We start from the raw sequence: 576716 nt of genomic DNA on the forward strand, positions 1-576716 counted from the left end.
TACTCCTCCCTGACCTCAACTGTAGAGTGGATAAACTGCTACATGTTCTTCAATAATATGCACCGAAGTAGATCTAATTTCTGTCTATTTGGTCTTAACATGCTAACACCAGAGACCTGTCTCCTATCATTTGCTTCTTTGCTTCTCTGCTTCTCTTCTCACCCTGACAATTGCATGTGTCATTGAAAATGTTTGCATACAATATCCCTCCTAGTGACTTAACAGTTCCTCAGTCCTGCAGGAGCTAATGCTACTAACCTGTCAGACTCAGGTTCCTTATCTATTTACACGTTTCTAGACCACACCCCTTCTCCTGAGGTACAGGGTGAGGACATCAAGCAGGCTTAAATCTATCTTTCTCTCCAACTTTTTTTTTTTTTTTTTGAGATGGAGTCTCACCCTGTTGCCCAGGCCGGAGTGCAGTGGCGCGATCTCGGTTCACTGCAAGCTCCGCCTCCCAGGTTCATGCCATGCTCCCGCCTCAGCCTCCCGAGTAGCTGAGACTACAGGTGCCTGCCACCACACCTGGCTAATTTTTTTGTATTTTTAGTAGAGATGGGGTTTCACTGTGTTAGCCAAGATGGTCTCGATCTCCTGACCTGTGATCCGCCCGCCTTGGCCTCCCAAAGTGCTGGGATTACAGGCCTGAGCCACTGTCCCCGACCCCAACTTTTTTTTACCTTCCACAATGTCTCTGCTTGAAATAGAGTGAGTCTTTTCTTCCTTAAGACATGCCTTCACATGAGGCCATAAGTCTCATGACCTAGTTATCATGATGGAGAATGTATGCTGTGGAAGAAATTCTACTTTATGTGTCCTCTAGTCATTGCTTTTTATTGGGAAGCTTTTGATTGGGAAGCCAAGCGAAAAACTGGAGCTAGAGATCAACCGATTGGTTTGTTCAGATTTTCTATTTCTTCATGTTTTGAAGCAATATTCAAAGCATTACTGGATTGCCAGTAGTCTGGCTATGTATTAAAAAGCTGCACTGGTGATTCTGAGATGTTTGACCTTTACCTTATTCATTAATTTATGAAAGATGATTCACCCCCTTTCCAAAATAGAGTCAGCTTCGGAAATGTTATTGGAAAGTTGGATATCACAGGGATCTTCCAACTAAAAAATGTTTTGAAAAGACATTTTATTTTTATTTTGGCTTTTCAGTGAAACAGGAAAAAAATAACAAGCCAAATTATCCCTGAAATCTATGTCACCATGAAAAATGCATGTAGGAGAAAAGTAACTAAGTCATCAACAGAATTTGTAAAGCTATATAAATATATAAATGCATATTGTAGAAGATAATTTAAAATGCATTTTGCTCTAAGTTTCCAAATGCATACTGCATGTCAAATTTAATAACTAGAATCAGTACAAGGAGCTTTACAAATACCTAGTCTCCAGTGGCCAACCTGAGGTTGAGAAGTACTGTGTGGACTGAATTTGTTACTACACATGTCTTTTCTACAGAGGCATTGGCACAACAGATTTTCATGACTCTACCTTCCTTTGTATTAAATATTTAGCCCACAGAGAAGGTGACAAGTGTAATCGATTAATCACAGATAAAACAAATAGGGGTGTTCTTATTTATTCTACTTCAGCAAATTGAGATGTGAAGAAGAATGAAGGAGCTGGAGGAGACTATGGTGACTTTAACTGAGAGTTACTGGCAGACACAAAGTGAAAGCTTAGTATGTGAGCAGTTGGATAATGTTTGAAAGCAATCCCAAAGCAATTTCCAACCAGCTAACTTTGAAATTTGGAAGCAAAGTTCAGTGAAACTATAGAACTGCTCTTCTCAACTAGAAGCAATATGAAAAAGGACACTCAGAAAATAGCTAACTAGTAGAAAGTTACAGAGAAGGTTTTTACTGGTAGAAACAAAAGAATCAATTACTTAAATTATAATTGTTAAACATCACTATAGAGTTTCTAAAACTGTTGGTGTGAGTTATTTTTATCTGTTACCTCTGTATGCTCCCTTTCTCCAAACACCCACTCATCAATGCATGAGTCAAGATATTTTAGATATTTTATTTCTTAAATGTCTATTTGGTATATCCCAGAAACCACTGTAAATCATTTGCTTTCCTTTTTTCAAAAAAAAATTCTATCAGGAGAAAAGCTTATATTCATGCTTCTGTTACTCAGAATTTACTACAGTATTCTCACACTCTAGTGAAACTTAAAAACTTAAAAGTTTTATGAGTATTCCCAATGAGGCAGCATATGTGAAAGAGAAATTGCTTTTGTGGTTACTAAGAGAAACCTATGGAAACTTATGAAAACCATAATAAACCTTTGAAACCCATAATAAAACCTATGAAACCCATAATAAATGTAGGAAGTCTTGAGTTTATTCTTTCAAAATAAACATAAGCATAAATGATAAAACAGCATGAAAAGAAGTTTTAGATAGAAATTTAGACCTGAGATACGTTAACACTTTTTAACAGTAGAGACATTTAAAGGTGACTAAGAGCCGTGCAAGGTAAACAGACATGTAGAATCTTTCTCTTTCTCTATTTTTCTCCTATCAACTCAAAATGGGAAGAATTGGAAAACAACTAAGGCTGAGAAATCATAAGCTGAACAATAAGAGAGTAGTTGAAATAAGTTACCTGGTACCCAACCCAGTCTATGACTGAGAATCCTTTGTGAGTTTTGAAGCAAAGTGAATACTAAACATAAATTACAAAGAAACCCAATTGAATTTGTGTTAAATGAACTTTTTGGAAGAATTAATAATTAGTCATTAAAATATAGTAAAGTTTATTTTTAGGCCATTTATATAAAGTTAAAAGGTGATGCTTTCTTTCAAAATTTTTCTTTTTTTTTTTTTTGTCCTGGGTAAACTTGCAGAATAAGCAGAAAACAAGGCTGACGATGCAAAAGAAAAGAAAGGAGAGTTAACTTTTATTGAATGGTCTGATAACGTTCTAAGCCATACAATGTTCATTTATTTAACTAGTGTCTTTCATCTCCAAATCCACCCTTGTTTTCTCTGCTTTGTGATGCTGGACAACAGGAAGCACATCAGAAAGAGTTTCAGGATGAGAGGGAAGAAAACACCTGATTCTTTCAGTTTTCTCACTCTTTCTGATAGTGTAGTTTCAGCAAGATACAAGTTGTTTCAGTTTTCACTTTTTCTGCACTCCCAGAACCAGTTGTATTGTGCCCCCTCAAAAGTACCAGCAGTAACTGGGCAGTGGCTCCCCATCAAGGATCCGAGTCTGGCTGTGTGAAGTGCCTTCTACATCCCTTTGATTTTAACAATGCAAACCTCTTCTCTCTGATTCTGTGGCTCCAAATGTGGTAGCAGTCTCCTGCAGCTACTGTTTCTGTGTTATTGCTATGTTCCCTTTCCATTTATTCAGTTTCTAACACCTTTGAAAATAATTTCTTACATTAAATTGTCTCTGTTAAAATGACTGACAGGTTTGTTTTCTTTCCTAATTAGCTTCTAAATGATATCATTCTTTACATAAGTTGTGTCAACTTTATAAATGAGTAAATGGAAATGAAAATGGGTTCAGTAACTTGCCTAATGTTCCGTAGTTGGCAGAAGGCATAACTAGAGTGTGATTCCAGATCTACACCCCACAGTCTTTGCTAATATTGCAAAAAGAATCAGCGAAATAGGAGAAAGACCATGAGAAATGCATGTTGCCAAATATTAAGAATTTTAAAAATAATTTAAGAATAAAGATACCAGTATTCTGATTAATCATCTCTCTCCTTTTCTTTCTTTCTCCACATATCTATATATAAATTTTTTTATCTCCTTTCCAAATCACCACTATGACATACAAAGGGTTACTTTAAAAAGGGCATGAATCCACAAGAAGAAAGGATAATAGCATGTTGGAAGTATGAAGAAAATTGTGGAAGTAAGAAAGAAGGTGAACAGGTAGAAATACGCTAAGCAGAGCAGAGAAAACATAACCTAAGACTGCAGTAAGGAGGCCTTAAGGACCATGCCTCAGAATGCTAGAAAGTTTTAGAAACTGGGGATACCAGGTTTCTTTTACAAAGATGGTGCTGAAACAGCAGGATTTGTTGAAATTCGTGTAAGTAGCAGTTAGATCTCCAGAGTCCCCTTACTAAAACTTACAGCTTAGTTGTTATATCTTGCTACAAACCAATAAAAAGATTAAAAATTAAAAGGACATTCAGCATTTGGTAAGGCTCATGTCACTGATGGCTTTAATGAGAGAGAGGTTTGGATGGAAGGATGGGAGAAAATTGAAACCTCGATGGGTTTAGGAGTGAGTGATGAAGAGGGACTCAGGAGGAGATAGTGAATAGTTGATGGAACAAGATTTTGGAAGAGATAAGATTTGGAGAAAAGGGACTAGCTGGTCTTGTATACATTTTTTTTTTTTCGTAAGTGAAGAAAGCAAAGATGGAAGAAGGTATTTGGAAAGGTGTATTGGTAGATATTTCTAGGAACTTGCATAGTCTCCATTTGAGAACACAAGGATAAGATAAAAGGTTTAGAAAGAGAAATATAATGGTTTTAGGTCTAACATTTAAGTCTTTAATCCATCTTGAATTAATTTTTGTATAAGGTGTAAGGAAGGGATCCAGTTTCAGCTTTCTACATATGGCTAGCCAGTTTTCCCAGCACCATTTATCAAATAGGGAATCCTTTCCCCATTGCTTGTTTTTGTCAGGTTTGTCAAAGATCAGAGAGTTGTAGATATGCGACATTATTTCTGAGGGCTCTGTTCTGTTCCATTGATCTTCGTCTCTGTTGTGGTACCAGTACCATGCTGTTTTGGTTACTGTAGCCTTGTAGTATAGTTTGGTCAGGTAGCGTGATGCCTCCAGCTTTGTTCTTTTGGCTTAGGATTGACTTGGCGATGCGGGCTCCTTTTTGGTTCCATATGAACTTCAAAGTAGTTTTTTCCAATTCTGTGAAGAAAGTCATTGGTAGCTTGATGGGGATGGCATTGAATCTATAAATTACCTTGGGCAGTATGGCCATTTTCACGATATTGATTCTTCCAACCCATGAGCATGGAACGTTCTTCCATTTGTTTGTATCATCTTTTATTTCATTGAGCAGTGGTTTGTAGTTCTCCTTGAAGAGGTCCTTCACATCCCTTGTAAGGTGGATTCCTAGGTATTTTATTCTCTTTGAAGCAATTGTGAATGGGAGTTCAGTCATGATTTGGCTCTCTGTTTGTCTGATTGGTATACAAGAATGCTTGTGATTTTTGTACATTGATTTTGAATCCTGAGAATTTGCTGAAGTTGCTAATCAGCTTAAGGAGATTTTGGGCTGAGACAATGGGGTTTTCTAGATATACAATCATGTCATCTGCATACAGGGACAATTTGATTTCCTCTTTTCCTAATGGAATACCCTTTATTTCCTTCTCCTGCCTGATTGTCCTGGCCAGAACTTCCAGCATTATGTTGAATAGGAGTGGTGAGAGACGGCATCCCTGTCTTGTGCCAGTTTTCAAAGGGAATGCTTCCAGTTTTTGCCCATTCAGTATGATATTGGCTGTGGGTTTCTCATAGATAGCTCTTAAGATTTTGAGATACGTCCCATCAATACCTAATTTATTGAGAGTTTTTAGCATGAAGGGTTGTTGAATTTTGTCAAAGGCCTTTTGTGCATCTATTGAGATAATCATGTGGTTTTTGTCCTTGGTTCTGTTTATATGCTGGGTTACATTTATTGATTTGCATATGTTGAACCAGCCTTGCATCCCAGGGATGAAGCCCACTTGATCATGGTGAATAAGCTTTTTGATGTGCTGCTGGATTTGGTTTGCCAGTATTTTATTGAGGATTTTTGCATCAATGTTCATCAAGGATATTGGTCTGAAATTCTCTTTTTTGGTTATGTCTCTGCCAGGCTTTGGTATCAGCATGATGCTGGCCTCACAAAATGTGTTAGGGAGGATTCCCTCTTTTTCTATTGATTGGAATAGTTTCAGAAGGAATGGTATCAGTTCCTCCTTGTACCTCTGGTAGAATTCGGCTGTGAATCCATCAGGTCCTGGACTCTTTTTGGTTGGTAAGCTATTGATTATTGCTACAATTTCAGAGCCTGTTATAGGTCTATTCAGAGATTCAACTTCTTCCTGGTTTAGTCTTGGGAGGGTGTATTTGTCGAGGAATTTATCCATTTCTTCTAGAATTTCTAGTTTATTTGCATAGAGGTGTTTGTAGTATTCTCTGATGGTAGATTGTATTTCTGTGGGATTGGTGGTGATAACCCCTTTTTCATTTTTTATTGTATCTATTTGATTTTTCTCTCTTTTCTTCTTTATTAGTCTTGCTAGCTGTCTATCAATTTTGTTGATCTTTTCAAAAAACCAGCTACTGGATTCATTAATTTTTTGAAGGGATTTTTGTGTCTCTATTTCCTTCAGTTCTGCTCTGATTTTAGTTATTTCTAGCCTTCTGCTAGCTTTTGAATGTGTTTGCCCTTGCTTTTCTAGTTCTTTTAATTGTGATGTTAGGGTGTCAATTTTGGATCGTTCCTGCTTTCTCTTGTGGGCATTTAGTGCTATAAATTTCCCTCTACACACTGCTTTGAATGTGTCCCAGAGATTCTGGTATGTTGTGTCTTTGTTCTCGTTGGTTTCAAAGAACATCTTTATTTCTGCCTTCATTTCATTATGTACCCAGTAGTCTTTCAGGAGCAGGTTGTTCAGTTTCCACGTAGTTGAGTGGTTTTGAGTGAGTTTCTTAATCCTGAGTTCTAGTTTGATTGCACTGTGGTCTGAGAGACAGTTTGTTTTAATTTCTGTTCTTTTACATTTGCTGAGGAGAGCTTTGCTTCCAACTATGTGGTCAATTTTGGAATAGGTGTGGTGTGGTGCTGAAAAAAGTGCATATTCTGTTGATTTGGGGTGGAGAGTTCTGTAGATGTCTATTAGGTCCACTTTGTGCAGAGCTGAGTTCAATTCCTGGATATCCTTGTTAACTTTCTGTCTCATTGATCTGTCTAATGTTGACAGTGGGGTGCTAAAATCTCCCATTATTATTGTGTGGGAGTTTAAGTCCCTTTGTAGTTCAGTCAGGACTTGCTTTATGAATCTGGGTGCTCCTGTGTTGGGTGCATATATATTTAGGATAGTTAGCTCTTCTTGTTGAATTGATCCCTTTAGCATTATGTAATGGCCTTCTTTGTCTCTTTTGATCTTTGTTGGTTTAAAGTCTATTTTATCAGAGACTAGGATTGCAACCCCTGCCTTTTTTTGTTTTCCATTTGCTTGATAGATCTTCCTCCATCCCTTTATTTTGAGTCTATGTGTGTCTCTGCACGTGAGATGGGTTTCCTGAATACAGCACACTGATGGGTCTTGACTCCTTATCCAGTTTCCCAGTCTGTCTCTTTTAATTGGAGCATTTAGCCCATTTACATTTAAAGTTAATATTGTTATGTGTGAATTTGATCCTGTCATTATTAAAATCCTATAAGAAAACCTAGACAATACCATTCAGGACATAGGCGTGGGCAAGGACTTCATGTCTAAAATGCCAAAAGCAATGGCAACAAAAGCCAAAATTGACAAATGGGATCTAATTAAACTAAAGAGCTTCTGCACAGCAAAAGAGACTACCATCAGAGTGAGCAGGCAACCTACAGAATGGGAGAAAATTTTTGCAACCTACTCATCTGACAAAGGGCTAATATCCAGAATCTACAATGAACTCAAACAAATTTACAAGAAAAAAACAAACAACCCCATCAAAAAGTGGGCAAAGAATATGAACAGACACTTCTCAAAAGAAGACATTTATGCAGCCAAAAAACACATGAAAAAATGCTCATCATCACTGGCCATCAGAGAAATGCAAATCAAAACCACAGTGAGATACCATCTCACACCAGTTAGAATGGCCATCATTAAAAAGTCAGGAAACAACAGGTGCTGGAGAGGATGTGGAGAAATAGGAACACTTTTACACTGTTGGTGGGACTGTCAACTAGTTCAACCATTGTGGAAGTCAGTTTGGCGATTCCTCAGGGATCTAGAACTAGAAATACCATTTGACCCAGCCATCCCATTACTGGGTATATACCCAAAGGACTATAAATCATGCTGCTATAAAGACACATGCACACATATGTTTATTGTGGCACTATTCACAATAGCAAAGACTTGGAACCAACCCAAATGTCCAACAATGATAGACTGGATTAAGAAAATGTGGCACATATACACCATGGAATACTATGCAACCATAGAAAATGATGAGTTCATGTCCTTTGTAGGGATATGGATGAAACTGGAAACCATCATTCTCAGTAAACTATCGCAAGGACAAAAAACCAAACACCGCATGTTCTCACTCATAGGTGGGAATTGAACAATGAGAACTCATGGACACAGGAAGGGGAACATCACACTCCGGGGACTGTTGTGGGGTGGGGGGAGGGGGGAGGGACAGCATTAGGAGATATACCTAATGCTAAATGACGAGTTAATGGGTGCAGCAAAACAACATGGCACATGGATACATATGTAACAAACCTGCACATTGTGCACATGTACCCTGAAACCTAAAGTATAATAATAAAAAAAAAGAGAAATATAAGTTTGAATTAGCTCTACAGGAAATCAAAACAGCAACCTACATGCAACATTTTTCTGCCATATGTTATTGTTATCTTAAACAAAGAATGATACCTGAATTCACATAATATAGGTCACAAACTTTGGCCCATGGATCAAACTTAACTTGAAAATATGCTATTAAAAAACCAGTTGCCCACATTTGATTACTTAGCTACTTTTATTTTGAAAAACAATCTCATTTAAAAGCTTCTTGAAAGGCTGGATGATTTTACAATACTGACATACATTTTGGAATGTAACTGAGTGCTGGGAAATTTCTCTAGATGGGATAGGTATTCCTTAGCCAGCTTCACTAATTCATGTTACGTTTCTGACCTGGTAGTCATTTGAGTTTGACACCCCTGATAAAAGTCTCTGTCTCTTGAGTAGCACCAAGTCACCTGTGTGAAATTGAGGTATGAGTATCATCTATATTTTTCAGTTTTCAGGAAAGGAATATAAGACATCACAAAAACTCCAACTTATTACTCTTACTCATAGGTTCAGAACTTCAGATGAAGTGAAGTTCCACTTCTAAAATAACTCCTATTTGTGTGAATGTCTTCAGTAGTTGCTCCTGGACCTTCCATGATCATACGAATTCATTCTCATAAACTCGCAGAACAGAGTAAAACCACCATCTCTCAGGAGTCCCCTCTGGCATCTTTTAAAGATCAAGCCAGTCAATCTAAGATGACCAGCCCTTCCAGCTTCAAATCTCTGAAATAGGGTTTGTTTGGTTTGGTATAAATTGACTATAAAATGCCAATCAAATAAGATGCCATACTGTTTTTATTTGAATAATAGTAATTACAGGATTGTTAGCTTATGTTCATTCTGTTTTCAAGAAATAATTCTTATATGGTGACTCATTAATTAATTTGTAATGAATTTCCATCAGAATGTTTGATGAATATCAATGTTCTGAGAATCAGTTATCAAGTATGCTGTACAATCATGAGATAAATGTCAATTGAGAAAAATACTAGATGTAGTCTTGGAAATTTTTGACTAGTGAAATCACTTCATTCAAGTGTGATTAAAAGTTGGTCATTAATTTAGAACTAACTATTAAACAGCTTGTATCAGGATAACAAATTCTTTCTAAACAATACCTCAATTTAATGACAAGAAAGTTCTCTTACTATATAGCTATCTTGGTATTTTTCATCCTATGTATTTCTGCCATGTAGACCTCAATTTTGGGAGGTGGCATTTTCTTTTCTAATTAAATTACTTCCTTCCTATAAGGAAGCTCATAGGGCTTGGTTTGCTTATGTAGTTTCTCTTCTCTTTTCTTCATAACTTCTTGAAAGTGATTTTTCTCTGCTAACTTTTTATCTTTAAGTTCTTGGGCCTTGCATATTGCATCTTCTTTTTCTCGGATCTTTAGCTCTTCCTGCCACTGTTACAGAGAGAAAATGTTATTCACATATGATAGTCCATGAAAAAATGCATATCAATTTAGCTGCTCGAAATGCAGATGCTTATATCCAATTATCCTTTTAGGTTTTTTCCATGACATTCCTCAAAAATTTTATATCTACCACACTGGCAAAACACGTGTTACCTATTAGAATGCATGTAAGTCCCACAAAACAGAATTTCCTCAATATATTTAAAGACAAAAAAATCATTAAAAAGAAGACATTATAGGTTTTATATTTCTGTACTCCAAATGGTTTTATGTTCTTCATCAATACTGGTATTTACACAACAGCATGGGTTATAAAATGAAGAACCAGGTGAAAGCAAAACAGAAAGAAAAAATACAGAAAATACAAATTAAACAGAAAGGCAAAAACTCTAATACTATTCTCTATGAAGTTAAAAATGAAATTAATGGTCAGGTAAATGCATACTATGCAGAAGACCAGTAAGAAAAACTCTAAAGAATTTATCTTAATTGGTCATGATAATTTTTTCTTTTTCTTTCGCTTTCACTTAGTTTTTCACTTTATAACCCACGATGTCATGTAAATAGTAGTATATCTGAATGCAAAAGCCCTAAGAATGAGTAATACATATTGTAAGTAATGATAATCAATCAAACATCATAATGAAAAAAAATATATATATATAATTAGGAGGAACTTTTTTTCTCTTCTAATACATTTGATGAAGGAAATGATAAAAACAGACGGTAAGCACTTTATGCTGGGTAAAACGTTTGGGGCAGAATGACTCCTAGTATGAAATAATGGACATTCCTAAAGATACTGCCAATGCCGTCTTTTTGTCACCCTCAGCTCATGCATATACACAAATGATCAGTCTGAGATTAGCAACCTATCAATTAATTTATAGATTACTATATATGCCAGTACTGTGAATCACAAATAACATTTGTAATGTGGGATATTCAGATAATAAAGAGCAGAGCTAAACATCAGAGTCCATAGCATGTCACTCAGCTTTGACGAATGCATTAAAATTTTGTATAATGTTAATATACTCATATTAAACATTAAAAATAAAAGCATAATATCAAATCCATTATTTATTCCCAGTTGAGTTTTAATTACATAAGAAATACAAAACTTAACTGCACTTATCTTAAGGCTATATTTATAAACAGTTATTTCTCATACATTTGGTTTCTCAGGAACCAGTTTTGCATAAAATGTATGGGAAATTAAGGCAAAACCTCCAGAACAGTCAGGCACAGGCTGAAATTCATGCTATGGTTTAGTCTACAAGTTCTACGATACTCAACTATGACACATTATTTTTCTCATATAATAAACTAATAATCTAGTTGTTTAAGAAAATTACCAATTTTATTAGCATAGAAGTTATAGTTGGTATAATAATGACAGTATCTAGAAACAAACAGCACTAATCTATCCTATATGAAAGATTTCGATAGATCTCATTATTTTGTTTTTAGGCTGACGCCTGTAATCCCAGCACTTTGGGAGGCTGAGGCGGGCAGATCACGAGGTCAGGAGATAGAGACCATCCTGGCTAACACGTTGAAACCCCGTCTCTACTAAACAAAATACAAAAAAAATTAGCCGGGCGTGGTGGCAGGTGCCTGTAGTCCCAGCTACTCGGGAGGCTGAGGCTGGAGAATGGCATGAACCCGGGAGGCAGAGCTTGCAGTGAGCCGAGGTCGCACCACTGCACTCCAGCCTGGGCCACAGAGCGAGACTCTGTCTCAAAAAAAAAAAAAAAAAAAAAAAAAAATGTGAAAAATCAAAAGAGAATTAATTCTTAAGAACTACCAGCAAATTAAAATTCTTGGTTTCCCAAACAGCATGTATAAAAGCATCAATACATATAAAAGCAGCCAAGAAGGGGTATCATATCATCACCGTCCAAAAGACAGCTCTTCCCTCTTTCCCCCTTCTTAGAATTTGGAATGGCTGAAATTCACCACAACATCAAAATCCTTCTTTTCATTAGGCTTAGGAAAAAGCATACTTTCTTTTTGTCTCTGGTGACCATGACAACAGATCAATTTGGGTAAATAATTGTATTTTTTGACTTTATATGCCATTATTATTGTCTATTGTGGTAGCTAGGAGGATGCAAAAAAAAATAGATGTCTTTGAAATCTATGGGAAATGGAAGCACCATTTACTGCTTTATTCAACTGATTCACTCAGTGATTCAATGATCACGCTATGGAATGCTAGCAATGTGTAAGGTACCTTAATATCTCCTAAGCAATTAGGTATATTTTCTATTCCCTGCATATGATAACCCCTCAACAAAAGTCTGCTGGCTTAGAAGGACAATTATATCTGTAGCTGAGGGGATGTGTTTTTGTTATTTGTCGATATTGCAGATCCCATCCTCCCACTTCTAATTCTGGTTAGGAATCATAAGCCAAGAACTTGAGCAGCTCTGAAAAAGTGGACAGGAAAGTAGATTTGGAGTAGGGAAATCTGTTTTTGGGCATAGACTCATTTATTTAAAACATTGAGCAAGTAACTGAATTGTAAGCAAGTTTGTTCTTCTTATTGGTAAATGTTTTACAGGGTTGTGAGGATTAAATTAACCACTGTAAGAGCATTTTGTAAAGCATAAAGTATAAGTACAAAGCACTATTGCTGCACCCATCTGAAAAGAAGTGGTATATACATGAATACTGAAAAAAATATTATATTCAGAGACAATTCAATAAACCTTCCAAAATCAGTACTATGAACTACTAGTTTATTAGGCTAGCCACACATCAAACAATTTGGATCTATAAGTTTTCAAGCATATTTTTGAAAAAGATTTATTTATCCTTCTTTAGCTACAATATAAGCAGGCTCATGGCAGTGATTACTTGGATAATGCTTACACCCTTGGAAAAAGGAAAAGATGATTGATGGTTGTTTGGAGCTATCTCTGTATCTCTGTCATTCATAATACTCTCCTCTGTTTCTTTAACCCTAGACAGACCAAAGTAGTTATTTATGCATCTGTGTGTGTGTGTGTGTGTGTGTGTGTGTGTATGTGATGTTAGCAAATTGCTATCTCTTATAATCTCTTCTAGAAAATTTAGTTGAAGTAATGAGTAAGAAAATATGGATGTTTAAATTTATAAACCATTTGAAATTTTTGAAGATGACCTGTACATATATTGGTTTAACGAAAACTTTATTAGTGAATACTAGAATACTGCAGCTCTCGTTTTGTCATTTCACGGTATCAGTCAGTCTCCAAAGCCCAATACTTATAGCTGTTGCTAGAGTGGCTTAATTACTAGCAATGTGGTGAAAACTATTCAATGTGATCAGTAAATAAAATAATCTCTTCACAAGATTACTACTTAAAAGTAGTGTGGGCCAGGCGCGGTGGCTCACGCTTGTAATCCCAGCACTTTGGGAGTCCTGAGGCGGGCGGATCACGAGGGCAGGAGATCGAGACCACGGTGAAACCCCGTCTCTACTAAAAATACAAAAAATTATCCGGGCGTGGTGGCGGGCACCTGTAGTCCCAGCTACTCGGAGAGGCTGAGGCAGGAGAATGGCGTGAACCCAGGAGGCAGAGCTTGCAGTGAGCCGAAATTGCGCCACTGCACTCCAGCCTGGGTGAAAAAGCGAGACTCCGTCTCAAAAAAAAAAAAAAAAAAAAAAGTAGTGTGAAAAAATTAATTGTTAATATAACTGCAATCTGAGAGACAGTATTGAACTTCTGGTGATAAAATTAAGTGCATTATATATGCTATATATTTTATTCAAAGAAAAAAACAGAAAAGCATTTTCTCTCATACTTTAATTCTGCTCTTAAAAAGAACGAGGCACAAAATGATGTGTATTTGGTAAGAAATTATCAACTAAATATAGCACAATGAATTAAAGTATCTTCTGTGAATAGCCTTGTATTGCCACTGCTTTTTAAACTCATACTAAGAACAAAGTGATTAACAGTCTTTCTGATCTATCAAGGGTAAAGAACGGTCACTGAAAATTGAGCCAAAAGATTTTTGTTCTGTTATTCGAACTACACTGCAGAAGAAATCAGTGTTCAGTGTTCAATATAAGATTCTTGTCACAAGAAATCAGTAGTAATTCAGAAAACAGGATTAGCCTAGTATTTTACAAATGATAGAAGGTCACATTTTCTGTAACCCAATGGAGACACTGAGGTGTACAGGTAACGTAGTGAGATATAATTCAGTTTGGCAAACCAATCATGGCTCTACTTTTAAATTTCACATATTAAGGTTTCAGTCTCAGAACTACATTTTATAATTTAAAGTGTTTTTAAAGAACAAAGCTTTTGCTGCTAGTTAAAAAAAATCAATCTTACGTGATGGTCAATGATTTTTGCCAACTCTTTATCTGCCTTGGTGAAGAAATCTGGATATGGAAACATGGGAATTTCTGATACAGAAGGATGTTCCCTTCAAAAGAGCACAAGAACAAATCCAACATTAGGTATAGGTATTCCTATTCCCCAGAAATAGAATTGTAAGTCATAATTTATTATTATTAAGCATTTTGATTCTTCATTGTTAAAATAAAGTATTTACTTTGTGTAGACAATGGTATGTTAGCTTTTAGGTTTTGTAAGCCATCTTGGGTCACTAAAACTGATAATTTTGAGGGTAGGACATGACATACAGGATGATTAAAGTGCCCATCCCCATACACAGCTCCACAACCCTGGAAGTTCTGGTGGAAGCCTAAGCCTAAGAATTTGTTCTAAGATATGCTGAAAAAATCATATGATTTCAATACATTTCCAAAGTCTTTGTATTACTAAGGGTGGAATTGTGGTAGACAGATTACCATAGTTCAGTGAAATTCTTGGCAGTACAAAGCTGGGCCTCAAACTAAGGGAGACTTAGTGTTAAATTTTCCACAGAATTACTGTATTATTAAAGTCATTATGAAGAAATTATGTGAATCCAGGAACACTTAAAGTAATAAGATGGTGAAAGGTGGTTTTGAGGGTGGGAAAGTGGGGGTAAAGGAGAAAGTCTTAGGGAAGAGCCTAAAAAGAGGCAGCCAGTGAGAAATTTCCATATTGAAAAAAGTCTAGTCAATTTTTAAGACTGGAACTAATGTTTTTCTGGTTTCTGCCTTTCCCATTCCAATGTACTCTACATTCTTGACACTCGACAGTCCCCTCATTTCATCAGGTTCTGTTTGTCTATTCTGCACTAAAGGCTTCTCAAATCTTCCCAATAACCTTCATCTCCTCCATCACTTCCCTAGGCCAAGCCACCATAATCTCTCACCTGGATGAAGGCTTCATGTTCAGAATTCCCACATCCATCATTCCTTACCCACTTTACTCTTGTCTCTAGACAGTAGCCAGAATTGTTTTCAAAATACAAAGTAGATCATGTCAGTCTCCTACATCAAACTGTTCATTATTTCTCCATTAGCTTTAAGATTAAGATTACATTTGTTGAGGAAGCCTGAAGTAAACTGCATTTGTTAAAGTAAGTTTTGCCTGATTTCTCCAGACTTATTTCTTTCCTTTACCTGCTTAGGTCTAAGCATCCCTAATGCACAAGCTTTCTTGCAGTTGCTGGAATGTATGTTGTTCCATCCCACTGCTGCTTGTTTTCACATGCTGTCATTTCTTTCTCTTATGCCTTTCTCTTTCTCCTCCTTCTACCCCTGCTGCAGGGCTGGTTAATGCCTACTCACCCTTCAGCTCTCAGTTCAAGCCCATTACCATAGCTCTCAATCTACCATGGATATTTCCTTCCTTATACTTACTTCAAGTTGCAATTTTACATTTATCATGTCCCTGTGTGAGTTTTATGTTTTCCTGACTAGAGTAGGAGCTACATGATCATGGAGACTTTTGCCTGTTTGCTTACCATTGTTTCCTCAGTGTCCAATGCAGTGCCACTAGATATTCAATGAATGTTTGTATGTTTGCTGAATGATTAAATGAATAAATGAGAACTATGATATGCTTTAATACTCTTTATTTTCCAAGCCATCAATAAGAGTCTACCACACAACACTCCTGTGTTAGTGGAGTAGTATCCAGTATTGCAAATGGAGGGCAATCTCAGGAGACACGCTGAGAGTAGAGTTGACAGCAGGAGTTCAAAAGAAAACAATGGAAGTTACAGGCAACCAGGAAAAATGGAACCCTCTCCCAACTTCATTAATATTCAGAAACACTGTGTGGCAGAAAAGTACTGAGCTTCTTAATGCATGCAGAATAGGGCCTTTAGCCATTCTATTAAAGTACTGTGTTACAGAAAAATATGATCCTAGAAAGCTGGGGACATGACATGCAGGGGCTGACAATTGGTTCAACTAAATTCATTCCGTGAAATTTGGGCAGTTCTGATATTCAAAGAATTGTGCCAAATGCTATAAAAAGATAAAACAGAATCTTAAAATGATTTTAAGGTTAAACGTGTTCAAGCAAATTGCCTAAAATTTTTTCTTGAACAAGAAGTGTTTAAGTTTTAAAAAATGTAGGCAACATAATATCAAAAGACTTTTAACATGGGAAAAACAAATGAATATGCTTATACATCTGTGATTTCTTTGTTACCTCAGTTGAATTTTGTGCTAGAAAATAAAAATGTATACAGAACATAATGAAAGATAACACGAGAGAAGTAAACATTCAGGGATAGAAAAAGAAAAAAATATAGTAAAATGTCTAAGCATATGGGCTCTGTACTTAGGCAAATCTCAAAGCAAATTTTGGTTCTACCACTTAGTGTTATTTAATCCCTCTGTTCTTCAGTTTCTTCATCCTTAATATTGAAAAATAATAGCACTTGCCTTATTATGTTTTCACAAGGAATAAGAAGGAATTAGACATAAATCAAACACTAAACAAGTTTCAGCTGCAGTATCTTTCTTTATCATCTTCATTGTCAAAAGAATTGAGAGCAAAAAGCCATGGTGTTTAGCTGATATTATAAGTACAAGAAAAAGGAATGGAGGACTAGACAATTTTGTCGGCATTAAATGAGATGTAGAATTTTGACATTTGAAGTTAAATGAACAGTAGAGACTTTTCAAGAAAGATGATATACTAGTTTCCGAGGGCTACTTTAACAAATTACCACAAATGAGGAGGCTTAGACAAACAGAAATTCATTCTCTCATAGTTCTGGAGGAAAAAAAATTCTAAATCAAAGTGTTAGCAGCCTTGGATACTCCAGAAGCTTTGGGTAAAAATGTATTCCTTGCCGCTCTTAGCTTCTAGTGGCTGTTGGTTCTTTGGTATTCCTGGGCTTGTAGATACTTCACTCCTGTCTCTGTCTCTATCTCCACATGGTTTTTTCCTTCTGTGACTCTGGGTGTCTTCTATTGTTCTGTTTCAAACAATGACATTTAATTTTTAATTTTTTTGGGTACACAGTAGGTGTATATATGGGGTATATGAGCTGTTTTGATACGGGCATTCAATGCATAATGATCACATCATAGAGAGTGGGTTATACACACCCTGAAGCATTTATCCCTCATGTTGTAAACAATCCAATTATATTTTTTTAGTTATTTTAAAATGTACAATTAAGTTATTGTTAACTATAGTCACTCCATTGTGCTGTCAAATAGTAGGTCATATTCATTCTTTTGATTTTTTGTACCCATTAACCATTCCTACCTTTCCCCCAAGCCCCTACTTTCCTTCCTGGCCCTGGTAACAATCCTACTCTCTATGTCCATGAGTTCAATTGTTTTGATAGCATAAGGACATGTTTTATAAGGATACTGTCATTGAATTTAAGGTCCACAAGAGGAAGATAGCCTTAACATTCCCCTCAGTTTCCCTAAACTTTAGACAGGCCTCTGACCTCCCTTTTCTTAGCATAATATTCACTTTAGAAAACTTTCAATTGTAAATTTTCTGTCTGCCCTTTTGAAATATAAATATTCTCCCATCCTTTTGGTAATTTTATAACACAGGAATTTCTTTCTCAATGACCTGGAGTCATCTCTTTGAAAGATACCCTCAAGAAAGATAGCCACCATCTGCCCAGCCTCTGTGGGAGGTCTAGGAGCCTAACTTAGGTAAGTGACAAACAGCAAACACATCACATTGACCTAATCACACGAATCAACATACTTTCTAATGTGCTCCAGTATGTTTCCACTAGCTAACCCCAGCACTTACACATCCTCCTGTCTTTTTATTTTTCCCAGAAGAGTTGAGTTTAATTTCTCTCCTCCACTGCAATAGTCTTGATTAAACTCCTCTTTGCCTGTTTAATTTGTCCAGTACAACTTTTCTTTGACACATTATAATTCAGCATAATCTCATCCCGAGATCCTTACTTTAATCACATCTACAAAAACTCTCTCTCCAAAGAAGGTCATATTTATAGGTACAAGGGGTTAAGACTTAGTCATATCTTTTGGGGAAAACAAACCTGCTACAGATGACAAAACAGGAACAAAGACTCAGACTCAGGAAAAGAAAATAAATAACTCATTTCAGAAAATGTATGTAGATTGAGATGGCTGGGACTGACAGTACATTGAAGTGAAGAGGAGCTGACTAATTTATTCATTTATTCAACCATTTATTGCAAGGGGATGTTGTTATTAGGAGTGGGAAGAAATCATAAGAAGAAAAAGCTTAGATTCTTCTCTCCAGAAACTTGAAGTTCACATGGGGGAAGACTTATAAACAGCCATTCACGGTATACTGGGAAAATGGCTGCAAAATATTTCTTTTGAGTAGAAAGGTGGGGAGCTGGCATCATTTAACTTAGTCTGAGAGTGGGTAAGAGAGATCTACCTGGATGGATTATGCATGATTGTCCCAATAGGATGATGATTAGATTCATGAAAAGATTCATATAGGACATGTTCAGTTTCTTTAACAGTTCAAGGATGAGAAAGTGCAAAGATATTTACAAGAAAAGGGGGGATAATATATTTCTTTATGCAGAATTATGGTTTTTCAAGTCTCCAAAGCTCTCCTGAAGACATACTGGCAAAAAGTGAGTGTCCCGTTAGACAGGAGATATTCTCCAGGAGCAGAAGGCATGCACAGGTTTCAGGCCTCTTTATTCCTACATCTCACACCCTGACCTAAGATCTGGCATGGAAGCATCAGTTGAGCAGATAAAATATTGTTTTTATCTCAGGAAAACTATAATAACCATTGGAATTATCCAATGAGGGGAAGATAGTTTATCAATTAAACAAACCCTAGAACTCCATTCTTACTTAACAATTGAATGACTTCCCCCCTTTTCCCACTTTTTGAGGAAAATTGGGTACCACAGACTCATTGGTTGGTGTGGCTTTTCTCAGTATATTTAGTCTCCTTTTTGAGATTCATCATAGATTAATGACCTCTCACTGATTTCAAACACAATTTGCTCTAATTAATTGTGTACATTGTTTGGAACCTTACCTTTTAATTATTTGGCTACCAGAACCTTTTCTTTAGCTAACTTTCTTGTCTTAGTTCTATTGCAATTTCTTCCGATGAAGGCCTTACTTTCTGAAGGCAACAAGAAGTCCATGATATAGACACTGTCCATGGGGCCTTGATTTCTTTTAGAAGAGAATGATAGTAGAAACCTGAATCTGGAATATATGGTGGTATATTGGATGATTCCCCGAAACTTTTGGAGTTAAGAGGGATGATATCAGAAAAAAAAGTACTACTTAAATCATTCTAATGGCATAAGAAAAATCATCTTGTACCAAAATATCATGAGTTCATGTTACTTTTGATTAAATTAACTTTCTTTTTAACTTTCTCTAAGAGCTTATTGCTCAGTTTTCTCTCATTTAATTAGCTTTGTGGTATTATACTAAAAAGGGTCAATCACATTATGTATTGAAGTTGCACCTGCCATCTCCAATACTTAGAGGTTTACTTTTTTTTTGTTCTCAGAGCCCAAATAGGTTAATATTCAGATTGTCACCTTAATACTATTCCTGAAGCAATAATTACTTGAAAGGAAAATAAATTCCTTCCTCTCTTTAAGGTAAATTTAAAATATATGCAGTTTCAAAAGAGCTACTATTTCAGATAGAATAACATAAAATCAGCAAACAATAGCAATAGAACTTACAATACAGACAAATAAATGCCTTTAAGGGTTTCTAAAAATATGTTTTTTTCCTCTAAAATTTCACTTAGTTTTTTTTCCATGGTCACTAGTGTTATAATCATCGATCACGGGAATTTTTATGTTAAATTCTAATTTATTATAAACATTTGAATAAATATAATCTCAGTACTATATTAAATAAAATTTTCAGTAACCTTTAGGATTTCTGTTTGTCACTAAAGTGAGTAGCTTGCAGATCAATGACCTGACAGATAACAATTGCTATGAGAGCCAAAGATTATTTTAAAAAATCTGTTTAAAAGCATTCACGAGGCCGGGAGTGGTGGCTCCCGCTTGTAATCCCAGCACTTTGGGAGGCCGAGGCGGGCAGATCATGAGGTCAGGAGATTGAGACCACAGTGAAACCCTGTCTCTACTAAAAATACAAAAAAATTAGCCTGGTGGCAGGCGCCTGTAGTCCCAGCTACTCAGAGAGGCTGAGGCAGGAGAATGGCGTGTACCCGGGAGGCAGAGCTTGCAGTGAGCCGAGATTGCGCCACTGCACTCCAGCCTGGGCAACAGAGCAAGACTCCGTCTCAAAAAAAAAAAAAAAAAAAAGCATTCACGATACATTAAGCAACAGGATTTGAAAGGCCAAAATATCAGAGAGGAAAAGACCTGGAGAAGTAAGTAATGAGCTGCAAAATATACTTCTCCTTAGAGCATTTATCCTTTTATTTTATGGATTGAAAAGTGAAAAATCCAGGCAAAGAAATTTTGATCAGAACTTGAGAAGCCAGGAGAGTACTTGGCAACCTTACAGGGTTGAAAAAGCAAAAAAGAGTTTAGAGCTGCCGAGGTAGCCAGGACTTGAAGGATCAAGCTCAAGAGAAGTGAGCACCACACACCCCACTAAGTTTCCCCCCAGGAATTTTCTAAATTATTAAACTGAGAAGGCTAGGCAGCCAAACAAAGAAGTCACCAACAAGCAGAGTGGAATTTTTCAGAAACTTTACAGTTTCTGAAAATTTGGGGCTGAAATCTACAAAACTAGAGAGGCCTTGATGAACACCTCAGGCTCTCCATTGGGACTCCTGAAAATTCACACTCTGGGGTTATATTTAAATCACATGTAGATTTAACTTAAAAGTTAGATAATCCTGGAGTCAGTTCAGCTACTGGTTAGACGAAAATGCTCTGCCATCACTCAAGATGCATAGCAGAAGAAGGTGAACTCTCTGTCTGCTGTGCATAGTATGAACCAGGAGTCTTTGTCATTTTTAATACAAAAGATCCAGAATTCAATAAAAAATGATAAGGCATACTGGGCAAATCTCACACACAGAAGGTTTATATTGGAGTTACAAATATGGACTTTAACTATGATAAATATATTTAAATAAATAAATAGCCAGGTGAAGAATTTTGTCAGAAAACTGGAATCTATCTTAAAATTCACATATTACTTATAGAATTGACAAAAAAAGCAGTAAGTGAAATTAAAAAGTTGGTAGGTGTATATAACAGCAGATTAGACATAGCAGAAAAGAAGATTGGTGAATTGGAAGATAGGGAAACAGAAATATCTAGGCTGAAGCAAGGGAAAAAATAGGCAGAATATATAGAAAAGAACAGAAGAGACATATATGAGAATATTCCTAGCAGCATTGTTTGTATAATATAAAAAGAGAAATAAATATTTATCAATAGTTCAAGGGATAAATTTTGGTAGCTTTATAAAATGGAAACACTTTAAGTATTTAAAAACTTTAAATACTTTAGCTACAATAAGTGAAGTTTAGATGCAACCACATAGAATAGTTTGAGCATGAAATTTTTTTTATGGAAGTAGAGAGGTTGACATGCAGATACAAGCAATCCAGAGAACTCTTGTGAGATACTATATAAGGTCACCATCCCCATGGTAAACAGTCATCCGATTCAAGGTCAATAAGAAAGAATAATTTTTAAAGGTAGCTAGCAAAAAGGGTCATATAGCCTGTAAAGAGAAACCCATCAGACTAACAGAACACTTATTAGCAGAAGCCTTACAAACCAGAAGATATTGGGGGCCCACATTTAGCATTCTGAAAGAAAATAAATGCCAGCAAAGAATTTCAAATCCTGCCAAACTGAGCTTCATAAACGAAGGAGAATGCAATTTTTCCCAAACATGCAATTTTTAAGGGAATTCATCACATCCTAACTGGCCCTCCAAAAAATGCTTAAGAGAGCTCTAAACATGGGAATGAAAGAATAATACTTGCTCCCACAAAAGCACATGCAAGCACACAACCCACGGTCCCTACAAAGCAAGTACATAATCGAGACTACCACATAACTAGCTAGCAACACTATGAAAGGAACGAAACCTAATATTTCAATATTAATCTCGAAGACAAATAGCCTAAATACTCCACTTACAAGACATAAAGTTGCAAACTGGATTGAAAACAAAACAGGCACATTCTTCTGCTGTCTTTAAGAGACAGACCCACCTCACATATAATGATATGCATGGGTTCAAAGTAAAGGAATGAATAAAGACCCAGACACTACCAGAAAACAAAAAGGAGCAAGAGCTACTATTCTTAAATCAGATAAAATTAACTTTAAACCAACAACAGTCAAAAATGACAGAAAAGCATGACATAATGATAAAGGGTTCAATTCAACAAGAAGACTTAACTATCCTAAATATATATGCACTCAATATTGGAGCACCCAGCTTTATAAAACACTTACTTCTAGCCTTAAGAAAATACTTTGATAGCCACAAAATAATAGTGTCGTACTTAAACACCTCACTGATAGAATTAGATAGTTCATCAAGGCAGAAAACTAAGAAATTATAAATTTAAATTTGACACTTGACCAACTGGACCTAATAGACAACTACAGATTACTTCACCCAACAACCACAGAATACACAGACATGCTTCTGATCGGCATATGGAACATACTCTAAGATTGACCACATGCTCAATCATAAAGCAAGTCTCAATAGATTTTAAGCAAAATTATATCAAGCATCCTTCTTGGACCACAGTGGAATAAAAATATAAGTCAATACCAAGAAGAACTCTCAAAGCCATAGAAATAAATTGAAACTAAACAACTTGCTCCTGAAGAACATTTGGGTAAACAATGAAATCAAAGTAGAAATAAAAAGTTCTTTGAAACAAATGAGAATAGAGATACAACATACCAAAGACTCAGGGATACATCAAAAGCAGGAAAGTTTATATTGCTAAATGCCTACATCAGGAAGATAGAAAAATCTCTAACTACCTAATCTCATACCTATAAGAACTAGAAACATAGGAACAAACTAAGCCCAATTCTGTTTAGGATTTATGTTTTTCTGTTTAGGATTTATGTTTTAGGTTTTGAAGGATGTTCCTTTGATGCTTAGTTTGTTGAGAGATTTTTCATGAAGAGATGTTGGATTTTATCAAATGCATTTGCTGAATTTATTGTTCAATGGTTATGATCAAATCGTTTTTAAATTTAATTCTCTTTATGGATGAATCATATTTATTGACTTGCATATGTTGAACCATCTTGAATCTCAGGAATAAAGCCCACTTGATCATGGCGAATTAACATTTTGATGTGCTGCCACGTTTGGTTTGCTAGTATTTTGCTGAGGATTTTTCTATCTATGTTCATCAGGGATATTAGCCTGTAGTTTTCTTTTTCTGTGATGTCTTTGCCAGATTTTGGTATCAGGATGATACTAGTATTATAGAATGAGTTACGGAGGTATCCTTCCTCCTTGATTTTTTGGAATAGTTTAAAAAGAAACTAAAGTCAGAGCAGAAGAAAATAAAATAAATGAAAGCACAAGAAAATAAATAACTAAAATCAGAGCAGAACTAAATGAAATTGAGACCCCCCAAAAACATACAAAGAATAAATGAAAAAAATAACTTGGTTCTTTGAAAGGATAAACAAGATTATTTATAGACCGCTAACTAGATTAAAAAAGAAAAGAGAGAAGATCCAAATAAGCAAAATCAGAAATGACAAAAGGTGACATTGCAACTGATCCCACAGAAACACAAAAATGCTTAGAAACTACTGTGAACATCTCTATGCACACAAACTAGATCTAGAGGAAATGAATAAATTCCTAGAAGAAACACAATCTCCAAGATTAAACCAGGAATAAACATAAATCCTAAACAGACCATTAAAAAGTTGAATAAGTAATAATAATAATAAACCTACCAACCAGATAGCCCTGGACCAGATGGATTTACAGCCAAGTTCTACCAGATATACAAAGAAACTGGTACAAATGCCATTGAAACTATTCCAAAAAATCGAGGAAGAAGGACACCTCCCTAACTCATTCTATAATACTACTATCATCCTGATACCAAAATCTGGCAAACAGAGAAAAAGAAAACTACAGATTAATATCTCTGATGAACATAGAAAAATCCTCAGCAAAATACTAGCAAACCAAATGCGGCAGCACATCAAAATGTTAATTCGCCATGATCAAGTGGGCTTTATTCCTGGGATTCATGATGGTTCAACACATGCAAGTCAATAAATGATTCATCACATAAAGAGAAATTTAAAAACGATTTGATCATAGCCATTGATCAATAAATTCAGCAAATGCATTTGATAACATCCAACATCTCTTCATGAAGAATCTCTCAACAAACTAGGCATCGAAGGAACATTCCTCCAAACCCCCAGCCAACAACATACTGAATGAGCAAAACTGAAAGCATTATCACTAAGAAGTGGAACAAGACAAGAATGTCTACTCTCACCACTCTGATTCAACTGGAAGTCTTAGCCAGAGCAATCAGGCAAGAGAAAGAAATAAACATCATTTAAATAAGAAAAGAGAAAGTCAAATTATTTCTCTTCACTTATTGATATGACTCTTCATGTAGAAAACTTTTCTGATTCCACCAGAAAGCTCCTAGACCTAATAAACAACTTTAGGAAAGTCTCAGGATATAAAATCAATGCACAAAAATCAGTAGTGTTTATTTTTTTAATGTTTAAATGAAAAATTTAAACATTTAATGTTTAAATGAAAAATTCAAACATTTAATGTTTAAATGAAAAATTCAAACATTTAATGTTTAAATGAAAAATTTAAACATTTAATGTTTAAATGAAAAATTTAAACATTTAATGTTTAAATGAAAAATTTAAACATTTAATGTTTAAATGAAAAATTTAAACATTTAATGTTTAAATGTTACTTTTCTAATGTTTAAATTTTTATTTTTTGTGGGTATATACTAGGTATATATACCTATATGGTACATGAGATATTTTGGTACAGGCATGCAATATGTAATAATCACGTCATGGAAAATGGGCTATACGTCCCCTCAAGCATTCCTTGGATTGTGTTATAAACAATTCACGTATGTAGAATTAAATAATTATTGAGTATATATCTCCTATTGTGCTATCAAGTACTAGGTATTATTCATTCTTTCTAATTTTTGTACCCATTAATCATCCCCACTCCCCTCCCCCTGACTTCCCTTCTACCCTTCACTACCTCCGGTAAACATCCTTCTATTCTTTATCTCCACGAGTTCAATTGTTTTGATTTTTAGAACCCACAAATGAGTGAGAACATGTGATGTTTGTCTTTCTGTGCCTGGCTTATTTCACCTAACATAATGAACTCCAGTTTCATCCATGCTGTTGCAAATGACAGGATCTCATTCTTTCTTCTGTCTGAATAGTACTCTATTGTGTATAAGAATGATATTTTCTTTATCCACTCATCTGTTGATGGACACTTGGGTTGCTTCTAAGCCTTGGCTATTGTGAACAATGCTGCAACAAATATTGGAGTGTAGATAACTCTTCTATATATGGATTTCCTATTTCTTGAGTATATATCCAAAGTGAGATTGCTGGATCGTATGATAGCTTTACTTTTAATTTTCAGAGGAAGCTCCATAGTGCTCTCCATAGTGGTTGTATTAATTTACATTCCTACCAATACTTACGAGGGATCCCTTGTCTCCACACCCTCTCCAGCATTTGTTATTGCCTAATTTTTGGATAAAAGCCATTTTAACTGGAGTGAAGGGATATCTCACTGTAGTTTTGATTTGCATTTCTCTGATGATTAATGGTGTTGATCACCTTTTCATATGCCTATTTGCTATTTGTATGTCTTTTTTTGAGAAATATCTATTGAAATATTTTTTCCCATTTTAAATCAGATTATTGGAATTTTCCTATAGAATTGTTTGAGGTCCTTGTTTATTGTGGTTATTAATGCCATGCCACATGGTAGTTTGCAAATATTTTTTCTTATTCTGTGAGTTGTCTCTTCACTTTGTTGACTGCTTCATTTGCTGTGCAGAAATTTTTAAACTTTATATGATCCCATTTGTCCACATTTGCTTTGGTTGCCTGTGCTTGTGAAGTATCACTCAATAAACTTTTCCCTAGACCAATGTACTGGAGAGTTTCCTCAATGTTTTCTGTTAGTAATTTCATAGTTTGAGGTACTAGACTTAAGTCTTTAATCCATTTTGATTTTATTTTTGCATAAGGCAAGAGATAGGGATCAAGTTTCATTCTTCTGTATATGGATATCCAGTTTTCCCAGCACCATTTATTGAAAAGAGTGTCTTTTCCCCCAGTGTATTCCTGGCATCTTTATTGAAAATGAGTTCACTGTAGCTATGGGGATTTGTTTCTGGGCTCTCTAATGTGTTCCATTGGTCTGTTTGTTTTTATGATGGTACCATGCTTTTTTGGTTACTATAGCTCTGTAGTGTAATTTGAAGTCAGGTAATGTTATTCCTCGAGTTTTGTTCCTTTTGCTCAGGATAGCTTTGGCTATTCTGAGACTTTGTGATTCTATATAAACTTTAGAATTTTTTTTCGTATTTCTGTGAAGAATGTCATTGGTATACTCATAGGGATTGCATTGATCTGTAGACTGCTTTGGGCAGTATGGATGTTTTAACAATATTCATTCTTCCAATCCATGAACATGAAATATCTTTTCATTTTTTGTGTCCTTTTCAATTTCTTTCATCAGCGTTTTATAGTGTTCATTGCAGAGATCTTTTACTTCTTTGGTTAATTCCTATGTATTTAATTTTATTTGTAGCTGTTATTAATGGAATTGCTTTATTGATATCTTTTTCAGATTGTTCATTGCTGGCATATAGAAATGAAGTATACCCATGTAACAAGCCTCGACATGTAATCTACATCTGGATCTAAAACAAAATTATAGAAAAAAACATACAGTGTAATTTTATTTATAAATATTCAAAACAATATAAAAAATACAATTTTAAAGATGCATATATTTATGAAAGGCTATAAAGAAAAGCAACAAAATGAATTAAACATTTCAGGATAGTTGTTCCTTCCGTAAGGAAGGGAGAGCCAAGTGATTAGGGAAGGATATGAAAAGAGTTTCCAGTTTTAGTAATACTTATTTCTTAATCTGAGTGGTGAGAACTTTGGTGCTAGTTTTATTGTATTATTATCATTACTACTAGTACAAGCATATTATATACTTCATATTATATATTACACATTTAACAATTAAAAAGAAAAAATATAGGTAAGAAGTATATTTTAGTATGAGTTAAATATGTTATGAAGCACCAGTTTGCCTTCTATAGTAACTGCATAATTACCAAGAACAAGAGCTATAAAGGCATTTTTGTATAGGTAATTTGATGAATATGGAGAATAAGATCTTCAAGTGTAAAATACAGTTATGACAAAATCCAATCAGCCTGGCCATATATTGGGCTTGCTTCTTGTACCTACATAGGGCCAATATTAATTGCCTAAGGAATATCTCAGGTGCTATTATTCAAACTATCCCAAAGAATTTAATAAACTATTTACTAAGAGGCTGGTAGTCCTGAAGGTTTTCAGTGGATAAGGTAGCATCTCTGTTTAGCCAGGCAGCACTACTATCTGAAGCTACTGTGTGGCCCCACTCCCAGGCTTTCTAACATTTCTTGTATTAAGGTTTCCAGCCTCACAGGCTGGGGACACCAAGGAACTTAATCTCACTTCAGTGTGCCTCAAGGCAGGGGTCTGTTGTTTTTCCATTTTGGGCATTCAGTATTTTGAGAAAATTTTATTCAACTCCAAAGCTGCTTTCTCATCTTCCCCTTTGTTAGGCTTTTTTTCTCCTATGCCAACTGGGTTTGACATACATCATATTCCTCTGCCTTCATTCAGCTTGGCCAGGTTTGGGCTGTGTCTGCTCAGAAATACAGAGGCGCAAAACCTACCTGTGGCTTTAAGGCCTAACTTGGCTCTCCCTCTCCAGGTCCCAGGGAAGGGCCGCTTAAGTTAGCTCTCCATTCTCATGATCTGAGTGCAGAGATCACTAACAAATTGTGATGCTTTTTTTCATTAAGAAAATAGATTTGCCCTCCACTTAACATTGTTCATCTAATGGCACACTACTTTTTATAAGGTTCTTTTATTTTCTATATTATTTATCCATATATTACTAGGGTGGTAAGGGAAAAGAAAAACAACCTCTTTCCTATCATGCATTTATTTTCCCCAAGCAGAATTTGCAGAAACCAAGACCAGAAGTCAGAATTCAAACTGACCAGAACTATTCCAAGGCTTTCAAAGTCCCTGAATATGTCGTCAGTTCCTCTCCTACAACTCAGTTCAAAAAGGACAGCTTATCATTAACAAAATTAGATCTGAAGTACAGCCATCTAATTCTTTGGTAGCATTTCTCCCAATTCCATTTCATTTCAGTATTCTTAGAAACCATGGATCATCCTGGAAACTAAAAGTTTTCAAATCCTTAGAGACTCCTTTAACTATAACTTTCACACTCAGAACTCCACCTGGTCAGATCTAATCTTTTATGCATCTTAAAGCAGGAGGTTAAAAAACAGATGATTTTCTGGGCACATAAAAAAGATATTTTTATCTAAATTGAATAATTTTGATTTTCTGTTTTGGAGGACTGATTGGTGCAAGTAATAAGTCGTACCTGACTATAGGTCAAACATTAGATTTATTGTCTTTAACCTTCATTAGCTTGCCCAAATCACTAAGCCTCAGGATTACAGCTGCCTATAAAGCACAAGATTTAAAGCACAAATATTTACAAGAAAGTTATACAAAATTAAAAAAAATCTAACACTAAATCAGTTTCCTTGGCTACTTTTTAAAGGGAAGTTAGTAAAGAAAGAACTTGCTCTCAACTTGACTATTATTTTTGCCATTACCTACTCCCACATTAAAAATATATTGTAACTATTTAATTGATCTCGTTTTATAGTTCCTTGTATTTTAAAACATTCTAGAGATGCAGTCTGCTCATTGAGAGTTAAAATATTGTTCTGCTGTCACCCCTCCAACATCTACAGCCTGGGCAATTATCCCATTTCTGCTTGGCATGAAGAACTGCCAGTCAGGGGCAGGCTCCAGGGTCCTTGGGCTTCTGCCATTCCTAGTGATCCCATCCCAAGGGGCTCTGTCTCAGACACCAGCTTCTACAGTTTCAGTCTCGCTTTTCCTTGCCAGCCTGTCTTTTGATCTGGTGGTTTCCATATACAGTTCCCGTTGGAAAGTTTCAGGTGTCGCTTTCAGATTGTGTAGAGACTGGCAAAGCAACTAAGAAACTCAAAAAGTTGACTTTTGCATTTTAATTCTTTTTCAATTCACAGAGTCAAAATACCCAGTGACTATGTTCCACCGAAGCAATTCTTCCTGTATTCACAGACACAAAATTTCATAGTCCTGGGCCAAGAATGATCTGCTGCTACCCTAGCATTACAGAATCATCGTCTACTGCAGTTTATCTAAAATTCTCTATATTAACCTATAAATCAGGATCAAGGTCTTTTCATCAATGCCATAGCAGATATTAATCTGTGTGGTTATCACAACAGGACTGTGATGTGACTGATGTAAAAGACATGCCAAACGACACAGTAAAATTTTGTTATGCAAATGGTTTCACAAAGCAGGAGAAAACATAATGTGCCCCCAGGCAGAGGATTGGCTCCAGAATACCTCAGAAATAAATCTGGAAAGATGAGTAGGAGTTAGTATAAAGCTAGTGGGAATAATGATGCATATGACTTAAGTGAGTAGATGTATCAAAGTCTCCTTTAAGAGATAAGGTTGGTGGAGAACAAGTGGTAACTTCTATTTTTAAAATGTTGTTTAAGTGTCTTCTTACACCAATTGAAACTGGTTGCTCCCTAGGCCTGCTGTGTTGCCATTCTGCTGGAAATACTCCATCCTCACCTCTGTTCTCTGTTAGGATCACTGTTTTCTGTACCCCACTATGTTCTTTTTCCTTGATTTATCCCCTTCATCTGGGGGCATATATTCTTAAGAAGCTTCTTAAGAATGGTGAATAGACAGTACACAATCTGAAACCTTTTGATATTTGAAATGATATTTCAAATATCAAAATATTTGATATATATAAAAAATATATGATATTTCAAATATAGAAAGATATTTGAATATGTCTTTATTCTACCCTCATATTTGATAGATTGGGAGCAGACATATATTCAAGTATCATTTGTTATCTGAACTCTTGCTACTCAATTTGAAGAACAGAATAGATTCTGAAAAAAAATTTATATGAAATATTTTCTATTTTCCAAATGCTATGAACCAAATATATTTGAAGAACTAGGGAAATTTATAATTCTATAGTGGATGTTACTTTTCCTCAGTGTATTGAGGCAACCTACGCACTGTCTTCTTGCCTCTGGTGCTGCTTTTGAGTCCAATGCCATCCTGATTTTCAGGCGTTTATAGTTTTGTCCACTTATTTACTGCTAATTTTCTCAACAGACAAATGCTGAAATGTCAACAAAGCATATGTTTGCTTCTTGCTCACGTGTCTGATGCAGTTCAATAGAAGCTCACCTCCATCTGATGACCTAGGAATCTAGGCTCTTTCCATTTTGTAATTCTGCCATCTCAACATGTGGCTTTCAAGGTCATTTTGACTGAGGAAGGAAGGTGTGGAGAAGATTCACTGGCTCCTAACTGCTTTGACGCAGGTATGTCACTTCTGTTCATGGTTCTTGCCAAAAAATGCAAGTGTCTGGATCCAGGGTTTCTGGATCTTGACCATATTGATATTTGGGCTTAGATACTGTTTTGCTGTGGGGGCTGTCCTGTACCTTGTGAGACATTTAGCAACAGCTCTGGCCTCTGCCCACTAGATGTCAGTAACATCCCCTACTATGATAATCGAAGATTTCTACTGACAAGGTCCCTTGAGAGACAAAATTACCCATGGTTGAGAACCACTACTCTAACATAATTGCAAGGAAATCTTCCAGGAAAAGTGAAGAAATACATGAAATATTATATGATTGCTAATGTTCTCTGTCTCAGGAAGTTTCAAGTTTCCTTTTTCCTAGTTTTTTCATGTTCACAATGAAGTGTGGGGAGACAGATTTCCATGATGGCACCAACAATCCCTGCCTCCTAGAACTCATGCCCTTGTGTAAGTCCTTTTCCCTGAGTATGGGCTGGCCTAAGGACTTGCTTCTAACCTATTTGTTAGAAGAATACAGACTATGACAAAGATGATGATATAGCGTTTCTATAATTGTGACTTCTGTCTTATTAACTCTTTTTCCTTCTTGGCTTTTATGCTGTGATAAATTGAGTTGCCATATTGGAGAAGCCGATAAGCAATGGAATGAGGATGGACTTTTGCTAATAGCCAGAGAGGTGCTGAGGTTCTCAGTCTAACAGTTTACAAATAACTAAATTTATAACTAAATAACCACCCCAGTTTTACTGGGATGGTCCTCATTTTTCCTCCATGTTTGAAGGATATTTTCACTAGATATACTATTCTAGAGTAAAAGGTTATTATTAGTTTTTTTTTTTTTTTTTCCTTTAGCACTTTAAACATGTCATGACACTCTCTCCTGGCCTGTAAGGTTTCCACTGAAAAGTCTGTTGCCAGATGTATTGGAGCTCCATTGTATGTTATTTCTTCTCTCTTGCTGCTTTTAGGACACTTTCATTATCCTTGACCTTCAGGAGTTTATTAAATGCCTTGAGGAAGTCTTCTTTGGGTTACATCTCTTGCTGTTCTATTACCTTCTTTTAATTGAATGTTGATATCTTCTCTAGGTTTGGGAAGTTCTATGATATATCCTTTGAATATACTTTCTACCCCTATCTCTTTCTCTACTTTCTCTTTAAGGCCAATAACTTTTAGATTTCCCCTTTTGAGGTTATTTTCTACATCTTGTAGGTATGCTTCATTCTCTTTTATCCTTTCTTTTGTATCTTCTCATCACTGATTTTCAAATAGTCTGTTTTCAAGCTCACTAATTCTTTCTTCTGCTTGATCAATTCTGCTATTAAGAGACTCTGATACGTTCTTCAGTATGTGAATTGAATTGATCAACTCCAGAATCTCTGCTTGATTTAAAAAAAAATAATTTCAATCTTTTTGTTAAACTTATCTGATAGAATTCTGAATTCCTTCCCTGTGTTATCTTGAATTTCTTTGAGTTCCTTAGCACAGCTATTTTTAGTTCTCTGTCTGAAAGGTCACATACCTCTGTTTCTTCAGAATTTGTCCTTGGTAACTTATTTAGTTCGTATGGCGAAGTCACAGTTTCCTGGATGATCTTGATGCTTGTAGATGTTCACTGGTGTCTGGGCATTGAAAAGTTAGGTATTTATTGTATTCTTCACAGTTTGGGCTTTCTTGTGGTCATCCTTCTGGAGAAGGCTTTCCAGGTATTCAAAGGGATTTGAATCCCAAGCCCAATAGCACTGTGATTTTTCTAGACCTGTAAAAGCACCTCCTTGATTGTCTTAGATAAGATCCAGATGACCTCTGGATTACCAGGCATGATTCTTGTCTTTTCTCCTTACTTTCTTCCCAACAAATGGAGGCTCTCTCTCTGTGCTAAGGCACCTGGAACCAGGGGTGTGGTAATATAAGCACCCTTGTGTTCACCACCACTGGGACTATGTGGGTCAACCTGATGTCAGCACAGCACTGGGTCCCACCCAAGGCGCACTGTAACCACTGCCTGGCTACCACCTATGTTCATTCAAGGCCCTAGGGCTCTATGATCAGCAAGTCGTAATGCCAGCCAGGTTTGTGTCCTTCCTTTCAGGACATTGTGCTCCCCCAGCTCCAGGGAAGGTCCAGAGATGCTCTCTGGAAGCCAGGGATTAGAGCAAAAAACCTTTGAAGTTTACCGATGTTCTATTCTATTGTGGCCAAGCTGGCACTCAGTCTACAATGCAAAATCCTTCCTGTTCTTTCCCTCTCTTTCTACAGGCTGAGGAGACTCTCCTTGTGGCCACTAGTACCACTGGCCCATGGGGAATTCTGCCAGGCCACCACTGATGTTGATGTAAAGACCAAGGGCTCTTCAGTCAGCTTATGGTGAATTATCCCAGGCCTAGGACTCACCTCTCAGTGCAGTGGCTCCCCTTTGGCCCAGGACAAGCCCATAAATGCAGTCCAATAGCCTAGGTCTGGACTTGGGGACACCAAGAGCCTGTTTGTTTCCCTGTACCACTGTTGCCAAGCTGGTACCTAAAGTACAAGACAAAGTCCTCCTCACCTTTCCCTCTGCTTTTCTCAAACAGAAGGAGTCTTTCAGCATAGCCACCATAGCTGGTAATGTTCTGGGTCACATGTGAAGTCAACTTATCTCAGAGCCAACAGCCTATGGTGTACTACCTGGATATCACTACTCAGTTATTCAGGCCCCAATGGCTCTTTAGTAAGCAGGTGATTAATCCTGCCAGGGCTGGGTCCTTCCTTTCAAGGCAGTGGAGTGACTTTTGGCCAAGGATGTGTGTAGAAATGTCATCATGGGCTAGGGCCTCGAATGGGAGTCTCATGACTCTGCCCAGTACCCTGTGCTACTGTGGCTGAGCTGGTATGCAAGATGCTAGACAAATTCCTCTTCACTTATTGCTCTCTTCTCCTTAAATAGAAGGAATTGCTTTTGTTTGAGAGATGTGCTGCCTGGGGTTGGGAAAGGGGTGATGCAAGCACTCCCTTAGCTGCCCTGGCTGGTATCTCCCTAGGTCATGTGCCACCCTGGTTCACTGGCTCTGAGCCTAGCCCAGAACTAGGAGATACCTAGGAATTGTCCTTGTGCCCTAGACTGCCTTTCAAGTTTACCTAGGGCCCTAGAGCACTTCAACCCCTGATGGCAAGGTTTGTTCTTACCTCTGAGATGGGTGATTTCCCTCTGGCTAGGGCTGATTCAAATTCTCCTTCCATGTGTGGGTGCTGGCTGAGCATGACTTTGCTCTCCAGTGTGACAGGGCTGCACTGAATTCAACCTAAAGTCCCCCAGTCACTGAGCTCTCCCTCCCCCAAGTGCACAGACTCTGTACCATGTAGCCACAGCTAGGGGGTTGGGGAGGGATGCTGTCAGCAATTCAAGACTGTCTCTCCTGCCTTCTTCAATGCCTCTTTCAGTGATATGAATTTACAACCAAGTACTATGATTGTTCCCCTGGTTTGGGTTCTTGTGATGATGCTTTTCTGTGACAGTTGTTTAAATTTGGTGTTCCTGTGGGGGACGGTGAACAGTGTAGGTTTCTCTTCTGCCATCTTGCTCTACCCCTTAAATGTTGTTTTTAGTTGCCACGTTTTGTGGTCATTTGTTACATAGCACTGGATAACTAATACAAAGTGCCTTATAGTTGGTGTTTTAAAATTTATTTTTGAGCACAATTTGGACCATTTAAATGTGTAAATTTATATTTAGTTCTTCAAATTAGAAAATGAATTAACTGATAAGTAAGCTTCTTTGCTTTTTTTTCTGAAATTCGCTTAATTCTAATGTAGATGTCTGGACTATACCTCTCATTTTGTTATCTTCTTGTTCCCATTTTCCTCCTCTTTGTCTTTATTTTACTTGCTGGGAAATTTCTTCAATTTTATCTTCTAAACCTTCTGCTGAATTTTCAACTTCCACTATTGTGTTTTTAATGTCTAGGAACTCTTTCTTTCTTATTCATATACTATTCTTTTCTATAGCCCTCATTTTCCATGGATGAAAAATTTTTCATTTATTTCTTAGAGAATAATAATTTTAGAGTTTTTTTGGACATTTTTTCTTCTTTTTCTGCACTATTTCAAATTTTTCTGATTGCCTTCTACATTTTATTTATTTGGATCCCTGTCTTATTATGTTGGAGTCTTTTGTTTTTCAAATATTTGATGAGTCTTATCTCTCCATTAATATTTTAACAGCTTTGTTAAGCTCTAATTAACACATAATAAATTACATATGTTTAAAATATATAACTTAATATTTATGACATATGTATGCCTATGAAACCGTTATTACATTCAAGGAAATGAACATAACCACATTCCTCACAACCCCACCAAATTTTCCTCATGCTCTTTTTCTCAGTTATTTATATTTAAGAACAAAATAATACAAAGTCAATTGGAGTCTATGGGTTTCTGGAGCATGTTGAATAATGGCCTTCGTCAGGAGTGGCTGGATAGTGATTATATTAGTTATATATTGCTGCATAACAAATTACCCCATAATTAACAACTTAAAACAAAAAACATTTACCATTTCAGTTTTTTGAGCCATGGTCTCTGGCACAGGGTCTCTCTAAAGGTTGAAATCAGGGTGTTAGCAGAGGCTTCGGACACATCAAAGTTCAACTATGGGAAGAGTCACTTACAAGCTAATTCACATGATTATTGACATGCCTCATGTTTTTGCTGGCTGGCAATGAAAGACATGACTTTTTTGCCATTTGAGCTTCTCATCAGAGCAGCTCAACATGACAACAACTGTTTTATTTCAGAGTGAGTTAATGAGAAAGTTAAAGAAGGTCCCTAAGAGAGAAGTTACAATCTTTTTGCAACCTAGCTTTGGAAATGGTATCTCATCACTTCTGCCATATTCTATTCATTAGAAATGAATCACTGAGTCCAGGCCACATTCAAAGAAAGAGATTACACAGGGGCAGAGATATCAGAGGATAGGATCATCGGAGGCCATCTTAGAGACTGCCTACCATAGGGGTGAAGCCATTTCCTTGGAAGAACTCTCTAATGTCAACATCTATAGGCCTTTTTTCTTGTCCAGGACAAAGACATCAGATGATCTCCTGCCCGGGATATGTCACTGGCCTTTGACCTTTAAGGAGAGGAGGGCAGGAGTGAATGTAGAAGTGACAAGAGACAGAGAGTAGGGGCTCTGAATCTGACTGTTCCATATGAAGTCTTTACCTTCATTCAGTACAACATACTTGCTGTCTTTGAAGGCTTTTAAGTAGTAAAATCAAATAATCAGAATTCTGTTTCAAAATTATTGTTCTGACAGCTGTGCAGATTGAACAAGAAATACTTAGAGATATTGGACCATATCTGGACCTACTGGAATAGAATGGAAGAGTTGCCTTACCAGAGAAGCAATTGCTTGCCATAGCAACTATACAGATTTGGGGTTGGGGAAACAGGGGTATATAAGAGACCGTGTTCTTTTTCCTCTGTTTTCAGCCTCTGAGTGACTCCACTGTTGCTGTTGGAAGATATAATGGTGTAAGACTTCAGGCTTCAGTCTAAACCACTGAGAATTCCTAAATGTTAATATCCCACCACTGTTTTATTCCAGAAGTTCTTAACTGTGAAGTCTTGAAAGGCTGGCATATTTCCATAATTCTGAGGTACATGAGAAATTATTTATTGCTAATAATAGATAGGAACAAAGTCTGGAAAATATTCATTCTTTTGAAATCTGCTATGTTGGGTTTGCTGTATCCCTATAATAGCACTCTCATTCATTTTAATATGGTTGAGGATCCTGAAAAAATTCTGGGTATAACCCAGAATCTATATTTTCTATGTGGTGATCTTTAGTAACCTATGAGTCAGTGGAGCTAGAGTTTAAAATGGAATTGAGGACCCTCGTAGTCTTTAAATAAAAATAGGTGAAAATGCTCATATGAAAGCAGGCAGACCTCCCTCTGTAATTGTGCTCCCAAAGTGACACAGGCACCAAGAATACAGGTACTAATTTTGCCATATATCTATATATATATCTATATATATATATATAGATATATATATATATGTATGCACATATATATATATAAATATATATATATATATAAAATTAGCTTTTGCAGGTCATGCAAAATAATTTTAAATGGAAGAAATTTGATTGGTAGACATTATATTGCCTCTTAGAACAAATGAATTTCTACTGAGGGGAAGAGGGCATAGAAACCCATCTCCTTACATTCCAGCACAGCCACATTGCATAAAAGCCTACCAGAGACTAGGAATCAGGTTAGGCACTGTGGTTATCACTGTGCCACCTAGCTGCAGATCTAAGTAGGGGCTTCGACTAGTGCACATACGGATAGAGAGGGACACGAGCACAATTTGTAAATCTTATCTGTTGACTTTTCAATACATGGCAAGTAGAAGAAAGCCTACAAATAACCTCTAAATTATTGCAAGGCAAGAACAATGATACATCATTCCATACATCCAGAAGAAAATAAACTTTTAAAAATTATTTGCTGCAGGAACTGGAAAGAAGGTACAGAAAATTACTTGGTATACACAAAAGCATGTATGTTATAATATTTATAAAATAGGGGCTGAAAGTTGCAAGAATAGAAAAGTCAGAGGAAAAAAAGATTTGAAATGAAGAAGCATGGCAGAAGCAAAAGTATCATAGTAAACGCAGTTAAAGACAAACAGAAAACACATTATAAAACATAAATCATTGACACTGATTACCAATTCAAGATAATTTCCAAAGTTCAGAGGAAATTGTAAAGTGAAAATGGAGAGATTAAAATTGAATAAAAAGATGTTATTCAACCCAATAATTATGAATTAAAAACCCTCAAAAATTGTAATTGAAGAAGTATTCAAAGATGACCACAGAAAACTTATAGAGCTGAAAAATGACTTGAATATGTATATTGAAACGACTTACTATACCAGTTCAAAAACTGAATACTAAAGAAAAAATAAACTATAAGAACAAAAGCAATATTCTACAAATATTGGGACAGAGAAATGAGCAACTATTAGTTTATGTATATAAAGAGAAGTAAAATCTGCCTTAGATCTCTCCCTTGCAGTATAAAATCATGAAAGAATTAATTTTTGCTCCCAAGAAATTTTAGATTTTCAAGAACTTAGAATAAATTACCCTCCTTCTACTTTGCATAAGTATTTAAACTAAGAGATTAAGAATGGAGGTAACTCAAAGTTTAATAGTACTTTTAACCAAAAAAGAGAATAAGAAAGAGTAATAGTAGTGGCAGAAAGCCTTTAGACCCTAAGCCCTTTGAGAGCAACAATCTGTTACGTAGTTCCAGAAACTAACATCTAGCCAATAGTTCTACAAAGACTAGCAGTGAACACTCAATTACATTAAACATAAATTTCAGTCTAAATGATTGTTTAAATTTGGTTACAAAATTGAATAAAAACAGAATGTTGCTTAAAAAGAAAATAATAAATGCTTAACACAATTTAATAATATTAACATGGGTCTTAACATATACATTATAGTTTTAAAATATGAGAAGATGAAGTGAAAAAGAAGTAAAAATGTGGTACATTCCCCCTCTCACATGGAATGAGAAAAGTATCAAAAGGAGGAAGGGATGCAAAATACATATTTTATTAATTATTGACTTTTGAAAACTTTTGACATAGAAGGGTTTTCTTTGAGAAATGTAAATAATATAATCATTATAAGAATTAAAAACAGGATATATGACTTCCAAATCATTGGGGTACATCAAAATAAGAAAAACTATTTTAAGTAGAAAAAATACACAGTAAAAACAGGACAAGACATATTAAAGTGTGACTAAAAGTGTCATGAAGTCCATAGAAGGCAAAGGAAAAACTGAAGTAAAATTAAAGCAAATCAAAGTAATATTATGTAGCTTACATGAGACTGTTGAAACAAAATGATATTAAAAAAGAAAGGAAATGAAAATGATTGTTAGGAAACTCCAAAAATTAAACTATCAAGAGTTGCAATTCTATTTTCAGACAAAGTAGAATTTAAGGCAAAATCATCAAACGTTAAAAGAGGGTAATTTTATATTGAAAAATGGTATCTTTTAACAAATGATACATTCTTCATTGACTTTTTAAAATACACACCTAGAATGACATGAAGGAAATATGCCAAGTTTAACAATGACCTTAAGATGGATTATAGACAATGTGTACTTTCATGGTACATGCTGTTACATATTCATACCCATAATGATTCAGAAAGAAAAAAGGTGAATGAAAGAAAACCATCTATGAATAAAAGAAACACATACCATAATTCTGAAATAAAATGGTTGCTTTTTAGCTCTTAAAGTTTCTGTATCACCTGTCCAATCATCCCTTTAAAGAATTCCTTCTCTATTTGCTGAGACTTTTTTTTTCCAGTATATTCTTTCTTGTAATTTTATGGATTTATTTACTACCTTTCTCTAGGAGGTTTTTATTTCTACTTTACCCTGATTCTACCTTCACAATTACTTTCTGGACATCTCTACATAAATGTCTTAGTGACACTAAAAACTCAGTGTACCTAAAACTGAAGTAATTTGGTTTCAGTAGTCATTAATTAAATGAATAACTATGAAGCAACTACTGTATACTCGGTTCTGTATCAGATCGTGGAGCTACAAAGCAGATTCCTGCCTTCCAAAAGCGTAGAATCTAGTGGCTTCTTCTAAAATTTGTTCTTTTTCCTTTTTCCCTATTTTGGTAAAAGCACTATGAACCTCTAAATTACGTAGGCCCAACATCTGTGGCATTTATTTATTTAACATGATTATTGATACAGCTTGGCTCTGTGTCCCCACTCAAATCTCATGTTAAATTGTAACTCCCAATGTTGGGTGAGGGACCTGGAGGGAGGTGGTTGGAATCATGAGGCATATTTCCCCCTTGTTATTGTGATAGTGAGTTCTCATGAAATCTGATGGTTAAAAGTGTGTGGCACTTCTCTCTTTCCTCTCTCCTGCTGCCATGTGAAAACGTGCTTGCTTCCCCTTAACACTTCCACCATAATTGTAAGTTTCCTGAGGCCTCACAGCCATACTTCCTGCATAGTCTGCAGAACTGTGAGTCAATTAATCCTCTTTTCTTAATAAAATATCCAGTCTCAGGTAGTTCTTTATAGCAGTGTGAGAATGGACTAATACAATTATTTTTTTAGCTCTTCCCCGTCTCTTGCTTTTCACATCCAAATAGCTGCCTGGAGCTGTGTTTTCAGATTTTGCCTGTTTGTTTTCTTTCATCTCTACTACCTACTGTCCGGGTTTCATCTCTCTCACCAGCACTTTTGAAATATAACCTCCTAAATTATCTCATTATCTTCAAATCTCCATTTTTTTCAATCTTATTAACTATTGCCAGTTAATTCATGTCAAAATAGAGCCCCTGGATTCACTCTCCCTGTTGCAGGTTTAGCACGGATGCAGGTAAACTGTGGAAATTAATCAAAATATTTAACAACTGAAGGACATGAATCAAAACAGGTGTCAGGTAGATTCTAATGAATCAGAACAGATGCTGGATGTAAACAGCCACATACAATTGTACTAGTGCTTTCTAGCACTCCTGGATGTACCCACCCCCACTCCACAGTTAGATGTGTTCTTGGGGCAGAGATTGCAATGAGTTCATCAGAATCTTTATTGTGTCTTTCCTGGACACAAAGCTGGGAAATTTTTCTAGTTCTACTAGTTCTCATCAAAAGAGTAAGTGTGAAACTTCTGAGTTAAGTTAGTTAGGCATGTCTACCTCACCTAGGGAAAAGACTTCGAAGGCCAAGAGGACAGTGGAACTACTCTAGGCCTTCCAAGAGGACAGTGGAACTACTCTAGGCCTTCCAAGAGGACAGTGGAGCTACTGTCCTCTAGGCCCTCCAAGGAAAGATCTTGGGTCACTAAGAAAAGAACCTGGGTGACTAAATGATCACATGGTAGGTCGTCTCAGAAAGAATACCACATTTGGCTGTGATGGAACACAAAATAAATGCTTATTGTATCAAGACACTGCTAGTTCAGGACTTACCTGTTTCTGGAGCTACTATTACCTTGATATATCATCTTCTCTGTTTCCTCAGCACCCTGTATCCGTCTGTGTCACAGAAGCAGCTGGCATATAATTCATATGCTTTTTGTTTGTGCATCTATCTCTCTCTTTAAACCCCAAATTCCTTGAGAGCAAGAATATTTTCTTTTATCTCCAGAACCTAGAATATATGCCTGAAATTAAATACTCCCTGAAAATATGCCTTTTAGATGTTGCTGTTTTTGAGTCCTGTTATTCTAGGAAATATTTCAACAGCTCTAAAACTTTGATGGCATCTCTTTGCTTAAAAAAGAAAAGCTCAAAGTCTTAGGTTGTTTGCAAGAGTCATCACTGTTCTGTGAGTCTTCCTATTTCACTTCAACTTTTACATTTAATGCCTTAATCTTCTAGTCATTGTTTTTAAAGCATTTCCACAATCTTTTGCTTTAATGATTTTGTTTATACTATTCCTATTAATAGAATGATTTTTTAATGTTTTGATGTTCAGAACCTATTTTCCCCTTGAAGTTTAACTTAGGTGTCTTACTATCAATTAAACATTTACTAATTTCTTCCAGCAAGAAGCTTTCTTTCTCTTCTAAAAACTCTTATAGCCCTTTACTTTTCTTGTAGCATTTATTATTTATTAGTATCAGAGGTATTTATGAACATCACTTATTATACATTTGGTATTTCACAAGCTCAATAAATTTAACATATTTTAAGTATGATATCTTTTTTAAATACAACAAGAAATATAACTATTTTCTTATAGCTCACCAATTTATTTAATGGAAAATCTGTTTAAAAACAAGTGCTAAGATATTGAGAGAAGTTTCAACTACGATTTTTGTTGACTAGCTCAACATGCTCTAGCAAAGAAAACCACCACAGACCCTTATTCGGTTTAGAATGTTTTTTCCCATCTAACTTCTAAAGTAAAGCTGAATCTTGACTTTAAAAGATGCAATCTTTACAATTGTAGTAGAGTAACAATTGTTCATCTCGCCTCAAAAATATTCCATGTCCATAAAATGCAAAATGTTATATAAATTGATTTTATAGTAACCAGTTCAGATAATAAAATAATAATTATATATTGGGTGGGTAAAATGTATTTTGTATACAGACAACTGATACAATTTTTGTCTACCTGGTTGGTTAATCCGTTTCAGTTTTACCTCAATACTCCTCTCAATTTTGATCAGAAAAACACAGTATAATTTTCTTTGAAGAATCCATCCAGATCATTTAAATTTCCTTGGGATTGATTTTGCAGCATGTGAAGAACAGGTAGTTTGTTCTGTGTGCACACAGAAAAAACCTAAATTGATTTAAAATGAACCAGGTCAGTGTAGATCAATTTAGGCAATGATGACCCATGAGGAGATGCAAATTAGGATTCCCCTGCTGAGACCAAAAATAGATTTCATCAAATTATCTCTGAGCAGATTCTTAAAATATGTCTAAAAAAAGACAGCCATAAAAATTTCAGTATTCCTACAGCAATGTGAATAAGAAGAAATAGAAGAGTCAGGGATAAAAGGTATTTCAACAAAATAATTTCTTAATGTATAGCCTAGTGTTTTTATTATCCACATTAGTCAGTTTAGAAGTAAAGACATTACTAGAAGAACAAATAAAAGGGCAGACTACTAATGACTTTATGCCAAACATGTTTGTCATTCATGATTCCTCTTCCATAAGTAATGAAAGGTAGGGTTTAGTTCCTATTACAATGTAAAAGTACTGTGCATTAATGTGTGCACGTACTCCTTGCAATGTGTGAGGTGCTTAACAGAATGCTTCTGACTGAAGTACCTGGAAAACTAAGAAATCATAGCTAATTCATGAAGCAATTGCACCAAAAACTGGAGCTATTAATAGCTTTATCTGAGAGTTACATTGTTATAACAGAGCAATAGAGATACCAGGAAGATAATTGCTATTCCTTGTCAATAGTTTCATCTTAGAAAGAGAATGTGCAAAATGACTTATTTTTGGCCCAATTTGCTGCAGCACAATTACTCGTTTCCTGTAATCTGTTACCAAAGAGAAGTGAATTCTCCATTCTGAGAACCTCAGATATAAGATATCTGACTTTAAATCTCTACCGTATACCTTTTTTAAATTTTATTTTATTTTTTTGAGACAGAGTCTCGCTCTGTTGCCAGGCTGGAGTGCAGTGGTGCGATCTTGGCTCACCGAAACCTCCGACTCCCTGGTTCAAGTGATTTTTCTCACATCAGCCTCGTAAGTACCTGGGATTACAGGCATGCTCCACCGTGTCCAGCTAATTTTTGTATTTTTAGTAGAGATGGAGTTTCACCACATTGGCCAGGATGGTCTTGATCTCCTGACCTCATGATCCGCCTGCCTTGGCTATGCAAAGTGCTGGGATTACAGGCGTGAGCCATCTATACCTTTAGAACTTGATAGTACGGTGCTTATTCAGAGCAAATTTATCAGCAGACATATTTTAGTTGGCGTGGAACCAGAGATTACCCAGTGTACAAATTTTAGCCCTGACTATGCTGCAGACTTGTTTGGGATAAACCTTGGTTACCTCATCTGAGTTGTTCATCTTAGTCAGTCTGCTGAGTTCTTTTACTATTTCGCTTATTAAAAACCAAGGTTCAGTTTTAATTCCAGGAGCAATAAAATAAAGACCAATGTTATAAGACATCAGCACCATAGGCAGTGTGACATAGACAAGGAATATTACCAGGGGTAAAAAAGAAAATTACAATGGGATTTTTAAAAAAATCAATTCACTAAGAAAGAAAAACATTCTAAGTGTGTGTGAACCTAAAAACTGTTTTTGATAATACATAAAGTAAAAAATAAAGAAATAGACAAATCCATAATTATACTTGGGTAGTTCGACAATCCTTTCTTGGCAATTAATATAACAGACAGAAAATCAATAAGGATATAGAAGCCTGAAACAATACTATCCACCAACTTTATGTAATTAACATGTATAGAATATTCTAACAACAGCAGAATACAAACTATTTTCAAGTACACATAAAATATCCACCAAGTTAGACAATTTTCTGGCCATAAATCAAATCATAACAAATTTAAACAAATAAAAAAAAATCACACCAAGGGAATTATAGGACCATTAAAAAAAATATTAAACTAAAGAAAAGTAAGTCAGGCACAGTGGCATGCCCCTAGCTACTGAAGAGGCTGAGGCAGGAGGAATTTTGGAGCATAGGAGTTCTGGGCAATAGTGCACTACAATTGCACCTGTGAATAGCCACTGCACTCCAGCCTGGGTAACACAGCAAGATTCTGTCTCTAAGGAAAAAAAAGGTAGCAGAAAGATATATGGAAAATGACTAAATATTTGGAAGTAAACAAAACACTTCTAAATAACCTATGAGTCAAAGAGGAAATCACATGAAAAATTAGAAAATATTTTAAATTAAAAGAAAATGAAAACGCTGGCAAAATTTGAGAGATGCAGTTAAAGCAATACTTAGAAGAAAATGTATAAAGGGAGGTGTATAACATTAAATGTTTATATTAGAAAAAAAACCTCTTGAATCAGTGAACTAAGCCTCCACTTTAAGAAACTGGTAAAGAAAAGCAAATTAAACCCTTAAAAGGAAAGGGAGGTATAATAGATATAGGTGCATTAATCAACGAAAGTGAAAAAAACAATAGAGTAATTGAAAACCAAATCCTTGTTCTTTGTAAAGATTAAAAAAAAAAAAAGAAAAACCTCTAGCCAGACTTACCAACCAAAAAAAGGGAGAAGATACAAATTATCAATATCAAAATGATAGACAAAACATCGTTACAGAACTTAGACATGAAAATCATAATAATAAAATATTACAAACAATTAGATGCAATGGGCAAATTCCTTGAAAGGTATAAACTACCAAAGTTTCCTCAAGAAGAAACAGATAGCATGACTACTTTGATACATGTTAAAGGAACTGAATTCATGAACAATCCTTCCAAGAAAAAAAAATGCCAAGCACAAGGAATATACCAATTAATTCTTCCACACTTTTAAGAAAGATATAATGCCAGTTTTACAAAATCTCCATGAAAGTAAAATTTCACAATTCATCTCATGAGGCCAGTGCTGCCCTGATATTAAAACAAACAAAAAAGGATGTTACAGAAAAAAAGTAGTGAACAGTATTTCTCCTGAATGTAGATATAAACTTTTTTTTTTTTTTTTGAGACAGAGTCTCGCTCTGTCGCCCAGGCTGGAGTGCAGTGGCACGATCTCGGCTCACTGCAAGCTCCGCCTCCCGGGTTCAAGCCATTCTGCCTCAGCCTCCCGAGTAGCTGGAACTACAGGTGCCCAACACCATGCCTGGCTAATTTTTTTGTATTTTTAGTAGAGATGGGGTTTCACCGTGTTAGCCAGGATGGTCTCAATCTCCTGACCTCATTATCCACCCACCTCGGCCTCCCAAAGTGCTGGGATTACAGGCATGAGCCACTGCGCCAGGCCCATGTAGATGATATAAACTTTTAAACAAAATGAGAGCAAATCAAATCTACCAATATATTAATACAAAAAGGATAATAAATTATGAGCAAGTGGGGTTTATCCCAAGACTGCAAGGCTCTTTCAACATTGAAAAAATCAATCATAATTAACCACATCACTAAAAAAGGAAAACCGTTATAGGTCTCTTTCAACAGATGAAAAACAAGCTTTTAAAAAATTCAATATTGATTCATAATAAAAACTCTTTGAAAATGAAGAATAGAAGAAAACTTCCTCAACCTGATAAAGGGGATCTATGAAAATCTACAGCTTCCATTCTACATAATGATGAAACCAGAATGCTTTGCCTCTAAGATCAGGAACAATGCAAGGATGTTTGCTCTCACCACTTCCATTTAACACTGAACTGGGGGTTCTAGCCAATGCAATAAATTTTTTAAAATAGGAAATCAAAAGACACATAAAGTAAAAAGTAGAAAAAATAAAAATCGTCTTTATTTGAAGTTCATAGGATTATCTTTTAAAAATCATTTGAAATCTATAAAAGAAGAATCTACAGAAGAATAATCTACAAAACAAGATTAGTTAAGTACATTAGAACTAGTGAGTTTTGCAACGTTTAGTGATAAAAGGCCAGTATACAAAAATCAATTGTATTTCTATACACTAGAATTTAATAATTAGAAATTACATTAAAAAGATATACAACAAAAACATAAAATATGTTACATATAAATCTGAAAAATATGTGCAGAATCTATGTGCAAAAAAGTAAAAAACATTGATAAAAGAAATCAAAACAGATCTAAATAAAATACAGGGTGTACAATGTTCATGAATTGAAGGAGTAAATATTGTGAAGATGTCAAAACTTTTTAAACTAACATAGAGATGCAATAATCACAATCAAAATCTTTAAGGATTTTATATAGTAATAAACTGATTATAGAAATTGCTTGGAGAGGCAAAATAACTAGAATAACAAAAGCAATCTTAAAAAATAAAAATACTACCTGGTTTCAAGCCTATAGAGCCACAAAAAGTGAGAGAGTGTGGTACTGCCCTCAAGACAGACAATTAGATCAATGGAACAGAAAAAGATTTGAGAAACATACCTGCACATATACAGTCAATTGCATTTTGACAAAGGTTCAAATGCAATTACAATGGATAAAGAATAATCTCTTAAAACAAATGGTGCTGGAACAACTGGACTCCCATATGTAAAGAAAAAAAGAGGAACTTTGACACATACCTTCCATGAGATTAAAAAAGTAACTAAAACTAGATCATAGACTTAAATAAAATCCCAAAATTATAAAACTTCTACAAGGAAATCACATAAAATTCTTTTTGGGTTAGGCAAGATTTCTTGGTTACAATACGAAAAGCATGACTTATTAAATTTTTAAAAATAAACTGGACTTCATCAAGATTAAAAACTTTTCCTCTGTGAAATATAATGCTAAGAGACTATAAAGACATACCACAGATAAGAATATTTATGAAACAAATCTCTGACAAAGGATTTATATTCACTATGCAAGAAAACACCTATCAAATCTCATTAACTTAATAAAAAGCTAGATAAAAGTGGACAAATGATTCCACAAAAGAAGACACCTGAAAAAAGATGTATGGATGCTGAGTACAAGAGAATTTGTTCTACGTAATTAGTCATTCAGTAAAGATTTAAAACCACAGTGAGATACCACAGAATACCTATAAGAATGGCTACAGTTAAGATGGCTGAATAGGAACAGCTCCAGTCTACAGCTCCCAGCGTGAGCAATACAGAAGATAGGTGATTTCTGCATTTCCGTTTGAGGTACCGGATTCATCTCACTAGGGAGTGCCAAACAGTGGGTGCAGGACAGCTGGTGCAGAGCACTGTGTGTGAACCAAAGCAGGGTGAGGCACTGCCTCACTGAGGAAGCGCAAGGGGTCAGGGAGTTCCCTTTCCTAGTCAAAGAAAGGGGTAACAGATGGCACCTGGAAAATCGGGTGAGTCCCACCCTAATACTGCGCTTTTCCAACGGGCTTGGAAAACGGCACACCAGGAGACTGTGTCCCGCACCTGGCTCGGATGGTCCTATGCCCACGGAGTCTCGCTGATTGCTAGCACAGCAGTCTGAGATCAAACTGCAAGCTGGCAGTGAGGCTGGGGGAGGGGCACCCTCCATTGCCCAGGCTTGCTTAGGTAAACAAAGCAGCCAGGAAGCTCAAACTGGGTGGAGCCCACCACAGCTCAAGGAGGCCTGCCTGCCTCTGTAGGCTCCACCTCTGGGGGAAGGGCACAGACAAACAAAAGTCAGCAGGAACCTCCACACACTTAAATGTTACTGTCTGACTGACAGCTTTGAAGAGAGTAGTGGTTCTCCCAGCACGCAGCTGGAGATCTGAGAACGGACAGACTGCCTCCTAAAGTGGGTCCCTGACCCCCGAGCAGCCTAACTGGGAGGCACCCCCGAGTAGGGACAGACTGACACCTCACTAGGCCAGGTACTCCTCTGAGACAAAACTTCCAGAGGAACTATCAGACAGCTGAATTTGTGGTCTCACGAAAATCTGCTGTTCTGCAGCCACTGCTGCTGACACCCAGCCAAACAGGGTCTGGAGTGGACCTCTAGTAAACTCCAACAGACCTGCAGCTGAGGGTCCTGTCTGGTAGAAGGAAAACTAACAAAAAGAAAGGACATCCACACCAAAAACCCATCTGTACATCACCATCATCAAAGACCAAAAGTAGATAAAACCATAAAGATGGGGAAAAAAACAGAGCAGAAAAACTGGAAACTCTAAAAAGCAGAGCACCTCTCCCCCTCCAAAGGAATGCAGTTCCTCACCAGCAACAGAACAAAGCTGGATGGAGAATGACTTTGATGAGTTGAGAGAAGAAGGCTTCAGACAATCAAACTACTCTGAGCTACGAGAGGAAATTCAAAACAACAGCGAAGAAGTTAAAAACTTTGAAAAAAAATTAGATGAATGGATAACTAGAATAACCAATGAAGAGAAGGGCTTAAAGGAGCTAATGGAGCTGAAAGCCAAGTATCGAGAACTATGCGAAGATTGCAGAAGCCTCTGTAGCCAATGCGATCAACTGGAAGAAAGGGTATCAGTGATGGAAGATGAAATGAATGAAATGAAGAGAGAAGGGAAGTTAGATAAAAAAGAATAAAAAGAAATGAACAAAGCCTCCAAGAAATTTGGGACTATGTGAAAAGACCAGAACTACGCCTGATTGGTGTACCTGAAAATGACAGGGAGAATGGAACCCAGTTGGAAATCACTCTGCAAGATATTATCCAAGAGAAGTTCCCCAATCTAGCAAGGCAGGCCAACATTCAGATTCAGGAAATACAGACAATGCCACAAAGATACTCCTCGAGAAGAGCAACTCCAGGACACATAATTGTCAGATTCACCAAAGTTGAAATGAAGGAAAAAATGTTAAGGGCAGCCAGAGAGAAAGGTCGGGTTACCCACAAAGGGAAGCCCATCAGACTAACAGCTGATCTCTCGGCAGAAACTCTACAAGCCAGAAGAGAGTGGGGGACAATATTCAACATTCTTAAAGAAAAGAATTTTCAACCCAGAATTTCATATCCAGCCAAACTAAGCTTCATAAGTGAAGCAGAAAGAAAATACTTTACAGACAAGCAAATGCTGAGTGATTTTGTCACCACCAGGCCTGCCCTAAAAGAGCCCCTGAAGGAAGCAATAAATATGGAAAGGAACAACCGGTACCAGCCACTGCAAAAACATGCCAAATTGTAAAGACCATCAAGGCTAGGAAGAAACTGCGTCAACTATCGAGCAAAATAACCAACTAACATCATAATGACACGATCAAATTCACACATAACAATATTAACTTTAAATGTAAATGGGCTAAATGCTCCAATTAAAAGACACAGACTGGCAAACTGGATAAGGAGTCAAGACCCATCAGTGTGCTGTATTCAGGAAACCCATCTCACGTGCAGAGACACACATAGACTCAAAATAAAGGGATGGAGGAGGAACTATCAAACAAATGGAAAACAAAAAAAGGCAGGAGTTGCAATCCTAGTCTTTGATAAAACAGACTTTAAACGAACAAAGATCAAAAGAGACAAAGAAGGCCATTACATAATGGTAAAGGGATCAATTCAACAAGAAGAGCTAACTATCCTAAATATATATGCACCCAACACAGGAGCACCCAGATTCATAAAGCAAGTCCTGACTGACCTACAAAGGGACTTAAACTCCCACACAATAATAATGGGAGATTTTAGCACCCCACTGTCAACATTAGACAGATCAATGAGACAGAAAGTTAACAAGGATATCCAGGAATTGAACTCAGCTCTGCACAAAGTGGACCTAATAGACATCTACAGAACTCTCCACCCCAAATCAACAGAATATACACTTTTTTCAGCACCACACCACACCTATTCCAAAATTGACCACATAGTTGGAAGCAAAGCTCTCCTCAGCAAATGTAAAAGAACAGAAATTAAAACAAACTGTCTCTCAGACCACAGTGCAATCAAACTAGAACTCAGGATTAAGAAACTCACTCAAAACCGCTCAACTACATGGAAACTGAACCACCTGCTCCTGAATGACTACTGGGTACATAATGAAATGAAGGCAGAAATAAAGATGTTCTTTGAAACCACAAGAACAAAGACACAACACACCAGAAACACTGGGACACATTCAAAGCAGTGTGTAGAGGGAAATTTATAGCACTAAATGCCCACAAGAGAAAGCAGGAAAGATCCAAAATTGACACCCTAACATCACAATTAAAAGAACTAACAAAGCAAGAGCAAACACATTCAAAAGCTAGCAGAAGGCTAGAGATAACTAAAATCAGAGCAGAACTGAAGGAAATAGAGACACAAAAAACCCTTCAAAAAATTAATGAATCCAGGAGCTGGTTTTTTGAAAAGACCAACAAAATTGATAGATTACTAGCAAGACTAATAAGGAAGAAAAGAGAGAAGAATCAAATAGATGCAATAAAAAATGAAAAAGGGGATATCACCACTGATCCCACAGAAATACAATCTACCATCAGAGAATACTACAAACACCTCGACAAATACACCCTCCCAAGACTAAACCAGGAAGAAGGTGAATCTCTGAATAGACCAATAACAGGTTCTGAAATTGTGGCAATAATCAATAGCTTACCAACTAAAAAGAGTCCAGGACCTGATGGATTCACAGCCGAATTCTACCAGAGGTACAAGGAGGAACTGGTACCATTCCTTCTGAAACTATTCCAATCAATAGAAAAACAGGGAATCCTCCCTAACACATTTTATGAGGCCAGCGTCATCCTGATATCAAAGCCTGGCAGAGACATAACCAAAAAAGAGAATTTCAGACCAATATCCTTGACGAACATTGATGCAAAAATCCTCAATAAAATACTGGCAAACCGAATCCAGCAGCACATCAAAAAGCTTATCCACCATGATCAAGTGGGCTTCATCCCTGGGATGCAAGGCTGGTTCAACATATGCAAATCAATAAATGTAATCCAGCATATAAACAGAACCAAAGACAAAAACCACATGATTATCTCAATAGATGCAGAAAAGGCCTTTGACAAAATTCAACAACCCTTCATGCTGAAAACTCTCAATAAATTAGGTATTGATGGGACATATCTCAAAATCATAAGAGCTATCTATCACAAACCCACAGCCAATATCATACTGAATGGGCAAAAACTGGAAGCATTCCCTTTGAAAACTGGCACAAGACAGGGATGCCCTCTCTCACCACTCCTATTCAACATAGTGCTGGAAGTTCTGGCCAGGGCAATCAGGCAGGAGAAGGAAATAAAGGGTATTCAATTAGGAAAAGAGGAAGTCAAATTGTCCCTGTATGCAGATGACATGATTGTATATCTAGAAAACCCCATTGTCTCAGCCCAAAATCTCCTTAAGCTGATTAGCAACTTCAGTAAAGTCTCAGGATACAAAATCAATGTACAAAAATCACAAGCATTCTTGTTCACCAATCACAGACAAACAGAGAGTCAAATCATGAGTGAACTCCCATTCACAATTGCTTCAAAGAGAATAAAATACCTAGGAATCCAACTTACAAGGGATGTGAAGGACCTCTTCAAGGAGAACTACAAACCACTGCTCAATGAAATAAAAGATGATACAAACAAGTGGAAGGACATTCTATGCTCATGGGTTGGAAGAATCAATATCGTGAAAATGGCCATACTGCCTAAGGTAATTTATAGATTCAATGCCATCCCCATCAAGCTACCAATGACTTTCTTCACAGAATTGGAAAAAACTACTTTAAAGTTCATATGGAACTAAAAAAGAACCTGCATCACCAAGTCAATCCTAAGCCAAAAGAACAAAGCTGGAGGCATCACGCTACCTGACTTCAAACTATACTACAAGGCTACAGTAACCAAAACAGCATGGTACTGGTACCACAACAGAGACATAGATCAATGGAACAGAACAGAGCCCTCAGAAATAATGCCGCATATCTACAACTATCTGATCTTTGACAAACCTGACAAAAACAAGCAATGGGGAAAGGATTCCCTATTTAATAAATGGTGCTGGGAAAACTGGCTAGCCATATGTAGAAAGCAGAAACTGGATCCCTTCCTTACACCTTATATAAAAATTAATTCAAGATGGATTAAAGTCTTACATATTAGACCTAAAACCATAAAAACCCTAGAAGAAAACCTAGGCAACACCATTCAGGACATAGGCATGGGCAAGGATTTCATGTCTAAAACACCAAAAGCAATGGTAACAAAAGCCAAAATTGACAAATGGGATCTAATTAATCTAAAGAGCTCCTGCACAGCAAAAGAGACTACCATCAGAGTGAACAGGCAACCTACAGAATGGGAGAAAATTTTTGCAACCAACTCATCTGACAAAGGGCTAATATCCAGAATCTACAATGAACTCCAACAAATTTACAAGAAAAAAGCAACCCCATCAAAAAGTGAGTGAAGGACATGAACAGACACTTCTCAAAAGAAGACATTTATGCAGCCAAAAAACACATGAAAAAATGCTCATCATCACTGGCCATCAGAGAAATGCAAATCAAAACCACAATGAAATACCATCTCACACCAGTTAGAATGGCCATCATTAAAAAGTCAGGAAACAACAGGTGCTGGAGAGGATGTGGAGAAATAGGAACACTTTTACACTGTTGGTGGGACTGTCAACTAGTTCAACCATTGTGGAAGTCAGTGTGGCGATTCCTCAGGGCTCTAGAACTGGAAATACCATTTGACCCAGCCATCCCATTACTGAGTATATACCCAAAGGACCATAAATCATGCTGCTATAAAGACACATGCACACGTATGTTTATTGAGGCACTATTCACAATAGCAAAGACTTGGAACCAACCCAAATGTCCAACAACGATAGACTGGATTAAGAAAATATGGCACATATACACCATGGAATACTATGCAGCCATAAAAAATGATGAGTTCATGTCCTTTGTAGGGACATGGATGAAACTGGAAAACATCATTCTCAGTAAACTATCGCAAGGACAAAAAACCAAACACCCCATGTTCTCACTCATAGGTGGGAATTGAACAATAAGAACTCATGGACACAGGAAGGGGAACATCACACACCGGGGACTGTTGTGGGGTGGGGGGAGGGGGGAGGGACAGCATTAGGAGATATACCTAATGCTAAATGACGAGTTAATGGGTGCAGCAAACCAACATGGCACATGGATACATATGTAACAAACCTGCACATTGTGCACATGTACCCTAAAACCTAAAGTATAATAATAAAATTTAAAAAAAAAGAATGGCTACAGTTAACAAACAAAAAACCAAAATACTGACAATACCAATTGCTAGCAACTAGAACTCTCTTATGTTTATGATGGGAAAGCAAATGTTATAGCAACTTTAGAAAAAGTTTGGTTGTTTTTTATACATATGCTTACCATATAATCTAGAATTTCACCCCTAGGTATTTAGCCAGGTGAAATAAAAATCTGTTTATTCAAAAACTTTTACAGAAATGTTTATAGTGATATATATGGTAATCAAAAAAAAACTGGAAATCACATGTCCTTGGATTGATGTATGAATAAAAACCTAGCCTATCTATATAATGAAATCTTCAATATAAAGAATTTATACTAATTGCCTTATTATGAATATGTACAAAAACATATTAGATGAATCTCAAATGCATTATGCTAAGAGAAGGAAGTCACCTGAGAAAGAATGTAGGTGCTGTAAGATAAAATGGAATGCAAATAAGATTTTCTGATGGAAAGATTGGTATCCATTAGAAGGAATTATTCCAACTTTTAATAAACATGCCTACAAGTATCATAGATAATAATATATGATGTATATTCATATATATGTAATATAGTATCTTTATCATAAACCTCATAAACCCCTTAAGGATAGAAATTGTGTTTTTCCACCAATACTTATAACGTATTTAATTAAAAAGAAGTTTTTTCATCAATTATATATTTAAGATCCTATGCACATTTATTGTAAGTGCTTGACTTTTTGTTACTTTTATTTCATCTCAAATTAATCTTTCAACTGTTAATTCTGTTCATTAACTAAATGAACAAAAATTGAATACCACAACTGTGGTATTCAATTTTGGAAATTTTGGTTGCAGGCTAATTTTAAGTTGATATTTTTGTTTCTTCCCTCTCTTCTCTACCCCTCACCTGTTGTCCTCCTTCTTCCTTTTCGCAATTTTCTCTGTCTTTGTTTTGTAATCTTTTTTTTTTTTTTTCCAGGTTGTCTCCAGTGCTCTAGTACAAAACAATATCATATGTTGGCTTTGAGGAGCTCCTGATCTTTATTTCTATGAGGATACTGCAAATTAACAATCTAGCAGGGGGCTTAACTCATTTCCTAGTTTGGGGGTTTATATCTGTGTTCTCTGAATTTTCCAGGAATGGAGCCTGATATAAGGCATAGGCCCTGGCAGCATTAATAGTGGCCGTCTAGTAGCTAAAGCCCCTCTGCAGGAGAGACGGGTGCTAGCTGAAACTATGGCAGTGAGCCTAGCTATAGTCCCCACTTTATATGGGGTGCATTTATTCCCTGATACCTCTCATAGAAACTAATCTCATGGAAGTCTCTACCTGCTTTTAACCATTCAGTTGAAATCCATTCATTAATTTCCACTTATTTTATGGCATTTATATATGGATGTAATTTTATTAGTTCTTAAGACTATACATTTTTAAGCTTAAAAAATATTTTTATGACATTCTCTCTTGCCTGCTGCGATGTAAGACTTGCCTTTTGCCTTCCACGATGATTGTGAGGCCTCCCCAGCCACGTGGAACTGTGAGTCGAATTAAGCCTCTTTCTTTTGAAAATTACCCCATTTCAGAGAGTTCTAGGAGCTCCGGGAGTGGCTGCCAGGTTTTCAGACGATGACCCAACACTCCTGATCCTTAGTTGTTTCATTTGTAAAATGGAGATAATGATACTCAACTTGCAAAATTATTATGAGGTTTGAAAATGACATTTACGAGGGTGGAGCCAAGATGGCTGAATAGGAACAGCTCCGGTCTCCAGCTCCCAGCCCCAGCGACACAGAAGACGGGTGATTTCTGCATTTCTGCTTGAGGTACCGGTTTCATCTCACTAGGGAGTGCCTAACAGTGAGTGCAGGACAGTCGGTGAAGCGCACTGTGCGCGAGCCGAAGCAGGGCGAGGCATTGCCTCACTCGGGAAGCGCAAGGGGTCAGGGAGTTCCCTTTCCTAGTCAAAGAAAGGGAAAACAGACGGCACCTGGAATATCGGGTCAGTCCCATCCTAATACTGCGCTTTTCCAACGGGCCTGGAAAACGGCACACTAGGAGATTGTGTCCCGCACCTGGCTCGGAGGGTCCTATGCCCACAGAGTCTTGCTGATTGCTAGCACAGCAGTCTGAGATCACGCTGCAAGGTGGCAACGAGGCTGGGGGAGGGGCGCCCGCCATTGCCCAGGCTTGCTTAGGTAAACAAAGCAGCCAGGAAGCTCGAACTGGGTGGAGCCCACCACAGCTCAAGGAGGCCCACCTGCCTCTGTAGGCTCCACCTCTGGGGGCAGGGCACAGACAACCAAAAACTCAGCGAGAACCTCCACAGCCTTAAATGTCCCTGTCTGACTGACAGCTTTGAAGAGAGTAGTGGTTCTCCCAGCATGCAGCTGGAGATCTGAGAACGGACAGACTGCCTCCTAAAGTGGGTCCCTCACCCCTGAGCAGCCTAACTGGGAGGCACCCCCCCAGTAGGGACAGACTGACACCTCATTCAACCGGGTACTCCTCTGAGACAAAACTTTCAGAGGAACTATCAGACAGCTGAATTTGTGGTCTCACGAAAATCCGCTGTTCTGCAGCCACCGGTGCTGACACCCAGCCAAACAGGGTCTGGAGTGGACCTCTAGTAAACTCCAACAGACCTGCAGCTGAGGGTCTTGTCTGGTAGAAGGAAAATTAACAAACAGAAAGGACATCCACACCAAAAACCCATCTGTACATCACCATCATCGAAGACAAAAAGTAGACAAAACCACAAAGATGGGGAAAAAACAGACCAAAAAAACTGGAAACTCTAAAAAACAGAGCACCTCTCCTCCTCCAAAGGAACGCAGTTCCTCACCAGCAACGGAACAAAGCTGGATGGAGGATGACTTTGATGAGTTGAGAGAAGAAGGCTTCAGACGATCAAACTACTCTGAGCTACGAGAGGAAATTCAAAACAATAGCAAAGAAGTTAAAAACTTTGAAAAAAAATTAGAAGAATGGATAACTAGAATAACCAATGGAGAGAAGGGCTTAAAGGAGATGATGGAGCTGAAAGCCAAGTTTCGAGAACTACGCGAAGAATGCAGAAGCCTCAGTAGCAGATGCGATCAACTGGAAGAAAGGGTATCGCTGATAGAAGATGAAATGAATGAAATGAAGAGAGAAGGGAAGTTTAGAGAAAAAAGAATAAAAAGAAATGAACAAAGCCTCCAAGAAATTTGGGACTATGTGAAAAGACCAAACCTACGTCTGATTGGTGTACCTGAAAATGATGGGGAGAATGGAACCAAGTTGGAAAACACTCTGCAAGATATTATCCAGGAGAACTTCCCCAATCTAGCAAGGCAGGCCAGCATTCAGATTCAGGAAATACAGAGAATGCCACAAAGATACTCCTCGAGAAGGGCAACTCCAAGACACATAATTGTCAGATTCACCAAAGTGGAAATGAAGGAAAAAATGTTAAGGGCAGCCAGAGAGAAAGGTCGGGTTACCCACAAAGGGAAGCCCATCAGACTAAAAGCTGATCTCTCAGCAGAAACTCTACAAGCCAGAAGAGAGTGGGGGCCGATATTCAACATTCTTAAAGAAAAGAATTTTCAACCCAGAATTTCCTATCCCGCCAAACTAAGCTTCATAAGTGAAGGAGAAATAAAATACTTTACAGACAAGCAAACGCTGAGTGATTTTGTCACCACCAGGCCTGCCCTAAAAGAGCTCCTGAAGGAAGCACTAAACATGGAAAGGAACAACCGGTACCAGCCACTGCAAAAACATGCCAAATTGTAAAGACCATCGAGGCTAGGAAGAAACTATAGCAACTAACGAGCAAAATAACCAACTAACATCATAATGACAGGATCAGATTCACACATAACAATATTCACGTTAAATGTAAATGGGCTAAATGCTCCAATCAAAAGACACAGACTGGCAAACTGGATAAGGAGTCAGGACCCATCAGTGTGCTGTATTCAGGAAACCCATCTCACGTGCAGAGACACACATAGACTCAAAATAAAGGGATGGAGGAAGATCTATCAAGCAACTGGAAAACAAAAAAAGGCAAGGGTTGCAATCCTAGTCTCTGATAAAATAGACTTTAAACCAACAAAGATCAAAAGAGACAAAGAAGGCCATTACATAATGGTAAAGGGATCAATTCAACAAGAAGAGCTAACTATCCTAAATATATATGCACCCAACACAGGAGCACCCAGATTCATAAAGCAAGTCCTCAGTGACCTACAAAGGGACTTAAACTCCCACACAATAATAATGGGAGATTTTAACACCCCACTGTCAGCATTAGACAGATCAACGAGACAGAAAGTTAACAAGGATATCCAGGAATTGAACTCAGCTCTACATAAAGTGGACCTAATAGACATCTACAGAACTCTCCACCCCAAATCAACAGAATATACATTTTTTTCAGCACCACACCACACCTATTCCAAAATTGACCACATAGTTGGAAGTAAAGCTCTTCTCAGCAAATGTAAAAGAACAGAGATTATAACAAACTGTCTCTCAGACCACAGTGCAATCAAACTAGAACTCAGGATTAAGAAACTCAGTCAAAACCGCTCAACTACATGGAAACTGAACAACCTGCTCCTGAATGACTATTGGGTACATAATGAAATGAAGGCAGAAATAAAGATGTTCTTTGAAACCAACGAGAACAAAGACACAACATACCAGAATCTCTGGGACACGTTCAAAGCAGTGTGTAGAGGGAAATTTATAGCACTAAATGCCCACAAGAGAAAGCAGGAAAGATCCAAAATTGACACCCTAACATCACAATTAAAAGAACTAGAAAAGCAAGAGCAAACACATTCAAAAGCTAGCAGAAGGCTAGAAATAACTAAAATCAGAGCAGAACTGAAGGAAATAGAGACACACAAAACCCTTCAAAAAATTAATGAATCTAGGAGCTGGTTTTTTGAAAAGATCAACAAAATTGATGGACCGCTAGCAAGACTAATAAAGAAGAAAAGAGAGAAGAATCAAATAGATGCAATAAAAAACGAAAAAGGGGATATCACCACCGATCCCACAGAAATACAATCTACCATCAGAGAATAGTACAAACACCTCTATGCAAATAAACTAGAAAATCTGGAAGAAATGGATAAATTCCTCGACAAATACACCCTCCCAAGACTAAACCAGGAAGAAGTTGAATCTCTGAATAGACCAATAACAGGTTCTGAAATTGTGGCATTAATCAATAGCTTACCAACCAAAAAGAGTCCAGGACCTGATGGATTCACAGCTGAATTCTACCAGAGGTACAAGGAGGAACTGGTACCATTCCTTCTGAAACTATTCCAATCGATAGAAAAAGAGGGAATCCTCCCTAACACATTTTACGAAGCCAGCATCGTCCTGATACCAAAACCTGGCAGAGACATAACCAAAAAAGAGAATTTCAGAACAATATCCTTGATGAACATTGATGCAAAAATCCTCAATAAAATACTGGCAAACCGAATCCAGCAGCACATCAAAAAGCTTATCCACCATGATCAAGTGGGCTTCATCCCCAGGATGCAAGGCTGGTTCAACATACGCAAATCAATAAATGTAATCCAGCATATAAACAGAACCAAAGACAAAAACCACATGATTATCTCAATAGATGCAGAAAAGGCCTTTGACAAAATTCAACAACCCTTCATGCTAAAAACTCTCAATAAATTAGGTATTGATGGGACGTATCTCAAAATAATAAGAGCTATCTACAACAGACCCACAGCCAATATCATACTGAATGGGCAAAAACTGGAAGCATTCCCTCTGAAAACTGGCACAAGACAGGGATGCCCTCTCTCACCGCTACTATTCAACATAGTGCTGGAAGTTCTGGCCAGAGCAATCAGGCAGGAGAAGGAAATAAAGGGTATTCAATTAGGAAAAGAGGAAGTCAAATTGTCCCTGTTTGCAGATGACATGATTGTATATCTAGAAAACCCCATTGTCTCAGCCCAAAATCTCCTTAAGCTGATTAGCAACTTCAGCAAAGTCTCAGGATACAAAATTAATGTACAAAAATCACAAGCATTCTTGTACACCAATAACAGACAGAGAGCCAAATCATGAGTGAACTCCCATTCACAATTGCTTCAAAGAGAATAAAATACCTAGGAATCCAACTTACCAGGGATGTGAAGGACCTCTTCAAGGAGAACTACAAATCACTGCTCAATGAAATAAAAGAGGATACAAACAAATGGAAGAACATTCCATGCTCATGGGTTGGAAGAATCAATATCGTGAAAATGGCCATACTGCCCAAGGTAATTTATAGATTCAATGCCATCCCCATCAAGCTACCAATGACTTTCTTCACAGAATTGGAAAAAACTACATTAAAGTTCATATGGAACCAAAAAAGAGCCCGCATCGCCAAGTCAATCCTAAGCCAAAAGAACAAAGCTGGAGGCATCACGCTACCTGACTTTAAACTATACTACAAGGCTACAGTAACCAAAACAGCATGGTACTGGTACCACAACAGAGACATAGACCAATGGAACAGAACAGAGCCCTCAGAAATGATGCCACATAGCTACAACTATCTGATCTTTGACAAACCTGACAAAAACAAGAAATGGGGAAAGGATTCCCTATTTAATAAATGGTGCTGGGAAAACTGGCTAGCCATATGTAGAAAGCTGAAACTGGATCCCTTCCTTACACCTTATACAAAAATTAATTCAAGATGGATTAAAGACTTATATGTTAGACCTAAAACCATTAAAATCCTACAAGAAAACCTAGGCAATACCATTCAGGACATAGGCGTGGGCAAGGACTTCATGTCTAAAACACCAAAAGCAATGGCAACAAAAGCCAAAATCGACAAATGGGATCTCATTAAACTAAAGAGCTTCTGCACAGCAAAAGAAACTATCATCAGAGTGAACAGGCAACCTACACAATGGGAGAAAATTTTTGCAACCTACTCATCTGACAAAAGGCTAATATCCAGAATCTACAATGAACTCAAACAAATTTACAAGAAAAAAACAAACAACCCCATCAAAAAGTGGGCAGAGGACATGAACAGACACTTCTCAAAAGAAGACATTTATGCAGCCAAAAAACACATGAAGAAATGTTCCTCATCACTGGCCATCAGAGAAATGCAAATCAAAACCACAGTGAGATACCATCTCACACCAGTTAGAATGGCCATCATTAAAAAATCAGGAAACAACAGGTGCTGGAGAGGATGTGGAGAAATAGGAACACTTTTACACTGTTGGTGGGACTGTCAACTAGTTCAACCATTGTGGAAGTCAGTGTGGCGATTCCTCAGGGATCTAGAACTAGAAATACCATTTGACCCAGCCATCCCATTACTGGGTATATATCCAAAGGACTATAAATCATGCTGCTATAAAGACACATGCACACGTATGTTTATTGCGGCACTATTCACAATAGCAAAGACTTGGAACCAACCCAAATGTCCAACAACGATAGACTGGATTAAGAAAATGTGGCACATATACACCATGGAATACTATGCAGCCATAAAAAATGATGAGTTCGTGTCCTTTGTAGGGACATGGATGAAACTGGAAAGCATCATTCTCAGTAAACTATCTCAAGGACAAAAAACCAAACACCGCATGTTCTCACTCATAGGTGGGAATTGAACAATGAGAACTCATGGACACAGGAAGGGGAACATCACGCTCCGGGGACTGTTGTGGGGTGGGGGGAGGGGGGAGGGACAGCATTAGGAGATACACCTAATGCTAAATGACGAATTAATGGGTGCAGGAAATCAACATGGCACATGGATACATATGTAACAAACCTGCACATTGTGCACATGTACCCTAAAACCCTAAAGTATAATAAAAAAAAAAAAAAAAAAAAAAAAAATATTTTCATATTCCTTCTATGTGTTTGGAGCAGTTAAGGGAGTTGAAATGCTCAGGGGATGAAATCATGAGTTTATTGTTTTTGCTTGGTTGGATGCCCTTGCATATAAAATACTCCACATAAATATTTGCTAAACTAATTGGTGCTAAATTGCACCTAATATCCAACATTATAGTTGTATTCTACTGAGTTATTTTTTTCTTCTTACTTTCAGCTTTATGTAGTATATCAAATAAAAATTAATGTCTCCATTAGGGTAACAAAAATTAATTTGGGGGTATGACCTTTAGGCATCTTTCAGGAGACAAGACCATTTGATGTTATCTTCAGAACTGAGCTATGCACATTTCTTTACCAGCCTTGTTATTTTGTTTACATATTTCCCTGTAGCAAATATAAATATTAGCGATTACATTTTATGTTATTATTACCTTGGAAATATCAACTTTCTACTATTTTCAACTGTATCAGTAGCAACTCTTGTCTCCTGATGGTACGCAAGGTAAAACTATCTTTAGACTGTGTGGATAAACTCTTATTTGAACTGAGTTTTATTCTTTGATCAATCAACAGATTGATGCCTCTCAATGTCAAAAGTCTCACAAAGTTTCAGAGACATATAGTACCGAGCTTGATCTTAAAAATACAAAATCAAAGGTTTTTTAATCTTAGGAATAAGTCCTTTTTTTTTTTTTTTACCTTATATACTAGTGAATTAAAAATATTATGAGAGCATGCCAATGGGCCATACAAATTTAAAAAATGAAATTGAAATTAATTAAAAATTAAAAAGCTCTTTTAGGAGAATGCTAACTCATAAATGTTACGAGGTAGAAAAATAATTTTGTAACTATAATAGCATTGTAAGAAATACCAGACAAGAAACATCAATGGATATTACACTTAGTGGGTAAATGTTTAATGGGAAACAGGCTATTTAGATTGTGTCAAAATATTTTCTTAGAAATTAGTTAATTACTAAGGGAATATAGAGTAACTTTATGGTGGGAAAATCTATTAGACACCCTCTTAACCAGGTGATGAAAATTTAAATCACCAGTAAAAGAACAAATCAATGTCATCCCTGATATGATACACTGAGAAGGACATATTGCTTCTGTGCTATTCTTGCTGAGGTTATATAACCTGAAACTAATCATGAGGAAAAATTAAACTTAAGCTGAGTTTCATTCTACAAACTATTCCCTGTATTCTGTAAAAAATGTCAAGATTAAGAAACACGAAGAAAGGTTGAGAAACAATGCCAAACAAACGAGACAAAGGTGACATGACAATCAATTGCAATGTGTGATCCTGGACTGAATCCTGAACCTGGAGGAAAAATAACTATTAAAGAATTTGAAGAAAATTGCAGAAAACTTAGTATGACTGTGAATTTTAAGATAGCATTATATCAGTTTTAATTTCCTGATTTTAATTAGTGTTCTGTGTTTATGTAAGATGATCTTATTGGTCTGAGGAATACACTGGGGTGTTAAGGGGAAAAAGGTATGATGTCTGAAATTTACTCTAAACAGTTTAGTAAAAATGTATAGGTAAGTATGTGTGTGCGTGTATGTGTGTAGATGGAAAGGAAATGAATGATAAAGTAAATGAGGCAATATGTAAACATTTGTGAATCTGGGAAAAGTGTATATGGATGCTCCCTATAGTAATCTCACAACTTTTCCTATGCTTGAAATTGTATTAAAGCAATATGTTACCTCAAAAATATTTGCATTAAGATGCTAAATATTTATTCAGAAAATATTGCAAATTAATACTTTTGCTCAAGTCAATTTTGAGACACTAAAAATATTGCCTTTAAGTATAATTTGCCACTTCATACAAACACACACACACACACGCACACACGCTACTATAGGCATACTTCATTTTCTCATGCTTTGTTTTATTGAATTGCACAGATATTGCATTTTTTTTTTTTTTTTTTTACAAATTAAAGTTTTGTGGCAACTTTATATTGGGCAAATCTATTGGTATCATTTTCCAACAGCATGTGCTCACTCGGTGTCTCTGTGTCACATTTTAGTAATTCCCACAATATTTAAAACATTTTCATTGTTATCATATCTGATATGGTGAGCTGTGATTAGTGATCTTTGATGTTACTATTGTAATTGTTTTGGGGTATCACAAACTCTGTCTATAGAAGATGGCAAACTTAGATACACATTGTATGTGTTCTGACTGCCCAACTGACCAGTTCTTCCCCCATCTCTCTCCCTGTGCTTGGGCTTCCCTACTCCCTGAGGCATAACGATATTTAAATTAGGCCTATTAATAATCCCACAATGGCCTTTAATTGTTTAAGTGAAAGGAAGAGTCACATCTCTCTCCCTTTCAATCGAAATCTAAAAATGATTAGGCTTAGTGAGAAAGACACATGAAAACTGAAATAGGCCAAAAGCTAGGTCTCTAGTACCAAATAGTCAAGCTGTGAATGCAAAAAAAAAAAAAAAAAAAAAAAAAAAAAAAAGTTATTTAAGGAAATTAAAAGTTCTACTCTAGTGAGCACATGAATGATTAAAAAAAAGCAAAACAATTTAATTGCTGATATGGAGAAAGTTTTCATGGTGTGGATAGAGGAGGAAGCCAAAGCCTAATCCAGAGCAAGGCCCTGACTCTCTTCAGTTCTTTGAAGACTGAGAGAGGTAAAGAAACTGCAGAAGAAGAGGTGCAATCCAGCAGCGGTTGGTCCATGAAGCTTAAGGAAATAAGTTGTTCCTATAACATAACAGTGCAACGTGAAGCCGCAAGTGCTCACGTAGAAACTGCAGCAAGTTATCCAAAGGATATAGCTAAGATAATTGATGAAGGTGGCTACACTAAACAACATATGTTCATTGTAGATGAAAAAGTGTTTTATTGGAAGAAGATACCATCTTGGACTTTCATAGCTAGAGAGAAGTCAATGCCTGGCTTCAAGTTTTCAAAGGACAGGCTGACAGTCTTGTTAGGGGATAATGCAGCTGATGAATATAACTAGAAGCCAATGCCCATTGACCATTCCAAAAGTTCTTGGGCCCTTGAGAATTCTGCTAAATCTACTCTGCCTATGTTCTAAATATAGTTTAACAAAGCCTAAATGACAGCACATGTTTTTACAGCATGGTTTGCTGAATATTTTAAGCCCACTGTTGGGAACTACTGTTCCTAAAAAAAGATTTATTTCAAAATGTTATTGCCCATTCACAATGCACCTAGTTATCCAAAAGCTCTGGTGGAGATGTACAAGGATATTAATGTTGGTTTCATGTCTGTTAACACAATATCCATTCCAGAACCCATGGATCAAGGAGTAATTTTGACTTTCAAATCTTATAATTTAAGAAATACATTTTGTAAGACTGTAGCTGCCAAAGATAGTGATTCTTAAGTAGGATATAAGCGAGGTAAACTGAAACCCTTCTAAAAGGATTCACCATTCTACATGTCATTAACAGAATTCATGATTCATGGGAGGAGGTCAAAACATCAACATCAATAGGAGTTTGGAAGAAGTTGATTCCAGCCTTTATGGATAACTTTGAGGGGTTCAAAACTACTGTGATGGTTAATATTGAGTGTCAACTTTGACTGGATTGAAGGATGCAAAGTACTGTTCCTGGGTGCGTCTATGAAGGTGTTGCCAACAGGGATTAATATTTGAGTTAGTGGACTGGAAAAGACAGACCCCCTCAGTCTGGGTGGGCACCATCTAATCAGCTGCCAGCACAGCTAGGATAAAAGCAGGCAGAGGAATGTGGAAAGACAAGACTGGCTTAGTCTTCCAGCCTCCATCTTTCTCCCATGCTGGATGCTTCCTGCCCTTGAACATCAGACGCCAAGTTCTTCAACTTTGGGACTCTTGGACCTTTGGCCACAGACTAAAGGCTAGGCTTCCCTACTTTTGAGGTTTGGGTACTTTGACTGGCTTCCTTGCTCCTCAGCTTGCAGACAGCCTATTGTGGGACTTCATCTTGTGATAATATGAGTCAATATTCCTGAATAAACTCCCCTTTATATATACATCTATCCTATTAGTTCTGCCCCTCTAGGGTACCCTGACTAATACAATTACAGTGAAGAAAACAACCACAGAGGTGGCCGAAATAGTAGAATTAAAATTAGAAGTGGAGTCTAAAGATGTGACAATTGTGGCAAACTCATGATCAAATTTGAACATATGAGGAGTTGCTTCTTATGGATGAGCAAAAAAATGGTTTCTTGAGATGGATTCTACTCCTGGTAAAGATGCTGTGAACATTGTTGAAATGCAAAAAAAGGGTTTAAATATCAAATAAACTTAGCTGATAAAGCTGTATCAGGGTTTGAGAGGATTGATTCCATTTTTGAAAAAAAGTTCTACCATGGGTCAAATGCTATCCAACAGTAGTTCAGGTTACAGAGAAATCTTTCATTGTGGCGACTTTATTGTTGTCTTATTTTAAGAAATTGCCACAGCCACCCAAATCTTCAACAACCACAACCCTGGTCAGTCAGCAGCCATCAACATCAAGGCAAGGCACTCCACCAGCAAAAAGACGGTGACTCACTGAAAGCTCAGATGATTGTTAGCATTTTTTAACAACTAAATATCTTCAAATTAAGGTATGTGCATTTTTTAGACATAATGTTATTGCATGTTTCATAGACTACAGTATAAACATAACTTTTATATGCAATGGAGAATAACAAAATTGTGTAACTCACTTTATTGTGATATTCTCTTCATTGCAGTAGTCTAGAACCCAACTTGCAATATCTGAGTTATGCTTATATACATATCATATTTAGATGTTTATTAGATATTCTAAACTTTATATGCTTCAAACACTAAATATATTAATCATTTAGTTCTGGCTTTTCTTCTTTTCTCATTCAAAACCATTCCACCTGATTTTAGTTAAATGGTACAATTCTCCCTATTGCTGAGTCTAAAAACATGAGTCTTATTCCTAAGGCCTCTTTTGCCCACCTTTTTGACCTATCCAATTTATTGGCAAATATGGTTAGTTCTACCTTCAAAACAGTCTTCTCTAACCCCACTTCTCCTGCCCTACTCCACACCCTCCATTGCATCTCACCTGCCCTACATAAGACCTCCCACCTGATTTCCCTGTATTTCATCTTCCTTCTGTGTTCTCCAGTCACACTGGCCTTCCTTCTATCCCTTACACAGGCCAGGCTGAATACTTTTCACCTGGAGGCCTTTGTGCCTCCTATTTGAAATACTCATCTTTCAGGTATTCACATGGCTGTCTCATTTTATCATACGGGTCTTAGCTCAAATGCTACCTCTGAGAGGCCTTTCCTGACCATCCTATATAAAGAAGTCATAATCTAATTTTTCATACCATTACTTGAACTTCTTTCATAGCAGTTCTCACACATCGAAGTTATACATTTGTTGTCTCCATTCAAGAACCATAAGAGGAGGGAATGTGTCTGTTCTTTATCAGCAGAACACAGTGGCTGAAAAATTGTAGATACTTAATACATATTTATCAAATGAGTGAAAAACGAAAAAAAGCTACAAAATAGTCTTATATTGTTCCTACTAGACAATAGCATCTTACTATTCGTTTCTTGAGTCAATGAATGAAGACATTGGGGAAGGCAGAACAGGGGAAAAAGCTTCAATTCTGGAGTTGCCATCATAGGCCAGACTAAGTCTAGAATATAGACTTATGAGTGCTTCCAGTTTGTTCAAAATGCCACTAATTGGTAGCTGGTTGCAATTGGAAGAATGCCATAAATGTAAATGGACACCTAGGAGTCCAGCCCTGCTAGCATATGGTATGACTTTTAAGCTCAAATTTATTCAGGTGTACCACAAGCATCAGTCAGAGAATTTTAAAATGTTATCTTTATATAACGAGGGAAATTTGACACACACTAAGTTTATGGGAAAAGCTGTTCCATGTAACAAGTGGAGAGCATTATATTTGAACGAAAGAGATAACTAGGATAATACAAATCACCATAGCATTTGGAAAGACCTGGGAGTTAAACTCATATATACCATAAATCTATGATCTAGCTATCAATCTACGTATCTATCATCTATCTATGTCTACCTATCTGTCTATATCTATCATGAACCTACTCTAAAATTTCATGCTATAGTTCACTGAACTGCATACATTTCTAAGAACCTTGAGACAGTAAATAAGAAGTGCAGCATACTAATGCCCATCATGGTAATGCTTACACAGGAAGCCAGCCAAAGCTGAGGACTGGCTTCCTTAAGGCAGTACATCCTTATAAACAGACACTTTTCCCAAAGAAAGCTGAGATGGTCTAACAAATCGACAAAGGATAGCACTACCAAATGATCTTCAGTGTAGGTGCAGAGTGAAAAGCTGTCTTTACTTTCTGCATTAGCACACTGTCAATGAATATTCTGATAGATAAAGACAGAGAAAACCAGGTTGAGAAGATTAGCCTGTTTAGAAATCTGTCTTGGCAAAATATTGTATCTGTGAGGTATCTTCCAGAGATGAGGCTATGTGCAGCTTTCTATTTGTCACTGAGAACTTTACCTGACAGAACTGTCATGTTCAACTTCTTAAGCCATTCCATCAATGTCATCTCTGATTGGTGGTTAACATCTTTCGAAAAGGCAGCCTCTATAAAAGGGTAGCCTAGAGCCCAGTCACCTTACCAGCCCTGAACTCAGGCTGCATAATATTTTAGTTGGGTCAGGTTTCATTATATGGGTCTGAAAGTACCACAGCATTATTTTCTTTTCCTCTTTGTGTATATGTTTATTTGATAAAAATTTTGATTTTCATTGCCTATTTAGACTCGATATTTTGGTATATAAATAGGCATTTAAAGTTTGCTTTAGAAATTTGACAATTCCAAAAATCTAACACATATCGACAACTAATCTAGAAATTTGAACTAAATAAATGTGTCCAGTGATATATCCTCAAATTCATTTATCACTGCATTGTTGATAAAAGTAAAAAATTGGGTGTTAAACTAATGGCCAATAATAGAGAATTGGCTAAATGAGTTATTGCTCCTACATGGAATATGCTACTCACCACTCCCAATTGGTTAGAAAAATAAGAGTTCATTTATTAAGTTAGTCCTCCAATATTTATTGGGTATCTACCATGCATGAGCTTCTTTCTGCTCTAGTAATGGAATACGGCAATAAACAAGACAGAGAATCTCCACTCTCATAATACATTCATTCTAGATACATTTAATGAGTTGGAAAAAGTGATCTTTCATGAGCAACTGAAAATAGCAGATTAAAAATATATATACAAAATATCGATTATGTAAATTAGAAAGAAATGTATTTACTGAATATAGCTGTTTGGGTAGAAAGGCATTTATGGAGAGATTGGATTGTTTGAGAAAAGCTAATCACAGCTTTAAAAAATTCCCAAAATATTACCTTAGTACTGCTAAGGCAAAAGAAAGTTATATCACCACAGAAAAGTAGATCACTTTCTAATGTAGATTCACATAAACCAAATTTTTGAAAATACATACACAAAAACAGAATACCAAGATAATGATTTACAAAGAGAACTAATTTAAAAGCATCATCTCTCTCTGTAGGCAATTCCATGGAGAAAATTTTTTTTTTAAAGTTTGCATATTTGGCAAAAGATCAGAGAATTAGGTATATAGAAGCTGGTTTCTCCAGTATCCACTTTTCTATGCTTCCTCTACCTAGTTGTCTCCTAATTGTGAACATTTTGGTTTTCCATGAGTTTATTTACTCAACAGTGTTAAGTAACTGATTGAACAGAGACTTTTTGGTATTTATAATCTGTTCCCATATCCATTAAAGTATATTTAGTTCTGGATTTTAAGGTTCATAGGACAAGCATAGTTTTTTTTTTTTTTTTTTTTTTTTTTTTTTATTGAGATGGAGTCTCACTCTGTTGCCCAGGCTGGAGTGCAGTGGCGCAATCTCGGCTCACGGCAAGCTCTGCCTCTCGGGTTCACGCCATTCCCGTGCGTCAGCCTCCTGAGTAGCTGGGACTACAGGTGCCCGCCACCGTGTCCGGCTAAATTTTTTTTGTATTTTTAGTAGAGACGGGGTTTCACCATGTTAGCCAGGATGGTCTTGATCTCCTGACCTCGTGATCTGCCTGCCTTGGCCTCCCAAAGTGCTGGGATTACAGGCATGAGCCACCGCACCTGGCCAAGCATAATATCTTAATGTTTCTTGAACTATAGTATTTGTGTGTGTGTGTGGTGTGTATGCTGGATAAGCCACCTCCAAAAAATAGATCTGGAAGGAGCACACTAAAATATTACAATGATTATCATTATCTAAGGTTGATAGAAAAAGGGATCATTGATGGCATTTCTTTTACTCAATATTTTATGAAATATATATATATTATGGTTATAATCAGAAAAAAAAAATTTAGAGAAGATGGATGGCAGACCAATACTTCTACCAGTAAAATTTGAAAAATAAGCTTACATAATTCATCTGGCTAAAGACATCACTGTGATGCTAAAATCATGAAGACTGGATAAAAAACGTTTTCAAGGGAACAGAACCATAGAGAGGTGGGCTAACCCTCCCGTAGGATACTTTTCTCCATTTAAATTGTCAATTATGCCTGCAGAATATGTGACTAAAAATCTAGGCTTTTCCCAGGTAGGAGCCTACTGGTGGAGAACAGAGAAATTAGGAGACAATATGGTGGTGTTCTAAGGCTGATGAGATAAAACTGAGTAATGGATGAGTTTCAAAATTCAGCCAGTTTTTCTTTGAAGGTATTGTCAAATTCTAAAGCTTATGCAGTTGGGCAGCTAATACACTAACAGAAAGCCACTAAGAATAAAAACTGCATTTGCAGAATAGCTTCAAAACTATGAAAGCCATCATATCCAGAACTCATGAAATATTTCAGAAAGTTTTGCAAACAAAAGATACAACAAATACATAAAAATTTACGCCTATATACATCATATTAAGACTACTGAAAGTGAAAGATAAAAATATTCAAATAATATTTATATTAGTTTGCTAGGACTGCCATATCCAGAACTCATGAAATATTTCAGAAAGTTTTGCAAACAAAAGATACAACAAATACATAAAAATTTACGCCTATATACATCATATTAAGACTACTGAAAGTGAAAGATAAAAATATTCAAATAATATTTATATTAGTTTGCTAGGACTGCCATTAAAAAGTACCACAAATTAGGTAGATTCAATATTAGAAATATATTTTCACACAGTTCTGGAAACTAGAATTCCATGATCAATGTGTCCACATGGCTCCTTCTGTGAGCCCTAAGAGAGAAACACATCCCAAGATTCTTCTTCCCAAGATTCTAGTCTAGCAGGGTTCTTCTGTTGTTTGTTTTGGGAATCTTCTATACTCTTTGGCTTTGGGTGCATCACCCTGATATGTGGATTTACCTTTACATGACATTCTCCCGGTGTGCATATTTGTGGCCAATCCCCCCTTTTTGTAAGGACACCAGTCATATGGGAATAAGGGCACACTCCAATTCAGCATAATTTCAGGGGAACACAATTCAACCCACAACAACGGATCTTCATTGGAAGAAAAAAAATTACTTTAAAAGAAAAAAAAAGATGTATTACAGCTAACTTCTCAACAGGAATAACGGAACCCAGAAGACAATGAAATAACATCTTTAAGTTTTGAAAGAAAATAATCACCAATCCAAAATTATTTTCTCAGTGAAAATATATTTCATATAAGAGCATAAAATAATGTTATTTTAACATAGAAAGTTTAAAGAATTTATTAATAGCAGACCTTGATCAAACACTTAAAAACATTACGTGAAAATTTTGAAACTATTTTCAACTGAGTATAGACATACTACTATAAAATGATGAACGAAGGTTGTTTAGAGGGAAATTTATAGCCCTAAATAAAAACTTGCCTTAAATAAATTTATAACTAAGTATCAATGTAAACGGAAAGGCTAATAATTAATTATATTTCTTATAAACAGGGATGTGATAATGTTAAATGAAACACTGGAAAATCTATTTGAATGATATATAAAAACCACAATATGTCATGATTATATAAGTATAATCCCAGGAAAGCAAGGTTAATTTGTGATGAAAATCTAACCAGTTTAATAGAAGAAAATCATATAATCATCTTAATAGATGTATGAACACATTTCCCCAAATCCAAGATCCTTTCATAATAATAAAAAAGTCTTGGGAATAATGTCAGTAAGATGGCTGTCTAGAAGCCCTTAGTGCTTGTAACTACCATAAAGTCAGCAGAAACAATAAACAACTATATTTTGATAAAAATAACTAAAGGAGAGTACTGGAATATGTCAAAGGAGTACCAGAAACCATGTAGAGCACAAAAACTCTAGAAACATAGAGAACAAAAGAAAATACCTGGCCTTCACCAATTCATCCCTAAACCAGAATAAGCTTGAAACCAGGAGGAACTTCTCTCTGTGGGGAAAAAGTAAGCAACAGGATCCCAGCAGCCCCAGTCAACATTTCGGACACCTAAAGTTCTCACCACTGGGGTCTTCAGCAATCCTCATGAAAATGAAGTCCAGCTAAGGGAGCTGTCTGGAGTCCACACATTTGTGCTTCCCCCATAGAAACAGCCAATACTGTGCCCCTCGCCTAGTGGCCTGCGGAGCTTTTACACCATACCATCTTGGAACTGGAACTATGCCTGGCATGTGTCTTGCTCCAGATTGAGTAGCCATGGAAGTCCTCCATCCCTGAGACTTAGCAGCCACGAAGTCATCCCTGTCTGCTAGTCCAATATCCCTGAGCTGGGCTGTGAACTGCTGTTATACCCTACCAAATGGGGCCAAGCACCCCTGAAGCCATTCCACCTACCCATCCCAGTCATCGCTGTGCCCTGCCTCCTCAGAGACCAAGCTGAAGTTACACATTCCTCCTGACAAAATGGTGCCTTGGTGAAGCCACCCCATCTACCCCTCCAAGCCACTGCTGCACCCTGCACCATGGGACCTGAGCTAAAGCTGTGCACTCGCTCCTAGGGAAATGGTGCCTTGGTGGAGCTGATTGATATATCCCTCCTAGTTGCTGCTGCACCCTGTTCCCCTGTGTCAGCATTGAGGTGATGCTCTGTATCCAGGGGAAACAGTGCCTTAGCCACCCAGAGCTGTCAATCCCCTCAGCCTGAGCTGAAGTGACACATTGCCTTCCAGGGAATCAGTGCCTTGGCTAAGCTGAGCAGCTAGGTACACCATGATTGCACTGATAGAGCATTCCATGTCCCAGGGAAAAAAATGTAGTGGCTGAGCTGAGACACCCTGCCTTACAGTCCATAAAACTCTAACACTCTGCTTCCCTGAAGTTGGAATAGCCCCTTAAAATTTGAGCTGCTGGACATTTTCTTTGCCAAAGAGTGGAGTCATTCCTGTGATGCTCCCTGCTTCCCCGGAACCCCAGCAACAGCCATGCTCTACCACGTTGGAGTTCATACTGCTGCTGCATCTGGCTTCACAGAGTTTAGGATACTGCCAAGTCCAACTATCCCAGGGTCCAGAGTCACCGCTACACAGTGCCTCATCCCCTGAGACCTGAGTTTCTAATGAACCTTGTTGGTTCTGGTTCGTGCAGTGCAGCTGTACCCTGCTCCCTGGACTCAAACATCTAGAAAACCTTCTCTTCCCCAGGGACTGGCCTGTGCTGTGCCCTGCCCCCAGGGTCAGAGTTATAGCTACAACCTTGTTCCCTGGGCACAAGCTGCTAGAAGATGCCTCACACTTACAGACCATAGTTCTGTGAGGAATCCACATTCTACCCAACCACAGAGAATGAACTTGAATGTAAAAGCCCAGGTGCCACAAAAAGTTCACAAGACACTGACCTGGAACCCCTTCTTCATAGCCACTGTAAGCATCTATGCCCTGGAATCCAGCATGCTGCAGCTGCTTAGGAACCAAGTCAGACACAGCACCAAGGGAAATTTCCATGACTTAGTCTCCCCATTGTGGGTAATAAAAAAATAAGAGGACCATATAAACTCTTGCCGCTGAGGACCCTAACAACTTGTGCTGCCACCATCACTCCTACAAATTCCTACAGCATAGGCCACTGAGGTACCCAGTTATTGCTGATGGTGATTGCAACTTAGAGCCAGAGTCAGCACACCCTTCCTAACCAGGACATTAAGACCCATTTTCAGGTGAAAGTATTTCTCTATGAAAGCCACTTTGTAAAGTTTAGAAGAGGTGATTGTTACACCAGATGCACAGATATCAACACAGAGACATAAAAAAGCAATGAAAACTCAAGAAAATCTGACACCACCAAAGGGGCACAATAATAGTCCAGTAACAGGTCCCAAAGAAATGAAAATCTACAAATTGCCAGAAAAGAAATTCAAAATAATGACCTTAAGGACACTCAGTGAGATACAAGATAATACAGATAGACAATGATTAAACCAGGAAAACTATTCATGATCTAAATGATAACCTTACCAAAGGGATAGACGTCATTAAAAACAACCACACAGAAATCTTGGAGTTGAAGAATTCAATGAATAAAATTAAAAAATACAATAGAGAGTTTCAAAAAATACAGTTGAGAGTAAATCAAGCAAAACAAAGAATCTCTGAACTTGAAGACAGGTCATTTGAAATTACCAAGTCAGAAGAAAGAAAAAAATAAGAATGAAAAAGAGTGAAGACAGCATAAAAGACTTATGGGACAGCATTAAATGAACAAACATTTGTGTTATGGGAATGCCAGAAGGAAAAGAGAAAAAGATGCAGACAGAATACTTAATAAAATAATTGGCGAAAACTTCCCAAGTGTTTGAAGAGATATGGAAATCCAGATAGATGACGCTCAAAGGTCCCCCAAGCAGATTAAAACCAAAGAGGACTTCACAGAGAGACAATAATTAAACCCTCAAAAGTCAAAGACTATGAGAGGATGTTAAAGACAGCAAGAAAAAAGCACCGAGTCACATATAAAGGAATTCCATTATGATATTAGTGAACTTCACAGCAGACACTGTGTAGTCCAGGAGAGAATGGGATGACATATTCCAAGTGCTGAAAGAAAAAAAAAAAAAGACAAAAAACCTGGCAGCCAAGAATTCTATACCTAGCAGACATGTCCTTCATTAATGAGAAAGGAGAAATAAAATCTTTTCCAGACAAGCAAAAGTTGAGGAAATTTATCACTACTAGAGCTAACCTACAAAACATGACTAAGACAGTCCTTTGAGTAGAAACAAAGTTGTTTTTCAGAAAAGATAAACCAACAAACTTTAAGCCAGACTAAGAAGATAAAAAAGAGAGAAGACTCAAAGAAATCAAATCAAAGGTGAAAAAGAAGACATTACAACATATAACAGAGAAATGGAAAGGATCATAAAAGACTACTACTATGAACAACTATACACCTATGAATTGGGAAACCTAGAAGAAAGAGATAAGTTCCTAGACACTTCTATTCAACATATTATAGGAAGTTTTAGCCAGAACAATTAGACTAAAGAAAGAAAGAAAATGCATCCACATAGGAAAGGAAGAAGTCAAACTGTCCTGATTTGCAGGAGATGTGATCTTATATAGAAAAGCCAAAGACTCCACAAAAAACTATTATAACTAATAAACAAATTCAGTAAAGTTTCAGGATACAAAATCAACATAAAAAGTTAGTAGCATTTTTACATGCTAATGATGAACTATCTGAAAAAGAAATAAAAGCAAACAACTAACTCCATTCACAATAACTACAAAAAATAAGATACCTTGGAATAAATTTAACTAAGGAGGTAGAAAATCTCCAAAACAAAAACTATAAAACACTGATGATAGAAATTGAAGTGGACATAAATAAATGGAAAAAAATATCCTGTGTATATGCAGTGGAAGAATTTGTATTGTTAAAATGTCCATACTCCCAAAATTGTTCTGCAGAGTCAATGCAATACCTATCAAAATACCAATGAATTCTCTACAGAAATAGAAAAAATAGGGACCCTAAAATTTTTACTGAACCACAAAAGACTCTGTAAATCAATGCACTCTTGAGCAAACAAAACCAAAACCAAATAAACACAACAACACAGCTGAAGGCATCTCACTACCTAACTTCAAAATATACTACAAAGCTATAATAACAAAAAAAAGCATGGTGTTGACATAAAAATGAATACATAGACCAATGGGACAGTATAGAGAGCCCTTAAATAAACCCATAGCTCTAAAGCCAACTTATTTTCGCCAAATGGGCCAAAAACTCATATTGGGGTAAGGACAGCCTTTTCAATAAATGATGGTTGGAAAATTGAATGTCTACATTCAGAAGAATAAAATTTGTCCCCTATCTCTCATATGTAAAGAATTAACTCAAAATGCATTACAGAGTTAAATGTAAGACCTCCAAACTATGAAAAAAAAAAAACCAGAATAAAACATAGAGTAAATGCTATATAATATTGGTCTGGGCAAATATTTTTTTGGATAAAACCTATAAAGCACAGGCAACAAATGCAAAAAAAGAAAAAGGACAAATAAGATCATATCAAACTAAGAAACTTCTACACAGCAAAGAAAACCACCAATAGTGTGAAGAGACAACCTGTTGAATGGGAGAAAATTTTTGCAAACTATACTTCTGACAAGAGGTCAAGAACCAAAATATACAAGAAACTGAAACAACTCAGTAACAAACAAAATAGATTAAAAATGGGCAAAATATGTGAATGGATATTTTTCAAAAGAAGACATACAAATGCCCAAAAGTTACATAAAAATACTCAACATCACTGATCATCAGGAAAATGCAACTCAAAACCACAGTGAGATATCACCACCCTCCAGTTGGAATGCAAAGTTATCTAAAAAACAAAAGATAAGTGTTGCCAAGGATGTGAAGAAAAGGGAACTCTTATGCACTGTTGGTGGGAATATAAATTGGTACAGTCATTATGTTAAATATTATGGAGGTTTCTAAAATATTGAAAATAATAAATGTATACACCTACTACGTACTCCCAAAAATTAAAAATTAAAAAATTAAAAAAAAAAATAGAAGTACCACATGATCCAGCAATCCCACTACTGGGTATATGTTCAAAGGAAATGAAATCATTATGTTAAATAGATATCTGCACTCCCATGTTTACTGCAGCACTATTCACCATAGCAGAGATATAGAATCAATATAAGTGTCCATCAATGGAAAAATGAATAAAGAAAATATAGTATATATACCCAATGGAATACTAGTCAAACTTAAAAAAAGAGGAAATTCTATGATATGCAATAACATAGATAAACCTGGAGGACATTCTGTTAAGTGAAATAAGCCAGACACCTAAAAAAAAAAAAAAAAAAAAAAAAAAAACCCCGCAAAATAACTTACTCTTGTGTGAAATCAAAAGTGGTTACTATTATAGGCTGGGGGTGGGGGAGAGTAGGGGGTAGAGAGAAATGGGGAGAGGTTGGTCAATAGGTACTCAAAGTTACAGCTAGATAAAATAAGTAAATTGTGGTGTTCTATTGCACAATATAGTGACTACAGTTAACAAAAATACATGGTACATTTAAAAATAGCTATAAGAATGGATTCTGAATGTTCTTATTGCAAATAAATGTTTGAGATAAATTATTTGCTAATTACCCTGATTTGATCATTACACAATGTGTACTTATATTGAAATCTCACATGGTACCCCATAAATATGTATAATTATTATGTGTCAATTAAAAATACAATAAAACTTTTTAAAACATTAGCAAACTATGGCTAGAAGTTACTTCTTAACCTGGTAAAGATTTTCTAAAACCTACAGCTAATTGTTTAATGTATCCCTGTTCTGTTTTTAATTAAACTCCAATTCTCATTTTACATATTCTTGGGGAAAAAACCTACAACTAATATCACCTTTAATGGTGATTTACTCAGACCTTTACCCATGATACTGGGAATGATTCAAGAAATGTACACTATGATCACTTCTATCTAACTAGAAATTAGAAGTTCTAGCTAGTACAATGAAGAAAGGCAAGGACATAAAAGGCATACATATTGGAATTTTAAAGAACAGAAAAAATTGTTAAACTCAGTGACTTTTATACTCAGAAAATAAAGATACCCACTTATAAATAATTAGACTTAATATGCATATTTAATAAGTTGCTGTAGAGGCAGTTAATATACAAAATCGTTACCATTTCTTTGTATTAGCAAGAAATAAGTAGCAAATAAAAATTTAAAAGATGTCATTTGAAAAACATCAAGAAAAAATAATGCTAATGAAAAATTATTATAATTTCTACACTGAATATTGTCAGAAATAAAAGAACACTTCTGTGAACTGAGGACTATACTATGATCACAGACCAAAAGATACATATTTTTCAATACAGTATTGAAACAACTTTTCAATGCAGTATTTTTCCCAAATTAGTTCCTAGATTCAATATTTACATATTGGATGCTAATATTTGTGTAAAAATTCAAAAGTCCTGAAGAGCCCTAAAACAATCTTGAAGTAGAAGCCCAAACATTTTATTAAGATTCATCACACAGTCACATAAATTGAAATGATGGTATTAGTGTAAGGAGGTAGACCAACGGAACAATAGAGAGTCCAGCAACAGACCCAAACATATACAGTTATGACAATTCTTGATTTATGACAAAAGTGATCCTGCAGTGCTATGAGGAAAGCCGGTATTTTTTTTCTGAAAAGGAAAGGCTATATTTTTAATGAAAGTAACTGAGGCTAGATGCAATGGATATCTATTAGGAAGAAAACTTTTGATGCCTATGGAACACCATTTATAAAATTTCATCTTTGATAGATTGTACATTTAAATATGAATGATAGCTTTTAGTCAAGAGGCAGTAACAGATTTCTATTTATACTTCAATTTTTTTTTTTTTTAAACAAAAACCAGTTCTCAATACATTGGACATCAAATAGTGAAGGATAAAAATCTCCAAAGATGGCAAACAAATAAGGTCCAATTGTCTCAGCTTACTAACCAGGGAAAACCACCAATCTCCAAAGCTAGGAGAGAGAATCTAGACGGAGCTCAGCAAACTCCCTGAAGTGAAGAGATAGAGCTAGAAGTACAAGGAGGCCAAAGTGGCTAGAGTTTGTTTGCAAGGTAGTAGAGAGGTGAAAGCTTCCCAGAGAAAGAACTCTGGAGATATCCAGAGTTCCCCACTCAGTTGAGTACTCATCAATTGCAGCACAAGCACTTGAGGACACTACCAGGATCTGGGGAAAGAACCACTAAAAAAAGTAGAGAAAACAATCCTTGAGGTTCACACAGGGCCGGAAAAATCAATTTCTAACCAAAGTGGAAAATTTCATAGTTTACAGACATCAGGTAGAGTACTTAGATTTTTCCTCAGTAATGGGACAAAAGAATAAAACTGACAGAACAATTTCAACAGAGAATCGTTTTTGTTGTCTTTGATAAAGACCATATATTAATATGGCTTTATTACTAACACTGTAGGTATTGTTGGGCAACCCATTTCACCACTGAATTATTTAGTTTTTTTAATGTATAATGTCATAATTGAAAGGAAATATTACTAGTATATGTTATGGGCTGATTTTTGTTCCCCCATAATTAATACTCTGCAGCCCTAATTCACAGTATCTTATGCTGTGACTCTACCTGGAGATGGGGCTTTTAAAAGGTAATTCATGTTAAATGAAGTCATATGGATGGGGTCTCATCCACCTTGACTGTTGTCCTTAAAAGAAAAGGAAATTTTGACACAAAAATACAACAGGTGTGTGAGCACAGAGAAAAGGACCTGTGAAGGATACAGCCAGAAGGCAGCTATTTTACAAGTCAAAGAAAAGGACTCCAGAGGAAAACAAACCTGCCAGCCCCTTTATCTTGAACTTCCAGCCTCTGGAACCATGAGTAAATAAATTTCTCTTGTTTCAGTATCCCAAACTGGTATTTTGTTATGGCATCCCTAGCAAATTAATGTATGTGATCCTGAAATATAGAGTTCATAATAAAATTCCATAAAAATGGATTTGTGATTAATATAGAAAAATGTTATTGTAATGATTCTAGATCTTCTATTCATACAAAGAATTAAGTTGACAGTGGACTGCCTATGAATAATCATGGTAATGAAAAACCTAATGACAAACAGTACCTCAAGTCTGCTAGCATTTCCCAGATGTAATTATTACAGCACTTTTGGACATTCTAATGTTTTTATGAATGGTGGGAGGAATGTGTGTGCTTGATTTGCATTTTTGTGAAAAACAATAGCTTTATTACCTTATTTCTTGTATTCTGAAGAAGGTTAAGATTTTAATTTTCAGATTTCTTGGCCCTTATAACACCAACAGACAGAGGATGATAACGTAGATGGTGTTTAGAAACATGAAATTCCCTTATATTAAGACAGCCAGCAAATGGGACAAAAAGGGTATGTGAAATCAGATCTCCTTTTGGAAATAAATTAACTGTATGACTGGGCTCTGTTTTAATATTTAGACAAGGTTTTTCAAAACAAACCTGAGGCCTGTCTCAGATGTTAAAAGAACTGGCATTGCTAAATGAAACACATTATTCTAAACATATTCAACTGAATACATCCCACTATTTTGGCATTAATATAATTTCTACAGAAAATAGAAAGCAATGGTTTCCTTTTCCCATTGGGAAAAATGCTGGGTTAACCTTAGATGGTTGCACTTCCATAAAAAAACACCAAACTATCTTTAATCATGGATCTTTTTCATATTATGGTAGTATCTAGGAATAAGAAATGATACCCTAGATTAGTGATATCAACTACTATTAAGCAATTATTATTCAAAGTAACAAATCTAGTTTTTTAAATGCCAGCAGCTCAGCTTTGTACTATTGTGGTTTTTTAGTGAAATAATTATATTTAATTACTATGTTTTATCTGTCAGCAAGTTGAAATATGAAAGTATATTAACAATAATATTACACAAACCTCTATAAATACATCAATCACACCATCCTTTCATGGTTGTGTTAACTGTTACTCTCTTAAGCCTCCATCTATTCAAAAACCTCTATTCCCCATACCTCCAAGTTCAGTTTCCTAAAATATCTGTATTTTCTTTTATAAACTGCTTACAAAAAAAATTCATAATGATGATAAACCATTGACAGCTTACTACATCAACATCCATCAAATGAATTGATTACATCTACATGCTCATTTTGTATAATAGAAATACAATCACTGCAGTAAAATACTGTCATGGGATTAATGTCTTCTACTCTGAAAATGTAAGTCTTGCCTTTGGCTTGGTATTTTATGAAGCAGCAAGAGACCATTATCCTGTGACAACATTTTATTTCATTGACATCTCAAATATATTCTTAATATCCTTTATATTTATGTTCAGTTTAGAATGAGAGGATTAGAACAGGTGTTATTATAGTGGAAAGGCATTCATTACTACATTCTGAATAGCATTACCATGTGACATGTCTCAGCCATAAGAATCTCTTGGCAAGAATTGCATCTTTTATTCTTATGTATTCATAGCAAAGCTGTCTGTATGCCACGCTATGAATTTTTCCTGCATTAATCATCAACATCGACCCAGTTTTGCTGCTATATGGTTCTCACTTTAAGTTATATACTATGTAAATCAATCTGATCACTAAAATGTTAATGAAATATTAAAAAGATAAAGTTTTTAAACTTTAAGCCAGATAATAACCATAAATTTAAATTCTTACTCTACTTTAAAATAGATTTCTTCCTTTCCTTTTGAAATCACTGTCCTCAGCAGTTTTCCACACTCTAAATACTAAGGATTTGCCTATGCATGTAAAATGGAGAATTGCGATAATTGTCCCTATAACTCAAACTAAGGGAAACACAACTTCATCTGAAATGTCTAAGCAACTGAGGCCATTTTTTGGCTTGGATTATCCAGAAAATGACTTCAGTTTTCCAACATATTTTGCATGAGTATATATAAAAACAGATACAGGGTAAATTATACAAAATAAGATTCAGAGTGTTAAACGTGAAGTGGAAGACAGAATAAGAAACTACGAAAATTCATTTATGGGCATTGATGTTGAAATTCTGTATGTACAGCAAAGGGAATTAACACAATTTTCAAGATGTTAATATCATAAGGCAATGTTTTGAGTTTACTGAGCTTTTAAGGTGCCAATGTTGCCTTGTTTGTGTTAGACCACTGCTGTAATTACATTTCAGCTAGATAATGAAATGCTAAGCAGTGTTTTGTCTATGCATTGTTGTGAGAGAAGTAGAAGTGTTTTGATTAAGAGCAGATGGAGAAATTGATTTTTTTTTTTTTTTTTGCTCTTTCTTTGTGGATTAAGAATAAGGTAGTGAAAAGCCATGGATTGGTATCCTTGGTTGGGACTTAAAGTGTTACTGAGTGTGCAGTTAGGTCTACATTACTGTGGTAGAACTAGAAATTCCTGAAAAAGTTGTTGGCTGCTTCTAATATACCACATCTAGTCTATATATAGCTTCGTGACTTCCCTTTCCCCCTAAAATATTCAAGCACAACTCATGACTCATAGCAAGTGATGTTTTTAAGGGCTGAGGTATTAATTGATTTGTTTTCTTTTTGCCTACTTGCCCCTGCCAAAATACATGTAGGTAGAACATATAAAAACATAGAAAAAATTTGTTTTAATCATTTGACTTAGATATTTTTCTCCATGTAGACCCAACTGGATTATAATATATAGGTCATAAAACATACATATACAACTTGATGAATTATCACAAAGTGAATGCATTCTATTAAACAACAACCAGATAAGGAAATAAAAAAACATTACCAAAATAACAGAAAGCCCTTCATGTCTCACTTTCTAGTCACTAATACCTTCTCAAATATAACATCTATGCTGCCTCATAACACCAGAGATTACTTGTGATGGTTTTTTAACTTTATACAAATTGTATTATAAAGTATATATCATTTTTATTTGATTCTTTATCTCAACAGTATTTTTCATGTAATTATAGTCTGATCATTCTCATTTTATTAATGAATTTACCACAACTAACTTATTTTACTGTCAATTGATATTTTGGGTTTTTTCAGTTGACCACTAATTTTCACTTAATAGTCTCTGTTTTGTGGTGGTTATTCATTAAATGCATCATTTTCAAAATACAGCTGTTGTCAGTGTCTGATGAGACACTACTGAATACAAGTTCCATTCTACATGTAGTCAACTGATGTATCCCCAAATCCAATACTTTTCTGTAAAGGAGTCACTTAAATTCACACCCACATGTTTTTGGTGTGTATTATGCTGTTATTGAAATACAATATAATTTTAACATATGACTTTTTATTCAGCAGAGAAAAAATACATAATTTCATTTTTTCCTCCTGTAAATATGTTCAGTTAATGGTATTAACACTAGTTCTTTATCATATATAACGTTCAGCATTCATCTTTGAAATAACTACTCATTATTTCTGCATCCTTTTTCTTTTAATTCTCAGTGATATTTAAAGCTTATTATATGCTGTAGGACTGAAAAGGGGAAGCTATTGTTAAGTAAGCATAGCAGTCTACTTCAGTGTTACTTAAATAAATAGCAGTGGGAGAAAAAGAAACTTCTATATTCTCCATGCAAAAGAAAATGATCTTCAGAGATTAAGAAAAAATAACCATTTTATTTTTTATATTCATCTTTTACTAAAATAGTTAAATGGTATATTTTCATTTATCCTTTATTTAGATGCAAATGTCAGCCTTTTGTGCAACTCACCTCACTAGTGTGAAGAAGTTACAGATGTCTCTTCTCTAAAGAAATTAATGAGAGATAATGTAAACAATAAACAGAGAGTTTATGTGAAGTTATTGACCATACCTAAGTGAAAGATTTAGATTTTGTTTGGTTTGGTTGGTTGTTTTTTAAGAGATTGCTTGAGAAAGGATTCTGCTAGATTTCTATTTTTTCCTAAAGTCTATAGTACACTTCTTGCAATGGAAATGGTTTCCCACCCATTCCTTTGGTACTGATGGGGACTGTGTGTTTGAACTGATTCTCTATAGTATTGTCCAAGATGCAAAAATGGCAGACAGATTTCAAAGATGATTCTATTTTATACTATAGGAATGAGATGTGGATAGTGAGGGCATAAAAGACCAACTATTCCTGATGTCATTCAAAAAATGTATCAGTCAAAATAAATATTCCATTTATACTTGTATTTATACAAGAAACATAAATATCAACCTAATCCATGATAGCATATACACTAAGGAGTGGTCAGTAGTAACAAATAATAAACAGCCTACATTGAATTCAAATAACTGCTTCATTGACTTGTATTCATTTTATACTATAAATTATATGATTAATGTATACAATTTTGTTTTCTGTATCTAGTTAATAGGTTTGGTTAGTTGCTATTTGCTATTTTAATTACTCATACATAATTTATAATGATTTGATAAAGAGATATTTTTAAATTTGCCATGTGAATCAACTGAAATGATGCTAATAGTCAATCTTAGACCTGGTATTTCTAGGCAGAATATAATATATTCCTTAATGTTTATAGATTTAAAGTATATGTTACTTTCTCTAAACATTCATTATGATGTTAAAATTTTACTTGTAAGTTGTTCAATGTTAAATTATACTGTTATATAGATACAGGTGCTAAAATGACTTTTCAGATTATTATTTCTTTAAAAAGACAAATATGACAAAAGGAAAAGCAACATAAGTCAGAAAATCAAATTTCCATTCCTAGATCTTTTGTTGAAGAGCTAAATATCTTTGGAAAAAACTTTGTCTTTGGGCAATAGATTTTATATTTAAAATGAATAAATTGGCCACTGGGTTATGATGATAGAAAAAAATGCTCTCCCTCTTCCCCCTTTTATTAGCAAATCCCTGAAAATATGTACCTCTCCCCTCCACACACATACATAAACCACAAATATCTAATATTACAGCTGGAAAAAAGAGGTAGTGCCACTAAATGCTCATCATGTGCAACATTTTGACTCTGAAAAATAGAAAGATATCGGCAGGTTAAAGCAGCAAACCAGTTTCAAAATACAAACGCATACTACTACAGAACATGAGAGCGCACTTAGAGCTAGTGTTTGAGACAAGAGTAGACTTTGAAGCAAACATTTGGGTGACTCCTTGGTCTTTTACATCCAGGTTCTTCTATCATTCTATCCAGAAAATACTGCTAAGCTGTGGAACCAGTAAGTATAAGAACATAGGCTAGAAAACTAAGGCTGTTCCCTGGGATTCTGGTGAAAGCTAATAAGAATAGGCTCTCAAAAAGAGACAACTGGCTGTTGGTGCACACTAACTAGCTAGCAATATTTCTCATTCTTATCCCCAAATAATAAGAATCAAGATTTTTTACAGAAACCAAATATTCTAAACAAACTAAAAAATTTTTTAATTCAAAGGTAAACATTAAACCAAGAATCATAATATATTTGAGTCAAAGAACTGAAGCTCCAAACAAAATCTAACACGCTAGGAAGTATAATTAATAGAATAGACAAATAAGACAGGATATCACATCCACACAACAAGAACAGACATTTATAATAAAGCTCCAACTAGAGACATCAGTTCCCAGAAATATAAAGTAACCTTAATACCACCCAGAAAGAAAATTTATTGAAACATTAAAAAAAATTTAATCTGGCCTGGCATGGTGGCTCACTGCTGTAATCCCAGCACTTTGGGAGGCCGAGACAGGTGGATAACTGGAGGTCAGGAGTTTGAGATGAGCCTGGCCAACATGGCAAAACCCCATCTCTACTAAAACTACAAAAATTAGCCAGGCGTGGTGGTGGGTGCCTATAATCCCAGCTACTCGGGAGGCTGAGGCAGGAGAATCACTTGAACCCAGGAGGCGGATGTTGCAGTGAGCCGAGATTGCGGCATTGCACTCCAGCCTGTGCGACAAGAGTGAAACTCCATCTCAAAAAAAAAAAATATATATATATATATATATTATTTTTAATTAATGATGAGCTTACATAACCAAAAGCAGAGAGAAGCAAATGAATTCAGCATAGAGTTTAGAAGTAGATTTCCGCAACTAAACCCGTAAACATAAATGAGTAAAAATAAATAAAAGAAGCATTTAGCTAAATCATTAGAAAAGGAACAACAAAGCAAGTAGGTAGTGGGATTATATATTTAAAGTACTAAAACAAAAAAGTTTATCAACCAAGAATTCTATATCCAGAAAAAACTTTCTTCAAATGCTAAAGAGAAGTAGACAAAAATGTAGAGAATTTTCCCATGGCACACTTTCCTACAAGAAATACTAACAAGAGTCCAGGATGAAAATGAGCAGACACTAATTTGAATCAACATGAAGAAATAAAGTACACTGCTAAAGGCTGTATAGTACTACATAAATATAAAAGTATAAATGTATTTTTGTTGATAATATCTTTTTTTTCTATCTTAGTTTAAAAGCCCTGCATAAAACGGTAATTATAAATCTATGTTGTTGGGCATACAATGTATAAAGATGAAATTTACATGATAATAACAGCACAGAAGAGTAGGGAGCAAATAGAGCTAGCAAAAGAGCAAAGATTTGTGCACTGTTGAAATCAAATTGGTATCAATAAGAACTAATTTTTATAACTTATCATATAAATTGTAACCCCCAGGGCAGCTGCTTAAAAAAACCTTGAAAATGGTAAAATGAGATAACATCTCACACAACTCTGAATGGCTAATATTAAAAAGCCAAAAAATAATAGGTGTTGACAAAGTTACAGAGTAAGGGAATGCTTATATACACTGTTAGTGGGAATGTAAATATGTTCAACCATTTTGGAAATAAGTTTGAAGATTTCATCATTCTCAGCAAACTATCACAAGGACAAAAAACCAAACACCGCATGTTCTCACTCACAGGTGGGAATTGAACAATGAGAACACATGGACACAGGAAGGGGAACATCACACACCGGGGACTGTTGTGGGGTGAGGGGACGGGGGAGGGATAGCATTAGGAGATATACCTAATGTTAAATGACGAGTTAATGGGTGCAGCACACCAACGTGGCACATGTATACATATGTAACTAACCTGCATGTTGTGCACATGTACTCTAAAACTTAAAGAATAAAAAAAAATAATAAATAAATAAATAAATAAATAAGAATGTAAAACAGAACTCCCATTTGACCCAGCAATTTCATTACTGGGTATATCCCCAAAGGAAAATTGATATTGTTCTACCAAAAAGACACATGCACTTGTATGTTCATTATAGCACTATTCACAATAGCAAAGGCATGGAATTGACCTAAATGTTCATTAACAATGGATTCAGTAAAGAAAGTGTGGTATATATACAGCATGGAATACTATGCAACTACAATAAGGAACAAAATCATGTCCTCTGCAGCAACATGGATGCAGCTGGAGGCCATCATTCTAAGTGAATTAACACAGGAACAGAAAACCAAGGACCACATGTTCTCACACATACAAGTGGGAGCTAAACATTAAGTACACATGGATATAAAAACAACAGATACTGGGGATTACTGGGGGGAAGGGGACTGAGTGTTGAAAAACTAATGATTAGGACTATGCTCACTACCCAAATGACAGAATCATTTGTATGCCAAACCCCATCAACACACAATTTACCCATTAAACAAACCTGCACATGTAGCCCCTGAACCTAAGAGTAAGAAAATAAAGTTTAAAAAGTGAAAAATTGAAAAAATAAAATGTTTAAAGAGTTTAATGTACTAGAAAAAATACCTATTTAACAAGAAAGGAGGCAACAATACAAAGAGGAACAAAAAGACATACAACATATAGAAAAAAATTGAAAACTGGCAGATGTAAATTCTGCCTTATCAGTCATATTAAATATAAATGGATTCAACATTCCAATTAAAGGCAGAGACTGGAAGAAATAATTTTTAAAAATATTCCCAATACATGCTATGAACAAGAGGCACACTGTAGATTCGAAGACACATATAGGCTGAAAGTAAAAAGATAAAATACACAAACAGCAATCAAAATAGAGCAGGAGTGTCTAAACTAATATAAAACAGACTATAAGACAAAAATTGCTACTAGAGGAAAAAAGATATTTAATAATAATAAAGTGATGAACTCATCAATATAACTGCAAGTGTTATATGTTCTCATAAAAAATATTTAACAGTTATAAATATGTGTACATCTAATAATAGCCTCAAAATATATGAAGCAAAAGTTGACAGAATTAAAAAACTGACAATTCAACAATAGTCAAGACTTCAACACCCTACTTTCAGCATTATATAAAACAACCACAATGTGATACCATCTTACTCCTGCAAGAATGGCCATAATAAAAAAAAAATTGAAAAAGAGTAGATATTAGCATGGATGCAGTGATCAGGAAACACTTCTACACTGTTGGTGGGAATGTAAACAAGTACAGCCACTATGGAAACAGTGTGGAGATTCCTTAAAGAACTAAAACTAGAACTACCATTTGATCCAGGAATCCCACTACTGGGTATCCACTCAGAAGAAAAGAAGTCATTTTCCAAAAAAGACACTTGCACAAATATGCAGATAACTAACAAGACAAAACAACCATGCAGCTAACTAACAAGGAATAGAAGACTTGAAAAATACCTACTAGGCGTAACAATGTATACAGAACATTCCACCATCAACAGCAGAATACACATTCTTCTCAAGTGCTTTATTTTTTTCCATAAGTTATTGGTGTACAGGTGGTATTTGGTTACATGAGTAAGTTGGTGATTTGTGAGATTTTGGTGCACCCATCACCCAAGAAGTATACACTGCACCACATTTGTAGTCTTTTAATCCCTCACCCACCAACCCCCCAACTCTTGCAGGCCAAGTCCCCAAAGTCCATTGTATCATTCTTATGCCTTTGCATCCTCATAGCTTAGCTCCCACATATCAGTGAGAACATACAATGTTTGGTTTTTACATTCCTGAGTTGCTTCACTTAGAATACTAGTCTCCAATCTCATCCAGGTCACTGCAAATGCTGTTAATTCATTCCTTTTTATGGCTGAGTAGTATTCCATCATATATTATATACACTACAGTTTCTTTTTTTTTTTTTTATACTTTAGGGTTTTAGGGTACATGTGCACAATGTGCAGGTTTGTTACATATGTATCCATGTGCCATGTTGATTTCCTGCACCCATTAACTCGTCATTTAGCATTAGGTGTATCTCCTAATGCTGTCCCTCCCCCCTCCCCCCAACCCACAACAGTCCCTGGAGTGTGATGTTCCCCTTCCTGTGTCCATGAGTTCTCATTGTTCAATTCCCACCTATGAGTGAGAACATGCGGTGTTTGGTTTTTTGTCCTTGCAATAGTTTACTGAGAATGATGTTTTCCAGTTTCATCCATGTCCCTACAAAGGACACGAACTCATCATTTTTTATGGCTGCATAGTATTCCATGTACACTACAGTTTCTTTATCCACATGTTGATTGATGGGCACTTGGGTTCGTTCCAAATTCCGATTTTGCAATTTGAATTGTGCAATTTGAATTGTGCTGCTATAAACATGCTTGTGCAAGTATCTTTTTTAGAAAATGACTTATTTTCCTCTGGGTAGATACCCAGTAGTGAGATTGTTGGATCAAATGGTAGTTCTAATTTTAGTTCTTTAAGGAATCGCCACACTGTTTCCATAGTAGCTGTACTAGTTTACATTCCCACCTAGCAGTGTAGAAGTGTTTCCTGATCACCGCATCCATGCCAATATCTACTGTTTTTCAATTTTTTTTTATTATGGCCATTCTTGCAGGAGTAAGGTGGTGTCACATTGTGGTTTTGATTTGCATTTCCCTGATAGAGATGTTGGGCATTTTTTTCATACATTTGTTGGCCATTTGTATATCTTCTTTTGAGGATTGTCTATTCATGTCCTTAGCCCACTTTTTGATGGGATTTTTTTTTTTTTCATACTGATTTGAGTTTGTTGTAGATTCTAGACATTAGTCCTTTGTCAGATGTATAGATTGTGAAGATTTTCTCCCCTCTGTGGGTTGTCTATTTACTCTGCTGACTGTTCCTTTTGCCATGCAAAAGGTCTTTAGTTTAATTAGGTCCCAGCTATTTATCTTTGTTTTTACTGCATTTGCTTTTGGGTTCTTGGTCATGAAATCCTTGCTTAAGCCAATGTCTAGAAGGGTTTTTCCAGTGTTATCTCCTAGAATTTTTATTTTCAAGTTTTAGGGTTAAGTCCTCAATTCATCTTGAGTTGATTTTTGTATAAGGTGAGAGATGAGGATCCAGTTTCATTCTCCTACATGTGGCTAACCAATTATCCCAGCACCATTTGTTGAAAAGGGTATCCTTTCCCCACTTTATGTTTTTGTTTGCTTTGTCAAAGATCAGTTGGCTGTAAGTAGTTGGGTTTATTTCTGCATTCTCTATTCTGTTCTATTGGTCTATGTGCCTATTTTTACACCAGTGCCATGCTGTTAATGTGTCTATGGCCTTATAGTATAGTTTGAAATCAGGTAGTGTGATGCCCCCAGATTTGTTCTTTTTGTTTAGTCTTGCTTTGGCTATGCAGGCTCTTTTTTGGTTCCATATGAATTTTAGAATTTTTTTTCTAATTCTGTGAAGAATGATGGTGGTATTTTGATGGGGGTTGCATTGAATTTGTAGATTGTTTTTGGCAATCTGGTCATTTTCATAATGATTCTACCCATTAATGAGCATGGGATGTGTTTCCATTTGTTTGTGTCATCTATGACTTCTTTCAGCAGTGTTTTATAGTTTTCCTTCTAGAGGTCTTTCACCTCCTTGGTTAGGTATATTCCTAAGAATTTTTTTTTTTTTTTGCAGCTATTATAAAAAAGGTTGAGTTCTCGATTTGATTCTCCACTTGGTCTCTGTAGGTGTATAGAAGAGCTACTGATTTGTGTACATTAATCTTGTATCCAGTAACTTTGCTGAATTCTTTTCTCAGTTCTAGGAGCTTTCTGGAGGAGTCTTTAGGGTTTTCAAGGTAAATGATCATATCGTTGGCAAACAGTGACAGTTTGACTTCCTGTTTAGGATTTGGGTGCCCTTTATTTCTTTCTCTTGTCTGATTGCTCTGGCTAGGACTTCCAGTAATATGTTGAAGAAGATTGGTGAGAGTGGGCATCCTTGTCTGGTTCCAGTTCTCAGAGGGAATGCTTTCAACTTTTCCCCATTCGGTATTATGTTGGATGTGGGTTTGTCATACATGGCTTTTATTACATTGAGGTAGGTCCCTTGCATGCCAATTTTGCTGAGAGTTTTCATTGCAAAGCGATGCTGGATTTTGTCAAATGCTTTTTCTGCATCTATTGAGATGATTAGGTGATTTCTGTGTTTAATTCTGTTTATGTGGTGTATCACATTGACTTGCATATTAAACCATCCCTGCACCCCTGGTATAAAACCCACTTGATGATGGTGGATTATCTTTTTGATATGTTCTTGGATTCAGTTAGCTAGTATTTTAAGAATTTTAGCATCTATATTCAAAGATACTGATCTGTAGTTTTCTTTTTTGGTTATTTCCTTTCCTGGTTTTGGTATTAGGGTGATTCTGACTTCATAGAATGAATTAGGGAGGGTTCCTTCTTTCTCTATCTTGTGGAATAGCATCAAAAGGATTGGTTCCTTCTTTCTCTATCTTGTGGAATAGTGTCAAAAGGATTGCAACCCCCATCAAAATACCACCATTCTTCTTTGAATGTCTGGTAGAATTCTGCTGTGAATCCATCTGGTCCTGGAATTTTTTTTTTGTTGGTAATTTTTTAATTACCATTTCAGTCTTGCTGCTTGTTATTGGTCTGTTCAGGGTATCTAATTCTTCCTGATTTAAGCTAGGAGGGTTGTATTTTTCCAAGAATTTATCCATATCTTCTAGTTTTTCTAGTTTATGTGCATAACGATGTTCACTGCAGCCTTGAATGATCTTTTGTATTTCAGTGCTGTCAGTTTTAATATCTCCTGTTTTGTTTCTTAGTGAGGTTATTTGGATTTTCTCTCTTCTTTTCTTAGTTAATCTTGCTAGTGGCCTATCAATTTTATTTATCTTTTCAAAGAACCAGCATTCTCCAGGATAAACCATATGGCAGGCAACAAAACAGGCTATAATACATTTAAAAGGATTAAAGCACAGAGCATCTTTTTAACATACAACAGAATAAAATTAGAAATAAATAAAAAAAGGAAATTTAGAATTCATATGTATGGAGAATTAAGCAATACTTTACTAAATAAGCAATTGGTTCAAGAAGAAATAACAATGAAAATTGGAAAATACTTTGAAATAAATTGAAATTAAAACACAACGGACCAGAATTTTAGTGTTTTTATTTGCTAACACTTGAAAGAAAACATAACAAAATTATTAAAAAGTAAAGTTCAAGTCAATAACTTAACCTTCCACCATTTATGAAACTAAGAAAAGTAGAGCAAGATAAACCTGAAGCCAGAAGTAATGAAATAAACTTAGAGTGGAGATAAATAAAATAGAAAATAGTAAACAATAGAGAAAATCAATAGAACCAAAAGTTGGTTTTTTGAAAGATCAACAAAAATGACAATCCTTTAGCTACATTAACCTAGAATAAAAAATAGAAGTTTCAAATTTTTTAAATGAGAATGAAAGAGGAAACATTACCACTAACTTCCATAAATCAAAAAGTTTATAAGGGAACCGTATGAACAATCATATGGCAACAAAACAGATAACCTGATTGAAATAGATGAATAACTAGAAACCAAAAACCAGAGAAAATGACATGAAAAGAAATAGAAAACCTGAATAGACTTGTAACAAGTAAAGACACCAAATTAGTAACAAAAAAAAAAAGTCTCAAAAACAAAAGGGAAGCATAGGATGGCTTTATGAGTAAATTCTACCAGATATTTAAAGAATTAACATCATTCTTTCATAAAGATGTCACTTAATTCTATGAGGCTAGTATTTTCCTGATACCAAAACCAGGTAAATACATAATTTTTCTTTTCTTAATTGTATTTTATTTATTTATTTTTTATTTTTTGTATTCTTTTTATTATTATTATTATCATTATTATTATACTTTAAGTTTTAGGGTACATGTGCACAACATGCAGGTTTATTACATATGTATACATGTGCCATGTTGGTGTGCTGCACCCATTAACTCATCATTTAGCATTAGGTATATCTCCTAATGCTATCCCTTCCCCCTCCCATAAATAATTTTTCAAAAGATCTATATATATTATAAATATAGAAATAAAAATCTTAAGTAAAATACAAGCAAACCAAATCTGGCAACATAACAAAAGAATTATACACCATGACCAAACTGAGTTTATCCCAGGAATGAAAGGTTGTCTAACATCTGGAAATTAATGTAATAAAACATACCAACAGAACAATGAACTAAATGACATGATCTCAATAGACACAGAAAAAGCATTTGACAAAATCAACGCACTTTATAATAAGAGAACACTTATCAAAATAGGAATGTAAGGCATGTCTTCAACCTGATAAACAGTATATGTGAAAAAGCCAAAAGATAACATCACATGTAATGGTGAAAGACTGAAAGCTTTCCCATTAAAATCAGGAATAAGGAAAAGATATCTATTCTTGCCACTTCTACTCAGTATTGTACTGGAGGTTCTAGCCTGGCAATCAGGCAATAAATAAATGGTATTTAGATTAGAAATGAGGAAGTAAAACTATTTTTGTTTGTAGATGGTATGATCTCATATATAAAAAATCCTAATATGCACAGAGAGAAAACTGTTAGCACTAATAAATGAATTCATCAAGGTCACAGGAAACAAGGTCAATATATAAAAATTAATTGTATTGGCTGGGCTCTGTGCCTCACACCTGTAATCCAAGCACTTTGGGAGGCCAAGGTGGGCGGATCGCAAGGTCAAGAGATTGAGACCATCCTGGCCAACATGGTGAGATCCTGTCTCTAATAAAAATAGAAAAACTAGCTGGGTATGGTGGCACGTGCCTATAGTCTCAGCTACTCTGGAGGCTGAGGCAGGAGAATCGCTTGAACCCAGGAGGCAGAGGTTACAGTGAGCTGAGGTCACACCATTGCACTCCAGCGTGACGACTGAGTGAAACTCCGTCTCAAAAAAAAAAAAAAAAAAGAAGAAGAAAGAAAAAATTAATTGTATTGCTATACACTATCAATCACTATCAAAGAACAGTATGAGAAAGAAAATTAAGCATGTTCAATTTGCCATAGTATCAAAAATAATACCTGGAAGTAAGGTTAACAAGAGAAGTACAAGACTTATACACTAAAAATTACAGAATATCATTGAAAGAGATTAAAGACCAAAATGTATGAAAAGACATTCTGTATTTATGAATTAGAACACTTGATGTTAAGATAATAATACTCTGTGAATTAATCAACCTATTCCACACAAACTTTTTCAAAACACAAGCCTTCTATTTTGGAGAAACTGGCAAGTTGATTCTAATATCGTATGGAAATGCAGTGGAACAAGAATAGCCAAAACAATCTTTAAAAAGAATAATAAAACTTTGAAGACTCTACACTTCTTTAATCTCAAACTGTGAGACTGACATAAGCATAGAAGCCGATAAATTGAATGGAATTGAGGGTCCAGAAATAAACCATCCATTTATGAACAATTGATTTTCAACAAAGGTGCCAAGACAATTGAAGGGAGGATAAAATTCTTTTCAATAAATAGTGCAGGGACAACTTGATATCCACTTACAAAAAAATGAATGTGGACTCTTATCTCACATCATATCAGAAGTTAACTAAACTGCATCAGAGACCTCAGTGTAAAACTAAAACTACAGCTAAAACTATAGATCTCTCAGAAGAAAAACAGGTGTAAACCTCTGTTACCATGGATTAGGCAATAGTTACCTAGATACATCACCAAAAGCAAAAACAGACAAAATAAATTTCACTTCATCAAAACTAAAAACTTTTGTACTTAAGATAAACCCTATCAAGAAAGTGAAAATCCACACAATGGAAAATAATATTTGCAAATCATATATCTGACAAGGGACTTGTGACCAGAATATACAAAGAGGTTTTATGACTCAGTGATAACAGACAACTAACCCAATTAAAAAGTGGACAAAGGATTTAAATAGATTTTTTTAAAGAAGGTAAACACATGGTCAATATGAACATAAAAAGACATTCAGCATCATTCATCATTAGGGAAATGAACATTAAAAACACAGCAATATACCTTTCACATTCTTTTTGGTAGCTTTAATTAAAAAGACCGATAATAACAAGTTTTAACATGTATGTGGAGAATTGGAATTATAGATTGCTGATGGGTATATAAAATGGGCAGCTGGTTTGGGAAAATTTAACAGTTTCTCAAAAAGTTAAACTCTATGTAAAATGTCCAGAATAGGCAAATCCACAGAAAAGAAAGTAGATGAGTGGCTACCAGGGACTGGGGGAAGAGAGGAATTGGAGAATATTTCCTAATGGTAAAAGATTTCATTTTAGATTAATCAAAATAATCTGAAATTAGGTTGTGGTAGTAGTAATACAATTTTGTTAATATACTAAAAAAGTACTGAATTGAGGTATATTTTGTGGTACATGAATTATATTTTATCTTTTTAGAAACCTTCCATTAATTGAAATTAGATGGAAGGAGGTTTTAAAAGTGAGAGCAGAAATTAAATAAAGTAAAAAACAAGCTTAAAGACAATGAATAAAATCAAAATTTGGCCCTCTGCAAAGATTTAAAATATTATTTTGGTGAGATTTTTAAAGTAAACAAATTTGAAATATGGGAAATGTAAGTAATACTATGAAGGAAAAAAGTAATAGAGATTAAAATTATAAATAGAGATTACTATAACCATTATATACCAATAAATTTCACTCTAAACAAAATAGACAAATTACTTAAAAAATTTATAATATTCCTATTAAGTAAAAATACTTCAGTGCAATCATACAGACAATTGCCAGCAAACATGCAAAAAAATAGATCATTCCAATTGTACAAAAACCTTGAAAGAGTAAAGAATGAATATCTTGGATAATAAAAGCAGATAATATTATTAACAGAAAGGAAAATTACAGGGTAATCTTATACATGCACATAAATGCAAAATGTAACAAAACATAAGTAAACTGAATATGGTAAAAATTAGGAAAATAAAACATCTTTACCAATTTGGAGTTATACCAGGAATGTTAGTATCATCATATATTACATAACAAATCAAAAATTTTAAAAATATATCTTATTAATGGATAATATGATTTGATAAAATTAAATCACTATTCATGATAAGACATCATAGTTAACTAAAAACTAAAGATTACTTTATATTCTGACAAATCACATCTACCAAAATACTACAAATATTCTTATGGCAAAAGGTTCAAACCATTCTTTTTTCATTAGGAAAAAAGACACTATTACGGCTTCCATTCAAAATTTAATATAGTACCCAAATATGTGGTGAATCAAGAAAAACATGTTCTAACTATTTGAAAGGAAGAATAACACATTCTCATTAGTCACAAATTTCATAAGAACCAATACTCTACAGAAAGATATTAGAGATTCCAGAAAATTGGTTATATATAAGAAAATTATACAAAAATATATTATCTTTTATGCATTTGCAACTCTTAGAAGACATTTAAAAATTTTTGAGGCCACATTTACTAATTTTAAGTTAAATGATATAATGTCACTGATTTGCCTCAAAATAATATAGGATTGGAGAGAGAGAATGAGAGACAGTATACATAAAACAAGATGTGCCATGATTGATAACTATTGAAGCCAGAAGTCATAGAAAAGGGGATAAATTATAATACATTCTCTACTTTTCTACCTGTTCTAAATTTTTTATAATGACAATTTGTAAACAACAACAACAAAACACCTATACAAGAAAAAAATTAGAATTAAATCCCCACAGCATAAGCTAATCTTTATGAAGGAAATCTTAAAACTTTAAAAAAAAATTATTTTGAAATTTAAATTGAATGAAAAATTATACCATGTTCCTAGAGATTAAAACTTAGTATCATAAAGGAGCTAATTTTCCAAAATTAATTAATAAATTTAACACAATTTAAATCAGAATCCTTAAAAGCTATTTTAAGAAACGCCAGTCTAATTCCAAAATGTGTATAGAAGATTACATGGCTCAATAGCCAAGCCACTGAAAAAAAAAAAAGTAAAATTGTCTTACAAATTATAAAGACTTACTATAAAATTGAAGTAAATAACTAAAATGACATGATATTAACATAGAAATTAATACATTCACAAATGGGACAAAGCAGAGAACCCATATGAAGGTCATTATCTACATGGAAATTTGATATGCAATATATATGGCATTGGCTGATCAATGTGAATGAACAATTGTCAATAAATGGTGTGTAAATATTGGCTATTCTTATGGAAAAAATAACCTTAGATTTCTATGGAATGCCATGACCTCAAATCTTTTAATGGCTTAAATATGAGCAGCAAACTTTTTAAGCTCTTGAGAAAAAGTACAGACACGTATCTTTTATGATATAGGCATGGGGAAGGGTTGCTTAATTGTGCCAAATATCTTTTTTTTTTTTTTTAATACTTTTAAGTTCTGGGGTGCATGTGCAGAACATGCAGGTTTGTTACATAGGTATACACGTGCCATGGTGGTTTGCTGCACCCATCAACCCGTCATCTACATTAGGTATTTCTCCTAATGCTATCCCTTCCCTAGTCCCCCACCCCCAACAGGCCCCAGTGTGTGATGTTCCCTTCCCTGTGTACATATGTTCTCACTGTCCAACTCAGAACATGCGGTGTTGGTTTTGTGTTCTTGTGTTAGTTTGCTGAGAATGATGGTTTCCAGTTTCATCCATGTCCCTGCTAAGGACATGAACTCATCCTTTTTATGGCTGCATAGTATTCCATGGTATATATGTGCTACATTTTCTTTATCCAGTCTATCATTGATGGGCATTGTGCCAAATATCTAAAGTATTAAGTTCAACCTCATTAAAATCATAAAACTTCATAAATGATCATAAAACAGCATAACAAATATAAAAAGCCAAATTATAATTCGATCAATAAAATAAATAAGCCAAAAATATGTGCAAATGAAAAGAACAGTTATTCTAGGAGTTACACAATAGGGAAATAAGTATATGAAAATAATAGAACCCATTAAAAATCATTACACTGAACTATTTTTGTTTACCCACTAGATTGCCAAAAATAACCAGCTCTATAGTACTATATGTTGATGAGTATGTGGAACAATGGGAAGTCTTATAAATGCTGATGAGAGTATAAATCAATACAACCATTCAGAATGCAGGGAGAGAAACAGCATTACCTTTAAATTTATACATGCATGTATGCTGTGACCCAGACATTCTACTTCTAGATATAGTCTAGAAAAACAGTGCCATACGTCACCAGGAGTCTGTATAAAAGCATTCATCGCAACTTTGATTCAATAACAAAAACTAAAAAGAAACCCTGAATGTCCATTGACAGAGACATTGAAAAATACCTCAGCATATTCACACAATAAAATATACCTCTATGAAAATAATTTAATTACTATAACTATGTATAACAGGAGAATATCTGAACCATAATATTGATTAATCAAAAATAATTAAAAATTCTGAATACTACATATAGCATTATTTATATAAAGCATATTACCAAGCTAAACTAGATAATAAGCTACTCATGGAAACATACACTTATTATAAGTATTCTTACAAAATAAGTGAAAGGTAAACAAATTTGGGATAATGGAATTAGAACTATGAAAGCAGTAAGAGAATGGAATTGTGGATAATTTTTAGTTTTGAAGTTATATGGTAGGCTTATAAGTATTTGTTATTTTAATTAAACTTCATAACTTCATTTTATGTTGCATATGTTTTTATATATTAAGTATTACATAAAATCAATTGAAGCCTCAAAAATTAAGTAATTTTAGAAGATTGCAGCAAATAAAAGGAGAGATCTGTGGTTTAAAGTAGGTCCACTTTATCTATATATGTTAACATTCTCCTTTCCTCTATTTCAGTGGTTCTCAATCTTGGCTGTATACTGGAATCACCTAAGGGAGTTTTAAAATAATGATGCCAAGATTACACTTCTAGGGTGTCTGATTTAATTGGACTGGGGAAGGATCTCAACATCGGGATTTTTTAAAGTTATCCCAGGTAATTCTAATGTGCTATAAAGTATAATAACTGTTGATCTATTTTAAAATAATGTTTCAGAGGCGATCTGTCTTGGTTGAAAGAACAAAATGAAAACATACATCTTGATTAAATGAAACATTATATTTACCCCAAATGTCCTATTTTGTACTATGGGAATGTTGAAATGAAAACATAAGGCTTTATAGATATAAAAATTATGATTCTCTAGTCCAAAAAATCTAGATGAGGTCAGAACATATATTAGTATAACAATAACTACAAACCAAAATTGAATAAAATATTTTCTTTGACTCCAGGAAATAAACACCGACATTGCTGAGATACTATGAAAATAAACAAAACGAATGTCATTAACTTAATGTCACATTTGCAAACTTTATAATTACTAGAACTAAAATGAAAGTGATCTTCTGGTCTTTTTTTAATAATGATAATTCTATTATTAAATATCAATGGAATAATACAAATATTCATTAAATAAAAAACAAATGTTCACTTGCTTTGCTAGTAAAGAACCATTCATACTGACAAAGAAATAATAAAACAAAATAAGCATTTCATGCACAGAGGCAAGGTATATTTTTTGCATTATTTTTCAAGTTAGATATAGTTATTTATAATTCAATCCTGTAACTTCTTGGGAAAATTGCATTCAAATCACAAAATTTTAACAAAAATTTTCACTCACAAATTATTGAAAATGTAGAGGTTTTGTTAATGAAATTTACAATTATTGTGATAGTTTTATTTTGTAGGTTATTTCAAGAAGATTTTCATTGTACATGTGCTGAAAGTTAGGTATACTGAATTTACTTGTACAATATCTAAGCTCTTTAATAACTTAAAATGCTCATTAACGCAGTTTTATTTCATAAAAACAATTGCTACTTTTTCATCTCAAGCTCCATGCAAGAGAAGCTGCAAAATTTTAATGAAATGAAGCTCATGAACACTATTACTCTTCTAGATTTTGAGATCAGAAGAACATAACTTTCATATCTGTGATGCCTTATGTTTTCATTTCAATGTTGCATTTATAGAAATTGTTTTAGGATGCCATCGTGTGGTATAATGACTACATTCAAAAGGTAAATGCAGACAAATGCGGAATATACGCCAATTATAGCAATGCTATAATTTTCTTAATAAAATTTCATTCTGTTTAAGAATTTATGAGAGAATGAGAGAACAGATGTCTCAGATGAGAGGACACATGGCGGTTCTTTCATAACCAGGATACCTCTTTGTCTGCAAGGCTCATAAGGAGAAACAGGTATTATAAAATCAAAATCTTGGAAACAACAGAGTTAGGCTGATTTATAATCTTTCCCTTTACCAAATTTAAGTAATTGGATGAGACCATCTGATACTCCCAGTTTTTGAGAAAAAAAAATATTTTTACCTTATCTGTTTGATTCTAAAGAATATAATTCTATGTCACTCAGCTACAATAAGAAGAGAGAACACAGAGGAAGAAACAAAATAAATATATATTTTGATATTGAATGAAAACGTACCTTTTCCTAAATCTACAGAGTGCTGTATTTGGTGGAAACAAACAGAAAAAGGAATTAAATTCCTAGGATCTGGTGATTTACTTTCTGACTGATCAATAGTAAATCAATTGACTTAGCAGGTCTTAGTTTCCTTATCTGTCAAATAAGGAATTTGGATCAGATGTATCTATGGTCTCCTCCAAATCAATAAACGTTCCATACTTTCATATTCCCTGACACTTTAAAAAAACCTTATGAGCAATACCAACCATATATTAATAAATGAGTATTGAAAACCTATGGCAGAAATAAAGAAAAGATGTTGGGAACTGAAGCACAACTCAGTATAAAAAGGCAATAAAATTACATGATAAAAAGTTTTCTAATCTATAATTATTATAGATTTCACAGAAGGCAAAGATGAACAATGAAGACTAGAAGACTCAGCAGCTTTGTGGAGTCATGAAACTTGAATTGAATACAGATAATAGGATTTGGGTAGACTTGCATAAAAGAGCATTCAAAATGAATAAGAGAGAATATACAAATGGAAGACTAACCAGTGATGGAAACAAACAAACAAATAGAGACAGGGGCTTTGTATACTAATCAAACGTTCTATTTGACCTGAAGGATATTTTAATAAGGAAATTTCACACAAAAATCCATATTTTCAGCTTCTCTTGGAAGAGCAGATGTGACAACAATGGCTCATAGCACCTAAATGGCAAAAGCTAGTGAGGTTGACCCTTGATATACCCCATGCTTTCTTCAGTCTACCTCAATATGTAGAACTTTCTGATGTTTCCCCCACCTGGCCTACTTTACAGATTTATGGTATTTTTCTATGCCTCCATTATTAATTTGAATATGCAACCCTTGGATATGGCTCATATAAGACAAAGTGAAGGGAATTAGAACAAATTTAAGTGATTGGGTGAGGCCATCTGATACTCCCAATTTTAGAGAAAAAAATATTTTACTTTATCTTTTTGACTCTAAAGAATCTAATTCTATGTCACTCAAGTATTAATTTGAATATGCAGCCCTTGGATATGGATCATATAAGACAAAGTGGAGGGAATCAGAAAAGAAGATAGAAAATAAATGAAGACAGTTAGTAATTTTAATGCCTCATAACAGTTTAAATGCATTTATTTTATCAAACCTAAGTTAAAGACTCTTGAAATAAGCATGGGAAATGATGTAATGCATATGTAAAATAAAGTATCCCAAATCTGGAAGCATTTATACTCCCTAATATTATAAAATGAACTTTGTATTAAAGCAAGAAGAAAATTACAATGTCTACTTTAGTCAATAAACTATTTCCTGTAGCTGCCTCATTTAATTCAAAATAAGAGTAAAGAAACTGAGGATGGAATTGATCAAAATAAAAACAAAAACAAACCAATCATCTCACTGAACAGAGGCTGTGCGTATTTAGACTACATGACTTGCTAAGCCCTATCTGGATCAGAATCTTCCTGAGCTATTTTCACATGGGAGCCTTAATATTAAAAATGATTATTTTCCCAATTCTAGTACCAAGAATGAAAGTAGCTTAATTTGAATTACCCTCCCAGAGGTGACAAACTCTAGATAAAATATAGAAGCTAACTATTTAAGGCACTGGAGAGCAACCAAAAGTAGGCAGAAATTGAAGGGGATTGAATTCTTGAAAGAAAGGGAATGCAACTGGATGATAATACAAACATTTATGTGACTTCATTTAAGGGAACACTAAAGTCTTCACATATGCAAAATGGCTAATACTCAGGGGAAACTTACAGGTGTATTGCTTTAGGTGTCAGAGAAGTTTGTGTCTTCTAGAGCAGATGGAAATTAACAGAGAAAGTCCCAGAAAGCAGGACTTTCTATAAGTAAGGGATTTTTCCTAAGACTAAAAGCTAAACTAAAAAGACCCTCCTAACGAAATGAAAATCAAACCTCTGTAAGTTCAAGGAGATCAGCCAAAAATTAAATTGCTAGCTATAACTAAAGTCATAACTCTTCACAGGAAGTTACTGGAATCGAAAGTCTCTACAATGTTCTTACATATGATATGATACAATAATAAGGAGGCTTTGATATGTTGAGGATGCTTACAGTAATACCTAAATATAAAATAAAATAGAAGTATGACCAAAAAGGGGGGCAATAAATAAAATAAAATGAAAGAACAAAACATTTCATTAATGCAAAATAAGATAGAAAAGGAGAAAGAGCAGGGGAAGAAGAGATGCAACACATAGGAAAAAAATAGAAAAATTTATATAAGCTCAATCATAGTAAATTTTACATTAAAGATTCCAATTAAAACAGAATGTCAAACTAGACTTTTAATAAAGCCTGTTGTCTACAAGAGATACTTTTTGTTTTCTTTGAGACAGAGTCTCATTCTGTCACCCCGGCTGAGTGCAGTGGCCTTATCCTTGCACCTGAACCTCCCGATTAGCAGGGACTACAGGCACATGCCACCATGCCTGGCTAATTTTTAAAAAATTTTATTTGTAGAGACAGGTTCTCGCTATGTTGCCAGGCTGGTCTAGAACTACTGGGCTCAAGCGATCCTCTTGCCTCAGTCTTCCAAAGTGCCAGGATTACAGGCATAAGCCATCATGCCTGGCCAAGAGATACATTTTAAATTAAAAGACATAGGAAAGGTGAAAGGAAAATAGAGGGGGAAAATATATGTATACACACACACACACACACACACACACACACACACACACACACAGAAAGATAAGCATTAAAAATTAGTAGTATGGAAATATTAATATCAGACCAAGTAGAGTTTCAGACAAGTGATATTATCAGAATTAAAAACATGTATTTCAAGTATTTGACAGAACAAAAAGGCGATAGTCAAATCTACAACTATAGTTCAACATTTGTATAATCCTCTTTAATAGATAAAATTTTAAAAAATAGTCAATATAGAGAATATTTAACTATACTATCAACTACTTTGTCCTAATTTGACATACAGAACAACACACAAAACTGCAGAATGCATACCCTTTGCAAAGTGCATCTAGAGCATTTACTAATATAGGCCAAATGCTAGAACATTTTAAAAGTTTAATTATTGTCTGGGCGCAGTGGCTCACGCCTGTAATCCCAGCACTTTGAGGAGGCCGAGGTGGGTGGGACACCTGAGGTCAGGAGTTCAAGACCAGCTTGGCCAACTTAGTGAAACTCTGTATCTAGTAAAAATAGAAAAATTAGCCAGGTGTGGTGGCGGGTGCCTGTAATCCCAGCTACTTGGGAGGCTGAGGCAGAAGAATCACTTGAACACAGGCAGAGGTTGCAGTGAGCTGAGATTGCGCCACTGCACTCTAGCCTGGGTGACAGAGCGAGACTGTCTCAAAAAAAAAAAAAAAAAGAGAAAAAGTTTAATTTTTTTAACTGAAATTTTACAAAGTATAACCTCTAATTAGAATGGAATTAAATTTGATGTGAATAAAATGACAGCTTAAAACGGCCAAATATTTGGAAAGTTAGAACACATATTTTCAATGACCATGAGTCAAATAAGAAACAACAAAGAGAGGTTGTAGAGCCAAGATGGCCGAATAGGAACAGCTCCGGTCTCCAGCTCCCAGCCCCAGCGACACAGAAGACGGATGATTTCTGCATTTCTGCTTGAGGTACCAGTTTCATCTCACTAGGGAGTGCCTAACAGTGGGTACAGGACAGTCGGTGAAGCCCACTGTGCGCGAGCCGAAGCAGGCCGAGGCATTGCCTCACTCGGGAGGCGCAAGGGGTCAGGGAGTTCCCTTTCCTAGTCAAAGAAAGGGGAAACAGACGGCACCTGGAATATCAGGTCAGTCCCATCCTAATACTGCGCTTTTCCAACGGGCCTGGAAAACAGCACACTAGGAGATTGTGTCCCGCACCTGGCTCAGAGGGTCCTATGCCCACGGAGTCTCGCTGATTGCTAGCACAGCGGTCTGAGATCAAGCTGCAAGGCGGCAGCGACGCTGGGGGAGGGGCGCCCGCCATTGCCCAGGCTTGCTTAGGTAAACAAAGCAGCCAGGAAGCTCCAGCTGGGTGGAGCCCACCACAACTCAAGGAGGCCTGCCTGCCTCTGTAGGCTCCACCTCTGGGGGCAGGGCACAGACAAACAAAAACTCAGCAAGAACCTCCACACACTTAAATGTCCCTGTCTGACTGACAGCTTTGAAGAGAGTAGTGGTTCTCCCAGCACGCAGCTGGAGAACTGAGAACGGACAGACTGCCTCCTAAAGTGGGTCCCTCACCCCTAAGCAGCCTAACTGGGAGGCACCCCCCCAGTAGGGACAGACTGACACCTCATTCAGCCGGGTACTCCTCTGAGACAAAACTTTCAGAGGAACTATCAGACAGCTGAATTTGTGGTCTCACGAAAATCCGCTGTTCTGCAGCCACCGCTGCTGACACCCAGCCAAACAGGGTCTGGAGTGGACCTCTAGTAAACTCCAACAGACCTGCAGCTGAGGGTCCTGTCTGGTAGAAGGAAAACTAACAAACAGAAAGGACATCCACACCAAAAACCCATCTGTACATCACCATCATCAAAGACAAAAAGTAGATAAAACCACAAAGATGGGGAAAAAACAGAGCACAAAAACTGGAAACTCTAAAAAACAGAGCACCTCTCCTCCTCCAAAGGAACGCAGTTCCTCACCAGCAACGGAACAAAGCTAGATGGAGGATGACTTTGACGAGTTGAGAGAAGAAGGCTTCAGACGATCAAACCACTCTGAGCTACGGGAGGAAATTCAAAACAATAGCAAAGAAGTTAAAAACTTTGAAAAAAAATTAGAAGAATGGATAACTAGAATAACCAATGGAGAGAAGGGCTTCAAGGAGCTGATGGAGCTGAAAGCCAAGTTTCGAGAACTACGCGAAGATTGCAGAAGCCTCAGTAGCAGATGCGATCAACTGGAAGAAAGGGTATCGCTGATGGAAGATGAAATGAATGAAATGAAGAGAGAAGGGAAGTTTAGAGAAAAAAGAATAAAAAGAAATTAACAAAGCCTCCAAGAAATTTGGGACTATGTGAAAAGACCAAACCTACGTCTGATTGGTGTACCTGAAAATGATGGGGAGAATGGAACCAAGTTGGAAAACACTCTGCAAGATATTACCCAGGAGAACTTCCCCAATCTAGCAAACCAGGCCAGCATTCAGATTCAGGAAATACAGAGAATGCCCAAAGATACTCCTCGAGAAGAGCAACTCCAAGACACATAATTGTCAGATTCACCAAAGTTGAAATGAAGGAAAAAATGTTAAGGGCAGCCAGAGAGAAAGGTCGGGTTACCCACAAAGAGAAGCCCATCAGACTAACAGCTGGTCTCTCAGCAGAAACTCTACAAGCCAGAAGAGAGGGGGGGCCGATATTCAACATTCTTAAAAAAAAAGAATTTTCAACCCAGAATTTCCTATCCCGCCAAACTAAGCTTCATAAGTGAAGGAGAAATAAAATACTTTACAGACAAGCAAACGCTGAGTGATTTTGTCACCACCAGGCCTGCCCTAAAAGAGCTCCTGAAGAAAGCACTAAACATGGAAAGGAACAACCGGTACCAGCCACTGCAAAAACATGCCAAATTGTAAAGACCATCGAGGCTAGGAAGAAACTATAGTAACTAACGAGCAAAATAACCAACTAACATCATAATGACAGGATCAGATTCACACATAACAATATTAACGTTTAATGTAAATGGGCTAAATGCTCCAATCAAAAGACACAGACTGGCAAACTGGATAAGGAGTCAGGACCCATCAGTGTGCTGTATTCAGGAAACCCATCTCACGTGCAGAGACACACATAGACTCAAAATAAAGGGATGGAGGAAGATCTATCGAGCAACTGGAAAACAAAAAAAGGCAGGGGTTGCAATCCTAGTCTCTGATAAAATAGACTTTAAACCAACAGAGATCAAAAGAGACAAAGAAGGCCATTACGTAATGGTAAAGGGATCAATTCAACAAGAAGAGCTAACTATCCTAAATATATATATGCACCCAACACAGGAGCACCCAGATTCATAAAGCAAGTCCTCAGTGACCTACAAAGGGACTTAAACTCCCACACAATAAAAATGGGAGATTTTAACACCCCACTGTCAACATTAGACAGATCAACGAGACAGAAAGTTAATAAAGATATCCAGGAATTGAACTCAGCTCAACATAAAGTGGACCTAACAGACATCTACAGAACTCTCCACCCCAAGTCAACAGAATATACTTTTTTTTCAGCACCACACCACACCTATTCCAAAATTGACCACATAGTTGGAAGTAAAGCTGTCCTCAGCAAATGTAAAAGAACAGAAATTATAACAAAATGTCTCTCAGACCACAGTGCAATCAAACTAGAACTCAGGATTAAGAAACTCACTCAAAACCGCTCAACTACATGGAAACTGAACAACCTGCTCCTGAATGACTATTGGGTACATAATGAAATGAAGGCAGAAATAAAGATGTTCTTTGAAACCAACGAGAACAAAGACACAACATACCAGAATCTCTGGGACACGTTCAAAGCAGTGTGTAGAGGGAAATTTATAGCACTAAATGCCCACAAGAGAAAGCAGGAAAGATCCAAAATTGACACCCTAACATCACAATTAAAAGAACTAGAAAAGCAAGAGCAAACACATTCAAAAGCTAGCAGAAGGCTAGAAATAACTAAAATCAGAGCAGAACTGAAGGAAATAGAGACACAAAAAACCCTTCAAAAAATTAATGAATCCAGGAGCTGGTTTTTTGAAAAGATCAACAAAATTGATGCACCGCTAGCACAACTAATAAAGAAGAAAAGAGAGAAGAATCAAATAGATGCAATAAAAAACGAAAAAGGGGATATCAGCACCGATCCCACAGAAATACAATCTACCATCAGAGAATACTAAAAACACCTCTATGCAAATAAACTAGAAAATCTAGAAGAAATGGATAAATTCCTCGACAAATGCACCCTCCCAAGACTAAACCAGGAAGAAGTTGAATCTCTGAATAGACCAATAACAGGTTCTGAAATTGTGGCAACAATCAATAGCTTACCAAACAAAAAGAGTCCAGGACCTGATGGATTCACAGCTGAATTCTACCACAGGTACAAGGAGGAACTGGTACCATTCCTTCTGAAATTATTCCAATCAATAGAAAAAGAGGGAATCCTCCCTAACACATTTTACGAAGCCAGCATCGTCCTGATACCAAAGCCTGGCAGAGACATAACCAAAAAAGAGAATTTCAGAACAATATCCTTGATGAACATTGATGCAAAAATCCTCAATAAAATACTGGCAAACCAAATCCAGCAGAACATCAAAAAGCTTATCCACCATAATCAAGTGGGCTTCATCCCTGGGATGCAAGGCTGGTTCAACATACACAAATCAATAAATGTAATCCAGCATATAAACAGAACGAAAGACAAAAACCACATGATTATCTCAACAGATGCAGAAAAGGCCTTTGACAAAATTCAACAACCCTTCATGCTAAAAACTCTCAATAAATTAGGTATTGATGGGACGTATCTCAAAATAATAAGAGCTATCTACGACAAACCCACAGCCAATATCATACTGAATGGGCAAAAACTGGAAGCATTCCCTCTGAAAACTGGAACAAGACAGGGATGCCCTCTCTCAACACTCCTATTCAACATAGTGCTGGAAGTTCTGGCCAGAGCAATCAGGCAGGAGAAGGAAATAAAGGGTATTCAATTAGGAAAAGAGGAAGTCAAATTGTCCCTGTTTGCAGATGACATGATTGTATATCTAGAACACCCCAGTGTCTCAGCCCAAAACCTCCTTAAGCTGATTAGCAACTTCAGCAAAGTCTCAGGATACAAAATTAATGTACAAAAATCACAAGCATTCTTGTACACCAATCACAGACAAACAGAGAGCCAAATCATGAGTGAACTCCCATTCACAATTGCTTCAAAGAGAATAAAATACCTAGGAATCCAACTTACAAGGGATGTGAAGGACCTCTTCAAGGAGAACTACAAACCACTGCTCAATGAAATAAAAGAGGATACAAACAAATGGAAGAACATTCCATGCTCATGGGTTAGAAGAATCAATATCGTGAAAATGGCCATACTGCCCAAGGTAATTTATAGATTCAATGCCATCCCCATCAAGCTACCAATGACTTTCTTCACAGAATTGGAAAAAACTACTTTAAAGTTCATATGGAACCAAAAAAGAGCCCGCATCGCCAAGTCAATCCTAAGCCAAAAGAACAAAGCTGGAGGCATCACGCTACCTGACTTTAAACTATACTACAAGGCTACAGTAACCAAAAGAGCATGGTACTGGTACCACAACAGAGATATAGATCAATGGAACAGAACAGAGCCCTCAGAAATGATGCCGCATATCTACAACTATCTGATCTTTGACAAACCTGACAAAAACAAGAAATGGGGAAAGGATTCCCTATTTAATAAATGGTGCTGGGAAAACTGGCTAGCCATATGTAGAAAGCAGAAACTGGATCCCTTCCTTACACCTTATACAAAAATTAATTCAAGATGGATTAAAGACTTATATGTTAGACCTAAAACCATTAAAATCCTACAAGAAAACCTTGGCAATACCATTCAGGACATAGGCGTGGGCAAGGACTTCATGTCTAAAATACCAAAAGCAATGGCAACAAAAGCCAAAATTGACAAATGGGATCTCATTAAACTAAGAGCTTCTGCACAGCAAAAGAAACTACCATCAGAGTGAACAGGCAACCTACAGAATGGGAGAAAATTTTTGCAACCTACTCATCTGACAAAGGGCTAATATCCAGAATCTACAATGAACTCAAACAAATTTACAAGAAAAAAACAAAAAACCCCATCAAAAAGTGGGCAAAGGACATGAACAGACACTTCTCAAAAGAAGACATTTATGCAGCCAAAAAACACATGAAGAAATGCTCATCATCACTGGCCATCAGAGAAATGCAAATCAAAACCACAATGAGATACCATCTCACACCAGTTAGAATGGCCATCATTAAAAAATCAGGAAACAACAGGTGCTGGAGAGGATGTGGAGAAATAGGAACACTTTTACACTGTTGGTGAGACTGTAAACTAGTTCAACCATTGTGGAAGTCAGTGTGGCGATTCCTCAGGGATCTAGAACTAGAAATACCATTTGACCCAGCCATCCCATTACTGGATATATACCCAAAGGACTATAAATCATGCTGCTATAAAGACACATGCACACGTATGTTTATTGCGGCACTATTCACAATAGCAAAGAGTTGGAACCAACCCAAATGTCCAACAATGATAGACTGGATTAAGAAAATGTGGCACATATACACCATGGAATACTATGCAGCCATAAAAAATGATGAGTTGTGTCCTTTGTAGGGACATGGATGAAAGTGGAAAACATCATTCTCAGTAAACTATCGCAAGGACAAAAAACCAAACACCGCATGTTCTCACTCATAGGTGGGAATTGAACAATGAGAACTCATGGACACAAGAAGGGGAACATCACGCTCCGGGGACTGTTGTGGGGTGGGGGGAGGGGGGAGGGACAGCATTAGGAGATATACCTAATGCTAAATGACAAGTTAATGGGTGCAGGAAATCAACATGGCACATGGATACATATGTAACAAACCTGCACATTGTGCACATGTACCCTAAAACCCTAAAGTATAATAAAAAAAATAAATACATAAATAAATAAAAAAAAAAGAAAAAAAGTATTCAACAGGTATTCAACAGGTAATAAAAGGTTATTTAAAAAAAAAAGAAACAACAAAGAAAATAAACTATTTTACTGAGTTATGATAAAAATACAACATCCCAAAACAGAGTTTGCAGGGAAATTTATAGCAGTGAAGACGTATCTGAGGAAAAGAATAACAGTTTTTAATTCAATGATCTGTTTCCACCTTAAAAAGCTAGAAAAGGAAACAAAGTATATCCAAACTAAATGGAAGGAAAAATAAATAAAAGACAATAATATAAGGGAAAAAAGCAATAACTATGGAATAATGACAGCAAATTTTCACAATAAATATTTTCAAGGTCTAAGGGCTAGGCTAGGTTAAAATCTACGTTTGCAATTCAGTATGGCAGACTTGTTACATCATCATGGGTGTGGAACAGCCACTTACAGAGCTGAAATGACAAGAAAATTCGTGTTGTGAAAATGTAAAGCTTTAGGTTTTCATCTAGCTATATAAATAGTTCTTCCACTATGCAAAAAGCTTTGACCACCTTTCTATACCTTTATGAACTGGTCAAAATGCAAGATACAAAATGATGTGGTTTGTTTGCAAAATGTTCTTCACTTTTTTAAAGGAATGTGCATTTTATTTCTAGAATAAATTTATTCATGACACTCCACTAAAATGTTTTCCCCAAAGAAAGTGATATTCTTCCCATTGTTTCCATGGCTGTAGCAAGCAACAATGGGTGTAACAAGTGGCCCAAACACTTTTTACTTTCTTATAGAACAACAGAAAAAAAAAATAACTGCCTTCCCTCGTACTAAGCTGCACCAAATACAAATGCTAAAGAAGCTCTTGGGCTAAAAACAAATTCTAATCTGATGCATTAACCTCTTCGAAGAGAGAATATTGGCATCTATGCTATTAATTAACTTCTGTTTATAAAGGAATTGTAAGAGAAAAGTAGAATGTAAATACTAGTCTTATTATAATTAATAATTATATTTTATCCTTATGATAATGTTATATCAACCTTAAGAAGAAATTAAGTTGTCATTTTAAGTATAATAAAGAATAAAAACTTAGGCTGGGCGCGGTGGCTCACGCTTGTAATCCCAGCACTTTGGGAGGCCGAAGCGGGCGGATCACGAGATCAGGAGACCAAGACCACGGTGAAATCCCGTCTCTACTAAAAATACAAAAAAATTAGCCGGGCGTGGTGGTGGGCGCCTGTAGTCCCGGCTACTCGGAGAAGCTGAGGCAGGAGAATGGCGTGAACCTGGAAGGCGGAGTTTGCAGTGAGCCGAGATCGCGCCACTGCACTCCAGCCTGGGAGACAGAGCAAGACTCCGTCTCAAAAAAAAAAAAAAAAAAAAAAGACTTTTGAGTGCCTACATTACAAAGTTACAGAATAACTTTTCAGGAGACAAATGTATTGCACTCAAATGTAGCCTTAAGATGAATGCAGCATAGGTGACCATTTTAAAGGTTCTCATAGGTTGGTAGAATTTAAGATAAGGAGAAATAACTCGCAGGTCCCAAATAACCCCACATTAACTGGCTATATTCCTGGAATTTTCCCATTCCAATTTATTCTGTTGGGTTAATAGCTTTTGGGCCTTCAAGAGATCTCCACAAAATGTTCACTATGGAAAGAAGAACCCCTAAGACATTTTAAACAAATACCTCAAAAATCACTGGTTGAAGCTATCAAAGTGTAAAAGAGGTGGTTTGTGGAAAACAAGCACCATCAGAAGTGGGAAAGAGCTCTCTCATGATTACCTAATTCACTTAGGTCTAATCTTATAGGGAAGTAAAATGTTGCTTAGTTTTGCTGACTTTTTAATATAATTATATTGTTACTAGAAATTTTGTGATAATAAGGAAAAGAGATGATTATCACAGAAATATTGTTATTTTGGGGAAAGCAAATATCTTTTTTCTAAGTGTTTCTGTTTTTGGTTTTGTTTTGTTTCTGTTATAAACTCCTCCATAGAGTATATATGTGATTATTAAAGGTCAACTTCAAGAGTCTGATCTTTTAGGAATGTTGTAACTTAAAAATACAGATGTCATTTCATAAATGTTCCTCAAGTCTTATGATTCCAATCCCATTGAATGCATTGGTCAAGTGTTGTCCTCATCAGGCTAGTAATGGTTTGCCAGAGAATTTCTGCAGTTCCAGTGGCTGAAACTAGAGCTGACAAATCACAGGGCGATAGATGCAAACTGAAATTTCAGTCACTGAGTGGGAAGGACAAGTTTTTCAGTCACTGAGTAGAAGGACGAGTTTTAGCAAAGGAATTTTCAATAATTGGTATAAACCTAGGTCATTTTCAAGACCAGTTTTAAATCTTGAAGGGGAAACTAAAGGAATAAAAGAAACATCAGTTTAGTTCGGTCTTCACCTTTAGACCATGATCCTTTCTCTTTAATAGGCAAATTGGCTCTTGTCACTCCTCCTGGTTAAAACCCTCCAATGACTTCCCTTTGCACTTAGAATAAAACTGGAACTCCTCATTTAGATGTATGAGCCCTACATGGTCTGGCTTCAATATGCGAACCTCACCTCCTTCCATTTTCCCCTCACTCACTACCCTGTAGCCACGCTGCCCACCTTTTTAGAACTGCACATGGCAAGTGAGCCCTTCCGTTCATTTGGACATTGTAATCACTGTTCCCTCTGCCTGTACCGTATATCTACACTCTTTCTCACAAAGTAAGTTCTTTCTCTTCCAGCAGGCGTCCACTTAAAAATCCTTTCCTCAAAGAGATCTTTCCTGGCTATCTAAAGTAGAATTCTTCAATTACTTTTCAATATTATCATCTGGTTAATTTCAATCATGGGACTTAAAACAATCTGTAACTACTCCCATTGCTTATTGATTTATCTGTTACCTTTTTTAGGTTATAAGCTATATAAAGTTGGGAGGCATATTTTCCTTATTCATCACCATATCTCTAGTTAGCATGGTGCCTAGCCTACAGAAGAGATTTCAGTTATGTTTAGCTTATTATTTTTACTATGATTCCAAAGCTTAACAAAAGCCACTCTGACAGCTAGACTGTCTTGTCTCCAATGTCAATTTGTTTTCTTCTTTTTCAAGTCATGTGAAAACAGTGGAAGTACTGAAAAGTGATCCAATTTTTGAAATATTTGGAAAGTAACAACTACATGATTGTCTGATAGACTGAATGTGTAATGTGGGTGATATAGAGTCAAAGATGATTTTAATATCTGAGTTAATGCAAGAATGAATTTTCCATTTACTAAGAAAATGAGGAAGTGAGAGGAAGGGAGATGAGTTCAATTTCAGATATGTTAAATTTGAAGTATTAATAAATCCACTTAAAACAAATGTAGATAGTTGCATACCTGAGTATAGTACTGAAGAGAATATCAGGCTGCTGAGGGACCACCAGAGACCAACACAAAATGTTTATCATTATGAGCCTCACTAACTAGATTAAGGAATGATTGATTCCACTTTTCATCCAGATGCTGCAGCGATGTGCATCCAGAGCCTCGTCTACTCAGGTTTGCCTAGGTTGAAATTCCATGGGATTAATTTAAACAAGATCTTTGTTTTCCATAAGCCCATTCCTATCCCTGTTATACAGAGCAAGTCTTAAATATTTGCTGAATTTGTAGTAAATGTTTCTCCTTCACCTTACCTTCTGCTTTAAAAACACTAATTTGAGTGGTTATGAAATGACTCTGCATAAAATGGAGCTGTGTAACTTTTTTAGAGGACAATGATGCCTTGACTTTTCTGTCCCCAAGGACCTGACCCTTAAAATTCTATAAGGACATGGAAAAATTGATTATTTGCATATGTCTCTTTTTTCTTTCTTCCCTTTGTTTGTTGTTCAGAATCGGACAATGTATTCCTTGGACTATCTTGGCAGTTTATGAGCCTCAATCAATCAGTTAATTTGTAAGCACGGCACAGGATTTATGTGTACAGCTATAAATGAACATAGTTATTTCTCTATTTTAAATATAATAATCACTTTAGACAGTATACTTCTAATTAATTACTGCAGATTTTTGTACTAGTTTTCATCTTAAATATGAGCATTTCACAATCCTCTATTAAAACTCTGCTTTGAGATGTAAAGCTGTGGAACACCAATCAGGAAAAACATAAATATAGAGGACATATTTTAATATAGCTACTTGAGCAGAGGAAAGTGGTTTTCTTGTAAATTTTAAATATCATGCTTTCAAAGACAGATGTTGATGTGGGAATAGAAGACAGCAAAGCTGAAGAATTGAAAATAATACAAAAATTGCCTTTATTATTCAGAATTCCCCAAAGAAACAAAACCAACAGGATGTGAGTAGGTGTACACAAACATGTATAAACATAGAGAGAGGAATTGACTCATGTGATTGTATAGGCTGCTGATAATTCCCAAGATCTGCAGTTGGCAAGCTAGAGACCCAGGATTGCCAATATATAGTTCCAGTCTGAAAGCTCACAGGCTGAAGACCCAAGAGTCTGTTTCAATTCGAGTCTGAAGACAAGAAAAGACTGATGTCCCAGCTTACCCAGTCAGGCGAGGAGTTCTGCTTTACTCACAGAAGGGTTAGCCTTTTTGTTCTATTCAAACCTTCAACTGATTGGACAAGGGCCACCCAAATTAGGGAGGGCAACTTGCTTTACTCAGTCTACTAATTCAAATGTTGATCTAATCTAACAGCACTCTCACAGACACACCCATAATAATGTTTGACCAAATACTTGGATGCCCTAATGCCCAGGCAAGTTGACACATAAAATTAGCCATCACATTGTCACATAAATAGGACAGGGCACTTATTTTCATACAAGAAATTATTTTTCCTCAAAAAAATTAACAACGAAGTTAATTCTTATTCATGTATACCTTCTTTCCTCCCAAGAGGGTTGCTTTTAACCATTAGAGTATTGCTACATCTCTTTGAAAATTATGAGAGTTTTCCATAATCAAACTGGAAGAGAAGACATCTTGAGTTCTTATACTAAGTCTGAGTCCCAGCTCCCTAACTCCTGAGTGATCTTAGGACAAGTCAGTTAACCTTGTGAAATCTTAATTCCTCAAATACAAGAAGGACATTGGACCAAAGGGCTCCTATGGCTCTTCCATGGGAATGACTCTTTAACTGGTGATAGCTCCCTTCTCTACTACTCTGTTTGGATGCCTCATAGGTGGAAGTGAACTCCCCACCTTTTAGCCTAAGAACAAGTCCTTGTGGTGATCATGATGGTTAGTGGAGCAGAGGAGAAAAAGCAACACCATCTGCTACCTGAATTGTTTACATTGACCATAGTAGGAAGAAAAATCGTTCTAAAGTACTCAACATGTCCTAAGTATATATTCTTTTTCTCTTTTTTTTTTTTTTTGAAACAGAGTCTTGATCTGTCACCCAGGCTGAAATGCAGTGGCATGATCTCAGCTCACTGCAACCTCCACCTCCCGGGTTCAAGCAATTCTCATTCCTCAGCCTCCTGAGCAGCTGGAACTACAGAAGTGCACGACCACGCCCTAATTTTTTTTTTTATTTTTTGGAAGAGATGGGGTTTCACCATGTTAGCCAGGCTGGTCTGGAACTCCTGTCCTCAAGTGATCTGTCCTCCTCGGCCTCCCAAAGTGTTGGGATTACAGGCATGAGACACTGTGCCCTGTCCTAAATAGGCATTCCTATACTCACGTAATTATACAAAACTGAACCATGCTTTTTTATTTCCTTTTTTTTTTGTTATTTTATTCAAATGTCTACTCAGAATTTGGTTAAGGGGAGGAGAAGGAAGTATGAAAAGTGGAGGAACCTGGTCAGTTCAACAGTGCTGTCCACAGGTATGGCCCAAATCAGACTCCCATATCTAATTCTTTGAATTTTCTTTTCACTAAAATATAGAAGGTGTTTATTGCTCTGATCTAGTTTCACCATCCATAACTCTCTAAGTTTTCTTCCAAGACTGTGATAACCACAGTAATGTTCTGTGGTACCAGTCATACAAAAGACTAGAAGTTTACTTTCTAGCATACCTTACAGATAAAAGTGGATGTTAAATTGACCTATTTTTTTCCATCAACCTTAAATTTTTGTTATTTTTGTTGGCTTTGTGTGTTTTGTTTTATGGAGTTGTTTTTTGTTTGTTTTGTTTGTTTTGGAGGCAAGCCTGTTTTCCTCAGATGGTTAAATCTAGTATTTTTTAAAATCTACTTGAGTTTAAATAGACTAATATATTTTATGGTTAATTTTGCCCTTCATCATTTTACTCCCCAATAGAATCTAAATGCAAATGGACTGAGAAAACAGTATTAGAAGTAGTTGTCCACACACTGGAGTAAAAATATGGTAATTATCCCACTGTTGTGACTCCCTAAGACAGCCAAATAGAGCATTCAAATCCTAAAGGGAGTTTCGGGGGCCTCGACTACCCACTTCGGCTGTCTACATCAATCAAAATAACTACCCTCTTTTCCAATTCTCATTCATGCTCTAACATATAGCTACAATTACAGGTGAAAGATAAGGAATCACTTTCTGACAGTGACGCTTGTTCAGCAACAGAGTATATAAACACTGAATCATGTCCATTTCTGATAATTGGAAACCCCATCAAATCAGGGTTGGATTAGATGCATCTCTGACTGTGGGAAGGAGAGAAAGTTCCTTACTGAAAACTCTTTTAGTACTTTCATTTATTTAAGTATATTATTTCCTAAATATGTAGTGTTCTGTCTATATATTCTCCAAAAAAAGCAATTATATTTTTCTTTTTTTATCTCTTCCAGCCAAATTACCACTCTCTTGGGCCTATAACTTTATCATACTCCTGAACATATTTGACCAAGTGGTAATAAAACATTGAAATACAAGGCTCAAGTTACTGCTTACTGAGCCAGGGGTGGAAGAAATTACAGTAATACTACTCACTGGGTCTATCTTGGCTCATGTGTAATAGTGATGGATTTCTAGCATGCAGAATTTAGAGATTTTTCACTATTTTCACAACATTGGGATTATTAACAGAGAAGTACATGAAACTGAACAATATAGGGGAAGAGGAGAAGAGAGGTTGTGAATTATTTTGTGTAACTTTTTAATTCTTTTGATATGCATGCACTTGTCACAACCTCTCCTTGCTTCATATCAATATGCATAATGTGTGGTTGATTCTTTGCCAATTCTATGCAGAATTCTGTGTGATAGCAAGTGCTACATGATGACTGGGAACATGATGATGATTGCTGCTGCCACTTCCACAATTACTCTACCTCCACCATCTTCACCACCACTACTGCAATACACTGTTAGGCTGATAATAAATCTGGCAAGTTTACCCTGGGTTAATCCAACTCATACTTGACCAAAATGCCTCAGGAGCCAATAAGCAGAATATGAACACAGAATTGCTGACTCAGGTTCTCAGAGTGGAGTTAATTGCCCCTCCTAAGCCCATGGGCTGTGTCACCTTGCTGACTCTTAACATGCTTGACTCTCCCAGCCAGAAATAGTTCCATCATGGAAGTTGTCTGAGTGCCAAGTAGATTTGCCATATATTGTTCTTCTTTCTGTATTTAATTTATAGACAGAGAGTGAGCATTATTGAAATAAGACCCTCAGACATTTGAGAATTTGTGAGGATGAGTATGTCAGATTTCTATTTTTTTAAAAATGCATAGCCTTTAGAGACAGACCTGGAAAATCATTGCTGCCTGCACAGTATGCCATTTCTAATCCAGCAAGAAAAGAGGCAAGGAAAAACTAGTATATGTGACTTGTTTTCTATGATTTACTTATCACAAGCTCTCTTTGCTTGATATCTGTATGCTAATAGGTGGTTGACTTGTCAGCCAACTGTGTTCAGAATTCTATGTGACAATGCTGGCTTGCTTACATAAATGGTTTAGTAAAATTTCCATGCTTAAGACAGGCGTTTTTCTTTAAGCAAATAGTTTCATGAAGGAAAAAAACCCCAAGGGGATCACTTGACATTAGTTCTGGCTCAGCAAGACTCAGGTTAGTGAACTATTGTGAACAGCCAAGAATTTAGTGACATATCACTTCAGATATGATGGATGCTTAGCAATTACTGATCATATATTGCACTGACAGAGTTGGCACTGAAAGTGGAAGCTGTTCAGAATGATAAATGGATATGACAATTTATTAAAGATAGAAGGCATGATTAGTGTTGGATGTAGATGCACCCTTTGAAAAAGGAGGTAGGAAATGAAATAAACAAAAACAAAATGTTATATATATATATATACATATATATGTGTATATACATATACACACATAGACATATATATCTTGGGGGGTAATAAAGACATTCTTGAACATAAATGTCACACAATTTTTAGACAGTCATGGTGTCTCCACTTCTGACTAGTACATTCCTCGTGCTCTCCCTTCTGGTCATTAGTATTCCTGATGGAGTCCATATTGCAGAGCACCTCAAGCCTGTTTAGAGGATCTTTTGAGTCTGTTCTGACACTTCTGATTTCATTGTAGCCCTTGACATGAACATTTGCATGTAAAGTCTGGTCAAGTTGTTTGTGCTGTTTCCCTTTCACAAATGAAAATGAAGTACTAGGACTAAACGTGCTATGGAAAGAGAGTAATCTCCTAAATATGTGTATACGCTTTGTTTATTGGATAAACTGACTGAGGAGATACACAATGCCACTGCTAATGATACATATATATATATATATATATATATATATACACAAAAATAATTCATAAATCCTATTTTAAAATTTTTTTTTGGCTGGTCATGGTGGTTCATATGCCTGTCATCCCAAGACTTTGGGAGGCTGAGGTGGGAGGACCAGTTGAGGCCAGGAGTTTGAGACCAGCCACGGCAACACAGCAACACTTTGTCTGTACAAAAATAAAAATAAAAAAATTTGCCAGCTGTGGTGATGTGCACCTGTACTTCTAGCTACTCGGGAGGCTGAGAAGCAGGAGGATCTAATAGGCCCAAGAGTTTGAGTCCGCTGAGTTATGTTTGTGCCACTGCACTCCTGCCTGGGAAACAGAAAAAGACCGTATCTCCAGAACAAACTCTGATATACTAGTAAAATTTTACAAACACCTGTAAACCTGTTATTAACCAGAAAACCCATTAAATTTTGCTTCTAAGTAATAATCTACCTTCATGATTTCTTGGTATTTTGATATGTGTAAATGTTTTATTAGAGAATATAAATTCAATTTCTGTTGTGTGTGTGTGTGTGTATATATATATATATAGATAGATATATAACATGGTATACAAAATTACTGCCCTTCCCATGTAATGCATTTAATAAAACACCTTAAAAATGTTTTATTAGGTTTCTACTATAAGTTCTTTAGAAATATCATTCACACATATGGGAATGACTCCTGTTGTCACCTACATTCAGTGAACAAAATGTACGCTCAGGGATAATGAAAAATGAAGATTCTATCACTATCCGAATGGGTAGATTTTAGGAAAGCCTTTATCTGTCCTTGAAATCAACATCTCCATACACTTAAAATATTTAAAGCGTTATATTATATTTTAAGGTTATCACAATCTTTTATAAATTTTTCTTAAGTTTTTATAAATCCTCTTGTATTTTCTTGTAACTCCGGCTGTTCCTAAGGCTTGGTTTGTTTTTTGCTTTTATATCCTTCTCCTTTTTCCATACATTGAATGGTGACATTCCTCAAAATTCTACCAGAGGCCTGTTTCTCATGTTACTGTGTTCCTTCCCAAGGAAATGTTGCTTGTGCCCATGACTTTAATCGTCACATTTATTCAAATGACTCACTGCCCAGGCTTCTTTCCTGAACTACAAAACTTTGAAACTCACTGCCTACTTAACATCTCCATTGAAAGAACTCAAAAGCAGTACCACAAATTCAACATGTCCAAAGCCAAACCCACAATCTTTTCCTACCCCCAACTCTGCCTTGTCTTCCATCATTCTTTGTCTTAGTGAATGACACAACTATTCAACCAGATGCTCAGCCTGGAAAAAAAAGGAGATATTTTCATCTCCTTCCTGTCACCCTTTCATATTTAATGATCACCAAATGCTATTGTTCTTTATTCTAAATATTATGCAGTTTATTCACCTCCTTTCCATTTCTATTGCCGCTAATCTAGTGCATGCTACATGGAATGGCATATTTCATGTTCTCCCTACCTAACAAAGCCAACAATGGCAATAACAAAACAAATTTACAAGAAAACACCAAACAACCCTATCAAAAGGTGTGCAAAGGATATGAACAGACACTTCTCAAAAGAAGACATTTATGCAGCCAACAAACATATGTAAAAAAGCTCATCATCACTGGTCATAGAGAAATGCAAATCAAAACCACAATAATATACCATCTCACGCCAGTTAGAATGGCGATCATTAAAAAGTCAGGAAACAACAGGTGCTGGAGAGGAGGTGGAAAAATAGGAACACTTTTACACTGTTGGTGGGAGTGTAAATTAGTTCAACCATTGTGGAAGACAGTGTGGAAATTCCTCAAGGATCTAGAACAAGAAATACCATTTGACCCAGCAATCTCATTACTGGGTATATACCCAAAGGATTATAAATCATCCTACTATAAAGACACACGCACGTGTATGTTTATTGCAGCACTATTCACAACAGCAAAGACTTGGAGACAACCCAAATACCCATCAATGACAGACTAGATAAAGAAAATTTGGCATATATATACCATGGAATACTATGCAGACATAAAAGGGAATGAGTTCATGTCCTTTGCAGGGACATGGATGAAGCTGGAAACCATCATTCTCAGCAAACTAACACAGGAACAGAAAACCAAATACCACATGTTCTCACTCGTAAGTGGGAATTGAACAATGAGAACACATGGGCACAGGGAGGGGAACATCACACACCAGGGCCTGTTGGGGGTGGGGAGTCAGGAAAGGGATAGCATTAGGAGAAATACCTAATGTAGATGATAGGTTGATGGGTGCAGCAGACCACCATGGCACATGTATACCTATGTAACAAACCTGCATGCTCTGCACATGTATCCCAGAACTTAAAGTATAATTTAAAAAAAATAAAAATAAAAATGATATTAAGTAATAATTATACCAACTTATAATACTGTATTAATATATTGCATATTATATTTACAGATTATTTTATACTATATTCATTTATGTAATAAACTTTTTGTGCTTACTCTGTGCCAGGTACTGTAATAAACACATTTACTTGACTACCTAATTTCTCATAAGCAACCAACAATGAAGGTGTTATCATTACATCACTTTATATACTAAGATGTTTAGGTTTAGAGAAGTTAACTTACCAAAGTCACTTAGCTATAGTACTTCACATCTCTGATTATGTCACAACCTCAAACACAAACATATAGTCATTACCTTCCACTCCTCAATCTACCACATAAAACACATTTAATGCTTATTGCAGTTCCTAGGATAAAATGGAAAATCCTGGTCACCTCTCCCCCTGTGGTCTTCATGAGCCAGCCATGCCTTAAATGCTCCATGGTCCCTTGCACCATGGGAACTTGCACATCCTGTCCCTTCTGTTTGGCATATAGCCTCCCTTCCCTGAACCCTCCCTACCAGTACATGCCTTCATACATCATGTACCTCTCCCTTAGGACACATCACTATTTATAACACAATGTAGTTCTCCTCCATCACACTCATCATTACAGAGATTTAATACATTTTTTGTGTAATTTTACATGAATATGTGTGGTTTTAATTAACATCTATCTCCTACATTTTATTGAAAGTTCCATTATGGAAGAAGTATAATTTTTATTAAGTACTATATCTGAGACATTTTCTTTCATCATATCTGGCCTATATTAGGCATTCAATAAATAATTATTGAATAAATAAATTTATGGAAAAGTAAACTATTTGGATGCAAAGCTCCAAGTAACTTTTGGTGGACAAACAACATGCTAGAGTCACGAGCAGTAGTTCTAGACAAGAATCCAATCAATCATGCAGTTGGGCATGGTTTATTTTTCTTTATATTCCCAGAGCCTACCACAATGCCGTCACACAGAAGTATTCAATTAATGCTTACTGAACGAACACATCACCTCTATTAGGAGGTCTGTTTCTTGCATACATTTAAATCCATAGCAAGAGACCACTATAAGAAGGCTGAATTCGTTGGAAACATCAATTTCCCTGACAGGCGGACAGAAATCTGAAAACATCTGCCCTGGATATTAAGGCTTCAGAGAGTTTACATTCTAATTAAGCAGTTACTGCATGTTTATCAACTACTGTAAAAATATTTCATCACAAGCTCAACAATCCCCCTTTCTTTGAAAGAGCAAAGAGCACATAAAAAACAAAACACAAAACAAAAACATGTAGATCTTGTTTTTGTTTTCTGTTGTATTAGTTTTATCTTCCCAAAGTGCTGTCATTTTAATTCTAAGCGATCTGTATTTGAAACATAGAATGCTTTTAAATCTCACCAAGATCATTTTAATACCTGTGTTATTTTTAAGATTCTGCATCACATCATGTTACTATGAATGGAGAAGTCCTAGGGTTGATGATTGTATTAAAGCTAGACACTCGTCGTATAAGCTTAAAGCTATGGCAGTGAAAGTGGCAGCTAAAGCTATTGCCCCATTGATGACACCTATAATTCCTGCTCAGACCAAGGTTCTGTTTCACCAGTGGAAAGACAGGAAAGGAGGGAAGATGTAACAGATAGATGGAAACTGATTTATCTCCAAGGCAAGTTTGCAGATAAACTGAGTAATATATTGCAAACAGATGTATGAAGCATAGTTCTGGCATTAAGAGTTGGATTCAACCTCTAAGCTTCCAATGGCACTTTAATGTCAACAAAAGCAAAAATGAATAAGTGGAATTACATTAAACTAAAAACAAAACTTCTGCAAAGTCAAGGAAACAACAGAGTGAAGAGACAAGCTATAGAATGGGAGAAAATAACTGGAAACCATATATCCAGTAAGTGGTTAATATTCAATATATATAAGAAACTCATACAACTTAATAGCAAATGAAACCAAACAAGAACAAAACACAAAAACACCACCAAAAGAGGGGGAAAAACCCAGTGACCCAAGTAAAAAGTGAACAAAGGAACTGAATAGACATTTTTCCAAGGAAATCACACAAATGGCCAACAGGCAGGTATATGAAAAGATTCACAACATCACTAATCATCAGGAAAATGCAAATCAAAACTACAGGTATTAACTCATACTTGTGAAGATGGATATTAAAAAAGACAAAATACAAAAGATAAGTGTTGATGGGGATATGGAGAAAAGGGAATGCTTATACATTATTGGTGAAAATGTAACTTGGATGTCTATTATGAAAAACAGTATGGAAGTTCCTCAATAAATTAGAAATAGAACTACCATATGATATGGCAATTGTATTAGGCTGGTGCAAAAGTAATTACAGTTTTTGCAATTACTTAAAAATATGCAAAAATTGCAATTAGGTTTGCACCAACCTAATATTTTGAGTATATATTTTGAAGAAATAAAATCAGTATGCCAAAGAGATATCTGCGCTCCCAATCTCTGGGCATTTTAAAACTTTAAGTAACTGATCTAAGCCAATGATCCAACCCATTTATTTAAACTTAATTATTTCACAAAGGCTCAATAAATAGAAGCCCATCTCTGAAGAACCATTCAATGTTCTTTATCTCTCTGCAGCTAACAACTGTGACCAGCAATGCTGACAATGAACATTTTCTGTCATACTATGTCCTATCACCATACTCCTGAAAGACATGTCTGGCATAGTCAAAGCCAGAAATGAATTGCTTTTAAATTAAATAACTAGAAGCAGGAAGGGAAACATAACATAACCAAAAAGGAAATCATCATGAACCTGTATGTTCTTTGAAAAGTTGCTAGCAGCAATTCACAGCTTAAAAAGAAGCACAAAAATGTAAACCCCCCCACTTACTATTTATCACAATCTTACTAAGAATTAAATATTACATTCTAAAGAAAATTAATATTTTAGAACATCTAGTAAATTACAGAACAAAAGGATAAGGAACTGACATGTCCAGGCTCTTTATCTACCTTCTTTTTCTGTATCCTCAGGACAAATCTTAGAGCAACGTACAGCTTTTTAATTCTTAAAGATTAGAAGCCTAAGGCTCAGAGAAGTTAAGTAACTTACTTTAAATCAATCAGGAAAAGACCTACAAAATAAGTATATTTCATATAGTGTGAAGGAGGCACAGACTTTTTACATTTTTTTCCTTCATGAAACAGAACAAGACAGATTGGTTTAAGGCATTTTACTTAGGCATCCTAGGGGCACAGTCAATCCCAGACAATATTAAATAAGAGACCAAGTCTATTTTAGGGGCTCTCTTCTATTTAAGCTCTCTCTATATGTACTTACTAGACTTACTAGAAAGTGACTCTTCTTTGATATAAATTTCCTAAAATTAAGCAGAGAGGTTCAAGGCCCAGAAAAAATAAGTTCCCTAATGAAAATCAAGTTCTAAAAACCAGAAAGCAGAAATTAAAACAAAATTCTGTTTGTTTGAACATATTCTTAAACAATTGCTCAAGGCTTAGGTATCAGATAAAGTTCATATGAGGGAGAAGAAAACAGCACAGTGAATACAAGAGTCAGAATGCCTTTGTTTAAATTCAAATTTCTGAAGTTACGGTTGCAAATCCTTGGACTAATTAAACTCATAAAAACTCAATATCCATGTCTATAAATGAAGGAAATAATCATAACTCCATCCAAGGGTAGTGCTTCACATAGTGCCTTGCTTATAAAATGCACTAATGTGGGGTGGCAAACAAAACTGATCATCTTGGATTGTCTGGCAATGTGCTACCTAGAACTGAGGGTCTTAAGAATCTCCCATTTTGTGGAGTTTCTTCTCCTAAACCCAACTTCCCAATGATTCAATGCTTTCTTTACAACCATTAAGAGCACCTCTTAAGGCCTCCAGGTTCTGGACAGCTGGCATTTCCATCATCCCCTCCCTTAGATGATACCTAACTGATTGATGATGGTTTGATAACTGAGCCCAAAACATTTATTTCTCCACTGAAAAGGAGTTTACACTCTTATAAGAAGGTAGAGTAGCAGTCAGGCACTCTCCCTTTGAAATACAAACCCAATGAATGTCCAAATGCTTCCCCAAACTGCAGCACCCCTAATCAATGGAATAATTCAAAATGTAAACCATGTACTTCTTTCTGCTAACAGTTGACTTATAAGCCTCTCCAATAAAGCCTATTCTTAACCTATTTCATGGAGCATTATAGCACTTACCTTTCCCATCTTTCCACCATTCACTAAATGTTAGCTACTCCTACTTCTACTACGGCACCAGCTCCTTTTATAAAGGAAGCTGCAGAGGAGGAGCACTAGCCTTGGGTATGCCCTTCCTGTAAAGTCAGCTGTGTAAAATCTTCTGCCTAAATAACAACAAATGTTCTCAGTTCATTCTTACTAGCACTACCTGGGCTCTCTTCCAGGTGCTAGTTTGATGAATATTCTTTAACATAAAAATTTGAACAAACTAAGCATGAATAAAGTTTTGTTAATGTTCCCCTAGTCTTCACATATATGCAAATAATTAGTTGTTTATGAGATTTTAGAGATTCGAGGCATAAGTTTAGAAAATACACTTATGAGAAACCTCAGAAGTAAGAAAGTATAGATGTGGGAATTGGGTTTTTAAAATTTGATCTTCATAGTTCTAAATTCTCAGCCTTAAGGTAAACTTGAGATAGTTTTACTGACAAATAGAGAAGAGAGAAATACTATGCTTTGAAGTAGAACTATTATATACCTATTTTTTTGGCCTACAACTTTCATGATAAAGAACCATAATGATTTTTTTATATTTAAAAAAAAATGCTGAGGGGCAAAAAGAGCATGCATCCAACAACATGTTTCACTACCTTAAAGTAAAAAAAATTCAACATACAAAAGCAAAATGATCAATTTTCTTTTGAAAAATTACATAAAGAAAAAAAGTCAAACCTGCAAGCCACTCAGAGCAAAACATGTGTTTATAAACCTGTTAAAGATAAAATTATTTTTAAAAAGAATCTATAGGCTAAAAACACAAGGAAATTTTTTTTGGAAAAGATTATGAGTCATAAGATGTAGCAGATACTTCATTAACAAGGAAGGTCTCATCTTCTGCTTTCTAGAAAATTTTCAGATTTTCACACTGAAACAAGCATGCTCTAGTCCTCCCAGACAACAAAGAAACATTGTCTTAATTTTCCTGTTCTCTGCCCTTTTACATGTGCCCCACCTTCTATAGGAGTCCTTGTATGTTGGCTTCTTGCTGTCTTTCACATTTCCACTTGTTGAAAACACAAAATGGAGATATCTAGGCACATCAAATGAGGAATCAGTGATGTGGCACCATGAATAAAGACCTTTCAGGGATGAAAAACAACTGTATGATTTAAATTATGTCTTTGTATTTAGACCTGTGGGGTTTCAGCATGCTCAGGTGTTGATTCACTCTATTAATTCGATTTGGGAGCCTAGAAGCTGGAGGAGAAGAACTAACAAAAGGAGCTAGCTATGGAACTTTTGTTTAGACGGAGAATCAAGCAAAAGGATGAAACACAATTTCCTGAAGTTAATGTTTAGTCAACCAGAGAAATTTCTTCAATGCATAGCTTAGATTTAAATTTGCTTTTACACAACTTATAAAAAAGCAGATATAATCCATACTCCTAATAAGAAAGGAAGGACTGTTTAGCCAGGCCTGATCTAGGCTTGTCTTGTTGTCACCAAGCTGTAGCTCCATTCCACTCACTTCTGTTTTACCCAGAGATCAGCCCCTAACTGGAGCTGACAGTATGCACAACTGCAGGGAGTCACATTCACATAGACTATGTGAATGGTGCAGTGGGAATGCTGCTCCATGAAACAACACTGAGGTAACTCTTGCTAGAGGAAGTCTCAGCTTGCTGTGCTGCTGAAGCATTCTCATTCGGGGAGGAGACATTCTAAATTAAATTGCTAGAGTCTGCAATCAACTGTGAAAAACTGGATAAGCAGATAGCATTTTTTCTAAGACGAGTGATGTATGATTGCCATTTATTTAATGAACTGCAGGCTCTGAAAGATAAGTTTTATTTACTAATCCCTCAAAGCGGATACGGGACTTTTTGGGTCTTAACCCCACCTGCTCCTTTTTTGTCTCACTCTTCTCTGACTTTGCATATTGTCTTTCCCTTCTCCCTAACCCTGTGCACATCCTTTTATTTGCACCTTTCACCCTCAGCATGTCTCTTCCCTCATATCTTTTCTCTTTCCTTTTGTTATCTTTTATCTTTATTTCTGCTTATTGCTCTTATTTCTCCATTTGCTATTTTTTCACATATTTCCTCTATGTCTACTCTCTCTCTCTCTCTCCTCTCTCCCTTTCTCCCTTTCTCTCTCTCTCTCTCTTTCACCTCTTGTGTCCCAGCAGGCACTATTGATCTCCATCTGGCTTTTTATCATCATCTGTATACACTTTCCCTTGCTTTTTCTTAATCTGCTTTTGTTAACATTGATTTTTTTTCTATTTTTCCAGTTTATTTTTTGCTATCCCTTTCTTCAACTATCCATGACACAAAACCAAAGTACACTTTAATGTCCTCTCTGTGGCTCCAGATGAATTATTCTTCCATGTCTGTCCTTCGGAATATACAGAATATATCTGGAGACTCTACATTCCAATACCCAGGCCACTTAGAACTGCCATTTTCATTGTATCTTGATTGTGTTACAATTTTACAAAAATGTATGAAATACACTGAAGTATTTTTGCAATGTTTATTTCTGCACACAAGACTACTAAAGCCAGGCTGTGTGATTCTTAACCCCGAATCTATGTCTTCCTCACTGATTTTAGAATTCTTGAAAAAAAATGCTTAAAACGATTTCAAAACTCAAGCATTTTTCTGTTGACTATTTGTGTACACAAAGGAAAGCCTGCCCACCCGCCTTGCTGCACTCAATTATTACTGAGTGTGCCTTTTGGCAGCAACACTCATATGATTTTGGAACTTAAATAATGATTTAGACAAATGCCAAGGAAGAAACTTTCCAACATGATTTAGCACTTTCTTCAAGAAATTAGAAAATGAACCACAAAATAGACCAAAGAAGTAACAAACTCATATAAATAAGCACAAAAATACATAAGTTAGAATCTAGAAGCTGGTTCATTGAAAAAAAAAACAAAACATAAAATAGATTTAGCATCTAGCTAAACCAGCCAAGGTGAATAAAAATAACAAAATTCAAATACACAAAATAAGAATTGGTTAAGGGCAAAATAATACAGAAACAGAAAGAATTATAGGAACACAATGGACTACGTTGTTCAATTATGGTCAAATTCTGAAAAATGGGATGAAATAAATAATATTCAAAGAAAATATGTTTTTTTAAAATTGACTTAAGACAGAGAACGATCTAAATAGACTGATATTCAGGACTGATATTCTAGATGATTTTAAGGCAGGACTTCCAACAACCAAAACAGAATGTTTTGCCATACATGTGCATTTGGGCTGAATATCAATCTTGTCAACAGCCATGGAAAAAATAAAAATTTGACAAAGAACTACCTTAGAAGAAGCATAAGGTACTGATGATTAATGTTCAACATCACTAGCCATCAGAGAAATTCAAATTAAAATGACAATGAGATATCATCTCATCCCACGTAAAATGGCTTCTATTCAAAAGACAGGCAATGATGAATGTTGGCGAGGATGTGGAGAAAGGGGAACACTCGTGGATTGTTGGAAGAAATATAAATTAGTACAGCCACTATGGAGAATAGTATGGAGGTTCCTCAAAAAAACAAAAATAAAACCACTGTATGTTTCATCAATCCCACTGTTGGGTATATACCCAAAAGAAAGAAAATCAGTATATCAAAGGAATATTGCACTCCCATGTTTATCACAGCACTGTTACAATAGCCAAAATTTGGAATCAACCCACAAGTCCATCAATAGATGAACAAATAAAGGAAATGTGGTACATATACACAATGTAATACTATTCAGCTATAAAAATGAATGAAATCCTGTCATTTGCAACAACATGGAGGGAACTGGAGGATATTATGTTAAATAAGCCAGGCCAGAAAGACAAATACTACATGTTCTCATTCATATTCAGAAGCTAAATAAATATTGAGCTCATGGAGATGGAGAATAGAATGATGGCTACCAGAAGTCAGGAGGAGCAGTGAAAAGTGAAGAGGGAGGGAGGGATAAAGAGAAGAGGGTTAATGGTTCTATATATAGAGAGACAGAGAGAGAGAGAGTGAGAGAGAGAGAGAGAGTGTTAGGTAGGAGGAGTAAGAGCTGATGTTCAGTAGCACAACAGGGTAACTATAGTTAATAATTTATTGTATATTTCAAAATAAAAGGGTGGAGTTGGAATGTTTCTAACACAAAGAAATGACAAATTATTAGAGTGACAGATGCCCTAATTACTCTGATTTGATCATTACATATTGTACACTTGTTTTAAAATATCACAGATACTCCATAATTATGTACAGCTAGTATGTATTCATAATTAAAAATTTAAAAAAAGGGAATTCCACCACAGCTTGAAAGAGTAGATTATTCTGATCTTCTGAAATTATTTTAGAACACAGAAAAAAAGAAAACTTCCAAAGAATAATAATGATGGCAAAACTTGACAAAGATTAAAAAAGACATACACAATTATAAACAAATATTACTTAAGACTACTGATGAAAAATTTCTAGATCAATCATCAACAAGAGGATCTAACAGGACACTATTAGATTATTATATAATAATTAAGAAGAGTTTTGTTTCATCCTATATTGCTGCTTGAGAAACATCCCAAAGTCTAGTGACTTAAAATAATAATGGGCTGGGTGCAGTGGCTCATGCCTGTAATCCCACCACTTTGGGAGGCCGAGGCAGGTGGATCACCTGAGATCGGTGGTCAAGACCAACTTGACCAACATGGAGAAACCCCATCTCTACTAAAAATACAAAATTAGCCAGGTGTGGTGTCGCATGCCTATAATCCCAGCTACTCAGGGGGCTGAGGAAGGAGAATCGCTTGAACCCAAGAGGCAGAGGTTGTGGTAAGCGAAGATCACACCATTGCACTCCAGCCTGGGTAACAAGCACAAAACTCCATTTCAAATAATAATAATAATAGAATAATGATCTGCTGTTCCAATTCTGTGGGTGAGGAATTTGGGTAGGGCTCACTAGGGATTGATAATCTACACACTAAACTGTATTGGCTGAGCTCATTCATGCAGATGCATTAAGCTGAGAGCTGGGCTGGGCTGTATGGTTCAAGATGGCTTCCTAGTATGTCTAAGGCCTTGTTGTGGGCTGCCAGCTGGAGCACTGATTCTTTTCCATGTGGCCTTTCTCTTCAGGTGACTTCTCATCCCCCAAGACCTTTCTCTCTCATGGAATACCCTGATGATTACTGACATTGAACATTGTTGTATATACTTATTGCCAATTGTACGTCTTCTTTAGAAAAATATTTATTCCAGTTTTTAACCTATTTTTAGTAGACCTGGGAGTTTTTTGGCTATGGAATTGAAGGAATTCCTTATACATTTGGAAATTAAACCCTTGTCATATATATGGTTTGCAAATATTTTCTCCTAATCTGTAGGATGACTTTTAACTTTGTTGACTGTTTATTTTGCTTTGCATTAGACTTTCAGTTTGACGTAGTCTAATTGTTTTTGTCACCCGTGGTTTTGGTGTCATATTCAAGAAAACATTATAAAGATCAATGTCCAGAAGTTTTCCTCCTTTGCCACTTTCTAGGATTTTTAGAGTTTCACGTCTTACCTTTAAGTCTTTAATCCATTTGGATCTGCTTTTTGTGCTTGGTGTAAGAGTTCAATTTCATTCTTACACATGTGGATATCCAGCTTTCCTAGGACCATTTATTGAAGAGAATCTTCTTTCTCTGTTATATATTCTTGGAAACCTTGTCAATGGTCAATTGACCATTTATTTCTGGTCATGGATTTATTTCTGGTCTCTCTATTCTGTTTCATTAGTCTGTATGTCTGTCTTTATGCTAATACCATATAGTTTTAATTACAGTAGCTTTGTAATATATTTTGGAATCAGAAAGTGTGATGCCTACAGGTATATTCTTCCTTTTCAAGATTGGTTTGGCTATTCACAATCTTTTGTGTTCCCATATGAACTTCAGAATTGTTATTTCTATTTATTTAGAAAATGCCATTGTGATTTTGATTGCATTGAATCTGTGAACACTTTAGCAAGGTTCTTTCAACACATGAATATAAAATGCCATTCATTTATGTATTCTTTATTTCACCAAGGTTTTGTAGTTTTCAATCTAGAAGTCTTTTACATCCTTATTTAAGTTTATTCCTAAGTATTTTATTCTTTTTCATACTATTGTAAATGTAAATGTTTTCCTAATTTATCTATCATATAGCTCACTGTTAGCGTACAGAAATGTAACAGATTGTATCTGTTAACTCTGTATCCTGCAACTTTACTGAATTCATTTATTACTTCTAACAGTTTTTTGGTGGAGTCTCTAAGGTTACATATAGGTTACCTTATATATATAAGGTCATATCACCTGAAAACAGGGACAGTTTTATTTCTTACATTCTGGTATGGATGCCTTTTATTTTTTCTTGTCTAGTTATTCAAGCTAGGACTTCTTGTTTTGAACAGAAATAGCAAGAATGGAATCCTTGTATTATTTCTGATCTTAGGGGGAAAGCATTCAGTTTTTCACTATCGAGTATGATGTTAGCTGTGGACTTTACATATATGGCCTTTATTATGTTGAGGTATATTCCTTTTATTTCTAAATTTGTTGACAGTTTTTTATCATAAAATGGTGTTGAATATTGTCAAATGCCTTTTCAGCACCTGTCGAGATTATTATGTAATTTTTATTTTTCATTTTATAAATGTGGTATATAACATTAATTGATTTTTGTATGTTGAACTGTCCTCCTTGCATCGCAGGGATAAAACCCCTTTAGTCATGAGGTATGATTATTTTAAGATGCTTCTGGATTCTGTTTGTTAGTATTTTGTTGAGGATTTTTGCATCTATATTCATCAAAGTTATTGGTGTATAATTTTCCTGTGGTGTCTTTGTCCGGCTTTGGTATCAGGATAAAGCTGGTCTCTTAAACTAGTTGGAAACTTTCCCTCCTCTTCAATTTTTGGAGGAGCTTGAGAAATGTTAGGTTTAATTGTTCAGATGTTTAGTAGGATTCACCAATGAAGCCACTGGGCAAGGGCTTTTCATCATTGGGAAGTTTTTTATTTACTGATTCAATCTCCATAGTAGTTACAAGTATGTTCAGACTTTGTATTACTATATGATTTAGTCTTGGTAGGTTTTCTGTTTCTAGGAATGTATCCATTTCTTCTGAGTTTTCCAGTTTATTGGCATGTAATTGTTCATAGCTGTCTCTTATGATCCTTATATTTCTGTGGCATCAACTGTTGTGTCTCTTATTTCTGATTCATCTTCTCTCCTTTTTCTTAGGATACCAAGAGGCTTGACAATTTCACCTTTTCAAAAAACTAACTCTGTTGACTTTTTCTTTGTTTTGAAATTTGTCTATTTCCTTTATTTCTGCTCTAATCTTATTTCTTTCCTTCTGCTAACTTTGAGCTTAATTTTTTCTTGTTTTTCTAGGTCCTTAAGGTGTAAATTTAGGTTGTTTATTTGAGATTTTTCTTTTTTAAGGCATTTAACAAAAATAAATATCCCTCTTAGTACTGCTTTTGCTCCATCCATAAGTTTTAGTATGTTGTGTTTTCATTTTCATTTTACTCAAGGTATTGTCTAATTAAAAAAAATTTATTCTTTGAAACAAGGGTTTCTCAAAAGTGTGTTGTTTACTTTCTACATAAAGACCTGGAATGGCGAATCATGCTTATAATTCCAGCAGTTTGGGAGGTCAGAGGAGGAGATTTGCTTGAGCCCAGGAGTGTGAGACTAGCCTGGGGAATATAAGTAGGCCCTGTCTCTACAAAAATAAATTTTTTAAAAAACCTAGCTGAATGTGGTGTCATGCACCTGTGGTCCCAGCTACTCAGGAGGTTGAGGTGGGAATATTGCTTGAGCCCAAGAGGTGAAGGCTGCAGTGAGCCATGACTACACCACGACACTCTAGCCTGGGTGACAAAGACCTGATTAAAAAAAAGGGGGGGGTGGCGGGCCTGGTGGCTCACGCCTGTAATCCCAACAGTTTGGGAGGCCGAGGCGGGTGGATCACGAGTTCAGGAGTTCGACACCAGCCTGACCAATATAGTGAAACCCCATCTCTACTGAAAATACAAAAATTAGCCAGGCATGGTCCCAGCTATTTGGGAGGCTGAGGCATAAGAATCACTTGAACCAGGAGGTGGAGGTTGCGGTAAGCTGAGATCCACCACTGCACTCCAGCTTGGACGACAGAGTGAGACTGTCTCTAAATAGGAAAAGAAGGAGAGGGAGAGGAAAGCAAGAAAGCAAGGAAGGAAGGAAGGAAGGAAGGGAAGGAAGGAAGGAAAGGAAAGGAAAGAAGGAAGGAGGGAAGGAAGGAAGGAAGGAAGAAAGAAAGAAAAGAGAAAGAAGGAAAGAGAGAAAGAAAGAGAAAGAGAGAGAGAGGGAGGGAAAGAAAAGAGAAAGAAAGAAAGAAAGAAAGAAAGAAAGAAAGAGAAAGAAAGAAAGAAAGAGAAAGAAAGAAAGAAAGAAAGAAAGAAAGAAAGAAAGAAAGAAAGAAAGAGAAAGAAAGAAAGAAAGAAAGAGAAAGAATTTCTACATATTTGTGAATGTTTTACCTTTAGTTCTGCTATTGATTTCTAGTTTCGTTCTATTGGGATTGGAAGATAAACTTGATATAATTCTGTCTTTTTGAATTTGTTAAGACTTGCTTGTGACCTAAGATGTGATCTGTGCTGGAGAAAGTTCTGTGGCACATGAGATGAGTGTGTATGCTGCTGTTGTTGGGTCGAAGGAATGTCCTTTATGTCCATTAGGTCCATTTGGTCTATACTGTTGTTCAAGTTCAGTGTTTGCTTATTGTTCTTCTATCTGCTTGTTTTATCCATTATTGAATGTGGGGTATTGATATCTTCTACTATTTTGTATTGCTGTCTATTTCTCCAATTCTGTCAATATTTGATTTATATATTTAGATACTCTTATGTTGGGTACATATATAATTATTATATCTTTATAGTTCATTGATCCTTTTATCATTATATAATGATCTCTGTTTTTTACAACACCTTCTCACCTAATGCCTACTTTATCGAATGTAAGTATAGCCACCTTTGTCTCTTTTGAGAGAAATTTTTGAGAAAATGACATTTGCAAGAAATGTCATTTTCCATATCTTCAATTTTAGCCTACATGTCCTTAAATCTAAAATGAGTTTCTTATAAACAGCCCAATTTTTTTTATATAAAACTGCTTAATGAACATAAGAAAATGCATCTTTCTCATTCCTAAAGCCAGCATCATGATTAACTGGAAAACACTAGAAGATTTCTTCATAACAATAAGGAAAAGAAAAAAGAAGCCTATCCTCACTATTTTTAATCAATATTTTATTAGGCATACTCAGCTGATAAAATACATAAAAGGAAAAGGGTTAAAGTATAAAAATCAGGAAAGAGAAAATAAATTATTTATATGTGACAGAATTCTGAATCTAGAAAATTTAAATTCAGTAAGTGAATTTACCAAGTTAGTAGAGTGCAAAATCAATCCACAGAAAGCAACAGCTTTGAAAATATATAAGGGCAACCTATGAGAAGCTACATTTGGAGAAAAAATTAATTTATATTAGCAACAAAAGGATAAAGTACCTATAAATAAAAATATGAAAAATGCAAGGCATGTATGAAAACATTTTAACACTACTGAAGAACTCAAAAGAAATATTGAATAAATGGAAATACATGCCATATTGTTAGAGATGCTATATCTCAACATCATGGAGTGTTAATTTTTCTAAAGTTAATTTAAGTTTTTTAAGTGATGCAAGTAAATTTACAACTAGATTGTTAGAATTAGACAAGCTAATTCTAAATTTTATATAAAAATGAATAAACAAAATAGCTAGGAAAACATTGAAAAGCACTAGCAATATAGAACTAGCCTAATTATATTACATATATAAGAGAATCATTAAAACTACATATTAAAATGTATTACACAGTCCAAATATAGGCTCATGGTTAGAATAGCTTAGAATAAAGGACTAGAATAAAAAATTCAGAATTAGACACAAAAAGAAATGGGAAGTTAGTATTTGAAAAAGTTGGCAATTAAAATCAGGAAAACTATTAAAGGAAGATGGATGACGCAATAAATATTTTTGAGACAAGTGAATAGGCAGATGGATCTACACCTCACACCATACACCAAAAAAAAAAAAAAAAAAAAATTCAAACAGACTAATACTTACAATGTACATAACAAATCCTTAAAAATAGTAAAAGATAACGTTGGTCACATTTTGTCAAATTTTGTCATCTTTAATCTTAGGGTGTAAAAGACTTTTCATAAATAGAACAAAAAAATCCATAAACCACAGAGGAAAATTAATAAATACATTCTATTACATAGAAAAATGACTATATGGCAAAAAAAAAAATGCTATAAGCAAAATTTTAAAAAAAGATGAGAAACAGTAAGTATTTGTAGCTCTTACCATAGACAGAGTCACATAGATTAATAGATATATAGTCCTGGGTTTTTGTATAGACAAAAATCCAATAAAAAATGGGCAAAAGAAATAATTTCCAAATAAACAAAAAACAAAAGGCTCTGTAAACATACAAAAGGTGTTCAAACTACTTACCTTAAGAAAATTAAAATGCTAAAAATTACACTGTATTTAGAAACCATATTTTACCTCTCAGATTGTTAAAACCCAAATGTTGTCAACACCTTCTGTTGGGAAGACTAAAGAAAAACAGGCACTCTTATATATTGCTGGTGGGGATATAAACTCGCACAACTCCTCTGAAAGGCATTTGGAAATATGTAACAACATTACAAAGGCATATATACGTTGACCCAGAAACTACACTTCTGAGAATTTATCCTGCAAGGATTCTTTCACATGTGTTAAAAGACATATGTAAATGGTTATTCTTTGTGGCATTGTGTCTAGTACACAGGAAATCTAAAACAACCCAAAGGCCAACCAATAGAAAACTGGTTAAATAAATTGTGACATATCCATAATAAGGAAAACTTGTCTGTTTAAAAAATGATAATAACTAGAAAATTCTCCACGTACTAGAACGGAAAAATTTATCTGAAATAAGGCTAAATGACAAATGCAAGATGCCAAATATTATGTTTGCTAAGCTTTCATTTTAAAATGAAGGGGACAAAATTAAAAATACTAACAATGTATTATATTTGCATTTTATAGACCCTGAAAGGATACACAAGAAATTACTGATGTTATTACCTGGGATAGGGAGGGATGAGGGGTAAATCAGGGAAAGAAGGGTCTACAATCTAAAGAGGCTTTAACTTTCTACCTTTAATATATAGAAATTTGGAGCATTTTTCGTGAGAGAATATGTACGAGATTACTTAACAAAGTGGAGAGATCATACAAAGGAAAGAGAATCACATATTATACTAGACTTTGCAAACACAGTAATACACTGTGGCAATAGTTATAAAGGATAAGTGAGTTTACATATTAATCTAAATTACTGCTCATTTGTGGAGGCAAATACAACATTTTCAAATATGGAGCAGGTATTTAAAACACTTGATAATACCTTAGTCAAGTGAAAAATACATAAGAATAAATACATAAGAAAGTATATATTCAGGAATTGAATAAAATTTACAGTTAAGTTTAAATTTACAGATGCATTTTCAGCAACTATTTAGTCCAGATAAGTTTATCCACTGGGTCAAATTCCTCTAAGCCAGGAACAAAAGGCTCTTACGTTAGATTGTAAAAAGGCACAAAGGCAAAGCCAATCAGATGTAATGTATAAAACAATATATAGCAGGTACAATGAACAACAACAAAAAAAATCCAGAATGGCAAAATCAAAATCAGTGTGCAATCTATTAATCTATCAATCACAGCCTATCAGGAATGAATTGCTCAATAGGGCACTGAACATATCAAAAAATGAATTATTAAAAATACAAGGAAAACTGACTTTATAGTAAATGTATTAAAATTAATAGGAAAAAATATAGCAATACACTCTTCAAATGACTTGGGTTAAAAAGTAAATAAAAGTTTCTGTCTTGATTAAAGCTTTACTAAGAGATCTACAATGTAAAATAGGGCCTGTGTTATATATCAGGAGTGATTTTTCGTCTATTTTTAAAATCTGTCAAAGTGACTTTTAACATCTTAACATTCTGTGTATGTTAAAATGGTAACAGGGACCCTAAGAATCTGAAATAAATCTACCATTGAAGAAATGGTAAATAAATTTGAAAATTATTCACCTTAATAAATCGTTCCTAAGTCCAACATTTCATGGAGTCCTTTGAAACAAACTTATGAGGAGTTGAAACACAGAATCTAAATAGCTTCATAGCTACCAGTTTTTGAAGTCTTACTATGTTCAAGACTCTAACTTAGATATGTAAAATACATATCAAGTATGTATATATATGTATGTATACACACATAAAATAGGGTCTTAAAATTTTGAATATTGAATGATTTGGTTTCTGTTTTAAGTTAGTATTTACCTCACAAGAATTACATTAATATTGATTTATATTACGTAATAATACCTATCGTAAATACGAAAAAAGAGTTTCTGAGAAGGGAGGAACTTGCTCAATGACAGATCATCTAAGAGGTGATCAAGCCAAAATTTGAATTGAAGAAGAGAAACTGAGTTAAATGATGTGGCACATAATCATCTATTATTTCTGTGATTTTGAATTGTAATGTATTAGAACAATAAACCAATAGTACTTCTCTTTACCTTACAGTGAAATGTAGAACTTGCTTTTTCACAGCCTCCAGCTTTTTATTTGGGTATTTTGTTTGATCCTGTTTTATTGATGGTTTCTTCAAAGGAAGAACACGGGCCTCAATTGGGGGGAAGAATAGTTTGGAAAGAGTGTTGGCAATTCTCCAGCCAATATATTTGGAGAAAACTTCTTCTCCTACATTGGATGAAATATTTGTACTATACCTAGTGAAAGGATCCGTTGGGTCATTTAACTCAGCCTGTTGAAAGAAAAGAGAAAGGAGTCAGTTGAAACAGGATTAAATGGGAGAAAAAATCATGTATTATTAAATATTTTAAAGTATCTTTATTTTCTTTGACTAATATTGCATTTTTCCTGTTAAGTAAAAATAATCTTTATAAAAAAATTGCAGTTTTCCAAAAGATTTCAAAAAGCAAAACAGCAAATTTCAGTGAAATAAATAAACATTAATAAATCCAGTCTAAAAATTTTGAAAATTTAATTAGGTAATTTTTATTTTAAATTTGATATACTTGCCATATAAGAATTTCATAAGCATTCTGAAATTTTATTTAACAAGAAATTAATCAATCAGTTGAAGTAATGTACATTTTATTAAATCAGACTTTTTTTATACACAATCTAAACTGTTCTTGATATCAACAGAGCATTTTTTTCCCCTTTTTGAGAAGGAGTCTTGCTCTGTCTCCCAGACTGGAGTGCAGTGGTGCAATCTTGGCTCACTGCAACCTCCATCTCCCGGGTTCAAGTGATTCTCCTGCCTCAGCCTCCCAAGTAGCTAGGACTACAGGCATGCACCATCACTCCTGGCTAATTTTTGTTTTTTTTGTAGAGATGGGGTTTCATCATGTTGGCCAGGCTGGTCTCGAACTCCTGACCTCAGGTGATCTACCTGCCTCAGCCTCCCAAAGTGCTGGGATTACAGGCATGAGCCACCATGCTTGGCCAAACAGAACATTTTTATTGAGCAAAAATTTTAAGTGAAAAGCAAATAAGAGCTTTGGATTTAGCTTAAACTGAAGATGTTTAAGATTTTGATTTTGACTAAATTGAATATGTTCTAAAATCAAAAAATATAAAAATACAAAAATTCCCGATTATTTAAGCAATACTTATTCAGGAAAAAAGCTATTTTCTGAAATTTCCTATTCCTGTTTGATAATGTCTGGGATTGCTTCTTAATTACTTCTTTTAAAATGGCCAGAGGCATATTTTCTCTGGCTGGAATCAGTAATAATAAATAAAAATGTAAGTAAAATGGCATATGTTACAATTTTTTTATCTTCGCGGTATGTAGATGCTATTAATTCCTTTTCTTGTAAATAAGTCGGATACTGCCTTTTATCATTTGTTTTTATGTTTTCATTGAGTATTATCTGTCTTCAGGCAGCTCATTACTAGTCACTCAGGATTCATTTTAGATGCATATCAATCTTGCGATAGGAAAAACAGAAATAGAAAATGTTTTTCTGTATATGAACATCTAACTTAACCTCTTTCTGGTTCCAAAATTAGGCCTGGCTAAATTAAATTACTGATGAAAGACTGATTATTGAATTTAGACAAAAGTATAGTAGAAAAAATGAGTACAGTCTCAGGAGACAGACTGAACGAAAAACAGTTAAAGCAATGAGAAAAATAGCAAAAGGCAGGTATGCAAATATGTGTCACTGTGAAAGTCACAGAGGATGGGAAAGAATAACATGAAAAAAATTTACAAAGGATAAGGTGAAAATCATGCAAGTAAGCAAGCATATGATTCAGTAATCCTACTACTGGGTATATTCAAAAGAAAATCAGTATGTCAAAGAGAGAGCTGCCCTGCCATGTTTATTGCAACATTACTCTCAATAGCCAAGCTATGAAATCAAGCTAAGTGTCCATCAACAGATGAATGGATAAATAAAATGTGGTATATATACACAATGAGATAGTATTGAGCCATAAAAATAGAATAAAATTCTACCATTTGTAACAACATGGATGAACCTGGGGGACATCATCTTAAGTGAAATAAACCAGGCACAGAAAGACAAATACCACATGATCTCACTTACATGTAAAATCTAAAATGTTGATCTCATATAAGTAGAGTAGGATGGTGTTTATCAGGTGCTGACGGGTGGAGGGCTGGGGAGATGTTGGTCAAAAGATTTCAGTTTGAAGCAATAAATTCAAGAGCTCTAATGTACAGCATGTTGACTATAGTGAATACAAATACATCATATCTTGAAAAATGCTAAGAGAGTAGATGTTAAGTGTTCTCACAAAAGAAATAATAACTGTATGAGGTTATTTGTTAATTAGCTCAACTTGACCATTTCACAACGTTATATATTGTCAGGCCTCTCAGCCTAAGCTAAGCCATCATATCCCCTGTGACCTGCACATACACATCCAGATGGCCGGTTCCTGCCTTAACTGATGGCATTCCACCAAAAAAGAAGTGAAAATGGCCTGTTCCTGCCTTAACTGATGACATTACCTTGTGAAATTTCTTCTCCTGGCTCATAAGCTCCCCTACTGAGCACCTTGTGACCTCCACTCCTGCCTGCCAGAGAACCCCCATTTTTCCTTTACCTACCCAAATCCTATAAAACGGCCCTACCCCTATCTCCCTTTGCTCTCTTTTTAGACTCAGCCCACCTGCACCCAGGTGATTAAAAGCTTTATTGCTCACACAAAGCCTGTTTAGTAGTCTCTTCACAAGGATGCAAATGAAATTTGGTGCCGTGACTCGGATTGGGGAACCTCCCTTGGGAGATCAATCCCGTCCTCCTGTTCTTTGCTCCGTGAGAAAGATCCACCTACGACCTCAGGTCCTCAGACTGACCAGCCCAAGAAACATCTCACCAATTTCAAATCCGATAAGCAGCCTCTTTTTACTCTCTTCTCCAACCTCCCTCACTATCCCTCAATCTCTTTCTCCTTTCAATCTTGGCACCATACTTCAATCTCTCCTTTCTCTTAATTTCAATTCCTTTCATTTCCTGGTAGAGACAAAGGAGACACGTTTTATCCTTGAACCCTAAACTCCAGCGCTGGTCATGGACTTGGAAGACAGCCTTCCCTTGGTGTTTAATCATTGCAGGGATGCCTCTCTGATTATTCACCCACGTTTCAGAGGTGTCAGACCACGCAACGATGCCTACTTCAGTCCTTCACCCTTAGCGGCAAGTCCTGCTTTTCTGGGGGAGCAGCAAGTACCCTAACCCCTTGTCTCTGTGTCTCTACCCCTTTTCTGCTTTTCTGGAGGAGGGGCAAGAACCCCTCAACCCCTTCTCCTTCACCCTTAGCAGCAAGTCACGCTTTTCTAAGATGCAAGAACCCCCAATCCCTTATTTCCGTGCCTCGACCTCTTGTCTCTATGCCCCAACCTCGTATCTCTGTGCCCCAACCCAACCCCTTATTTCCATGCCCTGACCCCTTTCCCATTTTTCTGGAGGGTAAGAACCCCCGAGCCCCTTCCCTCCGTGTCTCTACCCTTCTCTTTAAACTTGCTTCCTTCACTATAGGCAACCCTCCACTTTCCATTCCTCCTTCTTCTCCCTTAGCCTGTGTTCTTAAGAACTTAAAACCTCTTCAACTCTCACCTGACCTAAAATCTAAGCATCTTATTTTCTTCTGAAATGCCGCTTGACCCCAATACAAACTCGACAGTAGTTCCAAATAGCCAGAAAGCAGCACTTTCACTTTTTCCATCCTGCAAGATCTAAATAATTCTTGTTGTAAAATAGGCAAATGGTCTCAGGTGCCTGATGTCCAGGCATTCTTTTACAAATCAGGCCCTCCCTGGTCTGTGTTCCCACTGCAACTCCTCCCAAATCTTCCTTCTTTCCCACCCACCTGTCCCCTCAGTCCCAACCCCAAGCATCACTGAGTCTTTCTAATCTTCCTTTTCTACAGACCTATCTGACCTCCCCCCTCCTTGCCAGGCTGAGCGAAGTCCCAATTCTTCCTCAGCCTCCGCTCCTCCACCCTATAATCCTTTTATCACCTCCCCTCCTCACACCTGGTCTGGCTTACAGTTTAGTTCCGTGACTAGCCCTCCCCCACCTGCCCAGCAATTTCCTCTTAAAAAGGTGGCTGGAGCTAAAGGCATAGTCAAGGTTAATACTCCTCTTTCTTTATCCCAAATCAGATAGTGTTTAGGCTCTTTTTCATCAAATATAAAAACCTAGCCCAGTTCATGGCTCATTTGGCAGCAACCCTGAGATGCCTTACAGCCCTAGACCCTAAGAAGTCAAAAGGCCGTCTAATTCTCAATATACATTTTATTACCCAATCTGCTCCCGACATTAAATAAAACTCCAAAAATTAAATTCCGGCCCTCAAACTCCACAACAGGAGTTAATTAACCTCGCCTTAAAGGTGTACAATAATAGAAAAAACTTGCAATTCCTTGCCTCCACTGTGAGACAAACCCCAGCCATATCTCCAGCACACAAGAACTTCCAAACGCCTCAACTGCAGCGGCCAGGCATTCCTCCAGAACCTCCTCCCCCAGGAGCTTGCTACAAGTGCCAAAAATCTGGCCACCAAGCCAAAAAATGGCTGCAGCCCAGGATTCTTCCTAAGCCGTGTCCCATCTGTGCAGGACCCCACTAGAAATCGGACTGTTCAACTCACCTGGCAGCCACTCCCAGAGCCCCTAGAACTCGCCCAAGGCTCTCTGACTGACTCCTTCCCAGATCTTCTCAGCTTAGCAGCTGAAGACTGACGCTGCCCAATTGCCTCAGAAGCCCCCTAGACCATCATGGATGCCGAGTTTCAGGTAACTCTCACAGTGGAAGATAAGTCCGTCCCCTTCTTAATCAATACAGAGGCTGCCCACTCCACATTACGTTCTTTTAAAAGGCCTGTTTCCCTTGTCTCCATAACTGTTGTAGGTATTGACAGCCAGGCTTCCAAACCTCTTAAAACTCCCCAACTCTGGTGCCAACTTCGACAATACTCTTTAAAGCACTCCTTTTTAGTTATCCCCACCTGCCCAGTTCCCTTATTAGGCTGAGACACTTTAACTAAATTACCTGCTTCCCTGACTATTCCTAGACTACAGCTACATCTCATTGCCGCCCTTCTTCCCAATCCAAAGCCTCCTTTGCATCCTCCTCTTGTATTCCCCCGCCTTAACCCACAAGTATAAGATACCTCTACTCCCTCCTTGGCAACTGATCATGCACCCCTTACCATCTCATTAAAACCTAATCACCCTTACCCTGCTCAATGCCAATATCCCATCCCACAGCATGCTTTGAAAGGATTAAAGCCTGTTATCAGTCGCCTGCTACAGCATGGCCATTTAAAGCCTATAAACTCTCCTTACAATTCCCCCATTTTACCTGTCCTAAAACCAGACAAGGCTTACAAGTTAGTTCAGGATCTGCGCCTTATCAACCAAATTGTTTTGCCTATCCACCCTGTGGTGCCCAACCCTTACACTCTTTTGTCCTCAATACCTTCTTCCACAACTCACTATTCCATTCTTGATCTTAAAGATATTTTTTTCACTATTCCCCTGCACCCCTTGTCCCAGCCTCTCTTTGCTTTCACCTGGACTGACCCTGACACCGGTCAGTCCCAGCAGCTTACCTAGGCTGTACTGCCGCAAGGCTTCAGAGACAGCCCCCATTACTTCAGTCAAGCCCAGGTTTCATCCTCATCTGTTACCTATCTCAGCATAATTCTCATAAAAACACAAGTGCTCTCCCTGCTGATTGTGTCCGATTAATCTCCCAAACCTCAACCCCTTACAAAACAACAACTCCTTTCCTTCCTAAGCATAGTTAGTGCAGTCAGAATGCTTACACAAGAGCCAGGACCACACCCTGTAGCCTTTCTGTCCAAACAACTTGAACTTACTGTTTTAGCCTAACCCTCATGTCTGCGTGCAGCGGCTGCCACTGCTTTAATACTTTTAGAGGCCCTAAAAATCACAAACTATGCTCAACTGACTCTCTACATTTCTCATAACTTCCAAAATCTATTTTCTTCCTCACACCTGATGCATATACTTTCTGTTCCCTGGCTCCTTCAGCTGTACTCATTCTTTAAGTCTCCCACAATTACCATTGTTCCTGGCCCGGACTTCAATCGGGCCTCCCACATTATTCCTGATACCACACCTGAACCTCATGACTGCATCTCTCTGATCCACCTGACGTTCACCCCATTTCCCTACATTTCCTTCTTCCCTGTTCCTCACCCTGATCACACTTAGTTTATTAATGGCAGTTCCACCAGGCCTAATCACCACACACCAGCAAAGGCAGGCTATGCTATAGTACAAGCCACTAGCCCGCCTCTTAGAACCTCTCATTTCCTTTCCATCCTAGAAATCTATCCTCAAAGAAATAACTTCTCAGTGTTCCATCTGCTATTCTACTACTTCTCAAGGATTATTCAGGCCCCCTCCCTTCCCTACACATCAAGCTCAAGGATTTGCCCCCGCCCAGGACTGGCAAATTAGCTTTACTCAATATGCCCCATGTCAGGAAACTAAAGTACCTCTTAGTCTAAGTAGACACTTTCACTAGATAAGTAGAGGCCTTTCCCAAAAAGTCTAAGAAGGCCACCACAGTCATTTCTTCCCTTCTGTCAGACATACTTCCTCAGTTTGGCCTTCCCACCTCTATACAGTCCGATAGCAGACCAGCCTTTATTAGTCAAATCAGCCAAGCATTTTTTCAGGCTCTTAGTATTCAGTGAAACCTTTATATCCCTTACAGTCCTCAGTCTTCAAGAAAAGTAGAACCGCCTAATAGTCTTTTAAAAACACACCTCACCAAGCTCAGCCACTAACTTAAAAAAGACTAGACAATACTTTTACCACTTTCCTTTCTCAGAATTCAGGCCTGTCCTCAGAATGCTACAAAGTAGAGCCCATTTAAGCTCCTGTATAGACACTCCGTTTTATTAGGCCCCAGTCTCATTCCAGACACCAGACCAACTTAGACTGTACCCCCAAAAAACTTGTCATCCCTACTATCTTCTGTCTAGTCATACTCCTATTCACCGTTCTCAACTACTCATACATGCCCTGCTCGTTTACACTGCCAGTTTACACTGTTTCTCCAAGCCATCACAGCTGATATCTCCTGGTGCTATCCCCAAACTGCCACTCTCAACTCTTAAAGTAAATAAATAATCTTTGCTGGCAGAACTATGCTGAATCTCTTTAGGCACTCTCTAATCAGATGTCCTAGGTCGTCCCAATTCTTAGACCTTTTATACCTGTTTTTCTCCTCTTATTCCGTTTTTCAATTCATACAAAACCATATCGAGGCCATCACCAATAATTCTAAACGACAAATGTTTCTTCTAACAACCCCACAATATCACCCCTTACCACAAAATCCTCCTTCAGCTTAATCTCTCCCACTATAAATTCCCACGCTGCCCCTAATCCCACTCAAAGCAGCCCTGAGAAACACCGCCCATTATCTCTCCATACCACCCCCAAAAATTTTTCACCGTCCCCACACTTTACCACTATTTCGTTTTATTTTTCTTATTAATATAACAAGACAGGAATGTCAGGCCTCTGAGCCCAAGCTAAGCCATCATATCCCCTGTGACCTGCACATACACATCCAGATGGCCGTTCCTGCCTTAACTGATGACATTCCACCACAAAAGAAGTGAAAATGGCCTGTTCCTGCCTTAACTGATGACATTATCTTGTGAAATTCCTTCTCCTGGCTCATCTTGGCTCAAAAGGTCCCCTACTGAGCACCTTGTGACCCCCCCACTCCTGACTGCCAGAGAACAACCCCCTTTTTCCTTTACCTACCCAAATCCTATAAAACGGCCCCACCCCTATCTCCCTTCACTGACTCTCTTTTTAGACTCAGCCCGCCTGCACCCAACTGATTAAAATCTTTATTGCTCACACAAAGCCTGTTTAGTAGTCTCTTCACATGGACATGCATGAAATGTATATTTTAAAACATCATGTTTTACACAATAAATGTATACAATTTTATTCTTCAGTGTAGAAAAATAAAATAAAATGTTAAAAATCAATGACACCACCAAAAAAGAGCTCCTCCTTTTTTTAGTCAAAATATAGTACAGTATTGCATAAATGAAGATATTATGGTGAACTCTGGAATTACTGAGAGGGTTATGAATGAATAAATGAATGAGTAAACAAATGGACCAAAAAAATGATGTCTTCTCATGATATAATTTTTGGTAAAATACACTGTAATCAAAGATAACATTAACCTGTGAGGCAGGAGAATAGGGTCTGGAGAAAGGGAACCTAAAGCCAATTCTCACTGGCTTCCTAGAACTAAATCAAAATCAAAACCCCAACTTTCCATGCCCAAATTAAAAAAGGACCAGAGGCTATTCTCCTTGCAATCCCCACTTTTCTGTGTGGCAGATGAAAAACTGAAAATACCTCTGGTTGATCCTTTCCTGCAACCAATCAGACTGATCGTGGGTTAAGTCTTCATTTGCATAGGATTTGGGATTTATTTTTCTCCTTTCCCCTTTTCCTATCTGCTCCATACAGGGGAGTCTTTTGTTCTCTCTCTCTTTTTCTGTCTTTTCCTTTCCAACTTGGGACCCTTGTGGGCAGTGCCTAAACAAAGAGGCAACTGCAGGTTTTTTGGCTGGGGCCAATCTCTGGAGAAATGGAAAGGTTTGCATGTGGAAGCCCTTGACTGCCACCACCCAGTTCTATTAAGGGAGCTGAGCCCTTTGCCTTTTTTTCTTTTTCAGTATTTCAGCAGCTGTTTCCTAGTAGCTCCTTGGTATTTAAGGGCAACTGGCCAGGGCCACTCTCTGGTGTTGCCTGAAGGTCAAGGAGTGAATGGTGATAGCTGCCTTGCCTGGAAGGGGGATGGACTATTTTCTATCTTTTCTGATTATAGTCCCTGATCTCCACGTGTGACACAATTGGCAGTGGCACAGGGTGAACTCATGTTTCAGGCCACTTAAACCTTCTTTTCTTATAGTCCCTGATTACTACATGTGACACAATTGGCAGCAACAGCTCCTCCAGAGTGAACGCACACACATTTCAGGTGACTTGAGCCTTCTTTTTTCATGTTAAATTCTTCTCTTCCCCTACTTGATGGGTCAAGGACAAAAGGTACCCACCTAGCTATGCAAACGATGTTATAAAGAACAGCAATGACTGGCTGTTTAAAAAGAGGGACGGGATGTTTAGGACAAGTCAGAGGGTCTGGGAATGTTGTAGATGGTCTGTGTGGGGCATGGGGGGCATTCATGAAAAGGAATTTATGCAGGAACTGATGTACAATCTAATGTGGATTTCTTGCCTAAATTTAGAGAGTAAAAAGGTTGCTTTAAGTGGGATAGGAAAACCTTAAGAAACACTCATAACGGGTCATCAGTGGTGGAGGGAACCATTCCAAAGCAGTGCCAGCACCCATCTAACGTCAGAGGTGTCTGACAGACTAAGGGCTCAAAAGGTGAATGCCCCTGGGGACTCCAGTCAGGACCTAGAATTTTTCCAGGATGCCTCAAGCATCACTCGGGTCACTTGATAAACCCTCCACTATTCAAAGTCCTCCCCTCTTTTCCAGACCACGATGGGCAACTCTTCATCTATTCCACCTGATTCCACTATGGACAACCCTCCATCTATACCACCTGAATTCCCTGCTTGGCTGCATCCTCCACCATTGGAATCAATTTGACCCTGATAATCTAAAGAGAAAAAAAAAAATATATATATATATATTTTTTTTTCTTTTTTTTTTTTCTTCAATGCTGTTTGGCCCAATTATGAGCTGCCCAGCCTGGAACAATAAGCAGTCAATGGTAGCCTTAATTATGACACCATCCTGCAATCAGACCTATTTTGCAAGATGCAGGGCAAATGGTCCAAAATCCCATAAGTACAGACCTTCATGACCCTATACCAAAACCTAACAATCTGCAAAACTCCCAGAACCAGCCACCCAAGGGAAAGTCCTAAGGTAGAACTAGATATTACAGATGACCCCCTTTTACAAGGGCTACCTGTCTCTCAGGGTGAACAGCATCTGCCTCCATACAGCCCCTTGCCAAGTCCTCTTGAGGCTAAACCCCAAACACTGGGAACCCTACTAAGTCCCCCTCACACTCGAAGGAGACCATCGTATTAACTCTCCCTGCAGCCCTGCTACTCCTTACAGAAGTAGCAGGAGCTGAGGGGCCAGTCCTAGTGCAGGTCCCTTCTCTATAACTGATATACAACAATGTAAGGAAAAGCTAGAAAGCTATTTCAAGAATCCCAGGAAATTTGCAGAAGCTTTCCAAATTTTGGCCTTAGCCTTTTCTCTCTCATGGAGTGATGTTCAATTCATTCTGGCAACCTGCTGCACCCCCTTGGAAAAAAAGATCAAATCTTTGAGGCCGCCCATGGGGAAGCAGATGATTTATTCACCTGAATCCTTCAAGGCAATCACTTGGGCCCAAACACAGTCTCCACCATTGATCCTAATTGGGACTATAATACCCCCATGGGAATGAACAACCAGGCTAAATTTCTTGAAGCTTTCCTTGGAGGAATGAGAAACAGAATAACTAAGGCAGTAACTAATGTAAATTAAGGGGGGTTACACAAGCCAAGGAGGAAAATCCAGCCATGGATTTATGGCAGGCTGGATGAAGTCTTTAGAAAATATGCTACTCTGGACCCTTCTTTTTCCAAAGGCAAAATATTAATGGCACAGCATTTCATTAGCCAATCCACCACAGACATTAGACTGATGCTCCAAAAGCTACTGATGGGGCCACAAACTAATCAAAATCAGGTTTTTGATACTGCTGTTATGGTGTATAACAATCGTGACCTGGAGGAAGGAAAACAGGAACAGAGTGAAGAAAAATGGCCGGCAAAAATTATGGCAGCCATCATTGGCAATACCTTGAATGCCCAAAGAGCAGCTAAGGGAAACCTGAAGGGCCATAATGATAATGCCATCAAAGGCTCTTGCTTCAAATGCAAGAAAAATGAGCATTGGGGAAAGGACTGTACTAAGCCCTCGACAGGCCCCTGTCAAAAATGTGAGGGCACCAGTTACAAACCCTGTCACTGGAGGATTGACTGCCCCTGCTCCCACTGAGGGGTTCAGTCAGGCAAAACTCTAGCAGTGCAAAAGCAGGAATTAGATGAAGACTGAAGACCGAAGGGGCCTGGGGTCTTCCTCACTGCCCCTGTCCAGGAACGTTGTAATTACTACTGAGGAGCCCCAGGTAACTCTGGATGTCATGGGTACCCAAATTCAGTATTTTTTTTTTTGATACAGAAACAAATTACTCTGTTCTCACTGCTTTTGCAGAAAGCTTTCCTCCCAGTTTATGACCATTATAGGAATGAAAGGAAAGCCACAAACAAGATTCTTTACTCCTCCTTTGATTTGTCAATTTGAGAAACAAATCTTCCAACAGGAATTTCTAGTAGTACCAAACTGCCCAATCCCCCTGTTTGGAAGAGATATTATGGTTAAAATAGGGGCACTGCTACAATGTCAGCATCACCTGGCAGAATTGCTAACAGGCAAAATACAGCCAAAGTCCCAGATTACATTAGTAAACAGGCTAACCCACTGGCACAGTATACTGGAAATCTAGGGAAACCTAAAATAGCAGTGCCAGTCAAAATACACTTAAAGACCCCAGCTATTTTCCCAATCAAAAACAGTACCTAATTAAGCTGGAAGCAAGAAAAGGCCTAGCACCCAGAGGTGAGGTATTACTTACCCATTGGCTCTTAAAACCCTGCAATTGTCCCTGCAATACCCCCATCTTACCCATTCTAAAGCCTTTGGAAGAATATTGAAGGCTTATTACATGTTAGTACAGGACCTCAGAATAATTAATGAGGCTGTTATCCCTGTACACACATTGGTAGCAAATCCATATACCCTCCTGGCTCAGGTGCCAAAAGGTTCTCACTCCTAGACCTAGAAGATGCTTTCTTCTCCATTCCTCTGGCACCAGAGTCCTAATACCTTTTCGCCTTTGAATGGAAAAATCCTAATACCGGAGGAAAACAACAATACACTTAGTACTCCCTCACGGTTTTTGGGACAGGCCCCCTTTCTTTGCCTGGGCCTTAGAGAGGGATCTAAGGGATCTGCAATTGGAGAATGGGAGTATATTCCAGTACATGGATGACCTTCTTGTGCATAGTCCAACCAAGGAAGCTTCTGAACAAAATACTACAAAAACTTTGAATTTCTTGGCAGACAGGGGATACAAAGTGTCCAAAAGGAAGGCTTAGAATAACCTTCAACAGGTCCAGTATTTAAGGTATGTCTTAACACCCAGAGCCTGGCAAATATCCCCAGAACGAGTGCAAGCCATATGTAGTTTGGGACCTCCCCATATCAAGCAACAGCTTTGTTCTTTTGGGGGAATGGCCAGGTTTTGCAGAATATGGGCACCAAATTTTGGGATCATAGCAAAGCCCCTGTATGAAGCAACAAGGGGGCCTGAAAATGAACTAATGGAATGGACCTTGGAAATGAGAGAAACCTTTGCCAAGTTAAAATAGTCTCTCACCCAGCTTCTGCTCTTGGCATCCAAGGCCTAACTAAGCCCTTCTCCTTGTATGTAGCAGAGAGGAAGGGCATAGCTGTAGTAGTACTAGCCCAGAAATTAGGATTGGAACCCAGATCAACTGCCTACTTTTCAAAAAAGCTCGATGGAGTGGCCTCAGGATGGCCAAGTTTCCTGTGGGCAATCCCAGCCACTGGTATTTTAGTGGAAGGAGCCACTGAAGTCACCCTAGGTCAACTACCAGAGGTTCTAACCCCTCATTAGGTGAAGTCAGTCTTAGAAATACAAGGTACCTCTAGATGATGGAGGGCAGTTTAACCTAATACCAGGCCACGCTCTTAGGAAACCCAGATGTAACCCTCGAAACTTCTATCACCTTGAATCCAGCTCTGTTTCTGCCCGCAGGCCCAGTAACTGATCACTCCTGCGAGCAGGTCATTGCACATACATTCATATGTTAGCCAGCCTAATTTAAAAGACCAACCTCTCCCAGATTCTGGGGATAACTGGTTTATAGACGGCAGTAGTTTCATGTCAAATAGGGAGCACTGGAGCTGGATACACAACAGTAAATCAGTACAATTGAAGCCCAGCCACTGCCCCCTGGCACATTAGCACAAAAGGCTGAAATCATTACTCTTACCTGAGCATTAATGTTGGGACAAGGTAAAAAGTTTAACATCTATACAGATTCTAAATATGCATTCCCTGTGGTTCATGCTCATGCTACAGTCTGGAAGGAAAGGGGACTACTAACTAGCATACACTCTCTTATGAAGCATGGGCCTGAAATTCTTCAGCTATTAAAAGCAGTATACCTGCCAAAGGCCATAGCTATAATTCACTGTAGGGGGCACCAAAGGGACTGAACCACTATAGCACAAGGGAACAGCAAGTCTCACAGAGAAGCCAAAGGCACAACATTCAGGGTGCAATCCCAACAGGAACAGCTAATATAGGAGCAAGGGGAACAAAAACAAGGATCCTGGTGGTATATGGGATCACAAGTATATCTCCCTCAAACAACCCGATGGAGAATTATAAAAACCCTGCAAGACTCTTTCCATAAAGGGAGAGATGCTACCCTGGCCATGGTTAACAGACCCTTCACTGGGCCTAACTTAGCTTCGGTGGTTAAGCAGGTCTGTCAAGCCTGCTCATTGTGTGCACTTAACAACTCAGGAAACAAAATGCCTCCTCTAATAGAACGAGTCCAGAGGAGAGGAGCTTATCCAGGGGAAGACTGGCAATTAGACTTCATCCATATGCCAGCTTTCAGAGGATATGCTTTTGTTAGTGCTAATAGATACCTTTACTGGTTGGGTCAAAGTTTACCCTAACAGAACAGAGAAGGTAATGAGGTTATAAAGGTCCTCTTAAGAGAAATAAACCCCAGTTTGGATTAACTCAGAGACTCCAAAGTGATAAAGGCCTGTCCTTTATCTCCCAAATGACTCATGGGGTTGCTAAGCCTCTCAGAATCAAATACTATTTACATTCAGCATGGAGGCTTCCATCCTCTGGAAAAGTAGAAAGGACTATCCAAACTCTAAAGTGAGTGTTAGCTAAGCAATGTCAGGAAACATAAGAAACGTGGTTCAGCTTACTGCCTGTAGCCCTCTTAAGGATCCATAATACCCCTAGAGCAAAAATTAATATAAGCCTATAAGAAATGTTATCTGAAGCCCTTTCTAAATTAATGATTCAATTACTGATCCAGAAACAGCCAGTTTTGTAAAATACCTAGTTAACCTAGGATAATTTCAGCAGGTTTTACAAAAGTTTGAAACTCATAGGCTGTCCACACCAGGAACTAACCAGCAACCTAAATCAGGCCAAGAGATGAAAACATGGAAAAAGAGATCACTTGCTCAACAGTCATAACCCAAACGGAAGGCACCATTTTCAGTAATATTGGCCACGCCTTCTGCAAAGTACTAAGGTTAGATGATTGGATACACCTTTCAAGGATCATGTCTGTGATACCTGAAGCCCCGGACCTGGAACCTGAAGCTCCCATCAGCCACTACACCTGTGAACTTGTGAAAGACCTGCAGTTCCTGTTTAGAAGATAGCCAAAAGATAAGTAAATGCCCACCAACTTTCCTTGGTGTCTTTGTTGCATAGTTACTGTAGACTGGATAATAGTAGCCATTTTTTTTTGTATTTTGTATAGTCTCATTGCCTTTTCCAGATGGATGGAATCACTTCCTTTGTACTAACTAAGCAGAATGTTTTAATTAATTTATATAACAAACATTCCTTACAGCATATGTATCCAGCCCATGAAGTTCCCATTAAATCTTTTAATCAAATTTATTTCCTCTCACCTAGAGACCACCAAGCTTCAGATTATCATGTGACAGGGCTTCCAGCCAGTTTCAGGTGCATAGACACCATCTTAGCCATCAAGAAGCTACCCTGTCTTCATTAGACAGAGCAGAATGAGAATTCCATGATCCCCAATAGGTAGAGACTAAGCCCCAATTCAGCATGAAGCAGTTACAGAAGAAAGACCATCGGTCCTTCTGCTCCCCATAAAAATTTATGGGGATTGTGTCTCTCAGGGGGGAAATGAGGCAAGAGAATAAGGTCTGCAGGCAGGGAACCTAAGGCCATTCACAGTGACTTCCTGGAACTAAATCAAAAGGAAAACCCCAACTTCTCATGCCCAAGTAACAAAAGGACCAGAGGCTACTTACTCCCTTTGCAACCCCCCTCCCTTTCTGCATGGCAGGTGAAAAATTGAAAGTACCTCTGATTTGTCCCCTCCCACAACCAGTCAGACTGATCGTGGACCACTACTTCATTTACATAGAGTGTACACCAAGTAACCCATGGGAAACCTTTAGAGGGTATTTAAACCCCAGAAAATTCTGTAACCAGGGCTCTTGAGCCACTTGCTCAAGCCCACTCCCACCCTGGGAAGTGTACTTTCATTTTCAATAAATCTCTGCTTTTGTTGCTTCATTCCTTCCTTGCTTTGTTTGTGCATTTTGTTCAATTCTTTGTTCAAAACACCAAGAACCTGGGCAACTTGTAGTCAAGACCCTCCACCGGTAACATCTGTATTACAGAATCTTGATGCTCATTTCATCATGTCTCATTTGATTACTCCTCACTTTCTTCCTTCTAAGACAGGAGAGGCTATAGATAAAGATGCCACCTCTTTCTTGGCAAAATGAAGATATTCCCACATCTTTCTCTATGATTCTCTTGTAGGAAGCCCAGGTAAATTTCTATCCTTCATTGATGTCCAAGCCCTCTGTCTAACAGAAATGTAGTCTCAAATTTCAGTCAAATGTATACTTTCCTTATTTATGAAAGGCTCTGTGTGTGTTTTCTTGCAAGAAGTTGCCAGGAAGGAATATGGGCTGTGCACTATGAAAGATCTGAAATCTGGTGTGTCTCTACCACTTGCTAGTCATCAATGTAAACTTGAAAAATTTTAGTTAACTTCTCCAGGACTGTTTTGTGTTTAGTTTTGTTCTGTCTTGTTTTTCATCTATGATATTGGGATAATAAATACCTTTTAGTTTTATGGAGGTTAACACAGATCATATAGGATGATCTGTCTTGTAGACAGTGAGAAGGTCAACAGATATTAGTGCCTTTCAGGTCTTCCCTAGGACAGAGCACTAGAGCTTTGGCCTTTGCAGCAATTCCCACCATCAACCCAGGAAGACTGTACCTAACCTCTGCCATGCCAAAACAGTTTGGTTATAACATAACTTTTATATTAGCAAATGTATCAAATAAGATCATGATTGTACTTCTAGAGTTGTCTTCTATAGTTATCTTCTTCTCTTAAAGCCATTATTCTAATATGTTTCCATATTAAGAGACTTGAATGCCATCTATGCATAAATTTGTCTATACTTCTTGAGAGTAGACTTAAATATTAATGAACATCTTTTACAATAGATTCCAAATTTATGAATTTACTACTATTTAGCCTGGCAATGAACATTACCTCAAACACCATCTTTAACCACTTATTTACATTTTAATCATGTGTTCTTAATTTTTAGTGATGCCTATGAAGATTATAAAAATTCAGGGTTTCCTTTTATTAGTACATTATTAGAACATGACTTTTTTATTAAGAAACAAATGGGAATTTAAAAAATATCTATGTTAACTTTATTGATTTACTATTAAAATTGGAAAAGTAGTATTCTTGAAGACTATTTCCTTCACATACATATTTTAACCAAAGGCAGGAACAGAAGCTTACCCTTTGCCTTTGTGTTGGGCATAAAGATGGCAAAGGCCGCATTAATGTAGGAAGAAAATGGATAAATCAGCCCAAAGGAATTAGGATGTAGTAGCAATACACATATATCAAAAAAAAAAAAAAAGCCTTTACAAAGTTCTGAATTTACCACCATTAAAGAAATTTAGCAAACACAACAAAATTTGAGCTAACTCACATTATTTTTGACATAAAAAAGGAAAAAATAATTTCAAACCATTGCAGCAGTTTGCTACAAATTCTCTTCCCTTCTCTCACAGTCTCTCTCCCTTTTTAATATGTCTTTACCTTTCCTTAAGTAATCTTGCTGAGATATTTAACTTGTTTTTGAAAATACTTTTTTTCCTTAAACTTTAAAGTTTAAGTGACTCACAATAGTCTCAAAAGATTATTTTCTATAGGAGTTATAAAAGCTCACAAAGGAGAACAGCATGAGTAATTCCTTGCTACTAAAATTATAGTCATTGGACCATTTTTATTGCAGTACCTGGGAGCATGTTATCAATGTAGTATCTCAGGCCTTATCTTTGTCTGCACATTATGGTTTTAAGGACTGATATAGTAGCAAAAGAAGGAAATACATGGAAGTATCAATTTTCCTTCTTACTGGTTATGTGATCTTGCACAAGGTACTTAACCTCTCTGAGCATGATTCCTTATCCCTGAAGTGGAACGATGAAAATATTTTGCTTCACAAGGTTATGGTAAAGATTAAACAAAAAGCATATATTTTATAGTACAGTCTCTAGCACACGGAAGTGTTTCAATAAATGTTAGTTCCTTGTTTATATTTGATTTTAGAGAAAGCATGAAATAGTAGAAATGTTGGAGCCTTTGAGTTAAGCTCACTACAGTGCACCCACCACCAGCACGTCATTTTACTCTGTTTAAAACTCAAATCCTTGATCTGCATGGACGATGATGGTGGTAGGAGAGCTGTGGGGCTCAAATGAATTAATATACATTATATATATGTATATAACAGATACTTTGTACATGCCTGGTGCATGATAAAAGCACTACAAAAACTATTTGTGTTTATTATTTTGTTATATAAAATATTACAATATTATAGTCAAAACAATGTGTTTGTTACATTGGCATTCTATTGATAAGTATTTAAGGATTTATACTTACCCAAAAATACAGCTCACTTTCCAAACTATTGCTACTTATGTCAAAAGTAAAGCCACATGTGGAGAAGGAGAGAATAGGCACTGGGAAAATAGGGACTAGTACTGTTGTTTCTTCTGTTTTGCTGCTCTACAGAGCACATTAGGGATATAGAAATATCATTAAGAATAAAAACAAATTTTGTTTTAAAGATTACACCATAAAATGTTAACCACAAGGTGCTTTACCTGATGAGTCAAAGGTACTCTGAATAAATTCACATATTCATTTTAGCTGTACATATTTCTTTTTAATATTTTAGGTCATATACCAGATGGCAGAAAACACTTATACATGATGACTTTTCCTAGATGTGCCAGCATATGCTGCTGAATTGCCTATACAGAAAAACGTTGCTCATTGCAAGTCTCTCTGGAAGTATTTCAAACAAAGCACATCAATTAACATTTGTTTATTATGCCACTGTGAGTATATGACAGTTTTTTTATTTCTTTCCCAAATACTCAGGCAACAGTTGGGTTTATATTGAATTTGTCACATGAAGGGCTCATGTTTCAGGATCTATTCACAATTGTTTTTCATTTCAAATATGCTTATTAACTATTTCACCTCTCCTCCAACCTCCAAGAGGCATCAAATTTTATGAACAAATATAATAAGAGTTATAGATGATAAAATGTTATCATGGATAAAAAAAATACGAGATGAGAGTAGATAATGTAAAGAAAGTTGATAATGTAGAGAGAGTAGATAATTTAGTTAGGAATGGATTTACCAGTGTTGTAGATAAATTGAAGTATTAAATTTAAAATTGTATTTATGAAATTCAGTTGTTTATCATATAAATCGCATATTTATTTTAAAGCATAAAAAGAGAAAATTTCTACTTAATTCCATAAACATTGCATTATATTCAATCCTTATGAAATAATTCCTTCCCCTTATAAGGTACAGTAGTTTATAAATAAAGTTATCTTTCACTCTACGTAGGTAATAATACTATTGCATAACAAAAGGTTTTGGAAGCAAAGAATTAGGAAAGGAGAGAAAGAACAAAGGTTGTGCTATAAACATAGTCATTTGCAATAACTTAAATAAGAGTGGAACACATATTTTCTTTTAGATCTAAGTGTCTGAGGCACAAGGCTTCACTGTATAGGTGTTTTATAGATGTTCCCTAATTCACATGGAGTAGTGAGAGTGTCTGAAGACTAATTTTTTAAATCCTTGTGAAATGAAAGGTTTTATATAGTTTATACCACAGAACTTGTTCAAAGAGGTACTACAGGAAAATATTATAAGTTGGTTTAAGGGATTTTGGGAATTAGCAAGTTATTAAGGAAATATAAGAACATTTAGAAATAAATAACCAACCTTTGGAGTTTTATTACTGAAAGTAAGTGTTGCCACGATAGTACCAAAAAAAAGAAAAAAAGAAAGAGAAAATAAAAACTCAAATGTATTATGCTCAAGTTTTACTTGTAAAATTAAGCACAACTGTAAGATGTGCTTAATTCAACTTATATTGCACATATTCTGATGATTTTAGGTAAGAAAATATAATTTTAACAAGTTCAAAATCATTTTTCTTTTTTACCTATAGAGCAAAGGTGATCATTTTGTCTTGTTTTGTCTTATTTGTATATGTGGCATTAGGCTGTTTAACTTAGTCTAAGTTTCCATTATTAACTTCCTTAAGAAAGCAGCTTTAAAAAGTGTAAATAGATGTTTGTTATTTTACTCAGCAAAATTACGCATGAGAGGGAAGAAATTTTAGCTGTGAAACTCAGTAAAGTTAGAAAATCACATAGGCCTAACAACTCAGTCACAAGTACAAGGAAGACATAAAGAAAAACTGAGACCCACACAGATGCTAATCACTTTAGCCTTTTGAATAATTAGGTATGGAAAATTTGAGGAAGTTAGTTTAGACATTAGTACTCCTAAGACCTAGTGCAGACATGCTAATACTGCATTTGATACCATCTAATAATAAAATGAAAAAAATCTTTTATAACCTAAGTCATAAATATGATGCAAGCCAAAACACTGTCTAGGAGTAAAATAAACACAGCAATTGGACACCTAAATTTATGTTTCATCTATGACAAGATATTATTCTTAGTCAATGAAATCATCCTTCAAAATCAAATTAAATAAAAAGCTTCTCAGCCAGGCATGATGGCTCACACCTGTAATCCTAGAACTTTGGGAGGCTGAGATGGGCAGATCACTTGAGGTCAGCAGTTCGAGACCAGCCTGGCCAGCATGGTGAAATCCTGTCTCTACTAAAAATACAAAAATTAGCCAGGCACGGTGGTGCATGCCTGTAGTCCCAGCTACTCGGGAGTCTGAGGCAGGAAAATAGCTCGACCCTGGGAGGCGAAGGTTGCAGTGAGCTGAGATCACGCCGCTGCACTCCAGCCTGGGTGACACAGCTAGACTCCATCTCCAAAAAAAAAGCAAATAAATGAATACTGACAGAATTCAACATCAGCAGATGCTCATTAAAAGGCTACAAAAGTGTTTTCTTCGAGCAGAAGAAAAATAATACCACACAGAAGGCCACAGATTCAAGGATTCAAGGAAGAAGAGTAGGGAAAGAAACTTTGAAATATGTGGGTAAGCTTGAAGAATATTGATTACATAAAGCAATAATAATATACTGGTGCCTATAAACACACACACATGCACACACACATACACGAACACATCCAGAGATACATACACATAATTAAAACGTTAAACAGAATTGCATAAGAGGGTATAAATTAACTTAAAATATTATAAGACAATTTCATGGTCCAGGAAAATATAAAATGCATATACATTAGATTTTAATAATTCAAGAATTTATTTTGTAAAATCAGAGGTAACTGGTAACAGTAAAAGAATGTGTAAGCACCAAACAAGTAAAGGGGGTGGGGTGGAATGGTATAATTTAAAAAACAAAGTCTTTTCCCAAAAGGCAAATAAGAGATTATTTTAAAAGAACAAGAAAGAGGTGTCATCTATATAATAGTAAATAACGAAACGTAGAAATACATACAAATATATTGCAGTGACAGTAAATGTAAATAAACTGTTTCAATTTGGAGACAGTAATTTTCAGGTCAAAAAAATACCACCTCTCCTTAGAGACATACATACAAGAATTCAGGGAGTATAAAATTAAAAGATGGAAATAGATATACCATATTAACATGAACCCTAATCAAAATATATCTGTTGTAGTTATATTTGGTCACAACAGAAAAGGTTGACTTTTAATTTAAAAATCATGATTATAAAGTGTAGTGATTGATCATAATAAAATTAGACAAAAATCAAACAATATAAATGTAACACTGAAAGTCTCAATATATGTAACACTAAGCCATAGGTTATCTTCTAAACAATGTATGGTTTAAATAGAGATAACAGAAATTAGAAAAGTTTTTGAACTAAATGATAATTAAAATATTGCTTATCACACTTTTTAGGATATTACTAAAATTACATGTGAAAGTAAATTAATAGTGTACAAAACACATATTAGAAAAGGAAAATACTACAAATCTATGACAAGGAATAAAGTTCAATACTTTTAGGAAAATAATAATCCACTAAATGCAAGGAAATTAGCAGAAGAAAATAATAAACCTAATATCAAATATGAAAAAAAGAGAGAAAACAGAGTATCAAGAGAATCAAAAGTTGATTTTTAAGACTGAGAGGCCAAGCAGAGTGGCTCAGGCCTGTAATCCCAGCGTTTTGAGGGGCTAAAGTGGGATGGTGGCTTGAGCTCAGAAATGTGAGACCAGCCTGGGCAATATAGTGAGATCCAATCTCTACAAAAAGTTAACAAATAAGCTGGGCATGACGGCCTGCATCTGTAGTCTCAGCTACTTGAGAGGCTGAGACAGTAGAGTTGCTTGAGCACAGGGTATAGTGAGCCATGATCACACCACTGCACTCTAGCACAGGCAACAGGGCTAGTCCCTGTCTCAAAAAAAAAAAAAAAAAAAAAAAAAGACTGAGAAGTTCATAAGGCCTTGGAATGACAGATTAAAATAAGAACAAAGATGAAAATAAGAAGAGTTAGGACTTAGCCAGTGGATATCACACCAAATTTTAAAGACATTAAAAAGATCATAGAAAAATAGAAGCAATTTTAGAAAACATATTTCCGAATTTAATTCCTAGAAAGAAAACATACCAATACAAAATTAGTCCACAATTTAAAATCTTCCCAAAAATATCCATAACTAAATAGCTTCACTTGTGAATTCTACAAAACTTATAAGGAGAAATAATGACAAAAATAGAAACCTTTTCCAGAGTATTAAAAAACTATAATTTCCCAATTCACTTCATTAGCCAAGAATAACTTTCATATAAAACCTTAACAATATAGGAAAGAAATATTATGGAACAATCACATGCATGAATAAAAATGCAAAATCTTAAAGTATTATTAAAGCAAATAGAGCAATATTTACATCTTCACCAAGTTATTTTTATTCCAGGAATGCAATGATTGGTCAACAAAAGAAAATCAAATAATATAATTTACAACAGTAACAGAATTATGGAAAAATCTGTCAATCATACCAAACGATGCATGAAATGTATTCGGTAAAATTCTATATCAATTCATAATAAAAGTTCTTGTTAAACTTGGAAAAATTGAGTTTTAATTTGTGGGAGGTATTTCTAAAAAAAAGGCAATGTGAAAATGTTGAAAGCTGTTCCTTGTGAGACTCATGTAAAACATACATGTCCAGCATCATCATTCAGTCCTGTACTAAAAGTGACTAAACAGTAAAATAAGATAAGAAAATGTAAAAAAGTTTATGATGCTTGCAAAAAAACATGAATTTTTATGTAAAAAATAAACTTTTGAACTATAAAAACAATTTAATAAGATTGGTGGGTAAAAGATTAACACACAAAACTAAATTATGTTTATATAAACCAGTACAAATTCTATATATGCATATATTTGTAAGCATATGATACATATTTTACAATAAAATAGATACATCAAACAGCTAGAAATATACAAAACATTATTGATAGAAATTGGGAAACACCTAAAAAAGTGGCAGGATGTAAATATCCATGAATTACCTATTATATATTATAATGATAAGTATCAATTACCAACAAATAGCTCTCTAGATTCAATGAAAATCCAATAAAAATCCAAATGGACTTGCTTTTTAAAAAATGGAACTTGACAAGTTGATTTTAAAATATATATGGAAATGTTACAGTAAAAAAGAAAAAAAAGATAATCTGGAACAGGGTTTGGCAAACTATCACCCACAGGCCAAATCCAGCCATTTATTTTTTTCACAGCCTAAGAGCTAAGAATGATTTTTACATTTATAAATGGTTACACTTTAAATCATTTTAAAAGTACCAACATAATAACTTGGATTGTGCCTCTGAGCCCACAATGCCTAAAACATTTACTATTTTGCCTTTTAAGAAAAAGCTTGCCAACCCCTAATCTAGAATATGAATAAGCCTTGAACACTTACTCAGTGAAATGTGCTTTTTAAGCATAAAAGGCAGAGGGTAAAGTTTTTTTTTGTTTGTTTTGTTTTTTGATATGGAGTCTCACTCTGTTGGCCAGGCTGGAGTGCAGTGGCCCAATTTTGGCTCACTGCAACCTCCACCTTCCGAGTTCAAGCGATTCACTTGCCTCAGCCTCCCGGTAGCTGGGATTACAGGAGCCTGTCACTGCACCCGGCTAATTTTTTTTTTTTAATAGAAACGGGGTTTCACCATCTTGGCCAAGCTGGTCTTGAACTCCTGACCTCGTAATCCACCCGCCTCAGCCTCCCAAAGTGCTGGGATTACAGGCGTGAGCCACTGTGCCAGGCCACGTCTAACATTTTTGTAATAGAAATCTCAGAGAAAATAAGAGACAATGGAGTAGAAGTAGTATTTGAAAACTTCATTGCAAAGAAGTTTCCAGAACTGATGAAAAAATATCAACCCATAGTATTCACATACCCTGCAAATGTTGAGCAAAAAAAATACAAGGGGAACTACATCGGATTTATCTTATTAACATTTCTAAAAGCCCAATAGAGAAATCCTCAAACCAGAGAAATGAAAAAATACAGTAATTTAAAATGAAGAACTATTGGGCTGACAATTGATTTCTCAACAGAAATGACAGAAGCCAGATAAATGACTTTACATTTATAAATTCTAAAAATATGTCAACCTAGAATTCTATATGCATAAGTATGCATATAGAAATAAACACAATTTTTTCAGCAAACCAAAAACGAAAAATTTAATGGCCAGGCTACCTGCACAGATTAAAAAACAAAAGTACTGAATTAAGTTCATCACATAGAAGGAAACTGAATATACATAGTGGCATAAAAATGCAGAAAGAAATGAAGAATAAGATAACAAAATATATTTTGATCTGTCTAAAACAATAATAATGTTTAGAGTAGTAAAAATACAAGTAGAATTAAAATGCATAAAACAATAAATGTTCTAAAGTTCTAGAATTTTCAAGTAAGTGGTAAAAGTAATAATTTAGGTTAGCCTCTAATAAATTAAGGAGGCATATTGCAATTCTGAAAATAGCCACAATATGTATTTAGAGTAACATATTACTAACAAACTAATAGAGAAAAAAATACAATGATAAAAATATTTGATTAATACAAGAAAATAAGGCTTTCTGAAAAATGCCCGAGATAAAATAAAATAGGTTGGTTAAATAATAAAACATAATATGTATCAAAAATTACATTACATGTAAATATACAAGTAAAAGGTGAAGATTGTCTTTCAACTATTGTGGTTAAAAATATCATGCTTAAAAGAAACATACCTCATATAAAGACACAAAAAGTTTAAGATCAAACAATGAAAAAAATACTTTTCATGGAAATGTTAATCCATAGGCAGCTAATGTACATATACTAATATGAAAAAGATCAGGCTTTAATATAACAAGCATTGGTAGAAATAATAAGGAAAATTTCATAATAATAAGGACTCAAGCTTATTCAAGCTTATATATTCATATTCAAGAGAAATATGAAACCTCTATTTTAAATCTTCATACACTTAATGTATATCTGCAAATATATAATTTATCATTAAACATAATTAAGAGAATGAAAACCTGTTCATGCATAAATCTTTGCCAGAGCCTATGTCCAGAATGGTATTCCCTAGGCTTTCTTCTAGGGTTTTTATAGTTTTTGATCTCACATTTAAGTCTCTAATTAATCTTCAGTTAATTTTTGTGTATGGTATAAGGAAGGGGTCCAGTTTCAGTCTTCTGCATATAGCTAGTCAGTTATCCCAGCACCACTTATTGAATAGGGAACCCCTTCCTCATTGTTATTGTCAACTTTATCAAAGATCAGATGGTTGTAGGTATGCAGTTTTATTTCAAGTTTCTCTATCTTGTTCCATTGGTCTATGTGTCTGTATTTGTACCAGTACCATGCTGTTTTGGTTACTGTAGCCTTGTGGTATAGTTTGTAGTTGGGTAGTGTAATCCCTCTGGCTTTGTTTTCTTTAGCATTGCTTTGGCTATTCTGGCTCTTTTATGGTTCCATACGAATTTTAGAATTTTTTTTTTTTTCTAATTCTGTGAAAAAATATTGGTGGTTCAATAGGAATAACATTCAATATGCATATTGCTTTGGGCAGTATGGCCATTTAAACATTATTGATTCATGTATCCATGAGTGTGAAATGCTTTGCCATTCGTCCCATTTCTGATTTCTTTCAGCAGTCTTTAGTAATTCTTGCTGTAGATATCTTTTTTTTTCCCTGTTGAGCTGTATTCCTTGTCATTTTATTCTTTTTGTGACTATTGTGAATGGTATTGCATCCTCATTTGTCTTTTAGCTTGGATATTAGTGGTGTTTAGGAATGCTAGTGATTTTTGTACACTGATTTTGTATCCTGAAACTTTGTTGAAGTACTTTATGAGATCTAAAAGTCCTTGGAAATAGACTATGCAGTTTTCTAGATATAGAGTCATATCATCTTATAAGATAAGTAATTTAACTTTTTCTCTTCCTATTTGGATGGCTTTATTTCATGTCTTGCCTGATTGCTCTGGTCAGGACTTCCAGTATGATGTTGCATAGCAGTAGTGACAGTGGGCATCCTCGTCTTGTTTTGTTTCTCAAGGAGAATGCTTTCAGGTAAATTGTTCATTATAATGTTAGCTGTGGGTTTGTCATAGATGACTCTTATTTTGAGGTACGTGCTTCAATTTCTTGTTCGTTGCGTATTCCTAACATGAAGAGATGTTGTATTTTATTGAATGTCTTTTCTGCATCTATTAAGATGATAATGTGGTTTTTGTTTTTAGTTCTGTTTATGTGATGAATCACATTTGTTTTGCATATGTTGAATCAACCTTGCATCCCAGAAATAAAGCTGTGATAGTTAATACTGAGTGTCAACTTGATTGGATTGATGGATACAAAGTATTGATCCTGCGTGTGTCTGTGAGGGTGTTGCCAAAGGACATTAACATTTGAGTCAGTGGGCTGAGAAAGGCAGACCCACCCTTAATCTGGGTGAGCACAATCCAATCAGCTGCCAACATGGCTAAAATATAAGCAGGCAGAAAAATGTGAAAAGAGAGGCTGGCCTAGACTCCCAGACTACATCTTTCTCCCATGCTGGATGCTTTCAGCCCTCGACCCCTTGCTACTCCAAGTTCTTCAGTTTTGGAACTTGGACTGGCTCTCCTTGTTCCTCAGCCTACAGGTGGCCTGTTGTGGGACCTTGTGATCATGTGAGTTAATACTTAATAAACTGCCTTTTAGATACATATATATCTATTCCATTAGGTCTTCCCTCTAGAGAACCCTCACTAATACAAAAACCTACTTGATCATACTGTGTGATCTTTTTGATGTGCTAGGATTGTATTTTGTTGAAGACTTTGGGTCAATGTTTATCAGGGATATTGCACTGAGGTTTTCTTTTTCTGTTTGTTTTTGTCAGGTTTTTGTATCAGAATGATGCTGGCCTCACAGAATGAGGTAAAGAGGAGTACTTCCTCCTCAATTTTTTGGAATAGTTTCAATATGATTGATACCTGCTCTTCTTTATACATCTGGTATAACTAGGCTGTGAATCCATCTGGTCTATGCCTTTTTGTAGTTGTTAGGTTATTTATTACTGATTCAACTTTAGAACTTATTATTGGTCTCCGTAGGGTTTTGGTTTCTTCCTGGTTCAACCTTGGGAGGTTGTGTGTTTCCAGGAATTTATCTATTCCTTCTAGGTTTTCCAGTTTGTGAGCATAGAGCTTTTATTGATCATTTGTATGGATTTTTGGGGTTTTATTTGGGGAGGGCTTGCATCTTCATTTCTTTCAGTTCAGCTCTTATTTTGGTTATTTTCTTCTACTAGCTTTAAGGTTGGTTTGCTCTTGTTTTTCTAGTTCCTCTAGGTGTGATGTTAGCTTGTTAACTTGAGATCTTTTAAACATTTTCATGTGGGTGTTTAGTGCTATAATCTTCCCTGTTAACACTGCTTTAGCCATGTTCTAGAGATTCTGGTATGTGGTATCTTTGTTTTCGTAAGTTTTGAAAAATTTATTGATATCTGCTTTAATTTCATTGTTCACCCAAAAATCATTTAGGAGCAAGTTGCTTTATTTACATGTAATTGTATGGTTTTGAGAGATTTTCTTGGTATTGATATCCATTTTTATTGTCCAAGAGTATAATTGGTATGATTTTGTATTTTTTCTTTAATTTGGTGAGAATTGCTTTATGGCCAAGCATCTTGTCTATTTTAGAGTATGTGCAATATGCAGATAAGAAGAATGTATATTCTGGTGTTGTTTGATGGAGTGCTCTGTAGATTTCTGTTAGGTCCTTTTGGTAAAGTGTCAAGTTTAGGTCCTGCATATTTTTGTTAGTTTTCTGCCTCGATGATCTCTCTGTCAGTGGAGTGTTGAAGTCTCTCACTATTATTATGTGGTTATCTAAGTCTTTTGTAGGTCTTTAAGAACTTGTTTTATGAATCTGGGTGCATGAGTGTTGGATAAATAGGTATTTAGGATAGTTGTCTTCCTGTTGGATTGATCCCTTTATAATTATGTAATGCCCTTCTTTTCCTTTTTATCAGTGTTGGTTTAAAATCTGTTTTTCCTGAAATGAGAATAGCAACCCCTGCTCTTTTTATTTTCCATTTGCTTGATAGGCCTTCCTCCATCCTTTCACTTTGAACCTATAGGTATCCTTGCATGTGAGATCAGTCTCTTAAAGACAGCATACAGTTGGTCTTTCTTCTTTATCCAACCTGCCACTTTGTATTTTTTAAGTGGGGTAGTTAGTCCATTTAAATTCAAGGTTGATATTGATATGTGTGGATTTGATCCTGTCACTGTGTTGTTAGCCAGTTGTTGTGTAGTCTTGATTGTGTTGTTGCTTTATGGCTTAAATGGTCTAAGTACTTAAGTGCATTTTTGTAGTGCCCACACAGTCTTTCATTTCCATGTTTAGCATTCCCTTAAGGACTTCTTGTAAGGCAGGTCTGGAGGCAACAAATTCCCTTAGTATTCACTTGTCTGAAAATGATTTTATTTCTCCTTCACTTATGAAGATTAGTTTGGTTAGATATGAAACTCTTGATTGGAATTTCCTTCCTTCCCTTCCTTCTCTTCCTTCCTTCCTTCCTTCCCTCCCTCCCTCCCTCCTTCCTTCCTTCCTTCCCTTCCCTTTCCTTCCCTTCCCTTTCCTTCCTTCCTTTCTTTCAGGAGGGCATCCCAATCTGTCACTCAGGCTGGAGTGCAGTAGCATAATCTTGGCTCACTGCAACCTCTGCCTCCCAGAATCAAGCAATCCTCCCACCATAGCCTCCTGAGTAGTTCAGACCACAGGCGTGCACCACCACACCCAGCTAATATTTTGTATTTGGAGTAGAGACAGAGTTTTACATTGTTGCCCAGGCCGGTCTTGAACTCAAGCTCAGGTGATCCACCCACCTCAGCCTCCCAAAGTGCTGGGATTACAAGCCTGACAGAATTTTGTTTCTTTTAGGATGCAGAATATACGTCCCCAATTTCTTCTGGCTTGTAGGGTTTCTGCTGAAAGGTCTGCTCTTAGCCTGATGAGGTTCCCTTTGTAAGTGACCTGACTCTTCTTTCTTGCTGCCTTTAACATTTTTTCTTTCACATTGATCTTGGAGAATCTGATAACTATGAGTCTTGATGATGGTTATCTTGTATAGCATCTCACATAGTTGCTCTGAATTTGAATATCATCCTCTCCAGTGAGGTTAAGGAAATTTTCATTGGCGATATCTTCAAATATGTTTTCCAAGTTGTTTGTCTCCCGTTCTTTCAGGAATGCCAAAAGTCATAGGTTTGTTCTCTTTATATAATTCCATATTTCTTGGAGGTTTTGTTCATTCTTTTTATTCTCTTTTATATATTTTTGTCTGACTGGGTTGATTTGAAGAACTCGTCTTTCAGCTCCAGTATTCTTTTCTCAGCTTGATCTGTTTTGCTGTTAGTATTTCTGATTATGTTATGAAATTTTTCTAATGAGTTTCTCAGCTCTATCAGATCAGTTTTGTTCTTTCTTAAAATGGCCATTTCCTCTTTCAGCTCATATATCATTTTACTGAATTCCTTAGATTTCTTAGATAGGATTTCAACTTTCTCCTGAATCTTGTTGATCTCCTTGGCCATTCAGATACTGAGTTCTATCTTTGACATTCCAGCCATTTTAGTTTGGTTAAGAACCATTGCCAGAGAGCTAGTGTGGTAATTTGGAGGTAAGAAGACTAAAGTTGATCCATTCTCATACTGCTATAAAGAAATAACTCAGCTGGATAATTTATAAGGAAAAGAAGTTCAAGGAGCTCATGGTTAAGCAGGCTATATAGGAAGCATAGCAACTTCTGCTTGGCTTCTTGGGAGGCTTCAGGCAATTCACAATCATGGTGGAATGGAAAGGGGAAGCGGCATATCTTACATGGCTGGAGAAGGAGGAAGAGAGAAAGAGGGGAGGTTCTACACACTTTTCAACAACCAGATCTTGTAAGAACTCTGTCACAAGAACAATACTAGGGGGATGGTGTTAAATTATTAGAAATCTCTTCCATTATCCAATCACCTACCCCCAGGCCCCATATCTAGCCCTGAGGATTACAACTGAACATGAGACTCAGGTGACGACATAGATCCAAACTATATCAAAGAACTCTGGCTTTTTGAGTTGCCAGAGTTCTTGTACTCATTCTTTCTTATTTGTGTGGTGTGAAGTTTCTTTAATCTTTGAAGTTGCTGTGCTTTGGATGGGCTTTGCTTTTATATTTTGATTTCCTTAAGGGTTTAACTGTGGTATATGTTTGGTCTCATTAACTGGTTTTGTTTCTGAATTATTTCGGGTAGCCAAAGTGCAGATCAGCAATTGTGGGCTGCATGCTTTAACCCTAGGTAGCTGGGACCGTGCCCATGCCTTTGTTCTCTAGCTACTTGAAGTTGGGTACCTGCTGTGTTGGAGTGGCCAAGGTGTTTCTGGTCTGGTCTGCTGGCAACATCATTCTGATGGGGGATGCCAGCAGAAGTGCTTCATTGGGGTGGTAGCAGTGGGCCCCACTCTCATGTACCAGTAGCATCAGGGCAGTGATATGGCAAGGTCTGTACATGTACATGTGCACCAATGGTTGTGTGGCAGTGCGCATGCCAGAAAATCAGTAGGGAAAAGCTGTAGGTGAGAGCATAACCAGCAGAGCAGTAGGGGAAGGCTGTAAGTGGGTGTTACTGGAAGCCCATCTGCAGAACTCTCCAATTATTAGGCAGGATCTTCAGGCAAAGGAGCTACGGTGGTGCCCTCAGGGAAGCACCTCAGTTGAACATCTGAAGCTGCACTGCAAGTGAGTGTAGTAAGCCAGGGACCTGGGGAGAGGCCAGCAGACAAGGGGGTGCTCAGATAAGACTAGCCTCATCCCACAGGTACAAGTCCAACAGTCAATAAAGGCCAAAGACACCTAGAGAAGCATGGTAAACTTTGGAGGATGGGCATCCCTGGCCATTTTCCACTACAGCCATTCCCACACCTAATCCACTGCCAAATCCCTTCCAACTCTCCAAGCAACTATCTCTGCCAGCTCAAATGTCCATGGGGATTATGAGGTCTCCTGCAGCTAGGATTCTATAGGTCCATGGCAAGAGTGGGCTATCCCATGCCTGTTTAACTCACCCCACCTCTAGGGGCCGTCTGGGGCCAGGAATGAGTCCTGTTTCTTGGCAATCCCATGCAGGGTTCCCAGCTTCCTCCCAGCTGCTCAAGGTCTGCATTCTTCCTCTGTGCACTCTTAGATCTTCCAGGGATCTGCTCAGAGTTATGCCAACCTTCTTAATGGTCTAGTAACTTGGTGAAAGAAGGTCTTCCTAGCTACATCTAGTCAGCCATTGTGGCTCTTCCCCTTTTCAGACTTTTCTGGGTCAATTGGATAATCACAAAGAAAAAAATATATAGAATTTTACTTTGCATTACACAAAAAAATCAATTTCAGATGAATTGTAAACCTAATCCTAATCTTAACCATTTTTCCCAGCAGATAATATAGAAAGATATCTTTCTGACCATGGGGTAGGAAAATAGTTCTTAAATAGTATACAAGTAAACCCTAATAATAAGGGATAAATTTGATAAAATGAATGGCATTACAATTTTAAAGCTCTCTTCACGAAATTAAATTATTAATAGCATGAAAAGCAACTAAAAAGTAGAAGAAAATATTTTAAAACCAACAAAGAGCTGGTTTATTTTATCTATATAAATTCCCACAAATTAAAAAGTAAAAAATTCCAATTAAAAATGGGACAAAATTTCTAGCAGGCAATTTATACAAGAGAATATCAAAACGGCCGATAAGCAAACAAAAGGATGCTCAGCTTTGTTAGTCACAAGTGAATGCAAATTAAAACTACAATGAAAGCTATCATACATCCATCAGAATGTCTACATTAAAAAGGCTAAAAATTTTTCAGTCTTGGTAAGGATTATGTATTAGTTCCTGGTGTTGTGAGAACAAAATACCACAAAATATGTGACTTAAAGAACAGAAGTTTATCATGTCACAGTTCTGAGGTTAGGAGCCTGAAATGAAAGTATCGGTAAGGCTGGTTCTTTCAGAGGGCTTTGAGGAAGAATCATGCCTCTCTTCTAGCTTCTAGTCATGGCTGGCAATACTTGAAATTTCTTGGCTTGTAAATGTATCACTCCAGTCTTTACCTCTGTCTCCACATGGCTCTATCCCTGTGTCTTTGTTTTCACATGATTGCCTTCTTATAGAGATACCAATCTTATTGGATTACGGGCCCATCTACTCCAGCGTGACCTTGTCTTAACTAATTACAACTAGAATGGCCCTATTTCCAAATATGATTCACATTCTGAGATAGTAGGATTAGGACTATAACATATCTTTTTGGGAGCTACACAAATCAACACATAACAGTTGTGAAGCAACTAGAACTTTCAAACACTTTATAAAGCTATTTGGCATGATCTATTAAGGTTGAATATAGACCTTCCATATGATCCAGTCATTCTCCTCTTCCATACCCAATACTAGATTGAGCCATATGAAATTACAGTTTTGGACAACAAAAGCCATTTGAATATCAGCCATTTCATATGGGTCAACCAGAAATACATAAATATTTGCATCAGAAGATATTACAAAAATGCTTATGGCATGATTATTCATAATAGCTTGAAAAAATTGAATATATCCTACATGTCTATCAACACAATGATTAGGATAAGGTGAAAAGTTCACAAGGAACAAACTGAAAATTCTTCCAATGGCCAAGGCAGGAACAATTTGAGCAATAGCAACAAAAGTAGTGTTGACTAATCATTAAAGAAAGAAAATATATCCAGAATTTACAAAGATCTCCAAACAGTTGATAAAACAGAAAACCCAAGAGAAAAAAAAATAATTTTTGAGCTGGCAATTCACTAAAGAGAAAATTTAAATGGTGGATAAAAAGTGAAAATATACGCAACTATATTTGTATTACTGAGAACACGCAAATTTAAACCACAATGACTTTTTCACATTATACCAATGAGACTGGCTGTCCAGCAGTCCATGCTGAGCCCAGATCTACAGTCAGGTGAGCTCTATGCTACCCAGCTCCAGCCAATAAATCTGAAAAAATAATTTAGCCCTTCAAATCTTTTCATATTTTCATAGCTGGTTATAATCCCAACTTTAATCATCCATTATTTTATTTGTGCATGTGTATTTACCATTTTATTAAAATTATAAAACAACTTATAGAGTGCCATAGGTACTAGAGCAGAATAAAATGTAAATGAAGAATCAGAACAAAGAAAAAGTGGTAAGGAAGTATAATGAAGCCAGAAGCAAAATTATTAGACAAAATTTATGTAGTAAGAAATGTTAACAATCCTTTTTATCTTCTTGTTACCCTTATTAATATTCATTTTTTGCTTTTGTATTTTCTTAAAATAACTCAAGAATTTCATACAGGGAGTAACTCACTGGGAAGAATCTTTAAGAGCACTGGCCATCAAAGTAGCACATATGAGTTTGAATTCAAGCACTGTTGATAGCTAGCTATGTATCCATAGTCAAGTTACTTCACCTTGCAAAAAAAAAAAAAAAAAAAAAAAAAAACTGTTCTCATTTAAAGTTTCAATTTCCTCATCTGTAAAATCAAGACCATAATGTGTGTGTGTGTATATGTGTGGATATATATATATATATATATGTATATATATAATATGGTTCTATGAGAATTAATGCACATAAAGTGTTTATCATATGACATACAGTAAATATCAAATCTTAGCAATCATAAGTGTCTTTTTAAACATGACACATATGAAAGAAAGAAACAATATTCATATTGAAGAATATAGCAGACTGAAATCCCATTTATGCAGCTTTCTATCAAAAACCCTTTTGTATGTAAAAATATCACCAAAAACTAAGAGGCTTAACACAACCATTTATTTAGCATACAGTTCCCTAGGTCAGCAATTTGAGCTGGAAACAGAGAGTGGTTCTACTGGTCTGAGCTGAGTTTATTTTTGTGTCTATGGTCAGAGTTTAGGTCAGCTGGGGACTGGCTTGAGTTGTAGATGGGAGTAAATCAGTTAAAATGGCGTGTCTGTTCCACATTGTCTGTCATCTTCCAGTTGGATAATGCACTTATTGACATGGCAGTTAATGGGTTCTAAGGGAATAAAAGAGGGAAGATCCCAATGTATAAATATTTTTAAAATATTTCCTTGTATACGATTTGCCATTGCCTATTATCTAAATCAAGTAATATAGTCAAGCCAAGAATTTGAGTGTGGAGAGAATGATGCAAGGTGTGGTTGTAGAGAGCATTGAATAAATTGGGAATAATTACTCTAACAACATACCATGAGTTCCAAAGCAATAATTCATTATTTAAAAAAGTTACAGTTAATCGTACACTTAAGTTTTACCCAACATAAATTACCAAACAATTAAAATTCAATTAGAACCAACAATTTTTGCTCACAACTAATTCCTCCACTTAGCATCTCTGTTTCTATGAAACCACCTAAGTCTCCATCACCTTAGCCTGGTAATGCAAACAAACCTTCCAGATTTAATGCCCATGAATGCTCAATCCAAGCTATTTTCCCAACTTGGCAAGTCAACCTACAATGTTCTTTTCACAGTGTTCTTATTTCTGCATGGGTCATGACATTTTCTTATCTGCAAGATGCTCTTTGACCCTGCCACTTTACATCATGTTATCCAACTTATAATTTAAATTTCCCCCTCAAGTACTATTTAATACTTGAAGAGGACAATAATACATTTCCACTAATATTAAAAAAATGTTAGGGATCAAACATTTATCTGGGCTCCTACTAAGTGCCATGAACTTTGATGCAGCTAGCCACACATATGATGTCCTCTTTGTATTAGTCTTTGTCTATTTCTGGAGAATGTGCTTTCTGGTTAAGACAAGCTTATGTGTAAAGGTTATGTTTTACACTTCTTTGCATCTTGCATAGAGTTCAGCGAGGCTGAACAGACACAGTAAATAATATTTATTTCATATATTTTTTTAATTTTGGTGAAAAATTTTACATAATTTTATACTTTATATATCTGTGTCTTAATATTAATTCAGGAAATTCAAACTAAATTAAGTGATGTTTTCAAAGTCACTAGGTTAAATACTTTATCATTTATGTCCATAAATCACAGTCTATTGTTTAATAATCCAAATGTCTCTATCTCTAGCTAACTTTTAAATAAAATAGATATAGAGTTAACTGTGTGTTTTAGTTAAGGTATTCAATGCAAATTAAACACATTTCTTAAACATATACTATGCCTAAATCAATGTAACTGCTTTTAGAAATTTCTGATTTAGATTTGTCTGTGAGAAAAGCTAACTTCCCCCTTCATTTAATATTTAAAATAAATGAAAACACCCTTTAAATGTCTTCTAAGCGTTGAAAACAAATTAGCACAGGTAATGGTTATGTGTTTGTTTATTCGTTAATTCTCAGCGCTGACTACTCAAGTAATGAGGTCTTTGCTTGTATCTAATATCTAAAATATATTTGCTATGTCTGATTGACTTATGAATTTCAAATGTAATTATCTATAGATATTTACTAAAATTTTGAAGAAAAAAGAATACCTTATATCCAATGATTGGCTCCAAAAACAGCATATAAATAGAATTCTAATTATAGAAATGATAAATTTGAGTTGACTTAGTTACAGTATAATCCATTTGTGATTTGACAGTAGCATACAAAAATAGTTATAAGACTAGAGAGTAATACAAATAATTGAAAGAATCATGGAAACAGAACAAAAAGAAAAGAATAAGGTTGGGTGAGGTGACTATATGCCATTTTCTATTTCTGTTAGAATTGTTCAAAAATTAGGCTGTAATTTTTGTAAGGTCCAACAAACAGTTTATACAAAATTAGTAATAAGGTTTATAGAGTGCATAAGACTAAAGAGGATTTATTTCCTAAATCCCAATAATGGGGATATTGGGTGATACAGTGGCCATCACTGAAATAAATATATGAATTTTCTTTGTTTTTCTTTTATTTTGGGGCACTTAATCCAAAACCAAGGATAAAGCTGAAGCACAGTTGCATAAAAGCACATCCATGATATTCAAGACAGTATAATTCAAGTGGGCAGCTCTGTGATTATCTTTTTCCAAGAAAAAAATAAAATACATGGAGAAAATGATGAACTTCTTGTGTTTAGATAATACTCTTTAAGGGTTATTATTCCAAATTGTACTTATGGTTAAAAAGTAAAGAGTTTAAGGTTTTATTTTCTATGAAGTATGTAGAGTATAGATACTTAGGGTTGCCAGTAATGGCCTATCATATGCTTTGACAATAAACTGGACAGATTAAATTTATTAATTGCCCTTCCTATTAACATTAATTTGTATCCATAATTATAATCTAAAAACAGGACTTTAGGAATATTAGGATAATTGCACCTGTGAAAGCTAGAAATAACCAGAAATTTTCAATGACAGAAAAAAAGTGTGTATTTCCAGATTACAAACAGATTAACTTGCCTCAAAATAAGACATAAGAAAAAAAAGCGTTTGTCGGCACTTTGAAATATCATAGGATGCCATATGGATAAAGCATCAATGGAAAAATCATGTGTATTTTATGAAGAATGAATGGCCAATTTCAAAATGGTTTTCTTTGAATATGAAGAAAAATATATATGTTCATTTAATCAGAGCTAGAAAAACCAAGAAGCTCTAAAATATATTTAAACTTTAACAAAAAGAGTTTAGTATTGGCAAGTCCAGATTTGCAACTTACTGTGTAATGGAAAACTTAAAAGTAAGACAGATGAATAATTTGCCACCCAAATTGAGAAACTTTTGAAAGGGAATTAATTTACGACTAGTAAGAAAGTTGGGACAATAGGCATGAACTCATGCTAACGTGGGCAAATTGGAATGCTTGGTCAGCATACTCATAAATGTCTCCAAAAGGCATAAACCCAAAACAGAACAATTACTCTTCCCAAATATCAACTCTTCTCTTCAGGCTGCTTAGTCAGGGGAATGCCAAGTGCTAGACCTGTAGAGATCAGGGTGGCCACCTATTCTCATTGCCTGAAGAGAAAATACCAACCCAATTTTTCCCCACCTATTTTGGAAACAGATAAATAAAGCCATTAGTGAAATCCCTAAACCATATCTACTCCATCAACGTTGTAAACTTTTTTCAAGCCTGCTATCTCATAGTTTCACGAAGATTTGTAGCTTGCCTCAGTTAGCACACCTGTAAGAAACCACCACAATAAAAGAATTTCATCGGTTTACTTCATAGCTTATTCATCCTCCACTTCCTCCAAATATTTTGCTAAGTTATTTTCACTTTCTTCATCTGAAATTCATCAACGTTTGCTGTTGAATTTTTTCTATTAAAAGCAAATGTTCTCCTCTTATGGTTCTAACAGCACAATAATAAATCATAATCTCTAGAGATATTGAGAAGTAATATAACTTAGAGTATAACAAATAACTTTTATCTCAGTATATTTTATTTACCAAAAACTTTAAATGTTTTATAACATGAATTCATTTAGTCATAACAAGCCTGTGCATTAGATACTATTCTTAGCCCCATTTTCAGAGAAGAAAACTGAGGTAAAAATATGCCCAAGGTCACTTAGATACTCTGTGGTAGAACAGCCATTTGAACCCAGGCAACCTTTGCTTTAGGTTCTGTGCTCTCAAAATCACTCAGCTTTCCTGTCTCTTATGTGATTTTCAGTTACTATCCCTGTCTGTGAGCATTAGAAATATCCCTTGGTATACAGTTTTCAAAAATAAGAAAACTAAGGCTGAGGAATAACTTGTTCCAAGTCCCATCTGTATAAAGAGATTGTGTGGAGTTGGAATTTAAACTGAATTATTTTTTCTCTGTTCCCAAGTGTTTAGCTACTCTCACCTACTGCTTTGGTATGACAAACTTGGTTTAAACATTCTCCAGTTATGACCCAACATATATTCAGTTACCTGCTAAATATGAGTGCACAGGTTAGTGTGTCAATAACAATGTTAAATATTAGCGATACTAATGAATATCTTAGTCTTGTCCTTGATATTCATATGAACAAATCTAGTAGGTCACTTGCAAATTTCTCTACATCTTGTTTGTTAAGATTTTTATATCCTTTCTACAGTCAATTTTCATCATTTATATTTTCTTAGAAAATCATTTATTGCACTATATTTTCACATATATTAGCACACAGTTGTAAATTGATCCTTTTATAATCATTTTCCAATTACTTTCTTATAATCACATTCCCTTTCCCCTTCTAGATTTTGTGATTAATAAAAGTTTCCCTCATTTTTCCATTATATTAGCTAGCCTAAAATAGTTTATGTATTATTTTTATTTTACCCAAGGAAACAATTTTAGGATTTATCAGTTCTATGCTTTTTATAGTCTGCTTTTATTTTTCTAAATGTACTTTCAACTTAAACTTTTTCTTATTTTTCACAAACACTTAAAAAATTATTCCCAGAGCTCACTCTTTAAGTGCTACTATTGCCATCTTAAAACAACTCTCCTTGCCCACCTGCATCTCTTACCACTCTTTGCCTTCCTTACCAGAGGCCAGCACACATTGGTCTTCTTGCTCTCTTAACACACCAAACTAATTCTTTTCTTAGAGCCTTTGCAGGACACATTTTTGTATCCATAAACTCTCTACCAGAGCGTATTTTTTATGGATACCTCCTTCTCATTATTTAGGTCTCGTTTCAAATAATGCCTCATTGGAAACCCTTCTCTGACCACTCTAGGTGAAGCATCCACTCCCTACTCTCGCTGATCCCATTCCAGTAGCTTTGTCCTGTTTTGTTTTCTTCATAGTATGGATAATACCATTTGATATTTTAATTCATTAATTTGCAAGTTTATTGACAGTCTCCTTGATCCAAATTTTATATTTAAAATAATATTTATATCCTTGTCTAAAGCTGTATTGCTAGCACACAAAACAATGGCTAGTGCTTACAAATGGATGAATTAATTTCTTTCTAATATTTATTGTATTACCCTATTTCTATATTATGGTTACGAAGAAATACCTGAGATTAGGTAATTTATATAGACATAGAGGTTTAATGGGCTTACAGTTCCACGTGGCTGCAGAGGCCTCACAATCATGGCAGAAGTTGAAAAAGGAGTAAAGGCACGGCTTTTATGGTGGCAGGCAAGAAAGCATGTGCAGGGGAACTGGCCTCTATAAAACGTGTGAGACTTATTCATTATCACAAGAACAACATGGAACAAAACCCATAACCATGATTCAATTACCTCCCACTGGGTCCCTCCCTGGACATGTGGAGATTATGGGCAATACAATTCAAGATGAGATTTGGGTGCGGACACAGACAAACCATATAATTCTACCCTTGGCCCCTCCCAAATCTCATGCCCTCACATTTCAAAATATAATCATACCCTTTCAACAGTCCCTCAAGGTCTTATCTTGTTCCACCATTAACTCAAAAGTCCAAGTCCAAAGTCTCATCTAAAACAAAGCAAGTTTCTTCCACCTATGAACCTGTAAAATCAAAATCAAGTTAGTTGCTTCCTAGATACAATGGGGGTACAGGCATTAGGTAAATACACCCATTCCAAATGGGGGAAATTGGCCAAAACAAAGGGGTCACAGGCCCCATGCAAGTCTGAAATCCAATAGGGCAGTCATGAAACTTTAAAGCTCCAAAATTATCTCCTTTGACTCCATGTCTCACATCCAAGTCATGCTGATGCAAGAGGTGGGCTCCCACAGCCTGGGGAAGCTCTGTCCCCTGTGGCTTTGCAGGGGACAGCTCCACCGCTGTCTGCTTTCATGGGCTGGCACTGAATGCAAGCTGTCGGTGGGTCTACCATTCTGGGGTCTATTGGATGGTGGCCCGCGTCTCACAACTCCACTAGGCAGTGCCCCAGTAGGGACTCTGTGCAGGGACTCCAGCCCCACATTTCCCTTTCACACTGCCCTAGCAGAGGTTCTCTATGAGGGCTCTGCCGCTGAAGCAAACTTTTTTCTGGACATCCAGACATTTCCATACATCTTCTGAAATCTAGACAGAGGTTCTCAAACCTCAATTCTTGTTTTCTGCATACCTGCAGGACCAATACCACGTGAAAGCTGCCAAGGCTTGGGGCTTGCAACCTCTGAAGCCATATCCTGAGCTGTACATTGGCCCCTTTTAGCCATGGCTAGAGTGGCTGGGATGCAGGGCACTAAGCAGGGGGGCCCTGGACCCAGCCCAGGAAACCATTTTTCCCTCCTAGGCCTCCAGGACTGTGATGGGAGGAGCTGCTGGGAATGTCTCTGACATGTCCTGGACACATTTTCCCTTTTGTCTTGGTCATTGGCATTTGGCTCCTTGTTACTTATGCAAATTTCTGCTGCAGGCTTGAATTCCTTCCCAAAAAACGGCATGCAGGCTGCAAATTTTTCAAACTTTTATGCTCTGCTTCCTCTTGAAGATTTTGTCACTTAGAATTTTCTTCTGCCAGATGCCATAAATTATCTCTCTCAAGTTCAAAGTTCCACAGATCTCTAGAGCAGGGGCAAAATGCTACCAGTCTCTTTGCATAGCAAGAGTGACCTCTACTCCAGTTCCCAACAATTTCCTCATCTTCATCTGAGACCACCTCAGTCTGGACTTCATTGTCCACATCACTATCAGCATTTTGGTGAAAGCCATTCAACACATCTCTAGAAGTTCCAAACTTTCCCACAATTTTCTATCTTCTTCAGAGCTCTTCAAACTGTTCCAACTTCCTCCTGTTATTCAGTTCCAAAGTTGTATCCACATTTTCAGGTATCTTTATAGCAGCACCCCACTCTACCAATACCAATTTACTGTATCAGTCCATTTTCATACTGCTATGAAGAAATACCCAAGACTGGGTAATTTATAAAGAAAAAGAGGTTTAATGGACTCACATTTCCACATGGCTACAGAGGCCACAAAATCATGGTGGAAGGTGAAGGAGGAGAAAATGCATGTTTTACATGGCAGCAGGCAAGAGAGCATGTGCAGGGAAATTGTCTTTATAAAACCATCAGATCTCATGAGACTTATTTACTATTATGAGAACAACATGGGAAAAAACTCACTCCCATGATTCAATTAACTCCCACCAGGTACCTTCCATAGCACGTGGGGATTATGGGAACTACAATTCAAGATAAGATTGGGTGGGGACACAGCCAAACCATATCATTTATCAAGGCATGTTTAATTTCCAAAGAATTGCAGATGTTACTCTTTAATTTTGTTATTTTTAATAATAAAATTATTTTTATTTTTATCTTAAAATAATTTTACCATTAATTTAATCAATATTAAATTTAATTATTAAACATGGTTATAGCATGTACTTTAATATTTAAAGGGAACCCATTTAGACTGTTCATTCTACATATATTTATTGAGCACTTATTGTGCGTATTGGGATACAGCATTGAAAAAAACAGATGTTTCTGTGTGTTTTTCCTTTAATATGGTAGTTGTTTAATGCGTTATTACCCAAACTATAAAAATAGAATGTTCTTGTGTCCTCTCACTAACTACAGGTTGCCCTTTAAGCTTCTAAATTATAATTTAGAAGGCTAGGAGATACAGGTTGATTTACAAATATAGTAGTCAAGCAGGCTGAGAGGAGAGGGAAGAGTCTTGGAGCTAGTGTGTAACCCGACAAAGGAACTTTTACTTTTACCTATTTATTTTCTATGTGTGTTGAAATCACTGAAGTTAAGACCACCTTTACCCTTTCTCTAGTCCAGTGTCATGATATGGCTGTGTTCAGCCTTCTTCCTGGTATTGCTGGTCACTGAACTAGACAAGGGAGGAAATGCTCAAGTGAGAGAACAGGTCTCTGGATTCCTAACATCATAAAAAGCTACATCATAAAAACGCCCCTTGCCCCTCCTATTTGAATCTTACCCACAGCCTGACTCTTTTGGCAGCCCTTGCTATGAGGTAGTGAAAGTGCCCCTACGCAGCTCTTTCACAGCTCATCCTAACATAGCCCTCAAATTAGAGGATTGTGTTATGCTCCTTAAAACTTCCATTACTTTCTAAATGGCTTCATCAAGAAAAGAGAAAAAGAATCATGCCTTAACATGCTACTTCAATCTAGTGTACCTAACATGTCTATCAGAATTTCCCACCAAGTTAGAGTTCTATGGTGGAATCACCCTTTACTGAGGTGTACTTTTCCCTAGATGTGTTAAATGAATTTAATTCTGTTTCTATTACAGACTTTTGGAGGCCTTTACACTACCATCTAGAGCTCAACTCTCTTATCTTTAATCAAAAATAGATCAGTGTTAAGTTTCAAAAATATTATTCTCAACTGTAAGTCGCTAATACTCACTGAATGTAGACATTCCTTTTACCATGGAGAGAAATGACAACCATGCTTCCTAATGATAGATGTACATATTTATTGCCCAGTGTTTTACCTTACCTGAGCTATATTGATTGCATTTTGGATTCGTACATCTTCCTCGTAATCCTTTGTCTTCTGCAGTGTTTGCCATATCATGTTTCTCAGTCCATCCTGTTCTTCATCTCCTTGAAGTTCCCATGAAATTTTCACCAGGTTATACACTAAGCCATAGTAACCAGTCCAGACTACTTGATCACCTGTTTAAAAAGAAAAAGTCTTTGGGAATTATCATTTTATTCACCTTGCTAAAGTATGATTGTGTGAAAAAGAATAAACCAATTTTACCATAATTCCTAATAATATTCTAAAGTCTGAAATTCTAAGCTGTGGAAATTTCTGACCCTTCACTGCTTTCTCTCCTTTACATTTAAAACAGATCACAGATCATTTTAAAATTTCTAACCACATGAAAAGAAAAACTGCACCTAACTGGTATACTTCATAAATTTAAAAGTTAAAGGGGTAAACTGTAAACTATATACACAAAACAAATTCTTAGAATTCAAGTAAAGAGGAATCTGTTCAGAGGAATATGAACACAGACCACCATGGTGAATTTTTATAATAAAGTAGAGAAACCAGAAAAATACTTTCTGTTATTAAAAAAGTCAAACATTATGAAACATGGTATTTGAACCAAGAAGAAAATGTTCAAATCATGTGAAAAGCATACAAAAAGTACTGTTATAAGCTGAAAAATTCATTTTAATAATGGTGAAATAAATCAATTGAAATATAGGAAAAAGTAATGAAAACAGAGATTTAAAAACTCTAAGACACTCCTTTTCTAGAACTTATATAGCAATTAGCAATTTATATATATTATCAGGTTCCACTTTCAAAATATGTATTTTCCTTAGAGAAAGGAGAAAGACATTTCTATTTACTCTTTATAGTAACTATTTTTCACCTAGATATTGTATATTGCTATGCAGTAATAGGAAGAAAGAATTCCAATTTAGGTAAATGTGGGGGAAATAAATTTGGGGAATAAAATAATACAGTTATCATAGAAGAGATGAACTTAGCCAAAAACCAACATGAAAATATTGAATATGTAAAGCAGATAAGAAGAATAAGAAGAGGAAATGGTTCAGAAAGGGAACTGGAAGAGTTTTAAAGCCCTTTAAATTCCATATTGCACTTTTCTCCAAAACCCTGGTGACAGTCCATTGATGATTATTGCCCTGCTTGAATACAGATAGAAGCACAACCTGAAAAGTCACAATCCTCAACTTTTCCAAATGAATCTAGTTTTCATAATGCAGGTTAATAATAATCATCATTATTATTATAGCTAGTACACAGGGGGTACCAACTATGTGGTCCAATTTTAGTTCTCACTACAATCCTGCTATGTAGATGTTATTATATATACTTAGAATAATAAAAGGGTACATATAAACTTGAACTTGCTTAGAAAGCTCCCTGGCATCAGACAGCTGTTGAATAAATGATAGAGCAGGTAAATGCTGGTCTAATCCTGTCCCATGCAGCACAGTCTCTCCAATTTACACAAGTACTTTTCTTTCTAGTCATGACCTTCCATTCCATTCATAGGAAAGAAAGAGTTTGAAAGAAAGAGGAGGCAGAAGAGAAAGTATGTACATGTTTTACAAGTAATAGGAGGAAGGCATATATCCAGTTTCCAATTTTAAGGTATCATCTACCTTTTCTATTATTGGAACTTTAGGAGAGAAAGTATAAGCTGGAAGTAGGAAGCTACAGTTAAGCAGCCAATTATTTTTGAAATGTCATTTTCTCCTTATAGGAACTTTACTAATTAAAATTGACACATCACAATATTTGAAATAACATATAATATAAAACAAGTTTTTTGAACGAATGGCATTAATATTTTTGGACTGAACGTTTGGACTATAATAAAAAAGCCCAAATTTAAGGTTTTGGGTTTTTTTTAAACCATTTTCTTTGTGAATAGTCTTGACTAAGGTGAGAAAAAGATAATCTGTATCGTCAAGTAATTGGCAAGTCTGGGACATGAGAATAATTTGTAAGAGAAATTAGAGGGTAACTGTTGAATGAAAAGATGATGGTCATTGATATAACAATCACAAAAGCAAGAGATCAATGAGGGCTAGAAGAGTAAGGAAAGGACTGGAGAAAGTATAAGTCTACAAGACTTGTCCAACAGGTAAATTTGGGAAAAGTGCAGAGGAAGATATTGGGGGAGTATTTCAAATGGAAGGATATCTGAAAAAAGGTTAGCTCTGAGAATAAATACTGTAATAGCTTCCTAGTTCTTTCATCTTCCTGTCTTATTATTTACTGCTTCACCATTACTAATCCACGTTGTGGAAAATGACCTTTCTAAATCTCATTATGTTACTTCTCTACTCACAACTCAGCCAAGGATTGCCATTTGTCCCTATGTAAATTCTAAATCGCATGGCCAGGCAATTACTGTCGGTCTTTCTAATATGACATCATTTTGGAACACATCTATCACCACTCCTTTATTCCCACCCCTCCTGCTAATACACTACAAACAGACAAAACTACTTGAAGTTCTAGAATACACATCTCATTTAATCTTCTAGCTCTTGTGTAAACTTTTCACTTAACCAGTAGTTATCCTGTCCAAAATTAACTCCACACTACACCTGGCTTCTATGGATTCTCCTGCATTCTTTCTACTAGGAATCCTTCTCTGAATCTCCATGGCTAGCTAGGTGCCCTTGTGCCTAATGTGTTGTATCATATTGTAATTGCATATCTCACCTATGGATTCTAAACTACTGGAGAAGACAGAATATCTTTTATTCGCTCAGATATTCCTAGCATTTAGCAAAGTGCCTACAACATAGTAGATCTAATTTATAAAAATCTGTTAATTGAATTAGGGAAGTAGGTAGAGAGAACAACAATGTCTCTTTGCCTGGGGCTGAAGGGTTTCTTGGAACACAAGCTTTCAAGGACAAAACTGGGAAAGTCCACAGCAAATCAAGACATTTAGTTCAGGAATATGGCCCCCAGTAGTGAGGTAGTTACACAGACAGAGAAGGGAAGAGATGATAGTAAGAATCTCAAATGAAGCTAAGGTGGACAGTTTATACTAAAAATAAATAAGAGGCCAGCCATGGTGGCTCACATTTGTAATCCCAGCACTTGGAGAGGCTGAGGCAGGAGGATTGCTTGAGGCAGGCCAGGAGATCAAGACTAGCTTGAGCAAAATATCGAGACCCTATCTCTATAGTTCTTTTTTTTTTTAATTAGCTGTGCATAGTGGTGCACATCTGTAGTCCCAGGTACTCAGGAGGCTGTGTTGGGAAGATCACTTCAGCCACAGAGTTTGAGGCTACAGTGAGCTATGATTAAAAAAAAAAAAAATAGGTAAGTTACCAAAGCTAGCTAAAGATAAAGGGGATCAGATTAAATGGTAGATGTTTGAGGAAGGGAGTAATGTTATATCTGCTTGATGCAATGTCATGTTTATTCAAGCAATAAACTGAGAAACCAATATAGGAATTTTATGAGGTAATCTAGGTCTTTACTGCAATGGGCAGCAGGAGATTGGCAAGGAAGGGGCAGAAACTTAAGACACTGTGGAGAAGATCTAATTGGACTTCTTAGCTATGGGGAAGGAGGCAGAAATAAAGGGGAAAGGAGAAGTACATTTTTAAGCTCAGGAGACTGAAACAATAATAAAACCGCTTGAAGAAAGGAGAAGAGTGTATAGAAGAATCACTTTTAAGAAAAAGAAGATAAATATTATTTGGAAAATGTGGCATGGGAAGGGAGACTGTAATGTTCAATGTCCTGTAGTTTGTTGTGAAAATATGGCTAGAATGCAGGTAATATAGCAAGACTGATTGTTGATTTGTGGGTCATTAGCTTGAAGTCAATATAAGTAAGAAAACACATTAATTTTTTAGTTAATAATTCTGGATCATGAGCCTCTGAGAAAAAAGAAGTTTTTGAACAGTATTATAAATAAAACATACAGTGAATTTTAACTAATTTCTACATTTACTTACAGACTCTCAACATTAACACAAATGATTGACAAAAATACATACAAACCACTTTCCTCTATATATTTTAAATTATTACTTATTGAAGGTCAATATTTTATAAAACTACAATAGTTGAATTATCAAAATGAATACGCTTTGGTTTTAGAATCCACAAGATCAACAATAAACCATAAAATATATTCTGATAGTTATGTTTTAGAAAGTCACAATTCCTTTTAAATTCCACTCATATTTTTAAAAGCGAGCTGTTCACCTGTTGATTTAAACTCAACTGAAGTGCTGCTGATGAATACTATTCACAGGGAGAATTTATTACATCCAATTGACTGACAGTTAATGAAGAAAAAAAACCTTATAAAGACAGATGGTATGTGTTACAACTGTCATAAAAAGTAGACCACATTCTAATTTGCACATCTAGACATTTGCTGAGAAGCATGCCTGCTATGAAATGTTTCAACAAGGGACCAAGCTGTAGCATAAGGCACTCTTCTGTTCTGCTTTGAGTGACCCTGTGGCAGCTATCAAAGATGTCACTTTAAATATACTGAGAGAAAATATGTCTGTGTCTGCAGCTAAGCAGACAGTATCCTAAGATATAAAAAAGCCAAATCAAAACAAGTTCTTAATAAATTCAAAAATATGAATTTATTACTTATATGAATCAGTGTAAATAAGTATAGCCTTTGCAATTCTGTCAAATATGACACTACAAAATCAAATGTGCCACTTAAAGGTAATTCAAATGTAGAATGTGGTTCAAAACACTGATGTTATGCAATGCTATGTAGAGTTGAAGGAACTAGATCAATGCCAAGAAACTAATGGTTGGACAAGAACCAGTCAGCCAACCATGCATTTAACTAATATTTACTGAGTGAATGTTAGATGCCAGCCACTGTTCTCTGTACTAAAGAAAAAGACAAACTGCTTCTCTTGGTATACTTAATTCCAATGGACTGAGACAGATATAAAGAAAGTAAATATAACAGTATCAGTTTATTATGAATGTTATGAGAATAATAGAAGATGGTAATATGACCAACAATGACTAGACGAAGAAAACTACTGTAGACAGAATGAGAGCAAAACTTCCATGAAGAGGTGATATTCAAGCTAAGATCTAGCCGATGGAAAAGAGTTAATCATTGAAGGAACAAGGGAAAAGCATTTCTAAGAGTGGAGGATGAAAAATGCAAAGGCTTTGAATCTAGAATAGCTTGCTAGTTTAGAGAAACAGGAGAAAATACAGAATGAACGTATTACAAGACACCTGAGGGTCATGGGACAAGACTATGTCAGGTAGGTATGACCTTTACTTAGGTACACTTGGAATGATCACAGCCAATTTGTGGGCCATGAAAAAGAGTTTAGATTTTATTCTTAGTATAACAAATAACTATCATGGCATTTTTTTTACTAATTCAAATTCAAAAGATGCTTGTTAAATATTAGTCAACAACTCATTCCTCTCTCAATGGAATACTAGTAAAAGGTACATTTTCCCTGGATACAATTTTATTACCTATAAGCTTCATGTTCTACATTAGCTCTCTAGACTTGTTCATCCTATATGTCTGCTACTTTGTATTATAGCTTTTTAAATGAGAAAAGGAACTGTCACATTTTACCTTTTCGCTTCTTGGTAGAAAATGGACTCTATGGAATGTAAGAGGGAAGCAGGAAGACATTTAACTTTTTGAAGTAATCTAGAAGCAAAGTGATGATAGTTTGGACTTGGAAAAGGTGCACTAAAGAATTAACCATGCTCAAAGAGAGGGTTGGCCTTTGTCCTTGGCTCTGGGCGGTAATCTCATAGGCCTTGGAATGTCCTGACTAATAAAAATGACATTATTTACCTGGGGTCTTTGGGTATGTTAAATAGTTTATGCTATAAAATTTGATTCATGGTGGGGTGGCTTGGGCCACATTGTATCAGCTTGAACATTGGTGGGGCCAGATACTGGAGACAGCCATGCTGCAGGCAGTTAACCAAGTGTATGTGACCAAGCCCCCCCAAAAATTGTAAATTGCAAAGCTTGGGTGAACTTCCATAGTTGACCATACTCTATGTATATTGTCACACGTCATTGCTAGAAGTAAATGTTCTTCACACAACTTCTCTGGAAGAGGATAATGGGAAGCTCTGTACTTGAGTCTCTCCTGGACTCTGCTCTATGTACCTCTTCCTTTGGCTGATTTTAATTCATATCCTTTCACAGTAATAAAACATAACCCTGAGTAAAATGACCTTGCTGAATTCTGTGAGTCCTTCTAGCAAATTATCAAACATGAGTGATGTCTTAGAGATCTCCAGACTTGCAGTTGGTGTTAGAAGGGAGGGTGGTTCTGGAGACTCCCAAACTTGCAGCTGGTTTCAAAAGAGAGGGTAGTCATGAGGACTCTTGAACTTCAGAGGAGACAACAATAGAGGTAGGGCTGGAAAAAATAGGAATATATTTTTGGATAGTAGGATACAAAGAATTCTAGGACACTATTTCAGAATATTGTTAAACTATAGCAATACAAATAATGATGATGATATATGTATCACTATATATGTACATAATATATATTAGTGAAATTGTTATTTTGCATATATCATCATATTTGATCATTACATATATTAAACAAATATTCAACAGAATAAACTGAAGAGAACTGAGGTATTATATGCCCATATATTGTTGTAGGTAATATGGAAAACCAAACTTTAAAAGTCAGCTGATTCTTTTATTAGAATGTGGTAGTTGATTGAAACACACTAGCAAATAGGATGCCAAAATGTAGATGAATAATAAAGACACTGAGTGGAATTTGCTTAACTTGAAATTTCATGATCTTTTCTAATTGTCAATTATGAAAATGTACTAATTAAAAATAATTATTTTGGCCAAGATGGCCGACTAGAAGCAGCTAAGGTGTGTGGCTCTTGTGGAGAGAAATGGAAGGGGCGAATCTCACGTGCAGAGACACACACAGACTAAAAATAAAGGGATGGAGGAAGATCTATCAAGCAACTGGAAAACAAAAAAAGGCAGGGGTTGCAATCCTAGTCTCTGATAAAATAGACTTTAAACCAACAAAGATCAAAAGAGACAAAGAAGGCCATTACATAATGGTAAAGGGATCAGTTCAACAAGAAGAGCTAACTATCCTAAATATATATGCACCCAACACAGGAGCACCCAGATTCATAAAGCAAGTCCTCAGTGACCTACAAAGGGACTTAAACTCCCACACAATAATAATGGGAGATTTTAGCACCCCACTGTCAACATTAGACAGATCAAAGAGACAGAAAGTTAACAAGGATATCCAGGAATTGAACTCAGCTCTACATAAAGTGGACCTAATAGACATCTACAGAACTCTCCACCCCAAGTCAACAGAATATACATTTTTTTCAGCACCACACCACACCTATTCCAAAATTGACCACATAGTTGGAAGTAAAGCTCTCCTCAGCAAATGTAAAAGAACAGAAATTATAACAAACTGTCTCTCAGACCACAGTGCAATCAAACTAGAACTCAGGATTAAGAAACTCACTCAAAACCGCTCAACTACATGGAAACTGAACAACCTGCTCCTGAATGACTATTGGGTACATAATGAAATGAAGGCAGAAATAAAGATGTTCTTTGAAACCAACGAGAACAAAGACACAACATACCAGAATCTCTGGGACACGTTCAAAGCAGTGTGTAGAGGGAAATTTATAGCACTAAATGCCCACAAGAGAAAGCAGGAAAGATCCAAAATTGACACCCTAACATCACAATTAAAAGAACTAGAAAAGCAAGAGCAAACACATTCAAAAGCTAGCAGAAGGCTAGAAATAACTAAAATCAGAGCAGAACTGAAGGAAATAGAGACACAAAAAACCCTTCAAAAAATTAATGAATCCAGGAGCTGGTTTTTTGAAAAGATCAACAAAATTGATGGACCACTGGCAAGACTAATAAAGAAGAAAAGAGAGAAGAATCAAATAGATGCAATAAAAAACAAAAAAGGGGATATCACCACCGATCCCACAGAAATACAATCTACCATCAGAGAATACTACAAACACCTCTATGCAAATAAACTAGAAAATCTAGAAGAAATGGATAAATTCCTTGACAAATACACCCTCCCAAGACTAAACCAGGAAGAAGGTGAATCTCTGAATAGACCAGTAACAGGTTCTGAAATTGTGGCAATAATCAATAGCTTACCAACCAAAAAGAGTCCAGGACCTGATGGATTCACAGCTGAATTCTACCAGAGGTACAAGGAGGAACTAGTACCATTCCTTCTGAAACTATTCCAATCGATAGAAAAAGAGGGAATCCTCCCTAACACATTTTACGAAGCCAGCATCGTCCTGATACCAAAACCTGGCAGAGACATAACCAAAAAAGAGAATTTCAGAACAATATCCTTGATGAACATTGACACAAAAATCCTCAATAAAATACTGGCAAACCGAATCCAGCAGCACATCAAAAAGCTTATCCACCATGATCAAGTGGGCTTCATCCCTGGGATGCAAGGCTGGTTCAACATACGCAAATCAATAAATGTAATCCAGCATATAAACAGAACCAAAGACAAAAACCACATGATTATCTCAATAGATGCAGAAAAGGCCTTTGACAAAATTCAACAACCCTTCATGCTAAAAACTCTCAATAAATTAGGTATTGATGGGACGTATCTCAAAATAATAAGAGCTATCTACGACAAACCCACAGCCAATATCCTACTGAATGGGCAAAAACTGGAAGCATTCCCTCTGAAAACTGGCACAAGACAGGGATGCCCTCTCTCACCGCTCCTATTCAACATAGTGCTGGAAGTTCTGGCCAGAGCAATCAGGCAGGAGAAGGAAATAAAGGGTATTCAATTAGGAAAAGAGGAAGTCAAATTGTCCTTGTTTGCAGATGACATGATTATATACCCAGAAAACCCCATTGTCTCAGCCCAAAATCTCCTTAAGCTGATTAGCAACTTCAGCAAAGTCTCAGGATACAAAATTAATGTACAAAAAATCACAAGCATTCTTGTACACCAATCACAGACAAACAGAGAGCCAAATCATGAGTGAACTCCCATTCACAATTGCTTCAAAGAGAATAAAATACCTAGGAATCCAACTCACAAGGGATGTGAAGGACCTCTTCAAGGAGAACTACAAACCACTGCTCAATGAAATAAAAGAGGATACAAACAAATGGAAGAACATTCCATGCTCATGGGTTGGAAGAATCAATATCGTGAAAATGGCCATACTGCCCAAGGTAATTTATAGATTCAATGCCATCCCCATCAAGCTACCAATGACTTTTTTCACAGAATTGGAAAAAACTACTTTAAAGTTCATATGGAACCAAAAAAGAGCCCGCATCACCAAGTCAATCCTAAGCCAAAAGAACAAAGCTGGAGGCATCACGCTACCTGACTTTAAACTATACTACAAGGCTACAGTAACCAAAACAGCATGGTACTGGTACCACAACAGAGACATAGATCAATGGAACAGAACAGAGCCCTCAGAAATGATGCCGCATACCTACAACTATCTGATCTTTGACAAACCTGACAAAAACAAGAAATGGGGAAAGGATTCCCTATGTAATAAATGGTGCTGGGAAAACTGGCTAGCCATATGTAGAAAGCTGAAACTGGATCCCTTCCTTACACCTTATACAAAAATTAATTCAAGATGGATTAAAGACTTATATGTTAGACCTAAAACCATTAAAATCCTACAAGAAAACCTAGGCAATACCATTCAGGACATAGGCGTGGGCAAGGACTTCATGTCCAAATCACCAAAAGCAACGGCAACAAAAGCCAAAATCGACAAATGGGATCTCATTAAACTAAAGAGCTTCTGCACAGCAAAAGAAACTACCATCAGAGTGAACAGGCAACCTACAGAATGGGAGAAAATTTTTGCAACCTACTCATCTGACAAAAGGCTAATATCCAGAATCTACAATGAACTCAAACAAATTTACAAGAAAAAAACAAACAACCCCATCAAAAAGTGGGCAAAGGACATGAACAGACACTTCTCAAAAGAAGACATTTATGCAGCCAAAAAACACATGAAGAAATGCTCATCATCACTGGCCATCAGAGAAATGCAAATCAAAACCACAGTGAGATACCATCTCACACCAGTTAGAATGGCCATCATTAAAAAATCAGGAAACAACAGGTGCTGGAGAGGATGTGGAGAAATAGGAACACTTTTACACTGTTGGTGGGACTGTCAACTAGTTCAACCATTGTGGAAGTCAGTGTGGCGATTCCTCAGGGATCTAGAACTAGAAATACCATTTGACCCAGCCATCCCATTACTGGGTATATACCCAAAGGACTATAAATCATGCTGCTATAAAGACACATGCACATGTATGTTTATTGCGGCACTATTCACAATAGCAAAGAGTTGGAACCAACCCAAATGTCCAACAACGATAGACTGGATTAAGAAAATGTGGCACATATACACCATGGAATACTATGCAGCCATAAAAAATGATGAGTTCGTGTCCTTTGTAGGGACATGGATGAAACTGGAAAACATCATTCTCAGTAAACTATCGCAAGGACAAAAAACCAAACACCGCATGTTCTCACTCATAGGTGGGAAATGAACAATGAGAACTCATGGACACAGGAAGGGGAACATCACACTCCGGGGACTGTTGTGGGGTGGGGGGAGGGGGGAGGGACAGCATTAGGAGATACACCTAATGCTAAATGACGAGTTGATGGGTGCAGGAAATCAACATGGCACATAGATACATATGTAACAAACCTGCACATTGTGCACATGTACCCTAAAACCCTAAAGTATAATTAAAAAAAATAAAATAAAATAAAATAAAATAAAAAAAGAAAAAATAAATAAATACAGCACCTTCAAGTGAAACATTCAGGTACTACAGTTGAGACTAATCAAAAAACAAGGCAACCCATGGAGAATGGAGAAAAGCAAGGCAGAAGAATGGTGGCCAACCCGGGAGCAACATGGAGCCAAGCAAACCTCCCCCACTCAGAGAAGCAGTGAGTGAATGTGTGACCATGGGAAACCATGCTTCTCCCACAGATCTTTGCAACTCTCAGGTCAGGAGATACATCACGAATCCACTCCACCAGGGCCTGCAGTCTGACACAGGGTTATGTAGAGTTTCAGCAAAGCAGCTGCTCAGGCGTACAAGGGGACCCGGGAGCTTAGATATTCTTGCTTTCTGGGCTTCCTGGCAAAAGTAGCCGCAACTCCAGCAAAGCAGGAGGTTAGGTCCCTGTAGATACTCCTAGGAAAGAGGCTGAATCCAGGGGGCCAAGCAGTGATGGTCTGCAGACTTCACTTCCGTAGCACCTTGCAGGCCATCTAAATAGGAACAGAGGAAGTCAAACTATCTCTGTTTGCAGATGGCATAATCTTACTTTTAGAAAACCCCATAGTCTTAGCCCAAAAGCTTCTTAAGCTGATTAACAACTTCAGCAAAGTCTCAGCATGCAAAATCAATGTGCAAAAATTGTTAGCATTCCTATACACCAAAAGCAGTCCAGCCTAAGGCCAAATTTGGAATGAACTCCCATTCACAAGTGTCACAAAAAGAATGAAATACCAAGGAATACAGCTAACTATGGCAGTGAAAGATCTCTACAAGGAGAACTACAAACCACTGCTCAAAGAAATCAAAGACAACACAAACAAATGGAAAAACATTCCATGCTTATCGATAAGAAGAATCAATATTGTTAAAATGGCCATACTGCCTAAAGCAGTTTATAGATTCAGTGCTATTCCTATTAAACTATCACTGACATTCTTGACAGAACCAGAAAATACTGAAAATCTATATGGAATAACAACAAAAAAAGCCTGAATAACCAAGGCAATTCTAAGCAAAAAGAACAAAGCTGGAGGCATTATGCTACCTGACTTCAAACTATACTACAGGGCTACATTAGCCAAAACAGCATAATACTGATACAAAAACAGATACATAGACCAATGGAACAGAATAGAGAACCCAGAAATAAGACCACACACCTACAATTATCTTCTCTTCAGTAAACCTAACAAAAACAAACACTGGGGAAAGGATTTCCTATTCAATAAATGGTGCTGAGATAACTGGCTAGCCACATGTAGGAGATTGAAACTGGACCCCTTCCTAACATTATGCACAAAAATTCACTCAATATGAATTAAAAACTTAACTGTAAGACCCAAAACTATGAAAATCCTGGGAGACAACATAGGCAATACTATCCAGGACACACACACAAGCAAATAAGTCATGACGAAGATACCAAAAGCATTGCAACAAAGCAAAACTTGACAAATGGAATATAACTAAATTAAAAGGCTACTGCACAGCAAAAGAAACTATGAACAGAGTAGACAATCTAGGGAATGGGAGAAAATTTTTGCACATTATGTACCTGACAAATATCTAACATGCAGCATCTATAAGAAAATTAAACAAATTTACAAGAAAAAAAATCCCATAAAAAGTAGGTAAAAGGTATGAACAGACACATCTCAAAAGAAGACATACATGTGTCTAACAATCATATTTTAAAAAAGCTCAACATTACTGATCAGTACAGAAATGCAAATCAAAACCACAATGAGATACCATCTCACAACAGTCAGAATGGCAATTGTTAAAAGTAAAAAAATAACATGTGCTGGTGAAGTTGTGGAGGAAAAGAAATGCTTATACACTGTTGGTGGGAGTAAATTAGTTCAGCTATTGTGGAAGACAGTGTGGCAATTCCTCAAAGACCTAAGGACAGAAATACCATTCTACCCAGCAATCTCATTACTGGGTATATACCCAAAGGACTATAAATCATTTTATTATGAAGACACATGCATGTGTATATTCACTGCAGCACCATTCACAGTAGCAAAGACATATAATCAACCTAAATGCTTATGAATAGTAGACTGGATAAAGAAAATGTGGTATACACATGCCATGGAATACTATGCAGCCATAAAAAATAATGAGATCATGTCTTTTGCAGGGACATGGGTGGAGCTTAAGGCAATTATCCTTAGAAACTAATACAAGAACAGAAAACCAAATACTGCATGTTCTTACTTATAAGTGGGAGCTAAATGATGAGAACACATGGAGACACAGAGAGGAACAACATACACTGGGGCCTTTTTGGAGGGTGGAGGGTGGGAGGAGGGAGAAGATCAGGATACATAACTAATGGGTACTAGGCTTAGTGATAGTGACCTGCGTAACAAAATAATCTGTACAACCAATCCCCATGACACAAGTTTACCTATGTAACAAAGCTGCACTTGTATCTCTGAACTTAAAAAAGAAGTTAAAAAATTAAAATTAAAAATTAAAAAAATTAAATTACAAAAACATATAAAAATAATTAACTTCCAGAATTCTAACTGGAAACCAAGGATAAAAGTGGTTGATTCTCTTTTCAATAATAATTGTGCTTCTAATAAATAAACTAGAGGAATATCAGACTTCTGACTTTTGGATTTATTTTAAATTTCACTAAGCTAAATTTATACTACCAAGTGAAGGAATAATAATTATAAGTAGATAATTCTCACAGATTTCTGTATTCCAGGGGCAACAAATAAATAAAGAAGAAAATAACAAAAATGTTCTTGGAAATTGTAAAAAAGAATATGAATATTTTACCTTTATAACTACATTATGTTAAATGCAAAAACTTTTTAAAACCCATAACCTTGAAGAAACTAAGATTCCAAGAGATATAACAAGTTGCCTTAAGTGACCTAAAACTGAGCTGTGACTCATCCAAAATTGCTGACATCCAAAATTGGTGACACCAAATCTAGTCCAGTGAGCATTTATTCACGTATAACTGCCTTTCTTGAAACTGTATTGGTGTTATTTCTCTTCCTCTTCTTACCTAAATATCTCCTACTTCATCCCATTTGAGAACTTTTATTAATTCTTCTACTCAGTAACCACTGATTAGAAGGGATCTCTTTAAAAAGTGAAAAAATTCTCGTGACATCGGCAAGATGGCATAATAGAAAACACTAGACTCTCTTTTCCATGGAAACATCAATTCAATAGGAACAAATGGATCAATCCTCATTATGAAAAATCCAGAAACTAGTAGAAGGGCTTAGATTTAGTGTGTAAATCTAGCCACACTAAAACCAGTAGTAAAAGCAGAAACACCCTTGTGCCATAACCCCTACCATTTGCACAGTGCTATACAATTTAGAAAACACAATTGGCTGGAAACTTCGCAAATCTAGGAAGAAAAATGTACATCCAGATCCAGGAGGCCCAAAAGATCTTAAATAAAATTAACCCAAAGAAATTCACACTGGGACACATTATATTCAATATATCAAAAGTATAGGAGGTGATTTTGAAAGCAGCAAAAGAAAAACAACTTGTCATGTCAAGGGGATGATTGTAAGACTACCCAAAGATGTTTTTTTAGCAGAAATTTTGCCTGCCAGAACAGAATAAGATGATATGTTCAAAGGGATGAAAGAAAAAAAAATCTGCCAGGAAGATACTATACCCGGAAAACTGCAGTTTAGAAAAAAAAAAAAAGAGAAATACTTTCTCAGACAAACAAAAGTTGAGGGAACACGTTATAACTAGAATTGCCTTACAACAAATCCTAAAGGGAGTTCTTCAACTTGAAAAAAAGGGATGCTAAACTACAATATGATAGCATAAGAAAATATAAAACTCATTGGTAAAGGTAAATTTATAGACAAATAATACTATATTAGTGTCGCAATGGTAAGTAAATCAATTTAAAAATATGTTAATGCATATATAATATAAATAGATGTTAATTGTGACATCAAAAGCATAAAATGTTTATTAGAGCTTTGAGAAGTGTAGAGCTTTGTATAAGATTCATGTTGTTTTCAACACAAAATAGATTGTTGTATTTTAGGTAAGACCCATATTAATCTCAAAGGAAATACCTATAGAAGTTACACAAAAGAAAAAGAGAAAGGAATCAAGGCATGCCAATAACAAACACAAACACATATACACACACACACACAAAAGAAGACAGAGCAGGAAAAGAGAGACAAAAATAAAACACGTAACAAAATGGCAATAATAAATCCTTATATATCAATAATTACTTTAAATGTAGATTAATTAAACTTCCCAATCAAAAGACATAACGTGGCTAAGTGGACAAAAAAATAGGACCCAAATATAAGGTATCTATAAGGGGGTCACTTTATATTTAAGGATACACATAGGCTGAAAGTAAGGCATGGAAAAGACATTCCATGCAAATGATAATGAAAAGAAGCCAGAGTGGCTATACTTATATAGAAAAAAAAAAAAAAAATAGGCTTTAAGTCAAAAAACGGTCACAATAGACTAAGAAAAATATTATGCAATATAAAAGGATCAATCCACCAGAAAGATGTAACAATTATAAATATATATGCAACCAAGATCAGAGCACCTAAATACAGACATTTGCCACATAAGTGTTTCAGTCAACAACAGACTGCATATATGACAGTTGTCCCATAAGATTATAGTGGATAGAGCTGAAAAAAATTATATTAGCTGGTGACATTTAGCTGTTGTAATGTTGTACTGCAATGCATTACCTTTTCTATGTTTAGATGCACATACAGTTAGCATTGTGTTGCAATTGCCTATAGTATTCAGTACATTAACATACTGTATATGTTTGTAGCCTAGGAGCAATAGGCTATACCATGTACCCTAGATATTTAGTAGGCTATACCATCTACGTGTGTGTAAGTATACTCTATTATGCTTGCATAATGGTGAAATTGCCTAATGATGCATTTTTAAGAACATATCCTTATTCTTAAGCAATGTATGACTATATATGAGGCAAACATTGACAGAACTAAAGGGAGAAATACAGCAATACAATAATAGTAGGAAATTTCAATAACAAGGATGACAACCAGACAGAAAATTAATGAAGAAACAGCCAACTTGCACAATACTGAAGACTAAATAGACCTAAAAGGCATATACAAATCACATAACCCCAAACAGGATAATTTTTTTTTCAAGTACACATAAGAAATTCTCCAGAACAGATCACTTAATAGGTCACAATGAAAGTCCTCACAAATTCAAGAAGATCGAAACTATGCTAAATATTTTTCAACCACAGTGGAATGAAACTACCAACTAATAGCGGATGAAAGCCAAATCAAGAATGCAATCCCATTTACAATAGCCACAAAGAAATAAAATACCTAGGAACAGATCTAACCAAGGAGGTGGTTAGATCTCTATAAGGAGAACTATAAAACACTGCTGAAAGAAGTCAGGGATGATACAAACAAATGGAAAAACATTCTATGCTCATGGATAGAAGAACTAATATCATAAAATGGCTATACTGCCCAAAGCAATATACAGAGTCAAAACAATTCTTACCAAACTACCAGTATTATTTTTTACAGAAGTAGAAAAAAACACTATTCTAAAATTCATATGAAATTGAAAAATAGCCCAAATTGCCAAGCAATCCTAAGCAAAGAGAACAAAGCCAGAGGCATTAAATTAACCAACTTCAAGCTATACAACAAGGCTACAGTAGCCAAAACAGCATGGTACTAGTACAAAAACAGACACACAGATCAGTGGAACAGTACAGAGAACCAAGAAATGAAGCCAAATACTTACAACTATCTGATCTTTGACAAAGTCAACAATAACAAGAAGTGGGAAAGTACTCCCTATTCAGTAAGTGGTGCTGGGATAACTTACTAGCTATAGGCAGAAGACTGAAACTGAGACCCTTTCCTTAAACTATATACAAAAATTAACTCAGACTTAATTAAAGACTTAAATGTGAGACTACAAACTATAAAAATCCTAGAAGAAAATCTAAGAAATGCCATTCTTGACATAGGCTCTGAGAAAGAATTCATGATGAAGACACCAATAGCAACTAAAACAAAACCAAAAATTGACAAGTGGGAACTAATTAAAGAGCTTCTGCACAGTCAAAGGAACCACCAACAGAGTAAACAGACAACCTGCAAAATGAGAGAAAATATTTGCAAATTATGCATCCAACAAAGGTCTAATATCCAGAATCTATAAGGAATTTAAATTAACTAAGAAAAACAAAACAACTCCATTAAAAAAAATGGGCAAAGACATGAACAGACACTTCTCAAAAGAAGACATACATGCATCCAAAAAGCATATAAAATAGTCCAACATCTCTAGTCATTAGAGAAATGCAAATTAAAACTACAGTGAGATACCATCTCACACCAAACAGAGTGACTGTTATTTAAAAATCAAAAAACAACAGATTCTGGCAAAAGTTGCAGAGAAAAGGGAATGCTTATACACTATTGGTGGGAATGAAAATTAGTTCAGTCACAGGGGAAAGCAGTTTGCAGATTTCTCAAAGTTCTTAAAACAGAACTATGATTCAACTCAGCAATCTCATTACTGTGTATATACCCAGAAAAAAATAAATTATTCTACCAAAAAGACAACATGCACTTGTACATTCATTGTAGCACTATTCATAATAGCAAAGACATAGAATCAACCTAGATGTCCATCAACAGTGAACTGGATAAACAAAATATGGTACATATACACCATGGCATACTACACGGCCATAAAAAGAATGAAATAATATCCTTTATAGCAACATGTATGCAACCGGAAACCATTATCCTAAGCAAATTAATACAGGAACAGAAAACCAAATACCACATGTTCTCACTTATAAGGGGGAGCTAAATATTGAGTACACATGGACATAAAGATGGCAATAATAGACACTGGGACTACTAGAGGTCGAAACGAGCGGAAGGGGCAGTGGCTGAAACACTAATTATTGGGTACTATGTTCACTAACCTGGAGCTCACTACCTGGACCAGGAACAAGCCAAGGTTGTCTACTCTGGTGATGTCTATTTAACAGAGTGATGAAAGTGCTAGCCAGAGCAATTAGGCAAGATAAACAAATAAAAGGCATCCAAATAAGACATGAAGATGTAAAAGTACCTCTGTTTGCAGATGACATAATCTTACATGAAGAAAATCCTAAAGACTCCACAAAATCAAGTGTGTTAAAACCAATAAACTAAACTAATTTAGTAAACTTGAATGGTACAAAATCAACATACAAAAATTATTTGTTTCTATATACTAATAACAAACTATACAAAAAGGAAATTAGTAAAACATTACATTTATGATAGCAACAAAAAGAATAAAATATTTAGGAATAAATTTAAGCAAATTAGTTAGACTTCTGCATTAAAAGCCACAAAACATTGTTTAAAAACTTAAATGAGACACAAACGAAAGACATCCTTTGTTCCTAGATTGAAATACTTAACATTTTTTAAATGTTTACACTACCTAACGTAATCTACAAATTCAATGCTGTCTCCATCAAAATCTCAATGGCATTTTAGACAGAAATAGAAAAAGAAACTCAAATATTTCAATGGCCTAAAAAGATCCCTACTAGCCAAAACAATCTTGAAAAAGAACAAAGTCAAAGGCATCACATTTACTGATTTCAAAATATACTCCAAGGCTACATAAATTAAAACAGTATTAGCCTAAAGACTGATACATAGACTAATGGAACAGAATAGAGATCCCAGAAATAAATCCACACATATACGGCCAACTGATATTCTACATGAATGCCATGAATATATAATGGGAAAAGGATAATCTCTTCAACAAATGGTGTTGGGAAAATTGGATATCCATACATAAATAATAAAATTAAACCCTTATACCATACACAAAAATCAACTCAAAATTGATTAGAGACGAACAGAAGACCTGAAACTAAAACTCATAGAAGAAAATATGGGGAAAATACTCTTAAAATTGGTTTTAGCAATGATTTTACGGAAACAACACCAAAAGCACAGGCAACAAAAACAAAAATAAGTTCAAGTGGAACCACATCAAATAAAAAGCTTCTGTACAACAAAAGAAAAAATCAACAGAGTAAAATGACATCTTACAGAATGGGGGAATATATTTGCAGACATCTATATGTTGAAACATTAATCTTGAAAATAAGAAACTCTTAAAACTCAATAGTAAAATAAAACTAATAACTTGATTACAAAATGGGCAAAGGACTTAAATAGACATTTCTCCAAAGAAACACAGAAGTAGCCAAATGGTATATGAAAATATGCTCAATATCACTAATTATCAAGGAAATACAAATCAAAAGCACAATTAAATATCACTTCACAACTGTTAGAATATCTATTATCAAAAAAAAAAAAGAAAAAAAAGAAGAAAAAGACAAGTGTCGGCAGGGTTGTGAGGAAATTGGAATCCCTGCAGTACACTACTGGTAGGAATGCAAAGTGGTATAACTGCTACAGAAAACAGCATACAATTTCCCCTAAAAATTAAAAATGGAAGGGCTATATGATCTGGCAATTCCACTTCTGGATATTGATCCAAAGGAATTAAAATCAGGATCTCAAAGAGATATTAGCATTACCATGTTCATTGCAGCACTATTTATAATAGTCAAGATATGGAAACAACCTAAATGTCTGTTGACACATGAATGGATAAGGAAAATGTCATATATACATAAAATGAAATATATTCACACCAAGAAAAAAAAAAGAAAATTCTGCAATATGCAACAACATGGATGAAGCCTGAAAACATTATGCTAAGTGAATTAAGCCAATCACAGAAAGGTAAATACTGCATGATTCCACTAAATGAGGTATCTAAAATAGTTAAGCTGCCAGAGGCAAAGAATAGAATGGTAGTTACCAGAGGTTGGTGGAGGGAATAAGAGAATTGCTGATCAATGGGTATAACATTTCAGTAATACAAGATGAATAAGTTCTAGAGATCTGCTGTAAAACATTGTGTTTCTACATGCAGGATTCATGTGTTTGATTAAATTAGTGATGTCTCTGTCTGTGAACATATTATGTTACTCTTGATGGATGGGAGGAGTGAAGAGTAAAGTGACACTATAATTTTAGCATTCATTTCTGGACCATATTAAATGACAGAAAAAACATTCTGAAGCATGCTGAAGGATCTTAATACAATTCTTACTAGTGTAACAAAGAAATTTACAAGCACTTAGTGAGTTATTTTCATTAATGAATATATGTCACCATAATTAATTAAGATAGGAAGCCTAAATCTATCTTATTTTTTCTTCTCTGCTATGATATATTATTATAAAAATTAATTTTTAAAATGACAAGTTGGAACGTACTTTAGCACCATAAATACTTTGGAAACATTGCGTTATTTCTGGTTCATGGGTCTTTTCCCTCTGTGTTCAGCTATAGGTGGATTTTAGACCACAGGATCTGAATGGAATACTTTGTATTGTTTATTCTTCAAATATGTAAGGACTATTCCCATAAGATTCCCAGCTCCTTCTTCTTAAGTAGGTGAAGAGCTTTACGTGGTAAAAGGCTTTGGATTGAAAGTTCCAGCGTGTTTTTTTAGCCCATCCCAACAAAAGAAACTGTTACCAACCATAGAAGGGAATAAACAGAACGGGAGATAATAGGAAACTTTTAGTTTGAACATGTACAGGGCTGGATTAAAATTATTTGGTAGGAATGATAGCAAATCTTCTAGAGAAGAGTAGCAATGTTTTCCCTTCACCCTGGTTATTTGGGGCTTTGTGAAGATGATCAAGTAAATTTAGAGGGTGAAGTCTCACCTCTACGGTTAATAACTAATAACTATTTTCCACAGGCCTCATAGATTAAGCTTTAATTGTTGAAGCAGTGTTGACAGTGTAGAAAATTGTCAGGTTTTCACAATGTTTGTTGGGAAAAAGGATTCTTAGGCCGCAGAATATAGCTTCTGTTCAAGATTTGGAAAATGGAGTAAAAGTGGGCAGTCTTAGAATATTTGGCCACAGGGATTCTTCTTCCTTCACCTCATATTTAAAATTTCTAGCTTTTCTTCTCACATATTCTAAACTGAAACTCTTCTCCTCTGCCCTCCCTGCAGTTCCAAGGGCTCTGGGTGACAGCTCAGCCCAAGGCTGCAGTGAGCATGAGGGAGGAAAGAGTGCCTGCAGCAGTTTGTCATCCAGCTCCCTGCGGTCTCTGAAGTCCCTGACTTAGGGCTATTTTCCTGACATGTCCAGTTCCAGGCCCTTCTCACCCTTACCTTGAAGTACTAATGCAAACAAAAAAGGCAAAAGCATACTGCTGCAACCTAGAGATTTGACAAATTCATCCCAAACTAGTCACTACATACATTTTCTCACAGAAGTTTGCAGGTTTGGAAAGAATATGTTAGATTTTTCGAACTTCTGACTTATAGGTCAACTTCTGGCACACAGCTTAATCACAGGGAAGGGGGACAGTGGAGAGAAAGAGATACAGATCAAGTTAAGATTTAAAATTGGTCCATTTATGGCCATCTAGCAAGTTTAGAAACCACAGTGAAGGCATGTCAATAGCAAAAAGTGGTATTTCTTTTATTATTATTTCTACTTTATAATAGGTACATATATTTCCAAAATTTCACTTTTAACTTATTTTAATTTTCTCTCATTTTTTTCCTGCCCAGATATTTTACATTTTTGTATAAATTTTCCAATCATATCTTTTATAATTTGTGATTTTTCTGTTTTGTTTATGAAACACTTTCTTGTTTGATGGTCATAAAGGTACTGTGCTCTATTTTCTCCTAGTTATTTTAAAAGTTTTAATTTATGAGAAATTTTTGGAACTTACGTGTGGTTATGGTACTTAATAATCACTTTTAAAAAGTCAAATAGATAATTAATTATCAAAACTATTAGTAATTCTTTCCCTCATGAAAGTGCTACATTTATGAAATATCAGCATAGGAGGCATATTTCCATACACACCCTTTCACGTACACACACACACACACACACACACAATTACACACACAAATGTATCTCAAGATTTTTTTTTACACCAAAAACATTCTTAATATGAATGGGACATAGACATCCAAAGCCCAGAGCTGCTTAGCAATGCTTCCCTGAAAGATGGAGCACAGTAACACAAAACAGCACAGCAAGGAAAGACTTTCATATCCTATTGGTAGACTTACAAAAATAATAAGCCATAGGTAATCAGAGGGTGAGTTTATGTTACTCCTCATAAATTTTTAGATTTAAGTTTATTACTACTATAGTTAAATGCCCAGATGCACTCGAATAAGTGTAATTTTATAACATTCTCAAAAGAACACAGTAATTGAGCTCCGGAGTGTTATTTTATTTCAAAAACTAACCAATAAAATAAAAACTTGGAGGACATAAAAGAGCAACACAATTTCAGTGGGAAAATCTCAAGTTATAAAAAGAGAAATTAATAATGAAGCAGTATTAGACAAATGTAACTAAAATCATTCAGTATCCAAAAAGTGACAATTCATCCATTTTAAATAAGGACAGAAGTTATCAATTATTTTAGCAGATCAACATAATGAGGCATTATATATGTATGTGTGTGTGTTATCTATGCGGACACATAGATACATATACACCCATAGACACACACACACAATAAATTCAGGTTAACACAAAAATAGCACAAAATACACCAGGTGAACATCAAAATAAAACATTTTACAGGTGTTTCGCTAAGCTTATAAAATAAACTGTTAGACTTCATAAATCTCCAGCATATACAAAACCCCTCTGACATTTGCTATGTTATCAAACAAGATGGTAAACTCCAAATGTGTAAATATTGTGGCTGTTCAAATTGCTAGTACCGTGACTGCTAAAACTTGCAGACAATAAAACATACAACTAAGTTATGTTAGTTTGTTGTGCACAAACCTGACATTTTCTCTATTAAAGGAAAGTCATTACTATATTTAGTTGCCAACCCACCAGCCATACCCTACTCTTTCCTTGAAAATAGAAGCCACTTTTGTACCCAGATCCTAGGAAATAATTCTTATGGGTCATCTTTTATTATGATGATGGCTTCATGGGTACATGTATATGTGTGTGTGTGTATATATATATATATATATATATATATATATATGTCAAACTTGTCAGGCTGTACAGTTTAAATATGCACATTGTATTGTCTGTCAATTATACCTCAATAAAATTATTTTAGGAATCTAAAAAATAGATACATTTGGTTAACTTCTGTATATGTATATAATATGATCAGTGATATTATACTTTTAGATGTGTCAGCACACAGAACAGTGAATGATTAAGATTGCCTCAATTCTATTGCTAACATATACACATATTTTTTTAAGAGTAAAATATTTTCCATGTATAAAAACCACAACCTTATTACTAAATACTTTCTTGAATAACCTTCACCAAGGTAAGAGATATATGAAAGATCTAATAGAGTATTATTAAAAGTTTCAGTTGGTTCTAAGATTCCAATTAACTCTCATTTACTTTTTAAAAATGAATTATTGCTCTGTGCTAATGTTTTTTTCTAAGTTAAAATGAATCAAAATGAAACATACAAAGCTATTTCACAACTGTGACACATATTTCATTCACTACTGTCATTGGAGAACCAGCTTAGAAAATCATTCTCAACAAACACATGAAAGGAAGAATGCCATATTTTACTTTTTCCGTTCTGAGACAACACTGAATGGAAAAGTACTTGGGTCCTATGCACATGTCTTCACATCATATTATATTATTGGAATAAATTATTGTAAATCCAGGGAAAGATGACAACACAACCAACTCCCAGAAAACTTAAGAAGTTAATTATAAGCCATATGGAAAATATATTTTTCATGTACTACAAAAAATTACCACAAGAACTTGGCAGTAAGCAAAGAGATGAGAGATGACAGCAGGGTGGAGAGGTGGTGAGGGAAACCAATGCAATTATCTTTACATACTGGAAAGGCTAGAACGCGAGAAAATGAATTGATTTATCTTGGTTGCCTCCAGGGCACAAAATTTAAGCCAAGGTTCGGAAAATATGGAAAGAAAAATTTCATTGTAGTATAAGGACAGATCTTTCAGAGTCCAAAAGTGGAAAGACCTGCTTTGGGAGATTGGGAGTCCTACCTCTCTGTTGACTTTTAAGCAGACTTTGTTCACTGTTCGCAAACATCTGGGAGAGATTTACGCATTAGATGAGTGCTGTATGATTGAGAAGACTTAGTACTCTGAGATATTTTGGGGTCTATCATTCATTATCTATTTCTAAATATTTCACCCTCTTATACAAGACACACTAACTCAGTGTCTGTTGGTTTCCCACAGAAGACATCATTTCCAAGTTTTATTATCACAACACAGACTCCAGATAATTCAGGCTTTTGAAAAAAATCTATCATTTTTTCACTGTGAAACCAAAGTAGGAACATAGGAAGATGGCATTTCAAATTTGAAAGATAGAACACAAAGCTGTGCTTCCCTGTTAGTAAAGATATATATAAGTCATCAGAAATAAATACTAACAGTCTGGATGCATATGGGTCTGTAACAGGAATTAAGAAAAATATTTTCCTCTGTAATAAGAACATTTTACTATCATGTTTAACGGCTAAATGTATAGGCTAGGTTTTCTCAACCTATAACGTGGGAAGTGTTTTAATACACAGACGCCTGGACCCCAACTTTTAAAAAGTCTGACGCAAAGTTCTAGAAAAGGCCCAGGAACTTACAGTAAAAATATGAACCACACATGATATAGGGTCTGTGGCAAATAATGCTATAGGATAATGACTGTCTGAGAGATTTTCTCAACGTCACCTTTTGCACATTCTTCAACATGCAGATGGACGTTTGTTAAAATTTCATTGAAGGGACCATCTAGTCTAGTTAGTTCAGTATAGGGAGGCAGTTATTAGTATTGACTCCAAAATGAGAATTCCTTCATTAAGTCACAAATGTGCCATTTATTAATTATACTTCTTTGGACAAATAAACTTTTATTGCCTCAGTGTTCTCGCTCAAAAATGGGGATAATATGAGTATCTGTGTCACAATCTTGTTGTAATGATTAATGAGTTAAATAATGCATGTCAAGTGCCTAGAAAAAATGCCTGGAACATTCAAAGAGCTCAATAAATCCATAAAATAAACTTAATTATTAATATCCTTTATGACCCGTAAGGGCAAAATGTTTTTCAAAATCAGAATCTCAACAGGGATCAAGCAAAAATTCTGTATGTTTAAATAAATTAATTTTCTTCAAGTTCTCTCATAGTTTTCCAGCTCAAAATAATCTCTTCTTTGAGACTATGCTGAAAAAATTTGTATTTCAAATAAGGGCTTATTTAGGCACTTGAACATATTCAAACTTTTCTGTAGCTTAACTCCATTAAGACATATGTAGGATGGTTCTCCATAAAAGGAATAATAAAAGTCAGACTCTTTGAATTTCAACCAAATGTTAAATGCATAAGAAATATTTGTAAGCATATAAAAAATTTTCTGTTCAATAAAAAACCACCACTCAGCACTTCAGTTACTAGCCAGAGACCCCAACTTGAATTAATAGCCATTTGACTCTGTGAAAAGCTTGTCTCACACAAACCTCAGAGTGGAAAAGGGACATGTTAAGTAGCCTTCTTGTCCCTAGATTCTTCAAGTTCTACTCCTCTATCAGATAAACAGGGGTCCCCAAACCTATCAGTCCGTGTCCTGTTAGGAACTGGGCCATACAATAGGAGATGAGTGGCCAGTGAGTGAACATTATCACCTGAGCTCCACCTCCTGTCAGATCAGTGGTATTACATTCTCATAAGAACATGAACCCTACTGTGAACTGTGCATGAGTGGGATCTAAGTTGCTGCTCCTTATGAAAATTTAACTAATGCCTGATGATCTGAGATGAAGCAGTATCATCAAAACGATCCCCCACCCAACTCCACCCCACTGTCAGGGGAAAAACTGCCTTCCAAGAAACTGGTCTCTGGTGCCAAAAATTTTGGGGACCACTGAGATAAGATCAAAGGAAAACATCTTCATATTATCTTCATGGGGGTTCTATTCATCTGTTTTCACACCGCTATAAAGAACTTCCCTGAGACTGGGTAATTTATAAATAAAAGAGGTTTAATTGACTCACAGTTCCACATGGCTAGGGAAGCCTCAGGAAACTTATAATCATGATGGAAGAGGAAGAAAGCACCTTCTTCACAAGGCAGCAGGAGAGAGAAGAGCAAAGGAGAAACTTCCAAACACATATAAAACCATCAGATCTCGTGAGAACTCACAGCATGGGGGAAACCGTCCCCATGATCTAGTCACCTCCCTCCCTAGACATGTGGAGATTATAGGTCTCTCCCTCAACGTGTGGGGATTAAAATTGGAGGAGATTTGGGTGGGAACACAGAGCTAAACCATATCAGGAGTCATTATTTTAATTTCTTAGAATAATGCCTTCACAAAACTATGATTTAAATTGTTTCTTTGTAATAAAGACTTTATGTAAAAATGGTCCATAAGAACATTATTTGAGGCCACGTGTGGTGTCTCACGCTTATAATCTCAGTACTCTGGGAGGCCCAAATGGGTGGATCACTTACCGCCAGGAGTCTGAGACCAGCCTGGGCAACATGGCAAAACCTGGTCTCTACTAAAAATACAAAAATTAGTCAAGCATGGTGGCACAAACCTGTAATCCTAGCTACTCAGGAGGCTGTGGAATGAGAATCACTTGATACTATTTTAAATGATTTTCAGTGTCATATGTACCTTATACATAAATAAAGTAAGCATTCGCCAGATATGTAATGTATATAGGAATAAGCATTACAAAAAGAAATACTTCCTCACCTATAGTTTCTCACTATAATAATATTAAACTACATTTACCAAGATAACATCTATTAACATTTACTGGGCCTTTACCATGCACTAGGTAATATGCCAAGCGTCTGTATGTTTCCATAGTTTTTTCTCACCCAAAGTCCTATCCTATGGACTGTATTCTTATCATAATTATTAAGTAATGAAAATAAATTTTAGAAAAATAAAATGCTTTGATCTAGGATTCTGATATTCAAGTGACAAAATTAAAATACAGTATGAGTTCATTTGACTCCAGATCTGGGTTTTTTTCACTCTAAACAAAAGACTTACTAATGTTAAAGGTATTATTATGAGAAAAAATAATTTTCAATTAAATAAAGCAGAAGTTCCAGATTATTTATATCACTTTTCAGAAAGACAGACTCTTATCTCCCAGTAAGTATGTTGAAAAAGCCCACACAGATGATACTACCTTTGGAACCCTCTGTTTTCTGTGGTCATGTGGAACTGGGCTTTATTACCAATGATCATGCATGCAGGACACCCAGAAAAAATCATTTTCTCTATGTGGAAAAATTACTCAGTAATGCTACAAAAGATCATGTTACAATGGACCACATTAGTACAGTTTTCAATTCCTATCATTTGACTGGTGAGATACTTGACAATGTATTTGTCAAGTAATGGCTTTTCTTGGTAGTGACTTACATAAAAGCCAAAGATCCAGTAGAAACATGAAGCAGAGATCAACAGTTTACATTTAGAGGTGTTATATTCTCTGGTTATGACAGAGATGAAGAAAATTGCAGAATATATCCTTGGGACATCTTTACCTAAATTTTCAACATGTTATCAACTTATTTCAATCATTTCTCACAAGAAACCACAAAGCTTTGGTAAGAATTGAGCATTTCAAAACAGAATCATCAGTGAGACAAATGCCACTAGTACTATTTATGGCTTCTACAAGGAGTTAGATGTCATAGAAAAATGTACTGACTTTTGACTATGAAGAGGCACATTTCGTATGTCTATCCTCTTTAATGCAGATCAAACCTTTAAAGGCATTCAACATTACAAGATCTATTTGTCCACCGTGTTGAGAAAACATTGATGAAATATGGGTTATTCATTTCATTTCCTAATTCAAGGGCGAACATAAGAAAGACATCAGTGAAAGCAAAGAAAATGAAAACAAAAACAAAAACAAAAACAAAACAAAAAAAGCTATCCATTTCCTCTAAACCACTTGTGAATGTACAAAGGGCAATTTCTTCAACAATCCAGTCTGTTAGGGATTACCTTCCGCCTCTCTATCATCATGCCACTTTAAAGATTGAAATGCTGATAGCATGTGACCTGTAGAGATAGCTCTTTGATTCGTAACATTGTCTGGCTGTTGACACAATGGTATTCAGAACCTCCTAGTTTGTTCAATGACAAATAATTATACAAAAGTAGTACGAACTTTGATGAAACTGTTGCTCACCATACAAGTATCTAGGTGGCTAGCTCATCTAGGGACACAGATGACAAAAATCAGAATTGATTGTTCTTGGATGTCATACCAAACAGAAACAAGTGTGTTTATTCAAATTTATAAAGATGAGAAAACAATGACCAAGAATGACTATATTCTTAGCAAGTGTGAGCTCACATAGTTGTCCCTAATGTATGGCACACCTCAGAAGGAAGAAAGCTCACATAATACCAAAAAGATTCTCAGCAGGTCTGCTTTGATGCCATTATAGGTAAAAAGAACAATATTTGAGCTAGGGAGATTTTGGATGTGTTTTCCAGAAAACTGGGAATTATTAAGCTGTAGATGATTAGCAGAAAGACAAAATGTCTTCCAAGAATTCACCCAAATTCTAGGCCATCAAAATAAAGTGTTCAGGAAAAGATTTAAAAACTTCAAAATAAAAGATTAACAATGAGTAAATGAATTCAATAAAATTATGAACTTCCTGGGGGAAAATATCAGATTCTCTTTATCCATTCATCTGTTGATAGACACTTGTAAAAAACTGAGACTCTGTCTTCTGCAACCACATGTATGGAACTAGAGGTCATTATGTTAAATGAAATAAGCCAGGCACAGCAAGACAACCTGCATATTCTTGCTTATTTGTGGGAGCTAAAAATTAAAACAATTGAACTCATGGAGATAGAGAGTAGAATGATGGTTAGTAGAGGCTTGAAAGGGCAATAGGGTGATGAGGAAGAAATAGAGGTGGTCAATGGGTACAAAAAAATGGAAAGAATGAATAAGCTCTAGTATTTGATGGCACGACAGAGTGCCTATAGTCAATAATAATTTATTGTACTTCTACAAATAACTAAAGAGTATAATTGGATCATTTGTAACACAAAAGTTAAATGCTTGAGGTATTCGATACCTCATTTACCCTGATGTAATTATTACACATTGAATGCCTGTATCAAAATATCCTATATACCTGATAAATATATACACCTACTATGTATACTCAAAAGTTGACATTTTAAAATTTTTTAAAAATCAGACTGTTTGGGGAGTCTGGCAAGATGGCCAAATAGGAACAGCTCTGGTCTGCAGCTCCCAGTGAAACCAACGCAGAAGGCAGATGATTTCTACACTTCTAACTGAAGTACCCAGTTCATCTCATTGGGACTGGTTAGACAGTGGGTGCAGCCCACGGAGGGCGAGCAGAAGCATGGTGGGGCATTGCCTCACCCGGGAAGAGCAATGGGCTGGAGAACTACCTTTCCTAGCCAGGAGAAGCCCTGAGGGACTGTACCATGAGAAACTGTGCTATCCAGCCCAGATACTACACTTTTCCCATGGTTTTTGCAACCCACAGACCAGGAGATTCCCTCCTGTGCCTATACCACCAGGGCCCCAGGTTTCAGGCACAAAACTAGGTGGCTGTTTGGGCAGACACTCAGCTAGCTGCAGGAGTTTTTTCATACCCCAGTGGCACCTAGAACCCCAGCAAGACAGAACTGTTCACCAACCTGGAAAGGGGGCTGAAACCAGGGAGCCAAGTGGTCTTGTTCAGCAGGTCCCATCTTTATGGAGCCCAGCAAGCAAAGAACTACTGTCTTGAAATTCTTGCTGCCAGCACAGTAGTCTGAAGGCAGCCTGGGAAGATTGAGCTTCGTGTGGGGAGGGACTTCCAGCATTACTGAGGCTCCAGTAGGCAGTTTTCCCCTCACAGTCTTAAGGAAGCCAAACTCACTGCAGCACGGCAAAGCAGCTGTGCCCAGACTGCCTCTCTAGATTCCTCCTCACTGGGCAGTGAATCTCTGAAAGAAAGGCAGCAGCCCCAGTCAGGTGCTTATAGATAAAACTCCCATCTCCCTGGGGCAGAGCACCTGGGGGAAAGGGTAGCTATCGGTGCAGCTTCAGCAGACTTAAACTTTCCTGCCTGCCAGCTCTGAATAGAGCAGCAGATCTCTCAGCACAGTGCTCAAGCTCTGCTAAAGGGCAGACTGCCCCCTCAAGTGGGTCGTGGACCCCCGTGCCTCCTGACTGGGAGATGCCTCCCAGCAGGGGTCAACGGACACCTCACACAGGAGAGCTCTGGCTGGCATCAGGCAGGTACCCCTCCGGGATGAAGCTACCAGAGGAAGGAACAGACAGCAATCTTTGCCATACTGCAGCTTCTGCTGGTGATAACCAGGCATACAGGGTCTGGAGTGGACCTCCAGCAAACTCCAGCAGACCTGCAGAAGAGGGGCCTGACTGTTAGAAGGAAAACTAAGAAACAAAAAGCAATAATGTCAATATCAACTAAAAGGACACCCACTCAAAAACGCTAACCAAAAGGCAACAGCATCAAAGATCAAAGGTAGATAAATTAACAAAGATGAGAGAAAACCAGTGCAAAAATGCTGAAAATTCTAAAAACCAGAATGCCTCTTCTCCTCCAAATGATCGCAACTCCTTTCCAACAAGGGCACAAAACTGTATGAAGAATGAGTTTGATGAGTTGACAGAAGTAGTCTTCAAAAGGTGGGTAATAACAAACACCTCTGAGCTAAAGGAGCATGTTCTAACCCAATACAAGGAAAATAAGAACTTTGATAAAAGGTTACAGGAACTGCTAACTAGAATATCCACTTTAGAAAAGAACATAAATGACCTGATGGAGCTGAAAAACACAGCATGAGAACTTTGTGAAGCATACACAAGTATCAGTAGCTGAATCAATCAAGCGGAAGAAAAGATATCAGAGACTGAAGATCAACTTAATGAAACAAAGCATAAAGACAAAATCAGAGAAAAAAGAATGAAAAGGAATGAATAAAACCTCCAAGACATATGGGACCATGTGGAAAGACCAAACCTATGATTGATTGGTGTACCTGAAAGTGACGGGGAGAATGGAACCAAGTTGGAAAATACACTTCAGGATATTATACAGAAGAACTTCCCCAACCTAGTAAGACAGGCCAACATGCAAATTCAGGAAATACAGAGAACACCACTAAGATACTCCTCGAGAAGAGCAACCCCAAGACACATAATTGTCTGATTCTCCAAGTTTGAAATGAAGGAAAAATTGTTAAGGGCAGCCAGAGAGAAAGGTCAGGTTACCTACAAAGGGAAGCCCATCAGACTAACAGCAGATATCTCGGCAGAAACCCTACAAGCCAGAAGAGAGTGGGGGCCAATATTCAACATTCTTAAAGAAAAGAATTTTCAACCCAGAATTTCATATCAAGCCAAACTAATTTGCTTCATAAGTGAAGGAGAAATAAAATCATTTAGAGACAAGCAAATGCTAAAGGATTTTGTCACCACCAGGCCTGCCTTACAAGAGCTCCTGAAAGAGGCACTAAATATGGAAAGGAAAGACCAGTACCAGCCACTGCAAAAACATGCCAAAATATAAAGACCAATGACACTACAAAGAAACTGCATCAACTACTGTGCAAAATAACCAGCTAGCATCGTGAAGACAGGATCAAATTCACACATAACAATATTAACCTTAAATGTAAATAGGCTAAATGTCCCAATTAAAAGACACTGACTGGAAAACCGGATAAAGAGTCAAGATCCATCAGTGTGCTGTATTCAGGAGACCCATCTCACATGCAAAAACACACATAGGCTCAAAATAAAGGAATGGAGGAATATTTACCAAGCAAATGGAAAGCAAAAATGCAGGGGTTGCAATCCTAGTCTCTGATGAAACAGACTTTAAGCCAACAAAGATAAAAAAAGACAAAGAATGGCATTACATAATGGTAAAGGGATCCATGCAACAAGAAGAGCTATCTTAAACATACATGCATGCACCCAATACAGGAGCACTCAGATTCATAAAGCAAGTTCTTAGAGACCTACACAATTTCTTAGACCTACACAAGTTCTTAGAGACCCACACAGTAATAGTGGGAGACTTTAATACTCCACTGTCAATATTAGACAGATCAACGAGACAGAAAATTAACAAGGATATTCAGGACTTGAACTCAGCTCTGGACCAAGTGGACCTAATAGACATCTACAAAACTCTCCACCGCAAATCAACAGAATATACACCCTTCTCAGCACCACATCACACCTATTCTAAAATCGACCACAAAATTAGAAGTAAAACGCTCTTCAGCAAATGAAAAGAACTGAAATCATCACAGTCTCTCAGACCACAGTGCAATCAAATTATAACTCAGGATTAAGAAACTCACTCAAAACCACAAAACTATATGAAAACTGAACCACCTGCCCCAGATGACTACTGTGTAAATGATGAAATTAAGGCAGAAACAAATAAGTTCTTTGAAACCAGTCACAACAAAGGAACAATGTACCAGAATCTCTGGGACACAGCTAAAGCAATTTTAAAAGGGAAATTTACAGTACTAAATGCCCACATCAGAAAGTGGGGAAGATCTAAAATCAGCATCTTAACATCACAGTTAAAAGAACTAGAGAAGCAAGAACAAACAAATTCAAAAGCGAGCAAAAGACAAGAAATAACTAAGATCAGAGCAGAACTGAAGGAGATAGAGACAGAAAAAATCCTTCAAAAAAATCAATTAATCCAGGAGCTGGTTTTTTGAAAAGAATAACAAAATAGATAGAACACTAGCCAGACTATTAAAGAAGAGAGATGAATCAAATAGATGCAATAAAAAATGATAAAGGGGATATCACCACTGATCCCACAGAAATACAAACTACCATCAGAGAATACTAAAAACACCTCTATGCAAATAACCTAGAAAACCTAGAAGAAATGGATAAATTCCTGGACCCATACACCCTCCCAAGACTAAATCAGGAAGAAGTTGGATCTCTTAAGGGAGAAATAACAAGTTCTGAAAGTGAGGCAGTAATTAATAGCCTACCAACCAAAAAAAAAAGCCCAGAACCAGATGGAATCACAGCCGAATTCTACCAGAGGTACAAAGACGAGCTGGTACCATTCCTTCTGAAACTATTCCAAACAATAGAAAAATGGGGACTCCTCCATAACACATTTTATGAGGCCAGCATCATCCTGATAGCAAACCTGGCAGAGACACAACAAAAAAAGGTTTCAGGCCAATATCTCTGATGAACACCGATGTGAAATCCTCAGTAAAACATCAGCAAACCAAAGCAGGCAGCACATAAAGAGCTTATCCACCATGATCAAGTCAGCTTCATCCCTGAGACGCAGGGCTGGTTCAACATATGCAAATCAATAAACATAATCCATCATATAAACAGAACCAATGACAAAAGCCACATCATTATCTCAATAGATGCAGAAAAGGCCTTTGATAAAATTCAACACCCCTTAATGCTAAAAGCACTTAATAAACTGGGTATTGATGAACATATCTCAAAACAATAAGAGCCATCAGTAACAAACTCATAGCCAATATCATACTGAATAGGCAAAAGCTAGAAGTATTCCCTTCGACAACTGGCACCAGACAAACATGCCCTCTCTCACCACTCCTATTTAACATAGTATTGGAAGTTCTGGCCAGGGAAATCAGGCAAGAGAAAGAAATGAAGGGCATTCAAATAGGAATAGAGGAAGTCAACTTCTCTCTGTTTGCAGATGACATGATTGCATATTTAGAAAACCCCATTGACTCAGCCCAAAAACTCCTCAAGCTGATAAGCAACTTCAGCAAAATCTCAGAATATAAAATTAATTTGCAAAAATCACAAGCATTCCTATACACCAGTGATAGAGAGCCCAAATCATGAATGAACTCTCATTCACAATTGCTGCCAAGAAAATAAAATACCTAGGAATCAAACTTAAAAAGGATATGAAGGACCTCTTCAAGGAGAACTACAAACCACTGCTCAAGGAAATAGGAGAGGACACAAATGGAAAAACATTCCATGCTCATAAATAGGAAGAATCAATATTGTAAAAATGGCAATACTGCCCAAATTAATTTATAGATTCAATACTATTCCCATCAAGCTACCATTGACTTTCTTCACAGAACAATAAAAAACTACATTAAATTTCATATGGAACCAAAAAAGAGTCTGTATAGCCAAGAAAATCCTAAGCAAAAAGAACAAACCTGGAGGCATCATGGGAAAACTGGCTAGCCACATGCAGAAAAGTGAAACTGGATCCCTTACTTAAACCTTATACAAAAATTAACTCAAGATGGGTTAACTCAAGACTTAAATGGAAGATCTAAAACCACAAAAACCCTGGAAGAAAACCTAAGCAATACCATTCAGGATACAGGCATGGGCAAAGACTTCATTACTAAAACACCGAAAGCAATGGCAACAAAAGCCAAAATTGACAAATGGGATCTAACTAAAGAGCTTCTGCACGGCAAAAAAAACTATCATCAGAGTGAACAGGCAACCTACAGAATGGAAGAAAATTTTTTCAATCTATCTTTCTGACAAAGGTCTAATATCCAGAATCTACAAGGAACTTGAACAAATTTACAAGAAAAAACAACCCCATCAACAAGTGGGCAAAGGATATGAACAGACACTACTCAAAAGAAAACATTTATGTGGCCAAAACAAGCATATGAAAAAAAGCTCATCATCACTGGTCATAAGAGAAATATAACTCAAAACCACAATGAGATACTATCTCATACCACTTAGAATGGCCATCATTAAAAAGTTAGGAAACAACAGATGCTGGAGAGGATCTGGAGAAATAGGAACGCTTTTACACTGTTGGTGGGAGTGTAAACTAGTTCAACCATTGTGGAAGACAGTGTGGAGATTCCTCAAGGATCTAGAACCATTTGACCCAGCAATTGCTTTACGGGTATATACCCAAAGGATTATAAATCATTCTACTATAAACGCATGCACATGTATGTTTATTGCAGCACTATTCACAATAGCAAAGAGTTGGAACCAACCCAAATGCCCATCAATAATTGACTGGATAAAGAAAATGTGGCACATATACACCATGGAATACTATACAGCCATAAAAAGGAATAAGTTCATGTCCTCTGCAGGGACATGGACGAAGCTGGAAACCATCATTCTTAGCAAACTAACACAGGAACAGAAAACCAAACATTGCATGTTCTCACTCATAAGTGGGAGTTAAACAATGGGAACCCATGGACACAGGGAGGGGAATATCACACACTCGTGCCTGTTGGGGGTTGGGGGCAAGGGAAGGGAGAGCATTAGGACAAATACCTAATGCATGAGGGGCTTAAATCCAAGAAGATGGGTTTTAAAACCACCATGGCACATGTATACCTATATAACAAGCCTGCAAGTTCTACACATGTATCCCAGAACTTAAAGTATAATAATAAATAAATTTAAAAATATCAGACTGTTGAGGAGGAAAAAAATGTGAGTTTTGTGAGTATGCACAGAAACATGCAATCCCATCACCATAAGATTATGACAGAGTACAGGGGGTCATGACCAAAGGGAGGCCAAGAGGTTTCTGGGAGTAAAGATTCTTCCCATGGAGGGCCTTTTCTGGACTAGAAGTCAGGAAAAACTAACCTACATAGCCAGACAAGAATTGAAGGCCAAAATTGTAGATGAGTCTGTTTAGTGGTGGTTTAAAAATCATGTATTGAACTGCTATGTAGCAAAATTTCTGACATTCTGAATAATTAAAATTGTGAACAGCAAAAGAAATGAATACCTTCATTTATCTTCACTTTATTAATAATATAAACATGGAAGAAATACAATTTTTGTACTTAAGAATAAAGATCTCTTTAAAATTGGCACCAATAAAAAAATAAAAGCTTGAAAAGTGGGAAAAGGTCACACTAATTACACTCAGAAGCTGGGTTTCAATCTATTGATTAAGCCAAAAATATATTGAAGGCAATTTAAAAATAGTGGGCAAGTTTTTGAGAATGAAATGTGTATCTACTTCTAAAGTCTTATTATTTAAAATTATATTCAAACATAATTTCCCCAAAATCAGTGAATTATGGTTTTGGCGAAAGACAATATCTTACTTCTTTAAATCCTTCCAAAATCTTGCAATTATATCTGAAATTTAATGATTTATTTAATTACATTATAAATCCACTATCATAATTGCTTACCTATTACGTATTATTATGCTAGATGCTGGGTTAATAGAAATATAATTCAGACATGATTCTTCAGTATCAATTATCTCAGCATTTAATGGAAGTGAGAGTCACATACACAATAGACTATAATAATATATAAATTGCAATTATTTTTCACAATAAATCTATAAAGTTTTATTCAACCACAAAAGACTACTTTGAACTAACATTGTCCCCATAGTACTCTTGAAAAAATCAAAATATTTTATTCTATTATCTCCCATAAATACAGTAGCAAAATGACCTTTAGTCCTGAGACATAAGACAGCTACTATTTGATGGACTATAAGATGTCAGGTGTGAATATTGTAGTAGAATATTTGAGTGAAGTAATTGTAGAGAAATCCTCTGGGCAGGAAAGGAACAAGAGGGAGACAGTAAACGCCTAGAGAAAATGGAGGAAAGAAGATAAATCCTATGGGGAACAAAATAAAAATAAAGAGGAAATAAACTTCATATACACTACCCAGGTTTACCTAAATCCATCTTTTGTTGTCAAGGAATATAATTTGAATCATCAGTCAACTGAATCTAATTTTTATTTCAGTTGTTTTAAAATAATTGATAAAAATTTTCTGGCTGGGCGCAGTGGTTTACGAATGTAATCCTAGCAGTTTGGAAGGCAAACGTGGTGGATCATTTGAGGTCAGGAGTTTGAGACCAGCCTGGCCAACATGGCAAAACCCCAGCTCTACTAAAAATACAAAACTTAGCCAGGCATGTTGGCAAGTGCCTATAGTCCCAGCTACTTGGGAGGCTGAGGCAGGAGAAAGGCTTGAAGCAGAAGAGAAGGTTATAGTGAGCAGAAATCACGCCACTGCACCGCAGCCTGGGTGACAGAGTGACACCTGGCCTCAAAAAAAAAAAAAAAAAATCATGTTATATTCTTCCAAAATTTGTAGAAATTTTAAATTACTTGCTATTTCTAAATATTAACTTTTTGTAGAATGCTTATTATTATATGTAGACAGTGACACTTAAAAATAGTACTCATCAAAGTGAAAAACAATCTACTTACAATTCTCTGACATTTTTGAAGAGAAATATTCCAAAAGACTTAAAATACTTGTTTCCTTTAATTCTGGAGGTACTGATTTGTCCAAGTGTAAAATATTTTTTTGTGAACTTTTACAGTGACAGAAACCAATTAAAGCAGTTTTTCGCAAATCAGAAGTGGCTGCATACAAGCAGATTTCTGCAAGAATTACTGTATATATGTAGACTACATTCCAGGCCCAGGAAAAATCATCTACCTTGCAACTTTCTTCCTGAAATAAGAAAACAGATATTTGATCATCAAAGTATGTCTTTGCATATCAATAACTACATGGTGTACTTATAATAATTGTTAAAAGACCATAATAAACTAATATTTCTAAATGTGTTCAATAAAAAATGGGTTTACCATGAGTAGATTGCATAAAATACAGTTCAAAGAATAAAAAATATAGATAGCTAATAATTATATAAAGAACAACTTTGCAATTTACTTAGCAGTCAATGGAATGTAAATTAATTCAATGAGATACTATTTTCCATATCATATTCAAAAGGAACCTTTTGATATACAGCTCCATTCTAGTGTGTGACACTTTCATTTATTGTTCATAGGAATGCAAGAAAGTTATTAATATATCTTATGGAGAATAATTTGGACATCTGTCCCAAAAACTTTGAAAGAAACTTCACAGTCTTTCACTTGGTAGTTTAATTTTATTAGCCCACTCTAAAGAAATAGAAGTGTTGACAGAGATTTTATGTATGAGAATAACAATTCAACATTACTTATAATTAACTGTGAACAATTAGAAACAAATTTAATGACCAACAATACAGAAATGTTTCAATAAGTGATCTTACCCCAACCAAAATATAAATTTTAATATTATGTAATGAAACTGAAAAATGTTTATGATAAATGGTAACTATGAATTTGCTTTTATATTTAATTAAATTTATTATTATAAAGTTATGCATATTATATGCGCTAATACGATATACAATTTAAATAGTGGCAAAAATAAAATCTGTTTCTCTTCGGTTCTCTTTTCACATATAAATTAGCAATGTTACCTGATTTTGAACAGACATAATGCTTGAAACAAAATCTCTCACTACGTCCATTAAAGCTTTCAAGCAGGCCATGTTTAATTTGGCGGCCTCCCCAAGGACCATTAAAGCCAGTACTGAATCCAACCTGAAAATTTTATGGACGAAAGGATAAAGATTGTAATGGAAAATAATAATAATAATCAACTTTTAACGTAAAAAAATGTAATAGCCAGAGGAAATGCATGTCTGCATTACCAGATACATTTATTTTCAATAAAGATTAGTATTGGTTCTTACTTATTATGGTAAAAATCTGCAAAGAAGAGACACATTTTGTTAATATGTTTGAGTTCAGAGTAGTGCTCTGATGAATCTGAGTAATAAATATCACATATAATCACATTTCTTCATAGATCCTGAACAACAAGCAATCAGGGGCTCTGGTTCTAGAGTACCCCCCAAAACTCACAATAGGTTTTAATGTTTAACCTCTTGCAACTGATTCCACAAGGTGAATTTCAAGAGAGTGTTTTCTTCTCAAAATAGAGCAATTTTTAAAAAACGGGCTTCTTCTAAGATACTCCAAAGATTCAATACTCTTTGATTTTGGAAAAAGTACAATTTCTCAAAATAAAATTTATGTTTCACATGAATGAAAGACTAGTTTTTTTAAATATTATAAAAACTGGGAAATCACACAAGAATTTGTTAGTTATAAATGTACATGTATTTTGAAGGTTTTGAAAATTATGTATTTGTTATATTTTTACTTAAATGAAAAATAGTTTGAAAGAGAACTGATAAGAGAGTAAATTAAAAAATACTTCGGTCTATAGCTGTTTATTGCCTTGATTTGTAGACCATTAATAAATTTAAAAGTTAGTATATTTTACAAGATTATTTGAATTTCACAACTGTGATATTTCAGGCCCGTAAGTTCAAGGTCATCATCATTTTCTAAATCAAACCATTCTTATTATGAAAATTAAAGACAATTCTTCATATTAAATAGGGCTTTACAGAGGTCAGTGTGCTTTCACATAAATTATTTCATTTGATTTGAAAAACAATTTTTGACACATTTAAGAGTTTTCCAAGACCTTTTTTCATACTAGAAAACTGAGACCTAAATAGGTCAGAGGGACTTGACCAAGTTCCCTTTTTAAGCTAGATTAGTTGTATCTCAAGTTTTCTCCCACCAAGAAGTATTTTCTGTCTTGCAATTCTGCTTTTCTAAACCATTACATAAATGTCAATATTTAACCTAAGTGTAGGAGGTGCTGCCTATTGCCTACCTAATACTATTTGTCTCCCTTTCTAATGGAACATGAATTTTGTTCAAAATGGCAATATGCTCAATTAAGTTAGCCCCCTCAAGATGGAATTCTCTGTATCTTGATTGGAGTAGTGATTACATGAGTGTATACATTTGCCCAAGGTCATAGACCTGTGTACATAAATGTATGAAGTTCATTGTATCTAATTTATATTTCAGTAAGTTTGATTTAAAATTGACTGTCTAGATTCCCTTGAAGCTTGGAATAGCCATACAGTGCAGAGTTGGTTAATGAGCTAGAAAAGGAAGCATATTATGAAGACTTCCAGTAAGCTATTATTTTTCTGCTTAAGAAAAAATTTTAAAATTAAACAACAGGTGTTATTTTTCTCCTTTGCTCATCCTCTTCCTTCTGCTTGTAATGCATATATTCCATGATATCATAAGGCACAGCAGCCTTCTTTCAACAAGGAGGATAAAAATCACCTGCTATACATGACAGAAAAGGAAGCTAGAAGAAGCTTGGGCCTTGAAGATTTCCTTAAGTACTCACATCAGCACTGCACTACTTGTCATGTGCAATAAAGAAAGCTATTTGGTTATGCAACTGTAGTCAGGTTTCTGCCAAATAAAGAAGGCGAAATCCTAATTGATGCACTTAACATGATGCTTATGAACATGAACTTTAGAGTTGGAAACATCAAGATGAAATCTTAGCTCTGCCACTAACTAGGCATATGTTATAGGGCAACTTATGTACCCTACCTCAGTCTTAATTTACTTGTCTATAAAGAAAATACAGCAAAACTCACTTTTTAGAGATTATTTTGAGATTTGAATGAAATACTCTACGTAAAATGACAAGGTTCAGAATGCTAAATTGAATTCCAAACATACTATTTCTTTGACATAAAAAAGACACGAGTTTGATAACTTCCTTGTTAAAGTCACAGAGTGACTGGAAGGAGAAGTCCATCCAGATGACCACCAAGGTGGAGAATAAGTTATTCCCCAGACTACTTATCATTTATACTTCATATTATGGTCAATTAAAAAAGAAGATACTCATAGAGTTCATAAAACTTCTTTTCCCTTGAATATATTTCATAATCAGAAGGTTTTGATTCTTCTTTTCTAAGTCTGGAAAATTGTAGCTAACCGAGGATAGTCTCATTGAATTATGGATTGAAAAAGATCCATCGGTGTTATCCACCTATGGTAGAGAAATGCTTCACCAGCAACACACTATTTTCAATTAATGCTGCTGATCACAAAACTGTCTGTGAATGAAAATGCTTTCGTCAAAAACAGGAACATCAATACTTATAAACTGGAGTTTGCTGAAAACAAAGGTAAAATTGAAAATCAATGCACATAGAAAGGAATTCAAATTGGATTAGGCTAGAAATTTTCATACAGCATTAGCTTCTTTGTGAACTCATTATAATTCAGAAAGTCTCAAGTATCAGCATATTGACTTGGTTTTACATTGCCGTAAAATTAAAGTTGTACAAAATAATATGTAACTATTATAGATTTGCTCTAATTTTTTAAATAAAGAAACTGAGCCAGAGTTTTACTGGCTTGTCTAAAATAACGATATATACATACACACATGCACACATTTATAGAAGTTAGGAACATCAGCACTTAAAAGTTTTCCTAGGTTCTTCTTACTCCTCTATATCCATTTCCTCAATTAGTGGATTTTAATTTTTAAATGAAATTAAAATGTCTCTAAGTAGCAACGCTTGCCAACTTATTTCAACATTGCAATAAATATTCCAGAAAGCATTGACAATGTCAAAAATCCACATGATCCCAAAAACAGAATGAGACATCACTAATAATAGCAACTTAAAGGGAATTTCCACAAACCATAAAGTTGATAAAGCTGAAAGCAATAAGGAGCACACACATGCCACTTCTTGAAACACAGTAGCCTTGTTTTCCCAAAAAAAAGTAAAAGAAAAACCTTTTTTTAAAAATAATAATCTGTTCTGTTTACCCTATTTTGCATAGAATCAGAGAAAGTGCAGCCAATCCTTTATCTTAAGGTACTGATTTTTTTTTAAGTAGTGAGAGTATTATTTCTGGGTTCATTCTCATTTCTCCCTATTTATTCAGAGATGATAACATCCTGGTAATGAAAAGGATAGTATACAGTGCCTATAGGCATGTGGGATGGGAGAGGGTGAGAAGAGGGATGATAAAATTGGAATATAGAAGTGCATTTTTTCCTCACAGGTAAACTATCCAAGAGTAAGGAGTACACAGGAAGATGCCTGATAATTTTACACATTGAGTGTTGTAATTTTTACCAACTTTGTTATGAATGTTGTGAACACAAACCTCTTATTTAAAAATATCATTTTTATATATTTCTCCTGGTTCTAGAATAAGTAACTGGAAAGTGAAGAAGAGGGACTTATATAAGACCGAGGAAAATAGATTATAGCAAAGGCTAAAGAGAATATCAGTCTCAGTACTCAGAGACGGTCATAATTCTGAAAATGATTTCTTGCAGGAACCAGAAGTTATTTTTACAAGACATTCATGCATCTTTGATAAAGCCCAGGAATAATAACCCACAATGAAAAGCCTTGATGCTGAGATGAAAGGTAGTAGAGTAAGATAAGAGATTGCAAAGAAATTAAAATGTAAAAATATAATTAAAATCCATAGTTGAGGAAGTTAACTACAGAAATAACAGAGAAAAGTCCTTCATAATTTAGAGGAAAATGTGGAAAGCATACCTATTACTATCTAATTACAGAAGGAAGGAACAAGAAAGGAAGGAAGGAAGAGAGGAAGGGAGGGAGGGAGGGAGGGAAGAAGGAAGGAAGGGAGGAAGGGAGGAAGGGATGAAGAAGCGAAGGGAGGGAGGGAAGGAAGGAAGAAGGAAACGAAGGAAGGAAAGAAGGAAGGAAGGAGGGGAGGGAGGGAAGGAGGGAAGAAGGAAAGGAAGGAAGGAAAGAAGGAAGGGAGGAAGGAAGGAAGGAAGGAAGGAAGGAAGGAAGGAAGGAAAGTGGGTAGGTGAAGGGAGGGAGAAAAATTTAAAGTTATGAAGTAAATGGGGCCCAACTAAAGAAAAATATTTCTAATAACAAAAAGTCCAAAATTTAACGCAAGTATCCATGAGAAATATATGGGTTTTCCCACCATAATGTAAAAAATAAAATAAAAATAAATAAAAAACCCCTAAGTACGGAGAGGCAGAAGTTGAGAACACATATGAACTATGGGTAGTCAATACAAGACCTTGAAAAAATGTAGACCAGCAGCCATAGTATTTGTGCACAGCTTCTCAAAGTGAAGTTTCTAGGTAAAGCACAGGATTTGCCTCAATAGGCTCCTAACATGGACAAGAAAGGGTGCCAGTTAACTCCTGCCTACTAAATCACAAAGATGTTCCTGAAAAATTCTGGACTGAAAATTAAACAGATTAAAAACAAGAGGACTGAAAACTTTGAACATCTCATCATAACTGTGTTAGGAAACAGCATAGCAACATTTAGAAATTTGAAGGGGAAATTAAACAAAAAATAAACACTGTAATCATAGAAGACTATTACCAGATAAAATGTACATCATACTTTTTAGGGAAAAAATAAACGGTGATAAATGTTATATCCAGCCAAGGTTTGTATATAATCTTGGCCTTACCTAAGTAATCATAAAACATACTTAGAAATTTATTCAAGCTAAGAAATTAATAGTATTGAACAGTTTAAGAAAGGAAAATCCTAGTGTTAAATGGCTGCAGGTGAGTAGAAGAAAAATCGGTAAGTTTTAATAAACAAAAATAATTTTATAAATAATTTATGATTTATAATTAAATGCAGATATATAAATAATTCTTTAAGGAGAAGACAGAACATTTGAAATGATAACTATAATGTTATCAGAACTCAAGATTGTATTAACAGACTAGGAAGGGGAGAATTAGTGTAAATAAATTTGTCTCGGTCTTTACTGCACATGGAGAAGAGGGCAGTCAGTATTTCATTCTTGATTTTTTACTACTTAGAGAAACTAGTTTAAAGAATAAATTTACCTTGCCATTGCCTGATTTTTGTTACTCAGAAAAGATGATGACAAAAATGTAAGCTTTAGCCTGTCTGTTAAAAGGCTTTTTCTCCTGCTTATAGGACTTCATTCTTTGAGTTCCAGGGAAGCTGGTGTGGGAGAGTGAAGGGATGGAGCCTCAGAGAAGCAATGACTGCCCTCTCATCAGGGAAGGCAGAGGTGGGGCACTAACTGTTTCCCTCCACCCAGACCCATCAGGTATTTGTGGCTATTGATTGGCTGGTGGTAATTAATCCTACTAGCAGAATCTTTCAGTCATCATTTTTGTTTTTATTTTTTTCAATATAATGGCAATTTATGAGACACTGATTGGGGCTGCAGCTTCCGTATCACATAAAACAGTTCTTACTGAATAATTCTAAGCTGGAGAGTGTTATAGTCACAGTTATGCTATAGCCCTGGCAGCATAGTGTATGACAGATTGTTGAGGGGACGAACGCAAAGCAAGGCGAGAAGTTAAAAAGCTACAATAGTCAAGAGACAATAAGAGCCCAAACCAAGGTTCTGACAGTGGGAACAGAGAGCAGGGAAACAGTTTCGAAGTGTAGTTAATGTACGTACAACACTGTCAGACCCTGAATTGGATGGGGAAAGTGAGATGGAGAAGATAAGATGTCTGATTTGGTTAGCTGGAGGAAAGGACACGACGACGTGTACTGAGGTAGAAATTCAAGGGGCAGGAGCCTTACTGGGGGAAAAATTAGTTCAAATATGAACTGGCAGGACATGTAGTATCCAGGGAAGAACTACAGTCTAATAGGTGTTTTTCATATTCCTTATCTCATTTAAATCTTTCAAAAGCTCTTTGAGGTGGCTGTTATCTCGCTATAACTGCTAAACAGACCCTGGGGTTCATAGGGGTTAAGCGACATTCAAAACTACACAGGTAGCAAAAGACAAGACTAAAATTCATGTCTTCTGGTTTCAGGTTGCATTGCTTTTTTGCTGTATGATAATGTAGCAGCATATATAGTCTGTATTTACCCTTGATACAGACTAAGTTATAATTGGCTCCAGGGATCAAAGGATCAATAAGAAATCCAAGAAATGAATCAAGAAGCATCAAGGAAATAAACAATGAGAACCTACATTGACATTTCAGTTCATAAGAAATGAAGGAGTATTGATGCAAACTTTTGTTTGAATGCTCTAGGTTAGACCATCACATGGACATTATAATTAGTAGGATCAAGGATATAAATAATGTGGATATCAGTGATCTAGCTGAAAAGGAAGTGCCTTGCCGCCCATACAGCTAATTCCTTGTTTCATTCATTTCAATGCAAACACAAACACTGTATGTCTGGAAAACACTTGCCATGTTCAAGACAGTTTTAAATTGTCAAGCTTTTTTTTGGAATACACTTATGGAGCACATTAAATCAGTTATTTTGTGTTGGAAGATATAATTTTACGTCATACTGCTCGAATGAAATGCCGTACTGCCTTTCTCAGCGGTCTTCATTGGCTAATAATTCAATTACAAACACAATTCATCATTTTCATGTTAGATTAGAAAGCCTTTTGCGTTGATTTGAGCTATCTCCCCAGAGCAAATGGTGCCGTTTATAAAAGGCCAAACCACATGGTGGAGCACTGAGAGTATGAAGCATCATATAAAATTTAACTGCATTAAGTGGAAATCTGCCTTCCAGAAAGCTGCTTATCTCCAGCTATGGGCAGATAAAGGCCAATGCACGGCAGATGGGAGGGAACTCCTGCAGTCCCTTTTTCTTTACTTCATTGGGTTTTATAATTTATTCTCTTCAGTGTATTCTTTCCACCGTTTTTCCCTGTCCCCCAGCGAGGCTGCTCTAATTCTGTGATTGCCTTCCTTGAGCCCTTTTGTGGAACCTGAACCTGCTGTTTTCTAAGCTCAGCTGAAACCATTTGCTTCTATTTGTTTCTTTTCGTACTGTAGGATCTTTATAAAAGGGGTTACAAGAAGTCATGCAGGGAGATGCATGATGAATTATCTACTGACCAATAGCATCAGAAATGGGCAGACAAGTACATTTCACTTTCATGGGCACAGGCACAAGCACAAGCAATTTTTGCCACTATAAATAAAATTTCTTCTGATATTTCAGTTGAATGATCGCTCTTTGCTTTCTAAATCTCAGAACACTTGTTCAACATTATGTTACTTTCCTGAGATGTACGGCAAATGAAATTGCTAAAGTTACTCCTGCTAATGGTCACTGGCATTGAATTTTAGGTGTTAAACCAAAGGTGTCTTCCACCAAGTGTCACAATTTTAAGACTATTTGGTCCAGCAAATCCTGATGAAGTCTTAATGTATCATCAGGGCCTGGTGCCTCAATATTTCTTTTTCATTCTAAATACATGCAGTTCATTTTCTTAATTTTTTGCATGTACCCAGTGATATCTTAGGAGTACATAAGACCAATATTAAAGATTCTCTAGAAATTTAAAATCATTTCTGGCTTTATTTTGGTAATTATATGACAGTGCATTTTGTTTATCTGGAGTAATAGCCTCTTCAAACCTACACAGGCCTTTATATAAATAAATATTTTGTAAGGAGAAAACTTGATTTTAAAATATTTGGTATAATGTTATCATTAACAGAATAGTTAGTCAAATTGCTAACCTAAAAACACAAACTATTCTTTTAATGTCAATGGTTTTTGTTTGCTAGAGCAAACTATTTTTTAAAAAAAAAGATTAAATCTTTTCCTTAAAATAAAAAAAGTAAATATAAAAAATAGAACCAAAACTATTTGGCAGTACTGTTTTAAGTAATTATTGTTTTCCTTTCTATCATGAGCAGTCATTGTATTTTTCACTTTACTCTTCTGTTCATTGAGCATTGTGTAAACACTTGTATCCCCTTCTTCACTTGATAATTTCCAAAATATCCTCCCAGAAAAAGAAAAGTCAGGATTCAGTGACAGGCTGTCTCAAAGCAGTTATCTGCTTGACAATGCAACTAAAATGACAGTTGAATGATACATTGGAGAGAGTGCTATATCAAAACTCTTAAAATCTGGTTCCACTCATCAATAAGCCTAATAAACTTGGCCTCAGTTTCTTTATTTTTAAAATAAGAAGAGTTTTGTATTGTCTCTAATGCCCTACATTTATAAAATACTAAGTATTTAAAAAAAAACTGGTTCATTAATGTTTGCAACCTTAAACACAAATCGTTAGTAAGTTAAATTAAATAGATGTGGATGCAATACAGCAAAATCTAAAAATCGGTTAAAGAAAGAATTGAATTCCACCATTCGATATTCTTAAACAGCTACATTTACTGTTTCGGCAATCATTTAAACTTTTTATCTGGTAATTATTAGAGTACTTTTTAAATAAATTTGACAAAGTCACACAATATTTATTTTTAGATGTTAAAATACAATTCCAGTTATGTTCTAAATCCAGTTACAGTTTCCCAAGGGCTTATGTAGTTCTAGTCGTTTGTCATTTTGAAAAAGAAATTAAATATTTGAATCTCTTACAACTTACTTTCTATCATTAAAAAAGGTCTGAAACAATCACCACAACTTCCAGAATAAACTAATTTGCACCAATGAGAACCTCTAAACTTTGTTGTTTTTAGGAGCTCTGTATTAAAATATACTAAGTAAAATTATATTAAGTGCTGTTTATAGTAAATATAATCTATTTGCATGTTAGTCTCATATTTATAAATACTATTCTTTATTTTAAAAATGTAAAAAATATTGCAATCTTTGTCAAACTGCAATACTCAGTAGGTGTCTCCCATCACACTATGAGACAGAACAAATTATTGATGAACTCTAATTTAAAGTATTTTTAAGGAAATTAGGTAAACTTTAAGCCATCCTCCAAAAATCTTTACTTAATCTGGAATCCCACAAACTTCCAAATACAAGCGGGAAAACAACTTTTGTTCATAAAGAATGTTGCAGACTTTTAGAAGGGTCTACAGTTGATTCTGAGGGATTTAGAATTTACATATACATAGGCCTTTGGTATAGAATGGGCTGCCAGAGACTTAAAACCAGCAACTAATTAAATAAATATAAGTGGCAATTGCATTTTCCACTTGGTATGGGATTACAAGTTATTATTATTTTTGTATTCATTGAAAAATAATTCAAAACTGTAATCCTCTTTAAATATTGGAAAAGAGTGCCCTCTGATCAATTTCCTCAGAAATACTCCTCAACACAAAAAAAGGTCACACATGGCAAGCCTACAACTGACATTATCCTCAATGGTGAAAAGTTGAAAGCATCTCTCTAAAATCAGGAACAAGACAAGAATGCTCACTCTCACCACTTCTATGTAACACAATACTAAAAGGCCTAGCCAGAGCAATCAGGCAAGAAAAAGAATAAAAGTCATCTAAACAGGAAAGGAAAAAGTAAAACTGTCTTTGTGTGCTGACCAAATGATCTTATATATAGAAAACCCAAAAATGTCTACAAAAGCAACCCAAAAGACTGTTAGAACATTAAATGAATTCAGTAAAATTGGAATTTGCAGGTGATAAAATCAACATATTTAAATCAATAGCACTGCTATATACTAATGACAGAATATCTGAAGAAGATATTATGAAAACAATCTCATTTACGATAGCAAAAAATAAAAAAATAAAATACTTAGGAATAAATTGAGCAAAGGAAGTAAAAAAATCTGTACACTGAAAAATATAAAATATTGATGAAAAAAATTAAAACCTAAGCAATTAAGTGGGAAGATATTCCATGTTCATGGATAGGAAAAATTAATATTGATAAGATATCCATACTACCCAAAGTGATTTACAGATTCAATGGAATTCATATCAAAATTTTAATGTTATTCTTCACAGAAACAGACAAAAATTTAAAATTTGTATGAAACCACAAAATTCCCTGAATATCCAAAGCAATCCTGAGCAAAAAGAAAAAAGCTGGAAACATCACAATACCGGATTTTAAAGTGTATTATAAAGCCATAGTAATCAAAACAGCATGGCAATCGCATACAGACACATTTGCCAAAGGGACAGAATAGAAAGACGAGAAGTAAATCCATGCATTTATAATCAATTCATTTTTGACAGTTACCAAGAATACACAATAGAGAAAGAATAATCTCTTCAATACATGGTATTGAGAGAACTGGACATCCACAAGCAGAATTAAATTAGCCCCTTCTCTCACACTATATAGAAAAGTTAACTCAAAATGGATTAAAGTCTACTTTAATTATAAAATGAAATATTAACAAAGTAAAGAGACAACCCACATATTTAAAGAAAATATGTGCAAACCATACATCTGGTAAATAGTATATAAAATATAGAAGGAACTGAAACAACTTAATGACAAGTAAACAAATAGCCCAATGAAAAAATGGGTAAAGGACCTGAACAGACATTTCTCAAAAGAAGACATACTAATGACCAACAGATATATGAAAATGTGCTCAACATCACTAATCATAAGGGAAATGCAAAGTAAAACCACAATGACATATCACCTCACACCTGTTAGAATGGCTATTATCAAAAATATGAAAGATAACAGATGTTGATTAGGATGTTCAGAAAAGGGAATCCTTTTACATTATTGATGTAATAACAGTATGGAGATTCCTCAAAAATTGAAAATAGAACTACCATATGATCTAACAATCCCAATTCTATGTATATATCCCAAAAAAGTGAAATCAGTATGTTGAAGAGATAACTGAACTATGTTCATTGCAGCATTATTCACAATAGCCAAGATATGTAATCAACCTACATGTCCACTGACTGATGATTAAAGAAAGTATGGTATATATACACAATGGAATACTATCCAGTCTTTAAAAAGAAGAAAGTTCTGTCATTTATAAAAACATGAATGGACAGTGAGGCATTATGCTAAATGAAATAAGCATAGTACAGAAAGATAAATACTGCATAACCTCACTTGTATGTGGAATCTATAAAAGCTGAACTTGTAGAACTAGGTAGTAGAATGGTGTAAGGCTTGGGATGGGGAGTAAGGAAGATGGGGAAAAGAGGATATGTCAGTCAAAGAGTGCAAAGTTTCAGTTAGACAGGAGGAATGAGTTCTAGTGATCTATTGCGCAGCATTGTGACTATGGTAGAAAAAAATGTATATTTCGAAATTGCTAATAGAGTAAATTTTAATTGTTCTTACCGCCAAAAAATGATAAGGATGTGAGGTGATGGATATGTTAATAAGCTTGACTTACTCATTCCACAAGATATACCTATATCCTAACATATCATTATACCCCATAAATATATACAATTATTATTTGTCAATTTAAAAAATCTTTCCTCCATTGAACTCATGCTGAAACTATGACTCTTCTTTTTCTCATCTTAAATTAACATATGTACAGGAGGAAACTAATATTTGTCAGTCAAGATTTATTTTTGGCTGAGAGCAGTGGCTCACTCCTGTAATCCCAGAACTTTGGGAGGCCGAGGTAGGCAGATCGCTTGAACTCAGAAGTTGGAGACCGGAGACCAGGCTAGGCAACATGGCAAGACCCTGTCTCTACTAAAAAATCAACAAACAAACAAACAAACAAAAAAACACCTACAAAAATAGCCAGTGTGGTGGTGTACGCCTGTGGTCCCAGCTACTTGGGAGGCTGAGCTGGGAGGATCACTTGAGCCCCAGGGATGGAGGTTGCAGTAAGCCGAGATCACGGCACTGCAGCACTGCATTCCAGCCTGGGTGACAGAGTGAGACCAAAAAAAATTTTTTTTTAAGATTCATTTTTGTTATACATTACAAGTAAAGAAATACAGTATCAGTATATTTTCTCTAACAATATATTGTACTTCACTGCTTTTGTTTAACAACTTGGAATATAAAGGCTGTTTGCAATGCAGGAATAAACTTTTTGTCAATAAAAAACTGCATTTAATAAAAAAAACCTATGCAGTGCATGTGTGCACATCTAGCAAAACAGAAAAAGAGAGAAACAATGTATTGATGAAATGAATTAATACTGAACATGTAAATTGCCCTTGCCTTTGGAACTGAGATTATAAATTTTTTTCATAGTTAACTGAGGTGTGATTAACATTTAGGTACAAGGGTTATTTAACATTTAAGCACAAAGATTTCTCCAAGAGTTACTTTGGATTTATAGGATCACTCTTACCAGCATTTCTTTTGAAGTTGTGTCTTATGGAAGACGAGATGTTCAAGCACGTTATTCAACTGAGGACTGTTATTCTGAACACAAGACCAAGCAGCAACACAGTGCCAGAGCAGTTGGTTAATTTCATATCCTCCCTGATTAAATTGCAAATGTTTCAGGAATTAAAATATAAAAACATATCTGAGAAAGAGTACTCTGACTTGAACAAACATGAAAATAAATTTTAAATATACAAATGAAAATGCATATTTTCTTACACTTTATATTTCACCAAGTAGAGCAATTTACATAAGCATATTTTTGAAGTACATACAGTTAACCCGAACCTAATGTATGTATTTTTCACATGGGTCCCTTGTGTTCAATGATATCAGCTCTACAATATGGCGAAAATTCTGGATCACATAAGAGATAGCTATTAGACACAATTGTGGTTCGGAGATTCTATATGACTTAGTTCTCTCTGACACTTGAGAAGGAAGGAATGGGGAAAGTTTGAATAAAATGCAAACAGCAAATTATGTTTTAAAATGTGGATTTCTACTTTAAGGACCAAAATGTATGCCTAACAAGACATCGTCAATGTCTGTTAAGTAACTGTTCTTAAAGCCTAAAAATTCAGATAACAAATAAGCTGTTGTTTAGTTTTTCCTTAGAGTGCTTCCCAACAGTTTTATATATTTAATTGGTCTACTAAAGTAATTGATGGAAAATGATGACATAGCACTCTCTGAATTTTTGCCAACAGTGAAGATTCAAATACACATCGTATGATAGGTACTCGAATTGTTAACTTAGTTGATATTTTGTGATTTTTATGTTAAAATGAAACACTTAGAATCTAAAGGGCTTCATAATTGTTATTTATTATATAAAACAACATCAAGACTACAATTTCAAGATAATTTTTATGTTGAGTACTTTCCAGATAGAAGGCAAGAAGTTCATACATAAATTTTAAGCTAAGATATTCTAAGTTTCTAATAAAGTGTTTAGTTAAGTCCCATAGTTGTGTATTTATCTACTTTATGTCAGGAATTCTGTTGGATTGTGGAGATAAAGACATGAGGAGGACAACATCTGTACAAAGCTACTGACTCTGGGGAACAATAATTCAGAAAAGCAAATGAAAACAATTCAGTGTTGAGAGTGTTAGAATACACCATAGAAAAGCACTATTCTAAAATAATGAAAGCATTAGTCTAAGACATACTAACTTCAGTAAATCCACATATAACTCAATTTTCTGCTTTATGGTAGGGTCTACCCCAAAACTGTAACCCATATAAACGAAATTCTTTTCTCAAATTGCTCTAGCGTCTGAGCCTGGAGGCCTGACAATCCTCAGATTGCAAACTTATTTTGAATAAATAGGTAAATAAATATGTTTGATGAGTTAATGGGTGCAGCACACCAACATGGCACAGGTATACATATGTAACAAACTTGCACGTTGTGCACATGTACCCTAGAACTTAAAGTATACTGTAAAAACAAATAAAACAAGAATGAAAAAAACACTTTGGAATGACTTGAATGGTTAATTTATAATAAATATTATTTTAATCATAGATATTGCAGGACTACATAAACTATTCAATTAGGCCAACCATTCTTGCATTAATGTATTTATGTACCATCATCAGAGAAAATTCAGAAAGCATTTGGTAAAGAAAAAAATCAGGATTTAGACAATGAACAACATTTGAGTTTTATCTTCAATTTTATATTATGCCAATTTTACACATCGTGGAGAAATAAAAAGCATCCTCTCATGTCTGGGATTGATTTGACATACTATTACAAGCCGGTCTGACACAGCCAGGTTATTTTGATCTCCTATTGGACATAAACTCACAAAATAGCAATTTCGGACAATATTATTCTGAGACCATAAGAAATAAAAACACTTGACAATTTTTTTCTAAGCACAGATATAAACAAAGTCACTCTGCCACCCACGAAATACCTAATCACAGAATTGCCCCCACTTTTTGACAGCATCAAACCTCTAGAGAGAACCCTTGCTTCCTTAGACGCTTCCCAAGATCATCCAAATAAAGTCCAAATCCTCTAGTAGATTCCTTCTAACACTCTCTTATTAAGACATCCCATAGTTCCTTGTGGTATGTATTTCTCTCTCTTTCTTTATCTCTCTCTGTCTCTCTTTCTCTCTGTCTTTTCTCTCTCTCTCTCGCTCGGCAACAAGTAATAAACCCAATATGTCTAATTTGGCGGTAGAACATTGGCATCATCAAGAGGAAAGGAACCTGCCACACCTGTGAATTTTCCAGATAGGTAGGGCTTATTAGTTAGTCTCAGGAATTTTATGTATTTCAAGCATTCTTTCTTTCTTTTTTTTTTTTTTTTTTTTTGAGACAGACTTGCTCTGTCACCCAGGCTGGAGTGCGATGGCGTGATCTTGGCTCACTGCAACCTCCGCCTCCCGGGTTCAAGCAATTCTCCTGTCTCAGCATGCTAAGTAGCTGGGATTACAGGTGCCTGCCACCACACCCAGGTAATTTTTATATTTTTAGCACAGACAGGGTTTCACCATTTTGCTCAGTCTGGTCTCGAACTCCTGACCTCAGGTGATGCACCCACCTCGGCCTCCCAAAGTGCTGGGATTACAGGTGTGAGCCACCACGCCTGGCCCATCAAGCAATCTTCAGCAAGAAACATTTTTCCAAATAAAAAACAAATTTATCACACTTCAATGGATTAATGTAATGATGATGATTATGTGATTTAATACAATCATCACATATATCATCAGTGCAGAAGACCAAGAGTGAGCAATGTTGCTTACTCTTGAGTTCTGTGCCGTTACCCTAAATCAGTCCTGCTAAAGGTGTGGTTAGCAGATAACTGCCATTTGCAAATTGTTAATGAGAGCACAAAAAATGAAAAATACATATTTAGAAACTTTCATAACAATTTGAAAAATAATTATATATATTCAGTCTATTAAAAATTAAAGCTTGTGTTTTTTGGTCTTTTCTATTTTAGTTTTCAGTAATGTGTTGTTATTATTATTATATTTTACAAAATTATCCATCTGTGATGGTTTGGAAATTTAAAAATAAATTAGGAGAGATCTTTTACCACAGATAGTTTGAAAAGCACTGAGCACTGCCTTAAATGACACCCAGAGAACTTTTTTCCCCTCCCTTTCTTCCTTTCTCTCCTTCCCTCCCTCTCTTTGCTCTCTCCCTCCTTATTTCCCTTCCTTCCTTTCTTTTTTGGCTTTTATAACCACTTCCCACAGTTCTTTCATCTCCCTCCCTTGCTGACCAGCTTTGGGCTGTCATTTGTAGCTGGAACAATGCCTACTTTTGAGAAGCCCACCTACAAAAGTGTTGTTAATCTACTGTTGGCTGAAAATTCAGATAACAACACCAGCTTAGATTTTATGCAAATTTAAGTACATAAATTATGAGTGTCTGACTAGGATCTCTTTTATAATAGAAATGAGCTTTGAAGCATGGGCTCTATTTTGGCTGCTCAGGGACAGCTTTCTGGGTTTCAAGTAGTTTTCAGTCATTTTGGGGGATGGTTGACATTGCCATGAAAGGATCTCCCAATACAAAGTGTTACCTGGATAATTTGACGTGAATCATAGGATAATGCTCCTAATTTTAAGGAATTTATGTCTCAGTCTAATAATTCCTAGTAACCATTTACAATTACAGGACAGCACAAAATGTCCCAAACTTAGGTAATGCCTTTGGTTTATCAAAAAGTGTTAGAGAATGAGATTGCTAATCATACTAGAATGTAAACTCTGTGTTTGCTAGTATTCAGAGAACTATTTGCACTTCAGAACAGATGAAACTATTTAATAAAAGGTCTACTGCATTGTAGCAGGGTTTTAATTTACCTTCTCCAAAGAACTATTATTACTACCAAGTGACAACTGTGCTTAGAAAATTCAGCTTTGCTAGTGAGCAAAGGACAGAGTGGAAAACTCAATCCAGCGTTTTGGGTCTGCTATCCAAAGAGCTAATTAAGTGTACCATTTGTCAAAGTCAATGGAAACCCTGTGTCTGGATCACTTAAAAAGACATTAAAAAGAGAAATGGGGTCCAACAGCAGAGGAAAGGAAATTTCCTATTCTTAAGTGGAACCCACGCTCATATGGTGTGTATCTTAATGTATCATAATATCCTATAAAACTTTCAATGCAATTTTGGTAGCACTTTGACAACAAATTAAGTATTTATGCCTTTATTCCAATGTATATAAGAACACTAAAAATCAAATATTTTACAGTGGCCAAAATATGGTGCTATGGACCTTTTAGCTTTATCAAATGATAAGGGCTACAGGAATAAATTCACAAATCCTCTGCTATAATATACTAAAACAATCATAAGGAAAGGAGACGAGATTGATGCAAATGTATCTATTTCCATTTCTATCACTTTTATGTTTTTCCTCTTTCCTTTCCCAGGTGAGAGAGATGGGTATTGAATGAGTAAATAGTCAACTGAACTGGAAAGGCTAGCTGTACTGGAGAAATTGGGCTGAAACTGGGGAACTTTAAGACACGCAGTCCAGCACTGACTGAGGGCTGATTAGCCAAATCAGTAATTTTAGCAGCACTGTGGCTATGCTATCCTATATTTATAGTCTTTATATTATGAGATAAGAGGAGGAGAAAAAGAAGGGCAATAAACCTGATAGGCCAAACTCTGTTATAATCCCTTTACAGGATCACATGGATAGAGCTGAAATAGAATTTAGAAGAGATGGAATCTAAGCTTTGTTCTACAAAGTGGAAAAAGGCACAGAGAGATTTAGTGACTTGTCCCACTCTAAGCTGATATGTTCCTTTCATGTATTGACATTTTTGCCCCTTCTAATTCAGGCTGAGCTGTACAGCAGTAAGCTTCCATTTGCTTGCTGTGTGTGTGTGCACCAAGAGTGACAAAATGGATTCATTCTTAAAGAGAATCAGAATCAACATTGACAGTGCCTACCTCATAACCAGACCACTGACATTGCTAAGATTTCATAGAATCCTATTTGTTTAAAGGAAAAACATTCCAATCACAACAGTAAGTCAACATACTTACATCCTTAGATGAAAATATTATAGCTCACTGTCTAGGGTAAAGTGAGGTCCTAAATACATATTTTCAATAATTATTATTCATGTTTGCATGGCATTTAATAATTTTATAAAGCACATGCTGTTTTTTTTTTTTTTTTTGCAATCTTTATAACAACCCTGTAAAAGAGTCAGAGCAGATTGATGATGGTGATGATGATGATGATGACTATGACAATAATGATTTTTTAACGATATGCAAATGGGAGTTTGGCGAGATTTGTGGGCCTCTCCTAGATCACAGAACCAGTTCATGAGCAGGTCTGTTCTCTTCATGATCAGTGCTCTTTCTGTTGCTCGCTATCTTTATCTACTTACTGCTAAAACATTTTTTATACTTAAAAACAGATCCCTTTCTCACATGAGGCAATTTATGCTCATTAGTAATTATAATCAGAAGGCTCAATTTACTTGGTAAATGTCACTTGTTATATAAATGGTGAACTAGTAATTTGCCAAAGAGAAAACACTTAGGCCCAGAAAGGTTACAAATAGATGTGTTGGAATGTTTTTTCTTATATATTTAATTTATAGCCCATTTTAGAAAGGGCTTACAGGAAGCATGGGAAAATTATAAGGTAACACATAACATTATCTAAAAAGAGACTCTTCCTCAAATTTCCTCAGGTGTTTCAACTCGCATAATGTTAAATGTATTTTTCCTTTTTTAGAAATTGTAAGAAAAACAAATTTTCTATTTATAAACTATAAAATAATAAATAAGTTTAACAAAAAATAAAAGAAGTTTTTGAAATGCTTACTGGTCTTTTTTGGAAAATATGTGAGGAAAGAAAGGCATTATTAGCCCCAGAGATTAAAATTCGTCTTTTGAAGTGTATTAATCTATAAGGTACATGCACAATTATATGGCTCACTGTACTTGTCTTTGCATAATTACTGTTTATTAAATACCAATGAATTACATGATTAGGACTTTTTTAAAGATTACTAATATCTGAGTTAGAAATTAAGAGATTTATCATAATCTAAAGATTATCATCATTTCTCCATTTAAACTATTTTTTAAAGTTTTCAGTTGACTTTAATAGCATATTAAATTTTTTTTATTTTTAATTTAATTTTTATTTATTTATTTATTTTTTGAGATGGAATTTCACTCTTGTTGCCCAGGCTGGAGTGCAATGGCACAATTTCAGGTCACCGCAACCTCGGCCTCCCAGTTCAAGCGATTCTCCTTCCTCAGCCTCCCTAGTAGCTGGGATTACAGGCATGTGCCACCACACCCAGCTAATTTTTAGTACAGACGGGGTTTCTGCATGTTGGTCAGGCTGGTCTCGAGTTCCTGACCTAAGGTGATCCGCCTGCCTTGGTCTCCCAAAATGTTGGGATTACAGGCGTAAGCCAACATGCCTGGCCATTGAATGTTATTTCATATGAATTATGAAAGCATAAAAATACTATGCTTGCTTTCATAAATAACTTGCCCTTTACACACTTTACCTTTAATAAAAATATAATATCTTAAAATGTTAACTTACAAGTCAGTCTAAATTATGTTTTAATTTTTAATTAAGTACGTGTGATGGAACTTACGAAGAAGAAGGTATTATGGCATTATCCCATTTAAAGTAGTAGTGTTATATATTGATACCTCACTACTCATCCTATTAACTACTCTCAAGGAACTGTGCATATGGTTGCATGAAATTCGTGTCTTTGCTGTTCACCCCTCCTCCACAGCTAATCTCATCATTCTTCAATGTCTACTGTATTGATAAGCACCACTACTTAATCATATTAATGATATCTGATGCATCATGCAACAGGATATACCCACCATCCCAGATTACTCACTATATCAGAATCTGTGTTCTCATATCTTTTCTTATTTTCCACAGGGCTAAAAATGGATTCGGAACGGAGTTCTCTTTTACCTATAATTTCCGAGGCTTTCAGGATGAATTGCATATTTGAAAAGATGTTTGGATACTTGTGATATGATGCTCCAGAGAAAGAAAGTGCTATTGTAAGAAAAATCAACGGTGAGAAATATTTTATTAATATTTTGCATTGTTTCATTTGTCTTTTAGCTATTAAACTATAATTAAATTCAGTACTTAGATGCAGAAACTGCTAGTGTCCTATTTAAGATTTATAATGTTATGTATGCCCCCTGGTGGTGTAATAGAATACTAGACGGTAAATAATTTATATGTAAGAGTTTATATAATTCAGAACAGCAATTTCATAATCATTGAATGTCCAATTAAATATAGTTACTGTTCAACAATGCTTGGAAACTTCCAGATGAAAATAAATCAAGATATAATAGATGCTGTATTCATAATGGATACTTTGACATTGTAATTCTACAAAGAAATCAATGTCATTGATTCTAGACCAACATTGTCCAGTTTTATTCGTTCTCAAGATGTTACTATTTACAACAATATGTTGTAAATAATAAAAACAATATGTCATTATTTACAACAATAAGGTAATTTAACATAACACCACATTATATTTAACAGAATCATCTCAGTGCTGCTCTTTGTATAAACTTTTAGATAAACTTTGGGTTTTAGTCCATCCACATAATGGAAAAATTAATAATGACCATTCTACTGGACAGCTATGTGGAAAGGTAGCAGCTGCTGATAGCTTCAGGTAGAAAACAGCCTATTGTTAAAGGTAGAGCTGTAAGCTAAGGCTCTGTTATATTTGGTAAGAGGGCACAATTTGGGGATTTTATTCTGGTATATGAAAGAAAGATTTTTTTTGGAGGGGGGTATATCCTCAATAACAAGCTAATATGAGAACTTGAGGTTTTTACTCAAATAATTTTTCAAAGTTGATTTGCCATAATCATCTGAATATTTGGTAAGTCACTATGCTGAACACTGTGAGGAGTTAAGAAGAGGTTCTATAATTTAATGAAGATATAAAAACAAGTGAAATGTTAGACAAGAATTCCTATTCTATCTGTCTACAACCACATCTGATCAGGACTTACACTAATGGTACTAATTGATTAGTCTCCATAACACTTCTGCTATTACCTTCTGTTCCCACCTCCATGACATTTTTCGTCAAATATAATTCCCTTTCTTTATCTTGAGCCTCTCTTTCTCTTATCCTACAACATACTAATATTTTGACTTTGTTTTATCCATCTAAACTATTGACATATTTACATATCATCATAAATATTTATAGCTAAGCTTTTTTTGAAATAGTTCACAATTTTTGCCTTATGCTTAAATTTTCCCTCACTGTTTGTTTATCTCCAATCTGAATTCTGCTTCCACCTCTCCACTGGGTATGCTCCCAAGATCAGCAGTGATTTTCTGATTGTAGAAACTCATCATTTTTCAGACCTTCTACTATTTAATACTTCTATGACAATGTTGATCTTGAATTTCTCTCCTTAAACATAATCACTCCCTCTTACCTCCCTTATTTCCCTTTTCCTGGGCCCTGTTACACCAATAATCCATTAAATGTATGTTCCCCAAGATTTCATTCCTGGAATTAGTTTCTCCCTGCCCCTCTACCTCAGCCACATTAACATGGATGACTGTCAATTCTATATCCCAGGCAGGCTTCACTTATTTCCCTAGTTTCACACCTATGTTTTCAACTGCTTGCTGGGTGTATATATCTGAGTGACCTTCAAATTCAATATGTCCAATATTTCTCCAGATTTTTCCTAGTTCAGAACATCATCTCAATTCTATTACTCAATATGCAAAACTTCAGCTCCCGCTTGAATTTCTCACTCTTCTTTACATATAGCTTAGATTCAGTGGATCACCAAGTCCAGAACCTTACTAGAATATGAATTTAACTTTCCTGAAATTCAGGGAGGTAGATACTATTACAAATACGAAAACTGAGTCACAAAAAAGCTCATACACTTAAGTGGCAAAGTGAAAAGCAGAATACAGAATGAGGATTACCAGCATCTGGAACAGGGAGTAGGTTGTGGGAATGGATGGGGAAGGGGGAGATATCAGGGTGCAAAGCTTCAGTTAGACAGAAGGAATAAGGTCTAGTGATCTATTTCAAAACGTGATAACTATAGTTAATAATAATGTATTGCATTTTTCAAAATTGCTGGAAAAAAAGTAGAGTCAGATTTTAAATGTTCTCACCACAAAGAAATAACAAAGTATGGGGGTTGGAGGGGCAGTGAGCTGAACAAATGTAATCTGGCCCAGAAGCTGTGCTCTTCAACACTGCACCTATTATCTTTTATGAAAAATAAAATGCAGCTTACGTTCTTTATACTGACAGTCTGAGCTTCTCAAAATATAACATAAAACATTTATAAGTGTACAAATAAAAGATATTCTACCGTATAAATATGGTTGAAGCCTAAGTAAATGTTGTTTAAAACTTTCTAGATGACCATGCAGGAAAAATATAAAAAGTCGTAAGAAGACCAAATAGCCAATCTGTCAAAAGAGAAAAGAAAAATGCATTTTTGTGTTGCATCAATAAATGTTTAAAAACCATAAGAAAAATCAACCATTATATTATTACATTTTCTTTTGAGAAAACAATTTTAAACTCACTCAATATTATGTGGTTTTTAAATAACATTAAAACATTTATATCAAGATTGAAATGCTAGTTCAGCCAAAAAACTTTTATAAATCATCTCTACACTACATATAATGACCAACACTAAATGCTATTTTGTTCTATGCCCTTTAGAACAGTGTTTTTCAAATTACAAGTCATGCCCCTTAAGTGAGTCATGAAATCAATTGACAGGAGATTTTTAAATAAAATGAGAAGAAAAAACATAGTTTATTGTACAATTCCTTGTTTCAGTATATAAATGAGTGTATATTATGTTATACGAGTTGCAATGCAAAAGGTATTTCTTTCTATGCGTCTCAGTCAAAACAGTTTGAGAACCATTGCATTAGATAGTGTTGAGAACTATCCTACTTCTGCATAGCATGCTGTGCTAAGCTCCCTATTACCTCATGAAAAAAGACCTCTCACAGGGTCATTATTAAATAAGCAATGCAAAATCTTACTTCTGTAAGATTAGTAAAAATATAGTTGTTTTACACAGACTACATAAAATGGAATGTCTGCAAAAATATACAATCTGCAACATTTTACAGAAAATTACTAAAAAACACATTAACTATAGAAATAAATGGAATACAAGTTGCTAAATTGTGGAGAAGACCCAAATAACAGCAATAGCTGTCACTATCCAGTGTGTGTGTGTGTGTGTGTGTGTGTGTGTGTGTGTATCTCAAAATCCCCTTAACAGCAATGCAGGGTATCATGTAATGATATACATGTAAAAAGAAAATAAAATTAAAAAGATTAATGAAATCTCAGTGCGTCATCCAAGACTATAAAGTAAATAAGTAACATTACTGGAATTTGAACCCAGGAATGTATGTATTGCTCCAAAAGCCATGAGTTTTCTACTATGGCAGTGATTTCCAAATTTTTTTTTATTACAAACCTCTATCATTGCTAATAAATTCTGAGAATGCATCATTAATATTTATAAATGTATTCATAAAGTACAAACATACACCATTTGTAAACTTACGAAGTATGTAAAAATAACATGTTTATAAGGCATGCCCAAGGGGTCTCTTCGTATAAACAACTTTGTTGTAGTACTGTGTTTCTCTAAGAGACCGAAGTTAAATGTGAAAAAAATATTTAAAAGAATACTGAAATACTCTAGATGACAGAATTAAAGGAAACTACTCTCATATAGACAATGAGTGAATAACTAATCAGAAGGAGGATAATTTAATATTTTTCAAGGACTAGAGATAAATACTGAAAGGAATATAATATTCAAAAATGTAATAGGGGACAAAATAGAAAATACACGACAAGCATGTCAGTATGAATAACATCTGTATTTATATCTCAATTTGATCATGGATTTCACCTGACCCAGAGACTATTTTAGTTATAGCTATACTTGAAAAATGATTTTAAAAGCTTTCATCTTAATATTCTTGAAGGCCAAATTTTTATTGACAAATCTACCTTTCCATATTGTATACTGGACTTTCTATGTATTGTTCTTCATGTATTATTTGTGTACATATTCTCTTTGTTGTTTGACAACTCAAGCTTTGCCTCCTACATTTAATTTCTGCTTTTCAGTTTCTTTCTCAGCTCTCCCACATTTCCTTCATTTGACCTTTACCTCTTTCTTCTCTCTTTCTATTTCCATTTCTTCTCTTTTTTTCTGACCCTTTTAACTGGCTGTAAAATTGAAGGCTGGATAATATTTATCATGTGTTGTATTTTAATAGTTATATGTTTTTGGTTCTTGCACAGAATCTTGACAATCACTGTATATGTTTCTATCTAATACATATAAAACTGTTGTTGCTTATATGTTATTCTCTATACTTCGGTAAGCAGAATTCAATCATTAAGAATATTGTACGCTTAGAGCTAGAAAGGAAAGAATGTAAACAAAATATAAAAGAAAATAATATTCGGGGATCATATATTTCTGGATCTATTCAACCCTGAGTTACTTCTCCAAAGGAGAAACAAAACAATGCATATAGTGCGGGTGATGCATCTATGATAATACCCTTTAATAAAGCATTCTTTCAAAAAGAAAAGAACAAAAGGGAGGTTTCCAATAGTCTTTCAGATATGCAATGAAAACCCTACAAAGGCAAGGAGGACAATTAAAATGGTTTCTTGCCTGGGTTCAAAGTACTTATAGATATAGAGCATGCTTATTTCCAACAGATAGTTGTTAGCTAGAAAAATAAAGAACAAGCTTTAAAAATAGTACATCTTGGGATTCCAGTTGAAGATGGCTGACTAGAGACACTGCATACTCATTCTCTCCAGAAAGAAGAACCAAAATTATGAACCAATAATCATGCCTCAGATGGAACAACTAGGAGAGAACACTGGAGTCCAATAGAGAAGTTATGGGAAATACCTGAGACACAGAAGGTGATATGGTTTGGCTCTGTGTTCCCACCCAAATCTCATCTCAAACTATAATCTCACATGTCGAGGGAGGGGCCCAGTGAGAGGTGACTGGATCACGGAGGTGGACTTCTCCCTTGCACTTCTTGTGATAGTGAGTTCTGGTTGTATGAAAGTGTGTGGCACTTCCCCTTTCACTCTCTCTCTCTCCTTCTCTAACATGTGAAGATGTGCTTGCTTCTGCTTCACTTTCCACCATGATTATAAGCTCCCTGAGGCCTCCCAGTCATGCTTCCTGTTAAGCCTGTGGAACTGTGAGAATATTAAACCTCTTTTCTTCATAAATTACCCAGTCTCAGGTACTTCTTTATAGCAGCATGAGAATGAACTAATACAGAAGGGAAGCAAAATCAGCTGGGAACACATAGGGGCTTGCTATTGGGGGAAAGTGTGTAAGAACTTCAGTGGTCTATGTCCCTACCATGGACTGCGGCAATCTGAACCATGGCAGAGCTCCTCTACCCACATATTTCCTGACACTAACATGGACACTGAGCTAGAGACCCCCGAAGGACATTGCACCAGACACAGAACTTATGCTGGTTCACTCACACCCGAGACCTAAGCAACTACAGCAGGGTACCATTGTGAGGGTACAGCCATCATGGGGCTGCATCCTCCCTTTAGAAACCTAGCCTTCATATCTCCATATCCCAGGAGCCCCCACTGACATTCTCCAGTGTCTACCCAGCAGCCTACAGTGGCACAGCATTGCTGGACACAGAGGTGCTACAGGGCCCCAGTACTGCGGCCCCCAAGTAGTATTACTTCCCAGAAAAGAAGTAGTTTTAATTACTTCCCAGAAAAGAAGTAATGTTAATGGTGCAGCACATTAACATGGGAGTCCCTGGGACAAAGGAAACCAAGGCACACACTTTCCAGAGCCTGAGAGCTTCCTGTCTGGGGCTATGAGAAGAAACCCTGCCTCAGCAGTAGCACAAATTCTGTGTTCAGGCTTGCAAGCAGAGAGTGAGATTCCATTCACACGCCCAACCCAACACTGCAGCAGCAGTTGCTGCCACTGGGAACCCAAATGAGAGTCAGCTATCTGGGGCTGAGGGCAGTGACCCCACTTCCACTGGTGGAGTGGCCTCTGTGTTCGGGCTCATGCATAGGGGTTATCTCTCCCCCTCTGCATACCTCCGCAGGCCCAGCCACTGCTGCTGCCACTGGAGGCCAGGGCAGGTGAACCGGATGGTTCCTTGTCTGGGCCTGGATAGTGACCACACTCCCACTGGTAGAATGACTACCATGATCAAGCTCATGTGCAAAGGGCAGGGCTCCTTACCTTTATGTGTACAACTACAGTGCTGCTACAACTGAGAACAGGCAAGCTTGAGAGCTGCATGACTGGGGCTGTAGGTGGAGACTGCATTGTAGCCATCTCCAACATCAGCATGCACTGCTCAGGACCCAGAAGGTTGTCCCACAACTGCTATTGCCACTACCTACACTGTGCCACCTACCCAGGGAACCAAGAACTCACTCACCTGCCTGGTCCACCACTGTCACTACCAGGATCTAAGCAAACTACCTAGAGGCCCAAGAATTGGCCCACCTGGTCCTGCTAATACCAGAGCAAATATCTTGTATACTGGGGTACAAGAACAGGCATACTCAACCCACTGTTGCCACCACTGGGGACCAAAGACTAACCCATCTGGAATCCCTGTCCTCAAGCAAAACTTCACCGTAGCCTCCACTCTTAACCACACTCTAAACCACTGGGAAATCACAGATACCACTGATGCAGTTTACAGCCAAAGAAATCATATAGGGACTGCACTACTGCATGCATTCAGAATCAAATACAAAGGGCCCTACTACGCAACACTATGATACATCTTCAGGAAAAAATCCTCCACTGTGAAAGCAAATTCAAAAAATTGGAATAAGTGAATATTACATGAGATACACAGTTTACACAGTTATCAATGTAAGGAAACATGAAAAAACAGGGAAAAGATGATACTTCCAAAGGAACACAATAATTCCCCAGCAATATATCCCAATCAAAAAGAAATGTGTGACATCACAGGGAAAAAAATCAAAATTATGATACTAAAGAAACACAGATACAAGAGAATTTCAAAAAATAATACAAAAAGTCAGAAAAAAACAATTTAAGATATGAATGAGAAATTTATCAGAGATACATATCATACAAAAGAACCAAACAAAATCTGGAATTGAAGAACTTCTTTAATTAAATAAAAAGTACAATCAAGTGTTTAAACAATAAACTAAAACAACAACACAAAAGAATCTCAGAACCTGAAGACATGTCTTTTGATATAACTCGGAGAAAAATAAAGAAAAAATAATGAAAAAGAAAAAACAAAGTCTCTGTGATATATGTGACATGATAAAGTGACCAAATACATGATTACTGGTATCCCTAAAGGCGAAAAGTGAATGAAAGGGTTCAAAAACTTATTTAACAAAATTTAACTTAAAATCTTCACAAGTCTACCAAGAGATTTAGACATCCAGATTGAGAAGACCCCAGAAACCCAAAATACTTTTCCATGGTACATTACAGTCAAACTGTCTAAAGTCAAAGATAAAGAGAAAATTCTAAAAGAAACAGAAAGAAAAATCATCTAGTCAGCCTTGAGCAGACTAAAAGTGGATTTCTCAGCAGAAACCTAGAGGCCAAGAGAGAATGGAATGATATATTCAAATTGCTGCAAGAAAAAAAACTTGACACTTGAAAGAACCAAAGATACTATATCCAGCAAAATTATCTTTCACATATGAAGAAGAAATAAAGTCTTTTACAGACAAACAAATGGTAAGAACATTCATCATCAATAGACTAGCCTTACAAAAAATGTTCAAGGGAGTCCTAAACCTGGAAGAGGAAAGATGATAGTTATTATCATGAAAACATACGAAAGTATAAAACTCACGGGTAAAGCAAAGACACAAAAGAGGAAAAGAAAAGACTCAAATGGTACCACAACAGAAAATTAGCAAACCACAAGGACAAACAACAAGAGAAAAAGAAGACAAGAATACACAAAACAACCATGATATGGTTTGGCTCGGTGTTCCTACCCAAATTTCATCTAAAATTGTAATCTCCATGTGTCAAGGGAGGGCCACGTGTTGAGAGAGGGAGGTGACTGAATCATGGGGGTGGTTCCCCCATGCTCTTCTGGTGATAGTGAGTGAGTTCTCATGACATCTGATGGTATTATAAGTCTTTGGAAGTTCACCCTTTGCTCTCTCTTTCCTGCTGCCTTGTAAAGAAGGCCCTTGCTTCTTCTTCACATTTGCCTTGATTGTTAAGTTTCCTGAGGCCTCTCAGCCATGCAGAACTGAGTCAATTAAACCTCTTTTCTTTATGAATTGCCCAGTCTCAGGTGTTTTTTTATAGCAGTGTGAAAATGGACTAATACAAACCAGAAAACAATTAACAATATGACAGGAACAAAACTTCACATATCAATAATAACCTAAATGTAAACAGAATAAATTCTTCATTAAAAGATATAGACTGGCTTAATACATTTTTTACAAACATAATCTAACTATATGCTGCCTATAAGAAATGCACTTACCTGTAAAGACACAGACTGAGAGTAAAGACATGGAAAAACATACTCCACACAAACTGAAATCAAAAGCAAGTAGGAGTAGCTATGCTTCTATTGGATAAAACAGACTTTAAGTCAAAAAAGGCCTTAAAAAAGGCAAGAACATTAAATAATGACAAAGGAATCAATCCAGGAAGAGGATATTACAATTCTAAATATATATGCACTCAACAGGGAGCACCCAGATTCACAAAACAAATACTACTAGATCTAAAGAGAAATATAGACTCCAATACGTTAATAGTGGAGAACGTCAACACTCCTCCCTTAGCATAAGACATATTATTTAGATAGAATATCAACAAAGAGACATTGTATTTAACTTGGACTTTAGACCAAATGGACATTAAAGATATTCACAGAATATTTTTCCCAGCACAACAATAGGATGCACATTCTTCTCATTAGCACATGGGATATTCTCCAGGTTAGATCACATGCTAGGCAAAAAATAAGTCTCAACAAATTTTTAAAATCAAAATCATACCAAGTATCTTCTCAGACTACAATGTAATACAACTGGAAATAAATACCAAGAGGAACTTTGAAAACTATAAAAATACATGGAAATTAACACGTTTCTGAACAACCACTGGGTCGATGAAGAGGTTAAAATGGAAATTAAAAAAAACGTTTTGGAACAAATGAAAATGAAAGCACAATATACTAAAACCTGAGGGACAGAGCAAAAGCAGTGTTAAGAAGGGTGTTTATAGCAATAAATTCCTGCACCAAAAAAACAGAAAGATTTCAAATAATCTAATGATGCACTTCAAGGAACTAGTAAAGCAAGGACAAACCAAACTCAAAATTAGTAGAAGGTGATAAATAATAAACAAGAAATAAATGAAATTGAGACTAAAAGAGCAACACAAAAGATCAACAAAATGAAAAAGTTTTTTTAAAGATAAAGTTGATCAACTGCTAGCTAAACTAACCAAGGAAAGAAGAGAGAAGGCCCACTCAAACATAATCAAAAGTGAAAAAGTAGATATTACAATTAATACCACAGAATGATAAAAGATCATCAGAGACTATTGTAAACAACTATACACTAACAAACTGGAAAACTAGAGGAAACAGAAAAATTCCTGAAAACATACAACCTACCAAGATTGACTCAGGAAGAAATACAGAACCTGACAATACCAATGAGCAGCAAGATTGAATCATTAACAAAAAGATTCCCCCAAAAAAGAAAAGTCCAGTACTAGATGGGTTCACTGCTGAATTCTACCAAATAGATAAGGAAAAACTAATACCAACTCTCCTCAAACTATTCCCAAAAGTAAAAGGCGAGGGAACTCTCCCTAACACATTTTCCAAGGCCAGCGTTACCCTAATACCAAAACCAGAAAAGGTGCAAGAAAGAAAGAAAACTATAGGCTAATATCCCTAATGCACATAGACTCAAAAAACCTCAACAAAATACTAGCAAACTGAATCCAACAGCACATCAAAAAGATAATACAACATGATCAAATTGGATTTATACCAGAGAATCAAGAATGATTCAACATACGCAAATCAATAAACATGATACATCACAACAGAATGAAGGACAAAAACCATATGATCATCTCAGATGCAGAAAAAGCATTTGAAAAAATTCAACATCACTTCATGATAAAAAGTCTCCAAACTACGTATAGAAGGAATATGCCTCAAAATAATAAAGACCATATACCACAATTATATATCATTTCACTCCAGTTAGAATGGCTATTATTAAAAAGACAAAAAAAATACACATGATGGCGAAGATACAGAGAAAAGAGAACTCATATGCTATCGGTGGAAATGTAAATTAGTACAGCCACTATGGAAAACAGTGTTTAGGTTTCTAAGAAACAAAAAATAGAACTACCATATTATCCAGCAATTCCACTAGTGGGCATTTATCTTTTAGAAAGATAAAGAAAATCAGTGTATTATAGGAATACCTGCACTCTCGTGTTTACTGAAGCACTCTTCACAATAGTAAAGATACGGAATTAACCTAAGTATCCATTAATGGGTGATTAGATAAAGAAAACTGTGGTGTAAATACACAATGCAATACAATTTGGCCATAAAATAATGAAATGTCATTTGCAACAATATGGATGGAACTGGGAGTCATTATGTTAAATGAAATAAGCTAGGCAAGAAATTCCACATGTGAGTGTTCTCATTCACATGTGGAAGCTAAAAGACTTGATCTCATGGACAAAGAGAACAGAATAATATTATAGATACCAGAGACTAAAAAGGTTGGGTAAATGGGAGGGGAAAATAAAGAGAAGTTGGTTAATGGGTACAAATACAGCATTAGATAGAATGTTTGATACTAGAATAGGGTGACTATATTTACCAACCATGCTTTGTATATTTCAAAGTAACTAGAAGAGAGGATTTGAAATGATGCAAACACATAGGAATAATAAATACTCAAAGATATGGATACCCTAAATATCCTGACTTGATCATTACACATGCTAGTCATGTAACAATCACTAACATGTACTTCGTAAATATTTAAAACGTTATTTACATATCAATAGAAGAAAAAATAAGGTAAAAATTAGTATATCTAAGAACTAAGGTAGATGTGTAGCATCATAGCTGAGAGTTCACTGGACTCTGGAGCCACATTGAATTTCAAAACTCTCTCTACTTAGACTTTTGGCAAGTCATTTAAAACTCTCTATGCCACAGTGAGATGTGGAATATGTGAAATCAAGAATAATCCTCTTAGGATTGTTGTGAGAATAAAATAAGTTAATGTGTCTAATATATTTAAAGCACTTATCACTGTGTAAGGCACATAGTTAAGTAAGGTTTAAGTGTTTGCAGCTGCTATCAGAACTGGTACAAATTATCTGGCTTTGCAGATAACAGGGCATGTGCAAAGTATAAGCAATATGCTGTATGCATAAAACTATATTTTGTAGCTTATTTTTTCTTGCTAGCAGAAATACAAAAGGCAAGAAATGGAGAAGGGTGACTGAAGGAGATGAGAAAGAAAGGAGATAAAAGCCAGACTTGCTCCATGTTTTTCTATTCCATTTTAAAATTTTTATTACATTTCTTTTTTCATTATAAATATGTATATTTACATTTTAATTTTATATATTTTATTTTTACATATATACATTGTTTTCATTATAAATATAAATACATATTTTAGTGGACAGTTTTGGAAATACAGAAAAAGAAAAAAAAATCATAATCTCACCATCCCAAAACAGTTATTGGTAATATCTTGACTATTTTCTTCAATCCTCCATCTATGCAAAGCTGTTTTTTGCATGGTTAATTTCTATTATGTATTCTCTGTATCTACTTTTGCCTGGTCTCCACAAGTCTTTTACTACCAAATGTGTCAGAGAGCACCTAAGCTTGATTACAATGACTGAAATGTGGTTGTCTCCCCAAAATGTTCAACTGATGGACTGATTCATCAATGTTCTCTTATGCTCAATTTCTAACAATTTATAATCAAAATTTAATTTAAAAAACCATTTCTGCATGATCAATTTAATTTGTTTCATTCATATATATATGAATATATGTGTGTGTGTATATATATATATATATATATATATATATATATATAAAACCATCTTAAAAAATACTTTTAGCCTTTCTTTCTTTGCAGTAAAACCATTAGTTAAACTACATTTGTTGGACTAATAATATATTTTACAGCAGTCAACCATGATCATCACCGAGAGTGAAACAATATGATCTCAAGGGCATTATAAAATATGAGTTACCTGAAAAGAATTTTTCATTTTTATAGATCTAAAGTGACATAGAATATTAGAAGAACAACTAAGCCGCCCAAATTGGGCAGCTATTTAAGGTTATTTGTCGCATTTTTAAATGGCAAAGGAGGTGGCATTTAAAAGTCCTTAAAATAGAAAAGAAAAACTCTATATATACTTAGAGAAACAGTTACGTATAAGTATATTGTTTTTTAATGAAATGTTATTTTCTTATGTAGCTTGTGAAATTATATTTTCTCAAACTTTCTCCATTTAGATATTAAGCAATAATAAGGTACTACTTATAATTAGAGATTAAACTACCAAACAAAAGAATATTCTATAATAAAACTAAATGTTCTGTTTTGATCCTAAAACAGATGTCATGTTGTTACATGTAGTATGTGAAATATTTAAAAACATTAAGAAGTTTTTCAAAACATACCTTTGCTAGCTTTATTTCAACTGAATATAAATATGTTTTGAGGGATGCATCACAACAGAGTCTGTATAAAACCGATTCCGCAACAAAAAATAAGGCAGGCAGATGATCATAATCAAAGTAAGCATGGTCCAGAGATGCATAAAGCATATTTAAAGCTTCTGAAATATTAAAAATATATAAACTGCATCATTTGAAAATCATCCTGTTTTTCTACATGCTATAATTACTTTTTGTTATTTATTTCCTATCATTAAGACCAAATTGCAGTTTTAAAATATATTTACAAATTCTTTGACGCCTTTCTCATCAAGGGGTGATGTCTATATGCCCTTCTCGTTAAACTTGAGCAGGCCCTGTGACAGCTTCAACCAATAGAATGTGGCAGAAATGACACTATGTGACTTCTAAAACTGAATCAGAAAAGGCACCACTGCTTCCACCTGGATCTCTCTCTCTCAAGATACTAGCTTTGGAACCCTAAGCTGCCATGTAGGAAGTTCAACTCCATGGCATGAAGCAACTGAAACAGAAGTCACCAAGGTCGAGAGGATAGAGGAAGGAAGAAATGTCCAAGGGGGCTCAGCTATTGTAGATCCAACACTACACAGGCTAAATAAATCACCAGGCCACACACATCATGGTGCAGAAACAGGACAGAACCAGATGATAAAAGGCAGTGCTAAAGATAAAAAGGGAATAGCAGAAGACTAGAGAATCAAGGTAGAGGAAACAGGGCCACCCTGTGAAGCTGAAGGAGGAAGAATATAGAGCTAAAAGCCTAGAGAAAACAGCTTCTCGAATCATTACAAAAGTTTTGAGGAGCTTCCATGTAAATATAAGAGGACGAACAGCAAATACAGGAACTTGAGGAAAGAAGAACCCTGACGTGCTCAAGGGACAGGAAAGAGGTCAGTAGGGCTGAACATAATGAGTAAGTAGGAAGGTAGCCAGGAGCCAGCACATGCAGAGCCTTGTAGGCCATGATATGGAGTTGGGGCTCACTTGAGTGTAATCAGAAGCTGTTGAGTGGAGGGTGGACTATAGAATGAGGAGCAGACAAAAGTACAGGTAAAACACCCATTCAGTTATTTTAGTTGTGAAGAGAGTAAGAAGTCATATTGAGATTATTATTTAGAGTTAAATATGTGAATGCATTAAAATGCTTTTGCTGTATTTAACAGAAAATGCAACAAAAATGTCTTCAAAATAAGGAGGTTTATTATTTCACAAGATTAGAATTGGAAAGGTTCCAGGGACAGCTAAGATAGCTGCCTTCTATATGCACATTTCTTTCATCTTCTAGTTCCCCCTCATGTGCATGAGGACTGTGATGACTGCACAAGCTCCAGGCATCATGTTCTTACCAAGCAAACTAGACAGGAACAAACAAGTGTATAGGGAGGAAAGGCATTTCTTTTTCAAAAGCAAGTCAACAAAAAGTACAGGAAATAGAGCTGTCTTTCCATCATTTTGCTCAGGACCAGGTCATGTGACTACCCCTAATCAAATCACTGGCAAGTGAAAAGGAATTACCATAATTGATTTAGACCAGCAGTCCCCAACCTTTTTGGCACCAGGGACTGGTTTTTTCTCATAAGGAGCACGCAGCCTAGATCCCTCACATGTGCAGTTCACCATAGGCTTCACACACCTGAGGATCCAATGTCACTGCTGATCTGACAGGAGGTGGAGCTCAGGCAGTAATGCTTGCTCCCTGGCTGCTCACAGCCTGTTGTGCGGCCCCATTCCTAACAGACCACAGACTGGTACCAGTTCATGGTCCGGGGTTTTGAGAGCCCTGATTTAGACCATCCATGATTCACCCCCATCGGGTTGGGCAAGGGCCAGTCCTCTTCTAAATCACATGACTAATTAAAACTGAAATTTAATTGTCAATGAAGAGCAAACAGACTCTTCTTGCTGGTAAACCAAGGGTGTTTCCCTCAATATCATTTAAATTCTTAATAGAGGTCAGGCTGTGGACGGCACTGTGATGAAGGACCACAAAGGCAAGTTAAATAAAAAATAATTCTTACTCTTCCTGTTGCTTGAAAACTCCTAGATAGCACTACAAAACCTAATTTACATGGGGGAAATTCTCTCTGACCTCATGTGGTTAACATTCTAAAACTATTTTAAAAGGCATATATATACAATTAAATGACAGTGATGGAAAGAATTTTACCCCCTTAGAAATAACGTTGTTTAATTTTTTTTTTAGATTAGTTAGAGGATGTTTTAAAGGAGGCATAAATGAGGAGTGATAAATGAAAAGGTAATGAGTAAAGCTTGCTATTTAAAATAAGTGGAAAACAAATGGTCATTTGATTAATGTTTTATAAGTAATAATTATAAAATGAAGAAGCAAATTTCTCTAAAGTCTAGTGCCTATTGTAATTGGAAATCACTAAATGACATTTTATATTAGTTTCTAATTAGTTGCTAATTTTAGCAAAAAAGTAATAAAGACTAGGCTGAGTAAAGTTTTAAAAATAATTTTATCACTAAAAAGCTTAGTTAAAATCATAAATTCAAAATTACAAAATGAATTTTCATAATAAAATACATTTCGATAGAGCAGAAAAATTTCTTGTCTTCTGCACAATTTTAAAAAATTAAAGTTCTCAAATTATGCCTTCACTGATGATATAGAAAATACTTAGGATACCTAATAAGAATTTAAAGTATGTACCATCTTGGATTTCCCCTTTGCATTGAGCCAGATATATTACTTCGGTCCATGCAGCAGGAAGATGCACATGCTTTCCAGAGCCCAGGGTTTTGAGACCCAATTTTCTCTGTTATGAGGAAGCATGAAAAAGACAAATCAAAATGTACATATTTATATATATATATATATATATTTATTTTTAACTCTTAATTGTGCTCCAAAAGTCATTCTATGAAGCTAATGCTTGGTGGCCAGACTTGTATACAATTTTATATTTTTGCTTTTATTACTCAAATTTTTGGAGATTTCATGCAAACTGTATTAGTGTTAAGATGTAAAAAAGTTGATATTATAAGTAATATCGTTAGCTATTTGCTGAAAATAATTCTCATTTCTTACTTTCTAGTGAGTACTTCCAATTTTCCCCCAAGGGAATGCATTTTTTTAATTGTATAAGGAAAAACATTGAAGAAATGTGACAAAACAGAAGTGAGTTTGATGCCAGTTTGCTGGAAAACCCTGACTACTTCATTGTTGATATACGGAAGTTAATGAACATGAGGGAGATGATCAGGATTGTTCCACTTCCCTTATTGCGCCCACTCCTGGGACTGTTGCAGGGAACACTTGTTCAATTGGAGAGAAGCTCATTGATGAATGCACCTCCTGGCACCTGTCTGCATACCCACTTATCAAAAGTATACTCTTTTTCTAACCAAATTTTTTTTCAAAATGTTCAAATATATGGGCAGCCATGAACTGGAAAATAACACCACTACAACAACACAAAAAAGGTGGCTTTATTTATGCACCAGTTTTGTGCAGCTTTTATTTAATGAATTATTCATATCAAAGCAAAATATGTATGTTATTTCTTTGTAAAACTTAAACTGAATCCAATGTAGAAAAGGCAAAGCAAGGACTTACTTTACTTCCTGTTCTGTTTTGATACCTATTTGTAAATTTGGGGATTAATGTCATATTCTTAAAGAATGTGTTTTTCACAAGTCAGGTGAAGAATAGTTTGTTAGAGAAACAACAGAGTACTTTGTGCATGTATATAAAGGTTTAGAAAGGCCTTTTTCTCCTTTGAGATACAGCATATCTCAAATAGCCCTTTAAAGAAAAAATAGAATTTTCATAATCAAAAATTTATTTGCCAGACTTAACGTCTTGCTATGGGCTCCTGGACTGGTATATTTCCTCAAAAATTTACAGGGAGCTTTTATTATTTGGTTATAAGCTTTAATTTTAATTTGCATTAATATTTTAACTACCCTTACTTATAATTAAAGAAAGAGATATTCTTATTTTTTCTTACAATATTTTAGAATGTGTAATCATGTACCAACTAGAAAAGGAAGTTAACATGCTGAACAATCAAATGATATGCCATTACCTTACATCTGAGAATGATTTTTCTAGCTAGTTCCAACAATTCTTCCTTCTCTTTGGAATTTTGTGTTTGATTGAATCTCAAGATGAATTCTTTTGTGATTGAAAATGTTGGCCTAAATAAAACATTGAAAAATTAACATTCAAAAATTATAGCTATCATTTCCAAATTTCAATTAATCAACTTCCAGGGGCTATGTATAACTATATTCTACAAAAAATACTTTCTTAATAAAACTGTTTCACACAAAAAAAATCTGTAAAAGATACATGCAAGCCTCCTGGATTGATCCTGTCATACTCTCAGATTGAGAAACATAATTCCCATTGTCAAAGACCTTTGTGGCCCCTGAGAAAAAGTTTCTGAGATGACTGCTAGAAGTCTTGCTGGTATAAGCCTTCTTCAGATAAAATCCAGCACGGCTTCAATTATGTTGAAGGCTGATTTATCTCCTCAAATAAATCAGCATTGATTCATTTAAGCTAAACTTTTACTCCTTCTATGCAACTGGAATCAGCCCAAACATGGTTGGATTTGAGGGAGCAAGGGAAGAAAGAAGTATAAGTATGAAGTAAGGTCAAAGAGGTAGCAAGTAGCCACATTAACTACATGAGATGGGGAGGCTACTGCAGGGTTTGAGAAGAGGGGTGGCATGATTTAACTTGAGCTTTAACCAACTTTCTCCAATGCTATACTGAGAATTAGTGTGTAGGGAGGTGGGATATAGCAAAAGGGGGAGCTTACATGTAGTTAGGTGAGACGTAACAGTGGCTTGGATCAGGATTACAGAATATAAATAAGGAGAAGAGTTTGGATAATGCATATGTCTTGACTTCAGCTCCAACCAGATTTGCCAACGAATTAGAAATTAGGCATGAGAGAAAGAAAGAAGTCGTGATTCAACTGAGTAACTAGAAGGACTGAATTGCTATTCACTAAGATGGGGAAAATTGTTAGAGGAGAGGATGTGGGTGAAGATAGAGAATAATTTTAGTACTGAACATGTTATGTTTGAGATGATCATGGCCATCCAAGTGGAGATGGAGTGTAAGCAGTTGGATATATGAGTTTGAATTTCAGGGAAAAATTCAGACAAGATATACCAATATTCGAATCATCAGCATAGATATGGAATTTAAAGTCTTATGAATTAAATGGATCCCACAGGGAAAATGTAGAGAGAGTATATGAGAATTTCAAAGAAAAATAGGACAAATAAGTTGAAGGTGTATGCAAGAGAACAAGTGAAGTGACAATAAGGATGTAACACAAAATTGAAGATGGGCATGGGACCAAAGTGATATCAAAGGAATAGTGAACAGTAGAATCAATGAATTGTGTTTTTGTGATGTAAAATTATTGCTGGAGTCATGCTATTAGAAAGAATAATCTGAAAAAATAAAACATTTTAAATTACTGTATTTACTGAAATAGAATTTACGAATTTGTTGCTCTGTGAGATAAATAAAAAAATGAATAGAAATCAGATGTTGTCCCTGAGTAATTCACAGTCCTACTGGGGAGACAGATCTACTAAAAATAACAGTGCCACATGATCACAGGCTGAACAGAGGTAATGATAAGGCGTTCTGTAAAGGGGAATCAAATATAAGACATCCCAGAACAGAGCAATTAATGAAATAATCAACCCTTTAACTGCTATTTTTTAAATGGGCAGTTAAATACCAATCTTAAAATAAGCATTTATTAATTCATTTACTAAGAATGGATTGACTGTCTTCTATATATCAGGCACTAAGTTTTGCACTGGGGATATAGTAGCAAAAAAGACAAATAATCCAGCCTTAATGGAGCTTGCAGTACAAGACAGGAAGAGTTGAGGTGTTAGAACATACAAATTCTGTGATAATTGGGCATTTTGAAATAAGCAACCTCATCTTTGATTTCCTGATTTTCATTCCATTCTTGCTTTCGAAGATATTTGGTGAACACTGGCTGAAAATTGCTTCTCAATAGTCATCTGGGATAACATATTTGTTATCTATGTGAACCTACGCTACATAAAGTGTCCAAAATAACTTTAATCTTCTCATTTGTATGAAGAGTTTGGAAGTTAAAAAAGATAGCCCCTTCATCCACTTAATTTTTATAGTATCATTAGGAATTATGTTTTTAAAAATACAAAAATAACAGTGCTGTTTTTAATAACCCAAACATTCAGAGATGCATGATGAAAAAGTTAACAGATTGCTTCCCAACACTACTGCCTCCAATTCAAACTGTCAAGATTAACAGCCAAGATTAATGACTTATTGTGTATCTTCACATACCTTTCTCAGTGCTCACAAACCAACCAACCTATATATACACTTTACCAAAACTTCTGGGATGCAGCAAAAGCAGTAATAAGAGAAAAGTTTATAACAATAAATACTCACATTACATGAAGAAATATCTGGAAAAAAACAGCTTAACTTTATACCTCAAGGAACTATAAAAAGAATAATCCTAAAGTTTACAGAAAGAAGGAAATAATAGAGTAGAAATAAAGAATAAAAAACTAAAAATCATCAAAACTAAGAGTTGTTTTCTTGAAAAAATAAACAAAATTGAAAAACCATTAGCTAGAATAATCAAGAAAAGAGAGAAGTCAAATAAACAAAATCAGAAATGAAAGTGAAAACATTGTAACAGATGCCTCAGAAACATAAGAAACTATTATGACCAATTATATACCAACAAATTGAATAATCTAGAAGAAATGAATAAATTCCTAGAAATTTACAAGCTACCAAAACTGAATCAAGATGAAATAGAAAGCCTAAACACACCAATAGAAAAACAAGATTAGATTAGTAATGGAAAACCTCCCAACAAAGAAAAGCCCAGGACCAGGTGGTTTCATGGTTGAATTCAAGCAAACATTCAAAGATGAATTACTACCAACTCTCTTAAACTCTTGCAAAAAATACAAGAAGGAACACTTCCAAACTCATTTTATGAGGCCAGCATCAACTTGATACTCAAACTGTAAAAAGACATTAGAAGTAAAGAAAACTATAGGCCAAAATCCCTAGTGAACGTCAATGCAAAAGTCATAAATAAAATACTAGCAAAGCAAATATAATAACACATTAAACCAATTATTCGCGAAGGCCCGCGGCAGGTGTTGACGCGATGTGATTTCTGCCCAGTGCTCTGAATGTCATAGCGAAGAAATTCAATGAAGCGCGGGTAAACGGCGGGAGTAACTATGACTCTCTTAAGGTAGCCAAATGCCTCGTCATCTAATTAGTGACGCGCATGAATGGATGAACGAGATTCCCACTGTCCCTACCTACTATCCAGCGAAACCACAGCCAAGGGAACGGGCTTGGCAGAATCAGCGGGCAAAGAAGACCCCGTTGAGCTTGACTCTAGTCTGGCACGGTGAAGAGACATGAAAGGTGTAGAATAAGTGGGAGGCCCCCAGCGCCCCCCCCATCCCCGCGATACCATTCAGGACATAGGCGTGGGCAAGGACTTCATGTCTAAAACACCAAAAGCAATGGCAACAAAAGCCAAAATTGACAAATGGGATCTCATTAAACTAAAGAGCTTCTGCACAGCAAAAGAAACTACCATCAGAGTGAACAGGCAACCTATAGAATGGGAGAAAATTTTTGCAACCTACTCATCTGACAAAGGGCTAATATCCAGAATCTACAATGAACTCAAACAAATTTACAAGAAAAAAACAAACAACCCCATCAAAAAGTGGGCAAAGGACATGAACAGACACTTCTCAAAAGAAGACATTTATGCAGCCAAAAAACACATGAAGAAATGCTCATCATCACTGGCCATCAGAGAAATGCAAATCAAAACCACAGTGAGATACCATCTCACACCAGTTAGAATGGCCATCATTAAAAAAGCAGGAAACAACAGGTGCTGGAGAGGATGTGGAGAAATAGGAACACTTTTACACTGCTGGTGGGACTGTAAACTAGTTCAACCATTGTGGAAGTCAGTGTGGCGATTCCTCAGGGATCTAGAAATAGAAATACCATTTGACCCAGCCATCCCATTACTGGGTATATACCCAAAGGACTATAAATCATGCTGCTATAAAGACACATGCACACGTATGTTTATTGCGGCACTATTCACAATAGCAAAGAGTTGGAACCAACCCAAATGTCCAACAACGATAGACTGGATTAAGAAAATGTGGCACATATACACCATGGAATACTATGCAGCCATAAAAAATGAAGAGTTCGTGTCCTTTGTAGGGACATGGATGAAACTGGAAAACATCATTCTCAGTAAACTATCCCAAGGACAAAAAACCAAATACCGCATGTTCTCACTCATAGATGGGAATTGAACAATGAGAACTCATAGACACAGGAAGGGGAACATCACATTCTGGGGACTGTTGTGGGGTGGGGGGAGGGGGGAGGGACAGCATTAGGAGATATACCTAATGCTAAATGACGAGTTAATGGGTGCAGGAAATCAACATGGCACATGGATACATATGTAACAAACCTGCACACTGTGCACATGTACCCTAAAACCTAAAGTATAATAAATAAATAAATAAATAAATAAATAAATAAATAAAACAATTATATACCATGACCAAGTGAGATTTATCCCTGGAGTACAAGGATGGTTCAACATACAAAAATAAATCAGTGTAATATACCATATTACAAAAAAAAAGGTGAACAGACAGAGAAAAAACATTTGCCAAAGTTTAACTTCCATTCATGATTAAAATTCTCAAGAAAATAGGTGTAAAAAGAATTTACTACAATTTACTTTACACAATAAAGAGCACCATATCAAAAACCCACAGCCAATATCATAATCAATGAAAGAAAACAGAAAACTTTGCCTCTAAGACACAATACAAGACAAGGATGCCCATTTCTACCACTTCTTTTCATCACAGTACTGCAAGTCTTAGCCAGAGCAATTAAATAAGAATAAATCAATAAAAGGCATCCAAATTGGAAAAGAAGAAAATTATCTCTTCTTGCAAATGACATATATGTAGACATTCCTAGACAATCCACAAAAATCTCTTAGAACTAATAAATGAATTCAATAAAGTTGCAGGATAAAAAGGGAACATACAATAATCAGTAACATTTCTATATATAAACAATGAACTACTCAAAAAAGGAAATGGAGAAAACAATCCAATTTATAATAGCAACAAAAATAATAAAATACTAAGCAGTAAACTTTTCAAAGAGGTGAAAGACGGGTACACTGAAAATTATAAAACATTTATAAAGGAATTTACAAAAAACACAGAAAAAAAGACCTGTAAAAAACAAAGAAGACATAGAAAGACATTCTGTGTTCATGGATTGGAAAACTCAGTATTGTTAAAATGTCCATATTACCCAAAGACATCTACAGACTCAATTCAATTGCTATCAAATCACAATAGCACTCTTTACAGAAATAATAATAACATTCGTATGGAACCACAAAGACCTTGAATAGCCCAAACAATCTTGTGCAAGATGAACAAAGATGGAGGAATCACATTTCCTGACTTCAAAATATTACAAAGCCACGGTAATTAAACTAGCATAGTATTGGCATAAAAAAAAAGACCTAAAAGCTAATGGAGGAGAATCAAAAAATCCAGAAATAAATCCATATATCTACAGTCAACTGATCTTCGACATGGGTTGAAAGAATACACAATGCGGAAAGGAAAGGACAGTCTCTGAATATCCACATGCAGAAGAATGTAATTAGACCCTTATCCTACACCACATACAAAAATCAATTCAAAATGATTTAAAGACTTAAATGTAAGGCCTGAAACTGTAAAACTACTAAAAGAATGCATAGAGAATATGCTTCTTCATATTGGTCTTTGCAATAATTTCTCTGCTATGAACCCAAAAGCAAAACTAGACAAGTGGGATTGCATCAAACTAAAAATCTTGTGCACAGTATAAAAAAAAATCAACAGAGTGAACAGGCAATCTACACATTGATAGAAAATACTTGCAAACCATGTATCTGAGAAGGTGCTAATATCCAAAATATATAAGAAACTAAAATAAATCAATAGCCAAAAAGAAATGACCTGATTAAAAAATGTACCGGGGACCTGAATTGATATTTCTCAAAAGAACACACACAGATGGCCAACACACATGTGAAAAGGTTTTGTGTCACATGAAGAAATGCTCATCATGACTGGCCATCAGAGAAATGCAAATCAAAACCACAGTGAGATACCATCTCACACCAGTTAGAATGGCCATCATTAAAAAATCAGGAAATAACAGGTGCTGGAGAGGATGTGGAGAAATAGGAACAATTTTACACTGTTGGTGGGACTGTAAACTAGTTCAACCATTGTGGAAGTCAGTGTGGCCATTCCTCAGGGATCTCGAACTAGGAATACCATTTGACCCAGCCATCCCATTACTGGGTATATACCCAAAGGACTATAAATCATGCTGCTATAAAGACACATGCACACGTATGTTTATTGTGGCACTATTCACAATAGCAAAGAGTTGGAACCAACCCAAATGTCCAACAACGATAGACTGGATTAAGAAAATGTGGCACATATACACCATGGAATACTATGCAGCCATAAAAAATGATGAGTTCATGTCCTTTGTAGGGACATGGATGAAACTGGAAACCATCATTCTCAGCAAACTATCGCAAGGACAAAAAACCAAACACCGCATGTTCTCACTCATAGGTGGGAAATGAACAATGAGAACTCATGGACACAGGAAGGGGAACATCACACTTCGGGGACTGTTGTGGGGTGGGGGGAGGGGGGAGGGACAGCATTAGGAGATATACCTAATGCTAAATGACGAGTTAATGGGTGCAGGAAATCAACATGGCACATGGATACATATGTAACAAACCTGCACATTCTGCACATGTACCCTAAAACCTAAAGTATAATAAAAAAAAAAGAAAAAAAAAAAAGGTTTTGTGTTTTTTTCTTCTTTTCTTCTTTTTTTTCCAACTATTTTAAATTATCAGCATTTTAAAAAATATATTACTATGGTATACTGGAAGTATAAGTTGTAGAGAGACTTCCAGAGAGTTATAATTGATTTTATGCATTTTTTTGCAAATTTGCCTATACAAAAGTGCACTATCACAACATTGACTTTGTGGGCAAGAATTGTACGTGTACAAAAAAATGCTGAAACTTTCTCAGTAAATGAAGAGATGTCCTTTTCATACAGCTGCATTTGTGAAAAATAAAATTTATTGAGATCTTGGTTCTTTTAGGTGACTGTGCACGTGGTTTTGACCCATCATAGTTTGTGCCAATCTTGTCAAGACTTACAGTGTTCATCAAAGAATGTCAGAAGACCACAGTTATAAATTTGGGTGGATACAATTACCAACCATAGTAATATGCACTTATGCATTTCCTTTTGTCCAATTTTTATGAATATGGTTTATCACTCATAACTGTTATACCTATGCAATGTCCATTAATATACCTCTTTATGTTTGCAAAAATAGGTATGTTATTATTGCTTATTTTATTGTGTAAAGTGGCCTGTGAAGTTTTTTATCATGTTTTTATGTGTTTCACAAATAAATCTCCTTTTAAAAATGTAAGGAAAATATTTCCCAGAATTATATTTTTGGGATTTTCATCCTTCCAGATTATAACAGTCAGCTCCTAAAGTTCAATTGATCTTAATATGCAGAATATAGACGTACTTCAACAAATCCAATAATTCCTTTATTGATTGACATTTCACATTGCTTCCTATAAAATGTTGGTTGTGCTAACCAATGCAGTAATAGTAATCATCATCATAAAAACAGCCTTATACACTGAACTAACATTCAATGGGTGCACACTATTCTGGTTTATCAACCCTCACACTATCTCTATAGTTAAATATTTTGGTTACCACCTCTGCTTATAAATACATTTATACATATGATTATTTTATTACTATAAGACTGTGTCTTCCAAAAAATGAATTAGAAAGTATAAGAGAATGAAAAGGCAAAATTTTAAGTGGTAGAACATATTTTCAACATGTAATTGATAATGGGCTCATGTACAGAAGATATAAAGAACTCCCAATAAATAGAAACATGGAGAAAAGTCTTAAAATGGTAAGTCATAAAGGAAGAAATCCAAGTGGCCAATAAATATGGAAATAATCATCAAGATAATAGGGAAATTCAAATTAAAACCAAAATTAGATGCTACTTCACATTCACCAGAAGGGTTAACACTTAAAAGAATGCCAATACCAGAAATTGAAGAGAATATGGAGTAATAGACATTCTCACAAACTGCATATGGTTCTGTAAATTGGTAAAACCACCAACTGGAAAACACTTGGATGTTTTCTATCAAGATTCAAGACAGACATACCCACTGACTTAGCAATATCACTTTATATATATCCAATAGAAATATGTCCTATGTTCCCTGGAACATGTATAAGAATGGTCACAGCAACATTTTTCATAAGGGATAAAATATGGAATCAAACAACATTCTATCTTGTGAACCAAAAAGTATGGTATGTCTGTGAACAAAGGGTGAAGCAAAATGTTCTTTCTTTTTATAATGCATAAATTTGAGCTTGGGTTATTTTCTAATTCCATTCCCCTAAAAACATAGCAAAAGTAGATGTCAGCTGTGTTACTGGGACCACCGCTTATGGTAAAACAAACAAACAAACAAACAAAACTCCTGATTGACACATTATACCTAGACTGTGAATAAACTATAAATACCTTATTAGGAGAAACTTTGGGCTCTCCTAAACGCATGTTCTTTGCAGGACTTTTTAAGTCATTGACTCCACTTTGGGACAAAGGATTCTAAGGTTATCTATCTTTTACACTCAGCTTTCTAAGTCTCACATTCTTACACGCACGGTCATTTGGAGTAGCTACAGAAGACTAGCTCCCATTTCTGTTCTGTCGAGAACTCTTTCAGAAGGTAAACAGTTGCTGGTGTGCTGGCATGCTGTTCCCTGCGCTGTATCCTGCTAAGTGAGGTCAGCGGTTAGTGTGGCCTATAATAATCATATTAGTCTGTCTAGTTTTTTTTTTTTTTTTTGAGACAGAGTCTCACTCTGTTGCCCAGGCTGGAGTGCAGTGGCGCAATCTCAGCTCACTGCAATCTCCGCCTCCGGGTTCACGCCATTCTCCTGCCTCAGCCTCCCGAGTAGCTGGGACTACAGGTGCCTGCCACCACGCCTGGCTAATTTTTTGTATTTTTAGTAGAGACGGGGTTTCACCGTGTTAGCCAGGATGGTCTCGATCTTCTGACCTCATGATCCACCTGCCTTGGCCTCCCAAAGTGCTGGGATTACAGGTGTGAGCCACTGTGCCCAGCCTAGTCTGTCTAGTTGAGCTTGAAGACCCAAAGGTAAGTATTGAATGTCAAGGGAATAAAAATAAACGAACTGCAACTATACAAACAATATAGACGATCTTACAAACATATAGTTAATCCAGACACAAAAGAATATACACTACAATATTACATTTATATAAAGCATAAAACTGTAAAGAAAAAGAAAATTTGGGAGAGTAAAAACAATTAAGGAAAGAAGGATTTTTTAATTGGTTTATATGTTGATGAAGACAGCACTAGGATTTCTTTATTTAAAAGGGTTACACAAAAGGTTTCTGAAAATGATTTTATTTCTTCACCTGGTGAATACACAAGTATTTGATTTATAATAATTCATTAATCATTATATTTATGTTCATATAGTCTTCTGTATGTGTGTTACCATTTCACAGCAAAAAAAATACACAAATGTTTATACTTTTAATTACAAGATATGTATACTTTTAATTACAGCAGATTAAAAAAATACTTTCCAAAAATATTCTAGTCGTTCATATACTAGTAAAGCACAACAACTCCCATTTTCCCACATCCTCACCAGAACCATATCAGTTGTTTGATAATTGCGTTTGATTGATGCAGGTATTTCCTTACAGTTTAAAGTTTGTGTCTCCCTAACTACTAGCATTCCTGAGAATCTTTTCCAGTATGAAGGGCCTTACATTCATTTTTATAATGCCTATTCTGTGGCATGCATTTTTATATATTTGTTCACTTTTTACTTATTAAACCTTTTTGTCTTTTTATTAAAAAATCAATGTGTGGCAATATAGTTATAGTGGTTATGTGCACCATCCCAGGAGCCAGACTTCCTGCGGTTTGAATCTGACTTTGTCCTTTAACATATTTTTAAACTTCAGTAGTTTATTATGCCTTAATTTCTTTGCCTGTAAAATGGAAAAATAAATATAAATATTTCATGAGTTGCTTTGAAAGTTAAATGAAATAATGCATGTACTGTACTTAGAAGAGTGCCTGGTACATGCTAAATATTTAATTAATGGCAACTGGTACTATTATCATTAAAATTTTGCACATGTATGTTGTAGGTATTTCTATCTCAGTATAATATTTATCTTTGTTCATTGTTATGATAACTTTAGTCATAAATTAAAATTTTATATTTAGATATGATTTTATTTTCCTTTATGTCTGGGATTTCTCACTTAGATGATTTCCCTATCTCCAATAGCATACAAACAAAAATCTAAATTTTCTTCTAATAAATTTTTATACTTCTATTTTTAACATATTCAGAATTTCAAAATGTTGAGAAGGAGAAACTGATACAAATGAACTGCTTACAGTGAATTCCTTCCAAAGAGTACAGTAAGCCAAAGGGAGGAGGAAAAATAGTCACTCTCAGTAAAAAAACAAGGAACACTGCTCCAGCCAGGTGATCAAAATCAACATCAGCAGTGATAAACTGTTTTGATTGTATGTACCTCTGATGTGATGTGATGAGAATGGTGCTTAACCTCAGCTCTCTCTCACAGAAACTTGTAAACCCAGTATAATCATGAGAAAAACATCAGAAAAATTCCAACAGGAGAACATTCTACAAAATGCCTGACTAGTACTCTTCAAAATTGTCAAGGTCATTAAAAACAAAGTCTGAGAAATTGTCCCAGCCTAGAAGAGCCAAAGGAGACACGATAACTAAATGTAATGTAGTGTCCTGTATGGGATCCTGGAAGAGAAAAAAGGAAATTAGGTAAAAACTAGAAAAATATGAATAAAATATGGCCCTTAATAGTCACATATTAACATGGTTCAATATTGTGACAAATGTACCATACTAATGTAGGATGTTGGAAATAGGATAAACTGAGGGCAGGGTATACGGAAACTCTCTGTACTATCTTCTTATATATCTAAAACTGTTCTAAACAATAAATGTATTTTACAAAAAGAAATGTTGACAAATAAAAAATGGAAGGTGATAAAAAATCACTTCAAGATACAGCTTACCAGTCATTTTCTAATTTATTGATTCATTCTATATTAATTAAATATCTGCTGTGAGTCAAGCACTCTACTAGGCAATAGGACACAAAACAGAAGTGAATCAAAACCTGATATGCAGTCACTTGTCTCATGGATCTTATACTCTTTTGGGAGAGAATATACATCCAATAAACAAGAACACCATGTATCAACAATGATGTTTTCTGAAAGTGATCGGTGCTGTGAAAATTTAACTACAGTGATGTGGAAGAGACTATCGGGAAAGGTAAGGCTTTGCACGAGGCAGTCAGGGAACATCTTGAGGGAGAGACATTTAAGTTGAAATGAGAAAGAGACAAAGCAAGAGACAAAGAAAACAAAAGACTTAGAAAAAGAAGAGTGGGGGAAGGAAAGAAGGCAAGGGGAGAGGAGGGGAGGGGAGGGAAAGGGAAATGGAAAGGGAAGGAGGGAAGGAGGGAGGGAGGGAAAGAACATAAAGGAAAGAGGTTAAGAGATCAAGGAGCGGGCTGGGGACTAGTTCTCTCAGGGTATTTAAACCATGGGGTAGACTTTGTATTTTATTCTGGATGTAATGGAAAGATATTATAGGGTTAAAATTGGAGCATGACACAATTTTATTAACATTCTTAAAACATCACTGAGACTGCTGTTCAGAGAACAAGGGGGTGAGAGAAGAAACAGGGGTACCAGCAGGAATGTGTGGCAGAATGACAGGAATTAGAGCATGTTGACTTGGTTATGGGGTGGGGCAAATGGTGGAGGCAGTGGACATGAAGAAATTGTGCTTCAGGTCGCATAATTACAAAGGGCCAGAAACTCACCTCAAGTCTACCTCTAAAGCCTATAAAAATCTGCCCTATAATGTAATATGAATGTACCTGCCTTATATTCCTTGATGTAACTTTAGGTGCTTAAGTTTCTTTTTACTGTTGTACATAGAATTTGCTTAACGAACGTCTGGTGTTTGCTTTATATATACTGCTGGAAATGTATAAAATGTACCTTGTTTTACAAGAAGAAACAGGAGGAGGTTGACAGAGGTTAAGTATCACACTCAAGGTTATATCTTGAAAGTAAACTGAGCCAAATGTGAAATGAACTGTCTGACTCAAAGTCTTTGCATTTAGCTGTTTTTCTAAGATCCCTAAGAATGATTTATAGTATAATAATGTGCAATTCATTCTTCTTTTAAAATAATAGTAAATTCAATTCAATTAGATTTCCCCATTACCAACCACAGATAACCCCCACGCACACAAAAGCACACACACACACACACACACACACCCACATACACACATTATCCAGGGTTTCAAATACAAATTAAAATTACATTTTCTGAAATCAGTTTATCTCAGCTTTTTCATAGGCTCTAGGGAAAATATAGTTATGTCATTTTATTTCTAAAGCAAGATACAGGCTTAGGATGAAAATAATATCTAATTCAATTTCTATGTTCAAACTACATTATATAATAATTTTAGTTTTGTCAAACATTTTTCAATATGGATTATGGCTTATAATACATCACTGAAAGCATGGAAAGCTAATTATTTTTAACTTTCTATATAAATCCTGAGTCCTTTAATTGGTCTCCTATAGATCATGTTAACAAATATTTAGTGAGAGATAAACATAGCTATTTTAACCAATTCCTGCCCATCACAATAGACATTATTGTAAAAATTAAAACTTATTTAGTGACATATATAACACATGGTAAGAAGCAAAAGGAAACTTTTAAAAAGTAAATACAGGCATTTCAAAAAACAGACTTCAGCTTCACACATTCCAATTTCTCTGAAATACCAAAGGATTTCATGAAGATAATCTAGTCTAAATATGTAACAGCAGTCCTGTGGAACAGACAGTAAATAAAGATCATTCTAATTTTATTTATAAAATATTTACACTGAAGTCTCCTGGTTAAATAGGCACTCCATCCAAACTGACTGTATTTACATTATTTGTGAATTCAGAACTTTTTTAAGCTGACAACTCATTTGTTCAATAACTATTTAATGAAAGCCTCCTACATACAAAATATTTTGCTAGATACCATGAGTGCTAGAAGAGAAATCAGGCCTGGCCTCAGGAAGTTCCCACTTTGGGAGGGAAGTGAGACACTTCACAGTGATGCAACATAAGGAGATGTTCCTTAAAAAAGAAAAAATTCTGTGGGAGTTTAGAAGTAGAGACCATGATTCCAACACTTCCATGTCCTATAATCTTTCCTGAATCACTTAATCTGTGGGAGCTATAATTTTCCATCTGTAGAAACAGTGAAAAAATCTTGCAGAATTTTGGAAAGCATCAAATCAAGCCACTTAGCCTAGTTCCTGCCATATAGTCAGTGCTGGAAAACTGTTAGTTATAAACATTACTCTTTTTGGTGAGATTCAGAAAAAGCTTCTTTGTGGAAATAGCAAGTGAGCCTTGAAGCCTTGGTAGGAACTCGAAAGGACAGAATAGCAGTTGTCCTTTCAAAGTTCTTTCTCTGCTTTTTCCTGGGCACATGATCACCCAGAATTTAGAGATTAGGTGGAGGTCAAGCTAAATCAAGTTAAAATTGATGTAGCTAAATCAATAGGGCTTGATGAATAATGGGATACGAGAAAAGAAATCATGACGCCAAGCATACAGATAAACTCAATGTTTTTCGCCCACATGACTGGAAGTAGAAAGATGACATCAAGAGAATTGGACGGGAGGAATCTGAGCAGATGATCTGTGCCATTCTGGGCATAGAGAGGATGATTTACCTATGATACATCCAAGTGGAAAGATTTATAATCCAAAAGGACTTGTAAGTCAAGCATTAGGAAATGGATAAGATCTAGAAATAAAGATTTCAGATTCACCGACATATCAGTGATGATCAAAGCCTTAAAATTTCAAGAGGAAGAATACTAGAAAAAAATAATTAATCAAAGCAAAGTTTTTGTTTGATGAATCCCAGAGTTAGGAAGCAAGAGGGAAAGAAGAAACGGTAAATATGAGAGGAGATTCAGGAAAGTACTACAATGGAATTGAGATGTATATATAATATGGGGTGCAAATTCCTTCTCTGAAAAGTGTTCATTATTAACAGTTCCTGCTGCACTGGGGCCTAAGTTCTATATTAGTCCATATGACTTCATGCCCCCTGGCCATTGCTGATTTTGTCACAGTACACATCTGATGCCAGCTGGGCCAATTCAGTTCTCTTTCTGAGGATTTTAAATAAAACAATACTTTAATTGGTTGAGGTTAGAACTGAAAGGTTATGTAGAGCCAAAACCTGTGGCTGTTGCTGACAACTTTTTCAAGGCAACAAATAACAAAGCACCTTCAATTTCAGAAAGCTGCATGTTCACCATTGTAGCCCCCAATCAACATTTGCCAAATGATTTACTGACGTAAATCTACAGTTTTTATCCTTTTCAAGTTTATCGTAGTGTACATGCAGACTATATCTGCCAAGCTGGCCATTTTATCTCCACGTGTGTTGAGTACTGAATGATGGAAAAAGGCCTAGCTATCGCTTCTGCTCTCAAGTTCCACAATACAGCCTTATATCCTTATGTTAATTTTTTTTGTTTGAGTTAGTTTGAATGTGTGCCTGTTTCATACAAACAAGCATCCTAGACTGAGATATCAAAGAATACATTAAAGATAAAGACAATGATAGAAAATGTACATCCACAGAAATATCAAGACTAAATACAAAAAGAAAGTCAGGCCGGGCGCAGTGGCTCAAGCCTATAATCCCAGCACTTCGGGAGGCTGCGGCAGGAGGATCACGAGGTCAGGAGATCGAGACTATCCTGGCTAACAAGTGAAACCCTGCCTCTACTAAAAATACAAAAATTAGCCGGGTGTGGTAGCAGGGCGCCTGTAGTCCCAGCTATGCAGGAGGCTGAGGCAGGAGAATGGCATGAACCTGGGAGGTGGAACTTGCAGTGAGCTGACATTGCACCACTGCACTCCAGCCTGGGCAACAAAGCAAGACTCCGTCCCCAAAAAAAAAAAGAAAGAAAGAAAACTATTAGAGTTAATATTTTAAAAGTCAGTGGAGATATTTTTAATTCAATTTTTTATTTATAACCAAAACATAATAATTGTATGTATTTATGGGAAAAAATGTGATGTTTCAATGCATGTGTTCATAGCTTAATGATAAAATTGGGGTAATTGCCATATCCATCACTTTCAATATTTATCATTTCTTTGTGGTGACAACATTGAAAGCCACCTCATCCCAGCTATAATGGCTATTATCAAAAGTAACAAAGAAAAGAGAACTCATACATTGTTGGTGGGAATGTAAGTTAGTACAGCCATAATGAATAACACTATGGAGGTTCCTCAAAAAACTAAAAATAGAACTGCCATATAATCCAGCAATCCCATTACTGGGTATATATTCAAAGAAAATATAATCAGTGTGAAAGAGACATCTGCACATCCATGTTTATTGTAGCACTATTCACAGTAGCCAAGATATAGAATCAACCTATATGTGCATCTAATGATGAATGGATATCTATCTGAGTGTCTGTGTGTGTGTGTGTGTGTGTGTGTGTGGTGGAATACTATAAAGCCATAAAACAGAACGAAATCCTGTCATTTGCAATAACACAAATGAAGCTGGATAACACTACGTTAAAGCACAGAAGGATAAACACCACATGATCTCACTCTTAGGTGTAATCTTAAAAAGCTTATTTCACAGAATTAGAGGGTAGAATTGTTGTTACCAGAGGCTGGGGAGGGTTGAGGTTGGGGGAACTAGGAGAGGTTCGTCAATGGGTACAAAGTTACAGTTAAGAAGAATTTGTTTTTGTGTTCTATTACACAGTAGGGTGACTATAGTAAGTAACAATGTATTGAATATTTCAAGATAGCCAGAAGAGATTTTGAATGTTGTCACTGCAAAGAAATAATACATGTTTAAAGTGGTGGAGATCTTTAAAACAGCAGTTTCATTAGAGAAAAACAGAACCCAGATTTTAGAGTGCTAATCAATATATGGATTTAAAAAAAGAAACAAAAATATTAAATACTGACTACTCTTTTGGTAAGTTTGGTGCTACGAAAAGGAAAAAAATGGAATTGATATAGAAATTTCAAATAACAATTAATATGGCTTCTCCTAAGTATCAGAAGTACCAGCAGAATGAAAGGAAGGTCTGCTTCTTTTGGTGTGTATATTATGTTTGAATGTTTGAGGAATTCAGGGACAGATTTAATAACCTGAAGGGCATAAATAAAGAGCAGGTGATATGAACACCTGCAGAAATTTATTCTATGAATACCTCCCCTGAATTTGTCATTTCTGACTCACTGATTTGGGGCCTGGGCTTTTGAAGTCAGACACTGGAAATATCCTCGGTCATCCTGATACCCGTGTGATTGAATACAGCATCATCACATTATAGATATCCAAAGGCTTTATGATATGGAACCAGAAATACAGTCCTCATTTCATTTCTAAAAATATCTATGGTTTTATATGTTCTTTTATTGCCTTTGTGTTTCTCTAGATTTTACGTTTCTGTTTCAATCTTAGCAAATGGAATACTGTCTTAAGCTTTGCAAATGCAAGCCCTCCTTCTTGGTAGTTATGAATAAAGAGAACCCTAAACAGATTAGGGGAGAGGGGACTGTTGACACCCACTGAATTTTGAGCAGAGCCATTTAGAAGAAAATTGAAGGCTGAAAATATTTTCAAGAATAAAAACCTACTTCATTTTCTAAATGATTGCTCTTATACTTGGAAATATTCTATACTGCATTTGGGAACAGTCACGATCTTTTCAAGGTTGTCTGTAAGAAGCCCACTTAGAAACAACTAAGATTCTAAACTGTAACATCATCTCTTTTGAAATGTAATTATTAATCCCAAAGAGGGTTAATTGGTAGGCATAGGCAACAATACCCAAATTGATGTATTTAACTACCAAAGATGGACAAATTGCCTGCATTCTTTGGCTTAAAAAAAAGACCGTCAAAGTTTATCTTCATCATTAGCCAATGAAAAGAAAAGTAAATGAGTCTAATAGATTCATCTTAAAACCATGCATATAAATTTCTTTTTGACAATAGGTTAATCTTCCACTGAAGCCACAAAGAAAGGTCTGATGGAAGCAAGGACATCCCTTCTTGGGGAAGAGCTCACCAGAAATGTAAGGGCAACAATACCTCAAAAAAGGAAATGGAATAGAACTCTCGACATGCTTATTTTCTTCCCATAATATGCGTCTTTTGCCAGAGAACTCTGTAAATCAGCTAGTTCAAGTAGAGATACAGGTGTTAGGAAAGGAGTCAAGTCTGAGTGACCAAAGTAGGTGTCAGTGGATAAATTAATAATCATAATAATTGTAGTGTAGTTTCCTTTAGGATTATCTGTATAAAGTATGTAGTGTCTTGCAAGATCCCCTCTTCCTAACCTTAGGAAGCCACATAGAAGGCTACCTTGTGTCCAGCAGAAAAAGAATGAGAATGAAAAAGAAAAAAGAGCTATTACTCAGAAGATTGGTCCCAACCCAGATTTATACCCTAGACAAACATAGATTGTTGGCCAAGAAAACTCAGGCAGTGAACTTAGTTTCAGTTGTCCCAGGCTGGTACACTTACAGATGCCTGGCAGAGAAGCTAATGCAAAGATTCTCTGGAGGAATATGCATTTCTCCTAGTTCTCAAAAAACATGCAGAAATATTTTCCATCCAAAGGAAAATGAGTAATGACAAGATACAAGGGAAAATATGGCAGAAATGAGAACAAGCAGAAGCAACAAACCTACTAAGACTCCAGTCACTGAAATAATCAGACACATAAAATTATCATGCTCATCCCACCACATGCTTAAAATGATTTGCAGGGAACCAGAAACGTTAAGTCTACATAACAGATTTGAAGAAAACTAAATAAATTAATAGAATGTAAGATATAATTTTTTAATTCAATGGATACATTTGAGAATGGGAAAATTAGTCACATGAAAAACAAATCACAGATCAGAATAAACTGTTCAAAATACAGTAGAAAGTGACAAAAATTTGGAAAATGGAGAATAAAGAGTAAAAGATGTAACAGATTTAATGAGATGATCTCATACACATTTATTCAATAGTGTCAGAAGGAGAGAAAAGAAAAAAAGGGTTTGTCAATGCAATCTACGTATAAATAATACCCAATAATTTTTCAGGAAGGCAGAAAGGAAGATACATCCATAGATTCAAAAAGTTCCACCAAATCTAAGTAAGATAATTTTTAAAACTATATTCTGACACATCATAGTAAAACTGAAGAAAACAGAAGACAGTAAGAAACTTAAAATTACCAGGTTTGGGGGAAGGAAGCCAAAATAATCTTAAATAAATGACATTAAAATTTCAGCTAACCCCATCAAAAAGTGGGTGAAGGATATGAACAGACACTTCTCAAAAGAAGACATTTATGCAGCCAAAAAACACATGAAAAAATGCTCATCATCACTGGCCATCAGACAAATGCAAATCAAAATCACAATGAGATACCATTTCACACCAGTTAGAATGGCCATCATTAAAAAGTCAGGGAACAACAGCTGCTGGAGAGGATGTGGAGAAATAGGAACACTTTTACACTGTTGGTGGGACTGTAAACTAGTTCAACCATTGTGGAAGTCAGTGTGGCGATTCCTCAGGGATCTAGAACTAGAAATAACATTTGACCCAGCCATCCCATTACTGGGTATATACCCAAAGGATTATAAATCATGCTGCTATAAAGACACATGCACACGTATGTTTATTGCGGCACTATTCACAATAGCAAAGAGTTGGAACCAACCCAAATGTCCAACAACGATAGACTGGATTAAGAAAATGTGGCACATATACACCATGGAATACTATGCAGCCATAAAAAATGATGAGTTCATGTCCTTTGTAGGGACATGGATGAAACTGGAAAACATCATTCTCAGCAAACTATCGCAAGGACAAAAAACCAAACACCGCATGTTCTCACTCATAGGTGGGAACTGAACAATGAGAACACATGGACACAGGAAGGGGAACATCACACACCGGGGACTGTTGTGGGGTGGGGAGAGGGGGGAGGGATAGCATTAGGAGATATACCTAATGCTAAATGACGAGTTAATGGGTGCAGTACACCAACATGGCACATGTATACATATGTAACAAACCTGCACCTTGTGTACACGTACCCTAAAACTTAAAGTATAATAATAAAAAAAAAATTTTCAGCTAACTTCTCAACAGCAATAATGGAAACTGTAAGAGAATGAAATGATACTAACAATGTTCTAGAGGAAAAAAGAATAAAAGTAATAATTGCTCAAAGATATTTTATGTTCAGTTTTAAACATTTTTCTAGAATAAGAATAAAAAATATATTCAGACAAAACCTGATATTTTTGTCAACAACAAAAATCTCAGTAAGGAAAATTCAAAAAATCTTACAGCAGGCAAATGATAAACAAGTCCAGAAAGGAGGCCTAAGAAGAAAGAAGAGTTAAAAAGCAATGAAAACAGCAAACAGGAAATAAAATAAAAAGAAACACTGATTACTTAAAATGGTAATAAAGTTTAGTGGAGATAAAAATTATAAAACACGTAAGGTAGAATACCAGATAAAGTTTGACAAAAAATATTATACTTTTTAAAAAACAAGCATGCTTAGATTTACCGTTTGCTTTATTATTTTTTATTTTTCATGATTGTGGATACATAGTTGTACATATTTATGGGATACATGTGATATTTTGATACAAGCATACAATATTTAATGATCAAATCAGGGTAATTATAATATCCATCCATCACCTCAAGCACATATCATTTATTTGTGTTAGGAACATTGCAATACCACTCTTTTAGTAATTTTGAAATATACAATAACTTGTTGTTAAGTTTAGTCACCCTATTATGCTCTTAAACACTAGATCTTATTCCTTCTATTTAACTGTATGTTGTCCGCATTAACCAACCTCTCTTCTTCCCCACCTCTTCACCCTTCCCAGCTTCTGGTAACCATCATTCTACTCTCTACCTTTATGAGATCAATTTATTTTAGCAAACACATGAGTGATAATAGCGGTATTTGTCTTTCTGTGCCTGAATTATTTTACTTAACATAACTTCTTCCAGTTCCACCAATGTTGTTACAAATGACAGGATTTGATTCTTTTACGGTTTAATAATATTCCATTGTGCATATATATCACATTTTCTTTATTCATTTATCATGCATGGACACTTAGATTGATTCCATATCTTGGCTACTGTGAATAATGCTACTATTAATATGAGAGGAGAGATATCTCTCTTATTGTTTCTTTTTTTGAGGTAGGGTCTTGCTCTGTGGCCCAGACTGAAGTGCAGTGGTGCAATCTTTGCCCATGGCAATCTCTACCCCTAGGTCTCAGGTAATCCCCCCACCTCACCTTCCTGGGTAGCTGGGACTATAGGTGTACACCACCATGCCTGGCTGATTTTTGTAATTTTTGTAGAGGCGGGTTTTGCCATGTTACCCAGGCTGGTCTCAAACTCCTGGGCTCAAGCAATCCACTCAACTGGGCCTCCCAAAATGCTGGGATAACAGGTGCCCAGCACACCACCACGCCTAGCCCAGATAGCTCTTTAATCTGCCAATTTCCCTTCTTTTGTACACATACCCAGCAGTGGGATTATGGGATGATAAGACAATTCTATTTTTGGTTTTCTGAGGAAACTCCATACTGTTTTCCATAATGGCTATGCTAATTTACATTCCCACCAACAGTGTAGGAGCATTCCTCTTTCTCCACATCCTCACCAGCATCCATTACTGTCTTTCTAATAAACGCCAGTTTAGTTGGGGTAAGATAATATATCATTGTGGGTTTCATTTACATTTCTCTGATGATTAGTGATGTTGAGAATTTTTTCATATATCTGTTGGCCATTCGTATGTCTTTTCTTGAGAAATGTCTATTCAGATCTTTTGCCCATATTTCAATGAGATGATTTGGAATTTTGTTACTAGGGTGTTTGAGTTCTTTATATATTCTGGTTAATAGTTCCTTGTCAGTCAAATGTTTAGAATATTCCTTTTAAGTCAATATTGAGACAAAGATATTCAGAATTAATAAGAAAATTTAGCAATATTTGTGTATGTAAAATCAATATATAAAAATTAACTTCTCTTTTCTGGTAAAAGTTAGAAAATACAAATTTTAGAAATCTATATATGCATATAATTTATAAATGGCATCAAAAATACTAAATACATGGAAATAAATCTAACAATGCCTCTGTGAACAATACTGCTATGAGAATGACAGACAATACCCATATGAAAAAAGCAGTAAAACTGTATTCAGAAAATTTTATAAATAACTATATAAATGAAGAGATATACCATGTTTATAAATTAGAATATGGTTATGATAAAGATGTTGTCTCCCCAAAATGATCTATCAATTCTGAAAAATCCAATTAAAAACTCCCTTTAATTTTTCGAAAAATTAAATTATGACAAGCTGGTTTCAAAATTAATATGCAAGATACCACTGAAGAAAAACAAGTTTGGAAAAATCTATCATCTTGACTATTACATGCTATTACCAAACCATAGTAATTAAGGCAGTGTGGCGTTGGTGTGGAATTAGACAAATGGGCCAGTGAAGCAGAATATAGAGCAGATAAGCATATCAATTACATGTGAATGCATGAGTTATACAATAATTGTACTACAGAAATAGAAAAGATTTTTTCCATATGTGGTATTGATGAATTGAGTATGCACATTTTAAAAAGAAAATCATACTTGTGCTTAATATTATTTACAAAAATTTCCACACAGATTATAGACATGAAAGAGAAAACAATAAGGTTTTTAGAAAATAATATATAAGACTATCTACATGATCTTGTGGTTGGGAAAGATTGTTTTAACCAAAATACAAAAAAAGGCTAATCATAAAAGATTGATATATCTGACTTTATAAAAATTAATAAGTTCTAGTCACTAAATTTTATATACATATCCTCTGAGCCAGCAATTCCACTCATAAGTTTGTACATTAAGATGTATGCCATGATGCCCATACAGGAATGTATAAAACATTGTTCATAATAACCATAAATTGAAAATAATGGAAATGTCCAAAATTAACAGAATTAATGGATAATTTGCAGTATGTTAATAAAATGCAACAGTGAAATGAAAAACAAGCAATAAAAATGATATAGCTACACTCAACATTAATGAATCTTAAAAACATAATAACTGTAACAATTTTTATGACTTCCATATAATTAAAGGCACAACAAAAACAAAGTTAAAGGATAAGGCATATCTTGGGAGAATTTATAATAAATATTTAATAATACCAACATATTAATAAGAATAAGAAAACACATAGAAGTAATTCTAACAGCAACAAATATAAAAAGATATTTAGTAGCATAGTTATTAGAGAATCTTAAAAAATTCATTATAGGCCAGGCGCGGTGGTTCACGCTTGTAATCCCAGCACTTTGGGAGGCCGAGGCGGACAGATCACGAGGTCAGGAGATCGAGACCACGGTGAAACCCCATCTCTACTAAAAATACAAAAAATTAGCCGGGTGTGGTGGCGGGCGCCTGTAGTCCCAGCTACTCGGAGAAGCTGAGGCAGGAGAATGGCCTGAACCCGGGAGGCAGAGCTTGCAGTGAGCCGAGATTGCGCCACTGCACTACAGCCTGGGCGACAGAGCAAGACTCCATCTCAAAAAAAAAAAAAAAAAAAAAAAAAAATTCATTATAAGTGTCACTTGATCTATTATATTGGCAAAAATTAAGAAATCTAAGACAATACCCATATTAAAAAAACACTAAAACTGTATTAAGAAAATTTAATACATAACTAAATAAATGGAGAGATATACCATGTTTCTAAATTATAATATGATTATGATAAAGATGTTAAGTCTCCCCAAATTGATCTGTTAGGTGTTGGTGAAGATAAGAGGAACTGATACTCTCAAACTCTTATAGACTGGGTAAGAAAATGTGTGTGTGTGTGTGTGTGTGTGTGTGTGTGTGTGTGTGTGTGTATAATATATATTCAAATACTTTTGGAGACCAATAGAAAGCATCAAGTAAATTTTTAAAAATAATAAATCATAAATTATACTTAGCTGGGCACAATGGCTTATGTCTATAACCCCAGAATTTTTGGAGGCTGAGGTGAGAAGACCATTTGAGTTCGGGAGTTTGAAACCAGCCTCAGCAACAAAGGAAATTCCATCTCTACAAAAAAAATTTTTTTATTTATCCAGGTATCGTGACATGTGCCTGTGATTCTAGCTACTCCAGAGGCTGAAGCAGGAGGCTTCCTTGAGTCCAGGAATTCGAGGCTGCAGTGAGCTATGATTGTGCCACTGCACTCCAGCCTGGGAGATAGAGTAAGACCCTGTCTGTAAAAAATAAAAATATAAAAAAAAGAAACACTTACATAGATACACAAGGAGAAATATGCAATGATTTTCACTATGGCATTGTTTTTATTGTCAAAAATTTGGAAAATAATAAATAAGGAAAATTCATTATATTAGAATTTTTCAGCCATTAAAATGAATGAAGAAAATACGTAATTACCAATATGGATTAAAATTAAAATGTAGCATTGATTTTTTTAAAAACCAAGTCACAGATAAATGTATTAGGTAGAATTACATTAATAAATGTGAAAAATACAATTTCATATTCATGTATATTAAAGTAGAAAAATGAACTGGAATGATATATGCCACAATTACTATAGTTGAAAGCACATATGGTTGAACAGCTGAAACTGTATCGCTTGAAGTATTCTTTATTCAAGAAAAGTATTTGAAACAAACGAAACAATATGTGTCTCAGGCTACTGAGGCTTCCCTAATAAAACAGTGTAAACTGGGTGATTTAAACATTTTATTTCTCCTAGTTCCAGAAGCTGGGAAATCCAAGATAGGGTGCCAGCACGGGCTGGTATTGCTGAGGGCTGTGTTCCTGGCTTGCAGACAGCTGCCTTCTTGCTGCATCCTCACACAGAGGAGAGAGTAAGTGCTGGTAGCTCTTCCTCTTCTTGTAAAGACACTAATCCCATCATGAGAGCTCCACCATCATGACCTCATCTATGCCCAATTACCTCCCAAAGGCCACACTTGCTAATACCATCACACTTGGTTACAATTTCACTTTGTTAACTCCAGGGCTTTTCAAATTTGTTTAAATGAAGAACCTAACTCCCTCCTTTTTAGCATAATATATGTTACTATCTGGTTTGCTATGAGATTATACTCTATTCTTTGTGAATTGTAGTGGCCATAATACCCATTGAGGTTGGGACTTCAACATATGAATTTTGCAGGGACACTCACATTCAGCCCATAACAATATGCCAACATCTTAAATTCTATTGTATGTATACCATTATACTTTTCTAAGTTTTTAGCAATTTCTTAAAATTTAAAAATCACACACGATTTTTAAATTATCAAGAAATTTTGACATAGTAACAACACATTTTGATCTAGCAAGTTATTTTTCCTAATAAAGATTATGGACATTGAACAGAAATTAATATTACTTAAAACGTGTCCCATGAGTTCATTCTGATGAAGCGGGCTGTATAGGTAGTGATGGCAAGGCCAGCTCTGTCTCTGTATTAGTCCGTTCTCATACTGCTATAAAGATAGAGACTGGGTAATTTATAAACAAAAGAGGTTTAATTGACTCACAGTTCTGCATGGCTGGAGAGGCCTCAGGAAATTTACAATCATGGCAGAAGGGGAAGGGGAAGCAAGGCACCTCTTACATGGTGGCAGGAGAGAGTGGGAAGGGGGAAGCACCAGACACTTATCAAACAACCAGACTGCATGAGGACTCACTCACTATCATGAGAACAGCAAGGGGAAATCCATCCCGGTGATCCAATCACCTCCCACCAGGTCCCTCATTTGACACATGGTGATTATAATTCAAGATATATTTGAATGGGGACAAAGAGCCAAACTGTATGAGTCACCCCTAATGCAGACTTATACTACACATGAGCATATTTTAAAACTGAGCCAGGCACAGTGGCTCATGCCTGTAATTACAACTTTTTTGGAGGAAAAGGTGTGCCGATCATTTGAGGCCAGGAGTTCAAGACCAGCCTGGGCAACAAAGCATGACCCCATCTCCACAAAAAAAAAAAAAAAAAATTAAAAATTAGCCAGGCATACTGGCATGTGCCCATGATGCCAGCTGCTCAGGAGGCTGAGACAGGAGGATCACTGGAGCCCAGGATTATAGTAAGCTACAGGTTATGGCAAGGTTATAATAAGCTATAATCAGGCCACTGCACTCCAGCCTAGGTGACCCTGTCTCTAAAAATAAATAAATTAACAAATAAAAAAGCTGAGAACTTTTGGAGCAAAGAAAACAATTGCACTTTGTTAAATCCAGGGCTTTTGAAATTTGTTTAAATGAAGAATCTGACCTGCTCCTTTTTAGCATAGTATCTATTACTATTTGGTAGGCTGAAAAAGATTATACTCCATTCTTGGTGAACTGTGGTATCCATAATACACATTTAATATAATCAGTTTAATCATTGTATACATAATTTCTGTTTCAATTTTTTTCTTATAAACATTTCGATTGTATTCTACTATTCAGATACATTTAATTGACTTGATCATTCTATTATAAAGCATTTGCTATTTTCAATTTTTAAATGCAATTAAAACTACTCTGAACATTTTTATACAACTTATTTTTCCTCTGTTTACCTATATACTATTAGTAACAGAATTACCTAGTGATGGTTTGTATATTTAGGTCCTTTTGCTTTTTATTTGTAGCATCCTTGACCATTTAGATGCACTGACTAGATTTACTTATTTTTTCAGCATATTATGTTTATATGAATAATAGCAAAACCATTCAGTTTTTAAGTGATATATTTTGAATTTTATTTTCTTCTCTGTAGGATTCTAGGTAGATAACAACTTCTCCTGCCACTTTTTTTACAATATGGATCACTGTGGTATTGGGACAAGGATACCACAGAAAACAACTAGAAAAAGTACATTATTTGTGACTGTAATTGCTCTCGCACTCATTGTAGAAACTTTATCCCAAGGAAATAATCTGTAATATTTCAAAATAGAAAAACATTCTATTTTGGCTAAATTTGAAATAGCAAAGATCTTAGAACTAAATAAAATGCTCCACGATACAGGAGTTATCAAATATTTTCTCACGCAATCTATGCATTATTACAACAAATTAAGAAAACATATGAGTATAGATAATTATTTCAAACAAAAAGTGTAGAATTCAAAATTTTAGAAAGCATATAATTACAATAAACAAGGCTATTAAGCAAACAGTAAACTTTAAAATTTTAATCTTTGGTTAGAGAACCATGGGTTAATTTTTTTTCACAGTTTTCTTTATTTTCTAAATTCTCTACAATACATATGGATCCTACAATTATTTTCTAGCTTACCTTGATTTATGACCCCTTTCTCCACTTAAATGTTGAAAATTTAATTTCCAGAGCTCTTCATGATAAGGGGAAGATACGCCTCCACATGTATTAATCATAGGTGATTTGTTAACAGGCATATTCACAAATCATAAATTCTAAAAGGAATATTAAATGTATGTTAGCATACAAATGCACTCGTAGTATCAAATCACATGTGATACAAATTCATTATTTTTGGAAAAGAATAGCAAGAACTAAAGTTAGGCTTAAGAGTAATTCTATATTAAGGAAGAATTTAAATAAATAAGTAAACTATAAGGATATGGAAATAAGTACAAAAAGTTACTATTATAAGTATATATATCTAGTCTTTATTATGCTTTAGCAGTCTTAACAGCAAAACCATTGAAACAGCAGCATGGCATGGTAGCTAAGAGGATAGGCTATACAACCAGACTAAGTGCTTTGTGCCTCAGTTTCCTCACCTGTAAAATGAGAATGGTATTTCCTCATAGAGTTCCTGTGAGAAATAAATAGTTCAATATATGTAAATTGCTTAGAATGAGACTACTATATAGGAAACTTTATGTAATCACTTGTGATCATATCACTGTTGTCTGTTCTTTAAAGTTTCTTGTAAATTCGTTCTCGTGTCTCCTGTCTTTTCGTCATTTAGATAGATAGTGCTTTCTCTGCTTCTTTTTATGCCCAGAATTTTTTTCCTTTTGATTCATATCTGAGTATATTCTATGAGTGTATGACCAAAACTAAGACATCCTATTTGTCTTTAGTGGAGTTTTAGTCAGCAAAATGAAGTAATGAAACGGGTAGTCATATCTACACTGCATTATTTTGTCTTTCATTTTTTAAATAGCTAAATTTAAAAATTGATCATTAGATTAGTCAAAGTTTTGGTAGGAAATGCAGAGCACACTCAAATAGGGTACCTGAATGAAAGAATTCTTTCCAAAGACATGGGCAGAGCTATAACACAAGATGGTTGTATTCTCAGGGACTAGAAAAAACAAAATAAATTGTTACCACTCTTAGGGCTGAAGAGGAATATAGACCAAGACAGAATAGCTATTAAGGAGTTGTGCTTAATAAAAAGCTTTGGCCTTTAAGTGAGAAATGCAGCCAACCTGAGGTTGCCCTCTAAGAGGGAGCCTGGAGGATAGAAACTCCAATCTCACTCTCCTTGCATGCTCCACTCCAGTCATCAGCCTGTGCTACTCATCTGTCAAACCAAACTAGAAGCCAGAAAGTACAGGGGCAAAGTGAAGAAGAATGGAAAGCAGATCTGAGTGGCAATGGGAAAATATCCAGCAAAATATGGATCAGAGACACAAAATGTCACTGTCTATTGCTATTGATATATAACAAGCTCTCCAGGAATTGAACTCAGCTCTGCACCAAGCGGACCTAATAGACATCTACAGAACTCTCCACCCCAAATCAACAGAATATACATTCTTCTCAGCACCACATCGCACTTATTCCAAAATTGACCACATAGTTGGAAGTAAAGCTCTCCTCAGCAAGTGTAAGAGAACAGAAATTATAACAAACTGTCTCTCAGACCACAGTGCAATCAAACTAGAACTCAGGATGAAGAAACTCACTCAAAACCGCTCAACTACCTGGAAACTGAACAACCTGCTCCTGAATGATTACTGGCTACATAAGGAAATGAAGACAGAAATAAAGATGTTCTTTAAAATCAATGAGAACAAAGATACAACATACCAGAATCTCTGGGACACATTTAAAGCAGTGTGTAGAGGGAAATTTATAGCACTAAATGCCCACAAGAGAAAGCAGGAAAGATCTAAAATTGACACCCTAACATCACAATTAAAAGAACTAGAGAAGCAAGAGCAAACACATTCAAAAGCTAGCAGAAGGCAAGAAACAACTAAGATCAGAGCAGAACTGAAGGAGATAGAGACACAAAAAGCCCTTCAAAAAATCAATGAATCCAGGAGTTGGTTTTTTGAAAAGATCACCAAAATTGATAGACCACTAGCAAGACTAATAAAGAAGAAAAGAGAGAAGAATCAAATAGATGCAATAAAAAATGATAAAGGGGATATCACCACCAATCCCACAGAAATACAAACTACCATTAGGGAATACTATAAACACCTCTACAAAATTAAACTAGAAAATCTAGAAGAAATAGATAAATTCCTGGACACATACACCCTCCCAAGATTAAACCAGGAAGAAGTTGAATCCCTGAATAGACCAATAACAGGCTCTGAAATTGAGGCAATAATTAATAGCTTACCAACCAAAAAAAGGGCCAGGAACAGATGGATTCACAGCCAAATTCTACCAGAGGTACAAGGAAGAACTGGTACCATTCCTTTTGAAACTATTCCAATCAATAGAAAAAGAGGGAATCCTCCCTAACTCATTTTATGAGGCCAGCATCATCCTGATACCAAAGCCTCGCAGAGACACAACCAAAAAAGAGAATTTTAGACCAATATCCTTGATGAACATCAATACAAAAATCCTCAATAAAATACTGGCAAGCCGAATCCAGCAGCACATCAAAAAACTTATCCACCATGATCAAGTGGGCTTCATCCCAGGGATGCAAGGCTGGTTCAACATACGCAAATCAATAAACGTAATCCAGCATATAAACAGAACCAAAGACAAAAACCACATAATTGTCTCAATAGATGCAGAAAAGGCCTTTGACAAAATTCAACAACCTTCATGCTAAAAACTCTAAATAAATTAGGTATTGATGGGATGTATCTCAAAATAATAAGAGCTATTTATGACAAACCCACAGCCAATATCATACTGAATGGGCAAAAACTGGAAGCATTCCCTTTGAAAACTGGCACAAGACAGGGATGCCCTCTCTCACCACTCCTATTCAACATAGTGTTGGAAGTTCTGGCCACAGCAATCAGGGAGAAGAAAGAAATAAAGGGCATTGAATTAGGAAAAGAGGAAGTCAAATTGTCCCTGTTTGCAGATGACATGATTGTATATTTAGAAAACCCCATTGTCTCAGCCCAAAATCTCCTTAAGCTGATAAGCAACTTCAGCAAAGTCTCAGGATACAAAATTAATGTGCAAAAATCACAAGCATTCTTATACACCAATGACAGACAAACAGAGAGCCAAATCATGAGTGAACACCCATTCACAATTGCTTCAAGGAGAATAAAATACCTAGAAATCCAACTTACAAGAGATGTGAAGGACCTCTTCAATGAGAACTACAAACCACTGCTCAATGAAAAAAAAGAGGACACAAACAAATGGAAGAACATTCCATTCTCCTGGATAGGAAGAATCAGTATCGTGAAAATGGCCACACTGCCCAAGGTAATTTATAGATTCAATGCTTCTAATAATCGACATTAATCAGAATGTAAAACAAACGGGATTTTTTTTAAGTCAGCAGCTGTGCTGAGCTATATACAGGAGTGCCACATCCAGACTGGGTCTAACTTTAATGTAAAACAAATGTTATCCCCAAGCAGGATTAATTATTTTCAGGCATTTATTTTTCTTTAACAGCTAACAACATCACTGGGCATTTCTACCTTAAAATGCACTCAGGAAAATAACAAATTCATATTACCAATAAAAATGCATCACAAGGTACAGCTAAGCACATGTAGCCTAAAAGAACAATACTCAATAAGTAGGAATGTGCAAAGGAGATAATTGGATAAATCTAGTAATAAATGTTGCAAATTTGACAAGTGCTTATTGTGAATTATACAAAATTATGAAGGTAAGATGTTTAGCTAAATTAGGAAAAGAAAACATCTTCAAAAGAAGACCAAAAGAAACTCATGAGGCTATAAAAGCAAACCCATGAAAGACTTCATGAATAAAACACCAAAAGCTATGAACAGACACTTCTCAAAAGAAGACATATATGAGGCCAACAAACATATGATAAAAACCTCATCATCACTGGTCATTAGGGAAATGCAAACCAAAGCCAAAATGAGATACCATCTCACACCAGTTAGAATGGCGATCATTAAAAAGTCTGGAAACAACAGATGCTGGAGAGGATGTGTAGAAATGGAAATGCTTTTACATGTTGGTGGGAGTGTAAATTAGTTCAACCATTGTGTAAGACAGTGTGGTGATTCCTCAAGGACCTAGAACCAGAAATGCCATTTGACCCAGCAATCCCATTACTGGATATATACCCAAAGGATTATAAATCATTCTACTATAAAGACACATGCACAGGTACGTTTATTGCAGCACTATTCACAATAGCAAAGACTTGGAATCAACCCAAATGCTCACAATGATAGATTGGATAAACAAAATGTGACACATATACACCATGGAATACTATGCAGACATAAAAAGGATGAGTTCATGTCCTTTGCAGGGACATGGATGAAACTGGAAACCATCATTCTCAGCAAACTAACACAGCAACAGAACCAAACACCGCATGTTCTCACTCCTAAGTGGGAGTTGAACACTGAAACACATGGATACAAGGAGGGGAACATCACACACCAGGGTCAGTCAGGGGGTGGGGGGCCAGAGGAGGGATAGCATTAAGAGAAATACCTAATGTAGATGATGGGTTGATGGGTGCAGCAAACCACCATGGCATGTATATACCTATGTAACAAACTTGCATGTTCTGCACATGTATCCCAAAACTTAAAATATAATTTTAAAAAGCCCACTATTCACAAAATATTGCATATATCAGAAATATCTAGAAATATAAATTTGAGTTAGACATACTCTTAGATAAATTAGTTTAAAGCATTCAATGCCAAATGGATGGAAAAGAAAAAAATACAGGCCACCCAGAAAGAAAAAAAGAAATTGAAGGGAAATTGAAGGCTAAAACTGGTTTTCGTGTACATTATGTTAGGCAAATTGACCTCAAGCTTTTGGCTATTTCTTGAGATATTTCACAGAGTTGGCTATAATTAGTCATATTTTTTGAGTTTCCAGAAGTTAGAGACTATTTTAAACATTATCTTTTAATCACTGAACTTATTGTCCAAAGATTCCTCACATCCGCTGCTAATAGTGGTAGATATTTGCACTTTCTTCTCATCATGCAAGTTCCACAATGCCCTGTTAAAAAAACTTCTCCAGTGGGATGGGATAAAAACATCAAAAATGTAAGTTTCTAAATGCTTACTCTAAATTTCTGGCTTATTTTAGCAATACTGGTAAAACTGTTTAACCAACACAAGTTTGTAAACCACTATTTAAGTAGTGTTGTGATATACAAGAGAGACAATTTGTGCCCTCTAATATATTTTATTACTTAGGATTGCTTTTGACTAAGAGTAATTGGAAAAAATAGCCAAACAACTTCAAATTTCCAAAAAGAAAAAAAAATTAATGCCTCCAGAAATATTTAGCATAGAGATGTTGGAATTCAATCCCCAATAAAGTAAATAAACAAATAAACAAAAATGTTCAAAATAATCCTCCCTCCCCCCAAAAATAAAAATAGAGAATCTGAAAATGTCATCAACTTTCAGAAAAATATTAGTTCTTTTCTAAAGATATTCTTCATCAAATTCCCAGTAGATCCCGAAGCTTGGAGCTATCAACAAAAGAATTTAGTATTATTATTTTTATTGTTATTATTATTATTATTATTGCATGTACAATAGGGCCACATTGCATTGTGCATTATTTTAAGATTCGTTTTCCAGGGATCTAGAACTAGAAACACCATTTGACTCAGCCATCCCATTATTGGATATATATCCAAAGGATTACAAATCATGCTGCTATAAAGACACATGCACACGTATGTTTATTGTGGCACTATTCACAATAGCAAAGACTTGGAACCAACCCAAATGTCCAACAATGATAGATTGGATTAAGAAAATGTGGCACATATACACCATGCAATACTATGCAGCCATAAAAAATGATGAGTTCATGTCCTTTATAGGGACACAGATGAAGCTGGAAACCATCATTCTCAGCAAACTATCGCAAGGACAAAAAACCAAACACCGCATGTCCTCACTCATAGGTGGGAATTGAACAATGAGAACACATGGACACAGGAAGGGGAACATCACACACCGGGGCCTCTTGTGGTGTGGGGGGAGCGGGGAGGGATAGCATTAGGAGATATACCTAATGTTAAATGACGAGTTAATGGGTGCAGCAAACCAACATGGCACATGTATACATATGTAACAAACCTGCACATTGTGCACATGTACCCTAAAACTTAAAGTATAATTAAAAAAAAAAAGATAGAGTTAAATAGAATAAATGCTTTTGAAGGTCACGTAAGGTCAACTGGAAAATTCTTTGTAATTTTTTAAACATCTACTAGGAAAAACTGATGTAAAACAATTTTTCCACTGGCATGGAGCAATTCAATTCACCTAGTAGAACCCAGCAGATCCCAGCCTGTGTGTGGATTATCAGGTAGAAGGTGGGCTGCTCTTTGATTTGGCTCACTGTTGATTGCACTGGGCTGGCCTGGATCATTGGATTCTGAAGTTTTCGTGGATGGAAGCAGTGAAGATGTCCTAACAAATGAAGAAAAGCATACGCCTATCAGTTAACAACCTTCTTTCTTCCCAAAGTGAAACAGTATGGCCATATGAATGAGGTTTTATTATTAACCCTTTAATTCAGATTGTATACTTTTTGCCACTTTATACATTTTACTTTTGCTTTTTGTGATTTAGTGATAAAGCAATGATTGCTATAAAGGCCTAATTATCTCCTCACGCTGAAACTTGTTAAGATCAAAATAAAGAGGTAACATGAAAAAAAAAAAAAAAGCAGTCTGAGAAAAAAAAAAAAAGACTCGTTTCCGAACTCGAACACAAACTACAAAATATCTCAGAAAATGTAAGCATTTAATTTTTACATGTTATTTTGCAATTATTCTAATTTACATCAAGTCTGTTTTTTAACCCACTTTTAATATAATTAGCTAAACTAGCAAAGTAAAAATTCGTCATTTTATTCTAATTTACTGATGACAAAATAAACTTTACTAGACCTTTCTTGGTCAAGAAAAAACAATAATCAAGAAGTAGGAATGTGCAAAGGAATTAATTTGATAAATGTAGTAACAAATGTAAATTTGACAAGTATTTACTGTGAATCATATAAAATTATGAAGGTAAAAATGTTTAATTTGCATGAATGTGAAAAAAGTAATGAAGCAAATAATGATGATGTTATTCCAAAGAAATAAGAAACCAAGAATTTCTACTAGTCTTTTACATATTGAGTTTGATTTTGTGAGGTGCTAAAACCAATGTTATTTCTGAATATGTATGTCTAATGAAGCAATAAACATCACCTTTTAAATGCCATTTATGTAAACCATAAAGAAGTTCAAACTAAAAAATATTTGAAAGTATTACAAGAACCTGAAAAGTATTAATATTTCATCTGTTGGCTGTAGCCAACAGCACTTTGTATTGCTAAGACTAAAAAAATATAGTTAATTGACAAACAAGAGTCACAGACTACATCAGAGATTTCCAATGAATCTTTGCCATGTATTCAGCACTGGTCGGCCACATCGTGCAACGTACTCAGCACTGGTTGACAATATGCAGACAAACTTAGAGAACAAATAAATCTAGTAAACTATTTTTCATTGCAACTTGAGAAATGCACAGACATTGCAAACTTCAGCAATTGCTTTACCACAAGTGCAATTTGGACATATTAGTGACATAAAGGTAGAACTGTTGGATTAGCACCATTATTTACAAGTATAATTAGCTCTGAATGGAATAAAACTAGAAAAGCTTGCATTTGTTATTATTTTATTTATTTATTTATTTATTTTGAGACAGAGTCTTCCTCTGTCACCCAGGCTGGATGGAGTGTATTGGTGCAATCTCAGCTCACTGCATCCTCCACCTCACAGGGTCAAGTAATTCTCTGCCTCAGCCTCCTGGGTAGCTGGGATTACAGGCTAGTTCTTTTATTTTTAGTAGAGACGGGGTTTCACTCTGTTGGTCAGGCTGGTCTCGAACTCCTGACCTCAAGTGATCTGCCTGCCTCAGCCTCACAAAGTGCTGCGATTACAGGCATGAGCCACCGTGCCTGGCCTTAAAACTTCGTACAAGTAAGCTTTGCGTAGGACTGCTGCAAATGGTAGGTAATCGCTTGGAGTAGTTATTCAAATGGAGGAGTTTACATCAGAAACCTAGAAGCTGGGGAATACTGACTCCAGCCAAATAACGACAACGACAAAATTAAAACAAAAGAAAAACAGGGACTTCATTTCTACAACTGCATGGAGCTGTATTCTGCAACCATCTGGATGATCTTAGAAGTACATTCTTTACCAGAGCCTCCAGGTAACAGACTAGCTCATCTGGCACCTTTTCTCCACCCCCAGCATTATTGAGCAAATGTTAGTGACAAATAAGAATTGTATATATTTATGTTGTATAATGTGATGTTTTCATACATGCATACATTGTGAAATGATTACTACAATCAGGCTAATTAATATCTCCATTACTTCACAGTTATCTTTTTTTGTGTGTAGTGAGAATATTTAAGGTCAACCCGCTGAGCCACTTTCAAGTATGTATTAACTATAGTCACCATGCTGTACAACAGATCTCCAGAATTTATTGATTTTAACTGAAACTTGTTACCCTTTGACCAACATGCACCATTTCTACCTCCAACTCCTAGCTGTTGGCAACCATCATTCTACTCTCCGCTTCTATGAGTTTGATAGTTTTAGACTCTACATATAAGTGAAAACATGGCATATTTTTCTTTCCATGTTGGGCTTATTTCACTTAGCATAATGTCCTCCAATTTCATCCATGTCGTCTCAAATGACAGAATTTCCTTCTTTTTAAAAGCTAAATTATATATCATTAGGTATATATACTACATTTTGGTTATGCATTCATCCATCAATGGACATTGTGGCATCTTGGCTATTGTGAATAGTGCTGCAATGGACATGGGAGTGCAGATGTCTCTTTGACATGCTGATTTCATTTCCATTGAATACATATCCAGTAGTGGGATTGTTGGTTCCTATGCTAGTTCTATTTTCAATTTTTTTTTTAAGGAACTTCTACATTGGCTATACTAATTTACATTGACACCAGTAGTGTAAAGGGTTGCCTTTTCTCTTCTTCTTCTTTTTTTTTTTTTTTTTTTTTTTTTTTTTAAGACAGGGTCTCACTCTGTCACCCAGCCTAGAGTGCACTGGCCACGATCTTGGGGCTCACTGCAACCTGCAACTTCCGCCTCCTGGGCTTAAGCAATCCTCCCGCTTTGGCCTCTCAAGTAACTGGGACTACAGGTGTTAGCCACCACGCCCATCTAATGTTTGTATGTACGTATGTATTTATTTATTTAGTAAAGACGGGTTTTCACCACGTTGCCCAGGCTGATCGCAAACTCCTGAGCTCAAGAGATCCACTCACTGCAGCCTCCAAAAGTGCTAGGATTATGGGAGTAAGCCACCACGCCGGACCCTTCACTTTTTTTTTTTTTTTTTTAAATACACGGAGTTTCACTCTGTTGCCCAGGCTGGAGTGCAGTGGAGCAATTTTGGCTCACCGCAACCTCCACCTCCCGGGTTCAAGCGATTCTCCTGCCTCAGCTTCCCAAGTAGCTGGGATTACAGGCTCCCGCCACCATGCCCTGCTAATATTTTGTATTTTTTAGTAGAGATGAGGGTTCACCATGTTGGTCAGGCTGGTCTTGAACTCCTGAACTCAGGTGATCTGCCTGCCATAGCCTCCCAAAATGCTGGGATTACGCCACCGCGCCTGGCCTCATCTCTTGTGTAATAGCCATTCTAACAGATATAAGGTGATATCTCATTGTGGTCTCAATTTGCATTTCACTGATGATTAGTGATGCAGAGCATCTTTTCATGTATCTATTGTCTATTTGTGTATCTTTTTGAGAAATGTCTATCCAGGTTCTATGTTCATTTTTTTAATTGTCTGTTTGTTTTTTCTATTGAGTTGTTTGAGTCCCTTAAATATATTGGATATTAACCTTTTTTTTGGATGTGTGGTGTGCAAATATTTTTTTTCCATCTGCTATCTTAGTTTCAATTTGTGAGACACCGAGCAGAGAACCCAGCTCAATCTGCCTGGATTTGTGACCAAAAGAACTGTGAGATAGTAAATGAATGTTATTTTAAACCTCTAAGTTGTTGTAATTTGTTTTGGTAGCAATAGAAAACTAAAACAAGATATCTCATAATTTAGCAATTATCATTGAAGCGGGTGATAATCTTTATATTGCAGTCTGTAAAAAGTTATCACTAAGCATCATATTATTTGATAGAATGTTTAGATTTTATTTTCTAAAGAAGATTCACACATAAGGAGTTCATGAATCCAGAATCCATTTCTTTCTTTAAAATATAATTTGTTTGGGTATAGTGTAATAGGAGAACTTATAGGAACTGACTGCTGGTAAAACGTTTGACATTAAATTTTGAAAATACAGCATAACTTTATGTTAGGAAAAAATTTAACATTCTTAAATTGATGAAGTTTGAAAAAAATTTCTTCTTCGATTCCCATCATCATACTTAGGTGAGACTCATTTTTCTACTATGAATATTATTCAAACAAAATACAGAAACAGTGGAGAGATATATTAGTTCATGAAAAGAATACTATTGAAATTCAATCCAAATCGGATAAAATTAAGAAGCATCAGAAAGATCACTGGTCACATTAAAATTTTTGATATTGAAATACGTAATATAACACGTGTTCCCTATGTGCACATGGGTTGTTTTCTTGTTTGTTTAAAGACTTAATTTATTTATTTATTTAGAGACAGAGTCTCACTCTGTTGCCCAGGCTAGAGTGCAATGGTGCAGTCTTGGCCCATTGCAACCTCCACCTCCCAGGTTCAAGCAATTCTCCTGCCTGAGCTACCCAAGTAGCTGGGATTACAGGCACCCACCACCAAGCCTGGCTAATTTTTATATTTTTAGTAGAGACGGGGTTATACCATGTTGCCCAGGATGGTCTCGAACTCCTGACCTCAGGTGATTCGCCCACCTGAGCCTCCCAAAACATTGGGATTACAGGTGTGAGCCACCAGGCCTAGCCTGACTTTACTTTTTTAGAGCAGTTTTAGAGCAAAATTGGAGAGGAAAGCACAGAAATTTCCCATATACCTTCGACTCCCATACATGTGCAGCCTGTCCTATTATCAACATCTGGACCAAAATGGTACATGTGTTATAATTGGTGAATCTACATCAACACATCATAATTACCCGAAGTCCATAGTTTACATTAGGGTTCACTCTTGGTGTTGCACATTCTATGGGTTTGGACAAATGTATAATGCCATATATGCATTATAGTATCATACAGAGTGTTTTTGATGCCTTAAAAATCCTCTGTGCTCTGTCTATTCATCAGCCCCACCACCCCAACCCCCCACCATGCCTGGCAACTAGTTTTTTACTGTCTGTAGTTTTGCCTTTTCCAGAATGTCTTATAGTTTGAATTAAACACTGTGTAGCCTTTTCAGATTGGCTTATTTCATTTAGTGATATGCATTTAGGGTTCCTCCATGTCTTTTTATGACTTAACAGCACATTCATTTTTAGTGTTAAATAATATTCTACCATATTGATGTACCACTGTTTTCCGTTTATCTACTGAAGGACATCTTAGTTGCTTTCAAGTTCTAAGAAGTATAAAGCTGCTAAAACATTGATGTGCAGGTTTTTCTCTGGACTTAAGTTTTCAACTCCTCTTGGTAAGTAACAAGCAGCATGATTGCTGTACCTTATGGTAAGAGTATTTCTTACAAAGTAAGCTGTGTAAGAAACCACCAAATTGTCTTCCAAAGTGGCTGTACCATTTTTTATTCCCACCAGCATCAAATGAGAGCACCTGTTGTTCCATGTCCTTGCCAGGACGTGGTGCTGTAAGTGTTCTGACTTTTGGCCATTCTAATAGGGTGTGTGGTATCTCATTATTGCTTTAATTTGCATTTCTCTGGTGACTTATGATATAGAGTATCTTTTCACATGCTTATTTGCCATCTATATTTCATCTTCGTTGAGGTGCTCTTAAGGTTTTTGGTCCATTTTTAATCATGTTGCTTTTTTTTTTCGAGTTTCTAAGAGTTCCGTGTATATTTTGAATAACATCTTTTATCGAATGAGTCTTTTGCAAATGATTCCTCACAGTCTGTGCCTGCCTTCTCATTTTATTGGGATTGTCTTTAACAGGACAGAAGTTGAAATTTAATGAAGTCCACCTTATCAATTTTTTTTCATAGATCATGTATTTGGTGTCATATCTAAAAAGTCATCACCACATTCCAGGTCATCTAGATTTTTATCTGCATGTAGATTTTTAACATATGAAATTACTCTTTCACTAATATCTGTTTTGTTATGATTGAGGAATGACAATAAGTTATGAGCATAATATTTATCTCCATATTAATTAGTTACATGTATTTTCACTCAATAATATATATAATTTTGTAACTGTTTTCCTTTCTCCTGTGTTATATTTGTATAGATTATATTTACTCAAAAGCAATTTTATGTCTGTTGATTCCAATTATTTACATTTGATTTTTGGGTGTCCTTTTATTTTCCATTTTACGGTAATTATCTTTCATTTTAATTTTTCCATGACAATTTGGAAGTTTTAAAATAGGTACTTTACAGAGAGTTGGAAAAGCATCTTTAAAAAGTAATCATACGTCTACTGATTCCTTACATCCTAACTCCAGACCTATTACATTTAGTCCCTGGAGTTGTCCAGGAATGTGTGTTTGTCTTGTTTTGTTTTAAGCTCCCCAGGTGAGTTTAATATGCAACCCAAGGGCTGGTACAGTGGCTCACGCCTGTAATCCGAGCACTTTGGGAAGCTAAGGCAGGAGGATCATCTGAGGTAGGGAGTTCAAGACCAGCCTGGCCAACATGGTGAAACCCCTTCTCTAATAAAAATAAAAAATCAGCTGGGTGTGCTGGCACATGCCTGTAATCCAGCTACTCGGGAGGCTGAGGCATGAAAATCGCTTGAACCCGGGAGGCGGAGGCTGCGGTGAGCCGATGCTGTGCCATTGCACTCCAGCCTAGGCAACAAAGTGAGACTCTGTCTCAAAAAAAAAAAAAAAAAAAAAAGCAACCTAAGTAGCTTAAAGTCATTGTGTAACAAAATCAGAGCTTTGACGTAAACATGAAAAGTATAACGTTTGTAGAGATGTAGGAAGTAGAATAATCTTTTTCTTGGTCTTCTTTTATTTTGTTCTTTAGCTTTGGTTAAGTATAATCCCTTACTCTAACATAAACATTTTTCTATTATTGAGTAAAACCATATTCTAAACCAGAAAACCTTCTCTAAAAAGAAGCTACCTTAAAATTTAAACATTTATTATAGGATGAGCATGATAGATATGTCTTTTTTTTCTGGAAAAAATAGAAAATAATTAGAATCAGAAAATCTGTGTTAAAATAACTGCACTGAAATTAACATTTTTTCATATTTGAGGAAGGGGGTTCAGAAGGTCACAGGGGTTAGGGAAGGAGGGAAAAAGAAAGTAAAATCACCTAAGGAGTTTTTAAATTAACCCATCTAATCTGATTTGCCTTAAAGGAGAGAGGAAAGTGGGGTATGGGTAGGGGTAGAGAAGAATCTGCAAAGAGAAAGGAGGAAGAAAAGGGGTAAAGAGAGAAGGAAAAGAGAAGGGCAAGGGCAGAGCGAAATGGGGATTGTTTCAAACTATACACGATGACATTCCAACACCAGGATTCTGCTAATACCATTCTAGACTCTCTAAGAGCTCCAGCAAAGAGGCTGAGGAGGAAGGAAATGTGCAGTTCATAAAAGCCAGGGGAGGTAGTTCTTCATGGGCTCACTGGTTGAAAACCACTTGTATACAACAATTTCTCAGGCAGTGTTGATAGCCATAAAAAGACTAGAAATTTGGCCGAGGGGTGAGACTCCCAGTGATGCCTGCAAGGATTAACTGAGGACCAGGGAGGAATGTAAACAGCCACATCTGTATCTTCTATGGCAATTGCTTCCGGGAGGAGCAGGGCAGCAGGAAGGTGGGCACGAATGCTAGGTACTTGGCTTCTGGATCCCTCCTCCCTAATTATTCAATAAGCACTCCCTACCTGTTCAAGTTTCAGTTTCTCATCTGTAAAATGGAAATGATAATATCTAAGCAGAGTTGTCTGAGGATTAAGTAAGATAAAATATTTCCCATATTGTAGGGTGTCAGTAAATGAGAGTCATTTAATAGATGAATGCACGAGAGAAATTAAATATCTATCTTCAGCCAAAAAAGGGGAGTTTGTGTTATTCATTGTTGGACCTAAATTCTCAAAGAGACTTTGAAATAGAGTGGAATATTTAAATGGTTGAGAACCATTTGCCAGAAGAGATTAGCAAAAACAAGTTACAGTTACAAGTTTAAGTGGAGTTGAATAACAGAACTTGGTCACAAATACTAATCAGTAATGGAGTTCAAACATTCAGCTTCTAAAACGCTATTTGCTAAAAAGAGAGTCTTGAACCATCTATTAAAACCTACTGCAGAAATAATTCATAACATTTCATTCCTTCTCAGGACAGTTATATGCATAGAGCATGTTGACTTGTGAATTGTACAAAAAGGAGCCGACAGTAGCATATTTCATGATATTTCATAGTCTTTAGTAACCCCCAGACCATTTTACAACAGAAATAAAAAAATAAAATGAGGCTAAAAATTTTAACTTCTTCTGCTATTAAGACACATTTTTTTTTTTTTTTTTTTACTTTGCAGGAAAATCACAATTAAATGTAAAGAAACTAAAATGAACTTGTTAAATTGGATTATTTCACTTTTACATCACTGTCAAGAAGTAGCTATAATTTTTCCTTAATCGGCAAAAGATGATGTAAAAGTAAAAATTAGCTTTAATTAAAATTATCCTTAAGATTAAAATATCCTTTTTATTTTCTACAGTCCCAAAACACAGGGTACTCATTGAATTTGTGGATAGAAATGGAAATAAAACATTAAGTGAATAAAAATGATCCGAATGATTGAATTGCTCTCCCTTTAAAATAAGCAAAACCTTCCCTAAATAATGAAATGAAAGGTAAAAAAAAAAAAAAAATTATTTTAGATACCAACTATTTCTAGGACCCAGCTCTCTGCTTGCTCTAATGTTCTTGGCTTATAAAGCATCCCACTGTGGAAGACAGTCTAAAGTAGCTGCCACATTTTCTCTACCACTTCCCAGGGGTAAATACTGATAATTTAAATAGATTTCAGAAATTTACCTTGCATATTTATCTCAAGTGGCCAAAAAAATGGCTTGATTTTAGGCTTTAATTATATCAGATATGTTTTTTATATTAAACGATATTTACTCTTAAATTTATTCTAGTACAAAAAATATAATATCTGGAATATAGTTTCTGCTATGACCTCAGCTTTGAGATGATCTCTCCAAGGCTGACAAGAATCTCCCAGTGGACAAATCCACTATGAACTTTGCAGTACTGATCTTACCTGATCCCTCCATGGTATCTGACCCTGCCAACCACCCCTTCTGGAATTAAGTGTCTTCTTTTTCATTCATCATTACACTCCTAGGACAACTGGCTTTTCTCCCTCTCAGACTTCTGTGTGGTATAGTGGGTAAGTGTGCAACGCAGGAATCAGCAGCTTACTTTAATCCTTGCTCCAGAACAGACTAAGTCTGTTTCATTGTGCAGATTACTTAAACTGCAGGTGCCTCAGTTATCTCATCTACAAATACGGATTATATCAGTATTTCTTGTTAATGGGACCTTACTATCCAAGTGGAAAGGAATACTTATTACGTGTTTTTTTGTGTAATACCCTTTTAATTAATTATATAAATGGACTAAGCAATAAATACTTTAAACACGAAAATATTACAAAATTAGTACATCAAAATATGTGGGTTTGATAACTATAAAATATAGGTTGAAAATAAATGGGGATTTATTAACCTTTGTGCATACCTGGCCTTTTATAATAAAATATTGAAAGTACTGATTCACAATTACATAGATGTAACAATTTTAACCATTAAATTATAAATTACAAAGAGATACACACACACACACATATATGTTGTGGCCTTGTAATATATATATAATATATATATATATATATATATAATATATATATATATATAGTACATGTAAATCTCTTAGATGTTTAAACAACCAAAAAAATACAATATCTAATATTATAATAATCAAAAGAATAACCAGCACACTTAAAGAAAAACTGCTTTTAAAATTGTTAATAAAATCACTTTAATTATTTTTATCATTATCTATTTTTATTATACTCATTCTTTCTGTCCAGAATACCTTCCTAAGGTTTTTAGTAGTTTTATTATTATTATGCCTTTTTAGAGTTTCAACAATCTTATTATATTCTATATAAAAATATATAAAATTTTGAGCCACCCAAGGTTATAGAATCTGGGGCAGTATGGGAAAGGGCACTTTCTGGGAAATATTACCTATTAACCTAGCTGCAAAAATTTCTAAACAAAACATAAGAAAACCATACCTAGGGATATCAATAAAAAAGAATCCATTATAACAGAGATGGGTTTAGTCTCAGAAGAGCAAGATGATTTAATACTGTAAAATCTATTTTTACAGACCATAACATTGGTGTATTGATGTACTTAAAACAAAATAGTAGGAAATATTTTGATATATGCCAAAGAATAATTCCATTAAATTAAGTTTCCATTCATGATTCTAAAAACAAATAAAAAAACTTTCCAAGCTAAGAATAGTTCTCCTTATTTTAATTAAATGTATCTAGGAAAAACTAAACCAAACATGATAATTAATGATAAATCATTGGAAGCTTTATCTTAAAAGCCAGAAACAATACAAGGGTGTCCATATCATTACTACTACTCAAAATGTAATAGGCAGTTGCAGTCAAGAATAACATTAAAAAGAAAAAGAATAAAGAATATAAATAAGCGAAAAGAAGAGATATCATATTTATTTTTTAAATATTTACATTAAAACCTCAGAAGAATCTGCACATACAAAAAATAGATTATATCCAATTAAGAAGAGATTTCTGGATAAAAAACTAATACAGAAAAGTTAGTGATATGAGTTTTAGTGCCAGTAAAGATGGCTTTTGGCTCCTGTCTCTAAAAGCAACTTTGAAGGACTAAAGAAGGAAACGTGAAATCCAAGATATTATAGATTAAAAGAAAAAAAAAAAAAAACTTGAGCTAAGCCCCTGGAGAAATGAAAAGCTATTTTAAACATGTTAGAGAAAGAGGTTAGTAAGTGCAGCTCTGCGAGAATAAATTAGTAAACAGGAGTTTGAGTTATTCTTTTTAACTACTGATAAGTATGCAACAACAAACAACAAAAATTTAGCAAAGCTATAGAAGCAATACCATTACTATGCTTGACCAAATGGACGTATAGAGAATTCTATATTTATTTATTAGAGAATATACATTTTTCCCAAACACACAAGAACAATTTATCTCTCTCTTGTTTTTTTCTATGTCCCCCCTATTCACAATATAGACCAGGCACAGGACCTGGGCTGAGTTGTATATGGGGTGTGTTTACTCTACCTCTTTTTCCTCTACAGTCAATGCAAGCACACAGCTGGTTGTAAGCAACAGGAGGCCAACAATTGCTAAAACTTGATCACATTCTAGCTTAGAAAGTATGTCTTAACAAACTGCAAAATGTAGGTAATCTACATGAGTAGATTATATTCCCTGACATAAAACATAATTAAGTTAGAAAACTATAACAAAAGGATAAATTAACCCTACATATATTGGGAAATAAAAAACAATAATTCTAGGTCACCTATAGCTCAAAAAAAGAAATAACAATGGAATTTGAAAAATATTTAGAATTAAATGATAGTAAAATACTACATATAAAAACTTATGATGTGCAAGAAAATGGCTCTTCAGAGGAAATGTTACATAAACATTCATCTAACAGCAAGGGAAACCTAAAAATTAATTAGCCAACATTAGAAATGGGAAAAATAACAGCAAAGTGGACCCCAAAATAGTAGAAGTGAAGAGAAGTTTTAAGAGCGGATATTGGTGATATACAGAACAAAATCTGAGAAAGAGCAACAAAGCCACTATGATCAAAATCATTAGTCTTTGGAAAAATTCAAATTAAAAGTGTAATGAACTTCTATTTCACACTAACTAGAATGGCTAACATTAAAAAAACTGACAATACCAAATTTTGAGGAATATAGAACAATGAAACTCTAATACGTTGCTGATGGAAGTGAAAATAAGCTATAACAATGTAGGAAATCTATTTGTCTGTGCCTTTGTAAGTTAACTGTACACCTTACATCCTGACCTAGAAATTCCATTCCCAAAGCAATGAAAACATTGCCATAAAAAGACTTGTACAAGAATGCCTATAGTACTGTTATTCACAATAGTCCCAAACTAGAAACAACTCAACCATCTGTCAGTGGGAAAATGGATAAACAATTCGTGGTATGTTTATATAATAGGATTATTCTCAGTAGCAACAAAGAACAAATTAATGCTACAAGTAATGACATGCATAAATCTCAAAAATACTACATTGAGTGAGAAAAGCCAAACACAAAAGTGTACATACTATGTGATTTCATATATGCAAAATTCAAGCACAGACAAAACTACTGCATGGTGATGGTCTATGGGCAGTGTAAGGATTGAAGGGAAGGTGGCATGATGGAAATATTATATATTAGGGATGGTAACATGGGTATATGTATATATCAAAACTCAATGAAACAGATTAAATTTTTAAAGATGACCACAGCAGTATCTCCCATACTGTATGTTGTGCAATGTGACCTTGCCACTCCCCCAAACAAGAGATAGAGTCTAATCCCAATACTTGTGAATCTGGGCTTAATTTAGTGACTTAGTTGACTAACAGAATGTGGCAGAAGTGACGCCCTAGGACTTAAGCGGCCAAACTACTAAAAAAGCCTTATAGTTTGCTCCTGGGTCTCTTGGGACATGCAGAATCCAGCCACCATGCCATGAGAAGGCAATGTCACGTGGAGAGCCATGTATAGAGGATCAGGTTTATAGTTCTAACCAAGTGCCCAAGTAACAGCAAGCAGAAACTGCCAGGCATGTGAGAGAGCCATTTTGGATGTTCAACCCAATCAAGCCTTCAGATGACTAGAGACTCAGTTGACATCAAACCACATCCTGTGGTTTAAGGAGACACCCCAAATGATAATTATCCAGACAAGACAGTCAACTCCAAAACTGTGCGAGTTGATAAAAAAAAATTGTTTCAAGCCACTAAGTTATATAGATAACCAGAACCCTTATTGAATTGTATGAACATTTATACATTTCACTGTACGCAAATTTTACCTCAGTACAAATAAGATTATAAGAGAAAATACTGTATTTGAATTAGGTTTAGTGACATACAACAGAAATAAAAATAAGGGCTCAAACAGTATAGAAGCATATTTCTCTCTGATGTACAAAAATAAAAAATAAAAGAACCTAAAAGTTCAAAAACAATGTAGGGTGTATTTGGCAGCTTCACAGTCATGAGACCAAGGCTCTGTCTAAATCTTCCTTTCATGGTCATTGTTAGGCCTCCCCTGACTTCAGGTTATTCACAGGCTCATGTAGCATCAAATCACTGGGGAGCCACTATTGGTCATTATGTATTATTGATCTTCATCTTCAAAGGAGCACTGTTAATCAAGTCTGCTTTTTCATCCCTTTGTCATTCTCCCAGGTTCAGGATGCCATTATCTCTGTCCTAGATTAATACAATAACTGCTTACCTACCATTCTCATTCTGACCTTTCTTCCTCCTGAGAAAAGAAAAATAAATCAGGAGAGTCTGAATAGTGCTGCCTCACCCATTATCTTCATGTTCTTGGAATTCCTGGCACAAGAACCAGGTATAGCTAATCAACAGTTTATGTTATTTTAATGTAAGTGATTGGTAAACAACTTAGGAACTGCCTCTTCTTTCCTTTAAAAACCCACGTGTAACTGCCGCTAATTGGAGCGTATATTCAGGGCAACTTGAATCTGTCTCTTGGGTTGCAGTCCTCAAATCTGACCCAAATAAACTCTCTATATTAATTTTCTCTCCATTTTCTCCTTTAGGTTGATATTCTAGTCTCATCTTTTACAAGACTCCCAAGCATAAATCTCCTAATCATTTCACTCTCCTACCAGCCTTTCAGACCCTTTAATTTCAGACTGTGTAATACAAACTTATTGCCAACAAAATAAAATCCAAATTCACAGGGACTATCCAGATTCCTGGAGCATAAGCTTTCAGTATATGCTTTATATTCATATCTATTGTTTTGAGAAAAAAAGGTAGTTTTGCTTTCTATTATAAAGTTAAATTTTCTTTCTCTTTCTCTCTCTCTCTGTCTCTCCCTTTCTCTATATATATATGTGTGTGTATATACACACACACACATATTCACATATATATATATATTATAAATCCTAATTGCAAACTTTTGGTGCAAAATATGTTGGAAAATGTATTATTATTCATTTTGGGGTCCCACACTTACATTAGAAAACACCATTTGGAAACTTGCAGAGTAGTGTGAAGGGAAAAGTGAGGCAATGTAACACAATGTCCCTTTTGGAAACAGTTAAAAAAATAAAAATGTTTGGTTTGTAAAAGAGAAGTAGAGACATATAGGTGATGGGATATCATTGATGTCTCTTAAGTATGAAGGCTTTGCATATTTTGTTTAGTAACTCCTCTCTCTTCATGGTTTGTACTTCTCTATTCTGAGGGTGTGTGTGTGTGTGTGTGTGTGTGTATAATTTTTAATAGTTTTGTTTTGACAATTAAGTTATTAATTTACCCACAAACGAGTTCTGGCAGAAGATAAACGTAGAATTTCATTTCTATATGCAAAACCATATAGATACATAGAGACATAGGTAGTTGGATAGATGAAGATTTTCTTCCATTCATGCCTGAACTTCAAGGCAGAAAGCTGAAGCTGCCTTATATTATGATTTCAGAAGACAAAAGTAAAAAGCTAGGCTTGTTGAAGAGATGACAGTAAGTGTCATATGGGGAGAAACAAAATTCTTGGGATTGTGGAGAGAGAGAGATGTCTCCTGAGACTGGAATGTAACAGAAGTCATTCAGATACATTTCCTCTGTTGGAGTAGCACTCCCAGGAGGTGACAGTACCTCAAAAGAAATGGCTGGGCCTTGTGCCTTAGGAGACTGGACCCCACAGCCTAGTAGAGGCATAAAAATCTTCCCTGGGCCTAACTGTGGCCCATAAGAGGTATGAGAAACCAGAGGAGGCCATATAGATGGGACAATTGACCCAATACCCTGAGGTACCTCTCCAATGCTTTGTTGATGCGTGAGCACTGTGAAAGGAAATTAAATTTGGGGTCCCCAAACTCATTTAGTCAAAAGGAAAAGTCAAGCTGGGAACTGGGTCACTCAAACCTGCCTCCACCTTTTGGTTGCTAAATAAGATGGCTACAAAATGAAAAGGTATTTGCCTCCCCCATGTTTTGCCCACAAGGAAATTCCTGGTGAGCTGTTAAAACTTCACCATGGCAATGCAAATGGATAGCTTTATACAAATGCAGTCACCCCAGCTCTCCAGACACAAATGCATATTTGGTTGTTCCCCTACCTCATTTGTCTGTGTTAGATTATGTAAAATGAAGATTCCTCCCATTTTCCCTTTGACCCTTTTGTTTTTGTGAAAACTGTATGCTTCTCAATATACCACCCTTTCCCTTTTAAATTTGGACCCCTCAAAATCATCTTCAGAGAAAGGCACAGACCTGTCTCCCAGGTGCATCCTTAACTTTGGCAAATAAATCTCCAAAACTGATTGAAACTTGTCTTCCATTGACAGTACCCGGGACCTTTGTAAACCCTGGGACAAGGGCAGTCCTAATAAAAATTGAGAGCAAATATTCAACCACTCAAGCAAAACAGAGTCTTGGAGTAGCAAATTTAAAGAAAGTACAAAAATATTATTTATTACATACATATATATGTTCATCAACTGATTCATAACTACTATGTAAATTTTAACTTTATAGTACTAAATTTAAAAATTGGCAATTTTTTTCAGAAATAGTAAGAGTAAATCTAATCTGTAATTAACACAAAACAGCAATATTCAAAATACTGAAAACTGAAGCATTTAAAGTGTTTACAGGTGCTTTAGAAACCCTTGGACAAGACAGGAAGAATCAATATCGTGAAAATGGCCATACTGCTCAAAGTAATTAATAGATTCAATGCTATCCCCATCAAGCTACCATTGACTTTCTTCACAGAATTAGAAAAAAAACTTCTTTAAATTTCATATGGAACCAAAAAAAGAGCCCAGATAGCCAAGACAATCCTAAGCAAAAAGAACAAACCTGGAGGCATCACACTACCTGACTTCAAACTATACTACAAGGCTACAGTAACCAAAACAGCATGGTACAGGTACCAAAACAGATACATAGACCAATGGAACAGAACAGAGGCCTCAGAAATAATGCCACACATCTACAATCATCTGATCTTTGACAAACCTGACAAAAATAAACAATAGGGAAAGGATTCCCTATTTAGTAAATGGTATTGGGAAAACTGGCTAGCCATATGCAGAAAACTGAAACTGGACCCCTTCCTTACACGTTGTACAAAAATTAACTAAAGATGGTTTAAAAACTTAACTGTAAAACCTAAAACCATAAAAACCTTAGAAGAAAACCTAGGCAATACCATTCAGGACATAGGCATGGGCAAAGACTTCCTGACTAAAACACCAAAAGCAATGGCAACAAAAGCCAAAATTGACAAATGGGATCTAATTAAACTAAAGAGCTTCTACACAGCAAAAGAAAGTATCATCAGAGTGAACAGGCCACCTACAGAATGGAAGAAAATTTTTTTCAGTCTATCCATCTGACAAAGGGCTAATATTCAGAATCTAAAAGGAATTTAAACAAATTTACAAGAAATAACCCCTTCAAAAAGTGGGTAAACAGACACTTCTCAAAAGAAGACATTTATGCAGTCAAAAAATATATGAAAAAAGGCTCCTCATCACTGGTCATTAGAGAAATGCAAATCAAAACCACAATGAGATACCATATCATACCACTTAGAATGGCGATCATTAAAAAGTCAGGAAACAACAGACGCTGGAGAGGATGTGGAGAAATAGGAAAACTTTTACACTGTTGGTGGGAGTGTAAATTAGTTCAACCATTGTGGAAGACAGTGTAGTGATTCCTCAATGATCTAGAACCAGAAACACTATTTGACCCAGCAATCCCATTACTGGGTATATACCCAAAGGATTATAAATCATCCTACTATAAACACACATGCACACCTATGCTTATTGCAGCACTATTCACAGTAGCAAAGACTTGGAACCAACCCAAATACTCATCAATGATAGACTGGATAAAGAAAATGTAGCACATACACACCATGGAATACTATGCAGCCATTAAAAAGGATGAATTCATGTCCTTTGAAGGGACATGGATGAAGCTGGAAACCATCATTCTCAGCAAACTAACACAGGAACAGAAAACCAAACACCACATGTTCTCACTCACAAGTGGGAGTTGAACACTGAGAACACATGGACATAGGGAGGGGAACGTCAAACACTAGGGACTGTTGGGGGTGTGGGGGTAGGGGAGGGATAGCATTAGGAGAAATACCTAATGTAGATGACGGGTTGATGGGTGCAGCAAACCATCATGGCACGTGCAGCAAACCACCATGGCACATGCATACCTATGTAACAAACCTACATATTCTGCACATGTATCCCAGAACTTAAAGTATAAGAAAAAAATAAAAGAAAGAAAGAAAGAAAGAAAGAAAGGAAGCTTTGGACAATGAGGAAAATGAACTAAAAAGCATCATTAAAGTTTAAACAGGAAATATTTCCATTCCTATCAATCACTTATTTACTTATTTTTCAGGAAAATCACAATGAGCTGATACTGAAACTATAAAGCCCTGTTCTGGCATACTTAGTTAAATATTTCAAATCTCCTCTACTCACCATAGGAAGCCCTTTGTCTTTGATGCAAACTGCTAATGTGATGAATGGTTTAGGAAGGGGCTACAAAAGGGATGTAATTGTCCATGAATTCTTATATTGGATTTATGTTGTATGCCAATACTTTTTATTTATTTGCAACTATCAGAAAAAGAAAAATTGAAATAAAATTCTAAAAGTGGGCCAAGATGGCTTCAGGTTAGCCATATGCATAAAACTAGGCCTGCATACTAAAGCTGAACTCTCCTCTGCAGGGCTGGATTCTGTCAAATATTTCATCGATGTTTACTGATCACAACTTTGTCTATCAGATAAAACACAAAGGCAAGATATAGTAAGTCATCACTTTCCAGACCATAAGAAACCTACATGCTTATTAACATTTTACCCTACATACCATAACCACATATTTACTTTATCTTACATGTAATGTAAATGAGCATCAATCAAAATTATAAGAATGTCACTTTCACTTCACTGCTCCCCTTCTTCCATTTCCTATGTAACAGAATGTAAAAATACAGTGTTTTGTGTAGCCCATTTGGGAACACATTCTCAATTGTTTTGTTTGTTTTTTGTTTTTTGTTTTTTTGAGATGGAGTCTCGCTCTGTCGCCCAGGCTGGAGTGCAGTGGCGCGATCTCGGCTCACTGTAAGCTCTGTCTCCCAGGTTCACACCATTCTCCTGCCTCAGCCTCCTGACTAGCTGGGACTACCGGTGCCCGCCAGCATGCCTGGCTAATTTTTTTGTATTTTTAGTAGAGACAGGGTTTCACCCTGTTAGCCAGGATGCTCTGGATCTCCTGACCTCGTGATCTGCCCGCCTCGGCCTCCGAAAGTGCTAGGATTACAGTCATGAGCCACCACGCCAAGCCACATTCTCAGTTTGCACTGACTGAGTCTGTGTTTCCCAAGCTATTAGTCCTCAAACTTGGATCAGAATAAAATTAACTTAAAATTTCTTTAAGATGAGGGTGGAGCCAAGATGGCCAAATAGCAACAGCTCCAGTCTAAAGCTCCCAGCATGAGCAATGCAGAAGATGGGTGATTTCTGCATTTCCAACTGAGGTACTTGGTTCATCTCAGTGGGGAGTGCCAGACAGTGGATGCAGGACAGTGGGTGCAGCTCACTGTGTGTGAGCTGAAGCATGGCGAGGCATTGCCTCAACTGGGAAGAGCAAGGGGTCAGGGAATTCCCTTTCCTAGTAAAAGAAAGGGGTGACAGATGGCACCTGGAAAATTGGGTCACACCCACCCTAATACTGCGCTTTTCCAATGGGCTTAACAAATGGCATACCAGGAGATTATATCTGGCACCTGGCTTGGAGGGTCTTACACCCACAGAGCATTGCTCATTGCTAGCACAGTAGTCTGAGATCAAACTGCAAGGCAGCAGCCAGGCTGGGGGAGAGGCGCCCGCCATTGCCGAGGTTTGACTAGGTAAACAAAACAGCCAGGAAGCTCGAACTGGATGGAGCCCAACACAACTCAAGGAGGCCTGCCTGCCTCTGTAGACTCCACCTTTGGGGGCAGGGCACAGACAAACAAAAGGCAGCAGTAACCTCTGCAGACTTAAATGTCCCTGTGTGACAGCTTTGAAGAGAGTAGTGGTTCTCCCAGCACACAGCTGGAGATCTAAGAACGGGCAGAGTGCCTCCTCAATGGGTCCCTGACCCCTGAGTAGCCTAACTAGGTGGCACCCCCCAGTAGGGGTGGTCTGACACCTCACATGGCTGGGTACTCCTCTGAGACAAAACTTCCAGAGGAACGATCAAGCAGCAGCATTTGCAGTTCACCAATATCCGCTGTTCTACAGCCACTGCTGCTGATACCCAGGCAAACTGGGTCTGGAGTGGACCTCCAGCAAACTCCAACAGACCTGCAGCTGAGGGTCCTGACTGTTAGAAGGAAAGCTAACAAACAGAAAGGACATCCACACCAAAAACCTATCTGTACATCACCATCATCAAAGACCAAAGGTAAATAAAACCACAAAGATGGGGAAAAAACAGAGCAGAAAAACTGGAAACTCTAAAAATCAGAGCGCCTCTCCTCCTCCAAAGGAACGCAGCTCCTCACCAGCAACAGAACAAAGCTGGATGGAGAATGACTTTGACGAGTCGAGAGAAGAAGGCGTCAGAAGATCAAACTACTCCGAGCTAAAGGAGGAAGTTCAAACCAATGGCAAAGAAGTTAAAAACCCTGAGAAAAAATTAGATGAATGGCTAACTAGAATAACCAATGTAGAGAAGTCCTTAAAGGACCTGATGGAGCTGAAAACCACGGCACGAGAACTACAAGATGAATCTACAAGCCTCAGTAGCCGATGCGATCAACTGGAAGAAAGGGTATCAATGATGGAAGACGAAATGAATGAAATGAAGCGAGAAGAGAAGTTTAGAGAAAAAAGAATAAGGCTGGGCGTGGTGGCTCACGCTTGTAATCCCAGCACTTTGGGAGGCCGAGGCAGGCGGATGACGAGGTCAGGAGATTGAGACCATGGTGAAACCGCGTCTCTACTAAAAAAAAAAAAAAAAAAATACAAAAAATTAGCCAGGCATGGTGGCGGGCGCCTGTAGTCTCAGCTACTCAGAGAGGCTGAGGCAGGAGAATGGCGTGAACCTGGGAGGCGGAGCTTGCAGTGAGCCGAGATTGTGCCACTGCACTCCAGCCTGGGCGACAGAGCAAGACTCGGTCTCAAAAAAAAAAAAAGAAGAAAAGAAATGAACAAAGCCTCCAAGAAATATGGGACTATGTGAAAAGACCAAATCTACGTCTGATTGCTGTACCTGAAAGTGACGGGGAGAATGGAATCAAGTTGGAAAACACTCTGCAGGATATTATCCAGGAGAACTTCCCCAATCTAGCAAGCCAGGCCAACACTGAAATTCAAGAAATACAGAGAACGCCACAAAGATACTCCTCGAGAAGAGCAACTCCAAGATACATAATTGTCAGATTCACCAAAGTTGAAATGAAGGAAAAAATGTTAAGGGCAGCCAGAGAGAAAGGTCGGGTTACCCACAAAGGGAAGCCCATCAGACTAACAGCTGATCTCTCGGCAGAAACTCTACAAGCCAGAAGACAGTGGGGGCCAATATTCAACATTCTTAAAGAAAAGAATTTTCAACCCAGAATTTCATATCCAGCCAAACTAAGCTTCATAAGTGAAAGAGAAATAAAATACTTTACAGACAAGCAAATGCTGAGAGATTTTGTCACCACCAGGCCTGCCCTAAAAGAGCTCCTGAAGGAAGCACTAAACATGGAAAGGAACAACCAGTACCAGCCACGGCAAAAACATGCCAAAATGTAAAGACCATCCAGGCTAGGAAGAAACTGCATCAACTAATGAGCAAAATAACCAGCTAACATCATAATGACAGGACTAAATTCACACATAACAATATTAACTTTAAATGTAAATGGGCTAAATGCTCCAATTAAAAGACACAGACTGGCAAATTGGATAGAGTCAAGACCCATCAGTGTGCTGTATTCAGGAAACCCATCTCACGTGCAGAGACACACATAGGCTCAAAACAAAAGGATAGAAGAAGATCTACCAAGCAAATGGAAAACAAAAAAAGGCAGGGATTGCAATCCTAGTCTCTGATAAAACAGACTTTAAACCAACAAAGATCAAAAGAGACAAAGAAGACCATTACATAATGGTAAAGGGATCAATTCAACAAGAAGAGCTAACTATCTTAAATACATATGCGCCCAATACGGGAGCACCCAGATTCAGAAAGCAAGCCCTTAGTGACCTACAAAGAGAATTAGACTCCCACACAATAATAATGAGAGACTTTAACACCCCACTGCCAACATTAGACAGATCAACGAGACAGAAAGTTAACAAGGATATCCAGGAATTGAACTCAGCTCTGTACCAAGCAGACCTAATAGACATCTACAGAACTCTCCACCTCAAATCAACAGAATATACATTCTTTTCAGCACCACACCACACCTATTCCAAAATTGACCACATAGTTGGAAGTAAAGCACTCCTCAGCAAATGTAAAAGGACAGAAATTATAACAAACTGTCTCTCAGACCACAGTGCAATCAAACTAGAACTCAGGACTAAGAAACTCACTCAAAACCACTCAACTATATGTAAACTGAACAACCTGCTCCTGAGTGACTACTGGGTACATAAAGAAATGAAGGCAGAAATAAAGATCTTCTTTGAAACCAACGAGAACAAAGACACAACATACCAGAATCTCTGGGACACATTCAAAGCAGTGTGTAGAGGGAAATTTATAGCACTAAATGCCCACAAAAGAAAGCAGGAAAGATCTAAAATTGGCACCCTAACATCACAATTAAAAGAACTAGAAAAGCAAGAGCAAACACATTCAAAAGCTAGCAGAAGGCAAGAAATAACTAAAATCAGAGCAGAACTGAAGGAAATAGAGACACAAAAAACCTTTCAAAAAATTAATGAATCCAGGAGCTGGATTTTGAAATGATCAACAAAATTGATAGACCGCTAGCAAGACTAATAAAGAAGAAAAGAGAGAAGAATCAAATAGATGCAATAAAAAATGATAAAGGGGATATCACCACCGATCCCACAGAAATACAAACTATCATCAGAGAATACTACAAGCAACTCTATGCAAATAAACTAGAAAATCTAGAAAAAATGGATAAATTCCTCGACACATACACCCTCCCAAGACTAAACGAAGAAGAAGTTGAATCTCTGAATAGACCAATAACAGGCTCTGAAATTGCAGCAATAATCAATGGCTTACCAATCAAAAAAAGTCCAGGACCAGCTGGATTCACAGCCAAATTCTACCAGAGGTACAAGGAGGAGCTGGTACCATTCCTTCTGAAACTATTCCAATCAATAGAAAAAGAGGGAATCCTCTCTAACTCATTTTATGAGGCCAGCATCATCCTGATAGCAAAGCCTCGCACAGACACAACCACAACCAAAAAAGAGAATTTTAGACCAATAACCTTGATGAACATTGATGCAAAAATCCTCAATAAAATACTGGCAAACCAAATCCAGCAGCACATCAAAAAGCTTACCCACCATGATCAAGTGGGCTTCATCCCTGGGATGCAAGGCTGGTTCAACATACGCAAATCAATAAATGTAATCTAGTATATAAACAGAACCAACGACACAAACCACATGATTATCTCAATAGATGCAGAAAAGGCCTTTGACAAAATTCAACAACCTTCATGCTAAAAACTCTAAATAAATTAGGTATTCATGGGATGTATCTCAAAATAATAAGAGCTATCTTTGACAAACCCACAGCCAATATCATACTGAATGGGCAAAAACTGGAAGCATTCCCTTTGAAAACTGGCACAAGACAGGGATGCCCTCTCTCACCACTCCTATTCAACATAGTGTTGGAAGTTCTGGCCAGGGCAATTAGGCAGGAGAAGGAAATAAAGGGTATTCAATTAGGAAAAGAAGAAGTCAAATTGTCCCTGTTTGTAGATGACATGAATTGTATATCTAGAATACCCCATTGTCTCAGCCCAAAATCTCCTTAAACTGATAAGCAACTTCAGCAAAGTCTCAGGATACAAAATCAATGTATAAAAATCACAAGCATTCTTATACACCAATAATAAACAAATAGAGAGCCAAATCATGAACGAACTCCCATTCACAATTGCTTCAAAGGGAATAAAATACCTAGGAATCCAACTTACAAGGGATGGGAAGGACCTCTTCAAGGAAAACTACAAACCACTGCTCAATGAAATAAAAGAGGATACAAACAAATGGAAGAACATTCCATGCTCATGGGTTGGAAGAATCAATATCGTGAAAATGGCCACAGTGCCCAAGGTAATTTATAGATTCAATGCCATCCCCATCAAGCTACCAATGACTTTCTTCACAGAATTGGAAAAAAATACTTTAAAGTTCATATGGAACCAAAAAAGAGCCCGCATCGCCAAGTCAATCCTAAGCCAAAAGAACAAAGCCGGAGGCATCACGCTACCTGACTTCAAACTATACTACAAGGCTACAGTAACCAAAACAGCATGGTACTGGTACGAAAACAGAGATATAGATCAAGGGAACAGAACAGAGCCCTCAGAAATAATGCAGCATATCTACAACCATCTGATCTTTGACAAACCTGACAAAAACAAGGAATAGGGAAAAGATTCCTTATTTAATAAATGGTGCTGGGAAAACTGGCTAGCCATATGTAGAAAGCTGAAACTGGATCCCTTCCTTACACTTTATACAAAAATTAATTCAAGATGGATTAAAGACTTACATGTTAGACCTAAAACCATAAAAACCCTAGAAGAAAACCTAGGCAATACCATTCAGGACATAGGCATGGACAAGGACTTCATGTCTAAAACACCAAAAGCAATGGCAACAAAAGCCAAAATTGACAAATGGGATCAATTAAACTAAAGAGCTTCTGCACAGCAAAAGAAACTACCAACAGAGTGAACAGGAAACCTACAGAATGGGAGAAAATTTTCACAACCTACTCATCTGACAAAGGGCTAATATCCAGAATCTACAATGAACTCAAACAAATTTACAAGAAAAAAACAACCCCATCAAAAAGTGGGTGAAGGATATGAACAGACACTTCTCAAAAGAAGACATTCATGCAGCCAAAAAACACATGCAAAAATGCTCATCATCACTGGCCATCAGAGAAATGCAAATCAAAACCACAATGAGATACCATCTCACACCAGTTAGAATGGTGATCATTAAAAACTCAGGAAACAAGAGGGGCTGGAGAGGATGTGGAGAAATAGGAACACTTTTCCACTGTTGGTGGGACTGTAAACTAGTTCAACCATTGTGGAAGACAGTGTGGTGATTCCTCGGGGATCTAGAACTAGAAATACCATTTGACCCAGCCATCCCATTACTGGGTATACATCCAAAGGATTATAAATCATGCTTCTATAAAGACACATGCACAGGTATGTTTATTGCAGCAATATTCACAATAGCAAAGACTTGGAACCAACCCAAATGTCCAACAACGATAGACTGGATTAGGAAAATGTGGCACATATACACCATGGAATACTATGCAGCCATAAAAAATGATGAGTTCATGTCCTTTGTAGGGTCATGGATGAAACTAGAAACCATCATTCTCAGCAAACTATCGTAAGGACAAAAAACCAAACACCGCATGTTCTCACTCATAGGTGGGAATTGAACAATGAGAACACATGGACACAGGAAGGGGAACATCACACTCTGGGGACTGTTGTGCGGTGGGGGGAGGGGGCAGGGATAGCATTAGGAGATATACTTAATGCTAAATGACGAGTTAATGGGTGCAGCACACTAACATGGCACATGTATAGATATGTAATGAACCTGCACATTGTGCACATGTACCCTAAAACTTAAAGTATAATAATAAAATTTAAAAAAAAATTTTCTTTAAGGTATAATGCCTTTTACTTAACCTTTAGGCTGACAGATGGTGTAGTTTGCAGAATTCCAGCTAGATTCAGGGACACACAGGACTCATCTTAAGGAACTCAAACTCAGTGCTTGGTACCAGCACAAAAGCATTGTGTTTGATCCAACTCTAGGGGATCCATTGGGTTTACATGGTCGGTTACCTGGAATCCAGACCTCCTTCTCCTTTGCTAGAGGTCTAAATCAGCTTTATTTAGGACCTCTAACAGGAGTAGTATATCACGTGTTTTAGGACCTCTAAGAAGAGTAGTATATCATGTGTTTGCTAAGTTCTCCCTAGGGTTATCCCTTTGTTCTAAATTGCGAGGAAGAAAGGAAAGAAAAATAAGGTCAACCAAGCACTGCTGCAGTTAAAACGGTGGTTTCTTTGATCAGCTGAATGTTTCTCTTTTCAAACCTCTTTTGTCTGTACCAAACCTTTTATATTCCTTCTGAGAGCAATTGCGATAAAATTGCTCCAAAGTTATGAGACATTTGCTCCCTCCAGCCCAAATCTCAGATATTCTTAGGTAATTAAGAATCTCTTAGAGGTGTCGGAAGGGGATCTCTCCTGATGGGCAGTCCCATAGGGTTCCCTCAGAAGGACAAAAACAAACAAAACAAAACAAAAACAAACAAACAATAAAAGCAGGTAAAATACTTAAGGTCCTCTGGGAAATGCTCACAAATGGGTGGTCACCTAGCATTTGGAGTACTGCACTGACTCCCATGAAGCTGAGCTTTCTTGAGACACATGAGGGTAAGCCTGAGGAGTGTACCTCTTAGCAATACACCTTTGACCCTAAACACATCCTTGGCTTGGTGTAGACAAAGGAGGGAAGAGGGGAAAACATAAGAAATAATACATCTAACTGAAAGTATAAGGAAAACACCTCCTAAGATACTAGCCGGATTTATGACTAAAAATTATAATGCTTCTTGTAAATTTCTGACTCATTAGACCAACATCATTAAAAATGAAATTAGTTTAATTTGGCCAAAATGGGACTCATTTGAGATCCCGAAACTGGTTTACTTATGGGCACAATTGCAAAGAGCTGGCTCAAGAATTAAGGAGAAAGAATGGGATAGAATTTCAAATGGCATTTAGAAACTTTACAAAGTGGAATGATAAAATTGCTTCTATACATGAAGTAAACCACAATACCTTGGAAACCATTTCTCAACTGAAAAAATTATTCAAAGTTTCCACTGCTTTGCCTTCTCTCGCTACCACTCCTTCCCCTCTGCTTCTTGAACCTTCCTCTCACTTGCTTTCAGAACTGCCTGGTCCAGATTTTCTTCACTCCCTCCTCCACCACCCTCTTAGGTTTTAGCAGCACTCTTTGGGGAGAAAATTAATCCAAGTGGGGAACCTTCAATAACCTATATCTCCGGGACTAAGGCGTAATTCAGAGATAGTGCTAAGGAGTTTCCTGATCTTACCCAAGATCCTATAGGTGTCACTAAGAAATTCAGTCTAACCCCCAGGACTTATGAACCTGACTATTGAGATTTATAACAATTAATTTATATGCTGGTATCTGAAAGAAAAAGCTGAAGAATGGCTATCAAAGGTTGACTAGAAAAATCCACTAAGCAATTTTCATAAGCAGACAGCTGAAGACAGAGAGAAGGCCCAAGAACTAGTAAATTGTTTCGCACAAGTAATTCCCCAGATATTTTCTAAGATTGCTTGCTGGTCAGTCTAAAGTCCAGCAGTGTAAACAGGACCAAATGAAACTATGCTAGACTATTATATTGAAAGATTTGAAAAGGTTTTCAAACAATATTTGGGAATGAATGAAGACAGTTTAAGGAATTGTGAGAATTATTCTTTATTAAATTCAACCTTTCTTAACAGATTGGATGAGCAATTGGCCAATGTGGTCAAATTGCACCAAATAAATTGGGATTGTGTACACACTTTGGAATTAGGAAAACTAACTGATAAACTGACCAAAGTTATACAGCAAAAGAAGGATAAGAAGGTCACTAAAATCATGAACTTACAACTCCAACAACTCACTGGTCAGATATCCATATCAAAATAGAGGACTCCCTTTCCAAAGGGAACCTCAGAAACGTCTAAATGTGTCTGTTATTATTGCAAGGAATCAGGACATCTGAAGAAAGACTGCAAAAAGTTGAAATGGGCACAGAAACTAAAAAGAATAAATATAAAAGAAAGAAGAGGTATGGGAGGCTCTGAGGAAATAAAGAGGCCCTTTCCCTTGCTTTTAAGTCATAATCTAGGGGAAGTGAAGATAGATAGATAGATAGATAGATAGATAGATAGATAGATAGATAGATAGATAGATAGATATAATAGAGAATGAATTAAAGCATTAATTGACACAGGAGCTACCTTTTCCATTCTCAACCCCACCTTTCCTAAAGAGCCTTCTTCCTCAGAGTAATCAAACTATTCAAATGTTAGGGGTATCTAATCAACCAATGACACTATATAAATCAAAACTTTTGCCTTTACAATTAGGAAATTTAGATGAATACCATTCTTTCCTTTTGGTGTCTTCCACACCAAAACATTTGATAGGAAGAGATTTTCTGGAACTTTATAATGATCATATTTTCTTCTCAAAAAGAAGGAAAATGATTTTGGAAATGACTGAAAAAGAATTGACTAAAAATGACAGATCTGAAATTTTGAATCAGATTAAAATTAAAATTCAACCACCAAGTATTAAAACAGAAAAAGAACTTGATGATTTACTAACACGTATTCCTAACTATGGTTTCAATCATCTACTGAGATAGAAGGAATTTTAGTGGCCAATACAAGTACAGGTGGTTCCAAATAAGCCACTTTTGAATATTAAACAATATCCATCAAAACAGGAAGCTGTAATAGGAATAAAACAAATAATCAAAGATTTCATTGATAAAGGATTCTCTCTTATTTCAGTCTTTGTAATAGACCCATGCTCCCAGTAAGAAAATCTCATAGGAAAGGATAGAGATTTGTACAAGGTTTGAGCATTATTAACAATATTATGATTCCTCATCATCCAGCAGTCCCAAGCTCTCACACTCTTTTGTCCAATATACTTGTAAGCATTAATATTTTACTGTAATTAATTTATACGTGTTTCTTTAGCATACCAATAGACCCTGTCACTAAATATTTGTTTGCCTTTACCTGAGATGGCTTTCAATATACCTAGAATGTTATGCCTCAAGTTATACCAAAAGTCCAACATATCTTTTGTAAATATTAAGGGCCGACCATGCTGAGCTAAATTTTGAAGGAAGTTCCATTCTACTTAAGTATACGGATGATCTCTTGTTATGCTCCACAAATCTGCAATATTGTAAAACCTATTCCCTGTACTTGCTGGAACAGTTAGCAAAGAGAAGTCATGAGGTATCCAAAGAAAAACTCAAATTTTGCTTAACAGAAGTAAAATATTTGGAACATTTAATTTCTAAGGGGGGACTACACAAAAATCCAAATTGAGTAACTAGAATTCTTGTATACCCCACTCCAAAAACTAGACAGCTAGGGGGGGTTTTAGGTTTAGCTGGCTACCCTAGCTGGATCTCCAATTTTACTCTCATGGTACAGCAGTTATATACATTGTTGAAAGAAGATCAACTTAAGCCCGTGTACTGAGCATCAGAAGAACAAAGAGGTATTCAAGAAAAAAAAGAAAATCTTACAAGAGCCCCTGTTTCGGGCCACATTTGGGGTGCTGCTTTTCCTTTTTTTTTCATGAGAGCTATGGCAGCATGCTGAGTGTTCTAACTCAAAAACATAGAGGACAGTATAGTCCTATTTTCTTATAATAATCTACTGGCTATGATAGTCAGCAATTAGACCCTATAGCATACTCCCTTGTCTGAGGGCCACTTTAGCCATTGCCATGCTCCTTAAGGCCACTCAGGAAATTGTAATGGATGCTCTGTTGACTTTATATGTATCTCATTCTGTAGAAGCTCTCTGGAATTCACATAACATACTTAGCATTTTTCTGTTAGCAGACTGGATTCTTAAGTATTCTTACTCTCTGATCCACATGTTACTATCTCTCCCCGTAATACTCTTCATTACCTCTGTTTTTGCTGCCTGAAACAGGTGATGAGATAACTCATTACTGTATTTTTCTCACAGAACAGCTTTTGATGTCCCGACAGGATTTACAGGAGACACTCCTGGAAAATGCTGATGTTATCTGATTCATTGATGGATCATATCTAATGGATGGATTTGGGAAATAATGGGCAGGCTATGCCATTGTGACCCTTGTGGACATCATAGAGAGCAATCCCTTACCTAAAGAAAAATCAGCATAGTTAGCTTAGTTAACAGCACTCATCAGAGCTTGTCATTTGGCTAAAAAACAAATCGCTAATATTTACACTGACAGACATTATATGTAGCTCATGACCTTGGAATGTTATGAAAGCAAAAAGAACATTTAACCTCCTCTGGACAATCTAGCAAACAGAGCTGTCAGGTTCATGACCTTGGAATGTTATGAAAGCAAAAAGAACATTTAACCTCCTCTGGACAATCTAGCAAACATAGCTGTCAGGTTTCTGACCTCCTCCTAGAAGCCATCCAATTACAAAAAAATAAGTGGCTATTACAATTCCTGGACATTCCAAACTTGACTCTCCGGAGGGTAAAAGAAATCATTTTGCTGATGTAGCAGCCAAAAAGCCTACTTTAACACAAATAGCAGATGAAACTACAAAGGAGCTATGTTTAAAAGAAACTCTATCAAAAAGGAGCTCCGTGAAGCTCACGAAAAGGCTTTAGAGAGAAAAAGGCAGATATAGCTAATGAAGGGGGAGTGCTACCTCCCAACAAAAGCCCCCAATCCTTGCTTGTAATTTATGGTATGGACCCAATGACAGACCTATTTTGCTGATGGGATTTCAGTTTGCTATGCTACAACATGTTTATAAGCTTACTCACTGGGGACCTAAGAAAATGACTGCCTGGGGAAACCAATATTATGGGAAACCCTTACTAGCACAGCTCATAAGGTTTATGCAAAATATCCAATTTGTTCAAAGCATAATCCAGGGAAGCCTCTTCACAGATCTCAAGGGTATTTCTCTTTGCTCATCAGAGCTTTTGAAATTTGGCAAATAGATTTTATCAAATTACCTCCAGACCAAGGTTATAAATACGTATTAGTTAAGATGTGCATGTTTTCTCATTATGTTGAAGCATTTTCTTTAGAACAGCCACTGCAGGCAGTAGGAAAAGATTTATTCTGGAACAGATAACTCCCTCTTGGGGAATTCCTTCCAAATTACATAGTGATAGGAAACTCATTTTGTGGGACAGATAGTTCTCTCAGTTTGTAAAATCAGGCCCATTTTCCAATATTTTTACTGTGTAAACCATCCACAGTCCTCTGCATTGGTGGAATGAACAAACAGAATAATAAAAACCCAACTGGCAAAATTAACGAAAGCTTTTTAAATTACTTGGCCCAAGTCCCGTCCATTGGTTTTAGTTAACCTAAGAGCAACTCCTTTTGGAAAACATCAATTATCCCCCCACAAGATAATTACAGGTTAATCTGGATGAGACTGGATAGAGGATTTCTCCATCCTCATTCAATAAACCAATTTATTGAAAGGGGATATGCTCCATTTCTGTCAAGCCTTAACCAAACTTCTCTCCCAAAAAGCTAAATTGATAAAACTCTTTTTACAGTGCACTGCTGGGGGATAAAGGTCTTAAGTATCATGATCACTAGACATAGGACTATGTTTATTGGAAGAGACATCAACTAAAGGGTTCACCTGAACTTTGTTGGAAAGAACCTCATCAAGTATTACTGACATACCATACCTGTGCAGCTATAATCACTGTGCAACTAAACTTGATGCAGTTGACTCCTGGTGTTACATTTCTCATTTAAAGAAAACTCCAACACCTGAATGGACTTCTGAGTCTACTAGAGATCTCTGGTTAAAGACCTCTAAGATTCCTGAGCCCTTCAAGGATGGAAAGTAGATGACATCTGAGTAAAAAGCACTTTCCAAAATACTGGACCAGGTCTGTACTCACGTCAATTTTTTTAACATATACCTTTTGTTTTTGTATTTTCGTTATGATGACTGAATGTCTGGTAATTCCCCTTCCTTTGCTTGATTCCCATTCCTCTTACCAGGAAACCACTAATCTAATTAATATGGAAGTAGGGCAAACCTTTATTTTTCATTATCAAGTGGACATTGAAACCCTGATGTCAAGCTTTTGTAATTAGCCCAATGCTCCTAGAGCATCTTCTTTTTAGGTATAAGATACTCTCAGGGCCCCCGTTTAAGGAAACACACCCAGGAAGTTCTTCCCAATTCCATGCCTGATTGGGTAGTTTTTAATACTTTGCAAATAGATCACTGTATTACTATGAATATAGTTAATCAGTTAGTATCAAAAAGCCCTGATAAAATGGAAGACAGCTTCAGCTAGTGTGCCTTGTCATAGTATTTCTTGTTCTAGGGGTCAGGGACCTTATTTTTGTGACTGGAGGTCTATGAAACATTCTAATGAAACTGGGATTCATACAATGAGGATTACTTGGTGAACAAGGATATCACTGAAGGATAATTTGAGGATCGAACCAGAGAGAATGTGGAAAGCCTTTTGGCATATCCAGACTAAACTATACAGGTAACTACTACCCAACTCACCTTAACTTGGAACACCTAACATTTTTGGGTTGTCAACCTGTACCCAAACTGCACTTCTGCTATAAATGCCCAATGGCAACAACATGTTTGCTGTCTTATCGAACATGTCTTATCAAAAACCCAAACATGTTTGATAACACAGCACTGGCCAACTAAGGTAAAAACAGCATTAGGTGCTATAGGGGCAGGACTCAGGATATTAGGACAAGTTGGGAATGTATTTAATGAAGAAATACATTGACAAAAAGAGTCAATACTTACCAATCTAAATAGAAGGAATACTCTTTCAGAAGGAATATAAAGGTTGGGAAGCTGTATGGAAAGATAATGATGCTGCTGCTAAGTGGGTAAATCAAACTGCTCAAGTAATGAGGAACTATGCCAAAACTCAGCAATGGGAAAAAGCATGTGCCCAAACTCAACAAGGTTTGCTGACCAGGCTAATTCAAATGGAAGCAGAGTGCCTCTAAAACATGACCAACCATTTTGGATTCAGAAGCACAAGGTATACATTTGTAGAAAAAATATAGACCCTCTTTTTCCTGAAAAATTACTACCAGGGTTAAGCACCCTGCATATACAGTGTGTGTGTGTGTGTGTGTGTGTGTGTGTGTGTAAAATACTTCAATTTCAGTTCTACATAGTAAAGACATTCAGGAAGAATGGTACTGTCCCCAAAATGTTTGGAATCCTGAAATCACGGACCCTAATTTCAACCCCCCTCCAAAATAATATATGCTATATAGGAAAAGGATGCTTCTGTTGGGAAGGGAAAAAGAATGAGACTATAACTGTTTCAGATCTTGCTTGCAATCAGATAATATTTGATTTAAATTAAACTGCTATTTGGTGTAACACTGGCTTCATAGGGAAGTTACTTCTAGGAAAAAAATAACACTTACAATAATGAAGACATTGATAACCAAGTATTTTGGGAATTTGAACTCGATCTTTCTCAAGCCGTACTCCCAGCAGCAAAAGATTGTCCAAACCAGCAATGAGATATTATAAATGATCAGTTAATTACAGTTCTAAATGAAATCAAAGATATTTTGAGGTACAAATACAAGCAAAAAGGAAAAATTTATCTGATTATTCACAGATTACCAAAATGTATGTTCAGGTGATGTATGTTCCAACTTTCAAAATGTATGTTCTTTTCTATAATACGTTGTTTTTTTTCTATTGTCTTTACCACAGCGGACCTCTCAGTTACTCACTGCATTATTGATTATTTTTCTAATGTTTCTACGTTACAAATGTTATAAATGCTGCAAAGGTTACAAATGTCACAAAAGGAACACAACTCTAACCAAAACTGTAGTTCATCAATTTGAACCAGAGGACACAGAATGCGTATAAAGGTGGTTTTCCAATGCCCATTTTGCCCCTCTCTCTATTTCTGACTGACTGAGGAAGGGCTTTTCATTTTTATTTTTAATCTCAAATTCTCAAGCATTATTAAAAGTACATCGCATTGAATATTTTTCCACCCAGCTCCTCAAGGCATCTCAGCAATACTGCAGACAATGTAACACATCATCACATCTCAAGAGCTCCTAAAGAAATAATCCCAATGCAGTGATTATCTCATTTCTCTGTGAAATGAAGACACCAGCATAGGATAAGAGCCTTTTCACATAATGAAAAGAAATACAGTAGCTTTTGCATCCTCATCGACATAGCAGATGATGGTGTTTCACATAGGAATTAAAAAGAGAACAAGGGCATTTCAGAATTCCAATTTGATCCCCTAAATGCTATAATTCTAAAAAAATGAGACCTGTCCTCTTCAAATCTCCAAATTATTTTATATAGTCTTCAAAGTCCTCCCTTGGATGATATCAACCAAAAGGGAGAAATTTTCAGAAAAAGGAATATCCAAATAAAATTGTAAAAGTGGAAGCAAGATGGCAGAATAGAAGCCTACACCGTTTGGCACCTCCTCCCTTGCAGGAACACCAAATTTTAACATGTGCACACAGAAAAGCACTATCACAAGAACCAAAAATCAGATGAACAATTACAGTACCTGATTTTAACTTCATATTACTGAAAGAGGCATTGAAGAGGCTCAGAGAGACAGTCATGAATTATCAACACCACACCTACCCCATTCCCCAGCTGATGGCACCACGGCACAGAAAAAGAATGTGTGTAATTGGAGGAGGGAGAGTGCAGTGACTGCAGGACTTAACGTTGAACTCAATGCTTCCCTGTCACAGCGGATAACAAAGCTCTGCTGGGCTCAGCCAGCACCTGTGCATGAAAGTAGCAGGTGGACCAGACTTAGTTAGAAGGGAATCACCCATCCCAGCAGTTGGAATTTGAGTTTCTTGGCAAGCCTTGGCACCACAGGCCAAAGTGCTCTGCAGTCCTAGATAAACTTGAAATGTAGTCGTGGACACAAAGACTGCAATTCCTAGGCAACAACTAGTGTTGGGTTGGGCTCAGAGCCAGTGGACTAGAGTGGCATCAGCCTAGAGAGGCACCAGCCAGGGCAGCTAAAAGGAATGCTTGCTTCACCCCTCTTCCAACCCCAGGCAGTGCAGCTTACACCAACGAAAGAGACTCCTTCCTTCTGCTTAAGAACAGGAGAGTGAAGAGTAAAGGGGACTTTGTCTTACATCTTGGATACCAGCTCAGCCACAATAGGATAGGCACCGTGCAGAGTCATGAGGATCCTGTTCCAGACCCCAGCTTATGAAGACGTTTTTAGACACACCCGGGGCCAAAAGGAAACCTGCTGCCTTGATGGGAAGAACTCAGTCCTGGCAAGATTCATCACCTGCTGACTAAAGAGCCCTTGGGCTCTAAATAACCAACAGAAATATCCAGGTATTACGCCATAAGCCTTGTGTGAGACTCTAACACATGCTGACTCCAGGTGAGATCCAGTACACTTGCAGTTGTGGTGGCTATAGTAAAAGACTCCTTCTCTCTGCAAAAAAGCAGAGGGGCAAGTAAAGGTGACATTGTCTTGCACTTTAGGTCCCAGCTTGGCCATAGTAGGGATAGAACAACAAGCAGGCTCTTGGGAATCCTGAATAGTATATATCTGGTGAAAACATCCTTCAAGTATAAAGAAGAAATAAAGACTTTCCAAGGCAAACACAAATTAAGGGATTTCATCAACACCAGTCCTTTCCTACAAGAAATGCTAAAGGGACTTCTTCACAGAAAGAAAAGGACATTGATGAGAAATAAGAAATCATGTGAAGGCACAAAATTCACTGGAAATAGTAGGCATGCAGAAAAATTCAGAATATTATAGCATTGTAATTGTGGTATGTAAACTACTCTTAAGTAGAAAAACTAAAAGATGAACCAATCAAAATAACTACAAAACTTTTTGAGACATAGTATAGTAAGACATAAAGAGAAACAATAAAAAGTTAAAAAACAGGTGGATTAAGTTAAAAAGTAGAGTTTTTATTAGTTTTCTTTTTGTATGTTTATTTTGTTATGCAATCAGCACTAAGTTGTCATCAGTTTAAAATAATGGGTTATGAGATAGTATTTACAAGCCTAATGGTAAGTGCAAATTGAAAAATACACAACAGATTCACAAAAAATAAAAAGCAAGAAATTAAGTCATACCACCAGAGAAAATCAATTTCACTTAAATAAAAAACAACAAAGACAAGAAGAAAGGAAACAGGGAACAGAAGACCACAAAACAAAAAAGAAAATGACAGGAGTAAGTCCCTACTTTTCAACAATAACATTGAATTTAAATGGGATGAATTCTTCAACAAAAAAAAATATAGTGGCCAAATGGATGAAAAAACAAGACCTAATGATCTCTCCTTTACAAGAAACATACTTCACCCGTAAAGATACAAATAGACTCAAAATAAAGGGATGGAAAAAACATATTCCATGTGAATGAAAACCAAAACACGGAAGGAGTTGCTATACTTATTTAAACAAAATAGAGTTCAAGACAAAAACTGTAAGAAGAGAGAAACAAGGTCATTATTAAATGATAAAGTGGTCAATCCAGCAAGATGATATAAAAATTGGAAATATATATGCACCTAAAACTGGAGCACACAGATACATAAGGCAAACGTTATTAGAGCTAAAGAGAGAAATAGGTCTCAGTGAATGAATAGCTGGAGACTTCAATACCCCACTTTCGGCATTAGACAGATCTTCCAAACAGAAAATCGACAAAGAAACATCAAATTTAATTAGCACTATAGGACAAATGGACCTAGTAAATATTTACATAACATTTCATCCAACAGCTGCAGAATACACATTCTTCTCTTCAGCACATGGATCATTCTCTAGAATAGACCATATGTTAGGTCACAGAATTGGGTCCAAAAAATTCAAAAACCATGAAATTGTAATCAGGCATCTTCTCTGAACACAGTGGAATCCAACTAGAAATCAACAGAAGAGGAATTTTGGAAACTATACAAACACGTGAAAATTAGATGATGTGCACCTGAATAACAAGTGGGTCAATGAAGAAATTAAGGTGGAAATTTAAAAATTTCTTGAAACAAATGTTAATGGAAACACAACATACCAAAATCTATGGAATATAATGAGAGCAGTACTAAAAGTGGAATTTATTGCTATAAATGTCTGCATCAAAAAAGAAAATCTTCAAATAAGTAACCTAATGATGCATCTTAAAGAACAAGAAAAGCAAGAGCCAATCAAACCCAAAATTAGTAGAAGAAAAGAAACGAGACATGCTGACTCCAGGTGAGACCCAGTCTAATCTAAAGATTACAGCAAAAGTAAGTGAGTTTGAAATGAAGAAAAAAATAAAAAAAATCAATTACCATGAAAGCCAGTTTTTTGAAAAGATAAACTCGGAAAACCTTTAGTTAGACAAACGAAGAAAAAAATGTAGATGACTCAAATAAAATCAGAGATGAAAAAAGAGACATTACAATAGATACTGCAGAAATTTAAAGGATCATTAATGGCTACTATGAGCAACTCTATGCCAAAAAATCGGAAAATCTAGAGGAAATAAATTGCTAAACACATACAACCTACCAAGATTGAACCATGAAGAAATTCTTAATCTGAACAGACCAATAACAAGCAATAATATCAAATCCATAATAAAATGTCTTCCAGTGCAGGACTCAATGGTTTCACTGCTGAATTCTATCAAACATTTAAAGAAGAATACCACTGTACTCAAACTATTCCAAAAAATATAGGAGGAAGGCATATCTCTAAACTCATTCTATGAGGCCAGAATTACTCTCAGAGCAAAATCAGACAAAGACATATTAAAAACAAAAAACTACAGGCCAATATTTCTGATGAATATTGATGCAAAAATCCTCAACGATATCTAGCAAACCAATGTCAATGATACATTAGAAAGATTATTCATCACGACGAAGAGAAATTTGTCCCAGGGATGCAAAGATGCTTCCATGTATGCAAATCAATCAATGTGACACACTATATCAACAGAATAAAGGACAAAAATGATACAATTATTTCAATTGGTGAGATGATTGATAAAAATCAACATCCCTTTATGATGAAATTCAACATCCTTTCATGATAAAAACCCTTGAAAAAACTGGGTATAGAACGAACATACCTCAACATAATAAGAGCCATATATTTCAGACTTGCAGCTAGTATCACGCTGAATGGGGAAAAATGGAAAGAGCCTTTCCTCTAAAATCTGGGACATGACAAGGATGCCCACTTTCACCATTGTTATTCAACATAGTACTGGAAGTCTTAGCTAGAGCAATCAGACAAGAGAAAGAAACAAAGGGCATCCAAATTGGAAAGAAAGAAATTAAATTATCCTTGTTTGCAAATGATATGACCTTGTATTTGGAAGAATCTAAAGACTTCACCAAAAAACTATTAGAACTGATAAACAAATTCAGTAAAGTTGCAGAATACAAATCAATACACACAAAACAGTAGCATTTCAATATGCCAATGGTGAAGAATGTGAAAGAGCAATCAAGAAAGCAATTCCATTTACAAGAGGTACAAATAAAATTAAATACCTAGGTATTAACCAAAGAAATGAAAGATCTCTATAATGAAAATTACAAAACATTGGTGAAAGAAATTGAAGAGGAGACACAAAAAAACTGAAATATATTTCATGTTCATGGATTGGAAGAATCAATATTGTTAAAATGTCCACAGTACCCAACCCAATCTACATATTCAATGCAATCCCTACCAAAATACCAATGAAATTCTTCAGAGTAACAGAAAAAAACTGTCCTAAAATTTATATGAAACCACAAAAGACCCAGAATAGCCAAAGCTATTCTTAGAAAAAAAGAACAAAACTGGAGGAATCACATTAACTGACTTCAAATTATACTACGGAGCTTCAAATATACTTCAAATTATACTATAGGAACCAAAACAGCATGGTATTGGCATAAAAACAGACACATAGACCAATGGAGCAGAAGAGAGAATCCAGAAACAAGTCCACACACCTACAATGAACTCATTTTTGACAAAGGTGCCAAGAATATACACTGGGTAAAAGACAGTCTCTTCAATAAGTAGTGCTGGGAAAACTGGATATCCATAAGCAAAAGAATGAAACAAGACTCCTGTCTCTTGAAATATACAAAAGTCAAGCCAAAATGGATTAAAGAGCTACATTTAAGAATCAAACTCTGGGCCGGGTGTGGTGGCTCATGCCTGTAATTCCAGCACTTTGGGAGGCCGAGGTGGGCAGATCACTAAGTCAGGAGAACGAGACCATCCCAGCTAACACGGTAAAAACCTATCTCTACTAAAAATACAAAAAATTAGCCAGGTATGGTGGCGGGCGCCTGTAGTCCCAGCTACTCAGGAGGCTAAGGAAGGAGAATGGTGTGAACCCGGGAGGCAGAGCTTGCAGTGAGCAAAGATCATGACACTGCACTCCAGCCTGGGCGACAGAACGAGACTCCATCTAAAAAAAAAAAAAAAAAAAAAAAAAAAAAAATCAAACTCTGAAACTACTACAAGAAAACCTTGAAGAAACTCTCCAGGACATTGGTCTGGGCAAAAATTTATTGAGTAATACCCCAGGAACACAGGCAACCAAAGCAAAAGTAGACATATGTGATCACATCAAGTTGAAAAGCTTCTGCACAGCAAAGAAAACAATCAACAAAGAGACCACCCAAAGAATAAGAGAAAATAGTTGCCAACTATCCATCTGACAAGGGTTTAATAACCAGAACATATAAGGAGCTCAAACAACTCTATAGGAAAAAAAATCTAATAAACTCATCAAAAAGTGGGCAAAATATCTGAATAGATATTTTTCAAAAGAAGTCACACAAAAGGCAAAAAGTGATACAAAAAGGTGTTCAACATCATTGATCATCAGAGAAATGCAAATCAAAACCTTTTACCCTGTATACAGTGGTAACCTCATATTTGCTTTACCTTGTGTATAAAGTCCCTGACGACCAATCAAAATGGAAAGAACATCCCCTTCATTTCACTGCTCCCCTTCTCAAATTTTCTATGTATCAGAATATGTATATATTGTGTTTTGTATAGCCCATTCGAGGAGATACAATGTCACCCATTTAAAATGGCTTTTGTCCAAATGACATGCAATAACAAATGCTGGAGAGGAGGTGGAGAAAAGGGAGCCCACCCTACCTTGTTGGTGGGAATGTAAATCAGTACAACTACTATGGAGAACATTTTGGAGGTTCCTCAAAAAACTAAAAATAGAGCTACCATAACATCTAGCAATATAACTGCTGTGTATATACCCCAAAGAAGGGAAATTAGTATATCAAAAAGATATCTGCACTCTCATGTTTGTTATAGCACTGTTCACAAAGCCAAGATTTGGAAGCAACCTAAGCGTCCACGAACAGATGAGTGGATAAAGAAAATGTTTTTACACACAGTGGAGTACTATTCAGCCATAAAAAGGAATAGGATCCTCTAATTTGCAACAATATGGATAGTCATTATGTTAAGTGAAAAAATAACAGGCACAGAAAGACAAACATCACAGGTTTTCACTTATTTGTGGGATCTAAGATTCAAAACAGTTGAACTCATGGAGATAGTACAAGGATTGTTAGTACAGGCTGGGAAAAGTGGTAAGTGGTGGGACAGAAGTGAGGATGGTTAATAAGTGCAAAACATATATATAAAGAATGAGTAAGACCTAGTATTTGATAGTACAATGGGCTTACTATAGTCAATAATAATTTAATTATACACTTAAAAATAACTAAAGGAGTATAATTGGATTGTTTGTAACTCAAAGTATAAATGCTGAGGAGATATATTCCCCATTTAGCATATTGTGATTATTATGCATTGCAAGCCTGTATCAAAATATAATATGTGTCCCATAAATATATACACCTACTACGCACCCATAAGAAAAAAAAAAGACAAGTTTATGAGCTAAAGCAATAAAGCTATTAATTTCAAAATTTGAAAAAAAAATTTAAGTGACCCAAGATGGCTGCAGATTTGACATACAGATAATAAAAACTAGGCCTATAAACTAAAGCTTGTTAATAAAAGACCACGAGATCTATGGAGAAAAAAGACAGCTTTATCTTCTTTAAAAAAAATCAATCTTCAGATTGGGGAGATGCAGCCTTCTGTAAAACAGAAGTGCACTCCCAAGCTGGGTGGCAGAGAGTTAGAAATTATAAAGGCAAACTACAGTGCAAAGAACTGTAGTCAGGGCAGTGAAGAACAGTCTTGATGGGAAGACTTAAACCCAAAATCACCAGCCTCTCTTAGTTGGCTAGTTCCAGGTGGTTGGTGGGTTGGCATCAGGAGGTCTTTAATGGTCAGTTGAAGAATTCCCAGGTGCAATTGTTTTTCAGGAACTATTCTTTGACTTGGTTGCAGAAAAGCAAATTTTGCAATACTTTCTAAGGACATAAGAGTGTGACTGCCCCCCTCACCCTGCAATGGACTCTTGGGTCTCCTTTTACTTTTGAGCCACAGGAAGTTTATCTTGTCTGTTAACTGAGAGTATAATTTGGCAAATTGGAACTCCCTGCTGCAGGGCTGGAGGCTGTCAAATATTTCATTGACATGTACTGATTACAGCCTTGCCCATCAGGTAAAACAGGATATAATCAATCCTCTCCTTCCAGAGACTAGGACACCTATATGCTCATTAACCCTATATACACTGGTAACCACATATTTGCTTTATCTTGTGTATAAAGTCTCTGAGCACCTATCAAAATAGAAAGAATGTCACCTTTGTTTCACTGCTCCCCTTCTCCTGTTTTCTGTGTAACAGAAATATAGCCCACTCGAGGACATATTCTCAGCTTGGGGTAAGTTTGTGTTTCCCAGGCTATTAATCCTTGAAATTGGCTTAGAATAAAATTAACTTAAAATTTCTTTAAGGTGTAATGTCTGTTATTTAACCTTTTAGTTGACACAATGTCCAATATACAATGTGAAATACACACACACACACACACACACACACAAACTAAAAATAAAGAATTGTTTTTGACCAGTTTATATTTAGCACTACCAAATAGAATTCAAATTATTCATTTTAAGTTACTGTCATTCAGAAAACGCAGTTTGATTCAGTTTTCACAAAACATAAAAGTGCTAATAATGTTTGAGATTCCTGTATTTGAGAGATACAAATATAATTAAAATATGGTGCCTTTCCTTAGGAAATTAAATCTAGAGTAAAAGGACTGACCTGTAAACCAACATTATCACATCTGAAGATCCTAAATTCCGTGATAATGCTGGGGTGATTTTAGTTGAATTACCCAAGAAAAAAGTTTGATTAATATCGCATTCTGTAAAAGTATGACAAGAGCTAGAGAATAGACAAAAATAAATTTAAATATGAATAAGACATATTTTACACATATCTATCTCTTAAAAGGGTTCTTTGTCTATTTTGGCCCTTCATTCAAAGAATATAAATAACTTTATCCAATGAACAATATACCTAAAATTTGAAAGTAGCCAAAAATACAATTCTTTCTCTTCAAAACCATAAAAGAACATGAAGGCTTTTAATTGTTTTGTAATCTAACCAGCCTAAATCAATGTCATTTAGGTCACTCATGAAGAAGCGAAGAGGAAACAGTAATTAAAGAAATTATGAAAAAAAATCCCCAGGCTGAAGAAATATAAATTTTGTAATTAAAAGAACTAAGAAAAGCAAGCAAAAGTATAGAGACTAAATGTAAATGACCAGTGAACATAAGAAATAATACTAAACTGAATGGAGGAAATGACTGATTTGTGGCTCAGTAAACAAGACAGAATTGATCATGAAGAACTGAACACTGAATGCCAGTGTAAATATTCAAAAGATTGGCTGTAGAAAGTTAGGAAGCTTCTTGATATAAAATATCTGAATATCTTTATGAAAAAACATTCTGCTGACAATTACATTAATACATTTTCTAAGGTGATATCGGATGAAAGCTGCAAACCAAAAATAAAATTCTAAGCTCGCTTCGACCCTAATCATCTGAATGGACTCCATCCTCTCAGCCAGGGCACTCCAGAGTTAACCTAAAAGACTGGTTCAGGCCATGATGGAAAGCAGGGGGTGGTCAGACATGCTCCAGAGTTAACCCTAAAAGACTGGTTCATTGTTCAATTCCCACCTATGAGTGAGAACATGCGGTGTTTGGTTTTTTGTCCTTGCGATAGTTTACTGAGAATGATGGTTTCCAGTTTCATCCATGTCCCTACAAAGGACATGAACTCATCATTTTTTATGGCTGCATAGTATTCCATGGTGTATATGTGCCACATTTTCTTAATCCAGTCTATCGTTGTTGGACATTTGGGTTGGTTCCAAGTCTTTGCTATTGTGAATAGTGCCGCAATAAACATACGTGTGCATGTGTCTTTATAGCAGCATGATTTATAGTCCTATGGACACAGGAAGGGGAACATCACACTCCGGGGACTGTTGTGGGGTCGGGAGAGGGGGGAGGGAGAGCATTAGGAGATATACCTAATGCTAAATGATGAGTTAATGGGTGCAGCACACCAACATGGCACATGGATACATATGTAACAAACCTGCACATTGTGCACATGTACCCTAAAACTTAAAGTATAATAATAATAATTTTTAAAAAAGTAGTAGTCACAAGGTATCACAAAGTAGTATAGTTTTTTTTCTTAAATGCTTTCTTTTAATTGTAATAACAATTTTAACAAAGAAAACCTTAAAATGAAAGACTAGGCTGTAGAAATGCTATATAGATGATATATTTCAAAAAGTAGAATGAGAGTACATAAAGTCACTTTCTGCAGTCATTTACTTTATTTCACTGTTGTGCCAATTCTTTAAATACATGTAATTTGCAATGCTCACGCCTGTAATGATTGTGTTTTAATATATTTCCAAGTAATTGAACACATTTTATTTCATCTTTTACTCTTTAAAAAATTACTGTTTTATATTCAATTTCTTTTATTAGAGTTTCTTCTATTTAGAGTTCGTGGTGGAATTTTGTAGTAATAATAAACTGCCGATTTTGAAAGTAGGAAATTTAAGTTGAAAAAGATGACTTAAAATAGTATGTCAGTTTAATTACTTAACACAGTATGTCACAAAAAACAATGAAACCAGGTAAAACTTGAATTGATCCTTATATTTAATGGAATTATCCTGGTTTTTCTTCTAAAACTGAATAAAATAATTTTCCTGTTTTAAACTGAAAAAAAAAAAAAAAAAAAGACTGGTTCAGGCCATGATGGAAAGCAGGGGGCGGTCAGACATGCCTCATTATACCCTCCTCCCTTTTGGAAGGCAGAGAAAGCTGGCCAGCATTTAACATCAACACAGACCTTGAGTCTGATACGAAATATTTACAATCTATTCTCTCTGAAGCCTGCTACCTGGAGAATTCATCTACATGATAAAACTTTGGTCGCTATAACCTCTTATTATAAACCAGACATTCCTTTCTACTGATAATAACTCAAGCAATTGCCAATCAGAAAATTTTTAAATCTACCTATGTCCTGTAACCCACCACTCCCAGCTTTGAGTTGTCCCACCTTTCTAGACCAAGCCAATGTATATCTTAATTGTATTTGATTGATGCCTCATGTCTCCCTAAAATGTATAAAACCAAGCTGTACCCTGACCACCTTGGGCATATATTCTTAGGGTCTCCTGAGGACTGTGTCATGGGCCATGGGCACTCATATTTGGCTCAGAATACATTTCTTCAAGTATTTCAAAGCAGGGGCCCCAATCTTTTTGGCACCAGAGACCAGTTTGGTGGAAGAAAATTTTTCCACAGACGGGGTGCGAGAATTATTTCCAGATGATTCAAGTGCATTCCATTTATGATGCACTTTATTTCTATTATTGTTACATTGTAATTAATAATGAAATAATTATACAACTCCCCATAATGTAGAACCAGTGGGAGCCCTAAGCTTGTTTTCCTGCAACCAGACAGTTCCATCTGGTGGTGATGGGAGACAGTGACAGATCATCAGTCATTAGATTCTCATAAGGAGCTCGCAACCAAGATCTCTTGCATGCACAGTTCACAATAGAGTTTGCACTCCTATGAAAATCTAATGCTGCTGCTGATCTGACAGGAGGTAGAGCTCAAGTGGTAGTATAAGCAAAGGGGAGCGGCTATAAATACAGATGAAACTTCATTTGCTCACTCACCGCTCACCTCTTGCTGTGGTTACTAACAGGCCACAGCATTAGTCTGTGGCCAGGGGTATGGGGATCCCTGTTTTACAGATTGTCACTCTTTTTGCCAACTAAACCTTAGTCCTAAACTTGAAGAAACAGTTCTGTACTGGTGCTATGTTTTAGAAGAACATTAACCATGGCTGAGGAAGGAAAGCTACAGGTTTTAAGGACACTAAGCACTGGTTGGCTTTTTTTGTGTGTGTAGCAATGGTACAGGATAAATTGGACAGTAATTAGAAAAAGCCAATGCACACAGTGTGTGAAGTATATAGCAATTTGTCTATCCACCACTAAGCAGACAATAAAGTAGGGATAATCAGAGAAGTATTTCTTGGCTAGTTGAAAGACCACTTTGTACCAGGGACATGAGGTCATTATAGGCAATCTGGACTAGAACAAAAACTGTAAAATTTATTCTTCTCAGACAACTGCTCTTTAAATCCTCTCCTGGTCCTCTTGTAAAAAGTAACATTTTCAGTATTTGTTACCCCACGCCCGGCCACACACACACATAATGTAACATCTGTGACAAAGATATATGGCCATGAAATTTTATATTCTATTAATAAAAGTATAAAGTTTTCTTTAACTGTGGACTAGCTGTAGTTAACAGAGGTCCAAGAATCCAAGTTCTGAATGAGTTCAGTATTAATGATGCCATTTACTCTGTTGCTAATACTTGGACCCATGTTGATTTGACATGATCCTTGAAAAAGTCATTTAAAAGGCCAACTGTCAAAGTATTAACTCATTACTCAGTAATTCTGCTTCCATCCCATCATAAGATGCTCAAATCCCATCTGACAACAAAGATAGCAAAACCGATGTGTCCTCTTGCCCAATGTCCTTAAGCAATCTAAGGTACGATTTAAAAGTCATTCTGTTTATATACAGGTCTAATATGATTTGGCTCTGTCCCCACTCAAATCTCATCTTGAATTGTAATCTCCATAATCCTCACATGTTGAGAGAGGAACTTGGTGGGAGATGACTGGATCATGGGGCGGTTTCTTCCATGCTGTTCTCATGATAATGAGGGAGTTCTCAGGAGATGTGATGGTTTTATAAGGGGCTCTTCCCCTTTCACTCCTCACTCTTCTCTCTCCTGCCACCATGTGAAGAAGGTCCTTGATTCCCCTTTGCCCTCTGCCACAATTGCATGTTTCCTGAGGCCTCCCCAGCCATGTGGAACTGTGAGTCAATTAAACCTCTTTCCTTTATAAATTATCCAGTCTCAGGTAGTATGTGTATAGCAATGAGAATGGACTAATACAAGGTCTTTAACTTAGTTCGAATCTGTATGTGTTTAAAACTATATTGAATATTGAATATTTTTCTTAGAACTAAGAAGGATCCACATATTTGGGTCTTTAATTATCCAATTATTTCACTTGTCAGTTTATTTCTATATAAACTGTAATATTAAAATTATACATATTTATTTGTCAAATTTAGAATAAATCTACATATATTTGTTTGCAAGTATGTTTATGTATTTGATTATAGAGTGCCGTGCTAGATAGACTTCATTGGGGATAATCTGTGTTATCATTTTAAAAATCAGAAAAAATCTGAATTCCAAAAGTCTACCTCCAAGGCTTTCGGATAGGTGATTAAGAACTGTATCCATACCAGGATTATTACGAAGTTTTCAAAACAGAATACATTTTAAGGTGAAAATATTAAATTGCAGAATTATATTGATGAGAAGCATTTCCAGATAGCTGTTAATCTTATTTATGTTCTTTGTATGTGATGAGTGAGAAGGATTTCTGGATAGCTGTTAGTCTTATGTTCTTTGTATGTGATGAGTAAGAAGCATTTCTGGATAGCTGTTAATCTTAATTATGTTCTTTGTATGTGATGAGTCATTTTTTCTTGCTGCTTTCCAGATTTTCTCTTTGCAAGTAGCTTCCAGCATTTTTCCTATGAAACGTCTAAGAGTGGATCTCTTCTCTATTTATCCTAATTGGAGTTCACTGAGCTTCTTAGGTGTGAAGATTAATATTTTTTAGTGTTTGTGAAGTTTTTTGCCATTATCTCCTTGAATATTTTTTATACTCCTTTCTCTTTCTCTTCTCCTTCTAACACTCCCATTACATGAAAGTTGGTGTGCTTAAAGGTGTCCCATATTTCTCTGAGGGTTCTATTCATTTTTTTCATTTTGTTTCTTCTCTTTTCTTTGGACTGCACTCAACTCTATTATTGTGTCTTCAAGTACACTGATTATTTAGCCTGCCAGTTCAAATCTATGATTGAGACTCTCTAATAAATTTCAACTCCAGAATTTCCATTTATTTCACGGAATATAGTTCATATATATAGTTATATGTCACTTAATGATACAGATATGTTCTGAGAAATGAGTTGTGAGGCAATTTTGCCATTGTGCAAACATCAAAGAGTCTACTTACACAAACCTGGATAGTAGCACCTACTACACACCTAGGCTTTAAGGTTTGCCATGGTAGTCTTATGGGACCACTGTCATATATGCAATCATCTTTGACTGAAATACTATGCAGCATGTGACTGTGTGTGTGTGTGTGTGTGTGTGTATATACATCTGTATGTATATATGTGTATATATACACAGTCATGTGCTGCATATATATGTGCTGTTTATATATACACACACACGCATATATAATTATGCATGTGTGCAAAATTTCAATCTTTTCTCTTTATTGACATTCTCTCTTTGGGGAGACATTCTGTTCATATCTTCCTTTACCTCTTTAAACATGGTTTCCTTTAGTTCTCTGGACGTATTTAGAATGGCTATTTCAAAGCCTTTAATAAATCTGACATCTGGTCCTTTTTCCGAGCAGTTTTTGCAGCTTTTTTTCCCCTCCTGTGTATGAGTAACACTTTTCTGCTTCCTTAGATGTCTTATAATTTTTTGCTGGAAATTGGTTATTTTAGGGAATATATTGTAGCAATTCTGGGTATAGAATTGCTTGCTCCCTCTTCTGAGCTTGTTTTTGTTATTGTTTGCCTATTTTGTGACTTGGCTAGGATATTTTAGTAAATTATATTTTTTCCACTCTGTGAAGCTTTTGATGCCACTCTTCAGAGGGTACAGCCTTGGGCATTCACACTGTCACCCTGGGATGACAGTGAATTTGGCAAGGTTCTCTTTGTCTTTTTCTCTACTCTCTCTCTTAAACTGTGTGCCTCATTCTGTGTTACATGCCAGCCCATTAATCTCCAGTAATTATCAACAAATTACTCTATTGTTTTAAAAAATGCTCTACAGGATAAATTGCTCAGCAGTCTGATCCAATTAAATTCAGGCAGAGACAGTTTTAAAGGCTCTTCTTAGTTATCCCTTGTTCTGGTTCTCTCTGGTGAAGCAGATGTCCTGAAGTTCAGCTTGTTGCTCTTAATTTAGAGAAGAAATTATTTTGAAGAGCAGCATTAGGCTTGAACCTTATGTTTCAAATAAAGTTAGTTTCTTTGGGGAGAATTTCAGAGTTTTTTCTTACAGACTGCCTTTTCCCCTGGGCAGTCTCCGAGCCACTATTCTAGGAGCTGAGCAGAGCAGTAGCTTCCAGTCTTCTTGGCTTGCCTCTTCTCTTGTGAAATCTCTCTCCTATAATAAGTTGCAACGAGGGAAATTAGGGTATCAATATTCTTGTCTTGCTGAACCTAATATAAAGCCTCTTTCTTATGCATGAAGACTGGGTGAAGTAAGAGAGCCCCCAGCCTCTCAGCCACAATCACCAGGAAATTAATCTTTTAAATTTGAGTTGAAGGGGATTAGAAATGCTGGCAGACTGCCCCTACTAATAAGATACAGTAACCCTTGATGGAAGCTTAGGGGAGAGGGAGTCCCATCATCTTGGCCACATCTGCACAAAGTTCAGCTTACCTTATGTTGCACTTGAGGGGAAGATGGAATGAGTCATGACTCAAGTGGAAATCTCTGTAACAGTTCATTGTTTAAGAGTTATTTTGATGCCAGCCTTCAAGATTTTTTTCCCACTTTACTACATTCACTTTTGTCCAAAACAACATTTGGCCCAACTTCTCATATAGAATAGCTTGCTTTCAAGTAAATTTATTCCAAATTACTTCAGATAAAATCATACACTTTCTGGACTAGAAGCTTGACTCAATGCTTTGTGCTATACTATGCTTCTTCCTATTAATATACCACTCCACGTTAATACATGCTCAACTGCTGATGCACTGTCATTTATAAAAGTCTTTCAGATGAGTTCCAAAATAAATATGAGAAAATTAAATTTTAAACTGGCAAAAAATAGGTAAGAACAAAATAGGGTAAGAAAGTGAGATATAGTGAAATGAACATACAAAATCTATGCCACAAATTCATATATACTCACTTGCTAAAGGTATAGTATACGTTCATCTTAAAATACTGCTCAAAGCCACAATTTACTGCTTAAAAACAAACCAGTTTCAGGGGAAAAAGTTATTCCCAGTAAAGTTATAAGACACTTTTTCTAAAGCCATCATAAAGAAGATAGAATATAATGTAATGAATAACCTCCTGAAGGTAAAAATAATAAACAGTTTCATGGGGCAGTCTTCTACACTCAATATAAATATATAACATTACAACAAACACTGATAGATTTTGTGTGACACCAATAAAATGCAGCCCTGGCATTCAGCTTTCTAATTGTCTGGCTGCTGCAGAAACAAGTTTTTTGTGTGTGTTTTAAGAAGTGGTTCTATCATGGGCAATAATACCTTCTAGGTAACATCTAGAAATGCATGGATGTGTTTCTGTTTGTCATAATGTCTACGGTTCTGATAACGGACATTCAGTGCCCAGGGTCCAGGGTTGCTAAATATATTTCTCAATTCCGAGACAGTACTTCATAAGTAAGAACTGTTGTTCTCAAGATAACAGTATCACAACCTCTCCTGCCTTGAGAAATACTGATCTAGAATTTTGAGTTTCAAGCTATGGTCCACAGAAATGACTCATAAGCTATCGTATGTGTGAGATGTGTGAGTGTGCATATCGTGTGTGTGTATATATATATGTATCTGTGTGCGTTAGTTTGGGAAGTAAGAGGGGGTGGGTCTGCCTCCCTGGGCTGACCAGAGCAGCTCCATTTTTACCTGTTTTGTATAATAGACATCCGAATAAGAAAGACGTAGTTTAAAACAAGAAGAAAAATATAATTTTATTCATCAGAATCCCAGGGTGGCTTAGAAAAAGGGATCTCAGAAGAGGCAGCTATGGCAGAGAAGCAGAAGTACATCCATGCATTTACAGATGTTGCCTAGCAGGTGGCACTGCCCCTGATAGTTAGAATCACTTCTTAAAACACATAAAAATATTATTTCTGCAGCAGCCAAACCATTAGAGTGCTGAATTCCAGGGTGGTATTTTATTGATATCACATAAAACATTGTCAGGGGTTGGAGGTTAAGTGGGAGGCTGCAGAAGATAGAGATGTGGTAGGGTGGAAATGGAAGACAGAATGAGAGAAGAAAGGACATGGTAGAAATAAAAGTTCTTACAATGAAATCACCTTTTCCCCTGCATCTTTAGAAAACTAAATTGACAAAAGGCTTGGCTGTTGTATTAATTATCTAATTTGTATAACAAATCACTCCAAAACTCACTGTCATTTATTATCTCTCACAATTCCTCTGGGTTAGGAATTTGTTAGTGGCATGGCTGGGTATAACTGGCTCACGGTTTCTCATGAAGTTGCAGTCAAATGGCAGCTGCAGGTTCAGTCAGTCAGCTAGGGGTTCCAGTCATCTAAAGATTTGACTAGGATTGTAGGATCCACTTCCAGCGTGGTTTGTTCACTACATAGCTGTCAAGTTAACACTGGCTGTTGTAGCAGGCCTCAGTTTCTCTTCATGTGGAAGTCTCCTCAGAGCTTCCTGTGTGCTCTCACGGAGACTGGCTTCCTCCAGAGAGAACAATCCAAGAAACCAAGATGAAAGCTTAAATACCTTTATACCTAGCCTTGCAAAGCCTGTATCATTACTTTACTGCCACCACATTTTATTGGTCATACAAATGGGCCATGATTCAATGTGAGTAGGAGCTACAAAAGGATGTGAATGTCAAGACGCAAAGATTATTGGGAGCATCTTAGAGGCTGGCTACCACAGCCATAGTACTTTTTATATGCTTGTTTGCGTATCTGTATGTTAGTGGAAGTGAACAAATCCAGGAGCAGAAGTAGACACAGAGTTAAATCTTTTCATTTACTGTTGAATTCAATTTTCTAACATTTTGTTGAGACTATTTGGATATATTTTCATGAGAGATACTGGTCTCTAGTTTTCTTATAATGTCTTTGTCTTATTTTGGCATTAGGGTAATGCTGGCCTGAAAGAATTAGTTAGGAAGTATTTCCTCTGCTTCTATAGTCTGGAAGAAACTTGCAGATAATTGATATAATTTCTTCCTTAAATGTTTGGTAAAATTCACCAGTGAATTTATCTGGGCCTGGTACTTTCCGTTTTGGAAGGTTATTAATTATTGATTCCATTTCTTTAATAGTTATAGGTCTATTCAGATTATCTATTTTCTCCTTTGTGAGTTTTGGCAGTGGTTATGGTTTGTAATTGAAATTCCTTTAAGGCATTAGACCAGTTAACACATAACCTGAAGTCTATGTGTTCAATCAGAAACATATCTCAAAAGTAAGAGACAGGTCGGGCTGTGTGTTTTCCTATTTGGCAAAATATCTACTATATTTTTCTATCAATGTAATAGAGTTAAAATATAATAAATCATGGCTACTTCTTGGCTAGTGCATTGATCACAAGTTGTTTATATTTGGGGGCCTACTGAGATTATTATCCATGGGTACCATTATGTTTAAATTAGACTCTAAATGAGTATCCTGCAAATCTCAAAATCTGTATAGAATGTTAGCTATTAGCAAAGCATTACTTCTGTTTACACAACTCTCCCTATATACGTTATCATCTATACTCCTAGGGACTGCTATATCTCTTGGTACCACTAGCTTCCTATCCAATATTCACTCTTCCATTGTTTTATTAAAGCAACCCTAATTTTGTTTGGAGGAGCAAAGTCTCTGGCTAAAAAACATTTCTCCTGAAGCTTTCTTTGCAACTATGAGTTCTAGCTAAAACTTAGTAGGGGATGTTGGTAAAGTTCACTTTCATGATAGAGGCACAGTACCTTCTTCCTTGTCCCTTCCCAATTTCTTTTACCTCCCTGGATGATAGACATAAGAATGGGGATAGAACAGTCACCTTGCTATGAAGAGATGACCAGGAAGATGAAAACCACATACAAAGATGATGGGACACAAAGACAGAAGCCTGGAACATTTATGGCATTAAAGATGAGCCACAAAAACTCTGAGATTCCTACTTTTTGTCTTCTTGTTATTTGAGAAAATAAATCCCTATTTAGTCAAGTCGTTGGAGTTGAGTTTCTGTTATATTCCATCAAATACAATCCTAGGATATCTCACACCTTCCTGAAAACCCTAGTTCAAACCTATTTCTTCAGTAAGCCTTCTGGGATGTAATAATAGTAACTCTTGCATGGGACTTTATTGTTTGCAAAGTACTTTCACATACTTTATATCTTTTGATATTCATATCAGTCCTGTGGCCAGAATATCCTTCTCTTCACATTCTCACCTCTCTGGAGTCGATGCCATCCGTTCCTATGCTGTAAACCGCACTGTAGAACAATGACTTCCAAGTACCTGCCTCCAATCTTGACCACTCTTGAGCTCTAGATTTGTTTTCCAACTGAATTCTGGGCATCCAGCTCAATGACGAGTACTTGAAAAATCTAAACTGTCTATAACTTAACCTGTTATTTTCTCATTTCAGGTCCCTAAACACTGCTCTTAATCCAGTATTATTTTAATAAATCTCAGTTAATATAATCACTCAAACTGATAAGCTAGAAATTTCAGAGTTATCCTCAATTCCATGCTCTCTATAACTTCCCAAAACAATCAGTAATCAAATCCTAGATCACAGCCACTGCCATGAGATTAGGTTCTCATCATTTTTCTGGTGGACTACTGTTAAAATCATTTAACGGGCCTTCTGCAGAAAGGCATCCTAGAAGATAAATCAACTATTTTTATTTATTCATTCACCAAATAGTTAAATGACTAGCCTTCTGCAGAAAGGAACTCTAAAAGAGAAATCAATTATCTTTTATTTATTCATTCACCAGATAGGTATAGAGCACCTGCTACATAATAAATATTATAATGTTAAAAATATGGTTTCAACAAAAAAACCTGCCATGTTGTAGTAAGAAGCTAGTAATCCTAAAGTCAATATAGATTTAGCAAGTGATTTATATTACTGTTGAAAATGCAATGAAAGTAATAGGAATAAAATAATTTACTAAGGTGGTATATTTTTTAAAGAGATTTGTTTTCTTTGGTATTGTAATGAATCAGTAGGAAACATTTTAAAGAAATGAATTCATTTGGTTTTATGGAAATATAAGCAAAACTAAGAAGTGTGATATATAGTTTAGAACATTAATTTCTAAAATACATTCTATGAAATACTACCTCGAAAAGATTTCTGTTGTGAAATAAGTTTGAGAAACCACTGGATTAGACAAAAATAAGTAGGTTTGCATATACTAAGATTTCTCAGTGTTAATATGCTCATATATACTCTATATCTCTCTGAGTAGCAGTGTGACATGTAGTTTTTTAAAATTTATTGACTAGAGAAATCTTTAGAACATCATCTCCTAGAATTACATACAGGACACATTTTGGAAAATGTTAAGCATTTGTGAGCAGACACTTTACCAGGAGCTCTGGATGGAAAACGAACTTCAAGACAGGAACACTTAACGAATTTATCATAACAATGAATGATTCTGACAATGAATCAGACGTTCAGCAAGAATATAGCACTACTTATTAAAATCATAAGGGTTCATGCAGAATAGGTCTTAGTGAAATAAAAATCTGCTACCTTCAATAAAGTATGTATGTGGATTACCCAAACCAAGAATGTTTATACTTTAAAGAGAAATGTTTCAGCTTATGAAATGGCTCCAGCAGTCTGCCTGGGTGCTTGGCAGTTCATCTGCAACCTGGCACAGACTCAGATTTCTTTTTTTAGTTTTACTATTAATTCTTCATGTATTTTTTAAAGCTCCAATAAAAATGAGGTTGAAAATGTATACTTTAAAAGACAATTTCTGAAAAACAGATCATATTAAAATTATGTCAAGACTTTGGAAAGGTAACACGCATTAGAGAATACAAGATTTAGACTCTAACCTGAAGAAGCAAATTATTTGACCAACCAAAGGATAGAATTTGTTAAGACATACTGTCAAGATGGTAAGGTAAATAAGAGACTCTTACTACAGTCTTATCCCCTCCTAGAAATTTTTCCTAATAGACAACTTGGATATTTTTCTCAAGATTAACGGCTTTTAAAAATTGTTTTATTACACATCTCCAATGTATCCCCCTCTCTCTTTCACATACACACACACACACACACACACAGCGCCAAATTTTTGAACCTTCTCTTTTGAAGTCCAAGAGTCTTCATACTAAATAAATAATAAATAAATAAAAACCAAAAAGGTGCAATTTCACCAACCATAGAGGATGTGTGAAGACTGGTCTTCTGAATTCAAGGTTGCCCCAGGATAAGCGAGTCCAGGGGAGATTAAATGAATTTCCCTATTCATAGCAATAAGAAAGTTCCCACCTCCTTTATTCTCCCTAGCAAAAAGCTTCCCCTATCAAATGACCTGGTGGCTGTTCCAGGATGAACTGCTTAGACTTTTATGAGGGGCCCAGATGGCAGACCCAGCCTGGGGTTGCGAGTAGTGTTTCTTCTAACAAAGATATGAGACCCTGAGAAAGGAGGCTCAGTATTCCCCTGTGCGGATCTTTGTGGGTCTTTCAGTTGCCATAGGATGGTTAATATGACAATAACCTGAGCTCCCAAATCATCTGAAGCAGGACCTCTTAATCACTCACCGCTGCGCTCTGGGCCGCTGGGAACCAAGGCTGGTTGCTAAGGACGCTGTGGGAGTCGCTCTGAGAGACAGACGTTGCTGTTTCACGGTCTCGTGACCAGGGCTTAGCCAATCAGGATTTATAAGGGAATTTCCAGCTGCCCTGTCCCGTCTCCACCACATTTCTGTTCAATTTCGAAAGAATAAATGCAATGTTGTGTGAAAGACCTTTATTCGTTTTTAAAGAACATAGTAATGATCTGTTTCGAATATTGTACATACTTGCATATCCTGCAAGAAGCCACGGCAAGAAGTGGCTTTACAGTGCTTTAATGTCTCCTCAGTGTCTTAATGCTGCTCCCCCAAAACAAACCAGCACGCCTATCATACCAAAAGTAGCTATGTCTTTAAATTAAATTGCCGTTCGTAAGTCCTTTTTACGTAGAAAATTTGGAGCAGCCAGTGTCCTCAGCACCCGTCAGTGAGTAAAAAAAGCACCTAGAATGTTCTGCTATGTACTAACCACCAGAGGGCGAATTTAAACACGAAAGAACGCCTATTTTTAAAGGTAGTATGCAATAGAATTATCTAATATAAGTCCCTTAAAAAAACTTGTAGAATTCCTATGTCTACCAACAAGCAACTGTATATATTTTACAAAGGTTCACCAGTGTAAAATACTATATGGAAGAATGGGGAAGAGCATTTATGATTAAATTCACACGTAGGCCGGGCACGGTGGCTCATGCCTGTAATCCCAGCACTTTGGGAGGCCAAGGTGGTAGGATCACGAGGTCAGGAGTTCGAGACCATCCTGGCTAACATGGTGAAACCCGTCTCTACTAAAAATACAAAAGTTAGCCGGGCGTGGTGGCATGCACCTATAATCCCAGCTACTCAGGAGGCTGAGGCAAGAGAATTGCTTGAACCCAGGAGGTGGAGGTTGCAGTGAGCCGAGATCATGCCACTGCACCCCAGCCTGGGAAACAGAGCGAGACTCCATCTAAAGAAAAAAAAATATTCAAATGTAATGTACACGGATTGTCCTGTGAAATGACCTGCCTTAAAAAATTACAACTTTGAAAGAAAGTTTAACTTGAAATACTTCGATTCAGAATTAAGCTTTTTTGTTTTTTGAGTGCATTTTTATATTTAAAACAGAAATTACAATATGTGATCTCAGGCTTCTCTGACATATCACTCCTAGAAGATCAGTAAGTTAAAGGTAATAATGAAAAGTGAAATTGACAAAGACTATAAACTACATATGTTAGAGAACAAATCCTAGAATATCAACAGTGCTTACCATAATCCAGATAAAATAAAAATGAAAAGACTGTGGTATTTAATAATAGCCTGGTGGCTTGCTTGTTTTAATTTCAAGAGATCTAGAAAAGTGTTAAAAGCATAAAAAAATACAAACTATTAACCAGGTTATTCATAATCAAATGAAGATTGAATTAAAAAGGAATAAAAGGAAGGCCGAATAAAAAATTCTTCTCCATAATATAAAAATCAATTGAAACTATAGCGCGTTTAGAGAAAAAAAGTCACCCCATCGATTCTACAGTGAAGACAACAGAACAAGTTTATATAAGGAAGAATTCACAAATATATATATATATTACATATATCTACTTATTCTGTATATATCTACTAATTTTATATATGTATCTACTTATTTTATTTATATATATATCAGTAGAATGAAAGATTACAGAAAAAGCATGAAATTTATATATGATAAATTTGCCATTTTAACTCAGTGGGGAAAAATTGTAAAGAGGCTGAGCACAATTTGAAAGAAAATAAATCTGAACTACTATCTCATACTATAGCAAGAATAAATCTCAGAGGGATGAAACTTAAAACAGGAAATAATTTGAAATAATTTTAAGATAATAGTGATATAACCTTAGAGTCACAATAATATTAAGCTAATAAGAGACCCACAATGATTTTAAAAAATGACAAGAATATTTAGATTTAAATAAGAAAAATAAATCTAATAGTCATACCTCCCCTTTCTCCCTTTAATTAGTCATCTACATTGAAGTTTTGACAAGACAAATCTAATTTTTTTCAACTTATTATATATACAAATATATATTATATATAATATATATTTATATATGTATATACGTATATATTATATATAATATATATTTATATATGTATATACGTATATATTATATATAATATATATTTATATATGTATATATGTATATATTATATATGTATATATTTATATATATTTATATATTATATATGTATATATTTATATATATTATATATATTTATATATATTTATATATTATATATGTATATATTTATATATTATATATATTTATATATATTCATATATGTATATATTTATATATATATTTATATATATTTTTATATATTTATATATATTTATATATATTTTTATATATTTATATATACTTATATATATTTATATACGTATATACGTATATACGTATATATATTTATATACGTATATACGTATATATATTTATATACGTATATACGTATATATATTTATATACGTATATACGTATATATATTTATATACGTATATACGTATATATATTTATATACGTATATACGTATATATGTATATATATTTATATATGCATATATGTATATATGTATATATGTATATATGCATATATGTATATATGTATATATGTGTGTATATATTTATATATGTATATATGTATATATTTATATATGTATATATATTTATATATGTATATATATTTATATATGTATATATATATTTATATATGTATATATATTTATATATGTATATATATATTTATATATGTATATATATTTATATATGTATATATATTTATATATGTATATATATATTTATATATGTATATATATTTATATATGTATATATATATTTATATATGTATATATTTATATATGTATATATATATTTATATATGTATATATATTTATATATGTATATATATTTATATATGTATATATGCATATATATTTATATATATTTATATATGTATATATATTTATATATGTATATATTTATATATGTATATATATTTATATATGTATATATTTATATATGTATATATATTTATATATATTTATATATGTATATATTTATATATATATGTGTATATATATATGTGTGTATATATATATATATAAAATCCTGAAATGGCCATTAATTAACAATTAGGAAAATAAGCATGTCAAAACCATCCTAACCCCTTAGTATGGCATAATTATGCTTTCAAAAACTATATCATTGCCTACTTGCCCAGTTTTTTTCTGCTTTTTTTTTTTTTTACCAGTCTTCTTTATTTTACTTTATTTTATTTTTTGAGATGAAGTCTCGCTCTTGTCCCCCAGGCTGGAGTGCAATGGAGCAATCTCGGCTCACTGCAACCTCTGTCTCCTGGGTTCAAGCGATTCTCCTGCCTCACCCTCCAGAGTACCTGGGATTACAGGCGCCTGCCACGACTCCTGGCTAATTTTTGTATTTTTGGTAGAGACAGGGTTTCACCATGTTGGCCGGGCTGATCTCAAACTCCTGACCTCAGGTGATCCACCCACCTTGGCCTCCCAAAGTGCTGGGATTAAAGGCGTAAGCCACCATGCCTGGTCCAGTCTTCTTTATTTTTAAAACTTTTTCCACTGCTATGTAATCAATTAAAAAATATTTTTAAATTCCACAGTTCTCACATAGCAATCTTTTAAGTTTCCTAAATATATCATGAGCTCTCCTTTCTTAATAACTTCATGCACGCTCTTCTTCTGTCTGAAAATACAGTTGCCCACTCACTCCTCAACTGCTGCCACAAACTCACACAAACACACATCACCCCCTGCTCCCTAATACCAGACACCAGGTAAATGCTTACTCTCATATCAAGACTCGGGTGTTAGATATTTGTCAACATTTTGGATCTGGAGAATCCAATTACCCTTCCATGCTACCTGGGGAATTCTTCATGTAATATGAATGGGAAGTGGTGTTTCATCATCCACTACAAAATGGCAGATCATACTTTCTCAGAACTCTGTGTTGGAATATGACAGAAGTTTGGCCAAGTATGTGTTCTAGTTTAAGATTTTGAATTTTTAGCAGATAATATCAAGATGAAAGTAGCAATAACTGTGCCGTGGGCCATGATAGCACCACCCTTACAGATTTTCCTGCCAAAAGACAGTTGTGGTACCTCCTACTTCTTGGTCCTCTAGAACAGCATTTTTTTTTCCTGTCCATTTCAATCCTCGTCTTACAGCCTTCTATCAATTCTATAAACCCTGATTATCCTGTCAATAAATCTTCTGTTTAAAGTAACAAACTGAGTTTCTGTTATCTTCAACCAAAGTGACACATTCACCTTGGAAGACACCTCATTTTAAAAGCCTTCCAACACAATGACTGTTCTCTCTTTCAGGATAACTTAGAAGACATCCTTCAATGTTTCCTTAGCATTCTGAGTGATCTTATAGAGCACTTATCAAAATTTTACCTAGAGAAATCTACCTAGTGAGTACTCATTAAAAAGTCAGAAAAGAGATGAAACTATTAGTAAGTTATGCAATTTAAAATATGCATTATATTTTCTTCAATCATATTTCTCAAACCTTAAGCTTCAGTCCTCCATTTGCTTGGAATCAAGGCTATTAGTATCTTCACTGCCACAATTCAAATTAGTCCATAATACTGCAATTACCTTCCTAGATTAGAACTGATTTTCCAGGGAAAACAATCTGACATCAAAAGTGAATCATAGGAAAAAACTATAGCCATGAAAAAATATTTATCAGTTTGAACTGTTGTATTAGAATTAATATTGATTTTGTAATTTAACAACTTTCTAGATGACAATTTCTTAACTATTTTTGATATTATATCAGTTTAGTTTTGCCATGGAGTGTATAACTTAATTGTAAATAATTTCTATTCGATACTGTATTAGTTTGCTTTCATGCTGCTGATAAATACATCCTCAAAACTGGGAACAAAATGAGGTTTAATTGGACTTACAGTTCCACATGGCTGGGGAGGCCTCAGAATCATGGCAGGAGGTGAAAGGCACTTCTTATATGGTGAAAGCAAGATAAAAATGAGGAGGAAGTAAAAGCAGAAACCCCTGATAAACCCATTAGATCTTGTGAGACTTCTTCACCATCACAAGAATAGCACAGGAAAGACTAGCCCCCATGATTCAATTACCTCCCCCAGGTCCCTCCTACAATACATGGGAATTCTGGGAGACATAATTCAAGTTGAGATTTGGATGGAGACACAGCCAAACCAGATCATTCTGCCCCTGGCCCCTCCAAATCTCATGTCCTCACATTTAAAAACCAATCATACCTTCCCAACAGTACTCTAAAGTCTTTACTCATTTCAGCATTAACCGAAATGTCCACAGTCCAAAGTCTCATCTGAAACAAGCCAAGTCCCTTATGCCTATGAGCCTGTAAAATCAAAAGCAAGCTAGTTACTTCCTAGATACAAAGGGAGCTCAGGTGTTGGGTAAATACAGCCATTCCAAATGGAAGAAATTGCCCAAAACAAAGAGGTTACAGGGCCCATGCAAGTCTGAAATCCAGTGGGGCAGTCAAATTTTAAAGCTCCAAAATGATCTCCTTTGATTCCAGGTCTCACCTCCAGGTCATGGTCTTCGGCAGCTCCACCCCTGTGGCTGTGCAGGTTACAGTCTCCCTCCTGGCTGCTTTCATGGGCTAGCATTGAATGTCTGCAGCTTTTCCAGGTGCATAGTGCAAGCTGTTGGTGGACCTACCATTCTGGGGTCTGGAGGATGGTGGCCCTCTTCTCATAGCTCCAATAGTCATTACCGCAGTAGGGACTCTGTGTGGGGGCTCTTGCCCCACCTTTCCCTTCCACACTGCCCTAGCAGGGGTTCTCCATGAGGGGCCCACCCCTACAGCAAACTTTTACCTAGGCACCCAGGTGTTTCCATACATCTTCGTAAATCTAGGCAGAGGTTGCCAAACCTCAATTCTTGACTTCTGTGCACCTGCAGGCTCAACACCACATGGAAGCTGCTAAGGCTTAGGGCTTCCACCCTCTGACGCCACAGCCCAAGCTCTACATTAGCCCCTTTCAGCCATGGTCAGAGCAGCTGGGACACAGGACACCAAGTCCCTAGGCTGCACACAGCAAGGGGACTCTGGGGCCAGCCCACAAAACCACTTTTTCCTCCTGGGCCTCTAGGCCTGTGATGGAAGGATGCTGTGAAAGTCTCCAACATGGCCTGGAGACATTTTCCCCATGGTCTTGGGGATTAACATTAGGCTTCTTGCTTCTTATGCAAATTTCTGTGGCCGGCTTGAATTTCTCCTCAAAAAATGGGTTTTTCTTTTCTACTGCAACATCAGGCTGCAAATTTTCTGAACTTTTATGCTCTGTTTCTCTTTTAAAATGGAATGCTTTTAACAGCACCCAAGTCACCTTTTGAATGCCTTGCTGCTTAGAAATTTCTTCCACTAGATACTGTAAATCATCTCTCTCAAGTTCAAAGTTCCACAAATCTCTAGGGCAAAGGCAAAATGCCACTAGTCTCTTTGCTGAAACATATCAAGAGTCACCCTTTGCCCCAGTTCCCAAGAAGTTCCTCATCTTCATCTGAGACCACCTCAGCCTCATCTGAGACCACCTCAGCCAGGACCTTATTGTTCATATCATTATCAGCATTTTGTCAAAGCCATTGACAAGTCTCTAAGAGGTTCCAAACTTTCCCATCTTTTCCTGTCTTCTTCTGAGCCCTCCAAACTATTCCAACTTCTGCCTATTACCCAGTTCCAAAGTCGCTTCCACATTTTTGGGTATCTTTTCAGCAACGTCCTACTCTATTGGTACCAACTTACTGTATTAGCTCATTTTCATGCTGCTGATAAAGACATACCCAAAACTGGGAACAAAAAGAGGTTTAATTGGACTTACAGTTCCACATGGCTGTGGAGGCCTCAGAATCATGGCAGGAGGTGAAAGGCACTTCTTACATGACAGTGGCAAGAGAAAAATGAGGAATAAGGAAAAGCGGAAACCCCTGATGAACCCATCAGATTTTGTGAGACTTATTCACTATCAAGAGAATAGCATTGGAACGACCAGCTCCCATGATTCAATTACCTCCCCCTGGGTCCCTCCCACAACCTGTGTGAATTCTGGGAGATACAATTCAAGTTGAGATTTGGGTGGGGACACAATGAAACCATATCAGATACCTCTCTTCATGTTGCCAAATATTTAGAGTTCTCATTAGCATTTTTAAATGCTACTGGAAATAAATGGAACAGTATCTGAAATTTTTATTTGTCAAAAAGAGAAAGGAAAGCTAATCAAATGTAAAATAATAACAGAGAAAACAGACAACATACAGAATGAGAGAAAATATTTGCAAACTGTGTACCTGACAAAAGTCTAATATCCAGTATCTACAAGGAACTTAAACAAATATCTATGAAAACAACAAACAATTTCATTGAATAATAGGCAAAGGACATGAACAGAAACTTTTCAAAAGATGACATACATGTGGCCAACACGTACATGAAAATAAGCTCAACATCACTGATCATCAGCGAAATGCAAATCAAAACCACAATGAGATCCCATCTCATGCCAGTCAGAATGGCTATTATTAAACAGTAAAAAAAAAAAAATAACAACAACAGATGCTGGTGAGGTTTGTAATGAAAAGGGAACAAACTCTTATACACTGTTGGGTGGGAGTGTAAATTAGTTCAACTATTGTAGACAGCAGTGTGGTGGTTCCTCAAAGAGCTAAAATCAGAACTACCATTTGATCCAGAAATCCCATTACTAGATATATAACCAAAGGAATATAAATCATTCTACCATAAAGACACATGCACATGTATGCTCATTGTACCACTATTCACAATAGCAAAGACACAGAATCAACCTAAATGCCCATCACTGCCCATAAATATGGTACATGTACACCATGGAATACTATGCAGCCATAAAAAACAACAAGATCATGTCCTTTGCAGGAACGTGGATGGAGCTGGAGGCCATTATCCTTAGCAAACTAACGCAAGAACAGAAAAGAAAATACTGCATGTTCTCACTTATAAGTGGAAGCTAAACGATGAGAACACAGAGACACAAAGAGGGGAACAATAGACATTGGGACCTACTTGACGGTGAAGGGTGGGAGGAGAGAGAGGATCAGAAAAAAAACCTATTGGGTGCTAGGCTTAGTACCTGGGTGATGAAATAACCCGTACAACAAACCCCTGTGACATAAATTTAGCTACATAGTAAACCTGCACACGTACCCTTGAACCTAAATAAACTTTTCTAAAAAGTCAAATGATATTAAAATGGTCATTCAACTTATAAAAATCCAGTAGAGGTTAAAGAAGATAAAGCAAGATTTTAAGAAATTTATATTGCGTTTACTCAAATTATTTCTTGTACCAATGGGTTAATTTTCACAGCATTTTTAAACTTACTAAAAGATAAAATTTCCCTTACACAGTTAGTTGACATGTTTGTGATGACAGTATTTAATCCTACACTGGACATTTTAAAAATAAAATTCAATTAAAATTCTGTATAAGCATCATGTTAGTCACCTATCACCAAAATAATCTTAGTGGTTTAAAGTACAAGTATTTATTTTTCTCATTCACTCCTCTGCATGCAGGTTGGCTAGATTTTGGTGATGTTGGCTGGGTTCACCTGGGATTGCCCCCAGAATTCCAGCTGGGTTCAGGTCTGCTCCAAATATCTCCTTCTGGAGCCCAGAGTGAAGGGGCAGTGGTTATTCAGGAGGTGCTTCTCATGGTTATGGCAGAAGCCCAAGAGGGCAAGCCAACTGAGCAAAGCCTCTGTTGGGGTTACACCTGCTAACACCTTTTTGCCCAAGGATATCACTCTACCAACTCCCCAAAGGGCAGGAAAGTCCACTCTGCCCATCATGAGGCCATGACAAGGGTATGGACATGAAGTATAATACTACGGTAGACGGATGAAAAATTAAGTCCAATAATTTGGGAATCATCATTTTCTGAACATAAATGGTATAGCCTATCAAGTAGAAAAAGAATAAACTCAGCAATTAAGAAAATTTATACCCAATTCACAATTCAAAATATTCTTGGTTGCTTCCATTTACTGTATGTGTCCCATTAAGTGTGTAGATGATAAATATGCTTTGCCTAACTTCCCTAACAATGTAACCAGGATCAAATGCACCATAGTGGACTGTTATATCACATCATTTTACAAAAACAGGAAAACAAAAACACCTCTATTGTTTGAAAGATATTTTTTAAATTGCTTATTTCAAGTTATTTTACGTGTAAAATATTTAAAATATTACTAAATTTCATCTTTTAAAATACTTACCAGGCGGGGCGCAGTGGCTCACTCCTGTAATCCCAGTACTTTGGGAGGCCTAGGTGGGCAGATTGCTTGAGCCCAGGAGTTCAAGACCAGCCTTGGCAACACAGTGATACCCTGTCTCTAAAAAAGATATAAATAAAATAGCGTATAGTTGCATCACAGTACCCAATACAGTGGTTTACACATAGTAGGTGCTTAATATATCTTGCTGAGTGAATTCTTGAATAAAAAATATAGGTGATTTTTATTTTATCCTGTGAGCTGAATTTATTTAGCATCAGAATTTTTGAGCAAAATGTTAACATAAATGAATGACTTGCTTGCTCTGTACAGGCACTTTTGTTTGGCAGGACCATAGCATTCTGTGCCAACTCTTGAAAACTGTTGAAACAATCTGCTACTCTTCATTTGTATTTCAACTCAACAATAATAATGACTGGACTTTCGAAAATGTGTATTAAGCTCGTTGGGGGGGGGTTATACGTATTTCTATCATATTATTTTCAAGGAAAATTAATACCTTATATCTATTTACTAAGGAACAAAGTAAAAAACTATATTATTCTGTTAATATTTGCGCTAAAAATTTCCTTATTATTAGTTTTGGCACCTAATAATATCCTCCACCCATTAATTGTTATATAGTGATTTAATATTTTAGTCATTTTAATGATATAAATGCTATTGTTTCATAATCCTCCCTTCAAAATACAGAGTCAAATCCTCTTCCCCTTTAAGTATAGGGTTGGATTTAGTGACTCTCTTCCAAAAAATAGAACACAGCAGAAGTGATGAGGTGTAATTAAGTCATAAACGACATTGCGCTTCCTCCTTGCTGTCTGTCTCCCAGCTGTTATGTCAGAAGGACACTCCAGATGTTCTATGAACTTCATGTGGCAAGGAATTGAAACCTCATTAACAGCAATCTGCAAGAAATAAAGACATTCTTTCTATAGCTGTCTGAGTAAGAGATCTTAGAAGGGGATCCTCCAGCGCTAATCAAACCCAGTCATGTCTAAAATGACTGCATCCCAAGTAGAAGTCTTAACTAGAACCTCATGGGAAACCTAAGGCAGAACTATCCAGCGAAGCCACTCTGAAATTTTTAAATTACAGAAACTATGAGATATTAAATGTTGTTTTAAGCTGCCCAATTTGTTATGGGGGTAATTCATTGTGCCACAATAGAAACTAATACAAACATTCTGTTGTTTTCATAAAATGCACTGGCCACTTTATAAATTCATGTTTTAATTCCTGCGTTATGAGTTTCTCAAACTAGTTTGAAGCAATAAACTCTGGAAGATTTCAGCATAATTATTTTAGAAATATTTTGGAGAAATACAGGATAGAACTTTCATAGTGCTCTAGAAACTACTGATTAAATGATATGAACAGATTTAGTAATCTAGAAAGATCTTTATTGCTGTGTCTGCCCATAACTAAATTTGCTCTGTTAATATTTTTCTAAAATAATTTTTCTTCTTACAAAAAAATGCTAAGTTTTTTAGAGCAATTAAATAAAAAGTGAAACTATGCAAGCCCATGCTCGGACATAATACTACCATTTTAGCACATTCTTCTATCGTGTATTTGTATTAAAAGGTAAGATCATACTGTACATGTTTTAAATTGAACATGAATATTTTCATGTCATTTAATATTCATCTCTAATGTAATCTATAAACATCTTCACTCTAAACTCTTCTCATCTCCATTACATTATCACTCAAGATGAAATTACTACTATCTTTTGCCTCAGCTGCTTGCCTTTAGTATGTGGAAGCCTTTACTCTTCCCCATACAGAAGCCAGGTGGATTCCTATAAAATGTCACATTACTCCTCTACTCTCAAAAAACCTAAATTTTGTTCACCACCAATAAGGCTTTGCAAGATCTGGCACCTAGCCTCCTTTCAGCTCTCATTTCCTATCACTTTCACCCTTTCTCACTGGCTACCTAGTTTGCTATCAGGGCGTTTCTCTTGCCCAGCTCTGCCTGGAAAACTTCTCCCACATATTCACAAATGGCTCACTCCCTCACTTCATTCAGTTCTCTGCTCAAAGGTCACTTCTTCAGAGAGGACTTCCTTATTCTAGAAAAGATCATCTAAAAAAGCTTCCTTTATTGCTCACTTAGGCTTTTTAAATATAATCATGTCATTATTTGACATTGCACCATATTTGACAGGATATATTTATCTGTTCTTTGCCTCCCTAAACTAGAATGTCAGTTCTAACAATGCAAGCACCTTGTCTGGCTTAGTTATCATTCTACCCTCATTGCTTAAAATAGTATCTGACACGACATATGTGCTTAATAAATATATTTTTGTTAAACAACTGTATGGATATATACTTTAAATAATAAACTATTAATCAATAATTATTTGATATTTGCATTCCTGCTTATTTTTTCCTATTATAAGCAATCATTTCATAACAAATGTATGTTATCCATGCCAGAAACATGTAAAAAATCCCTATATTTGTTTTCTAAGATTTTGGAGTCAAAAAATATGGTTATTTTTACAGTTTCTGTTACATAGTGCCAAACTGCTCTCCAGCAGAAAGTTATGTTTTATATCACTTCAGAAATTAATGAAAGCTACTTTCTTCTCAACCTAGAAAGACAATGTGCATTTTCCCTTTTAAACACCTTAATGCGTGAAAGATAATTAAGATTTACCCTTTTTCAATTAGTAAAGGACATTTTTATATGATATTATCTATTTACATTTCCTTTTTTTTGTATGAATTGCCTCTACATGTCCTTTGCTTATATTTCTGATTTGCCTTTATTCATTGGTATGAACTCTTTGTAGATTAAAGATACTGTTCCATTGTTTAAACCATGTTAAAATGTCATTTTTCTCAGTTTGTGATTTGCCTTTCAATTGTGATTACCATATATTTTAAAATTTACTATACAGGCATTTAAATTTTATACAGTGAAGAGACTCAACACCTTTGCCCATGCTGCATCGCAATCAAATTTAAGAACGTCAATTCGTTATTTAAAAATGTTAATTGTACATTTTTAATGTACTGTATCAAAATATCTCATGTAACCCATAAATAGATACACCTACTATACACCCATAAAAAATAAAAAGTGATAAAACTGTAGAAAAAAATGTCAGTTCACTCAAAACAAAGTTGATTATCACTTTCAATCAAGGTTCGCATCTGGAAGATCGAGAACTGCACGTCAGAGTTCTCTTGGAAAAGCTCTAGGAATCCTGGGCTTCCATCGAGTTGAAGGAACATAGGATGAACCCATGGAAGGCTTCCTCAGATCTGGGGAGGGAGCCTGGCCCAAGAGCCCGTGGAGCTAATGAAAACAGGTAGTAGGGGACCCTCTACAGAAGTCCTCTCAGTTATTCAATTAGAGGTCCCAATTTTGAACGATATAACTGGGATTTCAATACCCTGAGTGATTTAGACACATCAGGAAAAAATACGACAGAAAACTATAGTTTCTTTACAGCCTTAGAAAAGGAAAACGCGTAATTCCTAACTCCAGGAGGGCAGTATTCGAGTACGTGGGTTTCTTTAACCCCCGACGTTCACTTCGGCTTTTAAAATGCTTGCTCTGGTGGTCCACAGTACTTTCGCATTCACTGGGCGGTACCATATCTCTCAATAGATTTCATCCAAAACCCCAAGTGCCGGGGACAAAGCTAGGTGGAACGTTATTAACCCTTCACAACTCCAACCTCTACTAGCTTCCTCTGAGCAGGCGAGGCACCAGCCCCGTGAGAAAACACTGAGATCTGGGGCGTAGCTGTGACATGGGGTATTTCCGGCCGGGATCTCACCGGGTAAGCTCCACCCGCGGGTTATCGGCTCCCTCCAAGAAGCATCTTTGACCTCCTCCCATGCAGGCCCTATTCCTACACCAATTCTCTTTCTGGAATCTCTTTGGTACTGTGTTTCGTTAATCCCACAACCATATTCCCACCTATTCCCTAACGACAACAGACGTTTAAGGTCTGGCTTACCGTTGCGTCTCCCTAGCAACCGTGCCCTTTAATGGTTGCCGGAAGAGGCTATAATCACGTGCTCCCATGACTTCCGGGTTTCCAACGTGACTTCCGGTTGTCAGAACTTCCCCCAGACGCTGCGGCGGCCGACGGGAAGCTGTGTGGGCTTAGGTCGTGGTGGCGGGCCCCGGGCGGGCTCGCGTCATCCTGCCCCCGCTGCGATGCATCCGCGGCGCCCGGACGGATTTGATGGCTTGGGCTACCGGGGTGGTGCCCGGGACCAGCAGGGCTTTGGCGGCGCTTTCCCTGCAAGGTCCTTCAGCACCGGGTCGGACCTGGGCCACTGGGTGACAACTCCCCCAGACATCCCCGGCAGCCGCAACCTGCACTGGGGCGAGAAGAGCCCGCCCTACGGTGTGCCCACCACCTCCACCCCGTACGAAGGCCCCACGGAGGAACCCTTTTCCAGTGGCGGCAGCGGCAGTGTGCAGGGGCAGAGCAGTGGTGAGAAGCCTCGGGACCGACACAGGGATGGTGGGTTAGTGGGGCCGCGGCTTGCGGCCTGCAGACCCCGGAGGCGGCGCAGAGGGTCCCGCCTCCTGTTCCTTTTCATCCTATCGCGCGCCACACCCTTTGCCCTCCTTTCGTCCTCTGCCCCTGAGGCTGGCCTCCTCTTCGTCACAAACGAATTCTCCTGGATCAACTCCAAAAAAGACATCTGCCTTAGCTATTGGGTGCATAGCAGGAATTTTTAGAGGTTTTGGTGTCTCAACTGATGGCCTGAGTTAAAAAGGAGATTGGATTATTTACTGTTACCTGATTCATTTTGGCAACTCTATTTTCTTGATTTAATTAATTAATTAATGTGTTTACTTGTAGTTTTGTGTTCTGAAAAGAGAAGCCTTTCAGCATAAGCATACTTGGGTTCAAACTTGGTTGTACCACTCGTAATCTGAACAACTTAACTCTGTGAGCCCTAAGTTTTCTCATCTTTAAGATGTGTAGAAGAATCCAGTATGGGACACATAGGCTAAAAAAAAAATAGTTTCCTTCCTTTTCCTTTTTAAACACAGGAGTTTTATCTGCTTTTCAGATCCCCAGTCTAGAAAGTTTCCTTCCTATAATTTTGCTTTCTGCTTTCCTTCTGCTGACCTAAAAACTACATATAAAAGAAACACTGATACAGTTTCAAGATAGGGCTTTGGAATCATGACATAATTATTCTCCATGGGATGTCAGAAAAGCTGCAACACCGCGTGATGTAGATATTTTCAACATCCTTTTTTATTCATAAAATGTGAATAATAGCTACCTCTTTCTGTTCTGGAATTGTTAGAATAATAGATTAATGGTATTATTTAATATTAAATTTATTGTAGACCAGCTTTATTCTTATTTCCTCGACTTTGATTTGGAAGTACAATAATATTTAAGAAGAATAGACTAACGAATGTCTAGTAAGTAAATGAGGATGTGAAGAAGGAGGATAGATGACCTACCTAGCTAATTGTCATACAATTAGCTTTTTGACTCTTACCGGTTTAAAGTTATGCTTTGACGGTTAGAATGAGGAGGAGTTCCTTGACACAAGCAGGGGTTTATTTTGCAGCCTTAACAGGTGGGTGAATGTTAATTTTGCAGCAAAGATAGACACCTAAGAGACTTACACAGTAAACGAGAGTAAACCTTCCTAACACCTTCCAGAAAATGTTAGTAGCATCTTCCGTTATTATTTGGGGATGATCTGTACATACAAAATGGGTAAGGCCGGGCGCGATGGCTCACGCCTGTAATCCTAGCACTTTGGGAGGCCAAGGCGGGTGGATCACGAGGTCAGGAGATCGAGACCATCCTGGCTAACACAATGAAACCCCGTCTCTACTAAAAAATAGAAAAAATTAGCCGGGCGTGGTAGCGGGCGCCTGTAGTCCCAGCTACTCAGGAGGCTGAGGCAGGAGAATGGCATGAACCCGGGAGGCGGAGCTTGCAGTGATCCGAGATCGCGCCACTGCCCTCCAGCCTGGGCGACAGAACGAGACTCCGTCTCAAAACAAACAAAAAAAAGGTAAAATCTAAGGTAAAATTACCGTAGGTGGGTAAAAGAAGCTTTCTATTTAGCTTATACATTTTTCTAGGGTGAACCGCGTAATTTCCCAGGAACATGCTTAGGTGGCCTTGTTCTGATTGAAAGGGAATAGCGAGGGCAATTGCTTCACTTGAAAGAGAAGAGAAAGAATTGTAACTTGTGAATATTGTATTATAGTTAGAATTTGATGTCTGGTCCCCTGGGGTTGTAATAGTTCACCACTATGACTTTGAGTTTAGTCAAGAAGAAAGGCTTTTCTCTTTTGACATACGCATAGGAATGTTTCCAGCTGTGAACTTTTCCAGTAACATAACAGACATACCATCTGTAGTAGCATTTAGGTATCCAGTAACCTACTCCAATTAATTAAACAGCTAGCCTCAAACTATTTAAAACTTGAAGAGATGGGGGAGAGCTGTATTTACCCATTTTGGTTATCCCTAAGTACACTTTCAAGTTAATAATTTAGAGGTGCTTTACTTGTAGTTATTGGTTTAATAAACTGCTTTCGGTCAGTAACCGTGAGTAACTAGTTTTACAGCATAAGACGTAAAGTTGTAGGTGGAATATCAGCTGCGGCCAACCATAGAAAATTTTTTATTTGATTGGAATCAGAAGCTGAAAACTGGTAGCCCTTAGGTTCTGTCTGGATATTTGTTTCATTAGGCCAAAACAATGTGTTAACAATATTTGAAATAGTTGTCCAGGACTTTCAGATTGGAAGCTTTTATATAAACAGAATATCTTTTTTTGAAAAAATTACAGCTTCAAAACCCTGGGCCCACACTCTAATGTGGCAACAATGAATTGGAGTGAAAGAGTAATTGTGCTTTAAAGACCCTACACCATGTAGGCTGGGCGCGGTGGCTCACGTTTGTAATCCCATCACTTTGGGAGGCCGAGGCGGGCGGATCACGAGGTCAGGAGATCGAGACCACGGTGAAACCCCGTCTCTACTAAAAATACAAAAAAAATTAGCCGGGCGTGGTGGCGGGCGCCTGTAGTCCCAGCTACTCGAAGAGGCTGAGGCAGGAGAATGGCGTGAACCCGGGAGGCGGAGCTTGCAGTGAGCTGAGATTGCAACACTGCACTCCAGCCTGGGCGACAGAGCGAGACTCCGTCTCAAAAAAAAAAAAAAAAAAAGACTCTACACCTTGTAATTCGCCACAGACCCCAGCAGAGTCCTTCATTCATTTAAATTATTTCCCTGGCCCCTATCAGAATTTGACTTTGACGTTTAAATGAACAGCAGGTTAATAAAATAAATTTTTTAAAATTGTTTTGATACTAAACCTAAATTATCAGTAATTGGTTATCAGTAATCTTATTTTTTTATTTCTATTTTTTTTTTACTTTAGAACAGCTGAATAGATTTGCTGGATTTGGTATTGGACTTGCAAGGTAATGTTTTATCTAAAGACGTTTAAAGCTTTTATTTATTTAATTTAGAGTTTTTCTTTATAATATTAAATGATTATTATTGCTTCCTTTAGGTTGTTTCTTTGAAGCAGCAGCTTAAATTTTGAATAATATTTTGCAGAAAAAAACATGATCATTATTTAAAATATATAATTTGATAGTTTTTCCAGTAAGGATAGACTAGTCACCCAATTTTATAAACACAAAGTAATTTTGTAATGAGTATTGTAACTGTTTTCATGGGTCTATCCAAAAAATAAAATGAAGTGTAATCTTATCTCTCTCCCATCAAAAAAAGTAATTTAGAATGGGGTTCATGAAGATCAAATGGCTCTGCTGATAAGAACTTTTTTCATAGGACATTTTCTGAAAGAAAAATTACATGGCATTTAATGATGCCATGTAATTGACGTGTCATTTCCCACATCAAACAGAGATCTAGTTTCATTTTATACTGTAGATATTAATATTATGTATTATGTATTGTTTCCCTTACTTACCTGTTTGCAGATCTGGTTTTCATTCTTTTCATGGGTCTATCCAAAGAATAAAATGGAATGTAATCTGTCTGTCTCCCATCAAAAAAGTAATTGTGCCTGGAGGCTTCTCTCTAAACATTCTAATGCTTACAAGATATTTAGCAGCGTAGCATCTAGATTTTGTTTATAATCAGCGTTTGGTGATAGCATTACTTTTTTTTATATCTAACGATCATTTTAAGAAAAGCCTTTAGTCTTGATTATTGTGATCCTTAGTGAATACCATTTTCAAAAACATTGGAATTGCACAAAGCTTACATTTTATGCCATAATGATCATTATTTTAAACATTTTAACCAAGAAAAACATCTTATTTGCATAATTAAACCCGAGGGTGTTAATGTCAATATAAATAAAATCTGTGTTTTCCATTCTGCTGGAGTTGTTTTTTGCTTCAATATTTATACTTAAAGCTTTGATTCATTTGATAGACTATTATTACATATAAATATGTGTGCACGTGTATGTACATGTCACTGTGAGACCTGAAACCCACAGCTGTAATTCTTTTGTGGGGCACATTCTCAAAATAAATATTTGATACATAAATATTAGTCAATTAACGTGGTCATTAAGAATCTTATAATTTAAGATTTATACTTAAATTTATACTTAAACCTTATAATTTAAGTGCATCAAAACCAAACATTTTTAGAATGGGGTTCATGAAGATCAAATGGCTCTGCTGATAGGAATTTTGTTCATAGGACATTTCTGAAAGAAATAATTTGCAGCATTAAATGCCATTTAATTGATGTGTCATTTCCCACATTAAACATACAGAGATCTAGTTTCATCTTATACTATAGTCTTTAATATTATGTATTATGTATTGTTTCCCTTATTTACTAGTATGCAGATCTGATTTTCATTCTTTTCATCTTGAATTTTGTTGTGGGTAGAATCATTTGCAAACATTTCTAGACATTTTTAAAGATCTATTTAATTTTTTTAAGAATGGAAAACATAAAATAATGCATGATTCTTCAGGCAAGAATCATTTCAGAAAGATACATGCTGTAAATTTAATTTATCTCTATGTAGACATACATATACATAAATTATTTTTATATAGTCTCTTTACAGAAAATGTATTGGCACATCCTTGCATTGTTCTACGCCGCCAATGTCAGGTAAATGTAATTTCTATGATCTTTTGAAGCAATACCTCTGACCCTAATATGAAGGGCAGAACTCACATAAATGACATGAAACCAGGTAATTGTTACTTCATGTGAAATGTTCCAAACTTTTTGGTCCCAAAACCTCTTTAAAGTCTTAAAAAAATATTGAGGATCCTAAATAACTTTGGTTTATGTTGGTCATACCTATTGATATTTACCATTTCAGAAATTAAAATTGGGAAAATTTCAATGCATCTATATAATTCATTAAAATAATAACACCTATTAGTAAGATATTTTTATGAAAGTAACTATTTAGCATTTTTGCAAATATCTTTAATACCTGACATAATAGGAGAGAGCCAGTTTCTCTCATAGGCTTCTGCAGTCAATCTGTTGCATCACGTGGTTTTCGAAAGAAGCAAGGAAGTTTAGTCTTGTACACATATGTAGTTGAAAGCAGGAGAGGAGTATATTATATTCTTTTGAGATAATCGTGGGTATTCTTTGCAATTGCACCAAAACTCACTGTGTAGTAGTTTCTTAAAGGTTATTTGCAATGTGAAATCAGAAATCATTTTAGTGAACTTGTTATACTTTGTTACATTAAAAAATCCATTTAACTATACTGCATCTTGAATAAATATTTTTACTTATGCATGATTCCATGTAATTGTGCATAAGTTATTTGAAAATTATTGACCAATTGAGTTACATAGATCTTCTTGATATTACATTTGATTATAAAATATCAAAAAATTGTCTTCATTAAAAATACTACTGATCTCACTAGAAATGTCTTTAAGTATTGTTAGTTCTTGACGATGCATATAGATTTTCCAAAATTCTGAGTTTTACTTGAAAATTCAAACTTATCATTGACAGTAAATACTGTTATTTATTTTTGTTTTAATCAACAATCTGACTTTGTTTATTTTTTAAAATATGTCTGTCCTGAGGGTGAATAGGTATAGTCCATCAATGAGTTTTTCTAAGTAAAAATGATGTTGCGTGAAAAAAGTGGCTAGTTTAGCTTGCAGTTCTATCATACAAGTGCTTTCCTCATGACAGCAATCTTACTTCCTTATGTAACACACAGGATATTAATTAGAAAGAGGATATGTACTCAAAGGTCAAGGATTCATAAAATTAACATTTCGTTACTTCATCGTCAAGGATATTCCTATATGAAGGTTGCTTTTTTCTCCCTATGGGTAAATGAGGTGAAAAATTACTGTAAGTACGAAAATACAGTTTAATGGTGCCGCCTCAATTTGTGCTAATGAGCTGGGAGTTTTACCTACCGTTGCTTTTGTACCATTAGTGACAATGTCAAGACAGTGAAAAAAGCAAATGATATCTTAGTAATCACTAGGAAAATAATTTTGAACTTGTCAAGCCCCAGAAAGGGTAATGGGGCCCTCAGGAGTCAGTGGACCCCACTTGCAAACTCTGTTATAACCTACATTTTTTTTGTTTGTTTGAGACAGAGTCTCGCTCTGTTGCCCAAACTAGAGTGCAGTGGCATGATCTCGGCTCACTGCAAACTCCGCCTCCTGGGTTCACGCCATTCTCCTGCCTCAGCCTCCCAAGTAGCTGGGACTGCAGGCACCTGCCACCGCGCCTGGCTAATTTTTTGTATTTTTAGTAGAGACGGGGTTTCATCGTGTTAGCCAGGATGGTCTCGATCTACTGACCTCGTGATCCGCCCACCTCGGCCTCCCAAAGTGCTGGTATTACAGGCGTGAGCCACTGTGCCCGTCCTGTTATAACCCACTTTCTTTGTAAAGTAATGCTTCCTATATTTGTTTGCTGTTAGAGTTCAAAACAGTATAAATCATTATAAATTAATCTGTTCATGCTTAGCACTGAAAACTATGTATACAGAAATACCATTAAAGCAGCATTGACTGTATGTGCCACAGAACAGTGTATTTCAGATATATATTTTACATTGTAGTAATATTAACATGGAGATCTAATGGATACGTTATATATAAGTAACAAATATATTATTTTTAAATGTTTTATGAAATAATACCATTAGAATGTAATACATTTACATTCTAATATTTTATTGTTTCACGTAATAAATATTGTTTTGACACTCCCCCAATTGATTTCATATACCAGTCAGTTGCCACGTATAGTTTGAAAAATGCTTGCCTAAAATGAACGTGAGTTGGGAGATAAAATTCAGTTATTTAAGGCAAAACAAATATCAAATAAGACCCTCTTTATTATATAGTCTACAGTACTGTGTGTATTATGCATTGGTCTTCAGATTGTATTTATATAACCATACATACTGTACTTTTAATAGGTTATTTAAAGCACTTTTAAGAGTAATTTTGCTTATGTGTAATTTATGTTGACTTTGGAATTAACTTTTGTTTATACTGCAATTCCACCATATATCTTTCATGGCTCTGTTATTTCTTGACAAAACATTAACAGAAAAAAATCATTAAATATCTTTTTTACAGGTTAATTACCATGCTCAGCATTACCATCTCACTCCATTTACAGTCATCAATATTATGTACAGTTTCAACAAAACTCAGGTGAGAATTTTGTCTGTGGATTCTATTAAAGGTTTATGTAAGTGTCATTTGGGCTTAGTAATCATTAAAGCAAGAATAATTACTTTCAATTTGGTCAATAAAACATCTTAACTGTTGTAAAACTAAAGTAGCACAACAATATGTTTTTGAATCTTTCAAAATTTAATTTAGCAAAAGTACAAATTAATTTAGCAAAACCACAAAGAGCTGTGCTAAGATGATGTCTCTGCTATCAAGAGGCTCATATTTATTCATGGAGACAAAATCTTAGAAGATTGTGCTGCAGTAAGATAAAGGCAATATTAGAAGTACAGAATGCTGTCAGAATACAAAAGAGAAAGTACCTTATCAAAACTGGGCTGGGGCACAGTATATGGCTGGGAAAAACTTTGGGAAAAGAAAGGCCCGAATTGTGTGCTTCTTGTTGAGAAGGCTAACTCTTCATGATGAGGATAGAGAAAAGGTTTTTAAAGTAGACATGTGAAGGTAGAAGACAAAGAGAGATCATAATGTTTGGGAATGGATTTAATAGAGTACAATGGGAGCTTGAAGTGGGGGTTGAAGAGTAAGAGAAAGATGAAAAAGTAGCCACAGAAGTAAGCAGGATCCAGATTCTAAAGCACCTTCTAAGAACTGCACACTACTAGATGTTAAAAGCTACAAGAGTACTGTTGAAGGTGTTTTAGCCATGACCAAAGTATCTTGAAGAGCTTTGGATTGTTTGGCAATATCTATTAAAATTTAAAATGTACATGTTCTTTGACTTACTAATTTCACTTCCAGGAACTTATCCTACATAGATGTGCACATATATATATGCAAACATGTATATATACAAGGATGTCCTATGACATTGCATATAATAGACTGGAAATGATTAAATGTCCATCACTAGGGTGCGAGTGAAATAATTATGGTATATTATGGTGAAACACCTTGTAACCTTTAAAAATAAGAGGGTAGCTCTGCGTATACTAATGTGGAATGATCTCCAGGATATTTTTTATGTTTCAAGATAATACTACCTGTTAAAAATAAACAAAACAAAAATATTTCTATAACATACACACACAGATATACTTGTATATGCATGGATTATCTCGATAAATTTTAAAACTGCTGCTGAGGACTGGGATGAAAAGGAGACAGACTTTTCAACTGATACCCTATTGCTTCTTTTTAATTCTATCATGTATATCTATTAATAATATAGATAAATAATAGGAGTATTACTGATAGCATCATGCAAAGGGGCAAAACCAGAGACAGTGAAACTTGTAGTCAAATTGATATAATGTAATAGTGTTAGGTATGGAGAAAAGCATGGATTTGTAAGATACTAAGGAGTAGAATTTGTAGAACCTGGGGACTGATTAGATAGGAAAAGTGAGAGAAAAATGTTTTCTAGATATATTGTTTGGACACTAGGATGATGAAGCTGCTATCTAGAGAAATAGGAAATACAGCAGAAAAGGAAAGAATTGGTGTGGTATGAGTGAGTATGATTAGGTTAATTTGTGGATATGTAAGTTTCAAGTTACCTTGTATCATCCACAGGACAGGACTAGTAGGGAGGTGAATATATGGATATTAGGGATATTTAATAAATTAGTTAATCATTAGGGGTTTTAATTAATAGGAATGTTCTTCTTGGCCTAAGCATAACTTTAAAATGATATAAAATTAATTTAATTATAGTTCTCTAATATTTCTATTAGAATAATGTTTTATTGGAAAATATTTACACAATATCAAGTTTTATTAAGATCTTTTGTGTTTCAGATGTAGGTATTAACAGAAATAACATGAATTTTGTTCAATTTAGGGACCTAGAGCCCTGTGGAAAGGAATGGGAAGTACATTTATTGTCCAGGGAGTCACACTTGGAGCAGAAGGCATAATTAGTGAATTTACACCTTTGCCAAGGTACCTTTTTTTTAGTATTTCTTCAGTATTAGTTTCATGTTGTGATTTGTTTTTAGATGCAGGGGGTACATGTGCAGGCTTGTTACATGGGTATATTGTGTGATGCTGAAGTTTGGACTTCTAATGATCCTCTCATCCAACAAAATTCTCAACTGTGTAAACATCATACCCAATAGGTAGCTTTCAACCCTTGTCCCCATCCCTCCCCTATTATATTGTTTTAATAATAAATAAAAAATATCTTGAATCTGAAAACTTGTCTAAAGTAACTAAAAGAAAAAACAAAGAATAAAATTAATTATATATTATTAAATTAGTATGTGATAAAGAAAATGTGTCTTGGCTTAGTATCTATTGAGATGTATCTTTCAGCTCCTACTGCTATGTGCCAGCAACTACCAGCTGAGGAACAAATGTGGGTATGTGAGCAATTCCCGCTCTTTAAGTATTCATTTAATGAAGGAGACACTTGTAAGCAGGAAGAGGTAACATGTCCAATGTCATGGGGTTGGACAGTCTAGGTAATAAAAGAAGTGTCTTATGCTCGGAATATTGGGTATGTATGAAATGGAATATTAGGAAAAGCTGAGGTGCTACATTACAATACGATTGTGCCTTTGTAAGTTTATTCTCTATGGGGTTGGAATATGTTTCTTTTTTTAATATATAGATATTCTGATCCAGATATATTCAAATGGCAGTGTAAAATAAATGGAGTAGTTAAACAGATTTATGGAGATCTATTGTAATAATCTAGGCGAGACTGAGAAGGTTCTAAACTGTGGAACAGAACAGAAAGGGATGAGCTGGCTAGACATTTCTGAAGTGTAGTTGATGGTCATTGTGTTAGCTTGGTAATTGGAGATAGGAGAGAATGAGTTGTCAGTAGTGACTGAGATTTCTAGATTGGCAAATGTTAACCAAGATGGAGAATTCAAGAAGAAGAAAAAGTTGGAGTAGGGAAGAAGATAAAGAATTTATCTTTCAATAAATGGAGTTTGAGATTGTTGCAAGACATCGAGGGAGGGGGACATGTCTAATATTTGGTTGGAACCGTGGATCAGAGTAAAAAAAAAAGAAAATTGAAGCAGAGGCAGAGCTTTGGGTATTGTGGCATAAAAGTAGCAGTTAAAGCTTAGGATAGGTGAAATCATCTAAGGAGAAAGCATAGATTAAATGAATAAAACGGACCAAGGACAGAATCCTAGGCATACCTGTGTGCTGTGTGTGTGTGGGAGTGGTGGGGAGGGGGGTAGTTGGGGGAGATAATGAGAGAAATTAGAGAGGTCCTCAGAACAAATTGGAAATAGCATAAGATGTAGGACAATCATGTTCTAGAAACCAAAAATGGGAGAATTAGAATTGTAGATACATTTGAGAGAGAGGGTAGAGAAATTAGGGAAATTTGCTTTTGGGTCTCTCTTTTCTCTGTGAAGCAGGATACAGGGTTATTTGGTGAAAAAAATGATAAGCATTGGGGTCGTAGTAGAAAAGAATGAAAGGAATGATACACATTTGGGACAGTCACAATGATGGGTAACAAAGGAATCTTACAAAGAGTATATGAAAGGAATGTTAATAGGAAATATTGGAAATTAGAAATTTTTAAGGTGCTATTTGGCATTACTCTGTGATCTTCTATATCAGCACTGTATTTTTATATATCATCCTATCAATAATGTTAAAGGCTTTGGAATGTTTTGTTAATCCAAATTTATTCTCTGGCAGGGCGAATTTTTTGGATTGTTAAAGAAGTGAGATAGTTGAAGGCATAGCTACTAGTGTAACGCATATGCCCAATGTTGGGATTTAGTCCTTATAGGGAAGGAAATGAAAGCAAGAGAAACTGATATTAAGCTTTTTTCCAATGTGATTGCTTTTGAAGGACCTCAAAGTCTTGAAGTGCCTTAAATAAAGCTTTGCTAAAAGGTTTGAAACAAAACAAAGATTAGAAAGGTCAGCAACATTTGGGCAGCTCAGAGTTTCTTGTTTTATTCAATTAAAAATGTGTATTTCTTTGTTTGGCTAACTATTCACTTTATTGCTTTTATATCACTAGATAAGATCCCAAGTTAGTATTTATAGTCAAATATTCTTGAAGTTCTCTAACAAACAATTCTGTAAAAAAAATAACAAAATGCAGGAAATTCCATTTGTTAGAGTGAAAAAAATTCAATGCAGTTTTTCCTCGTATCTGTGGGGGATTGATTCCAGGACCCCCAGTGGATACCAAAATCCAGAGATGCTTAAGTCTCTTTTATAAAATGGTGTTGTATTTGCATACAACCTGTACACAACCTCCTGTATACTTTAAATCATTTCTTGATTCCTTGTAATACCAAATACAATGTAAATGCTATGTAAATTGTTGTTATTCTGTATTGTTTAGGGAATAATGACAAGTAAAAAAAACTCTGTACACATTCAGTACAGATGCAACTATCCCTTTTTTAAATAAATATTGTAAGTCCACAGTTGCCTGAATCCATGTATGTGGAACCCATGGATATGGAGGGTTGACTGTATTTGCAACCAGAATACTATTGGTTCAGGTCCTGACTAGTCCACTTTTTATTTCTGGGACCTTAGGCAAGTAATGTTGCCTCTCTAAAGCAGAGATGAAGGAATAACATTAATTTCAGTCTACAGGGAAGAAAAAAGAAAAATAGGAATGAGAAGGCATAGGACTTTATAAAATTTTATCATCTAACTTTCTTACTCAGTAGACAGGCATGTCAACTGAGTGGGAATATATTTTCATCATTTTTAATCTTTCTAAAGAAGACAAAATAGTAACCTCTATTGCATTGTTCTACTTGGATAATTTTGGTGATAAGCCCCACTCATTAATTCATTCATTTACTTGGCTAACATTTCCTGAATACTTACTGTGTGCCAGGTTCTATGCTAAAAACCGGGTTTACGATGAGGAAAATAAACGAAAGGTAACTGTTGCCAGGAAGCCCAGAATCTAATAAAAGTACGTTCACTAAGAACAATAATTCCATTAATGAATAATTGCAAATTGAAATTTGTTTTCTGAAGCAAAAGAATATAGTTCTATGGAAGTATTAAAGGGCTAGAAACAGTGTCCCTAGTGACATGACACTTAAGGTAGATCAGAGTGGTAATTAGGAGGTACATACCAGTTTGTATAAAAATGCTGTTGCAGTGGGGAGCATAGAGAATTCAGGTGTAACTGAGAGAAGGCTCACATGGCTGGAGCTCTGGCCAAGGGTAAGGGTACAGAGCAGGTGGGAGCCAGAACATGTGTGGCCCTGTAGGCCATTTTAAGAATATTGAAGAGGTTCAGTAAGGTCAGTGACATCAGGTTTGTTTTCAAAGGGTCATTGTAACTGTAGATGAAAAGATTGCATGAGGACCGAAGTGAATAAAAGGAGACATCTTAGTATTCTATTACAATAATAAAGGTGAGAAAAGATAGTGGCTAAGATCAGAGTGGTATCTTTTGAGATAGAGGTAAGTGGACAGTTTTGAAATATACTTCGGTCAAACTGAGGGAATTTGGTGATGCTTTAGGAATGGTAGATGAAAGAGAAGGCAGTATCAAGGATGACTTCTTGTATTTGGGCTTGTGTAACTAGTTGTCAAATGAAGCTGTTTTTTGAAGTATAGTGTGAATATCTTTTAAAAAATTATTTATTCTTCTTTGGGCAGATGTGACCTTTCCTATTAATGGGAAGAAGGCAGAGTTTGTTTCTGTACCCTATTAATGGGAAGAAGAAGGAGCAAACAAGGTCACAAAACATTAACTAAAAGCAGTTCACAGAAGCTACTACATGAGGAGGATGAGCTCTGAGGTATCCTAGCCTGGGTTTTTTAATCGCATAACATTTACTAGGTAGAACAGGGGAGATAGTATAGATTTGCCAATATTTAGGTTTTTTTTATACAGTTTATAATCAAATCAGAGAGAAAAACAGCAGATCTCTAGTGTTCATTAAGTCAGCAAATTTATAAGTTCTCAGTAGTATTACTTTTTAACAAATTCTGTGTTACCCAGGATCATCATGTGTGATCTCTTTATCTACTGCTAAACCCTTCCTAGTCCTCTCTCCCAGTTGCAGTGAGTTAAACCATGTGTCGTTCTACCCCCACAGTACCCTTTACTTAATTTACATGTGGCTTTTTTCATGCTGTTAACGTGAGGTAGGAGTTCCTGTAACCAAGGCTACCTGTGTGGTTCAGTCTCTCACAAAACCCATTTGGTTCAACTCCAACTTAGTTTTGACTCATCACACATTTGTGGTTATACCACTGTAAACATCTTGTAGTCTTCCTCCAACAATTCCCTCTGAATTTGCTTATTTTAAACACAATGAAATCTTCCTCAAATTCATTAGATTTCCTTTCTGATTAACAGTTCCTGAGTAGGGAACACTGAAAGAGTTTAAGTAGAAAAGAAAGATTTTAAGTTGGACTTTAGTACAAGTGCATTTTCCGGTCTTTTATCATATCCAGATGGAGTTGTCTGTAGGCACATGATACGGGGCTGGCATATAATGAGTTCTTAACTGAAGGTAAATTAATTTGGGAGATTTTGAAGCTCTAACCCTAGATATGAGGGTCCCTAGGGAAGAAGGATACCCTATGGTAGAAGAATAGAGCCTGAACCTTAGCACCTCCAACAAGGGGTGGCTGGATTAAGAAAGGTGATCCTGAAAAGGAGTCAGGAGAGACCAGAAAACAGGATAAAAACCAACAGAATGGGCTAGTGGAGCACAGGGGCAAAGAGTGCTTCAAGGGGAGAAGAGGCTCTGATGGCTGCTGAAATGTCAAATAAGGTACAGACTTAAAAATGTCCATCAGATTTAATGACATGGAGATTATTGGAGACTTTGGCAAGAGCTGTTTTTGTTCGAAGCCAATTTGAAGTGGGTTCAGAGGTGAGTGGGAAAGTACAGATGTGAAAACAGAAAATTCAGAAGGTTGACTGAGTAGGATTGATGAAGAGAGATAACTGGAAGATGACAGGTTTAGGGTAGGTTGGGGGAAGTTTTTTGTTTTTTTTTTTTTCCTTTTTTTTAGGATAGCTATTTGACCATTTGAAAATTAAAGACTGCTGAGATAGAGTTATTTTAGAATTGTTTTACCTTTTTTTGTGTTGATTATGCATAGGAGTATGTGTTTTGATCTGTTAAATGAAAAACTAGACTGTTTTGAGAAAAGCAAGGTACTCGCATAAATTTTATTAATTTTTTCGCTCATTAGGGAGGGCATTTTTTGCTTAGAAATAGTTAATTTAGATATATTTACATGTTTGGTATTTGCTAATGAATTATAAAAAGGTTTAGTGACTGAAGCTTTTAAGTATGCTTATTTAAATTTCTAGAGCTGTAACGGTAAATTTTACCCATTTTATAAAGTAGTAGAGAACAGATACAAGGAAGAGTCACAGAAGCATTTTTTTAAATACTTGGTTTTAAGTCTCCTTTTATCTTAATGATCTTAAGAATTGGCAGTAGTCATCAAACGGGAGGTAACTCAGAATTGACATTGTATTTAAAGGGGAGGCTACCCAGTCCTTAGTGTTTACCACAGTTTTATACTTAAAATTAGTGTCGTCATAAACTGTGGTAATACTTTCTGAGGCCATGAGTATTAGCTGTGCCAAGATGATTTACAAAGCAGGTAACATATTTTGTTTTATAATCATAAAGAAACTTTCAGTAAGATGGGAGGCCTGATCTATTTTTTACATTTTTTGACTTAATCATTGAATAATATAATTTCAGCTACATTGTGTTGTTCGGGCCAAATAAATATCCTAATAGTAATTTAATCAGAGTTTGGCCCAGAAGGTGCTCTAAGGTCTTAGAAATCAGGGCTAGTTGCTCTATTGTCTGAAAGTCTCTGATGTATGTACTCCTTTATATGCTGTTGTTTTTCAAATTCAGTCATTTGAAATAGAAAATGTTTTTCTAGATTCCTGCTGTAGCCATGATGGAATGAGTACCAATTCCATCAGAGGAACTGGTGGTAGCAGGTCTTACCTTAATTTTGCACTTCCCTTTCTGTTTTGTTTTTTTTTTCTCTTTTTCTTTTCATTTTTCTTCTATCTCCCCTGCCTTTTCATTTTTTTCTTCTTATTTGCTTTCTTTTTTTTTCTTTTCTTTTTTTTTTAACTCTCTATAATCTTGACTCTTTTTGGACTTTTCTCTTGATAGAACTTACTCCCTTTTTTCCCCTTTGGTTCTATTTCATTTCAGCTTGCCTCCCTCCCTCCCTTCCTTCTTTCTTTTTTTTTTTCCTTCTTCCTTTTTTTCTTCCTTTTCTTTCTTTCTTTTCTTGTTTTCCAAAAGTAACCAAACTAGCAGACAGAATGCACACAATCCTAGACCTTGGTTCCAGACCTGGCATTCTGCCTGTTTCCTTTGAACATTTCCCTATGATCTTTTTGACCCTGATTTTTCTCATCAGTAAGACAAGTGTGACAATATCTGCTCTGCTTATCTCACAGGATTCTTCTTTGCATCAAACAAGATGAGAGGCAGCACAGGCAGAGAGTACCGGGGTTTAGAACCCAGTTCCACACTAACTGGTTACTTGGCTCTGGATAAGTTATTAATCCCCTCTGATCCTATCTCCTTATCTATGAAATGGAGAAAATAGGGTTATTATGAAGATTAGAAATAGTTCATGCAAAGCACTTTGCATAGTCATGGCATTTAGTAGGTGCTCACAAAGATAATAGAATATAATGGTCACAGAATTATGTAATTGTACTAAGTAAAGATAATTCAGAAATCAGGTTCTACATAAATGTAATGTGTCAGCCTGCATTAGAGTTACTTAACTTTTTTTATAAATTCTCATTCTTACATACTGTGTAAAGCCTTTTTTAATCCTGTTCTTTGTTTCCATATCTATTCTCTTTCTTTTAACCAATCGTCTTAATTTTCTTCCTTTAATTTCTCATGTTTACTTTCATAATCAGTTGTGCCTCTTGCTTCTCTGCCAGCCCCTTCTGTCAGCACATACGAAAACACCTTATATTTTTTTTTCTCTCAAACCATCACAGTTGTTTACACTGTGTTCCAGAAAAGAAAATGTTCACCATTAGAATATATTTCTCCTACAGACAAAAAAATTAGAAGTTGATTAGTGTTTTGAAAATTGGGCTAATTCCAGATGTTTTAAATAACATGGCTTTTGTTTTATTTAAGTTTATTTTTATGTTTTAGGGAGGTTTTACATAAATGGAGTCCTAAACAAATAGGAGAACACCTTCTACTGAAATCGTAAGTATCAAAAAATGGCATTTTTATTGGACATTTTCACTAATTTTTATAGTATTAAAACTGGAAACAAATCTTATTAAATAAATGTAGAGAAGGAAATTAGAGCAGTGAAATGTTTGTGGGACTGTAACTTCAAAGGACAAAGTAACACAGAGTTTAGGAATAAATCCTGAAATACATATTATCTTTAAAATAAATCTTACTAATTTGAAAGGCTGGAATCACAGACTAATTTTGGGTGTGTATTCTTAGGAAGTTAACATAGGTCTTCAATTTATTTAACCCAGATTTTGAAAGAAAGTATAACTATTTTATTGTTAATCAGAGATGCAAATGTATTTGTATGGTGATGAGCAAACCCAAAAAACCTTAGTGACATTGAAATGTAGTCCTAAAGGCACTTAGTTATTTTACAACGGTAACCATTTTTGTAGATTAGAATTTTATTCTTCACTTTTTAATTTTGTTTTTGAAGATTGTGAATTGGAAATCCCCCAGCTTGCTGGCTCCCTCAGTGGGACATTCCAGCACATTATTACTTAGTGATGTTCCATTCACCTTGAAAACCACTACTTGCCAGGACCTGGCCCATAAGGGTTAGGTAAGTCCCACCTTGATGTTATTTTGAATAACTATATTTTTCAGGCTTGCAAAGTTGTAATATTACTATGTCTAAATATTGGTGATAGGAAACAACTTTGCAAAGCTGTATAATGTTGTTTTTTTAATAATAAAAGGGACTTCACTCACCATTGAAGACTGGCCTAACTCTGCTGGATGGGAAATCTGGGAATTGATATAAGAGGATAGTAACAGAAAAGTTTACTTGCTCAAATATCACTAAAAAGGCAAACTATGGAATGGATCCCTCATCCTCAATTTTAAGTTTTAGATTTATAGGCTGCATTAGCTGTGTGTAGGCAGATGTCCAGTCTATTTACTTTGCAGGCTGTCCTTGTTTTATCATTTGATTTTTTCATCTCTGTTGAATAAAGCATCCTATGTTACAGGTTTCTGAAGTTAATATTTTTAGGCTATAGGTATTAATAGTTGAAAACCTTAAAAAGATTATTCTAGCTTGACTACAAATTATGTTGACATATTAAAGCAGATATTAAAAAATTTAGTATAAGCATCTTGTTTCAGTATACTGATAAATTTGTTTTAATTTCTATAGCCTAACTTACGTGGTGGCAATGCCTTTTTATTCAGCAAGTCTGATTGAAACAGTGCAGGTGAGCTTTTTTTTACTGTCATTTTTTTTTTTTTTATTTAAGAATAGTTTTTTGACTATTCAGTATATTGTAGATATCTAATATTTCAGCAGAAAATTTTAAGACTATGTCTTAAAATATTTATTTTATAAGTATCACAGTTATATCACACGTTGCTTGTCTATATATTTCCACTGCAATCTTAAGTCACACTTCTAGTTTTAATTATTTTTGTCCTTTCCGTAGGCAACTATACTCTTCATTTAGACATCTCAGAACACAGCCTATAACTTGCTCTGAAAACAAAGAATCTATAAACTTTTTAAGGCCCTTACATACAACTCAGATGGTTGTGGCTTATCATTGGACAGTAAATTAATAATTACCTGAGAATAAACATGATGAATAATCATCCGAACAGGAAGCAGGTTGTCCCCACAGGTAGTTTACTGACAGGATTCTTTTAAAATATGCTTTTAAGTAACATTTGATACTATTGGGTGTGGTAAATTGTACAAAGCTGAAGCAATTTTCTGCTAGCACTTTAAATTCTGTTTGCTTGTGTTACTATTCCTAACCACATGGTGGCACTTCAAGTACATTTAATTAAATGTCTTACCCTCCTTCCTACACTTAAAACTGTAAGATGAAGGTAGTTTTTACTTCACCTGTATACAAAATCCAACTATTTGTACCCCGTCTTCTATTTCCACATCAGATCCTCTAGCATATTCTTTTCTCTAGTATATGTGAGTGCCCTCTCTGTAAAAACTCCCACTGGATCAGCCTTTGCTCTTCTAATTACTCTTTTCTACCTTGTTTCTGGCTGTATCATTCATCTTTGATTTGTTATTATTATTATTATTTCTGTTAGAACTAACTTCAGTTAACTGAAGTTAATGTCTTGCGACCCAAATAATACTTTCCCTTCCCCTTGCATTTGTCATTGTGTTAAATAAATGATCATTTTTTGTATGGTGCTATAGAATTTACAGAGTTCTCACTTGTATAAGATAGCCTCAATTTAAAGATAAGAGAAAAATGTCAGGAAGGTAATTATTTAAGGAAAAACAACTAAGCAGAATGATTTATTGGGGAAAATAATTTTTAGCTTGAGACAGACCCATTATCACATTTCTCTGCTTAAATTAGACCTGGGACTTTAGACAGATTTCTTGACCTTTACAATTTTCTTATCCATAAATTGTGAGTAGTATTTTACTAACTGAAGTGTAACATTGAATAAGTTATTTATATAAGTGCCCGGCTCACTATGTGATAGGGTTTTTTCTGTGTATGTGTTTTTTTTAACCCAGTATTTACTCCTTATTTCCTGCTTCAAGTTCCACCTGCTAACTCCTTTTGATTTCTTTTGTCTGCTTTTCTAGAGCTCTTTTTTCTTTAGATTTCTCTCTCTTGAACATCTTTTTTCAATAACGCCTTTGCCATCTCTTCTCTTATACCTTAAGGCTCAATCCTTGACCCTCTGTTTTTTATCCTATACTCATTATTCTGAAAGAGCTAATTTATTCACAGGAATCATTAGCTCTAATCTTACGTGAGTTAAATCTTCAGACTCAACTTATAAAAACAATCTCATCTATCCCTCTGAAAATTAGCTTCCTTTAGAACCTCTTCTCCCTGGCAATATATTAATGATACTATTGTTATCCTCACATTAAAGATTCAAAACTTTAGTTTTTGTTTTAGGAAAGTTTTTTATTTTTACATTTCTTTCATCCTTCATAATTACCTAGTCATCATGAACTTTGTAGTGGTCTATTTCTTCATTAAGAATCCTTGAGGCCTAGGTGGACGGATCATGAGGTCAGGAGTTCAAGACCAGCCTGGCCAACACAGTGAAATCCCATCTCCACTAAAAACACAAAAATTAGCCAGGCGTGGTGGTGGGCGCCTGTTGTCCCAGCTATTCAGGAGGCTGAGGTGGAAGAATCGCTTGAACCCGGGAGGCAGAGGTTGCAGTGAGCTGAGATCACGCCATTGTACTCCAGCCTGGGTGACAGAGTAAGACTCTGTCTTAAAAAAAAAAAAAAAAAAATCCTTGTACTAGTCCCTGCATTTTAAAAGTTAATACTCATACAAGATTGTTTTTAAGTTGCAATACTTACATATCCTTTTACTGATTAAGGATTCATATTGACTCATATTCCCTAAAATCAACTTCAGACTTCTTATTATAGTTTTAAACCAAGGTTTTAATTACATCACTTTACCTTTCAGATTATCTTCCTTAACTGCTAAACTTTTAAAAAAAATTTTATCACATATTTATTCAGTACTTGCCTGTATCAGGTACTGTTATAGACCCTAGGGATACAACAGCAAACAAAACCAAAATGCTCTGCTCTCATAGCACTTATATTCTTATGGGGAAAGTAGACATAAACAACCAAATAAAAGGTATATTTCATGGTGATTAACTGCTAAAGAAAGCAAAAATAAAGCAAGGAAGGCAAATAGGATGTGTAATGGGTAGGGAGGGGCGGTTAATAATTTTTTAAGAAGATAAGTAAAGGTCTCACTGAGAAGGTGACATTTGTGTAAAGATCAACATGGATATTTGGGAGAATATTCTAAGTAGAGGGAAGGCAGGTGCAAACGCCCTTACATGGGACTGTGTCATGTGTGTTGTATCATACATGCTTGAGAAGTAGGAAGGATGCTGATATGGTTGGTGCTAACTAAGCACAAAATAAGCAAATGTTTATTTAGAGGGAAAGCAGGTGCAAAAACTCTTAAGTGGGACTGTGTCATGTGTGTTGTATCATACATGCTTAAGAAGTAGAAAGGAAGCTGTTATGGTTGGTGCTGAGTAAGCAAGGAGGAATACAGGACATGAGGCCTGAGTGGTAAGAGGGGACCAGATTATATAGGACATTGTAAATCATTGTAATAATTGGGCTTCTGTTTGAGAAGGATGGAAAGTCTTTGATAGGTTTGAGCAGAACGGTGGTGTGATCTGACTTACATCTTTATTAGGATCTCTTTGACTGTTGAATTAAAAATAAACTGATGTGGGAAGGAGGTCAGGGTCAGAAGTAAGAAGATGGATTAGAAGGCTAGGCAAGCTCATTGTCATCTCATAGTTTTAAATATCATCTATTCACTAAAGACTCCCACATTTACAATACAGTGCTCCTCCACTTACAATGGGATTACATCCCAATAAACCTGTCATAAATTCGAAAAATCATAAGTTGAGGTATCATAAGTTGGAAACCATCTGTAGGTCCATTGTGTACCTTTTTCTGTAATTTCTATTGTGAACTCCATTTGGAGTTAACTACTTAACATTTCTGAACTTTTGATCTTCACCAAATTGCTGTTCTGGCAATTTTTCAACTCAATAAAAGGCAATGTTATTCCTCCAGTTCCTCTGGACAACAACCTTGGGGTTATTCTTAACCCTTCTCTTGCATACCCCAAATGCAATTCACCAGTAATTCCCATAGAGTTTGATTTTAGGATAAAAGCACAATTGAACCACTTTACTTCTGTTGCCACCTTCTAGTCCAAGCCGCCATCATCTGTTTACTGGATGATTCCAGTAACTTTTGAACTGGTTTCTCAACTGATCTTGTCCTCCTTTGCACAACAGCCAATATTCTTTTAAAATATAAATTATGTCATGTCTGTCTTCTGCTTAAAATCAACCAGTTATTTCCCATCTGACTAGAAGCCAAAGTCTACAGAGTAGTCTATAAGGCTGATATAGCCCCTGGCTACCTTATAAATTTCATCTGCTACTTTTCTGCAGTCATTGCTGCAGCCAAAGTGCCTTTTAGCAAGTTCTTTTCTATCTGTCTATACGTTGGTAATCCATATCAAACTTTCTTATTCATATCCCCAAAATTCCACACAAGCAGACATTGCAGGTGGTAAGAAGACTAACATTTATTGAGTGACTCCTGAGTGCCAAGCCTTTTTTCATTCAATATTCACAACAACCCTGTGCATAAAAAGTAGCCAGTGCTCATTTCCATTTTTGTAGAATGAGAAACTGTGCTTAGGAGAAGTTAAGTAACTTGACAATGGTTACATAGCCAGTAAGTAATGGAGGCAGGAATTTAAACATGTTTAAGAACTATAAGCACTATATCGTCTCCTTAAGCATTACATAGTTACTGGCTTTCCACGTGAGTTCTAAGTTTCTTGAGATGTATCCACCTACACATCTCCCCAGTCTCCCTACCCCAATAAGATTAGCTCCCAACTTCACTGCTAGCAATTGTATGAGATTTCATTTGAAAAAAAAAACTGATGCCTAGATAACAGTTAAAGTCTGCAAACCATGGATGTTTCCCTCTTCAGTCACTATGTTAGGATTTTAAAAGAACCTAGAAAGAGTCCTTTTTCTGTGGCAAAATAAGCAAATGTTAAGTTTTACTTATTTCATCATTTTTATTTCAGAGTGAGATAATTCGAGATAATACTGGCATTTTGGAATGTGTTAAAGAAGGAATTGGAAGAGTGATAGGCATGGGAGTGCCTCATAGCAAACGACTTCTTCCGCTTCTTTCCTTGATCTTCCCTACGGTGCTTCATGGAGTTCTTCATTACATCATCAGCTCAATTATTCAGAAGTTTGTCCTACTAATTCTAAAGAGAAAGACTTACAATAGCCACCTAGCTGAGAGCACTAGCCCTGTGCAGAGTATGTTGGATGCTTATTTTCCAGAACTTATTGCTAACTTTGCTGCCAGTCTTTGTTCTGACGTTATACTTTACCCATTGGAAACAGTTTTGCACCGCCTTCACATTCAAGGAACACGCACAATAATTGACAATACAGACCTTGGCTATGAAGTGCTTCCAATTAATACACAGTATGAGGGAATGAGAGACTGTATCAATACCATAAGGCAGGAGGAAGGAGTGTTTGGTTTTTATAAAGGGTTTGGTGCTGTTATAATACAGTACACACTGCATGCAGCTGTTTTACAGATTACCAAAATTATTTACTCTACACTTCTTCAAAATAACATTTGAGATTTAGGTTCCTTCACTGAGTAGTCTGGAAGATATAATCTGGATAATTTGCTATGAAGTTATGAGGGATAAAAGTGAAATACTGGGGAAGAAAATGGATTGGAAAGTAAAATTGGTACTAAAGCCCATACTGATTATCTTGACTTTGTTTTTTTAGGCATAGGTATATATTTTGGATCAAAATTCTTCCAAATTTGAAAACTCAATAAAAATAACACTTATTAAATTCTAGTTAGTGTAGCACTCATGCTGAAGTAAACATGATCCTAGGCAGAAGCAAAATTTTATTATAAAATCTAAAACAAAATTTTATAGAGTTGAATCTATTCCATCTGACTTAAATATTTGCCAAATGTTTATTTTGCCTCCTAGATTGATGTTGGTATGGTATCCTTAATACAGTGTAGTATATTAATGTCCTTAATACAATCAGGAGGTTTTTACCTTTAAGCAAATAAATTATGTCATTATTGAAAAAGACTTAAGGGATGATTAGATTTGGCAATCTGTAAGCAGGAGTATAAAGGTTTTAAATTACATTGTCCCTATATAACTATCTTAATGGCTATATATATGTATTTTATAAAGCCATTTATGTATACACATGTAACTTGGAATTTCCTTCATCCCTACACATTTTCTACACTTACATCACCTTATTGCATAAAACAAAGTCATGCGCTTTCTGCTTGAACATCAAAATATCAAAAGCCAAGGTACCCAAAAGATGCAAGTCAGAGACAACATCCTTGTCCATATCCAAACCCAGTGTTTCAGTGCTAGCAACTTAATTTGTCATACATTTATAGAGTTTGGTTTGCTTTGTTAGTTGTGTGAATCATCAGGCTGTTTTTAGAGCCACTGTTAAGAGAGAATATAAAATAATCATGACAATTACTACTGTTTCTGCATTTACAAATTGTGTACTTAAATGAACCTCATTTCCCTTTTATTTCTGAATGGCTTGTCTGAGAGGAAACAAAATTAAAATTCATCTGGGAATTTGTGCCTCTTGTCTACTATATAGTCACCACTAAATAATGGCTTCCATTTTTATTTTCTTTCAGTTGTTTTTTTAAATTTTATTTTCCAAAATAGATGTACGTGGAGGGAAAAGCAATTATTCTCATCACCTTTTATTTAAACTTCTTTAGATAAATACTGAAGAAAAATCCAAACCTTAAAGGAAATGTGCCCTTGTATTTTATGGGTGAGGGGAAAAAGTACACTTCAACATATAATAAGCAAAAAAATTACTAATCAGTTTAATAAAAACATTTTGTCTATTCCTAAATGTAATTCGGTGGGTTAAGCACTTTGTATAATAAAATGATATGTGTCTGCTCTATCATTAGACATTTTAAAGTTTCATTTCTTCACATGAATAATCAGTTGTATCACGAACCATTTAGCGCTCTGAAGCACCGTGACTTTGCACTGATATTGTCCAACCAAGAATGCATATGAATAGAAATTCATTTTACTTGCTAAATGTCACAGAAATGGTTACTTTTTGCAAATAGTAGTGTTGGAACAAAAAAGTGATATCCAAAAAGTGTAAAAACAATAATAAGTAGCAAATCTCTCCTGTGTGTGTGTATAGTTACTGAAACACCTACATTTTCCATTTTTAAATTCCACCAAAAGGGGGAAAATAAAATTAAACAACACTGATCACATTTTATATTTTATGGTGACTATTATAGATTAAGGTTTATTTGTCCAACTAATAGCATTTAAATTGTTTTCAATTAGGATAGTTTCAGATAAGAGTAAACCAGAAAATTTCAAGTTTGAAAAATTTCTAGAAAAGAATCTGAATAGAATCAAGTATTTACTAGTGAAAATCTGTAGGGTCCTTTATTTAACTAAAAATTAAATATTTCAGGATATTTGTTGGAAGTTAGCATGAAAATAGTTACATAAATTCATTTTATTGTAGAATAATTATAAGACCGATAGGCTGAACCACACACAAATAAGGTTGATGTTGTTTTCCTTTTTGGAGAAAGAGTACAAATTAATATTAAAATTGAAATGTAGAAAGTAAAATATGAATAATTTTTTACAACCATTCCAAATTAGTTGAAACAAAATCTTGAACGGTCACGCACTTAAATTTAAGCTAGCCAAATATGTTGCACTGAATTTTGAAAAGAATGAGTGAAGATAACTGTAAGATACACTCGTTCCCTTTTTAAAATTGTTATTTTTCTTTAACATGGGTGCCAAATCAAATATTCATGGGCTACGCTTCTTAAGATAATAACAGCTCAAAATAGTATTTTTTTAATTCAGTAGAACTAATAGCATTATGAAAAAGATTCTATTAAATGTTCCACAGGCCCACTGGTCCTCTTATATAAGCCAAATTTTGGCCATGGAGCTTGTGATACACTTGCCTTACATTGTAGGGTTTCTTAATTTGAGTCAAGTATACTGAAAGCAATTAAAAACTGGTAAATATCAATTTACTATGTAAAGTGAACTTATGAATTAACTTACTAAATACATATATGTAGACCTTCCCAAAATGCCATTCTCTATTTTATGGGCTCTTAAAAAAAAAATCTGGGTTAATAAGGTTATCTATTAAAGCCCCCAAAATCTCAGCACTAGATGTCATAAATATCAAATAGTAAAAACAAGGTCACTTGAAAATGGGTATTTGATACCTTTGCTGGTGTTTTCAGAAACATACAGAACTGAAGAGGTGAGAACTTGCTTACTTTTGCAGATATACCTGACTACTCACAACTGTCTTTTTAGCAGCGGTTTTGTTAAAACTGCACAAAGCATTCACTTTACTGATTGAGTACAAATGCTTTAGTGTTTCTACCTAAGTATTAGTACATCTGTTCAGTAAATGAAAAAAAAATGCTGCTTTATATTTGTTTTATCAACTGAAGTTGTGGAGGATGTTTGTCCACTGATCTTTTGAAACAGAAAAGAATACTTTGTCAGCTTCTAATAAGATAGCCAGGTTTGAATTATTTGCAAAATTTATATAAGCAAATAAAATCTCTTGGTAACAATTCACATTGCACTAGAATTTGAATGATACTGTTGTTGGCATTTCTGTTTCTCTTTCAAATAGTTGTAAATAATCTCTTTTTCTCATATAAACTGAATGCATAATGTCTTACTCTTGAGTCATTTAGTGTCATTGATATGGTACCAAGTTGTATAGCAGAGTAACAAAACCATGATTTGACAATGAAATTTACATATTGCCTCACCTAGAGATGTTTTGTCTGTATGACTTTTTTTTTTTTAAAGTTTGTCTTACTTTAAATGTTTTGGGTAAATTGTGTAATATGAAAAGTTCAATAAAATGTTGAAATAAAGCCATTGTTTTTCTCCTACTGATGTGAGAGAACTATTCAGGCTGGTAGTTAAAGATGAAGTATATTTTTTTAGGTAGAAATGAAGATCAACAAAATATGTGAAGTTAAACTTTTTTGCACACTTTTTAAAAAAATATCTATAGCCTCCTCACCACATCCCTATGACATTTTTGGAGTTGTGCTGTTTGATTAAAAATAAAATAGATACAGAGAGGGGGTGATTTGTCCTGCATTTCACAACTAGGAGAGTAACAACATAAAAATGACAAATAGGCAGCTCCAGACTCCCATCCCTCCATGGAAAGAGAAGAAAACAACCGGAAACTGTCAGAACCAACTTTGTCAGACTCTGGAAAATAGTCAAAAGTTTACAGCAACTATGTGAACGTTAAATCAAGAAAAAGGCAACTTATTGTTAAGAAAGCTTTGTGGCTTTGACTTACCTTGGCTCCTGTCTTCTCTGTGGATCAGTGGCATGGCAGTCTTAAAAACGGCAGCTTGGGTGCCCAGTGTGGGACCTGACTTGGTTCTAGAAGGAACAGAACAGACATAACTTGCTGGAAGGGAGTAAAATGACATATTTATAATGCTGGAAATAAGTAATTTCTTTAAAAGGTTAAATAATGTTAATCTAGCAAAACTACCCTTCAAGAATGAAGGCGAAATTAAGACATTCCCAGATAAACAAAACCTAATGAAGTTTGTTATTAGTAGAACTTTCTTACAAGAAATAAAGGGAGTACATCAGGCTGCAAAGAAAAGACAATAGATAGTAACTTGAAGTCATATAAAGAAATAACACAGGTAAATGTAATTATATAGGTAAGTATAAAAGCCAGTATTACTGTACTTTTAGTTTGTAACTCCTCTCTCTTTCCTTGCACTTCCTAAAAAGGCAAGCGCATAAAAGTGAATCTATTTTAATGGTCACACAATATATAAAAATACAATCTATGACAAGAACACTATAAAGTGAGAGAGATGGAGATGTATAGGAGCAGAGTGTTTGTATACTATTGAAATTAAGTTGATATTGAACTTGGTTGTTACATGTTTAAGATGTTGTAGCCCTCGAGGTAAACACCAAGAAAATGACTTTAAAAACATACAGAAAAGGGAAGAAGGAAAACAAAATGGTATACTATTAGGAAGTCTGAGGCATGAGAATCACTTGAACCCAGGAGGCAGAGGTTGCAGTGAGCCGAGACTGCACTCCACTGCACTCCAGCCTGGACGACAAGAGCAAAACTATCTCGAAAAAACAAAACAAAGAAAGCTCTACTACCAAACAAATGAGTTAATACCAAAAAAGACAGTGATATAGTAATTGAGAAGTAAAAAGCATAAAGACAGAAAACAAATAGCTAAATGGCAGAAGTCTATCATCTGTAGTTACTTTAAATGTAAATAAAAGGCAACGAGTGGCAAAATTGATTTTTTAAATGACATATCTGTACAATGTCTACAAGAGACTCATTTTAGATATAAAGACACAAAGAGTTTGAAAGAAAAAGAAAAGCATTTTCCATGTAAATTACAAAAAGAAAGGGATGGCTATACTATCAAAGACAATAGATTTTAAGTCAAAGTGGTTACAAGAGACAAGGACACCCAACAGAAGGGCTAGGGGCACCATGTTCTCACTAACTGATGAATTGCTTCTTAGCTTAATCTTTACTGGAGCCTACAATGGAAGGCTTCTGAGAGCTTTTGATAGGTCTTTCCACAGTCCTCTGCATTCGTTTCCCTTCTCCGAGTTGGTAACAACCTGTCTCAATTCTTTGTAAAATAGGGACATTGTAGTTTGTGAGCATCTCTCAAGCTCTCTAAATTTTACACTAGAGATCATGTTTTCTCCCCCACTTCCACTATACATACATAGACATAGGAAAATAAATTACATGGACATAATAAATGTGGAATACACGAATGAACCATAAAATTGTGCACTCATTCGTGTCCACATATTTTGAAACTTGTTCCCTTTTAGCTAAGGATTTCAACACTTTCAAGTGTCAAGTGACTTTTAGAAGTCATCTCCCATTAAACCTCTCATTTCATAAATGTGTAAACTGAATCCTAGAGATATTTGGTGATTTTACTAAGGTCACAGAATAACAGAGCTGCTACTGCAACCCAGTTCTTCCCACTCCCAGACTAGTCTTTTTCCCCATTACATCACCCTGCCTTTTCTCTTTTATTTACAGAGTCTCTCCTTTCTATCTATACGTATCTATACATAGAAACACCTGAAACTCTGAACTCTGTGACACATAATCAACTCTATTTCAAAAAACAAACAAAAAACTATTTATACTTTCCTTATCTCACTTGTTTTCTGTTTTCATTCCATCTTTTGTCTTCTTCACTGGCTTTAGTTTTTAATTGTCCTTAGCATTTTCCAAACTCTGTTCTAAGTCTTTATTATTTTGTATCTAGAACATGTCTTCCCACTATGTACTACTTCAATTGGCTCTGCCAATATTTATCTTCAGTCTTGATCTCACCTCTAAGCTTCAGACCCATATCCCTATTTCATTTGCATTGGTACTGTGTTCCCCACTGCTGCCTCAAATTTAATGTATTAAAAGCTAAATTTATGATTTTTCTTGTAAACTGGTTCTTCCTTTCCCATAGTGTCATGATTTTCCAATCATATACAATCGAAATTTGAAATCGTCTTCAGTTTCTCCCCAGATCTTTCATAATCAATTATCTAAGTCCTATTATAAAAGAAGACCATGCCTTTGGAGCCTGGAAAACCTGGCTTCGAATTCTGGTTACACGCCACACTAATGAGAGCTCTGATACTCAGTTTTCTCATTTATAAAATGAGGATAAAGCCTCCTTCACTGAAGGTTACATGAGAGTGTCTTTTAAAAACCTGCAGTACTGAAAATGTTCACCTTTCCAATCTCCTTTCTACTGTAAGTTGTTATTATCTCACATGTAAGTAATAGGTCTTCCCTACAGCCTTACCTTTTAATGGTTCTACACTACAATAATATTATTCTTTTTAATTATCATTTCGTTAACATTGCTTCCCTGCTCAGTTACTTTCAGTGACCACTCAATGCCCATAAAATAGTTAAGTTCATAATATCCCTCTAGGTTCTTATGCCTTCCTGAAGTCTTGCCGTCTCTTCCCAGCCTTTCTCTGACTACTCTCACTGCCGCCCTACATAAGCAGTGGTTGGTGCTGCTACCTCAGTACTTACGCCACTCCTTTCCTACCTTTACGTCTTTGTCAAAATTCTGCTCCTACCCAGAATGTATCTTCTCATCTTACCTGTACAAGCCCTACCCATCTTTGGGGTTCACAACTCAAATCTTAAATCACTCAAACAGCAAATGTTCGTTGAGCACTTTTTATAACCTAAACACCCTGATGAAATAGCAGGAGGGAACTATGAATAAGACACCATCACATGCACAATGGGCTTTTAGCCAAGCTTTCCCAAGCTACTTCTATTCACACCAATATTTTCTTCTTCAAAGTCTTACTAATCCATCTGTTGGCAAGTATCATAGATTTCTTATTTAGCAACTATGTTTATTATTGTTTCAACAAGACTGTAATCTCCAACGTAATGATGGCTAAATTTTATGGAATGTCAGATGTGTGCCAAACACTGTACTAAATGCATTACAAATATTATAAGTATTATGTCATTTAATCCTCACTGGGACCCCATGAGGTGGACATTATTATTCTGATTTTATATATTATTACAGGTAAATATAACTTAGTGATATATATAACTTAAAAATATAACAATATTATAACAATTTACCACCCCATCTCACTCCAGCATTTAGCACATTTCTTGGTACATATAAATATTCAAAAGTACAAATTGAATTTATTTACTATAAGCAAATAGCTTAAAAGTAGATTATAATTTTACAATGTAGAAGAGGTCCTTTTGATAATCATAGTCTCATATTTATAAAATGAGTTCAGAACTCCTAGAATTGTCAGCCTGAAATTTAACCTGAGGCTAGGAACCATCCAGGGATCTGTCTCGAGGAATGGCTGACAGCCTCAAAATAAACCTACATTTGTAAGACTATTCAGAGAATCTCTCTGCCCCCAAATCAGATTTTACTGGAATCTGATTGAAACTATTTTAAAACAAATGTATAAAATGTGTTAAGCAAACTCTATTTTTGGCTGTTGTAAAATCTAATTCATCTGATCTAACCTGTTGATAAAGGGAAACTTTCCACGTCTCCCTCCAACACACAGTGCCCAGGGAAAATATGTGTTTGAAATAGTGACTTCTTTAATTACTGGTTTAGTCATAAGATTTCTGCATCCAACAATGGAAACAGAGAGCCCAGGTGCATTTTATTTTTTTAAATGGGCTTATGATGTGCTGCAACTGGTGAGCACATGACTTCTTTGGGCTAGCTGAATTAGTTCTGAGCCAGGCAGAAAAGAAAGATGTATGGCCTGGATCTTGGGGAAAGGATAAACTTGGTATGCTCTCACATTGAATAATGAAAGAGGTTCATTCTCATTTACAAAGTTCGTCATAATTGCTATGGAAAAATCCACAACACTGACATCATTCTCAACCTTTAATAAACCAAAGAGAAGGTAAATAGAAAACTATATCCATTATCTATTTTTGACGGTAGCATTTTCTTTAATTAGATCCTGAAGGTTAAGTTCTTTCCCAGTACAACAAAAAGGCTCTATTTATGATGAATCTGTAAAAATATCTGACCTCACTTAAAATAAAATTGGAATATTTATAGTGACATACATCTATGTACACAGTACAGCCAAATAAGGCAACATTTGATAATTCTTCCGATCTTCAATCTCTATTAAAAATATTCACTTTCAAAAGGTAAGGTAATAGATGAGCCACAGACTGGAAGAAAATATTTGCCAAACATAAATCTGATTAAGGTCGTGTATCTAAAATATACAAAAAACTTCTAAGACTCAATAACAAGAAAATAGTGCGATCAAAAAATGAGCAAAAGATCTGAGCATACAGACACCCAGACATCTCAACAAAGAAGACACACAGATGACAAATAAGCATAGGAAAAGATGTTCAACATTATACATGATTAAAAATTGCAAATTAAAATAACAATGAAATGACACTACATACCTAGCAGAATGGCTAAAATCCCAAACACTGACAACACCAAATGCTATTGAGGTAGTGGAGCAATAGAAACTCTCACTCATTACTAGTGGGAATGTAAATGGTACAGCCATTTTAGAAGACAGTTTAACAGTTTCCTTCAAAACTTAACAAGTCTTATCACACAATTAAGCAATCATGCTTCTAGATATTTACCTGAGTACAAAACATGTCCACACAAAAACCTGCACATGAGTGTGTGTAGCAGCTTTATTCGTAACTGCCAAAACTTGAATGGATAAACAAACTATGGTACATATGTGCAATAGGATACTATTCAATGATGAAAAATAAATTGTTGTCACAAAAAGACAAGGAAGAACCTTAAATGTATATACTAAAAGAAAAAAGTCAGTCTGAAAGGTAATATGCCATATGATTTCAACTATATGATATTCTAGAAAAGGCAAAAGTGTAAAGACAGTAAAATGGTCAATGGTTGCCATGGGTTCAAAAGTAAGGAGGAGAGAGAGGGATGGATAGGTAAAACACAGGGGATTTTTAGGGCAGTGAAAATATTCTGTATAATACTATAATGGTGGATATATGACATTATACATTTATTGAAACCCATAGAATGCACAATACAAACAGTAAAAGTTAATGTACAGTACAGACTTCAGTTAATAATAATACACTAATATCAGTTCACTAATCGTAGTAAATGTATCACATAAATGCAAAACAGAGGGAACTGTGGCAGGGAGGGGGGCAGTATATGGGAACACTCTGTACTACCTGCTCAATTTTTCTGTAAATTTAAAACTGCTCTAAACAATGAAGTCTTTTAATTTAAAAAAATTTTAATCTCTAAACCCATTTTCTATAATGTTAAATAGCATATATAATCATAGTAAAATGAACAAGAACAGAAAATTAACATTGGAATTATTAACCAGAGACTTTGTTTAAATTTTACCTTTTCCCACCTTTTTTAGTGTCCTTTTTCTGTTCCAGGACCCTATCTAGGATCTCACATTACATTTAATAGTCAAAGTTCCACAGTCTATCTTTGTCTTTCATAATCTTGAGAATTTGAAGATCACTAATCAGTTATTTCACAGTTTACCCTTCAATTTGGATTTGTCTAATGTTTTCTTATGCTTGAAATGAGAGTGTGTGTTTTTTGCAAAATTGCCACAGAAATAGTATTGCGTTTTTTTCTCATCAAGGGATTCATATGTTGCTACATCTTATGACTGGTGACTTTAACCTTGAATACTCAGGTAAGCTGGTGTCTGTTGAGTTTCTTCTCTGTAAAGTTACTGTCTTTTTCTTTGTAGTCAATATAAATATCTTAAAAGGGATACTTTGAAGCTGCAGATTCTATTTATCTTCAAATTTTACCCACTAACTTTAGTATCCATTGGTGGATCTTGCCTGCAAAAATTATTGCTGTGGTGTTAGCCCAGTGTTAATTCTCTATGTCTATCTTTTAAATTTACTAGTTGGAAAATTGTAAAAAAGAACTTTCCCTTTACTGCAGTTTATTCAATTGTTTACATATACCAGTATATACTCATAGATAGAAGAGTTCATTTAAATTTTGAATTGAAATTTATGAAAAGGATATGATACCTATGAATATCCATGCACCAAATAACATAGCAACCATTTATGAAGCAAAACTACTCAGGGTATAACGAAGCAGATGGAAGCCAATGATAGAATATTTTAATATTCTCAGGAGGACAGATAAAATAGATAAAAATAAGTGTTGATATTAAAGAACTAAACAACATAAACAATCATTTAGACTTTATGAATATAGATCAAATGTTATATCTTAATAGCATATCATTGAAATACCTTGTATTAATAGAATGCTCACAAATGTTGATCATATGTTAGGTTACAAAGTCAGTATCAGTAAGTTCCATTTAGTAGAAATATAAGAATTATTCTCTAACTACCATTAATTAAAAAATTCTAGAAATTATTAACAAAAAATTTTTTAAAATGTCCTTTTCCCTAAAAATTGATAAATATCTTTACTAAATAGCTCTTGGGCAAAGAAGATATAAAAACTGAAATATTGATAATAAGGCTACATATTAGAATCTATGGAACACATTTAAAGCATGATCAAAGAAAAACTCATAGTACTAGATAATTTTATCAATAAAATAAAATATTTAAAATAAATCAACTCTAAGCTTTAAAAAAGAAAAATTATAACAAAATAAACAGAAAGCAAAATTAAATATATACCTCAGACTATATTCAAGAATAAACTCTAAATGAATCAAGAAACTACATGTAAAAAAAAACAAGAAAGGAAAAGGAAAAAACAAACAGCATAAGTACTAAAAGAAAATGCAGGTGAATTTCTCTATAACTTGCATGTGAGAAATGTATTCTAACTATGATTGGAAATCTAGAGACCATAAAATATAAAATTAATAAATGTGGCTATATAAAATTTTAAAAATCTGAATGTCAAAAAACCCATAAACATATCCAAAATACAACTGACACTAGAAGAAGCTATTTTGCAACATAGTAAAGAGCTATTATTCCTAACATGTAAAAAACTTAAAAATGGATGGAAGTTAAAAAAAGAATTTCATAGGAAAATGGACAAAAGATTTATTTAAAATATATTAAATTTATTTAAAATATATTAAAATGGCCTATAAGTATAGAATAAAATTGTCAACCTCACTCATAATTAGATATGTAAATTAAAACTACACTAATACCATTTCTCAAATGTGAGATTAAATAAAATTTAAAAGTTTGGCAACATCTTTTGGCTAGATAATGGAGAAATAGTCTCATGCATTACTGGTAGAAATACAACTAATAAAACTCTTGGGGGAGAATTTAGCAACATCTAACAAAAAATAGATACACAATTACTATTGACCCAGCAGTCTCTTATGTTGTAATTTACCTTAAAGATACACCTTGAATGAAATTAAAATATGTATTTCTATGATTATTTATTTCAGTTTTGTTTGTAATTGTAAAATATTGAAAACCACACAAGTGCTTCTACAAAGAAGTATGATTGAATATACCATAGTATGTCCATATGAGTTCTACACAGCTATAAAAAAATGAAAATGTTCTCCATGTGGTGTGATTTCTGTTATATAAAAGTACAAATGTCTCAGTTATAAAAGGAAAAGAAAGTAAATAAACAGACATTTAGGGAAAGAGAAAACATTTGTCATTGAAATAATTTGAGATATAATATGTTAGCTATTGCGCAAAGGCTCAATCCGTATTTGTTCCATCTCTCCAGAGCTATTAGGCCTGCTTTGGGTACCTCCAGGTAATAAGCTGATGCCCTCCCATGCCTCCTTCAGAGATATGCAGATGGGAACATCTTAATATTTCCACTGTGTCTCAGTAACCTCTCTGGAAATTAAGAAATTGAAAGGTAACCAGACTAGATCTCATTAGTGATGAAGAGGAAGGAGATCATCAACTCATCTCTTCACTTTATCTGAACCCAGCTTCTGAAGCTAATGATGTGTCTTAAGAAAAATCTTTAAAGCGTTATATAACGAAGTCCAACAGAATTAATCAATTCAATGAGAAATATTTATCGAGCACCAACCCTGTGTCAATAAATGTTCCAGATGACTAAGAGATATCACTAAACAAAAGGGTTAGTGATCACTAGAGAAAACCCCTGTCTTCATGGAGTTTATCTGCTCACTACATATGTGTGTGTATCAATCTGTCTATCGATCTTTATGTCTCTATAGCTATCTTTATCTATATGAATAATAATATGCATTAGGGTTTTGTTGGGCTGCCATAATAATGCATTATAGACTGACTGTCTTAAACAGTAGAAATGTATTTTCTCTCAGTTCTGTAGGCTAGAAGTCTGAGATCAAGGTGTCAGCAGGGTTGGTTTCTTTTGAAACCTCTCTCTTTTGGCTTGCAGAAGGGATAGCTGCCTTCTTGCTGCCTCCTCATATGGCCTTTTTCCTGTGCATGCACTTCGCTGGTGTCTCTGTCTGTCCCAATCTCCTCTGATAAGGATACCAGTCAGATTGTACTAGGGCCCATCCCAATGGCCTTCTTTTAACTTGATTTCCTCTTTAGAGGTCCTATAACCAAGGAAAGACACATTCTAAGGCACTGGGGTTACAGCTTCAATATATGAATTTTAGGGGGAACACAATCCAGTCCATTAACACAATACAAGTCATGCTATAATTCAAAAGAGTGCATTCCACACGGTCCACTGAAATTTTTACATACATATAATATTAAGGCAAATTTTCCTGGTAAAATTCTAAAATCTCTTTTCAATTGTAATCCATAGGGAGAATATTTTCTTTTATAGCTATATTATTTTTTCTTTAGTAACATATAAATTGTCAATCTACCTCAAGTAATTGATGTGGTCATAAATGACTTTTGGATCTTTCTAAAATGAATATCAATTTTAAGTTCTTTCTGGTTATTTCAGTTGGGAAAATATTTGGCAACAAGAAATAGATTGATTTGGCCAAGAGTATCTTAAATAACAGAGTACCTCAAAAAATAAAAATATTGATAATAATGGAGTTCTTCACTATAACACAAAGTCTGAAGATAGACCATCTAGGGACAGGGCAGCAGTTCTTTCTACCTTTCTAATTTGCCATCTCTTGCATGTGAGCTTTTAACTTCATGCTTGTTGCCTCATGGTGGCAACATGGCTACTGTACTTCCATCCTAATGTCAAATTACTATAAACAAAAAGGAAAAAGGAGAAATGAGAAATAAATGGGGGCATCACCTGTGTAAAAGATAGAAACTCTTTTCTTGAAATCCCTGGCATAATTTCCTTAGTCTTATTGGTTCCAATTATGTCAGATGGGGATTCCTCACTTTAAGGAATTTGGGAAAAGCAAGGAAGTATTTTATAGCTGAGCACGTTGACACTCTGGGTCCTGTTGCTGAGGCTTGTGTCCTTGAGGAAGAAGTGGAGACCAGAAATTGGGGAGGCAGCTAGCAGTGCCTACCACTGTTGTTGGTATTATAGCATGGAGCTCACCAACTTTTGAATAGCCTTCTTGTATTTGTAGACTGTCTCATGTTCTGAATCCTCTCTCTCCAAGATAGAAGCCAGGAATCACTTTTCCAGGATCTTATGCATCAAAGGCAGAGACACGTGACCTAGAATTTATAGTTGATGTACCTGTGTGAGATTTTAGCTCAGAAAATGAAGAAATATCACAAAATCAATCTTTGGTGAGGATGTACCCAATATTTTTTTAAATTATACTTTAAGTGCTGGTGTACATGTGCAGAACATGCAGTTTTGTTACACAGGTATGAACGTGCCCTGATGGTTTACTGCACCTATCAACCCGTCACCTACATTAAGTATTTCTCCTAATGATATCTCTCTCCTAGCCCCCCAACCCCCAGCAGGTTCCAGTGTGTGATGTTCCCCTCCCTATGTCGATGTATTCTCATTGTTCAACTCCCACTAATGAGTGAGAACATGCAGTGTTTGATTTTCTGTTCTTGTTATAGGTCGCCGAGAATGATGGTTTCCAGCTTCATCAATGTCGCTGCAAAGGACATCAACTCACCCTTTTTTATGGCTGCATATTATTCCATGGTGCATATGTGCCACATTTTCTTTATCCAGTCTGTTATTGATGGACATTTGGGTTGGTTCCAACTCTTTGCTATTGTGAATAGTGCTGCAATAAACAAATGCGTGCATGTGTCTTTATAGTAGAATTATTTATAATCCCATAGGTATATGCCCAGTAATGGGATTGCTCGGTCAGATGGTATTTCTAGTTCGTCCTTGAGTAATCACCAAACTGTCTTCCACAATGGTTTAACTAATTTACACTTCCAGGAACAGTGTAAAAGCATTCCTATTTCTCCACGTCCTCTCCAGCGTCTGTTGTTTCCTGACTTTTTAATGATGACCATTCTAACTGGCATGAGATGGTATCTCATTGTGGTTTTGATATGCATTTCTCTAATGACCAGTGATGATGAGCATTTTTTTCATATGTCTGTTGGCTGCATAAATGTCGTCTTTTGAGATGTGTCTTTTCATATCCTTTGCTCACTTTTTGATGGGGTTGTTTGTTTTTTTCTTGTTAATTTGTTTAGGTTCTTTGTAGATTCTGGATATTAGCCTTTTGTCATGTGGATAGATTGCAAAAATTTTCTCCCCTTCTATAGGTTGCCTGTTCACTCTCATGATAGTTTCTTTTGCTGTGAAAATTTTCTCCCCTTCTATAGGTTGCCTGTTCACTCTCATGATAGTTTCTTTTGCTGTGCAGAAGCTCTTTAGTTTAATTTGATCCCATTTGTCAGTTTTGGCTTTTGATGCAATTGCTTTTGGTGCTTCAGACACGAAGTCTTTGCCCACACCTATGTTCTGAATAGTATTGCCCAGGTTTTTTTCCAGGATTTTTATGGTCCTAGATCTTATGTTTAAGTCTTTGATCCAACTTGAGTTGGCTTTTCTATAAAGTGTAAGGAACGGATCCAGTTTCAGTTTTCTGCATATAGCTAGCCAGTTTTCCCAGCACCATTTATTAAATAGGAATCCTTTCCCCATTGCTATGATTTCTGTACTTTTGCATTTGCTGAGGAAGGTTTTACTTGCAAATATATGGTCAATTTAGAATAAGTGTGATGAGGTGCTGAGAAGAATGTATATTCTCGTGATTTGGGGTGGAGAGTTCTGTAGATGTCTATTAAGTCCACTTGGTCCAGAGCTGAGTTCAAGTCCTGAATATTCTAGTTAACTTCTGTCTTGTTGATCAGTCTAATATTAACAGTGGGGTGTTAAAGTCTCCCACTATTATTGTGTGGGAGTCTAAGTCTCTTTGTAGGTCTCTAAGAACTTGCTTTATGAATCTGCATTCTCCTGTAGTGGGTGCATAAATATTTAGGATAGATAGCTCTTCTTGCTGCATTGATCCCTTTGCCATTATGTAATGCCCTTCTGTATCTTTTTTGATCTTTGTTGGTTTAAAGTCTGTTTTTTTTCTTTTTTTTAAAATTTTATTACTATTATACTTTAAGTTTTATGGTACATGTGCACAATGTGTAGGTTTGTTACAAATGTACACATGTGCCATGTTGCTGTGTTGCACCCAGTAACTCATCATTTAGCATTAGGTATATCTGCTAATGCTACCCCTCCCCCTTCCTCACACCCCAGAACAGTCCCTGGAGTATGATGTTCCCCTTCCTGTGTCCATGTGTTCTCATTGTTCAATTCCCACCTATGAGTGAGAACATGCGGTGTTTGGTTTTTTGTCCTTGTGATAGTTTGCTGAGAATGATGGTTTCCAGTTTCATCCACGACCCTACAAAGGACATGAACTCATCATTTTTTATGGCTGCATAGTATTCCATGGTGTATATGTGCCACAATTTCTTAATCCAGTCTATCATTGTTGGATATTTGGGTTGGTTCCAAGTCTTTGTTCTTCTGAGTAGTGCCGCAATAAACATACGTGTGCATGTGTCTTTATAGCAGCATGATTTATAATCCTTTGGATATACACCCAGTAATGGGATGGCTGGGTTAAATGGTATTTCTAGTTCTAGATCCCTGAGGAATCGCCACACTGACTTCCACAATGGTTGAACTAGTTTACAGTCCCACCAACAGTGTAAAAGTGCTCCTATTTCTCCACATCCTCTCCAGCACCTGTTGTTTCCTGACTTTTTAATGATGGCCATTCTAACTGGTGGGAGATGGTATCTCATTGTGGTTTTGATTTGCATTTCTCTGATGGCCAGTGATGATAAGCATTTTTTCATGTGTTTTTTGGCTGCATAAATATCTTCTTTTGAGAAGTGTCTGTTCATATCCTTCACTCACTTTTTGATGGGGTTGTTTGTTTTTTTTCTTGTAAATTTGTTTGAGTTCATTGTAGATTCTGGATATTAGCCCTTTGTCAGATAAGTAGGTTGTGAAAATTTTCTCCCATTCTGTAGGTTGCCTGTTCACTCTGATGGTAGTTTCTTTTGCTGTGCAGAAGCTCTTTAGTTTAATGAGATCCCATTTGTCAATTTTGGCTTTTGCTGCCATTGCTTTTGGTGTTTTAGACATGAAGTCCTTGCCCATGCCTATGTCCTGAATGGTATTGCCTAGGTTTTCTTCTAGGGTTTTTATGGTTTTAGGTCTATCATGTAAGTCTTTAATCCATCTTGAATTAATTTTTGTATAAGGTATAAGGAAGGGATCCAGTTTCAGCTTTCTACATATGGCTAGCCAGTTTTTCCAGCACCATTTATTAAATAAGGAATCCTTTCCCCATTGCTTGTTTTTGTCAGGTTTGTCAAAGATCAGATAGTTGTAGATACGCAGCATTATTTCTGAGGGCTCTGTTCTGTTCCCTTGATCTATATCTCTGTTTTGGTACCAGTACCATGCTGTTTTGGTTACTGTAGCCTTGTAGTATAGTTTGAAGTCAGGTAGCGTGATGCCTCCAGCTTTGTTCTGTTGGCTTAGGATTCACTTGGCGATGTGGGCTCTTTTTTGGTTCCATATGAACTTTAAAGTAGTTTTTTCCAATTCTGTGAAGAAAGTCATTGGTAGCTTGATGGGGATGGCATTGAATCTATAAATTACCTTAGGAAGTATGGCCATTTTCACGATATTGATTCTTCCAACCCATGAGCATGGAATGTTCTTCCATTTGTTTGTATCCTCTTTTATTTCATTGAGCAGTGGTTTGTAGTTCTCCTTGAAGAGGTCCTTCACATCCCTTGTAAGCTAGATTCCTAGGTATTTTATTCTCTTTGAAGCAACTGTGAATGAAAGTTCACTTATGATTTGGCTCTCTGTTTGTTTATTATTGGTGTATAAGAATGCTTGTGATTTTTGTACATTGATTTTGTATCCTGGGACTTTGCTGAAGTTGCTTATCAGTTTAAGGAGATTTTGGGCTGAGACAATGGGGTTTTCTAGATATACAATCATGTCATCTGCAAACAGGGACAATTTGACTTCCTCTTTTCCTAATTGAATACCCTTTATTTCCTTCTCCTGCCTGATTGCCCTGGCCAGAACTTCCAACACTGTGTTGAATAGGAGTGGTGAGAGAGGGCATCCCTGTCTTGTGCCAGTTTTCAAAGGGAATGCTTCCAGTTTTTGCCCATTCAGTATGATATTGGCCATGGGTTTGTCAAAGATAGCTCTTATGATTTTGAGATACGTCCCATCAATACCTAATTTATTGAGAGTTTTTAGCATGAAGGTTGTTGAATTTTGTCAAAGGCCTTTTCTGCATCTATTGAGATAATCATGTGGTTTTTGTCGTTGGTTCTGTTTATATGCTGGATTACATTTATTGATTTGCGTATGTTGAACCAGCATTGCATCCCTGGGATGAAGCCCACTTGATCATGGTGGATAAGCTTTTTGATGTGCTGCTGGATTTGGTTTGCCAGTATTTTATTGAGGATTTTTGCATCAATGTTCATCAAGGATATTGGTCTAAAATTCTCTTTTTTGGTTGTGTCTCTGTGAGGCTTTGGTATCAGGATGATGCTGGCCTCATAAAATGAGTTAGGGAGGATTCCCTCTTTTTCTATTCATTGGAATAGTTTCAGAAGGGATGATACCAGCTCCTCCTTGTACCTCTGGTAGAATTTGGCTGTGAATCCATCTGGTCCTGGACTTTTTTTGGTTGGTAAGCTGTTGATTATTGCCGCAATTTCAGAGCCTGTTATTGGTGTATCCAGAGATTCAACTTCTTCCTGGTTTAGTCTTGGGATGGTGTATGTATCAAGGAATTTATCCATTTCTTCTAGATTTCCTAGTTTATTTGCATAACGGTGCTTGTAGTATTCTCTGATGGTAGTTTGTATTCCTCTGGGATCAGTGGTGATATCCCCTTTGTCATTTTTTATTGCATGTATTTGATTCTTCTCTCTTTTCTTTATTAGTCTTGCTAGTGGTCTATCAATTTTGTTGATCTTTTCAAAAAGCCAGCTCCTGGATTCATTAATTTTTTGAAGGGTTTTTTGTGTCTCTATTTCCTTCAGTTCTGCTCTGATTTTAGTTATTTCTTGCCTTCTGCTAGCTTTTGAATGTGTTTGTTTGCTCTTGCTTTTCTAGTTCTTTTAATTGTGATGTTAGGTTGTCAATTTTAGATCTTTCCTGCTTTCTCTTGTGGGCATTTAGTGCTATAAATTTCCCTCTACACACTGCTTTGTATGTGTCCCAGAGATTCTGGTATGTTGTCTCTTTGTTCTCGTTGGTTTCAAAGAACATCTTTATTTCTGCCTTCATTTTGTTACGTACCCAGTAGTCACTCAGGAGCAGGTTGTTCAGTTTCCATGTAGTTGAGTGGTTTTGAGTGAGTTTCTTCATCCTGAGTTCTAGTTTGATTGCACTGTGGTCTGAGAGACAGTTTGTTATAATTTCTGTTCTTTTACATTTGCTGAGGAGTGCTTTACTTCCAACTACGTGGTCAGTTTTGGAATAAGTGTGGTGTGGTGCTGAAAAGAAGGTATATTCTGTTGATTTGAGGTGGAGAGTTCTGTAGATGTCTATTAGGTCTGCTTGGTGCAGAGCTGAGTTCAATTCCTGGATATCCTTGTTAACTTTCTGTCTTGTTGATCTGTCTAATGTTGACAGTGGGGTGTTAAAGTCTCCCCTTATTATTGTGTGGGAGTCTATGTCTCTTTGTAGGTCTCTAAGGACTTGCTTTCTGAATCTGGGTGCTCCTGTATTGGGTGCATCTATATTTAGGATAGTTAGTTTTTCTTGTTGAAAAGATCCATTTACCATTATCTAATGGCCTTCTGTGTCTCTTTTGGTCTTTGTTGGTTTAAAGTCTGTTTTATCAGAGACTAGGATTGCAATCCCTGCCTTTTTTTTGTTTTCCATTTGCTTGGTAGATCTTCCTCCATCCCTTTATTTTGAGCCTATGTGTGTCTCTGCACGTGAGATGGGTTTCCTGAATACAGCACACTGATGGGTCTTGACTCTTTATCCAATTTGCCAGTCTGTGTCTTTTAATTGGAGCATTTAGCCCATTTACATTTAAGGTTAATATTGTTATGTGTGAATTTGGTCCTGTCATTATGACGTTAGCTGGTTATTTTGCTCATTAGTTGATGCAGTTTCTTCCTAGCCTTGTTGTTCTTTACATTTTGGCATGTTTTTGCAGTGGCTGGTACCGGTTGTTCCTTTCCATGTTTAGTGCTTCCTTCAGGAGCTCTTTTGGGGCAGGCCTGGTGGTGACATAATCTCTCAGCATTTGCTTGTCTGTAAAGTATTTTATTTCTCCTTCACTTATGAAGCTTAGTTTAGCTGGATATGAAATTCTGGGTTGAAAATTCTTTTCTTTAAGAATGTTGAATATTGGCCCCCACTGTCTTCTGGCTTGTAGAGTTTCTGACGACAGATCCGCTGTTAGTCTGATGGGCTTCCCTTTGTGGATAACCGCTGTTAGTCTGATGGCCTTCCCTTTGTGGGTAACCCGACCTTTCTCTCTGGCTGCCCTTAACATTTTTTCCTTCATTTCAACTTTGGTGAATCTGACTATTATGTGTCTTGGAGTTGCTCTTCTTGAGGAGTATCTTTGTGGCGTTCTCTGTATTTCCTGAATCTGAATGTTGGCCTGCCTTGCTAGATTGGGGAAGTTATCCTGGATAATATCCTGCAGAGTGTTTTCCAACTTGGTTCCATTCTCCCTGTCACTTTCAGGTACACCAATCAGATGTAGATTTGATCTTTTCACATAGTCCCATATTTCTTGGAGGCTTTGTTCATTTCTTTTTATTCTTTTTTCTCTAAACTTCCCTTCTTGCTTCATTTCATTCATTTCTTCTTCCATCACTGATACCCTTTCTTCTAGTTGATCACATCAGCTCCTCAGGCTTCTGCATTCTTCACGTGGTTCTCGAGCCTTGGCTTTCAGCTCCATCAGCTCCTTTAAGGACTCCTCTGCATTGGTTATTCTAGGTATCCATTCATCTAATTTTTTTTCATAGTTTTTAACTTCTTTGTCATTGGTTTGAATTTCCTCCTGTAGCTCGGAGTAGTTTGATCGTCTGAAGCCTTCTCTCAACTCCTCAGTCATTCTCTGTCCAGCTTTGTTCTGTTGCTGGTTAGGAGCTGCGTTCCTTTGGAGGAGGAGAGGCGCTCTGCTTTTTAGTGTTTCCAGTTTTTCTGCTCTGTTTTTTCCCCATCTTTGTGGTTTTATCTACTTTTGGTCTTTGATGATGGTGACGTACAGATGGGTTTTTGGTGTGGATGTCCTTTCTGTTTGTTAGTTTTCCTTCTATTGCAACTCCTGCTCTTTGTGCTTTCCATTTGCTTGATAAATATTCCTCCATCCCTTCATTTTGGGCCTATGTGTGTCTTTGCATGTGAGATGTGTTTCCTGAATACAGCACACTGATGGGTCTTGACGCTTATCCAATTTGCCAGTCTGTGTCTTTTAGTTGGGGCATTTAGTTCATTTACACTTAAGGTTAATATTGTTATGTGTGAATTTGATCCTGTCATTATTATGCTAGCTGGTTGTTTTGCCCATTAGTTGATGCAGTTTCTACATAGTGTATATGTTCTTTACAATTTGGTATGTTTTTGCAGTGGCTGGTACTGGTTATTCCTTTCCATGTTTAGTGCTTCCTTAAGGAGCTCTTGTAAGGCAGGCCTTGTGGTGCCAAAATCTCTCAGCATTTGCTTGTCTGTAAAGGATTTTATTTCTCCTTCACTTATGAAGCTTAGTTTGGCTGGATATGAAATTCTGGGTTGAAAATTCTTTTCTTCAAGAATGTTGATTATTGGCCCCCATTCCCTTCTGGCTTGTAAGGTTTCTGCAGGAGAGGCCAACATTCAAATTCAGGAAATACAGAGAACAGCACAAAGATACTCCTCGAGAAGAGCAACTCCAAGACACATAATCATCAGATTCACCAAGGTTGAAATGAAGGAAAAAATGTTAAGGGCAGCCAGAGAGAAATGCCAGGTTACCCATAAAGGGAAGCCCATCAGACCAATATGTTTTTATTTCCGGGATTAGTAATGATGGGCCAAAATCATTTTTATGAACTATGATATCTGTTTCCAGCAGTCGCATATTAGGATCATTGCCAAAATCATGGTATGACGTGGCTTGTGTGTTATTTCTCCTGCAGGCCCACAAACATTTGCTCCTTGGCTCACTCAGATATGCTGCAAAGTATGTAATTAATGTAATATATTGTTTTTCTTCTTAAAGTATTTAGAGAGATTTTGTTTGCAACTAGAAACACTAACACAGAAATTGATGCTAGGAGAATTAATCCTAAACAAAATAATTTCCTGAACTAAATTTGCTCTCCATCACATTCTGTATTACAGATCTTTGTTTCTTTTTTTCTTGGCAGAAATCCCAACTGATAAAATATTATATATTTCTTTGTTAACTATCCTCTCTTACAGAATGTGAGCCCATATGGACAGGGCAGGGATCCTGTCTGTCTTCTTATTTTCTCTCTAAAGTTTAGCATAGTTCCTGTCATGGACTCAAATATTTAATGAGAGAAGAAATTAGGAAGAAACTCTTTCCTTTTAAACTGTAGAAAAGAAATAAGAAACGGCACAAACCTAAATATGTTTGAGGTGCGATGGAAGGAAATTGAAGAAATTAAATAAGACATTCTAAAATATATTTTGTATTCCTTAGATAGTAGAGAATATAAATCAAAACAGCTTTTTTATGGTTTGGGATTACCATTATAACCATCAATTCCTGTCTGTGTCTCAATAAGACTAGGAAAGGACTGAAATGCCATATACCTGAACATGGGTTGTGATGGCTAATACTAGATATCAACTCGATTGGGTTGAGAGATGCCTAGATGGCTGGTAAAGTATTCTTTCTTGATATAACTGTGAGGGTATATCCAGAGGGGATTGACATCTGAGTCAGTGAACTAGGAGAGGAAAACCCACTCTCAATGTAGGTGGGTACCATTCAATTGCCTGCCAGCACAGCTAGAAGAGTGCAGATGGAAGAAGCGGGGATAAACTTGCTTGCTGAATCTTCCAGTTCTCTTTCTTCCCATGTTGGACACTTGCTTCTTCTCTTTCTGCCCTTGGACATCAGGCTCCAGGTTCTTTGGCCTTTGGACTCTAGAACTTGTACCAGTGGCCTCCTTCTCAGATCTTCAGCTGCAGACTGAAGGTTGCACTGTCGTCTTCCCTGGTTTTGAAGCTTTTGGACTTGGACTGAGCCCCTACTGCCTCTGTCTTTCCCCAGCTTGCAGATGGCCTGTCTTGGGACTTTGCTGTGTAATTGTGTGAGCCAATTCTCTCTGTGAAACTTCCTTTTGTATGTTCATATATCCTATTGGTTCTGCTCCCCTAGGGAACTTAGACTAATACACTGGAGTTCCCATGCTGTCTTAGTCTGTTTGTGTTGCTATAAAGGAATATCTGAGGCCAGGTAATTTATAAAGAAAAAGGCTTATTTGGCTCATGATTCTGAAGGCTGTACAAGAAGCATGGTGAGGGCCTCAGGCTGCTTCCACTCATGGAGAAAAGTGAAGGGAATCACGTGTGCAGTGATTGCATGGTGAGAGAGGAAGCAAGAGGGGGTGGGGGAGATGCCAAGCTCTTTTTAACTAATAGAATGAGAACTCACTCACCTCTCCCACCACAAAAAGGCGGGGCATTAATCTATTCATGAAGGATCTGCCCTATGACCCAAACACCTCCCCGTTAGGCTTCACCTCCAACAATGGGGATCAAAATTCAAGAAGAGACTTTGAAAGCACCAACCATCCAAATTATAACACCTTCCCATTCTCATTTTTCTTAGTTCCTTCTCAGCTATCCTCATGATCACTTCTTGTATTATTTGTAAACTGCCTGGTGCCTGACTTTGAGAAGTTTGTAATATGAAGAAAATGAATTTTGGAATTAAATAAATCTGGTTGTGAATGCCACCTGTACTCTCCATGACTGGTTTGTTCTTGGGACAGTCATTTAAATACTGATCTTCAGTTCTCTTTTTGATAAAATAAAAATAGTAATATACCTAACCTAACAAAAATAGTAATATACCAACCTGACAAAAGTGTTGAAAAATGTAATAAAAAGTGTGTAAGTTTGTGTTGTATAGTAGGTTCTCAATAAAAGGCAACTGTTATAAGAAATTTAATCTTATTAATTTTAGAACTCTTGGCATTTTGTCCATTTCTTTGCTTTAAGAGGTGCCTAACGCATGTTTGACAAATTGAATTCTCTTTGTTCATTAATCTATTTTCTTATTATTTTATTACAACTTCTTTCCTGCTAATGCTATCACTTCTAAACATTATAACCTCTCTCTTCTCTCTTTTGCTTCTTTTTGGATTTTCTCTTTCCAATTATAGCCATTTCTTCATTGCATAGTTACAGTAAAATTTGATTTGTGTATATATCTCATGAGACAGTACTTGTCCTAGATGAAAAATCATGCAGCTATTTTCTCTCTTCTCCCATCTCCAAATGTCATTTTAGTTTTGTTTCCCTGATCTCTCTCCTCAAGCAAATACAGTTTTAATTCTTTCTGCTTCTATATTAAAGGGGTCAGCTGAGGGTACTTATTTTAAATATGCCTTGCTGATGAAGGAGGATATCTACAAAACAGCCTCTTCTAATATTCCTATTGAAGTACCTCCTAGATAAATTTTTTTTCAAAAAGGAAAACTCAAGCACTAAAAACCAAGACTGTCAGTCAACATACTGCCAGAAACCTGGAGGTTTTCCCACTTAGTAAATACTTTGAAACTTCACTGTAACTTGCTACCTAAGGCTGACTCACAGGGAATAAAGCATTTCTGAATTTTCAAATGTGGGCAGAGATGCTATCTATCTTTTTACTCCCATTGGCTGTCCAATCATTATTTTTGTAGGTTAGTCAAGGAAGAAAGCTTTATAATTATTTGTTGACAGAACACTAATGCTAAAAAATGGCTTGAATTCCCAGGAAAAACTCCCATATAAAACTCTCATAGGGTTCAATAACTAAGTCCTTAGGCTTTATAGAAACAAGGAGCTCCTCAAGTAGCTTGAAAAGCCCACAGTTTTGTAATTGTCTTCCCTGTAACCCAACCCTATGATTTTAGACTTAGACTGACAAACTTTAGAGTTTAGGAACATAACTTCCTTAGAGGTAAGTCATCTTTTTGGCACTGTTAGGGTAGATGTGGGTTTATTTTGTTTTTACAAGTGTTTGCTCTTCCTCCCACTCACTCTACCACATGCAAGCCTATTAGCACAAGTACGAAAGGTTGGATGTGGTGTCAAAGACTATATCTGACTAATGGTAATGAGGTACATCAATTGCTTAACCTTGCCTTGTACTAACAGCTGTTGCACCAGTGGCTGGCAAAGATGGGCATTCATTTGATTTGGCTTTTGTAGTTTGTAGTTGTCCACCTAGTCACTTGTGGTGACTTTGAATTTAATTAATTTTAACTTTTCTGTGGATTACTTGGATCAAGATAAACAGTATTTGATGACTTTGATAAATTTATTTCTAGTGATATAATTTGGGGAGAGAAACTTAAAAAGGTAAAAATCTACTTTTCAGGGAAGCCAGCATATAGAAACAGAAAACTACAGAGTTTTATAGAATTGATAAAGAGACATGAGTCACAGATATATTTTAGAGAAAGTAAGCAAAAGGTATGCACAGCAAACTTCAGTGGGAAAATATGACCTCTGCACAACACGTTTTGAATCGGAAATTAAGGATCTCTATTTAAAGGAGAAATCAAAGTCTAGTCTGTTCTCCCATTCCTTCTATAGGTGCATTTACTTGTCAACTTTTACATAAGATACATTAGAGATGGTTCTTTTATGGTGGTGTTATTTCCCTACCCATCACGCTTTCAACAAGAGGCTTTTTGCTAGGGTTTCACAGTCTGCATGTAGATAGGGTATGGCCTATTGCTAGACTTGAGTTCTAGAATAACCTAGTTCTAGATTATTCTCATATTTTCCCTTTACTCTTGTACTTTGTCTTGAAATCCTATACCTTGTCATATCCTTGCTTTTACACATCCCATAATGTAGATTGATAAAATACCTAACCTGACTTGGATTTCTAAAGCAACAAAGCTGACAAGGAACAAATGTCCTGAAATTTAAAACAGCAAAGAGATACTGTCTTTTACTCATATTGGTAAAAAAATTTAAAAATTCATAATAAAAAGTATTGGCAGTTTGCAGGAGGAAAGGGATTCTTACACACTTCTGGAGATGGGACCAATTGGTACAATACATGAAGAAAATATTGGCAATATCCATTGAAATTTTTAAATGCACTGATCTGAAAGCCTAGGAATTCTTTTTCTAGGTATCTACAGCCTGGAAAAAGCACTTGCACATATTTACAAAGAGACATATATAAGAATAATTTCGTAATACTGAAATAATATTTAATATTGAATAATTGGAAGTTTCCAAAATTATAACTAATTTACATCCAGATTATCAAATACAATGCAGCAGGGAGAAGAAAAGCAACTTAAAAAGTGGGATGCACCATTTACTAGCATTTATAAAGAAAATAGGAATAAACCCACTCTAAAACACACACATGCAAACATAAATGTAACTATATTATATACATACATATATGTTTATATTTATATATTGCCCAATAAATTATACTTTTGCATACAAATGCATAGAAAATGTTTGGAGGAATATACAACAGAGGCAACCACTATACTTTTCAAATATAACTTTATATTTTATGAAGAAAATATTTTCATATATTGCTGGTATGATTGAATGTTTATAAAAAAGTTACTAAACATGCTTCCTCCTTTCCCCCCAACACACACCACATGTCCTGAAAGAAGTTTGGATTTTTAAGCAAGTTGCAGGGTAAGTTAAAACTAATTCAATTTCTTACTAGCAGAAAACCCAGTAAGGTTAAGTTATTTAGTAAGATATTAAAAAGGGATACTTGCCTCAGTTTTGGCCAAGTTGATAAATACCTTGGGATCACAGATAAGAAGTATCTGTACTTCTTTCCACCAAAGTTAGAACAAACAAATACGCATATACAGTCATGCATTACTTAACTACAAGGATGTGTTCTGAGAAATACATCCTTAGGTAATTTCATCCATGTGCAAACATCAGGAGTGTTCTTACACAAACCTAGATGATACACCCTACTACACTCCTAGGCTATACGGTATAGCCTATTTTTCCTAGGCTACAAACCTGCACAGTATGCTACTGTACTGAATACTGTGGGCATTATAATGCAGTGGTAAGTGTTTAGGTATCTGAACATGTCTAAACATAGAAAAGACACAGGAAAAATATGGTATGAAAGATTAAAAATAGTATACCTGTATATAGTTCTTACCATACATGGAGCTTGCAGGACTGGAAGTTGGTCTGGATAAATCAGTGTGTGAGTAGTGAGTGAATATGAAGGCCTAGGACATTACTGTGTGCTACTGTGGATTTCATAACAGTGTACACTTGGTTCACTTAGGTTATATTCAATTTATTTTAAAAGTAATCCTTTACCAATACTTTTCTCTTAGCTTTCTGTAATATTTTTGCTTTATAAACTTTTACAAATTATACTTTAAGTTCTGAGATACACGTGCAGAACATGCAGGTTTGTTACATAGGCATACACAGGCCATGGTGGCTTGCTGCACCCATCAACCCATCATTTACATTAGGTATTCCTCCTAATGCTATCCCCTAGCCCCACACCCTGAGACAGGACCCAGTTTATGATGTTCCCCTCCCCATGTCTATGTGCTCTCATTGTTCAACTCCCACTTATGAGTGAGAACATGAGGTGTTCAGTTTTCTGTTCCTGTGTTAGTTTGCTGAGAATGATGGTTTCCAGCTTCATCCATGTCCCTGCAAAGGACATGAACTCACTCTTTTTTATGGCTGCATAGTATTCCATGGTGTATATGTGCCACATTTTCTTTATACAGTCTATCATTGATGGGCATTTGGGTTGGTTCCAACTCTTTGCTATTGTGAATAGTGCTGCAATAAACATACATGTGCATGTGTTTATAGTAGAATGATTCATAATCCTTTGGGTATATACCCAGTAATACAATTATTGGGTCAAATGGTATTTCTGGTTCTAGATCCTTGAGGAATTACCACACTGTTTTCCACAATGGTTGAACTAATTTACACTCCCACCAACAGTGTAAAAGCTTTCGTATTTCTCCAGATCCTCTCCAGCATCTGTTGTTTCCTGACTTTTTAATGATTACCATTCTAACTGGCAAGAGATGGTATCTCATTGTGGTTTTGATTTGCTTTTCTCTAATGATCAGTGATGATTAGCTTTTTTTTGTTTGTTTGTTTGAGATGGAGTCTCTCTGGCTCTGTTGCCCAGGCTGGAGTGCAGTGGTGTGATCTTGGCTCACTGCAAGCTCCGCCTCCTGGATTCACGCCATTCTCCTGCCTCAGCCTCTGCAGCAGCTGGGAGTACAGGGGCACGCCACCACACCCAGCTAATTTTTGTATTTTTTAGTAGAGATGGGGTTTCACTATGTTAGCCAGGATGGTCTCGATCTCCTGACCTTGTGATCCACCCACGTTGGCCTCCCAAAGTGCTGGGATTATAGGCGTGAGCACCATGCCCAGCGATGAGCTTTTTTTCATATGTTTATTGGCCACATACATTTCTTCTTTTGAGAACTGTCTGTTTATATCCTTTGCCCACTTTTTGATGTTTTTTTTTCTTGTAAATTTGCTTAAGTTCCTTGTAGATTCTGGATATTAGCCCTTTGTCAGATGGGTAGATTGCAAAAATTTTATTCCATTCTGTAGGTTGCCTGTTCACGCTGATGATAGTTTCTTTTGCTGTGCAGAAGCTCTTTAGTTTAATTCAATCTCATTTGCCAATTTTGGCTTTTGTTGCTATTGCTTTTGGTATTTTAGTCATGAAGTATTTGTCCATGCCTATGTCCTGAATGGTATTGCCTAGATTTTCTTCTAGGGTTTTTATAGTTTTACGTTTTACTTTTAAGTCTTTAATCCATCTTGAGTTAATTTTTGTATAAGGTGTAAGGAAGGGGTCCAGTTTCAGTTTTCTGCATATGGCTAGCCAGTTTTCCCAACACCATTTATTAAATAGGGAATCCTTTCCCTATTGCTTCTTTTTGTCAGGTTTGTCAAAGATCAGATGGTTGTAGATGTGTGGCATTACTTCTGAGGACTCTGTTTGGTTCCATTGGTCTATATATATCTGTTTTGGTAACAGTGCCATGCTGTTTTGATTACTGTAGCCTTGTAGTATAGTTTGAAGTCAGGTAGCATGATGCATCCAACTTTGTTCTTTTTCTTAGAATTATCTTGGCTATATGGGGTCTTTTTTGGTGCCATATGAAATTTAAAGTAGCTTTTTCTAATTCTGTGAAGAAAGTCAATGGTAGCTTGATGGATAGCATTGAATCTATAAATTACTTTGGGAAGTATGGCCATTTTCACAATATTGATTCTTCCTATCCATGAGTATGGAATGTTAATCCAGCAGCACATCAAAAACCTTATCCAACATGGTCAAGTCAGCTTCATCCCTGGGATGTAAGGCTGGTTCAACATATGCAAATCAATAAACCTAATCCATCACATAAACAGAACCAATGACAAAAACCACATGATTATCTCAATAGATGCAGAAAAGGCCTTCGATAAAATTTAACACTCCTTCATGCTAAAAACTCTCAATAAATTTGGTATTGATGGAATGTATCTCAAAATAATAAGAACTATTTATGACAAACCCACAGCCAATATCATACTGACTGGGCAAAAGCTGGAAGCATTCCCTTTGAAAACTGGCATAAGACAAGGATGCCCTCTCTCACCACTCCTATTCAACATAGTATTGGAAATTGTGGCCTGGGCAATCAGGAAACAGAAATAAATAAAGGGTATTCATATAGGAAGAGAGGAAGTCAAATTGTCTCTGTTTGTAGATGACGTGATTGTATATTCAGAAAACCCCATCGTCTCAGCCCCAAATCTCCTTAAACTGATAAACAACTTCAGCAAATTCTCAGGATACAAAATCAATGTGCAAAAATCACAATCATTCCTATACACCAACAACAGACAGATATCCAAATCATGAGTCAACTCCCATTCACAGTTGCTACAAAGAGAATAATATACTTAAGAATACAACTTACAAGGGATGTGAAGGACCTCTTCAAGGAGAACTACAAACCACTGCTCATGGAAATAAGAGAGGATACTTTGGAAACTTTTTAAAAATTTTTGTCTCTTTTGTAATAACACAGCTTAAAACACAAACACACATTACAGTTGTACAAAAATATTTTCTTTCTTTATATCTTCATTCTATAAGCTTTTTTCCTATTTTTAATTTTTTTTACTTTTTGAACTTTTTTTCTTAAAAACTAAGATGCAGACACACACACATTAGTCTGGAATTATGTCTATTATTCTCTGTTCCATTTCAATATCTAAAATATACAGATATTCTTTGCAGTATTTTCAGCTCTCTGCCTAAAGAAGGGAGTTTTTGGCCACATGAATGGCTTTGATTCTTAATAATTAGGAACTCTAGCAATGAGAGGGAATGCTGCCTGGGGTAGAAATCTTGAACTGATGATGTAAGCAAATTCCAATTTCCTTTTGCCTTATGGACACATAGTAACAAAGTATTGGCTAACATCAATTTTTACCATGTACATGAAAAAGAGAAAATAATATTCCTAATTTAAAAGGATTTTAATTGAAGATTAAGTATAAGACTATTTAGTCCACCTTGCTTCAACCATAATTTACAAATTGTCTCTCTTCCTATAAGAAGAAGAAATTTTTATTGGTTTACATGGCTGTGCCAAGAGATGTATTACAGGGAATTTTTTTTTTCTTTTTCAATTTATTTTAGATTAGAGGGTATGTGTGCAACTTTGTTACCTTGATACATTGTGTGAGGCTGAGGTTTGCGATATGAATGATCCCACCATCGTGGTACGGAGCATAGTACTCAACAATTAGTTTCGCAACCCTTATCCCCCTCCCGCCCTCCCTACTCTAGTAGTTCCCAGTGTCTACTGTTGTCATATTTATGTACATAAGTACCTAATGCTTAGCTCCTGCTCATAAATGAGAACATGCAGTATTTGTTTTCTGTTCATGCATTAATTCACTTAGGATAATGGCCTCCAGCTGCATTCACATTCCTGCAAAGGACATTATTTTTTTCTTTTTATGGCTACATAGTATTCCATGGTGTATGTATACCACATTTTCTTTATCCAATCCACCATTGATGGACACCTAGATTGATTCCATGTCTTTGCTATTCTGAATAGTGCTGCTACAAACATGCAAGTGCATGTATCTTTTTGGTAGATTTGTTTTCTTTTGGATATACACTCAGAAATGGAAGTACTGATTCAAAACAAAACTTAAAAAAGTTCTGTTTTAAGTTTTTTGGGAAATCTCCAAACTACTTTCCACAGTGGCTGAACTAACTTACATTCCCACCAGCAGTGTATAAGCATCCTCTTTTCTCTACTGCCTCACCAGTGTTTATTATGTTTTGACTCTTTAGTAACAGCCATTCTAACTGTTGTAAGATGGTATCTCATTGTGGTTTTTATTTGCATTCTTGATGATTAGTGATGTTGAGCTTTTTTTTTTTTTTTATGGTGACTTTTGGAGTTGTCCCACCTGTCCTCCTGTGCCTGCTAGCAGTATTCCTTTAAGGGTATGGTGGCTTTGGGAAAATCCTTCACAGCACCCCTTCCTCCTCAAGATTACCCTGGAAGATATATATTTTTTTTCCATAGGTTATTGGGGTATTTTTTTCCATAGGTTATTGGTTATATGAGTAAGTTCTTTAGTGGTGATTTGTGAGATTTTTGTGCACCCATCACCCGAACAGTATACACTGCACCCTATTTGTAGCCTTTATCTCTCAACCCCTCCTACCCTTCCCCCCCAGCCCCTAAAATCCATTGTATCATTCTTACACCTTTGCGTCCTCATAGCTTAGCTCGCACATATCAGTGAGAACATACAATGTTTAGTTTTCCCTTGCTGTGTTACTTCACTTAGAATAATAGTCTCTAATCTCATCCAGTTTGCTACGTATGCCTTTAATTCATTCCTTTTTATGGCTGAGCAGTATTCCATTGTATTTATATACCACAGTTTCTTTGTCCACTGGCTGACTGATGGGCATTTGGGTTGGTTCCACAATTTTGCAATTGCAAATTGTGCTACTATAAACATATGTGTGCAAGTATATTTTTCATATAATGACACTTTTCCCCTGGGTAGATACCCGGTAGTGAGATTGCTGGACCAAATGGTAGTTCTACTTTTAGTTCTTTAAGGAATCTCCACACTGTTTTCCATAGTGGCTGTACTAGTTTACATTCCCACCAGCAGTGTAGAAGTGTTCTCTGATCACCACATCCATGCCAACATCTACTGTTTTTTGATTTTTTTATTGTGGCCACTTTTGCAGGAATAAGGTAGTATCACATTGGGGTTTTTATTTGCCTTTCCCTGATAATTAGTGCTGTTGAGCATTTTTTTTCATTCGTTTGTTGGTCATTTGTATATCTTCTTTTGAGAATTATCTATTCATATATTTAGCCCACCTTTTGATGGGATTGTTTGTTTTTTTCTTACTGATTTGTTTGAGTTCATTGAAGATTCTGAATGTTAGTCCTTTGTCAGATATAAGATTTTGAAGATTTTCTCCCACTCTGTGGGTTGTCTATTTACACTGCTGACTTTTCCTTTTTCCATGCAAAACCTCTTTAGTTTAATTAGGTCCCAGCTATTTATCTTTGTTTTTATTGCATTCACTTTTTGGTTATTGATCATGAAATCTTTGCCTAAGCCAACATCTAGAATGGTTTTTCCAATGTTATCTTCTAGAATTTTTTCAGTTTCAGTTCTTAGATTTAAGTCTTTAATCCACCTTGAGTTGATTTTTGTATAAGGTGAGAGACGAGAATCCAGTTTCATTGTTCTACATGTGGCTTGCCAATTATCACAGCACCATTTGTTGAAAGAGGTGCCCTTTCTCAACTTTATGATTTTGTTTGCTTTGTCGAAGATCATTTGGTTGTAAGTATTTGGGTTTATTTCTGGGATCTCTATTCTATTCCATTGGTCTACGTGCCTATTTTTATACCAGTACCATGCTGTTTTGGTGACTATGGCCTTATAGTATAGTTTGAAATCAGGTAGTATGATGCCTCCAGATTTGTTCTTTTGGCTGAGTCTTGCTTTGGCTATACAGCCTCTTTTTGGGTTTCATATGAATTTTAGAATTGTTTTTTCTAATTCTGTGAAGAATGATAGTAGTATTTTCATGGGGATTGTGTTGAATTTGTAGATTGCTTTTGGCAGTTTGCTGAGAGTTTTAATCATAATGTGATGCTGGGTTTTGTCAAATGCTTTATCTGCATCTATTGAGATGATCATGTGACTTTTGTCTTTAATTCTGTTTATGTGGTGTACCACATTTATTGACTTCTTTTATGTTAAGCCATCTTTGCATCCCTAGTATGAAACCCACCTCATCATGGTGGATTATCTTTTGATATGTTGTTGGATTCAGTTTGCTGGTATTTTGTCAAGAATTTTAGCATCTGTGTTCATCAGGGATATTGGTCTGCAGTTTTCTTTTTTTGGTTATGTCCTTTCCTGGTTTTGGTATTAGGGTGATGCTGGCTTCATAGGATGAATTAGAGAGGGTTCCCTCTTTTTCTATTTTGTGGAATAGTGTCAATAGGATTGGTATCAATTCTTCTTTAAACGTCTGGTAGAATTCTGCTGTGAATCCATGTGGTCCTGGATTTATTTTTGTTGGTAAAGTTTTAGTTACCATTTCAAACTTGCTGCTTGTTACTGGTCTGTTCAGGGTATCTATTCTTCCTAGCTTAAGCTAGAAGAGTTGTATTTTTCCAGGAATTTATTCGTCTCCTCTAGATTTTCTAGTTTATGTGCGTAAAGGTGTTCATAGAAGCCTTGAATGATCTTTTGTATTTCTGTGGTGTCAATTGTAATATCTCTCATTTTATTTTTATTTTTTATTATACTTTAAGTTTAGGGTACATGTGCACAACAAACACTGCATGTTCTCTCATTTTATTTTTATTGAGGTTATTTGGATTTTCTCTCTTCTTTTCTGTGTTAATCTTGCTAATGGTCAAATTTATCTTTTCAAAGAACCACTTTTTCGTTTCATTTTTTATTTCTTTTGTTTCAATTTCATTTAATTCTGCTCTGATCTTGGTCGTTTCCTTTCTTCTGCAGGGTTTGGGTTTGGTTTGTTCTTATTTCTTTAGTTTTTTGAGACGTGACTTTGGAATGTCAGTTTGTGCTCTTTGAGTCTTTCTGATGTAGACATTTGGCGCTATGAACTTTCCTCTTAACACCGCCTTTGCTGTATCCCAGAGGTTTTGATAGATTGTTACTATTGTCATTCAGTTTGAATAATTTTTTAATTTTCATCTTGATTTCATTTTTGACCCAATGATCATTCAGGAGCATGTTATTTAATTTCCATGTATTTGCACGGTTTTGAAGGTTCCTTTTGAAGTTGATTTCCAGTTTTATTCCACTGTGGTGTGACAGAGTGCTTCATATAATTTCAATCTTCTTAAATTTATTGAGGCTTGTTTTGTGGCCTATCACATGGTCTATCTTGGAGAAAGTTCCATGCACTGTTCAGTAGAATGTGTATTTTGTGATTGTTGGATGAAATGTTCTTTATATAACTGTTAAGTCCATTTGTTTTAAGGTATAGTTTAAATCCTTTGTTTCTTTGTTGACTTTCTGTCTTTATGAACTGTCTTGCGCTGTAAGTGGACTACTGAAGTCCCCCGCTATTATTGTGTTGCTGTCTATCTCTTTTCTTAGGTCTATTAGTGATTGTTTTAGATATTTGAGAACTCCCATATTAGCTACATATATGTTTAGCATTGTGATATTTTCCTATTAGACAAGGCCTTTTACAATTATATAATGCCTCTCTGTCTCTTTTAACTGCTATTGCTTTACAGTTTGTTTTGTCTGATATAAGAATAGCTACGTATGCTTGCTTTTGTGTCTATTTGCATGAAATGCCCTTTTCCACCCCTTTACTTTAAGTTTCTTTGAGTCCTTATGGGTTAGGTTAGTCTCTTGAAGGCAGCAGATGGTTGGTGGAGTTCTTATCCATTCTGCAGTTCTGTATCTGTTCAGTGGAGCATTTAGGCCATTTAAATTCAATGTTAGTATTGCGATGCAAGGTACCATTCCATTCATTGTGCTATTTGTTGCCCATGTACCTTGACTGTTTTTTTTGTTTGTTTTTGCTTTTTAACTTGTAGTTTTGTTGTATAGGTCCTGTGAGATTTATGCTTTAAAGAGGTTCTGTTTTGATGTGTTTCCAGGATTTGTTTCAAGATTTAGTACTCCTTTTAGCAGTTCTTGTAGTGGTGGCTTGCTGGTGGTGAATTCTCTCAGCACTTGTTTGTCTGAAAAAGACTGTATCTTTCTTTCACATATGCTGCTTAGTTTCACTGGATACAAAATTATTGGCTTATAATTGTTTTATTTGAGGAGGTTGAGGATAGGGCCCCAATTCCTTCTAGCTTGTAGGGTTTCTGCTGAGAAATCTGCTGTTAATCTGATAAGTTTTTCTTTATAGGTTACTGGGTGCCTTTGTCTCACAGCTCTCAAGATTCTTTCCTTCATCTTAACATTAAATAGCCTGATGACAATGTGCCTAGGTGATGATCTTTTTGCAATGAATTTCCCAGATGTTCTTTATGCTTCTTGGATTTGGATGTCTAGGTCTCTGGCAAGGCTGGGGAAGTTTTCTTTGATTAATCCCCCAAATATGTTTTCCAGATTTTTAGATCTTTCTTCTTTCTCAGGAACACAGATTATTCTTAGGTTTAGTCATTTAACATAATCCCAGACTTCTTGGAGGCTTTGTTCATATTTTCTTATATTTTTCTCTGTCTTTATTGCATTGGGTTAATTTGAAGAACTTGTTTTCAAGCTATGAATTTCTTTCTTCTGCTTGTTCAATTTATTGCTGAGACTTTCCGGAGCATTTTGTATTTCTATTAATGTGCCCAATGTTTCCTGAAGTTTTGATTGATTGATTCTTTATGCTATCTATTTCCTTGAATATTTCTCCCTTCACTTCTTGTAACTTTTTTTGGATTTCCTTGTATTTGGCTTTGCCTTTCTCTCATGCCTCCCTGATTAGCCTAATAACTAACTTTCTAAATTCTTTTACTGGTAAATCGGGGATTTCTTCCTGGCTCTGATCCATTGCTGATGAGCTAGTGTGATTTTGGGAGGGTTATAAGAGCCTTGTTTTGTCATATTATGAGAGTTGGTTTTCTGGTTTCTTCTCATTTGGGTAGCCTCTGTCAGAGGGAAGGTCTAGGGCTGAAGGATGTTGTTCAGGTTCTTTTGTCCTTTGGGGGGGTTCCCTTGATGGAGCACTCTCTCCCTTTTCCTATGGATGTGGCTTCCCAAGAGCTGCACTGCGGTGATGGTTGTCTCTCTTCTAAGTCTAGCCACCCAGCAAGTCTACCAGGCTCTGGGCTGGTACTGGAGGTTGTCTGCACCAACTCCTTCAATGTGAATAGTCTATGGGTCTCTCAGCCATGGATACCAGGACTTGTTCTGGTGGAGGAGGCAGGGGAGTGAGATGGGCTCTATGAAGGTTCTTAGCTTTGGTGATTTTAATGCTCTATTTTTTTTTTTGCTTGTTGGCCTCCTGCCAGGAGGTGACACTTTATAAAAAGCATCAGCAATGGTAGTATGGAGAGGAACTGGTGATGGGCGGGGCCCTAAAACTCCCAAGAGTATATACCCTTTGTCTTCAGCTACCAGGGTGGGTAGGGAAGGACCATCAGATGGTGGCAGGGCTAGGTGTGTCTGAGCTCAGACTTTCCTTAAGCAGGTCTTGCTGCAGCTGCTTTAAAGGGTGGGGGTGAGGTTCCCAGGTCAATGGAGTTATGTACCTAGGAGGATTATGGCTGCCTCTGCTGAGTCATGCAGGTTGTCAGGGAAATGAAGGAAGGCCAGCAGTCACAGGCCTCATCAGCTCCCATGAAACCTGAAGGGCCAGTCTCACTCGCATTGTGCCCCCACTAACAGCACCAAGTCTGTTTCCAGGTAGTGGGCAAGCAGGGCTGAGAACATACCCCAAGCTACCCGCCTCCCAGCTGTGAAAGTAAAGGGCTTTAGTTCTTCCTCATCTATGCAGTCTGCACACCAGATTCACACCCTCCCGTGAGTTCTGACTAGGAGGCTTCTCACCTGGTTCGAATTGTACAAAGTTCAGCTGGAGACATCCTTCTCCATGTGGCATTTTCCCTGCACTTCCGGCCACCCTCCCGAAGCATCCCTGTGGTGCCAGGCAGGAATGGCCTGCTGGGGGACCCAGTGAGCTCCCAGGGCCTTTCCCGCTGCTTCCTGTACCCCTGTATTTCGCTTGGCTCTCCTAAATTGACTCTGCTCCAGGTAAGGTCAGAAACTTCTCCTGCAAACTAGACCTTCAGTTTCCAAGCATTTTTTCATAGCTTGTTGACCACGTATAAGTCTTCTTTTGAGAAGTGTTTTTGCCCATTTTTTAAACAGGTTCTTTGTTTTTTACCTCTTCAATTGTTCAAGTTCCTTATAGATTCTGGATATTAGACCTTGGTTAGATGCATATTTTGTAAATATTTTCTCACATTCTGTAGGTTGCGTTTAATCTTGTTGATAGTTTCTTTTGCTGTGAAGAAGCTCTTTAGTTTAATTAGGTCCCACTTGTCAATTTTTGTTTTTGTTGCAATTGTATTTTAGGACTTACTTATAAATTCTTTCCCTAGGCACATGTCCAGTATGGTGTTTCTGAGTTTTTCTTCTAGGATTCTTACAGTTTGAGGTTTTACATTTAAATCTTTAATCCACTTTGCATCAATTTTTGTATATGGTGAAATGTAGAGATGCAGTTTTATTCTTCTGTACATGTTATAGCTAACCAGCTATCCCAATATTGTTTATTGAATAGGGAGTTCTTTCCCCTTTGCTTATTTTTGCCAACTCTGTCAAAGATGAGATGGCTGTTTCTGTGAAGACTTATTTATGGGGTCTCTATTCTGTTCCATTAGCCTATGTGTCTGTTTTTGCACCAGTATCACACTGTTTGGTTCCTGTAGACTTATATTAACAGTATAGTTGGAAGTCAGGTAATGTGATGCCTCCATCTTTGTTTTTGCTTAGAAATGCTTTGGCTATTTGGGATTTTTTATGATTCCATATGAATTTTAGAATAGTTTTTTTCTAATTCTGTGAAATATTGATAGTAGTTTGATAGAAATACCATTGATTCCATAGATCGTTTTAGACACTATGGCCATTTTAATGATACTGAGTTTTCCAATCCATGAGGATGGAATGTCCTTCCATTTGTTTGTGTCATCTCTGATTTCTTTTAGCAGTGTTTTGTAGTTCTTCTTGTAGAGATCCTTCACTTTATTGGTTGAATGTATTGCTAGATATTTTGTATTTGTTTGTGGCTATTGTAAATGAGATTGCATTCTTCATTTGGCTCTCAATTATTGATATATAAAAATGCTACTGATTTTTGTACATTGATTTTATATCCTAAAACTTTGTTGAAGTCATTTATCACTTGCAGGACCCATTTGACAGGCTCTTTGGGGTTTTCTAGGAATAAAATTGAATTGTCCATGAAGAGAGATAGTTTAACTTCTTCTTTTCCTATTTGGATGCTTTTTATTTCTTTCTCTTGCATGATTGCCCTGGCTAGCACTTCCAGTACTATGTTGAAAGAGAGGTGACGATAAGCATCCTTGTCTTGTTCCAGTTCTCAGGAGGAAAGCTTCTAGTTTTTGCCCATTCATTATGATATTGGCAGTGGATTTCTCATGGGTGGCTCTTATTATTTTGAGGTATGTTCTTTTGATGCCTGGTTTCTTGAAGCTTTTTATCATGAAGGGATGTTAAATTTTATCAAAAGGTTTTTCCATGTCTATAGAGATAATCATATGCTTTTTGCTTTTAATTCTATTTATGTTGTAAATCACATTTATTGATTTGCATAGGTTAAGTGAACTTTGCATCCCAGGAATAAAACCTACTTGATCATTGTGAGTTAAATTTTTGATGTGTTGTTGTATTTTGCTGAGGATTTTTTCATCTATACTCATAAGGGATATTGGCCTGTAGTTTTCTTTTTTCATTGTGTCTTCGCCAGGTTTGGTATCAACGTGATGCTGACTTCAGGGAATGAGTTGAGGAGGAGTGCCTTCTCCTTGATTTTTTGAAATAGTTTCAGTGAAATTGTTACCAGCTCTGCTTGTACATCTGGTAGAATTTGGCTGTCAATCCATTTGGTCTGGTACATTTTTGATTGCTAGATTTTTTTATTACTGATTCAATTTTGGAACTTGATATTGGTCTGTTCAGTGTTTCCATTTCTTACTGATTTAATATTGAGAGATAGCGTGTTCCCAGGAATGTATCCATTTCCTCTAGATTTTCTAATTTGTGTGTACAGAGTTGTTAATAATAGTCTCTGAGGACCTTTTGTATTTCTGTGGGACTGGTTGTATTGTAACCATTGTAATTTCTGATTGTGCTTATTAGAATCTTCTCTCTTTGTTAATCTAGCTAGCAGCCTATTGATCTTTTTTATCCTTTCAAAAAACAAATTTTTGTTTCATTGATTCTTTGTATGAATTTTAGAGCCTCAATTTACTTCAGTTCCTCTCTGCATTAGTCCATTTTCATGCTGCTGATAAAGACATATTCGAGACCGGCCAATTTACAAAAGAAAGATGCTTAATTGCACTCACAGTTCCACGTGGCTGGGGAGGCCTCACAATCATCGTGAAAGGCAAGGAGGAGCAAGTCACATCTTACATGGATGGTGGCAGACAAGGATAGAGCTTGTGCAGAGAAACTCCTGTTTTTAAAACCGTCAGATCTCATGAAACTCATTGACTATCTCAAGAACAGTGCAGGAAAGACCTGCTCCATGATTCATTCATCTCCAACTGGGTTCCTCCCACAACACATGGGAATTGTGGGAGTTACAATTCAAAATGAGATTTGGGTGGGGACACAGCCAAATCATATTATACTCTGATTTTAATTATTGCTTTTCTTCTGCAAGCTTTAAAGTTAGTTTTTTCTTGTTTTTTTTTTTTTTGTTTTTTTTTTTGTTTTTTTTTTGTTTTTAGTTCTCATAGGTGTGATGTTAGATTGTTAATTTGAGATCTTTCTAACTTTTTTAGGTAGGCAGTTAGTGCTAGAAACTTCCCTTTTAACAATGCTTTAGTTGCATCCTGGAATTTTGGTATTGATATAGTTTGGACCTGTGTCCCCACACAAATCTCACGTTAAATTCTAATCCCCATTGTTGGAGGTCAGGCTGGGGCAGGAGAATAGGGTCTGGTGGCAGGGAACATAAGGCCTATTCACACTGACTTCCTAGAACTAAATCAAATAGAAACATGTTTCCTCTCCATTTACGTAGGGTATACATCGAGTAAATGGCTTTGTAACTTTACTTCATCCTGTTCATTTACATAGGGCATATACCAAGTAACCAGTGGAGAGCTCTAGAGAATATTTAAACTCCAGAAAATTCTGTAACCAGGCCCTTGATCCCCTATGCTTAAGGCTGCTCCTACCCTGTGAAGTGTATTTTCATGTTCAATAAATCTCTGCTTTTGTTGCTTCATTCTTTTCTTGCTTTGTTTGTGAATTTTGCCCATTCTCTGTTCAAGACACCAAGAAGCTAGACACCCTCCACTAGTAACAGGGCCTGGTGGTAGGTAACTGAATCACTGGGGTGGTTTTTCATGAGTGCTTTAGCACCATCCCCCTAGTGTTGTTCTCATGATAGAGTTCTTATGAGATCTGGTTAAGTGTAGCACCTCTCTTCCCTCCTTGGTCCTGCTCCTGCCATATAAGACATCTTCTCCCACTTTGCCTTCTGTCATGAGTAAAAGCTCCCTGAGGCCTCCCCAGAAGCAGATGCCTCTATGCTTCCTGTATAGCCTGTGGAACCATGAGCCAATTAAACTTATTTTCATTATATATTACCCAGTCTCAGGTATTTCTTTACAGCATTATAAGAACAGACTAACATAGGGATGTTTTGTGTCTCTTTTCAGTTATTTCAAGAAAATTTTTGATTTCTGACATGATGTTGTTGTTTGCCCAAAAGTCATTTAGGAGCAAGCTGTCTAATTTCCATGTGATTTTGTAGTTTTGAGAGATCTTGTTATTGATTTCTATTTTTATTCCACAGCAGTCTGAGAGTATGTTTGGTATGATTTTGATTTTTTTGAATTTATTGAGACTTGTTTTCTGGCTCAGCATGTGGTCAATCTTGGAGTACATTCAATCTGTGGATGAGAAGAATATATACTCTTTGGTTGATGGGTGGAGGATTCTGTAGATGCCTGTTAAGTCTAATTGGTTAAGGGTCAAGTTTAAGTCCAGAATTTTGTTAGTTTTCTGCCTTAATGATCTGTCTAATGCTTTCCAATAGGTGTTAAAGTTTCCCACTATTATTGTGTGGCTGTCTAAGTGTTTTCATAGGTCTAGATGTACTTGTTTTATGATTCTGGGTACCAGTGCACCAATGTTGGGTGCATATATGTTTAGGATAGTTAAGTCTTCTTGTTGAATTGAACTCTGTCATTAGGTAATGTCCTTCTTAATTTTTTTTTTTACTGTTGTTGATTTAAAGTCTGTTTTATCTGATGTAAGAATAGTGACCCCTGCTCTTTTTTGGTTTCTGTTTGCTGAATAGATCTTTTTCCTACCCTTTACTTTGAGCCTATGTGTATCATTATATGTGAGATGGGTCTCTTAAAGACAACAGACAGATGGGTCTTATTTTTATGTCCAACTTGCCACTCTGTGTCTTTTAAGTGGTGTGCATAGATCATTTACATTCAAAGTTAATATTCATATGTGAGGTTTTGATCCTACCATAAAGTTGGAAGCTGGTTGCTTTGTAGTTTATACTGTATTTTATCTTTATACAGTATGCAAGTGATGTACTTATGTATTTTTTGTGGTAGCATTGTAGTGTCTATTGTACTTTTTCTTTACAGAGTCTGCAGGCTATGTACATAAGTGTGATTTTGTGGTAGCAGGTATCACTTTTTTTTTTCCTGTTTAGAACTCCCATAAGAATCTCTTGTAAGGCTTATCTAATGGTAATAAATTCCTTACCACTTACTTGTCTAGAAAAGATTTTATTTCCCCCTTGCTTATAAAGCTTAGTTTGGGGAGGTATGAAATTATTGATTGAATTTTTTTCTTTATGATGCTGAAAATAGGCCCCCAATCTCTCTTGACATGTAAAGTTTCTGCTGAGTACTCCCTTGTTAACCTGATGGGGTTCCTTTTGTATGTGATATGCCCTCTTTCTCCAGCTGCCTTTGAGATTTTTCCTTTAGCATTGACTTTGGACAGTGTGGTGATGATACACCTTGATAAGGATTGTTTTGTGTAGTATCTTTCAGGTGTTCTTTGGATTTCTTGTATCTGGATGTCTGTTTCTCACAAGATTAGGGATGTTTTCTTGAATTATTTCCTCAAATATGTTTTTTAGATTCTTTGCTTTTTCTCCTTCTATTTCAGAAATCCAAATAATTTGTAGGTTTGGTCACTTTACAAAACCTCATATTTCTTGAAGACATTGCTCATTTTTAAAAAATTATTTTTTCTTTATTTCTGAAATTCTTTCTTCTGCTTGGGCCAATCTGTTGATAAAGCTTTCAACTGTATTTTGAAATTCCTTCAGTTAGTTTTTCAATTCCAGAAGCTGTGACTGATTTCTTTTTAAGATGTTATCTCTTCCTTCATTTCCTGGATTGCTTTAGAAGTTATTTTGTGTTGACTTTCAACCCTGTCTTGGATCTCAGTGAGCTTCCTTGCAATCCATGCTTTGAATTCTTTACGTATCATTTCTGAATTTCCATTTCAGTTAGGAACCATTGCTGGAGAGCTAGTGCAATCCTTTTATGGTGTCACTACATTCACATTTTTCATGGTGCAAGAATTATTGCACTGGCTCCCTCTTTTCTGGAGACACTAACACTTCTAATTTTTGTAATTATTTTTGTGTGGGTAGAATATTTTCTTTTTCTTTCTTTCCCTATTATGTTAGTATACCATCATTTTTCTTTCCCTTTCCTTCCTAAGGGGTGTGACGGTAGAGAATGCTGAGTAAGGTCTTTGGGCTCAGCTTCTTTAACCCTATGTACTTCTTTCAGCAGATTTTATATTGGGTTGTGCAGTTTGGCCCACAGGCCCATAGATTACACTTATAGGAAAGAGCCAGCTGCAGCCAATGTGGTTGGGTGTATACTTGATTTTTTTTTTTACTTGCAACAGCACTCTGTCGCCTCAGGCAATGGGTTAATTTATAGAATGCACAGTGGTCTAAGTTCCCTGCTTAGCCCTGGGGAGCTGGAATCACAAAGGGTGGGGCCAGACAAAGCAGGTGCACCTATGTCCAGGAAGGGTGGGGAGGCTCAGGCTGCTGAACCAAGTGAATGGGGACTCCAAATGCCTGGAGATCTTTCTGGGAGTGGAACACAGAGACCCATGCTGTACCACAATCTATGTACAGGAATGGTGGGGTAGCTCAGTCTGCTGAACCAGGTGAACAGCTTCTCTGTGTGCCTAGTGATTTGACTGGACATGGAGCAGAGAAAGTCTTGCTGCACCAAGATCTGTGTCCAGGAAGAGTAAGGTGACTCAGGATGCTGGTCCAGGCAAGCAGGTGCTCCAAATGCCTGCATTTCTGCCTGAAGGTGGAGCATAGAGGGCCCTGCTACACCACAATCTCACGGGAGCATGGTATGCCACTTCTGAAATGAGGTTAGCAAGGACTGTGGCTTCCACCATGAGTGCCTGTTTTCCGTCTGTCTGCCTTTCAGTCTCTCTCTCTCTCTCTCTCTGCCTCTCTGTATCACTCTTTCCTGGGGAAGTAGGTGGCCATGTTACAAGGCATAGTATAGAAGGGCTTATATGGTGAGAAACTGAGCGTCTGGCCAAGAGCTATTGAAGATACAAGGCCTGCTAACTACTATATGAGTGAGTTTGAAGGCAGATCTTTCACCTCAAGCTGAACATTAAAATGACACAGCCCTGCCTATTTTCACTGCAGCTTAACTGCAACTTCATAAGAAATCTTGAGCCAGAACCTCCCAACTAAGCCATACTCAGAATCCTGACCCTCAGAAACTATGTGAGCTAATACAACTTTGTTGTTACTTTATGCTGCTAAATATTGAGGTAGTCTGTTACACAATATTTGGTAACTAATACTGTTAGTTGCTAATTTTACAATACCTTTTTGGAGAGTCTGCACTGACTGAAAGAGAAGGGTAAATTGTAGTTATTTGTGGCCAGTTGGACATGAAAAAAAATGAACACCTTTTAACTATAATGTTTACTCACTTTTATCATCATACTCATAAGAGATATGGATAGAGAAATCATTTTCCACTGGGTGCGGTGGCTCACGCCTGTAATCTCAGCACTTTGGAAGGCTGAGGCAGGCAGATCATGAGGTCAGGAGATCGAGACCATCCTGGCTAACATGGTGAAACCCCATCTCTACTAATAATACAAAAAATTAGCCAGGCATGGTGGGGGGCACCTGTAGTCCCAGCTACTCAGGAGGCTGAGGCAGGAGAATGGCATGAACCTGGGAGGCGGAGCTTGCAGTGAGCCAAGATTGTGCCACTGCACTGCAGCCTGGGCGACAGAGTGACACTCCATCTCAAAAAAAAAAAAAAAAAAAAAAGAAATCATTTTCCTTATACAAATTTGGAGTCTGATAGGTCTAGAGAGGCTCACTGTCTATCCAATGTAATACAGCAGGCAAGTCAGTAAAGCCTGAACTGCACCTCCACTTTTCATATTTCTACCCCTATGGTCCTTGTCATGAGACTACCTTGCCTCTGCTTCCCATTTCTATCCAACTGTTTGTTGGTAGTCAACTAAATAAGGAGGTTGAAGAACATTCAAGAGTTTAGCTTTAGGCTGTAATACCTAATGTTAGAATGGGAATTGTAATGAAAGTTACCAGCTACAACACTTCTGCCATTATTATTTTATAAAATAGTTTATTAAACCAGATAAACTGACATATTATGTATATTATCATATTATATACAGCCAAACTGGCATGTTAGCCCAAATTGGCAGGTATTCCATCAACTCTTCATGTATCAGCTGCTTGTTAAAAACTGTGTCCAATTTTATTGTATGGTGAAAGAAGCACTTAGGAGTGAGATGAGATTCCATCTTTACAGTTTCTTCAGTGTTTTGGAAGGACCCAGATACAGCTTACAAAACTTTAAGAGTCTGGAGATCATCTTGAAGAGATGGGTGTCGAAAAGATTTATAAATGACCAACAAAGATGGTGTGGCTTTCACATTAAAAAATGTACCTCGTCTGTTGGAGGATGACTTTGAATTTGGTTACCTTGGCTCTATTTTGATTTTTGAGTCCCTAAAAGTATTTCTGCATTATCTTAGTTTCAGGTACTTAGATGTTTGGGGATTTTAAAAAAAGCATGAGACTTAACGATGATATTGAGGCATTTGGCTTCATTTTATGAATTGGAAAAAATATTTGGATTAACAAAATTATTCCTCTTGAGCTAAGAAAATACTAAAATGGTATTACAATCTTAAAACAAGCATTCTTAGAGAGATTTATACTGTGATTTTTAATTCCTTTACTTTAGTGTTGAAATCACTTGAAATTAGAGAGCATAGCTCGAGTCCTAGCATCACCATGCACTAGCTATGTGAAACTTGGTTAAAGATGCTAAGCCTCAGTCACTTTACCATAAAATGAGATTATTAATGCTACATTCCTTATAGTGTTTTAAGGAGAATTAAATAACTTAATTCCTGTACATTATATCATATAGTACCTATGATATAATACACTTTCAGCAGATGCTGTCCATTATTATTTAATAATAGTTTATTGAATGATAACAACCAAGTAATTAGGCCATGTTTATCCTGGTTGCTATAATCTTCTGGGGAAGCAATCAATCTATAAAAATGATGGAAACTGAGAAGGAAAAGGCATTAGAAAAGTAAAAGATAAAAATCAGCTAAATTTACTAATTTTAACTTACATTACTGAGGAACAGATCACATCAAACTTTGAGGTAAAACTGTATGTATTATGAAGTAAATACCAAGCACATTCTAATATTCTTTTAGTCCACTATATTTATTTTCACAAACATTTACTTGGTACCTAACCTATATAGTTTTGAGAGCTTGTTATCTAATTATTTAAGTTGTAATGTACTCAAGTATCTTTCCCTATAAAGGCTGATTACCATTTTATAGCAGGTTTATACTGCTGTTAGAATTTCTGGGTCTTCCTTTCAGTAACGACCGGATAAAATGTGACATCTTCAGCAAAGTCTTACTCAAGACATTCAAGCAAAGGCAGCTTTTTCTTCTATTCTCCTCCCCTAGATAATATTTCACAATTATTCCCGCCACAATGTATTCTAAACATTTATTTGTATACTTCTTTCCTCCACTAGATAGCAATCACATCAGAAGTATGAAGTTAAAAATTTTCTTTTCATTTTATCTTTTGCAGAGCAGAGGTACATAAACATCACCTGAATGAATGAGGAAGGAATTTAATTCTTTACTGTGGAGCAGAGTACATAGAATACTAAGATATATATGTATATAGTGATATTGATATAGATTTAGATATACATATGGATGATACATAGATATATGGTATTTAGTAAGAACAACAATCTTACTCTTACATCCAACCTCTGAGGTCACTTACGATAGCATAGTGAAGAGGGCTGAGACTACTGACAGTTCTGTCTTCTCCCAAAGTGGATTCCCAGCAGCTTTTTTTTTTTTTTTTTTTTCTGTCAATTGCTCTTGACAGTGGCTCCTGGCACAGGCTCCCAACAGCTGCTCCCATCTGTAATGACTCTTCTCTCAAATAGCTCCCATTGTCAGTAAGTCTCACTGCTACAATTCTAGGACAACAGTAGGCTTCCTATTTTGAAGCACTCTTGCTTCCTTTATTCTTCCTTTGGTAACTGGCTTCTGCTTTCTTTGCACCATTTCTGGGGGGTAGTTTACAACAGAGTCTACACAGAGCCCTCTAGGTGGTTACAGAATAAACCCACTGTTTTTCATTGGTCCTTTAATGTAATCCTCATAATAACCCTCGTGAATGGGTTTCAGAGATATTGATCCTCTCAGTCTCAGAGTTGAATAAACCCACTCTTTTTAAGGGATCAGTTCAAAGGTATTAAGACAAAAAATCCTAAGTTATAAATAGTGTTATAGTCTCAGTAACTTTCTATGGTCTACCTAATGTGTTCTGAGGTTTGGGATCCACCAGTGGGGTTATAACTGCTTGAGGACATTATACCCCCAGCGATTAACTGAACATATGTCTAGTGGAGATTTTACTTTATTTTATTTTACAATGCATAACTGCCCTTTCTTCTGGTATAAGCAGTCAAATGTTATTTTGGGAATGCTTCCCTCACCTAGTTCCAGTGCATATGGCTGAGGTGGAGATACATAGAACCCACAAACCCATTTGTTTAAAAGATTATGCCGTGTTCTGTTGCACAGGTTCTATGTTAATCCAAACAACAGAATATCAGGAATTTTGTCTATCTATGTATTAAAAGAGCTAAATTATTCTTCCAATGGCTTTGATAGAGATAAAGAATTATGTGAGCTTCAGCTGCTGGTGGCAGCTACAAGAAGACGGCCTGTCTGAAAGTGTATATGCGTGCATGCGTGTGTGTGTGTGCCTGTGGGTGCGTAAGAGAAAGAGAATTCTGAAAGTAATATTTTAGTGCTTGGACTTAGACTTCTTGTCCACCTCTACCCAGGAACTTCTCTATGTGATTAAATAACATTATTACTATTATTATTACTATTATTATTAATGCAATCTAGTTTGAATTAGGTTTCTGCAACTTGTAACCAATATGGCTCAACTACAGAATGAAGAAATGAAGAGACTTGATGGAAGCTCCAGATCCCACTTGCCCATTTTTACCTAGGTAGTAACCATATAATCAGGGAACCAGGATTCTCAGAACAGCTTTGATTTCAAATATTTCCTACTATTTTCCCTATCAATATATGTTCAATTGTTATATTTTATTATTTTTCCCCAGAAATAAATGGTAATTATACTCATAGAGCATAGGGACACCAATGAAAACCAAGTTTTTCCATAGCTACCTTGGGACTTTCCGTGTTCTTTTGTAAATGTCAAATTACAAAAAGAGTTAATTGTAGCTACTCTTCCACCTCTTCCACACAGAACGGTGAATATTCGTAAATATATATAAGTATATATATATATACACACACACATATATACACATATATATAATGGTATATTAGTTCACAGAGTATATAAAATAGAAAGAGTACATAAATGTATGGTTTAAATGCTATTAATACTGTGAATAACTTAGCAGTAATAATGAGGTACTCAGGAATGGCCATCTTCCCTAGTGCGGCATAAATCTTGGAAATAATACCAAGATCCTGATAACATCTAGTACAGTTTTTATTGTGTGTATAATGCCCTTTTTGACTGCTTAATCTGAAAATATTTCTCAGGAATTTTCTAGTTGAAAGCACTTGTATACATCTATTTTCTCATCACCTACTATTTAAAGGTTTCGAAAAGGCACAGTGGAGTCATTTCCTTACTCATATGAGTTGTAGTGCCAGGAAGCAAGTTTCAGTCTTTCCTGGGAAGACTTCCTAGACCCAGTCATCACTCTTAGAAGAAAAATGGGCTAATAGAAGGACACTGAGAATGCAGAGACAACCCATTTCACCTTCTTATCTTTCACATGAAGAAATCAAACCTCAGAGAGCTGTACTGTTGCACTGATGTTAACTTGCTGCTGTAGTCCATTGCCCTATTTTCCATTATTTGGTCTGTTTCCATTATTAATGCTGTTGCACTGGGGATATTATAACCTGAATACATCAGATACTTCCTACATAGAAGAAAGAAATAAAAGGTGGTCATCTAGATAATTCAAGCCCCCCAAAAAGTAAAAGAAAATTTTCAGAGAAATGAGTATAATGCAGCAGTGACCATTTTAGACAAAAAATATCTCTGCTCTAATGGGCCTTATATTCTAGTAGGGTGAAAGAGTTAATAAATAAGATAAATTACTGAAATACATGTTAAAAAATGATAAGTACCAAATACACAATAGATTGTGTATATACCATGTAACAACACATTATATTTTTAATGTTTTAGAAATAAAATAATGGAAATATGTGACCTGGGTAAAACTCACTTCTCTACTTTCAAGTCTGAGCTAAAAGGCTACTATGGGCTGTAGGTATTTTTGTCCAAAAGAGGACTATAATAACAAAAAAGTGTCAATATATATGCTTGGAATCTGGAGTTGAAAGAGATATAAAGAAAATTCTAATATAGTCCAAATTATCTAGAATAAAATTAGTTAAAAACTACCGCAGCAAAACATAGAACCTGGGGATAAGGGTGGGTGGTCAGAAAAGTAAAACATCCAATGGACTTGGGCACGGGTAGGGGAGAAGAAGGAGAGCAGGGAAAATTAGAAGCATTCCACAGGTCTCTCACCTTTTTTAGATTGAAAAGAAATAGAGGGGATAGTTTCTATTTGTATTTTATATTCAAACAATATTATAGAAATTTGCATGATTATGAAAATAGAGAAAGGAAAAGTAGACATTAACAGAAGAGCAAAGTAAAACTTCCATAAGGAATAAGGAATTCATGAGGAATGCATGAAATAATAACAACCTGATCAAACTAGCAGAAAAATAGAACTGGAAAAATAGAAAAGAGTAATATGAAATGTGTAATACTAAAAAAGCATCAATTCATATGGAATTAATAAGCATAATTCATTGCACTGAGAGAAAACAGACTGATTTATCCAATCAGGTGAAAAGAGATAGTCAAATTGGCTGTTAAAATAAAAGCCACACACTTTATATAAAAAACACACTTAAAGCCCACTGATAAAGATGGGTTAGAAAGTAAGCAGATAGACAAAAAAAGGTACCAGGTAATGCAAAGCAAAAAAAAAAAAATCTACAGTAAAAATATTAATAACAAACTATTTGTAATTTAAGATTAAAAGAAATAAGATAAAGATGAGTATTATATAATAAAAGACATCTCTTATGAAGAAGATATATTAATAGTAGATACAACCCTACAGCTCCAAAACATAGCATATAAATACATAAAATCTTTTGGAAGGACACAGGTTAAAAATCAAATTTTAGAGAAAGTCTTCAACACACTACTCTCAGAACTGGAAAGTTCTATAGAACCCATTACACCTTGACAAAGACTGACAGAATCTATTTTATCAGAACTCTGGAATTGAATCCAAAATTCACAATAACTCAGAGGATTACTTAAAGAAAAAAAAGGCAGCTGACATTTGGTAAGAGAATGTTGTGGTGCTTTTACACGTGTGACTCTCATTTACCATTTTCCAGCATGGTGGGCAGGGGGAGGTAGCTGTGGGGAAGGCATCTCATATTCTCGGTGTGGCTTGCTATTGCCAGAATGATAATATACACCTTGTTATTAAAATACTGTAGTTGCACATTTGGACCTGACTGGTGGTTCCCTTAGGGACCAGTTCAGAGCCTGAATTTTGTTCTGCCACCCTCCCATCCTAGACTGGAGCAGCTTTCTGGGTTGTGGTGATATCTATTGAAATATTTAATGACATACCCTACCTATGCCCACCTGAGGCAGGGGGTGATAGACAGGACAAGTAGCAGGCAGAAAAAAAGTTCAGAAAGAAGAAGCCTAGTGATAAAGTTTTTTGAAGAAACAAGGTCTTAGAAGGGCCACTTCATTTATTGGGGAAGATGAAGTGCAAAGCACATGCTTAGAACCAAACATCGAGAGTACCCTAGCACTGCACCTCTGACAGATCTGTGAGCTCTGGGCTTTATGAAAGCAGGAGCTGAAAGTTAAGGCATAATTTTAAGCAATCTGGTTTATGATTTATTTTATTCTTGGCTCTTGGCTAACCACTAAGATAATGGGCAGAGACTTTAGAGTGCCCACATGACAAGGAATGCAATCTTTGCAAAAAATAGTTTTGGAAACATTACCAAACAATTGGATGACTGAAGCTTTCAATGATTAGCATTAGAAAACTTTGGAGAAAAGGAATTATTTGATTTCCAAAGTTACCACATGATAATATTCAAAATGCCTAATTTTCAACCCCAGATCAGAAGGCATTAAAAAAACAGAAAATACTTGCAAACTATGCATCTGACAAAGGTCTCATATCCAGAATCTATAAAGAATTTAAACAAATCCACAAGCAAAAATAAATAAATAAATAAACCTCATTTAAAAATGGGCAAAAGATAGGAACAGACACTTCTTAAAAGACATACACATGGCCAACATGCACATGAAAAAATGCTCAATATCACTAATCATCAGAGAAATGCAAATTACAACCACAATGAGATGCTAGTCAGAATGGCTATTAATAAAAAGGAATAAAACAACAGATGTTGGTGAGGCTACAGAGAAAAAGGAATGCTTACACACTGTTGGTGCAAATGCAAATTAGTTTGGCCACTGTGGAAAGTAGTTTGGAAATTTCTCAATGAACTTAAAATGGAATTACCATTTGACACAGCAATCCCATTACTGGATATCCAAAGAAATATAAATCATTCTACCATAAAGACATACGTACTTGTATGCTCATTGCAGCACTATTCACAATAACAAAGACATGTAATCAATGTAGATGCCCATCAATGGTGCATTGGATAAAGAAATGTGGTACATATATTCCATGGGATACTATGCCACCACAAAAAATGAAATCATGTCTTTTACAGCAACATAGATGCAACTGGAGGACAGTATCCTAAGTAAATTAGCACAGAAACAGAAAACAAATTTTGCATGTTCTCACTTATAAGTAGGAGCTAAACATTGAGTACACATGGACACAAAGAGGGGAAAAATAGACATCGGGACCTACTTAGGGCGAAGGATGGAGGAGAATGAGAGTTGAAAAACTACTTATCAGGTACTATGCTTGCTACCTCAGTGACAAAATCATTTGGGTACCAAACCCCAGAAACTCACAATTTACCCATGTAACAAACCTGCACATGTACCCTCTGAAACTAAAATAAAAGTTGAAAATGGAAAGAAATAAATAAAAAGAAAAAGAATGAGAGGCTGGGCGCGGTGGCTCACGCCTGTAATCCCAGCACTTTGGGAGGCCGAGGCGGGTGGATCACGAGGTCAGGAGATCGAGACCACGGTGAAACCCCGTCTCTACTAAAAATACAAAAAAATTAGCCGGGTGTAGTGGCGGGCGCCTGTAGTCCCAGCTATTCGGAGAGGCTGAGGCAGGAGAATGCCATGAACCCGGGACGTGGAGCTTGCAGTGAGCAGAGATTGTGCCACTGCACTCCAGCCTGGGCGGCAGAGCGAGACTCCATCTCAAAAAAAAAAAAAAAAAAAAAGAATTAGGCAAAGAGTACTTAGATATGAAAATAACTGAATGATCCATAAAAGGAAATCATCAATAAGTTGGAATTCATCAAAATGAAAAAATTTGTACTATGAAAGACTATTAAAATGATGAAAATACAAACTATAGCTCTAAGAAGAAATATCTGCAAGCCACATATACAAATTATTTTTATATACCTAGAGCATATAAAGAACTCTGAAAACATAACAGTGAAAAAACAACAATCCAATTTAATAGGCAAATTACATGAACAGATATTTCCTCAAAGTGTAATAGAGATGGCAAGTAACCACATAAAATGATGCTCAACATCCTTAGCTAAATCTGTAGACATGGAGAACACATTAGTTGTTGCTAGACGATAGGGGCTTAGTGGATGGGAGGTAGCTACAATTGCAAGGAAATAGCACAAGAGAGTTCTTTTGTAGTGGTGGCGGATGAGGTTTTTTAAAAATCTTTGTTGTGTTGGTTACATTAATCTATATGTCGGATAAAATTGCATGTACACAAATGCATAAAATCATTATAGGCTTAAAAAATAGTGAAAACTGAAGAAGGTCTAAAGCCTAGTTAACAGTGATGTACCAATATCAAATTCCTTGTTTTTATATTGTGCTACACCTATATGGTGAGCCTATAATTGTTTCAAAATAAAAATCTAAAAAATTTACATCTCCCCCATAAAGAACACAGACCCATTTCCTGTAGTGAAAGAAAACAAACTACAATAAATGTGGGAGTGTGATGAGCCCACGGAATGCTTAAAACATAAGGAAATAAACAAGTGGGTGAATCTAATGTGGGAAGTAGTATTTGAATTTAATTCCTGATTCTGTTAAAACTGGAAATAACTGGAGTAACTTCAAGGAATTATTAACAGGATGCTTCCTTCTTATCTTTTAGCCCTATAAGAATATTCTAAGTGTTTCAGATAGCCCTCTTCTAACAGTATCAAGCCCTCATGAAATATTTTAAGCCACTGATACACATTATGCACAGTGGCAGAACAATGACGTAATGTCTGGTGACTGCAGGAAATTACTAGTCACAGAAACAATTCTGACCTAACAATTGAGATTTTAAAATTATATATATATAGGAAAACTTAGCTAAGTAATACAGCTTTGAATAGTTGTAAAAAGTATACCTGCATATTCCTGACTACACAGTCAGCAAAAAAAATATTTAAAAAGTGGGGGTTCCTAGGAAAAGATCACACAATTCAGTTTTCAAGTGATCCTTAAGTGACATCACTTCATTGCTTGAGCCAGCACTAGAAACAGAATTGTTAATACTCACTTCCTGATTCTCCTCAAGTCATTTCTGGTCTGCATGCTGTCACTAACTCATGTCCTTTAATTCTTCCTTATATGGAATTGTCCCTTTGCTTTCTCATGCTATATATATTTTATTTACCTTTTTCTTATGATCCCTTCAAGGTGTTTTAATCATTTTTAGCACTTCCTTGGGGCTCAAGTATGTTATTTATTAAGTATTTTGTTAAGATTTTATTAACAAATGTCTTGCTGTTATACAACAAGGGAAATGAGACAAAGATATAAAACAAAGCAAAAGGGTCACAGAGAGAAGGCAAAGTATAATTAATCTCATGAAATTTTTAGCTATTTTATGGATACCCTGCTAGTGGCCCCATAGGATTAAAACAAGTTCAAAAATATTAACATGGTCAATAGATGAGGAAATATAAATGACAGAATCATAAACTTGCTAACTTATAGAGAACAAAAAGGAAAATAGAAAATTTGCATTAGATAGCCACTTTTTAAGCTGGAATCCCAAATGACACTTCTCCTAATTCAATTAGAATTATCCTAACACACATACATCTCATACAGTAATGTAAATAAAGGTACATTGTGAGGTCAACGTAGATATAAATGAATAAAAATAGATCAAGATGACAAAATTTATACAGATTTGCAAACGTGCATGTAGCATCATTTGTTTCTACATCCTATTTATGTAATAGCTTTCATAGAAAGCAAACATTTTAATTAATCCCTAATAAAATGAGCAGAATGACATTCATTTTTGCTTCTAAATATTTTTTCTATTTCTCTCGCTTCTCTATTGCCTTGTTTATCATTATCTAAAATATTAAAATTCTAATAGTCCTCTCAAGGTATGGTTTACTTTCTCACAAGCTTGAAGCTCCACCATCATCTTGATTAACTTCAAGGCACATGATCAAAATGTGCTTTAGCTGGGCTCAACATTCTCTGATATATTTGAGTTTAAGAGACTTTGCCTCTATTCCACAGTTCACTCTAAATACTATTCCCAGGATTTTGCTATCATCTAGAACTGCTCCACATTTGAAATCTTGTTTTGGAAATATTTTTTCTAAAGGAAAGTAATTATTGGACATTATAGAGATTTTGGAAAAATTACCCATAAACTTGTAATCTAAAATTATATCAGAGTCATTCAGTGCTGTCTCTATCTCTTTATATTTTAAATTTTTAAAAAATTTAATTGGCAAGTAATAATTATATGTGTTTATGAGGTACAATGGGATGTTTCAATATATGTTTACCTTGCAGAGTGATTAAATCAAGATAATTAACACATCCATTATCTCACATACTTATGATTGTGTTTGTGTGTGTGCATGTGCATGTGTGTATGTTAAAATCTATCTCCTTAAATCAGGGAATCCAGTAGTGGGGATGAGTTTACTTCTTGTTGGCTTCTTCTATCCTCTTCTAGGGACTTATGTTTGACTTTGTCTGGCTTTACTAAGTCAATTCCAACTTCCTAACCATTTTTCATCTTCCCAAATTTTTGACATTACTTTTTCTGCTGTTTCTTGTTTTCTCTGTGCTTATAGGGTTATACCTTTTATTACTTTTAGTGGTTTTCAGAGGTAGCAGAGATAAACAATTGTGTTCAGTCTGCCTCGTTTAGCCTGTTAAACTTCCGAGCTATAGCCAGTCCTTTTGCACAGCAACCAGCCTCTCCTACTTGCTCCATCTTGGCAGCATTGTTCTTTCCACTTTAAGCCCCTAGTGCCCTTCTGCCTCCTGTGTCTTACCTGTTACTAAAAGATAGAAATGAACTAACCACAATTTACATATGTTTTTTTAATATCTCCAGCTTTTCATGACATGACACTTCTACTACCATTTTTCAGTTGCCATAATCCTCTTTCTTAAAAGAAGACTTTAAGAAAATCTTCATCTCATGGTCAAATAGGAAACGATGATAGTAATATAAGCTGGTTACACATAATGGGGTTTGACTAATTATATATACATGTGAACACATTTGAGTCAACATGTGTTTTCAAGCAGGGCTTACATGTTGCTTTTTTCTCTGAGAATAAACTAGAAATTTGTATGACTATTTAAGGAATTCTGGATTTTTGCCTGCAAGTGAAGAAATGTGTGCTTTGTCTAGTTCTGGGATGTTCTGATGTTATATTGAAGCATTACCTTTATCCAGTCAGAAGAATGCTTTGATGAGTTGGAATTTTGTAAATATCCTGCTCATCTGGTTTTATCCCATATAGACACCCAAATCCTGAACAGAGTGGTCAGATAGCATGTTCACTATGGGTACTTAAGAGAAATTATCTTAGATATTATGAAAAGGGAAAATATATATTTATCAATATAATTGGTCCACTTTTTTGAATGCCCTGATAAAAGCATAAAAATGCAAGAGGTTCAAACCAGCTTTTCCTGGCTTAGTCGCCTATTGAATTCTGCAAATAGCCTTTGGATTATCTATGATACTTTACCCATGGCTTCAATTTTTTGCTTTATTGTGACATTTTTTTCAAACTAGTTACAGATTTTTCTTAGTTTCTGCTGATTGTCAAATATTACTTTAAATACAATCTTTATCAATTAATATACAGCCAATCTTTCTTTAACTCAACTTCCTTCTGAAAATTCTGGTTGTTTACTTAATTTTGCAAGGGCACTTGCAGTAGCTCCACTCTGTAGTCTAAGTAGCCTCTGGTTCCCCATAAGCTCCTCAGGACCATTTGTGTTCCATGCTGGGACAATAAAAGAAGAATTTAAGCCTCCTTTTAGCAGCAAGAGCCTATTTCTTGATTAGGAACTGGGTGGAAAGAAAATGAGTCCTCCACTAAATAGGAACGAGGACATCATGGCATTTCCAATGTTATCCATTAAACATTGCCTTATAATGTCCCAGTTCTCTGGAAAACCGGTCTTTAAATATATAAAATCCAGGGTTGTATAAGGTTTTATAATTCATCTACTCAAAAGTTTGAACTTAAAGATGAAATATCATCTCATTTATAGGCAATTGGTGTAAGGTGGGAGCTGTGGCCTGCAGGGATAGTATATCCTTCCCATGTGGCACCTCTTCTGACCAGAACAGGCTGGAAATAAGCAGCTTATTGCTACTGGAAAACTACTTTCAGGACTACTGTGGATGAGAAGTAAATGTCCCAGTATCATGGCTTCTTCTTGGAACTATAGTCCTCTCTAAGCCATATTCATAAGTCTCATGGGTTTCCTGAGCATTATTGCTTGCCATTCCCTTCCGCTTTGTTCAGATAACGGGTCAGTAAATATTCTCCCCTGTCTCTATGACTTAGATGTTGCCTTTGTCCCAAGACACAAAGCTCCATATTTTACAAATCGTTCTATAGTTGGCATTATATCCGCAATATTTAGGGGTAGGTTTCGTTTCACAATTTTTTTCTGATAACAGCTCTCTGTTTTAGAAAGTTCTGGGACCAGGTAATAGTGCTAATGGGAGCCAAGCAATATTCTCTGTTTTTTCTTCTGCTTGCATATCTAATTATTATTTCCATACACAGGATAGTTTTGTTTACTCTCCTATTTGCATAGTAGAAAATGGTGGCTCGGGTTACCTGACTTTATGACGTAGTCAGCCAAACAAAAGGTTAAGTTTAAAACTCTTTGGCTCAAATTATTTGTTCCCTAAAAGAGACTGTTACTAGCTCATCTTGATTCTTTTTTTTTTTCTACTAGCTCATCTTGAGATGAGGGATCCTTATAGCTGAAGAACAAGATTCATGTTATATAGATAAGACTGAAAACATGTGGATCACTTCGAATTTTGGCACTGCTATGAGAGAAGAGGAGTCATCAGAGTATCACAGATTATCCAAAAGCAATGGAAGTAGACAAGTACGTTTAGAGAGTATACACATACTCTGAAGAACTGACATTTAAGGGTAGTGAAAGAGATCTACCAGGGAGTTTGAAAAAAAACCAGGTGTCTGATATTATACATGTGAAAGAATGCTTCCAGACAACAATGATGATGGAAAGTATCAAAGGCTGTTATAAGATTAAAAGGAAATGTCAGCCATGGATTTAATGTCACCAGTTTCACGGCTTCCCCCAAATCCTGCAGTAGTTGAAGACAGTGCCAGGAGAATAAATGAGATTATTTGGGGATATTCTTTATAATTATGGAAAACGTGCTTTTTGGTTGAACAGATGGGTAGTATGGGAAAGAATTTAAGTAAATGCTCCAAATCACAACCTTAATCAAAATAATGTTAAAGACACAATGTAATTATAGTCATAGAAGAGTTAAAGCTGTTAGAAAGGAAAACGAATATAGAATTACCAAAAACATGTTAGTTCAAAAAAGATCTGTGAAATACATATATATATACTAGATATATTGAGTTATATAGTCTTCCAAATAATCACATAAGTGAAATACAGTTCATAAAAACTTCCACCAGTGGAGCCAAGATGGCCGAATAGGAACAGCTCCAGTCTACAGCTCCCAGCATGAGCGGCGCAGAAGATGGGTGATTTCTGCATTTCCAACTGAGGTACCAGGTTAATCTCACTGGGGAGTGTCGGACAGTGGGTGCAGCACACTGTGCAGGAGCTGAAGCAGGGCGAGGCATCACCTCACCCAGGAAGTGCAAGGGGTCAGGGAATACCCTTTCTTAGTCAAAGAAAGGGGTGACAGACAGCACCTGGAAAATCAGGTCACTCCTACCCTAATACTGCACTTTTCCAATGGTCTTAGCAAACAGCACACCAGTAGATTATATGCCATGGCTAGCTCGGAGGGTTCTATGCCCATGGAGCCTCGTTCATTGCTAGCACCACAGTCTGAGATCAAACTGCAAGGCAGCAGCCAGGCTGGGGGAGGGGCGCCCACCATTGCTGAGGCTTGAGTAGGTAAACAAAGCAGCCAGGAAGCTCAAACTGAGTGGAGCCCACCGCAGCTCAAGGAGGCCTGCCTGCCTCTGTAGACTCCACCTCTGGGGGCAGGGCATAGCCAAACAAAAGGCAGCAGAAACCTCTGCAGACTTAAACGTCCCTTTCTGACAGCTTTGAAGAGAGTAGTGGTTCTCCCAACAAGCAGCTTGAGATCTGAGAACGTACAGCATGCCTCTTCAAGTGGGTCCCTGACCCCCGAGTAGCCTAACTGGGAGGCACCCCCCAGTAGGGGCACACTGACATCTCACACGGCTGGGTACTCCTCTGAGACAAAACTTCCAGAGGAATGATCAGGCATCAACATTTGCTGTTCACCAATATCTGCTGTTCTGCAGCCTCTGCTGCTGATACCCAGGAAAACAGGGTCTGAAGTGGACCTCTGGCAAACTCCAATAGACCTGCAGCTGAGGGTCCTGACTGTTAGAAGGAAAACTAACAAAGAGAAAGGACATCCACACCAAAACCCCATCTGTACGACACCATCATCAAAGACCAAAAGTAGATAAAACCACAAAGATGGGGAAAAAACAGAGCAGAAAAACTGGAAACTCTAAAAATCAGGAGTTATCCAGGAGAACTTCACCAATCTAGCAAGGCAGGCCAACATTCGAATCCGGGAAATACAGAGAACACCACAAAGATACTCCTCAAGAAGAGCAACTCCAAGACACATAATTGTCAGATTCACCAAAGTTGAAATGAAGGAAAAAATGTTAAGGGCAGCCACAGAGAAAGGTTGGGTTACCCACAAAGGGAAGCCCATCAGACTAACAGTGGTTACCCACAAAGGGAAGCCCATCAGACTAACAGCGGATCTGTCGTCAGAAACTCTACAAGCCAGAAGAGAGTGGGGGCCAATATTCAACCTTCTTAAAGAATTTTCAACCCAGAATTTGATATCCAGCCAAACTAAGCTTCATAAGTGAAGGAGAAATAAAATACTTTACAGACAAGCAAATGCTGAGAGATTTTGTCACCACCAGGCCTGCCCTAAAAGAGCTCCTGAAGGAAGCACTAAACATGGAAAGGAACACCGGTACCAGCCACTGCAAAAACATGCCAAATTGTAAAGACCATTGAGGCTAGGAAAAAACTACATCAACTAACGAGCAAAATAACCAGCTAATATCGTAATGACAGGATCAAATTCACACATAATAATACTAACCTTAAATGTAAATGGGCTAAATGCTCCAATTAAAAGACACAGACTGGCAAATTGGATAAAGAGTCAAGACCCATCAGTGTGCTGTATTCAGGAAACCCATCTCATGTGCAGAGACACACATAGGCTCAAAATAAAGGGATGGAGGAAGATCTACCAAGCAAATGGAAAACAAAAAAAGGCAGGGGTTGCAATCCTAGTCTCTGATAAAACAGACTTTAAACCAACAAAGATCAAAAGAGACACAGAAGGCCATTAGATAATGGTAAATGGATCTTTTCAACAAGAAAAACTAACTATCCTAAATATATATGCACCCAATACAGAAGCACCCAGGTTCATAAAGCAAGTCCTTAGAGACCTACAAAGAGACTTAGACTCCCACACACTAATAAGGGGAGAGTTTAACACCCCGCTGTCAACATCAGACAGATCAACGAGACAGAAAATTAACAAGGATATCCAGGAATTGAACTCAGCTCTGCACCACGCAGACCTAATAGACATCAACAGAACTCTCCACCCCAAATCAACAGAATATACATTCTTCTCAGCACCATATCACACCTATTCCAAAATTGACCACATAGTTGGAAGTAAAGCACTCCTCAACAAATGTAAAAGAACAGAAATTATAACAAACTGTCTCTCAGACCACAGTGCAATCAAACTAGAACTCAGGATTAAGAAACTCACTCAAAACCGCTCAACTACATGGAAACTGAACAACCTGCTCCTGAATGACTACTGGGTACATAAAGAAATGAAGACAGAAATAAAGATGTTATTTGAAACCAATGAGAACAAAGACACAACATAGGAGAATCTCTCGGACACATTTAAAGCAGTGTGTAGAGGGAAATTTATAGCACTAAATGCCCACAAGAGAAAGCAGGAAAGATCTAAAATTGACACCCTAATATCACAATTAAAAGAACTAGAGAAGCAAGAGGAAACACATTCAAAAGCTAGCAGAAGGCAAGAAATAACTGAGATCAGAGCAGAACTGAAGGAGATAGAGACACAAAAAACCCTTCAAAAAAATCAATGAATCCAGGAGCTGGTTTCTTGAAAAGATCAACAAAATAGATAGACTGCTAACAAGACTAATAAAGAAGAAAGGAGAGAAGAATCAAATAGATGCAATAAAAAATGATAAAGGGGATATCACCACTGATCCCAGAGGAATACAAACTACCATCAGAGAATACTATAAACACCTGTATGCAAATAAACTAGAAAATCTAGAAGAAATGGATAAATTCCTCGACACATACACCATCCCAAGACTAAACCAGGAACAAGTTGAATCTCTGAATAGACCAATAACAGGCTCTGAAATTGAGGCAATAATTAATAGCTTACCAACCAAAAAAAAAAAATTAATAGCTTACCAATGCAGGACCAGATGCATTCACAGCTGAATTTTACCAGAGGTACAAGGAGGAGCTGGTACCATTCCTTCTGAAACTATTCCCATTAATAGAAAAAGAGGGAATCCTCCCTAACTCATTTTATGGGGCCAGCATCACCCTCATACCAAAGCCAGGCAGAGACACAACAATAAAAGAGAATTTTAGACCAATATCCCTGATGAACATCGATGCAAAAATCCTCAATAAAATACTGGCAAACCGAATCCAGCAGCACATCAAAAACCTTATCCACCATGATCAAGTGGGCTTCATCCCTGGGATGCAAGGCTGGTTCAACATATACAAATCAATAAACGTAATCTAGCATATAAACAGAAACAAAGACAAAAACCACATGATTATCTCAATAGATGCAGAAAAGGCCTTTGACAAAATTCAACAACTAAAAACTCTCAATAAATTAGGTATTGATGGGATGTATCTCAAAATAATAAGAGCTATCTATGACAAACCCACAGCCAATATCATACTGAATGGGCAAAAACTGGAAGCATTCCCTTTGAAAACTGGCACAAGACGGGGATGCCCTCTCTCACCACTCCTATTAAACATAGTGTTGGAAGTTCTGGCCAGGGCAATCAGGCAGGAGAAGGAAATAAAGGGTATTCAATCAGGAAAAGAGGAAGTCAAATTGTCCCTGTTTGCAGATGACATGATTGTATATCTAGAAAACCCCATGGTCTCTGCCCCAAATCTCTTTAAGCTGATAAGCAACTTCAGCAAAGTCTCAGGATACAAAATCAATGTGCAAAAATCACAAGCATTCTTATACACCAATAACAGACAAACAGAGAGCCAAATCATGAGTGAACTCCAATTCACAATTGCTTCAAAGAGAATAAAATACCTAGGAATCCAACTTACAAGGGATGGGAAGGACCCCTTCATGGAGAACTACAAACCACTGTTCAATGAAATAAAAGAGGATACAAACAAATGGAAGAACATTCCACGCTCATGGATAGGAAGAATCAATATCGTGAAAATGGCCATACTGCCCAAGGTAATTCATAGATTCAACGCCATCCCCATCAAGCTACCAATGACTTTCTTCACAGAATTGGAGAAAACTACTTTAAAGTTCATATGGAATAAAAAAAAAAAAAGCCCGCAAAGCCAAGTCAATCCTAAGCCAAAAGAACAAAGCTGGAGGCATCATGCTACCTGACTTCAAACTATACTACAAGGCTACAGTAACCAAAACAGCATGATACTGGGACCAAAACAGAGATAAAGACCAATGGAACAGAACAGAGCCCTCAGAAGTAATGCTGCATATCTACAACTATCTGATCTTTGACAAACCTGACAAAAACAAGAGATGGGGAAAGGATTCCCTATTTAATAAATAGTGCTGGGAAAACTGGCTAGCCATATGTAGAAAGCTGAAACTGGACCGCTTCTTTACACCTTATACAAAAATTAATTCAAATGGATTAAAGACTTAAGTGTTATACCTAAAACCATAAAAACTCTAGAAGAAAACCTAGGCAATACCATTCACGACATAGGCATGGGCAAGGACTTCATGTCTAAAACACCAAAAGCAATGGCAACAAAAGCCAAAATTGACAAATGGGATCAATTAAACTAAAGAGCTTCTGCACAGCAAAAGAAACTACCTTCAGAGTGAACAGGTAACCTACAGAATGGGAGAAAATTTTTGCAATCTACTCATCTAAGAAAGGGCTACTATCCAGAATCTACAATGAACACAAACAAATTTACAAGAAAAAGACAAACAACCCCATCCAAAAGTGGGTGAAGGACATGAACAGACACTTCTCGAAAGAAGACATTTTTATGCAGCCAAAAAACACATGAAAAACTGCTCATCATCACTGGTCATCAGAGAAATGCAAATCCAAACCATAATGAGATACCATCTCCCACCAGTTAGAATGGCCATCATTAAAAAGTCAGGAAACAACAGGTGCTGGAGAGGATGTGGAGAAATAGGAACACTTTTACACTGTTGGTGGGACTGTCAGCTAGTTCAACCATTGTGGAAGTCAGTGTGGTGATTCCTCAGGGATCTAGAACTAGAAGTACCATTTGACCCAGCCATCCCATTACTGGGCATATACCCAAAGGATTATAAATCATGCTGCTATAAAGACACATGCACACGTATGTTTACTGCAGCACTATTCACAATAGCAAAGACTTGGAATCAACCCAAATGTCCAACAGTGATAGACTGGATTAAGAAAATGTGGCACATATACACCATGGAATACTATGCAGCCATAAAAAATGATGAGTTCATGTCCTTTGTAGGGACATGGATGAAGCTGGAAACCATCATTCTCAGCAAACTATGTCAATATAATTTATTTGGACATAGGTTCCTGGCCAGACATAATGAAACAAAACATTGTTTGAAATATTATTTTTTCTTATGCAATATTGTTGTATTAATTGAATCACAATTTTTATATTGCTCACTAGAATCTCTCATACTTAAAAAATAATGCAAACAGCTAAACCCCACAAATATTTTTTAATAATTTATACATTATTAATTTTACTTATTTAAAGTTTTGCTTTTTTTTCCTTAAAGTTGAACTTTCAAAACACTATTAAACCAAAGGCTAAAAGAAAATTCTGTCAGGATAATTTTAACTAGAGAATCAGTTTAGTTTTAAATTTTAATCTGGAAAACTTTTTCAAAATTAGGAAATTTTAGTAAATTAGATACCTACAGTCACCAATGGTCTGCAGAAAATAAGCCAATGCCCATAAAAGCAATGGGAAAGCATGGAAATTTTAAATATCTAAGTTGTAAGACATTTAACACCACATAGTCTGTACTCTTTGAAGTGGAAGCTAGGTCTATCACAGTACAATTTGATGGTAAGTTATACATTGGTGTCTTTTTCATACAGAAATTATTTTTAATTCCAAAGTTAACATGTGAAAACATTAATAGTCTGGGTGATATCCAATTGTCTGGACCCAAATGAAACTTGGTGTTAATTCCAAAATCTGATAAGCTTATATTTGTTTAGTAGTTAGCTCACAATTACCCAAGCTCTCCCATGTTTAACTGGAATAAATATGCTAAAGACATCAAGACATCTTTAAGATAGATAGTATTATAGTATTCAATATTATTTATCAAACAGACTTTAATTTTTAGGTTGTGTTTCAATGTTTTCCGTAAGTGTCACTATGGCTATTGGACCACTGTACTGTCTAATGATAAAACTTGGTAAAATTTTCAGTTCATTGACTTGACATTTTAAAGTACCTTGTTCAGACTTTGTGTATTTACACAAAGTGAATAGGAGACACTTAAATATTTGTTCAAGATTCAGATTCAAGTCTGTTAAAATCAGCAGTTATTATATTGAAATGATTCAACTTGTCTGATTTTTCTTCCTCTGCATTCGTTGTTTTTTTTGAAATCTGTGATAGATTCTTTTATTTTTTGTAAACACAGCTTTCCTTGGCTTTACATTATAAAGCATCATGAATGTTTTGTAATTATTTAAGCATACTATCATCAATAGAGAGCAATTTTCATATGATTGTCAGGATATTCTGGTAATGTTGCCACACAAATTTAACTGGAAACATTTCTCTAAAGTCAAGAATAATGCTCTTGATAAAGGCAGGAGGCAGACAAACGTCTAGTCAGATACGGGTGGGTCCTTGGTGAAACCCCACCTCCAAGCCAAAGACAGTTTAAAGCCTGCATGCTAAGCTACAAGTCAAATCCATGGACCAGATTGAGAATCTGTCTTTCATTTGGTGTGCTTTCCTCTGGATTCCCGCCCTTCACCTATTTTACATATACCTACCTTTCCATAATTGGTTTTTTACACTATTGTATGCATCTTTGGTGCTTTGTTTTAACCTTTTTTGCATACTCATGAATCAATCACCACGCACTCCCCATTCTGAGCCTATAAAAGCCCTGGACCCAGCCACAGTGAGAGAGAAATCACCTGATGCATGGGGGGCCACCCTCAGATACCCTTTCTGCTGAAAGCTGTTTCACCACTCAATAAAATTATCCTCTGCCCTCCTCACTCTTGTTGTCAGCCTATCCTCATTCTTCTTGGATGCAGGACAAGAGTTCAAGACCCACTGAACATGGGTACAGAGAAGGCTGTAACATCATGGCCATCTTCCCTCCACTGGCAGACAGCAGCTGCTCCATGTGACAGCAGTGGCTGTAAAGCCAAGCCAGCTGTGAAGCTGCAGGCCAAGGCAGGGCAAGGGCATTGCCAGCTGGGTGTCTCCAGCTGGCAAGTAATTGAGAAAAATCCTGTGTCACTTTCTGGGGACTCATCTGGGATCTGAGGCAGGGTGACTAAATGTAAACTCCAAACGTCTTTTACTTTTGTTTCTGAGCCTTCTCCTCAGACATTTTCTGAGAACAGATGAAACACTGAGTCTCTGTTAGCCAATTAAGAATGAATGGCATGGCTGCAGAGGAGGCTGCCACCCACCCCGCCGTCACTCTCAGGGGTTGGGAATGTCAGTCTTGTTCCAATCCAGTCTTTTCTTTTTCTTTCTTTGTTTCTTTCTTTGTTTCTTTCTTTCTTTCTTTCTTTTTCTTTCTTTCTTTCATTCCTTTCTTTTTTCTTTCTTTTTTTTCTCTCTTTCTTTCTCTCTCTCTCGCTCTCTCCACCCCCCTTTCCTTCTTTCTTTCTGTTGTTGACAAGGTCTCATTCTGTTGCCCAGGCTGGAGTACAGTGGTGCAATCCTGGCTCACTGTAGTCTTCACATCCCAAGTTCAAGTGATTCTCCTGCCTCAGCCTCCCAAGCAGCATGGATTACAGGTGTGGGGTACCCCACCTGGCTTCCAATCCAGTCTTTCCTTTCACATTTTCCTTCTCTCTTTCATGGCACCTATCCCTTCTTCATATATAATATTAAGGGTGTTGTTGCTAACTACAGAGATATTACGGGGTAGAATGAGCGTTTGGCCCAGCTATCAGCTGTGCAATTTAGAACAAAGTGGTTTCTGTCTATTCTTAGAGGCAAAGAGGATGCAGTGATTAAGAGGTTTTTTTTCTGTTGAAGAAACCCATTTGCACAGAGCAAGACACCAGACACCTTCCCCTCCCTGCACTTAAGCTGTTTTTCTTTTCCCTTTTCTCCACCATGTCAGGAGCTCACATAGTCCTGCAAATACAGGGAGATTTTCTATGTGAGGTCCCCAATTCTCAGGACTCCCTTTCTTTCCCTTGTTTTAAGAGGAGCTGGTTCCACAGCTTCACCTTAGCATTCTGATTATGATAGGGAGAAAGTGTAAGCTGGATCTCAGCAGGGGGCACCACTGGTCACTTACTGGAGTTTGATGAGGGCCACCTGGAACTTAATGAGTTTATGCACCCTCCTGAAGCACCTTTTTGTCCCAAACTCAATTCCAGGCTTTGGGTTGAAACCCTAGAAAGGAAAACTAGGTCTCAGGGATCCAAAGGCAGGCAACAACGGAAGTCAAGGGGCACAGTGCAGATGATAGTCACTAATTCCTGCTGATTAGCCACCTCTCTGCTACCCCCATTTCATAGATGAGTTCATGCTAGTATCCAAGGCACAGATGAGGTCTAGGGAACTCAAAGGACACTGACAGTAGGGAGGATAGGTCAGTGCATAGGTAAGTGCGGGTATTCCTACCCTCTAACCCTTCCTACTACATGATTGAAGGCCACACTGGCACCCATGGGTAGCACCTACCAAGGTCACGGGGTCTTGGGATAAAAAGATGGAAAAAAGGGTTTGCCTTTTCTTTTTCTCTCTCACATGCCCCAGGTATTTGCTGGGAAGAGAAAGGAACTAAGGGATGCCATTTTTCCTCTTTCCACATGGGTAAACAATCATCTTTATCTATTCTCTATACCACAGGACACTCCCCTCAGATGCATTCCCCAAACAGGGAAAAGTTTAATTTCCCCAAACCTTAAACTGCTTGGCTTATTAAAAAAATGAACTGGGAAGAAATTACAATTCAAACTGAGCAATCTCTTGAGGAAGGAAAACTTTTACAGTATGCAAATAACCTTTTGTCTGCTCCTCCTTCACAGGACTTCAGAGCAGACAGGGCTCCACAGCCTGGGTAAGGGAACCCAGAAGCCTGACTTGCTGGAAAAAGGGTAAAGTTTTACCAGTCATACTTCTGGTCTCTCTCTCTCTCTCTGTGAAAACCAGTTGAATGAATGACAAAAAAAATCACCATTTATATCCTCTTCAAAGTTTTGATTAATGGAAAAATGTATTTATGAGGCAAGTCTTAAGCTGTATCCAATCTGTTGTGCTTTGTGTGTCTTTCTGTATGGTTCTGTCATAAGGAGGGAATACCTTAGAACAGAACATGGGCTTAGAACCCCCATAAACCTGCTGTTCAAGCCAGCCCAGAAAACTGGTTAGTTACAAACTTTGCTACAAGTCTCTGAAAAAACAAACAAACAAACCAAAAAAATGGGATAAGGTCTCCATCTTGTTTATGTCCTTGGGAGCTTGACCTTGTTTAACCACATGGCAGTACTTATTTTTTGGTCTCAGCCATTTTGCAATGGTGGCCCAAGTTCCATTTTGGCTTAGGGAATGAATACTTTCTGGTGAATATCTGTGTCACTTTTGCCATTTGCTGATTCTCTTCCCCTCCATGAGCAACTTCTAGCTTCTCTTCTTAAATCTTCCTTTCTCTAGGCTACCTTTAAAGATTCTAGATTTTGTAAAAACTGCTTACCACCTCTTGGAAAATACCTTGTATAGTCATGGCTAAGTTACAACCTTAGTTGAGATCTGTTGGTTTCACCTGTGAGGTTAACTTTGGTAAAGTTTAAAAGTGAGAAATATCGACCATTTGCCATGGCTAGAGTCAGGTAATAAGAAATTTAGGAAGATTTTTTAAAAGAGCACTATGGTTAAAAGTCAGCTTAATTAAAAGTTGATATTCAAGCTACAGATGTATTTTAAAGTCCTTTGTTTTTCTCTTCTTGGATCTTGTTTTTCGGGAAAGAAGATTTTTTTCTTATCAATTCAATTATTTTTCTCCATTTTGTCTTGCCACTCTTACTGCACACCAGTGGCCCTAAGATAATTTACGATAGCCTGGGACTGCTTGCAAAAAACAGAGAAGATACCACGGACCTTGTTTTGGGAAAAAAAAAAATCTCTGTTTTCCTTATGGAACCCCAATAATTAAAAGTGGGCAGATCCCTCTGAAAATTAAGGCTCTGCTTAAGTGCATAATTTCCTAGCCCTGTTTTTTGAAGGGCTCTACCCTGAGGCCAATGATCCAATTAGGATATTGTCAAATGAAAAATCTTACAACTACTGGATATTTTTCTGTCTGTCTTTGTAGTTATATATGTGTTGTGTGTGTGATGTTTATATAAAAAAAGAGTTCTTAAGGAAAAATAAGAACTTAGATCAAATATTTTTAAAATAAAAGTAGAAGCTGTAATGACTTTTAGTTCATGTGACTTTTTTGGTAAATTAAAAATGTCATCAAAGTATAAACACGAGGTCTAAATTACACAGGTCAGATATTGGGTTTTCTGTATGCTTTAAGGTCATAAACTGCTTCTTTGGCTTTTGAAAATAGTTCGACTTGACTGCTTTACAGTTTGGTAAGGTCTGGGGACATATGGAGTTAACCATACCCCTAACTGTGCTTGAAAGATTCGGAACTTATCTGTGCCTAGTACAAAATCAAAATAACCTAGCAGATTTTACATCAAAATAAAAAATTGCTAAGAGTTACCATTATAACATGTAATTGAGACTACTGAAAAAAGATTTACATGCAAGGTGTATAAGGAACATAAAATATGTTTTTAATAAAAGATTATAGGAAGGTATGAGAATGTAAATTTTTGCCTAGTTTAGAGAATTAAAGGATTATTTTAAATTAGATAAGATAAAGCTAAAGGTTTGAACAGTTTTGGAAGGATTATAAAAATTAATCTTGGCCAGGCACTATGGCTCATGCCTGTAATCCCAGCAGTTTGGGAGGCCAAGGCAGGTAGATCACCTGAGGTGAGGATTTTGAGACCAGTCTGGCCAACATGGAGAAACCCTGTCTCTACTAAAAAAATATAAAAATTAGCAAGGAGTGGTGTTGCATGCCTGTAGTCACAGCTACTTGGGAGACTGAGGCCTCCAAGGAGAATCACTTGAACCTAGGAGGCAGAGGTTGCAGTGAGCCAACATTGCGCCATTGCACTCCAGCCTAAGTAACAGAGTGAGACTCCATCTCAAAAACAATAATAATCTTGTAAAAGAAATTCTGTGTGTGAACATAAATTCAAAAGGATATTATTTTGTTTTTCCATAAATTGAGCATTGAAATAAAAGCACAAAGTTTTCTTAAGTCACTAATCTGCTCTTTAACAAAAAATTGTAAAGGGTTATGAAAGGTTTATAAGAATCTCACATCATGGTCAAACTGACTAAAACTGGATATATTTGTGTATAAGGTTTCATTTAAAAATGGGGGTTAATGTTAATAGTAACCTAATGTAAGGGTGAAATCTGGCTTTGTCTCTCTTGAACAAAATTTGTATGTAACATTAAAGGATAATGAAAGATTCTTGTTTGCCTTGCAAATAAACTACCAAAAAAAAAGAGAGAGAAGGAAAATACAAGAGATAAATTGGAAAGCTATGTCTTCCCTCTTAATGAGTAAAGGTTTTTGCCTTTTTAAAAAATTTTAAGTCATCATTTTGGCCAAATAAATAAATTATGGTAATCTGGAATTCTATTTAATAATATCAAAGTGTTTTAAATCTTTAAAATATTTGATAGATTTCCTAAAATCAAATTTCAGCTTCAAAAATGTCATTTCTGTCCCCTAACTTCTGGGTGCTACAGAGGGCCCCTAAAGCATCCAAAAGAGAGCTAAACAGAATTATTTGACGTGTTTAGTTACATGGGATTGCCAAAATAAAAATAATGTTCAACTTTCTAATATTTTCATAAATAATGTATGTTCCAAAATTGTATGGGATTCACAAAATTCTAATGTCTGAGTATATGCTATTAATCATAATTTGGGTTATTATGTTAAATTATTGCAAACCATAGAAATCACCAAATTTCTTTGTTAATTGTGTTTTTGACTGTAACTACCCTGAACATTTTGTCATTCACAGACAATTGTTGTATTGTTTTAATCTTTTTCAAATGATGGTTAATAATAAGCTATAGAACTTTGCCAGGTGCTCTTAAATGCAGGTTTCTGATAACTTTGGAATAAAACTTGGAATAAAAAAAACTTTCAGGACTCATAAAGAGCTGAAATGTTCATGAATATCAAGCAGGACAAGAGTTAACTGAATGAACTGAATGAATAGAAAACTGAAGTAATCTTTTTTAACTTTTTACTTAAAATGTTGCCAATCCTTTGTTTTTCAAAGTCAGGAAAACTTTTATTTTGAGCTATTTACAGCTTTTAACAATTGAGTAAGGTGTACACCTGTTAACAAAATTTGGAGCATATTTGTTTCTCTCTGCCTGGTTTCTCCAAAATTTGGAAGCTATTTATAAGTATTCTTAACTTATGGCAATATAGTTTTTTTTTTTTTTTTTTGCATAAATGCAATAAGAATCCATTTTCTTCTGCAACAGGATACAATTGGAGAAACTGGTTGTTTTACCAATGCTTTGACTGGGAGGGTATGCTTCCTTTTAAGGAATCAAGCTTGACTTGCAGAGCCAATAAAAGCCCCTTGGGAAAACTGGCCTCATACCTTGTCTACATACTCCCTGTACAGGGTTCCTAACCTGTGGTGCATAAGGAATGTCCCTTTCTAATAGGCCCATGAGCTCCAACTTATCTTGGGACCTCAACTAGAGAGGAATTTAATCAACTCATACATATTTGAGGGTATAAACCCATGTCTGGGCTTGGCTTTAAAAGGCCTTATCTCAGATTCATTGTGGAACAGAGTTCCATCAGAGCGAATTTAAAAATCCTTTGTGAAAATAATTATTCTTGCTGCACTTTATGCAAATAATCAGGCAAAGTATAAGACGAAAGTTTATTTTGCAAACAACTCAGTCCTATCATGATTTGTTTTTAACAAAAATGAGGACTGGAGAGAGAAAAAATATGTTCCAAAATGTATCATACACTGGTCATTAAATTCTAGTCTCATTAGTTGTTTTTAAGTATTTGTCTACATTTCAGACTAACCCTGCTTATTTCTGTGAACCAATCAGTGATCTCTGGCTGCAGCTCAGTAGAAACAAAAGGGATGGGTAATGTAAAAATCTGGATCAATATTGTAATTTTGGGCAATTATCCTGCAAATCCTGCCAGGTGATTAGGTAAATGGGGTGCCCATAACCTGGAGGTTTCTGTTGAAGAAAATAAGACCAGGGAAGCTAACCAAAGGTAAGTACCAAACTCCCAAATCTTAGCAGGCATAACTATAGCCACTAGTTACCTGGGTATGTTGGCAGCCTAAGGATTTTTGAGCTGTCTTTAGCCCCATGTTCTGTTTTAATTCATGTCTTCTAATAACCCAGTTTGTTTTTCTCACCTTCAGGCCATCAAACTCCAAATGATAATGCAACTTAATTTTCAGTTGATGGCTCCCTTTTCCCGGGGACCCTTAGATAGGCCTCTAAGAGAAATCTGCCATCTTCCCAAAACAGCGCTGGCTGTAAGCAGGAAAGAGTTAAGATTGGTCATCATTGTTACCGTAATGGTAGTTAGATGTACCTCTTCACAGTGGGGAATGATAGAGGCAGGAGGCAGACAGGTGCCTAAGCAGATAGGGGTGGGTCCCCAGTAAAACCCCACCTCCATGCAAAGGACAGTTTAAAGCCTGAAAGCCAAGCTGCAAGTAAAATATATGGACCAGATTGATAATCTGTCTTCCCATTTGGCATGCTTTTCTCTGATTGATTCCCACCCTTCACCTATTTTATATATATCTACCCTTCCTTAATTGGTTTTTTACACTGCCATGCCCACCTTTGAGTGGTGTCTTTGTTTTAACCTTTTTTGAATACTCACAAAGCAATCAGTGTGCCCTCCCCATTCTGAGCCTATAAATGCCCTGGACCCAGCCACACTGAGATAGAAACCACCCAATGTCAGTGCATCCCCTCTCTGCTGAGAGCTGTTTCATCACTCAACAAAATTATTTTCTGGCCCCCTCAGTCTTTGGTTAGCAGCGTATCCTCATTCTTGGACATGGGAGAAGAGCTTGGACCCCACTGAATGTAGGTGCAGAGGAGGCTGTAACATCGTGGCCCTCTTCTCTCTGCAGATGAAGGGCAGCCACCTCACATGACAGAAACGGTGGGGGAGTTGAGCCAGCCCCAAAGCTGCAGGTCGAGGAGAGGCAAGGGTGTTGCCAGCTGGGTGTCTCCAGCTGACAAAAGTGATCAAGAAAAATCCTGCATCACTCTGATGCCAGACTCATTTCAACTTAACAGAACTCAGGTGCTCCTTCTTTTCTTTGCCTGCCTCTCAAACACATATGTACTTCAGTTTGAACACCCTCAGTTTATTTCTCAATCACCTCAAATTCTCATATCTATTCTGTTAATCTCTTCCTATTCTCAGCTCTATCAATTTCCTCACTTTCAGGTTTATAATAGCATATTTCACCTTGCTCCCTTAAACTTCTATTTTAAGCAAATGCCCATGTTGTTAATTAATCTTTTCTCTTTCTTACTTTAATATTTATATTCCATCAATGATATCACTTTTATAGTCCTTTCAAAAGAAGATCACTTTTTCCATTTTTTAATCTCATTGCCCCTTGCTATTTCCGCATTACACTTGTACTAAATTCCCTTGACTTTGAGGTGTCTTTACTCCAAGATTATTCCATTATTTCAACTCTCAGTTATTACCCTACCAAAAGAAATCATTACCTTCTTTAATGACTTTATTATTTGGGTCATTCACTACTCCTTTCTCTGTCTTGCAACTTCAGGTTCCACATCAATGATCTTTATAAAATCCTCTTTTCACAGATTTCCTTGATGTCTTCAAACCATGAAGTTTGTCTTCATTTTTCAGCTATTAGCAAACATGGCTACGATTTGGATTGTTGTTCCATGAAGCACATCTACAAAAATATGCTGAATTTTCATTCTTAAATACATTTAGTCATTCCACTATTTTTTATCTACTCATTCCTGATAAGCTTGATGTTGGCCTTTATGCTAACCCCTATTCCACTGACTGCTCTCTAATTTCCAAGTCCATATCTCTCTCCTAGCCTTGTAGCCCTTTTCCAAGCTCACACCCATGATCAACAATTTCAACTTTCCCTCCAATAGTGCCCTACAATTCCTTATTAATCCATTACAAATCTGTAGTGACCACATTGCCATTGCCAACCCCAATTAAAGCTGAAACTATCTTTGCAAAACGTATATCAGTGAGAAAAATTATAATACTAGGCTGACCTATCTTGCCTTTCCCTTATTATTCCCCAAATTAACTTTGGAAGACATTTAGGCTGTAGTTTAAATGATAATAGGCCTTGCCCGAAGACTCGACCACTTTTGTAAAGTTAATGAGAGGCCACCAAGCTGGGTGGAGGAGAGGAGCCTGAGTCCTGCTAAGGTGTAGGCATAAAGGATAATCAGCCATTATTCTGGAGGTCATAAGAGATGCATCTACCCCAATTACTCTTGCAAATAACACTACTATTGTAGATTTGCCTTTTGAGAAATCTTTCCAGGTTTTTGGCATGTCTCATACCCATGGCTCCACCTGGACTCTGCTCCTGTGGCCCCACCCAGAGGTGATTCAGCCCACAGGAGGACAGCTTTCACCCTCTATGATTTTATCTCCACCCGACCAATCAGCAGCAATCATCTGTTATCTGGCCACCCGACCCGGTCCTCCAAACTGCCTTTGAAAAACCCCTAACCTACGAGCTTCTGAGGAGACGATTTGAGTACAGACTTCATCTCCCACACGACGTGTCCATCCTAGTGTCCATTAAACTCTTTCTCTACTACAATGCTGTAGTTTTTCATTATGCATGGGCAGGAAGAACCCCTCAGGCAGTTACAAATTCAGTACTGTATTTTCTTTTCTCTCCCCTGGGGTATCAATGATTCCTGGAGACACAGTTCAGTTTTATTCAATTACTTCCTCTTCAAAACTGAATGTACTCAATATTAGCTAGGACCTCAATATTGTTCAATAGGTTTTTTTAATTATTCCTTCCAAACTGATTTTATGTGGATTTCTGCGTCATGGCTATTACAAACTTACACCTTGTTTCACTCTCACAACGCTCTAAATTTCACTTCCTTATCCCTAGTGACCTTCACTACATTTCAACCATTTAGTTTCATGGCTGCACCCTAAACCTTATACTCACTGAGAACTGCTCTACTTCTGAAATCATGAATTCAGATATCCTCCTTTCTAACTGCAAACCCCTAAACCTTCAACTCATTCCCTTTATTATTTCTCTACATGGTGCAGATCAGGTGATTATGTAGTATAGTAGTTAATGGCATAGGCTCTGTAGCCAGATTTTCTGAATTCTAAATCACATCCCTACCACTTACTATATATTTTGGGTCCTCAATTGGCTCATCTATATACAAGGAGGAAATAACATCTGACTCACAGAGATTTGGAAATCTCTTACAGGTGGAAAATGACATTCATTGAATATGTATTATATGTCAGACACTATTTTACAAGCTTTAAAAATATGAATTAATTTAATTTCAAATAATCCTGTGAATTAGATGCTATGTACTAACTTTCTGACTATCTATAAGCTCCCTTATCCATGTTTCTGTCGTTTCCTTTTCAGTATTGTTTTCATGGCATTTAAATGTCTTGGTAATCATCTCAGCTACCTTGCAATATCTTTTTATTGCACTAATCTGGCAATATCACAGTTCTGGATCAATCCAAGAATTTACGTTGTCCATTACAACATGTAAGTGACTAGATTTTGTAGAAGAGTTACATTAGCATACATATTGCTAAAACTATAAATTCATATGATATACTCAGACTTCACCAAAGTCCTGGGCCAATGACTTCTCCTATTTAACTTATAAAATAGAAACATAAGAATTCCTCCTGATATATAACCTGAAAAGTATTTTCATCCTCAGTTAGAAAGTTAAAAAAGAGGAGAATAATCTTGCTTAGACTTAATTCCTTTACGTGTTATTTGGATGTCATCTCTTCCATCTACTCAGGAATCTCTTCTCATTCCTAAAATTTACCATTTCCCTCCACAGGCACTTTTGAACTAGTATTTGGATATACTCTGTGTCTCCCATCATAAAAGTATAAAACAGAAAACTTCTCCAGATTCCATGTCTTCCTTCAGCTCCCAGTCTATGTCTCTCCATCTATCTTCCCCTTCAGAAACACACTTCCTGCAGTTCTTGTGTCAAGATATTCTTCTCCCTATAATTCATTTAAAAACCCATCACAATCTGGCTTTGACCCCCAACTCCACCAAAATCATCTCCATGATTTTTTCATGATTAGAAAGAACAACTTTATATTAAATTCAAGTGACACTTTTTAATATTGACCTTTGCTACAGTTGATCCTATTAACTTCACATTCTTTCTTCCAAGGCTTTCTTCTCTTGCCTCTAAACATACTCCTCTCTTCAGGTTTCCAATTACTACTCTGACTTCTCTCATTCAATATTTTTTGTGAAGTCTTTCTTTTGACTTTCTCTAAAATGTTGGTGTTCCTAAGGATTCTGTCCTAGACCCTCTTCTCTTCTTTCTCTACACAGTTGTATTCAGTAATCTCATCTACTCCTATGACTTCAATTCCATCCTATATAGCAAGTTCTTGAATAACATTGTTGCATTCAATGTTGTTTGGTTATATGTTGATGAGAAAAAAACATCAGTTTCTGGCTAGGTCCACCATCTGTATGGAGTTTGCACATTCTCCCCACGTCTGCATGGGTTTTCTTCAGGTACACTGGTACCTTCCAAAAATGCGTATGTCATGTGAACTGGCATGTCTAAATTGTCCCAATCTGAGCGAGCGTGTGTGTGTGTACCTTGCAATAGGATGGTGTCCTGTCCAGGACTGGTGGCCACCTTGCACCCTGAGCTACCAGGATAGGCTATTGCCACCCTCAATTCTGGGTAAATAATTATCTTTCTTGTTTTTATTAATCATTCTTAAGCATGTATAGCTCACAATTATTTCAATGTTTACTATTAGTGCTTTGGTCTTCATTTAGAAGTTTGGTAAAGTTTTTGTGACTAGAATTATACCATAGGAACTTTTGTTCATAAAAATTAGCTTGCGGTAAAATGGGTTTTGTTACACACTGTTTTGCTTAAAGTTGCAGTTTTCAATAACCTGCCAACAATGTTGTGAGGACTTGCTGTTGTCTGATTAATCTAAACTTATCTCCCTCTCATTTATCTTTCCTGAGCTTTATTCATTAGTAAATAGGCTTACTCAATGGCTCACTCAATACCTCTGAATTTCTTACATGCACATGAAACTGAACATAGAGAAAAAAACAGATCCTTATCATCTCGTGCAAACCTGCTCCTCCCCAGTACTCTATAACATAAGTTGCCACTTGTTTAAATTAGAAACCAAGAAATTATCTGCACTAAGTCATAAGTAATAAGTAATGTGTTGTTTAACAATGGGTCTACATCCTGAGAAATGTGTTGTTAAATGATTTCACCATGGTATGAACATCATCGAGTGTACTTAAACCAATCTGGATAGTATAGTCTGATACACACCTAGACCATATGGTATACTATATTGCTCTTAGGCTACAAACCTGTACAGCCTGTTACTGTACTGAATACTACAGGTAATTGGAACACAATGGTAAGTATTTGTGTATCTAAACATAGAAAGGTACAGTAAAAATAAGGTGTTATAATCTTATAAGACTACCATTGTACATGTGCTCTGTCATTGACCAAAATGTCATTATGTGGTCTCATGACTGTATATTCAGGGACTCCTATCTCTAATCTCTCCACTTCTTTCTATCTTTGCTACCTCCCTTGGTGAGACCATCACCATTTCTCTTTAGATTAGATCCTTGCAAAGGAAAAAACCTTATGTCCTCTCTGCTTCTGATCTTACTTTTTTAAGTTCATTCTTCACACTCAGGTGGCATGACTTTCTTAGAATAGAATACAGTGATATCTCTTTTCTGTTTCATACTCTTCAATGGCCTCCAATTTTCCTTAGGGAAAAGTTTAATCTTATCAGAATTTACATAGTTTTTCATGATTCAATTAAAACTTACTTCCATTTTTATTTCTGATCAATTTTCAATTCTATGCTCAAAAAATATAAAGGATTTTTCAATCATGTGCCACTTAGCATGTCTTTGCAAGGATTCTTCTTGGGCATCTCTTCTCTCTTTTTGATAAATAAACTCATATTCATGCTGCTGGTATTAAGTTTAATAACACTGCTTCAGGAAGTCTTCTCTTAATCTCAAGTCCGAGTTAAATACCTCTGTTTTGTGTCACTGTCACTTGTCGTAGAACTTATAACATCATTGCATGTTTACTTGCCCTTATTTCCTACTAGCATATAAGTTCTGTGGTTTAAAAAAAAGGCAATTTGTTTTTTATTCACCGTCACATCAGCAACACCTAGAAGAATGACTAACACATAGGTGGTATTAAACAAATATTTGTTACATGAATGCTTAATAAATCTATGTGTTTTGCTCCTCTACTAAACTTCAAAAATTTGTGAGGGTAGAGATCATTCCAAGATTATTTTTAATTCCAAAAAAAATGTGTTTAGTAAATGCTTCTTTTTGTATTACTCCTATCCTTTTAAATTTGCTAAGGTCTGTTTTATGGCAAAAAATACAGCCTATCTCAATGAATGATATATGTGTGATTACAAAAAATACATATTCTGCTGTTTTTGGACGAAGTAGTCTATACAATGCCAATTACATCCAGATGATTAATAATGCTGTTCAGTTCAACTATGTCCTTACTGATTTTCTGCCTACTTGATCTGTCAGTTACTGATAGAAGTATGTTAAAGTCTCCAACTATGCTAGTAGATTTGTCCATTTCTCCTTGCAGTTCTGTCAGTTATTGCCTCACATACTGTGATGCTCTGCTGTTAGGCACATTAAGGATCGTTAAGTCTTCTTGGAAAAATTGACTTCTATATCATGATGTAATGCTCTTCTTGATCTCTGATAATTTTTCTTGCTCTGAAGTCTGCTTAATCTGAAATTAATGCAACTATTCCAGGTTTCTTTTGATTAGTGATAGCATGGTATATCTTTATAGCTTCACTTTTGATCTATCTGTGTTTTTATATTTAAAGTGGGCTTCCTATAGACAACATAATTGTTGGGTCTTGTTTTATTTACTCTGTCAGTATCTGTCTTTTAAATGGTTTATTTAGACTATTTATAGTTAGTGATTATTGAGACAGTTGGATTAATATCTACCATGTTTTCTACTGTATTCTATTCATTGCATTTATTTTCTGTTTTCTTTTTTTTCTACTTTTTTTTTGTCTTCCTTGGCTTTAATCAAACATTTGATATAATTCAATTCTTTCTCCTTCTCTCTCTTTTGCTCTCTCTCCCTCCTCTGATCTTCCCCCACCTCTCTCTCTCCATATCAATTATATATTTCAAAAAATTTAGTGGTTACTCCGGAGTTGCAATATACATTTATAGCTAATCTAAGTTCATTTTCAAATAACAATATACTATTTCATGAGTACTGTAGGATGTTATAACTCAGTATTCTCGATTCCTTTTTCCATCGTTTATCATGATGCTATTATTCACTTATCTAGAAGCTATAATCACCCAATACAGTATTGCTATTACTTTGAACAAGTAGTTTTCTTTTTTTTTTTTTGAGACGGAGTCTCACTCTGTCGCCAAGGCTGGAGTGCAGTGGCGTGATCTCGGCTCACTGCAAGCTCCACTTCCCAGGTTCATGCCATTCTCCTGCCTCAGCCTCCTGTGTAGCTGGGACTACAGGTGCCTGCCACCACGCCTGGCTAATTTTTTGTATTTTTAGTAGAGGTGGGGTTTCACCGTGTTAGCCAGGATGGTCTCGATCTACTGACCTTGTGATCTGCCTGCCCTGGCCTCCCAAAGTGCTGGGATTATAGGCATGAGCCACCGCTTCTGGCTGAACAAGTAGTTTTCTATTAGATCATTTAGAATAAGAAAAATAAAATATTTTATTTTATGTATATTTGCCTTTTTTATTCCTTGACTAATTCTCTTATTTCTTTATAGACCTAAGTTTCTGACTATATAATTTAATTCTCTCTAAAAATCTTCTTTACAATTTATTGCAAAGCAGGTCTACTAGTGATAAATTCCCTCAATCTTTGTTTGTCTGAGAAAGTCTTTATTTCTCTTTCACTTTTGAAGAATAATTTCACTGGATAGAGAATTCAAGACTGTTAGTTTTTCTTTTCAACACTTATAAATTTCACTCCACTCTTTTCTTGCTTGCATTGCTTCTAAAGAGATGTGTGATATCATTCTTATCTTTGCTCCTCTGTAGGTAAGGTGTTTATTACTTTGGCTTCTTTCAGAATTTTATCTTTATCTTTGATTTTCTGCAGTTTGAATATGATAGGCCTAGCTCTCTCTCTCTCTGTGTGTGTGCATGTGCGTGTGCATGTGTGTGTGTGTGTGTGTGTGTGTGTATCTTGCTTGATGTTTGTGGAGCTTACTGGATTTTGATATCTAAAGTTCAATGTTTGTTATTAGTTTTGGAAAATTCTCAGTCGTTATGACTTCAAATATTTCCTCTGTCCCTTTCCCATCTTTTCTTCTCTCTTCTTTTCTTCCCCTTCTTCCTTTCCTACCTTGCTCACTCTCTCCCTCTCTACACCTGTCTCTTTCTTTCTTGTATTTTCTTTATGCATATGTTACATATTTTATAACTACCTCTTCCATTTTGAGAAGTTTATATTTTTTATATTTTTAAGTTCATTGATTCTTTCCTCAGCAATGTCTGGGGTCACGTTCAGCCCACCAACGGAATTCTTCATTTCTATTACAGTGCTTTTTCTTTTCTTTTTTCTTAGAGTTTTCATCTCCCTTATTACATTACCCATCTGTTCTTACATGTTGTCCATTTTTACATTAGAGACTTTAGCATACTAATCAGTTACTTTAAATTCTTGGTCTGATAATTCCAAAGTCCTCAATGTCTGACTCTAGTTATGTTTGCTTTGTCTGTTCAGACTATGATATTTTGTTTGTTTTTGCCTTTCACACCCTTGAAAATGTTTTCTGAAAGATGTACAGAATGTATTGGGTAAAAAAAAATGTGAATAGTCCTTTAGTGTGAGGTTTTATATTTATTTGGCTGAGTTTGTCATTGTTTACTGTTTGCTATAGCTGTGGTGTCAGGGGTTAAAATTTCCTCTAGTGTCCTTATTTTTGTCTTCTCTGTAGTCTTTGGTTTTTCTAATGATTCTTTCTGGCTGGGCTCAGTGGCTGATGCCTGTAATGCCAGCACTTTAGGAGGCTGAGGGGGTAGGATTGCTTCAGCCTAGGATATTGAGACCAGCCTGGGCAACATGGTGAAACTCGATTTTTACAAAAAAATGCAAAAGTTAGCCAGGTGTAGTGGTATGCACCTGTGGCCCTTTTCCTGGACAGAATGAGGTATGTCTGCTTAGTCTCATGGTCCAATAGCAAGATGCAGATGGACTAGGAAAGAAGTCTCTCTGTAACCCACCACAGAGAGAAGGTGGAAGAAATTCACCAGACTAACTCAAAGTTACAAGTTTTTCTTCAGTGCTTATATACATTTTAAGCTCTATGCACATGGATGGGAGTGCACCCACAGGCAGTATTCTTTTACTTAATCTATAACTAGGCTCTAGGGTCTGGAATGCTTTCTCTAGAACCTTGGAAAGTGTAATCTTAAGTGGACCCTAGTACAAGGTGTATGTGTAGAAATGCTTTTATCATTAAATCAGGCTATAGGGTCTGATAAAACCCAGGCAGGTTCTTAATGGATTTGTTTTTATATTCCAGCCCTCATATTCAGGCACAGCTTCAACAGTTCTCTAATGTTTAACTTATGCATTCATCATAATTACAGCAAAGGGTTAGTGGACACTGGATGCTCTGACTGCTAATGGAAATCTGGCTTGCCACAGTCCCGCTGTAGCAGGAGAATCCCTTGAGCCCAGGAGGCCAAGGTTGTACTGAACTGTGACCATGCCACTGCACTACAGCCTGGATGTCACTGTGCCACTGCACTCCAGCCTGAATTTATTATTATTAAGTAATAATAAATAAATATTCCTTCTTAAATAGAGCCAGAGTCTTACAGCTGTTTCGGCTATAACCTCCTATTATTCCACAAAAGTCCTATTGATATGGTGGTAGAATATGAGGAAATGAGAAGCATTTAATAATCCTATGATTATATCTCAGTCTTTTAGAAAACCTGCGTCCCTGGGCTGTGACCCTCACAAGTGCTTCTCAGCTTTTTAAAAAAATTCATTACTTAGGTGAGACAGCAAGGCCAGAGGACTTTATTTGGGTGTTTCCCTTCCCCAAGGTAGGGAAAAATTACCAAATCCAGGTCCTCTAAGACCCACTCAGGTCAGTTAGGTTCTGGTAAGACTCAAGTTAGTTAGGTTCTGATAAAATATTTTTCTAAGGGTAGACCTTTGTTAAGGAGAACAGAGAGCTCTGGATATATTTTTAAATGGTTATAGTTTCCCTTCCCCTGCCAGAAGCATGAATAGATTTTTCGTCTATCTTCACAATAAGAACCAGGTGGGGCTCCTATAGGCAAAGCTCATAAAACTTTGGGGACTTCTAAAAATACCTCTTCCAGAATTTTTAATTCTCAAGCTAATCTACACTGAGCCTCTAGAATTTATCAAATAAAGTTCAAGTATTCCTACTGATGCTGGCTCCATCTGAAAGCTTTTTCTCCTGGGCTGCTGCTTCCAGTAAGGTAAGTTAGGATTCTTTGTATCCCCTTTCCCTCCAGTTTTCAGGGCAGCAGTTTGTCCTGTGACCTCAATTCTTTGTGGGCCTAAAAAGGGATCTTGATTTTCAGTTTGTTCAATTTTCTTTTTGTGGTAAGGACAGGAATGATGACTTCCAAGTTCTTTTCACGTCAGACTAGAACCTGGAAAAGAAAGACTCATATGCTTCCTTTTAATCAATATATTTACTTCACTTTGGCTCATTCATTCTTATCACCTGTATCAGTCAGGGTTATCTAGAGGGACAGAACTAAGGAGAGTTCTATCAGTGAGAACATGTGGTGTTTGGTTTTTCATACTTGCGATAGTTTGCTGAGAATGATGATTTCCAGTTTCATCCATGTCCCTACAAAGGACATGAACTCATCATTTTTTCTGGCTGCATAGTATTCCATGGTGTATATGTGCCACATTTTCTTAATCCAGTTCTTTTTTTAAAAAACTATCATTTTCTATATTTTGTTATTAGAATTTTCTAGCCTTATTTTTAGTGGCATGATAAATTTAAATGCTCGGTATTATCTATAAACACTATGGGGAAAATTTACAAGCAGAGAAATTGCAGAGTGCACAGGTCCCTGAACTCTCATTACACTGACAGAGAGCATCACCCTACTCTTCTTCTGCAGCTTGGACATAATTTTATTTTTATACTCATGGCAATATGTGGTCATAAACATTTTGAATTTTTTTAATCTGCTATAAAATTTGGAAATTCCTAAGAAAATGAACTGTATTTTAACCACACTTCTATCCTAGCACCTGGCACAGCAGCCAGCAGGCAGTTGCATTCAGTTAATGTTTCTTGAATAGGCGGATGAAAATAGCAAATGCATTTCCTATGTTACAATATGTCACTTCCATATTTTTCCATTAATATTACATTTTATCCTTTACATAAAAGTATTACAAATATCATTACCTGATCATTCTTCTTATTTAGTGATTTTAATATTTTTTGTTTTATTTTTCTTTTTGCATGTTTTATTTTAGAATATTACATTTGCATTTGAAAATCTGATGTTGTGCTTCTTCTTCCTCAGAAATGCTCATAAAACTACACACATGGTGTTTTATTTATAGTTGCAAGGTCAAAACTCCCTCCAGCCCTAAAATATTTTTCAACTCTGGACAGAGGACTCTGGTTCTAAAAATACTGTTAGCATATTCCATGATCATTTTTCCTCCTCTCCTGTTCCTGTCCTTCCTCTTCCTTCTTTCCCTTCTGTTCCAAGTATATAATAAAGTGTACAAATCTTGTTTACAGCATAATAGTATTTTTCATATTGTTGCATTCATGTAACTGCCACTCAAATAAAATATAGCTTTGCCAGTACCCTAGAAAAACCTCTTGTCCCCTAACTGTCAATACCCTCATTTGGAATTAAAAACTATTCTAAGACCACTGATGGATTTTATCTATTTTTGAATTTCATATAGATTAAATTATGCAGTATATATTCTTATATCTGGCTTTGCTTCCTTACCTTTATGTCATTTAATAAACTAGTAAGAGTAAATAAACTAGTGATACACAGGTCACCTATGTTACCTGTGTATCACTAGTTTATTCATTTTTACTTCTCTGTACTATTTCATTACTATGTGAGTATACAACCAGTTATTTATCAGTTTATTTTTTGATGTGAGTTTGGATTGTGTTCATCTGTTGACTATCATTTGCTGTTATGAACACCCGTGTCTTGGTTGAAATGCACACTCTTTCTCCTAGGTTTGCACCTACAAGTGGAATTGCTAAGACAGGCCAAGCTTTATGACCATGCCACCAGTCTAGCAGAGTCCTGAGCTTAGAAGAGCTCCTTGCTTGGGGCTTAATGCTTTGCAATTGCCATCTTGAATTCCTTAATAATTTTATCTTTGAATTTGTGGAAAGTAAAGTCTGTTAGAGCAATAAAGAGTGTGCTGAGGCCTGGAGCTTTGGCTCCTGCCCTGTCCTGCCTCACATAATCTTTTTGTTTGTCCCCCTGAAATGGATTCTCAGCTGTTCCCCAAACGTTTCATCTTAGCGTTCCAGGTTTGAACTCGCCCTCACTGCCTTACCCAGAAACTGCTGCTTTTCCTCTCCTGTGCTGTGACGGAACCAGGAGGGGTGGGCCAGAGCCAGCAGTGCTTGCAGAATGTCCTCTCTAAACATGGAATGGTGGCGGCACTCCTAGTCCAGGACTGGAGGTGACTCTGCGGGAATGAGCCCCTTGCCAAAAGTCAATTCAGGAACTTAGCATGCCTCTGCACAGGGGTTAAAATAGCCTTGGAGGCTGCCCTTCTTCTATTGTGGTAGGGGTGGGGTGGTGGCCTGTGGTTAGGGTAGATGTCTGGCTCAATTTCCTTGCTCTGGGTGGGACAGAGCATGTGAGTTTGCTGGTTAAGCACGGGGCTTGGGGGCAGGGGTGGACTTCAGTGGGCTGGGCACATGTGCCGAGTACTGGTGTGGGACCCTCAGTCACCTACTAGGGTTTGCACTTACCCTACTAATATCCCCATGCCCAGGAGAGTGCAATATTAAATAGCAAGTAAAAACACAAAACACATGACAAGTCAAGAAAGAAAGATCACAGAAGAAAGAAAACAGTTTTATATTTTTAATAACTTTAATAGTGCTTTTTCCCTGTTACTTCTCATTTAATTTTACAGGGAGCTGCCCAAACGTGTATCCAATGGTATGTTGTGTCATAGAGTACATGCATGTTTATCTTTTGTAGATAATACCAAACAGTTTTCCAAAGCAATTTTGCCATTTTCTACTTCCATCAGGAATATCTGAGTTCCAGATGTTCCAAATCCTTGCTGACGCTTGATGTTTTCAGGGTTTTAAATTGTAGCATAATGACTACATACAATGACTTGGTTTTCAGAGTTATTTTGGTCTAGTTACAATTAGCATTTCCTTGATGACTAATGATGTTCAATACTTTTCCATATGCTTTGTTGACATTTAGACTTCATCTGATAAGTACCTTCCCAACGCCTGTGATTGATCACTAATTTTTATGTATGTTGTGAAATAGAAGTCAGGTTGAATTTTTTTCTATACGCCACCCAGATGATCCAGTATCATTTTTGAAAAGACTCTCTTTTCTCCACTGAATTGAAGTGACATGTGGATCTGCTTTTAAATCCTTTCTTTTCTTTGATCCATATATCTATTCCTTCATCAATATGCCTTAATTGCTGACAATTTATAGTAAAACTTGGCATCTGTTAGTGCAGCTTCTCAATTTTGTTCTTGCTCTTTCAGATATTTTTGTATTCTCGGTTCCTTATATTTTCATACAAAATTTAAAATCATCCTATCAATTACACCAAGGAAAAAAGCTCCTGGGATTTTTTATTGAGATCATATTTTATTTTTAGGTTATTTAAGGGTAAAAGACGTCTTCACAAAATAAGTATCCTAATCTGTGATCATGACAGAATTCTCCATTTATTTTGGCCCTCTGGAACTTCTGTCAGCAATGTTTGGTAATTTTAGTGTATAGGTCATTGACACTTTCATTCCAAATACTCAAGTTAAACTTTCATATATACATTTTATATTTCTCTTTCCTAAATAAAATTTACATGTGACTCATTGCACTTGGTAAATATGTTACAGTACTAATGGTTATATACAAACTCAGTTTCTAAAAGCATTACAAATTGTATTTGTTGCTATAAATTGAGATTTGAGGCTGTATCTGCATGTAAGACCAATTAATCATGTCAAATTATTATTAAAAATCAGTGAACATATGACTTGAAACAAAGACCCAGAAGGGGCAATGACTTTCTTTCAAAGATCTTTTGTATAATCTCAGGTAGGAAACTATTAGTAACAGACAGATGTTGAGCTAGTCCTATTTAGATATGAAATGAGGACACACACACACACACACAAACACAAACACACACACACACACAGCAATTCTCAAAAATCATCTCCAGCAAAGTTGAAATAGAATTAATTCTTGCCAAACCAACCCTAAGAGTAAATATCTCTCAACAAGTTGCAATGCATGCATATAAGACACCTGAAACAAGGCTGATGTAAGAGCTACTAGACTTAAGGTGAACAAAAATAAGGTGACCTTGCCACAGAGATACAGGGAAAAAATGCACACCAAAGGAAAGCAACCTAATCATATAATTTTTGTCACGTTGTATTTCGATTATGGAAGGGTGGATAACTAGACTCAATTCAAATAAAAGACCAAGAATGAAAAAATGAATTATTTGAGTTGCCTAATAGTAATAATAACAATACAGTTGGCCCTCTGTATCCACAGGTCCCACATCTGTGGATTCACCCAACTGCAAATCAAAAGCATTTGAAAAATCCTTGAACTTAGGGGCAAAGGAACAAAAAGTATTGAAAAAAAATAAAGAAACAAAACACAACAATAAAAAATAATATTTTAAAAACCAATACAGTATAACAACTATTTATATAGCATTTATATTTTTAGGTACTGTTAGTAATCTAGAAATAATTAAAATATATGGAGGGATTTGTATAGGTATATGCAAGTACTATGCCATTTTATTTAAGGGACTTGAGCTTTGATAGATTTTGGTATCCTCAGGGGTTCATAGACACCAAGAGACAACGGTAATTTTATTATTTTCCCAGGCAGTATTCTAAATATTTGACATACATTAGCTCATTTAATCTTCACAGTATCTGCATGAGGCACGTGTTGTTATCACTACAGTGCTCGAGATATGACTGAAACCAGAAAGTTGACTTCAGAGACCATGCTCTGAAAAGGGGAGAGTACCTCAAATGTAAGGTGAGAAACCGCAAAGTTCAAAGATTAACTGAATTATGCAAAATTAAACAAAGAGAAACAATGCATACATATCCCATTCTTTTCTTTTCCTTTTTCTTTTTTTTTTTTTTTGAGACAGGGTCTCTGTCTGTCATTCAGGCTGGAGTGCAGGGATGCAAACATGGCTCATCGCAGCCTCAACCTCCTGGGTTCAAGTGATCCTCCTGCCTCAGCCTCCTGAGAAACTAGGACCACAGGTACATGTCACCACACCTGGCTAATTTTTAAATTTTTTTGTAGAAATGAGGTCTCACCATCTTGTCCAGGATGGTCTTGAACTTCTGGACTTCTGCCTTAGCCTCTCAAAGTGCTGGGATTACAGGCATGAGCCACCACACCCGACCTACAGCCCATTCTTTCTTACAACCAGACTTTTTTGTTATTTTCCTCTTACCTCTCAATTGTCCAAGGTTATCAGGAAAAGCTGTCTGAAGGGCTTGAGTACAGGTTTATGACCTAGGCAGATGACCATGTGCTAAAGGGCAGATAGTAATTTCTTTGCACATATCTTATAATGTATATTTAAGTCAAACATTCTCTACAAAACCTTACCTCACATTGATATTCACTGTTAACCTCCTCCCTTCAAAATGTTTGTGTGGCATTTAAGGCCATAGCCCTTAAATGAACTAGAAACTTGCTTTCAGAATAGTCTACTTAGTAACAAAGAAAAATCCCATTTGCATTTTTATTAAGAGTGAACATTATCTTCAGGGATACTGTGGCAAAGTTTTACGGCTAATGAAAGAAAACAGCTTCAGACAAGGAGGAATTCCATTTAGATAGGAACGTTTTGCATTGCTCCTTTGATGGTTTCAAGAAGAGGAGACAAATTAAAGTTTATAAATACCTTAAACTTCCTTTCTTCCTTGATAGTAAGCAGATACACTGTATGAAGTCTATCTAAAAATCTGACTTTAGAATTGCTTTGATAAACAAAATTACTCAAGTCATATCTGTGCCTTTCTGTTCATTAAGAGAGGGATAAGGTGGGCAAAATATAAAAAGATGGAAGAAGTAAGAGATTTGACTATTGGGTAAATGTTATTAAAGGAAAAATGAAGTCTGAATTTTTGTCCAATGAACACCAAACATCAAGCATCTCTTGAAAAGCTACCCAAAGCACCATACTATCAAAGATAAGAGTGAATTGTATCATAAAAAGTAAAAATATGGCCCCACCTTTGTCATCACCTCTCCTTCTTGTTCCTCATCATCCCCACTACAATAAAAGGAACAATTTAAATATGTCTGAGGCTGGACTTGGCTAGCTTTTCCTGGGTTTAAACTAAGACTATAAACATGGTCCACAGTGAATCAGCCCTCACCAAGACTCTAGCAAAACCAGCATTGTATCGGCTCTGGTCAGGGTATGAAGTATTGGTTATTATGGGATGAATTGTGTGTCCCTAAATTAATATTTTGCTTTTGTAACTATCAGCCTCAAAATTTAACTTTATTTGGAGATAGGTTCTTTAAAGAGGTAATTAAATTAATATGGAGTCATTAGGGTGGTCCCTAATCCAATATGACCTATATTCTTACAAGAAGAGGACATCTGTTTGCAGACCCACAGAGATGGAAGAGCCCGGGAAGATGAGGTAGAAGATGGCCATCTACAAGCCAAGGAGGTAGACTTCAGAAGAAATCAACTCTGCCATCACCTTGATCTCAGACGTTTATCTTCTAGAACTGTGGTGTGCTATGCTATGGCATCCCTAGCAAACTAATACATAGGTGTTGGTATAAAGAGAGCCAGGAGAAGAAGGTTTTAAATAAAGAGGAGAAGTAGGTTTTAAATAAAAAGTGAGTTCCAAAATTCAGAAGAAAAACATTGAACAAAATAATTCTAAGATTAGCAACTTTCCAGTGGACCAAGGTTATCAGGAAAAGCTGTCTGAAGGGCTTGAGTACAGGTTTATGACCTAGGCAGATGACCATGTGCTAAAGGGCAGATAGTAATTTCTTTTCCTAATGAAGATGAGGAAGCAGAAAAATCAATCAATATCTATCTCTTACTCTTAGCTCACTGAATTAGCCCTTGTTGCCCTTTATTGTTTAAAAAGGTATTGAATATACACCTAGATACTGGTATAAAACATATGATCAAACTACCAATCTAAAGTCATAAGGCTTAATCATCTAAAATTTGAAAGTACATAATTTTGGCTGACATTCAGTTAATTTGAATCCTGAATCTGAAACCTTTACCAATCAGTTGGTTCTTCCTGTTGTTTAAGATTCCCAAAGTAGAGAGGAACATAAGAGTCCTGTTGTCTAATCTCTTCTCAGGAACTTTACTGGCAGTATTTGTGGCTTTTCCTTCTCTTCCGTATCCAGCCTATTGATTGTTTTATTCAACAAGTATTGACTGAGTGCCTGAGAAACACTGGCTAGTGTTACTGATAGAGCAGGAGCAGACATGTACTCATGCTCATGGGCACACACTCACCCCTTGTGATTTTCAAGTTTTCAGGGAAAGTCAAGAACACTCACAAGAACATAAGGCATCTACTGAGGATTCCTGGAATCAAAGTCACCTCCTAGTTATGACCTTTAGTCATATTTCAGGAGTTATATTCCTCCTTGTCATTCATGGTTGAGCTTCCCATAACAAAGAAACGTATCCTTTTTTGAACAAGCTGCCATATTGTTCAATAATTCAACATTTCTTTTAAGACTGAATTGAGCTGAAATAAATACCTGCTGGATTTAATGTGATTGGAATTCACTTAAATCACCTATCAACAAAGTCTAAATTTAGCTTTAGTTTCAGTGTAATAGCTTTAACTAAGATTTCTCCACTAAAGCTGTGTTGGTTATTTCGTTTCACTTTTTTTGTGTGTAAATAACTGTCATTTTGATTTGATGTTTTCTCTCAGTAACTGTTTATGTACCTGGCATGCTTTTCCCCAAAGAATTTTCATATTACGGGGTTAAAATTAAATAGACTGGACTATCAGCTAATCAACCACTAGTTAAGCTTTATAACAAGAAAATATATAATTATTTATTATTTCACCCAGCAAACACTTAATGAGAACCTACCACACACCAAGTATTGTGCTAGGCTCTAGGGATTCAACAGTTTACTAACAGACACATATTAGCCTTCATGGAGTTTAAATATGTTGAGAATCCAGAAAGAAGTAAAATATTCCAAAAAATGTGGAATATATGTTATAAAACAAAAGTATAAATTCATAAAGCCAAATATGATGTTTATTGTAAAACTAGTTGCACTATCAAAACAAATATGGTGACAAATTAAATGACCATCAATTATGAAAGCTTTAAACAAATTTTGGAATATCCAAACTGTGGTATATTCTGCAGCCAATAAAAACATGATCTAAATGTCATGACTTGAAAAGATGTTCTGAGTATATTTATACATTAAATAATAAAGCAAGTTGAAATCACAGTGATCATGTAAGGGTTGCCTTGCCTCAGTCAGTCAAGCTATATATCATGAAAAATCTGGTGGAAATAGGAGGAAAATATATGAATATGAATCCTTGGGAATCACTCATGATGTGACTAAGCCAAGGAAAAGCATTGAAATGAGCGATCAGGTGACTGGAAAAACATTAGCTGTTTTACTTTAAAACAGCTGCCGTTCCCAGTGATGCTTAGTAAAAGAGAGCGGGTTTAAATTCCTCTGGAACTAATAATGTTAGAGTAACATTAAGAGGTTTTCTTATGTATTCATACTCTCAAAACTTTGAAGCGAGCATAAGCCCCCATGATTTTATTTGAATTGAGGTAATATGTACATACCAGGATGAACCTTAAATAAATATGTACACTCATGGAACCAACACCCCAGTCAAGCTACAGAACATTTTCTTCACCTCAGACAATTCTTTCACAATCCCTTCTAGTCAAAATGAACTTCTAGAGGCAACCATTGTTCTACTCTATCACCATATGTTGGTTTTATTTGTTCATAAGCTTCACATAAACTGAATCCCTTGGTTTGTACTTTTTTTTTGTCTGCTTGTTTCCCTCAACATAGAATTTTTGGCATTCTTCTATGTTGTGTGTATACATAGCTCACTTTCTTTATTGCTGAAGAACATTCTATTACATAATTATAGCAGAATTAATTTACTCATTCTTTTTTAAATTTTTAATTGTTGTGGGTACATAATAGGTGTATACACTTATGGGGAACATGAAATACTTCGATACAGACATGCAATGTGTAATTATCACGTCATGGTAAATGGGGTACCCATCGCATCAAGTACTGATTCTTTGTGTTGTAAACAACCAAATTATACCCTTCCAGTTATTTAAAAATGTACAATTAAACTGCTACTGACTATAGTCACTCTGTTGTGCTACCAAATACCAGGTCTTATTTATTCTTTCTAACTACTTTTTGTACCCACTAACCATCCCCACTTCTCATCCACTACTTACTACGCTTCCCAGCCTCTGGTAACCAACCTTCTACTCTCTATCTCCATGAGTTCATTTATTTTAATTTTTAGCTCCCACAAGTAAGTGAAAACAGGATACATTCATCTTTTTGTGCTTGGCTTATTTCACTTGACATAATGATCTCCAGTTCCATCCATGTTCTTGTAAATGACAGAATTTCATTCTTTCTATGGCTGAATAGCACTTCATTGTGTATAATACCATATTTTCTCAATCAATTCATCTGTCGATGGATGCTAAGGTTGCTTCCAAATCTTGGCTGTTATTAATAGTGCTGCAACAAACATGGGAATGCAAATATCCCTTCAATACACTGATTTCCTTTCTTTTGGGTATATACCTAGCAGTGGGATTGTTGGATCATATGGTAACTTTATTTTTAGTTATTTGAGAAACCTCTGAACTGTTCTTCATAATGGTTTTACTAATTTGCATTCCCACCAATAGCATACAAGAGTTCCCTTTTCTCCACATCTTTACCAACATTTGTTATTTCTTGTTTTTGGATCAAAGCCATTGTAACTGGGGTTAAATGATATCTCATTGTAGTTTTGATTTGCATTTCTCTGATGATCAATGATGTTGAGCAACTTTTCACATACCTGGTGTATGTCTTCTTTTGAGGAATGTCTATTCAGATCTTTTGCCCATTTTAAATTGGATTATTAGATTTTCTCCTAAATTGTTGTTAGCTCCTTATATATTCTGGTTCTTATTCCTTTGTCAGATGAATAGTTGGCAAATATTTTCTCCCATTCTGTGGGTTGTCTCTTCACTTTGTGACTGTTTACTTTGCTGTACAGAAGTTTTTTAATTTGATGTGATCCCATTTGTCCATTTTTGCTTTAATTGCCTCTGCTGGTGGGGTATTGCTTAAGAAATTATTGCCCAAACAGATACACTGGAGAATTTCCCCCAGAATTTTCTTGTAATAGTTTCATAGTTTGAGGTCTTAGGTTTAGGTCTTTAATACATTTTGTTTTGATTTTTTGTGTATGCTGAGAGATAGGGGTCGGGTTTCATTCTTCTGCATATGAATACCCAGTTTCCTCAGCACTATTTATTGAAGAGACAGTCTTTTACTCAATGTATGCTCTTGACATCTTTGTCTAAAATGAGTTTACTGTAGGTACATAGGCATATAGATTTGTTTCTGGGTTGTCTATTCTTTTCCATTGAAATATGTGTCTTTTTTTTAATGCAAGTGCCATGCTGTTTTGGTTATAATAGCTCTGTAGTATAATTTGAAGTCAGGTAATGTGATTCCTCCTGTTTTGTTCTTCTTGTTCAGGATGGCTTTGGTGATTCTGGGTCTTCTGTGGTTCCATATAAATTTTGGATTTTATTTTCTACTTCTGGTATCTTGATAGGGATTACATTGGATCTTTACATTGCTTTGAGTAGTATGAACATTTTAACAATATTGATTCTTCCAATCCATGCAAAGGGAATGTCTTTCCATTTTTTGTGTGTCCTCATCAATTTATAGTTTTTATTGTAGAGCTCTTTCACTTCTTTGGTTAAGTTAATTCCTAAGTATTTACTTTTATTTGTGGCTATTGAAAATGGGATCACTTTTTTGACTTTTTTTCAGATTATTCACTTTTGGCATATAGAAATGCTAATAATTTTTGTATGTTGATTATGTATCCTGCAACCTTACTGAACTTGTTTGTCAGTTCTAATAGTCTTTTTGGTGACTTCTTTAGGTTTTTCCAAATACAAAATCATATCATTTGCAAACAAAGATAATTTGACTTCTTTCTTTCCAATCAGGATGCTCTCTATTGCTCTTTATTTCTTTCTCTTGTCTGATTGCACTAGCTAGGACTTCAAGTACTGTGTTGAATAACAATGGTGAAAGTGGGCATTCTTGTCATGTTCCAGATCTTAGAAAAAAGGTTGTCTTTCAGTTTTTCCCCATTCAGTATGATACTGTGTTTCTATTATATATGGCTTTTATTATGTTGAGGTATGTTCCTTCTGTACTCAGACTTTTGAGAGCTTTTACCATGAAAGGATGTTGAATTTTATCAAATGCTTTTCAGCACCAGTTGAAATGATCATATGGTTTTTCTTCATTCTGTTGATATGATGTATCACGTTGACTGATTTGTGTATGTTGAACCATCCTTGCATCCCTGGGATAAATCCCACTTGGTCATGATTTTTGTAATGTATTGTTGAATTTGGTTTGCTAGTATTTTGTTGATTATTTTTGCATCAATATTCATCAGAGATATTGGCCTGTAGTGGTTTTTTTTATGTGTCATTGTCTGGTTTTGTTATGAGGCTAATACTGGGTAGAATGAGTATGGAAGTATTCCATCCTCCTCCATTTCTCAGAATAGTTTAAGTAGGATTGATACTAGTTCTTCTTTAAATGTTTCATAGGATTCAGCAGTGAAGCCATCAGGTCTCAGGCTGTTTTTTGCCAGTAGTCTTTTTATTACAGCTTCAATCTCATTACTTGTTCTTGGTCTGTTAAGGTTTTGGATTTTTTCACAGTTCAATTTTGGTAGGTTGTATGTGTCTAGTAATTTATCCATTTCCTTTAGATTTTCCAATTTATTGGCATATTATTGCTCATAGTAGCCGCTTATGATCCTTTGAATTTCTGTGGTACCAGTTGTAGTATCTCTTTATTCATCTCTGATTTATTTATTTTATTTATTTATTTATTTATTATTTTTATTTTTTATTTTTTATTTTTTGTCAGAATCTCACTCTGTCGCCCAGGCTGGAGTGCAGTGGCGCAATCCCAGCTCACTGCAAGCTTCACCTCCCAGGATCACGCCATTCTCCTGCCTCGGCCTCCTGAGTAGCTGGGACTACAGGTGCCCGCCACCACACTCGGCTAATTTTTTGTATTTTTAGTAGAGGCGGGGCTTCACTGTGTTAGCCAGGATGGTCTCGATCTCCTGACCTCCATCTCTGATTTATTTGAGTCTTATTTCTTTTTCACTTAGTCAGTCTGGCTAAAGGTTTGTCAATTTTATTTACCTTTTCAAGAAACCAACTACTCATTTTGTTAATCTTTTGTACTGTTTACTTTGTCTCAGTTTCCTTTATTTCTTCTCTGATCTTCTATTGTTTATTTTCTTCTACTAATTTTGGGTTTGGTTTGCTCTTGCTTTTCTCATTCTTTCAGATGCATTGTTAGGTTGTTTATTTGAAGTTTTTCTTCTTGTTTGATACAGGCATTTATGGTTATACATTTCTTAGTACTGCTTTTACTATATCCCATAGGTTTCGGTACATTGTGTTTCACTTAACATTTGCTTCAAGAAATTTTTTAATTTTCTTAATTTCTTCATTTACCCACTAGTCATTTGGGAACTTATTGTTTAATCGTGATGTGTTTTTGGTTTCCAAAATTCCTCTTGTTATTGATTTCTAGTTTTATTCCATTGTAGTCAGAGAAGATGCTTAACATTATTTCAATTTTTGTGAATGTTTTAAGACTTGTTTGTGACATAATATATAATCTATCATTGAGAATGATCCATGTGCTCAGGAGAAGAATGTGTATTCTGCAGTTGCTAGATGAAATGTTCTGTCAATATCTATTAGGTCAATTTGTCCTATAGTGCATGATAAAATAGTTTATCCTGAAATACTATTAAAAGTGTTCTGGCATATTTCAAAATGGTTAGTTTCCTCTTTTTCTGCTGCAAACACAAGGGAATTTTTCTCTAATATTCATTTTAAGAACCTGGCTGAGTTTCTGGAGGTAAAATTCACAAAAGTGAGGGTCACTTTTCAGTAAATGGCCCCTGAAATTTTTAATTCACAGATTTGTCCATACTGAGCTTCCAGTAATTCATCAACTACTACTTACGCTTTTTTACTCAGGTGTTTTTTTTTTGTGGAGTTTTCTTCTTATAGATTTCTGCTCCAGTAAGTTGTGATTCTCTATATTTGCCTGTCTACCCCTCCAATTTTGGGGGAAGTATTTTGTCTTGTGACCTCACCTCTGTGAAAAATCAAAGACGAGTTGTTGATTCTTCAGTTTGTATAGCTTTTTATTTTGTTATGGCAGAGTGATGACTTCCAAGCTCCTTACATGCTGGACCAGAAACAAGAAACTTCCTGTCACTGTATTTTGGAAGGATATAACTTCTCTAGGTTCATGAGCTCACAGCTGGAGATGAATGTTTTCTCAGGATGAATCATACCTTGATACCTTAAATGACATATAGTACAGACTTTGAAGTTGGAGTTGATGCTGGAATAGGTTAAGGCTTTGGCAGGTGTTGGGATGGGGTACATTATTTTGCATGTGGGAAAGAAATGAATTTGGGCGCACCAGAAGGCAGAATGGTAAGGGCTGAAATGTGTTCTTCCAAAATACATATGTTGAAACTCTAACCCACAATATGACTGTATTTGGTGATAAGGTTTTAAGGAGGTAATTAAGGTTAAATAAGATTATAAGAGTGAGGCCCTAATACAATAGGGCTGGTATCCTTACAAGAATAGTAAGAGACATCAAGAGTGTCCATGCACAGAGGGAAGGCCATGAGAGGACACAGGGAAAAGGCAGCCATCTGCAAACCGGGAGGAGAAACCTCAGCAGAAATCAACCCTGTCAGCAGCTCGGTCTTGGACTTAATGGTTTCCAGAACTATCAGAAAATAAATTTCTGTTGTTTATGCCATCCAGTCTGTAGCATCCCTATAGTTTTGCATGGCATCCTTAGCAATCAAAGACAAGTCTCAATTGAATGTTTAATGTATTCAGTGAGGTCTATTTTCCCAAGCATTGTATGACCACTGGCATTTCTTTTCAGCTCTCTGCCTATTATTAGCCATTTCCTGCTAGACCTTATGTAGTCTTATGTGCATGCACAATTCAGATCTCAGCAAAGGGCCTTTGGGGAAGAAAACCCATCAGACCTCTAGGACTCCCCTCTTCAGAGTTTCCTGTTTTGAGGTACCTTGCTATTTCAGCTGGACTGAACTCCAACCTCTGCCATTTGAACTCACTGGGACAACCACTCTACAACTGGCTTCTACCTTCCTGAACTCTGGTTTGAAAAGTATGTTTAGGCAGAAAGCTAGAGAAAATAGAGAGCTCACCTTGTATGTTGCTCTTCTCTCAAGGATCTTAGCTCTGTACTGTCTGAAAACAGTTGTCACCTATGTTTTGCCCAGTTTTAGGATTGTTTATGGTGGGAGGGTTATGCTGAAAACCAGTTATTCTAGCATGTCTAGAAACAAAAACTTTTCATAAGAACTTTCCCACTTAAAGGTCATATCAAATAAGAGATGAGATAGTTTGTGTTCTTGCTATTCCTAACACCTCATCATCATACCCGGAATTTGAGCAATAGGTCAGGATTATTTGGCAGCCCTCATACATCTGTACACAAAAATCTCCCAAATATTATGAACATAAATCAGCATGGTATTACATGTAGAAACAGTGATTGTGAGTAATATAGCATCCTCCATATGTTTTCAATTTTAAGGAAAGGTCACAGTCCTTTAAGGTAAATACATAGTAACGAAGAAGCAATCAACTGAATTTAGTTCTCCAAACATAATTCAGCCATAATCCAGCATTATTAAAATCTTATTTTAAAACTTATGCGGACAGTAGTAAGTATTTAATTTATGTAGGAAAGGCATAGTCAAGGTGTTGTATAACTTGTTGTCAGAAGACATAAGTTCAAATCCTCTTTCTTCTCTAACTTTGTGACCTTCGGAAAGTTACTTGACCTCACTGCGTCATACTTGCTTTATTTCTGAAATGGGCTAATGAACCTAAAAGGGCTGCTTTGATGCTAAGTAACATAGGTAAAGAAGTTGGTGCAAGATAGGCACTCAATAAATAAACCTTAAATCTTATAATGATAAGATAAAACTAATTTTTGAATATTTTCAAGATTTTAAATTGAAAAAAAAAAAGCTAACCAGCATCTGTTTGCAGTGAATTCCAATGAAGCAATTAAGTTGACTAAGAAAAGTGAAACTGATGACTCATGTCAAAGATAGGTGATTCCTATTTTCCTCTCAAAAAGGAAGTTTAATAATGGTGAGGTAAGGAATACATTGAAATGCTTATAGAAGTCTCAACAAGTCTCTATCAGCAGTTGAGATATGTTTAATTTTCTCACGTGGTAGCTGTGAAGAAATGCACAAGAACCCTAATACTCCTACTGTTTGGCTTGAGACACAGCACTGTGTCATAATCAGATTGTTCCTTAGGAGTTATCAGATCCAGTCCTTCACGGTGCCTCTAGGTTTGGGGCTTCAATACTACGTTCCGAAAGATCCTTGAGCTCTGGTCATATTAGGGTTCTATACATGACTGCAACTAAAAAAAGAGAGAAGGAAGGAAGAAGAGAGGAATGAAGCAGTAGGAGACAGGGAAGAAGGGAGAACAGAAGAAAAAGAAAGATAGGGAGAATTACTGCTCTTCCTGAATTCTGTGATGTTACCTGATACTCATAACAATTATCAAAATCATTCATCATCATCATTGCTATAGTTAAGAACTTGCATACATTCTCAAAAAAAAAAAAACTCTATGAAGAAAGAATTATCCTTATTTTACACATAAGGATATTAAGATTCAGGCAGCCCAAGTTGCAGAATTGTTGCAGCGCTAGTACTAAGACACGCATATATCTGAGTTCATTATCTATTCCTTTCCAGCATGCTACATTGCCTCTTTTCATAGCTTCGCTTCCATGGGAATCTGATTACATGATGTAGATTAGCAAGAAAGACATTTATTAAGGAATGTTCTTGGCATCATTACCAGTGTGGGGTGAAGAATGAAGCAGGATTGGGCAGTAGGGAGAAGTGTGGCACATTCACAACAATGCTTCAGCCAACCTCACAGGGAACTATGAAGCCAAAATGGCCCAAGAGAGTTGCTTGAATTACGATAAGGAAACCAAACCTCCATATTCATGTCATCGAATGTGGGCTAGTTTCAGAAGGGAATTTGAAATTGGACAAGGCAGCCCTCTTTAGCAGAAGCAACTCTCCAACAGGGCTGAAGGCTGGGTGTTGTCATTCAGCAACATTCCTAGAAGCTTGGAAGAAGTCCTTTAGTCCTGATAAGGGAACTTGATGACACAGCAAAGCAGTACTGCATGATATCTCTTCAAGATACAACACTAATCACTGACAAATACTGAGTCATGAGAAAGAAAACTGACCCAGAAAAAAAAAAAAAAGATTAAGAGGAATAAATATGTGAAATGAGGAAAGAGAAATAAATTTAATTTAATCATCTCTATATGAGGAAATAAAACATCAGACAACATAAGCATAGGGAAGGCATCAGCTCATGCATAATCAATCAAGAAAAGAAACATCCCTAGTAGAGGAAACTCATTAAAAAAAATTATACCTAGACGTTTTTTCAAGTACTACAATAAAAAAAAAATACAACTAACACCTATGTACTCATCACCGAACCTTGGTAACTCTAAATATTTCATTATGTTTCAGATTTAAACCAAATACTCAAATAATATAAACAGTTGAATCAACTTGTATGTCCTTCCAAAATTTCATTTTACTCTTTGCTTTAGCCCAGTTTCTCTGTAAAACAAAGGCCACAGTGAAGCCTCTGTGCTGAGGCTTTCAGGGGGCTGTATTTCCAGGCATCAAGAATAAGGAAAAAAGGGTTTTGGGACTGGAATAGAGGAAAAGCAAATGTAAAATATTTTCATATTATTCTCTATTTTAAAATCTGTAGTTATGTTCCTTATTTTTTTATGTTTTACTTTATTATATTTTATTTATTTATTTATTTTATTTTATTTATTTTTTTTTTATTTTTTTTTTATTTTATTTTTTTTTGAGACAGAGTCTCGCTCTGTCACCCAGGCTAGAGTGCAGTGGCGCAATCTTGGCTCACTGCAAGCTCCGCCTCCCAGGTTCACGCCATTCTCCTGCCTCAGCCTCTCCGAGTAGCTAGGACTACAGGCACCTGCCACCACGCCCGGCTAATTTTTTGTATTTTTAGTAGAGACAGAGTTTCACCATGGTCTCCATCTCCTGACCTCGTGATCCACCCGCCTCAGCCTCCCAAAGTGCTGGGATTACAAGTGTGAGCCACCGTACCCGGCCTTATTTATTTATTTATTTTATTTTATTTTATTTATTTATTTTTTATATAGAGTTTTGCCCTCATTTCCTAGGATGGAGTGCAGTGGAATGATCTTGGCTCACTGCAACTTCCGCCTCCTCAATTCAAGCAATTCTCCTGCCTCAGCCTCCCGAGTAGCTGGGATTATAGGCACCTGCCACCACACCTGGCTAATTTTTTGTATTTTTAGTAGAAACCGGGTTTCATCATGTTGGCCATGCTGGTCTTGAACTCCTGACCTCAGGTGATCCACCCACTTCAGCCTCCCAAAGTGCTGGGATTACAGGCATGAGCCACCACTCCCAGCCCCATTTTTATTTCTATAATTGTTTATTTGCACCTTCTTTCTTTTTAAAACTTTCTTAGTCCACGGAATGGAAAATCTGTTCATTTTCTTATATCTCATTATCTCTTTGTCTCTCTTTTTTGTCTTTGAATTCTGACACTTTGTCTTTAAATTATCTCTATGGTGCTATATGTATGTCTAGTTTATTTTTTCTCCCATGAAATGCGTCTAGCACATATTACTTAATTATTTCCCCCAAAATGAAGACAGCTAGGTTTCTTTTAATTCCTCCCCCTGGCATTGTGTATAGATGCCCCAGAACAGTAAGACTAATGTGATGATTAAAATAAATAATATACATAAAATGCTTTGAGAGTTACCTTACACCTCATGGAAAGCTAAGTAAGTGGTAATTATTAGTATTATTTTTTAATCCAAAAGACATTTTTCCTATAATTTCCAAGCTCATATGATCAAATATGCCTTCCAAATCCACTTGGAACAAAGGCATCAGAGCTACATGTCACTCCCTGCAAGGGGAGAACACAACAGCCTCTCTGCCATCTTCCTCCATCTTTTTCCACTCTGCTAATGCTCCTATCACACAAGTTTGACTCCAGAAGAGAGAGAATTAGAGTCTCTTCAAACAGGGTGCTACCAATCATCTCCTGGCACTCATATTGTTGGCATCCAGGCAGCTGGTAAACTGGCCACATATCTAACCAAAACAAGCCAGGGAACTCGCGAGAAGCAATCTGAGGGAAATGAACAGGTTTTACTTAGAGGAACAGTCAATTTAATATAACCAATGAAAGAACAACTCCTGATAGGCTACTACTTGTTTCAAAAAATCCTTTAGAAACCCTGCTTCCTACAAATATTTGTCACAAAATATGGGCTAGTGAAGAAGTAGTGGACAAAAAATGGGGTATGCTGAGTTCTCTCTAGGGACTGGAACCCTCTGGCACTATGATCCCACTTTCCCTCTCTTGGCTTACAGTACAGTTTCTTCATCTGGAGCATGAGATCTTTGCTGATATTTTCCTTACATCTTCTTTATAGACTCAGCTTTTAAAAAAAAAAAAAATAATAATAATAAATGTTTACTGATCTATACCTTTGCAAAAATTTTCTCCCATTAAACTAAAGAGCTTCTGCACAGCAAAAGAAACTATCATCAGAGTGAACAGGCAAGCTACAGAATGGGAGAAAATTTTTGCAATCTATCCATCTGACAAAGGCCTAATATCCAGAATCTATGAAGAACTTAAACAAATTTACAAGAAAAAAAAACAATCCCATCAAAAAGTGGGTGAAGGATGTGAACAGACACTTCCCAAAAGAAGAAATTTATGCAGCCAAGAAACATGAAAAAAGCCTGATCATCACTGGTCATTAGAGAAACGCAAATCAAAACAACAATGAGATACCATCTCACACCAGTTAGAATGGTGATCATTAAAAAGTCAGGAAGCAACAGGTGCTGGAGAGGATGTGGAGAAATACAAACGCTTTTACATTGTTGGTGGGAGTGTAAATTAGTTCAACCATTGTGGAAGACAGTGTGGTGATTCCTCAAGGATCTAGAACCGGAAATACCATTTGACTCAGAAATACCATTTGACCCAGCCATACCATTGCTGGGTATATACCGAAAGGATTATAAATCATTCTACTCTAAAGACCACATGCACACGTATGTTTACTGCAACACTGTTCACAATAGCAAAGACTTAGAACCAATCCAAATGCCCATCAATGATAGACTGGATAAAGAAAATGTGGCACATATATACCATGGAATACTATGCAGCCATAAAAAGGATGAGTTCATGCCCTTTGCAGGGACATGGATGAAGTTGGAAACCATCATTCTCAGTAAATTAACACAAGAACGGAAAACCAAACACTGCATGTTCTCACTCATAAGTAGGAGTTGAACAATGAGAACACATGCACATAGGGAGGGGAACATCACACAATGGGGCCTGTAGGGGATAGGAGAGGGATAGCATTAGGAGAAATACCTAATGTAGATGACAAGTTGATGGGTGCAGCAAACCATCATGACACATGTATACCTATGTAACAAACCTGCACATTATGCACATGTACCCCAGAAGTTAAAGTATAATTTTAAAAAAAGTCCCTCTTTCTATTGCTCGCTAATTTTTTAAATTAAATTGAGAATAGAAGGATGGTAGCATATATGGGTACAGAAAAATTGCTGTCAGCTAACGTATAGTAAAGAACCAGTTGATTGCAAAACATTTATTTTGAAGAATTTAAATCTTAGAAAGTGGCGCTGGTAAAAAATAATTTAGATCATCTAGTTCAACCACTTCATCTTACAGGTGAAGAAAATACATGTCATGAAGCAGTGAAGAGATTTGCCCAATAAGGACTAGCTAGTTAAATAAGGAATCAGGACAAAAACCCAGGATATCTGAATGCATAGTTATTGTGGTTCCTTTATTATCTCTGGGAAAGACAATATCATCACAGAGATGAATCAGGCATCTACTCTGTAGAATAATCTACAGAGCAAAATAATTGGACCAAAAAAGTAAGGGAGAATAAAGCAGATTGTAAAAAATGGCACAATTATGGTATACAGTTGCTGTGGAAGCACAATGGTGAGAGAGATTTATCGTCTTTGTCAAAGGCCTATAATATCATGTCCCTGAATAAACCCAGAGGAATTATACAGAGGATTCAACTGCTATTTATACTATTTTAATCACATAGTTTCTCAAGTCAGTGCTAACAGACTGATTCACAGTTCTTCCAGAGTTCTCTCAAGCGTTGATGGTAATTCTCAAGACTAGCAGCGAAAACTAGTCTCTATGGAGGAATTAAAATGTGGGCTGTACTACAGGAAGGGGAGGTAGTACATAAAGAGAATACTGACAGTGATGTGAACTGGGAAATAGTACTTCATTTGATGTGGTATTCTAGGTACTCTATGGAGCAGTGCTTGAAATGATATTCATTTTGCTAACAGAAAAATTTAATATCTTGTGGTCCTATGTGTTGGCTTTTTCTCTTTTGGCAGACCTCTGGAACTATCCTTCTTGTCTGTAATTTCCCTGGGCAAATCCAATGAATCATGGCTAGAGTTCTATATTGCTCTAAGACAGGCTTATGAAACAAGGAGGACTCCTTAACTTCAGGGCCACAAGATTGTTTCAGTGTCACTTGGCATTTGATTAGATAGATTTAGGTAGGTTGTATCCTGATTTATCCAGGACATTATACTTTGCGGTATGGCCAGGACTGGTTTGGAGTTCACATACCTGAAGATAGCTGTATATAGGGACATATAGTTTGTCTTTTGGCATTTGCATTTAGTCAGTCTTGAACCTGCAGTAGTTTGACCTTTCTAAGGTGTTTTACCATTGCTAAGGCCTAGCTTAGCACAGGGTGGGATGATCTTAGCACAGGGTGGGATGAACTACTTCCCAATAGGTAACTTACAGTCTATCCTTTGCAGTCTTCATATTTGATCCAAGTGGGAATCTTCACCCACAGCATAACATATAATATATATTTTAAAATGTATTAAATAAGTAAGAACTCAAACAGTTATAATATTTCTGCTACCCCCTCCCCACTGCCCAAATATCTCATTTCCTTCCCTCTACTCATTTGGATTTATGTTCAGGGAATCTCTACTATTTAAACTTGGAGGAGGAGAGAAATGTATTGTATCAGTCACATGATGGCCTGTTCTGGCTCTTCTCTCTGGCATGAAAGGCCAGTAGTTTCCCATATACTGGCTTACCAAAAGAAGAACCAAAGACCAAGCCAGAGCTAGGTCTCAAGACAGTGCATGAGCATTGTCTCTTTGTTTTTCAGCCTTAGTGGAGCCTTTGGTACTTCTTTTTTCCCCACTCCTGATAAGGCACACTCTCTGATTAATATTTTCTTAAGAAGCATATCAGGTATGCTACATTCACCCTCTACATTTCCCCTCTCTAACATGAATATGTTCACCACATGGGTACATTCTTACTTCCAAACCAGAACATTTCAGGATATACTGTATTTCTATATATAATTACCTTCAAGATTAAATGCAATAAACATTAAATATATGCCTTAGGGGTAGGGCAGATTGGCAACATTAATTCTGTAAGGTCATGATTAAAATAAATGAATTATATACCTACGATCAGGAGGATAATGATTATGATTATATCATTTATTCTTTTGGGTAAGCCATTTATTCTCCACTAAATTACTTCTAACACCGTCTTTTTCCCTTACTAATGATAGCCTAAAAATGTCTTGTCAATATTTTTAAATCTACATGCAGGCAAAACTTTTGCACTCAACTTGACCCTGCAGCTTGCCTGTCTAATAAAATATAAGTGATGGAGCAAATTATTACTGGGGTAGATTTTTTTCATGCTTGAAATGTTTTATTGATTAATATTTTTACAATTGAAATGTATTTTTAAATTATATTTTAAGTTCTAGGGTATGTGTGCACAACATGCAGGTTTGATACATAGGTATACATGTGCCATGTTGGTTTGCTGCATCCATCAACTCGTCATTTCCATTAGGTATTTCTCCTAATGCTATCTCTCCCCCAGCTCCCCCCCCACGACAGGCCCTGGTGTGTGATGTTCCATTACTGGGGTACACTTTTAACCTACAATATCAGATATAGGTGAAAACACAAAACATGTCCAAATTTAAGTAGGTGTTGGAAATGCCTTGGGTTGAAACATCTTGGAAACCAATCCTTTCTCCATTTCTATCCATGATAGTTTTTATCTTCCACATCCAGCACCTCATTATGTATTGAAGAATGACAGTCTTTGATCTGAAAATAACATCAGATTTCTATTCTACTCCTACCAATTTTTCTAGTCTAACATTCTCCCCATTCCCTTTTCTGCTCTCATCCATCTTAGGAGACACAGAAAGATATTTTAACGTTAGTCTTTTCCCACATACCCCTGGACAGTGTGCAAATTGTATAAACTTTCTAAAGGGCAATCGTACCACATCTATTTAAATAAGGTATTTACCCTACTAGTTACTTACCTCAGAGAAACACCAATGTATGTGGACAGAGTCTTGTTCAAGAATGTTTCATTATAGCTTTGTTTGTAACAGCAAAAATTGCAAAGAACCTTGCCTTATCCGTGGGTAATATCAGTGAAGGTGGTAAGAAGTGAATGAATTAGAAATCTGTTTTGATGGGCATAGTTAACAGGATATGCTGATTGATTAGATAAGGGTGGGAGATAAAGTGCAGAGGCCTGGATGTCCCGAGCATCTTTGGTGTAAGAAACATGGGAGGATAGAGTTTCCATTAACTGAGATGGGGAAATATGTAGTAAGAATTTATTTGAGAGTAGTGGTGGTGGAAGAGAGGAGTCAAAAGCTAATTTTTGGACAAATTTGGGGTGCCTGTCAGACATATATGTAGAGGTGTCAAGTACATAATTGGATATATGAGTTTGAACTCAAAAGAGAAGTCTAGGCTAAAGGTATAAATTGGGAGTAAACAGCAAATAGATGATATTTTAATAGCCATGAAATTGGAAGAGTTCCGCTAGGAAGTAAATGCAAAAAAGTATCCAGATGTAGAGGACAGGAAGATAAGCAGAATCAAACTAAGAAAACAGAAACAGCCAAGTAGAGGGAATCTATAAGTGGTTATCTTAGAAGCCAAGTGAACAATGAGGTGCAAGGAAGGAGTGAGCAACCGTGTTAAGTATTGAAAATACTGGCTGGGCGCGGTGGCTCTTGCCTGTAATTCCAGCACTTTGGGGGCTGAGACGTGTGGATAGCAAGATCAGGAGTTCAAGACCAGCTTGACCAACATGGTGAAACCCCATCTCTACTAAAAATACAAAAGTTAGCCAGGCATGGTGGCAGGCACCAGTAATCTCAGCTACCCCAGAGGCTGAGGCAGGAGTATCATCGGAACCCAGGGGGCAGAGGTTGCAGTGAGCCAAGATTGTGCCACTGCACTCCAGCCTGGGCAACACAGCAAGACTCCATCTAAAAAAAAATTGAAAATACTAACATGGTGTTAAATGTTGTGTTAAATTTTGAACATAAGTTTTTTGTTTGTTTTAGGTCAAATTTTAAATTTTAAAAAGTGTTGGCATATGTAAATCTGAAAAATCTAAAGCATTAAGGAGTAGAACCAATTAATGTGGCCCATAGCCTTAGCAACTTTCCTATTTCCAAAGCGTGGTGCTCTGCCAGAATTTTCATAGCACTCTTACAAAATTAATCCCTCATTATGAAGAAAGACAAGTTTTCTTTTCATAGGTGTCATGTGATTTTAGAACCAGTCTGGTAGCTATAGATTTTAGTTTCTAATTCAGTTGCTCAGAATGGTCATATAAATGGAATTCCAATAGCTTAGGGCATGCCTGACATGACTAAACCTATTTCTTAGGTAGTAGCCCCAGAGTTTAGTGTTAGGAGCTACGGAGATACTTTTGAAAGCCTTCCAATTATCTTGAATTTCATATGTGTTCGCACATGTCAATAGGCAGTCCATTTTCTGTGTGTGCTTTTTATTTATTTTAAAGATTCTGATCCTATACCAACTACATATTTGCTTATTGCTGCCAGAGAAAATCACAAAACTATGCAGCTTAACAACTCTATAAATTCATGGTCTCCAGCTTTAGTTGGATTGTTGATGCTGCCTGGGACTTCTTCTAAGTTTCCCAAATAAGTTACTGTTTTCATGTTCTGTGGTCTCCATTTGATTCAAATTGTTAGTCCCTTTATATCTTCTCTGTTATTTCTCAAAATTAATAAAAGTCATCTGATGCAAACTCTTCTCCCCACCAAACTTACACATTCACCTGGATCCATACTATCCTTTCTTCCTTCCCTCTTGTTGGTAGAAGTGAGACACTCCTCTATAAAAGATGCACTCCTAACTATATTCTCGATGCCCTCACCCAGATACCTTTGTCGCTGATTGTAACCATTCTTTACCGTCTCCAACTTCTTCCTGTTTGCTAGTTTCTTCTTATCAACACTTAAACATGTTTAAGTTTTTACTATTTTACAATAAAACACAAAACAAATCTTTCCATGACCCTACATTCTCCTCTAGCTACTTCCCTCATCATTTCCCTTTCAAAGACAAAATTCTTATCAACAATAACTCTTCAAACCACGTCCTCTTCAAATCACTCTTCAATTCACTGAAGTCCACCTCTGCTTCTGCCAGCTCGCTGAAGTTTCTTTTGCCAAAATCACCAATGATCTACTTGTTCCTAAATCAAATGGACATTTTTCTTTCAACATAATTGAACCCTTTGGATCACTTAATTGTTTTAATAAAATGGTCCCATCCTTTGTCTTCTGTGACATTTCACTCACTCCCCTAGTATGTTTTCTATTTCATCAGCCACTTCTTCATAATTTGCAGGTTGTTCTGCCTCTCATTACATGTTTGCCTTCCTGAAGATCATGTTTTGGGCCTTCTTTTTGTCTCATTGTATATATTCACCCTGTGCAGTCTCATTCACTATCATGGCTTCAGTTATAAAGCCAGAACAACATTCATCTTTTATGCAATAACCACATTAAAACCATAAGTAGTACCACTAATAAAGCACAAACTTTATGAGAAATTATAATTAGGAGTCTGAAAATCATGGTTCCAATTTTGTGTTTACTATTATTAATAAAAACGTGACTTTAGACAAGTAATAAGCCTCCCCTTTAAGATTCAATTTCTTTTTTATAAAAAAGCAATTAAATGCCCTCTGTACCAATACACAAAGTGGTTTTAGAAATAGAGTAAGATGACAAAAGGATATAGAGGTATGTGCATTTAAATGATTTTTATGATTATATATAATATGTATATGATTTTTATATACTTATATAAAGCTATAAAACATGATTCATTATATGGAGCATTACTGTGCTGCTTAAACTTTTGAAATACGTATTTTTTTCTAACATGATTGGTTTTATTTTATTCCCCATATGCTTAGAATATAATACATTTTGGAGCACAATGAAGTAGATATTAGAATACCTATTGACTTTCCATTAGAAATTATGAAATATTTTAGCTTCCATTTTTTTAAGAGATAGGGCCTCACTCTGTTTCCCAGGCTGGAATGCAATGCTGTAGTCATAGCTCACTGCAGCCTCAACCTACTGGGTTCAAGAAATCTTCCCATCTCAGCCTCTCAGGTAGCTGAGAAAGTTGTTTTATTCACTGGCATAGTAAATTAAAAGTTATTTATTGCTTTTGCAGCTCTGTCTTCCTGGAGATCTTTACTATCCTCTGCATCTAGCTAGTAGAAGGAAATAAAGAGTGTAAAAAAAAGCCACATCCACCTCTTAAAACCCTTGGCATGGAAGTATAATAACATACACATCACTCTCCACATTCCACTGGCAGGAGCTAGTGGCACAGCCACACTTAGAGGCAGAAAATGGGAGCATATTTATCTTCAGCTTTAGAGTAGCTCTTAAATTTACAGTGTGTAAGAGAATGACAATCATGTAATCTTCTCCCACCTTTTCCTCTTTGCCTTTCACCTTATAACTGTTGCCAAACCTAGAATTACTTTTATATTTTCAAGATGTAAAAATTTACCTTATGTCTTGTAGCTATATTTACATTTACTATGCTTGTCTAGGCGGATTCTAAAACTTATAAACCAATAACTTAAGAAGCAAATATGTGATTGTATTTAACAAAACAACAACAACAAAAAGTCATAGTATTAACCCCATGCATCTCAAGGAAAAAGCTGCAAGCCTTGTGGTCTCCTGATTCCACCTTCACTCTGGTAATCAACTACTCAAAACCAGACCACATTTAAATTTGCTACATATTGAGAGCATGACTTTCTCATATTAGCTTTTAGTATACTCTGTATTTATTTGATTTCTATTTTCTTGTTAAGAAAAATCTGACTTCATTTGAATGCTGAGATCCTTCAGCTTCCTATTCACAAAATGTGTGTAACGGGATCCATTTTCTTAGATAATCTTCTTGGAACTCTGTGGCCTTCTTATAACTCTAGGATAGCTCCCTTAGATTTCTCTACAGCTTTCTCAACTTTCTTTTGCTTTTATTTACAATTTAGATTTATCTTTCCTTGGATTTCATTTCTTCTTTGTTTTAAATGCCTCTTTTTCATTTTACCTCAATAATCCTTAAGTGTTTTTTAAGAAAGGTACATTGTAGAAAACTTTCTCACTTTCTTACACATCTGAAAAAGCTTTATTTTACCTTGACAATCTGTTGACTTTTTGGTTAAGTGAAAATTCAAAGTTGATTTTTTTCTTTCCATCTTTGAAGACAGTTCTCTATTTTCTTGTAGCATTCATGTTGAGGAAAAGTCCAATTCTCATTATTTTTCAGGTGATTTTTTTAGGCTCCGACCAAGTTTAAGATTATCTTATTTTGTCTTTGGTGTTCTGAAAGTCTATAAAGTTTTAAAATTTAAATAAGTGTATTCTGAGTGTTGATGACTTTTAAAATATTACATGTACTTTCCATCTTCAAAAACGCTTCATTTTCTTCTAAGTTTCTTCTTTATCTAGTGGCATTTTTATATGGCTGTAATATCTTTGCACATATTTTATATGGTACAAAACATATATAACTATTTTAAGCATTCTCTTCTGTTTCAATATGTCTGCACTTTCCCAAGTGTTACTTAATCTGTTTCTCTTGAATTTTATATTTTGTACTGCATTTTTTCCCAGATGACTCATGGTTCTTGTTTTCTTTTTGTTTTATTGATGAATAAATGATTAGGCTTCTTAGTGTTGTTTCCTCCACAATTATATATGTCTGCTTTGCCAACAAGCTTCCATCCTGATTGGGAGCATTGGCTTTGAAATTATTGCAGGTAGAGTTTATTTCAATACTAGTCAGGGTCGGCCGGGCGCGGTGGCTCAAGCCTGTAATCCCAGCACTTTGGGAGGCCGAGGCAGGCGGATCACGAGCCCAGGAGATCGAGACCATCTTGGCTAACACGGTGAAACCCCGTCTCTACTAAAAATACAAAAAATTAGCCGGGCGTGTTGGCCGGCGCCTGTAGTCCCAGCTACTCGGGAGGCTGAGGCAGGAGAATGGCGTGAACCCAGGAGGCCGAGCTTGCAGTGAGCCGAGAGCGCGCCACTGCACTCCAGCCTGGGCGACAGAGTGAGACTCCATCTCAAAAAAAAAAAAAAAAAAAAAGAAAATACTAGTCAGGGTCAAATCAGGAGACGACAACAGCCTCATTTATTTTAACAAAGAGTATTTAACATCAAGAATTATTAACTAGGTATTAGGGAACTAAGAAGGTAATAAGGTAATAATGTCACTAGCAGTTATGACAAGTAGGGTGGCAGGGATAAAGGGGGGAAAGTTGGAATAGTTACAACTCAGAAGTTTGGAGGGTGGGTCCTGTGGCACTAAGGTATACACTTCTGAGGAAGAAGCACTGCTCAGCTGGCACAGATGCCTTAGGAGAATGGAAGGACCTGTGGAGCTGGGACTCAGACCTTTGAGGAGGAACATTCCTCGGCTTCTTCTGGTGCTTTAGAAGCTCAGAGGAAAGGCCACGCAAAGCCAACACCCAAAATCTGCAAGGATGAGATTCAGCACAGCTGTTGTTAAAGGCCGAGGGGACACAATAAAGCTAATTCTCTGTTGGAAAAACTACAAACTAGAATCAACAGCCACTACTGGAATAAAATGCTGCTGCTGTCCAGGTAAAGAAGTGCTGCTCTGATGATACTGCCAAAAAGAGCCGTGCAATCTCCCTTTTGTGCCCCTTACTGGCTGAGCCTGTAGAGAATATGACAACAAAGGAGAAATGTGGATTGCAGAGTCCTAGTTCTATGACAGCACAACAGGGTATAGATTGGTAAATTTGAAGCCAAGAGATAATAGCATAATAACGTGGACAGTTTAGAGCAGCTATTTCTTAGCAATCTTCATCTATTTTCACGCTAAAATTAAAGGAGTTCATTTGGGATCACTATTGCTCACATTTGGGAGTCTAGCCCTCCTTAGAGTGTAGATGTATCTCCACTTCTATGTTATTGCCACATCTGTCTTCTCTTTATACACACAACGATGGGAGTGGTGGACTGGATTCAGGATGTCATAGTTCAGTATACGGTCTTTTAAATAATTACTTTCACTGTCACAAAGCACAATCCTACTCATCACATTTGTCAATTCTTTGTGATCCCTCCACGACACAGATTGGTTTTCATCTCTGCTCATACAACGAACATCTGCCCAATTTGCTTTATGCCTTCAACTTCTTTAGACTATTGATGCTCTATGTTTTGTTTTTGATTATTTTATGGATTTATTCCCTTCAGAGCATTTTCATGCCCATTGCAGTGGGATTCAAGAGGGAGGATTAATAAATGTGCTTCATTTGGCCGGGCGCAGTGGCTCACGCCTGCAATCCCAGCACCTTGGGAGGCCCAGGCGGGTGGATCACGAGGTCAGGAGCTTGAGACCATCCTGGCTAACACGGTGAAACCCCGTCTCTACTAAAAATACAAAACATTAGCCAGGTCTGGTGGCGGGCGCCTGTAGTCCCAGCTACTGCGGAGGCTGAGGCAGGAGAATGGCGTGAACCCAGGAGAAAGAGCTTGCAGTGAGCCAACATCGTGCCACTGCACTCCAGGCTGGGCGACAGAGCGAGACTCCATCTCAAAAAAAAAAAAAAAAAAAAAAAAGGGCAAGTGGGTAAGATCACTTATGTTTAATATAAAATTATAAATGAGTTATTTCACTTTTTTTCTAAATCTGAAATCTACTGTGAATTTTATATTTAAAGCACAAAGCACATCCCTAGACACACTTCAGGTGTTCGCTAGTTAATGTGGCTAGTGTCTATGAGATTGAAGAGGGACAGTCTAAACAATGTATAAGAATACAACAGTCTGAGAGAATACCTCAAGAAACAAGGCAGGGTGCAGTGGCTCATGCCTATAATCCCAGCACTTTGGGAGGCCAAGGTGGGAGGGCCCCTTTGAGCCCAGGAGTTAGAGACCAGCTTGAGGAACACAGTGAGACCCAGAGACCTCATCTCTACAAAAAAAATAGCCAGGTATAATGGTGCATGCCTATAGTCCTAGCTACTCTGGAAGCTGAGGCAGGAGGATGACTTGAGGCCAGGTGTTCAAGGCTGCAGTGTGCTATGATCGTGCCACTGCACTCCAGCCTGGGTACAGAGCAAGACCCTGTCTCTAAAACTAAATAAATAAGAAATAAATAAATAAGAAATAAAGAATTAAGCATATTATGAGAATTATAAAAGCAACCACTAGATGGTCTTTAAAAATGGAAACTAGATATGTCATATTTTTACTTAATCTTTTTTTGCCTTAAATTAATGTTCCTACTAAATAGTTATCCAGTATGAAGTCTTTGTGAGAAACTTTCCTTTCATTTACCTCAGATTATGCTTTTCTTCTGAATGGGCCATTTTTTGGAAAATTACCTATTTTTATTTTTGGACAAACATTCAAGAACTAATGGAATATAGTATCCATTACACCAAAAACTACATTCATCACACTCTAAACTTAAAATGGGTACATCTCATTACATGTAAAAAATACCTTATATTTAAAAGTGCTTTGTTTAAATATAAATAAAAAATAGGAAGAATTGACACCTTTAAAATACTAATATATGGCTTTAATAGCCTTTGTATTTGCTGTTCCCTCTGCCTAGAACATGCTCCATTACATCCCTGTGGTCTTCACTGAAATGTGGCCTTTATATAAAGCCTGCTTTGGCTATGTAATCTAAAATGGCAAGTCTCCCGCCTTGTACCATCTTTATTTTTTATTACTTACTATTTCCATTTAACATACTATACATTTTACTATTTATCTTGCATATTGTCTGTTGTTCCCTGAGAATACAATCTCTGTAAGGGCAGAATATTTTTATGGGTGGGGTGGGGTGGGCTGGTTGGACTACTAGTTACAACTATAGAGCCTAGAACTGTGGCTGATACTCAATATATGCCTCTTAAATTTGTGAGTGAATTCGTATATTTATTCTATCATTCTATTGTAATAATTCACTCATTTAAGAAACCTTAATTGGTGTCTTTTTAAAGATTTGTATTAGGCTCTGAAGAGTGGGGGCTTGAACGCAAATGCCTCTGGTTTAGCAGTATACAACTCACTGGCCGAATCCAGCCATCACCTGATCTTGCAAATTGCTTTACTGGAACAAAGCCACATTTGCTCATTTACATATTGCTTTCACATTACAATAGTTAGAGTTGAGTCATTGTGACGGAGAACATATATCCTGCAAAGCTAAGAATATTCACTGTTTGGTCCTTTGTAGGAAAAAGAAAAGGGTTGCCAACGCCTGATTACCCTTGTCCTGAAGAAGATAGTTCACCTAAACCTTTAAAACCTTTCTGTTTGCAGATCAAACTTTTAAAAATCCTTTATTATTGTGATAACATTCTTGGATTTACTACAGAACCAAGCTTTCAATACATCCCTCTAGAAGCCACATACTTTTTTATGTACTATACTCTGAATGAGTACATAGTGAAACACTTCTTATCTAAAACTACCCAGATTCAAACTAAAGGTGAATGTTAAAAACAAGTTTTAATGATTCACAGGGTAACTATCTACCTAAATTATTTAATGGGCCATGATTCATTTCTGTAACACTACATATAGGTATAACATTCTGAGAGATTATTCTGATTAAAAATGGGCAAATGACCAGAATACACATTTTTCCAAAGAAGACATATAAATGACCAACAGACACATGAAAAGATGTTCAACATCACTAATAATGGAAATGCAAACCAAATCCACAATGAGATATCACTTCACACCTGTTAGGATGGCTATTATCTAAAAGATGAAAGAAAGATAAATGTTGGCTAGGATGTGGAGAAAAGGGTACCCTTGTATATTATCAGTGGGAATGTAAATTAGTACAACCACTATGAAAAATAATGTGGCTGTTTCTCCAAAAAATAAAGATAGAACTACCATACGATTGAGAAACCCCATTTCTGATTGTATATTCAAAGGAAATGAAGTCAATATCTTGAAGAGATATTCACACTCACAAGTTCATTGCAGCATTATTTACAATTAGCCAAGATAAGAAAATGACCTTTGCTAATTTTAACGTAAAAGGAAATACCTTGGCTTTCATATTCAAACCTTCAAACTGCCAGCTGTTAAGAATATTTCTACAAGAGAATTTGAAGAGTAAATTGCTTTTGCAGGGTGATAAAGACATCACCTCACCAAATATTTACCTTCATGATTTAGCAGCTCCTATTTTGGTATTCTCTCTCTCTCTTTTTCCTGTGTGTGTTTTTTTCTTATGAAAAACGTAAAAATGAATCAGTTGTTACGCAACATGCTTAGACGAATGGTCACGGTTTACGTTTAGTCAGTTGTCTATACCACTAAATAAGATAAATTATTATTCTGGAAATGGTGGTGGTAGTGAATCAGTTTGTTAACTGGAGCTCTGATTAAACATTGATTCAAAACTTGAACATTTATGCACACATGTACAAAACGGTTTCACCTTTCCACTTGAGAAGAAACTGTAAAAGGAACATTTGTGGTCATTTTCAAAGGAAAGCCATATTTCTAACAAGTGATAGGAGAAACATGCAAATTCACAGATAGTATGAATCATTCAGTCTCTCTTTTTATAAACCAGTGTACAGAATAAGCAAAGTTAGTCAAAAAAGTTACATAACTTTTTGTCTTTTTCTACTCATGAGCAACACTTACTTGAAATATTTTCAAGGATTCAGTTTTTGGAAGAGGTTTCAGATAGAAAGGGTACAGAATAAAAGAAATTTGATAGTTGTTTTGTGCCAAAATTTATTTTATTCCAGTAAAAAAGGACATAATATTACCAATAAAATTTTTTATGAAGTGCAACAAAAGGCAGAGTAGGTAAGTTAGCATTCTAATTCTCATAAATTCTGTTCGATGTTGGTCCTTTTAATAACTGGAAAGTAAACATGTTTTGCTAAATGCTATCTTATATCTGTAGGACTTTAGAATTTTAATCATTAGGTTGTAATTACCAATGAAAGAATAGTTTGTTAACTCAAGGAAAAACTGAACATCTCTTAATCTAAAATGTACCTTCCACAAAGCAAAACCTGCCTGCAATTTGACCATCTGAAATTCATTCTATGCCATCTGATTTATTTTATAAAGTTAATAATGTTGTCCCTCAGTTTCTCCTTATCCAGAATCATCTGTTTCAGTTAGTGAAATCACTTAGCCATCCAAGCTAGAAACCTCTGTGCATGTTAAAAAATAATTTCTCCTCTACAATATACTGTAATTCCAAACTCCATTAATCATCCTTTTCTCCATCACAATTGCCATAACCATTCTAAGCCCCTTACAAATGCTCAGGTATATTGCCACATCTCATAACTGTTCTTGCTCTTTCCAGACTACCCCTCTCCAATACTTCATACTGCTGTCAAATCATTCATTTACAATAGACCTGAGCAGGATATCTTAACCTAAATGAAAATTGAAAAATAAAAAACAAAAACAAAAAATAAAGCACATGGCTCCTGATGTGTTTACAGAATACGAGTAAAAACTCCTCACTGGTTGAAGATGGTATGAAAAGAATATTGGTTTTATATTGTTGTTCTAGTACTTAGTAGCTGTTTACTCTTAGAGAAAAAGAAATTATTTAAACTCTTTGAGACTTAATTTCTTCAAACAGGATAGTAATACATACCCAAGAAAGTTGCTGTGTTACTAAAATGAGACAATTCATTCGAGACTGTTTAGTGGAATAGCAAATCCAAAAATCAATTTTCTTTTCTCAATATAATTCCAAATTGCTTTTTATATTATATCTTGCAATACTCATCCTCTTGCAATTCAAGCTGTAACATTACAGTTTTCCACAAATGTACATACATTTTTGCTTTATTTCTTCTGCCTAGAACACCTATCTTAGCCTTCTACATTCAGCCCACTTCTACTCATCCTTTGAGGCCCAGTTATCACCTCCTGCAACAATTCCCCTAAGTTACTTGTACTCTCCAATCAGAAAAGATTCCTTTGGGCTGTCAACAGCATATTCTAGTGTTTTTACATGCTCTTTATCAAGACTGTGAAGGGCATGAATTTTTTACTTAAAAGCTAACAGGTTAACCTGTAACAGTTTAACACTGCTGGAAAACAAGAGATTCCTGAATTAGAGGCAATAGACTTTACTCTCAGCAGACAGCATGAACTTTATGTTCGTGTTGCTTCTCCTTGTTCCCAAAGTCCCATGGTGTTGCCACAGAGGGGGTCCATCTAGATGCTGAACATGCAGTAGAATCTTTAGCTTAGGGAACCTAAATCTGTTATAGTGGGTTGCAAGCAAACCTGCCAACATTTGTCCTGAAAGGAAATATTATCTCGACTGTGCTGGACAATAAACAAATCTATATTTTGCTCTGCAAAGTAGGCTACATCTGTCTTCAATGTTGTTCACTCTGCAATTTACTGTGAAACAATAAACTAGAACAAAAGGGCTATTAGTTCTGTTTGCAACTTGTGTGGAAACATGAGAGATCCATAAAGACTTGTATCCCAACGCTTTCATGAGACCTTTCCCTTTGTTTCCACATTGGGCAGGTGGAGGAATTTGTACATGAGCAGTGTCCTATACATATGCAGGATCCCAGTGACCACAAAACTGACATCCTCTGTATATTTCAAAATAGAAAATCTCCAAAGAGGAGCAAACTAAGGTAAAAATCCAAAGTAAGGTAAGGAAAGCCTAAACGCTGGGATAGTTTCAAATTGACATCATTTTCTCTTTAACAACACTGATTAAATTATTCATACATTTTTGGACTTTTATAAGGCTTATAATGCAGATAAAATCACAAACCTGTAAAAAATTTATTTTTGGTTGGAAAAAGTACAGGTATTACAGATACCAAAAATTCAGCTATATTACTACTAGGAGTAGCCACATCTTCATGGGTATCTATGGTGAGCCTAGCCCTTTATCTACATTATCTTTATTCTTCATACCAACCGTAGAGGAAATTTTCATATTTCAAATTTTTGGAATGAGTGCTTAGGTGGTTTACTTCAAGTGACAAATCTACTGAGGGAAGGACATTATGTTTTTTTTTTAACTCAGACTATTTGGATGGTTCAAAATTCTATAAGCAAAACTTCCTCAAGAGAATTGTCTTTGGAGATTGCTTTTCCTCCATGATTACCAGCTAGGACTGTGAAACTGAGGGAAGTGGAGATAATTCTGAAAGCTGTCCCAGACTCACGTCAGTGAGTGACTACATGAACAGTGCTAGGCAGCAGCTGCCAAATGTGGTGATGGAATAGTTCCTAAGTCTCTCTTCAATTACCTTTCCACTTTGACCAGAGTTCATTCTAATGATGGATGTACTGGAGCAGTATTCTCCTTTCACTTCTAAGGAAGGTCAGAGCAATCATTCTTTGGCAGAAAAGACAGGGCTGCTCAGAAATGCAGACCGATTTTATAAAGATTCCTATTAGCATTTCTATTTCTCAGATTAGCATTGTCCATAAAGCCTCAGAAGGTTTTATTTAGTCATCCATTCATTTATCTTTCTATCTAGCCAACAAATACTTGTGGTTAGCCATTGAACTGCTAAACGACTCTAGAGAATGAAGAGGTAAATCCATGTATGAAAGGAATGTCAACTTTGAAATCAGACAGACCTTAGTTGGATTCTTTTTTTTTTATTTTATTATTATTATACTTTAAGTTTTAGGGTACATGTGCACAATGTGCAGGTTTGTTACATATGTATACGTGTGCCATGTTGGTGTGCTGCACCCATTAACTCATCATTTAGCATTAGGTATATCTCCTAATGCTATCCCTCACCCTCCCCCACCCCACAAAAGTCCCTGGAGTGTGATGTTCCCCTTCCTGTGTCCATGTGTTCTCATGGTTCAATTCCCAGCTATGAGTCAGAACATGTGGTGTTTGGTTTTTCATACTTGCGATAGTTTGCTGAGAATGATGGTTTCCAGTTTCACCCATGTGCCTACAAAGGACATGAGCTCATCATTTTTTATGGCTGCATAGTATTCCATGGTGTATATATGCCACATTTTCTTAATCCAGTCTATCGTTGTTGGACATTTGGGTTGGTTCCAAGTCTTTGCTATTGTGAATAGTGCCACAATAAACACACATGTGCATGTGTCTTTATAGCAGCATGATTTATAATCCTTTGGGTATATACCCAGTAATGGGATGGCTGGGTCAAATGGTATTTCTAGTTCTAGATCCCTGAGGAATCGCCACACTGACTTCCACAATGATTGAACTAGTTTATAGTCCCACCAACAGTGTAAAAGTGTTCCTATTTTTCCACATCCTCTCCAGCACCTGTTGTTTCCTGACTTTTTAATGATCGCCACTCTAACTGGTGTGAGGTAGTATCTCATTGTGGTTTGGGAAGACAAAGCCAGAAAGATCCAAAATTGACACCCTAACATCACAATTAAAAGAACTAGAAAAGCAAGAGCAAACACATTCAAAAGCTAGCAGAAGGCAAGAAATAACTAAAATCAGAGCAGAAATGAAGGAAATAGAGACACAAAAAACCCTTCAAAAAATTAATGAATCCAGGAGCTGGTTTTTTGAAAAGATCAACAAAATCGATAGACTGCTAGCAAGACTAATGAAGAAGAAAAGAGAGAAGAATCAAATAGACACAATAAAAAATGATAAATAGGATATTACCGCCAATCCCACAGAAATACAAACTACCATCAGAGAATACTACAAACACCTCTATGCAAATAAACTAGAAAATCTAGAAGAAATGGATAAATTCTTCGACACATCCACTCTCCCAAGACTAAACCAGGAAGAAGTTGAATCTCTGAATAGACCAATAACAGGCTCTGAAATTGTGGCAATAATCAATAGCTTACTAACAAGAACAAGTCCAGGACCAGATGGATTCACAGCCGAATTCTACCAGAGGTACAAGGAGGAGCTGGTACCATTCCTTCTGAAACTATTCCAATCAATAGAAAAAGAGGGAATCCTCCCTAACTCATTTGATGAGGCCAGTATCATCCTGATACCAAAGCCTGGCAGAGACACAACCAAAAAAGAAAATTTTAGACCAATATCCTTGATGAACATTGATGCAAAAATCCTCAATACTGGCAAATCGAATCCAGCAGCACACCAAAAAACTTATCCACCATGATCAAGTGGGCTTCATCCCCGGGATGCAAGGCTGGTTCAACATATGGAAATCAATAAATGTAATCCAGCATATAAACAGAACCAAAGACAAAAATCACTTGATTAGCTCAATAGATGCAGAAAAGGCCTTTGACAAAATTCAACAACCTTCATGCTAAAAACTCTCAATAAATTAGGTATTGATGGGACGTATCTCAAAATAATAAGAGCTATCTATCACAAACCCACAGCTAATATCATACTGAATGGGCAAAAACTTGAAGTATTCCCTTTCAAAACTGGCACAAGACAGGGATGCCCTCTCTCACCACTCCTATTCAACATAGTGTTGGAAGTTCTGGCCAGGGCAATTAGGCAGGAGAAGGAAATAAAGGGTATTCAATTAGGAAAAGTGGAAGTCAAATTGTCCCTGTTTGCAGATGACATGATTGTATATCTAGAAAACCCCATTGTCTCAGCCCAAACTCTCCTTAAGCTGATAAGCAACTTCAGCAAAGTCTCAGGATACAAAATCAATGTACAAAAATCACAAGCATTCTTATACACCAATAACAGACAAACAGAGAGCCAAATCATGAGTGAACTCCAATTCACAATTGCTTCAAAGAGAATAAAATACCTAGGAATCCAACTTACAAGGGATGTGAAGGACCTCTTCAAGGAGAACTACCAACCACTGCTCAATGAAATAAAAGAGGATACAAACAAATGGAAGAACATTTCACACTCATGGGTAGGAAGAATCAATATTGTGAAAATGGCCATACTGCCCAAGGTAATTTATAGATTCAATGCCATCCCCATCAAGCTACCAATGACTTTCTTCACAGAATTGGAAAAAAATACTTTAAAGTTCATATGGAACCAAAAAAGAGCCTGCATCACCAAGACAATCCTAAGCCAAAAGAACAAGGCCAGAGGCATCACGCTACCTGACTTCAAACTATACTACAAGGCTACAGTAACCAAAACGGCATGGTACTGGTATCAAAACAGAGATATAGATCAATGGAACAGAACAGAGCCCTCAGAAATAATTCCGCATATCTACAACCATCTGATCTTTGACAAACCTGACAAAAACAAGCAATGGGGAAAGGATTCCCTATTTAATAAATGGTGCTGAGAAAACTGGCTAGCCATATGTAGAAAGCTGAAACTGGATCCCTTCCTTACACCTTATACAAAAATTAATTCAAGATGGATTAAAGACTTACACGTTAGACCTAAAACCATAAAAACCCTAGAAGAAAACCTAGGCAATACCATTCAGGACATAGGCATGGGCAAGGACTTCATGTCTAAAACACCAAAAGCAATGGCAACAAAAGCCAAAATTGAGAGATGGGATCTCATTAAACTAAAGAGCTTCTGCACAGCAAAAGAAACTACCATCAGAGTGAACAGGCAACCTACAAATTGGGAGAAACTTTTCACAACCTACTCATCTGACAAAGAGCTAATATCCAGAATCTACAATGAACTCAAACAAATTTACAAGAAAAAAACAAACAACCCCATAAAAAAGTGGGTGAAGGATATGAACAGACACTTCTCAAAAGAAGACATTTATGCAATTGGATTCTTGTCTCTGCTACTTACGAGATTATCTAACATCTCTGAGCTTCGGTTTCACAGGCGAAGTAAACATAGTAATACCTATCCCTAAAAATGTATAAAACTAAAGAAAAGTAAAACTATCAGCATCAACATATGTATGTGGCAGCAGCAAGCATGTAAGTTGCCTAACAGAGGTCTGAAACCAAAATAGTGTTCCCTTCCTTTCTCACTCAGGCATTACAAGGTGTTAATGTATCATGTGCTACTTGTGGAAGACTAACGTAGTTAAAGAAAAGATTGGTTCCAGTTTTTGCCCATTCGGTAAGATATTGGCTGCAGGTTTGTCATAAATAGCTCTTATTATTTTGAGATACATCCTATCAATACCTAGTTTATTGAGAGTTTTTAGCATGAAGGACTGTTGAATTTTGTCAAAGGCTTTTTATGCATCTATTGAGATAATCATGTGGTTTTTGTTTTTGGTTCTGTTTATATGATGGATTATGTTTATTGATTTGCATATGTTGAACCAGCCTTGCATCCCAGGGATGAAGCCTACTTGATCGTGGTGGATAAGCTTTTTGGTGTGTTGCTGGATTCGGTTTGCCAGTATTTTATTGAGGATTTTTGCATCAATGTTCATCAAGGATATTGGTCTAAAATTCTCTTTTTTTGGTGTATCTCTGCCAGGCTTTGGTATCAGGATGATGCTGGCCTCGTAAAATGAGTTAGGGAGGATTCCGTCTTTTTCTGTTGATTGGAATAGTTTCAGAAGGAATGGTACCAGCTCCTCTTTGTACCTCTGGTGGAATATGGCTGTGAATCTCTTTGGTCCTGGAGTTTCTTTGGTTGGTAGGCTATTAATTTTTGCCTCAATTTCAGAACCTGTTATTGATCTATTCAGAGATTCAATTTCTTCTTGGTTTAGTCTTGGGAGGGTGTATGTGTCCAGGAATTTATCCATTTCTTCTAGATTTTCCAGTTTATTCGTGTAGAGGTGTTTATAGTATTCTCTGGTGGTGGTTTGTATTTCTGTGGGATCGGTGGTGATATCCCCTTTATCATTTTTTATTGCATCTATTTGATTCTTCTCTCTTTTCTTCTTTATTAGTCTTGCTAGCAGTATATCTATATTGTTGATCTTTTCAAGAAAGCAGCTCCTGGATTCATTGATTTTTTGAAACAGTTTTTGTGTCTCTATTTCCTTCAGTTCTGCTCTGATCTTAGTTATTTCTTGCCTTCTGCTAGCTTTTGAATGTGTTTGCTCTTGCTTTTCTAGTTCTTTTAATTGTGATGTTAGGGTGTCAATTTTAGATCTTTCCTGCTTTCTCTTGTGGGCATTTAGTGCTATAAATTCCCCTCTACACACTGCTTTAAATGTGTCTGAGAGATTCTGGTATGTTGTGTCTTTGTTCTGGATGGTTTAAGAACATCTTTATTTCTGCCTTCATTTCGTTATGTACCCAGTAGTCATTCAGGAGCAGGTTGTTCAGTTTCCATGTATTGTGCGGTTTTGAGTGAGTTTGTTAATCCTGAGTTCCAGTTTGATTGCACTGTGGTCTGAGAGACAGTTTGTTATAATTTCTGTTCTTTTACATTTGCTGAGGAGTACTTTACTTCCAACTATGTGGTCAATTTTGGAATACGTGTGATGTGGTGCTGAGAAGAATGTACATTCTGTTGATTTGGGATGGAGAGTTCTGTAGCTGTCTATTAGGTCCGCTTGGTGCACAGCTGAGTTCAATTCCTGAATATCCTTGTTAACTTTCTGTCTCACTGATCTGCCTAAAGTTGACAGTGGGGTGTTAAAGTCTCCCATTATTATTGTGTGGGAGTGTAAGTCTCATTGTAGGTCTCTAAGGACTTGCTTTATGAATCTGGGTGCTTCTGAATTGGGTGCATATATATTTTGAAAACTGGCACAAGACAGGATGCCCTCTCTCACCACTCCTATTCAATATAGTGTTGGAAGTTCTGGCCAGGGCAATCAGGCAAGAGAAAGAAATAAAGGGTATTCAATTAGGAAAAGAAGGAGTCAAATTCTCCCTGTTTGCAGATGACATGATTGTATATTTAGAAAACCCCATTGTCTCAGCCCAAAATCTCCTTAAGGTGATAAGCAATTTCAGAAAAGTCTCAGGATACAAAATCAATGTGCAAAAATCACAAGCACTCCTATACACCAATAACAGACAAACAGCCAAATCATGAATGAATTCCCATTCACAATTGCTTCAAAGAGAATAAAATACCTAGGTATCCAACTTACAAGGGACGTGAAGGATCTCTTCAAGGAGAACTACAAACCACTGCTCAATGAAATAAAAGAGGACACAAACAAATGGAAGAACATATCATGCTCATGGATAGGAAGAATCAATATTGTGAAAATGGCCACACTGCCCAAGGTAATTTATAGGTTCAATGTCATCCCCATCAAGCTACCAATGACTTTCTTCACAGATTTGGAAAAAACTACTTTAAAGTTCATATGGAACCAAAAAAGAGCCCACATTGCCAAGACAATTCCAAGCCAAAAGAACAAAGCTGGAGGCATCACGCTACCTGACTTCAAACTATACTACAAGGCTACAGTAACCAAAACAGCATGGTACTGGTACCAAAACAGAGATATAGACCAATGGAACAGAACAGAGCCCTCAGAAATAATACCACACATCTACAACCATCTGATCTTTGACAAACCTGACAAAAACAGGAAATGGGGAAAGGATTCCCTATTTAATAAATGGTGCTGGGAAAACTGGCTAGCCATATGTAGAAAGCTGAAGCTGGATCCCTTCTTTACACCTTATACAAAAATTAATTCAAGATGGATTAAAGACCTAAATATTAGACCTAAAAGCGTAAAAACCCTAAGAAAACCTAGGCAATGCCATTCAGGACATAGGCATGGGCAAGGACTTCATGTCTAAAACACCAAATTAATGGCAACACAAGCCAAAATTGACAAATGGGATCTAATTAAACTAAAGAGCTTCTGCACAGCAAAAGAAATTACCATCAGAGTGAACAGGCAACCTACAGAATGGGATAAAATTTTTACAATCTACCCATGTGACAAAGGGCTAATATCCAGAACCTACAAAGAACTTAAACAAATTTACAAGAAAAAAATCAAACAACCCCATCAAAAAGTGGGCAAAGGATATGAACAGACACTTCTCAAAATAAGATATTTTTGCAGCCCAAAGACACATGAAAAAATGCTCATCATCACTGGCCATCAGAGAAATGCAAATCAAAACCGCAATGAGATACCATCTCCCACCAGTTAGAATGGCGATCATTAAAAAGTCAGGAAACAACAGGTGCTGGAGAGGATGTGGAGAAATAGGAATGCTTTTACACTGTTGGTGGGACTGTAAACTAGTTCAACCATTGTGGAAGAAAGTGTAGCAATTCCTCATGGATCTAGAACCAGAAATACCATTTGACCCAGCCATCCCATTATTGGGTATATACCCAAAGGATTATAAATCATTCTACTATAAAGACCACATGCACACATATGTTTATTGTGGCACTATTCACAATAGCAAAGACTTGGAAAGAACCCAAATGTCCATCAATGATAGACTGGATTAAGAAAATGTGGCACAAATATACCAGGGAATATTATGCAGCCATAAAAAAGGATGAGTTCATGTCCTTTGTAGGGACATGGATGAAGCTAGAAACCATGAGCAAACTATCACAAGGACAGAAAACCAAACACCGCATGTTCTCACTCATAGGTGAGAATTGAACAATGAGAACACTTGGACACAGGGTGGGGAACATCAGACACCAGGGCCTGTCGTGGGGTTGGGGGAGGGGGGTGCGATACCATTAGAGGATATACCTAATGTAAATGACAAGTTAACGGGTGCAGCACACCAATATGGCACATGTATACATATGTAACAAAGCTGCACATTGTGCACATGTACCCTAGAACTTAAAGTATAATAATAATAAAAAAAAATTAGGACAAGTAACTTACCTTCAGAAAAAAAAAGAGAAAAGATTGGTCTCAGACAACTAAAATATTTAGTTTTAGATGTAGCTGATTACATACTGGATATGGGTTTTGGGTCAGAAATGAAGCTAATTTCCCACCTAGTAATGCCATCAATGGAAAAGCGTAACATCCTTATGTCCAATTCCACTTTTCTAAAGGAAATTCAAAGTTTGTCTGGGAAATTAATAAAGTTGGACTATTTGTTTGCTGCTGTTAGATGGGGTTGGGTGCTCAACAGCATGCTCCTTCATGGTTGAAAGAAACTGCTGATAGTACATACGTTCCTGGCTTCAGTGGTGGTACAGGAGGGGGACATCAACTGACGTGTTTGCATCAGTTGATACTGGAAAAAATTTCCAGACAAGAGCATTTTGAACATAGCAGGGCTTTCTTTTTCACATACTCCCAGTTCAGTTGATGATGAGTCTTGGGTAAAATGAAAACATTGAAATTTGTAGTACAATTTTGATGCAAAAAAGAAAATTACCTTATTTTAAATTTTTCTTATATAGAGACAGAGTCTCACTGTGTCACCCAGGCTGGAGTTCGTTGGTGCAGTCCTAGCTCACTGTAACCTCTAACCCCTGTGCTCAAGCCATCCTCCTGCCTCAATCTCCCAAGTAGCTGGATCTATGGGTACATGCCACCAGACCCAGTCCAGAAAAGAAAATGGTTCTGATTTTTGAATTTTTAATATATGTGAAATCTGACATCCTTGTATCTCCTGTTCTGTTCCTACTCTCACCCTTAAAACAAATACTTACTGACTAGTAATGTAAAATGCTGAAAGCTGCAACATTGCAGTTACTGATACCAATGGAATTCACTGAAAAGATTAATGCATTCTAAATGTTTTGATTTTTACTTAAAAAAAAAAACCATTAAGGAGCTTACCATCTACTTGAGAGGAAAATAGATAATAACGAAAATAGATGAAAAATATTCTTCAGGCCATAAAATAGAGAGAGAGTCGTTCCATTGGGAGTATAAAGAGCTAACTTTCAGTCCAGAAGATTGAGAATTTCATTATTATGAACTAGTCTTTCCTAAATCAATAGTAATAGCCCACATGGATCTCCTTCCCTCTACCTAGTTTAATTGACCCCTCTTATTTTCCACATTGGCTTCAGGGTAATTAGAGGAAGAGGAAAAAGTCAGCTGGAAATGAGAAAAGCACAATTTTTACCCTTTCCAGAAAAGAAAGTATTTACATCAGTGCTCCACTCAAATCTTTACCCTTTGGTTTTACCCAGCCTGTCTATGGTATTTGCCTAGCCTTTCTTGGAAAACCCTTTTGGTAATGTCCCCTTGAAAATCACAGCTTGAGTGAAAGCCACAAGGAGCTTGCAAAACTGCAAACCACAGCTCACCTCATGACTTAGAACCTCTATCAAGTGTCACCAGTTTATCCTGAAGGCAGTGCAAGTGCTCTCAAAGTTAGACAGTTTATCTGTACTTTCACATTAGTGGATATCAATGATTTATTTCTCAATTCTTGTTCTTTTTGCTCCAGGATCTTTCCTTATTGAGGTAGCAATATTTTTTCAGATTTTATTTTGAAGGAATTATAGATTCACAGGTAGTTGCAGTCTACTTTTACCCAGTTTTCCTTAGTTGTTCCATCTTTCCTAGTTACATTATAATATCAAAATCAGGAATTTGTTATTGGTTCAATGTATGTGTATAGAGGCAGTTTTTTTTTTTTTTTTTTTTTTTTTTTTTTTTGCATTCCTTACTGCTTTTTACAAAAATGCTTCCTCTAGTACTCACAATTTCTTACTGTGGTTAATTCTTAACTGGGCTGACAGTGTGCAGAAGCCACAGTTATGCCAAATATATTCTGTGCCAAGTTTCCTGTAGGCACAAGCTTTCCAAAATAAACATGTCCCCAACATCAGGAATCTTTTTTATGTAAACTCTGGCAAGACAGTTACAACATCCACAGTACATGTAGAAAATGTGAGTTGTTTAGGAAAATCTCAAAATAAGATATTTGGTAACCCTATTTTAATTATCATAGCCAATAACTAAAATACATAATGTTGTTACTTTACTTCATTATGGTTAATCTTTTTGTGGAAGTTAACCTTATTTGCAGTTAACAAAATTACTTTATATCCACTTTCTCAGTTACATTATGTTAAAAATTTTATACTTTTTTTTTCTACATCACAAATATGCAACTATGACCTAGAGACAGTGAAGAAAATGAGTGGAATGAGGGAGAAGACATTCTCCCCCATCAGTGCCATGATTAGGTTTTTCTGCTCCAAAATAAGAGTTGTCAATTCTACTTTAATCTGAATATAAGCAGTCTGGTTAAAAATTCGAGTGACGTTTAAGGAAACTACTTTCTCCTTCCCACTCTTCACAAACTATAATATCAATTTTTGATCTAGGAGTAAAATTTTCAGAATCCAGGTGAGCTCTGAATTTGAATATATAGAAGTCCTAGCCCCCGATGTGATGGTGCAAATTTTAGCCCTTGAACAACATGGGGATTAGGAATGTCAACAGTCCCTGTAGTTGAAAATTAATTTGTAACTTCTGACTCCCCCAAAACTTAATCACTATTAGTCTACTGTTAAACAGAAGCCTCATCAATAATAGAAACAGTTGCTTAATATATATTTTATGTTATATGTATTATATACTGTATTCTTACAATAAAGTAAGCTAGAGAAAAGAGAATATTAATAAAAAAATTATATGGAAGAGAAAATATATTTACTATTCATTAAGTGGAAGTGCATCATCATAAAGTTCTTCATCCTCACTGTTATCCCATTGAAAAGGCTGAGGAAAGAAGAAAGAGGAGGGGTTGGTCTTGCTGTCTCACGAGTGGCAGAGGTAGAGGAGATACAAAGGGAAGCAGGAGAGACAGGCACACTCACTGTAACTTTATGAAAATATCAGTCTGGATTGTTTTGCTTTTTCATTTCTCTAAATATATTTCGGTATGGTACCAACCCTTCTTCCATTGTTTGCTTTAGTTTCAGTGCCCCTATCATGGAAGGGGCCATGTCGTGAAATAAGACGAAAGCAGTCTCACATAACCAGAACACTTCTACCAGATTGTATAATGTCAATTTGTTTCCTGATACTGTTTCTTCTATATCTTCTTTCTCATCATCTTGCACTGGCTTGGAAGTACTCATCTCCAGCTACTAGCTGGAGATTCACCTTCTGTTAACTGCTCTGGCGTGGCGTGTAGTAGCTCTTGAATTTCTCTAAGATCTGTATCTTAAACTCTTCACCTCCCCACTTTTTTTTCCTTATCCACAATCTCATGATTTCTTTGATTGGCTGTGTCATAAATCCTGTGAAATCATGCACAATATCTGACACAGTTTTCTCTAGCAGGAATTTGTTGTTTCTGGCTTGTTGGGTTTCATGGACTTTTCTAAAACAGTAATGGCGTCTTCAAATGTGTAATCCTTCCAGACTTTCATGATGTTCTCCGTATCGGGATTCTCTTCCACAGCACTGACAGTCTTTTCCATAGAGTACTGCGTGTAATGAGCCTTACAGGTCTTTGAGGTCTCCTGATCTAGAGACTGAATTAGAGACCTTATATTTGGGAGCATGTGACCCACTTCGACACCCTTGATGCTGAACTCATGGGGCTCTGTGAGGCCAAGGGCATTGTCCAATATTAAAAGAACTTTAAGACAGTCCCTTACTGGCAAGGTGCTTTCTGACTTCAGGGACAAAGCATCAGTGGAAACAATCCAGGAAAAGGATTCTCAGTGTTCAGGCCTTCTTGTTGTACAACCAAAGTCTGGCAACTGGTGTTTATCTTTTCCCTTCAAGACTCAGGGGTTAGTAGCTTTATAGATATAAAGTCCTGATCATAAACCTGACTGGATTTGCACAAAACAGTGGAGTTAGCCTATCCCATCTTGCCTTAAATCCTGATGCTTGCCTTTCTGTCTTACCAATAAATGTTCTCTGTGGCATTTTTTTTTCCCCAGAATAAGACACCATGGTCTACATTAAAAACCTATTTGGGCCTATACCTTTTCTCTTCAGTGATTTTCTTAATAGCAACTTGTTTGCTGCTTCATGGTTGGCAGAAACTGTTTCTCTTGTTATCTTGACATTGTTTAAGCCAAATCTCTTTCTGAAATGATCAAACCATCCATTGCTTGCATTAAATTCTCCAGCTTTAGATCCTTCATATTCCTTTTGCTTGAAGTTGTCATATAATGATATTGCTTTTTCTTGAATTGTATTAAGGTCTATATGTATGTCTTTCTCATAGTAATCCTGAACCCGCATAAAAGCTGCATTTTCAATATGAAACAGAAAGATATTTCACATTTTCCGTGTAAGTCAGAAGTGAAAAAAAGTACTTCACAAAAAGCGCAAGATTTTCACACCTGTTCGTGCAGCTTCTGCAAAAGCTTCACAAATTTCCCTTTTTGTTACAATGGTCCTTACTCCATGTATTGGCCTGTCCTTGCGTTGCTATAAAGAAATACCTGAGGCTGATAATTTATAAAGAAAAGAGGTTTAACAGGCTCACACTTTTGCAGGCTGTACAAGCATAGATCCAGCATCTGGTCCTGGTGAGGACCTCAAGAAACTTCCAATCTTGGCAGAAGGGAAGGGGGAACCAGCATGTCACATGGCCATAGTGGGAGCAAAAGAGGGGAGGGGAGGTGCCACACTCTTTTAAACAACCAGATCTTGGGTGAACTTAGAGCAAAGATTCACTCATTATCACAAGGACAGCACCAAGCCATTCATGAAGGATCCATTCAGTGATGCAAACACCTCCCGCCAAGCCCCACCTCCAAATAGGGGTTTATGTTTCAACATGGAATTTGGAGAGGACAAACATCCAAACTATATCACCCTGGATTCATTTTCATTGAAACAGTTGGCAACTGCAGCTGCAGATCTCAATTTATGGTGCATATCAAGCAATTCAACTTTTCCTTGTAATGTCGTGACTTTGCTTATTGGGAGCACTTTCAGCATCACTAGTAGCACGTCATATGGATCCCATGGTTTTATTTAAATTTTATGGTATTGCACTAACCATGATGAAAAATACATGAGAACTGCAAGAGAGAACTTTTTACTGCAATACAAAATTTACTGGAAAGACAGCTGCTCCTGTGGAGAGGATTAGAGTGTTTTAAAAGGATACTTGCAACACTTGAGCTCACAGTAATAGCAATAGGAGGAAGCTATAAAATTGTTACAGTAATACAACATGTACTATAGTTAATTTTATGCAGTTATTCTTCAATACTGCATCTTCACCTATCTTGACATTTCTCTTGACTGCAAATGGTACTTTGTATGGTCTGTGTTTATAAGCTTTGACAACTTTTGACTTTTTTATTTTGTGATAGTAAATGAGAAAATAGTCTAACACATTCATGAGATATCTAACTTTTTCTTAATTTTTTAAATATTTCTAGTCTACAAAGTTCATCTTCAAGTTTTTGCAAGGCTTTATTTTCTTCAGAGAACACTGAATAGGAATATTTCTTGTAATCTTATTCTCAAACAACAGTGATTTAGGGGCCATTTTAATTTGTGTCATGATATAAGTTACTAATTCTGATATCAGGATGAGTACCTATTTTTTTTTTTTTTTTTTTTGAGACAGAGTCTCGCTCTGTCGCCCAGGCTGGAGTACAGCGGCGTGATCTCAGCTCACTGCAAGCTCTGCCTCCTGGGTTCACACCATTCTCCTGCCTCAGCCTCCCCAGTCACTGGGACTACAGGTGCCCGCCACCACGCCCAGCTAATTTTTTGTTTTTAGTAGAGATGGGGTTTCACCGTGTTAGCCAGGGTGGTCTCGATCTCCTGACCTTGTGATCCACCCGCCTCGGCCTCCCAAAGTGCTGGGATTATAGGCGTGAGTCACCGTGCCCGGCCTTTTTTTTTTTTTTTTTTTTGAGACAGGGTTTCACTCAGACACCCAGGCTGGAGTGCAGTGATGCAATCTCTACTCACTGTAACCTCTGCCTCCTGGGCTCAAGTGATCCTCCCACCTCAGCCTCCCAAGTCGCTGGGACTACAGGAGTGCACCACTACAATTGGCTTTTTTTTTTTTTTGTATCTTTTGTTGAGACAGGGTTTTGCCATGTTACCCATGCTGGTCTCGAACTCCTGAGCTAAGGTAATCTGTTCATCTCAGCCTCCAAAAGTGATGGGGCTCCAGGTGTAAGCCACTGCACCTGGCTCCTCTGTATTCCTTCGTGGCTAGAAAACCAAAAGAATTGTGACTATCATAGGCATCAGTAAGCGTTGTGTTTTTTCTTTTTCAACTTTTATTTTAGGTTCTAAGGGTGCATGTGCAGGTTCATTACATGGGTAAATTGTGAGTCTCTGGCGTTTGGCATACAAATTATTTAGTCACCTAGGTGGTGAGCATAGTATCTGATAGGTTCAAGTAGTCCCCATTGTCTATTGTTCCCCTTTTTGTGTCTATGTGTACTCAATGTTTAGCTTCCATTTATAAATGAGAACGTGAGATATTTGATTTTCTGTTCCTGCATTAATTTGTTTAGGATAATGGCTCCCAACTCCATCCATGTTACTGCAGAGGATATAATTTTATTCTTTTTTATGGCTGCATAGTACCCCATGGTGTATATGTACCACCTTTAAAAAAAAATCCAGTCCAGTGTTCATAAAGCATGAAGCATTCTTTATCTGAAAAAATTATTTACATGAACATATGATTTCTCAACAATGTCAAATGGATAACTTGTTTCTATATTATTAACATTGAACAAGCGGAGGAAAATATATCTTTCTCATCATGTACTATCTCTTATTAAGATTTAAATTATAAGAGGTAGGTTTATATGTTTTTCAACAATCAACAATTTTTTAATGTACCATTACATTAAATAAGAAAATATGCTTGGGATTTTAAAAAAGGAAAAACTGAAGAAAATGGCTCTGCCAGTAATTTTGTGGCATTATGTCTTATTCATTCTGTGGTTCAGTTCCTCAGTTTGTGAAACATAAATAGTAATAGTATCTATCCCATAGGGTCATTGTGAGAACTAAATTAATTTTAAAATAAGGCATGTAGAACTATGCCTAGCACTTACATGTGTTAACTATTATAATGTGGTAACTATTATTAACACTTATATGTGTTAACTGTTATTAATGATGATTATATCCTCTTTTGAAAATGTGAAATACCAACAACTAAAATATCAGATATTTAGAAGACAAGAAATAAAAGTAGTAGATTATAAAATATTTAGAACTAAGTTCCAGGTGCGGCGAGATCTGAAGTTTATATAATTGGGAGAAGCTTTTATAAGGAAATAGGAAAAAGGTTTTACAAGGAAATAGGAGAAGCTTTTATGAGGAAAATAAATGTATAACAAAATTACAAATATAAAGTTAAGATTGATGGATGCTCATATCAGCGCTGCTTAGAAAAAAAGAGAAAATAGATACATACCTCAGTAGGTAAATAGCCAAAAAGTTACACATTCATATACTAGCATACCAGACAGTCATTAAAGATAATGATAAATGTACTAACATGAGAAGGGATGTGGGGTATACTATTAAGTGGGAAAAGCAAAATTAGTTATGGCAGGCATGGTAGTTGCCTATCAGTAACTATTGCTTCAATTTTTCTTACAAAGAAACCTCTGACCTTATTCAGGAAGACAATGTGCTCAGCTTTAAAAAAAAAAAAATTGTGGTTTAGATGCTTTTGCACCTTGGTGGGGCCAAGTGGCAGTATTCTGACTGATGGGTTGTGAGGGGTCATCACTGCTCTTTGTCCTTTCCACACCTCCTCCCTGGAAGGTGAAAAAATGCTGGTGATATAGAGCTATTTGGGGTCCTAAGGTAACAAACATGTGAGTAAAAGTAACAATTAATGGTAAAATTGGAAAGATATAAAGAATCTGGGTCTCTCTTGGCATTGTGGATCTCCTACCAGTCTTTGGCTTATTATTTCATAAAGATAAATGCTCCTTGGGTTATTTATTTTTTATACAGCTGAAAGTAAATTGTGACTGATACACATGTAGTCTAACCTATGTATAATGTATATTAGAATAATGTAATATAGGCAAAGAGAGACATCCACGTAAACTGGACTGAAAGGATAACCAGTAAACTCAGAAGTGTGGTTGCCCTGGAAAGGAAAGCAGTCATAAGAGGGAAATGCTCTCATTTTGTTCAGTGTTTTTTTAGATTTGAATCTTTTCCAGTGAATATATTTATATCATTTTAAACAACAAAAAGGAGAGCATTTTTAATACCATTCTTTAGTGTGTGTGTGTGTGTGTGTGTGATAGGACATTTTGTCTTTCACGTTGTATTGGGAAAAACAGGTGAACAAGTTTGGAAATTCAGGCTATAACCTTTATGTGATTTTAAATTTAGCTACTCACACTAAAAATATTCCCTTAATCTTTTTATCTTCAACTCATTACCATTGCAAAATCCTCTAAGCATGCACACTCTCGTGCTGAGTCACCTGCTGTAGTCTGCAAAACTCTGATAACTGTGGTTTGTGTTTAGGGCCGTCTGTAGGGGACTGCAGGGTCTGGGAAACATCACACTCTGTACTCTTCTCCAACATTTTCATTAAGAATAAATATTTGTAAATCATTATCAAGAACAGCATTCAAGGGGAAAACCAGGCTAAATGACACAGTGTAAATAAAAGGTTTGTACAGAAATGAGTACTAAGTTTTAGAAGCAAGCAGACAGCCCCAAGTTTGAATTGGAATGCCTTAAGTCATTTTGAGAGTAGTTAACATCTCTCTCCATGGATAGCTATACAGTTGCTGCAGCTTAGTCTCAACAGAAACACAGGCTATGAAGACAGTCTACTTTTGTTTTTAAAAAAAAATACTGTCTTTTCAAATTATTCTCCTTAATTCAATATTTCAATAAACACATATTAAATACCTGCAATGCCCCAGGCACTGGACTCAAATTTGGGTGAAAAGCATGGAACGAAGAGAGGGGGATACAGTCTAATAACTCTTGAGATCCACTTCTCCCTGTGTCTACCCAGGACATGGGGAGTTGGCATATTTAGTGGTCAGATAGTAAGTCATTAGTCAAAAAAAGAAGTAAGAGAATGTAAAAGAAGCAAACGGATACCAAGAGTCGGAAACAGGCTAAGGATCAAAAGCAGAAACATCCGTTCAAACCGAAGTAAACTCAGGGCATTCCTTCTATCCACCCATCTATTCAAGTAACACTAACAGAAAGCTTGCTAAGTACAGGCATCATGATGGCTGTTGTGGAGAATTCACAGATATGAAAAACCATAGATCCTGTCCTTAAAGGATTTACAGACTAATGGACTAATGAGGAAGATAAGTATAATCAAATAATTCTGTCACAGATCAGCCAGCATTCATTAAATGTCATAAGAGAAGTTCAATCAAGGGCCAAGAACCCCACTGGAGTGGGACACCACTTTTGGCTGGGCAATCAGAGAAGCCCTGTCAGGAGAGGTTTGAAAAACGAGAATGACTTTGACAGGACCAAATGGAGAAAGAAGCAGGAGAAGGGCATTGTAGACTGTGACACTGGCAGGAACAAGAATAAAAAGCATTCAAGTTGAAGGCAGGGGAGCCCACTGCGCCAGAAGCAGTGAGAAGTCTACTGACTCCGAAACAAGCTTTTCGGGTGATGTTCAACAGATCTTGCAGGAGGAGGCTGAAAAGGAGGTTATCTCTTGATCTAGGCCATCCTATGGCAGCGTCTTTATCTGATCTGTAACTTGGGTTTCTACTTAGGATTTTATTTGGAAAAAAACAAAGCTCTGTTTACTAAAAATATTTTAAAACCTGAAAACCACTAAGAGCATCAATGGGCTAACATAAGTAATTATAGAAATGTGCTCAGAAGAATGTCTGGGCCAGACCTTGAAGGCACTGAATGACCAGGAGAATTCCTGTTTTACAGAGCGCAATGGTGGGGTATCTGGGAAATCTTTAAACAAGAAATTAGCACTAGAAAAAAAATGAATTATGAAGTGACCGTTGCACATCGGGTCAGAAAGGAGCAGAGACCGCAGTCACAGAGAGTGATCAAAAGGAGATGGCAGAAGTTCAGGGGAAATTTTTTTTTTTTTTTTTTTTTTTTTTGAGACGGAGTCTCGCTCTGTCACCCAGGCTGGAGTGCAGTGGCGCAATCTCGGCTCACTGCAAGCTCCGCCTCCCGGGTTCACGCCATTCTCCTGCCTCAGCCTCTCCCAGTAGCTGGGACTACAGGCGCCCGCCACCACGCCCGGCTAATTTTTGTATTTTTTTAGTAGAGACGGAGTTTCACCGTGTTCTCGATCTCCTGACCTCGTGATCCGCCCGCCTCGGCCTCCCAAAGTGCTGGGATTACAAGCGTGAGCCACCGCGCCCGGCCCAGGGGAAATATTAAGGGCCTGCGTGAGGGTACACAGAGAAGGGACAAGGGAAAAAGGAATTGTCAAAGGACACTTAGAAAGAGGATTTACCAGTCCTTGTAATTGCATAAATAAGTGAGAGGTAAGTTAATGACTTAGATCTCCTTTAATGTTTGTTTAATATTTATATTTGTGAGTGATATACAGACATACACATTTTAATAGACTTCATTTTTCAGACCACTTTTAGATGTAGGGAAAAAATTCAAAGATAGGACAGAGAGCTTCCATATGCTCTTCACTGAGTTTCTCCTATTCACATTTAACATTAGCATGGTACATTTGTTACAATTAATAAACAAATATTGATATATTTCTGTTATTAGCTAAAGTTCATACTTTATTCCTATTTTCTTAGTTTCTACCTCTTTTTCTGTTGTAGGATTTTATCCAGGATACCACATTACATTAAGTCATCAGGTCCCCTTAGGCTGTGACAGTTTCTCAGACTTTACTTGTTTTTGGTGACCTTAACAGTTTTGAGGATTATTGGTCAGTTATTTTGTAGAATGGCCATCTATTGGGACTTATCTGATGTTTTTCTCATGATTAAACTGGGGTTATGGGTTTTGGAAGGAAGACCACAGAGATATTGTGCTATTTTTATTATATCACGTCAAGGGTACATGCTATCAATGTGACTTTCCACTGTTGATGTTGACTTTCGTGACCTGATTGAAGCAATATTTGTCAGGTGTCTCCACTGCAAAGTTACCCCTTTTTCCCTTTTCATGCTGTATTCTCTAGAATGTGCACACAAACATGTTTTTAAAGAAATGCTTTCCTCAATTCAGCTCCAATCCCTTACATGGATACTTCATTCAGCAATATAGAAACTTTACAGTTTTTTCAGTCCACAAGACTTAGAAGTCACTTCAGCAAACATCTGTTGTGACTTCAGCATGCCCTTGGGGGTCTCGCTCTTGAACATTTTGTGAAATATCCCTTTCAGCCATAAGCAGTGTGCTCCCCAAGGACTTCAAAGAAGTGCAGTTTCTCTCCATCATTTTTCACTTTTCCAGTTCTGCCATGTTTCTGTGACAGCTGAGCATCCTCTGTAGACTGACTCCCAGGAATGCATGGCTGGGCACACAAGTAGACCCTTCCTAGAGGCCTATTCCTCCCACCCTTGCACCACACCTTCACTCTGATGCCTCACAGAACTGCTGACGTCCCAGCTAGAGGCCCACCTCTCAGTGCCAGGGTGTGGCCAAGTCCCCACTGCCACCCTGTCTTGTGGACCATAGGATCTCTCCAACATCATGGTTTTTGGCCACAGCTGAATTTGGAGTGGACTAAATCAAGTTAAATCAATTTCCTCTCTCCTGCTGTGCCTTGGGAATTGTAGGGTTTATTCCTCTTGCTACTCTTGCAGCAAACTGGTTCCATTTCTTTCTGCCTTGTTAACCATCATCCATCTTCACTCATTGACACATTTTTTTCTTCTCTGCAAGATATTGATACCCTTTTGACGCCTTGTCAGGAAACTTGTGAGGAGCAATATCAAATTATTTTCTGTTTCTTTGAATTTCCTCAGAACTCAGCCAAAGCTGTTTTGAATGAAATCCCCTCCTCCTCTTCATTCCTTAATAGTCACATGCATGCAGTAAATCCTACAGAACAGCCATAAGGTCCCAAACCCCAGGATCAGTGGAAATGGTCTCTGGACTAATCAAGTAATAATTTTCAGGGGAATAAAGTATGTTTGTATGCTGGCCCTCCTTAAAAAACATTGTTCATTAAAATCTGACATCTCTGTGGCTGAACTGAATGTATGAGCCTCACCCTCACCCCTCTAGCAACTTGATATTGAGAGCAAACAATTAACCTCTTGTGTGCAGGTAATGCTTTTATGGTCTCATTCTGTGTGTGGGCTTAGCAAATAGTTGGCCCTTTTATCTAATGATTATCTACAGAGAAAAATATAATTGTATTTTGTTTGACTAAATCACTGGTTAAACTTTTCAGTTTTTGGATTATGGATAATAATCTCATGTTATTGAATCGCTTTGGCATATATAGTAATTTCCAGGTTATTGTTGAGCACATATTATAAGCAGTAATGTTCTTAAGTATGCTTTAGGTGTCTTATGGTGAACATATGGACTGAATTTGCAACCATGCTATGTGAAATATTCTGCTTCTGTCAGATATGAACCTCTGTGGCTCACCTAAATCTGCAAGATTCTATATGTACCCTATGGTTGGGAAGTCCTCATATCTCACGTGTCCAAAACAGGATGAAATAAGGATTTCCTGCATTCTGAGAATCTTAGTGGTTTATGGGAGTGGCATGGGATCTAAATTGACCCCTTCCTGCTAATTTGCCCTACTGCATATTAAGAAAAGCATATCTGAGATCATGTTCAGCCTATTTCTGGGGACTTTAAAAATAGCACACCAAGTGTATAAGGAAGTAGCAGTTTTTTACATTTGGGTGTTAAACATAAGCAAGTTTTTGAATTTATTTTCATACCTATTATCAACATATAGCTTTTACCCATTCATTCAGTCCAGATAATTTCAGAGAATTTTAGAAACATTTTGTTAACTGTGGAACATTAGTTAGGTGATATAGCTTTATGAAAAATATCCAAAATACTTTTTATTTTTTCAGTAGGGTTTTCTTTGCCTTGTGAGCAAAACATAAATGTCTAAAGTTGATAAAACTTTTTTTAAAAGTTTATACTTAAGGAATTAGACATATTCATGTGTCTTCTTGAAATATTCAATATAATTTTTCTTTCAGATAGTTGTAGGTTTAAAACCTAATTTCTCTGAAGTTTTAATGTTGAAGGCTCACAATTGGGTTATGTTTGAATCACTCCTGGCAGGATTTCTAGATAAGCCTCTTGATTCTCTTGATTTACTGTAACTCCATGTTACCTTTGCCTTGTCCTTGAAGAAATTTCCAGCTCCTTGAAAACTAATATTATTTTACAGTGAAAGTGAAAGAGATTTAAAGCCAATGATTTTTTACTAAATTTTATTTTGAATTAATTTTAGGTTTATGGAATTGCAACAGTAGTTCTCATATATAATTCACTCAACTTCTACATTACATAGCCATGGCGTATTTATCAAAGCTAAGAAATCAATGTTAATACAGTTCTATAAACTAAACTTCAGACTCTATTCTGATTTTGCCACCTTTCCCCCCAATGTCCCTTGTCTATCCCAGGATGCAATTCAGAACCGCCCACTGCGTTTAGGTGCCACATCTTGTTAGTCTCTTCTCACCAAATAGAGTTTCTTCGTCTTTCCTTATCTTTCATACAATTTTGAGGAGTCCTGACCAGGTATTTTGTAGACTATCCCTCACTCTGTGTTTGATGTTTTCTCATGATTAAACTGTGGTTGTGAATTGAGGGAAGAAGACCATAGTGCTCTTCTCGTTATATCGTTTCAGGAAGTACCTGATATGGACATGACTCATTACAGGTGATATTAACTTTAATCACTTGATTAAGGTGGTGGGTGCCCAGTTTTCTCCATTCTATAGCTACTATCTTTCTTTTTCCATATTCTATTTATTAAAGGAAAGTCATTGAATCCAATGTGCTCTCAAGGGAAAGAAAATTAACTCCACCTCTTGGAGAAAGCAGTATCAAAGAATTTGTGGACATTATTAAAACTTCTTAGGAGATACTTTAAGGCTGTGCAAATATCCTGTTTCTCCTTAAAACTGTGCTTTCTAATATTAGCTTCAGCTGTGGATTTTGCCTGCTGCAATTGTTCCGATGGTGTTCTAATGGTGATTTTCTATTCCCCTCTACATTTACCAAGTAGAATTCTTCTGTAAGGAAAAATCTGTTCCTTCTTCCTCACTTATTCATTATTTATTTATATATTCAATTACAAATTTATATAAATAAGGACTCTGTGAGGTTGATTGTATCCTCTGGGTTATAATTCTGTGTCATTTTTATATATTACATTGCTCAAGTTTTTCCAGCTTTGGCCATTCCAGCCATTTCATAATGGCTCCTGTGTCCTCTTGACACACTCTTACTTTTTCTTTTTCCTTTTCTTTCAGCACTGCTTTACTTTCTGGCACTATAAGATGCTCCAGGATCATCTTATATTTTCCCTGTCCCAGATTAAAGTCAGTCATTTTTCTCAGGGGTCTTGGCTTCTTTTATTGGAGAACGACATATAGAAACTATTATCTAAGCTTTTGGTGTTTTTATTGTTTCTAGAGTGTATCACTTTTTAAGGTCCTCTTAATAGACAGACCAAGGAAATTTATGCATGTATACCAACCCATATATACACACATATCTATGCTTATATAGTTACATGTTAATATGCATATATTTATATAACTGTGTATCTGTTAAAATAAATGAGTTCATTCTGACATCTCCAGCTCTAATGCAGCACCAGAAGGTTCATTCTAGCCTTCCCCTCCACCTCTCCAGCTTATTGTAACTTCTTTCTCTGGCAGTGAAAAACCTGGCTCTCATTATCTACAATACATCTGTTTCTTTGTTTATTCTGTATACAAAGTAAGTTGTTTCCAAATTTCCAACACATACTACTGTAAAAAACAAATATACCAACTAGAGTACTGTGTTTGTAAGGAATTCTTTTTCTATCTTTAGCTATATAGTATCTAGTCCAAACACTATTTTCCAAAGATTTTTAGGTTGGCCCCTTTTTTCCTCTGCCCTTGCTGTGAAATCATGTCATACATTAAAAATATAGTTAAATTCATTTGTCACAGACTGGATTCTTATAAAGTATTGGTTGATTTTTTTAATTCTATAAAGTTCCCTCTTTAAGGTATACACTTCTATAGGTTTTGACAAATGCATAGATTAACGTATCCACCACGGCAGTGCCATATAGATTAGGTCCCTCATGCTAAAAATCCCGTGTGTGTGTGGAGCCCGCCATTTTCAAATACCATCTGATAGTACCAGCCTTCTTCTTGGACAGAGTTCTAATAGTAGCTTGAAGCTCAAAAAGCTGTACAGTAGCAAACATGCTTCACAAGAGTAAGATAAAGAGAAAAATGAAGAACATATTTCACAAAAATAATGGCCGAGTTTACCTGAAAATGAACTAAGATTCCACTGATAAGATTGTGTTTACATGTTTCTTGTTGGCCTGTGCAGTGGAGAATGCTCTAAATAGGACCTCAGGTGATATATACACATTCAGGGAATTGTCAGAGATAATAATTTTGATCCACAGCTTTCCAAATTAATGTATACCTGATTGAAGTCTGGGAAGCTGATTCATAAAACCTAACTTCTTAATCCTCTTTTGTTCCCCCATTCTTGTTGTCTAGATTCAGCTGCTTATCAAAACTGGTTTCCCTCAGGCAACTATCTCCTAACTGTAAACCCCCTTCCCATATACTCTCCAAATTTATCTTTTGAAAATGCTAATCTGACTATATTTTTCCCTAAATTAAAAACTCATGCTAGTTTGCCATCAGGATGATCTGCACACTCCTTTTCATGGCCCACATATCATCCCACCTGATACTTCTAGTCAAATCTGTGCACCTTGCAAAGCCACTCTGAACACACAGAACTCTTTCCCACTCCCCATATGATCTGCTTCCTCCTCTATGTCTTCCCCTTTTTCTTCTCTCTTTGAAAGCACTAACCCATCCTTCAAAACCCAATCAAATTCCACTTCCTCTGGAATCTTTCACCACTTCTCAAGTGAATTCAATTTTTTCCTTCTTTCTGTACATCCAGGGATTTTTTATACCATGTCATGTTGTTTGTATTTGTTTATATTTGTCTTTTTGCACAATTTGAGCTCCTTGAAGGAAGGATACTGCCCTGTACCTTTGGTACTATCCCTAAGACCTAGAAAGTGCCTGGCTTATTAGCTGGTACTTGGTAGATATTTGTGGTGGCAGTGAATGGTTGTTAGGCTAGAATGTGAATTTAGACAATCATACCAATGCCAAAAATAAATTGGTAGAACCGGCTGGAAGGCTTTCATGGGCCTGCTAGTTCATTTTCTTCCCTTAAATCAGATATCAGATAAATGTTAAATCAGATAAATGAGAACTGGATGATCATGGGATAGAATATTAAGGCATAAAAGTCAGCTCCATTGCAAAAGCATATCTAACAAGAAGTCCAGAAACACAGTAATCACTCAGAGATGCTCTCTGTTGCATCATTCTGCAGCTTATGGTATATTATATACCACTGAACTAGCTTTACTTTTAGCATTATTTTCTTTTAATCTGAGATTAAACTAGCCTATAACTTTTAGCATTACTTTCTTTTAATCTGACATATTAAAATCATCTATTAGAATGTGTTATTTTAGAGAAGATTTCAGCAATGGCTTACCTTGTACATTTCAAGTCAGGCTAATGGAAACAAAAGATCATATTTTCTTACCTTGTCTCAGTTAATTTCGGTCTTCCAGAAAGCTGCAGTCTCTTCCTCATACACATTTTTTTCTGTTTGTGAGTTAAATAAATGAACATTTATTAATGTTAAATAAATTCAACATTAGTTGAATGTTTAAATTATTCCCGCTAAATTTGACTTTATTTCAGTCAAGTGTTTCAGCCTAGATAGAGCCCTTTGGATTCCAATACTTTCATGAATCCTATTAAGATGCCTTTCATAGCTTTATATCACTGCATATTTGATTCCAAATATCTAATTTCTATATCTTCTTCTAAACTGTTGATAAAAATTTTGAGAAGCATAGAGAAAACAATAAAGCCTTATGGAATATACCTAAAGATGTTTCTCAAATCATTTTGGAGCATTATTTAAATTGGTATAACTGCATAACCGGTAATGAACTCATCTGAATCAGCAACCCGCAAAGGGTAGAGAAATTCTGTTGTTTGAAGTATTGCCCATGGGTGCACACATAAGTCTCAGCGAGAAGTGGGAGCATGTGTGAATTTTAGAACTCCGAAAGTGATTGTGATATATAACCTCTACCTTCCAGTCTCCCACCAATTCAATAAGACCTTCAAGTCCATAGTAATTGTTCAGAAAAATGTAAGTCCTCACACTTCAATCAGTTAAACTATGTAAATGAACAATTTCTTTAAGTTAAAAAACTTCATATTATTTCTGGGTCACAAATACTGCCTGAGATATATGTTCCTATGGATATGGCATTCCACACTCTATAAATTTTAAATATATATTCAGTCACGTGTACATGTCCAACGCTAACAGGTTTCTATGGTCTCTTGTGCACTGGACACAATATCCTTAGAGTGCCTAGGTTTGGAGAGCAACTCAGGGACTCCAGAGAGAGGCTTCAGCTTTCAAGAAGAGGCCTATTGGGAGGCAGACTTTGCAGGGGGAGAAGTCTACTAGCACAAAAGGAAAATGAAGAATACCAAGATTCATTCCGTGATTTCAGCACAGAGAGATAATGTATTTTCCTGGCTCTAGGTCTTCTGAAATGATTTGGAACTAAATGCAAATATCACCACTACTTCCTACAGAAACTGTTACACACCAAAGAAAAAAGTTTTACATGAGAAAATGACACTATCTGAGGCTAAATTAAAACATATATTGTGATACATTTAAAAATCAGTAAATATTTTTTAATGCACCACCTAGAGTCTGTTTTTCAAGGTTTGGAGACATTCAGTGTGAGGCAGGAAATTCACCCTGGAGCTTTTCCATCCTACTTCTGATCCTCAACAAACACACACTAATGGGAGAACCACATTATTTTCTTGTCCAGTTTGATTTCATCAACAATCCCTAAAATTCAAGACAAAAAGCAAATACTGCTCTTTGCTGTGGCTATACATTATCAAAAAAGAAAATACCCCCATGCCGGTGGGTCTTCGTGGGTGACTGTGGGCAATACCTTGGCAGTGATGTAACTTTGAGCCCCTTTCACTCGGCCTTAGCAAGAGCACAGAGTAACCCTGGCTTATCCTGCTTCCTGTGCTATTTTTTCCTAGGAGTTATTTTCAGCCAGTTATTACTTTTGAATACTGTTACATTAAAAAATGTTACTGCCTTCTGAATAGGGCCCCCCAAAGTGGTCGAAGCATCCGTAAACGCATCAAATCTTCCACCACCTAATGAAAAAAATCACCAACCTAACTGGTTTATGATATCTTTTGCATTATTGCTTGTGCAATATTTAAATTTTCATGTATATTAACTTTGTCTCTAGAAAAAATTGGACTGACTCTTCGGATTAGAGACCATATGTTATACTCATCTTAGAGCCACAACCACAATGGCATCTAGCAGAGCAATATAATACTATTGGATAACTATTTTTTAGAAATGAGCCAATTAATTAATATTACCCATTGATTTTATTTAGTAGTTGTCTCCATATCTCCCACATCCTGAATATTCACTTTTTCCCGTGTGTATGACCTGAGACAGATAAGAGGGTAAAGAGGTGGGATCTACAGAAGGCTGTGGGTCTTATACACGTGACTGCAAAAATACTCACAGTACTCCCTTTTATATCCTCATCCCCTCCCTACAACACGGGCCTCTATGTGGGGTCATTGTACTCAGGTTGAGTAGTGAGGTAAACATTTATTTAAGGAAGCTATGAATAGGCCTCAAGATTAGAGAGATAGATAGTACACTCTGCCCAAATTGATCTTCAGGTGAATTTACATATTAGATGAATCTTTCCCTTTTTTAAGAAAAATTTTAAACGTTTATTGTGCATACAAAATAACAATTCATGAACCAGGAGAATTCCACCCAAGGTGGTAAGAAGCTCCACTCACAGCCATTATAACATAGTTTATAAAACATAAAGAAGGAAGTATCTGACCTTTTCTGTGGCTGGCTATTTTTATCATTTTGTTAAGGCAACCAGAACTCTTCAAGCTGATTGTCTATAGCTGATGGTTTAATTTCAGTGATCCATGCTGAAAAGGACATAAAGCTTGTGTTTATGATTTTGTGTTTTGTTTATGAGCTAGTGTTTCTGGGAAATCAGGATGATATAAGTTTTGGCTATGTGGTTACAGGTGTTTGGCTTTGGGGTATAGCTACACTGTGGTCTCCATTTTTGTTTTTTATTAACGATGTATAGAGTGTTAAAAATTAAAACTTGGAAAATTTTAAAATATCAATTTGTTTTACAATAATAACAAACCTATTTGAATGACATAAATAGCATATTTTAGGAAAAATAACTATATTTTTCCAAACAAAAAATATCTGAGAAGAGCAGCACTGTTTTATATATCCTAACTATCTTTAGAGTCTAGCTTAATAGATAGTAGCTGGATTCTCATATCTACTTCTGCATTCAATCTAGTTTTTTTTTTTTATTTCCAACTTTTAAGTTCAGGGGTACATGTGCAGGATGTGCAGGTTTGTTACATAGGTAAACTTGTGTCATGGTGGTTTGCTGTGCAGATCATCCCATCACCTAGGTATTAAGTCCAGCATTTATTAGCTATTCTTCCAATGCTCTTCCTTCTGTCACCCACCCACTGTCTGACAGGCCCCAGTGTGTGTTGTTCCCCTCCATGTGTCCATGTGTTCTCATCATTTAGCTCCCACTTATCAGTGAGAACACGTGGTGTTTGGTTTTCTGTTCCTGTGTTAGTTTTCTGAGCATAATGACCTCCAGCTCCATCCGCGTCCCTGCAAAGGACATGATCTCGTTTCTTTTTATGGCTGCACTGTATTCCATGGTGTATGTCCACCATATTTTCTTTGTCCAGTCTATCAGTGATGAGCATTTAGGTTGATTCCATGTCTTTGCTATTGTGAATAGTGTTGCAGTGAACATACACATGCATGTATCTTTGTAATAGAACAATTTATATTCCTCTGATTATCTATCCAGTAATGAGATTTCTGGGTAGAATAGTATTTCTGCCCATAGGTCTCAGAGCAATCGCCACACTGTCTTCCACAATGGTTAAACTAATTTACACTTTCACCACCAGTATAAAAACATTCCTTTTTCTCCACAACCTGGCCAGCATCTATTGTTTTTTGACTTTTTAATAATAGCCATTCTGACTGGTATGAGATGGTATCTCATTGGGGTTTTCATTTACATTTTTTGAATGATCAGTGATGTTGAGCTTTTTTTTCATGTAACTATTGGCTGTATGTATGTCTTCTTTTGATAAGTGTCTATTCATGTCTTTTGCCCACTTTTTAATGGGGTTGGTTTTTCTATGTGAATTTAAGTTGCTTATAAATGCTGAATATTAGACCTTTGTCAAATGGATAGATTACAAAAATTTTCTTCCATTATGTAGGTTGTCTGTTTACTCTGATGATAGTTTATTTTGCAGTGCAGAAGCTCTTTTGTTTAACTGAATCCCATTTTTCAATTATTGCTTTTGTTGCAATGACTTTTGGCATTTTTGTCATAAAATCTTTGCCACATCTACTCTTTGAGTGGCGTTGCCTAGGTTTTCTTCTAGGATTTTTATAGTTTTGCATTTTACATTTAAATCTTTAGTACATCTTGAGTTGATTTTTGTATAAGGTGTAAGAATGTGATCCAGTTTCAATTTTCTGCGTATGTGTACTCAGTTCTTTCAGCATCATTTATTAAACAGGGAATCCTTTTCCCATTGCTTGTTTTTGTCAGGTTTATTGAAGATCAAATGGTTGCACATGTGTGGTCTCATTTCCGAGTTCTCTATTCTGTTCCATTGGTCTGTGTGTCTGTTCTTGTACCAGTACCATGCTGCTTTGGTTACTGTAGCCTTGTAGTATAGTTTGAGGTCAGGTAGCATGATGCCTCCAGCTTTGTGCTTTTCACTTAGGAATACTTTGGCTATTTGGGCTCTTTTATGGTTCCATATGAATTTTAGAATAGTTTTATCCAATTCTGTGAAATACGTCTGAGACTTTGCTAAAGTTGCTTATCAGCTTAAGAAGCTTTTGGGCTGAGACAATGAGATTTTCTAAATATAGGAGCATGTCATCTGCAAACAAAGATAGTTTGACTTCTTCTCTTCCTATTTGAATATCTTGTTTTATTTTGTTTCTTTCCTTCTTTTTTTTTTTGAGATGGAATCTTGCTCTGTTGCTCAGGCTGGACTGCAGTAGTACAATCTTGGCTCACTGCAACCTCCACCTCCTGGGTTCAAGAGATTCTCCTGCCTCAGCCTCCTGAGTAGCTGGGATTACAGGTGTGCACCACCATGCCCAGCTAATTTTGGTATTTTTAGCAGAGATGGGGCTTCACCATGTTTGTCAGGCTGGTCTTGAACTCCTGACCTCAGGTGATCCACCCACCTCAGCCTCCCAAAGTGCTGGGATTACAGGCGTGAGCCACCACGCCCAGCCTGAATGCCTTGTTTTCTTTTTCTTGCCTGATTGCTCTGGCCAGAACTTCCAATAATATGTTGAATAAGAGTGGTAAGAGAGGGCATCCTTGTCTCGCGCTGGTTTTGAAGGGGAATGTTTCCAGCTTTTGCCCATTCAGTATATTGTTGGCTGTGGGTTTGCTCTTATAATTTTGATGTATGTTCCTTCAATACCAAGTTTATTGAGAGTTTTTAACATGAAGGAATATTGAATTTTATCAAAGACCTTTTCTGCATTTATTGAGATAATCATGTGGCTTTTGTCTTTAGTTCTGTTTATGTGATTAATCATATTTATTGATTTGCATATGTTTAACCAACCTTACATCCCAGGGATGAGGCCTACTTCATCATGTTGGATAACCTTTTTGATGTGCTGCTGGATTCGGTTTGCCACTATTTTTTTTTCATTATACTTTAAGTTCTGGGATACATTTGCAGAATGTGCAGGTTTGTTACATAGGTATACATATGCCATGGTAGTTTGCTGCACCCATCAACCCATCATCTACATTAGGTATTTCTCCTAATGCTATCCCTCCCCTAACCCCCCCTCCCACCCTCTGACAGGCCCCAGTGTGTGATGTTCCCCCTCCCTGTGTGCATGTGTTCTCATTGTTCAACTCCCACTTATGAGTGAGAACATGCAGTGTCTGGTTTTCTGTTCCTGTGTTAGTTTGCTGAAAATGATGGTTTCCAGCTTCACTATTTTGTTGAGAATATTTGCATCAATGTTCATCAAGGATATTGGCCTGAAGTTTTCCTTTTTTGCTGTATCTCTGCCAGGTTTTTGTATCAGGATGATGCTGGCCTCATAGAATGAGTTAGGGAGGAGTCCCTCTTCCGTAATTTTTTGGAATAGTTTTAGTACCAACGGTACCACCTCTTCTTTGTATCTCTTGTAGAATTCAGCTGTGAATTCTTCTGGTCCTGGGATTTTTGTTGTTGTTGTTGGTAAGCTATTTATTACTGCCTCAATTTTGGAACTCATTGTTGGTCTATTCATGGATTCAGTTTCTCCCTGGTTCGGTCTTGGGAGGGCGTATGTGTCCAGGAATTTATCCATTTCTTTTAGGTTTTCTAGTTTATGTCCATAGAGGTGTTTATAGTATTCTCTTACGGTTGTTTGTATTTCTGTGGGGTCAGTGGTGTATCCCCCTTATCATTTCTGATTGTGTGTATTTGAATCTTATCTCTTTTCTTTTTCATTAGTCTAGCTAGCGGTCTATTTTATTTATTTATTTTTTTCAAAAAACCAGCTTCTGGATTCATTAACTTTTTGAAGGGTTTTTTTGTGTCTCTATCTTCTTCAGTTCAGCTCTAATCTTGGTTATTTCTTGTCTTCTGTGAGCTCTGAGGTTTGTTTGCTCTTGCTTCTCTACTTCTTTTGGTTGTGATATTAGGTTGTAAACTTGAGATCTTTCTAGCTTTTTGATGTGGGTATTTAGTGCTATAAATTTCCCACTTAATACTGCTTTAGCTGCATCCCAGAGATACTGGTAAAGTTGTGTCTTTGTTCTCCTCAGTTTCAAAGAATTCATTTATTTCTGCCTTAATTTCTTTATTTACTCAAAAGTCATTCAGGAGCAGTTTGTTCAATTTCCATGCAGTTGTATTGTTTTGAGTGAATTGTTTAATCTTGAGTTCTAATTTGTGCTATGGTCTGAGAGACAGTTATTAATTCAGTTCCTTTCCATTTGCTGAGGAGTATTTTACTTCCAATTATGTGATGAATTTTAGAGTAAGTGCCATGTGGCAATGAGAAGAATGTATATTCAGTTGTTTTTGGTTGGAGAGTTCTGTAGATATCTATCAGGTCCACTTGATCCAGAGCTGAGTTCAGGTCCTAAGTAGCTTTGTTAATTTTTTTGTCTCAAAGATCTGTCTAATATTGTCAATGGGATGTTAAAAACATCCCATTATTATTGTGTGAGAGTCTAAGTCTCTCTGAAGGTCTAAGAACTTGCTTTATGAATCTGGGTGCTTCTGTGTTGAGTGCACATATATTTAGGATAGTTAGCTCTTATTAAATTGAACTCTTTACCACTGTGTAATGCCCTTCTTTGTCTTTTCAAATTTGTGGTGGCTTAAAGTCTGTTTTGTCAGAAACTAAGATTGTAATCCCTGCTTTTTTCTGTTTTTCATTTGCTTGGTAAATGTTCCTACATCCCTTTATTTTGAGCTTATATGTGTCTTGGCATGTGAGATGGGTCTCTTGAAGACAGTATACCAATGGGTCTTGGTTCTTTAGCTTTCCATTCTGTGTCTTTTAATTGGGACATTTAGCCAGTTTACATTTAAGGTTCATATTGTTGTGTGTGGGTTTGATCCTGTTATTGTGATGCTGACTTGTTATTTTGTGGGCTTGTTTATGTGGTTGCTTCATAGTGTTGCTGGTCTGTGTGTTCTTGTAGTCGATGGTAAAGGTTTTTCCTTTCCATATTTAGTGGTTCCTTCAGGATCACTTGTAAGGCCAGTCTGGTGGTAACCAATTCCCTCAGCATTTGCTTGTCTGAATAGGATCTTATTTCTCCTTCACTTGTGCAGCTTAGTTTGGCCAGATATGAAATTCTGGGTTAGAAATTCTTTTCCTTAAGAATGAATATTGGCCCCCAATCTCTTCTGGCTTCTACGGTTTCTGCTGAGAGCTCCACTGTTAATATGATGTGCTTCCCTTTGTAGGTGACCTGGCCTTTCTCTCTGGTTCCCCTTAACGTTTTTATTTTCATTTAAACCTTGGAGAATCTGTTGATTATCTGTCTTAGGGATGATCTTCTCGTGCAGTATATCTTACTGGGGTTCTCTGCATTTCCTCAATTTGAATGTTAGCCTGTCTTTCTAGGTTGGGGAAGTCCTCCTGGATAATATCCAGAAGTATGTTTCCCATTGGTTCCATTCTCCCTCTTTCAGGTACTATAATCAATCATAGATTTGGTCTCTTTACATAATCCCATATTTCTCAGTTTTTGCTCATTCATTTTCCCTTTTCTCAATTCTGTCTGCCTGTCTTATTTCAGAAAGTCTTCAAGGCTCTGTGATTATTTCTCCACTTGGTCTATTCTGCTATTAGTACTTATGATTGCATTGTGAAGTTCTTCCAGTATTTTTTCATCTGTAACAGGTCAATTATGTTCCTCTCTAAACTGGGTATTTTGGCTGCCAGCTCTTATATTGTTTTATCATAATTCTTAGTTTCTTTGCATTGGTTTACAACATGCTCCTTTAGCTCAGTGAAGTTCATTCTTATCCACATTCTGAAGCCTATTTCTGTCACTTCAACCATCTCACCCTCAGCCCAGTTCTGAGCCCTTGCTGGAGAGGTATCGTGGTCATTTTGAGGAAAAGGGGCTCTTTGGCTTTCTGAGTTTTCAGGGTTTTTGCTTTCTATCTTTGTAAGCTTATCCACCTTTGATAAGCTCTATCTATCTTTGAGGTTGCTGACCTTTCGATGGGTTTTTTTGGTTTGATTTCTATTTCTTTTTCTTTTAACAGTCTGTTCACTCTTCTACAGAGCTGCCGTGGTTTGCTGGGCATCCACTCCAGTCCCTAGTCACCAATTTTTTTCTGGTACCTGAGAGTTATCACCAGTGAAGGCTGTGAAACAGCAAAGATGACAGACTGCCTCATCCTCTGGAAGCTTCATCCCAGTTGGGGTACTGACCTGTGGCCAGCCTGTACGCACCTATAGGAGGTGGCTGGAGAACCTGGTTGGAAGTTCTCACCCAGTCAGGAGAAACAGGATCAGGGATTCACTTAAAGAAGAAGTCTGGCTGCTTTTTGGTATAGCAGCTGTGCTAATGTGGTAGCCTGCCCCACCCCCGCAAGCACTCCATCCTAGGGAGAAATTAGAGTTCTCTCAGCCATAGAACACAGGTGGGGATGGCTGGAGTTCCCAGCTGGAAGACCCTCCACACAAGGAAGAGGGGAATGGGTTCCCACTTAAAGAAGCAGTCTGGCCATGCCTTGAAAAAACAGCCATGTAGTCCTGAAGAACCGCATCTGCCCATGTCAGCTTGAACTCTCCAAAGCCTGCAGGCTGGAACAGCTGAGTCATCCCACCAACCAAGGTGGGACCCATCTGCTCTCCTGGACACTCCATCCCAGGGAGCAGATACATGCAGGTGAGGGTGGCTGGAAGGCCTGGCTGGGAGGTCATGCCCAGAGAGCAGAAATGGATTGGGGACCCCTTAAAGGGGTCTGTCTGGCCATGATCTGGCAAAGCAGCCATGCTACACTGGGAGGACCCCTCCTCGTCCAGACTGTTTGGACTCTCCAAAGCCCACAGGCTGGAACGGCTGAGTTAACCAAACCACTGAGATGGCAGCCTGCTCCTCCCTGTAGAGGCTTCATCCCAGGGAGAGATCAGAGCTCTGTCTGTTGAAAATGTGTAGGAGTGACTGGAGGCCCCCAGCTGGGAGGTCTCACCCAATGAGAGGAAATAGATCGGGATCTCACTTAAAGAAGCAGTCACAATAGGAGCCAAGATGGCTGAACAGGAAGAGCTCCAGTCTACAGCTCCCAGCATGAGCAACGAAGAAGACGAACGATTTCTGCATTTCCAACTGAGGTACCGGGTTCATCTCACTGGGGACTGTCAGACAGTGGGTACAGGATAGTGGGTGCAGCGCACCAAGCCTGAGCTGAAGCAGCGTGAGGCATCGCCTCACCCAGGAAGTGCAAGGGGTCAGGGAATTCCCTTTCCTAGCCAAGGAAAGGGGTCACAGATGGCACCTGGAAAATCGGTCACTCCCACCCTAATACTGCACTTTTCCAATGGTCTTAGCAAATGGCACACCAGGAGATTGTATTCCCACGCCTGGCTCAGCGGGTCCTATGCCCATGGAGCCTTGCTCATTGCTAGCACAGCAGCCTGAGATCAAACTGCAAGGCGGCAGCGAGGCAGGGATAGGGGTGCCCGCCATTGCCAAGGCTTGAGTAGGTAAACAAAGTGGCCAGGAAGCTCGAACTGGGTGGAGCCCACCACAGCTCAAGGAGGCCTGCCTGCCTCTGTAGACTCCACCTGTGGGGGCAGGGCATAGCCAAACAAAAGGCAGCAGAAACCTATGCAGACTTAAATGTCCCTGTCTGACAGCTTTGAAGAGAGCAGAGGTTCTCCCAGCATGCAGCTTGAGATCTGAGAATGCACAGACTGCCACCTCAAGTGGATCCCTGACCCCCAAGTAGCCTAACTGGGAGGCACTCCCCAGTAGGGGCAGACTGACACCTCACAAGGCCAGGTACACCTCCGAGTCAAAACTTCCAGAGGAAAGATCAGGCAGCAACATCTTCTGTTCACCAATATCCGCTCTTCTGCAGCCTCCGCTGCTGATACCCAGGCAAACAGGGTCTGGAGTGTACCTCCAGCAAACCCCAACAGACCTGCAGCTGAGGGTCCTGACTGTTAGAAGGAAAACTAACAAACAGAAAGGACATCCATACCAAAACCCTATCTGTACATCACCATCATCAAAGACCAAAGGTAGATAAAACCACAAAGATGGGGAAAAAACAGAGTGGAAACACTGAAACTTCTAAAATCAGAGCACCTCTCCTCCTCCAAAGGAACGCAGCTCCTCACCAGCAACAGAACAAAGCTGGACGGAGAATGACTTTGATGAGTTGAGAGAAGAAGGCTTCAGACTATCAAACTACTCCGAGCTAAAGGAGGAAGCTCGAATCCACTGCAAAGAAGTTAAAAACCTTGAAAAAAGATTAGACGAATGGCTAACTAGAATAACCAATGCAGAGAAGTCATTAAAGGACCTGATGGAGCTGAAAACCATGGCACGAGAACTACGTGATGAATGCACAAGCCTCAGTAGCTGACTCGATCAACTGTAAGAAAGGGTATCAGTGATGGAAGATGAAATGAATGAAATGAAGCAAGAAGAGAAGTTTAGAGAAAAAAGAATAAAAAGAAATGAACAAAGCCTCCAAAAAATATGGGACTATGTGAAAATACCAAATCTACATCTGATTGGTGTACCTGAAAGTGATGGGGAGAATGGAACCAAGTTGGAAAACACTCTGCAGGATATTATCCAGGAGAACTCAGGATTAAGAAACTCACTGAAAGCCACTCAACTACATGGAAACTGAACAACCTGCTCCTAAATGACTACTGGGTCCATAACGAAATGAAGGCAGAAGTAAAGATGTTCTTTGAAACCAACGAGAACAAAGACACAACATACCAGAATCTCTGGGACACATTCAAAGCAGTGTGTAGAGGGAAATTTATAGCACTAAATGTCTACAAGAGAAAGCAGGAAAAATCTAAAATTGACACCCTAATATCACAATTAAAAGAACTAGAGAAGCAAGAGCAGACACATTCAAAAGCTAGCAGAAGGCAAGAAATAACTAAGATCAGAGCAGAACTGAAGGAAATAGGGACACAAAAAACCCTTCAAAAAATCAATGAATCCAGGAGCTGGTTTTTTGAAAAGATCAACAAAATAGATAGACTGCTAGCAAGACTAATAAAGAAGAAAAGAGAGAAGAATCAAATAGATGCAATAAAAAATGATAAAGGGGATATCACCACCAATCCCACAGAAATACAAACTACCATCAGAGAATACTGTAAACACCTCTATTCAAATAGACTAGAAAATCTAGAAGAAATGGATAAATTCCTCAACACATACACACTCCCAAGACTAAACCAGGAAGAAGTTGAATCCCTGAATAGACCAATAACAGGCTCTGCTACACTGGGAGGACCCCTCCTCGTCCAGACTGTTTGGACTCTCCAAAGCCCACAGGCTGGAACGGCTGAGTTAACCAAACCACTGAGATGGCAGCCTGCTCCTCCCTGTAGAGGCTTCATCCCAGGGAGAGATCAGAGCTCTGTCTGTTGAAAATGTTAAGGCAATAATTAATAGCTTACCAACTAAAACCAGATGGATTCACAGCCAAATTCTATCAGAGGTACAACGAGGAGCTGGTACCATTCCTTCTGAAACTATTCCAATCAATAGAAAAGGAGGGAATCCTCCCTAACTCATTTTATGAGGCCAGCATCATCCTGATACCAAAGCCTGGCAGAGACACAACAAAAAAAGAGAATTTTAGACCAATATCCCTGATGAACATTGACGCAAAAATCCTCAATAAAATACTGGCAAACCAAATCCAGCAGCACATCAAAAAGCTTATCCACCATGATCAAGTGGGCTTCATCCCTGGGATGCAAGGCTGGTTCAACATACGCAAATCAATAAATGTAATCCAGCATATAAACAGAACCAAAGACAAAAACCACATAATTATCTCAATAGATGCAGAAAAGGCCTTTGACAAAATTCAACAACCTTCATGCTAAAAACTCTCAATAAATTAGGTATTGATGGGATGTATCTCAAAATAATAAGAGCTATCTATGACAAACCCACAGCCAATATCATACTGAATGGGCAAAAACTGGAAGCATTCCCTTTGAAAACTGGCACAAGACAGGGATGCCCTCTCTCAACACTCCTATTCAACATAGTGTTGGAAGTTCTAGCCAGGGCAATCAGGCAGGAGAGGGAAATAAAGGGTATTCAATTAGGAAAAGAGGAAGTCAAATTGTCCCTGTTTGCAGATGACATGATTGTATATCTAGAAAACCCCATTGTCTCAGCCCCAAATCTCCTTAAGCTGATAAGCAACTTTAGCAAAGTCTCAGGATACAAAAATCAATGTGCAAAAATCACAAGCATTCTTATACACCAATAACAGACAAACAGAGAGCCAAATCATGAGTGAACTCCCATTCACAATTGCTTCAAAGAGAATACAATACCTAGGAATCCAACTTACAAGGGATGTGAAGGACCTCTTCAAGGAGAAATACAAACCACTGCTCAATGAAATAAAAGAGGATACAAACAAATGGAAGAACATTCCATGCTCATGGGTTGGAAGAATCAATATTATGAAAATGGCCATACTGTGCAAGATAATTTATAGATTCAATGCCATCCCCATCAAGCTACCAATGACTTTCTTCACAGAATTGGAAAAAACTACTTTAAAGTTCATATGGAACCAAAAAAGAGCCCTCACTGCCAAGTCAATCCTAAGCCAAAAGAACAAAGCTGGAGGCATCACACTACCTGACTTCAAACTATACTACAAGGCTACAGTAACCAAAACAGCATAGCACTGTTACCAAAACAGAGATATAGACCAATGGAACAGAACAGAGCCCTCAGAAATAATGCTGCATATCTACAACTATCTGATCTTTGACAAAGCTGACAAAAACAAGAAATGCGGGAAGGATTCCCTATTTAATAAATGGTGCTGGGAAAACTGGCTAGCCATATGTAGAAAGCTGAAACTGGATCCCTTCCTTACACCTTATACAAAAATTAATTCAAGATGGATTAAAGACTTACACGTTAGACCTAAAACCATAAAAACCCTAGAAGAAAACCTAGACAATACCATTCAGGACATAGGCATAGGCAAGGACTTCATGTCTAAAACACCAAAAGCAATGGCAGCAAAAGCCAAAATTGAGAAATGGGATCTCATTAAACTAAAGAGCTTCTGCACAGCAAAAGAAACTACCATCAGAGTGTCTAACAGGCAATCTACAGAATGGGAGAAAATTTCTGCAATCTACTTATCTGACAAAGGGCTACTATCCAGAATCTACAATGAACTCAAGCCAATTTACAAGAAAAAAACAAACAACCCTATCAAAAAGTGGGCAAAGCATATAAACAGACACTTCTCAAAATAAGACATTTATGCAGCCAAAAGACACATGAAAAAATGCTCATCATCACTGGCCATCAGAGAAATGCAAATCAAAACCACAATGAGATACCATCTCACACCAGTTAGAATGGCCATCATTAAAAAGTCAGGAAACAACAGGTGCTGGAGAGGATGTGGAGAAATAGGAACACTTTTACACTGTTGGTGGGACTGTCAACTAGTTCAACCATTGTGGAAGTCAGTGTGGCAATTCCTCAGAGATCTAGAGCTAGAAATACCATTTGACTCAGCCATCTCATTACTGGGTATATACCCAAAGGATTATAAATCATACTGCTATAAAGACACTGCACACGTATGTTTATTGCAGCATGACTCACAATAGCAAAGACTTGGAACCAACCCAAATGTCCAACAACGATATACTGGATTAAGAAAATGTGGCACATATACACCATGAAATACTGTGCAGCCAGAAAAAAAATGATGAATTCATGTCCTTTGTAGGGATGTGGATGAGGCTGGAAACCATCATTCTCAGCAAACTATGGCAAGGACAAAAAACCAAACACGGCATGTTCTCACTCATAGATGGGAATTGAACAATGAGAACACATGGACATAGGAAGGGGAACATCACACACTGGGGCCTGTTGCGGGGTTGGGGGATGGGGGAGGGATAGCATTAGGAGATATACCTAATGTTAAATGACGAGTTAATGGGTGCAGCACACCAAAATGTCACATGTATACATATGTAACAAACCTGCACATTGTGCACATGTACCCTAAAACTTAAAGTATAATAAAAAAAAAAAAAAAGAAGCAGTCTCACCAGCATCTTGCAAAGCAGCTGTGCTGTGCTGAGAGGACCATTCCTCGTCCAGACAGTTTGGACTTTCCAAAGTCCACAGGCTGGAACGACTGAGTTGACCAAACAGCAGAGATGTGGCCCACCCCTTCTCCCAGGGACTTCATCCAGTCTCAGGCAGACTTCACTCTCTTGATAGTGGCTGGCTGGAATTCCAAGCCAGTGAGTCTTATCTTGAGAGGTGCTAGTGGAAGTGGGGCCTGCAGAATGATGCTGCTTGACTCCCTGATTCAGCCCTCTTCCTAGGGGTATTTGCAGACTTCCTACCTTGCGTCAGTTGCAGACATGTTTGTTGGAGATCCCAGGGCCAGTATATGTAAAGCTCCTGGGTCTCTGTGCAAGCCTGAGCAGCTGTTCTGCCAAGACTCCCCGCAGCTCTGTGTGTTGGACCCAAGGCCCTGGTGGCATGGGCTTATGAGGGGATCTTCTGATCCATGGATTACAAGGATCCATGGGAGAAGTGTGGTTTCCCAGGGTCGCACCATTGGTCACCGCTTCCCTTGGCTGGGGATGGGGGTTCCCTTGGCTCCATATCACTCCTGGGTGGGTCATTGCCCCACCCTGCTTTGCTTTGTTTTCCATGGGTGGAGTTGTTTCCCTGAGCAGTAGCAATGTGAGTACTTAGATATTTCAGTTGAAGGTGCTGTATTCACTCACCCCTTTCATTCCTCCCTATGAGTGCCTCAGACTGCAGCTGCTTTCTAATCGGCCATCTTGGCCCCATTCTCAACATTTCAGTTTTAAATCTCCAACTCCTGCCCAAGAGCAATTGTTTTCAAACTATCCAAAGAGGAAATCTCCTATCTGATTTTCCCCTTGCTTTTCTACTACCTTGCTCACCCACCCCACTTACAGCTACTTAAAATTACCATCTAAACTGTCCATAATTAGTGTACAGGACTCCACTTAAAACCTCCAAACTTCAGAATAGTTATCCATACAATATCTGAAAATATACCTTCCTTTAGGGAGATTAGTCATCTATTATTATTTTAAAATAAAATTAAGACATATAAGAGAAAAAATATTTTTAAACTGTAAGACCTAAAAGGTCAAACATCTGACGAATGACACATTGTCCAACAGAAACACATAGTTTTGACACTTGGGTAATGTATGCATCTGATTAAGGTATATTTATACACAAAGTACAAACATAGGAAAGTTATCTTATTCACATTGCCTCAAGAGGCTGATCTTCTTAAAAGTGTTTCATGATAATGAAATGTTAATGAAATGAAATGCCTCTGAAATTTTGCCTTTTTATTCTGTACTGAAACTGAAGGCACTTATCTGTTCTCTCAAACAAGTTAACACTGCCACTTTCCCCTTGTTAAGTCTACCCATCTTCATCCTACGTCATTATTAGCTGCAGTGTCCTTGGTCCTGTGGAAGAACATCTAAAGAATTTGGAATTTTGCTTATTTTCTTAGTTATTTCAGTTTGGGCAAAGTCAGAAGTGACTTGAAAACCTGAGCCATGTGTGAATTATAGGTTAAAAAACAACCTGCTTATAATGGGTCTGAGGAGGAACCAAGACCTCCTCAGGTCTGTGTGCTGCTGCGTGGGCTTGCTATTCCCTTGCAGCTCCAAGAAGTGTTGCACAAATTCCTTGAAAAAATCATGTCACACTACACTTGCCATTAAGAACTGATGACAAGTTTAGACTTTTGAGTTTCTTAGGAAAAATGCTTTGTAAGTAAATGTAAATATTCCAGACTCTCGAGAAGAATATATGTTACAAAGTATAATTTTTTTAAAAAAGTATTGTGAAATATGCATCAGTCTTCTGTGAGCTGGTTTAGCCTGATCTTCATGGGGTGCTCACATAAAGTTCATTGTCTGTACCTAAAAGGCCAAGGAGCCTGGAAGAGAAAAAAATTCTCCAAAGTAAGGCCACACCACTCTGGCACTGATCTTGGTCACCTGCTGGCAGACTTCCATAGAAGTGATGGCACTCCTGCTCTGCCTGCTTCTCTCCATTTGAAATTTCCACAAAGACTAAATGGAACAACAAGCTCACATGGGATCTAATTCCAAAATTGTGTCTCATGAGGGCTCTCTTCCTTGCTCATGGACAACTGTCTTCTCATTGTGTCTTCACATGATAGAATAGGTGAGGAAGCTCTCTCTCATCTAGAATAGGAGAGGCCTCTATTACAAGGCACTAATTCCATTCATGAGAACTCCACCCTTGTGACCTAAACACCCATCAAAGACCCCACCACCTACTGCCATCATACTGGAGGATAGGATTTCAACATACAAATTCTGAGGGGACACTCGCATTCAGTATAGCAACAAACAAGTGCTAAGTAGGTGAAGAAGAAGTATGGAGAAAAGCATTTCAGACAGAGAGAACAACAAATGCAACAGCCTTCTGGTGGTCATTCAGCTTGACCATGCAAAGCAAGGTTAGAGAGTGAGGTAGGATAAACAAAGATTAGGTATGTGGGGGTTTTGTGAATCCTAGGGAAGATGTATGACTTTGTCCAAGAGCAAGAAGCAGCTTCCAAAAGGTTTTAAACATAATCTATTTATGTATTTATTTATTTATGTAGCATTTTTTAAAGTTTTGTCTTTCAACACTAGAGAGAATGAAATGGAAGGATGGCTGGAGGGATTGGGGAAAACAATTAGTAGATAGTTGTCCAGGAAACAGATGATGGAGGCTTGAACTAGAGTGGTAGCAGAAGAGATAGACAAAACTGGACAATAAAAATAAAGAGTCCAAGTACAAAAGTTCTTCCAAACAGAGAAATGGGTCACTAGTCTCAGAGAAGGATCCCTGGAAGACAAATATTTTGCCTTGCTCAAGCATAATAAAGAGACAAAACTTACCAAAGAAATATGTTCTTGTTTAGAGGCCACTTGTCTTTCTCGGAAAGACCTCAGATTCATAGTCTAGCTAGAACTGTCCTAAGCTTCAGCCACTTGTCTTTGTAAAACATTCTTCTCAATACAGAAGTAGCCTTGAAGAACTGATATTCTTGGTTTTGCAGAATAAAAATAGAAATCGTAACCATGAGCCAATTTCAGGTTAAAAATTTTAAGTAATTATTTATGTTATTGCTGTTTAATTTTCAGTAAACATGTTTCTAGTTGGTGATTCTTCATTTCAGTTTCTTCATTTTTGCAATTTTCTTCCTTTTTTTCAGGCTATGTGAGATAGTTTCCGAAAACTTCGATTTTCTTGGAATTAAAAAAGCCATCTTTCTGTTTCTGTGGTATTTCTGATTTTCCTGATATTTCCAGAGGTCTTTTAATAGTTTGTCATGTTAAGGAGGTAAGTGTTCCAAGTCTCATTGCATACTTAAACACTAAAAGGCATGAAGTACAAAGACTACACCATTTAATACTTAAACCTGTTTATGATCTGTGTAACACATTTTTATGTCAAACAGGAGGAATATGAGGAAGAGTCAGCCTTGCCAAAAATAGTAATATGCTTCCAGTCTTAATGCTTAGTAGTAGAAGATGTGGCCCACAGTGCATTACTGTGAGATTGGCTGTCTAATCCCTCTCCCATTTTGGAAACTGCTTTCCCTTTTCCCCAATCATATGCCTGCAGGAAGAGACCCATTACCTCTATACTGAGTGATGGTCTGGGTTTTAGCATTTTATTTAAAATGAATCAATAAATTTCTACCCTGGGATTTTGTAACTGGGAGCTAGAATTTAATCATAACATATACTCCATGTGTCAATTTTCTTCCCAATTTACTGTTATCTATCTCGAGTCTGTGTGTACAAGCAGGATTTTCTCATGTCTCTCCTTGCATGGTCCACATAGCCATTACATCACAGTTCTCACAGTAGTCCACCCTGATGTTCCCAGCTCCGTCCTAAGAAAACTTCGCTTTCCTGCTGGTCACCTCCCATATGCCTTGATGTAGTCACCTTAATAGTGTACTCTGTCTCTGCACTGGAACCAGCAAAATGGTTAATTTGTCCCAGATACATTTTCTGTACTGCCTACTTTTCAATCCCACACAGCATTGCTACATAAGGTTGAACAGCTATATTGGCCTTTACAGAGAGACTGAAGTAACTAAAGAACATTAAAACATAAAAAGGGAGAAAATTAAATAATGTAACCTCTACCACAGTGTTCTGTAACTCCATATAGAGATGCCCATAGCACAAAACCTACAAAGGTGATCATTCAAAAATATGAATAATCTAATTATGTTACAGATGATTTATTTCGGATCGAACACATATTCTGATAAACTAGATGTGCTTAAATGTCTTGTGTCATTGAACATTGTAACTAGGAAGGTGCCTCTGATACACAAGAGGGTTATAGACAACGGCAAAGGAAGGTGAGGAATGGTTTCTCACGCTTGCAGCAAATACTCTTGTAGGTCGCTCCACATAGCTGAAATCTGGGTCTGCTGGCCTATGAACCCCTGTGGGACTAAGGAATATGTAGGTATCTGCTCTGTGTTCTATACCCATCCTGGTCTCACATGACACACTTTCTCATTTCTTCTCTAGACAGATATTTTTGAAGCTAAGTATAGATATTTAGTTAGTAAGTATAGAAGTTAGTAAGATATTTTGAAGCTAAATCTGTGATATTTGTTGACTGTCATATGCTGTGTACACCATCTAAAAAGCAATCAAGAAGTTTCAAATGTATAGGATAGCCTCTCATGAACACCTTTTTCCCTAACCTTATGCCCCCCTTCTCAGGTCTGTATCTCTCTCTCTCTCTCTCTTTTTTTTTTTTTTTTTTTTTTTGAGATGGAGTCTCGCTCTGTCACCCAGGCTATAGTGCAATGGCGTGATCTCAGCTCACTGCAATCTGCCTCCCGGGCTCAGGTGATTTTCCTGCCTCAGCCTCCTGAGTAGCTAGTATTACAGGTGTGTGCCATCACGCCTGGCTAATTTTCAGGTCTGTCTCTCTTTGTGATGCCACACACACCTTTTGGGATACTATGTCCCTACTGATAGGAAACCTTTGCTGTATGATGCATTTGACTTCTCTCTGTGGAATATTTTTACAGGTCTGAGTGATTCAGCCTAAAATAACAACCCAAGGGTTCTAAAAGTCTTTGTACCAGTGGTTGTCATAGAACTTGTCCAATTATCATTCTAATTTCCAGTAGGTAGTGGTGGAAACACACACACTCACATGTATATATGGAAAGTATAAATATTGGTTTTTATGAAACAGCTTAATTTCAACTCGTAAGGAAGAGATGTTCTTACCAGCCACAGGCTTTGCAAGGCTAGCAATCTCACAATGACATACTTAATATTGTCATTATGTAGATCAGTGCTAATTCCTTTCCTTTATTCCCAAATTACACTTTCAATTTTATCCTATTGTATCTGCTGGGAATGGAAAACAAACTCATTGTCAAACACATATCTCTTAAGGGCTGTTCCTTTCACTGTAGGAAGTTCCAGTAGAAGCTCTGAAATTTATTATTTTAAGGTCTAAAATAAATTTTTATCTAGGAGATATCCCGCTCAGACTGTCTTTTCCTTCTTTTTCTATGAGGGAAGGGGAACATAATATCTTTCTTTCAATTACAGACTTACACTTAGGAATTAGTGAGTGGTCATGTTTTCTATCACGCAGAGCAAGTCAATCTATAGAAGTAAGGAGAAGAGTGAATGGACAGAGGAAAAGAGCCATGAGGGCATTGTAGATCCTGGGACTAGCAGTTCTCAAGACCCAGCTGTACTTCTGCCCTTTTTAGGACTGGATTGTTCTTTTCCTTTTATTTCACCAAGATATCATAGTATCTCTCCAATCAATTTCCTTACTAATTAAGGTTAATTCAAATTTGCTATATGTCACTTGCAAGCAAAGGAAACCTCAGTAGAAGACAAAACTAATCAAGGAAATTCATTGTGGTCTCATACCACTTGGTCCTATTTAAGAAAAGATAAACACAATGATTTAGATAGGTGTTGTAGCATGCTAGCTCAGAATGTTAGTATGGTTGCTTCCTGTGCATTTTGCTCGCTCTTAACATTCACTGCTATCCAAGAGCTGGTTTTCCTCCTCTTGCCTATAACAAAGCAGATGGAAAGTCAAATCCAAAAGGAAGATTCTGATATGTAGGCTTGCAGAGCCAACTTTCCTACCTCATAGACTAGAGGAGTTGGCAGAGGGTAGCACAAAAGTAGAGTATCTCCAACATAGAGCAAAGAGATATGGAAGAATAAAACCAGTGGTCTTTGAGGAGGGAAGGATAAGGAATATTTTCTGTCACCAATACCAATAAGCAGAGTGGAAGGAAAAGCAATTACCAAATGGATTGAAGAATTGGCACAACCTATGTCATCAAACTAAAGAAGACCGAGGGTTCAGTAGTCTTGGGAACTTCCTAGCCCCTAAACAGGAGGAGGGGCATTTTGACACCTTGTATGAGGATGGAGGCATGCAGGAGAGCACCTTGCCCCTGACCAGTGGGGAACAGAACAGAACCAGTTGGATATATCTCTATACTGGGACATCAACCAACACACCACTCCTTTTACAGAGGACAGCCAGTGCCCAATGCAAAAAGAAGAATCCAAGATTTCAACCACTTATTTGTGAAACTAAAATCTTGCACAAGAGAAAACTTAGAGTTTACCCCTGAAAAACTACAACTTCCCAGAAAAAGAGAGAGAAACAAATAAGAGCTGTTTTCAAAACAGAAACCTACCAATTGATAGGTGGTTTCTGCTTCTTACATTTCTGTTCTCCTGATTATGTTTACTACCCACTGTCATGGAAGAGTTAACTATAATATCAATTATTCAGGCATTGACAGTCTGATTTCCTTCCTTCATCCTGCCTTTCTTGGGATTTCCCAAGGCCTCTTATTTACTTGTCATCTTGAAATAACACAAACATAGAGTTTTGTGAGATCATTCAAAGCTTGGCTTCCTCTTCACACCACCAAGGGCAATGAAACCACATGGAATCTCCCCATGTGACAAATTTCTACTTTGCCGTGACTTATATAATTTGTGTACACAGTAAACAGGAGATATCACAGCAAAGGTCAACCTTGCTGATACTACTGAAAGGTCTGTATTTCAGCATCTTAATTTATTAGTGGTAAGTTCCTTGGAGCTCTAGATTTTATGCTGGACAACTCCTCCTTCTTTTCCAAAAAAGACATCTGAACTCTTTTGTTTACCTCTCTTTTCTTGCCAACTATTTTTCTCTACAAACTTTCTTTTTAACTTAGATCCCTGGAGCCTATTACCCAAGATTAGCAGCCTAAAGACCATGTTTATTCTCTGTCCTGAGGTATTTGAGTTGGTGGCCAGAAGAGTGTCAAGAATGGTTTAGTTGAGCTGATTCTATGTATGGGAAAGTAATAGGAAAGATGGTAGCATGTTGTTAGAGCAGGTAGTCAGACAGACATGAGCAGGGCAGGAGAGGAACCCCCACAACCAGGAATGTCAGGCAACCATCAGGGGATAGTCAAGAGGTTGTTAAACTGTTTCTCTAAAATAATAATTGGTTGCAGCCAGTGTCAGAGAAAGGCAGTCTTCCAAAAAAAAAAAATTAGAAAACTGAAGCTTGTCATCAGCAGCTTCCAGTTAAGATCTCAGGAGTTTGATGAGCAGGCTCAAGAATGAGCACTAAGAGGCAAAATTGCAGAGTTTAATTGGTCTATAACCTTCTAGGAACACATGACTGGTAAGGGAAAACACCTCAAATGAGCATGTGCAAAACGTCAGGAAACACACTGTGCACACGGCCCCACCCCAGTGCTGCCAGGCCACTGTGCATACGGACAGCCTGCCCAAAGAAAAAATCAAGGGAGGAGAGACACAAATCCAAGAACCATGCCAGTGTATAAAATCCAAAGTCAGGCGTCAAACAGGGAACTTCGATTTCTAAAGTTGACTGCTTGGCCCTTTTCCAAGTGTACTTTACTTCCTTTCATTCCTGCTCTAAAACTTTTTTTTTTTTTTGATGTCTAACCAAGTAACTGGTAGGTATTTATTTGTATACAATAGAAGGCCATGAAAATTCTGTGTTGGGGATCACATCCCTGTTGCTTTCACACATAAATAGGTATTACTCTGAACAGGAGAATATTAGTTATGTCCTGATTAATGCAATACATACTTCCTTTGGCAGATATTTCCTCTGCTTTAATAGACAATTTCAGAAAGACATGTTAAGGGTGGAAAATCACACAATACTAAGGATCTGAGGACCATAAACATCACATATGTTGAGTTTGCTTTTAGTTTTGTTTCCAACAGCTCTTAACCAATGTCCCTGGCTGTAATCTAGGTGCTAGAAGCATTGCAAATCCTTGAAAGTGTTTAAGATGAAAGAGCAATACACTTGAGATCTTCAAAAGTTTACATTAACAGAATAAGCATTAGCTCCTTTTAACACACACAACTAAATTAACAAATGAAATGTGTCTACTTTTATATATGCCCATAAAGCAGACAGACTTAACATTGAAATTTACTATTTTAGTTTTTCACTCCTTTAAGAGCTATCAATATAGACACAAAAGATAATTCACATTTGAAAAATTACCTACCTGAAGAATAGAACCCTTAAGAGGAAAAAGAAAAAGCCATTTTACAAAGTGCAACTGAAATAGGGGAGAAAAAAATTATATCAATGTGGCAACAAGATTCCTGCCAAAACTTTTATTGGTGACATTTGAAAAATAATTTTCTTAAAATACTATTAATGAACGTATGTTGTGTTTCTCTATTTTTACTAATAGTTACACTACAAACTAATGTTTAGCTCAAATAAATATGTAAGATATGAAATCAGGTACTAATGTATCAACCTATTTTGCAGGATAAACCTCCTCCATACCACCCCCAGGATTACAGTTTTTCTTCTGTTTATAACTAGGATGTTCAGTAGAAATGGGTTTCCATTTGCAGAGTTATTACAAACCAGTTTCCTCCCACAAATAGCTAATATCTAAGACCATGACTCAAACTATCAAATAGGAATAGAAAGAGAACCCTCAGTTTTGAATGCAAATAGAAAAGGCTCCTAAGAATGTTCTTTATAGGCCACTGCTTGCTTTCAGTAAAAATAACATTTTCTTAAAACTTTTCAATCTCATTTTTAATAGCTTGTACTTTTTACCTATTGGCAAAGCTTTTTTATTCCTTCTTAAGCATTTGCTCAAGTGTTAAACTAGCTTAGTTTACCAAAGTAACAACTTTTTTTCTGTGGTATACTTCAAAAATTAGTCACCCTACAATGTAGTGTGTTCAAATTAAACAGATGTATACAGTTAAAACAATTAGTGTAGTCTCTATAAACAATTTCTATTCTGGGATTTATATGTAGAGGTAACGTTTACTTCAGAGTAAAACATTGACAAACAGGGAAGGAAGAGAATCAGAACTTTCACAGAGCTGTACTTGACCATATCTTACAGACAAAGCAGAATTATAATGCATGTAACAAAAACGTTACAAGTTTTTTTTTTAAAGTTGATAGTTAAACAAATACGGTATGTAACAATTTTCTACTTTATTTCAGTACAATTTTCAACATACAGTCTACTATTTCTCAAGGTATTTGAAGACTTAAAACAAAATTTCTATAGACTACCTGCAAACAGTAAAATTTAAGTAAAATGCTTATATTCTTATTTGAAAACAAAAATCAGGTAAAAAAATGGTAGGTACAACTTCTGCTCTGCTGTAATCTTACTTCATATTTATTGTTCCTTTTCTTCCTTGAGTCTGTCATTCTTTTCTTCATTATTTTCCATGGTCTCTTCTTCATCTCCAACAATCCCATCCCCTTGGTATTTGTCATGAGTCCATTTAGGACTGCTACCTGATTTTTTGAAGTTAGAGCACCCTCTGCCACGTTGAAAAGTACCACGACCTCTTCCTCTTTTGGTCCAATAATCCACACCATCATCTCTGTCATCATGCAAAAGTACTTCTTGCTCTTTGGGGTATATTCTGGATCCCATTCCTCTTCCTTCGGTCTCTTTTAAAAAGTAGTATTTGAGTTGTTTGGACCAGTATTTGTCCCAGCAAAAACTCCTCTGTCTCTTCCTCTGCCTCTAATTCGAAAAAAGGTTCCTCATGGTTGGCTAACTCCTGCAAAGCCTGAGTATTCTTTCATTTCATGGGGAGTTTTAAATTCTTCTTCTCTTTCCTTCTTACTCTCCTTTTCTTCTCTAGAACTGGGAGAAGAAGGTGATGGTGAAGAGGATGAAGATCGAGAATGATCTTGCTCTCTACTCTTATGTTTACTGTCATCTTTGTAAGATTTGTATTCCTTGTAACCTTTTGGAGTTTTTTCCTGCTTTCTTGATCCACTGGATTCCCTGGGACCCTTGGAATCTCCCCGTTCTTTACTTCTTTCTTTTCTACAGTGATCAATGTCATGCTGAAAGTCAGCAGAGTCACACCTTAATTTTTTATCTCCCTTTTGATTTTCTTCTTTAAAAACTCTCTCTTCCCCTGCTACACGGGTATGTTTCCTCAGGGTACTTGGTGAGATGTCAATTCTCCTGTGTATTTCAGGTCTTTTGCCGAGCACTATGTTCTTCAGTGGCTTTCCGATGTGAAGTAAACCGCTTGTTTAGGGTCATTGCAGATGACTTGAAGTATTGCTCTTTAACATGATGAAACAAGGACACAATGTGTTAAATAAATGACCGTGAAGTGCTTTTGCTGGTCTGTGGCAACTTAATGTGGTCAAAGATGGATCAGAATTCTTGCTCCTTCTGGATAGAACGGACAAGTGTACTAGCAAGCAGCCTGTCTTTAGTCAAGGAAGCAGGTCTGTTAGAATCATCAAGAGGAACAGGTGCCATTTTGAGTTTGACTTCAGGACGATGAGAATCACTTGCTGTCATTGTGATCCTACGTGGGCTTTCCTCTCTGAAGGCAGACTTTTCTCATGCATCCAGATTCTTGTGTAGAGGGGGATTGTAATCAAAGAGATCTTTGAGCTTTTCAGACTTTACCTGCTCAGCTGACTGGGTTTCTTTCTTTACTGTTATTCTTTCAGAATTTTTGTCTTCTTCTTTGTGCTTATCTTTTGTAGTCCTAGGCCTTTCCACTACATATCCAGCCTCTTTAAGTTTATAATTTTTTTCTTCTCTAAATCCACCACTTTCTCTATTGCCTTTCAGTGAAACTTTGGACTTGTACTTGAGTCCTTCCTCCTCAGTATTCCAGTGAGATGTAGTAGCAAAACTTTTACCCTGATCTGCAAGGACTGACTTCCTGAATTGTCTACAATCTTCTGTCTCCTCTGTGTCATCCCCTTCTGAATCATTAAACTTTTGTTTTCCAGACTATCACTGAAGTAATCTAGAGCTTCCTGATCTTCTCATTCTCCCTCTACTCTCCCTTTCTCTGATCCTTTCTCTTTTGAAGCCTCTTTATCCCTGGCATTACCCCTATCAAGCAGGAATACTCTAGACTCTTCATCTGTGAACCTTTTTAAGAACTTTCCAGTCTTTGCAGTTTCCTGATCTCCACCATCAGGATAAAATGAGGAATGGCCCCTAGACTCATCTCTTGGAGCATTCTGTGGTGTGATTGTCTTTGCAGGACTTCTTCGTGAAGAGATATGATGAATTGGACTATTCTGAGAAGGCCTGTATCGACTAGATCCATTTCCAACAGAACCAGGCCCAGACATTTCAGGACTATGCTGAATGGATTGTGAATGCTGAGAAGGAGTATTTTTTGCAGAGTGAACTGTACTGAGCATGGGAGCATCAGAGCAAGATGAACTCTGACTAGGTGGTTTAGCAATAGGTGAAGGACTATGGGGTGATCTGGGACTATTATCATAAGCTGTAAGGCCAGGCCAAATATCACTGGATGTGACTGATGACTTATTAAATTCATCGATAGACTCAGATGGATCATGTTCAAATGTATCTTTCAGTTCCTCCTGTGCTTTACTTTTCAACGGACTGTCTTCTTGGGGTTCCCCTTCAGCATTTTTGGTTTTTCCTGAGACCCTCATCTTTTAGAAACAGGAGATTTGCTATATGGAGATGAAGAACGAGAAGAGGATGAGCTTGGAGACCTAGAAGAGCTATGTGACCATCGAGATCTGCTTCTGGATCTTTGAGAATAAACGAATCTTCTTTTTGGACTCCTGGAATGTGAATAACCTCGTCTAGGACTCCTAGAGTGCCTTCTATTCCAGACAGGTCTATAACCACCTTGATGATAGCTACCTCCTCCTCCTTGATAATACCCTCTACCCCTTCCTTTGTACCCATAAGGTCGTTTCATTCCTCTATTATTTCTGTAATTACGATGATCATCTCTAGAATACATACGATCTCTACTACAAGACCTTGAATATGTTCTGGAACGAGACCTAGAACTGTATTGCTTACTTCTAGAATGAGATCTTATCTTGATCAAGAACTAGACTGTGATCTAGACTTTGACCTTGAAGAATGTGATCTAGAATTGGAGCAACCCATTTCTTTTCTCCTTGGGTTTATGTAGGATCAAGAAGTCAAGTAAAAATTCTTCCTGGAGAGAATGCTCTGAGAAATTAAACTCTAAATTCAAATTCCTGACACACCGAATCGCGGTTCCAGGGGTTTATTTCTGTTGAGACTACACAGCGGCCATTTCCCGGCTCAAGAACGCGAGGAAAACCATAGAGGTATCTTCGACGCGCTAGCTCGGCTCTGTCACTTCCTCCTGTTCTAAAACTTTTTAATAAGCTTTCACTCCTGCTCTAAAACTTGCCTCAATCTCTCTCTGCCTACGCCCTTTAGTCAAACTCTTTCCTCCTAGGAGGCAAGAACAAAATTGCTGCAGACCTGTAGGTATTCACCACTGGTAACAATGTGACATTATTTTCCCGTGGTTAACAGGAGCATATGGGAAAATGCAATGCTCTCTGAGCTAGAAGATATGGGTTCTCTTCCTCAATCTACTACAAACCAGCTGTGGCCTCTAGAAAAGTGTGAAATTTCCCTAGGCTTCATGGAATCATATACATTTTGAGCTAGAATAACCATCACATTTTGTAATTGAGACCCAGAGGCTTAAAGTGCTTTGCTTGAACTCTTACCACTAAACAAAGGGAGACCACTAGACGAAAGCATTTAAAGACTTGGAAGTGAGAGAGTATGATTAATTTAAAAAACAAATCTCTTATTATTCTGCCAACAGCCAACTGCCTGAAGTCAGATTGGGCATGAAGGCCAATTAGTTGTTATCCATTAGTTATGAAACTTGGATAAATGTTTTGCTGCATGTGATAACAAATAAGTAACTTAATTCTCTAAAATATGTTTAAATTTATCTAGGTTAATTCAAGTAAAATATCCTGAAGACTGTGAGAAGGTTTCTAGTGCCCATGAAAAAACTGAACCACCAATGCACACATCACAGATTTCAAAATGGGAAAATGAATCACCAAAGGGAATGAGTTCAAGAACAAAGTCTAAAATGATACTGACTTTTGATAGGCAGAAGCAGAAACTCTCAAGAAAACTAGAAATTATTATCAGAAAAGTAATAAAAAGAAAGTAACCAAAAAAGAAAACAATCAAAAAGAAAGACAGAATCTACATTTGCTGGGCATTTACCATGTGTCCAGTATCACGTTTTACACTTTCTCATGTTTTCTCATATAATATTCAAAGCAACTTAAGAGGTTCAGATGGTCAACCTCACTTTGTAAATGAAAAACATAGTTAAGAGAGGTAAAGTGACTTGTCTAAGGTCATGGCTAGTATATGGTAGAGCCACTATTCAAATTCAGATTCATCTGTTTGATGCACAATACTATGGTTTTGCACGATAACTCTCTTGCATTTAGAGCCAGAAGGGGTAGAACTGGTAGAAACAAATAAAACACTGGTTTAACTTTTTTTATTTCTTGTTGATATTTCTATTAATAGCATACACCTCCTTTCTTCTTCAAAATTTGTTTATATACTTATTCAGTCTTTCTTCTTTTTCCCTCTGTCCATCTTCCTAAACATACCTGCATTTCTATATTACTCCTTTGTATTTCTCCAAAAATTATTCTTTCTTCCTCTTCCTTCTTTACTCATTCAAGATTTAGTAGCTTGGACTTCTTTTTAAGAAAAGAAGATACTATAACCATATTGACAGTTTAGTAACATTATTCTGAATACAATAATCTCAACAGTGACTACAAATAGAATATTAGATAGAGGGATATTTCTTTTGAGGCTCTTCCTGAATGCTATTAAACTCTAAATGTTTGAGTTTCACGCTCACCAAGATAACATCAGTTCTTTTCCTGGCTACCTGAGAGTCAGATATGTCCACAGATCCTTAGCCTGTTTTCCTTGGTTTCTGCTAAGTAAGCTCTTAGACTGCTGTATTCTCCCTACTTCCCTCTTTTTGCAATTTCTCTTTCATAATCCAAATTCCCACTATTGCTCTCATTACTCAATCTTTCTTTAGGAATTCCCATTCCAAGATTAATAAGCTCGTATCTTCATAATCTTTACTTTGTAATTTCCTCAGTGCTTATAATTTACTATAGTTTAGTTCTTCGCAGGGAAAATGGCTTCCATGAATTGAATCATTTTCCAATATTCCAAGCATATGAAGACCCTAGGATGGCATCAGGATCCTCCTTCCTCTCCACCACCACTTCTAGACAATTACTCTTCTTTTCTCTTGTTAAACCTCACCTCCAACCCTTTCTCATTTATTCTCATTTATTATTTATTAAAGCCTTTAGCCTTTCCTTCATCTTCAAATCCTGTCATCACCCTGAGGAAACACATAACTGATTTATCTTAAAGTTTTTCTCTTTAGATTTCACCACCTCCTTATACCTAGGGATCTCTTCTTAGCTCTATCTCGGGCACTCACTTCCATGAACACATTCTGGGCCTGGTTGTTAAATGCAGCTGCTTCACTACTGAAATAATAAATGTAGTACCTTTAGGCCGGGCGCGGTGGCTCACGCCTGTAATCCCAGCACTTTGGGAGGCAGAGGCAGGTGGATCACGAGGTTAGGAGATAGAGACCATCCTGGCTAATATGGTGAAATCCCGTCTCTACTAAAAATACAAAAAATTAGCCAGGCGTAGTGGCAGGTGCCTGTAGTCCCAGCTACTTGGGAGGCTGAGGTAGCAGAATGGCATGAACCGGGAAGGCGGAGCTTGCAGTGAGCCGAGATCGCACCACTGCACTCCAGCATGGGTGACAGAGTGACACTCCGTCTCAAAAAAAAAAAAAAAAAAAAAAAAATCAATAAATAAACGTAATACCTTTAAAACAACACTTTCCTATCCTTCCAACTGGCTTTGTCTTTTACACCCAACACATCATCAAGATCTTTGTTCAAGTCTATCAATTCCTCTCATTTTACCTATCAATCATTCTTCTCTTCTCTCACTACTGTCCTTAAATTGGAAAATTATGTTGACCAGACCTAAGGAAAAAAAAATGTAAATTTGAAATGGAGTTTTCTTCCCTGGGAGATAACAAGCAAGTTAACAGCAACTCCTTCAATTTCTCTGGCGCCAAAGCCACGGGCCCTGAACTCTATTTCCTGCCTTTCCTCCTGCACAATACAAGAATTGTGCGATAAATTCTATGCTTTCTTGTCTTTGCAAAGAACCAACATCTATAATTACCCATTTTTACTTCTGTATTATCAATGTCTAGATTAAGCTCTTCACTGGATTAATCCCAACTACAAGCACGTGACCTTCCATCTTTCACCTTTAAACATCTCGGGCCAGGCGCAGTGGCTCACGCCTGCAATCCCAGCACTTTGGGAGGCCAAGGTGGGCAGATCACGAGGTCAGGAGATTGAGACCATCCTGGCTAACACGGTGAAACCCCATTTTTACTAAAAATACAAAAAATTAGCTGGGTATGGTGGCAGGCACCTGTAGTCCCAGCTACTTGGGAGGCTAATGCAGGAGAAGGGCATGAACCCAGGAGGCAGATATTGCAGTGAGCTGAGATCACGCCACTGCACTCCAGCCTGGGCAACAGAGCGAAACTCTGTCAATACAGTTGACTTCATCCATCTTAAGACACTTTTTTGTCTTAGTCTCTGTGACTATGTAATCTCATAGTTTCCCTTCTTTCTCGTTTGCTCTCACATTCTCCTCTTCTAGGTTCCAAATATTGGAAAACCTTGTATCTTCGTCCTAGGCCCTTTTCTCTTTTTAACCTACATACTCTCCTAGGGTAATCTTACCTACTCTCATGATTTTAAATACCTTTTATAAACTAAAAACTTCCATAACTTTATTACTAACCCCTGACATTTCCTTTTGGATTTCAAAGAAGCATCTCAAACTTAAAATTGCCAAACCACAGCTCTTGATTTTCCCCTTGTGTATTAAAGGGTTAACTCAGCTGACCTGGACTGCTTAAACCCTGCACATTTCAAAGATCTTCAGGTCTGGTTCCTGGGATGTACCTCTGAGTCCTTGGAATATTCTGCCTAATAAGAGTGTCTCTGTATACCTGGAGCCCTGCGACATGCTATATCAGCCTGAACTTTGTGGGGCAAGGGTGGAGGCTGGACACTGAATAACCAAACCATGTGAGTGCCCCATGACTATGTGAATGAATTTGTCCAACCCTGGACACAAGGCTTAGATGGGCCTCCCTGGTTGGCCATACTTTATATGTGTTATCACACATCACTTGTGGGAGAACTAAATACTGTTCGTGTAACTCTACCGGGAGAGGAAAAATAGAAGCCTATGCCTGGTTTCTCCTAGGCCATACTCTATGCTCCTTTTTTGTTTGCTGATTTTAATCTGTATCCTTTCGCTGTAATGGATCACCGCTATGAGTGATGATAATAACTCATCTGATTTTGGGAGTCTTTATGGCAAATCACGGAACATAAGAGTGGTCTTAGGAAGCCCCCAACACATCTCTGAAACTTATTTCTCCCCATTTTTCTCATACTAGTAATTACCATCACGTTCACCCACTTGCTCAAGGCAAGAATCCTCAGATATCATCTTTGAGTCCTCCTTTTTTCTTATCCTACACATCTAATCCATCACCAAGTCCTTACGGCTCCAGATTCAAAATACATCCTGAATCTATGTGCTTCTCTCCATCTCAGTTATTACCATTCCAGCCCAAGCCATAAGCCATATTTTGCCTAAACTATTGCAGTGGTCTCCTAGATGATCTCTTTGGTTCCACACTTGGAACCCTACAATTCATTCCCCATGGAGCACAAAGTGACCCTCCATTTACATTCCCCAATGGTTTCTCCTTGCACTTAGAGTAAAATCCAAACTGCTTTACTTGACATACAAGTCTATATGATTTATCCTATCTATATAATCTTCTACCACTCTTCTCACTCACACTGCTCAAGCCTTTTAGCCTTCTTTCTATTCATCCAACATTCCAAACTCATTCCTGCCTCTGGTTAGTTATATCTATTTTTCCCTGGCCTGAAATATTCTTCCTTAATATTACAACTTGGCTTACTATTGAGAACTCAATTCGAATATCACCTCCTGAAAGTCCTTGCCAGGCATATCTAACACTCCCCATAAGAGCACCATCACTCTTGGTCACATATTGTTGTGTTTTCTTAATCATTTTTATCGTGATCTGAAAGTCCCTTTTATTTTTTTAGTGACTTCTTGTACGTTATTGTGTCTCTTCAACTATAATATATACACCATGAGAGCAGGGGTCTTATAGTCTTATTCTTGAATAAAGCCTGAAATTTTCCAATATGTATTTGTTGAATGGTAGCACTTAGCCTACCGTGGAAGTTAGAAAAGAGAGTCACAAGGGCAAATATTGATGATACCTGTTCAAACTCTAACCGGGTAGGATAAATTTAGTTACAAATTGTGGTATTTCTCTCATTTGCAAGATCATCCCTACTAAGAAATATATGGGCCAGGCTACATTTGTCTGATTCAGATAGATGTATCTAAATCTCTTCCTTCTAAGTCCATGCTTTTTAACTAGATCTTCACAGAAAAAACAGTGATGGCCTTAAGCTATTGATGGCAGCGGCGGCCCATCTGGAATGGCTGCTGCAAAGATGCCAGCTGCAGTGGGGTGGGAGGCGCAGCCAGGGCTGCGTGCTCCCGCTAGCAGGCAGGAGCTGGGAACAGGTGGAAGCCCCGCCCCTTCCAAGTTGTAGGGGCAGGAGTCCCGCCCTCTCGGGTGCAGCTGCAGCCACCCACCCAGCCATGGCTGCAGACGCAGGCATCTCTGCACTCTCAGTGGCCCGGCAAGTCCCCACGTCCGCGCAGGCTGGGAACTCCCACTGCCTGGCCTCTCCCTGCTCCCAGCGCCCACTCCGATTTCAGACCAAAGTTGTGGCCAAGCCCAGGTGCTGTCAAGACCCTGCCAGGTGTGCTTGCACTCAGGGCAGTGCGGACAAGCCAGCCCCCTGCTGTCTCGGGCACCGACAAGCACGAGAGGGAGGCCAAGGGGGTGCTGAGTGTGGTTCCGCAAGGGCCTGCAGGTGGTGCCCCTCGGCACAAACAGCCTGGGGGCTGGGGATTGCAGGTCAGTGGCCGCCAGAAGCAGACAGGCTCCTGGGCAGAAAAGGACAGGTCCTAGGTGAAGCCCCACCTTCAGGCCTCAGATGGCCTAAAGCATGGGGGCAGGGCTGCCGGTTCCGCCGCCTGAAGTGAGAGCTTATGGTGCTTTTTCTGGTCCCACCCATGGCCACCCATGTACCAATCAGCATGCACTTCCACCCGTCTGAAGACCACAGAAACCCCAGACTCAGGCAGACTCAGACAGACGCCGGGACGATCTGCCTGCAGAGAGGAGCTACCCAATGTGGGTCTCCTCTCTGCTGAGAGCGGAACAAACGTTGGGATGCCCTGCCTGTGGAGAAGAGCTACCCACTGTGGGTTTCCTCTTTGCTGAGAGCTGAACAAATGTTGGGATGACCTTTCTGCAGAGAGGAGCTACCTCTATGGGTCTCCTCTCTGCTGAGAGCTGAACAAACATCAGGACACCCTGCCTGTGAAGAAGAGCTACCCACTGCGGTCTCCTCTCAGCTGTTCTGTCGCTCAATAAAGCACCTCTTTGCCTTGCTCACTTCACCCTCCACTTGTCCATGTACCTCATTCTTCCTAGATGTGAGGAAAGAACTCGGGACCTGCCAAATGGTGGGAATGAAAGAGCTGTAACGCAAACAGGGCTGAAACACACCCCTTGCTCACCACATTGCAAGTGACAAGGAGAGGAGAGAGAAGGAGAGAAAAGCTGTGGCCCTTCAAGAAGCCCAGACCTAGGAGCTCCCCGAGCCAGGGCTGTAACACCCACTTTTGGGTTCTGTGGTTCCTAGCATCTCCAAGCTTCTGGGCACCACTGCATTTCCTGGTGCCAACCACAGAAGCTGCTTGCAGTACACCTGCTTCAGCCACAGCCACGCAGGGAGCTGACACCCATGTCAGCGCCTGAAGCTGCCCACCCTGCCACAACCAGCATAACTGGCTGTGCATAGTAGCCAGACCCCATGCTCGCTTGCTAACACACCCCTTGCCACTCCACTCACTTTTGCCAGGTGTGGGATCCAGGCTGGTAGCATGAGCCAAGAGCAGCCTGCCAGGCCAAGTGGGCAGAATAAGCCCAGCAGGCCCAAGCAAAACTTGGGTGAGGTTTCCGGCCAGAAGAGATACTCCAAGGATCCTGTGACACTATGTCACATAATTCATATTATAAATTAATCTATATTCTGATTTTGTAAGAATGTAAATAGTATTTTTCTAATGGGATATAGCTGATATTGTCTATAATATTTGAATTTTTATTTCATCCTTCTTGACAATGTCCATGCTCTACTTGTTGAATTCCCTCTTCTCCTTCTCTGGCCTCTTGCCTATCTCTACTTTATCATTTCAAGTCCTAAATTAGAAAATAAGATTTCAGTTCCTGGCCTTCTGTATTTCTCAATCTAGACTCCTTCCTACACATTACTCACCATTCCTAACTCAAAGATCTCAGTTACACTCAGACTTCAATAAAGACCAAACCCCAATCTGACTCACTTTGGGAACTTAATAAATTGATGATGAAATCAACTTTTATTCTAATACATCTAGTTTTCATGTCTGACTAACAAATATTTCACTTAGATATTTTGCCATTTTGTTCACCTTGCACTGTTTCAAAGTTAAATTTTCATCATTTCTCAAAATTGACATTTTTCTTTCTGAATTTTCCTGTTTTTCTTAAAGGAGACTTTTTTTCTTCAATTTCTTAGGTTTGAAAGTATGCAGTCAATCTTAACTTCTTCCCCTCTCCATCAATCATACCCCTAGAAGTAAATAGAGTTTACCCTTAAATTGTTCAACTTAAAAATCTTTTTTTTTTTTTTTTTTTTTTTTCTGAGATGGAGTTTTGCTCTTGTTGCCCAGGCTAGAGTGCAATGGTGCAATCTCGGCTCACTGCAACTTCTGCCTCCTGGATTCAAGCAATTCTCCTGCCTCAGCCTCCCAAGTAGCTGGGATTACAGGCATGTGCCACCATGCCCAGCTATTTTTGTATTTTTAGTGGAGATGGGGTTTCTCCATGCTGGTCAGGCTGGTCTCAAACTCCTGACCTCAGGTGATCCACTCACCTCGGCCTCCCAAAGTGCTGGGATTACAGGCGTGAGCAACTGCGCCCAGCCCAACTTAAGAATTTTTAATGAAAGAACTACTTTTAGAGGTATGGGCAAGTTGCAGAAACAAACTAAAGATAGTGATGGATTTGGAGACTGTCAATAGTAGGAAGCTTTTAATAGCTCTAGAGATAAAGGGCTAGGGATCAGAAGCTTGATGAGACCTTGAACTGTGTAGAAAGGACCACCCAATAGCACTATCCTTATAAAAGGATATAGTCATTGCCAGAGCACAGATCCAAAGTAGGGAGAATACGGGAAGAAAGACTCCCATCTTTATCTCCTTCCACCCTCCACTCTATTGTTGCTCCTCCCACTCAATGAACCCAACTGGAAGCCAGGTGGCATGGGAGCCCAGGTGAGGCAGTTCCCACGGGTCAGCCTTCCATGGCACAGAGCAGGGCAGAGAAGGAAAATAATGGAGAAGAAGGGGAAGAAAAGTCAGAACCTTCTATTTTCCCACTTCCTTCTTATACCCCCAATTTTAATGTTGCATCAGTTGCTAAATATGAATAGTCTTCCTTTTAAAATACCTTCTTTAAAAATAAATACTTTTCTTTATTTGCAATTCTATTGCCATACTCTTTTATAAGCTCAGATCACTTCACTTCCAGAGCACTAATATAGTTTCTTTACTGAAAAATTCCAAACTACACACCACTACCAGATTGGTTTCCTTAAAGCATACCTTATTCGTGTTACTCTCTGCGTCAAACACTTTTGCTGAGTTTCTCTGCCTGGGTCTTCCTGGCAGAGAAACATCTCCATGCAGTTTTCTAGTCTTAAATCTCACTCATGAACAACAGTTACTAATTAATCACTTACTATGTTCCAGACACTTTCCTAGGTATTGGAATTCAGAAATACACATTTTAAAATGTCCTAATCTCCTGGAGCTTTATCTAGTTGGAAAAGAGAGACAATAATCAACCACACAAAAATGCATAAATTATACTAGATCTTAGAAGATAATAAATCGTGCAGAAGAGAAATGAGGAGTGTCAAGGAAGCCTATAATTACAAAGTTGATCAAGACAGGACTCATCAAGTAGAAGTCATCTGAACAAAGACTTGAAAGGCGTATTGGAGTAAGTCACATGAATATCTAGAAGAAAAGCATTTGGGACAGAGGGAACAGCAAGTGCCAAGGCCCTGAAGCTGATGAATGTCTGGCAGGTTCTAGGACTGGCAAAAAGACAAGCCTGGCTGGCATGGGAATGAGTGAGACAAAAACTGGAAGGAGATGAAGTCAGAGAGATGATGATGACCAGCCCATGTACAGCCTTTTAGGCCATTATAAAGAATGCTCTACCCTAATCACACTGGTCAACACCTACATTTTCCACATGTACATAGCCATTTCTGCTTCCCACAGATTCCCTTGGCAGGATTCCTGGACTGGAAAGATTTTCTTATTTCAGTCTGTTCATCTAAAGCCTACAAGATCCAAGTCATAGCTCCCTTCCTTTATAATACCTTCCATGACTACTGCAGTCTACAATGACTTTATATTTTATCTCACAGTTGAAACTCGATGTATTAGTCTTTTACATGGACACAGGGAGGGGGACATCACACACCAGGGCCTGTCAGGGGGTGGGAGGCTAGGGGAGGGATAACATTAGGAGAAATACCTAATGTAGATGACAGATTGATGGGTGCAGCAAACCACCATGGCATGTGTATACCTATGTAACAAACCTGCACGTTCTGCACGTGTATCCCAGAACTTAAAGTATAATAAAAAAATAAAATAAAATATATCCCTAACTTGTCTACGTCTTTGTGATAACATCACAGCTTGAGGATGATGATAATGATTATGTGAACTTATAATGATCATGATAGTTGTACCAAGAGCAACAAGGAATTGTTGCTTCCTTGACATTTTAGTTTTTGTCTCCCTACCCTTCCAATGAGAGGTAAAATCATTCCTATAATTACGAGTTCATACGAAAAGTACCTGACATCTAATATGCATGTAATAAATAGCAACTTTTGTTATTCATATCCCATAATTATTTATCATCATATCTAACTTGGAAGTGATGAAGACCAACTTTTTTTTTCATTGTTAAAAATACCTTCTAAATATGAGTGATTATTTGACTAATTCATGGTGATTTCTCTTTATGTATTCACTAAACAGCTGAACTACTCAAGCCCCACTAAATCACATGCAAGCTTTGTATATCTCTTGTATTAGTCCATTCTCACACTGATATGAAGAAACGTCTGAGACTGGGTAACTTATAAAGGAAAGACTTTTAATTGACTCACAGTGCTGCATGGCTGGAGAGGCCTCAGAAAACTTACAAGCATGGTGGAATGGGAAGCAAACACATCTTTCTTCACATGGCAGCAGGAGAGAGAAGCACAGAGCAAAGAGAGGGAAAGCCCCTTATAAAACCATCAGATCTCATGAGTACTCACCATCATGAGAACAGCATGGGGGAACCACCACCATGATCTAATCATCTCCCACGGGGTCTCTCCCCCAACATGTGGGGATTACAATCCAGATTACAACTCAAGATGAGATTTGGGTAGGGACACAGAGCCAGACCATGTCACTTGTATTCTTATTTTACTCTTATTATATTTATTTTCACAAATTTATCTCTTGTCTTCTCAACTAAACAGCAAGATCATGGGCAAAATCTTATGTCTTGTGTATCTGTGCACCCACCCCAGCATTTCACATTGCAAGTATTGTAGAATGGGTATAGTAAAATGGAAGATACTCTTGGCCCACGTTCTATGTATGTTTTCCACAGCATCCTCACTTCTCTGTTGAGGGAACCCCGAAGGAAAATAATTTAGGTAGTGAATTAATATTGTTGTTATCAACTTCAGATGAGGTTGACTCCTATTATAAAAGCCCAAACTGGCTTTTTTCCATGCTGGTCCTTGCAAGGACTGGCAGGTGATGGCTTTTACCTACAGCAGGTGTTTGTCCTGACTTAAGCTAGTTGGTAGAAGTAAGAAGATATCTTATTTCTATTTTTATCTTAGATATGTTGGAAGATGGGAAAAACAAGCATCAAGATATTTGGTAAAAAACAAAAACAAGAATATTAGACTTTTCAAGAAACCAGAAAGGATAATTTTTCTCATCTGAGACCTTAAGCATGACCTTGCTAAATAAAAGACTACAGAAAAGGTTGGCTTACAGTTGAGTAAACTTAAGGCTGAGAGAAGTAAGAGCTCATGAAGTATCACCAGTCAGAAGGAGGTAAAACCAGGTAACACAGAGCTCAGCTACTGTGACTCCTGTTCAGTGTTCTTCCTGTGCCCTCTCAGTGTCTCTATGTGGATGCAGCAATTGGCATATAAGCAACACACTAGTTGGTTTCAAAAAGTTAATTGTGCTAAAAGGAAGCACATTAAATAGGTTTTTTGTATTATTACCTGAAATTACAGAAGGTTGCAGTTCATGATAAGAATGACATTCAGATTATTTTAAACCAATTTCTGTATCTATAGCTTATTAGAAATGAATCATGGTACAGATTCTTTTTTTTTAATTAAAAAAAAGGCTTTAGGTGGACAGACATGCTGAGATACTCTGTGAATTACTGTTATCAGATAGGGCATTTTGAGCCCAGAGTTCAAACAGACCTTAAAATCTCTTCCACATGAATACAGAATTTAATTATTAATGAAAATTAGCTGGGGAGACAACTTCATCTTCAGATAACTTGCCCTTCGATGTTATTGCAAGTTAGTAAATTAGCTAAGGGCTAATTCATATTATTCCACAATTATCTCCATTGGCCTCATTTTCTTATGCTCCAAACACCTTACAAAAGGTAACAGTTTATGGAGATTTAAAAGAGAGTGGTGGACACGTATTGTGTTACCCATTCCCAGATGATAACATTACTTATCTTGTTTTGGGAAGCTGCTTCTCTTCCACTCCAACCCAGCGATTTTAATAAGGCCTGTGTTCCCTCACACCCAGTAACTACATGAGCTAAGCCAGATCCCTTAGAGTCTTGTGATTTCTAAAAAAAATTAGCTAAAGAAAGCTTCTTATTTTTTTGGCAACAAATGTGTACATAGCTGATGGTCCTGGTTCTAGACACAAGGAGGAATATTTCCAAGAGTGGCTTCTACTAAGAAGAAAGCAAACAGAGATAGTAAATTGCCCTTTTTGTCTAAGCTTGGGTTTGTGTTGGGTTTATTTACTTGCAACCAAATTAATACAAACTACCACTAAGAAAATACCTTAAATCATAAATACAACTTTTTTCAAGGCATGAGCTGAATGTTTTGTATACTGTTATCATTATTTCCACCCAATTCAGCATCAAGCACATAGTAATTGCTTTTAAAAATTCTTGTCGGTATTCACTAAGGAGAGTAACTCTAACTATTTGAGGCCACAAGATAGATTGCTGCAGCCTTGGAGAGAAAGAAGGTATTTTGATCAGGAGGAAAAGAGTGTGTCCCTCAATTCATTCTGCACAAGCAAATCTTTAGGCACAGTCCTGGCCCTACTTGTGTATGGTCAGACCTTACCAAATACAACCTACAGTTTCAAATCATAGTCTTGTAAATAAAAAAAGACTCCTTTTAATAGAAAAGTTCCTTTTAGGTTATTAAATTGGTATAAACCTTTTTTCTCTTTGGCTAAAACTGGTTGATGTCAGGATGTCTATATTGAATAGAGATATTTAAATTTTATTTTAAAACTTGGGATACATGGTAAATAAACATTTCTCTAACTGGGAATACACAGTCTGATGAGCTAATGACTGGGAAATAGCCTCACAAGATCAAATCCTGAAGAGGTCCAGGACCACTGACTAAAACATGTTTACACAGGCCATTTATGAAGTGGATTATCTCCAGATCAACATCCTCAGCATCTGACCTTTATTCTTACCCCCATTAAAGGCCTGTCTCCAGCACTTGGCTTCTTGCCTCATCACCAAATGCATACTGATTTTCCAAAAGATAAATACTTACAGCCTAAGAAACACACGTGCTTTGCAGAATGCAGAAAGCTGACGGCTAGACATTACTAGTGTTTTAATTTGCTGAGGGCTTCAGGAACTACTTTAACAGACATCGTCCCAACCTCATATTATTTAAGAACCAACAGGAGACAAAACAATGTCACTAATGGAAAATAGAAGTACAAAAGTGTAGTGATGGAAAAAAAAGAGGTGAGAGATTGTGTTGATAGGTGAGAAAATACAGTGCACAATAATAGCAGCTACTGAGCGATTATTAAATGGCAAATACTGTGTCTCAAAAACTTCACAATATATGTAGAATTGCCCCCATTGAAGGGAGGAGAGAACTGCAGGTTAAGGTTAAATGATTAGTCAGAGCACCATATAATTAGGAAGTGGCAGAGCTGGGATTCAATCCAGGTGTGTGCCCAACTTTTAATCAATTGTTTAATTGCTCTTATTCCCTGACTCTGCAGCAGACTGCTAGCACCTTCTATTCCTCGCCTCTTAGTACCAATTTTCCATTTCAGATCCTTCTAATTCACAGCCTAGGTACTCTCTACTTATAACACTCCTTTTGAATCCCAAATGTTTCCTAAATGAGCATAGGTGTCTTCTACTCTGTCTACATTCCTCATCAAAACAGAAAGGAAATGGGTTAAAGAATTTTAGGTATTGGTTTAATCTTTGCTGTTACCTCCTCATCTAACCATATACATCCACAAACATATACAAACACATGGACACATCCATCGGACCTCAATTGACAGGACACATTTATGGCAAGTGAGACACACAGCTGGAATAGCTACTTCAGCAGTAGTTTCAGCTCTCTGTCGGAGCACGATAAATGATGGGGACCTCAGACAAAGGGTCTTTCAAGGTCAAGTGTGGCTCCAGTAGAATGTAAAGGACTACTTTGCCATTATACTGGTTGTGCTCCTTGATAAATATCTCTCTAAACTGTCCATCACTCCAACATCTAAGAAGTACAACTAGAGGTGCTTAATAAATAGGTGAGGAGCGAATGAAAGAATCTGAGATGCATTTGACCTTTTCTTAAGCCTGTGCTTTAATCAGAGTCCCAACAAGAAAAAGATGGCTCACTCCAAGAGGTTAACTGATGCAGGAGACCTTATTACCAAACACAGAGGTACCCAGGGACTTTCAAAAGCAAGAAACTTCCATTCCTAGGCCTGAGAGCAAGAGGAGAAATGATCTTACAGGAGCCTAAGGAGAGTTGAAGCCAGGAAGGGACCCACATGACAGAACCTGCCATGGTGGAGGAATGTAGAGGAATGCAGCTTTAACAGCAGCAGGGCAGAGAGTGAGCAGGAAAATATACATAAGATTAACCTCTTAACCTGCATTTCCCGTTGTTCAAACCTGAGCAGAAGCCAGGGAGTGAGAGAGTCCAAGTGATATGATCCATTGAGGTCAGACTTTCAGAGCACAGAGCAAAGACAGAGACTGGATCTAAGGAAGGCCACACTGGAAAGGCAGGGGCAAATACAGAGTGACTATGCTTTTGGTGGGGAAATGAGTCCTTATTTTATTATCTAATGTATAAGAAGAAGAATAAAAATATTCTTCATGAAATAATAACATGTCAGATTTCATCTTCTAAGGTTGGCAACTCTTAAGTTTTTTTCTGCTATCCCCAGATAACTCTCTCAAAGAAACTGCATATTTAAAGATAGGCCAGGGACAGCCTAGGGCTGATGGTGAAGGACACAATTTTCACCACTTTTATCACTCTGTCTTCTGTAAAAGGGAGTTGTCTGACTAAGGAAAATTAGAGAACAGTGTGGACAGGGATTTGCAGGAAAAAGGTTTCACGTCAGAATGTTTCAGGGTTTGTAAGAAAAATCAGCAGTTGAAAACATGATATGAATCCAGTGGCACTAAAAGTCTACTATTGACCTGCTACATACCTGACATTCCTCCCAGCTATGCCCTCCTTCAGGTCCTTTATATACACATACTTTTTAAACCAAGTTTTTAACCACAAATCAATAAGATTAAAAATAAGTCATCAGACATTTAATGAAGTCATGATTAGTTATCAACATGATTACTAATATGCACTGGCTCAGAAGAAAAACATTTATTCAGAGTGAGATTTTGAACAAATTGGTTTTGATAAGAGCGGAGGCTCAGATGAGTATTCCCAAGAGAAGATATCTGGAATAAATACCAGGCAGAAAAATGAAAAACTGAAGTAGGCCTTTCACTCATATGATAATTTTTATCATCTTGTTTTTCTCAGATAGTATTTCTCAAATCAAGTCAAAACAGTTTCTCTGACCAGTAACAACATGTAAAAATCTCTTCTGCTGACGTGAAGTCATTTTTTAAAGGCTAGTACAGTCATCTACTTAAATCTGTCTGCCTGAACCACTGCCAATGCTACTCCTTTATCCATGGTGATAAAATTGATTAACAGTGCTTTAGGGGAAATTTTCTCCAAATTTAACTAAGGCAGAGTTGGCAGAGTTGCTATCCCAGTGCCAAATTGGGACTGAGAGCAGAGGCAGCTCTGAAGCCTCAGAACTACATCCAGACAAAGCACAGCTGTGGGAGCATCCAAAGGTGTACCCCAGGGCATGTCTTCCCTACCTCCTGTCCTCAAACAGACCTGCCAAGACCCTGCACTCCGGGCCCCACACAGCTTCCCTGCCCCAATATCTCACCTGAGCCTTTGCCAAGAACAACATATCGTCTTCTTCATCCCATCAGAAAATTTTTATCAAATCTGAAAAATTTTGTCTTTGGAAGGTACATACATTCTGTCCTACATAAAGACTATACACTGATAACAGTTTCTGATGGATAGAACAGGACAATCCCAAAATTCCTATAGCAAGCAGGAAATGTGATGGCAAGAACAGAGAACAGGCCCAGGACAAGTAGTTCAGAGGAGGACTACAGCAGTTGTCCTATTTCACCATATTCTTGCGACGCTTTCCCTGAGAAGCAGGTATGGAGAATGGGAAGAGGCTGCCAGACTTCCCCTGAGGCAGACTTTTATCTATGAGCTGAACTCCCATGGTGGTGATGAGAAGAGCCAGAACACAGATGAGCTGCCTCCCATCCATGCTGTCTGCCCAACACAAGGAGCCTCAACCCACACTGATCACAACACTTCAGATGTGTCTGATCGGCAGCTAGGAAGGCCCAGTTACTTCTCTGTTTCAAGTTACTCTGCCTCTGTTCATGCAGTTTAAGCTTTCATTACCTTTTTGGTAAATTGCAAATTCATAGTGCTTTCCCTTCCACCCAATCAAATCTTCAACATGTAACTGTTTTTACTGGGTCAATTGACACATTGATAAATTGAAGTTCGTAACTGTTCCATGGTTAAGAAAACATTGTTAAACATCTCTGAAGTTTGGAGAAATTTAGTTTGTATGATAATAAAAATAAAATGCTCAAACTCTTGGATGTTTCTGATTTTTAAAATATTACTTGTGATACGACTTCTAATTGACACTAAATATTCATTCTATGATTCCTTAATAATCAAAATATAGGTCTCAGTTGAACACTTAATAGAAGATTCTATTTCTCATCTTCCCTTGCAGCTAGATTTAGTCATGTAACCAACATCTAGCCAATAAAATGAATGTGAAATGTTGTGTGAGACTTCTAGAAAGTCTCCTTTAAAAAAAACTATGGATATAATGGCTAGTGCACCAGCCACCGTCTTGGTCCACCATGCAATATGCAAAAGAAGCCTAGAGCAGGAAGTCAGAAGGAACCAGGGTTCCTGACGGCCATGGCACTGCTCTACCAGTCCTGTGTGCCCTACCTCCAGACTTCCAGATAAATAAAACTATTGATTACTGAGGATTTTCTGCTGTATGCAACTAAATCTAACCCTAACTAATACAGAATCCTTCACCACCACCATCACCAAATATGGAGCACCTTTACTTTTTTTAAGCAAAGGTTTTCACTCTGCTTGTTCCTATATGAGAAGCCACAGTAAATTTGACATTCTGCCTGGGGTAACATTTTGCAGGGAGAGCTAGATCATGCTTGGCAAGGCGTTTGCCCAAAGTTGTTCTTGGGTCAACCAACTCACCATAGCCATACTTCAAATTAGTTTATACCAATCATTACCCTATGTTACAATCCATTGATTTGTCTTCAATTTCTAAAGTAGAATTATTTAATCCTTTCCTTAGATAAGTGTAACACGCACATCCTGGCCTCTACCCACAAATACTTGCAAGGACATGGCTGGATGTTAATACTGATCAGAGTTTGTGGCTCTTGTCCAAGTTGGCATGAGTAGTCAATGGCAAGAAAGGAGTTATCAGACTCTGTAAACTGTGCTTTCCACCAGAGTAAATAGTCTCTGATTTCTAGACCTATTCATGCAGATGCTTGGAATTGTAGTGCCAGCCTAGAGAAGTGGCAGCCATCACTGGGAGAAATAAGATTAGGAGAAACAAATAGGAAATGGGAATATCAACTAAAGGTTTACAGCCAGCTTTCTCTGGTGGCCTCAGATTCTAGTTTTCCCAGAAAGGTTATGTCTGGGTGAGCACCTGAATTTGTTTTCTATTTAATGATCTATCCTTTTCTTAGTCATAAAATAAATATGGGAAGTCAGAGTCTACACCATTCCTTCTGAATCACCCCGATCCAAATGTCATTGGTGATGATGTTAATTCAACATTTGAGTTAGGCTAAAAGACACTATTTAAATCATACTTATCAGATTATGACTTGGTGTAGAGGAATTTAAATATCCCTGCAGCAGCATAACAGAAAATAAACTTCTAATCCTGCCAAGTGAAGGCAAACTGCTCTTGAGAATTAAAATGTATTGTTCTTGAAAAGAATATTTTCACTTACCAACTAAAGGTAATTTTAGATATTTTCCTGAATAAAAACCACATCAAGCACACACAGCCTTATGTTCGGCACAATTTGCTTTAGTTTCCTCAATTTCTTAGTTAATGCTTTACCTAGGAATATTGATGGCCAAGTGGGAGGATGAATAGAGTGCTGTTGGGAAAGATCAGCACCCACTCAACCTCTCGATACACCTATTTCCCCAATTTCCCTACTAGAGTGCCCACTTCCCCAGGAATCTGAAACTGCTTCATATTTGCATTTTGGAGAGTTGCTCCAGACCTTCACATTTGGTGTAGCTACTTGCCAGTGCTCTGCACTGTATGAGTTCTACTCATTCCAGAGGGCCACCTTCTCTAAAAACATAAAAATTGATTATAGTAATATACTCAGGAGGGGGTGAATTATCCTAAGAAATTTCTTTGGTCCTCTGTATAGCACAACCTTGTAATTGAAGTATTTTTTCTCCATATCCTTCTATGATCAAATTAGTCCTCATCAGAACCAAGTTTCCTGGAATTAAAATTAACCTTGTAATTCCTGAAATTCTCAAATATTATTGTTTTTATTAAACGTCTACACTAAGTTTTAGAACTTAAGACCTCCCTAAAGACTTGCAATCTTGTAACACTTCTGAAGGAGAAGGATATTGGAATTATTAGGCCAACTCTCTTAAAATTTAGATAGATGAGAATACATGTTAAATTTTTAAATAAAAATTTTATGAGATTAAAACCTTAAGCAGTGATTTTTTTAATGAAGTTTTAAGCATCTCTGCTTAATGGTTTGGTAAAGAAAGAACATCTTCCTTAAGATTTTTGACCTCTTTTTCCTGGTGTTCTTTCTTTCTCAGTCTCAGAAATTTGGACTGTTCAAGTAAAGTCTACTACGATGGTGGTTCTGGTTTCAGCACTTCAGTAGTTGCTATTGTTGCCAAGAGTAGCATTTTTCCAGTGCTGCCTCAATCTCCTTTGTAATCTTATTAATTCAAAACTAGGTTGACTGAGGATTTGAAGTGCTAGTATTACACAACCCATTAGCCATATTCAGCCACATTATCTCCATTCAGACTAGATGACTGCTATGTAAACAGCAAAACATTGACTACTTAAAGTCTTTCTCATCATTCTTTACACTAGCCCTGTATAAATCAAAAGCTATACAGAGAAGATAATTTAAATCTTTGGTAACAGTAAAGAAGCCAATTTCTTTGCATGTCAATGAGAATCAAATTATACCGGTGACTGAGGAAACCTATTCTGGCTGATGTGAATAGTAGATATAAATGCAGAGATTCTCTTTACTGGCTTCCCTGACTCCTTATTTTATAGTTTTTGTTTTTGATTTTTGTCTAGGGTTTCCCTACATCACTAAATTTCGACCATCATAAACTCATTTACAAACTTTACATATATACAAAGTACTAGTTTCCTAAAATATACCCAGCTCTTACAGGGTCACATTCATGGGGGTTTTCTTACCAAGATTCCCTATTATCCTAGTAACAGGCTCTCCAGGGATTTTGCTATCTGTTAAAACTTGGCCCTGACAGTTACATTTCAGAGAGCCCCTGGTTTAGGAGAAAGACAAATCTTCACAGATATAACCTGGTTTCTGCTTCCCTCTTTTAAGGTGATTTGCTTATCTCATTTATACCTAAGTTGACTCACAGAGATTGTATCTGATGATAACATTTCCTTTCTCGTTAAGGAACAAAGATGTTTATTTCCATTATTTTCTAACAGAGATATAAAATAAGCAGTAAAAAATGATCCTGATAAAGCATAGAATGTTAAGGCAAAAGAATATTGCATATACTTGTCCTGTATCTTAGTTATAGCCTACAGAAATCATCCTTATCTTGTGGAAATAGAATGGCTTAATCCACGCCTTCTTGACTATTTCTTAATATTTTACTAGGTCCATGGGCTCAGCGTGTAAGGAAAAATTGTAACTTGCCATGATGGCCACAAAATCCCCTTGGTTTGCTGAGGCATGTCTTAAGGTCCCATAAGTTGCTGAGTGCCTAATTTCTTAGCTTTCCTCTACTACAAATCTGAACCAAGCAATAAATAGAACAGAAGCCAAATGTGAGTTAAAATTTGTTACCCATTTTATTCCTTTAGCAAAGTTGAATTGGAGGGTATATCTTGGGATTGGTAGCCAACATAGAGACCTCTTACCACCTTTTATAATTTCAAGCCTAGATCTTGAAGTTTATATATGGGAAGAAGCGAAACACAGAGCATCTTGAGCATATCAGGCATCAAAGACCTAAGGGAAACAAGGATTCTATCCTGTCTGAACCTAAGAATGAAGAGAGAAATCCATCAGGCTGGAACATAATTGTCCAGGTGCTAACCCCACTCAGTCAGAATGAGGCTCTTGTCAAATTATGTGTGCCCCTTGATAAAGAGACAGTAATGAAGACAGTAGGTAGAGGGATCAGAAGCATTTCACTAATACTGGCTCCACCTGGGCAGTAAAGTGAACATTTTCTCTCATCTATGGAAATGTGAGATGCATTGCACTAAACCATTTTCCCTAACAAAAGAAGAACAAAGCAGAGTGTTGGAAGCCAATGAGTTAAGAAAATGAAATATCAAGTAGGCTGAGGTGCAACTTGCAAAGAACAAAGGGATACCAGAGGTCAATTCTATTAGATATTAGCAGCATGCCTGCTGGCTTTGAAAAAAAAAAAAAAAGCTGTAAATAGGTGGCCAGTTGCAAAATCTGGTCAGAAGAAGTTTTGTTGGTGGTTTTTGTTTGTTTGTTTGCCCAGACACAGTACAGTTTATTTTGTATGGTTGCTGCTTGAACTTGAATAACTTAAGCAAGGCATGCTTCTCTACTGCCTCAGTCACCATCACTTCTTGTTATCTATTCCAGGCTCAATCCACCAATATATGTACTTATCAAACTTCTGTAGGCATTGGAATTGGTGACTCCTTGCCTTTAATGAGACATACTACCACGACAGAAACTTTTATTTATCATGCAGTACAACTGGTTTTCCCTGTTGACTGAAGAATTCTTTTACTCAATATATTAGATTTCATCTTATTATTTATAAATTATTCATAACCCAATGTGTTGTTCTAGTTTATGCAGTGAATACAAACTGTTTTTAAGGAAGGCCTAAACTTACTTTTCCTCCAAGAAAAATGATAATCTACACCACTGCCCATTATCAATGCCATAAAATAATGCTCACAAATTACAAAGAATGATTATTAACTCCTTCCTGCTCCTGGAAAGAAAAGTCAGTTATTTGGGTCTCAAATGTTACCTTCCCTTGCCGTGAAATGCCGTTAGTCACACAGAATGTGGTAGTCAAACCCTTTTTTAGCAAACATTTAATGCATGGTTATTACATGGTTATTAGTGCTATAATAGTAAATAATTCCAACAGATTTCCTTCTTTTGACTGCAGACATTTGCCAGTGTCAATCAATATTTAAAATGAAAGAGTGAATATCCAGAATCTATAAGGAATTCAAGTCAACAAGACAAAAACAAAAATAACCCCATTAAAAAGCTGGCAAAAGACATGAACATTTCTCAAAAGAAGACATACAAGCAGCCAGCAAACATATGAAAAAATGCTCAACATCACTAATCACAGAAATTCAAATTAAAATGGCAATGAAATACTATCTTACACCAGTCAAAATGGCTACTATTAACAAGTCAAAAAACAATAGATGTTGGCATAGATGTAGAGAAAAGGGAACTCATATACTGTTGGTAGGAATGTAAATTCGTACAACCTTTATAAAAAACAGTATGCAGATTTCTCAAAGAACTAAAAATAGAACTACCCTGATCCAGCAATCCCACTCCTGGGTATCTATCCAAAGAAAAAGAAATCACTTTGTCAGAAAGACACATGCATTTGCATGTTTATCACAGCACTATTCAAAATAGCAAAGTCATGGAATCAACCATGTGTCCATTGATGAATGACTGGATTTTAAAATGTGGTATGTATATCATGGAATACTCCTCAGCCATAAAAAAGAATAAAATCACATCTTTTGCAGCAACATGGATGGAACTGAAGGCCATTATCCTTAGTGAAATTACTCAGAAACAGAAAGTCAAATATCACATATTCTCACTTGTAAGTGGGAGATACACAATGGGGACACACAGACACACAGAGTGTGAGAGAAAAAGAAGATAGAAGCAGAAACAAGAGATAGAGGGGAACAAGGCATAGTTGGCTGACAGCTTTCCACTTTTTCATTGCACTGGAGCATTCTGTTCTATCAGTTCCCCAGATATCTGTCTAATAATTTCTACTTTTTTAGTTTAAACCAGCTTGCTTTATTGATTAACTGTGATTAAAAGGAGCTTGAGTAGGACATCATCATTTTCCTGCTCACAATATACTTTATTTTCAAGTCCATTACTCAGAAGGAAGTTAATCCGTTTAAGTGGTACCTCTATACACCAAAACGACTTTTTATGCCATAGAACATTACAATCAGAAAGAGAAGAATATGTCATATTCAGTTTTAATCTGAAGAGCTTGACACATTTCTTGGCACACAGTAGGCCCTTAAAACCAGTTTCTGAATGAATAGAATTGGATATGTGCTCATCAGATTTACAGATAACCCAATGGTGAGAATTCTCCTTTGGATTTTGCGGAGTAGGATCCGAAGCTAATCTCATAATTCACTGAAAGAAAAAGGAAGCTATTAGACAACAGCTTTGTCATGTTACCAATACCAATCTATAAACCAATCTGAATCTGTGCCTATCCTCTCTGACCTTCCCCCAGTTTCAATGGAAGATGAGTCCTTCTGTCATTAAAACACATAACTCCCCCTAGGGGTCCCTCCTCAGACTTCTCTCTGAAAAGTTGGCCACTCTTTAATGAATGTTTAATTGCACCCTCTCTACTGGATCATTATCATCAGTTTGCACACATGCCCTTTTGTCTGAACAAACACACAACTACACTCACACACTAACATGACTTCATATCTTTTGGAGTTACCTACTCATTTCTCAATTCTCTTCATGGAAAAACATTAGAAAATTTTCTATACTCTCTGTCTACTTTTCTACCTAACATTCACTCTTAAGCCATTGCAATTGGGCTCCATCCCCAATGCTCTTTGAAACTTTTCATCAAAATGACCAACAATCTTCATGTTACCAATCCAAAAGATGATATTTTTTAAATTTATTCAATAGCAATTCACTTAGTTGACCAATCCCTCCATCAGATTCTGTGACAGTACACCATTTGTATTTTCCCACCATCAGTAGCAACCCCAAGCAAGTTCCTTTATTGGTACCTCTGATCTGCCTGACATCTAAATTTTCGACTGCTTTAGTATCAAGCCCAGGGGTTCTTTTTTTTATCAACCTATAAAAAAAAGTGTTCTAGCTTGTGTTATTCAATGCCTACCGACAATACCCATCAAGAAGCATTAGCTAAATGGATGAAACCGTTATACTCCCTGTATATCTCCCTCTTCTATCTGTTGCCTTTGCCATTAGTTCTGACAGTGCAGACAGATCTATGGGTATATGCTAGGTCAAAAAGAAACACTTTTAAACTGTCTCTTGGGGGAACACTTATTTTGGGGATCAGTGAAAGACAGTGAGCTGAGCACTAACATCTACAGTTACCATTACAGGCATCAGAATTTTGAGGCAGCAGTCAACATCAAGAAGGTATCCAGAGGTAGAGCAGAGAAAAATAGTGGATGGTCATGACAGTCAAGTGTTTTTTTTCCTGGGAATATTTGAGATCTCCCCAGGGTACTTTCTGAAATATGTGAAGAATTTTGAAAGGGAGACTAGAGTGTCAGCAATTTCTATGGTGGATAATAAAAATGAGCAAATAACACAACTTAAATTATTGCCACCCCTACCTCCTGATTAGTATGGCCTGAAACATAATGATATATCTCTTATTTAAGTTTTTCATCACTTGATTATACTTGCTTGAATCTCTGACATATAGCACAGTTCTGGTCAATTTGCTTTGAGATTCCAACAGCTAATATTAGATTTTATAAGTCTAATTCTATTATTCTTCTTAACTAAAAGAGCTCTAAATATCTATCACACCCTTAACAATAATAAATATTTTGGTAACAAATATGGGCTTGAAATAGTTGTTGGTATTATCAGAAACAACACCAAAAATTTAAAAGCAAACAATAAAACGTTTAAGTTTTATTTACAAATTATAAAACAAAGCCTAACAAATCATACTGCTAAAGCTTTTTAGTGTGTAGGAAGATTCAATTACCAAAGATCGTTGACTTTTCAGATAAGGGTTTAAAAGGATACTTGGTGTATTAGTCCATTTTTATGTTGCTGATAAAGACATACTCAAGACTGGGCAATTTACAAAAAAAAAAAAAAAAGAAAGAAAAAATGGTTTAATGGACTTACATTTCCACATGGCTGGGGAGACCTCACAATCATGGCAGAAGGCAAAGAGGGGCAAGTCATGTCTTACATGGATGGCAGCATGCAAAAAGTGAGAGAGTTTGTGCATGGAAACTCCTATTTTTAAAACATCGGATCTTGTGAGATGTATTCACTATCACGAGAACAGCACGGGAAAAGACCTGCCCCATGATTCAGTTACCTCCAACTAGGTCCCTCCCACAACACATGGGAATTCAAGATGAGATTTGGGTGGGAACACAGCCAAATCATATCATTCCACCCCGGCCCCTCCCATATCTCATGTCCTCATATTTCAAAATCAATCATGCCTTCCTAATAGTCCCCCAAAGTCTTAACTCATTTCAGCATTAACTCAGAAGTCCACAGTCCAAAGTCTCATCTGAGACAAGGCTAGTTCTTTCTGCCTATAAGCCTGTAAAATCAAAAGCAAGTTAGTTACTTCCTAGATACAATGGGGGTACAGGCATTGGGTAAATACAGCCATTCTAAATGGGATACATTGACCCAAAACAAGGGGATACAGGCCCCACGGAAGTCAGAAATCCAGCAAGGCAGTCAAATCTTAGAGCACCAAAATGATCTCCTTTGACTCCACATCTCACATCCAGGTCACGCTGATGCAAGAGGTGGGTTCCCTTGGTCTTGGGCAGCTCTGCTCCTTTGGATTTGCAGGGTATAGCCTCCCTCCCAGCTGCTTTCACAGGCTGGTCTTGAGTGTCTGCAGCTTTTCCATGCACATGGTACAAGCTGCCAGTCGATCTACCATTCTGGGGTCTGGAGAACGGTGGCCCTCTTCTCACAGCTCCACAAGGCAGTGCCCCACTAGGGACTCTGTGTGCGGGCTCCAACCCCACATTTCCCTTCTGCACTGTCCTAGCAGAGGTTCTCCATGAAGGCCCCACCCCTGCAGCAAACTTCTTCCTGGGCATCCAGGCATTTCCATACATCTTCTGAAATCTAGGTGGAGGTTCCCAAACCCAATTCTTGACTTCTGTGCACTTGCAGGCTCAACACCACATGGAAGCTGCCAAGGCTTGGGGCTTGCACCCTCTGAAGCCATGGCCTCAGTCTACATTGGCCCCTTTTAGCTATGGCTAGAGCAGCTGGGACTCAGAGCACCAAGTCCCTAGACTGCACACAGCTCAGGGATCCCGGGCATGGCCCATGAAACCACTTCTTCCTCCTAAGCCTCTATGCCTGTGATGGGATTGGCTGCTGTGAAGACCTCTGACATGCCTTGGAGACATTTTCCCCATTGTCTTGAGGATTAATATTCAGCTTCTCATTACTTACGTGAATTTCTGCAGCCAGCTTGAATTTCTCCTCAGAAAATGGGATTTTCTTTTCTATCGCATTGTCAGGCTGCAAATTTTCTGAACTTTTATGCTCTGCTTCCCTTATAAAACTGAATGCCTTTAACAGCACCCAAATCATCTCTTGAATGTTTTGCTGCTTAGAAATTTCTTCCAGCAGGATACTCTAAATCACCCCTTTCAAGTTCAAAGTTTCACAAATCTCTAGGTTGGGGGCACAATGCCACCAGTCTCTTTGCTAAAACATAACAAGAGTCACTGTCGCTCCAGTTTCCAACAAGTTCCTCATTTTCATCTGAGACCCCTTCAGCCTGGACCTTATTGTCCATATCGCTGTCAGCATTTTGGGAAAAGCTATTCAATAAGTCTTTAGGAAGTTTCAAATTTTGCCACATTTTTTTATCTTCTTCTGAGCCCTCCAAACTGTTCCAACTTCTGCCTGTTACCCAGATCCAAAGTCGCTTCCACAATTTTGGGGTATCTTTTCAGCAGCACTCAACTCCTGGTACCAATTTACTGTATTAGTCCATTTTTATGCTGCTGATAAAGACATACTCAAGACTGGGCAATTTACATAAGAAAGAGGTTTAATGGACTTACAGTTCCACATGTCTAGTGAGGTCTCACAATCATGGCAGAAGGCAAAAAGGAGCAAGTCATGTCTAACATGGATGGCAGCATGCAAAAAGAGAGAGCTTGTGCTGGGAAACTCCTGTTTTTAAAACTACCAGATCTTGTGAGACTTATTCACTATCACGAGAACAGCATGGGAAAAACCCACCCCCATAATCAATTACCTCCCACTGGATTCCTGCCCCCACCCATAACATCTGAGAATTCAAGATGACATTTGGGTGGGACACAGCCAAACTATATCACTGGGATGGTTTGAGCTTGAAATGCCTATCTTAACCTCTCTGTTGCCGATCACTACATTTTTACCACCTACCATGCCCCATTATTACCACCTCCCTTAACCCACAAAGACATAAGGGAAAGGGGGCCAAATAGAAAATAGAAAACAAGAAGAAGAGATGGTGTAAGACTATTTGTAGTCCCTAAAAATAAAGGAGATACCTTTAAGACTTAAGAAAAATAGGATGGGAGGGGAGGCAAGACAATGAGGTGAAAGTGGAAGAAGAGGGAAAAAAAAAGAGTTAAGAAAGGAAAGAAATCAGCAGGAAAAATGGAGAAAAGAAATAGAGGAAAAAGGAAAGAAAGTAGAAGACTGAGAATATTGGTAGGAGGGGGCTGATAAATGGAAAGGAAAAATGAAAGGAAAGGGAGGTAGAGAAGGAGAAGATACTTTAGCAATCTCTAATGCAAAACTTTAGCAAGAATATAAATGCAGAATTCCACTGGTGTCTCTGTGGGAACAAGAGTGGTGAGAAATGTGAGTTAATAAGGTTATGTTTGTCATAGGCCTATTCTTGGAAATTGTACTCTAATATGTATATTTCAGTTTATAATCTTAGTCATCAGCTTGAAGAGACAAAATAAACCACAGCACATTTATAGGAAACTGTTCTGTCCTAAGCACCATGAAAAAGAATTGTTGTCCACAGAAACCATGAAAACCAAAATGAAAAAAAATGTATAGTTTTTATTACATTATTGGGTGTAGAACTCCTGAATCTTAGTCTGAAGTCCAATGAAGCCCACTGGACTGTAGTAAAATAAGAACAACAAAGACATAGGGGCATTTTTATTAAGTTAAATGTATACCAATTGAAGTAAGGTCCATAGTTTTCAGAATGTGCCCTTTCTATTTTTTTTTTTTTTTTGCCAATTGATAAATAAAATTTTTATATCTTATTGTGTACAACATGATGTTTTGTAATATGTATACATTGTGGAATGGCTGGATTGAGCTCAATAATTAAAAATAGAATTACCATATGACCCAGAAATCTCACTCCTGGGTACATATCCAAGGAAATGAAATCAGTATATTGAAGAAATACCTGTACTCTCGTGTGCATTGCAGCATTATTCACAATAGCCAAGATATGGAATCAACCTAGGTTTCTATCAACAAATGGATGGATAAGGAAAGTGTGATACACACATACACACTGAAATACTATTCATCCTAAAAGGAAAAGGAAATCCTGTCATTTGCAACAATATGGATAAACCCAGAGAACATTTCAGTCATTCTCCTTCACAACTGTAATAAAATCCACACTGCCATGGTTTATAAGACCCTTCTTCATCTAGATCCCATACTCTCTCCCCTTATTTACTGTACTGGCACTTGTTCCTTGGGCCCAACAAGGATCTTAGATCCTAGTTCTGGCCACCCAACAAGCATGCCCTTGCTCAAGGATCTCTTCCATAGAGTTGCATTACTGACCCCTCACATAATGTATACCCTTAAACTCAAATACATCAAATCTCATTATCCTATTTTATTTTCTGTAAAGCCTTATTACTATCTGGAAATATTTTATTCATTTACGTAGTTTCCTTGTTAATCCTCAGCATCCCTCAGTAGAATATAAAATCAATGAGGCAATGACTGCTATTCTTAAATTCTATAACAATGTTTGACCCATAATAAGAATGTAAGATATATTGATTGAATGAATAAATGAGTGAAAAAATTAACCATAACCAAAAACAAACATTTAGCAATAATTATTTACTTATTTATTGTAAAGTAATGAATGTACATGGAATTAAAATTTTAAACATCATAGAAGCCATTAAATTTAAAGTAAAATTGAAATAAATAATTAAAGTTATTTTCTCTCTCCCCATGCTTTGCTCCTTGTCCCTTTCTTACAAGTGGACTTTTAAAAGTGTTTTCCCTTTTTGGTTTTCATTACCCCCATTAATCTAAATAATATTCTTATAACTGTATGTTTTGAGTTTTAAACTTTCCTGGGTGATTATTAAACTTTATTAGAGATTATTTACCTGATTTAAATCTGGGAACAATTAGTCCCAGTGTTTGGGGTTTAGGGGGTAACACACGAATGGTTCTTTAATCAATGCCCTCATTTCCTATTTATCCTCCCACATCTGTTATCCTGCTCTCATTATTTGCTGTTTTGTGGTGGCGTTTCTCTGGAAGGAAAAACATTCTCACTTCTGTTTCAGTCATTCCTTCTGTGAGCCCTGGGGTACAGCTCCCTGGGCTTTAGTTTATTCACCACTACCAAACCATCCACTTTTTATCTTCCTGAATTGTGCCAAACTCTTTGACCCACTGATGTCCCCAATATAATTCTCATCACTTTTTCTTTACAGTAATTTCAATGTGCTTCAAAAGGAAAAAAAGTTTATGTTTTGTCTACCATAATTAATGAAAAGTTATCACATAGCAAACATTTACCAATAGCACTTATTGATGAAATTCATTTCCCAAGTAATTCTTATGCACAAAGAACACATCCAAA

General features: G+C 36.4%; 2 protein-coding genes, 1 non-coding gene and 1 pseudogene across 8 annotated transcripts; 1 reads left to right on the forward strand and 3 right to left on the reverse strand.

Annotated features, from left to right (window-relative positions):
* Positions 1-8750: 8750 nt before the first annotated feature.
* Positions 8751-356408, reverse strand: TMEM232 (transmembrane protein 232). Of its 4 annotated transcripts, none has more exons than XM_063612897.1 (16): positions 356301-356408; positions 352301-352417; positions 282502-282536; positions 282035-282171; positions 255203-255314; positions 253825-253930; positions 251133-251290; positions 240677-240776; positions 238174-238340; positions 231246-231379; positions 218768-218891; positions 217713-217962; positions 180374-180552; positions 137887-138134; positions 14343-14436; positions 8751-9996 (listed from the first exon to the last, which is right to left on the reverse strand). In XM_063612897.1, the coding sequence occupies exons 4-16, from the start codon at positions 282151-282153 to the stop codon at positions 9820-9822; spliced, it is 1968 nt and encodes a 655-aa protein (XP_063468967.1). In that variant the 5' UTR covers positions 282154-282171; positions 282502-282536; positions 352301-352417; positions 356301-356408; the 3' UTR covers positions 8751-9819. The 4 variants fall into 4 exon arrangements, with proteins under 4 accessions (XP_063468967.1, XP_063468968.1, XP_055154305.1 ...); XM_063612898.1 differs by lacking the exon at positions 282502-282536 and adding an exon at positions 288409-288555; XM_055298330.2 differs by lacking the exon at positions 282502-282536.
* Positions 299564-299696, reverse strand: LOC129457920 (small nucleolar RNA SNORA51). Its single transcript, XR_008649457.1, has one exon. It is a non-coding gene; the product is annotated as a small nucleolar RNA SNORA51 (small nucleolar RNA).
* On the forward strand, positions 355541-382773 carry SLC25A46 (solute carrier family 25 member 46). Of its 3 annotated transcripts, none has more exons than XM_055298344.1 (8): positions 355541-355643; positions 359727-359769; positions 361402-361459; positions 363937-364014; positions 365840-365940; positions 373146-373202; positions 374380-374437; positions 378848-382773. In XM_055298344.1, exons 1-8 carry the CDS (start codon positions 355634-355636, stop codon positions 379424-379426), a joined length of 984 nt encoding a protein of 327 aa, XP_055154319.1. In that variant the 5' UTR covers positions 355541-355633; the 3' UTR covers positions 379427-382773. The 3 variants fall into 3 exon arrangements, with proteins under 3 accessions (XP_055154319.1, XP_055154317.1, XP_055154318.1); XM_055298342.2 differs by lacking the exon at positions 355541-355643 and adding an exon at positions 356375-356786; XM_055298343.2 differs by lacking the exon at positions 355541-355643 and adding an exon at positions 356402-356786 and having other exon boundaries at positions 379091-382773.
* Positions 382774-544747: 161974 nt separating this feature from the next.
* Positions 544748-547610, reverse strand: LOC129492823 (bcl-2-associated transcription factor 1-like; annotated as a pseudogene).
* Positions 547611-576716: the final 29106 nt, after the last annotated feature.

This window comes from Symphalangus syndactylus, chromosome 11 (assembly GCF_028878055.3).
Source record: "Symphalangus syndactylus isolate Jambi chromosome 11, NHGRI_mSymSyn1-v2.1_pri, whole genome shotgun sequence".
Lineage (NCBI taxonomy): Eukaryota > Metazoa > Chordata > Mammalia > Primates > Hylobatidae > Symphalangus > Symphalangus syndactylus.

Excerpts from the sequence above, each read along its gene's own strand:
- TMEM232 (XM_055298330.2), bottom strand. The coding sequence starts at position 282,153 with ATGCCTGTTAACAAATCACCTATGATTAATACATGTGGAGGCGTATCT. Across the intron at positions 253,931-255,202 it reads AAATCATTCTCAGATGTAAG|AGAAAATTGGGTCTCAAAAC; the intron begins GTAATGGCATAT and ends TCCTCATAACAG. Across the intron at positions 14,437-137,886 it reads GTTCTACATTTCACTGTAAG|GGAACATCCTTCTGTATCAG; the intron begins GTAAAGAGAAGT and ends GCTCTTTTGAAG.
- SLC25A46 (XM_055298342.2), top strand. The coding sequence starts at position 356,504 with ATGCATCCGCGGCGCCCGGACGGATTTGATGGCTTGGGCTACCGGGGT. Across the intron at positions 359,770-361,401 it reads TTTGGTATTGGACTTGCAAG|TCTCTTTACAGAAAATGTAT; the intron begins GTAATGTTTTAT and ends ATTTTTATATAG. Across the intron at positions 374,438-378,847 it reads GTCTGATTGAAACAGTGCAG|AGTGAGATAATTCGAGATAA; the intron begins GTGAGCTTTTTT and ends TTTTTATTTCAG.